General features: G+C 41.0%; 11 protein-coding genes, 5 long non-coding RNA genes and 1 other non-coding gene across 65 annotated transcripts; 10 read left to right on the top strand and 7 right to left on the bottom strand.

Moving 5' to 3' along the window:
* Positions 1 to 13,840: 13,840 nt before the first annotated feature.
* LOC135302132 (uncharacterized) lies at positions 13,841 to 20,782 on the top strand. Its single transcript, XR_010363831.1, has 3 exons — positions 13,841 to 14,871; positions 19,727 to 19,846; positions 20,376 to 20,782. It is a non-coding gene; the product is annotated as an uncharacterized LOC135302132 (long non-coding RNA).
* A 9,767-nt stretch (positions 20,783 to 30,549) lies between these two features.
* On the top strand, positions 30,550 to 50,043 carry SPI1 (Spi-1 proto-oncogene). Its single transcript, XM_064424896.1, has 5 exons — positions 30,550 to 30,902; positions 37,059 to 37,152; positions 44,386 to 44,573; positions 48,331 to 48,478; positions 49,156 to 50,043. Exons 1-5 carry the CDS (start codon positions 30,858 to 30,860, stop codon positions 49,470 to 49,472), a joined length of 792 nt encoding a protein of 263 aa, XP_064280966.1. The 5' UTR covers positions 30,550 to 30,857; the 3' UTR covers positions 49,473 to 50,043.
* Positions 50,044 to 58,504: 8,461 nt separating this feature from the next.
* Positions 58,505 to 117,753, top strand: MYBPC3 (myosin binding protein C3). The gene is made up of 33 exons (XM_064422687.1): positions 58,505 to 58,600; positions 67,486 to 67,752; positions 69,700 to 69,795; positions 70,038 to 70,124; positions 70,266 to 70,414; positions 71,335 to 71,452; positions 72,786 to 72,834; positions 73,991 to 74,035; positions 76,217 to 76,273; positions 76,917 to 76,919; positions 81,025 to 81,048; positions 81,793 to 81,959; positions 82,713 to 82,845; positions 83,079 to 83,081; positions 83,494 to 83,618; positions 84,229 to 84,334; positions 88,295 to 88,461; positions 88,843 to 89,008; positions 89,914 to 90,020; positions 90,343 to 90,372; positions 90,543 to 90,679; positions 92,171 to 92,248; positions 93,346 to 93,505; positions 95,493 to 95,597; positions 98,714 to 98,902; positions 100,867 to 101,001; positions 102,200 to 102,367; positions 103,599 to 103,687; positions 108,579 to 108,774; positions 113,238 to 113,377; positions 114,128 to 114,287; positions 114,905 to 115,041; positions 117,514 to 117,753. Exons 1-33 carry the CDS (start codon positions 58,576 to 58,578, stop codon positions 117,751 to 117,753), a joined length of 3,858 nt encoding a protein of 1,285 aa, XP_064278757.1. The 5' UTR covers positions 58,505 to 58,575.
* Positions 117,754 to 128,736: 10,983 nt separating this feature from the next.
* On the bottom strand, positions 128,737 to 197,364 carry MADD (MAP kinase activating death domain). Of its 27 annotated transcripts, none has more exons than XM_064424817.1 (38): positions 197,249 to 197,364; positions 183,394 to 183,585; positions 180,293 to 180,907; positions 177,373 to 177,676; positions 176,881 to 177,012; positions 175,525 to 175,638; positions 174,778 to 174,858; positions 173,552 to 173,608; positions 172,623 to 172,801; positions 171,792 to 172,027; positions 171,282 to 171,438; positions 170,211 to 170,314; positions 169,181 to 169,374; positions 168,261 to 168,592; positions 167,468 to 167,607; positions 166,124 to 166,225; positions 165,243 to 165,281; positions 164,173 to 164,232; positions 163,614 to 163,716; positions 162,360 to 162,546; positions 162,040 to 162,190; positions 159,465 to 159,671; positions 154,570 to 154,623; positions 151,474 to 151,571; positions 151,045 to 151,128; positions 150,436 to 150,594; positions 148,895 to 149,003; positions 148,288 to 148,350; positions 147,783 to 147,903; positions 146,542 to 146,647; positions 145,398 to 145,508; positions 144,412 to 144,519; positions 144,157 to 144,321; positions 142,978 to 143,050; positions 141,976 to 142,082; positions 136,563 to 136,632; positions 131,647 to 131,693; positions 128,737 to 130,190 (listed from the first exon to the last, which is right to left on the bottom strand). In XM_064424817.1, exons 2-38 carry the CDS (start codon positions 183,453 to 183,455, stop codon positions 130,083 to 130,085), a joined length of 5,139 nt encoding a protein of 1,712 aa, XP_064280887.1. In that variant the 5' UTR covers positions 183,456 to 183,585; positions 197,249 to 197,364; the 3' UTR covers positions 128,737 to 130,082. The 27 variants fall into 27 exon arrangements, with proteins under 27 accessions (XP_064280887.1, XP_064280890.1, XP_064280885.1 ...); XM_064424820.1 differs by having other exon boundaries at positions 168,261 to 168,541; XM_064424815.1 differs by having other exon boundaries at positions 170,211 to 170,318; positions 171,283 to 171,438.
* Positions 197,365 to 199,969: 2,605 nt separating this feature from the next.
* NR1H3 (nuclear receptor subfamily 1 group H member 3) lies at positions 199,970 to 231,002 on the bottom strand. Of its 5 annotated transcripts, none has more exons than XM_064424812.1 (9): positions 230,883 to 231,002; positions 212,764 to 213,007; positions 209,717 to 209,983; positions 205,816 to 206,024; positions 205,395 to 205,574; positions 204,853 to 204,952; positions 203,244 to 203,357; positions 202,329 to 202,423; positions 199,970 to 201,927 (listed from the first exon to the last, which is right to left on the bottom strand). In XM_064424812.1, the coding sequence occupies exons 2-9, from the start codon at positions 212,879 to 212,881 to the stop codon at positions 201,781 to 201,783; spliced, it is 1,230 nt and encodes a 409-aa protein (XP_064280882.1). In that variant the 5' UTR covers positions 212,882 to 213,007; positions 230,883 to 231,002; the 3' UTR covers positions 199,970 to 201,780. The 5 variants fall into 5 exon arrangements, with proteins under 5 accessions (XP_064280882.1, XP_064280879.1, XP_064280878.1 ...); XM_064424809.1 differs by lacking the exon at positions 230,883 to 231,002 and adding an exon at positions 230,404 to 230,538; XM_064424808.1 differs by lacking the exon at positions 230,883 to 231,002 and adding an exon at positions 229,157 to 229,312.
* Positions 230,541 to 243,231, top strand: ACP2 (acid phosphatase 2, lysosomal). Of its 2 annotated transcripts, none has more exons than XM_064424807.1 (11): positions 230,541 to 230,744; positions 230,829 to 230,924; positions 231,005 to 231,091; positions 233,442 to 233,594; positions 233,932 to 234,030; positions 234,185 to 234,274; positions 236,534 to 236,666; positions 236,742 to 236,830; positions 237,443 to 237,549; positions 237,766 to 237,941; positions 243,041 to 243,231. In XM_064424807.1, exons 1-11 carry the CDS (start codon positions 230,649 to 230,651, stop codon positions 243,103 to 243,105), a joined length of 1,191 nt encoding a protein of 396 aa, XP_064280877.1. In that variant the 5' UTR covers positions 230,541 to 230,648; the 3' UTR covers positions 243,106 to 243,231. The 2 variants fall into 2 exon arrangements, with proteins under 2 accessions (XP_064280877.1, XP_064280876.1); XM_064424806.1 differs by lacking the exon at positions 243,041 to 243,231 and adding an exon at positions 238,024 to 239,911 and having other exon boundaries at positions 230,547 to 230,744.
* DDB2 (damage specific DNA binding protein 2) lies at positions 240,223 to 257,453 on the bottom strand. The gene is made up of 11 exons (XM_064424801.1): positions 257,432 to 257,453; positions 252,538 to 252,718; positions 249,647 to 249,777; positions 248,835 to 249,026; positions 246,171 to 246,337; positions 245,019 to 245,118; positions 243,484 to 243,661; positions 242,641 to 242,786; positions 242,227 to 242,391; positions 241,892 to 241,937; positions 240,223 to 241,428 (listed from the first exon to the last, which is right to left on the bottom strand). The coding sequence occupies exons 2-11, from the start codon at positions 252,704 to 252,706 to the stop codon at positions 241,334 to 241,336; spliced, it is 1,389 nt and encodes a 462-aa protein (XP_064280871.1). The 5' UTR covers positions 252,707 to 252,718; positions 257,432 to 257,453; the 3' UTR covers positions 240,223 to 241,333.
* A 99-nt stretch (positions 257,454 to 257,552) lies between these two features.
* Positions 257,553 to 279,081, top strand: PACSIN3 (protein kinase C and casein kinase substrate in neurons 3). Of its 4 annotated transcripts, none has more exons than XM_064424802.1 (12): positions 257,553 to 257,690; positions 269,785 to 269,868; positions 271,329 to 271,429; positions 271,859 to 272,015; positions 272,782 to 273,017; positions 273,408 to 273,563; positions 274,118 to 274,293; positions 275,075 to 275,195; positions 275,661 to 275,791; positions 276,439 to 276,504; positions 277,016 to 277,176; positions 278,749 to 279,081. In XM_064424802.1, the coding sequence occupies exons 3-12, from the start codon at positions 271,376 to 271,378 to the stop codon at positions 278,862 to 278,864; spliced, it is 1,374 nt and encodes a 457-aa protein (XP_064280872.1). In that variant the 5' UTR covers positions 257,553 to 257,690; positions 269,785 to 269,868; positions 271,329 to 271,375; the 3' UTR covers positions 278,865 to 279,081. The 4 variants fall into 4 exon arrangements, with proteins under 4 accessions (XP_064280872.1, XP_064280875.1, XP_064280874.1 ...); XM_064424803.1 differs by lacking the exon at positions 257,553 to 257,690 and adding an exon at positions 257,899 to 257,961; XM_064424805.1 differs by lacking the exon at positions 276,439 to 276,504.
* LOC135303256 (uncharacterized) lies at positions 270,836 to 288,877 on the bottom strand. The gene is made up of 3 exons (XR_010364715.1): positions 288,743 to 288,877; positions 283,982 to 284,081; positions 270,836 to 271,655 (listed from the first exon to the last, which is right to left on the bottom strand). It is a non-coding gene; the product is annotated as an uncharacterized LOC135303256 (long non-coding RNA).
* Positions 288,878 to 289,347: 470 nt separating this feature from the next.
* Positions 289,348 to 299,406, top strand: ARFGAP2 (ADP ribosylation factor GTPase activating protein 2). Of its 3 annotated transcripts, XM_064424799.1 has the most exons (16): positions 289,746 to 289,903; positions 290,146 to 290,264; positions 291,133 to 291,205; positions 291,722 to 291,853; positions 291,943 to 292,023; positions 292,819 to 292,906; positions 293,555 to 293,611; positions 295,294 to 295,346; positions 295,728 to 295,864; positions 296,410 to 296,541; positions 297,018 to 297,146; positions 297,226 to 297,354; positions 297,726 to 297,852; positions 297,970 to 298,060; positions 298,175 to 298,293; positions 298,708 to 299,406. In XM_064424799.1, exons 1-16 carry the CDS (start codon positions 289,832 to 289,834, stop codon positions 298,726 to 298,728), a joined length of 1,560 nt encoding a protein of 519 aa, XP_064280869.1. In that variant the 5' UTR covers positions 289,746 to 289,831; the 3' UTR covers positions 298,729 to 299,406. The 3 variants fall into 3 exon arrangements, with proteins under 3 accessions (XP_064280868.1, XP_064280869.1, XP_064280870.1); XM_064424798.1 differs by lacking the exon at positions 290,146 to 290,264 and having other exon boundaries at positions 289,348 to 289,903; XM_064424800.1 differs by lacking the exons at positions 289,746 to 289,903; positions 290,146 to 290,264 and adding an exon at positions 290,386 to 290,423.
* A 571-nt stretch (positions 299,407 to 299,977) lies between these two features.
* On the bottom strand, positions 299,978 to 379,282 carry CSTPP1 (centriolar satellite-associated tubulin polyglutamylase complex regulator 1). Its single transcript, XM_064424814.1, has 9 exons — positions 379,123 to 379,282; positions 370,254 to 370,356; positions 354,531 to 354,661; positions 314,570 to 314,654; positions 309,569 to 309,654; positions 306,922 to 307,117; positions 305,135 to 305,244; positions 301,960 to 302,023; positions 299,978 to 301,463 (listed from the first exon to the last, which is right to left on the bottom strand). The coding sequence occupies exons 1-9, from the start codon at positions 379,166 to 379,168 to the stop codon at positions 301,283 to 301,285; spliced, it is 1,002 nt and encodes a 333-aa protein (XP_064280884.1). The 5' UTR covers positions 379,169 to 379,282; the 3' UTR covers positions 299,978 to 301,282.
* Positions 319,784 to 325,076, top strand: LOC135302131 (uncharacterized). The gene is made up of 3 exons (XR_010363830.1): positions 319,784 to 319,831; positions 321,211 to 321,433; positions 323,999 to 325,076. It is a non-coding gene; the product is annotated as an uncharacterized LOC135302131 (long non-coding RNA).
* Positions 363,399 to 364,729, bottom strand: LOC135302130 (uncharacterized). Its single transcript, XR_010363829.1, has 3 exons — positions 364,698 to 364,729; positions 364,055 to 364,195; positions 363,399 to 363,562 (listed from the first exon to the last, which is right to left on the bottom strand). It is a non-coding gene; the product is annotated as an uncharacterized LOC135302130 (long non-coding RNA).
* Positions 379,283 to 379,670: 388 nt separating the features above from the next.
* On the top strand, positions 379,671 to 476,498 carry LRP4 (LDL receptor related protein 4). Of its 4 annotated transcripts, none has more exons than XM_064424797.1 (38): positions 379,671 to 379,912; positions 433,266 to 433,412; positions 444,038 to 444,154; positions 445,748 to 445,861; positions 446,309 to 446,425; positions 448,844 to 448,972; positions 449,318 to 449,437; positions 449,568 to 449,693; positions 451,932 to 452,057; positions 452,507 to 452,641; positions 452,806 to 452,931; positions 453,965 to 454,195; positions 454,446 to 454,602; positions 454,953 to 455,170; positions 456,083 to 456,259; positions 456,777 to 456,902; positions 457,606 to 457,814; positions 458,430 to 458,511; positions 459,120 to 459,225; positions 460,007 to 460,208; positions 460,590 to 460,779; positions 461,029 to 461,160; positions 461,840 to 461,980; positions 462,681 to 462,767; positions 462,973 to 463,144; positions 463,227 to 463,389; positions 463,625 to 463,850; positions 465,226 to 465,529; positions 465,789 to 466,007; positions 466,304 to 466,438; positions 466,684 to 466,792; positions 467,127 to 467,271; positions 467,761 to 467,874; positions 468,184 to 468,307; positions 469,315 to 469,382; positions 470,000 to 470,087; positions 470,614 to 470,755; positions 473,175 to 476,498. In XM_064424797.1, coding segments are annotated over exons 2-38 (5,514 nt in total). In that variant the 5' UTR covers positions 379,671 to 379,912; positions 433,266 to 433,411; the 3' UTR covers positions 473,511 to 476,498. The 4 variants fall into 4 exon arrangements, with proteins under 4 accessions (XP_064280867.1, XP_064280866.1, XP_064280865.1 ...); XM_064424796.1 differs by lacking the exon at positions 379,671 to 379,912 and adding an exon at positions 392,488 to 392,702; XM_064424795.1 differs by lacking the exon at positions 379,671 to 379,912 and adding an exon at positions 428,388 to 428,490 and having other exon boundaries at positions 456,780 to 456,902.
* LOC135303257 (uncharacterized) lies at positions 418,031 to 424,355 on the bottom strand. Of its 3 annotated transcripts, none has more exons than XR_010364717.1 (4): positions 424,232 to 424,355; positions 419,942 to 420,078; positions 418,495 to 418,589; positions 418,031 to 418,202 (listed from the first exon to the last, which is right to left on the bottom strand). It is a non-coding gene; the product is annotated as an uncharacterized LOC135303257 (long non-coding RNA). The 3 variants fall into 3 exon arrangements; XR_010364716.1 differs by having other exon boundaries at positions 419,965 to 420,078; XR_010364718.1 differs by having other exon boundaries at positions 419,965 to 420,078; positions 424,050 to 424,349.
* Positions 476,499 to 478,395: 1,897 nt separating the features above from the next.
* CKAP5 (cytoskeleton associated protein 5) lies at positions 478,396 to 529,803 on the top strand. Of its 8 annotated transcripts, none has more exons than XM_064424759.1 (46): positions 478,396 to 478,532; positions 487,491 to 487,582; positions 488,116 to 488,309; positions 489,404 to 489,610; positions 492,695 to 492,866; positions 493,793 to 493,925; positions 494,503 to 494,606; positions 494,978 to 495,091; positions 495,286 to 495,390; positions 497,997 to 498,086; positions 498,189 to 498,353; positions 499,128 to 499,256; positions 500,016 to 500,198; positions 501,112 to 501,225; positions 502,444 to 502,554; positions 503,681 to 503,773; positions 504,338 to 504,523; positions 506,188 to 506,282; positions 507,610 to 507,667; positions 507,749 to 507,874; positions 508,201 to 508,340; positions 508,501 to 508,675; positions 509,196 to 509,309; positions 511,329 to 511,457; positions 512,072 to 512,266; positions 512,903 to 513,041; positions 513,754 to 513,842; positions 514,662 to 514,772; positions 515,054 to 515,176; positions 515,832 to 515,981; positions 516,369 to 516,572; positions 517,234 to 517,369; positions 518,144 to 518,337; positions 520,470 to 520,642; positions 520,853 to 520,876; positions 521,744 to 521,917; positions 522,363 to 522,483; positions 523,171 to 523,350; positions 523,782 to 523,969; positions 524,363 to 524,438; positions 525,233 to 525,421; positions 525,532 to 525,666; positions 525,934 to 526,017; positions 526,111 to 526,270; positions 527,898 to 528,052; positions 529,078 to 529,803. In XM_064424759.1, the coding sequence occupies exons 2-46, from the start codon at positions 487,526 to 487,528 to the stop codon at positions 529,327 to 529,329; spliced, it is 6,246 nt and encodes a 2,081-aa protein (XP_064280829.1). In that variant the 5' UTR covers positions 478,396 to 478,532; positions 487,491 to 487,525; the 3' UTR covers positions 529,330 to 529,803. The 8 variants fall into 8 exon arrangements, with proteins under 8 accessions (XP_064280829.1, XP_064280825.1, XP_064280831.1 ...); XM_064424755.1 differs by having other exon boundaries at positions 478,397 to 478,532; positions 529,075 to 529,803; XM_064424756.1 differs by having other exon boundaries at positions 478,503 to 478,562; positions 529,075 to 529,803.
* Positions 522,531 to 522,641, top strand: LOC135304056 (small nucleolar RNA SNORD67). The gene has a single exon (XR_010365492.1). It is a non-coding gene; the product is annotated as a small nucleolar RNA SNORD67 (small nucleolar RNA).
* Positions 529,804 to 531,848: the final 2,045 nt, after the last annotated feature.

Here is a 531,848-nt window from a genome sequence, read left to right as displayed (position 1 = left end):
TATAATTTATCTGAAAATTACTTTTAAGTTTCTGTATTCTCTACTGAATTATTTCCCCAGCTGAGGGTAAAAAAACAGATCCCTTTTAAAGGTAGACTAGCAAAACAGTCACTATATATTCAGTTCTCTTTGACTTGTATTTGATGCTCTTGCCTCCCTGATGTCCTTACCTGAGTGTCCCCAATGCTTACCCTTATTTACAACCTTTGTAGTCTTCTTGTATCATTCTCGCAGGAGCAGGACAATGATGGAACTGAGAGAGCTTTCCAGAAGAGAGTTAAAACCAAAAAAAGTAAATTATAGTTCATTATAGTTCAGTGGCACCATGAAGGCAAAGACATGGGGTACTCCTCATGCACAGCCCCCACAGGCTGCACATCCACAAAACGCGAGAGAGAGCAGTGGAGCACGGGACGTAGCTTACTGAAAAATTAAGTCACTCAAAGGTATTAGTCAATTAATGACAAACGCTACATACACATTATTATTGTTATTATTATTATTATTATTATTATTATTATTATTATTATTATTATTATTATTATTATCCTTTAAAGCCATACTTTAACTGATAAAGGAGTATATTATTAGCTGGGTAACCCATATGAAAAATCCGTTTACAGTATTTCGGCTGAAAACAAATTGAGATTAATAGACATCAAAGGAAGCGCGGCGGATCGGTGTTTCTCGCCGGTTCCCGGCGGTGCCGGCCGCAGCCCCGGGCCCCGGGGCACACCGGGGCTGCAGTGCCGCGGGGCCCCGCGCGGCGGCGCTGCCCGCCCGCCCAACGGCGCCCCGGGAGCCGCGGGCCGGGCCCGGAGCGTCCGCAGGGAAGCGGGTGTGGCCTGGCGGGTCAGCGGCCGTCTGTGGGACACGGGCCGCTACAGCTGTGCGAGAGCCCGTCTGTGGGACACGGGCCGCTACAGCTGCGAGGCACCTGAAGGCCGCGCGGAGCCCATGGCTGGGCTGCAGCTGGGCGCGGGTCCGGCCCCTGCAGTGCCCGGCAGGGAGGCGAGCGAGGCGGTACCGCGGGTGGCCTGTGCCCACGAACGCGCCGCGTTGTGCTGGCAGGGCACGAACAGCCCGAGCTCAGGGATGGTGTCACCTTCCCCCGCCATGGGAGGCTTTCCTTTGGCCAGGCACAGCCTCGAGTGGATCAGAAAGCCTGGCAAGCTGCTGCTGTGGCTGAAGGACGGGGGCCTGCAGAGGAGCCTGGCTCCCTGGCCACCGCAGGGGAGTGGTCTTCCCCAGAAAGATGTTTTGACAGCTGAATTTCTGCCAAAAAACTTGCTAATAAAGGGGTAGAGTAGCTTAGTAAATTCAGGCTTCTTCACACTTAATAGTGCTCTCTGTACTCTGTCCCCAGGACCTTCTAAAACATACTTTTTCCTGCGGTACAGTAAGAAGCTCACTTTTGTAAAAGGGTGGGGCCTGAGCGCTGCCCTGACACTGCACTTACTGCAGAGAAAAGGTACCAGAGCCCCAGCAAAACCTCTGGAGAGATCACATCCAAATATCTCTGGAAGGCCTGCGTGTGGAGGACTCGATGGGAAGCACTGACAGAGGGACGGGCAAGCTGAGAAACAGGGCCAGACCATGAATGTGGACAGGGCAGAAAGATTTTTAAATTCCCAAAAAAAGGTGGTCAGACACTGGAAGAGATGTCCGAGGTTTCTGTGGTATCTCTGGGAGATTTTCAGCAGTTCAGCTGGCCCCGACCTTCAGCAACTTGATCTACATGTGAAGCTTCGAGTAGGAGACTGGCCAAAACGACCTCCTAGAGGTCCTTGTCAACCTAATGTTTTCTCTAATGATCCTGTTATTCAGAAAAAAAACAGTATCAAGGGGTAAGTGAATCAGAGGGAGCCCTCAAAGTATGTGAAAGGAGCTGTGAGGCCCCAGTAGAGGCATTTTTGCCCACTGTTTGGTGGGGCCAAAGGCAGTAACGCTGTTGCCTGGAAGTCCTGCTCTGACTCATCCCAGGAGACATTTCTGCAAGGCACGGCAGAAAAGGAGAAGTGACAGCTGAGCCCTGAAGGGGGGTGGGGAGGGGAGCTGGCCCCATGGAAGCTCAGAACAGGGAATTTTAGTCTTACTCATCATATTATTTTTGTATTTGGGTTTTCAGATGTAAAGCTCAGTATTTCTGTCAGCATATTAACTCTGTGTGCACCTCAAGTTTGTCCACTAGCTCTACAGACTCCTTTTATGCCTGATTCCATGCACAGACAAACAACTTCCAGCTGGGAGCTCAGTCTGACACTTTACTAGTATTTGTAAGGAATAATTGGACTGCCTGGTCAGTGCTGTTTAATCTGGGCAGAATTCAGTGTCATTCTGGAGGAAGAAGAAAAAAATATGGGCCTGGTCTGGGAAAGAGAAAGCCAGAGAGCGGGTTAGGGCAAAAGAGTGAAATATGACAGATGGGAACAATGTGGCAGATGAGAAAACATGAACAATATATGATTTTCAAAAGTTAGAATGGAGAATCATGCTGATTTACCTCATCTTGGCAAGTGTAAGCAAGAAATTGAAGGGAAATCCATGCAATCATGGAAAACAAACAATGCTGGAAGGTCTAGCAGAATCTAAACCTCTAGCAGAAAAGCAGCATGTGTTTGTTCCTTGCTAGAGTTTCAGACCTAAATAGTGAGGTCACAATACTATCCTACCAAGCTGGGTATGTGTTTTGTGTTTGATACAGAGTTGTCTTTGCCTTAGCTCTAAATGTAGTTAGTGCTGGGTTCTGACCATGAAAGAAGGTTTCCTTATGTTTTTCAGTGCTCAGTAATGAAAATCTGATTCCTATAACCTAGCACAACTTCATGTCTCCAGGGCAGAGACCCAGCTCTGGCAGGGGACAGGCTGCAGTTGTGTATGCATGGTTCAGTATCGGTGCTGCAGGCATACACATACTTCATAAGCAACATTCCCACTTCCAGGCTCTGCACAGCGTGTGAGCTACATCCCTCCCCAGTGAGGGCCATATTCTGAATGCTGGTGCCAAGATTCACACTCTCAGCTACTGCGAGTAGTGAGCCCTGTGCTGTCACTCACCTTGATCACTGTAGGCTTCACACTGTACAGAGCTACTGACTGTAAGTGGAGGAGCCATCCCTTGGCAGAGCTGTAAGAGTAGTGGCTGTAAGGTGTGGTGTGAAGAGAAGGTTTAAATATCAGGCCTGTGTAACAAGGGTGTTGGTTGTAATGAAGGACCTCCAAAGCCACTTCTATGGTTCAGAACAATGCCTACCTCAAGCCAGCAGAGACAGAATTAAATTTCTCAGCTTCTTGAATTCAAGAGGATCCATTATTAGCATTGACCACTCAAATGTTAAGTGCAGTTATTGCAGCCTAGTCCAGTTTTCTTCTAATGAGGAAGTCACAACAGTGTAGAGGTCAGGGATTTACAGTCTCCTTCCAGACTCTTGATGAATCTATACTGTCTCCATTTGGGTAAAACACAGAATTACTCAGGTTTGCAGGTTGGTACGAATAGCTCTGTAAGAAGACCTAAGAGGACATTTCCTGCTGTGTTTCAGTCTGACATCCTGCATTATGAAATAAGTTCTCAAAGACGGAAGAAAACTGTGAGATCAGGGTTTTTCCATTTCTGTTTGTCTAAGGTGACAGAAGTTGTATAAAACTGGCACTAAAAAAAGTGCAATTGATAGCTAAGTTCATCCGAGGTACTCAAAGTAGGTGGGGGAAGCCCTTTTTTTTCTTTTCTAGTTGACAAAGAAGCCCAGGACTGAAGTAATAGTGGGAGTGTCACAGGCAAGACTGAAACTTAGTGGCAGACATTATGGAGAAGGATTCAGAAGAATAGCAAAGGGAATTGTCACTGAATCACAACTAACATTCATAAGAACATGTCACCAGTAATCTGAGGAAACTTGCTGTTTTGGTTAAACAGAACAATTCACATGCACCATCAAGATGACCAATCCAGTACACAGCAATGGTTTCCTGGTGCTATGATCAAGGATAGAAATGTGCAAGCATGAGTCAATTTAGCAGAGAATCAACAGGTCTAGTAGAAGAAGGAAACAAGCAGCTTGGGACAAGAAAGACTGTGAGTGTCCAACACAAAGTAAACCTTAGGAGGAGAAACTTGGCATGAGGGCATAGCATCTCAAAGATAAGGTCTGTAAAACTGGTCTTAGTTGGATAGAGGTGGTATCAGATACAATAGTGATATATAAGATAGTTGAGAAAAGTTGTGAGACACAGTACTACCAAATCCCTTTTCAACCCACAACTTCATACTAGGTGTTTTGTATTTAATCTTTGTTTTGTGTTCTCAGAAGCCAAACCTCTTGGCATAGCAAGAGGTTGCATGGAATCTCAGTCTCTCTTTGTTTCAGAAGTTTTTAATTAGGCAGCTTGAAAAATTTTGAAACATGAAACTGACAAAATTGAAAAAAACTGAACACAAAAATAAGAACCCCAAATTAATATTTCAAGGATCTAAAAATGTTTTAACCAGCCATGACATTTTTAGGCTTATCCCATGTTTCTGAGCATCACAAATTTTGCACTATCAGAAATGGGCTATACTCTGAACACTGTGTGTTTTCTCCCAGGCCAGGCATTTACTTACACTGTGGAAATACATCTGCTGGTTGGCAGAGCCAGTGGCCCCACAAAGATCACAGATCCTGAGTTTGAAAGTTTATCTACCACCTCATTTCTTGCTACTACCACATGCCTCTTCTCAGCAGTCTGGGGCTTTGCTCCCCTAATGCTGGGCTTGTCCCACACAGCTGCCCACCCCTGATAACACAGCTGAGGAGCCCAGAGGAAGTTGTACAAGATGCTTTTGCCGACACTCCTTCCCACATAGACCATCTCCCGTCTCCTTTGTTACTGTAAATTGACATCAGAGCTGCTGAATCATGATAGGGGAGTCACAAAAATATTATTTATGTTATGAAAACAAGGCCCCCTCCCTCTCATTGTTTCCTGCCTGTGTCAAAATGGAGTCACTGATTTTTGTCCTAGCTCCTCCTGCACTGGCACTTGAGATGAAGCACTCTGAGTTCTCCTCCTTTGAGTGGGATAAAATCCATGTACAGACACAACCAAGATTTGATTCTGGCCTGTGAAAAGACAACCTTGCTGAGCAGACACTGTCTGGACAGCTCACCATGAAAAGCCATTTGGTACCAGTTTCTAAGAGATTTGCCTACAGGGTCAGAGCCCCAAGGGAGATTTTCAAATGAGCCACTGTGCATTTGAAAAGCTGACCTCCCACACAGAGGGCTTAGTTGGACTACAAAAATATTTTGTTAGGATACTTAGTTGCAACAAGATTTATTCACAAGCCTGTAGATGGAGCTGAACTATGGTTTGCCTTTTCAGCCCTGTAACGGCGTTCCCAAGAACGTGGTGTAAAGAGAAAACAGTGCTGTGTCTGGAAAGATGTGCATGGAATAGGATGTGTTGGTAGCTTTAGACATCATAGAAAGACACAAGAAGGACATAAAAAAAAAGTCAAGAAAGAAGCAGGAGGAGACACTGATGACCAGGGACAAGAAGTTACCAAATATTAAAAATAGGCAGGGAACAAGAGTAAGTTATGTCAAAGGGGAAGCCTGAGAGGCCTGGCCAAACACAAGAAAAGATCATTAGCAAACTGTCCAAAAACATAATGATGATCAAAATTTTCTGTGTATAAAGTCATAAGCATTTAAAAGTTTATGTGCAGATAAATACTTTTCAAAGCTGTATTTTCATAGCCCAGAGAGATTTAACTTTCCTACTTTAAAGTAATACACAGGCCCCACACAGAGTTGCCAAAGTATTCAGGGGACACTTCCTGACTTTTACTGTACAAAAAATTTACCAGGATAAAATACCTATTGTCTTGCAGAAATTAAATTTAAAACTATAGCATCAGTTAGAAAAATCTAGGAAAATTCAGAAATAAATGAATTTAATTCACAAATGAAAAGAAAGTTTTAATTTCTTTTACCAGAATCCTATTCCTCTGCTGTTCTCTTCCAAATTCTTATTTTCCAACCAACTAACAAATAGACAAAATTATACCCTAAAAGAAAATATGGAAAAGCAATAGAAATTTCAGTTCTTCATTTACTGAGTCTTCCCCACTAACTATGACTCACCCTAAGATTATCAAAATGCATAATGAATTCAAAATAACAAACTAGCCTGGAATTATGACATAATGTAGCCAACACAAATCATTGACTTTTAAGGCATTACAAAATTGTTATTGTTCCTATTATTGTAGAAGTAGGTGAGAACAGCATTTGGCTGAAATTATACCTGTGCAAAAAAAATATTGTAACTTAGTTGGAAATCAAAATGTGAATGACACAACCTATAAAAGAAATTATTGGAGAAAAAATAAGATAAATCAAAAAATAGCTACTGAATTACATTAACTGTGTGACTTAAGTCATGTGAATTTTATTTTTTTTAACAACAAATGAAATCATCTTTCTTGCTCAATTCAGCTGCCATTGTTTGGCTCATAACACACTAAACCAGGACAAAATTAAAAATACTTGCATAGTCATTACTAAGTGTCTAGTTAAAAACAGACCATAAAACTCTGCATAAACTTCCGTATCATGTGCTTTATGTATTTCATAGTTTCAAACATATCCATCCCAATTCTATTGAGAAAACATCCCGTTGTAACCACTGTTATACAAATGTTTATAGAACTGTGCTGAAATATCACTGGCTGTTGAACTGCAATCCCTTTGCAATCATTAGCCTATGCTAAGTAAAGTTGACACCACTTTTGCCCCTGCATTTCCATTAAATGTAGGGCAGATTCAAGATTAAGTGGGTGATTTATGCTCCATACCTGATGAAGGGTGAGTGGCAAGGACACAGCAAGGACAGAGGGATGGGGTCCTTCACTGGACTTTTTTTTTCCTGGACTTGCATAGATTTTAAGGTCTACAGCACAGTTTCAGCTGACTTGTCATTGTGGTAATACCATTCAGTACTGGTATTGCTTTTTTTAAAATTAACAAATCTCAAAACACTTAATTCTTCTTTAGACACAGTGTTTTACTTCAAATAAAGCACTAAACATGACCAAGAGGGAAAATAAAGGCATAGAGGGTGCAAGTGGCCAGCTAATGAGTCAAGGGGTCAGAAAATTAACTCAATATCCTAGATTACAAGCCAGATCCTAAACACTGGAGCATATTCTCCTCCGTCAGCATTTGCTATTCCATTTTCTTTCATGAAATCTGCCTTTCCAGGAATGTAATTCAGAGATTACAGTTAGCTAAAGTCACATTTCTGCAAGTATTTGAAGACTGAAAGAGAGCACTAAAGTAGTAGGAGAGGTGGTCACGGAAAGAGCATGGTCACATTATCTGGCTTTAATACAAAGACAGGTAAAGGCAAAGGAAAATTTTAGGGGTTTGAAGAGTGATATTATTGGAAGCAGCAGATTAGCCACCTTTCATATGGGGGAGGAGTTATTTACAGCTCTTGTTTTCCACATGTTTTGCTGTGGGACTTTGACAGAAAACACATGGTTTTTATGTCTAACAATATGGAGAAGATGACAGACTAGGCTTAAGAGCCACACGAGTCTTCAGACCTTTGATTTCGCCAGTGCAATTAGTTGTTTTCCAGCTGCAGCTCTTCAAAAAACATCCACTATGTATCTTTGGTAGTTTATAATAGGGTAAAATAAAAGGTTTTAAATTTGGATTGAATATTCTTCCCATCCGAGTTCCCATGAAATTTATCCAGTTATGCATGCAACATTTACTTTGGATTTTTCCCTCAATTAATTTGAAATTGATCATATTATGAGCAGGAAATCAGGATGGCCCAAGTACAGACTTGTCACAAAGTCTCTAAAATTTGAGCTTGTGTTTATCAACTGTTTAATACTCCTCATTCCTAAGAGACTGAGAGAATAAGCAGATGGTCTGCAAAGCAAAACTGTAGTATTTAAGGGTTGATGGGAGATGTGTGTTTTGGCCAAGAGACAAGTACAGTCTTGCCATTCATTTCCTCTAACAATTAAGACATGCATCCGTCACTCAATGAAAGGGCTGCAAAACAGCTGTTCCTAGACATCATATGCCTATCCTAGGATGGGTTTTGCCATGCAATTGAAGCTGCTGTAGAACAACATAGGAACAGTCATTACCTGGATAACACTGAGCAAAATGGACATTCAAATACAAAGGATAGGCCTGTTTCTGTTGCAGGATGGAGGCAAGTTCAAATTAGAAAAGCTGAGGCAGAGACTGATACCTGTAAAGGCCTTTTGCCTGAGAGTCTATTTAAGAAGCACAAAATCTTAAAGCCACCCACGTGTCATAGAGGAGCTGCTTTTTCAAAGTCTGCTAAAAGAGGGCTGGCCCTGCTAACAGACAAGGAGATGGTCTCAATGCACTAATGGTTCTTTCCATCCAAATTTCCTGTGTGTGTCACAGCTGCTGATCTGTGCAGCTGTCTCTGGTGGTTTAGGTTTTTTTTTTGCCTACCCTACATCATCTTTATAGACAGTTTATCATTTTATGCTGTATATCAGGGAAGTGAAGAGTAAGAAATACTATTCTGATTCCTGCAACTTATTGATCATGAAACCCTCAATGGCCGAGTATCTGTCCTGTTCGTTAGCGATTAAATAGTAAATACCAACACATTCTTACTCAGACAAAACATTACCCATGGGCTTTAGATTTTCCTTTGTTTTCTCTTTGTTCTCCAGGCTTATACAGTCAGGGATTATCCCTTCCCAAAGGCTTTAGAAGGTCCCACTCTGCTGAACTCCACTATGCACCTCACTTCCCCCTATAGAGATAAGTTACAGAGAATGAATAAAAGGGTAAAATACTTTCCCTACTTATTTGTGGGTTCAGCAAATTTCAATTCATATGTGGGGTGATGTGACTGTGTAGTAATGGAACTTCAGAGGGGCTGCTGCCAGCAACACATACATATCCGGGTGCAATATAGATTGTCCCCTGGGACTGGGGGGACACTGGTTTTAGTCATGGGTGCCTTCCGGCAGACTGGAGCAGGTGCTATTACCCTCTGATTCCTTCAGCTTTCTCTCACCTCATTCAGCAGTTGCTAGTCAAATTCACTTCTCATCACCCAGAGGTAAAGACAACACCTTGGGACAAAACAAAAAAGACTGAAGAAAAGCCCCTCCTGAACACTCCAAAGCTCACACACTGTGGCAGGGAGTAGATTGGCAGTGGTTTGTGAGAGTATTGCTCCATGATTGTTAGTCCTTGTGCTGCCCACCCATCTTATGTTCATGTCATCCTCCTTTTCCTGTTCCATTCTTTGGGCACGTAGACCCCAGTTGCTGAGTGTTGCCTCAGTGTAAAATAACACGTGGTGCTTGTGGTGTGGGAAGGAAGCTGGCTGTGAGAGATAAAGGTCTGAGGTTAAGAGCAGACCGACTGTTATGCTCCTGGGGCTTTGCTGCTCTTTGTATAACCTTAGTGTGGCTGAGTGATACAAATCAGCACTACCTTTTTTGATAAAATCCATCTACCAGAGACAAGCAGCAGCCATACCTCCACATCTTTTTGTAGTTTATTACAGTCCTGGTGTTCCAAAGGGTCTGGATGGGTCAAAGGTTAGTTTTCCACTACATTACTGGAAGACAGTGACCAAGTTTGGTTGGGGCTTGGAGACTTTTGGAAATAAACTGAAGGAAAAAAAAATGTATCAGGGAACTTGCAAGAAACAAAAGCCTTCAGGGAAATTCCAAGATTGCCAAAGAATAGTCGCTGAGAATGTTTGTGCAAAACCACCATGTTCTTCCTTCCCACAAGGATTAGTACCACTCACTTTGAAAGAGAAAGAAAGAATCAAGAAAGCAAGAAACATTTCACCCAGCTGTCCCACTCTGCAAAGCCTCACTGCTCTGCTTCACCCAAATCAGCAAGCAGAAATGCAAAATCATGCCATTTGTGATCTACAGAAACAAAGCTCAGTGTTTGCATGGGTGGGGGAGAGAGACAGTCAAGCTTATCACAAACTGGAAAAAATGCTGAATAAAAATTCTTTGGTTGCTCTTCAAAACGTTTTTCTTTTTAATTATTTTTTCTCTTTGTGCAAACTTTAATTATTTTTGTTCACAGGAAATACAAATCCTAAATGAGGCTTCACTGCACATAACAATACAGATAGAGCCATAGTTTTGAAGACTAGAGAACAAAAGTAATGGAAGGTAATGGAAGATAACGAGCCAATATCAATCTTTAACTCTTCAGTGGAAAACAATAATTAAAATTAAGTCAGGAAGCATGGAAAGAACTGTAAAATATCTGATTTGATCTTCTCCAAGTGTTTATTACCCTATCTTAAGAAAAATCTTCTACCTGACTTTCTGAAGTTCTGTGCAGTAAAGAAATATCTTACTGTCCTGAGTGCTACAGAATAAGCAAGGATGGGTTTACCAGGCAGCTGCAATCTCTTCTTTTGCAATGTCCAGAGCAGAACAGACATTGTCCTTAGACAACCTTGTCCAACCATTCTGTCATCTGATTCAGACTCAAGCTGACTGCTCAAAGGGAAAAAGTACTGTGGGCATCTGCATAACTGAAACCTGAGACAAGCAGAATGTTAAATAAGTCTAGAACTGCTAGAAATTTTCACAAAGAAGGGAAACAAAAATCTTCTTTTTCTCTGAGGTCAGCTCTGTACTGAACATCGCTCTAGCTGTGTCACATAATCCTGACATAAGGAAGTTACTCCAGCTAAGAAAATTTGGTGGACCCAGAATGGAATTGGCATTCCATCCTGTAATTCAAAACACAGAGTTTGCATATTTTAGATACTGATTTTGTTAAAGCTAATAAAGTGCACCTGATATTACAAAATTCTTTGTAGATCATAAGCAGCTCTAAAGCTTGTATTATTTATTGGTAAAATGCTTAGTAGTCTAAATGTTCCAACAAGCACGGGTGAAATCAACAGAGGTCAAGAACTGTGAAAATCAAGTCCGAAGTGTGTAAGAGGAGAACAAACTGTAGACCTTTCACACTGTAGAAACTGTAAATAGTGAAATTAAACAAAATTATACTTCAATTGATGTAATAAAAATATGCTTGATTTAAGATTGAATTGATAAATTGATGGACTAAAATATATGTTATGCTGAAAGTGATGAAATTGTGTTTTGAGTTTTCAGCCTTCCTTTTGTTTTTCTCTTTCTCCATGGTTCCAATTTTTTTTTTTGGTCTTTCAGTTTTGTCAATGAATACAAACAAACAAACTATGGAATGACCAAATAAATCTGAAACATATTTAACAAAAGGAGATCTGAACAGTTCTAGCTCGACAAAATTAGGTAATGAGGAGTTAAAAGAAGCTGCTGACTGGTAAAAATACAGTAAAGATACCAGAAAAACAGAGCAAAAAACTTGCCAGTGAATTTAAGAGAACAAATGAAGGGACAGGATGAAGTGTGCAGGGTGATTTTTAAATAAAAACCCAGACAGGCTTGAAGAAATGTGTGTTAGCACAGAGCTACTGGAGAAACGGTGCTTCCTCTTCCTCTCAGTGAAGGTCCATAAATCAAAGCATTTATGGGCTTTACTTAAGGCCTCCATACTTTTGGCAGCAACAGCTGAAAGGAAAACCAGAGGAGCCAGCTCAGAGACTGCCCAGGCAGAGCCACAGGCAGGAGGGATAGCAGCATCTTGCAACTTTGAAAAAGTTCTCTCTGAGAAAACAGTAAGAGGTAATTGATTGAAATCCTGTCAAATCCTACTAATGTAGCCTCCTGTAGGACAGATTTTGTTCTCCAAGTCACTTATCATGTCCATATTTTAAAGTATTTTCATTTCCCAATCTGCACCCACATGATGCAGTTTAACACAATATCTATAACACAAATCTTTGTTTACAGAGGGTGTCTTTCCTCACTTTTGACTTGCAAAGGGCAATATCAAATCCTATAAAATCAATGCTTTCTCCAATGAGAGACATAGAAAAAGTCTGACAACAAGAGTCTGACACTTTGCAAAGCACTTAAAACTCACTAGTCCTGAACACTTTCTGGGTTTATTTGCATAAAATGCACCACTTTCCCTCTATTTTTTGCCTCACACATCAGATTATTTTCATACTGCATATTAGACCACTAATAAGGCACAAATTTCAGAGAGCATGATCTAGTCTAATAAGCACACAGAGTTTAGGACTGAAACCCCCTGGTTTCCCACATCATCTTCATTATGTTTTAATGCAATGGCAATTAACAATAATGTGTAATTTTTCCACCCAGACTTAAATTTCTATCTGCAGAAGTTAATAACACTCAGTTTGGACAGCTCATAAAGAAAAAATAAATCTCAATAAATGCTGAGCACAAAACAGTCTTAGACAAATCATCAGAACTTCAGAAAGAAGCTGAAAGCCAATTGTGAGTTGTGAAATTTGAATAAAATAAATGAGGAAGAACTAGTGGAATTTTTTTTTTCTAAATGTTTGGTTTCCATGTGGAAATCCAGTATGTATTTTAACAGTAAAAGGCACTATAACAATCTCTTCCTTGCTCAGAATAGGTTAATTTTCATCTTTGTATAGCTAGGAATTCCAGCAATCCAAACTTAAGGACATGCATAATATTCCCAAAGGTATAGAATTCAATGCTGACCTCAAATTTTAATGAGCCCGTGGTTTGGGTTTTTTTGGGTTTTTTTTAGTATGAATGCACACCGATAAGACATATCTTGAAGTTTAAGTATATGCTGATTTGCTGTCCCCCCCCCAAAAAAAAAAAAATTGCAAAGCTCTCTGCAAAATCCACAAGTATTTGAACCAGGACATTCTAGTAGAAAGAAACAGGATCAATCTTACATTTTGCTTAGCCTGACACCTAAAGAAATGGTAACTATCATAATTTTCCAGAAAAAATACATGACCAGCATGGCAGAATTCTGTCCAGTAAACTTCAAGATTTTAATAACATCTTTAAAAAAGGCCAAGAGACAGAATAACCAGCAGGAAGAGAGAGATTTAGATCTAAATGAGAAGAATATGGATATGCTAATTTTGGAACTAGTCATGTTACTAATCTCTGAGCACATTTGAAATTAAAATTTATTTCATGGCAAGAAAAAACCCATGGTTGTGATCTTTAGAAAAATTCCAAAGTGTGTGTTGTTAAGAGAGCTAATGCAATGAGGGGAGTTACAAGACAAACTGACGTTGCCTGCTGAATGACTGTGCAAAACAGAAGCAATCTGTAGAGAATTACTTGCTTCAAAAGGAAGTATAATGAAGTTTTTGTCTCAGATTGGGTGTTTTCAAAATTAACCTGTGCTGGAAGTGCTACAAATTCCATTCCAAAGCAATCTGGAGAACAGAAATCTGGATGAAGTCTCTCCATAGTAAAACAGGAGGTAAAATATTCAATTTAATTTCAATGGAGCTACATTTCCATTTGTTCTAGATAAAGTTCAGTTGAACTGTGACAGAGAAAGAAGAGACTGTGCTAGTGACAAAGAGAGGGAGCATTCATCCATTCTGAATAAGATACTTGTCTAAAATCCAAATCCAGGCAAGATCACTTGAAGATTCCACATAGAACTTCTGCTGCTTTATTAAAACCAAGCCACCTTCCTGGAGATATTTGTTTAATGTTCTGAAGACAGTCTCTTCAATCTACATTTACTGTCTGTATAGGACTTTCAGCACACTCTTGCAATACAGCTCTTAATGTTCTTCAACTCCCAGTAATGATGAAAACTAGGTTCAGGAATCTGACTGTTTTTCTCAGTGTGGTTGAAGTTAAAGGAATAATTGGATTTTACTGGCTGAATGAAAACAAACAAACAAAACCCACACACACAACAATGAAAAAAAACCCAAAACCAAAATAAAAACAGGAAAGAAAAGCTAGGTAATTCAATTTCATTCTAAATATTGACAAACAAAATTCACAGAATTTAACAAGTATTTAGAAATATTTTGGTTTCCTTGACCAGATGCTCAAATCTGTATTTACTGGACAACTGAAACATCTAACAGAAATATAATGCCTGCATCTAGTCTAAATAGCTAACATCAAATTCCACTCCTGACCCTTTCCTGCTTTCCTATTATTGGACTTCTTTTGAAGCAACTTCTCTAATTAAGAAATCCTGGTTTTTTAATGTCTGATCCTCTACTAAAATTTTACTTGCCGGTCATTCAGCATATAAACTTGCATTTTTTCCCTTTGGCTTTGCAGAATAAATTTTCAATATTTTTTAGTACTCAAAAATAACAAAAAAAGGCTCTCAAATTTAAAACAGTTTTGCATGTTGTATATCTTTTGTCTCTTTTGTTTGTTGTAGAATATCCTGTTCTTTTCTTTCAGCCTTTCCTAGATCCACTCCATGCCCCACAGAACATCCAAGGAATTGTTTCCTACTTGAGAGCAGTCTGTCCTGCACCTCCTTTTATAAGCAGAAAGCACCTCTATTCTCTGAAAACTTATGGTACACTCTGTTCTCTGCAACCACGAGTGTGAGAAATAATCTTACTTTTTTAATATGAAAAACATCCAAGTCACAAGATATACTGATAAATCTCTCCTCTAAAAACAACCATTTCTTCCATGTTGCCAAGGAAATGAGTACACAGTTAATCACAACCAACAACACACAGTCCTCTCCACCTTCTCTATTTCTGTCCTTCAGTCTGTCAACCCTCCAGACAAGAAGCTTCTTACTGCATTTTTGTACAAATTTGGGGGATGAAACAAAATAATTAAGAAAAAGCCTCTATATTCTGCGTCAGGGCATCCTACAATAGGGGATCTAAACTGAGAGACACAGGACATGCTGGTGACTGAGTGAGGCTGTGGGCCTGAGAAACTGGAGCCAGGAGTTGCACAGGCACCCGAAGGTCAGCAGATTTCTCATCTCTTTCTCAGTGTACCCTGCAGCGTTCTGTTAGCATTTTGCAATAGGTTCAGCAGCTAAGTTTTTGGGGTGGGTGTAAGAGTGCACCGCTTCCTGTGGTGTTCTGCTTCCTGTTTTCTCAAGGCTGATGGAGACGAGCTGGCGGGGCTGCTGATTTTGAAACAGGGGCAGATGCATGATTGTCTTGTGAGAGCACAGAATGAATCATCATCCCGTTCTTATAGAAAAATCCCGAATCTTTCCAGAGTTGGAACTCTAACTCTGTGGCTTTGGGCTACCTGCTCTTTCATTGAGAAGAGGGTGGGAAATGCCCAGAACACCAAAGAGTCAAAAATCAAGAGCCAAACTACAACAGATCATGGGATTAGTTAAAAAATCATATAACTTTTGGAATATATTGTCTCTGTTCACTGAATTTCCATATTCTAAGATACATCTTATTCTCTGCAATAAAATCAAGAAATATTTTCTTTTTTAATATGAAAAACGGGAAGTATCATGAGACTTTTAATAAAACCACAAGTCAGTAGCCGTAGATGGACAGAAAGATTACTCAAACACAGAAGTACTTTTATGCAGGTTTTGATAAACATTCAAACAAAATGAATATTCAAACCATTGAAGGGTTCAAGGGTACATTAATTAAGTTTATCAGTAAAAGATGAGAAATCTTTGGTAAAAGACAGGAGAGGAAAGGAAAATAAATTGGCAAAAGAAAAATCTTCTTTCTGTAAGATAACAGATGTAGAATAAATGTATTCTGGTGCAATTTTACGTGGTTATTGTTATCAAAACCTTAGTATCAATGAGAGATCCCCCAAAACTGTTGACAAATAACTATAATATAACCAGGATTGAAGAAGATGTCTCCCTGAGTGGGACACATTCTCAAAATTGAAATGAATCTTTGAAGAACCTGCTTGCAAGAGCAAATACCAACACCCCAAAAAAACCAACAAAAAAGAACAAACCAAAAATGCAGTCAAATTAATACTGCACTTAGAGCTTCAGACTCATATCACCCTCTAGGTTGTCTAGAAATTTTGAGGCTAACACCTGTTAGCTAATATATGCTAATAAATATGCTTGAGAAATCTTGTATAGACAAGACAGCATGCATTTTATCATGCACCAAACTCATGTATTTAAATATTAGTTTTCTTCTATGCTTTGTTATCCATTATAGCACTAGATCTTTCTGGCAAACTGATTTTTTCTTAATGTATTTCAGTTTATATCCAAGCTTCCCAGCATTCTCCAGACTGTTTAATGATTAAAGGCTTAATACATTGCTCTTGTCATCAGTTCCATGCTCAAAAGCAGCCCAGGTCTACATTTTGGAAACAAGACCTATGCAAAATGGAAAGAAGAATACAGTGAGAAAATAAGAGCATAAAAGATCTCTCTTAAGGCTGAAAGGAATAATGGTAAAACGAGGGACTGGGGGGAACCCTCATAATGAAATACGTGTGGTCACTCTTGATATTTGGAGCCAGCGCAGAAAGGAACAGAGACTACTATTCAAACCAAGTGGCTCTGTTATTTCTCCTTGATCTCACTGTAAGGCTCATGCCTCAAAGTATATTCACTCCAACTGACTGTCAAATGTTTACTTTGGTCTAGATGCCTTTAACATACTCAAGAATGCTTTTATATTCCATTACCTGTATACTTACACCTCTGCTTTTGACCATCTATTTGAACCTCATGCTACCTTGTCTAAAGTGCTTGAAAATATTTGCATATAATTTTCCACTTCCTGGACCCTCATATTCTCCTATTCTTGCCTGGTCCCTTAGATGGTGTTTTACATAAATATTTTATATGGGTGAATATCCCTTTGCTTTCTGAATTCTTGTCATGGGCCTGCCCTGAGTTTTCACGGAGAAGTGAATATGAAAGAGCTTGAGTTCCTCTCCTCACACTGCATTTGTTTCACTTTCTCCTCTTTTCACTTACTGATTTAATCTGAATCTTTCTCTGAGCTCAAGTGTAGGGTTTCTGAGATGCCAGTTCATAGGATGAAGACCTTGGTGCTGCTGGAGTATGGAAGCAATGAGGTATCTTCCTGATCTGTATCAGTGGCTCTACCTTCAAGCATCCCTTCCTTTAATTACATTTTTTTTTCTGAAAATCTCATCAAGATTGCTTAGTGGTATCTACACAGGGTTTTGCATATAAAACTCTAGAATAAAAAAGTGCACTTCCCAGTTTCCATACCGTATGACCGAGCAAAATATTTCTGAGAATCAGTCTCTGGTGCACTACAAGATAATTTATTTATTTTTCCTTCCTGGCTCTAAAAGCAGAATGACTGCAGTCATCAATCGCACAGAGCTCTGACAGTCTGGCATGCAGCTCAGTCTGCAGCAATATGGGGCTAGCATGGTTATTGTAATTATTTATAACCTCAGCTGAGGGCTTTGCAAACTGGAGAAGCAGTGTAGAGAGGTGCAGACAGGCCTTGGAACATGAGAGGAAATGTAATGCTAAAAGACACGGATGGTGTAAAAATACCAAATGTGGATGGTGGTAAAAAAAGAGAAACTCTAGAGTTATGTCACCTGTGGATATATCAGTGTCCATCAGTTTGGATGACATGATGAGTGATACTAACTTTCCAAAAATGTCCTGCACTGTTTTCTGGAACTGCACTAATACAGAGGATCAAATCCCATCACTTTGCAATCACTGATGTACTACAGTAGCTCCAAAACCTCTGTGTAGGAAGCAGATGTTCACAGACCCGTGTGCTGAACCTGCCCAGCCCTTTGCCAGCACATGCTGTGAGTGGCACGGCTCATGCTGGCCTGAAAGGCAGGCTGCAGTCTCCAAATTGCTGCCTAGGGCTGCCAGGAGCCCGTGGCTAACCATCGAGTCAACTGTCAGGCTGCTGGGTGGGGGTGGCGGCATTGCAGTCATATTATGAAAGTTGTTTATCCACTGATTATCAGCAGCAAGAGCATACATGAAATAACAGCAGGCTTTTACAGAAAGAGCCTCTAAATTGCATTAGGGTAACAGGCAGTGCACTTGTCCATGGTTTGAGCTCCAGAAGAAACCCCTGAGCAAGTTAACTAAAAACAATCCCACTCTTCTTTCAAGGCTCGATAAATACAGACTGATCAACACCAACTAAAACAGCAGTAATAAAGTTTGGAATGTGGGAATTCTAGGGCAATAATGTATATGCAGGGCTGGACCCTCCAGAACCTGACTCTTCCCCATACAGGTAATCATCAGCAGAGTACAGGAACTGCTGCTCTGCAGTCCTGTCCTTTCACAGAACACTTTGTGTGTTCAGCAGGCACACGCACAAGTGCAAGCTTGAACTTACAGCTATCAGTTAGATAAGACTTAAGACTGTTAAAGAGGAAAAAATTGTGGTGACAGCATTTTCCAGAATTTAAAAGATTTGTGTCACTGCATAAAAGAACACATTTGTGAGAAGTTGCAGGGCTGGGCTGGATGACAACTCAAAAATAAGTAATTAGGAATGCAGGGCCCAATACTCATCTTCCAAGTAACTTCGTTTGTCTGCTCAGGACCAAGGCTATGTGCACATATCAAATCTACAAGATTTTTAATTTGGATAACATGGTATGGAATATGGAAGAACATGATCTGTTCTCGTGTAAGAGGCCCATAAAAATACTACTACTCCAAAAAGAAGAGTTCTTCATCTTGCTTTCACTCCTGCTTTTTGGGTTCCTTTCCTCATCAAACTGGGAAAACATGTAATATTCTCTCATCATTATATTAAGAACTATTAAAAAAATTAAAAATCTTCTTGGCCTGGGTCAAACTTCTTTGACTCCCTTCTATATATGAACCTAAGCAAGTGTTGGAGACAGATACAACCAAAGCCAATTCAAAACATGAAAGGAGAAGCAAAGCTTAACAAAAAACTGTTACAAGGTACATTTTCTGGTTGTTTCTGAATATTTTTTATGTAATTTGAAGAAACTGGACCTATGGGAAAAATTACTGAAAAAATACTTTGCATTTTCAGTCCAGTCAAATAAAATAAACATTGTCCCCTGAAACATATGCAGAAAATCTAGAGATAATTAATTTAGTGATTTATCACTATCCAGAGAAGTTCTGTTGTAAGAAACAATATTCCTCACCTGTGCAAGGCTGGTGAGCATAGAATACATTTGTAGTAAACTTGCATGTGTGAAAAACCTTAATTTTTTTGTCCAATAACTGGTACACAACAATTGGAACTGAGCTGTTTGTCCTTTATCCTTAAACAGCTGAAAGAAAAATTAAGAAAACTAGTATCTTGTCTTTATAGCCATATGTTCCAACATCTCATTGGTACAAGGCACATAACAAATGTGAAGGAAGAAAGAGGCTTGGGGAGCCATGCACACAAAACCAGAAACCTCAGGAGTACACAATCACATTAAAACTATTTCAGATCGTTCGTTCATACTGTTGCCAAGTGGATTCCCTAATGACAAATTAGCAATTTCTGATTGCTAGGATGATGAGCACTCCACTACAGATTCTATCTCCTGCAAAATCTAGCATTTAATCTGTCAGTCAGAGCTCAAAGTAATGTAATGCAAATGTAATACATCTAAGACAGGCTGAGAAAACAGTTTTAGCCTCAGTGGAGTGTGCTAAAATGCTAAAAGAAGAGGAAGGTCCTGCTGGCTGACAGGATTGGTGAGAAAATGTTCAAGGATTAAGACTGTCACAAAGCATGTCTTCCCTGAATAAAATCTTACTGTGCAGAAATCTTTGAACTGATGCCCAGGGGAGGTCTGTGACATAGAGTGGCATGGCCAGGCCTGTGGCTGAGCTGAAGTTTCTTTTTGGTGCTTTAGTGCCCAGGTGTACCTGTTTGTCTGGAGGACCTTGAAGATGCTACTGCATCTGGGGTCTGACTGTGGGCTCTCTAAACTATGTGGTCTCACTCTGACACTAAAAGGCTCTTATTGCCTAAGGTGAGTGTTTAGTATCCTAGAACACAAGAATTGAGTTTAGGAGAAAATCCCTGAGACACTGCAAACTCCCTGTCATTTAAATTATCAGTTATTTTTGTTACTGTTTTATAAGGCCTTATTGTCACAAGATGACACTATAAGGAGGATCTATCAAGAGAAATTATGTTTGGACAGCTTGCCTTTTCCAGAGTGACAGCAACAATAAACAATTTCTGATGAAAAAGTGGTCAATAAACAGACTATCACAGATTTGACAAATTCAGCTCATCAGATTTCCAAATTGGTTCTCTATAGGAAAATAAACACCAGTGAGGTTTAATAAAAATGTAATGCCTTTTAAACTTAGAACTACAGGCTAAGATATTTAGTTTCATAAGTCTTGATTGTTTAAGGACTAAAGAATAAAGAAAATAATTTGGAATGGATTAAGATTTTATTGAAAAAACCCCACTGAAAAATGGTTTACATTTAATTTTGTTGAAACAGCCTAGTAATGACTTCCTGATTTTGGTTATTTTTTATATTTCAGCCAAGCACCTTTCATCAGTGCCATTCCCAACACCAAGCCTGATATAGCACTTGGTGGTCAAGGTGAAAAACTTGCCCTTACTTCTTTGAAAGCCTGTCTAGGATATTGATGATGACTGACCTTGAAAGATCTGTAAAATATCCTTGTCTGAGGAATCATGGTTTTATGTGGAAGAGGTTTTACAGAGACTTCTCTGAGCCAGAAAGAAGTTTGATAAGAGGATCCATGTTTACCCCTGAAAGAATTTTCTAGCAAGCTCATTGACATAGAAACCAAGAAAAAGAGAAGGATAAATAAGAAAAACCTGCAACTGCCTATTCCAATAAACACTTTGTCTTTTGTGACCAATGAATAAAGTGTAAATTTATGAGTTTTGTAAGAATATATAAAAGCATCTATGCTACAATAAAAACAGGTTTGAAGCCTTCTGAAAATGGAGTGTGTTGCTTTGTATTGTCTCCATCTCAACTACGACAGTTTTATGAGTAAGTAAAACAACTGCATTCAGTTTTGATCTTTCTGAGAACAGATAGGATCAGGAGAATAAACAGAAAAATATTTAAGAAACTTTCTTTCCGTGATAAGAGAAAGGCAGCTGAGAGTGATGCCAGGCCTGTGCACATTGTAGAAGGGTGAAGTGTATTTGTTGGATGGAAGGGGAGCTACACAGTGTCTCTCTCCAAGCCTACACAAACTGGCCATGAAGAATAGCCTGGTCTCTTCTGACCTCCTACAAAATGGGAATGGAAAAAATGGGAACTGCTCTCTGAAGGAGATTCTGAGGAAGATAATTTTTCACTAGGCCATTCTTACATCACCTAGAGGTAGCTTGTGAAAATAAGTAATTTTAGTGTTGACTCTCTTGAAGATTTGATGCTAATATTTCAGCAAGAATAAGAAAAAAAAGCACTGCAGATCCTAGTACCCACTCACAGCTGTTTGCTATATATAAAGGGCTCTGGAACCAGAGCTAAAAACACCTTGGTATATCCTGATACCTCAGGCCCTGCAAGAAAATGTACTCATCCTTTTGGAGCCAAAAAAGCAATGATGAAGGAAAAGAAATAATTATTATAATTTTTGTGCACTTAACCCCTGAACTATGCTCAGCATTTTAGCTGCTGGGAAATCATAGGAGTCATGTGTTCTGTTGCTGCCTTTTGCCTCCCACTGACAGACTGATTGCAGATTGACTGTGCTCAGTTTATCCTCACAGATCATGCTCAATTCTTCCAGGGCATGCCAATGGCAGCCCTCTCCCTAGGACTAGCACAGCCACTAAAAACAGACTCTGTCATCTTTGTATGGCTTTTGTTTTGATTCTTTGTGTTCAGATTCAGAGCAGCAAGCATGCAGAGAGACACTGCCAGGTCCTTCTTCCAAGAACTATAGGGTGTAACACAAAATGCAGTTCACCTGCAAAGCCCCTAAGGTCTTTCCCACTGCAATGTTTTCTTTTGACTAGCTCTACAAAAAGTCAATCCCATCTCAACTAAAATACACAGAATCGAAGATATGAACTCAGAATGACACGAAATAAAGGAGTTGCCAATGCAACTAATTTTAAGCATAGCCTTTCTCACATTATTTCTCAACTTTCTGAGTTTCTTTTACTCTCCCATTTTGATGCAGCATATCTTCCATCACCTAGCTTAGCACTTGTAGCAACCAAAGTGGAAGTAGTAAGCCTGCGTCCCACTCCCCAGATGAGGTCTTCAAGACCACCTTCCCACAGTCCTCACACCCAATGCAAGACAATTCAGTCAGTAGTGCCTTGGATGACTTCTGATACTGGTGGTTTGAGGATGAGAAGCAGTTTTTAACGCTTCATAGGACAAGAAAAATAATCAAGTTAATCCACAGAATGAAGTGGATGTAAACATCAGGAAACAATCTCAGGAGAACAGCTCAGCATATCGTGCAAAGGGGGAGTGAAATGGCAAAAGCTGTTCTAGTAAACTTCTATTTACTGGCATGCTGTTGAGCAATAGCCTCAGTAACATGGTGTGTATTCCTACTCAGAAACTTAGATTCTCACATGTATGCACAAAAAACACAGAGGGGACCCCTTGGATCTAGGTCTGATTTGCAGGTGGTTTTCAGAAAGGGATAAATATTATGAGGATCAGTTTGTAAGATTTCACAGCACCCTCAACAGCAACTTAGAGCCAAATCTATTTAAAAACAGTAAAGGCAGAGAAGTGAAGTTGCCTTTGGTTGTGATGTTTTTCTCTTTCCCGTTGTAGCTTCCTCTTTCTCTTCACCAGCTCAGCACTGCTGGCAGCTTTTTATAAACCACGATTCCTACTGCTGTCAGCTTGTTTGGAAACTACATGGTGAGCTCAGTCCCGCAGCTACTGCTGTGGGTTTGTGTTTCATTGCAGGCCGGATTTGCTCTAAATTCTGTACCCACCACCATAGTTTTGATTCCAAAATACCCAAAATTCTCTGTATATTGAAAAAAAATTCAGTTGAAAGCAAAATTTTCCACTAAATATACACAGCTATGTAGCATAAGCTAAAAGTGGAAATGCAATCTCCTAAATACATAGTAAAAAACTTCTGCACAAAGTGACAGCCTCTGGAAGGTTAAACTGTGGCAAGGTAGGCAGTAGTACTGCGTGATTCTAGGTGGACAGGAATCTGCACTGAGCATGCAAAGTGATGTCATGACCAGAACAATAGCTGTGGAACAAAGAGTAATATTAAGATTTTCCTTTTTGAGGAATCTTCAAAATTCCTCAGACAGCAGACACCTCAGTCTCCACCAGAGACAGGTTGGATAGGTGAGTAGAATGCTGTTCAGAAAGATTATGATTACAGGAATGATTAGGAATGAAACAATGAAAAAGCTTTCTTTAGTCATGGCATCAAGGAGGGATTCCTAGCAAAGCAGGGAGAAGCAAGGGGAAGGAGCAGGACTGAGGAAACACCATGGGTTGGGGTAGTGAGATAAGCAGCACCAGCACTCCTGAAGTCTTTGTACTCTGCCTGCTACTCCAGTGACAAACTTTGCTATTGGTTTACTAGAGAAGCTGTTGGGACAGATATGTTCCAGTTTTCATCACCACAGTAGAGATCCTACAGCCCATTATGAATTGGGGGATGATGGCATGATCTTAACTGGAGACAAATGGTACTCAGAAGAAAAGGTGTACAAGGAAAATAAAATAAAGAGGTACCTCTACATCTCAGAGTTTAAAAAATATTTTTACTTGTAGATCTCTAAAATTAATCTATGTAGGTGCAACCATGCATGCATTTTACACAGCCAGCTTAAGCACACTGATAAGAGTGTTATTTTTTATATTTCTCTCAGATTCCTCAGAAATGCTTCATTGACTAGCAAAGGCCTACAAACCATGAGCTGAAAAATCCCTAAATACTGACTGGAAAATATAGGTCTAAACACAATACTTTTACTGCTTAAACTAAGCTTATTCTGTAGTACTGAATTAAAGGAAAACAACAGCTTTGGTAACAGCATGCTGCAACTGTAAAATATGTTAAATTTTGCCACTGTTTAAAATACACAATCCAGTACTTTAATTAAAATTTAAAGGCTTTGTATATGGGTGGGGTCTGTGACTGAAGAGACAAGAACCTTGAGTAAATCCAGGGGCATGGGAGTGGGAATAAGGTCACTGCAGAAGAGTTGAAGCTTCATTCATCAGCAGAGCATATTTCATCAGCAGCTTTACCTGTATTTGCCCATGTTGTACATAACTGCATGTAGTATTTCTGGTAGAACTGTAAGTACCTCAGCCTCTCATGTTACCAGTCACAGAGGGTCATAGTGGTTACCAGCAAGACCCCCACTCAACAGAAAAAGCCATTGAAAAAGTTTGTCCCCTTCTCAGCTGGCAGGAGTCCTGTAATCTGAGTTATAAATACTCAGCCATTGCTCTGTTTTGGTGTCTACTCCTCTGTCTCCTATCATCTCCTACTCAGAAAAGAACCATTTCCCTTTTCTTAATGACCACTGAAATCATTTAGGGAATTTCCAGCACATGGTGTGCAGATTCTGATTCACTTTAACCCCAGAAAATGTTTAACTCCTTCTGGTAATAATTGTGAATTGATCCAGTCCTACAAATGAAGATACCCCGAGTTCCTCTTTCCCTTTTTCCTCCTCAGCCATATACAAGCACTTTGCACTCAAAGCATTCTGCTCCTCTGCACCCCACGGCCACAGCACTGAAATCCTCGTCAAAACACCTTAGCCTCTCCCATGGTTAATTTGTTAAGATTTGTGACTGTTTCTTCTCCTAAAACAGGAAGATAATTTCATTTTTCTCATTTTCCAAGATACATACCTCTTAGCTTACATACCTCTTCTGTAACATCCTTTAAAACACTAATATAACATGGTCAAAACAAACCCTCTCAGTTTTCCTTCTCCCTCTTTCTATTAGCATAGCTGTTGTAAGGCTTGCTCTTCTTGAGGGTTTTCTCTGACATTATGCCAATCTACACAACCAGGTTTTATCAAGGATGTGCAGCTTCCTCCTGCAGAACACCTGTAAGAGGAAAATTTTTCACTTTCCTTTCATTGCTTAAACTCTTGCTCACCAATGACCTGAAAAACAACAGTGTCCTTCTGTCTGGTGTTCCTGGCTTCAGACTTACTTTTTCCTTTCTCTCCTTTCTCCATTCTAAGGGGGAGATCAAATCACTGTTCAAAAACTTTCTGCTGCATTTCTCCACTATTTTCCCTTAAACTATCACATCAAAACCAAATTTTGATGTCCTTTTAAGACCTTCACACAACTATTCCCCCCTAATATTTCTTTCTTTAATGTGCAATATGTTATATAATTGTTTAATGTTTGATGTAATACTTCAGGCACAACAAAAAAATTAAATAGAGTTCAGTACAGTACCTACTGTACTATAGATACAGCAAATTGCTTGTATTAAAATGAAAAAATTTCAGCATTAGAGGACCAATAGCCACAGTTCATACAAACTAGAGGAGGGAGGAAATAAAGTATCAACCCACATATTGTTAGCAGAAGAACTTTGCAAAAAACATAGGACCAAAAAAATAGAGAAAAACAACTGCAATCAAACAAAAATCTGTCAACACCTTCAGTGGGCGTGTACCCTTTACCTGGCTGATGTAGTATTCGTCAAAGCAGTAAGCAGACTTTGCTCCTAAAGAAAGGTAGAGCTTAAGATGGAGCTACTTGTCTCTAGGCTGTTAATTTTTTCTACCAGATTAGGTAAGGATTCCAGCTTTTTACCAAACCCTGCAGATTTCAAGATACCTGAAAATAATCACAGGTAAAAAAGTAAAAATGAAGTCTGAATAATCAAACTGCATGTGACATATTTAGTAGAGATCGTCTGAGGTTACAAAAGAATGAATTGTAATTAATTAAAACACTTTTTTTTTTAATTGGTAAAAAGTTTCTACAGATAATGTACTCCTGAGTGTGTCATACACACCTGCCTAGTCACGCACAAAAAGCTGTGACCTAAGGCTTGCATACATGCTTCAGCTCTTATGCAGCCAAACATCCATGGGGAGGAAGGATGGAAAGAGCAGCACTGGCTCCCAGTACTTTAGTTCCTCTGTCTGTGTCACATTCCAGGCACAAAATCCTTGCCAAAGTGGTGGCAGAGAGCCAGAAGCACAGCTACAAACCCACCAGCTACCTAAGCACATTTATTTGTGAATAGTGTTGTTCTCTTTGAAATTCTGAGAGAATGCTAAGGGGTATAATCCTAAATAAGATGCAAGCCTGAAAAGTGGTATTTACCTTAGAGTAAGACTAGGTACAGCTGAGCTCTCAGGAAAGAACTGCTGCCTAAATATCCAAATCAAGCTCCCCACAGCAAAGATGTCTCTGACACAGCTTGGCAGAGGTCACTGCAGCCTCAGGGTAAGAATCCTCTCCAATGGTGAATGTAGATCAACAAAATAGTTCAGATCATAAGACCATTTCTAAAATCAATATCCTGATCCTTCCCCCTTACTACACTTTGCACCACAACAGCAGTGTTAGGATGCATAAACTAGACTCTTTTCAGATTAAACTGAAGATGTAGCTCAGGTCTCCAGTTGCAAATGGGAATTCCATGGCATCAGACTAGAATCAGTCTGAAGTAACGCCTTCTCAAAATAAATATGGGGTGTATTGAGCCTCCATCAGCAGCAAGTATTTTTCTCTACACATATATTCTTCTCAAGCCAAATCACAGATTCACCTTAATCTTTTAACTTAATTTTTACCATTGAAGTATCTGATTTTTTGGGGGGCGGGGGGAGGCAGTGTGGAGGTGAGAGGGAAGGTAACCTCTATTGGACTGTAGGTTCTTTATGAAGGGATGATAGACAATTCTACCTCCACATTATTGGTGCTGCTGACTGTAGGTGGGATGTACACTGGATGTAGACTTCAAAAGTAGATGGTTAAAGCAGTCTTCCATGTTAATCGCTTGAAATGATACTAAGGTTTGAGAAATTGGATGACAATAAGCAAGTAGAAATATGTAAATTGAAAATCAGTTGCCCACAGAATGCAGAACATCATTAAAAACCATATAAAATCTTATAGTTATTTGAACATGCCTTAAAATCCAAACAAGTTTTCCCAAATACAGTAAGTAATAAAATGCAACTGACATGTAAACATCTGTTTAAAGCCATATAAATTTCCAAAGAGAGATTTTCTTCTTTGCTGAATTCTGTTTTATGGAGAGTTTAAAGTTACTAATCAAATGAAAAAATAAATGCTTTTCATTTCTGTAAGTGCTTGCATATCATAATAGTTCTTAAAATATCCATAAAGTTTTCTCTTTCTCCAAATGAAAGTGGTTTTCTCCATTCTGATATGGATGGAGTCTAGTCTGTGCTTGAAAACCTTTGCCAATATATTGAAGCTAGTTAAAACTGATGTTTTAATTACATTTTTATGACACTTCCCACTAGCAAAAGCCTTTGTACAGATGCTGGTTCATAAAACTCATGAACTCATGAAAGCTGAACTGTCAAAAGCACTTTTTTGCAAGTATGAACTGCATCAGCTCTGGGAAGGGATACCCACATAAGAGGAAAAGCCTTTATTCAAATATAGTAATGCCAGTAAACCTGTGGGTATCACAGGAAACATCAGGGAGGAATACCAGCACAGTAGAAATGGGAGCACATATTTCAGGAGAGTCTACAGTCAGACTGTTAAAGGTCCTGAGGTGCAGGTCCACATGAGAAAAAGAGGTAACAAATTCTTTTTAGCCAGGCTTTGCAGCAGCCATTTTCTGCCTCCTACTCTCTCACATCAACATATGCAACAAAGATATTTCAACTCACATCTTCAACCCAGTAGGAGTGCATGCAACAAGCAGTTATCAAGAGAGGACTGTCCTCCAGACCCCACAGGTTCCACAGTCAGTGACCCATGTCATCTCAATGGATAGTCAATGTTAAAGGATGGTATACAAGACCTACAAGCCATATTAGGTCTAGATAAAAACAAGTTCCATGCTAAAACATAGTACTGTGAAGAATATGGAACACCCAGGGGAATTCCTTGCTTAGAGGTGTTGTCTTTCTGTTGCAAGAAAACTCAGTAGCAAAATCTGTGTGAACACCTGTTTCTGATTAAAGGACTACAGTGTGAGTGATGCTGTCTGTGGTTTTAGTAGGGGGGAAAATTACCTTCCAAGCACCAAACAAGGTTTGAGGTGACAAGACCTCTCTGTGATGTGGCTGCTAGATGAAACCCTTTTGCTTTGGTAGTTTGTGGTTAGAAATAGCTTATAGAACAAATGGCTAGAGGTAGGGCAAGAAATGCTTCAAAAAACTGCACACAGTGAGGTGATGCTTAGAGGGAAAAGATTCAGATGAATGTTTAATGTTATCAGAAATAATTTTTCAAAAACTTAATCCTTCAACTCATCAGTTTTTTTCTCTACTAAAAATTCCATTATGGATAAGGATCCCCACCCTAATTCAAAAGTATTTTTGAAGGTCAAAATGCACTCTGTGTTCACATCACGTACCTCCGGAAATCAGTTCTCTACTACACAACTGTTTTGCAGCTTCATCTATTTTCTGCATGTAAGTCATCTAATAAGGGAACAGCAAGGATCTGGGGCAAAAGTATCACCTCTAGTAGGCCCTGCTTTAGGGGTGAGAAGATTCTGTGCTTACAAACAGAGGATAAAATACCAGTTATATGCAATTGTGAGAAGCCAGTCTGTGCTGAACTTTAGCAAGGTTGTTACTAGTGATGCTCCTATACAAGTGTGATAAACAAGTGTTTTATTTCAGTTTGGGCATTTCCATTTATGGAGATACCCTCTTTCCTGGGAAGATTATTCAATTGCTGGACTTCCTGCTCATCCTGAAACCTTATGTCATATAATTTAGTTTTGATTCAGCATACAGATAATCAATTTAATTCTTTATATAGATTGCCCTGGTGCAATTACAATTACTGTATGTTTGGATCTAGTCGATAATGTTGGCAATCCAGCATTCCCTGAGTGCAGTAAGGCTGGTGCAACATATCTGTCCTTATTAGGCAATTTCCTGTGCTAAAAGTCAGTAGTGTCCTCCAGCCTATGGAATATAGTTTCATTCCACATAGTAGAAGCCTCTCTGTATAAAACACATGTTTAATATTTGCAGAAGCTGCTTAAGCTATCTTTCAGTGTGCAGTGAATCAGATAGCATATCTTCCTTGCTCTGAATAGCCTTGTTAATAGACACACAATTTCCACAATTGCTTTTATCACCTGTTATTCAATTACCCACTGTAAGATTTGTGTGTTCACTCCCTTCTCCTCTGTTTACACTGAATTTTATCATCAGGGTGTTACTTTGCTTCTCTCCTTTTCCCCCAGGTAGTTTGATCACTTCCAGGCTGGTATCCAGGAGGAGACTTGAGAACCATCTCAGAAACAGAAGTGGACTGTTAAGCAGTTTGCTTATTCCCAGGCTGAAGTCAAGAGTTCATGCTATAAATTAAGGAAGAATTAGATGCTTATGCATGAACTAATGCTGATGAAATCTAGTCTGAGGCTTCAAGAGTTAATATCCCATCATGTTCTTGATATTATCCCATTGCTAATATGGTTTGCTTGTGGAGCTCCTGAGGGTGGGGAATGAGAGGAACTTGTGAGTGGCCTCTGGTTTTACCAGTGTACGAGGGAGGAAGTCTGGACTGGCTGAAATTCCCCCTTGCACACAGATCCAGGTGAGTGGTAAGCAGGCTGCTTTCAAAAGCAGAACCTGTGGCACATGGGCATAGACTGAAGGGGAACAAACCAGACAAAGAAACTTCACTTTTCCAAGACTTTAGTAACTAACTGCAAAGCCAGAAGGCATTTTGCAGAATGAGAGCTCTCTCCCCTTGTAGCCAGGCCCCATCCCCTACATCCTGTCCCATGCCCCACTCACCTCTGCCCCTGCCAGAACCTGTGTATGAAGGGCATTTGTTCAGTGCAGCCAAATGCCAGCAGAACAGTGGGATAAAGAGAGGGGAGAAAATCAAGTGAGCAGAGCTAACACAGAATCTCTACAAGGTATTTCTGCACCTGACTCTTTGAGCAAGAGTCTATAAATCTTGTTCTCTATTCACTATTAAAGGCACCCAGGACCTGAGGGAAGTCATCATGAGGGACATATAATACTTTCTTCTTTTCCCCACTCACTTTCTCCTTGCAGGAATTATGAAGCAAAAGAGTTCACAAAAAACAAACAAGAAAGAGGACAAAGAATCTTTCACTGAATTTACTCTCATGAAAAGCTGATGAGAAAAGTCTCACAGGCATAACTTCAGTGTTTTGTAAAAACCTAATGCTGTGTATTTGAAACTGCATACTCTTTTTTTCCTACCTGCTACGTATTGCCACACAATTTCAACACCGGACTATTATTAATGCAAGTCTATGCCACTGCTCTGGCCCCACAGAAGTTGTCAGGACTGTGTCTATGATCTCTCATTAAACCTGAGAGCAGCACCATGGTTCTGGTTCATGTGCAGTGGGAAGCACACAGCCTTCCCCCGAGTGCTGCTTGTTGATGCAGGCTCTGGGCTGCTGATTGTACAGCAAAGCACCTGTCCATGGCTGGGGCAGACTTCCTGCTGCAGCGCCACAGCTCCCTGAAATGAGATTTATGCAAACTGGCTCAAGTGTGATGTCACAGCGCACTGATAGACCCAAGGCCTATCTGCCTTCTACAGACATTTGATAAAATCAGGAACTTCGCATACAACTCGGGAAGAAGTTCACCTCAGACCCTATTAGGGCAAACTATGAAAACTTGTTAGGGTCCTCCTGTCCTGAGATCCACCACTGCTGAGGGACTTCACGGAGTCCAAGGATCTCGCTTTTTAATTTTTTTTTTTCTTTTCTTTTTTCTTTATTTTTCTTTTTTCCCCCCTATTTTTAAAATATGATTTTTTGCAAGTCAGTTATTCTGGATGTTTGAAAACTGAATTAAGAAAAATTCACTCAGAAGTTGGCTGAATGTTGCAAGCTTGCAAGATGGAAGGATTTCCCCTTATTCCCCCTGTGAGTATATGGATTTATTTGTAATATGGATCATTGGGTTCAGTAGCAAAAGGCAGAGTAAACCAGGTTTTGTTATTTGAGAATATCTCTGTTTTGGTCTGTATTTGTAATGCCAGGAAGTTTGGCTTAGGTCAATATATAAAACTAGTGACAACACTGCAATGAAAGGGAAATTAACATTTCCTCCCCAAACTTGTATCTGATTTTGATCTCCATTTGTTTTCACAGATTAAATGGATGGTATTTTTGTACAGGATGTTTATAGCAAGTCAGTAAATCTCTCTTCTTCAGTGCCACCTACATGATATAAAAGCCGTCTTTCTTCAGATTGTAATTCTTAATCCTCTGAGGTCTCTGACAGAGTTTATGTATTTAACTGCCTACTAATCTGTGAGAGAAGAGTTGTTGAATGTTGATTTACATATTGCAGATTATAGGACTGTGTCCAATGATGGCATTTTAGTTTTTAACTTAATGTTTTCTTGAATTCTCTCAAATTCACTGACTGTGAAAAAGCAATTGGCGAATAGGGAAAAAAACCTACGGTCTTTATTTGAGTCTTTCAATGTTTTCTCTAAGGTATAAATTTTTCTGCGTGCTTATGGGGCAGGTCTAATGCTTTCCTTAACTCTGAAGCATTGTCGCACTGCTGTAATTTGTCGTACAGTGAGTTAAAAAAAAAATCTTATTTATGAAAAAATAATGTCACTAACTTGTTCAGAAAACAGGCTTAATAGGAAATCTCTAAGCAGAATGGGTACAAGAGGCCTTAATTAGATTTCATTAAGTTTGTAGAAGCTGAAGAGGTGTCAGATAAGGTGGTTCATTTGGCTTTTTATGTGGTAGATGTCTTGCATTAATGCTATACGTGTGTCAGAGAACAGAAGGAGATAATGCAGATCCAAGGGGTTTTTAACATAAACTTGTATCAAGTTTTGGTTTTGTCTTGTCCCATTTAATGAAGACTAAGACATCTTCCATCCAGAAAGGTTGCCCCTTGAATTCTTGTCATGTTCAAAATTCATGATGACTGAAAGTATTTATCTTATTTTTGGGGGATGCCCTTTCTTTTCTCAGTTTATCATCAGTGCCCCTGAAATCACTGATCTACCCAAAGGCTGAGGAGACTCTAAAAATATTTTTTCTTAAATATACAGAATTTCCCAATGGGTCGCCTGTAACTGCAACAGAATAAAAATCTGAATAGAAATGAGCTCAAAAAAAAAACGTATCTAGGGATTTCTCAGTATGCTACTTGTTGGGCTTAAAAAAAATAAACACAAAAGAAACACAAACCTTGTCCTTAGCTACCCCAGAAAACTGCATCTCCATTGGAAATAAACCCCGGTTGTTAATTTTCTGTCCACTGATTAACTCATAGCCAAGTTTTCTGCCTTTTTTACCAGCGCTGAATTCCAGGACATATGTTGAATAAATTGAGTAAAAATCTAACACAGTTTGGCCCATATTCTAATTTGTGTTGCAGTTAATAATCTGTCTGAACTGTGCTCAGATGAGTGATACAATTGGCAGTGAAATCCCAATTGCATCTTACTGAAGCTCTTGATGGAGCGATTTGATTTTTTTTTGTTTGTTTTGTGATTAAACTGTCAAAAAAATTAATAATTTTGTGGTTTGTACTTTCAAAATTTCTTTAAGTTCACTTTGAGCACTGCCAGCTAGAGTCCTACAAATCTGTCTCCTGGGATTTTTTCAATGGGGAGATACGAGCCTGTTTCTAGGCAGGGGTTGCAGCAACACTTCCCTCCTCCACCCTTCCCTGTTCAGTTGAGGGTGGGTCAGTAACTGCCTTCTCTAGCCTGGGCTAGGAAATTCTTATTCTTCAGTAGGAAAACACTTTTTAAATTGTTTGGGAGTACTGCATCTTCCTCTGATAATTAGAAATTTTGTGGGGAAAAATTCTGCAGACTGGGTCTGTGTCTTACAGTGCTTGATAGAACTCAGTTGTGTTATGGGTCAAAACATGATTAAGTCAAACATCTTTGCCTGAAGAGGGTTCCAGTTTTATATGAATCCTTAAGTAGCCACCTGTAGAAATCGCAGCTTTGAATGAAGTATTTTTGCATGAGAGCAAAAATGCCCCACCAAAGTCTTCTGTTCCACATAACTGCACTGTCAACACGGTCCAGTGAGGCTGGCCCAATGAGTAATCATGCTAATATTTTTACTCATCTTTTCTAAAATAGTTATACTGTAATTTTTTTCCAAGGAAATAAAGTTAATCTTGGCCTTAAAGTTTGTCTCAGCAGCACATCACTGGAAATTGTCTGAAGTATTTTGAATCACATGCCAGTGAATAGTTATATCAAGATAACAAACAGATCAGCATTTAGTGATTTTACAATTCCCTGGAATCATCTGACAAAATCTCGGGGAATAACAACATTTTCATACTGCTATTCAGCCGAGTCCAATGTGTCTCTCTTAACCAATGCCAACTGAGCTTTCTCTGCCTGCTTTTGTGGCTTTTCCCTCAAGTTTCAGGGCAAAGATGGAAGACTGAGGCCACTCCTCATTTATCAAAGTCTGTGACAGAAAGTATTGTTTGTTGACCTCTTACTTGAGGGTAGAATACTGTCTTAGATAGTGCACTGCACCCCATGGCATGCATGGAAGGAGATACCAACTTTAGACCACAGCTATGGGATCCTAACAAAGATTTCAGTCATTCTTTTTCATGGAAACAACCGATAGAACAAATGGCCATTGACATCAGTTAAATATTAAACATAAGCTATTCTTTGCTTTTTGTCAGGAGTAACAAAACAGTTCAGTGTCATGGAAGAGCTGTCAGGAAGATGATGAAATGGGTGTGGGTGGGGAGGTTCCAGAGAAGGACAGGGCAAGTGGGTAAAGATTGACACAAGAGGCAACAGCAGTACATGGTGAAACCTCTTCTCTCTAATTAGAGAAAACATTTCTAAAGAAACTTTTCTTAAAAAAAAAAAAAACAAACCAAAAAAACAAAACAACAAACCACACCCCAAAAAACCAGAAAGCAATTAAAAACATGTTATTGAAAATAGCCTCTCTAATAAATAGAGGGAAATATCCCACTTTCCCACAGGATAATCAGAGAGAATACATGCTGTTCTGTGTCCTTTAACCACCATCTGATTAGGTTTATGATAAGTAGACTTTTAAATATTTTACATACATCTTGCTATGTTAGTTACTGTGCCCTTGAAGATCAGACACCAAGATAGAAAGCAGTGGCATTACAAGTCCTTTGTGGGGATGGATCGGTCCAGTTGCATGAGTTAACAAGGATATACAAACACATATTTTATCAAAAGGATCGCTGGACAGGAAACAAATCCAAGGACAAAAATTCCAAGAATCCATAATAAAGAAATTTTAAGCCCCAGACTTTCAAACGAGAGTTTATAGTACCCCAATGCCCTATGTAGAATAGTTTTTAGATGTTGGGTATCTGCAACTCTGTAGTCAGTCAGATCCGTAAATATTAAGGGAATCATTGTTTTAAGAGTCTATTTAACACACCTCCCTTTAGCTCTGGTCACTGAATACACATCTGAACTGTAAAAGTAGCTTTTGAATGGTAAAATATTTTATTCTCAGCTGTCAGACTGTGAGACACTAGTGCCTGTTAATGTATATTGGTCGGAAGTGGGGGAGTTTGGAAACTGAGAGAAAACAAAGGAAAGCACAATTAGGAAAAGCCAAACATTATTTTTCTTGCTTAAAATATGTATTTTTAATCTTCTTTTGGACTTCTGTATACTTCTGTAAAGATATGCGAGATAGATGGCTTGTTGTATCAGAGGAAATTTTAGTGAATTAAGTCTAGATTGACAGGATACTGATTTCTTTCTAAATTAGTTTATTATGGGCTAAATAGTTATCAGTGTTTAAAACTTCTATGCATTTAAATATTAACTTCTTAATAATTTCTATCAATTTCTAGTATTTCAATTGAGAAGAAACAGAGATTTTTCTTTCAAACAATGTACATTTATATGACTTTTTAACCTCTGTTTTTCCCAGCTAGTATGATATGCATTTTCCATTTAGATGTTGACATTTCCCCTTTCACAGCACATCAATGCTTTCCTTTGAATTATAGTAATTTATGATATTAATTATAAATTTAGTTGAAAATTTATAACGTAATAATTAAAATTCTTAATATGAAGGTATGAGCTTATATTTTAACAGGAACCATATATTTAGGGAAAGGAAATAAAGGAGTGGGATGAACTAATTTGCAAAGATAATGAAAAGGAGAAATTCCATTCAGAATTTTATCCTAAAGAAAGCAAAATACGGTCTCATTACTTTTTCTTGTCAGGGATCAGACTACACCAAAGGTGGAAGGAATGAAGATGAGTAAACACATATAACCAGAGAGAATACCAAGAAAATATATAGAGAAAAAGCAGAAACATTGAGGAAATGTATGCAGTACTGATTTTTGACCACCCCCCTGAAATCTGGAAAACATGTTATACTTTCCATTGTATCTCAGTGTGAATAAAGAGCAATTCTGTTGTAATCACACAGATTTGGAAGGTGAGACTGTACCTACAGTACAGCTCTGGAGACCAGAGAAGAGTCCTGTCACTGGTATTCCTGCTGTGGATGCAATTAAATGATGACTTATCCCTTCTCCGTAGTCTTTCCCTTAGAAAGCCTTTACTGTGGGTTATCATCTTCTCAAGATTTCCCCAAAGCAATTATCCACCACCATGGTTCTCTCTGGAGCTTGTAGCCAGGTGATGGATTTTCTCCTGAGGCTTTAAATATTCCATGGATCTGACTCCCAGTTAGTGTGTGTGCTGGAAGTCACAAAGTTTTAGAGAGTCTTACCAGTGCCTTTTAATGACACACTAATAGAACATATGGCTGCTGCTAAGGATTTACCAATTCCAAAGTAATTTCTGAAAGTGTTTTGTTGAGGTATTTTTGGTATGTGTTCTAACATCTTAATCCTCAGAAAGGGACAAATCCAAATTCCAACAGAATGAACTGAAGGAGTTAACCAGAAGAATTAAAGAAACCAGAAAAAAAAAGTCCTTTCCTTTTGCTAGCTGCTTATCTACCATCTCCATCTGGATTTTAGTGGCAGCTGCTACCTTAGGTTCCATTTCTCAAGCAGTCTAGGGGAGTAAGAAAAAGAGAAGCTGTCCTGTATTTCTGTCATGCTGTTACCACAGCATAAACTTTAAAAATGCAGATGTTCCAAAAATGTGACAGGTTCATGGAGGGAAAGGATTTGGGACATACAGATAGGCATATGAAATATAACACAAGAAATATGCCCATCATATAATTATCATGTTATTCTAAATATTTGTTATTCTAAATATTTGTAAATATTCAAAGTTAGTTATGATGGAGTCATTAATAGAAGTGAAATGTTCCTATTAACACCTAGAAATACTTGAAGTCATTTCCTTTCCAAAAAAAGGCAAGAAGGTGGTTGAGTTCTTTGCTGTTGGCAGTGCAAGAATTTGTTTGGATTGGAAGGAAACACTGTAACAAACTTAACTGGACTAAGGTTTAACAAAACGGCATGACAGGGACTGTCTTTCTCTAACTCTTATTCTGGAAACAAACATGAAGGAATATTAAATGAAGCATCAAAATTGTGCACAACTAATAATAAACAGCTTTTATTGTGACAACATAAGATCTTACTCAGTGTTGAAATTGGAATAGTAGGCCTGAGGAGGAAGAGAAGTGGGCAAGTTACCCTATGTCACCTGTTTTGAGAAGATAGAGAAGACTCCAATTCTACAGCTAAGCATCCAACAGGTCACAAAGAAAACATTTCACCTTTACTTGTGCCTAATATCTACAACAGCTCAAAAGCAGTATCCTCAGAAGGCTGGAGTGAAGGGATGTCTTTATTACAACTGGACAAGTTCTGCTACACAGGCTGGGTTCTCTTTTCTACTGGGATTATTCTTTTTCTTTTCTTTTTTTTTCCCCAAAACCAGTGTTTGGTGTCACACATTTTATTTCTGCTGATTCAGTAATAGCTTGAAGTCTCCCCTTTCTTTCTCTAAGCAGTATAAAATGGGTTGGCATCAGCCCTTCACTAACAATATGAATAATTTGGAAAGGATTTGTGTAAACTTACTGTTCTAAAAATTCCTCTTCTTTTTACAGCCCTCTGAAGATATGGTACCCTATGAGTCAGACCTCTACCGACAGCCCCATGACTATTACCAGTATCTCAACAGTGATGGAGAGAGTCATGGTGGTAAGTCAAAAAATATCTCCCTGAAGCACAAAGTCTCATGGATTTCCACAGGAAATGGAATTAGGACATACAAGAAAATAACGTTTATTGCTGAGATCTATAATGTATAGGAACACATTTCTGAATCAAGAACAAAAATTATTTTATTAATAATATAATATTATTATATTATTTGTTCCAACCCAGCAACTGCAAATGGTTTCTCTGAAAGAGCGTTTTAAAAACCACTCTGTGATGCAAAAGTTCCCAGGAAAGTGGGATCTCATGATCTCTATCCTTCATTATCTTTACTGTGTTTTTATTTTCCTCTTCAGATCAAAAGCATTCAGCTTGCTTCTCAACTTTTTAAGAACCTGGATTTGCAACACTGTATTCCTCTTCTTGTGTTCCCATGTCCAACTCCCATTTCACTTAGGTCCTAGATAATCTATTTGTGCTATGGTTTCTTTGGTATTTAGCCTTTTTCAACTCCATATATTTTTCTCTTTCTTTTGATCTCTATTGCATGCTGCCACACCTAACTTTAACTTTCACTCTTCCTCCAGTACACCCAAGTACTTCCTGTCTCTAAATCTGTGTAAAACTTCCTTGTAGCTGTTTGTGCATAAGCATAACTCAAGGTAAAAATGCTGTATGATTATTTATTACTTCAATTTATTTATGTGATTTCAAAGCTTTGGTGCCTATATTTTAGTGTTGTCTAAGCACTGGACTCTAAATCAATGCAGAGGCAAGAGTCTTGCATTGTGAATTTTGTGTCCCGTGCAATACAATGGTCCAGCAACAGCACCCTGGAAATACCAGAGTCAATATTGACTCAGGAAGGAAAAGCACCGTTCTACTGCATTAGTGGTGGCAGTCCCTGCAGGTCCTGGAGTTTCCCTGAAAGAACCCCCCTGATACAGCAACTACAGCCATTGCTGTTATAATTTCAGACACGAGCTAATCATAGCACAGCACTGTTTTGTGGCAACAAAAGAGCAGTGAGTTACTGAGTAAGATCATTCTGAGCATTTAGCTGAAAGAGATTCCTACCGAAATTTGTTCTCTACACTTCATTCAGGAAACACCTATGATATTCTTAACACCTGAAGACAAAGAGTTAATTCAGTTATTATAAGTTATCTCATGGCATCTGTCGAGTCTCATTAATCAAATTCCACATGGAAATTCAGGGTTTTTACACTATACCCCATATCTGTTTGCACACTCATAAAACAGGATAACATTGATTATCTCAAAAGGCAATTGTGACAATTAAACAATAAATATAAAATATGCCATGTAGAAAAAAAACACTAGGAAATAACTTTTCTGTCATTAAGTCTAGGCTACCTCAAGCAAAAACTTCCCTTTATCTTTCACGATTTTATCACCCCATCTGGTTTACTGTCCATTTTTCTTCTGAAAGGTTGCTTCTAAGCTACACTTCTCAGATCACTAGCATGATTTTACTCATCAAGATGAACACAGCAAAACCTGGATAGTGACCTATATGAGTTATAGCCTAAGCAGTACCTAAACATGCACTTTAAACAGAAATTTGTCTGTTCCTAAAGTTGTTCTGCACTTGTCCTAAAGACCCCCAAAACATTTTAACTTCTACAGTAAGTACTTAAGGAAGATGCAACCTAAACCCAGCCTGCACACTTCAATGAAATTTTAATTTATGAAAGCACCTGTAATATAGTTGGTTGTGTATAAATATTTGTGCCCTGTGCTGACCTGAATTGCTCACAGTCCAAAACAGCAATGAACAACCGAAAAATACAGATGGAGACTAAAACCCACAAGTTGTTGTAGTTTCCTTCTTTCTGATAAACACTGAAAAACCCAACTTTGGCTTTCATTTTGTTTGCATGACAGAAGTATAGAGTCTTGAGGACAGCTGTGGAGAAGAGCAGGAAAAGGATGCCAAAAAGTGCATTTAGAAATATATAATAAGTGTTCAGAACAAAGTGGATAAAGGCATAATGATTGAAAAATTGAGGGGGGAAAGGAATAAAAAAATGCTGCAGTAACAGCAGTGAAAGAGACAAGAACCTGATTAGATAGGAGGATAAAAAGAAAAAATAAGAACAGAATTGTGTGAGAGAAGTTCACCTTGGGGTATAGTGAGACCACTGACAATACATGAAAATAATTTTGCAGGTCTACTCAGTACCCCTATGTACCTCAATACTACCAGTTAATGCAAATAGATGCCACTAGACAGTATAATAATTTTGATTTTGCTGACAAGGGATTGTTAAAGAAACAGGAATGTTTCCTGAAGTGTCAGACTACCTCTCTCTCAGTGCTGGAAAAATTATTTTGTGAAAGGGAGATGGCAATGTCTTAATCTGTAGATTTGTGCTACATGCATTACTGTCCCTTTTCCTCAAATATAGTACTGAAGGAAACCTTTACACATTATTTATTATGCCTTACTTACTTATTTACACAAATAGGTAATAAAGTCCACAAAAAATTTGTAGATCTGTTCCACTAGTGAATAATATTTAAGAAATAATTTCCTATAAGTGAACACTGAAATTAACAAGCAAAACCACGACATGATATGCTCATCACCACAAGCATTGTGTGCGATTATTTTCTGTACTGCAGTGTAACTCTGTTTTAAATACTGAGCAAACACAGAGGCACAGTCATGCTGGACAGAAGCTGCTTTGAGTGGTCATGTATTAGCCCATCACCCTACCCTGAGCATGTAAGTCTGTAAGAGCATATTTTGTAACACTAATGCAATCTTTGCAATTACAAAATTCCACTGCAGCTTTGTCTCTGTGTTATCACCAAACATTACAGGTTTACTAAAAATCACTTTTTGTATGAAGCTGAGTGCTGACCCTTGTTCACTTTGTTGCTAGCCTCATGGAACTGACTAGATTTCATGATCTGGGATTTTATTTTTGTCCTGCATCGTGGAGTAACATGACCATTTACAAATCTCAGCTTTGATTTTGTTAGCCCACACAGAAGTGAAGGAAAGTCCAAACATGTGAACCTTAATCTTAAATGCTACAGAAAAAAAAGAGAAAGAATTCCAAACTTCATTAAAAAATCCCCTCCCTTCAAAGCTATTCTCATTATTTGGTGCCTAACCATAGGCTTTTGAACATTTGGCATAATTAAATTAATTTGTAAAGTGACAGTTAATGAGATTCTAACATTGTTTGAGATAAGACTGATGCTCTGCCCAGGACCACAGCACTCTTCTCAAGAGTGATTCTGTAGTGTCTGAGCAAGACGTTGAGTTTCCAGTGTCCTTCAATATTTTTCCCATTTCCTCTATGGCTTTTTTCCTTGACTTGCTTTTTGAGATGTGCAAGACACACTGGGAACTTGAGCTGTGCAGCGTGGGGCAGTGAAGGAAGCCCTCTCCCGGTCCAGCAGGCGCTGGGAGCGGCGGAGGCGCCGGGCCGGGCTGGCAGCGCAGCCCTGCAGCAGCCGAGCCCGCGGGGCTGGCAGCGCCCCCAGCTCCACAGCTGCCTCGGGAGCTGCTGCTCGCCTCGGCACTGCACCATGCACATTCAGCCCCTTGCTCCACATTTGCTACAAATACCTGCCTAGAGCCCGTTGTGCATTCTGAGAGCTGGTTCCACCATTATTCATCTATTAAAACAGGAGCAAAGCAATTTACAGTGATGAGAAGGTGCATGAAAACGTTCAGTCAAGTTTTCTCACCTGTGGAGTGAGGCTCTACCTCCATGGTGAATATTAACACAATGCCTTTAGGTCAGCTGCTGCTTCCCAACAGGCTAACATCCCCTCTGTCATGGGAGGGAGTTCAGAATTCATTATTGTCCTTCCTCTAACCTTTCACTACATACAGGACCAAAACAAACATAATCTCCATGTCTCTGTAAGAGAGAATTCTTTTCACATCCTCTTTCACTTCACATGAAATTTCTCATAATGACTCCATTGTGTAGGTATAGCTTGGCTTTTAATGACATTTTCCTTTACCCAAAGAACAGGCACTTTCCATTTCTAGAATTTTTATCTCCTATCTTTTTTCTTCCTTCCACCTTCATGTTTTAGAGAAAAGAACAAAATTGGTATGTGTAACTGACATAACACTAACAGAGAGCATAGAAGTAAAGAGTTTCTGGTAATTCAAATATCTGCAGATATTTAAATTTTTCTTTTTTTATTTTCATATGCAATAACTTAGCCAGGATGGTTAACTAAAGAAGGGCTTGTGGAGACAGATTTGCAATTTCTCTTCTAATGTTACTAAACCAATATTGTTTTTCCTAAGGATTACTGGGAAATTATAGATATTTTGGAAAGAACAAGGACTTTGCTCCCTATCACAACTTGAACATTTGGACATAAGTTTGTGTTGAAGTAATTTCTGACATAGATTTTTTGGTAGGGTAATGCTATTATGTCATTACTTTAAATACTCTATGCTGTGTTAATAGTATTATTTTACTACTTTATTTTTACAGCAGCATCTAATTCCATCAAAAAGGAATTTAGTAATTAATGTGATAATTACTATTATTTATTAGCATGAATATGCCTAATTAGTGTTCCATGGGCTAGTTAATCTGCCAAGGGAAAAGTTATAACAGTTCTGGAGCAACAGTAACCTTTTCATAGGCTCCAAAAAACAAAGTATCTTGAAGCATAAAAACCTAACTGCTGATAAAAAGAATATAAAATAATCAGAAGTAGAAGTAGACTGCCTAGAGGGTGCCCAGATACTCATGGCTATGCAGGTTGGAAATGCTCTTTGTTCTCTCTTGGCCACCATATTTGCTGCTAGTAAGACATTCCACAGCTGAAGACCTGCCACTGACAGCCTCAGAGACTTTTTCGTGGGCTTTGTCATCCTCCCAGTTATGCACTGATCTCATTTGCTGTTGTGGATTCTCAGTGACAAGGGATCTTTGGGAATATACATTGCCCTCTGACAGAGCGCTTTCTGCACCTCAAGCAGAGCCAGATCACTGAAAGGAACAAGAGTTTAGATGATTCCTGGGATGTATTCTCAACAATTTAATATGCAGGGCTGCCCATGGTATATGTGACCTCAAGGGTTGGCTCTGCTTAGAGAAATCTGCACTAATTTAACCCAGAGGAAACATGAGTTAGTGTGGCTCAGTGTTCCAACTAAATGGACAGGTTTCACACTGAAAGTTTCAAAGCTTCCTACCAGGACACAGCCTTAGGTAAATTATGGATTTCAACTCACACACTCTGCTGTTTCCTGGGTTGAAGTAGATGTGGATATAAAAACACCTGAGTCCTTTGCATCCATAAACCCCACTTTTTTACACTAGAAACTGAAATTTTTGTCTTGAACTGCAACATGAAGAAGTGTTACTGTGCATTGTAATTTTCTTAGGGCTATAAAATCCGTACATAGCCCATAGAAAGTGCCATACAACCAAGTGAAGACAAAGTAATGCAGCAGCTCCCTGGATGTTTTTACAAGCACATTTCCACCCCTTTCACATGCAGTGACGAGGTTTATTCATGAATAGGAAAGCAGAAAGGACAAAAAAGTAGTGCTGGTGCCATAAATGATCTCATAGAGCCTCCAAATAAATTTCTGCAGGCCTGAGCACAAAGGCAGATGAAAGAGCTTACAGCTTCTCAGGTAGAAGTGTGCTTGGTATAAACCTATCACTGAGTGCACTCTAAAAGAAGCCACATTCAAAGTCACACCCCTGGATTTCAAATCCTCAACGTGATTACACTTAACTGTTTGAATCACAAATGGGGAAGGATGAGGAGATAGGAGATAAGGAAAAAAACTAACTTGATATTTAAGAAAAATATTCATAGCACATTAATATCCAGATGTCATGCACAATAGCATATATTGCAGAACAAGACAATTTTTCCTCAATAAATTTAACTACATTTAGAGAAGCATGTTCAAGTCTGTCTATTGTGTTATTGGAAGGATGTCAAGAGCTGGGAGGGAGCTTGGAGGAGTGTACAAGTGTGAATAGGGGGGTGAATATACTGATTTACACTGAAAGACTCAGAGCTGATACTAGCTTAAGGGATAATTAGAAATAGATGGTAGGAGTTGACAGCAGTGTGAAAACATGTAAAGGGGAGAACAGAATTTTAAAAAATAATTTAATAAGTGAAGAGAATGTGGAATGGTAAGATATAAATTAGAATTGTTACACAGAATATCATAAAAAAAAAATTCAGCCATGTATAAAGTGATACACAAAAAGATGAACACTGGAAGATTAGTTCCAGGCTCAGAGAGAGCAGAGGATGTAGTGTTGACACAGATTTTAAAAACAGGTTGCACATAAATATGTGCAAAATTATGCATGCAGCTATTGTATATGAGAAATACAATTAGCAATACTTCGCATTTCTTGTAGAAAATTTTAAATTTTGAGCAGCAAATACAACATTCTAAAAAGCTGGAGGCTTATGTTGAACTAAAAAAGCCAGAAATCTAAAACTGAGAATGATATGGAATTTAATTTCAAAGATAAATTAATAAGGAAACATTATAGTGGTTATTTAAGTACTTCTTTATATTTTTTTAAAAATCCAAATTATCACAGAAATTTCAAATGTACTGAAGAGATAAAAAAAGTAGAGAAAGAGTCTGCATTAGAATTTAGCCTTCCTGTATACAGTGTATACCAGATTTCCATGTGTTTGTCCTTTTATTCTCTAGTATTGCCACTTAAAAATGCGTGATTTAGCAAAACAGCAGGAAGAATACAGAAAAGTGCCCTTTCTGCAACATTCCTGAAATGTTGCTAGCATAGTAAAATAAAGACTAAAAATAGCTGCAGAATAATCTTTACACTTTTTCCACCTCCTCATTTCCATGCCAGGAGGAAGAGTGTAATAAGAATATGACAGTGTGTAAATCAGTAGAATTTGTTGACTCAAGAATGACAATGTTTTGGAACTTGATATGGTCTCTTCCTGAGAAAAGTGCCACCATTAACATCTTCTGCATCTTGTGTTAAATTATCACTTAAATCCATCTCACTATCTGAGAGTATTTTCCTACTCAGAGTGGCCTAAGTAATACTTCCCAGTCACAGGAATTTATGAGATTAGGAAAAGAGACTTTACAGGGATCTGTAGAGAGCAGAGACAAACAGGCCAACAGGAGTGGTTTGGAGAGGGCAGAAAGGGCTGTGACAGGAGCAAGAATCAATGAAAGACAGGCAAATGCCATGTTTTTCCATCTTGTAGTGACGGACAATCCTTTTTTACTTTCTTCAGATCATTATTGGGAATACCATCCACACCACATGCACAGTGAATTCGAGACCTTTGGAGACAACCATTTCACAGAGCTGCAGAGTGTGCAGCCTCCCCAGCTGCAGCAGCTCTACAGGCACATGGAGATCGAGCAAATGCATGTCTTGGATTCTGCAATCCCAACCACACACATCGGACTCAACCATCAGGTATGGTTACCAACCCTGCTCAGAACTTCAGATGGAAATTAATGGTAAAGAAAACATACATTAGGAATGCATACTATTAAGTGAAAGACGCTTCTGGAATGATTTACTCAGGTTCTTAGGGCATGAAAAGCTCTTCATTCTCAGGACAAATTGTATTTTAAACATGCTTTTTACCTGGATAATGAGAAATCATGCTCCCCACACTGTCTAGAAAGAGAGCTGCATTTTGTGGAGGTGTTTGGAATTTCAATTTTTGTTTCATTTGGAATGAAAATCAACTGATTTGCAATTCTGTGGATAAACTGGAGCTGATAAACTTTGTATCATCATAGAAATGGTACCTGTGACTATTAAGAAGTAATTCAGAGCTTTGAAGTAGTAGTAAAGCTTTAAATATTTCAAAGGAATGCTGACAGTTTTATATGACTTGTATGAGAAATGCTAACAAAGTCACTGACAATTCTACCACAGGCTGAGGAGACCCTACTTGTGCTTCTGTCTGGGAGTAAATAAGTCACAAGCCAAAGCACACTGTCTTGGCTTTGCTCAGATTTTACATTAAGTCAGGCATTTCCCTGTAAATTCCACTATGCAGTAGTCACCAAAGCACCACTGAATTCTCACTGAAGCTGACATTATAAGGTGTTCCATCATACTGCAAAGACACTAAGCACAGCAGATGTGGAAATCACTCTTGATCCTACAAGAATATGCCGAAGTCATTACTGGGAGCAGTAAGAAAGCTGGAAGAACTTGTGCTAAAGAGTTTCCCAATGTACATGAAATGTCCTAAATACAAGACAGAGTAGAACTGAAGTTGGAGAAAAGAGTGTTTGCTGATTACAGTGCTGCATATGACAGTACCCTTGCTGAAACTTTGTGAGAAAAACCGCATGCATGGGCTTAGCATTTTGCGTTTCTCTGCTCAAAGCAAACTGAAATTGTATGTTAATACTGTATTAATCAAAAAGAAAGAAGAGAAAAAATAGAATGAGTAAGTTAACACTGACAACAGGAAACTGCAAGCCATCAAAAAATCAGGAATAGAATATAAGATGTAGATACAAACAAAGAATTAGGAACAGAAAGTTACAAACATAAAAAATGCATCATGGAACAGCAGTCTGTGGGAAGCTTAAGTTGTTTCAGTTGCTCATTGCAACTGCTAATACCTAATGACCAACCATTACCTCTGGCCAAGGGCAAAGGATGAAAACGAGCCTCTTTAGGGATGTCTTTGGAAGCACAACCAAAAAGCAAGAGAGGGCACTTCTGCTTATGCACGTTCATTCTACTCAGCTATGGTCTTTCATTTCAGGATGAAAGGCATGGAACTAATTTTCCTACAACTTTTGATAAAGAGCACTATGATCTCGCTGCCCCACACCCCACCAAACTGCAGATGTTAGTATGTAGAATTCACCACTACCCTTCTTTTCCTCAACAGCAGGGGATCTTTGGCTTTTTACATTACTTTTATTCCTAGAATAGATCATGCAAATAGTACTTGGCATGCTCTGAAGTTCAGCTTCTGGTGTGTCACAGTCCCAGGCAAAGAAACAAGCAGGAAGCAAGTCTTAATCCTCCTCTAAATTTGCTAGTTTTTAACTAGCATGCTTGTCCAGCAATGGCAGAGTTGCTGGTTGCAGCAAAGGAAGAATGTGCAAAGATATTTCTTTAATTTTCTGTTGATATCACATTACTTTGCAAAATTAAATTTGAAGTTTAACCTGTTCATGAACAAGATTTGTCTGAAAACTTTTGTTAGCCTGACAACAGGGGCCTCAGAAATACTAAAATAAAATAAAAAATTCATTCTGAAGGGAGAAGGAAAGAGAAGGTTGGAAAGCTCTGAGAAGAACTCTAGAACGAGGAAAATCACCCATGGGTGCCACAGACCCTGGGAAAACATCAGAATATGGAAAGTAGCTAGTAGTTCCTTAAGTTTTCTCTCTCCAGAACTGTATTAGTAACCTGGCTCTTTATAGCACATGGGCCAGTCCTCTGTGACTCTGCCCCAAAACTGTGTGACACTGTATTGATCACCCTTGCTGAGGTTCAGGTGCAGAGGAAGTGTAAGCAAAGACAGAGCCATCAGGGACAGTGGGGACAGCATGGGGAAAGCTCACTCAGCTCCCCAGGCTGGCCTCTGCAAGACACCATGTCCCCTCCCACTGTCCCCTCCAGCCCAGAGAAGCAGTTCCTTACTCCCACACAACCTCCCAAAGCACTCCAGGTTTCCACAGCCCTTTGCTCCACAGGGGCACCAATCTCGGTTCCCCTCGCCTGTAGGACACTGTCCCACCTTCTCATTCCCCTTCCCCCATGGCACAGTCTCTCCCTTCCTTCCTACCCCTGGGGCTGCAGCTTTCTTAACTGTAAAAAGCCGAGGGTGGCTGTGGTGAGGCTGAAGTTTCGCTCCTGGGGATCCGACAGGAAGCTTACACGCTCTCTTGCCCAATCCTGCTCTTCCTGCCAGATCGGCTGCAGCCAATCTGCCAACTCATTAACTGCCAGCTGCTGTGCCCCAAACCAGCCCTTGGCACACGCCTGGTTGGGACATTTCAAGGTGGTGCAAAAGTCACCCAAAAAGCCCCGCTCGGCCAAACCCGGCGCAGGGTGAGTGACTCATGAACACCCACTGCCCACTTCAGCATCTCGGGTCCTCTGGGAGGGCATCAGGCTCAAAACATCCCTTCCTGGTGAAGGAGAAGAGCAGTACAAAAGGAGCTCCCTTTCAAGGGCTATCTGTGTCATTTCATGAAAGCTGCATAAGATATGCTGCTGGGTTTGGGGAATGTTGGTTGGGTTTTTCTAATGTAGGGGCTAGGTTCTTACTCCCTGCTCCTCAGACTGACCTGTTTCACACTATTAAATAAAAAGACGCAATCATTTGTGCCAACTGGTCATGTTTCCTAGCAAACCAGACCACAAGTGAGAATTTACAGAGCTGAGGTATATTCCACACTGCTTCTGGCAACACCTCTATATAAGGGCAGGAGAGTTTAACACAAAAACTGGCTTGCCAGCTTTGCAGATGAGAAAATCCCCCCTAATGGGGAATTTTCAAACAGCAATTTGGGAAAAGAGAATATGGGCTGATATGATATATCCTTATCTTAGTGTTAAGGCTACTCCTCTCTTCATGGGGGAAGTTTAAGAGAGAAAGCTGGTACTGGTACAATCCCATCTCCAAATTTGGATGCAGTCCCATAGGGTTTCGGTGCCGTCAGGAGGCACTGTGCCTGAGAAGGGAAGAGGACAACAGAGCCAAAGCCAGCCACGATAAGGCAGAACTGTTCATCTCTTTCAAATTCAGCTCCAGATGGTCTGTGTTAGGAAAAGAGTTGTTCTGAAAAGCAGTTTCACTCTGGGGATAGACAAGCAGGATCAGAAACTCATTAGGAAGAAAGCAAGCTTTGGGGAGATATGGGGAAGAGGAGCAGTGTTACTTGCATAGGATATAGGATGTGAGAAATTTCTGGCATTCAAAATGTTATTCATCCTTCCCTCTGGTAAAGGTGCATCACTGTACATGTGTAAGTGTTGACTGTTATCTGAAAGTGTTTCTTAATAGGATGGCATTTATTATAAATGTCAACAACTAAGTCACTCAGTATTACACTAAATATTTTCCCATACCTCTAACTTTCTCCCCTCTTTTCTCTGTGCCTCTCTTCATTACATTTCTTTTTTAAATCTTGATGCCCTACTCTGCATCACTGCTTTCTCCCTCTACTACTCTGTTCTCCAAAAGGTGTCCTATTTGCCCCGGATGTACTTCTCTCCACCTCAGCCCAGCTCTGACGAGGAGGACATAGAGAGGCAGAGCCCCCCCTTGGAGGTTTCAGATGGGGAGAATGATGGTGTTGACCCTGGGCCTGGAATTATGCATGGAGAAACAGGTCAGTGAAAACAGAAGGATTTTGTCAAGCTATGAAGTGGGCAGGTGTTATATTACCACGAGGATAATGAATAAAACTGTAGACCTGCTGTGCTAGTATTTTATGCCACTGCCAAAGATTTTCCTTCCCTGATTCATTGCACTCTCCCATCCTCTGAATCTCACAACCATAACTATCTCAAACCTCATTTCTTAATGTACTTCCCTGCCTCCTTCAGCTTTGTCTATTCAGGCATCCTGAATAGAAATGGCTTTTGCCATTTCTACTCCAATTTCTAATAACAGCCAAGAAAACCAAGACAAGAAGGTCAAGGAAGAACCAGTTTTAAAAAAAAATATTTAGTTCTCTTTCCTCAGTATCTGAGAGTCACATTCTGTATAACCTGACAAAATTAGGTTTAAGTTAGTTTTGAGAAACAATGTTTTGCAATTAGCTTCAAATTAGCAAATTAATTTCAGAAGTTTAGCCATAGGAATTACTTATTCTTGCTTTTTCTTCTTGGTATATCAACCCACATTTGTCCTTACACTGTTATATTGTCTATAGTTATAAATGCTACAAACTGAAGAAATTTTGTCTCCCAAGCTAGCTGGAATACTTGGATGCTTTCTGCTGTTTCACCCAGGAACTACACACAAATACTAATACTCCACTGGCTTTCTTTGATTCTCACACAGGCAGCAAGAAAAAGATACGTCTGTATCAGTTCCTTCTGGACCTTCTCCGCAGTGGGGACATGAAGGACAGCATTTGGTGGGTGGACAAGGAGAAAGGTACATTCCAGTTCTCCTCCAAACACAAAGAAGCATTGGCCCATCGCTGGGGCATCCAGAAAGGCAACCGCAAGAAAATGACCTACCAGAAGATGGCACGGGCTTTGAGAAACTATGGCAAGACAGGGGAGGTCAAGAAAGTTAAGAAGAAGCTGACCTACCAGTTTAGTGGAGAGGTGATGGGAAGGGGGGCCACTGATAGGAAGCATTATCCTCACTGAGGCCATGGGACCCTAAGCAAGAAAAGTATTGAGAGCTCCTGGCTGGATACCAGCAGAGGAGATGGACGCATCTTTCTCTTTGCTTCCTGTGCCCCCTTCTCTGCCTTTAAACAGCCTTTATCATCAGATGTTTCTGGTACGAATTCCCTTCTTCAGCATCTGAGAATCCTAATCATGACAGAATTCTTTGCTTCCATCCTCCAAGTTGGACAGAGTTGGGAAATTTAAACAATGTACAAATATATTGTTGTCAGGAAAGTTTTTTTTATTTTTTTTTCTTTTTTTTTCTTTTTTTTTTTTTTTTTTTTGATTGTATTGTAACTAAATACAGCCAATGAAGTTTTGCCTCCAGAGGTGGTGCTGTGTCACTCACAGTGACACCACGTTAGCTTCCAGCTTTTAAACTAGCATTAATACAGGCTCTGCCACAGCTCTCGGAGCTAGAGAGAAGTCTGCAGATCTTGGGAATGAGACTCATTCTTTTAAATAGTAATAACATGTACATATTTAATAAAATTAGATATAATGAAGTTTTGATGTTTGCATAATAAATGATTAGTTCACAACCAAATGTGCCACATTCAGTTATGCAGATACAGCTCCTCTGTGGTGTCTGAGCAAAAGGTACACTGGGTAGTGGGGCCTTATCCAAGTGTAGCTACTTTTTAATTTACCTGGAAACATCATCAGTGGTGTCAAACTCAGTAACAAATGTTACAAGGTGAAATACATTACTGTGAAAGAGACTACAGTACTGAAGGACATTTCAAAATACATATATGTATATATTTCTCACTGTTTTTTCCTGTGCAAAATCCCTGCCAGTTCAATGTTTTCTGGTCACGCATACAGAATTGCATTTATGTCCCCATCCCATTTAGAATGTATCAATTAACCATGCTCTTCTGTGGTTTTACTTATTTTCCTGCTCCTATTCTTTTGTCTTCCTTCCCCCCACAGTGATACCTTGATTCTCGCTCATGAATCTTTCTTGGAAATAAGTTGTGTTTAATCATGTGTTTGAGGAATTCCAGTACAAAAGCGTTTCAAGATTTTAACCGTGGATTTTAAGCCCTACTGTAAAACAATTAATAGTAACTAATAACAACTGCACTGTAAAAATAACACTCAAAATGCAAAATAAATGATAATTCAATACCTGAAACATCATGGTAAATTTACCCAGTACATCCAAGCACAGAAATTAAATGTAAATTCAAGCAACAGTAAGAAAATTGGCATTTTAAGTTTTAATGTTATTTAACATATCTCAACTGTTTCAATCACTCAAAAATCAGGACTTTCCCAAAATAGACGAGGTGAAATGAGGCAGATCGAGAATGACGAGAAGGGGGTTTTTTTAGCAATACTGAAATGCAGTACAACATGCCAAATATCACTAAATAACCTGAAATTTTTCAGAGCTTGCTCCTCACTGAAATCAGAAATAGTTGAAAGTGATGAGCTTCTTACAGACCTGAGTTTTCAAAATTAAATCTAAACACAGTCAGTGTTATCTGCACTAACAATCTCACTGTAGAAGTGAAAATCTGCTGGCATCATGGCCTACAGTATCTCTTTGGAGTCAAACAAGAAAGAAGCTCATGGTTAAAAAACATCCCAAAGTACTACTTCCCAATTCTTATTCCTGGTTCATAACTTGATAAATATATCAGTCAGTGCAAAAAATTAGCAGAGAGTTATCTTTCATGCTTCTAAAAATCTTGTAATCCAACCTTTAGTGACTATGCCTTGAGGATCATGTTAATTTGAGCATCATTTTTCATTCACTTAGGGTTAGGATGAGTCATATTAAGACGACATTTTGTTTCTAAAATTGTACTGGAAGGATTTACTTCCTATAGCAAATACTGTAATACTCACTAAATTTGACTTGGATATCTCCATCTGCATCCATATTAAAGTTTCAGGATGGGAGATGTTGAAGGCAGTTCTGAGAAGACTAGAACACCCAACACTGACACAATTAAGGTTCCTTCTTGCTGAGCTGGAAACTCAGGACTTCTCTGCTTGGTACTGATGATGTTTGGCACTGCTGGCCTGGAATTAAAAAGATATCAAAGACATTTGCATTCATCAGACTTGCAGACTTGATATTCAAGAAAATTAGAGTAATAATTCCACTCTTCATAAAAATATCTTTATCACAAACACAGCTTCAAAAGCAGAACTGATCCTTCTCTGACACTGTAATTTGGTGGAGAAGGATCATTTCCTCTTGCAGGAAAACTGTGATAACTGAAAGGAGCCAACTGGTGAGTTAATTGTGGAGATACTTAGGATATCATAAAAGCCATTTCAAGCTTACCAAAAAACTTTCTAAGATCTATGAGACCTATTTTTCCATTTCCCTAGCAAGTCTTGCATAAAATCCTATTAGATACTGGAGAAATAATACAAAATTAAAATAAGCATTCAAATAAACAACAAGAACCTTTAAATGAGCTTTTTGAGTGTGTGCATTACTATAAAATGCTAATTTAGAGCAACTACTTATACTTGAATTAAAGATTTTGCATGTTACACTGGTTTTGACCACAAGAAACATGGAAATTGAAGATTCTGAAAAAATTATCTTGGGGAAGATAGTATTATTATTAAAAATATTTTAAAAGTAATATTGAATATAATTTAAAAAGAAGGCTTAAAATTTTATCTCCAAAGCTGAAAACTTTTTCTCTTCCTCTTGTTAATGCTTTGAAATACTGGTTCTAAAAATATTCACTCCCCATCTGTTTCTGGTTAGGTTTTTCATCTGTGGCACAAAGAGTGAATAATCATGTGTTGCAGCTGTGAAGGAGACAAAATGATGATGCTTCTCTGCCAGAGTACTGTTTGTCTGCCACACAATCCAACTGCTCAGGACACTGGGCAGTCTAGGCAAGCTGAATTCTTGCCATTCAGCTGCACATGCAAGCAGAAGCTCTTTGGCTGTTTTAGACAAAATTACCAAAATGAATATGACTAAATCACAGGTTCTGCAAAATTACAGAGGAGCTGCTTTCTCTGAAGGTGGCCAAGTACTAGACAGGCAGACGTGATCAAGAAAGGTCGGGGGGGTTATTATTTGGAGAGATGACCCATGATTAGGACAAGTTCCTTGGAACATGTTGCAGCCCACTGCTGTTAGAGATCATCAATCCTCTTTCAAAGCAAATGTTCATACTACAGCTGGACATTCAACTTATCTTTGGCCCTTTTCAGGCTGCTGTAAAAATCAGCTTTATTAGCTACTGAGTGGTTCCTAATCAATTCCTGTGGAAAGATTATTCAGGAAACTATCAGTGAGCTAAATTCAAAATACTGAACTGCACGTACAATATATAAGACTCTCTGTAGCTGTTCATCAGAGGCATCAAAGTTAGAAAAATTGCACTGGCTATACAGATAATCTGCTTATAATAATTTACAGAGATAGCATGTATTTTTAAATTCTACTCAGTCAAAGAGAGTTTTAGACATTTCTAGATGTAAACTACTACTCAACTGCACCAGACAGAAGTGCAGCTAAAGGTGCTATTATTTAATTTTTGCCTGAAAGCTCACATTTAATGAGTCCTCCAAACTTCCTGAAAAATGCATACACACATCCCAGTATATGTGCTGGAGGTTTTTGGTCTCCTCCTTCATTAAATTTCATCTCTATACCCTCATTTCAAGATTCACACACTGACAGAGTCTTAAAATCTGTGTTTGTCTTCACTTGTGATTACAACAGGGCTTAGGCTCTGTACATTGCCAGGTTTCTTTTCCTCAGTAAGTATATTTTATTTTTTTTTAATTTTATCACTTAATCTCTTTGCCTTTCTTCCATTTCTTTCTATTTTTTTTCCTCCCTCATTTGGATCTCCACACAACAATATTCCCTTCCTTATCATCAAGTTTAATTCAAACTATATTGCCAGCTCCATAACTAGTACATATATCACATGACAGTTCAATTCAGTGTGTTTATACTGTTGTTCAAAAATTTCCTTGTACCCTAGCTGCACATTGTAAATTCATAGCAAAGGCTTTATTACTGATGACAACACAATGAGCATTTTTCCTTTGAGAATGCCCTGAACAGTATGTTCTCAATGGAAATCCCATACTTGTGTATTTAAAATGGATGGATTATGGATAGAAAAGACTATGACATGACACAGACTGTGGTACCAATTCCAAGATTTTGCATTTATTTCTAATTTATTTTGTGAGTTACCTTGCTATCTTGTCACCTTTTCTTCTTCTATTAAACACTCAAATCAGATTTACTTATTTTTGCATACCCATATACTAAAACGTTAAACATGTAGTGCTTGTAATAAAAATGGTACTGTAATGAACCCACTAATATATCACAGTCAAGTAGATTAGGAGCTTGCTCTTTAAAGCAACTGTGACAGTAGCTAAAACTTCACCAAGTTTCACCTTTCTTCTCTAACAAATTTGCACATTGCAATTCAGTTGGCTCAGCTGAGCCTGTGCTATTAGAGAGGTCTGTATATAAACCAAATAATCAGTCCCATTCCAAGAGCTGGGGAATATGAATGTCTTCCAGAGAGAAAGAAAACAGCAGTAGGCTGAGATATTCTTTCTCATTTCCTCACTCATACCTCACCCGTGTCTGAACACCTCACATCAGAACACAGCATCCCAGAGGAACCTGGGTTGGGAGGGATGTTTGGAGGCCACCCCATCCAACCCCCTACTCAAAGCAGGCCTATTGAATCTGGTTTTTCAGGACAACTTTCTTTCCATTCTGTGTTTCTTTCCATACTCTCCACTCATCCAGCCACATCCTCCTTCACACCTTTGGTTCCCCACAGTGTTACTTTTTGCTATTGGGGAGTCAAAGCAGTACGTGAGAATGAGCAGTCTATGGACAGGAGGGGAATGAGGATGTGGTGGAGCAGATAAGGGTTAGCAGGAGGTGGAGGAGGAGAAAGAAGGGTGGGAGGAGGTATTGGGGAGACCAAGGTTATGCAAAGGATTGGGGAAGCGGCTTTGTGGTAGGAAGGAATGCAGTTTCTGTGCCTTAAGGGCTCCCTCGAGCTTCTGTTTTAACTCACCAGCGGCAGAGCAGCAGTGCTTTAGGTATAAGAAGCCCTTTGACCACTGGTGCCTTTGTGCAGAATGCTTCGATTCCTCTGCCTTATGCAAAGTGAAGAATGTTTGGGTGCTGAGCTGGGCATTTGCTTATACAAATCAGTTTGGGTTCTTTTAGATTTACCTAAGTTTCTGAGTTTTGGGGGTGTCTGCTTTCAGAAGCATAATTTTAGATTTCTTCTCTAGATATTCCTTTCTCCCTTTTTAACCCACTCACCCACACTGTGCTTTCCTTTCTCTGCCAGCCTCAGCTATCAATTCCCAGCTCTAAGTTCAGCTTTTCTCCATGCCTAGATTCAGCCAGTAGATGCCTCCATATTTAGTAGATTCCAACTGTTTTATCTCAATGTCCTTTTTCAACTTTTGCCCAGCTAGTTAATTCCTTCCTCTCAGGCCAACTTTTCTCACATATGCCTCCAGTCAGCTTCTCTTTATGTGAATGGTTCTCAGTTCCAAATTATTAGTTCAGCCATTTATAGTTTTTCCATCCCACATCCTCTTACAGTTTCAGCCTTATCACCAGTTCTCTTCCCTCCGCCCCATTTCTATCCCAGCTCCCCACCTAATATTCTTGTCCTTTGAGAATCTGTTTCAAATCTCTCCCATATTACCTAGAAAAACCAATTTTCTCCCCTCATCCATGCCCTTCAATCACACATTTTTATTTCCTCCTCCCACTCAAATTGGTGTGAACCCTTCCCTCTCTGAAGTTCCAACTATTTGCCCCCCAACCCTGCTGCTTCTCCCCTTTGTTTTGATGTGCCTGAGGGGGATAATGGTAGGAGCACAGGACACAAAGGCTGTTTTGCTTTTAGTTCCAGTGTCCATATTAAGTCCAAGTCCCACCTTAGCCCTCACATAAATGCTTAGAAAACTCTGCTGACCCCTGCACTGGACCTCATTGACACAAACAAAACTTCTTCAGAGGATGAAATGTAGAAAGTTCCCACTGAGCATATGCAGACTGCATTTTTTTCCCCATAGTCTAGAATATGCAGCAACTCAGGTTATTTATCATGAAGCCAGTTAAAAGAACATCCCTGAAATAAATGCAAGTTGCTGTCAAATATACAGAAAGAACTCAAATATGGAGTGCAAAGGGTAGGGATACAAAATGGCTGTGCAGAGGAAATACAAGCAGGACCAGCATTACCCGATTCTCCTAAATCCCTGCAAATTCAAGTTCTGTCAGTAGGGTCAAGTGGCTTTGCACTGTACACACCAGCACTCTGTGATTCAAAAACTCAAAGGAAACAGTGAGGATTAGCTTGGACATTGGGAACAGATTCTTCACCCAGAGGGTGGGTGGGCACTAGGACAGAACTCCTAGGAAAGTCACAGCAGGAGCCTGCCAAAGTTCAAGGAGCATTTGGACAACACCCGCAGGCACCTGGTGTGAGTATTGGGGCTGTCCTGTGCCAAGTCAGGAGCTGGATTTGATGATCCTTGTGGATCCCTTCCAGCCCAGGATATTCCATGATTCTCTGAGCACTTCAGTGGATGAGTCCTGCTGGTCCTGTGCTCTGCCCAGCCCCACCATTCACAGCAGAAACCTGCAGCCACTGAGGAGCTGGTAATTTCATGACACAAAACAAAGAGGCAGAGAAGGAAATAAACAGAAATAGAGACAAGAAATTAAATGGCATGACAGAAACTACCAGGAAAAGAAGCTCAAAATAGTGAAGTATTTCTGCCTGGATAGCTACATTTGGGCAGAATCACAAGCACCTGAATACACAGCCTTTCAATAAGAAGCTGGGTAGTCTTTTTAGAAGGAGATGCTGTTAATTTTGGCTATAAATAATAAATTGGTTTTCTCTGCATAAGCCATGGTGCAGCTATCTAAAGTCGCACAGCCTGTCAACTGCAGGCCACCAAATTCTGTCATTTTTGAACTTGATTTTGAATTATGTGGTGAAAGACACTGCCTGAAGCACAGTGTAATAATTTCAGAGTAATTCTTCTGACAAGGAAGAATTTCCCTTCTCACTTTTTAAGCACAGGCCCTGAGACATTTATTACATGTTGCTTCACTGTTCTTGTACATTAGTTTCATTTGCATACAAGATGAAACTTCACAAAATTATCTAGTGTTGCAGTGCACTAAAAAGTAGTTATCACAATCAACTGCACGCCCTTTTTGGGTCAGAGTAGCCATTGAAATTATAAGTTTTATTTGCATAGCAGTTTTATTATTAAAAGTAGTCAAATAATAATGCAATGTAATGTAAAGTAATATAGAAAATGCTAGAAAAAAGTTTACTATTACAACAATGCTGCCACCTGGTAACCTAATGTGTAATAGCAGAAAAAACATTCATTTTTCCCAGTCTTGAACATAGCAATATATTTGATATATTATTTTAAATACCATTAAAAATCACAAAATCTGTGAAGTTATTATTGGATTAGGATAATTTCCCTGCATCAGATTAAACCCTCATAGCTGTGTTTCATTGTGGGGAAGAAGTGAGACCCAAGCCCTTTGAAAGGTTTCAAGTCAAAGCAAATAGCCAAGATTTCCTGACTCCCAGTGAAATACCTCATGCACAAGAGAGCAGCCAAATACATATCATGGTAACTTGTGCTCCACCAGAAAGACAGACAATAGAAAATAAACACGGGTGACATCCTGCCCATCTTCCTCAGTCATCCATTAAAAATTGTTTCAGGGGAAGGGGAGGAAGTATTTGGCCCCAGATCAGGAGAGGTATCAGCAGTGTCTCTTGCATGTTCACATTTGTGCTATCAGCCTACTGAGAGTCAGATGTGAAAGGCAGACACAGAGTGCAGTGACTGATGAGCCGCTTGCACACTGGTCTACTCTGAACTCCACACCAAAAGATGAAATCACTTAAAAATGAGGTTTTTACAGGATAGTAAAGCCAGGGGAAAAAATGAAAACCACACCTTTTTCTTTTTTTAAATTATTCTGTCAATACTGGTGGGGGTAAAATATACTCAATGTTTGGCCTCCAGAGTTTTTCTGGTAAAGCTTAAAACTCAAAATTGATAAATCATCATGATAAAAAAAAGAATGATTAGCCACAGTTACTATTTTGCCATATGCTAACTATATGGATAAATAAGAAGCAGTGATTGGAGCATAAAATGGCCATACAAGAATAATTTTCTAGTGAGACTCTACCCCAGATTTTTCTATATGATTAAGCAAAATTGAAACTCTTAGAGGTATAAAACAGAACCTTGGAACTATTTTTAAAATGATATTTCAAAGAAGAAGAAAAAAAACTTGCTAGTTATCAAGAAACGTATGCTCTGGATCAAGTGGGTGGATGGGGAGGGAGGACTAAAACTATTTAAGTAGTGTCATGCTTTCTACTTGTGACTGCAAATGTCAGTATTGTGTAAGTGTCTCTGCAAAAGAAAGTTCTTTCCTTAAAGTTCACAGTTTGTTCTACAAATACAGTCTTTGGTTGAAGAGCTAAAAAAAGAAACAAGAAACCCAGTTTGTGAGGGGCTGTTCAACTCTGACTCAATTATGGCAAAAACAAAAATTGAAATAAGTAGTAAGAATGTAAGCAATTGCACACTTAGAGTAAGCAGGAACCAGCACACGGGAGATGTAACCATCAGATCTAGTTTGCTGCATGTGCTGTAAACATGGCAGTGCTGGAATTCTTCATGCAGTACATGCCTGGGGCTGGAAAATGCGCTGCAGGCATGTGCAGCATCATAGCGTGCTCTGGTTTATACCAACAGACCCGTGGTAGCCAGTCTGGGGTGGCCTGAGCTCCCTGGCTCCTGGAACTGGCTATATTTATCCCAGCTGATGTAGCCTGTCAAGTGTGTCCTGCTGCTGATAAGGTGCCGTGGACAACAACGGGGGGGATCAAGGGGGAGGAGCAGGATGGGGGCTCCCATCCACCGGTTCTTTAGGGGGTCTCAAAAGCCCTGCACTCACATTCCCGGGTGACTCATACCCTGCTTTCTAGATGCAGCTGGGAGCTCCAACAGAAACAAAGAGAAGATGCCAGAGCCTGTAAAGAAAACAGGTAAGGATCATAACTGACAGGCAAAACTAAGAATGGCTTGACAGGAAAAATGTGACTAGATTATGTATTCCAGGGAAATGAGATGCCTCAAAGGAAAAAAATAAATAGACAAGAAAAAGAAATTTTATTTTATTTAGTTATAAATGTAAGAGATATTGAGTGATCTTTAAGATAAACCACTAACTGCTTTGATAACCCTCAGCCAAAGAATTTTCTCAAGAGTCTTTGGATGAGAAAAAAATAGAGGTGAAACACATTTAATTCTCGGATGCTTTTAATTTCTCATTTCCTTTCCTAGTCACATTTAGGACTCTGGAAAAAAAAAAAAAATAAAAGCTTGTAGTCTCTCTATTGGACAGTTAAAAAGTATAAACCTCTCCTGCTTTTATTTTGGGTTTGGGGTTTTCTTCCCCTGACAATTTGTAGAAATATTATTGCCAAAAATTGATGGTACTTATTGTGAATGATATCTTTGTGAAAATGAAAGCAAATAGTACCTGGTCAGAGTTTATTCTTTCTAGTTCTTTCAACCACTGACAACAGAACTCTAGGAAAAAAAGGCAACATTGTACTGTGAAGAATGCATGCAATTTCTTTTCCCTTGCCCTCCTTCATCATTTCCCCTTGAGCCAGAAGGTACTTAGCCCTTTTCAGGAAGCCAAGGTCACAGAGCCATAGAGAAAAATGCCAGGAAAGTATTTCAGATTTATGAATGTTTTAATTTAAAATCTTCAAATAAGGAATCATTCAGGTGCTGCCCACATAGAGAAGGCCTAGAATGGGGTGCAAGGTGCAGTGGGTCTGGTGTTTTGAGGAGGAAGAGAGCCTGGGAAGAAAAGGAAGAGACAGTTAACTTCAGGACACCTGCAGAGGAAAATGCCTCAGGAACACTTTGCGTCCACAAGTTTGGAAAAAAAAGCTGACAAAAGCTGAATTTATGATTGTTTGTCAAGTGTGAACATATTCAGCTGAATTTATGATTGTTTGTCAAGTGTGAACATATTCAATAGTCAAGCCTGGAGAAACTTGTACTAAACCTGGGATTCTCCCCTTTAGAGCTTCATTGATGCCAGGCCATACCCAGAATGCCCACCACCTGAATGTACACTACAAGGTGCACGTGTTTTTAGTAATGTGCATTTTCTAGAATTAGCCAGTGCCAGCTGTGGAGACTTATTAATAATGGCCTGTGTGCTTTGCAAAGGCCTGAGCAACCATTGGTCTCCTCTTAGTTTGGCCACTGAGACAATCTCCTATGGTCACAATAACAAAATAAGAATAATAATGAAGAACTTGTTAAGAACTGTCATTTGACCAAAAATATTTGAAATCAGCCACTACCAGGGGCAGACCCATTACACACCCAGAGACTCCCCCATTACAACCTGCAACGCACCAAAGCATGGTCAATTCCAACAAGATTCTTTGTGTTCTCTCTGTACGATAACCCTAAAGCAACAGTGTTATCAGCAATCCTTCCATTGGATTACAAATATAACATCATTTCATGTTCATAAGGCTGACATTTCTAATGAAAGTAGATTTGTATATAAAAAAGAAATATATATTAGATCCTGTAATTGTAGACAAAAACATGAAAATATAAGCTGCAAAGTTTCACTAATCACCCCAAAAATGAGAAAATCATACTCATATTCTGTTTTTAAAGTCACATGATTTTTAAGTTTTATTGAAATATATAATTGTTGTGAATGCAGAAAAAAAGAAATATAACAGGGTAGGCAAAATCTGACAGTGACACTTGTTCATTATGACTTCTGATTTCTAATGGTTTAACTGCCTTTAAATTAACATTTTCATTCTCTGTGGGTGAGAGACAATGTCTCTGTGAAGATGCCCACTTTTGCTGGCTAATGGTGAAAAGAAATTCTATCCCAACTTATTTCTCCAGAGAAATCTAACAGGTGTCTAACATCACTAGTCCTACACAGTTCTTATGAACAAACCAGACCAAACACTGGGATTATCACAGCAGGGGGAGGAAAAGCTCTTGTTACTCACTCTGACCGAGACAGGACCAGTCACATGCCTCACAACTTTTGGAGAGGATCTTCTCAGTCTCCCAGGAGACACTAATCCCTTTGGTTTTCTATTTCATGTTGTTTATACAGTTCAAGCCATTTCAAGATGGGATAATGCTGAGCACCATCTCAGGAGGCCAAATAACCACTGGGCAATTCATACTTGGATAAATCACAATTCCTGCCTTGCAGGAACTACATGGAACACCATGTAGTTAGATTACTGAAGAGCCCAAAGTCCCTAGTTGGTATTACTGAAATCTGTGCATCTGGTGTATAGGCAAAAGAAAATTCTTAATGTCAAAGAATAATCAGAACAGCTTATATCTGCTGTTTTAACAGGGCTTTTAATATGCAAAAAGAAACAAACAATAACAACCAAAAAACACCCAAAACCCCAAATAAACAAACAAACAACAAAAAAACCCCACCCACCAAAACCCCCCAAAGATCCACCAAAACCCCCCAAAGATCCCACAAAAAACCCCAAAAATCAGTGAATAAACCATTAAACTTAAAATGGTGTGGTGAAGTAGATTTTTCAACAGACATTCTTTCACTTTCAACTGTCCAACTAAAATACTTCAGGAGGAAGCACTTCTCTACTTATTTCACGAATGCCAAAAGAATTGTCTTAGCATTTGAGAAAATCTACACCATCCACAAGAGCAAAAGAATTTATAAGACCTGTAAGAGTTTAGTGTCAGAGCAAACAATCAAACTTTGAAAAGCACCACTTTTTGCAGGATTATGTTGCAGAAATTTTATGTTCTTCTCCCTTTGATTTAAACATTTCATAGTTGATCCTTGTTCAAAAGCTCACTGTTTGGAAAATTTTGATCTATTTTTTTTTGTTCTGAAAATTCAGAAATGTTAAAAAAACTCCTATCATTTCCCTAACAATATTTTATGACATTAGGAGGAAATAAACTTTTTAAACACCATATTTAGTAGATAAATGGGACTTAATGGGAAGTGTGTGTTTTACTATAGCTGGAAAAGGAGAAGTCTATATTACTCACCTTCTCTGAAAATCAGTTAGCTTTTACTCAGATATTTTACAGATTGAGGAGTTTAGATGTTGCAGTTCTGATTAGGAAATTTCATCAAGAATTTACAAATAACTTGTAAGTACACAGAGGCAACAACAACAACAATAATAATAATAGTAATAATAATGTTGCATAATGAAGAGTAAACTGCAGAATTTTAGTTTGAATATGGAATAATTCATTCTTTCACATTTGCAAGCACCTAGCACAACAAAGTACTGCAACAATCTTCTATGCACCACAAGAATGCCAAAAACCCCTAAATTCATACAGACATAGTTTCCTCTTCTGTAAGTTAAGATTCAAACCAAGCTGAACATTACTATCCCCCTTTTACAGAAAGTGTGATGGATGCAGAGAGAGGTGACTGATTAGTGAAACTATTCCTCGCCTGTTGCTCATGTTGCAGGAATTTGCAATCTCAGCTGCTGAAGTAGGCAAGGAATGATAAGATTGAGTCTTTCAATAGCTTCTGGATCATGGAATGATTAAGCTTGTAATTGCAAGAAGCCACTTAGGTCCTGACTGAGGAATGTGCAGCATCTTTATATAGTTCCTCAGAAAGGCATTTACGAGCTCCATTACTGAAGTCTGCTTATCCTCAGTTGGGCTTTTAACTCGGTGGAAGAGCAAATGATACAGAGGCAAAACTAGATGCCAAGTGTAAGCCAAGATAAATTTTCAACATGAAGTCTTAACAAATAAAATAATTCCAAAAGTCAATACTGCTTTTGTAATATTATTTAAATATATTGGCCAATACATATTTTTACACCAAATACAGAGAATATGCCATAACTCAGCTTTGTGGGAGAAACCTGTGATTATTTTGTCTAATTTCACTCATCACCAATTTCTGCTGTAGTTTCTAGCATCTACATTCAACCAGATACATTAGAATCTCCTCAAGTATTTATACCTTCAACAGGTTTTATTTCAGAAACGCAGAAATGTAATCTGAAAATGTCATCTAACACACATTCTCCACTACCACTCTATGTAATTAAAACCACTCTTGTAGAAAACACATTTCTTGCTCACTTTCATTTCACATAGTTCACACATACTTTGAAATTCCAGTATTTCAAGAATAGCTTTTCAGCTGATGTTTGTGACTCTAAGCCAGATTATTTTGGGAAGGTTGCTAGCAAATGAAATTATTTTGGTAATTTGAACATTATTTTAATATGCACCTTACCTCCACTTTTTCTGACAATAATGAAATAAGAATTGCTCTTCTAGCTTCTAAGTTTTATTCTTATTAGAGATACAACAGTACTTAGCAGCTACCTACTAACAATTTAACGCTGTACAAAGACAACAGGAAAACAGTCTCTGCCTGAAAACACTCATAAAATTAAAGCCCAGTAAATAGATTGATAGTTCAACAAGAGAGCAAAAGAAACAACTATTAGTACAATAGATAGGAACCTTGGTAGCAGCTTAGCCATTTCTTGGGGTTTGCATAAGAGGGTATGAAAAAGACTTGAATTTTAATAGTAAACTTGTTTGATGATGGATGTTAGAAGGATATTTCTTTAAAGCAGGTCAGAAAGTAAAGGAGAAAGCATGAAGGTGCTAGTATGAACATTTAATAAATGGCAGCAGAATGAAGGCAGAATACTAGTTTTGTTATTTTATTTAGGTGACTACTACAGAAAATTGGTTTTGGAACTGAAATTATTTCATTCTAGTTTAATTTGGCCCACAGCAAATGTATTTTATTTTTCTTCATCCTCCTGATTGAAAGACCTACCAGTAAAATTTCAAAATGCAATCTGATCACAGATCTCCAAACAGAGGTTTTTATTATTGACCAGCTAAGCTGTAACTTGTGTAACACATCTAGTGTTATGGCTGATGTTACATCTTTAGGTGTTTGGAGAATTTTAGAGGATACAAGTTCTGGTAGCTGCAGCCTTAACCACCAAAAAGTTTCTGCAAGATAACTGCAGACCACATACAGCTGTTTCCTCTTCTGCCTGGGGTAAAATCTGCTGGTTTGTGTCACTCAGAAGTTATGTGAGTGTGTTTGCATTATGGAAGCTAGAAGTGATTAGGAAGGCCTGGGTTATGAGAGGTGAAGTGTTGAAAAATGGGTTAGTACAAAGTGGCCCCAGGTTCATTTTCTTTTATTAGCTTAATGTCCCTCTTCTCTCCCTCCATTAAATCCCCACAGCAACACCAATTCCAACCCCACTAAACACACAGAGCACCTTCAACACTTTCTGTCTTCATCAGCACTGGTGACTCACATGGCTCTCTGCTCTCTCTGCAGAAGTGCCATGCTGTGCCAGTACAAATGTCACTTTTCTCTCCCCCTGTGCTGGGTTAGAGCACACCAGGGATCAGAGAGTTAACACAGTGAGCAGCAGAGGACATCAGGTGCCCCAGCCCTATGGCTCGTCACTCGTGGGTACCTGGAGTCTGGATAAACAGGACAGTGCCTGAGATCTGTCAGGGGCTGACACAGCATCACACAAGAGGTGTCACAGGCACTGGGTTTTCCACAGCCTCATCATCGTATTCAAGAGTGTTTAGAGTAAGGGATGGAAACATAGAACTCAGAGGTGTGTATTGGGGTAGAAGCCAAACGTTGTAGTGAGAGAGACTGTCAGATGGGGAATGTGTTTCTGACAAAAGCAGGCAGAAGTGTGGTTCTCAGGGCACACCAGAAGTTTTGGATTGTGGTGTTTAGGAGTATTCCTAATGAGGAAATTCCTGAATTACATTGGTGTAACTGCATGAGGAAAAGAAAACCTCTGATCAACTTGGATTTACATGTTACTTAAAGCAACAGCCACAATGATGGGGTGGGGAATGACTGAACTCTATCCTGTTAAGCAACCCCTTTTCTTCCCCAAAAGGAAAAAATACGGTATTCTCTTCACATGCTTGTTCAGCAATCTCTCTTCTGCAGCAAAGTAATTTCCTGTAAAATCTCTAGCCCTACATCTTCAGTTTTCCTTTGTAAAAACAGCAGTGAAAGATGAAAAAGAATACAGTTGGATAAAGAGAAGGCACTGCCCTGCACTGACTGAATCTGAAGTACAGGAAAAAGACTCAATTAAAACCTGTGTCTCCTCTACCAGTGAAAAAGTGGGTACACAATGATGTTCTTGCAGGCCTTTGTTCTCATGGGAGATTTTGGGCTTTTCCAATTCTGTACTTAGCAGAAATATTCACAATCATTTTAAACTGGAACTACAGTGAGTCTTTTGGCAGGAAAGGGGGAGGGAATACAAAGAGTCTTACTTATAAACTTCTGCACATGTGTTTAGATTTCCTAAAGCCAGAAGTCTTATGTAGGGGTAGAGATTTCTCACTGTGTTCTCGCCAACAATTTTGTTCTTGTTGAGTCACCTACAAAGCAAATGTAAGAAACCTAATCACTTTACAGGGTGTGCAGCAGATCACAGAGTTACTTCCAAGTATGCGTGTCATGAAACCCTGACACTGTAGGCTGGAACCTTTACAAATCACTTTGCTGTTAGGTAATTAATATATTTATAGATTCTTTTGTGCTTAAATAGAAGAGTGATGATAATAGCACTCAAGGACTGAAAACTTGCCTCTTTGCTGCTTTGTCTGTAGAATCATAGTGAAAGGAGCCAGCTAGCCACTAGTGGAGTGGGTCCCAGAACTGACCTGTCTCCCCAGTGTGCAGCAGCCTGGCCACCTCTGCAGGCCTTTGGAATCCTGCATGTCCAGCCTGCTGTACAGTAACCCTCTGCAATTATTCAGGATACACTGCATCAATGCACCCCTTACCCTGCTGTGTTATTTACAGAAGTGAAGGACAGTACCTAAAGGTGTGCAGCTGGAAACAGACAGCCCGTGTAGGACACTACAGTACATAGTCCTATATCCCACAAAGCACTATATTTTTAAAGAACTATTGCACCAGATTAGAAAAAACCTCAATAATAAGCATGCAGGAACATTCCACTCCCAGGTGAAATTTCCCACACTTTTAACAGGGAAGGAAACCATGCAGAAGAATAAAATAGGAGGTCAGTCAAGGCTTTTCTAGGCTCATTGAAAACTAAAATTATGTTTTCATCAGAAATATAAAATGGGGGGGGAAAGAATAGAAATTGAAACTATGTAATTTTGGTTTTTATATAATGAAGAAAAGCAAAATTCAATCTTTACTAAATTCTAAAAGTGTTTGTAGTTCATATTTTAACTGATGCTGAAGAAGGTTCGAATCATTTGTAAAAAAGTGCAAGAAGCATGAATTGTATTATGGCTAAAGACCAAAGACCATCAGATGAAATCTTTGCAGATGTAACTCCACTAAAGTCAACTAAATTATGCATTCTGAAAACATGCCACAGAAATAGAGATTTTATAAAAAGAATAGATTGTATTATTAATAATATACCATTTACATGAACTAAAGCACCTATTTGAACATGAACATAAGCTTTTTTTTCTTTTAAAACATTTTCATGCCATGTTCCTTTCAATTTTATGAAGCAGAACTAAAAGTTCAAAGCTAATTATAACTGTTGTTGTGTAGTTTGGAAGAATTCTTGTGGCTGCCAGAGGAGTAGAGCCATAGACAATTTGCCACAGAGGTGACTGATAAAATTAGATGTGATAAAATTACTAGTATTTTATAAAAGTGTAGTTATACAGGGGTGAGTCAATAGAAAGATGACAGAATGATGCACAAAAAACCATGCAGTGTATGAATCAGAATGTTAATTGCTGGTATTTTTATACATCAACATAGCTTATGGCAATTAGCAAATGATAACAGATTTTATTAAGACAAAAAACATTAGCATGAAATTAAAAACTTGATTCAAAATAAAGATGAAGAAATATAAATAAATAAATCATGTTAAAGAAATTAGTAAAATAAAAGTTACTTAAATAAAACCTAATCTTGAGAGAGATTAGGATACTCATTACTTGTTTACAGTTTCCTCTCTGCTGTGCTACTTTGATTGCATATGAAGTAAAACATCATTTGGTTTATGCTTTCTCACCCTATATATTAATAATGTCATTAATTCTCCTTATAAGCTTCCTAAATGTTTCTTGACACATTGAGGAAATATTTTAATCTACACCTTTAAAGTAATTAGAAAACAAATTGTTGTAGAGTGTCATGTAGGCAAGTACTTCAACTTTTAGTGCTGAAGTAAACTTCTGAATACAAACAGCAATTGATATCATTTTAGCTGGTATGAAATTACAAAGGTCATCACAGGAATGTGAATTCCTTTCCACTAAAGCCTTCATCAGTCAAAACAGAAGGACTAAAGATGAGCCATTAATTCCTTGTGGTGTATTAGGGCACAGGTTACTGCACAAACTACAGTGTTGTGGAATCCTGATCTTCTGTAACAACCATATTAAGCAGCTTTTAGGACAAAATTAATAATTCTAGATGAAAGTGCATGGCAAATTAATGTAGACAGCTAGATATGTGAGAATATATTCCCTGCCATCTTGTCATCAACCAAAACATTCACTTATGAAAAATCAGAGCTCAATATGAGGAAAAAGAAAGAGGAAGACAGAAAGAGAGGTGATTTTTCTATCCATTCCACTTTATTTCATGACAATGTGGAGGCGATATGATATCTCAGTCAGACACAGAACTTGATAAACTCAGAGGCAATTCCACAACTTCTCTGTGGAAAGTGTTGTAATTTATAACTTGCATGGGCAGATGGGAGAGAAAGGAGACAGCTGCTGCAGCCACAACAGCTGACTCCACCAGATATGCCACAACTGCAAAACAGATTTTAGTGAGCCCTCTCTCTTTTTTTAGTTTCTGCATTTACCAAGAAGCCAAAGACAACAGAGGTGACAGCCGGAAACACAGCTGTGTTTGAAGCAGAGACAGAAAAGTCTGGCATCAAGGTGAAATGGCAGCGAGCTGGCACAGAAATTACTGAAAGTGAAAAATATGTCATCAAGACAGAAGGCAACAAGCATTCACTGACAATCAAGAATGTAGGAAAAGAAGATGATGTGACATATGCTGTAATAGCTGGAAGTTCCAAGGTCAAATTTGAACTCAAGGTCAAGGAACCAGGTACATCATTTCCTATGCAGGTCTGGTTTCATCAGTATTTCCAGTCCCACATGCAACCTTCACAGATAAAGCCCATGGAAATTAGCCTATTTTAACACTGTAAAATTTCTCTACCAGCAATACACCTATTTTACCCAATTATTTGAAGCTGCTAATTCATATTAAGCTGAGGAATACATTTCCAGTGGCTGAGACACCTCTTTCCAGGTGTCAGAAGTCCACAGAGAAGAGATCATAGGGTAAATGTCAATTCTTTAGAGTTCTGTCACGCTTTTACACTTAATTACTGAAAAGCAAAGCAAAGCTAATCTAACCCTCACCCTGACCTAAACAAAGATGCCTGATTTTAGGAGTGGAATTTTCTTATAATAATTTAATTTAAATACAAAATTGTAATGATTACAAGTTATGCTGTAATATTTCTAGAAGTTCATACATTCCCCAAAATTATCTCAAAATCTCCTGCTACCAAAAATGAGTATTTCAAGAGGGGCTTGAATATGAAGAGTAACATTTGTATTATTTGTGTATCTCCCATTATTACTACCTTTGTACACTTTAAAAGACCAGTTGCATGGAAGTTTCAAAAACTTTCCCAGGTTTTCCTGGGAATAAATTTAAAGAGTCAAATTTCCTGGAATTTTCTCATGAAAAAGTATCTGAAGATGCTTAGGATAGATGAAATGACTAATTTTTTGAAACATTTTGACCTTCCATATCCCTTTTTCCCCTCCAAAATTGTATCCATTTACCACTTCTGGTATTTGACATTTTGCTTTTTAACTTGGTGAAAAGCCCCAAATTCAGATTGTTTATATCACTTCCTTTTCTTTGCTATCACTGTTTATTCTAGCAACATGATGAGACCTTGTGAGACCTTCGGGTCAGCTGAAAAAAAAATGGAGGAATGTTTAACATGCCTCAAGATATCCTGTTCCATATGCAAAGACAGGGCATGACAGAGTATGCGTAAGGGAAAATCCTGGTATGGATTAGGACAACTTGACAGCTGTCAGAACATGCAGAAATATGGTCCTGCTGACTATCTCATCCTGAAAGCAAACTGGTCCATATTGAACTCATTACATTTTCCTCATTGTCTTTTAGGTTAGTTCCATGTAGAGGCTGCTATAGGCAGAAAACTTGCAAATAATGCTGTGGAGCACAGTGGAGTAGAGTTTGTAATGTTACAGAGTAATTGGATTGCCCATTATTATTTGGAAGTGGCTCCACTACCTACAGAGAAAAAATATCTTGCTGCAACTGATCTATTTCAAGAAATTCTACCTCCCTCCATCTGCTCCAGTTGCTCACTCCTACTCCATTTTCAGACAATTCTGTCTTCTCCATTGTGCCAAATGCATTTGCCTAAATTTGTCTCTGAGGTCATGGTTTAATTGAGAGGATACAAACTTCCATAAGCCAGGGGAAGACATTACAGATGGATTTTTAAAATACTTAATCCATATTGTTTACTAGCAGTGTCTAGAGCTTTTTCCAAGCTGCAGACAACAATAGCCTTTGTAACATTACATTCCAACAGCATCATCAAACAAAATCTCATGAATAAGCAAACTGTTTACAAATATAAGAATTACATCCTTTTTCATTACCTTTTCTGTTTAGAAACTGACAGTAGTTACTTTAGTTTACTGACATTTGCAACAAATAATAGCATTATTCATCATGTGACAAGTTTCTAAACATCAAGACTATAGAATTTTAAAAACCAGGCATTAGTTCTTTCTGAGCTCAGCAAAAGAAAAAGCCTCATCATCCAGCTTCAGTGGGCCCTTTCTGCTTCCAGCATATCCTCTAAGCTCTAGGAAACAACAGCTAATTTCTCTGCATTTCCTAAAATATATTAAAGGCTGTTCTTTTGCAAAATTTCTTCAAAAAGAAAGAGGAAATAGACTTTCTCTAACCTTGGCTTACATTCATTTCCAGAAAAGAGTGAGACAGTCGCTCCTGCAGAAGCTGCTCCAGCCCCAGCTGCCCCAGAGTCACCTGCTCCACCAGCAGAAAGCAGCCAAAACACAGAAGGTAACAGAGAATTAAGATTGACATCAAGTCTGGTTTATTAGCAGAGGGGAAGAACATCCACAGGCACTCCTTAGTGTGAGATAGTGACAGTAGATGAAAACAGATCAGGGAATAAGCAGATAGGGAATAAGGAATTTCAGAGGCATAAGAAATCTACTGAGAAATTTTAAAATTAATTGACTAGTTCACTATATAGGTTGATGCCAAAAAAATCTGAATAGTAATTATGATGTTTATTTCAGTTTCATCTGCTGAGACACACCCAGAAGAACCTCTGGACCCCATTGGGCTCTTTGTGGCACGACCACAGGATGGAGAAGTTACTGTTGGTGAGTGCAAAATGTTAGTCAAGTGAAGTTTGTAAACTGTACCTGTTGCTTGACTATTAGCTCTCCAAGTACAGAATGACAGCAGTGATACAACAGATAAACATAACTGATAATCCTACTTTAATCTACTTCTGCTACAAGGTGGAAACATCACATTCACTGCCAAAGTTGCAGGTGAGAGCCTGCTGAAGAAGCCATCAGTGAAATGGTTCAAAGGAAAGTGGATGGACCTGGGAAGCAAAGTGGGGCAACATCTCCAGCTACATGACAGCTATGATCGAAACACCAAGGTACAATTGGCAGAGTAGGGTTCTCAGTCTTCTAGGCACTAATCTTTAATCTTAAGAAAATAGAAACTAAAATAGGACTGTTTTGATGTTAAGGTACCCAAAGCAACACACAAGGCTGTACTTATCCACAGAAGTCTGTGTTTCAACCACACTGACACGAGACAAGCTCTACATACAGACTCTTGCATACTTTATCTATGGTGAAATGAGAAAACATCTGGAGGACTCGGGGAGTAGTTTTGCACTTTCTACTGCAGGATTCCCTTCATCTTCCCCCTCAAGAAACTTGGTATATTTAAGAGAAAACAATCTGACAGCTATTTAAGCATAGTCTATCTTGGTCTTAATAGGTCAATCATTCTGCTATTAGTGCTGGAATTGATTGCTCTCTTGTCTTGTCTAGACTGCTAGCTGAGTAAGACCCATTTTTTACAAGAAATTTGTCCAAAGGCACCTGAGCAGCAACATGAGTCTGTGCCACAACTTTGTTTCCTCTGTGGTACATGAGCCACTACCACCCTCTCCTGGATGGAGCTGGACAGGCTCCTCACATGAGCCACTCCTTTCACTGAATTCTGGCATGTTCTGCATACGGTCTGGGAAGAGGATAAACTGATTAGTGAAAGCTTTATTGCTGTTTCCAATGCACATGCAATTAGTGTGTGCCCCAGCAGAGTTTGGTATCTTTGTATCCTCAGGAATACCTGTACTGACAGCACTCTTCAGCCGTTTCTACTGAATTGGGGAGTATAGGCAATTTTTTGTTACAGTAATGAGTTGGACACTCACGAGGTTCTTAGTTCTAAAAGGACACAAAGACATAGTTCATCCTTTGTCTATTTCTCTTCATGAATTCCCTCTCTCAGGTTTCACCATTTCACTTTCTAACTTAATTATTGTATCATTGGTGTCTCTTCTAGGTGTACACCTTTGAAATGGAAATCATAGAAGCAAACATGACTTTTGCAGGAGGGTACAGATGTGAGGTGTCTACCAAGGACAAGTTTGATAGCTCTAATTTCAGCCTGACAGTAAATGGTAAGGTGAATTCCTTCCATCTATTTTGTTTTATCTTCCTGCACCTGTATTTTTTTTTCCTGTCCACCAACAGTTCTTTCTGGTACATAATGGCTACTAGAAAAGCAGAAATCTGAAGTACAGACCTGAAGATTTATAGAGGAGAATGGGATTGGGATCATTAGAAATACCACTTGGTTGTCACTCTGGTCAGAACTGTGATGCTCTTAAAGAAAGCACACAGAAAGATACAAAACTGCCCACCTTTTCTCTGTCTTTATTCTGGTTTCAGATTCATTCTTTCATGAAGTTTAATTCCACTAGAATAGAAGTTCATTCTTATTTTGGCAAAAGTTCAGCACTAAAAATGGGTATTTGAAAAAGATAGATTTAGACATGTGACACTATTGTCAATTCCTTTTCCCTTCCTATAGAAATAAATTCAACTCGTACAGAAGCACCTTGTGAGATAAAATTGCTGTAAGAGCAGATGACTCATTTTATTCAATGCATGGTGCCACCCTCACAAGTGCTATACTGAAAAGTTTATAAAAATTTCAACATCAATTTGCCTGAAGTGTGGGAAAATTTAAGTAAAAGAGTATAAGCATGGACTGCCTAAAAGAGCTGAATATTTGGACCATTTCTGGTTTCAGCAATTCTATTGAAGGGGCTGCAACATTAACTTGTGTCCAGCTACCAGTGAACCTAATGATAAGACAAAAGTTAATTAAGTTATTTGATCATCAGTGTCAATTTTTGTAGTTTCACTAGATAGGACTCACAAGACTTAAGAGCAGCAACTGAGAACAGTTTTTCTCCCAGCAGCAGCAGCACACCAATTTATGCCAATAATGTAATAAAATTCTCTCTATACAACATCCTCAATTAAGTTTCTGTACAGAGGTACAGAGTAGTTCCTACACAGTTCCAGGAATTTACCTCTGCTGTCAGAGGATAGATTATAATTTATTACTAATAATAGTATTCAGTTGATGTCCAGTCATATTCTCATTAGGGTTGAAATACTCTGTGAAGACACTATTGAAATTAAAATTTTGCAGTAGGAGAATTGACAAGCAAGAGATAAGATAGTCTATCAGGCTCCAGGTTATTACGAAACATGAGACAGAAATAAGTTATCAAAAAACCACTCGATGTTGAAAGCTAATTAGTGAAGGTTACATGCCTAAAGATGATGGGTTAATCTTCCAATATGCAATTAATCACAATTTACAATATAACAATTTATTTCTAAAAATGTTGGCAAAGGAAAAGTTTAGAATATTTAGTGTATTTTTGCATTTTGTTGACTTGCTTTGCCATTTTCCTTCATTATTTTTTGTCACATCAGAAGCACCTGCAAGTGGAGACTTGGACATTCGAGCTGCCTTCCGCCGCACGTGAGTACACACAGCAGAAACCTGTCTAGATCAGGCTGCACATCCTTGTGGAATTCATTACTTTCCCAGATAAAACCAGCTGAAAGCAAAGCTGTTCTACAAACAAACACAAAGATACAGAGGTCTACTAAGAAAATATTTCTACTATTAAAATACTATACAAATCGTGGAAATAACCTAAGAGAGTTTGGACTTTGTGCTAGTGTAATAATCATGCTTGCCTTCAATTAGGCCATCCATAATGTATATAATTGTAACAAGAACTTCAGCACCTTTTTTCCAGGCCTGCAAAGAGCACTCCAGATATAGACCAATAGAGATGGAAAAGATATTGTGTGATGCTGGTCGTGATTTTGTCTGGCTTATATGTATCTTAGTACAAACATCTGCATTTGCTCAAGGACAGTGGAGTTCAGTGTGAGCTCTGCAGGCAGCATATGACTGATAACTTTCCTGCAAGCATTTTGATTGTATCTGTTTTCATGGTCTGTACCTGTATTAGTTGAATGAAGACAGTGACATTGTGAGTGGTGAAAACTCAGCTATATGTAATCTTAGATATTAAAGACTAGTGTTGAAAAAGCCAATCTCCCCCCATGTTTAATACTTTCTGATGTCTCTCTTAATGGAAGATTCACAAAATTGGTCAGATTTTTTTCTAGTGTTATACATTAATATGTGCTCTCTTTTTCCTTCATGCAATAATAAATAAGTTTCTATTTTAGTTTTTATATGTATTTTTGAAAAGTTAAAAGAATATTTTGACATCTATTTCTCTAAAGGACACAAATCATCTGTGGCAACTCCTTGAGTATTTCTTTATAAGCCCTATTTTTATATGAGAATTTTTCTAACATTTATCACAAAGAATTAAACAAGGCTAGCAGAATTTGTCTACAGTTAAGTCCATCTGTAGGTAGCTGATCAGCCTCACTGTCAAATAGTGGCCACTCACTGCATTGTGTTATTTCACTGCAGTGAAAGGAGAGATTCTCTTCTTGTTAGCACAATTAAGAGAATTCTGAATCAGTTGGAAGAGAGTGCAGTGAGAGCAGCTTCAGGCTGTTCAGATTGTCAGTTTCTCCTGTAAGAATGAAGCCAGATTTTGAACGGAACTGTTTAAATCTGAAGTTTTGTCTTTGATACCCTCACTCAGGAGCCTAGCAGGAGGGGGGAGACGGATGACTTCAGCTTTTCTCAGGTAGTCACTGACTGTGTCAGTAGACAAACTCAAGTCTTACAATGAACTGTCTCTCTCTGCTTAGGAAAGAAAAAATAAACAAGCCCACAGAATTAAGATGTAGCTTAAATTTCAAATAAATCACTGTTCATAATGTGTAGTATTTATGAGATTCATACATACGAATAAGAAGTAATGTAAGACAAAAAAAGAAAAATTAAAAAGATAAAACATAAGAATATAAAAAGATAGATAAAAACAAATAAATAAAGAAAAGAGTAGCTTGGTAGATCAGTGAGAGGCAGATTCATCTAAAGAAATCGCATGTGTTTGGCAAGTGACATCTCACCCTTGTCAGAAGAAAAAAAGTAATTTTAAATTATATGCATGTCTGCCCTCTCTGTTTTACATGTTTTCCTCTCTACTGAGCACATTTTGACTAAAATTGCTGTTGCTCACAGAAATGTACCAACACAACTGAAAATCTGTTGTTTCCTGGCACATTCCTTATCATATTATCATTAAAGTTTTCACTCTATGCCTTTTGCTCCTAATGTTTTCTACTACAGCAAAAACAGGAGTTCTGAGATTAGACTTAACTATATGCATGTTAAAGCAATTATTAGTCTTATTCGCCAAAAAAGCTAAACCTTGATTGCTGGTCTTTCCTGAAACTTTAACTACCACTTGTGAAACAATAAGGTGAATAGTTATTCCCCTAGCTGTAGACCTGATTTACTGAATATTTGATCACAGGAAATCCTTTCCAAATTTGGGATTACAATAGTTACTTTTATGTACAATTTATGCCTGCAAACATGCAAATTCTTGTGAAAGTAGGGCCAAAACAACACTTCTCTCTTTGAGCCTTATACCGAGGAAATTATCCTTTCCAGTACTGTATTATTCTGACAGTAATTAAAGATGTAAAAACAGTATTTTCTTATCAAAAGATCTCTTCTCACAGCATATTTCAAATTACATAGACTCTAAACTGTTCTTTACACTTATATTCTTTAGCAGCACAAGAAGCTTGGCACTCATTTCTGTTTCATTTTTTTAACTGTTAAAATGCCCATCATTTTTCTGTTGAGACTGTTTTCTTATTTCTAAAAATTCTTGTTCCTGCAACACTGAGTTTTCCCAACACTTTGATTTATATTCTATAGACACACTGCTTTTTTCTGAAGCAGCTAGGACTGGTGTGGACAGAGGCAGCATTATGGTCTGCAACTACCACCAGTACAACTGGAAAGAAAAAATTCTGCTTATGAAACAATAATTAAATACAAGGTATTACTTGTATGGAAAAAATATGAATACTGTGAGATGGAATCATCAGATTCTTGCACTCAAGACAACAGAGATCTTAAAGAGCAGCTGGTCATTGATGACAGTAGACTGGCTGAGATGAAGAAAATACATTTGGGCTTTCTAAATCCTGTCTGAATGCAAAGATGACCTTTTTTTAGGAATTAAATCTAAAGAGGTGATTGTAGTGACTTTATGCTGTTTCCAGAGTAGGTCAGTATTACAAATGTTCAGACGCACAGCTAAAACCCACTGGATCAGAACACCAAAAATAACATTGTGCATTCCATCTGAGTTTACCGTATGCAACGGGCAGAACCACACATCAAAAAACTCCTGCCTGGTGCTTCTTGTTTTCACAGACCAACTCACCACAACATTGCTTGCCATGATGCTTGTTGAGCAAAGGCACATTGAACTGAAAGGCAGATCACAGAATTCCTCCTTCAACTCTCCCAGGCACCAATGATGTGACACTTTTTATTCAGTGTAATGAATTCTTGTAACACAAAAAGCCTCAAGAAACTGCCCCAACTGTAAACAATATCCACACTCCTGAAAGACAGAGGAAAGAAGGAAGCTTCTGCAACACCTCTGTGATAATGAATACATTCCAAATCAATATGATGACCAAATTAATACCCTGTACAACTTCTTGCACAATCAGCACAGAAAAAATACAATTTTATTACATTTATTTTTAAACCCAAATGCAAATTAATATGAACACAGAGCCTGCTTAAGTCACTTTCCATGTCAATGCACATTCTAATTAATTATAAACCCATCTACTACTCCCCTACAAAAATATGTCATCTATATAATGTTCTAGTCTCACAAGCTATTCGCACTTCCTTCTGAAACTAATTATGGCTTTCTATTACTGTACAGTACCGAGGGACATGATGATGGGGCAGAGTTTAATTTCAGCTCCCTACTGAAAAAAAGGTGAGTAAAAAAATCCATAGACTTAGAGAAATAAGGCTTCTGTTGAACAACTCTGAAACGCCAGAACTGGAATAAGTGAAAGTTTCACAAACTCAGAATCCTTGTCATTTTCCTAAAGCAGTTCTAAATGGAAAAAGCATGACAGGTAATTATCGCTACTTTCTGAAATATACAGCATTTGCTGTATTTCTACTAGGTTTATACAGGGAAAAAAAAAAAGGAAAAAAAAATTATCTTTCCCAAGATAGAAAAGGCCTGGACTCAGGTAATTACATGTTTCCAGCAGCTCTTTTCATGGGGGCAAGGGGGGATTAAAATGCCTATTTATAATGCTGCCCTATTAAGAACCAAGATTTTTTTGTTAGATACCTAAATGTAACTATTACACTGTTCAACTATATATTATCAATTATATAGATATTCTATGTTGCATAAATATGACAAATATGTTTTACTCTTCCAGTTGTAATTTGTATTTCTTTCTGTTACTTTTACTTTCACTTTTCTTTTTTTCTTTGCTGTAATTTCTTCTCTAATTCTCATCTTTCCTTGATGCATCTGTTTTCATAACCTGTTTACTTATGCTCTTCTCTTTTTACCAAACTCTTAATCTGAATGTTTTGGATTCCACTGTTGCCAACAGAGAGTAAGCTTTCTATTTAATTATATTATAAATGCATGGGTCAGACTGAATATAAGAACCCCGTGGTTTGAAATAATGCATGCATCCATCTTTGTCTTCTTTGCATGTAGAACACGACAAAAATTGCATAGTGTGAAAGAAAATGATTGACTGCTAATTTCTGAGACAGAAAATCTTTTAAACAGTTTTAAGGTTAAAATTAAGACAATTTCATACAATCAAGGCATTTCTCTGGATGTCCTTTGGTTTCAACCATCACTTTCTTTCATACAACCAGTTTTAAAATTTCCTTGAATTTCCAGATTTTCTCAATAACCTGCTGCTTTGTATTCCTGTTGTCACAGTATTTAGAATCAGAAAAATCATTTGCATAATATTGTTGCCTATCAAATAGGTGATGAAGTTCTGCTTGCTTCTTTCTTTCACTGACCCTGGCCACTCACTCTGTCTTTCCAGCACCTGAAACTATATAAAAACTTGTCACTTAGATTCATGTTTTGCAAGTCTAAACTCTCTCAGTTTAAGTTTCCACAATCAACTACTTGGATGAGTGTTGTTGTGAATCTGTGTTCAGTCTCTGCTCAGGCAGTGGTATCACTATTTATAAAAACTGCTTTATCCTCACAAAGAGTACAGGATCATGCTGACAAATTAAGTAACTTCCTACAGAAGGCAATAAAGCCACAATGGCCTCAGGTTAACTCACCCAAACCTCAGTGGGGCAAACAAGGCCACACGCTGCACAGCCCCTGTGACACTGCACGCAGGGCATCTGTCTGTGGGTCAATCCTGGCTTTGCAGTAACACCCAAAGCAGAACACTTCAGGGGGACAGAGATCAGACAGAAAAAACACCTTTCTATAGCTGGCATGGATATCCAAGTTTCTTGTTCCAGGATGAACCCAATTTGTTGTAAACAGACTCTAGTTTCCATAGAAGATGTAAGCATAAAACAATTGCTTGTCTTCTTTATAAAATTTGAAATAAATGAAAACCAGCATGAAAATATTTGCATCATTACATACAGGGTTTCCAGCTGGAATGAGGTGCTGAGTACTAAAAGCCTCTCTCCTCATACCTTTCTCTTTTGCTTTCATAAATAGTTTTGAGCAATAATCAAACTCAAAAAAGCAGTAACAATCTTCATTATTTACAGAAATGTTAAATTTATTGATTTAGCTATTTATTATTAATTAGGCTAGAAACATGATTTCTTAAAAGAAGCTTATAAATTTCACTGCATTTTAAGTTTCTGCCTTTTATTGACTTAGCAAATCTCTGCCTAGTTAATTTAATATATATTAATATAAATTCACTGCTTATAGTTGTTTTTCACAGCCACTTCAGAAGTAATTTGTGGACTCTTCAGTCTTTGCACACCTCAGGCTGAAGACCACTTATATTAATGAGAACAGATAGGCATAAAATCTCATAATGGAATGAAATAATTCTTCACGAAAACAGAACAGGAAAAGGGATCTCATGCTGGGGAACTCTCAAGAGCTATGCAGACTCAAACAGAATCAAGAATTATTCTTTTACCATTTCTGCTTTCTTACACCATTTTACAAGTGTACCTCAATCCACAGGTAATGATCATTCTATAATAAATAGCTTCACTATAATAAAAAGCTTCATTTAACACTGTATCTCCTATCACTGTAATTTAATTAACTGGTGTTGACATACAGATGTCATGGGCCAAGGAGAGGTCATTGGGAAGAGGAAGGGAACAGCTGTCACAGGACTATTAAATGAGATAGTGAGCAGAGACCTTGAAGGAGGTGACAGCTGACAGGGTCCAATCAGTTGACAGTAACTGGATAGGAAGGAACCATTTCTGGGATGTACAAAACTATTTTTAACCCCTCCACATATGTTTAAAATATATCAGCTGCATATTCCATTTACAGCAGGTTCACTGAGCTGCATCTTGATGCCCCCAAGTGCATAGCTAACCTATGAGGTGATCTCTGTGAATAAGGATCCCCAGCATCAGGGAGAAGAGCAGAGGAGGGGCAGAAACCTCATGAGTCCAAGTGCTCTCCTACATTTCATACACTGCTTAGTTCCTGTTGGTAGTGGAGGAGTGCAGCACCTCTGGGCAAACTCTGTGTCTTTCTGTCATCAAAGAGAATAATTTAACAAATGCAAAATAGTGAAAAGGACTGCTGGGATGGAGAAAATTTTGATCAAAGGAAAACACTTTTTTCTTTCCATTTTCAGAACTCAGTTAAACAGAAATTACAACCTCTAGCTTTTAGTCCCATTTTTCATGAAACTCAAAAGCCTTTTATTTTAATTTTAAACAATTAGCATTTCCTAGGAAGAGACTATATTCTTTCTAATGTTCAAACTTCTTAGATTGCATACACCAGAACAGTATTGCAATATAAAACAATGGGATGACACTGAGTAATGGAAAAGCCAAAGCAAAAACTAGGGAAGTCTTCTCAGTAGTGAGAGATATTAGACTTCTTTGGGACTCCTTTGAAATTGGAAGATTTTTTTCATTATGTACTTAAAAATAACTCTCACAAAACATTTCTGAAATCTCCATGAATGGTCCTACCTGCAAATTTCCAGATATAGAGTGTGTATCTACAGACAAGCCTATAAGTAGTCAGATAGAGAAACTACCAATATTTATATAATATCTTAAGGAATATGAAAATATTTGAATCTCTTAAGTCTTCCTTATTTCCTATGATTTTATATTTTGTAGATACAGTTTCTTGACAGAAGTTTGACTGTACTAGTAAAGAATTAGAAACGCATTAGAAAATTATATGCCCTTAGATTTATATAGTACTTAGAATCTAATGCTTATATAACTTATATATTTTAACTTATATATATTTAGAAATATTTGAAAGCCACTCCTTGACATGATTAGGGCAACGAGGCCAAAAGAACTGCTTATGTAAAAAAAATCTATGCGGCAAATCAGTTCAGTTTGCCTGTCTCCTGCTAAGCAAAACTTAAAACTATTTGTAGCAGCCTCAAACTAAACAATAGGTATGTAGAAGAGGAACCCTGGTAAAAATTTTTGGTGATGAAGATGCAGTGTTATGGCAAAGCAAATACCCAATGTGCTGCTCTTATCATTGACACTCCAAACTTCAGCTCCTCCTATCAATTCAGTGAGCGCTGGTGAGGGCTTTGGGCTTAGCGAGTGCTAAACCACTTTGAAGATATGAGATATTGCCTACCACATTGCAGCTCAGTCTCATGGAGCTGAAATCCCCTTCTTGCTTCCTTTCTGTTCAAGACCTACAAGGTGCTGGAAATTCCAAGCTTGGACTGCAGCACTTTAATAAACACACTGCTCCTATTGCAAGCAGGCACTGTTTTGACAATAAAAGGAGTACCAGAAATGTTTGGTTATATCTACTGTCTGGACCAACTGCAGTAGTACTGTTAATTAGCAATATTTCTCACAGACTAATTGGACTGTTATTTTCCTGCAAAAAATGGAAATACACCCAATAACAATGGAAATACACCCAATAACATTCCACTTTCCTCTGCCTCACCTGTTGCATAACTCATCTTCTTGTTGGGGTTTACCACTGAACATGACTGTATTATAAGGGTGTGTTCTGCTGGACCAGAATCTGCTTGGTGCTGGTGATAGAAACAACAGCCACAGGAAATTCTTTCTCCTAAGACTTTTTTAATTTTAACTTTTTTTTAAAAAAATGCTACTTCTTCCATCATTTCTCTATTTACCAAAATGCAAACTGTGAAGGCAAAAACACCATGATGGCAGGGGGAAGCAGAGTTATTTGTTTCCCTGGAAAGTGATCAGCCATAAGAAGGAATAAACAGAAGTGTTTGCACTTAGCATATGAATCCCACAGTGGAACTGTATGTACAAAGTCTGGGAGAGAGTTTGATTTCAGTATGGATCAACATTTCCCTCAAGCCCTTTTCAGAGCATTTGCATGAATTCCTTCCTCTCCCTGCTACTGAAGCACAGACATGCTCTGCTAAGGGTGAAGATGAGATTCATGGCTCTTTTGCACTAACACATGATGCCCTTTCTCTTGCCCCTGGGATGCTGCGTGTTGTCCCACACGGTTCTCGGCGTCCTTCTGGAGTACAGCAGCTTCCTGCGCCCTTCCAACCGGTAAGGTCATGCCAATCTCTTTTTCTATTTATGATCTTTCAAACAAAGATATGATGGCAGATAAAAAAAGAATGCCTCTCCCAAAGCCAGACAGCCAAATTTTCCACTAGTTTTACTATACCAAACGTTCATTCTTTCATAATCACTAGTTCTTTGGCTAAAATATAAAATAAGCCGTTCATTGTAAATACTGTCTTCTTTGCTTCTACTCACCAGTCTCTTTATGTTTTATAGATTACTACAGGCAACAATTTTTTTCACAGCAGATGATAAACCTTAATAACCTGTGATTCTTTTTAGTGAAGATAAAAATTGTCCTGAGTAGAAAAGGATATGCCTCTTATCTACATAAACCAAGTGCCTTTTTCTAAGATGCTGCCAGCATATCAATTCAGTTCCTTGCTTTGCCATGTTCCACGTTTTTTTCATTGACCATGACAAGAAAATAAGTTTCCTTACGTTTCCATTACCCATCATTAAAGGAATTCTAAATTTATTCGTTTCGGTTATTAGAAATAAATCCTTCAGGACAGAATTCAATTTTAATCACTATATACAAAAAATCAAATTATAATTAGTCACCAGGTTTCTTTAAATTATTTTGCATAATAATATAGTAAAAAGTTAGACTGTTAATTATTTTTTAAAGATGGTTTCATGAAGACAATATATAGCTGCCAACCCTATTGCTTTCTTTAAATACTCTTAATAGTAGCACTCAGAGACTCTAATCCCTTTCTGCAGAGGTGAAGGAAAATCTGAATCACAATCTGATGTTGATGTCTGGGATATCCTGAGGAAAGCTCCTCCTACGGAATATGAGAAAATTGCTTTCCAGTATGGTATCACAGATTTGCGTGGGATGCTGAAACGCCTCAAACGCATAAAGAAGGAAGAGAAAAAAAGCACAGGTTGGTGAGATGCTTGTCTTCCAAATATAGTGTTCATATCTTCTTTACAGTAGCAGATACAAGACCATAAGAAATAGTAATTTCCCGTTCTAGTTATTACCCAGCCTTCACATATGAAATACTGATTACCAAAGACTGCAGCTATGCCCAACACTCTCAGCTACCTTAATCTGAACCTCTGGACACAGTGAACGTGCTCACTTCACCAGTGCCACAAGATTGGCCCCTTATATTTCCCTGAACATAAAGCAACATCCCCTACTTGCCCCCACCCCAGTCAGTCAGTATGTCAGGCAACAGTGATATATTTAAACAATTTCATTTTCATTGGTATGATACCTTAGGAATCATTGAGCCTTTCCTAGTCCTGTGAAGTATTAATTGCCTAATTATAACTGACTTCTTTAAAAGTCTGAAACAGAGAAGGCAAACAGCCTTCCTTCATCAGTACTGAGAAGACCAAGTATAATTTTCCTACATGAGCAGATGTAACTCTGTTTAGGATGTGCTGAAGTACATATTCACATCTTATTTAGAATATTCTACTTTGCTTATTTTGGTTTGCAACACATGCTTGTCATCCTGCGTTAAGGAAAAACGGTACAGGATGAGCAGACAGAAAGGGTAAAAATTCAAACAGGGATGCTGAAACTGGGAAACATTTAAGATGATGGTTGTTTCATGACCCAGAATGAAAAAAAAAATTATAAAAATGATAAGGTTTTTTTTTTTTTAAATCATTCTTTATCATAGCATTCCTCAAGAAACTGGATCCAGCATACCAAGTAGACAAGGGGCAAAAGATTAAATTAATGGTTGAAGTTGCCAACCCAGATGCCGATGTGAAATGGCTGAAGAATGGACAGGAGATCCAAGTGAGCGGCAGGTAAACTAGAAATATGAGAAATCCAAAAAGGAATGAACTACAGCTTGGACAAACTGAAAAATCTAGCTTTTCTTAGAAAGAAAGGAATAGACAGGGAGAAGTAGGAGCTGAGAATGAATCTATGTAGTGCTATGGCTCAGGGTCAATTTGCTGCTGTCATAACTTTTTCTTTTTTCTTCCCTCTCCTCTATATATCTACATGTGGGACTGGATGCCTTCATCTACCAACTTAGCAAGTAAGTCCTGAGATTATATTCTGCTCTTGATGGGTATATCCAGGGTTCAAATGCACTTTCCTGATCTGGGATATACCTCAGTGTAACTTGTATGTAAAACAAATTTCCAGTGATTTTGTGCTGATGCCATTTTTAATTTTAATCATGCTAGATCTTAGAACAGCATCCAGCACCATTCACAGGATCACATCTGACCCTTGGAGGAAGATTCCCCATCATTTCCTATGCTAGTTTTTCAAACACTGCTGCTGTTCACTGCACCAGGACAGGCCTATTGGGCTTGAGTCCTAACAAATCTTGCCACTGATGTCAGAAAAATAGGAGGAATCTTTTATTCTTCCAGGCAGGAGAAGACAGTGACTGGGTCCAGAAGGGTTTTCCCCTGATAATTACATTTATATTCTCTTTTCAGATATATTTTTGAGGCAGTTGGGAATAAGAGAATACTGACCATAAACCACTGCTCTCTGGCTGATGATGCAGCATATGAATGTGTGGTAGGGGATGAGAAGAGCTTCACAGAATTATTTGTAAAAGGTGAGCAATGGTAGCAAAAGGAAAGAGATCTCCCCTAACATTTATCATTGAATTACTGTCATCTTCTCTATTCTCAGATTTATCTCACAGGAAAGAAAACTCTTAAACATATTAACAGATTCTGAGATCTATTGAAGTAGGTATTTTTCTTACAGCTAAATTGAGGAAAATTTTGTCTAACGGCAACTAGGAAAGAAGAACAGTGACAGTTATCATTAATTCTCATTTGGAAAGTTATTTATATCTCAACAATAGGGCTAGAAACTTACTTTAAAAATCTGATTCTGCTCAAGACAAGAATGTGCCCCAAGCTCTACAAGCAGATCAAATAGTACAGAAAAGTAATGCCTCCTGTTTAGAAATTTAGAATGTATATGAAAACTGTTTAATCCTATATTTTTATTCCAAGTAATGAAAAATGTCATTTGAAAACTCTCATAGGGTGATCTGGCATAGTCATTCTCAAGTTCTAAGACAGAGATCATCACCATTTATTTGTCCAGGGACTCTTCCTGTGGAGTAGAGAGTGGTGACATCTTTCTGTGGAGTAGAGACCTATGGTCTCCACCATTTCAGAATACCGTTTTAATAAAATTCTCTTTATTTTCAGAACCTCCAATCCTGATCACTCACCCACTGGAGGACCAGATGGTGATGGTTGGAGAGAGAGTGGAGTTCGAGTGTGAAGTGTCTGAGGAAGGAGCTACTGTGAAATGGTAAGGGAATAGAAGGAAAAAACCAAAGCAAAGCAAACCAAACCAACATGAAACCATTTTCCTCCATGGAACATACCAGGAGGTGTGGAATAAAAAAGGGAGAACACATCCTACATACTTGTTTTCATGAAAAGATTGTCCCTCCTCCTAGATGTCAAATATTGAGGAGGAACCTAGAAGCAAAAGTATGACACAAAACCCCAGATTAAGTATAGATATTTTATGGTGTCTCTAGAATTTCTTGCTCAGTGTTTACACTTCAGTAATGTCTAAGTATTGCCCAGACTAATCTGATCTGTATCGTGGTGAGTTCACTGTGCTTTTTGAAATCTTCTCAACTGCAGTGAGGCATTTGGGTTTCTAAAGTATTTTTTCTTAAATAAAGAAGTTAGTGTCTCTTGAGACACGGAGGGAATACATCTGCTGTGGTGATCCTGCAAAGCTGGTCATTATGCTTATGCAGCGAGATGGATTAAGATGGATCATAGACCATGGATCCTGTTTTCTTGGGCATTCCATCTGAGCAGGATCTGGAAGGTGCACGCTGCTTGGGCAGCCATGACAAGCAGGGCTCATATGCCTCTTCTCACGCGCACTTCATTTCTCACTTCATTTCTCTACCAGATGAAATTCCCTTGTGCTTGTTAACAGCTTCAGGCACATGGTTATCAAGCATTCCCACAATGCCCATTACATTCCTGGAAAGTGCCAACTAATGATCTGCTGTCCCAAAGGAAGGAACTGAGAATGTAAATGGAGTCCAAGAGCTAGTACAGGGTGTGCATTACACTATTAAAGCCACAAGCACAGGAACACACATTCTATTGTTCAGGAACTGCCTGCAGATGCCTGGTCACAAGAGATGGGGACAACCAGATCTGTCCCTCTCAGAACACAGTGCAGCTGCCACACTTTGATCCTGTGCCTTTGAACAACTCCCATACATCTCGCAGAGCTGTTGTCTGTGGGATGGGCATTTGACGTGACAAGGGCAAAGCAGCAGCTGTCTCAGCCTGCAATGCAGCAAGTGGCCAGAGAAACTCATCAAATCATTGCAATGGAAAACTGAGCAGTTAGACATTCACACTGTATTTTGCTGGTTTTGTTATGTGAGACTCTGTCAACAAAAAACTCTTTGGCAACACAAGGGAACATTTTGGACTGCAGAGAGAAGCGTCCAGGGAAAACTTGAAACACAGTGTGGAGAAAGAGTTCCAGTTTTATGGCTCATTAGGGAAATGATCAACAGTTTAAGCCAAGTAACAGGCACTAACTCAGAGCACCTGTTGTAGTTCTTAAATCTTCAAACCCAGGATATAAATCCACAAGCACATGAACAAAGGCAATTATGTGACTTGCACGAGACATAAAAAAGGGTGAGGCACAGCCATTAGACTAGGGCAGGGAGAATTCATTATGTGGGTCTCTTCAGAGCAATCGGAAAAGGGTGTTCTCTTGGAAGCTTTCACATTATTACAACTCTTGGAGTACTATGGAACAGGCTTCTCCTAAACTTCAGATGGTCTTGGAAACAAGATAATACTTGAAGAAAAAGATAAAATACATAGTTATGATCTAATTTTTCCACCTCTGAATGCTGGATGTACCATCTTATCAGCTCAAAATCAAAAGATACCATGGTAATGTATATTTATAGCAATAAATCTGTGTGTATCAATTATCACATAGCACCTCCATCAGTGATATCTCAGAAGACATTAACCAATTAATCCTCAGAATCCAAACAGGAAATGGGAATGCATTTCCCAACAAAGAGGGATTGAGTGATGAAGTTGAGAACAGATATTTGATCTTGCAGATGTTTGGGACTCAGAAAGACTAAAGCACAGATGACCTACCTATTACTGCACTAGTTCTGCTTCAAATGTGGGGCTGGGACAATGACCTATGGTGTTCTGTAAGCCAACATTTCTATGACTTTATATAATGCTTCACTTACACTTTAATATCAACAGATTTCTCTATTTTATAGTTCCAATGGCCAAAGGAAGGCCTGCAATATTACCTTATATAGGTTTTCTGCTTTTCACAGCAGCAGAGTATCATTTTAGGCCAAATGCTACCTGGAGTTCTGTTTCGAGGTTTACAGTCTCTGTTTGCACTATTCCCTTCTGCAAACTCTACTCATCCACAGGATCAGCAATGTGCCAGTCAGCAAAACAAACACAGGTTAAAGACACTATTCCCCTCCTAGGGATTTAAGACACTAATCATTACAAAAAGGCTATTTAGTCAAGATTTCAAGATAACTCTTTCTTACCAATGGATTAATAGAACATTCAGATATTTTTCATGAGCCCTGTATCAAAATAGACCAGGGAAAATTAAATTTGAAAGTTCAGCTCCAAAAGTCTAGGCACGGTGTGTGTGCTTGGCTTCACATTTAGTGACAGCAGCATGCTGAACTTTGGGATAAAAGCCCATTTTCAGCAATTCAGCAAAGGTTTCTGTAATGCATTGTAGCACTTGTTCCAGAACTAATTTGCATGAATCACAACAGCCCTAAGAGATCATCTTACACGTTGTCTCAGACTCTTGTCTGAAGAGTAATGAAGAGGAAAGAAAAGGAAACATTATCCTGACAATAATACTAAGTGCAGTGTTTCAAGTGGCTGTTAAAGCATCCTCTGCTTCCTCCCTTACTGGCGTTGTTCTGTGACCTGGAAGGGAGGCCAGTCCTTCTCTAAACCAGCTCGAAGTTCCAGAGAGCTCTGCTGTAACAAACAGTCTTGAGGGAGTAACCTGTCGGTATTTTGAAATGCAGTTGCATCAGGAACATCTAAGTCACAAGTTGTAGGATCCTTGTCTCTGCTTGAAGGTTTGATCTTGTGATTTACTTTAGCAGACTCTGACAGAGGTAAAAGGTTTTCTTGTATACCTCTACTTAGAAATTAGAGCTATAGTATTTTAATGTGTCCCAAGTAGCATTTCAATTTGCTATTCTGTAAGCTCATTTGTTAAACCGAATAGTCACTGAGTCACTGGTCACAAAGAAGTCAAAAATAAGGGAAATGACAAAAAAGTAGAAAGAATATTTTTACTCTATTAAAATCACACATATTTTCTATTAGTTTTTCCATGTGACTAACTATCAAATAGAAAACCTTTTTCATTTACAAACTGCAGCAGTATTCAAGTAACAAAACAGAAATATATTCAAGTAATAACGAATAATGTAATGCTACAAAATTAGTAAATTGAAGAAATTACAAGTATTTGCTGTTTATGTTATTTGGAATTAGGAACAGGAAACCCTTGAAACACCTTATGTATTTTTGAATGACCTTGATTAAACAGCGTGAGTCCTCCCTGTGCATTTCCCTTCATGATGACTGGAAATTACAATAATTAAATTTCCTCCTGGGCTAGATGGTGAAGCTTAATTTAGTAAAGTCTTAAGTCTACTGCGGCATCCTTGAATGGAAAGAGCTACAAAATCCAAAAAACACATTCATTTGAATCCATCTTAAAATTTTATCCTTTTTATGATGCTCACAAATCATGGATTTATAACAATTATATTTCACATCAGGAAAATTAAGACTTTTAAGTAATATCGCATCAAGTCTCATTTAATTTACGGCTGTTTTTAAGACAGTAAATTCCCTGCTGGTGAAGTGTTTTCAGCCCTTTATCTCCTACAGCATTTACCATATTTTTGTGTTTATCTAAAGCATATAAATAGAAAAAGAAAAATCAAATAATTACTTGTGGTGAATTCTCTTGAACCAGAAGGCAAATACCTAGGGAAAATTAACGGTCAATATAGAGGCATTCTGGTTGCACTGACATTTGTGCAACAATCCCTTTTTTGCTAAGTTGAAATGCTACAAAGACTGGATTCACCTTGTGTCTTCCAATCCCTAGTAACATTGAGCTGACCCTTACTCTCCTCTTTCAACCATAAGAAAAATGACTCAACACTATCTGGTATTTCAGGGAAAAGGATGGAATTGAACTGACACGAGAAGAAACATTTAAATACCGATTCAAGAAAGATGGAAAAAAACAGTATCTCATTATTAATGAGTCAACCAAGGAGGACAGTGGACATTACACTGTGAAGACCAACGGTGGGGTATCAGTTGCTGAACTGATTGTGCAAGGTAGGCACAGGGAACATCCCAGAACCAGAGAAGCTGAAAAATGAGAATAGGCTGAAGGTAACCTTCTCCAGATAGTGCAGGGGGGAGCATAATCCCCCTGACAGGGGAAGAGGACATGCATGAAGGGGCACAGAGTTTGATAATAAAGGCTTCAAGGAGAGCTCAGACCTGTGTGCCGGATATAACAGATACTCTCATAACAACAGGTGCTTAGCTATCAGTCCTGTTAAAGCCCTGCAGGCTGTCTATTTCCTTTCATATTTTCTCCTTCCATAGAGAGCTTGCTCAGCCCTTGCCTTTTCTACTCAATAAATCTACATCATCTACTTACGGAGCTATTCTGATTTTTGATGTGTGTATCGATTATTCTCGTGATATCAGAGAAAAAGCTGGAAGTTTATCAGAGCATTGCAGACCTGACAGTGAAGGCACGTGACCAAGCAGTCTTCAAGTGTGAAGTTTCAGATGAAAATGTGAAAGGAATCTGGCTGAAAAACGGAAAGGAGGTGGTCCCAGACGAGAGGATAAAGATCTCCCATATTGGCAGGTCAGTCTTGTTTCAGAAAGCAGCTACAGGCTTGGGAATTGCAGCGCAATCCGTAAGAATTGTTATCTCAGGGGTTAAGAATATAAAGGGAGATTTTGAACTGGCTCCAGCTAACAGCTAAAAAGTTTAAAAGCTTTTCATATGCAAACAATATTTAATGACAGACTTGTTTTGGCATGTGCGCAGTCTTTCTGAGTTGGTGCATTTTATATATATGACTTCAGGGGTATATCAGCCAAAGTAAATCTTAGTTTTCATTGGGATTACGTGGTGTTTTGGTACTCAAAACACATTGTTGAGAACTTTAAAGCTAACAGTAGTGTTTAGATAGTACATGTGAGTAAACCCTACAGAAAAATTAGCATTTATATTAACATATACAGTTGTGTAATTCTGTGCTCAAGTTTCCTAGCAGACTAGCTACTAATGGAAATGGAGACCAAGAAGATTCAGCATTAAATACCAGGTCAAGTCCTACCTGGTACTCTTTTCTGTATTCTGTTTTGAACTTAAAATAATACAGGGATGGAGAATCACTTTTTAGTTTGCTTAGTCAGAGTTACTGTTTCACAATAGGATCAAATGAAACCAGTCAGCAGTGTTACAGCTGCCCTTGTAATGGCAAAGGACTGGACTAGAGCAAGGAAAATGCTTCCTCTCTTCAAACCATCTACCTTGACAAAAAACATCCATTCATAGACAATGTACTGATATGGACTGGCTTTAATACTGAAAGCAGAGCAGTCCACAGCCCTGGTGGTTGTTGCCTTGTGTCATGGCAAGGGAAGAAGAAATAATAATTTCTGTTAGTATCCTGTAGCCTGCTCCTTGTCTCTCTCTCTCGAGCCCTGTTTCTCCTGGGGAGGCAAGGTAAGGGAGTGCAATATATTTGTTCATGTTTCCAGAATTCATAAGCTAACTATTGAGGATGTAACACCAGAGGACGAGGCTGATTATTCCTTCATTCCTCAAGGATTTGCTTATAACCTTTCTGCCAAGCTTCAGTTTTTGGGTAAGTTGTTTTAGAACATGTAATGGGAATTCCACAGGGATAAAATAGTGACATTAATCATGGTTATACCAGGAAAGAGAATGCTGATCTCTTTTCTGATACCTCAATGTAGGCACATTGCTGTTCCCTGTTATTTTGCATTACCATTATCACATGAGTTTACAGAGCCTGTTTTTTAATTTATTGTATAAATCTGCTGATTAATATGCCTTATGAAGTTTCAATCAGTTTTTAAATTACTTTGTTTGTGCAGATGCTATGTAAATTCTGTTTTCTGATCTATTTCTTCTTCCCTGTCTCCTCTTTTCTTTCCCCCCTGCAGAGGTCAAGATAGATTTTGTACCAAGAGAAGGTAAGAACAGCAGTACTAGTCATATGCAAGTAAAAATATTTTCAGTAGCAAAGTAAGCAGAATAATTTTTCATTTTTAATTTAATGCATGAATAGTCTTTTTTTTTTTTCATTTTCCATTCAGATTACTCAAACTATATCTAAAACTTATCTTCTCCATCTTTACTATAGAACCCCCTAAAATCCACCTTGACTGTCTGGGCCAATCCCCTGACACTATTGTTGTGGTGGCTGGGAACAAACTGAGATTGGATGTTCCTGTATCAGGAGATCCAACACCCACTGTCATTTGGCAGAAAGTAAACAAGGTAATGTGCAACCTGACACAGTGTCTGAGGCAAGTCACAACTGCAAATTTATTTTTCCTTCTCAAATATTGCTTTGGTTCACAGTTATTAACAAGTATTTCTGTGTTCCTTTCAATTTTACATTTTTAAACCTCAAGAAAAAGAAATAAATACACGGACTGCAGCTGCTTGGGACATAGCTGGCTTTGTGATTCATCCCTGAAGTGTTCCTTTTTATGAACTGTTCCCTGGTTTTTTAGTCCAAAAGAAGAGGCTGACTATATATAAGTAGACATATGTAGATGCAGATAGAAGGATATCATAAAAATAAATAGAGAAAAATAAATAAATTATGAGTCATCCCTATCACCTCCACCTGATAGAACGAACATTTTCTGGAGGTGGCAGCTTCTTTTTTTAGTCTTTATCAAGGATTCTACCATTTGTGAAGTAAATGTCATCTTAGCAGACCAGTGGCATAAAACTGAATTTCATTAAATAAAAATAGAGAAACTTTGCTATTTACCTTATCAAAGCAATTACACAACATCAGAGAAAGAATTTAGAAGCTAGACTTAAAATGTTAAGTGAGCTTCCTTTCTGGGTATCTCAAAATATCCCCACCCCTCACCATCTGTGGGCTTTTGAGCTATAACTAGCACAAAACAGAAATATTTTGCATAGCATTCTCCAGCATCATTACACATCCATATGTGTAGATACAGAAAAAATAATATTGCCAATTATGTTAATTCCCCCAATCTCCTATTTCTTCATTATTATGCTGCATTCTTGTTCAGGTTAGCATATCTAATAGCACTCAGAACTTTTTTCCTTCAATGCAGAAATAGTATGGAAACAAATTTTTAAAAAGCCAAGAAACTGACTCATCTCTACAGAAGTTTCTCTGATAAAATGACGATTGGGTATCAAACAACCTCCATACAGTGTTACTTCTGAGGTGTGAGAGCTCAACATATGAGGAAAGGCAGCCAGTCTTGATTGAAGGTTGTGTAGAATATACTTACTAATGAAATTCCAAACAAAGAGTAGCACAGCCTCAAAAGACGTTGTTCAATGAGTGTTACAGACCTGACTATTCCTGAGCATTAAAATATTTACATCAATTTATTATCCCATTGTTACAGAGAGAAGTAATCCTTATTTTTCTACTTACACATATAGAGTAACTAGTACCAGAGGACACAGACAGGCTCACAACCAGTTACAATAATACTGCAGGAATGTCATTCTTCTTCCTTTGCTAAGCTGCAAACCTGAGTTTGCTGACTTATCCTTCCCTTAATTCACCACATTCTGATACTTTTTTCCATTTCTGCTTTTTACTTTGGTTTTGGTAGATTTCCTTCCCAGCTCTGCTTGCTGCCTAACTTTGCTTTTCTCCCACCTTCATATTCAACCCCCCTAAGAGACTCTTCTCTGTCTTGCAGAAACAGCTTTACTGCTCTGCTCAGCCTCAGCTGACTTTTTGTGGTTTCTTTGCTTATCTAGAGAAATGACCTACTTCGAAACAATGACGATTCCATGAGTCCCTCAGAAAACAGCAGTGATTTAAATACTGATAATAAGGTAAGTTCCTTATTATTTATGCAGCCACACAAGTGTTCTTAGTGTTTTCCAGATAAAAGGTCATACTCAAAAGGAAATAACATTTAAGTCAGTAGATATTAAAAATCAAACAGCACATCAAGCCCACTATCCTGCCTCACAGTGGTAATTAATTACCAGATACCTGCTGGGCACAAGAGATCTGGTGAACAATTTTAGAGTAGAAGCTGATTGAGAAAGTCTTTCTAATCACCATCACATGGTGACTGGGTTACAAGGAATCAAAGCAGTTATTTCAAAACTCTTTTAGATTTATTTGTGGTGATTTTTTTTCCCCTCAGTAACCTGTAAGCTTCAATAATAACTAGAACAAAATCTTACAGGACACATGGAAAGGTGAAAGTGGGTCAAGAGAGTGGGTGGACTATAAGGAAGTGCAACCAGACTCACTTTGCAGCAGCTTCCATTTTTCACATAAATGACTTCTCTCGATAGAGTAAAAAACATTTTACAGTTATTATACAGCAATAAACCATTTTCAGGGTCAGGATCCTGCTGCACTAATCTCTATTTGGACATGTATTCTTTCTAGTGGTTCCTGTTCTAAATCTAAAGATACATAGGCACATAAAGAAGAAGGGAGTGTATTACATATGTACAAGTAAATTGTTGTCATTTTGTTTAGATTTCAGCAAAATGTAGAAAGTTTCCCACATGACATTATGGGGATGAGGGCACACGGATGCCAACAGTTACAAGAATCTTATTTTAATTTATACAGTAACCAACTGTTATCCCTTAAACTCTTCACAGTGATGCTAGCAGGTGTCCCAGGTAGGAATTTCTGGAAGTACTCAGTAACTTCTTTGAAACATAACTGGGTTTGTGTAACCAGTGGTGAATCCCAACAAACTGCAAACTTCCAGAACCGATTCTCCCAAATGTTATTTATGTGAGCCAACCAGTCTATATTTTCTCTCTTCTACATTCAAAAAGAACTTGAAACATTTTATGGCTTTCAATAGTTATTGAAATATTCAATGATTTGTAGTTTTTCTCATCAGGCTGTCCCTGGCACAACTTGCAATGATTTTATCTGTCCATTTCACTGCCCACAGCTCCTGTGTGAATCTGAAGGCAGAGTCCGTGTGGAGATGCATGAAGACCATTGTGTCTTCATCATTGAAGGGGCAGAAAAAGAGGATGAGGGAGTTTACAGAGTTATACTTAAGAATCCAGTTGGAGAAGATAAGGCTGATATCACAGTCAAAGTTATTGGTAAGTGAAGGAAAGAAACAGCCAGAGCATGAAAGAATCTTGAGTCTGCTGAAGCTCACCCTTCTCAAAAAGTCTAAAAGTCTCTCTGATACAAGTTCCAACTTTAGGTTTAGAAAAATGGGAAAGGATCATAAAGAGAAAAACATTATCAATCATAAATTCAGCAGAAGTATTTTTCAGAGGTAAAAAGAGAAGAACTCCCACTTGTAATCCATGTATTTCGTGTTTCAGGTGATTCTATCATTTTATGGATGACAATCCATTCTGAAGTACATGCTTCATTCTTGTCAGAAATAAGAAAAGCTTTTAGTCATTTTGTCATGGGTTATGTTTTTAAGCAGAGATTATTTCATTCCATAAGCAGTAAATGGTTAATGGAATAAAGAAACATAATGTATCTGATAGAAGATGAACAGATTGACAGACTCTTCAATGAGTCACAAAAGACCTGGGAGGGATATAATTTTGAGTCAGTCAGTTTTATAAATTTTTCATAATATTTAATTTGCTGATACCCTAACACACATAACAAAAGAACAAGTCATAAGCAAATCAGAAATGATAAAAGAAATACCTACAGTATTAAAATTTAGAATTGTTTGGTAAATACTAAGTTTTCTTCCATCTTTTATAAATATTAAATCAGGATATTTACTATAAATATCTCCAAAGTGACATAATATGTGAAACATGCAGTAGTAATTGATAAAATTTATTCTAGAGAAAATAGGAAACCCTGGGGCAAGCCTCATCTTGCAGAACAGAATTACCTTACATTTTTGCAAAAATTTTATTATGTCTGGGAAGAAAAATGGAGCTGAATAATCAATAACATTTAAAGGAGATCAACCTAACAAAGAAGCATCAAAGAGCAGGATTCCCTTTAGACTAAGTTAATACATTCTGGCTGTACCTATTGTTGCTATCTGACAAAGCTGTGTCACAGAATGGGATAATAAATTTGGCTGGAAAAGATTTCTGATCTCATCAAGTCCAGCCCCACCATGTCAGCTAGATCAGGCACTGATTGCCACATCTAGTCTTTACATAAACACCTCCAGGGCTGGTGACTCCCTGGGTGGCCCATTCCAAAATCTAATCACTCTTTCTGTGAAGAATTTCCTTCTAATGTCTAACCTAAACCTCCTCCCGTCCAACTTAAGCCTGGGTCCTCTCATCCTGTCTCTGGTTTCCTGGGAGAAGAGGCCAAAACCCACCTGGCCACACCCTCCTTGCAAGGAGCTGTAGAGAGCAATAAGGTCACTCCTGAGCCTGCTTTTCTCCAGGCTAAACACCCCCAGCTCCCTCAGCTGCTCCTCACAGGACTTGTGCTCCAGAGCCTTCCCCAGCTCCATTGCCCTTCTCTGGATGTGCTCCAGCACCTCCATGTCCTCTTGTAGTGAGGAGCCTAAAACTGGGCACAGCTCTTGAGGTGTAGCCTCACCAGTGTCAAGTACAGGGTGACAGTCGCTGTCCTGGTCCTGCTGGCCACACTGCTGCTGATACAGGCCAGGATGCCATTGGCCTTCTTTGCCACCTGGGCACTGCTGGCTCACATTCAGCCATGGTTCGCCAGCCCCCCAGGTCCTTTTCCACTGGACCACTTTCCAGACACTCTTCCTGCAGCCTGTAGTGCTGGAGGAGGGTATTGTTGCCAAAGTCCAGCACCCAGCACTCGCTGATGTTGAACCTTATGCCATTGGCCCTAGCCCATGACCCAGCCTGTCCTGGTCCCTCTGCAGAGCCCCCCTGCCCTCCAGCAAATCAACACTCTGACCCAGCTTGGTGTCATCCATGAATTTGCTAATGATAGATTCAATACCCTCATCCAGATCATCAATAAAGTTATTAAACAGGGCTGGGCCCAATTCTGATTCCTGGGGTACACCAATACCACACAGGAAAAAAAGCTGTTAAAATATTTAATTTACTTGCATAAAGAAATTGAAGCAATAAAACCTCTCATTCATCCTCACCCTTTCTTCAGATGTTCCTGACCCTCCAGAAGCTCCCACAATCAGCAACATTGGAGAAGATTATTGTACTGTGCAGTGGCAACCCCCTAAATACGATGGTGGGCAACCTGTACTTGGTAAGAGTCCAAAGACACGAAGTCCCCTGCACTTGGCATATATTTTGTGCTGCTCCTTTGAAATGGAGCAGAAGGATTCCCTGTTTAGACACAAGGAAGGCTGACCCCAGGCAGGAGCTACTGTGATGCACTGAACCGTCAAACCGGCCCAGGGTCTGCCCCTCCAAGTCTGAGCAGAGAGTGCCCCCTGCCTGTGCCATTTGAGTCAGAGAAGTATTTCAGCAAACATTATCGAAGCATGAAAAGGTGAGATGAAAAATAGCTAAATCTAACTGTCCTCATTCAAGACTGAAATTTTAAGTCAGTATACAGGATTTTGTGCTTACCTAGGAATATTAAAACAGATCTGTGGCCACCTCAGTCATCAACTCCAGACATCTGCAATCTCAGGCACTCATGCAATATAATGTTTTATAGTGGAAAACTACTTCATAATTCTACTTCATATAAAACAATGGGTCATAAAATCGTTTCAATCATTTTAGTGACCTTAAATTCGGTACTCAAAACTAGAGTTCAAAGTTATCATGTGATGCAGGAAATGAGCAGGCACAATCAAGATTATCACAGACACCATTTTAAGTTCTGCACAGAGCATGGTGAGTTTTAGATAGAAATCTCTGTGATCCTCAGAAGAAAAAGAAAAAAATGCAGGATCTTGACCAATTTTAGGGGAAAAAATTCCTCTGGAGTCCATATCTAGCAATTTGTTTAATAAAAATCTCTGGAGCTTGAGTTTCTTTGAAAAAAATGTACATTGAAAGCTATATGGACTCCCAGGTGACGCCAGAGCTAGAAATGTCTAAAATTATTTTAATCCCCTGAATAGTATCTGGAAGAGACGAGTTTGTATTTGCATTTGGATGTTTGGACTTCATTCATTTCCACAAGATCTGTCTCATTTAAATGAAAGACTCTACCTGTGCAGGAATGAACAAGGTGCTGCTGGGCCAGTGCTTTGTGGTTTCATCTGTTCTGACAGGAAGCAAGCAAGAAGTCAAGTTATTATGTGCAAAGACCTTTACCAGTAGTTGTGCCATTACCACAGGCAACCCCCACCTCACTGACTATACAAAGCCTATGATTTTGTTTTGTAGGGTTTTTAGAGCACATATTTTGAAAAGTTCTTTGCTTTGTTTTCACTGTCAAAGGAAGGATTTTGTTGATGTTCCAGTAACAACCTTTGGCACTACCTGAGGAGGTTCCTTCAGGTAGCACAGGGCTGCACTACTGCTAGAGCTCCCATAAAACACCTGCAGCAGGGGGAGAGGAAAAACCAAAATGCAGCACTACCATTCAAACAGAGCTTTAAAAGCAAGTTAAGGAGGCAGGGGGAAAAGGCACATTCATTCTCATCTGTCTTCATATTGTTACAGATGGCTTTGTAGGCAGTCAGATAGTCTTTATTAGCTGTATCCAACAGATATAAAAAAGAAATTCACACCCCATCTTCACCTTTCCTGGGGGTTTTGTGTGCTTTTTGTATTACTAAAACAGTGTCTTTAACTCTCACGCATTTGTTGCATTTGGGGAAATAATCTGCTTTACCAAATGTCACCAATACAACCAGCATTGTCATTTTACCACCTTTCTGCTTTTTTTTTTAATTGCAAATCTCTTCATTTTGACACTTATGTGCTTAACACTGGTTATCTATAACAGCAAAACACCCCAGAAACTGAGTTTATAAAACTTCTCTCAGTCTCACAGACCCTGCTGAAGAGAGAAAAAATCAGAAACATGCCAAAAGAACCATAGGTTCATCACTTTCAGCATTTAACTCTGAAAGCTACTGAAAACAAGTATGCTAGGAGTATGTCTTAATGTATTTAAAGTGATGATACAACCTGTCAGCTTAAAGATACTTCCACTGTTCTTTTCCCAGAACATTCTGTAGACTCCCATGCTCTTCTTGCATTTCAGCATTGACAGGAAAGGCTGCATGGTGTCTGTGCCCACAGCATGCCAGCAAATCAAATGTGCCTGTCATTCTCCTTATCCCTGGAGACACCTTAAGTGTGAATCATCCTTCCCAGGTGAACCAAAGGGATCTCTGCAAGTTTGACAGCCATGACCTTGGGGAGCAGCAGGGACTGAATCACTCTCCTGCATGGCTCAATTATAAGTCCTTGCTACAGACTTACACTATTGCAGCTACCCCCTGTTACAGACATCTGTACAGATCTGCAGTCCATGGGCAGGAGCACACCCACAAAACACACCCAGACACATGGCATGTGTACATGACTGTTCTCTGATAGTCTTTCTGTAGTTAAAAATGAACAGTTTCATAGCAAAGTTTGTTTGAAAGAAGCCTGTGTGGATCACATCCAGCCACTCTATCTGCAACACAGAGAAGCAGCACAAATTTAATATAGCTACATGGAAAGAAACAGTTCAGTAGTCCTTTGTAGCAGGTCAGCTGGAAAATATCTGACATCTATGTTTCCAATGTGATACACAACCATCCTCCATATTAAGCATTAAAAATCACAGATTCCATTCCCAGTTTTGGGAAATGAGAAATTTATCTTTTATACTGATAATCCAGCCTCACTTAGTCATTCTGGAAAACAGCATGGTAGTGTAGTAAAGGCTATGGATGTTCTGGAGAAGTGCTAAGACATGGATTCCAGTACAGAGATGACACCGTAAGCTGTACTGGAGATTTGGTCTGCAGTGCACCCAGCTCTCTTTGTTCTGTTATCATACAGGCTCTCTTTCCTTCCCAAGGAAATCAGAGCAAGAAAAATGGTCAGTGCCCCTCTCTCACTCACTGCAGGGCTGAAGCAAGCTCAGAGCTGCATTGTCTGGGAAGCAATCTGAATTCCCACGACTTTGCAAAGAACACAGAGATCTAGCATCAGTTCTTTGATAAAACATTAATGTTTAAAAAAGGGAATTTTCAAACTGTTTATCCAATTAATTCTATGTGGGGATTTAGGCTGTTAGCCAAGATTAGTGAATTGAAGCTGAATAAAAGAAATAATTTTTTAACTCTATACCACATCTTAGACATTCAAGAAAATTTCTCCTTCGCTTAAAAGGATGTTTTTTTCCTGCATGTGAGAAAACAATTTCCAGTTCTTTTACATCATAACAGCTGTCCTTTCCAGGCTATATTTTAGAGAGAAAGAAGAAGAAGAGCTACCGATGGATGCGGCTGAACTTTGACCTTTTAAAAGAGCTAACCTACGAGGCCAAGCGGATGATTGAAGGAGTGGTTTATGAGATGCGGATTTATGCTGTCAATTCTATTGGCATGTCCCGGCCAAGCCCTGCCTCACAACCCTTCATGCCCATTGGTGAGTTTGGAAACTCCGTGGTATTTCTAGGATAAAACCAAGACAGGACAATTTTGATCTCTTCTCTTCAACTCCTTTTACAGCTAAAAAGAATGTGTCAGGAAAGAAGCTATCAACCACTTCTATATTCTATATTTAATCAACCTTTTCCTTTGTAATATCCCTCTATCTCTCATTCCTCTTCCTGAAGAGCACAGAGGTTCCAGTTTCATGAAATTGCTGATGAATTTTTAGTTGTTATAATTAGAAGTGTGAGAGTCAAGCTGGATCTGGAAAGGAGGAGAACTAATTGACAGAGATTTCCCTGTCCCTCTCAGCTTCTCCCATTCCCTTATGGGTGCAAATATCACAGTATCCCGTCCAGTGCTCCCTTAATCCCAGCCCTCTCCACAGCTAAAAGGATAGATGATTAAGAAAATATTTGAGGAATGATTTTCTATAAATAATCCTTCCCAATACAGCAGTGCAGTGTCTCCTGCAGTCCCTGAGCAAGGAGCAAGCTAAAGGAGTCCTCAGGAAGCCTGCCTGCTAAGACTTTTAGGGAGAAGACCCACAAAAATACAAACAGCTGGAGATTAAAATGACTAGAGTTTCTAAATCTACAAATAACAGTGAAGGGGGACAGCCTGCTGACGGAGATAATGTAAAAGCAGATGATGCAGTGAAGGAGTCAGAAGGGAAGGCTGAACTGCAAGAAGAGTCTCTTAATTCTGGATTTCAAACTCACAACAGCTGGTCTGCAACAAAAGAGGTCAAACAAGAACCATCAAGTGGAGCTACTGAAAAAAAAGGTCCAATGTTTTCATGGGATAGGCAGAGTTTTACTTGATTAAGGATAAAGTTCACACTTACTTCTTCAGAGAAGAGGTTTGGGGTTTTGATCGTGTACTGTGTTGTTTATGCCCCCAATTGCATTTCCTCCTGTGTGCTGTCCTTGCTACCATGTGAATATGAAAATTTTTGACAGTTACAGAAATGAAATTAGGTGATATTTTTTGGGTTGTTTTTCTTTTGCAATAACTTTGGGAACTAAGACTGATTTCAATTAGTTCCACAATTTGTGAATGTGTATTTAACTTACCTTGTAAAATCTATTATGTATATTTAGTAGATATTCAATTTATAATATACATATGCCAAACATACATGATTGCTCTTATGTATGTATACTAAATTTTATGGTCCTGCACCCTAAATGTTATTTTGAAAAAGTTGTTTTCTGTTTGCTTTTTGGTATCAATTATTTCACAGTAACATTTATGTGTATTTTGGATCCTCTAGTAAGGGCTTTTCTTGATTATTTTTAAGTTAGTGGAAAATAGTCATGCTGCAGAAGACTGAATCTAGCTAGTGGTCTTTCTGAACTGTGGGTTTATAAAAAGCCATGACATCTGTTCTGAAGAGATATGAAAAAGTTATATCTAAAACAAAATTTTTTATCCCCAAAATATTTTTCTCAAGTATGCCTCTGTTACAAATGCACAAATCAGAAGCAGTGGTTTTGTAAACATGCAGTCATAACTTTTGGTAATTTTCTTCACTGTGTGAGTGAAGAGAAATTTAACCACTGTCAGTTTGAAAATTTTGTCCAGTTACAATCAGGGTGTAAGTACAGAATATAAAAGGTATGTATTTAATTTCTAAACTTCTCTGCAGACTTATGATGACAATTGGACTCCCTTCTGCAAGTCTTCTTTTCTGTAGTGGTTCTTCATCAGTGAGCATCTGTAAATAGGAACTGCTATCTCAACCTCTTTTTCCCCTTCCTATTAGAGAAATCTTATGTGGTGTCTTTATTAAATGATGTAATAGGTGTTACACTTACAAGTGAGCTTCAGATAGATTTATTTTCTTAATACAGACAGTGGTACATAAATCAGTGGTTAATCACTCCTTGTATAACCTTTGAATTCTCACAGTTGTATTGCTGTTTCTCAGAATCTACTGTCTGTATTTCCTTACAGCTCCTCCAAGTGAACCAACCCACTTCACAGTGGAGGATGTTTCTGACAGCACTGTTTCTTTGAAGTGGAGGCCCCCTGAGCGCATTGGAGCCGGGGGTTTGGATGGTTACATGGTGGAATACTGCAAAGATGGATGTAAGTAAGCATGAGTACTAGACAGCAGCCATAGAGCATTTTAAAAATGCTACAATTGCAATAACTTCACCTCAATACACTACCAACAACCTAACCATATCCAGCATGACCAAATTTTAACTCTAATCTATGTCTACCATCCTTCCAACCATCACCATACTCACTACGATGTGACTGTAAAATCATGGAAGTCACATCCATAATGTCATCTTCACAATCATCATAAGTTTTAATAAACATTAGTAACACAAAAATATCATTACTGTTCTATAGTCACTCCTATACTTCTGCATCATTCATGAATTGCATATTCCTTAAAACAGAAAATAACATTATTGTGACATCAGTCAAACTTTAAAGATACTTTACCTCATTTAATACTATTACTGGCAATAGAGAGTGTAACAGCACCATAGCTACAAAATTCAATGTTCTGTGCTGCTACAACATAATACTGACATCATAAAAATCCAGCAACAAATTTATAGTCACTTCAATATTGACATTTTCCCTGACACTAGGCTCAATTGCCAAATAATCTAAACTAGGGGGTTTACAGGGCATAATTTACGCAGAAATAATTTACAGTCCTTAATGAGACATCACTATAGAATTACCAGAATCTCTATGTCATTGTCAGAGCAGAATGATTTTATCAGTCATATTTCTGTGCTTTATAACAAGGAAGCACTAAGAATTCTGTTCTACTGTGTCAATCGAGAATTAAACAATAAATTCCAACAGTTATGTGCTCTATTATTGTTTTCAGCATATGTGGCTCTCAATCTCTTTGGACAGTCACAAAAGGTATATTTACTCCAAGCAAAAAAATTAAATTAAGCCTTCACTTTCTTGCTAAATCTACTTCCAAAATTCTGCCCATTCCCATGTAGTAAAATAAATGCCAAGAAGTCCCACAGCTCTAAGCTCCATAAAACAAAATGCCAAGAAACTACCCAAAGATGATTCCCTTATCCTTAGCAATTTTGAGTAACGAAGTGTAGAGATTGCTTAACTCCACATGTAAACACATTTCCTTGATCCAGAGTTCTTCTCCCAACTTATTTTATTCCCTTTTAAGTATGGTGTTGCAGCTTGAGTTCACTTTACCCTAATAGAAATTTGCTTTCAATTGCAAACAAGGCCTCAGTTTGGAAAAATAATCTATTATTGCAATATGCAAATACTGTACTTGTAGCTACAGAGTGGATTCCTGCTCTTCCCGGCCTAACTGAGCGCACATCTGCACTGATTAAAGATCTGGTCACGGGGGACAAGCTTTATTTCCGTATCAAGGCTGTAAACCTGGCTGGTGAGAGTGCAGCAGCAACAATAAAAGAGCCAGTTACTGTTCAAGAGATCCTGCGTGAGTATCTATACTGAATAAATTCTGCCTTTATCTGAGAATAACACACAAACTGCTCTTCCACTTGGATTAGGTGCCCAGTGTCTTCTGCCTCTGAGAACATCTCTACAGCACCCTGGTCTTATATTTGTAAAGCATAGCTCTTAAAATAAAATTCTACTTCTTACGTTCAAAATATGGACATTTCACCTCTTGCAATGGCACTGTCAGCATTTAAGAAACATTTATGTAATATTTACCTCGCTGCTTGGAAAGCTGCTATATTACTGCTAAATGACTGTGTTGGCTATGGCAAGAGATCTATTTCCTTCATTGTCGCAGATTATTAATTACCACCCTGTGTATCACCCAACAGCAGTAGATTAAAATTCATTTGACTGGAGTCCAAAAGACATCAAGAGCTGCTAATAGTGGATTCCTCAACCTTGGCTCACACGAAGTGTCTGCCAGAGTCTCACTGGCAGTAAATTGAGCCAATGTAAATAAAACAAAGTTTAATGTGTCTCAATACCAAATGGTCATGAAGACTGTATGTTAAGAAATTCCTTCCGTAAATAATAGGGAAAACTAAGGATAAAAGGAGAGCATAGAAAGCTTTCCAGTGAAGTAGAGGAAAGCAGAGGCCAGTGAAATAAAACATGCAGTAATGTCCTTATTTGTTAGTGAAAGTAAGATGCTACAAAGAGATTCCACTACATCCATCTCAAAGAAAGAACTGTAACTGAATGACTGTAGCAAGATAAAGGAACCCATCAGTTGCTGTGCTTTCTGAGTGTGTCCATAAATACCTCCCAGTGGCAATTTACAAGGTGCTGCAATATCAATATAGCAACAGATAATCATAATCTGTCATCACTCCTTTACTCCAATACCTTCCTTGTCCATCCTTTCTACTGAACTGAACAATTTTTCCAAAGAAATAAAGTCCATATAGAAGACTCACATCCAACAGAAGCCACCCAAATTTGGCATTTCAGATGTGACACATTTTCATAATGCTGCTGTCACTGACAACAAGCTCAGATGTAAATATATGAGACTTAATATTAACTTGTTATCCAGTGAACAAATACATTTGAAACTACTGAGAAACTGAGCTAGTCCCTAAAAGTACAAACAGTGTTTCCACAATTTTCTTATGCTTAAAGTTATCCATTGCCTTATTTTTGCTATAAATAATGTTGCATATCATCAAAAGTTTTGTATTTAGTGTGCTAATGCTTAACTGCAGAGCGTCCCAAATTCTGGCTGCCACGCCACCTCAGACAGACTCTGGTGAAGAAAGTGGGTGAAACAATCAATATTGTGATCCCTTTTCAGGTATGTATCAGCTTCCATTTTGTCATGGTTATTTATGATTTCTTACCTAAAGCAGTTTCCCTAATGCAAGTTTCCATTACTTCACTGCCTAAGCAGAATTACACAAGTATGGCTGATGATTCATGAAACCCTCTCAAAAATTTGAGAAGGGGAGGGAATCACTCTTTTTTTCAGAAATTTTTTTTTTTACAGTCAGAGTTTCTTCCTTAATCCCACCTTTTGGGGAAGAAGAAAAAAGTGCTCTAAGTAAGTGCAAGCCCATTCCTGCTTACTGAGTGAGCACAGGAGGCACCTTAGGGAGAAGCAGACAAAAGTGTAAGAATCCAACTAATTACTCTTCTGGAACCAAGGCACTTGATGCCACTGGGCAACTTCCTTGGCAAAAGCATGTATGTTAAATTCTGAAAGGCTGACTGCAAAAATCAGAGTTTGCAAATAAAGGCAGGACCCCAGTTGGCCCTGGGATGCAGAACCCCAGTATGTGTACAAAGACCTGCTTGGGCATTACTGTGCATGAAGGTATAAAAACCAGAGCATGCTGAGGGTTATCAAGGGTGCATGTATGCAACTACACTTCACTAAGGCATGCACAAAATTGCTAAAATATACACCAGACTGACCTGACCAATTACCTCATCTTGGCATTTTCTAGCTGTACAGACCTGACCATTTCTACACATGCCTTTTTTCAGATGCAAGACTAGAACAATAGAGTGCAAGAATTAGTGTGTGCAAGGAAATGGTTTCCTAAGGGAGAAATAGCAAAAGAAATGGTAAATTACAGACTCTGGCTCTGACACAGATATCCTCAGTAATAACAGATATATCACTTAATCAAGTCTTCAGTTAAAATTTTAAGACACTGAAATTTCCCTACAGTCCAGAATTGACATTTCTAGAAATCTAATCCTATTACTAGTGATGAGCTTTGAAATTCTCATATAAAAGATACTGGACATATGCAAAACATTTTTTTTCCACAAGGGAGACAAATATGCACACATCACCTGTATTCTTTTGTTTGAGCAGCACTGGCAGGAAAAATATTGTTAGAGCAAAATTTATGTAAACTTACAGGTACATGTCTTTTTGCACTATGGTTACTGGGTCACATGAAAAGTTGCTTTTTTTCAGAGATATCTCATTAGTACACATTTGCATCCCCTTCTTGAATTGCATGCTTGAATTATTTCAGCATAATCATAAGGCATTTTTTTCTTTCACATTTCTTATCTCCAAAACTGTTAAAATTACTTTTTTACTGATGTCTAGCCACACACAAAATTCAAGATTTGTACATCTGCTATTTCTGAGTTATGTAATTATTTTTTAAAACCCCTAAAATAAGCAGATATTTTTCTTGCTTTGATGTCCAAGTTGAAGAAAAATTGCACAAATTTGACAAGCTGTCCTATAAGCAGGGGAATAAAGTTTAGCATTTTAGAGATTTGTGTCTTGTGTCCCCTTGTGCTGGTTTTGACAGGGCCATTAATTTTCTTCATGGAAGTTGCTATGGGGTCGTGTTCTGAATTAGTGCTGGAGAGAGTATTGATAATTTTGGGGTATTTTAGCCATTGCTGAGGGCAGTGCATACACAGAGTCAAGGCTGCCTCTGCTCCCCCAAAGCCTCTGCCAGGAAGGGAGGTGCTACACCATGACAGCCCCATATCAGCACTGTCCCAGCACATGCAGCACCTCCTCTGCTGAGAGCAGCCTCCCTGCAACATTCCCAGAGATTTGCCAGTTCTGGGCCCTCCTTCCCTCACTGACACGTCCTCAGCTCCCTGGCCAGGATAAGTGCATGTGGCAACTAATCCAGAGCTTCACTTAACCCTGCCTCACCATTCAGCTGCTGCCAAACAAAAGAGTTAAAAGACTGAGCTTTGCCTGACTTTTCTCAGTGCGGACACTAACTGAGGTTTTGGCATTTCAACCAGTGATCAATTTTTCACAGAACTGTACTAAGCTAATCTTAGAGATTTTGAGTGCTCTGGCAAATTTGGCCAAATTGAACCAACTGATTGAAAAGTGATTTGAGTAGCTGACTGACAAATCATGTGTTGGTACAAGCTCTTGTCTCCTAAAGGGTAGTGCTAACAAAAATGCCAAAATCTATCCAGCAACACCAGATTTTGCTCTGAGAACAAAGCCTGAATTTAATTCAATACGTATTTTTTGAGTGAATTAAATTTGTCGTAGTGTTGAACTGCAGCTCTCACAGTATTAAGAACTGTGGCTACAGCTATTTAGAATATGTAATACTGATGACCTTTCAAAAAAAAGCAAATCAAAAGGAACTTTTCCCTTCACATTTTGAAAAATTTTAAGTCGCTGGCAATTTCTATTGCAGAAGACTCTAAGTAGATACAGAATCTAGAATCTAGTGAACGTGGAAGCCAGTGTCTTCTACTATTTACAGCCTCTGCAACCTTTCCAGTGACCTCTGTGGTCATTGCAGTAAAATTCTGTGAAATACATTGTCAAGGTATCCTGGGTTTAATGCTACTGGCAGATCTATTTAAGCCTTTAGATCAAAATGTCCCAAAAAGAAAGTAAAATATTGTTACTAACGGTTTTTTTTTTTGGTTGAGTGCATTAAGCAGGTGGAACATTCTGGTGAAAGGAAGACAATCAACAAATTCTTGCCTCAAAATTAACTACATGGCACGTGATTGGAGGGGTATTACGTGCTATTAGTGGTTAAAATTCACAGTAGTACTGAGCAGTCTTTTTGTCCATCATAAATGTGTGAATATAAATATCTAAGAGCATTTAAATTCATTCTTCCCTGGCTGTGAACTCCCTAAGTTTCTCTGGTGCTATTTAGCTACTCTGTCGCTCACTGTTCTCTCTCAGATTATCTATTACACATTGCAGAAATCCAATCCTCTGACATATGTATTAGGAACATGCTTTCTATCTGATTATGCTTTTCACAGTCTATAAATATAAGAGTATATGAAAACCAACACTTTGAACACTTGCAATCTTTCACTGGCTCTCACAGCTCCTCAGAAAAGGAGGAGCTGTGAGTGAACATATCTGATCAACCACACTAGAACACCAGCAGCAACAACCTTGTAATCAGTCTGAAAACCTGCCAAGTATTTGTCTTGACAAAGTAGAAATTTAAATAAATGCCCATAGAACTATACTATTTAGGCAGATTATTTTCAAAGCATTTCCTAGCCAAATTTTTCAAGGAGGATCTTCATATCACTTTAAAATACAGGCATATGTGGGAAGTAAAATAGAGTCAGTTCTTGGCCTGTTCACCAATAACAAGACACAACTATGGAACATAAAACACAAAACAACCCAAACCCTTTCACTTATTCCAGAATTTCTACTATACATTCCAGCTGAAGAGAGAAAGCCATTTCTTGCTCTAACAGGTTTTTGTGAGGGTTCAGTGAAATGAGACCAGGGTACAGGTACACTAGAACAGGACAAAACTCTCTTGTATCTATTATTTCAATGCTGCAGGCCTGAGGTTCTCTTAACTATGCTCCTTGGCAGAAAGCTGTAGGAAAACAATTTACCAGAGAGAGAGAATGCAAAACCATTGCTCATTCAAGGTCTATACATCAGCCCTGATGTAAAATAAACTACAATACATCCGATGAGTTAGAGAAAAAGATCATCAATGAACAAGTAGCAATTTCTAGGTGTTCTAGACATCTTTTAGTACAATTTTGGACAGATCTTGGCCTGACTCTTATAAAAGGTGAAGTTTTTTTCCTAATAACACTGGAAAAAAAAAAAGACTGCACAGACCTTCTGCTACACCTGAAATAAAGGTGTAGCAATGCACAAAGATTCATTATTATTCTGTGTAGTTAGGCACCAAAACCAAGACTCTGAGTATCTTAATCTCCCTCTGTAGGCTAAAGGAGTGTTTCAGACAGAGAAAGAGTCTTTCCAGTGGATTGAGGAACCTTGCAGAGCTGCTTTCTGTGCTCTTTACCTGAGACAGAGTCCCCATTTCAGTGCCTTAGGCAGCCTGAGCAGAGCTGACTGCTGCCCTGCAAGGTCCCACCTTCCCTCCCCACCCACCTGAATGAACCACTCCAGACCTGTGCTGCTCTCTTTCACCTTGCTAATCTGGCAGAAACTTAAAAACCCCCACTGAGTTATTTTCTGTTGGATTAACTATTAATACACTTAATAAATATGTTATGGCCATTTTCTGGGGGGTTTTTTTGGGATTCCTTGGTTGGAGTTGTACTGTGGAAGTATCCCCCCAATAACTTTTGAAGAACTAAATAGTACTTACCATTTTTCCTGGAAATGGCTGGATGAGAGTGATGCACACCACTGGTATCTCACCGATTCCACAATGCCATCTTCCATGGGTGTAGCAACCCTGACTGCTTAGGTTGACAGTCACCAAAAGAATTTTGCAGTGCAGAAAGAATTATACAGTAAATTTCACATCCCCAATATTACATCCCATTCACAAGATTACAATAATTGTTTTTAAAAAATCTTCAAAAGGCTGGAGGACAGAGCAGCAAACATTTTAAGAACGAGAGGAGAAGGGGAGTGGAGCTAATAAAGTCCTCAGGTGTGTAAGGGTTCTGCTAATAACAATCAGAATAAGTCAGATCACCTGTTGGCCACTCTGATGCCTGGGAAAGAGCCCAGTACACTATAGTATTTCTGCATTTGTTCTCACTATCAGTTCAGTTTCTAACTAAATGGCATCCTCAGAGCATGGTGCCACTAAACCACACAGGTGGTAGCAAATATTTGTCTGGAAAAAAAATGGTTAAGTATTTATGGAGTTTACTATCTCAACTCTGTGTATTACATTAAGCCTTCTAAATTTATTGCTAAGAGAAGAATGGAAATACTAAAACCTTAAAACAAGTTTTTTGTCTCTATTTAGGGTAAACCAAGACCCAAAATCACTTGGCTGAAAGATGGTCAAGCTCTAGACTCCAAAGATGTGGGAATTCGGAACAGCAGCACAGACACCATCCTTTTCATCAGAAAAGCAGAGCTTCATCACTCAGGAGCATATGAAGTCACTCTTCAGATAGAAAACATGTCTGATAAAGTTGCAATAACAATACAAATCATAGGTAAGACCCTGACAACATCAGAATTAAGCAGATCATGCAAATCAAAATAATGGCCAGGCTGAGGTAACCCAAAGGTCCAACTATCTCAGAATCCATTCTCTTTCAATGGTTGGCTGCAGATGGTAGGATAAAGAGCAGGGCTAGTGTGTGATCTTATTTTCCTACTACATTTTCCCACCTAGAAATTATCTGTGTCCTAGAGACTTTAAGAGGGTGAGGGATATTCTTTGCATTCCATAGTTCTTTAGTAATCTTTAGTGATCTTTTTCTTGCCTAATTTTATTCAGTCTGTATTTTAATCCAGGTCTAGTTTGAGAATCCAAACATCCTTTTATAAGGAATTTCATTTTAAGTACATATACCTATTTGTTTTGATTTGAGTCTGTCTTCTGACAATCTCATTTGACATCCAGTTTTGTATCAGAAAAAATCATCAATAATCATTCAGCTTTTCCATGTTATTCATGAGTTTACAGACTTCAGTCCCACTTGCCTCAGTTAATTTTCTCAAGTTTTACTCTCTTCATTTTGACTATTTTCAAACAGATGCCATTCCATATCTTTGATCATCCTTATCAATCTCCTTTCTATTACTCTGAGAAAGATAGAATTTCAGAGTTCTGGTGTTCTTAGGCATAGCCATATTGTACTCAAGGAAGGAAATAAGAATCTTGGAATGGATGTATTCTTACATGGGGTTTTTTTATTAGATAAGGATAGGAAGATAAAATCATTACCATAATATACCTCTACAGTTCCAAAAATTAGTAGGCACAGTCCTGTGAATTTGAAAAATTCACATGTTATGCCTTACCCTCTTAAGAGTGTCTAGTTATTCTGGGGTTTATTCACTATTATACAATTTCCAGTCTCTTTTCTAATGTCATTTTAAAGGAATGCATTGCCAAAATTTCTTTAACTTCTGTTGGGATTTTGTGAGAGATACTCTGAGATCTTGCCTATTCAGATTTCATTAATGTTTAGCCAGGGTTTTTCTATTTCTCCTTATTACCACTCCTTTTAACATTCTTGGTAACTGTTTTTATTTCTCTTTCCCCACATTTTCACGATGTTATCCCAAATTTCTTCCAGTGTATCAATACATTTTTTGAATATTTGTTTTGGCTCAACTCCTCATGTTTTGGAATTAAAAATGCTGACTTTGCTCTGCTTAAAGTTTTATTAATTATGTTGGCAGAATGGGTATGCAATGGTGCCAACAGCAAACAAGAACTGCATAAAAAATTGGAGCAAATATGTCTTAATACCAGCAGCTGCTTCTGCTCAAGAGGATGACTGCAGTTCTGCAAGAGCAAAATAAGTAAATGGCAGCTAAACCAAAATAATCCCGAGTGCCATGGGAAGGTGTGGATGCCCCATGCCTGGTGGTGTTCAGGGCCAGGCTGGATGGGGCTCTGAGCAATCTGCTCTGCTGGAAGGTGTCCCTGCCCAGGGCACAGGGATGGAACTGAAAGAGCTTTGAGCCATTCTCTGACTCAGGTAAAGGGGAGTAGTGCACCCTACACTCTAAATTATCTTTCCAAAACTGGTTAGTGACTCTTGATTCTGGCCATTGCTCTTAGGCCATAGCACCAAGTATCTTCTGCCTATTGTTTGTGTAGAAAGTCACAAAAACACATCCATCTATCATTGCCACAGAGTTATACCATACAGGAAATGAATGATTGAAAAAAGGAACTAATCTTATCACACAGGTAAGAGTTGGAGGACAGGCATTAATTTTGTACTTCTTGGGCAGGTTGGTCAAATGAATGGGAAGACATATATTTCATTAATTTATGACCAAGAAGAGAAAGGGCTTGTAACATATATTGCAGATACTTCTGCAATCAGGGCATCTACTCTGATTCTTGATTCTGTTATTCTGTCATCAGAACTACATTTTCTCAAATCTGTTAACTGCACTTTTTGTTCCCCAGATTTTCTATTCTCTTGGCACGACAAAAATATGGGTGATTCAGGCACTCTTTCTACATTCCTGGTGGTGCTTTAGGTGCTGTAGAACAGCAGGCTGAAAAGCCAGCCTGGCTTTCAGAGACACAACAAGTCAATCAGTGATCTTTTGAGGTGTCTTTTCATCAGCTAACTTCCCTTGGCAAAAGTCTCCTTGATGAAGAAGTAATGCTTGTGGCTTCAGCACCTATCATTTTTTGGGGTAAGGCAAGAGTGCAGGTAGCCAAAAGCTCTGCTTGGTGATGAGTCAGGTCAGCTCCAAACTAGAGGAAACAACTCTGTTACTGCCATCACCTTCCCTCGTTGCCAAAACAGTTGTTGCCATTTAGTCTATAGATGAAAAAAAATGCACTTTTTCTATGGGAATAGAATATTTAGAAATAGATTAGACTTTTAGAAATTAGACTTTTAGAAAGTTCTAAGATAATGAAAATATCTCCAATCTCTGGAGAATACAGTTCCCTCAACTTCTTTCACCCTCTACATGAATCAATAAATTATGTTTTTCATCATGACTTCTATTGACTGAAGCAAACCTCAGTTATATATTTTTTAAACTGAAATTAATTCTTTTTCTCATTAGGTATTATTTGAAGATATAAATTATAATTTATCTTTGAAAGATAATTCACACTTTATCTCTTCTTCCCATTGTATAAATTTCATTAGTTTTCAAAACTCCTCAGCTGAGCTTGTGCTGAGAGTAAGACAGAATACTTCCTCAGAATATAAATCCCCACTCTGACACAGTGCCCTACAGAAAAAAATAATTTGGGTCAGAAGCATCAGTAAATTTAACTTTTCCCATCCTCTATCCACAAGCTAGAGATGTACTGGTTATTACTGAGAAAAAAATATTCTACCATTCTACGAAGAAATTTTGGATAGATCTTGCAGATTGCATTATCCCATTGAACCACAAAAATCAAGAACATAAAAATCCATGTAGCAAACTTATCCATCTCTGCCTTTTTTAAGGTTGTTCTTCATACATATGCAGACAGGTATGTAATACGAAAAATTCTTCTCTTAAATCAGAATAGATTAATTGATTTCTATAATGAAATACATATCTAACAAAACAACTATGTGTTTTTTTCTTCTAAAATGATGTGATTAACATGTGATTCATGTTACCAACAAATGCATTTCCACATCCCTATAAGCAATGTTGTTCGTTGGACAATATATTGTCATTCCCTACTTCCGAAACAGAGAAGGAAATGTAAGAAGGCTTTACCTGGTTGGTGGCTGCTGAGAAACACAGAGGATGGCAGGTTTTTCTCTGAAATGCTAGTTAAGATAGGCAGAAAGAGGGTGATAAATGCAATGAGAGTCATGCATTCCATATCCCTTATCAGACATCATGCAGTGTTCTAGCAGGCACCACTTTGAAGGAGGACAGTAGGGGTCAAACCTAATTATAAAGCAGTTTTCAATTCCAAAGTTTGTCAGTGAAAAGAGAATGAGCACATTGTACTTTGATGTAGAAAGTCACAGTTCCCCTAATAACAAACACTGATTCATTACTGGTTTGCATATCCTTCTTTAAGGAATTAAATTACATGCCACCTATAATTACATTCCTCTGTGCTTTGCTCATCTCAAACCTACATCCATCAGATTCGTACCATTTTCTTAATTTTTCCAGTTTAGCTACACAATGGGGAGACAGTTTCCCTTCAGCTGTCTAGAATGATCTTGAACTATTTTTCACTCAATAACAAGATGAACTATCTAGCTGTCCCCAGCAGTCCCCATAACTGGGTGCAACAATCTAACATCAAAAAGGTGAACTGCTGTACTCAAAAAAGACAGAAATACTATTTAATAAATCTAATCTAAACCTTATAGTATTTGACTAAACAACATGGTATAAATACGAATGATCCTCAAAAAGAAAAAATTAAAATTATTATCATTTCTATGTTGTTTTTCTCTATATTTCCATGTATCTTAAAAAGGACACAGATTTCTCTATCTCTTTGAGAGTTTGTTCATTTTCTAGTTATTACAGAGCAATCACCTAGTGGGCAAGTCAAGCACTGAGCCAAGAGGGAAAAGGTGTGTTCCCAAATGGCTGGCCTTCCTCAGCTGGAAGGCACATACCACTGCCCTGGTTGGTGCAGCAATGTAGATAAATGGCCAAGAAATTGCACTGAGGTAACAAAGTAAGTAATAAAACTGCAGTTAAAGAGTTAATCACATCCATCCAAACAACACAAACTTCTTATTCCATTTTGAAGATGTTACTAATTCTAGTGTGTTTTCTATTTCTCTGTAGGATTCAGGCCTCTCTAAAGAATATTCAAAGGGTATTTGAAAATTTCCCAGTGTTCTTGTTTACAGTTTTAACATAAATGAAGTGTGTTGCTATGGAATGTTACAGATTGCTATCAGGTTCTATTTTTTTTCCCTGCATGGGGAAATGACAAAGCTCTTGGATCCTGAACTAAAAGCTAATGTTTTTTCTTATGTCTCCTCTGCAGACAAGCCTGGTCCTCCTCAGAATATAAAGCTTGTAGATGTTTGGGGATTTAATGCAGCCCTGGAGTGGACACCTCCCCAGGACGATGGCAATGCTCAGATCTTGGGCTACACCGTTCAGAAAGCTGACAAAAAAACCATGGTAAAAACTTGGCTGGGTTTGTGGCTCTGAAGGGAGTTAAACCAGCACCTGCTCTGGGAACACAGAGACTTGAGGGAAATGACTGAGTTCATAACACTCATTTGTGTGTCCAAGGTGTCTTGTGGCACCTCAGAGGCAATTAAACATTAAAAAATAGAATCTAAAAACCCCCAAAAGATGAAAGATTAAATGCTCTGTATAAAATGGAAGAGACCAAGCCTGTGCTGTCTCAGGTGATGACTGCATAGACAGCTCTCCTTAGAAGGTGGAATTTTACTTTCTATTTGCAATTATATTTTTCATAAATGCAGAAAAAAATTGAAGGGAACGGAGGAAGAGTTAGACTTGAAGTGTGATGCCAGGCATACCAGGGTATGTACTGGGAGATGTATGAATGCCTGTCAAACTGAAAAAATATCTTTCTCATGGAATACCCCATTAAGCAGGCACATTCTGAGTACACATTTTGTATCAGACTCCCCAGATATGAGTATGGCTAAAATATGGTAGAGAGTTGAGGGAATTTTTTGCTCTAAATAGAAACATTCGTACGCCTATCATACTGCCAGAATATAAAAGTAAGAAAATAGATCAGCTGATCTTCACAGAGAGCAACAAAATATCACAGGTTAGTGTTAAATACCTGTCAGCCTGTCTTTTCCTTGGAGCAAAAAATATTCTCTCTATTCCAAAAGCAGCACCAGTCTGACCTTCCATAACATCTTCCTAAACAGTGCAGTTTTGTTACAGGAATGGTACACGGTTTTTGATCACTATCGTCGCACAAACTGTATAGTGTCAGACCTGATTATGGGAAATGAGTATTTTTTTCGAATCTTCAGTGAAAATTTGTGTGGATTGAGTGAAACTGCTGCAACCACCAAAAATCCTGCCCACATCCAAAAAACAGGTAACATATTATTCAAACCAAAGACCACAAAATCCACTAAGTACCAGAAGTAATACACTGGCAAAATGGAAAATAGAGTTTTACTAGCTGCACCCCTGAAGATATTTTCATTATTTAATAACTAGCATTTATAAAGAATTTTAGCATCAAGAGCCTTTATCTAGGAAGATCTCATGTACTAATACAAAAGTTAGTTTAAAAATATTTAATAAAAGTTAAAATATTTAATAAAAGTTAGTTTAAAAATATTTAATCACACAGTCTTCCTAAACTGTCTGAAGTAAATAATACAATAGAGGGCTTATATTTATATTTCGGGGTTAAAAGTGGAAGATGTCTGTGGTGAAGACTTTTCCTGCATACATATGGCTATCATATTTTTAACAGAAGCTGAAAACCCATGATTGCCAGGACCTTTTACCTTAACTAACACATTAAAGATGAGATGTGTTTTAGAATTAAATGTCTAATATCTAAAGACTTTTTATATCACAAACGCCAAAAGCTTTGAAGCTTCTTCAAATCATACAGACAAAATAAATGACAGATAGATTGTACACAAGTCAGCAGAACTGCAGCCAACACTGTTCTTACTGTTTTGTCTCTTTGAACTGCAGGCACCACTTACAAACCCCCTTGTTACAAAGAACACGACTTCTCCGAAGCTCCCAAATTCACCCACCCTTTGGTGAACCGCTCTGTGATCGCAGGATACAACACCACGCTCAGCTGTGCTGTCAGAGGAATCCCCAAGGTACTGTCACCCCTGTCACTGATTGTTGCACCAAGGCAAGAATTGCTGCCGGTTCAGGGTGGCTGAGCGCGGCGTGGCTGCGGAGCAGCAGCAGAGGCCACCCGCTCATGCCCACCTTGCTCACACCTCAGGCTGCACAGAGGGGGACAGCGCACAGCCGGGGGGCAACACGGTCAAGGGGACAGAGGGAAGGGCACTCACTGCCTGTGGTGGCACCGCACCCCTGGAAATGCAGCACCTCTGCACAAAGCCTGCTCCTGGAGAAGGCAAACAACGACAAAATGGTCTGGTCACAATCTATACTCTGCTCTCTCCAGACTTTGAAGAAAACAGCTGCTGAATGTCATCTTCTGTTCCACTAACCAAATGACACAGAGGAACAGCAGTTTTTTTTCTGTCACACCAATACATCCACATAAGTTTTTGACAGTCTGAGCTATTTTGCAGAACTACATAGAGTAAGGCCTGGTCTCGTGTGAAGTTTTTTTGTGGGGGTTTTGTTGGTTGGGGTTTTTAATCTCACAGGAATATTTTCTCATTCTAAATATATTTATGAAAGTCCCATCAAAGAGTACATAGAGATGTACTATGTTGTTAATCAGGAACAAACAGTAAAAAACTGTATCAGCTAGGAGCTAAATTTAGATTTCTCAGAAAAGGGAAATAAGATTTTTGTTGACAGTAAAGAATTTACCATATTATGACATAATCTTGTCCTAAATTTAAATTAGCACAATCCCTTCATGTCTGGCTGCTTATTTTAAGCTTCTTTCACTACCTCATACCTGTGAAAGGATCTGATTGCTACAGAGCAAAACATGTAACAATCACTCCATCCAAATTTTTAAAAAATCATTTGCTGAAGTTCATTGGATGAAGAAGGAGCTGCAGAAAAAACTCAAAAGCAAAAAGGAGGCATATCTATGTAAACAGCTCCAAAAAAAACAAGAACATTACAGAATAAACACCAGCAACCATAGGCAAAATCCATCTTTTAGTAGCTGCCTCAGCTTAGAAATGACAGTGTTATTGACAATATTCCCTCTTGGTTAACTGACATTTTTGTGCATCTGCATCCACTTCATTCTGTTTCCATGGTTTTAAGAAGATTCTTAAAAAACCTTCTCAATTTTGCAGCTGTTCTTGTGCAGTAAATGAAGGCTTTGGAATGCAGGCATGCTAGCTCCTCCTTCGCGTTATCCTGAAGGATCCAAGTAGTCCTCAACCTTCAGTACACCTAATGCTCTTAAAGCAGCTTTTCCAGATATGCCTTTGTACTTCCATTGCCCAAATTAACCTTGTTAAAATGTTTCAGTACCTGCAGCAATACTCTGCAAAAGCTCTCATTACCTTATGTGGATGAAAATTTCCCACTTATTAATAATTGTGGATTCTCAAGCACACCTCAGGACGATCTGTATGGCATGGAAAAGTTACCACTGCAAGCACAGACAGTACTCATGCCCTGCCAGTAATGAAGTATAATAAGAGAAATATACCCAGAAAGATAAAGAAGCTATAGAGAAACAAGGAAAAATGTTAAGGCAGAAAAAATTCCAGCAGAGACCTGTTGAGAAAATTAAGCAAGTGGCAGGTGGGATGCACTGGATGGATATACCACAGGTCAAAGACAAAAGTGATTCCACAGATTTGAGTGCACTCTGTAAAAACAGTGTAGTAGTTTTGGGGTTTATGGATGAAGAAACAGAAGACATTAATGTCTGAAAGAAAAACAGATAAATGTAAAGCTTGGTTTTCTATTCTATAAAGACTGTTTCTTCATTGTATGTACTAATGAGCTCGAAATAAACAAAAGCAGAATACCTGATTTTTCATTTTCAAAATCTCCTTTATAAAAATTAAAGGCACATTTTCAGGGACTTGAAACAAAACATAGAAGCATGAATTGGTATAGAAGCAACCACTTCATTCCACAGCAGAAGCCAACAGGAACTTCATTTTTAAATTCCTGAAGTTTCTGAAGACACGCTAGAGAGTTTGGAAAATCCTTTGCTGGACCAAACTTTGGCATACTAATTTGGCCACCCAGCACCTGCAGACTTTTATGACACTTCTGTTGTAATAATCTGTGACATTTAATTCCCCTTCTGTAAGACACTTGTAGCATTCAAATACATTTTAATAAGCACAACTAAATAACTCCTAAATGAATGAATTTGTAGACAGTTAATAGGGGTTGGGTTGTTTTTCCTAATTGCAATAAAACAGGGCAAAACCCTACATTTTCTATATGCTATTTTTGAGTTAACAAAAATACTGAACTTTTGAATTATTGGTTTCATGAATTTGTACAGAATGAGATGTTCCTTGAAAAATTATTAACAGTGCTTTGTAAATAGTCCTCATAATACTGTTTAGCCTTTGATGGCTACATTGAGGCTGCAAGATCAGGTGTAAATCTTCCATTCTCTACCTTCTATTTAAAAAAAAATCTTCTTTTTTGTTCTTCAGCCAAAGATATTCTGGTTCAAAAACAAAATGGATCTCTCTGGGGATGCCAAGTACCGCATGTTCAGTAAGCAGGGGGTGCTGACCCTGGAGATCCGAAAACCCACTCCCTTTGACGGAGGCATTTACACCTGCAAAGCTGTGAATGAGTGTGGTGAAGCTGAAATAGAGTGCAGGCTGGATGTCAGAGGTAATCAGAGGAACCCTGTGGACAACCCCAACACTGCAATGAAGGGAGAGTAATGGGTAGTTAAAAGGAAATAAAATCATAGCTCCCCTTTATCTGATTTTTGGGTGGTCTATAAAAATTTTGTTAATTACGTGCATCAGTAATATTGTTTTTTTCATTCTGAAGCATTGTGACAGAATTAGGTTACTTGCTAGGTAATACAGGTCTGATGGTGTACAATTATTGCACTTAGATAGACTCCCTTCCACTGCTAAGTATCTGCTCTAGAAAGAGGAAGTCAGAAGTGCAATAATTGCATTGAGCATAACTTCATTAGACTTTGTGCTTATTCCATAACTGAAGGTTTTAAATCAAGTCATTGGCTATTGAACATATGTAAAAGATAGTGCATGCTACATCATAAATATTTTTTGTAATGTAACAAAACAGTAACAAATTATTTTGTTTGTCAAAAGGACCAGGAACAAAAATCACATGTTTATAACACAAATTTTAAAAATCAAGTATTAAATATTTTTGTAAAGCTGCCAGGAAAATATCTATTTATCAATATAAATGTATGTAGCATTACTTTAAGTGCTCAAACCCAGCAAGAGCTGCAAAAGTGACCTACATAGCAGTAATTGATGGAAATCCATTTTCAGCACAGCAAGCCTGAAGGTATTTCTACACAGCACCAAGTTGAATATTTGACTCAGTGCTAAATCAGGAATGTGCATACAGTACACCTTGCAGTGCTGGCTGCCAATACCCTCAGGGCTCACAGATTAATTTTATCATCATTTGAAGCCTGCTTTAGGAACATTAAATCTTCTTAGAATCATCAGATAAAAGCAACTAGTAGAGCATCCATATTTCACTTTCAGTACCAAGTCTCAATTTAAAATGAGCATTATTTAATGTCTGCTAATATGTTAAACTTTTTTTCATTCTCCAGCACCTCAGTAAAACTCTGAATCTCAATTGATCTGCAAGTCAAGGTAAGAATAAAAATAATTCAGCTGGATAAATGAGTAATGGCTATTTGGTCAGATACATGAATAAACAATCATTATATATTCATGGCAGAGACTTTTCAGAATGTTTATAATGTTGGTGGAATGTGTGTGTTTGTTTTGATTTCTGTTTGTTTTTTCAGTAATCACTATTTCATGGGTCTCCACCTTTAATACACTGTGCCAGTGAAAAATCTGTAAGAATAACAGAATACTTTGTTGATAATTTTTTCTTAATTCTCTACAAGCACTTCCTCTAAGAGACTGTTATTCATTAAAGTAGGGATACCTAATATCAATAACATTGCTTGAACAAAGAAAGTATAGTTAACATTTAAATGCATCTAGATGTGTAACGTACATTTTAGACTTTAAAAGAATGAAGCAGTATAACAGCAGTCAGGTAATGTATTTGACAATAAATCCTTCTCTCCATTTTCTGTCTCAGCATTAGAGTGGAACTTGAAAAGAAGAAAAGTGAAGAGGTTAATGAAACACAAATTCTGCTCATTTAGGAGTCCTGTTCATCTCAGCAATCACTTAATACACATGTACAAGGAGGCAGCAGTGTCTTGTAATGTCCTGCTTACTCGGTGTGTTTTCAGACAATATTTTCTCTTTTCATATATCTGTTGTAGTTAGATTGCCCTTGTCTCCATATGAAGAAATCAAAAGAAATCAAGATAAAATTTTTTCCCCATTACATATATAAAAGATGTTTTTAAAAATAGTAAAATCATGTAGAACTGAAAAAACCCTAGTTGTTTCCTAATGTCTGAAAAAAGCATAAATCCTGCAATTCTACAATTCACTCCATCTTCTCTTTGCAGAGCTCTGATATTCTTCATAAGAAACAAGTAGCTCAGAATAATGAAGCAGTAAGATATTATTTACAGTATATAATCATTATACTTGTCTCTGTACAACAGAATGTAACTTTCATTCCTACTGTTTTCACTGTCAGTTAGTGCTTGAAATATCCACTGCTGTGCTCTCGAGCAGAACTGTGTCCAAACCACACCATTTGGGAACCACTGGCCATAGCTACTCTTCTGCTTTTTATAGAAAATAATTCCTTTCATAATTACTCACTACTTGTTTTCTAGCTTTTAAAAAGACACCAGCATAGAATTCCAGTTATTAGATGTTTTTTTCTACCAATCAGAGACATCATATGAATCTACAAGGATAATTTTGCACATCAGATGAAATAGTGAAAATTCTAGCAAGGGAGACTATTTGCACGTAAATAAAAAACTTTAAAGCAGAAGCTTGGAATCAATGTGATAAACTCACTGTCATAACTCTTCCTGAGGGTTTGTGAAAGGCTATGAGTGATATGTAGGCATTTTTGCAGATGATTTTGTCTTAAGCAAATGACACAATAGCATTTCTAGCTTCTCACCTACAAGTTTGAAGAGTATTTGGGGTAGGTTTTTTCCTGAGGTAGTTGATAGTTTTTGGCTGGGAAGTACATTTCAATTACAGGAGATGGCAGGAAGATGATATTAATCAAGGCAGCATTGCCTTTTGGAAGAAGCTACACAAAGGAGCTGAAGGAACACTCCTCTGCTGCCTCCAACATGCCACTTGGGATGGCAAAGCATATCTGACACAGCATGTTAGTTGTATTAACCAAGCAAATGCATCTTCATAATAAAAGCACTGATGGTCATGAGATGTGTATTTTAGTTATTTCATTATGATATCAGAACAAAAATGGATACCCTCTAAAACCAAAGCAAACTTATTCCAGTTAACACTTGTCTGTTACACATTGTTGTTTTTCAACAAATAAATAAAATTTAAAAGGAAAATATGCAGCCAGGTTTACATTGTTTTGTGCTTACATTTTCTGAGCAATGCTATTATTTTTTCAAAAAAGGCACATACCACAAATAAAAGACAGAGATGATCCATATTCTAAAGAACCTGCGACCATAAGGCAGTGGACCAAGAGGACCATCCCAGCATGTGTGGGACAATGCATATTGCAAAGCAGTCACTGAATTGCAAGAGTTGGAACCTAATTTCATAGGGCCTTATAAGAATGGTGCACTTGAAAAACACAAATTAGCTTTGATTTCCAAAACTTCTAATGACAATGAGTCAAATGCAAATCCAAAGTATTACAAAAGAGAAGCACTAACTCTAGCTACATTTTTTAAAAGTCTTCATAAAATTAAGAATTCTGAGTTCCAAACACTAACCACTCCTCACACTGAAAGGAGGAAAAGGGAGGGGGAAGTTGCACCTGCAAAGTCTCAATTTCCTGTCATTATTTCAGGGAAAGGTCTTCAGAAAATGGTAGGTGTTTATTGATGTTTTGCCAGCATATACCCTTGTCATTTATCTGTTCAGTGGCTGACACAGATCCTAAAAGTAGAGTCACTAATTGCCCACTAATTCCATGCTGTCAATAAAAAAATTATTAAATAAATAACCTTCATCCCAATTTGATTAAAACCATATACACTGAGAAGCTTCTCCCAAACCCACCTGGTTAAGAACAACAAAGCATCTCCAATTTTTCCCCCATCACACCAGAAAGACTACTTGGTGAAAGACAGTCTACACTATCATTTCCTGGGTGAGATCTCCTCTGAAATAAAATCTGCCTTATCTCTAAATGTCATGATAAATATTCTTACCTTGTAGCTGTTTAGTACTAGAAGTGTGCAAGGTTTGTTCAACAGTAAAAGAATTAACATCGGTCATAAAATCTAAAATTTCCTACCTAGCAGCATTCTCTTTTAGCACATTAAGTGCCTTTTACTTTCAAAAACAGCAGTCCTACTGAAGTTCTTCCAGTAGTTTTCTCCATTACAAAAAAAATCTGTAATTGCTCCAGTAAAAGACCCTTCCATGTGAAAAATATATGTAACTTAGACAGACATAACCTCTTTAGGCTGATTATTTCTATCCAGTTGGATGTGAAAGTGACTGTAAGTTTTGATGTTCCCACAATTTCCATTTAAATCCTATCAACTGAGGCTGCTGGCTGCCTGTTTAGTGTACATGCCTTTCCTTCAGACTATGAACAATATACTTGATGGAGATACGTGGATGCTTTGAATTAACATATGTAAGACTCATTTGAAGCACAGAGGTGTTGCAGAGCATTACTAAAGCCCAGTGCTTCATTTCAGGTAAGAAACATCAACTCTAAAATATTATGACAAGAAAAAGCACTTGCAGTACTCCTACCAGCCCAGTTGTCTCGGGGTGGCATTACCTGCCAAACAAACCCTCTGCTGACACTTTAGCCTAGGACAACACACATTTCACACCACAGCATCAATTCTTTTGTTTCATTCATGTTTTCAGCACTGCTGTGTAAATACTCTAAGCAAACAATATTACTTACTCCTAGCAATGGGAAGCTTCATGTAAAAGCTTCGTGTAAAAGCTTCATGGGAAGCTTCATAAAAGCCACCAGCTGGAATTAAACTGTCAAATGCAAACAAACCTTATCCTGAGTATCTTGTTTCCTTGAGATTCCCTTAGTCCTTAAATCCTGACCATTATTCTGTGAGCAAATAATAACAGCAAAATGAGTTAATGATTGACATTACTTCTAAAATAACAAAGAAAAGGGCCAAAGAGCTCTCTCATGTTGCAGCACCAGCTTTCCCCTTCAGTGCCAGGAGCTCCCTCACTCACTTGTCAACTCTTGCTCTGAAAAATTATTGCTCAGGGCTGCAAGGCCTGAAGAAAATCTCTTCAAATTGTGGTGTGAGCATAGCAGATTAAGGTAAAGCTGCTGGGTTTCCTCCTTTTCCTCTTCAGCAGGCTTATACAGAAGCTGTCAAACGCTGTGTGGGAGTTAACGGATGGTCCCCCATGGAGATAATTCTTTTTTCCTATTAACAAATAACAAGTGGATCAGTTGAAGCTAAAGAAGGAAATTACAGTTATGTCCACACAGCAGTCATGACAGTGACTGTTTGGCAGAGCTTCTCAGGTTGCAGCCTGTTCTGTATTCTGCTATCATAGATCCACAACTATTACTTTAAAACCAGCAGGCTTATCTGTAGTGACACCTGCAGAATAAAACTGACTGTTGTTTCATTCCTGAGCCTTAGTTTTCTGACTGGTTAATAAAAATCTCAGGAGTATTTCATTCCCAAGTCACTGTAAATCCAAGTATATGCTCTAGTACTAAAGCTATTCCTGCAGAAAGGATGCCAACTCCTAATATATATTTTATACCAACCACAGTGCAGATGAATGCCTGTGTGTCCAAGGAAGGGTAACCTGTGCAATAAGAAGCTATGTTTCCATCAGTTGTCACCAATGTTCCCATGACCTAGGTGATCTAGATGAACTTCAAAGGTCCCTTTCAACCCAAAATATTCTATTATTCTATTATTCTATTATTCTATTATTCTATTATTCTATTATTCTTAAGCAGCTTTGCTACCTAAGCTACAATACTTATGTGATATAGTGGGGTAAAATGCAAATTAAATTGAGTTCAAATTGTCCCAACAAAACGTTTATGAAAAGTGCCTCATCTGTCTTGATATTATCTTCCTCTTCCTCTCTGTAAGATGGAACAGTTATCTTTACCAACTCTTTCAGATTTTTCTAGGCTTACTATGTTAAATTATATATAAAAATTCAGTTCTACTTGTTGAAAATTACAGTGCGAGATCAAGACATTCCTATATATTATTTTAACAAATTTTTCAGTGCAGGACATGCCAGACATTTAAAGATATCCTCAGTACATCTCACCTGCAGATTTCATTCCTTATGAGAAAGAACTATTGTCCTAGCTATTTCAAGAGAGATCTACAATTGAGTCGAATGAATCAAAACACAAGAAAATCTTATTTGGTAGAACTTTTTCCTTAATGGAATCATACAATGGCCATTCAAAGGACAGTAGCAAGAGAAAATACTTTTCTGGAAGTCTAAACAGATCATTTATGTTGCTTTGATCACAGAATTCCTTTGAAACAAAATCCTTGTATGTATTTAGGAGGGAAGTTTGTCACTAACATGTCATCCCAGAGCAGGTTTAGAACTACAAGCTGTTCCTGTCTCCTTACAAATGAATTTTATAAGAACAGTCTGCTGAGATTAAAAATAGCCCCACTGATACCTTTCAAGTGCTTACCAAGAAGAGAACTCTATTTTAGGGAAACAAAAGCTGTCATAGAGATATCCTTTATTTGTCATTGGGCAGAGTCCCCAGAAGTCTGCATAAGCAACACATCCTAAACAGCATGAACTGGTGAAAGTTTAAAAGAAACAGATAAGAACAGCCTCACTTATTAGGTCCAGATATGGAAAAAATAGTCAAGCATCTGCTTTCTGTGCCAGACAGAAACATTGACAATAACCAGCCCTGATATTCCAGATAAGTGTCATAGTTATGAACACATTTCAGTCAATAAGTGTGTATTAGCACAGCTGTACCAAAGACAAATAATCTAAAAAAGTGGCTAATCTAAAATATATAAAACATCAGTGGATATTCAAAGGTAAAACAAAAATAAGTGTTAAGTGAACTCCCTTTTTCTGTTTATCCATGGATAATAGTTTGAACGTGATTTTGTGTTCTATGTGATGTATTTAGCAAACATAAACAATATACATAGTTTCCACTGTTTTGCTTGGAAGTATAAATTGTTGGACCCAAATACATGAACCCAAATTGTGGATGGATACACTTTAACCTCCAATAAGGTTGCATTTCCTTGGTACCTGTCATAATGCTAACAATTACCCCAGAAATCCAGATATATTCTGGGAAATTATGATCACAAAAAGACTAAGTATCAATATAACTCTCAAATACACTTTTGTTACTTACTTATAGTTTCATGTAACCAGGAAAAAAATGGCCCAAAAATCCAAGCTTCTCTTCATTGTAGATGAGCTCATTGCATGTGATGCCTGAAAAGAAAACCCCAAGTATAGCAGATTTGGATCATAGGAAAGTCCTCAAAAATTTCTACCTGAAAATGGGACTTGTTCTTCCTCACTAGTATAAGGGGGGATAACTGGACTGTGTATTTACAAAGCATAGTATTTGCTTTTATGATTTTTGTTTCCTACAGTACTGAAAAACATTAACAATTTATTAAACTTTTTAGGCTACAAATCTGGTTTTCACAAATTTATTTCTTTTTAATATCAGATTAAATGGCTGAGCCATTTCCAACAAGCAGTGTAGGGAAGAGCTGCTACTGGAAGCTATCACAGAACAGCAGCACTAAGACTGGAAACATTTTCCCTTCCCTCTATAGCACTCTTCAGCGCTCCACCAAAAATAACTTGATTTAAATGCAAGACGAGTAAGCATGGAATAAGGCTGAGAATGAAAGATGATGACAGAGCACTTGGTAAGACAGGAGAGAGGGATGAGACTGTGACAGGATGCTGGAAAGGGGCAGGGACTGGTCGAGCAGGTGACTGGGAAGAATATAAGTCTGAAGTGCCTGGGCAAAGAGGCTGGCAGGTGATGGTGGCCACAGAGGCAAGAAGAATGTATGGAAAAGCTACAAAGGAAAATAGATAGAGATGATCTGATAGCAAATTGAGGTGCAGAGTTGAGCTTGACTGGCTGAAGAGAGTGTAAGCCAAGGATGTGTGAAGAAACAGCGAGGAATCCAAGCAGGGCAATGTGTAAAAAGAGAAGAAGGAGAGTTCTTTGATACCCAGAGCACTATGGATAGAATTGTACTCACTGGACTTAGTATGAGAAACTGAAAAGGCAAAAATAAGAGCAAGGAATGAGAATACAGAACCAGAGTTTTCACATACTTGAAGGAAGCAACAATTTAGAGTTTTACCGGTGTTTTTCCTGACACTGTTTGTTCCTTTTTATATAAAGCTATTTTGGAAGATGGGGATTTCTATTTCTCTGTAGGTTCCTAAACCACATTGATTACTATAGTAACTGGTGCAAATAGAAGTAGGACTGTTTGCCCTTGGCTGACATATATATGCTTCTTTGTTGGACTCAAGCTTTAAAACAAAATCAATCAGTGCTAGAACTACTATGCTGCAGAAGTTTCAAAACACTGTACACCTGTAAACAGAAAGTTAACTTACAATTTTACTAACCTTGGTATACATGAGATCATTTTTATCATGTCTGAGTACAGTACCTGCCTGAGCACAGTACCTCCAAGCCTGTCATGTACTCAACTGCACTCCAACCTCCCTTGTCACCAACATCAAATTTTTAAACCTTCAACCTTCAATGCTAGAAAGGGGGACCACATACCTACTATTTAAAACTTCATCACATTTCCACTATTTTAGTGAAACAGACACTGGGAATGGCTTTAGAATCTCAAAGCTGTTTTTCACACTGAACATCTTCCAAGGGTAGGGCTCTGTGTGAAGCCTTTACCACCAGCACAATCAAAGTCACCACTCAGCTGCCTGGGAGTGTCCTGCCCTTGTGACAAGATGTCTCTGGCTGAATTGTGACTTCTGGAACAGCAAGAAGCTCTTTGGCACTGCCTTTTGTATGACAAGATCCTTTGCACAAAGCTGCTGCTTCTTGGTCCCAATTCCCACTTCTTCTGGAGCTCTGAGATGTTTTGTTTCAACACCTGGTTTGTCTAAGAGCAAAGAGTTTAAGTACCACTGGAGTCAGAGTTAAGCAGAAACCACTTTTTTTTCAGAAGGAAGATCTTGCCTTAGAGGCATCAAGGTATCATCATCTGACTTTCATCCCTTTGGCAATTGAGGGGAACTGGGATGTAAATATTGCTCTTTGTGAGAAGCTTAGCTTCTATTTCCTGCCTAGTTCTGAATTCAGTGGTAACAGGAGCCAATGCCTGACACTGGGGTAAGAGCTAATTTTTTACCATTGCAGACAACTGCATCCTTATTAGAAACACACTCTGTGAGCCAAAAGCCCTCTTCTGGCATAAGCAGCATCATTCTAGAAATATTTTCAATATTTTTGCTAAATATTGAAAGGTTCCTAAAGGTTCCTAAAGCTTATAATCACAGCCAGTTTTCACATCCACTTTGATTATTAAGCTAGAACCTGAGTTGGAATTGCAAATCTTAATGACATATTTACTAGCAATTCCCCTTCTTAATACCCAGATGAACATTTCATCTTACTCTGCTACCCTGAAAGTGTTAAAGTAGGATGGTAGGGATTATCCAAAGTTAGGAATCAGGGTGTTGGAAATTTTTACAACAGGTTTCTTAAAGTAATGAGCTCTTTCCCTCAACAGACCTTCAAAATGCTTTTTCCATACATACCTTTAACAAATATCACTCAATAAGTTCCAGTGTCATGACACTCACTGATGCCTAAACTTTTAACCCTTAAAATGTGGACCCACTCATATTAGAAGTGGACAATGCATTCACAAATAAAACAAGAGCATTTTTGGAGCATCACAATGAAGATCTGATAAGCAGAATACAGATAAATTAGTAACTTAAGTTCCAATTTGAAAACTGCCAGGAAGACTACTCACAAATTCCAGCATTTCCAGAGAACACTTTATAACCATCACTTTGAAAACCAACTTCCTCAAACAAGAAATTGTAGCAGGAAAAGAAACCTGTTCAGCCATAAGGAAGTTCTAAGGCAAGTTTATGTTCTTTCTCACATTTGTGTAAGAGCCTTGGAAATAAGCGTTAAAATAAAAAGACTGCAATTTTGAAATTCTTAAAAACTAAGACACAGGCTCCTCCTAGTGGTAAAAACGTAGGAATTATTCTTTTTGTGTCAGGAAATTTCTAGAATGATTTATAGTTATTCTGTTAGCCTAATTAGTCTGTTAGCCTTCCATTTGGTTCTGGAAGGTTTAGAGGCCTCTAAGTTCTTACCTATTGCCAAAGAAATGTTACCTAAATATCAAAATGAGTGGGACATAACTAAAAACAATTGCAAATCACTGTAACAATTTTTTTCCTTCAAAATAAAGTTTATCTACTTCTAAGTGCTTCAGAGTGATGGAGTGGAAAGGATGGAAGACTGTATCCCAAAGATTTACGCTTTTGTAACAATTTAAAATCCAGCTTGCATTTGCATTTGGTATCCAGAGAGCAGCACTGGGCATTTAGTGGTGGAAACTGCACAGCATGTTTTTGGCTCAGATGCTACACCCAAAACATCAAGTATGCAAAACATTTCATGTATTTCAAAAATGTCCTCAGTTTTGAAGCCAAGTCTCACCTAAAGAGCAGAAGCCCAATGTCAGAGCAGTTGCTGAGCTTGTTACTGCTCATCCCACCCATGGAACAGTGAGCTCTATATTTAGCCACACTTGCTCATCAAAACAAATTCTGTCAAAAGGGACAGAGGGCCATTTTTATTATCAGGTCCTTTAAAAGTCTTATTCTGCACTGATGTTTCTCATCAGCCTAAATCAGACAGCAGCTTATGTAATTTAAAAAGGAGCTGTATATAGTAAATGATGTTGTGCATTTAATAATCTTCCCCCTGTAATCTTAAGTTGATTATGTTAATAGGCCTACTAACATAATGACAACCTAAAAACTGAAATTGCCTACCTCAGTGGGACCCAGCATTGCATAAATGGAACCTCTATTGTAGACCAAAGTGCTTTCAGTCTTAACTGTACTTGAAAAACAGTAGTATGCAGAAAACAACAAATGCTAAAAATTTAGATATTGCTGTAAGAAAATTTACGGTCTCAAAAGACAAAAGAAAAAAAATTAATTCAAACCAGGTTAATTTCATTATTTGCCAATTTCAGTTTTGCTTTTGTGTTAGGAAAGGATGAAAGATCGTTTATGTACTACTTCTACTTGCAAGCTTACAAAAGAAATTTCCATATTTCAGATGTGTCTGTTTTCCCTGTTCATGTTTTTCAAACACTTTTGTTTTAAAGACAAATGACACAGATGTCATTTTAGAAGAAAAAAAAACCCACATCATTTAAAGCTGCTTATGTGGAAAGAAATTTAGATTGTCCATTCAGAGTCTTTTTCACTATTTCATGTATGTGTGTGATGTATTTTGTATATAATTACATTTGTTTCAGAATAACGAATGACAGAAAAGCACAGGAGGATGAAAACTAGTTGCTGGTTGAATGACATTTTATTTTCACATTCAGAGAGCTGTACAGTTTCTATAAATAGATGTGATACTATAATATTTACATCATCCTCACCCATACTAGTATATTCCATTTTAAATGGTAGATACCCTGACCAAGTCAAAAGAGGGTTATTTCTGGGTGCATTTAGTCAGGATTCTATGTCAAAACATACAATACATCAGTGTCAGAGCAATTTTTCCTGGTATTTTACATGTAACATTATTTTCTCTAGACAGTCTCACCTTCCAGCATCCTAAGAGCTTTCCAGACAAGTGCAGTACAGTTCAAACAAAAACAGGATGCAAAAAACCCATTCATATCCAGCCTATTTAAAATAAGGAATGTGATGGATAGTTTTAACTACATGAGTTTCATTATACATAAACACAATATTTTCAAGATCCCTTCATATACAGGTACAGATTGAAAACAAAATAAAAAGCAATAGTTTAAAAAATTTGGAGACAGCAAAATCCTCTGAGCTTCTGAACATGTTCTGCAGATTTCTGTACTGTGCTTCGGCCAATGATGTTTCCAAGTTTTACACTGCCTTGTTCATTTTCTAATTCCAGTGATTAACTGCTTTAGGGAGTGCTTATTTGCATCTGTGAACTCTACTGCTGGGGTAGCTACAAATGTTACCTAAAATCCCATTCAAAAATCCACAGAATCCATGAAGTGTTGAGGTTTTTTACACTATACTACCTTCAAAGTTTCTCTCTCCACTTGAGAAGAGCCATCTCCACAGATGGACCAATTAAATAACCAAACTTCAACTGTCACATGATATTTTAAGACGATGACAGCTAAATTGTTCACCTCTACCAAAAGGGACTGTAGAACTATGTGACAGGAACGCCGTGTTGGTAATTTAAAATGAACAACACAGAAGGAAAACAACAAAAACACAACACTGAAACAACATACAGGGCCAGGCTGCTTCCACTGTGCACATACCAGAGAATCTGAAAGCAGAAGCCTGCAGTTGTGAAGTGATCAAATTGTAACAAGTACCACTAGAACAAAAAACAACCAAACTCAACAAAAATGGAATTTCAAAGGAATAACCAGAGTAAGTCACTCACAGCTGGATGCAGATGCTCAAAACTGTCTGATTAAAAGCTCATTTAAAAACTCCATTAAGGATGAATTCAGAAGGAGACTGAACAGGGAAGGCTTAGGTTTTTCTATGGGGAAAGACTTGCAGGGTCATACATAAATAATCATGTTCTCAGAAAAGACAGAAAGTGAGCTCCAGTAACTGCAGTAAAACTGGGGGTACTGCATATCAGTGTGCCAAAGGGTAGATATTTCCAAGTATCCTGATCAACTGGAAACTGGACGAGGTGGTTTGCTTTTGTTTTCTGCCTCTTTTCCACGAATTGCAGCCACATAAGAGAAGAGACACAGCACGGAGTAGCAGATCTCATGAGCCTACAAGAATTTAGAAGAGACACTGAAATTCAGATTAAGTGTTTTACAAAATCCATTACACACTTGTATTTTCCTGCATGTCTTCCTTCATGGGACAACTACTCTGGCTACAGACAAAATCAGGAAAATATGTCTCCTACCACCTTCTAACTGAGACGGAAAGAGAAGAGCCGTATAACAAACTAAAAAATTCTATTGGGATAAAAACATTATCTGATTAATAGTATGATTTAATAATTTTTAAGAACAGTACGCTAATCTAGAAAGTTGGCCAACTGGCTGTGGAAAAACTATTCTGCATATTTGCTTTTGGTCTGCTGCATGAAATCACATTTTCTGGGAGGGGTTGAAAGAGCTAACTAAAGAGAGGGTTTCACATAGCTCTACTCAGTTTCACAATTATTTAACTGATTAACTGTGCTATTATTTAACCAAAAATCCTCTTTTACCATGTGACTGGCAGCACAATTCAGTGAAGGTTAGACCTAGACTTAAATTATATACTAGTTCTAATACCAGCTGTTCTGATGATTTAAAAAATTCTTGTCCTTTAAACTGACACATAAATTTTTTGTAAAGGTAATAAGCATAACATGTTTTGCTGTATTACAGTACAAGCTAAAACACTTCCATAAAATACTCTTTTTTCCATTAAATACTCTTTTTTCCATTAAACTGGATTTTCTTACTAACAGATACAGCTGTTTGCTTCTTAAACTACATACATTCTTAGCATTTTGTTCTAAAACATTTCCAGCTTCTTCAAATAATTTTGCTCTCTCCTCTTGACAGACTGAGTTTCCATAAAATCACCAAATGTGCACACTGCACATCAGACATAAAGTGAAATTTCTCTTCTGATGACAATCATTGGTTCCTATTTCTTCTTAATGAGTTCACATAAGCCTGATCATGTATAAAAGTGCTAAGTATCATTATCAACTGTTGGCGTTCACAAAAAATGTTATAAAAACTGAATATTATTCCAGAACATGAACTCATCTATAAAGCAGGAATCAATACTTTTACTGTTCTCTCACAAGTCATTGCTCATGAGGAGATGGGAATTTTTTGCAAACTGTTAACAATCGCTCTATTCTTAGCAAGCAGTCTCCCTTTCCATCGCTTCTATGGAGTAAGGGTTGTGCTCTGCACTGTCTTAAAATTAACAGTTCCACCAGTTCCTATTGTGCTGAAGTTCAATGCCAAACTGGCAACCTTTCATCTTTATCAGTCTTAAAAAAGGAAACAGTGCTTTCTGCGCTACTGGTGAGTTCCTCTAATTTCACAGATCCAACAATCACTGAGTTTCGCTGTCTCCCCCTGCTGAAAACATCATAAAGAGCAGCTGGTGTTTCACTGCAAATCCTGCAGTCTCAACATAATTCTTTTCTCCACATGAAAATGTAAAGATACATCCTCTAGAGAACCACCAGAGGCATCACAGTAGACTCACCATTGGCGTCTTGTACTTGTGGCTCACCACTTCTTTAGTTTCAGGAACTAAAACCGGACGGGCAAGAGACAAAACAAAAAGTTCAAAAAACGAGAGGCAAATGGGGAAGAAATAGCACAATGTTCCCATGGGAAAGGGAAGGGAGGCAGACAGACAGCGGTGCAGGTAACAGGGCACTTCACTATCCCTCACTTCTACATACTTCTGCTTCTTTTCATTTACATTACATACATCCTTGGAAGACACTGGTAATGTCATAATAAATTATTTGAGCTAGGAAAAATTTTCACTGCCTCTGTTTGGCACAGCAGATACTTGATGGTTCTTAAGAGACTCTGGCTTTTATCATATTACTTATTCCTGCTAGACAATAAAAATAATGAAAAAATATGCTTAATGACAAACTACACCTAATGTCTACTACACTAAAACATAACTCAAAAATTCCACAGGAATTTGTCACTAAACGAGTCCCAAAGATTTTACCCTTGAGATCTTCTCTGCTGAGCAAGAGATTTCAAAAGAACTGTTGGACACTGTATACTGTATAGTAAGCTAGTGAAATCCAAGGGGAAAAAAAGGAGCTGAGGGAGATTTTTTTCTCAACTTGAAGACTGTTTTTCAGCTCTATTTTAAGTTTCTCAAGATACTCTTTCTCCTGTATAGGATGTGTGTGATGGTATTTACTTGACATACTCACTGAAAACATTCATAGTTTTTGAATGAGTTGCCTTAACATAAAATGCTGAGTTCAATGACACATATTCCTAAAATACCAAGGTGGTTGGTTTATAGAAATCTTTACATAAAAAGAAGATTGGGGCACTGATTAAAAAAATCTATTATCCAGAAAATCTGCCCTTGTTCCATTGCACTGCCTCAAAGTGATAGAAAGAAAACTGGCACAACATAGGTAAAGGAAATTTGTCTTTTTCTCTCATTGCAGAATGCATAAAAAAGCAAACTGTAACCAGCCTGTTTGTGTGCAATGCATCTGAACTGTGCTTTTGGCCCACACTTGGTCTGCAAATGTTGTGAACAGATACCATGGGAAATCACCAGAAGAGAACAAAGACCACACTAGAACATTCAACTGGCAAATTTAAAACATCCGTATCAGGGGAATACCAAGACCAACTCTGAGTACTTCCCTTCCAGAATAGCTGGAATTTGCCATGAAATTTCTGTGTCACAACAAAAGAATTTAGAAGAAGCAGTACAGAAATTATGCAAAACCAAATCATTCCAGGTTCATAGAGGAAGGATAAATGTTTTATTACACATAGTACTAGTGACAAGAAAAGAAACAAAGGCAGATGAGTTCAGTATGAAGAGCCAGGAAAAGTCCACAACAAAACCTATCCATGCAGATGTCATCTCTTCAACTATGGTATGACACAGCTAAACGCTGGAGAGGGAGACGGATCACACTCTAAGGGGCCAAGAGTAGGCAGTGCAGACTGGGTTTGAGAAAGTTCTCAAAACATAAACCAGTACCTCCTAATTCTCATATGTCATGGTACTGTCATTCTTGAAAATAATCTATTGAAAAGTACAGAATATGATGGTAAAAAGTACTATTTTTGTTTTATTTTTCAACTCTCACTCTCCCTGGATCTGGCAGATGCATGAAGAGCTGAGAAACAAGGGAAGTGCACACCCAGGCTGCACTGCCCCAGTGATACCAGAGACTAAAGCTGGGGAGATAAGGAGGTGCACATCCAAGCTACCTTACCCGTTGGCACCAGATGTTCCAAATTAACTCCATGTCACCAGGGGATAAAGGTGGGAGTGAGGCTGGTGCACAGCCAAATAGGGTAGGACTTTTACAGCTGTGTAAGTCTCACTGCCCACTGGATAACATACAATTGTTCATATACTCTTCAAAAAGCAGGAAGGGAAAGCTGTAAGGACCTTGTGCCACGAGGGAAGGAGAGAAGGGAAGCTGTAAAGTCCTGTATCATAACTGAGAATAGGAAGAGAGGGAAGAGGAGAGCAGCTAGGCAAGGTACTGTCTCTCCACAGTAAGTTGCCTTGTCTTCAAATAAATACTCCTTCACAGTCCTTCCAATACAGAAAATTCTCCTGAGAGGACTGAGTTAGGAAGATTAAGAAGAGTGGGTTTGCATTTACAAACACAGAAGTCAAAGCACTATTACTGCAGAATACAAAGAAAAAAGGAAGGAAGGAAAAAAGAAACTGCCCTCCCACAAAATAAAAAAAGACCCCCCACCACCACAACAAGAAAAAAACCCAAAGAAAAGACCCAAGCTTTCAAAGATTCAAGCCTCAAACTGAGAGATTAGTACTTTTCTTCTAACATTAAAGTTATTCCTGATGCTCTTGAACTGAGTGGATGAAGGCAGTAAATTAGGCAACATCCTGCAGCCTTTGGTCCTGAAAATTAAAATATGGTGCTACCATAAAATGAGTTTAGGGGAGATCACTTTACCTGCTGGAGAATGAAGGTTTTCATAGCAGCGGCGGTGAAGGGACCACAAGAAAGTAAAGCACAAGTACACAGCAGTAACTCAAATTCCAGAGGGAAGAACCTTACACTTCCTCACTTAAGTTTACACTTTCACTTGTGGGACACAATTCCTGAACTTCTGCTTGCATCCTGCTCTTAAACCACAAGTCCAGCTGTGATGCTGCCATCTAAACCCAGCATTTACACAAACAGACTTTTCATTTCCTCCTGTGCTATCACTAATTTGGAGCACTCATGATTGGTAAAATCAAAATCTTTCATTGAAGTACTTCCCATCAGACTGGAGTATCCACACTCACCAGACTCTACCTTTCTAAGAGCATCTACTACTTCAATATGCTCCTACTGTAATAAATCTGATGGCAAGGTTTACAATGTTTAACACCAAATAACTTCATTCTTCTGAAGCAAGTTTTTTGTTAATGCTTTTAGTCTACTACTACCAAACACTTTCATTTCTCTTGAACAGGAGAGATTGTCATATCCTCACACCTTTTTAAAAAAACAGCTGTGAGGTAGACTCTAATCTTGGCATAAGAAGAAAAGTTAGCTCTCCTGCAACATCCTCCTTTTTTTTTTCCCTCTGTATTAGCTGGATGGGAAAATTGTCAATCTCATTTGGTACATCTAATTTGGTTCTTGTCTGTGACCTCGATTTTGTGAGAGAGGATATTTTTAACTCAAGTGGTTTAATTTCTCAGTTTTTGCTTGTAGATTTCAACTCCTAGTTTATCTTTAATTACTTGTTAAAATTACCCTTCTATAAGTTCCATATGACAATTTTAGCTTTTGCAATAGGGCCTTGATTACAAAATCTTTTGTAAAAAAATAAGAAGTACTTCTTCTTACATTTATTACAGATATTATTTAGGGGCTAAATGCTATGCTACAGAGTTACCAATACAAATTAACTACAAATAAGCAAGTCGAACACTCTTTCTTCTTGTGCAATATAAACAAACTATTAAAATAAGTTCTTTGAGTAAATGCTAAAAAAAAAATTCCAAAATAATTTCTGATCCAAGTAATTTCTTTTAAGTAAATATTTCAGAAGTTGAAGCCATTCTTTAAGGTAATTTTATGGCTTCTGAATTCTCATCTTGTAAAACCCATCAATAATCTTTTACTGACTTCAGAAATTTCTGTAAGTAATAAAATGAATCATGCCCATCAGCATGAAAACATGCTATCAAAGGAACAGAAATTGAAAAAAACTTATGAACCTCTAAGCTATTAGAAAATGTTCATGGTTTAAATATACAAATCTGATCATATGAACCATGAACAACATTTTCAAAAAATGGAAAAAAATTGTTCACCAATTCAAATCTGAAACACCTGGGAGATTTATGGTAAACAACAAGCAAACTGCATCAGCCAGAATGGTTTTATCACTTAGAACTTTGTGTCACCCAAAGGAGACAATACATTCTCATGGACAAAGACTTTAATTTCAGAAATCTCATGTTAATGAGATTTCTATAATTACATGTTATGAGTCTTCTATAATTCAAGAGAGAAGCCCTCAGCCAGAACATTCTGTTCACAGTACCAATATGACAGTCTTGGTAATGGGAGCTGCTGATGCAGATTCTGTTTAATGGCCAAAGAATGCATGCTGATCTATATGGAATTAAATTTCAGCTCCTTTTTTTATGTTTCATACATACTCCTAAGACCTAAACAAATGCCTCAAAGATGGCTGGAAGAATAAAGCAATTTGGGCTTCAGGACAAGTACATGGATCACCCTTCCAAAGAGCTGCCTCTGAAGTCACTTTTCAGACCCTAGTTAAGAATATTGTGACTGACACTAACACTGAAGAGTAACCTGAAATTTTACCCAGACTCTGGTGTAGGCAGATATGCAATAGCAATAACTGACCAAAACAGCACAAACTCTCTGTTGTCCTCAACCTTTACTTTTCCACTCATGCTCCAAAATAAGAATCACAGGATAAATAAAGCACAACTTGACAAAACAGTTTCTGCTCCATTCAAGAAAAATTAAACTATATTAGAGCAAAGAGAAAGCTTTGCCATTAACAGTAATTATTTGTAATGAAAGCGTGGTGTGTTGAGAAAGATCAACTTTAAATCCTGCTTTAAAAATGTGGTTTCTCGGATGAAAAAGGAACATACCAAGACAATTCTCACACACACCCACAACTGGTTTTTGTTTGTTTCAGAAGACTCAGAACCTTTTCTCTGTCTAATAATAAAAAGCACCTAGATCACAAATCTTAATATGATAAAAATTAATGTGGAAATTTTTATGTAAAGTCACCTATCTCTCAGGCAACTCCTTACAGGCAATCTACATTCTCTCCCATCTTTGAAATTGCAGTGCAACTCTGAATCTGAAGACTGGAAATTTGAGTTACTGCCATGTGAGTACAGACCTAATATCAAAATAATGTAATTACCAAATTCCTCCAGGACAAAGACTCCTCGCACTGTATTGCACTTTTTAATGTGATTCAGCTCTATGAAAACCTACAAAAACAGGAGGAAAAGTAACATATAATTAGTTGGGTTTGGAGTTTTTTTAAAACAAAAAATCAAAATTAAACAAAAACATCATCACAACAGGTACAACCTGAAGTTTGATAGCATACACTACCAGTTCATTTACAGTTTAATATATAAATAAAGGGTGAAATAAATATTCAGAAGACAAACTTGCCACAATGCTAGAAATCAACAAAAAACTTAAAAGTGCTAAGAAGCGAAGACAGCAGAAGATGAAGTACCTTCCGCTCCTTGCAGGAGGAGAAAGCATGGAAGAGAAACGAAGGAGTTAGTAACTCTGACATATCCAACATTGCTACCCCTTCAGGCACTCAAATGAGTTATTGCAAAAAGAATACCAACACACCTGAAATACAGCAAAAGAGGGGGACGAGAATAAAGCTGGCTCCCAAATTTGGCACTATTTGTAGCCTCTGATCCATCCCAGGTAGTTTCTGCCCCTCCATGCATCCTCCTCCAGCACAGAGGGCAGGTAAGGGGCACTATACTTCCCACCCTGACACTGATCCTCCTAACCTACCAAGTAGTCAAATTGAATCAAGTGAGGAACCACTAACCTTTCTTTCCCTGACAGTTCTGCCATGTAAGATTTTACCAGAGTTTATGACATATAATCTTCAGAGTTACTCTTGGAACCATCTCCTTTTAACAGTCAGTACCAGTTTTCTGCTTGAAGCAGGATGGGAGAGTTTGGATCCTTCTCTGTTTTGCTCACTTCACATAGGGCTCTGCCAGTTGAGCAAGACATTTATAAAATAAACCTGCCTTGAAGTCATGTTTTACATGCACCCCAAAAGACAAAAGCAGTTGAACTACACAACGAGGTTTTTCAGTCCAGAACGTAGATACCAAGACTGCATGAATAAACACGTTCTCTTTGCATAATGAGTTTGTTTAACATCCAATCTATCTGAAGATACAAAACAGACCCTTCTTATATGCACATGTCCAGAAGGGTCAAAGTCAGTACACAGACATAAGAAGCTGTAGCAAGTGCTATAAAGACTCTAATCCATATCCCAGTTTCTAATAGACTTGCTTTTCAAGGCAAGAGAAACACTAAGAGTAACACTGCCCTAAAATTCAGAGTGTCTATGCCAAACACCTTAGAGAGGTCCTTTAAAAACTGTATTACAATAGTGTGGTTTGATACTTAGAGTGCCTACACCCTTAGGACACCATGATCTCAGGACCTTTTTCTTTAAATGATACTGGAGAAACTTCATTGTCTCGGAAAGAAGGGAAAGGAAAACTCTGCAACCCTCTTGAATGCCATATTAGCAGCACCAATGTAGTCATGCATTATAAGCTATGCATGAGAGACAAAGGATGTCAACACTAGAAATTGTGGAGTTTTTTGAAGAGACTTATTGTATCAAGAGAGATCAGTAAATCCACTGTACATCTGAGATAAGACATGCTGATTTTCAAGTCAAAGGAATTTTATTATTATTTTAATTGGCAGAGAACTAACCAACAGAACTCAGACATTTTTTGTTCAAGATAAAAACTCAAAAATTCCACTTACTTAACCAAAAATCTTTATTTCTGCTTATGTTTAAGCACTCAAGGGAAAGGAGACTTAATCCCATCTTTTTTTTTTTGTTTTGTTTGCCTGTTTTCATTCATATTCTATATCAGTTTACTTGGCCAAAAACACTTTATTTTTTGAGGCATGCTTACAGAATAAACAAATCAATAACAGAATATTTTCTTTACTGCACTTAGCTCTGTTTATTCTGTAATCTTTTCTGTGAAAAGTTTTTGCTAATAGTCTGAGGTACAAAAATTCAGAAACTCAACAGAAAGGCTAAGGCGAAACACTGTCCATTTTATCTGGGAAGAGTAAAACTGCCTAAGAGACTTGACTGCCCCAGGTGCTCACGATCTGAGTTAATGTTACGGAGTGCTGCATTTCCACAAGACCAATGAGCAAGATGAAAATTTATCAAGTTTGTCACAATTACAATCCATTTTCAGAAGATATGAGTTAAAGGGCAATTTCTTGCTATATTGTTTAAGGGACAGAGATGGTCTCCTCTCACTCCATCAGAAAACACACATAAAGGAAATAGCAGTTACTTACCCTAGGGAAACTGTGGTTCCTCAAGACAGAGCATTCAGTGTGGATCCTACTGTAGATGGGCATGTGCCTTATGCATCTTATTAAGCTTCCATCTATTTTTACACAGACAAATTCGCAACGGGCACAGGCTACTGAGTCCCAATATTACAACAGAGTTTGTAGATGTGAACTCAGAATTATCTGCCAATGCCACAGGTACATTTAATTCCTCCCTGTTCTAAAGAACATCCTCTAACCTGCTAGGCACAGACAGACTTTAACACTTTTTATTCTTAAACTTACATGTGCTGCAGCATGGTGAGACAATCTGTGAACACTAAAGACAACTCTCACATGTCAATAACTGGTTGTCCCACCATGCTTGTGAGACATTGCCTAAGGAATTCACAAGACAGTAAGAAAAGTACACACACCGCAAATGAAGAGCCTTCAAAAACAGCTTCATAACAGCAAGCTTCACACTGAAGCAGTATATTCAATCTTCTGAACACAGACTCCATGGATATTTTTCTTTTAAAAAGTGGAAACCCCTCTTCCTATGTTGTAAATGAATTCTATGATGTCCAATCAAGCAGAGCAATAGAAATCCCTTATACTAGTAAGCCACAATACTGAAAAGAATACTTGGAAAGATAGCCAAGAATAGAGCCTACATATTAGGTAAGGAGGGGAAGATGAAGAGGAAAGCTGGGCCTGATGAGATCCTGTAGGCTTTTGTTGGTCAGTATCCCCATTCAAACTCAACAGAAATAGAAAATGCCATTTTCACCACCGAAAAACAGCTGTGAGATTCTGGTTTTAATGATGCTTATATAAATATTCTGAAATCAGCCACCTTAGGGAGCAATTCACCCAATATATACAAGAACTGAAAAAAAAATCATCCAGAATAGCAGACCTTTCATTAAGAAAACAGACTGGTTGATGAGTGTCAGAATAAGAATGCCAACATCCTTTAGCTCCAAAGATTATGAAACTGGAGGGAATTCTTTTTTTTTTTTTTTTTGCATAGTGCAACTAGTATGAGTCCTTTATGTAACTGCTACAGTTGTCCATTCTACAGATACCCTCAAATGACACGTTTGATATCTGTCTAGACACTTTGCTTTGAGAAGGAAAACAAGGTTATATATCTTGGATCCCCTAAATGGTACTGAATGCCCTGGTAAGATAGTAATATAATCTAACAGACCAATAATTAAACATATTGAATAAATGCAGTGTATTTTCCAGAACTGCACTTGTTTCAAAATCCGTCTTAAGTAATGGCAACTCATCTGGCAATAGCTTCATTGGAAAGGTGATGAAGAGAAGGAATAATCCTTCAGGTGAGGGAGATTGCAGGCATATGTCCTGGGTCTGACCTGCACAGACTCTTTTCCAGAAAAAATATAGGAATCTTCATGACAGACAGCAAATTAGAACACCATTCTCTCTAAGGAAGGATATGATAAAGCTGGTATTCTATGAGTTCTGGTAGTAGCACAGGCCTCAGTACCTGCTGTGCAATATTAAAGTAATGCTCCAGACATTCCCATACTAAAAATCAGTACAAGTTTTCCCTAAAGTTCTTTCTGAATATCATTTCAGCCTTTCAAGGAAAAAAAAAAAGGCTTGCATCTGGAGTTTTTCTTTTGCACAAATACATGCATGCTCACTATGTGCTTAATACCGAGTGTCTTTGTCTTGTGAAGGTGCCTTCTACACTTAAGAAACCATGCTGCTGCTGACATGGCTATCTTTTCATACGTCTTTTCTCACTGCAAATGTGAATTTGCCTGCCTTTTCATTTATGAAATGGAGTCATCTCCATAGAGATGCGCAGTTTGAGCAGAACTTTTTTGACTTCTGGGCGAAGGAGCAAACAGAACATTCCTATTTTGTGTCCTTACCTTAGGACAAATTAATTTCTATTATATGCATTTATAAGGATATCAAAGTGTTGCTTTGAGACGAGGGCTTAATTTTCAAAGGCTTTAGACCCATCATTTTCAAGAACTATGAAATTCATTCTGTACAAGCAATAACTTCCTCTTACAGATCTTTGTATTTCAGCACACCCAGTGAAAAGATAAAATCTGTAACTTAGTCAAGTAGAGTGTTCCATCACAGAGTAGGTCTGAAACTCTACAGCAGGTTGGACATAGTCCAGGTTCTATCCTTGTAAGAGACAGCAAGGAAACTGAGGGAGGTTCACAACTCTGCACTCCTTATACTGGCACATATGAACTCAAAGTGCCACATGGTGCTGCTGTGACCTTGGTAGAAGTATTAAAGATTCTGAGCATGTGTGTTTGAGATGCACGTGCACTTCCAGTGGGATCTACACTGATGTATCCTCAAAGAAAAACAAAGCTTGTGTGGGGAGAAAGGTCTAGGCAGGAGGAAAGGAAAAAACACTCCACAGAGAACTGACAGAAGCTTCTCTTTCTTTCTCTCTCTCTCTCTCACACACACATACACACACCCTCCCTTCTCCCCTAAAAATTGATTCTACTGTCTAGCATAGCATGCATTTAATATATGCAAAACAAAAAAAACATAAAGCAAAATAAAAAACAAGGATCAAAGGAAGCAACAGAAACAATATCCATAGAAAGGAAGAAAATGACAATTCTACTTGTGTTTCCTCTATGCCCACAATATCTGCTATTTCGAAGGAAAAAGGAATAAGTACTTTTTTCTTATTTTTTGGGAATTACAGCAAGAGCCAGTTTCCTATTTTATTTTCATACAAACTTCTAGATAATTTCTAAAATTTTAAAATACGATAGATTAAATACAATCCAAAAGGTTGCCTTCTGTACCTGTAATACTCAAACACTGTATCTTTAAGGCTGACTGCTTATGCAATGAGGATTTGTTCACAGTATAATGCATTATAGCAGCTTAGATTATTATTAATCACTTTTTCTGTTCCTTAATCCAGGCTAATGTTTGTTTTCTGCTTAGACAATTCAGACGACACGAAACAAGAAGCTGAAAGATCTATCAACATCTTGCTTTAACAGATTATAGTTTTCCTGAGGATATTAATTTCAGTGTGTATTTACATATATATATTGATACATGTTTGTGGGTTTGAGTGTAAATATATCTAAGTTTTTTTACCCACATCAAGCTATCCCCTATCCTTACAGATACTCTGGGAAGAGGAAACACCTATACAGGCATGCTGCAGAAAGCTTCATGCTCAGTCTTCTCATAGATTTCCCTCATACCTGACTGTGCATAAATTTCAGGTTAATTCCTTCCAGTGTGACCTGAAGAAGACCTCCTTCACCAGTTTTCATATCCTGCACAGGGAACTCACCACCCAACTCAGGGCCTGTGATGTTAATAAAGAAATGAAAATCCAAAACAAAATCAAAAGCAAAACAAAACAAAAATTCAGAGAGAGAGACAGAGAGAGAGAGAGAGAGTGCAGAAAGCAGTCAGCCGAGTCATGGTATGTGGAAGGGGAATATAAAATAGCAAAAACATAATTCCTGCTGATGTGAATAGCAAAAGGACACTACTAAGAATAGTAGAGACCATTTCAGTGAGTCCACTCACTAATGACAGCTTTCTGAGAACCACTAGAATTTTACAAATTGTAATACATTTCATTCTGGTAACATCAATATCAGTTCATCCTGTATTTATTGTATGTCATATTGGGGTATTGTTTGTATGCTTTAAATGCCACATTTCATTTCTGCACAGTAAGACCCTGCAATCACATAATATCATAGAGAGCATAGTCTTAAGTACAGATATATAAGCAGCACAAAGGAGGCTTGTATTTGTGAGCTGCATTGCATGGTATTGTTTTAAGCAATTAAAATGTCTAAATATTATTTAAATAATCATTTAATAGAGGTTATTAATAGGTAAATAATGTAGACATTTTCATCTAGTTTCTTTTGCACTATTCAGTTCAGCTAAAAAGTGTGTTCTTCAAATTATTTTTGAAAAATTATCATTTTTTGCAGAACCACTGAGCTCTGGGGAATGGCTTTTAACACAATGCAAACATATTTTAATGCTACATTATTGCCTAATTCTTAAAATACCTTTCATATACACTTTTGCTAAAGACAACCATCTACTTGTACATGCATGCACAAAGTTACCCCAAGATTTCCAAGTGAAAGGAGATTATGTTCAAAGGAGTTATTAATTTTAAAAATTGCTGATTGTAGATTAAACAACAAATACTCCCAACATTTAAAATCTTGTACCTGGTTTAATGCTTTGCTGCCTTGCTGCTGCTCGCTCCATACTGTCCTTTACACAGTAGTACAGTTCCCGGCACTAACAGACAGAAGAAGAGTAATGCAATGTTATTTCTCCCAATCACTAAGGGAGGGAAAGAACAGCAAGCTTCTAAGGTTCTATAAAAAGAACAAGCCCCATGTGATGCCAAACAACCAAAAGCCTATACAAGCTCAAGCACACCTAATTACTAGTTAGTATTTATATATTTTTTTACAAGATGATAAAGAAACTATTTCATAGCATTTAACCACAAAAGCTAGTGAAGAGCTCATGCATTGGCACACTCTAACCAAGCCTATGCAGTTTCTTACTGTAGAATAAGCATCAAAATAATCCCTTTCTTTCTTTCAGCATCCAGCAATCAATATTGCTAGTCATGCACATAATTTTGTTATTCATATCAATTTCCTTATGGTATATTCTTCTCTTCATCTTCCTTCAACTCTGAGATTAAGCCATAATCTCAGAGCTAAACTTCAGAAAATTTTCTATTTTTCTATAGCTCAAGATACAGGACACAGAGAAGGCTGAGCTACTCTATACTAGAAAGGAACAAATTTGATGGATGGAAAAACTCAAAAGAGTTGAGATCAATGGCTCAGCATCCAAGTGGAAACCAGTGACAAGTGATGTTCCTTGGGTGTCAGTACTGGGTCAGTGACATGGACAGAGGGGACTACTGGAAGGTGTCCCATAGCAGTGGGGGGTTGAAAGTAGGTGATCTTAAAGGCCCCCTCCAACCCAAGCCATTCTATGATTCTAAGATCAAAAATTGCACAATTAACTCCTAGGGCATAGTTTTATTTAGGTTTTGTCCATGAATCCTCTGTAGTATTTTTACTATCTTCACAAGCCTGCAAGCTCACACAGTATTTAGTAATACTGATGCTTTCCTTCTTCCAACAAAAAAGCTACATGTCATTTCTTAAATTACTTCCTGGTAGACAACTGTCTTCAAGTAAATGACAGGGTAGAATGCCAGCTTCAGATGTCAGTGATGCTGAACAGACATTGCAGTCCAGTAACCAGTGCTGGAAAGAGAGTGCTATTTTTGATTAAACATAGAATATGACATGAAAAGAATTTGTTTTTTTCTGTGCAGTTATCCCTGCAGTATTGTGTATATTAAACAAGATACAAACCTTCTTTGTGTAGAACTTGTTCAGTTGTGTCTCCTGACCATTCCTGCGCCAGAGGCAAAGCACTTTTGTTTTGGGACAGTAAGTCATGTTGATGAGTTTCTCATACCACCAACGTTCATACACAGTTCCAATGTTGCTTCTCAGCACAATACAATCATCACATACCTAGGAGCACAAAATATTATATAAGATTTTTAATGCTGTTTCTTTTATTTCTTCTGCTACTGGTTGCATTAGTATTATTCTTGTCTCTACCTCCATGAAAAATATGTCTCCTGTTGTGTCTGTCCCAGCATGTACTACAAAAGTCTGCTTCTTGATGTGGCGGCTGCCACTGGGTCTCACAGGGAGTTCCCGTCCATTCTAGAAAAAACCCACATGCAATCATGAATGAACATTGGAAATAAAAAAATAAAATCGGTGACACAAATGAAACAAAGAAGAATTTTTAACAGTATTTAATGAGCTCATTGGAGACAATTTTGGACAAAGCTGTAAGCAAGATACTCTAGTAAGTTTAGTTTCAAAAAGTGTGACTGGGAGAGTTATGACAGCATACAATATTCACACGGTACCATACTCAGTATGGGAAAGTGAGGTGTCTGAACTCTGGTATCATGGCAGTAAGCTGGTCTGATTTTTCCCAATTAATTATAAGATAATTTTGTGTCTTTTCTGTGCAGAAAAGTAAATTCCAAAGGTAGAAATTACCTTTAAAAGAGCCTAACTTGTGTCCACCCCAGTGATGGTTGTGTTAAAAACTGGCTAGATTTACTAACTGAAGCTTTAGCTTGTAATCTTATTGACCATTAGAGGACATCAGGCTTTTTCTCTAGGAATACTGCGAACAGTTTTGTACAGAAACTGATTGCTATAAATCTTATAGTCACCTGGAAACTGATAGAAAACTAAACACTTCTTACAGCCATAGTAATCATAAAGGTTCCTGCCAACACAAGTTATTAAGAAAACATTGATGTTGCACAAAACTGTGGTACATAAGTGTCATGTTAATACATATTTGTATTGCAGCTCTGATAATTGTGTAACATTAAAACATTATAAACAGGGTCACATAGTCACAGTCTTTATACTTGTGAAGAGTAGCATTTAAAAATTCAATTAATTGTTTTTAATGTTTAAAAGTAATGTTGCAGAGAATATACATAAATATTTTTCAAGCAATTTATTTCCTCCACTGTAGATCCCAGAGGTATATCACTCATCACTGTTTTACTTACCAGATTGGCAAGTTTGTCTAGAATATCATTTATTTGCTGGCTGTGCACCAATCCAATATGTGATTTTCCCATTAGACGACGCACTTTTTTCCTAATATCATTCTTGTTCACCTAGAAAGCAGATATACAGACAGTTGCATATTCTGTTCACAGGAGGCAACTCCAATCTCCCAAACATATCTTGGTTTCCACTGCTAAGAAGCAAAACAACTTATATCCAATTCACTGATGCTAGGGCCTCTTTAATCAGCAGTACAGGACCACATTGCACATACCTCACTTTTTCCAGCTACTGCGCAAGTGATGCTGTGCACAACAGATTTCCTGCCTGCCCATGTGCACAAGCTGCAGCTCCACTATCCCCCACTTCCAACTACTGACATCAAAAGCCTCAGTCCTCCATGTTACCACTTCTGAGTCTCTTTGGCCAGACCAGCTCCTCCTCCACCTCCTCCTCTGCACAGACTCAAGTTATGAAGCTGTGGAGCCCTCAACACAACATGGGCTCGTTCAGAGCTCTCCTTCTTTCACCATGTGTTTCCTGGTCACTAGGCTGTGGCTGTAACACACACTCCCAGCCAGCCTTCAAATAGCAAAAGGCTCTTCCTGATGATGAGCTGCAGGCAAGCTCAGAAACAAAATATTTCTGCCTTAGGTGCCATTTCAAAAGGTGACTATGAATGCCAGCCATCGATACTAAAGGCTTCAAAGACAGTACACTCATGTTTGAGTGATGATTTCAAGCTGGATCAAACACTGTTTTTTTAACACATTTGCATTATGACCTTAATGTTGGGGAGTATACAAAACAAACTCAATCTGTTTCCTTCCTTTGACAAGAATTATTTGTGCTTGAAAGAAAGCATTGTATTTTTAATGTATTTTAAAATTAAAACCTACTAGGCTCTGCTATGCAAAACAAGAAAATAAATTAAAGTACAAATGTGTTGGCTTTGCAGGATTATGCTTCCCTTGATAGCTCAAATAAATTCATCTCTCTGGTAACAGAAAGCCTTCCAACTTTGCAGTTTCTACTAGAAACTGCCCTTATTATCCACAGCTCTGAGTTTCATTAGCAGAGATGTATGGTTTCAACACAAATGAAAATCTGAGTAGCAATCTATTAAAAAGAACAAGAAGTCACCTTAATCATAAGCATATAAGCAATCATATTGTGCAGCAGTGTAGCCAACAAGCGATCCTCATCATCCTCCAAACGCTTTCGATCGTGCTCTCCCAGGGAAAGATACCTGCAAGAAGAGCTACATCTGAAACAGACACACAGGCACTCTTCATCCACTTCACTAAAGCACTGGCAGAGGACACAGCACTGTTTGCAAAGCGTACAGCAAATAAAACCTCTAAAAACACTAAGTCAAGTGTGCATTTTCCAGTAAAAAACTGTCATCAGTAATTAAACATTTCCCTTAATTATTAACTAGTTGAAGCAAATAACATCTGCTCAGTGGGAAATTTGTTAGCGGTCTGCTGGGCTTATCATCCATTTCCTGTTCTCTGCAGTGGCAGCTCCATGACAATTACAACTGTCAGAAGAGGAACACATAGCACAAGAGCTATCCACATTAGAGCTTAAATACAGCTGCAAGGCAGAAGAAAGCTGATGAAGGAAGTGCACCAGGCACTCTCTTTTTCCAGTAAGGTAGGCAGTTTCTGGAATAATAGTTTTGAAACTATCACCCCAAACCAGTTCTTATTTTGGCTACCAAATTTCATGTTCCATGATAGCATGGATGGAGGCAGTAGAGCTGCAGGTGGTAGACATGGGCACAGAATGATCAGCTGTTAACAGAGCTGGGGGGAGGAAGGGGAAGTGAGTCAAGACCGACATCTTAGAAAAAGTCAAGCCTTAGGCAACCACACAGATATTTCTAGAGAGTGGTTTCCTCATGGGTTTTTTTGTTTGCTTTAACTACAAGCTGTGAAAACACCTTTAAGTTACTTTGCATTTTGAGAAGGCTCAAAATGCCTTTTCTGGAGCTACTTAATTCTTTCACTGTATGTCAATACACTATTATTCCAGAATATAGCCATCCTGCCACAGAAATCTCTTGCTTTACTAATTATCTAGTCTACTCCACCCATTCATATTGTTCTTATGCTTACATTACCCATTTCTTTGGAAATATCTCACCACAAGAGTTAAAAAATACATATGTCATAACTAAAGACAAGTATTTCAGTACCAGGAGCTACTGACCAGTAGAGAGAGAAAATGCTCCCTTTGGAATAGTCAGGTATAGTAAAAAGGTTTATAAAGTGACAATAGCACGTTAAGTAGAAGTAAAATAATTTTTCCCTACTGTTTTTACTATTTCAGCCCCAAGTGAAACAATGAGGAGGAAAAAGGTCTACTAAAGAATTTACCTGTCAATCATCTCCTGAGGTCCCTGGTCCATTCCCATTCCTTCTCTCTCTAACATCACAGCATCCAAGAAAGCATCTTCCCAGAACTGCATCTGGTCCCACAAAGTTGAACGCTCTTTGCCTATGCAATGTATAAAAAACTGAGCATTTATTCTGTTTATTCCAGTCAGATACTTTATGAGTAATTCCTGTTCATTCCCACTCCTTGAAAATACCATAAGCCAACACCCAATGAAACTATATTAAATAAAAAAAAGGTTACTTGTAAACCACAAGCAATATCACAACTGAAGGTAAGTGTAAAATAAAAGACAAGACAAACCTCTCATTCTAATTAATGGCACGATATTTTTAATCCCTTACAGTAAGGTACCACTCATCTCTATTCTTTAAGGAGTACAGCGTCTTCCATAAACTGTAAACACAGTCTGAAAGAGACAGGAATATCTCACACAGACACAGATCACAGCAAACACACAGAGAAGTGGAAAGATAAGATTATTACTCAGAGAGAAGGTTTCCATTGCAGCATCCTCTAACTGGTCCCAGACAGATCCTTTATCCCTACCTGCACCATTCCAAGCAGGTAGGAACGATTAATGGGAAGGATGAAAAACACAGGAAGAGAGAGCTTTTGATTAACAGCAAGTCCAGACAAAATACAAAACAGCCAATGTACTCCTAATTCAAGGGATATACTTGAAGCCCTTTAGTATTCTGAGTTTAGCCCTCTGTTCAGTGACTTAAGCTGAATGATCTTTTCTCAAGATCAGGGATATATTTTAGCTTTCCATGCATAGCTAAGTTCCTTCTCCCCTTCTTCACACTGTTTAAGAATTCATATTCAAGAAGAGCAAGAGACTTGGACAGACTTAATTTTATGCAAACTACACCATTCACACCAATCTCCTCTTACACTTACTCAATTTCCCCAGCAAAACTTTGGCTTTATTCTGAATGGTCTGATGTGCCTTCCTATTCTACCAGCATGGACAACAGTTAGAGGTTAAAAACAGTGCCAGGGGAAGTGAGAATTCCAGTCTGTCCTAGACATGATTTCACCTGAACTTCAACCTGAGAGATTTCCTCCCCACAAAAAAAAAGTAGCTTACCCAGAAGTCCTTCATACAGATAGACACGCTGGTTCCCATCCTCTGGACCTCTCCCTGGAGTACTCCCTTTGCTATCCTTCACACTCTGCTTCAGGTTGTGAGACTTGGCCTGAAAATAATACAAGCGGAATTGGCAATTTAACTCTGCACCCTGCAGGGATCTCTCTTGTGCTGTTGGGTTTAACAGACGCAAGTTTTCAACCTATACTTGAAAAAAGCTTCTGCAAACATTCACAAAACAATTGTTTTGTTCAAAGAGCAGCACTTTAACATCCAGAGTCAGCCAAAGAAAAATCAAAGAAAGACAAACTGAGAAATCAAAACACAGAGGAGGCACAGTGCTTCCCTGAAGGAAAACTGAGGCAAAACTAAAACACAAGCCCCAGACTGAAGGAAAGAAACTCTTCTGTCATCCCCCCATTTCATACTTATGCATTCATAAAGGAGTGACATTAAGCAAATAATTACATCTCATCTGGCCTGAAGAGTGAGAGTTGGGACAACCAGCCAGCAGGAACTGTGACAACAAAGCTGGCCCATTTATTTCTCTACACCAGGTAAACTATGGTGCAATATTTGAATTCACTGAGCATCATATACACCCATCATCTTTGTTCTAAATCTCTTGCGAGGTTTCTTAGAATTCTATTTCATTTCTATTTAGTTCTATTCTATTTAGTTTAGTAGAAAAACACAGAAAAGTAAATGTTAAAAAAAAAGTCTGACTCTTCAGTAACTGAGAGGACACCCACTTGCAACTAAGGAAGCGGATGTGGTTAAATAATTTTCATGCTTTTTGCAGAAATCTGCCATGAAACACAATGGTTTTGTTTGTTTCTTAACATTAGAAGTAGAAGCCCTGTAAAGGCTTTTACAATCTTATCAGGATTATAAAATAGTGAACACAGTGAGACCAATCTTAAGGCACTGCAGGTTGTTTTCTTATTTCGCTGAGAGCTTGACTTAGCCAAATCAAGTGTATCATTATTTGCTTGGTAAGATGCATATTAGAGGTTATACACAATAATCAAGGACTTTACAAAATGAAGTGCTCACAAATTATTTGGGTTTTGCTGCATACAGATCTTCCAGCTAGGCAAATATATTTAAAAGTTATGATTACACTTCAAATAGGACTAAGTAATACTTTAAAGAAACAGAACAGCTACTGAAACTAACATGGATACTTAATCAAACAGCTTCTCCTAAGAAACAGGGAATTTTCATTTTAGTTCAGGACAAATAATGCCCACCATATGTCCATTTGGTTGAGAGAAACACTGAATTAATATTAAACATTACTAGAGACTCTAAAGTGGTGCAAGATGTGAATCTACTACTTTCAAAAAACCACTTATTGCACAGGAAATGAAGAAAGGTATGTGGATCCAGACAAAACTACATCTTTGACATTGTAATATTGTATGTCATTGCTGATTAAGCCTTAGAACTGAATCAGAGATCCTATTGCATACATGCACACACATTGAAATATTACTGTACAAGGTTAAAAAAAAATATTAAGTCTGCAATGCCCTTACAAAGATAGAGCTAGTAGCAGAGTTTGTCTCAATTTCACTGTCTGACACAGTGCCTCTGGATCCTGCTAAATTGCCACCATTTTCCACACTTGGGCCATCACCAGCATTGCTACTCAAGTCACTGTCTGCTCCCAGCGTCTCTCCAGAACTGTTACTAACCTGTGGAGAAAAATAAAGCCATTACCTTCAACAGATAATACATCAGAGAATTTCCTCTTATTTGTAATGCATCAAACAACCTGCCTTTTTTGCTCTCAGGTTACCCTTAAAACTTTTCTTTTTTACAGATAGTTTATACAAAACTAAGACGTATTTACAGAACTGTTGCAATCCACCAGTTCCATACAAACACCAATATGTAGGAATGCATAGCAGCAATGAGCACCACATATGAAGGCTGTAATGTCCTCGTAAAGCAAGCACTATGTATGTTCTGGCACACACACATGCTTGCTGCCCACTCAGAGGCTCTGGAGAGAGAACTCACGGAGTACATGATGCATGTGTGACACTCTGCTGCCACACCACACAAAATGTAGGCACAAAATGCCCTTCCCCACTTTAACAAGCAGTCAAACACATCCAGATTTCACTCTGGGCATATCCTACCACAGTGCTGACTTCAGAATCCTGGCTTGTACTTCGGACCATTACTGTTGGTCCTCCACTGGGAATAGAGTCAAAATCACTCTTCTGCAGTCAAAACATATAAAGGACAAGAAGAGTCACATTAGTTTTTACCATAAGGAGAGAACATCACTTCCCATTCTTCTGGGCTCTTGAATCCCATGCCTTATGCTTCCTTAGCTTATTTAGCCAATCAGATAGAAACTACTGAGTGTCAAAAAGGCCACGGTGTCCTGTAACTGAGTTTACAAAGACAATGCCCTAGAGAAAGGGGCAAAGAAATTTTACCAAATAAGCCTCTCATTTGGTTTGAGGGAATACTCAACCCTAGAAGTCTTCCCATAATTAAGCAGTGAATAGAAGAATCCTGTCTCTTACCACATAAATAAAGCAAGCATAGAAGCCACTGACCTGAGAACCTGAGGCCAAACTGAGGCCACTGTCTGCACTGATTTGGGATTTCTTCTCATCTGTTTCTCCCAAATCAAACTGTTTCACACCTTCTGGTCCTGAACAAAGGAAAGAGTAAATAATTACTGTACCAAGAAAAAACAGCATAGGAGAAAGCAGATGACAAACTGTAGCAGGAACAGTACCAAGAAAACAGATTTGCAGTCTCATTTCTTTTATTTTTAATGCATTTTTTATTATTCCTTGGTACTGAAAATAACAAGGCCAGCAGAGCACATGTGCTAGTCTTCAAATATTAGTCAGAATTTCAAATATTCCGAAGTCCGAGAGTGATCATAAACCTTTCTTAGCCATTCAAGAGAGATAAGAGGACAGACAACAGTCAAGTAGCTTCCAGTTACAATAACACATGCAGAGCAGTTGACATTCAACTCTAGGAAGCCACTTCCTTAAATTCTTGGTCACAAAAAAGAATACCTATTTACTTAAAAGTCAGAATCCTTTTTTGAACAGCTAAATTGCTCAAAGTCCTGGACTGAGTTTTTTGGTTGCCCACTGCAATTATCTAGGCAAAAATCAGGCAACACATGACAAGCAAATAAACAGTGACAATTGGAGTTACCCAATAAGATTTTCAAAGATTAAATTTGTATGATGCTGTACTTCACAACATTCCCCAATTACATTAACAAATGGCTCTCCAGAGTTGGCAACCACATAGGTAGGAAGAGAGAGAGGAAATCAGCAAGCTTTTAAAGTCATGCATTCATTAACCCAACAATCCAAAAAACAAAAAAGGGAAAGAAAGGATAAAGAACTTTATGTTCAATTTCCCATGCACTTCTAGAATCGTATCATCTATTGTCCTCAGATGGGATGGCAGAAGGAAAAGAGAATGATGGAGAGTTAAAGCCTGAAAAGAAATTTGGATAAGCACTGAATGAAGTAAATAACAATGCAAGAAAATATGTGTGCTATAGGCTGTACACAGAATGTTAATACTCTCAGAAAGGGGAAGAGACTGAATGCAATACTGCTGCCATAGCCATATCTGCCAACTATTCAGTAACAGGAAGACATGATCAGCTGCTGGAATATTTGCAGTATATACCCATGTTATAGCCAGTATCTCTAAACAAACAATGCCACTACCTATGTAACCACTGATCACAACAACCTGGGAATTATGAGCATGTTTGTATTATATGTAATATTAGAGAGGACAAGATAGTGAAAAGGTAAGAAAAAGGGAAGGGAGGAGAGAGAGAGAGAGAAGGATAATATACAAAGATTTGTGGGAGTGAGTTTGAGATGATATGTAAACTCATGAATAGCAAAGCCATAAGTGGGCTGTGCAGACCATACTAGCTTACTACACAACCATCAATTCTTCCTGTGAAGTGTTTACAGAAAGCATTCTTCACTTGCTATAGTATTTTGCCTCTAGACCCAAATGCCTTATTTACTGTAAATCAACTCCTCAAAGACTCTAAGCAAGAGAAAGCATAAACACAATTGATGAAGAAAAATAACAAAAAAAATATTTTCTAAGAATTTGGAATATTATTTTTCACAGAAATACACATAGCTCACATCTAGAGGTCTATATCCACTCATTCAAGTGGTCATCATTTCTAGTTCCGATACAGCCAAAAGTTTTATATCGCATTATTACAGCAATAACACAAAATTTCAGCTGTGTGTTTCAAGCATTTTAGGAGTTTCCTGTCCCAACACATAATTCAGATATGTTTCTGGCAGTTTGACTTTTAAAGGAATTGAAATAGACTGAAGCAGTTCAGATATTTGAGGCCTGTAACTGAGTTTAAGGAGCACAACAGCCACAACTACATTGTTGTCACTGTCAATTTACAGGCACTCGAAAAACTCCCTTTCCCTTCTTTATGGAGCCATATTTCTAATGCTCATGGAACACTAAAACTTCCATTTATCCCTCCCAATGCAGGCACCTACCTGAAAGGCTCATTTTGGGAGAGCAGGTGTGTGCATGTGCTGTGTGTCTGTCTCACACACTCCTACCTGAGCAGGTAGCAATGCACAACTGAAGTGCAGTAAGCTGTACTGCAGAGTCACCCCATTCTCTCTGAACTAACTCTACATCCTCATCTGTACTGAACAGAAGTATTTAACTGAAGTGCCTAAAACTAATGTAAGCAAACCCAGGCCTAATCAGAATGTTAGGAATCTTCACTCATTCATCTCAGCTATTAACCCTTCCCAATTTCCAGTCTATAAAATGGGTAGCATCAGCACTGCAAAGTACAAACTAAGCTTATGGTTAGGAAACACCTACCACAACATGGATGCTATAAATTGGCTGTTGCCCTTAAGTCATATGTCCCTATTTACAACAGTGACAACCAAAAGAGCAAAACCTGGTATTGCACCTGCAGAGTACACATATTCAATATTTTATTCATTATCATATTTTAACAGAGGTTCAGATTTGCGTAGATTTAGACTATTATTTAGACTCTGCAACAGCCTCAAACTATTTTACTCCTTTACCAAGGGATATGAAAAACAAAATCAGGTTGATTCCTTATTATGAGGCTGTGTTCTAGAAGCCATCACTAAATACAATTATTCACATACACCTTCTCTCTCCCCCTCAGAAGTATTTCTTGTTGCAGACTGACTGCTCATAGTTGATGCCAGTTAACAAAATTCACCATCCCACGGCTTGAACAAATAGGAATTCTTCATTCCAGTAACATTGTATCAATCAATATATTCATGTAAACAACTTGTTAAAAAAGTTTTAACTTTTAAGGAAGGAGATGGAGTCTCTCAAAATTCTTTCATATTTATCTGATTGGTGAGGATGCAGAACACCTGCTTCCTCTTCTCTGAAGGCAACAACTGGGGGAGGAAAAAAGAAAGAAAAAAAAAGAAGAGATATTTGAACATAATTTGCTCAGGGCAAACAGATCTGTTTGGTCCTTTAATGGAGACTTTCTTGATAGATTTTGTTCTTGTGTGCCAGAGATGCAAGCTCACCCTGCACCTGGGGAGTTGGCAGTTATGGGGAGGCTGGAGGAGTCAGTTTCTACATTTTTTTTTAAATTTCCTTACTCGTTTTTTCCAAAGATTTTTGCTTTTTCACTTCCTGGTGCTTGTTCCACAATTCTACCCAAGATGCATTGAAAGCAGGAGAGAAAGAGAAAGAGTCAGCAGCTGGTCAGACAGGTGAAAATGGGGAAAAAAATTTCAAACAAGAACCCCACCCCTTCACCTCAAAAAAACCCAAAATAAAGCAAAAGGAAAAAAAAAAGGGGAAAAAAAGGAAGAATTTTATGACAACTACTGAGTGAAGGGTTCATTAACACCAGTTTAAAAGAAATCAGTGTTAGGTTTTGAGCACTGCATCATCTCTGAGTAACAGTATTCAGACATTAGAGATGACTTCATACAGTGATGGTGGTGCACCCCCCCTCCCCTCCTCGCGCCACACTTCGACAGCAGTTAATCAACTAAGGAAAAACAGCTCTTATGAACAAATAATTAATCACCTTTACTAAGAAAGGGATTTAAGACTGTCAGATATTTACCGCTCTAAAACATAGGCATCACAGAAGTTCTAATTAACAGAAACATTTTCATGTCTAGTTTATATCACTCAAAGGAGAAAGACACAAAAAACAACAGAAGCAATTCCAAAAATATTAAAGCGTCGGTTAACACAACATTTAATCAATATTATGTCTTAGATATTATCACAAAGTTTACACGTTATTTTTGACCTGACAACATTCTCAATGAATGCCTGGCTCTGCCTATGAACCTGTCCTATATGCAAAGAGTTGAACTTCTCTGCATCCACTTGCTCCTATCAGGGTACAGAGAATAGAAAATGATGAACTAAAATGAGCAAGATATCACACATGCTTCACTCCAACTTCCAGAACTCAAAGTCACAGCACTCTAATCAAGTCGACAAATTCTGTAAGAGAATATACAATGCACAGACCAGCAAAACAGTCTGAAGTTTTCTTAAAAGTGAATTTGAAACTCAGCCCTGGGACAAAACAGTCATAAGGCACTTGCACTTTTCTACCACTCATATCGTTCAACTCTGAAATGCAATCACCTTTTCTGCTCAGAAACATCAGATCATTCCAGGTGCTGGCCCTTTGGCCAAAGGAAACATTACAAGCTGACATGGTGAGCTGACTCTAAGTGTTAGGCACGGTCCTCTCTCACTAGCACCATTTAAGTTGGGGATGCTACAGAGGAAGATCCTCTTAGAAAAGTGGCAAATGGAAGGACAAAGAAGTAGAATGTTCTTTTACTGGTCTTTAAGAAAATTTCCTGAGCAACTGAAAGATCATTTAAGTGTATTAGAAACCCATTCCACCCTGCAAATAGCAGAAATAAGGGCAAGACAGGCTCTAAATAAGTTCTGTTGAGTAAAATGTCCACTGAAAAAAAATTTAAAAGGATAGGTTACAACCGTGGAGTAAGGCTCCAAAGTATTATGAAAGAAGATATAAGGAGTGAGACATGCAACAAGGTAGAAAAAGCTAGAAAGATGGCTTGTAGCCTACCAATTTCTAGATCTGCTTCATGATTGATGGATGTTCCTTTAACTTTCATAAATAGACAGATGGATAAGATAAAACTGCTGGGGGATCCAAACAGCATCCTACAGGCTTATCAAGCTGAGCATACACTGACAAAGATAACAATCTCTAAGATGGACTGAATTTGTTTGTTAAAGGGCTTTAAAAACATCTGGCCTCTTCCATGCTCAGTCTATATGGCTTTACTTTAAAAATCACCAGTCTGAAAGCTACAACACCTGCCATTAACTTACTTTTAGCTGACCTGTCTGTTAATTTAGTGTAGAATAGATCCTAGCACATTAAAAACAGACTAGATTTTACTGTCAATTACTTAGTCAAAGAAGAAAAACAAAACTTCAATAAACTCACAGGGCATAAAATACTACACCTATGGCTTTGTTACATGACCCTGAACTAAACAAGACAGCAGGTCCAAAAAGGACCTGATGGGCATGAAGTATGTAGCACAATCTTTTCTGTTGAAAAAAAACAGCCAAAATAAAGTGATCTGACTGGATTATAAAATTATTTAAAAACTAGTAATGGAAACTTCAGTAAGTACTGACATTTTCATTAACAGTTATGGAAAGTATGCAATAAACCAAACTTATCACTAACATAAAGGGGTAAATTAATTATCAACTTAAAAGCCACCAGTGTCCTAACAAAAAGATCTACACTACAGGTGATAAACCCTGGAAGGCAAGAATCTCAGAAGTAAGCAATTGGTGAGTATCAGAAGCATCATCTTCATACTGAATTTTCTAGGTAGGAATTAGGTAGCAAGCACAGTCAAGATCAAAGCTCAGATAGTAAAAATACATCCTACTTCACCTCAGAAACAGGAAACCCTGTGAACTTTATGGCCATTGTTCCTGTAGTACCAGAAAACTCCACAGATTTAGCTACCATAGATTCAGCTCTAAATTTGAGATGCAGTTTAATCACCACACTAACATACACTTTACTTGACTACTGCAAACAGAACTGTACATTATTTTGCTCCATCCTTCTGAAGACTTCTCATTCTAGTATTTCCTCCTGTATCTAGGTAAAAAGGGTAGCAGCCCAATTTGTATTTCATCTATACAATACCAAGAGATTAATTCAAAGTTTTATTTATGTATCTGCAACCTGAGGCTGTAAGTACCTTCCAAACTTCACAGAATCACAGAACTGCTGAAGTTCAAAGGGACCTGAGAACATCACCTAGTCCAACCTTCCTGCTTAAAGTAGGATTGACTAAAGCTGCCTGCCACAGGACCATGTCCATTCAGGTATTCACTTTCTCCACAGATGGAGAATCTACCACCTTTCCAGGCAACCTAGTTGTTCCAGTGTTGGATGACCTTCATATAAAAACATTTTTTTCCCCATATTTAAATGGAACTGCTTACAAATACCTTATTTCAGCAAGATGCACATGTTTACCAAATGCTCTTCCTTAAATAAATTAGTTTGAATGAGAACACCTGCATTTCACAGCTAAGCCACGACTAACGCCAGCCCTGTATATCCAAAGTTGTCTGACTCTGAAGTTTCTATGACAGAATATAAAGAAAGTATAATAGGCAAGCAGCATTAAATTATCTCTCTGCAACACAAGAGAAACATCCTTTACTTCTAGATCACACGAATCAAATGAACATGGAGACTACACTGTTTTTACAGCAATTTCCTAAAAAGTGACTTGCATGTTCATGTTTTGTTGTGAAAGACAAAAGCAGTTAGAAAAAAAGGCTTCAGGAAAAACATTCAAGTCTTTTGAACTTAGCCAGTCTAGGTAAAACCATATTCTTCTTGTAATTTAGCTCCATAAAAGACAAGTGGAAACCATCATAGCATCAGAACCACCAATGAGAATGCACCTTTGCCTGTCCTTGAAGACTGTGAATTGTTTAAGGCTTATATTCCGGCAACAGTAACTAACGTGGCATATTGCACAGCACTTCTTTTGAAAAGCACTTCTTATGATGCTTCACAAACAGGAACTATCAGTCTATGATTTCCATTTCTATGAGGCTTTAATTTCATGAGAGGGAAAGAAGCAGTCTTAGCAACCTCATCAAAAGATCTCTCTTCATTCTTTAAAAGAACACTGTCCTAGAGCCCGGGTTATTCTTAGTTGTGCCAGAAGCATACTTTCCTTTTTCTCTTCTACGGAAAAGTAGAAGAGAAAAATACCCAGACCAAACCAAACAACTATCTAAAATGAAGTACCTAGAGCAAACCAAACGACTAACTGAAATGCTGAACATCTCAATCTGCAACTCTTTCAGATTCCTGACAGCTTTTCAAATTGAGTGCAAGACTAGTTTCTGAGCAACTGCCTCCATAGATTACCTCCTTAAACAGAAAGCCAGTCAAGTCAGAGGGGTTCAGCATCAGTTCAGGACTCGACAGCACCCAGCCTGCAGTTATTAGGTGTGTATAAGAATGCATGTCTGTACTCCTGTCACTTGGCTGCTCAACACACACATTCCCTTGTCTTATGCCACAAACTACATACAAATCCTCACAGCACCACACTTTCAGATTAATCTTTCAGACAGTGATTCCACAAAAATGTTATTTTAAACAGGCTGCAAGAAGCAATGTCTATAATTTAACATGACATAATTTTGCAGTTGAGAAAAAATTTCTCATATGCTGATGGTACTTCTCATGTTTACAACCCACAGCCCAGAGGATCCAACCAAAGTAATGTTTTTCTTTCTTCTCCACCAAAAAAAGTCTGTAAAGCCCTTTCTAAATAAAACAGTTCTGAAAGGCCTATTTCAAACGTTTTCCCATGACATAGGGAAAAGCTAGGCCATCTAAGAGTAAGACAGGAAAATCTCCAGTGAGCAGCCTAGCAGATGCTGTTTACAAGAGCACACATTCTATTTGCCATTCCATAGAAGGAAAATCCATCACTCCTGCTCACTGAAACTGTACACTGTAACTAAAATCCTTTTGGAAATTTTGTTGTTTACAAACAGCAGATTTTGGATCCCACTTATATCAGGATACAATCTACATAATTCACAGGTAGCCAGCAATGACAGAAAACCTTTATTTCACGTTTCCCTTCCACAGCTGCCCTTTCTGAAGTCCTGCTGCCCCTGTTCCTCTTTTGCCATTTCCCACTGCTTGAAAACAGCAATCACAGAACAAAAAATAAGGCTGTTTAAGGTGTAATGAAATATAGAAACAATTAAGATTAGACAGCTTCTGGGAGAAAATTGCGGTGGATAGTTTATCCAAGAGTAGGGTGAAAACACATATGATTGTTCCTTGTGATCCAAGGTGTAAATGAAGCATGTTATAGTAGCAATGTAGTGTGTTAAAATGAAGAGAATGCAAATAGAACCTAATGCCAAACCACAAGTCCCCCCTGCACTTCACATGCACCTCAATACACACCAATGGAAGCAATAAAATTTTCTTCCTTTAGACTTCTTGTGTCAAACTCCCTTGGCCCTTTGCCTGCAGGGCTGGGTGGCTTTGGCATTAGCTGAGGTACCGGCAGCTGCATCGCAGGTTTTGGCTCCACTCTTGGGGATGATGCAGGATCCTTGCCAACTGGAGTGACAGATCCATCTGTAGGACTTCGTTTTCTCTTTTCTGGTTCTTTAAATTAAAAGAACAGTGTTGAGAGAAAATAAATTAATTAATTAATAGAAAGAAACCTAAGAAAAAGGAAAATGAGAGCAAGAGAAGAAAGATGAGACAGATGGTCTCACCTAAACCATTAAGCCTGGCACTGAAACAGCTCAGTGCCACATTTGTTCCCACAGGCCAATATGGCTTGCTGATAGTCTGACACACTGGTGGAAACAGTAGAGGAGAAACCCAGAGTTTTAGGGATACTCAAGTATCTCATTTCTGTATATCTGAAACCTAGGAATGTTCTCTGACACAGTAACTGTAGCATCTCCTCTGCTGAACTGTGAAAAATTAAACAACTCTGCCTAAACTACCAAGAATACAATTTGTAGAAGATAATTAAGTTCCACTCACAGTGCAAAAATTACAAATGCAATCAGTTTCATGGGTAACACTAAATGAAACTTCAGTTAGGGGAAAAAAAACAAAAACAAAAATACCAATCAGCTATAGCTCTTCCATAAATCTCTGAGACTTCCTAGAACCCTATGTCCCTAAAGGCAGTTTGGATTTCTCTGTATCAAACCCCACAGTTTGAACTACAGCAAAACCTTCAGAAAATAATAATTAAAACCAGGTTTTCCATAAAGAGCCTCCTGCACAAACTGTTTCAATATCTGATGAATCTAATAGCCAAAACTTCATTTCCTATTATCTAAATCTGTCATACCACTAGATTTTGTGATACCTTTGTTCAGTGGATTTAAGATTCTGCTATCACTACAACCTCTCTATTAAGACAGTAAGTGAAAAGAATCAACACCTAACACTCAACAGAATGAACAATTCCATCCTTTAGAGCAAAAGTGTTTCCCCAATTCCTTGCAGATCTTTCAGAAACCTTCTCAACTTTGCAAGATGTGAATACCAGAAGCAGGAGTACTACCTCAGTTGTGGGTCTTGTTACTGATGTATCAAGATACTATACTGTAGCTACATTCCAAATGTGTATTCACAGATACACAGTGCCCCTCTGCCCAGTTTTTACAGACACAGTAAATAGTGGGAAGTTCATATACAGCAGCAGGAGACTGCTTCCTAGGATATAACTCCCAATCCTACTATTATTGTCAACTATCCTTGTTCCTAAAAACAAGTCCTCAGTTTGACCATATTATAATAACTTAATCACAACCATTATAAAGACTTAGCTTATCTAGACAAATAAGCTATATCCATCATGTCCTGTAGGATTACTAGTTTATTCCTATATGTTAAATAATATCAACATAAGGACTAATCTCTATACATTTCTAGAAATAAATACTAATTTCAACTAACTGAAAACAAGTAAAACATACTAAACAGTTAAAATTTTACTGCAAATTAAGATGTTATGCAATAATGAGAAGAGTCTTTAAAAGTTTGCACCAAATTTTGTCCGTCATGACCACAATTAGTGCACTGGGAAAACTCTACTTACCATCAAATTACATTATTTGGTCTTCACTCTAAAACTATTGAGTTTTACATCAGCCACTCCAATTTTCTTTAGAAATCAGTGTCAGACTAAAAGCTTTTAATACCAAGACCAGCCCATTCTCCACATCCAGGACTGTTCCATTAGCACAGCCTTCCTTACCCTTCCTTAGCATTCCAACAATGACTGGAAAGGAACACAGGGTGTATCTAAGCCAACTCATAAAAAAATTCCTGATACAAGACCCAGAACACCACCTATAAAGGGTTTAGTAGATGCTACTCCTCTGCTACAATGAAATAAGTAACTTTTCATCATTTGAGATTACAGAAAAATCAGATACTAAGAAGAAGTTTATCTTTTTGTCATCTTTTGCTTTCTTCCTTAGCATGCATTTTCTTATTTTGCATTAAGAATCAGATTCTTAAGAAACAGCTGAAAAATAAAGAGGTATTTTCAGACTTTCTTTAAGAATATTTAGTTGTATGAGAATAATTGTGTAGTGCAACGTGGCTGGTAAGATGGTTTCATACGGTTCCACATTACAAGTATCTCCCTCCCTACTGAGGTTGCCTGCAACAACTTTTCAAGACTGTGGCTGGAACAGTTTTAGCTGAAGGTCCCCATTCCTAGACTTCCCACTTCAGCTGTAGAAGTGCCAGGTTTTGTATCTTACTGCAGTGTTTCCATTTTCAAGTAAAGATCAGGCCATTATTTTGCTTAGGTCCGGTAACATGTGTGTAAGAAACACAAAACAGGCTTCAAGCTTTATAAGGCTTCAGTAACAATGGTACAATTCTCACCATTTTGGAAGTTTGGAAAAGCCCTGAAATCTCAAAAGGCACAAAACCAGCGACCTTCCCAATCATGTTTGGTTCATGAACACTGCAATCTCATGAACACTTTTCTTACCTTTATTATAGTAGTGAGTATGTGCTATCTCTAGCAGGCCAAAAACACTGGCCATGCCTCCCAGGCCAGCATTTGCATATGACTGTTCCAGGCTCAACACAGTGCACTTCAGCAGGTCCAGCATGCCTTTATAAACCTTGCGGCTGATCTCCTGCAATGAAAACCCCATTAGTGCTGCTATTTCGCACATGAGAAAGTAAGTCAAGAACATAAATTCCAGAAGTGCTGTAACACCAGCTTTTCGCAATTGACAAAAACCTCCTGTGAACTGAGCCTCAGCAGACACCCAGTGTGAGCACCCTGCTGAGTTCTGCACTGACCACGTCCTGTATGACATCCTGTCGAGCATCCTCCTCGGACTGGATCGTGCGGTTCAGCTTGCTCAGGACAAAGACACGCAGCTGCTCACTCTCCAGCAGACGCCGGACTCTCTTCATGTTCAGCCAGCCAACGCCTTGCCCATCAAGAACATTGTGTACCACCTCCTTCAGGAATTGCTGGTTCTCACTGATACATTTAAGAGAAAGCAGGCAAAAGTTAGTTAACCTCTGCTTACTTTGCCTTGCATGGGAAGACGGCTATGGCCAGGGCACACACAGAAGTACCTTCCCTATCAATAGGAGCTGGCATGTAGCTCTGTCTGCTGCTAATGTAACTGCACACAGCTCAAGCTCTGTTCCATAGGTGTAGTATCAAATACTCTATTTTGTCCTTTATTTCCTACAAAAAGCCATAATCAGGCTTTCCTCTAGCTCCTCTAGGTACCACTCTACCCTTCACTTTCACAGCACCCCTCAGAATCCATAGGAATCCTTTATGCCTCAACCTTCTTCCATAGCCCCCAATCTGAGCTGTAGGCTTTCTTTGAAAGAGGAAGTACAGCACTACTAATGCATTACTGCAGCAGCCTTGGCACATGTTTTGTGTGGCACATTTGCTCAGCTTCTTTTCCCACAGAGGGAAAGGTAACCTAGTCTGTGCAACCTAGTCTGAACTGCATCCTAGTCTGAACCTAGTCATTCCCCAGTCTGAACTACAGTTATTGTTCTTACTTGTCCCCCAAAGCCACTAGAGCAAAATAAATTCACTCTACCCATGACTGCTACATAAGAAAGGGAGGAGAAAGCACAGGCACAGGTCAGGTAATCTTTACTTGCACCATTCTGAGTCTCTTCCCAAGGCTGAGGAAAGCACTTTATATGAATTTATGGAATCAAACTTCTTTGTTGAACTCAGTTGTTCCCCCTGCATGGTGCATTAAAACTCCAGTGGGCTAGATCACCTTGTTCAGAACACTCAATTACAAAGAATAACTACTGAGTTAAAGTAGAAACCTACAACATTTTGGATCTCAGGCAGAAGAAGGATACATTTTGGAGCTCAGAAAAATAAGCATGTGCACTATTAACTGTAAGACATCCATACCAAATCTTCTTAGACAATAACATGTCCAGGTCTAGGGCAACAGGAAAGTACTATTTAGTTTTCAACAGCTAGACTTCTGAGAAAACATTGAACAGGTATGAGGCCACTCTAACTACACTGTATACTTGAAAAGCAGGAAAAGATATTACCTGGAATTACTAGATCGTCCCTGAGGTGATGGAGACTCTCTTTTCACTGTTGGGCTGTGCTTTATGACTGAAGACTTCTGATCAACAAGGGCCCGTCTGTTTCCTAAAGAGGAGAGGAAACAGAATGAGAGGAAAAGGAGGGAAGAAAGCAAAGTGATCCCAGGAGAGTAACAAGCAACACTAAAGTTGGCTAACACACCTATTCGAATTACAGGTAACAGACTTCAAACAAAATGGAAACTCCAAAAAAGCAGCAGCGTATATCATATTCTAGCATCACACATCGGCAGAAAACAGTAATGGGAGTAATGCAGAGAGAAAAAGAGATGGTAATGGGAGCAGGAAGTGAGAGGCAGGAAAAGTTTGGCTGCTCTGCATGCAGTTCCACAACAAGGACCATCTTCAAATTAGTCACTTTATGTAAAAGCATAATGCATTGAGGGTGACTAGTATAGATCATGTGGTACTGGTTACCCAGCGAGAAAGGTAGCCCGAAGTCAGGCACAGGGAATGCTGGAAATTGTTACATCATGCACAGCTCATGCTGTAGGGAACCCACCTTCATTGCTTACTGGGCCAGCTTCAGTAATAATCTCCATTATAGTATTTAACCCAAATACTGGGACACAAAATATACAATTAGTAGTGTACTGAAATATCTACACTCCCCACTGTCAGCATCAAAAGAATCCAACTATCAGCTTCTTCCCAGCCCTCCCTCAAAATAAAACCCAAATGACACTAGAGCAGGAAGGATGTTTGAAAGCCCAAGACCACAAGGGCCAGAATAACTTAAGAGATAGTGCTTGACTTGAAATTTGGCATCGTGGAACCAGTATATTGCATCTTCAAGGACATTATTGCACATATTGTATTTGAATGGCACTACAAAAACCATCTGCATCACCAATGAAAAAAAATCAATGGATGCACATGAAATAAAAATTTAAAAGGAAAATGGAATGTGGTCAAACAGCAGCAATGAAATGGAGTCCCAGCATCATTTCCCATTACAGTTAGAAACACACACTTGGCAAGAACAAGTTAATACAGCAACTTTGTATCTCTACAACAGAGACAAAAACATCTAAAAACCACTGAAGTGCCCAGTGGGAATCCCAGTGAGCCAGCATGCACATGTAAATGAACACACACACACACACACACTCGCACATGCATAAAACAGACTGAACTACTCCATGGAAATCCCATCCTCATATCTGCACAGTAACATTAAAGGCCCTAGAGGATTAAAATAGTCAAGAAAAGAACACCAAAGTGCAGAAGATGAGGCACAAAGCATGAATGAGGAATGGCAAACCCCATCACTGTTTTCTTCCAATGCATGGAATCAGTCATTAAGTTTACCCATGGAAACAGCCCTGACACAAAGCATGTTTCTTATCCAGTACAACTGGACATAAAAACATAACCAACTGGTAAAAGGTTGTCAAAAACAGCTGTGCAGAGTCTCTGCTAGTGTTTTCACCCTACCAGTCCTGTTGCTCCTCATTTTACACATAGGGAATGATTACTTGTCTCAAAAACAAAGTCCAAAGCAGAAACACAAAATCCACCTTTTGGTCTTTGTTTCTACAAGGTCAAAGGTCAGCAAAACATCATACCAACCTTCATCCACATCCCTTCCCAATTCCAGATTAAAGTAATCTTTACCGATAAAAGTGATGAGGAGGAAAAAATAAATGAAAAAAAAATCAACACATTAAAACAAAAGCAGCAAGCTCTAATCAGATAGAATAACTCAAAAGGCAAAATAAAACCTCTCCTCAGTGTACATCTGAAAAGGTCTCAACACTACGACACCAGTGCAAGTTCAGTCACCCCTGTGATATTACATTTGGTACAAGGATGACCAGGCTGTCTAACACCCATGGTGTGAGGGGCATTTCTCTCGTGCCCATTCAGATATATTATCTAATGACACTGCAAACAGGAGATGTTCTAATGATAAGATTGTGTACGTATGCTAAGGATTGATCTTCACTCCCACAGAACTGAAACTACGGTTGTAATCTGATTTTCTATTTAGCAATCTGAAAAGATGATAAACACTTTTGAAACTCACATAATCTGCAGTCACCATGGGAGGTTGGCATTACCCCCATTTACAAATGCAGCATCATCACTCTTATAAACTACCTAAGGCTAAGCAAGAAGATAGTGGCAGTACAAAAGCAGGACCTACCTCTTGGTTCCCATTTTTTATATTAAGTACTTAAAAATAAAACTAAACAAAATAGACTATGAATGTTGGTTTTGTTCTGTATCTGTTAACTCAGACTGGACTGGACACCCTCCCATCCCAATAGTGGTTGGGAAGAAGACTGACTGAGAAATATCACAACAATTTACTGTCTTGCTCATTAACACAGGTACTACCCAAATGACCAAAAGGCATCACTCCCAGGATTCCTGTCAGGGGTAGGACCTCAGACTGCCAAGTCACAAGAACTGAAAAGGCTGCAGAAGACAAAGAGAAAAATCATTACCTTTCAGGCTGGGAAACGGAGTATTTTTATCTCTCCCAACTTTGGTTGGTAGGGCTAAGTTGGACAGACTGAAACTTGTGCTGTGGTTTCTGTACAGGCTGCCTATGATAGAAGACAAAAACAATTAATGTCTACTGCTCACTGCACACACCCAAAGATCCTGTAATTCGCCATCTTATTTCAGATCCTTAATCATTAAGTTCTTCCTTATTACCCAAAACTCTCACAACCATAACATGACCTCATTTACATTGCAACCATATCTGTAATCAGATTATTCTTAACAGTACAAAAATATAAGCCTTAGTTTCGTGTTACAATAATGGATCAATTTCGTGTTACAATGTTGGATCTTCAAGGCTCTAATGTAACAGCAAAATCCTCCTGTCTTCCTGCACTCAGATCACATCACCTTAGGTCTACCTTCTAGTTTGATCCTGTTTTTGGGAGCAAATGAATGGCTGGGCCACATGGGAAAACAGGATGACAGAAGATCTGCAAAACATATAACTCTGAAGTGAGGACTGCGCACTGTGTCTTGTGAAACACTATAAATCTGCAATGGAACCATGCTTTGAAATAGAAGCTTTTCATTTATTAGGAAAAAACACACATTCTTCCTGGTACAGGCAGATCTTAAGGACACAATTATGCATCATCATCTGCTTAAGCCTGTAGACAGCCTGAAAGCACCACATTTAGATATACTGATTAACAATTCAAATTATTAATTTAAAGTGTCAACATATTATTTCAATTTGCTTTGGTTCTTTGGTTTTTTTTGTAGCCTTATTTTAGTAACAGTCATCTTACCAGAAACATTTAATGTATTTTCCCCAGTGCTAAAAACTTCTTTCACTGCTTTTTATTGTAGTGCAAGAGTAAAGTGGCCATGCCTTCTGTCACTCATTAAGAGATTCTAGATTTATGTTTGACACCTGTGTTTTTTTTAATTAAAATATAATTGAAAGTCGGCAGCCAAGGAATTGAATTTTGCACCTAAGCACACAACATGGCAGCATGGAAGGCATATTACTGTAAGATTTTTTTTATCCATTTCATAAAATTACACAATGCTTTGTTTAAATGAAACTGAAGAAATTTCTGATCTGTGCCCTAAAGTGCCATACAACTAAGGGCCTCACCACAAAACCAAAGTCCTTCTTACTGAAGAATATATAAAGCACTGCTGTCAGCAGCTGTCAGTAAGCCACCATGACTACTGGAGAGCTGGTAACAATTTGACAGGCAACTCGTTCTCTTGACTAGCCACCTCTCTATTCCATCTCTCTGTACACTCTGATATAATAAATAAAACTAGTTTAATTAATGCATCATACATACTTGCAAAAGACATGATGCCCCCAAAACCTTCGCTGCTGTTGTTGGAGATGGTAGAGTTTGGGGAGCTGGCCCTGGAATCTGAATCTGCATCAGAATCACTGGCCAGTTTTAAACTGTTTGGCCGAAGTAACTTCTGAGACCTTTAAAGAAATTAAGTACATCTGTTATTAGCATTCCCCCTTCCCGCCCCAAATCAATACATCGTGTGGTTGTGGGAAACTGATGTTGGTCTCACTCCCACCAGTTTTCACCATACTACCTGCACCCTCTGGAAGAAAAAAAACCACCCAAACAAACAAGGAAAAGGAAAAAAAAAAAAAAGAGAGAACTGAAGAACTGAAACATCTTACATGCAGGCTTTTATAGCCTTTCAGGGCATGCTGAAAACTTGTCTACAAAAGGGCGTGGGCAGACTTGCAGGTGAAAGGGTTCTGGTTAGAAAGGGGTAACAAGAAAACCCATTGCCACCAATCACTGCAGTGATCTTTCCCCCAAAAGACAAAGATTTACCAAAACAGTTTAAAGAAATCAGTACATGACATACCAGAATGTTCTAGAAAGAACTGTTAATTCTCATAGCTTCTATTGCTTAAAAGTAAAGTAAGGAACTGAGGGACTAAGCAAAGGCTTTTATTCAAACCAGAATGGTTGACAGCACTTCAATGTTAAATAAAAGTGATCAAGAATACATCTCAGTAGCCAAAGACATTTGAGCGCACAAATGTTAAACTACATGAAGCAGACAAAACCCCAGAAGCGCTGAACAGAAGGGCAGGAGACAAGGAGGACTCGCCTGCTTCCATTGAGATTCTGGTTAAATCTTGGGGTGTAGCTCTCTTCCTGCTCATCATCTTCATCCTCTGTAGGAAAACCATACTGTGGTTCAAAGTATGGATTGTCATACTCTCGCTTCCTCACCACCCCTTCTGAGGAGCTCATGCTGCCAGCTGTGATGTCACTCTCACGACGATCCAAGCTTATCTTGGGAAAGCTTGGTTGCAGTGGCAAGGAAGAGAGATGGTTTGAAAATCCAGCAGCCAACTTCTCTTCTATTTCTGCTGAGTCTGCTGCCTCCTGTGGACCAGTCAAATCATTGATCTGTTCGCTAATGTGGGGTACATACAACTGAAGGGCAGGACAAAAACAATTATTTCAAACTGGGAAATCTGCACAGTCCTTGCTGCTTGCTACGGGGCCCCCACCACATCCTCACTATCTGTATCTCTAAACTAGGATTTCATACACACTGCAGTATCAGTGCATTGTTCTGGGGACTTACTTCCCTTTAAAACAGCTCTGACTAGTAAGTGTTAGCTCAGGATAATGGCTTTCCATTACCATGTTCCCATTCTTCTTAAAAGACCACAAATTCATGAGTTTCCTCACCCCACTCCCCGTTCCCCTAAAGATATCAGGTCTTTCCAGATGCTGTAAAAGCAATTCCTGCAATCTCAACCTGGACCATTTCTCTCTGCTAATGCTGCATTTTTCAATGCACTGGAACTTTTTATACAGGAATGGTCTATCCCAGCATAAGAGGGTACCAGCAAACTCCACCTTGCTCAGAAAGTCCAGGGTGAGCATGCAATTAAATCTGTGCATGGTGTCACAGTCCTATTAGCTTTTGCCCTTCTCAGAAAGAACCACGTGCATTCTCCCCTTCTTTATATCCTATTACGCTGATCTTGAGGCTGAACTCATCTCAGTACACACATGATTCACTCCATGGATGACAGTGCTGGGGCTGCTACTGGCTGTAGTACTGGAACTTGAGCGAGGCTGGTTGTTCTCTTGGGAGTTCTCACTGTCCATGGTCTGTTCATCGGGATCCCCTGAATATTCTTGAAAATCATCAAATTCTACTTCACTAGCATCACCAAGGGCTGCATGAGTCAGGGGATCAACATCTGCAAACACATCATTATTCATTAAACAACATTGCCTTCCTCAGCCTTTTGCCCATCTAACTAAATATTCCTAGAAGATGAGGACTGCTCAACAGAATCAACTTGTATAAAAATTTAGGTTGTAAAGAGCTTTTGGAAGTCATCCATTCCAGTTCTCTCCTCAAAGCAGGAGCACCTACAAAATTAAAGCAGGTTGCTCAGGGCTTTGTCCCACTGAGTTATGAAAGTTTTCAAGGTTTGACATTCTACAGTGATCCTGGGAATCTAGTCAACTACAATAACCATTAAGTTCTTTTCCTTACATCTGAGTTTCCTTGTCACAGCTTATGATTATTACCTCTTGTCCTTGGGACATGGGAAATGTTTTGGGACTTCTAGATTTAGTTTATTGAACAAAGTGAGTGTTTATGCAGCTTCCATATAAGCCACAGAGAATGCATTAGTCTGTCCCTACTAGGACAGAGTAATACTTTAAAGCTAGCACTGAGAACCAATATGCAGGGGCAGGAGAGAGCTCACACTCTGCTGTCCATATCGCACAGTATTTACTGGCAGCAGCAGGTTGTTTCCAGATCTAGCGGACCAGTTTTGTTCAGCAGCACCTATTTCTGTTCTTCCTCTTCACAGTGTTGTTTGGAGGAAGTTGTTTATAAGCAGGAGAAAAATGTCTTTTCTCAGTCTATCCACACACTTTTACCTCAGAGCAAAACCACAATGGGACAATACTTTGTTCTGATTCAGAGATTATGGGGAGGCCTTTTTCCCAAAGTGCTTCAGATGAATGGGGAAAAGGAACCTACATGGACCTTGTGAAAGTAAAAGCAAAAGCTACTCACTTGGTGTATCACCATTAATGTCACATTTCATCATCTCACTGACAAAGTCACCGAGGGAGGAGTAGGAGGAACTTGAATCGTCGTAGTCGACGCTGTCACTGCCACTGCCGCAACAGGCGAGAGAGAGAGATGAGTGGCAGCATCAAAGCAACGGCAGGCTCTGATGCTTTGAAGATGTGAATCAGCACTGTTTTTATGGACCTCCTAAAATCTCATATAATAGTAGCTACAAACAAATTTCACAGGCCAACTTCATGAAAGGTAAGAGCAAAAACATAACTTTCAGGTGTGTGAGGAGTTATGAGAAGACATTTAAAATCTCTTAGCGAAGTTATGAGACTAAACATAAGTGAGTAGAGAATAGTGTATTAATTCACAAAATGTGTGTGTTTATGTAGGATAACTTCAAGGGAACTGGGAATCACAAGTAAAAGCAATTCCTTTTTGCACTAGTGATAAATCCCATTCTGTTAGGACCACAGGTGCTGTGCAGAATGCAAAATACATGCAAGTCCAAGGCCAAAAGATCTCACAAATCAGGAAGGAATGAAAGGGAATACAACTAGACACAAAACTCCAAGAAATATGGCCATAAACTACTATATAAATTTTCCTTTCATTTTACTAAACACACAAGGTGGTCACAGACTGGGTAGTACTAACGAGTTTTGCATAACTAAGGATAGGGAACAGAGATTTGGAAGAGTAGTAGGATGGGTGGGAGTATTTCCATTACTGCAACAGAAAGAAAGAAGAAACAGAGAAAGAACAGCGTGGAAGAAAAGACAATTAGGGTGTGAGGAAATTACAAATGTCAAGTGGCATAAAGGTACAAAAGAAAACAGGAAAATAAGTATGGAGAATCACATTAAATGAATACACTAGCAAAGGGTTAAGAGGTTTGCCGTGATAACAGAGCAGTGAGAAAATTTACTTCACTGCCAGTATTCTGCCCAGACAAGAAATGAAACAACAGCCTGGCATACTACAGGAAAAGGCTGCAAGTGAGAAGTAGGAGAGGTCCAACAATCTGAAATAACTCATGTCACTATGGGCATGTTCCCCACTAACCTGTCATCAGTGGGATCAGAATCTGTTTCCTTCTCTGCTGGGACATTCAGGGCTTCAGCCAGCTGTGAATTGCTGTCATAAACTCGATAGTGGATGGGCTGCAGCTGGTGAGCATACCACTTGGGTTTGTCACCAATTAGGGCTGGGTCAAACATGTCTGCACAAAAAACCAAGGAGAGCATTAATCAAACTCATTTACTGGTGTCAAAGGCTTCATTCACAGTGACACTACCCTCTACTAAGTCTTGAACAAAGGGACAGTCTTTGAGAAGCCTACAAGACTTCCCCATAATCAAACGAGGTAAAATTAATTGGAGGAGCAACTCACCAATAGCAGGGCTAACTTGGGAGAAGCATGAGGCCATACATAAAAAGAGAACAATATTCCTTGAACTAGATTTTCCTCCCCAGCAGGACTAATACGGTATAAAATTAAATCCTTCCCTAGAATGTCTGGTTTTTAACTCCTGCATTACATCCAAGTGCAGGAAAGGCAAGACCAACACTTACTGTTATGAATTCTTTGGAAAGCATAATTAGTAGGGTTGAGTGACCATTCTCCAAAGTATTCTACTGCCTGTGTTCTGGAAAGCTTATCTGCAAAAGGTGTTTGCTTCGGCCTAGAGGCAAGAAAAGAATTTGCCTGGAAGGCTACCACTGGTCGTGGGAAGAGGCGAAGAGTGCGAGTGTGCATTTGGAAACCTTGCAAAACATTTGGTGAGTTGAAGAATCTCACCATAGCAACCCTAAAAAGAAACAGAGAACAATACATTAGATAAAAACACAGAGCATAACAAAAAAGAAGAAAGAGTGCCCTTAAAAGGTATGCCATAGGCAATATTTCAAACCTTTGAAGAATGGTAACCTAACTCTTCTTAGAAAACAGCTGTCTTGCAAAAAATAAAAGAAAAATCCAAACAAACCAAAACCCAAGAAATCACTTTGTTCTAACTCACCACCTTGACACAAACACCCACTCAGTGGAGGATATCATTCTTGTTTCTACCAGCTGAGTGAAAAACTAAGTCCCAGCTTTTTTTTTCTGTAGTTAAGGTTTGTGATTTAAGCTGAGGATATAGTATCAAACTGACAAATCCAGGTAAAGTGGATGATCTATAGGAAAATGCAAGAAGCAAAACACCCCCTCAAGATACAAAGTTTTGTTCATGCAGATAATAGATATGAGATAAACACTGTAATTGCTGCTCTTTTCCCCACATGATGTCAAGGAGAATCTACAATAGTACCTGACAGATGCTGTTTCACCCACAGAAATGTTTGTGCTGCCCTTAAGTGCAAACTTTTATGAAGACTCAGTGCCACCTTCCTGTTAAGCCTCACCTGGTAGCCACATCAACAGAGTCCACATCATTTCCATAGATCAAAGGGTTGAATTCTGTGGAGGGAGTAGACTGCAAATCATTCTGTGGTCTTCCCAGCAGCAGAGGCACCTCCTGCCCCTCATGAAACTTCTCTAGATTAAGAATGGGCTGAGTATTCAGGCTCATGCTGGCCAGGGCCTATTGAAGGACATTATGCAAACATTGAGCAAGAACAGTTATTTAAGGAACAGATGATCAGAGCTACCCTGCCCTCTAGGCAATTGCATCCATTATGCATGCTCCATTAATTTGTCTTAAACCACCTCCACACTGAGTCAACAAGTATCTCCAGGCCCTCATTTATGCTGATTGTCAAAATGATCTCCTCAGTGCTGAAACAGTCCTGGAGCCAGTCAAGGAGTAGCACAGAATTTCACTTTGCTAGATCATTCATGACATGAAAACAGATAGTCCTAACTGGATCAGCAGTAGTATGGCACTGCACAACTCTACTGCTTGTAGAGTTATTTCCATGTGTAATTAGAATACATCTTGGGAATTAGAAGCCTTGAAACTTGCCCTTAAAGGTGGCTATACAACCAGTAATTTGATATTCCAGGAAAATGTGGAGACACCTTGACACAAACATCTGCTTGTATGCCCTGAAAACCTCCACTCTTCATTGGAATGAAGCCTTCATCTGTCCCTAAAGTTACCTCTTCAACCCTCATGAAATCTTCAAGGAGCAGCACAACTGGTGAATCAGTCCTGGACACCCAGACCTATCCTAAATCTTTCTCATTTTTCCCATTTGCCCACTGAGGCTTCATCTTTTCACTTAAAAAATAAATATATTAAACCAAAACAAAGAAACAAACAAACAAAAAAAAAACTCCAAAGGAAAAGGGTAAAATGGAAAATTGAGGGGAAAAGAATAAAATAAAGAACCTTGTTGTCAGGAGTGAGCAGCTGTTTCTGAGTGATTGCAGTCATGCTAACCAGACACTGGAGGCAAGATGGAAGATCATATGATAACACCACAGCAGCCCATCAGAGCCAAGACGAACACATGACCACAGAGAAACAGATGGAAGGAAAAAAAATATCTATTACTACCAAATATCACAAATGAGAGGAAAACAAAACGGACCACAAAATAGACACATCTTAGGAAAGAGGTATAACTGCCCCACCCCCAAACATTCATATCTGGCCACTCTGGAAACAGGCAAGCCTGTTGTCCTTAATGATGCAGCTAAGAACTTTCCACAGCAGTTTAAAAGCAGATATCCTGAAATTCATTTATTGACTCTAAGAACTAAAGGCACACAGAAGTGTCAGCCTTAATAATGTGGGTCACTATTTGTCTGCTTTGTACCAGCAGCACTCCTTTGCCAATGGCAAACCCTTCATGACAACGTCCATAGGAATACACATGGGATATAAGCTGCATTTGGGTAAACACTCCAAGAATTTTAAATATATCTTCAAAAAAATTGCAATTTATTATTCTGATACTTGAGTTTGCCTTCGCACTAGTAAGAAAGTTTTGCTAAGTAGTGCCTGAAATTGCAAGGGGGTGAGGCAGCAGTGGGGGGAAGGCTGATCTAACAAAACTCCAGGCAATACATCACTTCCATCTGTGCTGACAGCAGGTACTGGGATATCAGAGAGGTTACACACTTTGCTCTCCTGGTCTATGAGGAAAGAGAAAGAGCAAACCTCATCACATTAGTAACACACTTTACCTTTAGATACTGCATGCAGCGTGCATAAGGAAAACAGAAATAAAGAGATAAAACCTGCTTGACACGATCAGCCAGGATGACCCAAGCTGATTAATGGCTTAGCAGGACCTGAGAGGAGAGACTGACACTTCACACACAGATCTGTGAATGGAGGGGAAACAAAGATGATCATAGCTTGATGGATCAAGTCAGAGTTTAAAGCCCACATGGCAAACATAAAGGAGAAATCTGGAACTTTCTGTATTGACTGGAAACAAGTTAGCCTCAAACAATGGTAAAAATAAGAAACCGCCTCTGCTGTGTACAGGGACATTTCAGCTTTGCATTCACTGACTTGCATTCTTATCCACTCTAGCAGAAGACTGGGCAACACTACATATGCTACACTCTGCTGCATCTGAGTCCTTTTCCCAAAGTGCATATTACCTGTTTCAGATGCTTTTTCAGCTCTGAAGCTTCTGGCTCTGGCAGTGCTGGCAAAGGTTCTGCATTTGTGGGAACAATCACCTGGAATTAAGCACAACAACAGACTAAAAATTCCCCAGCTCTAGTCATTTCCAAAACAGAATCTCCAGCACTCCAGACACCAACGAATAAAAGACACAGAAGTAAAATAAGAAAAAAAACAAAACAACACAGTCTCAGATAGACACCAGCTCTTCACTTCTTTAAGGCTGTTATTGTTTACAATATAATAAACAATGGAGTTACTTTATCATTTACCACAAAAACAAGACATTTGAATCAACCCACACTTTCCTTCAAGTCAATGTTGTTATTCACATTTTCCTTAAATTAGCCTTGCTTATACCCTTGTACAAAGTGAGATACTTAGCCCCACTTGAATCATGACAACCTGTGGGAAGGTTCTTAACAGACTGGGTTTCTTAGGTAGGGCTATAAGTCAGTCTGACAATTAGTCAAGAAGAAAGTTCTATCATTTGCTTGAGGATTTACCTTCTAATGATATAGCCAGGTCAATTAACTGAAAAAGGATGCCTAATGCAAAAGACATGGGGACCTTGAGACACAACAAGGAATGGAATCCTAAAGTTTAAGATGGGAGTAGCAAAGGTAGACTGAGGCCAGGCATCACTAAATTCTCAGTGGGCACACTGGGACAGTACACAGCTCCTGGAAACAAAGCCACAACTTCTTATAGGTGCCACTTACCCTATTGGTATCCAGGTCAATAAGCCACACATCATCAGGCATTTTAAAATCCAGTTTGTAAAGGAAGAAACTTGCTGGAACACCAATGATATAAGGTGTAGGGGCTAGAAGCAACTGAGAAAAAGACAGACGTTACTAAGGACAAGATCTGCATTTGATATCACCATGTTCTTCCCAAATCTTTATTTATTGACTACTGTATGTTTATAGCAGAGTAGACAACACAAACGGCATTGATAAATAAGTAATTACTACCATACAATGGAAGCATTAAAAAAAAAAAGAAAAAAAGAGAATAAAAGCTCCTGCTCAGAAAGCCTCAATTTTCATCTAGGAGAAAATACACTTCCATCTCCCATGTTACATATCCCACTCCCACCAAGGACGTAATTTATATGGCTACATAGCTCTTTGGAAACAGCTTTCCATGTCTATCACGGTCCAAAAAAAAAATGTTCGGAGTAAGAGCCTATGTTGAAAAACAGGAAGTCATGGATGAATACCTCCTCAGCTCAAACTGAGTCTGTACCATTGTAAATAGGCACACACAAGGACTTTATCCTTATGCTTGTAGTGGCAATTTGGTTTCAAAATAATAACATCTCTAAGAAGTACAAGATAGACACATTTTTTTCAGATGTCTGTGGAAAACTTTCTGGGGAAATTCAGGTTGCTTCTCATAAGGCAACGAGCAGAGGAAAAAGTTTTAAATCAACATAGCAGCTTGAGACCAGTGGCTTGGGAGGTTAATTTATTCTTTTAATCCAGAACTGTTGGTCACCTCCAAGGAGTGGCACAAGAACAAATCTGCAGCATCAGTTGCAGGATAGCACTGAAGTAGTAAGACAGCCTGAATTCTATCTTTCCAAGCAGAATAATGAGCTCCTGCAAAGAACTGACTACTGGCAAAATCCAGGCTCCCAGCTGAAGCTAAACAACACTTCATATTTCTGAGATTGCAGGCAAGAGTTTCTGAACTCTGAATTAAAGAGACCTCAAGCATCCTTAAATATTACTCTGGACCCTCCTCAAGAAACTTGAATACTCAGTTTAGAGGGGGAGAGGGTAAATATCATCACAATATTGTCGATCTATGGTCCTTCAGACCATTGTTTGTGAACTACTGCTTGTTTTTTTTTTACTGAATTTTCTATTCACTGAGTGTGCTCTGAAGATATCCTACATAAGTGGTGCTAGCTATGATTTAAATAGTCACACTCAAGCAACGTTCTTTGCAAGGCAGACTTTGATACAATCTCTGAGAAGATGGTGAATGAAAAAAGGACTACAACTATATGAATTTCAGACATCACAGAAACCTCTTTTGTAAAAGACCAATAAAGGAAAAATATGTACCTGTTCTGCAGAGGCCATGCAGGTGGGAAGCAGAGGGATCACTGGGAACATGTACTCCAATGGGTAGATCATGGCCACAAAGGCCATCACAGACATTGAAAGTGCATTATAATCTCGGGACTGCAATACAACCTGCAACCAAAGAAACTCCCATTAGCACTGCAGCAACCATTCACTTCTAAGACTCCCCTCAGGTGTACACAAAGACCACAGACTTTGTGATCTCCACAGACTCAAATTCAATTGCTGTGAACTGGGTAACCCCCCATTAATCTGTCAGAAAATAAGCTTTGAGTGTTTTTTTGAGTGAGAACAGAACTGTTCAAAATAGGAACCTCAGAAGGAGCTATTTATTCCCCTCATCCTCCACAGACAAAATTCATTCCAGGCAGTGCAGAGAGACAGCTGTTGTACACATCCAGCCTACCCTGGTTTTCAAGAGGACAGAACATCCTACACACTTACCAAAGAGCAATGATCTTCCCTTCTTACCTTGTGCTCCAGAAGGATGCAGGTCAGCACCTGCAGGCAGGCATCCACTCCCAACAACTCCAAAGGCAGGTGTAATGGAAAATCCACCAAAGTGAAGCGGGATGGATCAGGAAGAGCAAAGGTCAAAGCTGGCTGCAGCTCGTGTGGCAAGACTTCCACGTCCACCCGCTTCTGCCCAGCAACGGGCATGGGGGAGCGGAGCAGCCGGTATATCCAGGCCTCAATCTCCCGCAAGTCGTGAAGCAAGGCGCTCGACTTCTCTTCCACCAGCAGGGAGCCTGTGAAAATCCGCCACATTGTGTCCCTGGACAGGGAGAACGCCAAGGTTAACACTCCAAGAACTTCACTTGACAGCTATCCCGCAAGGCTCTTCCAGAGGAAGGGTAGATCCACCAAGGATTAAAAGAGGCAACAAACAAACCTTTGATCACACAAAGGAATGGAAGATAGGCATTCAAGCTTACTGACACAACCCACAATGTGAGGAAGAATAAATTTTTCTGTGGCAGGAAACAACACCAGTATGTCACTTCAGACTTCATTCACACATTTAAAGGATTCAGTCAGGTCCAGATCTGTGAAGAACTCTCATCACCCTCACACTTGAAATTCAGCAGGCACAGAGGATACTCTATCTCATCCAGAACTGTAGCAGATTGACTGCAAGACTCTGCTTCTACCAGTCTACAAACCTTTGCAAGAACAGAAATTAAACCTGAGACAATAAAAATATGCCATATCCGAGATCTCCCAGATAAAATACCCTTCATCATTCTGTCCTAAATTGCAATGTAATATTCTTAAGGGCTGAATAACTCATGGGAAAAATGGATCTATTTCAGCTAAATCTCCAAAAGCTGTGTAGAAAATATTTAGGTGCCTTAGCAAAACAAGCAGCAAGTTCTCCACACCCTAAGCTGGCAATCTCCAAACCTGCGGCTCACAGACAGCCTGGCCAAAAAGCACCTACAGCATTGCTCAGGGCCTTCAGAGCTTCACAACTCAAAACTGGGTCTTACAAGGGAAGCACAGAATCTTGTCCACTTCAGCCCTTTACCCTCAGCACAGTGAAGGCTGCAAACCTTCTGTATTCATTCTCCAAATAACTGCAGCCTGATAAATATCTTGAGTTACTGTAACAGATCCCCCAGAAAGTTATGGGTTCAAATTGGAAGCTCTATCTTACAGTTCACAACTTTTTAAAAAAATAAGGAAAAGGAAAAAAGATTATGACACTGGAGGCTTCACAAAGACAGAATAATTAGAGACATTTGGATGGCTCAAAATAAGGGCAATTTGAGATTACACTGAGTACATGATACACTTCTCAGGAACCGTGATGCTTCTAATCCTCCACTCTACCTTCAGCTACTTGTCATGCATAAGACATTAGGCTGCTAGGAGGTGTGCTCCACCTTTTGCCAGCTGTAAGGATTCAGTTTCACCTTTATTCTGCCACCACTTCAAAACTATTCTACTTTTCCAGGTCACCACTAGAAAACCACATGGTAATTCAAACCTGCTGCTTTACTTTTCCCAGAGATGTATGCTCAATATTCCTTCTCTTGCTATCCTCATCCATCATTCAATTATTCTCTTTAAGAATAAGAAAAAATTTACCCAATAAGTGCAAATTTTTCAAATACCATGTCACTGAAACAGCAAAAGGAGGAAAATCATGAAATTCAGCGGGGTGTTTTTTCCTCAATAATTATCAGGCTAAACCAAGTAACAAAATAACATTCCTTAACACATACTTCCATTGGGGGGAGAAGTTTTGCCCTGACAAAATAATTTATTCCCCATCAGTGGATTCAAATTATAAATTTGCTAATGCAGAAAGCAGTCATACTAGCCCAGAACAGTCTCCTAGAACTATTCCAGGGCAGTAGCCCAAGAAGTAGGCCACTGCTCTATAAATAGGACACATTTTCCATTTCATGCAAAATGTAAAGAGCTTATAAAGATAAAAATTATAATAATTATAATCCTGTCATTTTTGGTTTTTGACAAGTTTAACTTGGAGTGTACCAAGCTACTTAACTCATATTATGTACTACCTCACAGTCCTGTCCCTCAAACTGTTGAGATAATCCCCTGCTTCTCCAGAGATTCATTTCATACTTTTTCTATTCAGTTAGCACATTGGAAAGGAAAACACCATCCCGGAAGGAAGGTGTCAGGCACAGTAGCAGATACACATCCTTGACTGAAATACATAAAGACATTGTTCCTTCCATACCCTACAGTGCAACAGCTTCTGTTACATACTCAACACTACAACAGCAGATACGTTAGGCTTCCTACATTATATTAAATACACACCAAGTTCCTGTCAATTTGCTGTTACCAACAACCATTCCCATGTTTCCTAGACAACTACTTTGTTTTCTACCTCTCCTCCCACTCTCCTTCAAATATTGTACTTTGACCTATTTCAGCTGATCCTGCTTCTCTAGTCTGTTCTCTCCCACGCTGAAGTTCAGACTGTTTCATAAGCTTGTTAAGCACATTTTCATCATTTCCCTCCTGCCCCAAGTAGAAATTCTCTCTGTTATTTCTTGGCTGCTCCTAATTTCCCAGAGAATCAGTCCTGACATACACTGCCACAGAGCTGAAATGCCAAAGCAACAGTAGCAGCATGAGCACTGGGATTCAGTCGTCAGAAGCGTAATGCCTCCTTAGGAGGCTCAAAAATGAAAATCATACCAGATTACAGAATCAGAGACAGAAGTTTTAAAGAAATCGTTATAAAAATTTCCTTTTCCTACTGTGAACCTGGGTTAAAACAGTGAAAAAGGCCAACCCTTGGTGTTTGGCTGCTTCTGCAACCACATCTGCAGCCACAATTTACCGCGCAAATAAATTACAACACCGAACACAAACAGTAGGAGGAAAAAGTTCTTCCCTCTCAACGTACCTCTGCACCCCACGCGGAATCCCCAACTTCTTGCCCAACAGTCTCTCACTACAGCAGTCCACAAGTCTCTTGAGGGTGTACAGACACTCACGGAAGGTGGAAAAGAAGGGATAATGACTAAGGATGCACAGGGAAGTCAGAGTGCTGTTCCGAGAGCGATGGCTGCCCTTGGCCAGGCGCTTACTGCGCGGGGATCGATTCACGTCAGGGGTGGACTCTGCACTGGGAGCCTGCAGTGAAGAACCGCTCTCCGAACTCTCAGTGCCCGCTTCCTCCTGGGGTGCTGATGCATCCCCAGATTTAGGGACCTTCTGTCCCTCTCGAGCTCGATGTCCCCCCGTGCCTTCTCCTTTCTCCTTGGGCACTCGCTTCTGGAAGGAGCGGTAGAAGTTGACGCAGATTCCATAGCGAGTGACCCCCGTGTCCTTGTCCGTGAGGGTGAACACGAAGGAAGTGTCATCACGGAAGCTCATGCGCTTCTGCCGCACGCTCAGGCATCCTTCTGGCTGGCAGAAGAACACAACATCGGGCGGCAGAGGAAAGTCTGCGTGGTCTTCCAGAGGGTAACGCCGCAGCAGCTCAGGAGTCTGAGCAACACTGTCGCTGCTTGGGTGCCTACAAAAGAAAAAAAAAAAAACCACATACATAGATGACCAATAATAGATATTTTTGGGAACTTCCTACTAATGTGTCAGGAGCCTGTGGACTCAGCTTCAGCTTTGTTCCCTCTCTTCCCTACCGTCCAGGGCAAGTGCAGCTGTTCAGTCACTAGCCACAAATCTCACTCACAAGGCAGAAAGGTTCAGTAAAGAAGTCTAAGTCTATACAATCATTAGCAAGGAGCCTGTTCAAATCTGATTAAGAAAATGCCTTCCAGGAATATGCTGTTCCCAGGAGAACACTGTATTGTCATGTTGCTCTGACTTTGATTTTCAAAATTAATTTAACTGCACGGGTCGCTGTGCAACACTTCAGTAGGAAACACATTGTCCCTCCCCAAATACACAGAGGAAAAGCTCCTAGATTTCAGCCATTTATGAACCAGATGAAAAATTAACTGACAAATCCGGTATAAATTCCTAACTGAGAAAGCAAGAATTTACAAGGAAAGAACTCAGATGAATAGTGGAGGGATATGGACATAACCCTAAAACCACTTTCATTAAAAAGTTCTAGCAACCACACAAACATATGTGTTTGATTTTCAAATTCGGATTTAAAGTGTAATTTATATAAAAACTGCATGGTAATATGCACAGCTATTTACCACTGTGACTCACTAATCTTTGGATTACAAATCACTACAGAAACATGAAGACAGAAAGGCAATACTGTTGTTTCCTAATTTTCCACTAGATTTTTTCAAGATATTATGCTTTTGCCTATTTCAAAACACAAATGACACTTGCTTTTCTCATGTAAGAGATGTGAGAAAATCCAAACAAGTAGTAATAGAATGCTCGCAATTTACAAAAGAAAATCACTGGTGTAAATAGCTCTGATGACTAATTCTTCCAAACTAATACTTTATTTAAAACAAGTAAATATGCTTTCATAATAAAATTGGCAACAAGATTTATACTGCCTGTAAAGTTAGATACTGAAATACTGTATGAAAAAAAGAGAAACACTAAAATGTTTTTATATATTAATGGACACAACTAATGCATCATGTGCTGAAAAAGAAATGTCAAATAATGCTGGTACTATTTAGAGAGTCTATTTGGCAGCAAATGGTCCAAAAAATGACATCAACAAAGCAGGAGTGCACGTATCACCACTTTGTGCCTTTGCTGTAATATTAGCTACAAGGACAGAGTTTTCTCAGATATTAATAAAGTTTAAACACAACATTCCAAAAAGTATTGCTGTCTGTGCACAGTGGATAACAAGATGTAACAGTAAAGGCCACATGGAGCTCCTAAGGGCTTTGCAGGAGAGGCTGTTTCAGTCAGCTCCATCTTTCATCATAGGCATTTGCCAAAGTGCCAAACAAGACAGCAGCAGCAATCTAACCAGCACAGGCTGGCAAAAAGCAAGAGAACTGTAGGAGTCCAGAAGTGATAGTAGCAAATTTCTAAGTGAGAACACCAGACACTATAAGCTTCACTGGAGGAGGCAGCTAACATTTCTCCCTCCTCTTCCTACATGGTGACACACGTATAGAAAACTTGGTTGTTTTTCTACAGACAGTAAGAAGTATTAAACTATTACAGTATTCGGTCCATAAAATGCAATAATAAAATAACCTTTAGTCAAGATTATGTAATTTCTTCCACTCAGCCTATTTAAATATTGCATTCAAAGTATTCTGAAAAGAAAGCAGGAGATACAGCAACAGGCTGATGCCCACAAACCATTGATATTTAGAAATGAAAGCAAAACAGACTTTGGCATACACCCATTACACAGAATTTGCAGAAAGCTGCTGCATAAACTTTGAATAAGGAAAAAATAACATTTATTGAACACCTCTGTGTTTGACAAACAGAACACATCAACCCTGTGTTTCATATGTGCTTTAAGTAAATATGCATGACATTTTATCTATTAATAAGACTTTAAAACCAGAAAGCATTCATGTCATTCCTGTGAGGATAAATGAGTATTAGAGGGAGAAACAGCCAAGTAAAGCAAGTTTCAGATTTTTTTTTAAACTGAGTTTACAGACTACATTTCAAAAGCTAGAAGAGTAGTATTACTCTACTACTAGCACATTACTAGTAATAAAAGGAGTAGAAAACTTGTATTTTACTTGTGTTTAGCTTTCAGTGTTTTCAGCTTGTGAATGCCTCTGTCCTGATGCCAGTAGAAGCAAAGTTCAGACACAAAGACTACCAGAGAGTTAAACTAGCTTTTCTTAGTCACCCTCTGCAGACTCTTGAAAAGAAGTCTGAAGACCACAAGTTAAAAACTCTGACTACACTAGTATGTTTCAAGAAGTGCCCTGGCTCAAGTAGGTGCTCTCCTTAGGGGAGCATTCTGTACACATTTCAGACAGCACTTCCTGAGCATCAGGAAGGCCTCATCCATGGATGCAAGGCTATTTATCCCCACTCTACTGCCCAAGCAAAAGTTCTGCTGAGACTGTTTCACATTACCTGGCTCCAATGATCACAAAATAGTCCAGTAGCCGAGAGCAGATTTTCTTTTTCTGCACCATTGTCCTCAATGCCCCTCCCTATGTCATCTCAAGGAATTGCTGTTCATTGATCCAGTGGTCAGTTATCCCATCAGCCGTGATCGCTGCCTTGGGGAACAGAATCTGCTTGGAACTGTCTGCCAAGTCCAACCTATAACCAAGAAAAGCAAGAGTGTCAAAAGCACAACCAGGAACATCCAATACATACAAGCAACTTAATGACCTTAATTACATTCCCGAAAAGCCTCAACGTTCAGTGCAGTCATGGTCACGCCCAATCTCTATCTTCATGAGTATAAAAACACAGCCATACGCCCACAAAAGCAGAGGGATGAAAAACACACAAAAAACACAAGAGTATCTCAAGAATTAATGGTTGGAGTCGATCATCTTAGAGGTCTTTTCCAACGTACATGATGCTATGATTCTGTTCTAAGGGAGAACACAGACCAACAAAGCTGCCTACCACTGGCAAAGAGCTACTCATTACATGGTTTGTGTCTTGCTTAGGCAAATCTGTAAGATCACGAGAGTGCTTGGGAAGGGAGCTCCAGCTGGCAAGACTGAAGAAAAAAACACAACCTGAACTCTAGCTATGGGATAAACAGAACTAAAGAAGAGGTAACATCAGAAATCCAATTTGATAAAACTCAGGCCACCATCCCAAACCTGCAAATGGTGTCAGCAGGAATGATCTCCACAATTCCCAAAGACTGTGATCTCTAACACTTTCTGTGCAGATACAGAACTGCAGTTCTACAGAGTTGCAGTTTACAACAGCAAAAGTGCATCTTGTAAAGCATACTGGGTTTTCCATTATTTTGTTCAGTTCCATTTGTCTTGTTTAACTTCACTCCTTACTCTTGATACCCATGCCTCCTGCAGCTAATTTCTGTGAGTACTTCAAGACAGAAAGATTCTCTTGGTAAAACTAAGATTATACTGCAGCATTACTACTTGTCAATAATTCTGCTTAATAGATATGCAGAAAATAATTATTTCCAATCCCACCATTCATAGTTCACAGAATTCACGAAAGAACAGGGAGGAAAAAAAAGTTTTAATAAGGAATACAGTTCCACATTACAGTGTTCCCTACAGTGTTTGAAACCAACTTGAAAACAGAAACTTCCTGAAATGGAAAGGTCTCAGAAACTCTAAAAAATCAGAGATGCTCAGAGTATTCTAGAAGTTTACTGAGTACTCCAATGGATTTTTTTACTAAGAATTATTTTATATTTAAAAATTAATTGATTGCTTTCTGGGACATATTCAGAATAAAGTTTCCATTTCAGTTCATGTTTACATCCTAAGGCAGGATGTAAAAACATCATACACACAGCAGGGAAGTTTTATTCATTAGCCCTCCAAACAGCAGTAAGAACACAAAAACATTACAACAAGAAGAACAAAAAAGCACATATGCAATTTATAAAAAGGAAAATCATACTAGTCAGTTGGTACTATTAAAGGAGTAATAAACAAAGAAACTTAAAGCCTCCCACATAAAAAATCCCACATTTTGTGAAACTGTGGCATGTTTTTAGTAGATCCTCAACTACAGATACTGTAGAGTCCTAAGTAACAGCAGTATGAATTATCTTCTCTGAGCAGCAATATTGTTGTAAATTATCTTCTCTGAACAACAGAGAAAATACAGACACAGGAAGCAAAGTTTCTGTTTCTACATTTTAATGACATTATTGAAAACATTGTAGAATCTGTCCTGGAAATGCTCTTGATCCTTGATATTCTGCAAATATCTTGGCACAGAAAAACTCAAGAGGAACAAGATGAAGTTGGGATATCAAGTGGTCCTTTTTGTCTCCATTTTGAAGAACTACTTTATCTGTTTTCCTTCCAAATGGCTTTCCTCAGAATTAAAGAACAAACTGCTCAGTCACAGACAGGGGCATAGCAAGAAGTCATCGCAATGCAACCTAGAAGTACGACTTCGTGGAAATTCTGCTACTTAGTGGTAACCAAAGATGTTTTTCTTCAAAAACAGAGGCTACCCAACCCCTCAGTGAAGGTGGGGAATATACACTTTTGTGTTTGTCTTACAACTGCAATTCCTTACACATATTTCCACAGCTCTGCAAAGGAGTTAGCAAGGTATGCATTATGAAGGTCTTAGAAATCATGAAATTTCAAGAATATCTGAGCAGACAAGTAAAAGGAATATATGCAGGGCTTACCATATCCCTGGAATGGCTGAAGCTACAATGCACTGATATCAGACACTGAAGTTTCTGTCCATTTTTTAAAAAAAGATCTGAGCACTTTCCATGATTTCTGCTTTCTATTGCAACACAAGTACCAGGGAGACCAGACGGATGCAGATGTTGTGCCAGGGCTTCCAGAGCCACCTTTATTGGTTTACTATATTTAACAACACAACAGCTTCAGTCAGACATAAGACGACAAAGGCTCTTTTTGCGAAGATGATTTATTGTTGGATTGGAACAAGAGGTAGAAGAATTAGAACCAAGAGTAGTTTTTCTGCCTTCCTCTATTCAATCTCTGACTTCTTCAGAGATCTAGCAATGTCTGATGACAGCACTTAGAGTATTGCACCAGCATTTGTTGGAACTCATCTTCCTACTCGTGCTTGGAATCAGACACCACAGTTGATGATCTGTACAATGCACCACAAACAGGCATCCCAGTCCTGCCTCCCCCTCCCTCTCTGCCAAAGGCTTCCTTCAGGCCAGTATCGTTCCATTCCCTGTGCTGGCAGAAGAGTTTGTGCAGCTACAGGGCAAAACAGGCTGTGGAATTGATACAGACTAAACCTAACGCCCTCCCTTCTTCTCCCTCGCCACTTTCGTTTTTACAAGGTTATTTTTTTTTACTTGGTTCACCAAGTGACCCCACAAATGCTTGTGCAGGCACAAAGAAAAGGTAGAAGAAAGCAGTTAAGGGAATCTGGAAGACCTGACTGAACACAGGTGATCACAGAACTACAGACAGCACCTCTACAGTCAATACAGAGGTAAAGTAGTTTCTTTCTTACCATCCTTCCAATCATCCTCCTAGATTTTAGAGACTAAGTACCTTAGGACAGAAATAGATCAAACAACCAAGAGATACTTCATTTTTTCCTCTTTTATGTTGGAATTTGGACCTGAACCAAAAGATTATCTTGATTATGAGATGGTTGAGATGTCAAAACCTCTTCTCTCTCTCAAACTGCTTTAACTTTACATTGCTTTCTCTGAAAAGGCCTTGTGCAGTGTCTTTTCTCTCTGCAAACATATTGGAACCAGCCCTTTGAAGGCTGAATCCTCAAGCATCATTTGAGAAGAGACTTCCTATTATTTCAACTCTAGAAAAGAAGAAAAATAGAGAAGGGAATGCCCACCACAGAAAATACTGCACCAACAGATCATGTCTCAGACAACACCAAAATTGAAATAAGCACTTATATGGATGGCGAACGGGTTGGTGAGAACTAACACCACCCACACACTGTAGCAGCTGTCAGCAATGCTCACTAGTAAAAGCTGACACTGTAGCCTAGGCACAAAGACAAAAGGCAAGAACCAGCACAAAACCATGGCTTACCAGCAACCCAAGACATGAAAAAATGTTCAAAACAACAAACACTTCTATTATTGGCATTACTCTGCATTCCAAAATTCCCCAAACCCCACATTTTAGGTTGTAGCACAACTTCTTAGAGGACAATCTGCATGGTATTCTACAATTTAAAGCCCTCCCAGAAATAAAAGTCTATATAAACAAACACACACACTCATGAAAAGCACCACAGCACATGATATGAAATGAAAAAAACACAGCAGACTTTCTATCAGTTTAGAGTCATCTGTGTCAGAGCCATGCCCCGCATTAGTCCCAAGTTGAGTTAGGACTAATAAGATGTGCAGTTATCCTGTTTCATCTATCCCTTGGAGCTCCCAATCTTTGTTAAGAGTCTTCTCATTCGAGACACAAATCTAGAAGAACAAAGCAATTTAGTCTAAGAATCACTTGGATACAACAAACTGTTAACTCAGCTACTGTCAGTGTATGGGGTCTGGCTGGGATGGAGGTCATTTTCCCCACAGCAGCCCTCCCAGTGATGTGCTGTGTACTGGTAACTGGAAAGATGCTGATAACACATCTGTGTTTTGGCTACTGCTGAGCAGTGCTGGCACAGCATCAAGGCTGCCTCTCCAACATCTTCCCCCCAGCACTGCTGGGGAATATGCAAAGTCTTGGGAGGGGACACAGCCAGGACTGCTAACCCAGCTGACCAGAAGGATATCCCATATGACATCTGCTCAGGAAAAAACCTAAGAGAGAGGAGAAAGGCAGAGAATCCATTATTTAAAACATTTATAATCTGGAGCAACCACTAAGCCTACTGAAGCTCTGCTTCCCAGGAAATAGCTGGACAGCACTTGCTTCTGGGAAGTGGATAATAAAATTTCTTGGGCTTCTTTGCTTCCATAAATGCAATCTTTGCTTTATTAAACTGCCTCTGCTTTTACCCACAAGGTTTTTTCCATCTTATTTTCTTCCCCCTGTTCTGCTGAGCAGGGGTGTGATAGAGTGGCTTGGTGGACAAGTGGCACCCAGCCAAGGACAACCCACCACACTCAAGTTGTTTTCCTCACACAGAGGCTCCCAGCTTTGATGGGCCAGGCTTACACTGAACTGCATGATGCCCAGCGGGTATTTACACCATTGCTTGCAAAAATGGTATGAAGACAACAGATTCACTTCCAAGAAGTGCTAAGCCCTGCTTATAACTCTTCCATGCTTTAAGATGGGACCAGAAAGGTTTCTCCTTTAATTATCTCCAGCTCTTATCTGGTAAAAGGATAATACTGTACAGTTCACCACTGCATGGATACCTTTAGAATATAAATCAGTATCATACAATTCAATTTGCACACTGACTGAATAGTGAGCATACATGGGACATTAACTTGTACGAGAAAAAAGAGGAAATTGTGAAGGAGACAGAAAAAATTACAGGACAGAAGCCACATAAACAACAGTTCACTGAAATTTCACCTTGTGAAAAATCAGATTTCCAGTCACACCCAAAAAGAACTAAATTTTTAGTTTCCTTGGAACATCATGAATTTCTATTTACTCTCACCAAGACAGTCTGTACTGAGTTCAGCTCTAATAGCCGCTATGGCTGACCTTAGTGCATTGTTTTCTGAACTCAAGGCTCACCAATTGAACCAAACTCAGAGCTGAAAGAAATACAAATAGGGCCAGGAGTTTCAATACCCACCTTTGGGTTGCTTTATGTTTCTTTTTCTCACATCACCCACCTTGCATCACACATAGCATCTGCTAAGCGATGAGAAATAGGTGTGAGTACCTCAGGACCAGCCAACCTCACCTGTGTGGGCAGGAACTCCATTGAACTCGCTGCTGAACTGGAAACAACATGGTTTGAAGCCCAGTATGAACTGTTCATGGTAGCTCTGTCTTTAGACATTTTAATAATCTTTATGGAATCTTTACCACTGAAATTTTGGTTACTTCTTCTTCCAAGTGTGTTTTAAATGATGCCAGACATTATCTCTGGTATAGCAAATGCTATTTTTGCTTGTACTAAACTTTTATAGAAGCAGACAGGCAGTATTCTTTTCACATGAGCCATTTTTCACTTCCTCTGCTTAACAACTACAATAAAACACTGCAAATAGTTTGATACTTTAAAATATACAAAATTCTAGGAAGCTCATTATTGCTATTATCCAGATACTACAGTGTTTCAGCTAATACAAGAAACAGACAACAGCAGAGATAAGAACACTTCCCATTCTCCAGAACCTGATAGAACATGGGACAATTTCTAAAATCTGACCTGGATGGACTTGCCATACTGGTGCAGCTGCTTTGTTTATTACCATGCACCTTGGCGAGGCAGCAGTGCATGCCAAAAATGTGACTCCTAAGAAGATACTTGCACTCTGGAGGGGGGAAAAAATAATAAAAAGGGCATTTTCAAAAAACTGCAAGCATACCTAAACAAAGACATATTTATCTAGTATGGCTAATCTATAACATAGGTGTGGTTTTGCAAAATGCTATGGGGATAGTTCCAAGCATAAAAAATCACCCAGCAGAGAACAGGACTGCTGGCAAATTCTAAAAGCATCCACCCTGGAGCACATGCATCACTTCAATCAGTAAGAGTTGCTTACAGGTAAAACAGCAGATGCACCCCAACTATTTCCACTTTTCACCTATCAATAAATCTTGAGGGAAAGGGCAGAACAAACCAGATAAAAGAAAATTAAAGAATGAATGGGGAAAACAGGTTTTGGCAATACAAGAAGGCTTATTTTGAAGGCCTTCTCAATAATTATAATAATTAAAAGATTTCTTCCTTTCCTACTTAGTAATATTATCTCTTTGCCTTCTGAAAACAGAACTGACACAGCCAAGCATCTTTAGCTTCCACATTAGTTGTCGAGAGCAAAATGGAAGTAGCACGGGCAGGGGTGCTGACAGATAGACTGAAAATGACCAGAGTTACTCCACAAACAGAAGAATCATGGCACACAGATGGAACCTTTTTGCAGTATCACGGAGTGAAGCTGGACTGATTCGGGTTCCCAGTTGCTATAGTGACAGATTTCCCCGTCCGTCCTTGCCATATGTCGGCCCTTCAGTGTTGCTTCCTCTCTCCTCCCTGCTTCAGCCAAAAGCTTGGCTAAAGCAGCCTGCTGTACATGCAAGATCACGCAGTCACCACACATGCACATGCTGTGAAAACAGCCCCACAGGTAATCTGATTCAGATCAATCGCCATAGCAACCCAATCTTTTAGTCCCTAGATTTCAGCCTGTCGGGTGTATTTATAGAGCAGCTGCAGCGCTCCACCCCCTCCGCTCCACCACCAAAGCTCCCAGCACTGCCCACACTCCCAACAAGCTTCACCCAGACACATGGGCTGCCTGCAGCCAGCGCTGAAACACAGCCCTCCTGGCACCTGCATGCCCCAGGCCAGATGACAGCACAGCATCTGCAACATGCCAAACACCTCCAGTCCATGAGCCGACCATATCCACGAGTACTACAAATATCAGGAGGCATCCTGTAACTCAGCACAGAAAGCTGAGTTACTAACCACAGCTGATAAAATCTGCTCACCCAGGTACCCACAGGATGCTTGCACAAACATGCAGTGCAGGCACAAAAAGAACGTGCAGAGTGTGCTAACACAAACACACAATCCTAACAGGAACTTGCAGGCAGCAGCAAAGGCTAAGGAGAGGTTCCAGCAGCACCTGCCCCACAGAGCCACAGCTGCACCCACCAGTAGCACCTGAAAGCCATGAAGAAAAATCAAGACCAGGGCTTGAATGAGCAACAAGAGATAAGTATGTGAGAAAGAACGGTATGCAAATACTGTTATCTATTTTATTTCATTACACTCTTGGGGAAAACCATCAACAATCAACTAATGCAGGAAAAACACACCATTTCATAGTACTCCACTTCCCAACAGGAAGGAGATGGCAGATTTCAGCCTCAGCTACAGGACATTTCACACGCTTCGATTTAGGTTAAAGACCTTATTTTCCTCCCCTTCGTTACTGTGTGAAACATCTCTCTCGTGATCCTTCCTGGGCAGGATCATTGTGCAGGGCACCACTCACTATAGAATCACAGGAAAAATGCTGGCATAAAAACCCTCTCCCAATCTGGCCAGTTCTCCTGCTCTACACTGTTTGAATTTAAATTCATCTCTCATTCAAAAATCACCTCTGGAGGTTTGCATGAGAGAACAGTAACACAAGGCCAACTCTTTTGAAGTCTGTCCTTTTTTGCCCCTCCTTGCAAAACGTCACTATCACAAATTACAAGAGCCTTCTCATTTTCTCTACCTCATCAGCTTTTCACTGATCCTCAAATCTGCACTTGAACATTTTGCAAGGAGTAGGGGTGGGAGGAAGGAAGGGCAAACCAAAGCCCACACAATGCCTCCAGGCCCAATTAGCCTCACACTACCTGCAACCACTACAGCATTACATTTTTTTCCAAACCAGAACTGCTTTTGGCATGAACTTTGAGCTGAGAAATGCTGGTGTTGCTTCTAAGTGTAGCCCAGACCTCAGCACCCACAAGATGCTTCCATTCCCAGCCCTCTGCTGGGAATTTGAGCAGTAGGCCACAGTTCCCATAATGCAGGCACCAGAAGGTTTTTTTCCAATAACCAAATAGTGTAAATGTACAGCCATTAAAAAATTAACAAGAAAACAACAAAGCGTGTGACATTTGAGAGAACTGCTGGATGCAGCTGCAACTGCTAAATTATTCAGTGCTTTCCCTTGCCACGGCGCCTCCCCCAGCCACAGTGAGCAGCTCTGGGCCAGGAGACATCACTCACAGCATCACCACCAGCGGACACAGGCGCATTCAACTCTTTCCTGGAAATCCATCACACAGACAAATGGGATCTCAACAATAAATTACAGCCATTTGTAAGACAGAGTGGGGGGAATGCTCACAACCAGTGTGGAAACACTGAAACATTGTTCAGGATAATGCGAACCAGAAAATAAAGTACTTTAAATAATCCAGTCATTTGGCTGTTGTTAGCACCTCAGAACTCAGAGCCCCACATCTGTTTTGCCTTGTGTATTAGAAGCACTCAGCCTGTCTCCCCACCTGTGCCACCTGCTTGTTCTTCCTTCCCTCTACACACCTTCCCCTTCTCTTCATCAACACCATGGGAGATCAGAAATTCCTACTCTCAAACCGATCCTACTATTAATTTTGGTAACAAATCATAGTACCAGCTGGTCAAAACTGGAAGGAAATAAAGAGACAAGCCCATTTTCTTTCTACAAGAGCTCTGGGGTGTGAGAAGCATGTTTGGCAGACTCACCCACACGTAAACATTGGGGGAAGCAAGCTCAGAGTGAAGAAGGGACAGGAACTGCCTCAAGCAACTGCTGGAGCCAGCCAGCGACAGAGCAAGGGCTCCCGAGAGGTCCTTCCAGACACTGGCAGTGGCAGTCACCACAGCAAGGCAAGGAGGGAAAACACCACCCTGCTGGGTATGTCTTAAGACTACTAACAAGAGAGAAGGGAGAAACCAGGTGGCCTGGAGGACGGAAGCAGCGTGTCCAGCTCGTGGCTCCAGCAGAGCAGTTGAACTGCTCATCAAGAGGAAACACACCCAGCAGCAGAGCCGGGTGTGTGTGGCTGCAGCAAATTTTGATGGGTAGTGGTTTTGATTCTTAATTATCTGTATCACAAAAAGCACTCCTCCTGCTAGCTGATGACAAGGAAACAGGCAGAGGCACAACTCCTCATCTCCTGTCACCAGGGCCCTTCCAGAGGAAGGACAAGACAGCAGGGCAAGAAGAGATCCAGGCAAGCTGGTGTCAAAGCTACAGGCAAGAAGGTGATCAAAAGTTTTACACTGACATTGGCAAATTCAGTCAGAATATAATGGGAAGCAGGACACAACCAGGACACTGATGTGACAAAGTAACAGGATATGAAATAAAAGGCTGCTCTGCTCAAAAGATAACACACAGTTCCTGGAGGTCATCAGATAACAAATTTGACAGTAATGTATCTTTGTCCCTGGTATAAAAAAGCAAATGTTAATTCCCTGATTGTCACAGCTGTTCAGAGATTAGTTACAAACAAAACAAAAAGGTGATATCTGACAAACATTACCAGATACATCAAAGGCAACATGATGACCAGCTCAGTTTTGAGGAATGCTGCTGCTCTGACATAATGAAGGCAGTAGAAGAAACAGAAAACCATGAAACCTTGCTCCTTGCTGCTACTCTGATGCATTATTTCTCACAGCAACCCAGAAGCACAAGTCTCTTATTTAACTGCAGTGTCTGGGATCACAGCACGAGAACTGCCTCATCTTAGGTAATTTAGGCATATGCAAGCAGCACTTCTTATTTCTAAATCCCTGCAAGGGTCCTGCTAGTAGCAGTGATCTAAAGTGAACACAACCTCTCACAATTCAGTGGTTTCTGGGCACCAACAGGCACAACCTCCCCATCTGGGAGTTCTCCAGTGTAAACCATGTACTGCTCCTGGCAGTACATGGGTCAGCTCTTCAGTTTGCTTGGTTTGGGGTTTCAACCAGTTATTCTAGTTCCAAGACAGAAATCAGGAGCGTGTTTGTCAATAATCAACAGTAATTTCCATGTTGTTTTGACAGGTTTAAGGAGATCCAGTGACAGAGAATCTAGCTGCTCTAAAATTATTTTCCAGCTCAAACAACAGAGCAAAGACCAGCTGAATTATACACGTTCAGCCACAGAGAGTGAGCAGTAGGTCAGTGGAAGTTTTTCATAGCTCTCAAGGTAGAGAATGAAAAGCAGCAAAGCGTTCTGTCTTCAAAAGAAATATCACAATTATTCCACAGATTAACAGATTATCCCACTAAAATGCATTCCCTTGTAATTGATGCCTCATGATGCTCATTTTTATTTCATGTAGTTTCTTATTAGGTCACTGACAATGCTTTCACTTCACAAAAATTCATATCTTGAGATAGATGAAAGCTCTTTAAACTGGGGACATGATATTAATCTTGCATATCAAGCTCTTTCATTCTTTTTTACTAAATCCTTTCCTCATTGCTGCAAATCCCTAATCAGAAGCTGTATCTGTACTTTCCACCAGTGCATTGAATAACCATGTCAACTGCCTGGAAATTTAATGCAGTATATCTTAAATGCAGGCACAACAGGGCCAAAGGACATTGCAGGAATTCATCTGGGTTGTAACATATGCATTGCCTGTCTCCAATTCCTTCCTAATGGAAAGTAAGTGAACCATTCACCTCTGTACTAAGTTTTAACATAAAAGTATCAATTAACATCTTGTGAGTATGATGGCAAATCCAGTTACAAAATGACAGTGTGAAACAACTGGGAAAACACAGTATTTTACACCATTTGTTATCCACTCTCATATACTAAATCCCTACCAATCTTTTCCCCCAAAAAAGAAAGCCATTCTTCTAACAAATGTATCTGGAAAGGAGTATCAGAGAAAATCTACTAGCTGGAATGCTGGGAATTCAAAACTTTGAAGAAATTTATTCTCTTAGAATTTAGCAGTACTTGTGACTTTCTAATTTAATACTCAAAGTTTTCATAAATATTTGGTTTTGCCACTGGCTCACCACAGAAGACATTAAATAGACCAGACTGAACATCTTGACAGAGGTATGCCTAGTATATCCTGTCTATACAGAACCTGAGTATTTGATATGGCTTGAGAGGGGAAAAGCTATAAATTATGAGCCTCTATGCCCTTGAGCCCAAGGCAGATAAAATCAAAGCCAACACTAATTTAATTCAGGAAGATAATATGAACAAGTGTTCTAGTAAGGCCTGAAATGCACTGATGCCATTTCGACTGAACCACCAGTCCTGAAGATCTAAAACCAAAAAAGCTACTTTGGCTAGGTGGACAAGGATTACTGTTAAAAATCCTCAAAACTTTTACTTCTCTGACCCTCAAATCCTTCTAAAACAGGCAGAAGTTGGACTCAATACTCTCAAGCTCTTGGGGATGGTCCTGTGAAGGGCCAGGAGCTGGATTCAATGATCCTGGTGGGTCCCTTCCAGCTCAGCACATTCTGTGATTCATTACACACATGCCCTGTCTGCTTTCAAAAGAGTTACAGAATGGTACCGTCACTGAAGAAGAGGTCTGCCCTCTAGTATATATTTACATTTTTCCATGAAAACTTTAAATTAGAAGCTTTTTTTTTTTTTTTGCCAATTTCCACACAGCCTTTGGTTCACCACCTTTCACAGCTTTGGCATATAATACACATCCTAGAACTGTGTCTTGGCCATGTTATGCATTTTGTGTAGACAACACTCTTTCAGGGAAGATACTGTTTTCCTTTTTTGCCCATCCAGTAAACTTAGAATTGTTTTAAAAGCAGTAACTTGGAAAGCAATGCAGTAGGACTCTGAAGCTTACAGCTTGAAACCTGTTAATTTGGTAAGAACACAGGAGCCCAGACCTGTGATACAGCTGCAGCACCACTGGACAGGCAAGTACAAGATCTTTTAGTGAGGACAAGGCTGTATTTATCTCCAAACAAAAGCATTCTAGAGACTTGCTGATGATTTTGCATTTTGTTAAACACACAGCAAGATACTTAACAAGCGTGCATTTAATTACGGTGTCTATTAAATTGTGTTCAAAAGCTGTGCGTTTTCTAACAATACAACAGTAAGGCAAAAATAGTATTTTATAGATGGAATGATCTATCAGTTCAGTGTTACATAACATGCTGTGAGGGGATGGCCAGATTAGATCCTGTAAAAACTGCATTTTAGCTATGTTGGATGTGAAGTGCTCTCTCGGATGTGTCAGGATTGCAGCTTTTCATTAGTGCTGAACACAGCAAGTGTTTCTTGTGCCCAATCCAAAACAGTTGCCTAGGTCCAAGCAGTGTTAAGTCCAAAAATAGAGACACTTCCCAAATAACCTATATTTGGATGACTTTGGTTTCATTATGTGACCCTCAGGACAGCATAATAAATCTTCCCTCCCCTTGCTTGTGTCTACAAGTAGCATCCTTTTTGCAGATAAGCAATGGTGCAAGGAGCACAGCAAGGACACTTGAGAGCACACCAACAGAAATGCTGGCCCAGGGTAGCACTGGGCATAGAGAAAATGGCTGGCTTGTCTAGGGAGAGCATAACATACTGCCCGATCACAGCTCTACCCCACCTCCACGGGGCTGCAAATTTACAATGTATGTTATTGTGCGTACGACTGAAAACAGTGTGGGATACGGAGGAGTCCAGGGGGAAAGGGAGAGAAGAAAGATTGGAAACAAATCAGTTTCCTTCAAAGCTTATCATTTCTCGGAACACCTCTTTATCGTGGCTCCACACCAACAGTGACACAGAGCAAGCTTTCTTCCCCTCCTCCACCTGACAATAAAAGCGAGCAACACAACAAGGTGGGGACACCCATTTCTGAGCGGAAAATGCTCTTGATTGAAAGTCGCCTTCATATGAAATTGCCCAGTATAAAGTGGATTTCCTATTCTATTGTCTTGCAGAGTAACAGGATCTGCTGTTTACAAACCAAGGAGTAAAAGCACCTTTCCAGTCACATTACCGCAGCAATCCCTTCACACGGCTGCACGCCTCACCCCTTCCAAGGGGCTCTGTCTGCCCTTCTCCCTCCCCTCCCCATCCTGCCCGCTTCCACCCGGCAGGGAGCGAGGAAAAGCCTCCGGGCGGCCGGGACCGAGGGCACCGGCCCCTCGCCCACAGCCCCCTCCCCGGCCGGCCACGCCGCTATTCCCAAAGCCGCCCCGTCCCGCCGGGAGACCCGAAAGCGACCCCTCAGGGGCTGCTGCGACCCGCGCGGGGCCGGCTCCGACCGCGGCCGGCCGAGCCCACGGCCACAGCGGGACACCGCGGCCACAGCGGGACACCGCGGCCACAGCGGGACATCGCGGCCCCGCCCGCCGCCGGCCCCCGGTACCGTGCCGCCGAACCCGGCCGGCCCCGCTGCCGGCGGGACACGATCTCTGTCCGCCGCCGGCCGCGACCTTGCGGAAGGGCTCGCCGCTCTCGAGCATCACCCCCGCGCCCGGCCGGGCGGCTGCGGCAGCGCTCGGGGCGGGCGGGGGGGCCCCGCCGCCAGCTGTCCGGGTGCGGGGCACCGCGGGCAGCGCTGCCGGCCGCGCTCCCCAGCCCGACCCACACGTAGGGTCGGTGGGGCAGGCTCCGCTCGTGGCATGTGCACGCACCCGGCCGCCTGCGGCACCGGCACCGGGCCCCGCCCGGCCGGGGCGCCCCGCTCACCTGCGCCGCCGCCGCCGCCGCTCTGCGCCGCCCGCCCAGTTCCGCATCGAGCGCCGGCGGCGGCGCGCGCCACTGCTGGAGAGGGGGCAGCGGGGCGGGCGGAGCGAACCACTCGCAGCCGGGGCGGGGGGAGCCGCCCGCCAGCCGCCCGCAGGGGACGCCGCAGCCGCGCAGGAAAGGCGGGATGGAGGCGGGATTGGAGGCGGGATAGAGGAGGGATAGAGGCGGGATTGGAGGCGGGATTGGAGGAGGGATAGAGGAGGGATTGCAGGCGGGATACAGCTCTCCTGAGCAGGCTGCGTCGAGAGAACCGGGAAGACTTCAGACTTGAAGCGTCGAATTGGAGCTTTCAGAGCTCGTGGCAAGCAGCCGCTGAAGCCTCGCAGCACAGCCCGGCTCCACACGGCCAGGGGCACTCCGCCTTGCGGCAAGGAGACAGTGCCGAGTGCTTTCACCCGCTGTGTTGAGCTACATACTTGCTGATTTGCTACTAGCTTCGTAAGATTACAAGAGAATTTGGTTATTAAAAGCTTGAGATACAGTTTTTTTTAACTCATTTCAAGCTCCTAAAAACCAGTATGCTGCTCAAACAAATCCATTTATTAACAAAACCAAAACTACCAAAATAAACCCAAAATGCAACCAAAAGCACCACAAGTAACCCACAGTTTTTATACATCTGGAGTGCAAAATGGAGAAACACTGTTTGATATTTGTCATCTATACTTTGCCCACTGTAGAGGAATTGGGTTTTTAGAAATACTTTTCCTCCCTCCCCATTGATCTGAATGCATCATGAGCAGATACAGCTGTTGAATAAGAGTACAGCCAACCAGGAACACCTCCCAGGATTGTAATTCAAGTACCCCAAGATTTCTCCAGTGGCCAAATCAGCAAAATTAATATGAAATAGATCAGGCACAGAGACAGAGCAGCAGGATTGAATCTCAGGCCTAGATAGCATTTTGTAAACATAAAAGTACAAAGGGTCACCAATTGCACAGATGGTTCTTCCCCCACACATGCTTTCTTGAGCTCCATGGGCTAACCTGCATAGCTTCTAAAAGATAAAAAAAAAGGTTCTGTACTGATTTGCACTTTCAAAAAAAGTGAGAATGTGAAGATGGAAACAAGAAGATTGTATTTGACTACATGATAATGAAAAGTGTGCTTGTTTGGGCTGCAAGAGTTAATTTTCTTCAGAGTGACTGTTTTGGATTTGTGCTGAGCACAGGGTTGATAATGCAGAGATGTTTTTGTCATTGCTGAGCAGGGCTCACACAGAGCCAAGGCCTTTTCTGCTTTGCGTGCTGCCATGGTGGTGAGGAAACTGGGGGTGCAGGGGAGGCTGAGAGGAGACACAGGACAGGGCACCCCAACTGACCAAAGGGATATTCCAGACCACATAACTAAGTGTATAAAGGGGGGAAGAAGGAGATGTTTGGAGCCATGGTGTTTGTCTTCTCAAGTCACAATTCCATGTGATAAGGCCCCACTCTCCTGGAGAATTCTGAACACCTGCTACAGTGTGTAGCTAATCACTGAACACAGTGATTAGCGATTTGTCCACAGAAAACAGTGAAGTCCTTGCTTTGTTTTTGTGTGTGGCTTTTGCTCTGCCTATTAAACTGTCTTTATCTCAACCCATGACTTTTCTGGCTTTTACCCTTCTGATTCTCTCCCCGTTCCTGCTGCTGGGGAGTGAGCAAGTGATTATGTGGGGTTTGGTGGCTGTCTGGGTTAAGCCACTACACAGAGGCAAGAGAAATCATTTTCACCCCTGCCATCCACAGCAATGATGTAGGTTGTACCTGGAGAATCCCTCAAATTCCCATGCAGTTTTTCTCTTCAGATTAAGGAGATGCAGCCCAAAGAATACAAAGCTGGAAGTTAAGCTGCAGCCAGGGCCCAGCCACCCTCTAATCCACCCAGCACTGATGAGCTCTTGAGCTCTGCTCATTACACCCCCTCTCCTACCCTGTTCCAATCTCCTGTAAGCCTACTGCTATTCCTTCTTCCTCTGGTTCAGTAGATTCCAATTTGAATTTGATACTCCAGAGTAATGCAGAGGCTTCAGCAGAACAGCCTGTGATGTGGAACCTTGTTGAACTGATCACTGCTTTCCTTTCCCATCGAGGCAGGGCATCATCAAGCACTTCAGAAGCAGCTAATGCTGGACAGCTCTCTGCTTTCCCCCATCCCTCCGCTCCCGCTGAGGTAATAATGCACATGTTCAACTCCTCCTCGTGTTTCACCTGTGGATACATCAGAAATGAGCAGCACACCAGGGTCAGGTAAGGCCCTACTGAAATCCACTGGACAGCTGGGGTACACTGGACTCCTCTTTCAATTTTGGTGAGCCACAAAACGCAGGAAATGGAGAGGAGCACGTGCAATAAAAGGGTTGCATTCTGAGTGCAGCTGCACAAATCAAGGTGAGATGTGTATGCATAATGCATGGTCTTCGTGATATACACTTACTCCACTTCACCTATTTGCCAGCTATTTCCCAGCTCTGGCACACAGCAAGGCACATACTGAGCTACAAATCTTATACCAAAAGCCAAAAGAAACTGCCTGGGGTTGCACTGCTATTTCTTTCTTGCCACTTCTTGCTTTTCCCCCAACACATATACTCATAATTTCTTATCAGCTTTGAGCTTGTTACAGCAAGAACTTATTCCACCCTCCTCCAGTCTCATGACAGCACATCAGAGAATGTCAAAATCCTGTATTAGGCTTTATTCTTTTATATAAACATTAACATTTCTCAAACAGATTAGTTAAAAATACAGATTTAAACAAGAATTTTTGCAATTGCAATGAGTTATAAAAAACAACAGATTATTTTACAGATTGTTACAAGTGCTTTACAAAGGTGCAGAGTGAAGGCCAGTGGCAGGGGACCAACCTCAAGTGCAAAATGGACACGATACCCTCACCACGGGCATAGCGCTCAGATACACAGCCAAAAAAAAAAAAACAAACGAACCAAAAAACAGACAGACAAAAAAACCCCGAGCCATGTGAACCTATGCTCTTGGGATGCTCACCGGGCAAGCAAACACAGACCCTATGACAGAGAAGACTCATGAGACCAAGCTACCAGGATACTTAAGGTTACATCTCTGAGATCAGCCATAAGATGTTTTTTCTTGAAAAATAAGGAACATGTTTTATAACAGTATATTTCTCTTCTGTCAGACAAAATATTGCTGTAAATCCTAGAATACTTATGGATGTGGATACCTAAAACTTGGGCCATAAATCCAGTGTGGATCTCACAATGCCCAAAGTGAAGAAAGGATACAAGACCCAAGTGTCCTTCTGAAGGAGTTGGCACTCCTCACACAGGAGGGACCTCCATATCCCATGATCACCACTGAAACCTTGAGCAAGTACCTTGGAAAGACTTTGGCAAAAGGAAGACAATGCAAGTGGATCTGATTACACCCAATATTCCTGCAGCCTGTGATCTGAGAGTTGTACAGCCCACAGCTTATGCAATGCCCACATATTTCACTAAATGCAGTGTGTCCTCTCTCTCTCCTTGGTCAATACATCTTCACACCCACCTTGGAACACATACCACATGCTCCAGATTCTTGGAAGTTTAAGAGATCCTTCCACCACACCCACCTTACCTAGGTACCAGGCCTACCCACCTGTCCTTCTTCTATTCCACCCCTAAAGATAAAATCTATGCCCTGATTTGTGTTGAACTAAAGTTGTCCAGCAGTTAGCAAATCAAAGGTAAAGTGAGCTGTCTGAGAACCACCATGAGATAAAACCGTGATGCATTACACTAAAAAAAATCCACTACTTTATGCCTGACATCTTTTTGATACACAATGTTCCCTACCCAGAGGACCTCCTTGTTAGACAAAGGGCACTACACATTACAGGAATCTTTTTTCCAAAGGAGGACCAGAATAAAGGGCAGCTCTAGAGATGTAGTCTCATAATAAAGAAATAAAAGCTACTTCTCTTGGAATCATTGTAAAGGGCAGCACATTCAAGAGATTTTATTTATAGGAAACCCAGTGAAACCCCTAGAACATCCACACTGACTTCCCTGAGCTCCTCAGATCCAGGTACACTGGGGACCCTGCAGAAGCCTTTTGAGCTGGGTTACTCTCAACAGAGAGCTTTTGGCAAATTCCTGCAAATTCATTTTCATAATCAGCAAGAAGAGGATCAATGGGGCAAACCCTCAGCATATGCTTAGAGAAGAGAAAGACTCTGAAGAAAAAGGAGTTGAGGGGCAGGGAGAAAGGTCTTCATTTCTACCGTTTTTGAATGTTTCATGTTATTCCTTTGGGCTACGGGCACTACATTGAAACCAACCCCTCCATCTGATCTAGCCCAGCTGCCTCCTGCATAGTCTCATGACAACACTGAAACCCCAGGCTCATCACTCCCTGCATGCCCAGCCCAGGGTTCAGTGCTTTGGAGAGGGGAGGCTGGCTTCTCATTAGCAAAGGCTGGGAGATGGCATTATGTCAGCATGTCAGCGCCCTGGGAGCATGCAGTCACTCATGCACATCCCAGATTTCTGAGAGCAGGGGCGGGAGTTTCTTATCCTGCAGCCGAAGGGCAAACACCTGTTCAGAGTGGACACTGCTCAGTGTCCGAAGACTGACCAGCTTCATTAACATCCGTGGAAACATCAAACGGTCCTGCAGGGCCAAACAGACAGCTGTTAGTAAATCCACCTAAAACTTAGTTTAAAAAAAAAAATTACCACAGCTGATTACATGACACTGTAATCACAATCCTTATTTCCTCTAGACCCAGCATTCTCCAGGATGATGCAGTATGAAAGAACACAAGTAGTACATCATGTCCCAAAACTCCAGACTTTCCATGCTGGCTAAACTATGGAATGTGATACAGAACAGCAGATTGTGAGAGCTCACAAACCCTGCATTTACAGCTGCTATCAAAGAGCCCAGAAGGGACAAGCCTGACAGTACAGGCAGCAAGAGACCTATTAAGAGACAATACTGCAGGAACTCTGCCTGCATAAATACAAAATCTGCTTGCATCATGCCTGGAGATGTTCTGGTCAGGCACTTACATTTGGTCTGTTGATGCAAATGTAAGAATGAAGTGCTTCCACATAGGTGTGCTGCAGCCTCTCCACCAGGGACTGGTCCTGCACATTCGGTCGGTCTGCCAAAAAGCAGGTTAGAAGTAAGCAGATTAGACGTAAGCAAATTGCCACGGGCAGCTTCACTGGATTTAACATCTCTGTCTAACCCCACTTCCTCCTACGGTGTCTTCCCAAAACTTCATCTCACATTCACCCAGCACAGCTGGGAGACATATCCATGAAACTGTGGTAGCTGTGGCAGTTGCCTGTAACTGTTCTTTCTCAGTGATGTCCACTGCATGTGGGGAGTCCAATCCGACTCCTATAGAGGTGGAGAGACCAAACATATTTACACAGTGCTGTTTAGTCTCATGTTCCTGTACCAGAAAAAATGTAAAGCCACCTATTCAAGATCAAATGGGAAAGTCTCTCCAGTAGCTGAGCCAGTTAGGAAACAGGAACAAAGAAAAACAGTCATTAATCAGGTCACAAGACAGAAGAGTAGAGTTGGTTTCTTGGCAAAGCCCTGTCCTGGCCCAGAGCAATACTGCCTCTTGTCCAGAGTATGCTTGCTTGCCCACTAGATGTCACTCATGCCGTGGGACCTGCATCACACCAGAGAGGTGCCAAGGATATTAAGGGGGCAGTAAAATAGCAAGTTCTAAATGAGGAAGATAAATTCTGGCTGGCTTTTCTGCACACTTTTCCAGTATTGAGGAATTCAATTTCCTCTGGAAGTGGCACTAGAAAATTCAGAATATAATGAATAATATGCTCCCTTTATCACTACACTCTATACCCAACTCTATTACTCCTTTTCTGCTTGTAACATCCCTTCATTCTACTTCCTTTGCCCTACGATTCACTACTGCAGCTCTTCAGATGTTCCTGGCTTTTTACCTGCAGAGAAAATATTGATGGCAATTAAAAGTGCATATTCAGCATCATTAAGCTGTAGCTCATTCATTCCCTTTGAGAACTCAAAGATGGGGTTAATGAACTCAAACTGCAGACCTGCAACAAACAGAAGAGAACAAGGTGAGGCAGTAAAAATTGTCTCCCCTCTCTCCCCCTCCCTTTCAAGGAAAAGGCTGCCAGAAGTCCACTGCTATACACCAGAGAGTGGGGAGGAGAGACAGGCAGGGAAAAACCCTTACATTATGCCCTAATGAATCCTCCCATTACATCCACTACTGGTGAGCACCAACAACAGTGGCTGAGGAGTCAGGTTCTACCTGTAAAATGACACTATTTCTGGGTTTTCCTAAAGCCTTAAATGCCCCAAAGCACATTGCTGGGCAATAGCTAAAGGAATACAATATCAGCTATCAGACAGGTCCATCAAAACATCAAAAGGTCATAAGCACAACATTTATATTGTCCACTCTCACACCAGTAGCCTTCATGATTTCAAAGAAAGCTTTAATTCCACTCTTCAGGTTCATCTAAAGTACGTATGAGCTGAAAGTATGCGGTTCCAAGAGCTCTGAACTATGCCATTTCCTTCAGCTCAAAGAACTGGGAGACCTGACGCAGAGCCTGACCTAGGCTTCCAATCACCTCATTTGATAAATGCAGTCAGACAGAAATGCACTGATATTTATTGCCATAACAGAGACCGCTGTCAAATCAGGTCTCTTTGTGCTATGTAATCATACCAAAAACTTCAGGCCTTTTCTCCAAAATAGCATCCAAGTTTCTAATTTCCTGCATTACAAATGCATCAGAGAAGGAAGAACAAACTGGAGAGAATCTTTCTGGATTCCTGCTTTTTGCCTTTCTAATAATGTGAAGAAAAGGCTATCAGGAAAAGTGTCATAAAGAAAAGTTGTATATACAGGCCATCTCAAGTATAAAAGTTAAATAGCTAGTCAAGGAATAAAATTAAAAAATCAGCTGAAGCACAGCTTAAGTCTTGTTTTTAGAAATGCTGAAGATACACACTTCTTGTTAATGCATCTGAAATTACAAACAATCATAGCTGATGGAAAATACTTCAGAGATCACAACACCACAGGCTACCATGCATTAGTATGATGAAGTGTCTAAAGTGGTCTCTGGGGATCCTCAGTGCACAAACTTCTTATCAACTAAAATGTAATCACAGTAATGTCATCGATCCAAGCATCCAACCAGATTAGCAAGTGACACACTTGCAAAGGAGAGAAGACTGTGGTTTGGATTGGTATGATCTGATACAGCTCCACCACCATGCCACATTTCGACAAGCAAGGAATTTCACAGCAACTGCTAGTTCTAGGTGGACACTTGTAGCAATATTTTCATGCTTTAAGAGTCCAGATTTTCCCAAGCAAATTGACATGTAGAAAAAGACATTAAATGAGCTGGTACTATACATTAAAAGAAAAAAAAATAGTTTGTGGGGCTATTGGTTTGGTCCTGTTCTAAACCTCCCACCATAAACTACTTCCAGCTGCCCACATTATAAAGGAAAATATGTAAGAACACAAGACACTGGGGAGGAAGAAACACCTGTCTAATGCACCACCTGCTTTGGCGAAGTCATCCCGATTATAGCTCAGGTCCTTAAGAAAGGTGATGCTCTCAATCTCTGGATTGTAGCGCCGAGATGTCTCCAACAACATCACCTGAGGACAGCAATAAGATATACTCGATTTGAAAGCAGGAAGAAATGTTACAACTTTACAGTTACCAGTACTTTACTGACTGCTGAAGCATCTTTTAGGAAAAAAAAAAATCACCAAACAAAACCACTCCAGTTTCTCAGAGTGCTTAAAAATTCCAAGATAAAGTCTGCTGCCCTCCTTTGTAGTGTCTTGCTTCTGGGAAACAGGAAATTCCTGCTTACCACTACCAAGGCACTTGCTTCATTCCCTTCCTGTATAACCAGGCACTGCAGTATATAACCAGGCATGTTGCCAATATAACCTTGCACTGCAGTAATGGTCCCACAGCTGAGGTCCCTCAGTCTGCCATCCTCAAAAAAGGGATGGAACTAGTTCTCTAGGGGATAACTCCAAATTCTTTCATCTTCTGCTACTATGATCTGGGGTGGAGTTAAACCCTCACCTCTATGGTAGATGTCTTCAGTAAAGCGATCTGATCTTCCCTGGTGAGCTCCAGGAAGCCAGGTAATTGCTTGGCAAAGTCCACGATCTCTTGCACAGAGATAATTGCAAGTTCTGTGAAGTGAGCAAAACGCTGCTGCCTTGCTTCACGGTTATTTGGATCAGGAATCTGGGGCCATGGCTGTAGGAATGAGAAGAGACAGCATATATTTGTGGAAGATGGAGCCAAAGATGGAAGACAAGATTAAGAGAATAAGGAAAGAAAACAAAGCTTCAGAACATCATCTTTTGCTATCCTTTACAGAGCTTTAGCCCATAGATGCCATGCCTAAAGTAACTCTGTTCTCCCAAATATTTTACCTAAAATGCAACTCCCCAAACTTCACTTTTTCTTATTTTGGGTACACGGGTAGAGCTTTTACCGTCACTTTGAGCCTGTCTGTGAAGGAGCGCTGGTTGCACTGCTGCTGAGCAGCCACGAGCTTTTTGATCATGCTCAGCTGTTCCGGCGTCAGTTTTTGGGAAGGGCTTGGCGGATTTGGAGGGTTTGGACGCACCACAACTGTCCGAGCCTGATCATCTTCCTGCTTCTTCAGTTTCTTCAGTCGAATCTGTTCTTCAGACAGAACATCTAAAGCAGGAATAGCTCACGATCAATCACAGGAACACAATGGAAACCACACTAAACACAGGGTAATGTGCTGTGGATGGAGAGGCAGAGATCAGAGCTGCCTGTACCGGGCATAGCAGAGTGTACACAACACAGCCAACAGTGATACTTATTTGTTTCTCCCTCTATTGCCTCCTTTAAGTTGTTTCATTGCCTTTCTTCTAATCATACTGTCATGTAAAGTGTTCACAAACGGCAGAAGCTCCCCTCATGGTGCCCTGCAGAACTCAGAAAAACAGCAGTGACTTTCCCCATAAAGCAATTCCCTGAAGTGTTATGTTACAACAGGTGCTCCCTTCATTTGCCATAGTGTGTCCACCCTATTTTATATTATCCTACTGTTAGGTCTTTTTTCAATATTGTTAATTTAACAGCTTATGTCATTTCACCCTCTTCAAAGGTCAGACTCAGTCCTGGGTGGAGTTTGAGAGTGAAAGGATAATTTGCTATACAGGCCATCTGCAGCAAACTCTAGAGCAGTAACACACCCTAAGACGAATAATGGAAGACGAATAATTTGCATAAATGTACTGAGGACCAACCGCAGGTCCTTCCGGAATAGGGTTACAAGTCTCCTTCAGTTGTTAAGTCAAAGGGGAGGTGTTATTTGGATGTAACACTGTAAAGAACAGAACACAAAGGCATCTGCTCTACTGAGGGCTGATGGGATCCCTCTGTCAGAGAAATGGAAGCACATCTTTTCTCACAGGCTTGCCAAGAAGCGAAGAGGGATTTAAACTAAAAATTCCTGCCTAGGGACAGGAACCTCAATTCATCCCTTTCCTCTCCCAATTCAGTTTGATGTCAGGGCCAGCAAGAGATGCTCAGAGCCTGGAGAAGGTATGCAGGTCAGCAGGAGAGCACCTGAAGAGCAGAATAGTGGAATTCCTGCCACTCCATCCAGTAAGTCAGGTTCATCGAGAGCCCAACTTAAATGCCTCTATGCAAACGCACACAGCACAGGGAATTGATAAGAGGAGTTAGAGATACACACACCTTGCACACACCCACAAGGCTGTGATCATACTGGCATCACAGAGAGAGGGTACACAGCAAGTTGGCTGGCCTGGACTTCAGGAGAGCAGACTCTGGCCTCTTCAGGGATCTGCTCAGTAGAGTACTATCAGATAAAGTGCTACAGGGAAGAGGGGCCCAAGAAAGCTGGTTAATATTCAAGGATCACCTTCTCCAAGCTCAGGAGCGATGCATCCCTGCCTCTAAATTGGAATAGCATGGATTTGACAGATAGATCACTTGGAGGATAAAAGATTGGATGGTCACATTCAAAGAGTTGTGGCCCATGGCTCAACATCCAGGTGGAGACAGTGACGAGTGCTGTTCCCCAGGGGTGGTTACTGGGACCAGCACTGTTTAACACCTTTGTCAGTGACACGGTCAGTGGGACTGAGCACAGCCTCAGCAAGGCTCCGACAGCACCAGGCTCTGTGCTGTGACTGACACTCTGGAGGGAAGGGAAGCAGAAAAGGAACTGATTGGGAAAAAAAACCCCACTCTGTATCTTCAGGAACAAAGATAAATAAACAAAGTTTGACTTTACAAATAAGACTTTAAAAGTGCTGAAAGATTCTCTGGCCCGTTTTTTTTAATGCACAGATAACACAGAAAACAAAGGAGGTTGTAATGAGGTTGGGGGGTTAGTCTCTCCTGCCATGCCACAGCAAGAAGACAAGAAGAAATGGCCTTAAACTGAGACAGAGAAGATCTGGATTAGGTATTAAAAAAAAAAAATTTCCTTGTTAGGGCATGCATTGGAACAAGTGGCCCTGGGAGGTGATGGAGTCACCATCCCTGGAGGTGTTTAAAGGGCACCTGGATCTGTGCTCGGTGATATGGTTTAGTGGTTTAAGGGTTACAGTGGTACTACTGGGTAGACATTTGGACTTGATGATCTTAAAAGATCCCTTCCAACCTTGATGATTCTATGAGCTGCTACACAGAAAAGCAGGACCTAAAACTGAACAAGTATATAACTGCACCTCTTAACAGAATCATGTTAAACACAGACAAGAACTGGAGAGCTGCTGTAAAACAGCATTCTTGGGACTGGAAAGATAGACAAAGAACATAATACAATCAAGCTGACAGTAACCTTTATCCCTTACTTCAAATAGGGAGGATGTGTGCACAAATACATGCACCATGCACAAATTTTACAATTCTAACAGCAAAGGCATTCAATACAACTACCAAAATAAGGGGGATCCATAAGATTAGAGAATGCTATTTACAGTGTCAGTTTAAGGAGGGAAGTAATTGATCCAAGTGATTACAGTCCCTCATCTTGGGACTCCAATGCACAAAAAATTTTTTATCTGGTAACATGTTACTTGGCTTGAAAACTGCCTAAGTGCAAGCTCCTACACCATGCTAAATTCAAAGCAATCTAACTTACTTGATTTGTCAGGAAGGAATTATTTAACCTCATGGTTCACACTGGCTTAAGAACAATAAACTGGCCATGAATAACTTCAGTCTGGGAATTAGAAGAATGTTTCCAGCAATTACTAGGGAGGAAGTTCTGGAATGACCCTGTAAGTGAAACAGCTGGAGGAAAAAGCCCTTAGTTTCTGTCAAAACTAACAAGGCAAATTTGCAGTGGGGATTACAGCATCAAGAAGTATTGCCAAGTTCTTGATAATAACACCAAGATTCCATTTGACCTAATTTTCCTGAGCTGTCTTCAACACAAAACAATGACTAAATGCAGAAACATAGTGAGGCTCTCTGTATTTACCTGCAACAAAAGAGAAGCAAAGTGAACAGGTGGTCTTATTGCTTTTCAAATAAATCTGTTTTGTAGCTCTTAGGAATGGGGAAATAGGGTAAAGACAGCACACATAATGCTGATACAAACCAGTGAGACAAAGATACTGATGTTCTGTGTTTCATGCTGAAAAACTGAGCAGCATGTCTCCTAGCTCACTGGGACTTAACTTTTGCAAAATTATTTTTTGTTTCTGAAACACCCGCTGTTCCTAGCTGTTCTGGGTACTGAATGTCAAAAAAAAAAACCAAAAAAAACTTCACACAGATCTAACGTTAATTGCGCATTCATTCAGTCAGTCTTGACCAGCAAAGGGATGAAACCTGGATGCCTTGGCCAAGGAGGGCTGTTCCTGATATGCCAGCAGAAATACTGGTGAATATTCAGAAAAAGCAGCCTTATGGTTTGCGTGAGAAAAATAGCAGAGATGACTAAAAGGAGCAATGAGATCAGCTCATGCACAAACACAGCTGCAGTACTGTGGTGCTGCCCTTGACCTCTTTTGCAAGCTCACAGTAGGAAGCAAAGAAAAGTGCCTGTTGTTCAAGGAGCATGGTGACCAATCTTACAGTCCTGGTCACAAGCCTGACGTTCCTTGACACCCTTTACAGCACCCTGATGAACACGTGAGTCTTTCCTCTGCTGGCATTTTCCAAGAGTTCTTACAAGGAATAAAGCAGGGCTGGGTGTTAACGTTCCACTAACAGCCTCACCTCCCCAAGTGATCCTTGTTGAGCTCTCAGTGACTTCCCACACACATTCCAACATTCAGCCTGCACGGCTTCAAGCACTGCCCCCTGCCTTACAGCCACGGTGCCCAGAGCCCTCTGTGCCATCCCAGTCCCCGGCGCGCGGTGCCTGCACTCACACTGCTCCCGCATGCCGGCCTCCTGGCACTTGCGCAGGCGGCACTCCTGGCACTTGCGGCGCATGTACATGTCCATCTCGCACTTGCCGCCGTTCTTGCAGACGTACTGCGCGCCCTTGATGACGCTGCGGCGGAAGAAGCCCTTGCAGCCTTCGCAGCTCAGCACGTTGTAGTGGAAGCCGGAGGCCTTGTCCCCACACACGCTGCACACTTCGTTTCCCAGCATCTTTGGGGCTGGGCCCTTCTTCCGCTTCAAGGGGGGATTTTCTACCGAAATGAATGGTAGCGAGGAAAGAAAAAAACAAAAGAAAAGAAAACTTACAGACATGAAGGAAGCGTGATGTTTGCAGCTGACTGCGCCATTCCTGAAAAACAACATCCTCACTCAAACCCACTGTCTCCCGACCACACACGCCTTCTGGGCAAGCAAGTCTTCTGCAACAAACTTACTGACATAATCCACAAGGTTTCACCTCAACTATACAAACAAATATAGCCTGACACTTGTTCCTCTTAAAACCAGAGTGAAAGAGCCAAAACACACTGAGGCCAAGTGTTCTGCACTTTCCAATTACAGTTATGTTACCAATGTGAGAAAGACCTACAAAAAGTCTGGTTGAAAACCAAGACTGTGCAAAATGTAAATTTCTTCAGAACTCACCTCAAGTTCTCTTACTTCTATTTTCTGCCATATATATGGACAAGAATAAGGAAAAATGTTTCCTCAATTCAGTAGTGACAGAAAGCCAGTGCTGAAACTGTGACCCTACAAAAACCAGACTGAGCAGACAATCCCTGTAACTGAACACTTGGGGAAACTGTTGAAACAGAAGACAGCAGCTTGTGACATTAGCTGCAATAAGCACACAAGCAGTACACTCACAAGCTCTGTGAGCCTTTGGAATCCTGAAGCCAACATTGCTCTTCAAGAGGAGCACTTCCCACTCCTAAAACTGAAACACTCTCATAGTGACGTTCCCTACACTAAAGCTTGTTGCTCTGTCTCAAACATGGGACCTTCACTACTGCTTCACATTTCAGATGGTCCTGTACAGCAGCTCCCAACTCTTCCTACATAATTCTGACAAATTTTAATCTTATCAGTGGCTCTGCATTTTGAAAACATCTTTGGTCTGCTCCAACACATCTTGCCTTAAGCACTCCAGTCAAATGCTTGCCAATATTACATGTGCATTCCCTCCCTATTAGCCCTCTCTCTTTTCCATCCATTTAATTCTAGCTATGTTGACATCTGATATTCTACACAGCTCATAGTGCAGGCATTTTTCTGTGTGTCAGATATTATTGATTCATGGCAGCTGTTATAAAGATTACAACCAGCATGTCTTGATAAATCTCCAGATAATGTTTAGATATGCCTGGAAAGCCTTTACACTGGAGTTACTGCTTAGTTTGAAGAAAAAGGCTACTGCATTTCTTAATCAGCACCAGGGTTACAATTGCATGTCTCATTTTTGTACTTACTCTTCCAATACTTCTACCCTTACTTGTGTTTGTATTTACTATTCTGCTCAAGCTCCTGAAATGGTAACCAGTTTTAGGTCAGTCTCAGACATTATTATTTGTGTTCCTCAATACAAGTTTTCAGCCATAAGTAACTTGGTGCTGATTTTCAATCCCACTGACTTTACAGAGGCCTGGAGGTAACTCATTTTGGCCTGCACTTCTCATTGCAGACTGGACAGCAAGAAAATGCCATCAGAAAGGTTAAATTTCTGATATTCTCCTCTCTTGTTCTTGTATTTCTCTTCACACGCTACCAAGTAAAAATTATGCAATGCCTACAGTTATTTCAGATTACTTAGTATAAACACATGTAGTGGCAGACTAACTAGCCTAACAGCTTCACTAAAGCCTCAAGTTATGTTCATATGCTTCTGAGGAATAGCAGAGTACTCCAATTATTTCCACAGAAAAATCTGTCCCTCTTTTGGATTTCTTAGCTGTCTTTAAGACATTACATAAATTTCTCATTACCTTTTCTATGACTGCTTTGTTGAGACAGATAGGCTTATTCTTTGATCTATCTATCTACAGATATTCTATTATTTTCCATCTCTGAGCAGGAAGCATTTTACACAAATAATTACTGTTATTTTCTGCAGTCAAAGATAACACAGAAATCAGGTAAGACATATAAAGAAAGCATGAATGTCACCTCTGAACTTTTAGCTCTCATTAGGGTCATCCTTCCTCAGTAGATTCCTCATTTAATAAATATTTTCCACATTTTGTGTCTTTTTTCCTTACATTTTAATAAGGAAACAATCAATCACTCTCTTTCAAGTCCTCAGACCCATTTTAAGGACTTTTATTGAATAATCTCATATCACCTTTTAACTACTCTCTTTGTTTCTACTCTACTGATGAGTCCTCATTCAATGTTCAGATTATCTCTTCATTTTATATCAAGACTGCCCACTGCCTCACTGCTGAGCAAACACAACACAATAATTTGTCATATTTTCATTGAGATGATGACCCTCTGCACTTATGCTTTCCTTTTTTTCGTGTTACCTGTCCAGAAATGTTATACTGTCTTCTTAATGTTTGAAAGCATAGGATTGTGGCTATAAGCAGCAGCTTTAACTACAGAATCTCAGTTCTATGTCTGATACTCTTCATCCTCAGTTAACATAAGAATTACATGAAGAAACTCCTACTGTCTTCCCATTGCCCGAACCTGCAAAACCCTATCATTTCTTTGCACCACCAACCCTTGTTGGATTGTCACCTGTAGTAAAGCTTTGCTGTTCAGCACCTTTTGATAAGGCCAGAAAAACTTTATCTTACTGCCATGGACCTAGTCTCTAGAAGGTCAAATAAGCAAAATATTCAACACATTCATCACTTAGATAAACCCAGACTGCAGCTATCAATAACTGACTCTATTCTTAGACATCATCTCCGAGTGCCTCAAGCAGAGTAGAATTTGTCCTAAAATTTTCCCAAGTATCAATTCTGCTTACAGCTGAAAGAATGGACAGCCTTTATCTTGCATAGATTTAGTGAAAATTTTTGCATACCTGCATGCTCAGGGGGGTTCTCTGAGCCAGGGAAGAGTGCAAGCCCTTCCTCCTCCATTTCAAATACACTTGCCACCCTCTTCCCATGATCCTGTGTGCTGAGTTGAGTGGGACCCATGGAAGCCACACAGGAAGGGCTCACGATAATCTCATCGCTGCAGCATTGTTTCTGCCAAGCAAGGGGCCACAGACATCTATCTTCAAAGTCCTTAGTTTCTCTCTACTACTGAAAGTCAGGAAGTACCTGTGGAAAAAACAAACAGATGCAAAAGAGGCAAGAGTTCAACTATTGAGACTATTAACTTCCAAAATCTATTACAAGCAGTATCACAAGCAAGCTTCAAGATTTCATTTCCGTAATTAGCTTTGTTTTATCAACGTTTCTACTCTTAAAACACAATATTTTAATTAACTGTGGTAAAAGGTACAATACTAGCATATCCAGGTGCAAAACTATTCTTTCATTGCCAACAGATTTATCAAAGCAAGACAAGTCTTCATTACTGCCAACACTATCAGTGCACTTCATCCCTGATCTCTCCAAGTGTGTAAGAGGGAAATTCCTGACATTATAACCAGCGTCCTTTGTTAAAACTTCCAGTAAAATAGCTCAGTGCTGCCAGCTGTCCCGAATTTTGGCGCATGTATCGCAGAGCATATAGAAAATGGGAAAAGAGATTTTTCATACAATTATTTAGCAGACCACAAAATACTGAATTTCCCTCTTTGTATCAGTAGCCAAAGACTGACAAAGGTCGATGATGCGTCAAAGATAAGGATGACAAATCCTCCCCTCGCCTACAGTAAGGAACTGAAAGCCAGCATCCTCCCTATGGGAAATGGCCATGATGCCATTCTCAGCAAACAGATTCACCACCACACTTCTGAGGACACCCTTTTGTGGAATCTAGAAACTGTACTGAAAAGCATCTTCATTACACAGCCCTAACTCCAGTACAGAACCTGAAACTGGAAAGCAAATCCAACCACTTTTTCCGAAAAGCCCCACCTGCACAGAAGGACCCTACTCGGTTGATCGCACAGATTCAGTGAAACTGATGTAAATTGCTAATGTAAACACCCCTAAGCTGATTGAACGTCAGTTGATCTTAACTCAGTGCTTTACCAATGCAAGCTAAAGAGATTAACTGATTTAAAAAGCAACTACGTGAAAGGCCTGTACCAGTCTGAGTGACTGAGTTCAGGACTGGAAGCCTATCAGTCCCTGAAAGACAGGAGGTGACAGAAAGCTCTGAAGCAGTCCAGATACAAGAGCATCAGGCAAGCAGGGGCATGCCTCACACACTGTAGTGCTCACCATGAAGAGGCAGAAAACCACTGTCCCAGGTCCCTTCTTTCCTCCTGGGTATTTGGACAGACCACACAACTTTCCTCAGAATCTCAAAAACAAAGATGAAAGCAATGCTTCCAAAAATGAACCCCCTCCCAGAACTCTGAAACAGGCATCAAGTATAAAAGCAAGTCACACTGTCAGGCCTGCTGAGATCCTGTCATCTCCAATTACACTGTGGATGCAGGTGTTAAAACCCACAGGGCACATTAATTCACGTGACATCTGTAAACATAGCCTCAGACTGCATCAGGAATTCAGAGTTCCCTTCCCTAAGGGAGCTGGAGAAACAGACTATCTAGAATAAAAGCAGTGACAGCAAACATGAAACCTAAACCTACAGACAGAAGGAAGCCCTACTGTGGGAGAGTACAACCTAACCGGTGTGATTTGCAACTAATTCGAAGAAACTCATGGTCCTCAAAGGAACAATGTGACTACCACATTCAACTTCTTTAAAAAAGTCTTCCCAGGAAATTTTGCAGAATCTGAAAACCTTGTGGAAGCAGCACAGAGCATCAGATAGAGATGGGAACTTTACTGCAATAAATCCAAACCCAATTTGTATTCCTAGTCCTATGTAAGCTCCTCACCAATGCTGACACAGATGTCTCTGGACATGTCTGGGCATGAAACAAGAAAGCAAAGAGTAAGCTTCTGCATCTCCACATTCCTTTAAACCACGCAAAAGACTCACTCAAAGATTAATTATTGTGCAGAATGAATCACCAGCAGCACTACTGCAGCAATTTTTCAAAGGAAGGGTTTGATCACCCATCTGAGGGACTGAGTAACAGTGCTCAGGCCCAGGCCTCCAGTACAGTGACCCATTCTTAGTGCATCCCTGCCTCAACTGAAACTTATTCCAGAAAACAGGAGGGTACAGTCTGATGGGATTTCAGAACTGTGTGATCTGCACAACGACTGACATTGCAAGAGTGAAACCTGCTGTCAGCAGGACATCTGGAGACCAGAGGGGAGTGTCTGAGAGACTGCAAGCTACCAAGAGAGGGGAATATAAACCCATGTGCACATCCAGGACACAGCAACAGAGAAGCCACTTTCTTCACTGCAGACCTACCCAGTTGTTCCTGCTTCATGCACCAGCCTCCAACCGTCCCAAAACAGAATGGGCCAGATATAAAAGGTTAATTGTCTTCTCTGCTCCTAAGACATAGCATTTTTTCCTTTTTAGGTGCAATAATAGCACTTGCAGGCTTTGGAAAACCAACCTAACCACGAACAGCAGCACTCTGGTGCTAGGTACTGAGCATTTTCCTTGCATGCACACAAGTGAGAGGCTGTATGACGAGGCGTGAGGCTTAGTTTTCACAGAAATGCATGAGGATTGTTTTTACATGACTAAAAATCTTGCCAAGTTTTGTACTAATAATCACATTATTAGAGATTCACGCCTTCCAATCTGCACCACCACTTCAACCAAAAATGCAGAAAGGTGATGCAAGCCATAACTGCAAGAGGGAACACTGTCTTCTTGACACAGTCAGCTGTGCTGCCTCCCACTGTCTGTCTCAACTCCTTCAGTTTCAGAAACCAAGACTGGCCATGTGACAAAAGATGAAGCAATCACTTCTCCTAAATGCAGCATCTTGAAGAGTAACCTGATGAACAGATAAACTCCAGTGAAGAAACATGTGGAGATGAAAGGCTGAGGGAAACAAATTTCTGCTAGCCCTTGCCACCCATGTCTCAAATGTAACACTAAACACTTCTGAAATGCGTCACCATCAGCTTTGCCCTACTCCATTTCTTCCATCTCTCCTTCTTTTCTGAGAAAACAGAACAACTCAGATACTGATGGTCTCCAGGTCAGCACTCTTACAACAAAGAGACTAAAGATGGCAGCCCTGGCTCTTGCACCTCATGCTAAATGTCAGAAACAATCTCATCCCATTCCCTCAGCTGAGTCCTCCTCTAAGCCAGCTGAAGCACTTGCACATTCTTCTCAAAGACTGGTCTGACCCATCATCAACAGACTAAGCTACAGAATATACCAAACTATTGTCCCACATTCACTGAGGACAAGCAAAGGAGATACCATTGGGCAGCACAGAATATATAGAAACCAAATGAGCCAAATGCAGTTAGTGTGACCCTTCTGCTAAAGAGGGCTGTCCTCTTCCTGGTATTCTTAGTTTGGCACTTCCTGTGAGGAGTTAAAGGATCAGGAACCAGATCAGATGCAAGCACATCTCTGAAGAAACTGTATTGTGTAACACATGAACAATCAGAGAAACAGTACAACAAGCCCTTTACCTCCAAATAATGGATGCTCAGAGGAAAGATGAACTTTTTAGGAAGTTTGTTCAAGTCTCTGTGATCCTTCAAAACAGGATTTACTCATCTCAGTCCTGGCCCTGTAAATTACAATATCCTACAGTTTCTGCCAAGGCAAACATATATAGCTATGTTTCAGTTCTGTACTGAATCATAAGCTGGCACTCTGCAGCAAGTCAGCATCAGAAGAGACCTCATGTTTGCATACATATGCTAAACATGACTGTGCTCATTGTGTGTCAACAGGATGACACCTCTGTGCATGGGCCTTAACAGGCTGTTGGTGAACAAATGCATCTGACAGGAAAGGCTATCTTTCAGAGGTAACTAAAGCAGGGATATAATTTGGCATTTTGGCTTCTAGGTGTTCTCTGACATGCAGTACAGATTCACACTGGCTGCTAGCATTTATCTTTGAAAGCTGGGCCCACGGCAGTGCATAATGACCTCTGCTGAAACCTAAATGCACAATTCACACAGTGATAATACTACCTTGGCTATCAAATGCTGGCTACAGATCTAAATGGCCAAGAAAACAACACCAGTTAGATTTCACAGGACTCTACAGCACCAGCAGAGAACTAAGCCCTTGAGAGGCACCACTGCTCCAATCCTTTCATACAGAGTAACCATATTTCGTGACCTGCTTCTCCTATGCTATGCCTGGTGTAGCAGCCAGAGTATTTTCAATCTTCCGTAGGATCCTGGTACTACTACTATCTCGTAGCTGTTTCAGAGAAACAAAGATTATCCCCAGCTCATGTTGGCTCATTCTTCTTCCTTCTCTCTACATCATCACATTTCTCAAAAAATGCTGAACCAGATAGCAGGTCTATGAGCGAGGAAAAAGTACACGTATGACCTGTTTCAATTAGGAAAAAGTTGAAAAAGACACCTTGCACCTTTCAAGACAGAAAACTAATCTGTTGCTTTGAAAATTAAGTAATATTACATGTGAAAACTGTCAAAACTCACATGGAAAAATAATAACTTCAGATTGACAACAGGAGAGACAAAACACAAAAATGCAAAATGTGAAAAGCAGTGCAAGAGGATACTGTAAAGAATGATTCTGAACAGTATGTCTACAAAGAATGGGAAAAAGTTCTGCAATTCTCAGGGAACAGACTAGCTCAGTGCTCCTGCTGTAAATCCCCCTCTAAGAGAACTGCAGGGACAGAATTTGAAATCACATTATCCATTTTGATCTCCCAGAAGCATAAAAAGGCAACCATAAACTTGAAAGAGTTTGCGAGCCACTGTCAGTCCCAAGCTGATAAAGAAAAGCTACAGCCTCCCGATTGCTTTCATTTGCTGTCCAGCTAATCTTCAGCTGACCATGAGCAGCTGTCCAAGATTGTAGCTCTGCTTTGTAAGCCTTTTAAGTTGTTTCTGCATAATTGTCAATGGTGGCAGAGTCCTACAAGTCACTCCCAGCTGCACAGCTACATTCCAGTCTCTTGCCCTCAAATTAAGGGTCTTAGTTGCCACCTCTCCCTCCCTAGATCAGTTCCAAAGCCTGCCTCTCTCCCCCTGTCCCCTGCCTTACTTTGGGTGTTACTCCTGCTGCTGACCAACTCCTCTATTACCCATAACTTTGCTGATTTGCCCAGGCATTTGTCTCTCCCTTTGAAGTGGGCTCACTGCAGCATCCAGCTCTCACTGGGTTTCGTTTGGTCTCAACACAAGGCACACTGTCTCCTACCCAGGTCAGGCATGGAAACCACCACAAAGCTCAGAGAGCAACAGCAGAAATGACTAACAACTGAAAAGATTAAAATAAACAAATGTATGTCACTTGGTTGAAAGAGTACTGGGAAGAGAAGAAAGGTGTAACTAGAAAGACAGTACGTCTAAAAGAACACCGAGAAGGGAAAAGTCTGGCTATTACAGAAAAAAACCCTAAAGCTGAGTTCTGGGAGACTGGAAGTCTCCATAACTTTCCTTCTAGAATTAGACCTTATAATTACAACCAAAATACAAAGAGTTCTATGGACATTTATGAATCTGAACTTAATATGACTTAGCTATTCTGTGGGTGAAGTGTCTATTATAAACAAACAATGGTAGTTCCAAGCCAGTTTCTCCCTACATATGGCAAGAAAGAATGTAGGACTGAAATAAGTGAACAAATGGATTAGCAAAGTAAATTAGAATCTGAAGGCACAACTGTATGACCAAACTCAATGCAATAAAACAGGGCAGAATAAGCCCAAAGGAGTTCTGCTTTGCTCCATAAAAAGTAAAAAAAAAAAAAAAAACCAAACAAACCTGCTCCTTGTCCACGATCTACAGAGTACAATAGTTGTTTATTTGTTTATTTCCTGCAGAACCTGTGGACTCCCTCATTTTGGAAACATGGCTTCCCAAATTCTAAATCAGATGACGACGGTCCCACCCAGGGAACTACAGGCTCTGCAAAGCCCACCCCCAACAGCAACTGTTTTCCAAGTCAGCCTTCCTGTTCAAAGGCCTCATCCAGAAGCAGGTGCTCCCTGCTCTCTCACCTGCCTCTCATTATACCTTGCCTGGCAAAGGCTGTGGTTTTGGGTTTGCCCTTCCCTTCAACTCTTGGTTTCAGTCTGATCAAAGAGAGCCATGTCAACACAAGGAGCAACAGGAAAAGAAAGCATACATGTGATGTTTTCAGGGTAGGTAAGATCATGAAATGGACTGTGCCTTTATTTTTCCTCCCTCCCTCTCTCCCAATTGCCAGATGTCCTTGGTTCTGCAACTGAGTGGAGGAGAAAGGAGATGAGGTTATTCGAGTTCATTCACACTGCACACAGGGCTGCTCCTGCCTCTCTTCCTGTTTGCAAGGAAATATTACTCCCTCTGACAACGGGAGACAGAAAGAGGCAGACAAGTGGATAGGGGAAGAGTGAGAAGAGGGAAGGGATGGGAGAGAGGAGAGGGAAACAAGGAGAGGTAAGAAGGGATTATGGTAAGAAGATAAGACTTTTCCCTGGTTAATGAACTGGAAATGAATAACAAGTCATATCAGGAGTAATGTAGCCACCTTGCTGCCATGAAATTCCTTTAAAAGGCCATTGACACAAGTTCCTTTGAACTCTGGAAAACAACACAACCCTGATCTGGATAAAAAAAAAATTCTAACCCCTTCTAGGCTTTCTACTGTCACTTCAGCTTTCAAGCTTCTGGCTAACCTAGGGTATAGCCACCTCAGGAATGGCCAAAACCAGGGCATGCACAGGCTTACAGCAAGGAAGATGTGACAGCAGCAGCATCCCTCCATCCTCCCCTCCAAGCCATCCTGTAAAACAACAAATCATCCCTCCTCAGTTCTGTCTGGCCAGATGAGCTGTGTAGCCGGTTTCTCAATGTGGGCAGGGGACAAAGCAGAGTCACTTCAGAGGGACACCAACTTCTGCAGCACTCACAGGGATGAACACGAGCATAACTTGCTGTTTGTAGCTGAACTGCAATAATCCCCGGCATCTGGCCATGACTCCAGCTCACTGACAGCTCAACACCACTATCAGCACCGACCTTCAGATGGCAGGAAGCACGACTGAGTCTCTGATAGGGGCTTCCTACAGGAAAAATTCCATCTGTACTCCTCCCAGGAGGATGAAACACTCAGAGCAGCTGCCCTCTCCTGCTAGCAGAAAGCAAAGGGCAGCTCTGTGCCACTTCTGGGGAAGCAAAAGAGAGGGAATCCAGCCTGGGTCCTTGTCCACAGAATGTGTCAGCATCAACTGTAATAGCAATTTTTCCCTATGGAAACTCACTTTAAATTGGAAACAACATTCTTTTGCCGGTAGCACTCAATTTCTCCAAGCAAATTTAGCTATCCTAGCAGTAAGTCTTTTTTTCCCCTTGCACATGTATCTGCGCAGACATGGTTTAAAGTTGAGGTGTCTGCAGCTCATTAATCCTGCTGCTGACCAGCTCTCACACACCCTTCATGCAGCAATAGCTCACCACATCCTACTTGAAGGCCAAAAATGCAATCTGACCCCACCACCTCTGTTTCTGTATAAATGCCACTGCATGACATCATGGAAAACAGGACCACAGACTCAGTTCCTTTCTGGATGCCTTCTCTATATTTACTCAGCCATCAATATCTTGTTCTGCACAGTTATACATAGCTATGCAAAACATAACAGCTAGGCATTCTTTGAAGCAACAGTTTTATAACCCAGGGCTTCCTTTGTCTTCCCAGAGAACAGAGTTTAAAAGAGACAAGAAGTAATAGCATCACCAAGATCAGGAGCAATGAAAATAACCAATTAGGTCCAAAAAGCTGGGTTTTTCTATATGGGGCTTGCCTAGAAGTTGGAAGGAAGTGGGAAGAATTAGAAAAGCTCTCTCTTCAATTATTGTGGACTTTTCTGGGAGCACATATTACAGAACAAAAACTCTACCACGGATCCTGTATTCCTCCTTCATGACCCTTAGTCCCCACAGACATTATAGCCCCCCTTCAGGGAAACATGAGTCTGATTCACAGCAGATTTGAGAAGTCACCCCAATGCTATTTCCAATCTGAAGCAAGAGATCAGAACTTTAAGGAAAAAAAAATACCCAAAATAACATCCTGGTAGTGGAAATGCCAGGGAAAAGGGCTAAACCTAGTCCATAAGGAATAAGAGGACCAATAACATTATGTCTAGAAAAGAGCACTGCAGGCCTTTTTTCTGCAGATAGAAAAAGGTAGTGATAAATAATCGTACAACATACTGGGGTTTTTTTACCTGTTTCCTTAAAAAATTATTTCATCTCAACTATGCACTAAGAGAACAGTATTTCATGATCCATGCCCATTCTAGCCAAGCACTTTTTATCAATGGAAATCTCCTCAGCTCCCCAGGCTGTCTCAGTGCATCTCTTCAACACAGAACCTCAAACTGCTGTTGACTCCTCTGAGCAGGAACATGGCACAGTCCACTAAGTGCCCTGAGCTACTAAAACAGACAAAAGCAAAGAATAAGCAGCTGCACCATTTTATGAGGAAGACAAGATGACAAAAGACACATAGAACCATACCATATGTCATGGCAAAGCCAAAAAAATAAACAAAAGAGAACTTAAAAGCTCTCAACTCCTATCCCTTGTCCAGACTACATTCTCTTTCAAACTGGTCTTCTCCATCCTCTACCAGCTATGAAATTAGAGGACATGAAGAAGAGAAGCAAAAGAGGAAAGAACAGAAGGGGAAGGCTGCTTACAGTAAAACTGTTTGTTCATTTTACTGACTTCCTCCTTTCCTCCCACCCCAGGAGAACTTCCATCAGCATACTGCACATCACCATAACTGATACAAGATTGCTTCTGGGAACCAACCTCTTAATAATGTCTCTATAAAACACTTTGTATCCAACCCAAAAGCATCAATCAAAACAAATCTACTGCTCACAGGCAAACCAGAAATACAGTACTGGATTGCAAAACACGCAGGAAACTCATTAAGATTCCCTTCAGGGCAGTAGGGGAAAAGCACCAATTCCCATTCATAGAAGGATCATCCCTAGATGCAGCACAGAGGTCAGGAAGAAATTACAGTACTACTGAAATGCCCATACAAAGAACACATTAGAGGGATACTGTAACAGAGTTTTAAACTGCTTCAGAGTAAGCCTGACCTACCTTCAGAGTAGTCTATTCCCCACTCAAGCATCATCAGAGATCTATTTTGATGGGTTTTGCTAATACTGCTCTTAGAAGAGCAAGAGGAGAGAGACAGGGTTGCAGAGGTACATATCCAAACACAGATCAGCCAGAAGACTGCAGCAGAGCAATGAAGGAGATCAGAAGAGCTGCCAAGAAACACAGTGAAGACTGGCAGAGGGGGGCAGGTCAGAATAAAGGACTATTAAGAGCTTTGCTGCAAAGTAAACTTGCCCTGCTTTTGACCACTCTTCTGGATTCTGGCCTGTATAGGCTATTTTTGCTTTGGGGGTCATTGCAACTGAACCCTTACAAGGTACAGTATCAACAACATAAGGAGGACTTCCCTGAGTTTTATAAACCCATCAAGCAGAAGCTAGGAGGGAAGGGTTAAAGGTCTGAAAATGAGATAAAGAGATCTGTGTGACAGGAAGGGAGCATGTGAGAGGGCGTGTGACAGGCTGTGTAGCAGAATGTGTGTGTCAATCTCATTGCCTTCGAGGCCCTTGGCCAAATGTGGAGCTGAACTTTCTGCAGACTTTGTCCTGCCAAGTCATGTTCCCTTCTCACACTGCCTGACATCACCACAAATACTCAGCTCGAAAACAGTCCAGAGCCGGACAGAATCCACCGCTCAAACCCCAGCCAGTGAAACGGCTGCGCTGCGGGCACACCCACCAGATGGGAAAACAGAGCCACCAACTCTCCTCAAGGCTGTCTCCAAGCACCCACGAGGCCTCACCCTCATCCACGCACAAAGTGCGCTACCAAGGTACAGAGAGACCAGAGGTGCTAACAGACCAAAGCTTTCCTATTGCCCCAGTAGCAACTCGGAACAGACTCAAAGTCTGCACAAAGGTTTCAACAGAAAAATGCAAAAGAATGTAACCATCAGACCATCTGAGTGTGTCAGGAGCATCCTGCCACAAGGAGTGCAGTCTATTCCCAACTCCGGCACAACCCTGCCACAAGAAAGGAGCCATCACACATGACCCAAGCACAAATGAGAAGCCAGTGATCCTGCAAAGACTGATGCTCCAGCAGGGTCTGCAGGAAGACAGCATGTGTTATCCTATCAGAGCACTCCAATAACCCTGACTTCTCAGAAATAAGTGCAAATCCAAGATCAAGGCTGCAAAATGCAGCACATGTACAAGCGTGTGGGAGTAGGCGATGGGACTAAGCCAACAAGTGGCTCCATTTCTTATTTTGATCCTTGTGTCAAGGAAGGAGGGTGTGGATGGCCCACTGATTCTGGGACACTGCTAAAGGCACCACCCAGAGCAAGTATCAGGGAGTAGCAGTGGAAGATGATACTGAAACAAGAGAGAAAAAAGTCTGCAGTCTCTTCTTGTTTTTTTTCTTCAACCTTCACCCCCAGTCTGCTGCTTAAAACCAGCTCTTCAGAAAATGCCCTCAAAGTACAACCGATAGGGAGAAAATTAACATTTTCTTCAGGCAAAGGTTTCTCCTTTCTCCACTTCTGTTCAATTTCTACAAGAACAAACAGCAGCTTGGGAGCTTTCTGCAGACAAAAGAAAAATTTTTCTTCAGTCCCATACAGGCCATAAAGTTATGTCTCTGCTTTTCAGACACACAGTGATAACAGAGGCTACATTATATGAACTATAGTTATTCTATATCTTACATTTTAAATTTTTATTTTTCATTTTAAAACACCCCTCACATCAAAGTTCCCTCTTCCTTTGCTAAAGAAGGGGTTCTGACACCTTCCTTAAAGGCGCATTAGTGCAATCGTTGCCTGTCCTCATGCTATATGGACCTTAAATCATATCCTTATCTATCATACCCTTACCTGGCTTCCTGTCCAGACATGCAGATGCCTGAGAATGTCCATCTCACCAGCTGCAAACACAAAAGCCATCTTTTGAACTTCTTCCTAGCCCTTTCACAGAAATGAACATATTATTCCTTTCCTGCACACAACGGCTAAAGGTGAGAAGCAGTCAATCAGAAGACTGGAATCACAAAGTTGTTGTCTGAGGGCCAGGTGACAGCTTCTCCATCTACTCGTGGAGCTTGCAGCTGGCTGAGCTGAGCTGCCCTGCCTCGGTGGCACTTCTCATGCAAGCCAATGCACGCTGCTGAGGGCTGCCCACAGGACTCTGAGTGTGCATGTGTGCCTGCATGTCAAGGCATGCACCACCACAGCAAGTCCCAAAGGCTGTTCCAGTGCAAGTTCATGTGCCCACACAAAGCTGCATGTGAGCTTCTGCTGGCAGACAGGCAAAAAGCCACTACGTGTGCATCTCTGACTGTCAAATCCTCCAGCAAAAATCTCTGGCAAGGCATGTGGAGTCCTTTGGGGGCTGGCACATTTCTGCATGTATGTCCGTGGCAACCAAGACATACCCTAGAACTGTTACAGAAACCTACCTGTTTGCCCTCATTTCATAACAGCTCTAGCTGAGACTACTTAAATTCCAAACATTTTCCTTTAAATTGGTTTTTCACACAGTTTTCAAGATTACACTTGTTAATTTATTTTCTAAGTCAATGGCAATTTATGATGAAATTTTAAACAAACACACGCAGGCCCTATTCAAGCAGGACATGGCTACTGGAGAATGTTTAAAAAGTCTAACTCCTAAACTCGAGAAAGTCATGAAGTCCACAGAGTCAGTACAAAATAATTATTTCTTTAAAAGGCAGAGAGATTAGTTTCTTCAATTCACTTATTAAATTAGTTCAGTTCACTCAAAGGTGGTGCAGGCAGTATAAAATGGGTGGAAGGTACCTCTCTCTTAGAATCTCCAAATGAAAACAAGACAAGGAACGATGAGTTATGCTCATTCTAACATCTGGAAAGAGACAATTACCAAAACTAACCAGTTCATTCTGCTAAATACAGATAAGACTACCCTGAGAGAATCAGTTATTTAATAGCACACTCCAGCAAGCATATTTTCTCTTATGCATCCAGCGCATGATTTCTGTGATTATAGTATAAGTATAAAAAAGTGCATATTTGATTTAACCTTTTCATTCAAATTGAGTTTTGTACAAGTCATGAGGAAAGAAATTCACCCAGCAATTACAACTGGCCATTTTGTAATGTAAACATTTACTGTGATATAATAGCATAAATAGATGTATGCAGATACACTGTATCATCCTGTTTGGCAAGAAGCAGTAAGAGATGAGCCTAACTGATTAGACTAAAGCTGCCTTTTAAGAAATTATCAAATGCAAAACAAACTTTAAATGAATTATTTAAATCACTAACTTTAATCATGATTTCTACCAGCAAGTGGGAAGCCTTGATTTAAACCAATTGACCTTGTTTGCCTCATAGCTGCAGGAGGACCAGTGGGCCAACACTGCCCCGCTCCCTGGAGAGAGACAGGACATGACTTCCATGCCCTATTGGTTTCAAGAAATTTTGTGAGCATATTTGCCAATATTTTTTAAATCTTAAAACAAACTAGAAAGCCTTATATGCCAGGAGACACCTACTCTCCTGTCAGTCATGTGCTTTAGCAATCAGTCTGATACTCACCTAACACCTGACTCTGCAACATGGCTTTTAAATTGCTTCAATTCTCACATCCCACAAGATAGCTCTCCTACTTAATCCTTATAGGCACTAGTTTCGGTCTGCTCAAAACAAGAATTAGATTTCTCATTCTCTAACATTTTCTCTTCACTTCTTCACCAACTTCCCACTAAATAAACTTCTTTTTCCCCTCCTGAAACCTACTGGGAAAATCTGCAAAGCTCTGCTCTCCTCTGTGCGCTACCTTAGTTAACCTTTGTCCTCCCCAAAAGTAAGATTGTTAAGAGTTTGACAGTGCATACTTCAAAGTGATTTAAAATATTACACCAATCACCTTAACATTTTCTTTTTGACACTCCATAAAGCAAGTAATTTTGCTTTACAGGAAATCTGGTTTTGAGATCTCCAGATACAAAAGTACAAGTTACACTAGCTTTAGGGATGTCTTCTTTTCAGTGGGATCACAAGAAAATTTTTTTTCTATGTTCCAAATATGGAAAGAAAAAGTATTTGGTCACAGGAAGTCACAGAACAAAACTGACACAGGAATGCTAAAGGAAGCCATTGTACCGTTTCCAAGTGATATATTTTTAAGGTTTGACTGAACATGGATAGCCTGTTTTTATTTAAACAATATTAAACACATCTCTCAAACCTGAAGTAACTACAATGAAAATGTTAATTCAAACACAGTACTTGTACACTGGCAGAAGTATGATCAAATGGCCAAGTTCAACCTGTCTATAAGCCTTAATGCAGACCTGTACCTATCAGAAGGAAGCACTCCCCTGAACTCCCTCCTAAGATGAAGCTCCTTCACACCAAGGCAGTTTCCACAGCCAAGAGAATGGGACTCTGCCTTCCTGAGTTATTATGCTGTAAGGAAAACAAGTTAATACATCCTACAGAAGACCAGAAGAACATCCTCTCCCAATGAAACAAGGTATCTTTGTATAGAATAATAAAATGGTTTCGAAGGGACCTAAAAAATCAAGTAGGTTCCACCCCCACAGCAATGGGCAGGAACACCTATGACAGCTCTGGAAGACTGACTTTTCTCCAAGGCTGTCAGGTGTGTGAATCTCATTACTTGGTGGGGGAGGGAAAGAGGGAGAGTGACAAACAATCTGATAAGCTTTCCTATTCAACATGCAAAGACCCACACATCTGCAACAATGAGACTCTCACAGCAGCTGCTTCCAGAGCAGAAAGCAGGATCATCCTTCAGTGCGCCCAAGACAAAGCACATTATATTCTATACTCTTCCTTAGACAGATGGAATCACAACTTCTGAAAAACAGCAACAGTTAAAGATTTTTACATTCAAAACTTGAAATTTTCAAAACTGTCAGTCTTGACAGCCATACAATCACAGCCCAGATCTAATTACAAGAGACATACTTCTAAGATGTGAGGCCATCACCACTTGATCTAACATTCAACAACAGCAAAATTCCTCCTGTTTGCCTCAGAACAAGCATGCCGGGTTGGGAGGACTAACCCGAGAGAAAGGAAAAGAAAGTCATAGCAATCAAATGCACTTCACCACACTGGAAACACCACTCTTCCTGCAGGTGTAAGACAGGGACAAGGCAGCAAACTCCTGCTCTGAATTTGTAGGGCTGCATGCCTGTCCTGCACAGCCTCCCCTGCCTCCCTGCACAGCCAGCTGGTAAGGAAAACATGCTGACAAGGCACAGGGAGCTGCAGCAGCAGTAACTGGAAACAGCAAGTGAGAGCAACCCCAGGCACACTGCCAGGACACAATAATTCTGTGATAAAGTTTCCTGTCCCTATTTTTTTTAGATTAGGCAATTTATATATATATATATATATAGTCCCTGCTGTGGTACTTCTCCCTGCATCCCTTCACAACAGGAGCAGCTGCAAGTTTCCTCTGGCAGCTACAGAACTCCCATGCAGCTCCACAATGACCCATTTTCTACCCTCCCTCAGGCTGGCTTAGCTTTATTTCCTCCACCTTTTATTTTGGGGGTCTGGGAGAAAGTTGTTAAATATTTTCACCCTGTTTTTTCTCCTGCAAAAGCCGGCCTTCCTGTATCAAAAAGAATGCAAGGGCATATTCACGTATGAGAAAGAAGTATCACTGCAAGTGCTGGATTTCAAAAAGGGGTCACACCAGGAAGCCACACAGCCTGTCTGCCCTCACAAGCCTTGCAGCAGCGGTATCTTCTGGTGAATACACCACAGGTGCAGTGACAAAGAAGTGTACCAAGGCCAGTCTCCACCTGGTCCTGGCACAATGTGTACCACATCCAATGCCCTCTTTCCACAACCCAAATCGTAGAAGGGTAGAGCTCAGCAACAACCGGCTGAAGTTTTCAAACAGTTTTTGTTTCCATAATTAAAATATAAGGAATGTTTTGCTCTTTCAGCAAGGGGGTTATGTCTCGATTCAGACTCAATTAAAAAAAAAAATCAAGCCCACCACTCAGTAAAGGAAATAAAAAACATGTTTTCTGTTTTCTTTTGTCTGTCCTCAGGTATAGCCTTCTCTCTGACACCCAGGAACAGCAGATCAACTCCATGTACCTTGGAACATGAAGCAGATCTGAGAGATCTACAGACAAACATAACCTGCAGTCATAGCCAGAAACTGTCTGACACACAGTGATCCAAACTGTTAGTCAGAAACGTGACTCAGTGTTGGAGACTCCCTCAAAAAAGCCTTGCAGGGAAGAACCCAGCTGTCCCTTTAGGAAAATGAAAAGAAGGGAAGGAATTTTCAGGAGACAGAGCATTTGTCTTTCACTGGTGATCCAAGGTTTGCTTCCAGCCCATAACGAAATCCTGTCTTGACAGATCTGTGGACTTTAGCAGCATAAGCGACAGTGAAAGGGCACAGTGAAGAGTAACCACCAATGTAAGCAAAGTTACCTTTCAACAGCACCCTGCAAACTAACAGCCATACAGGCAAGTTTCTGTCCTAGAAAACTCGCGACCTGGGTTGACAGGATGCAACAGGTGAATGACACCGAGAACTTCAAGCTGAGCAGAGAGGAAAGCTAACAAGTTACCACAAAGCAAGTAAACATCTCCTGACAGCACGTCCGGAGACAGCGGACAGAAACCCGGGCTCCTCAGACGCAGGACAACAGCCACAAGGAACTGACACCGCTCCCCAGACGCCTCTGACCCCCTTAGCAAAGGGACTCTCCGACAGCGCGGCCGCTCCGTGCCCGCGGGCAGACACCGCGCACGACGGCCGGCGCCGGGCTCCGGACCCAGGCCGAGACAGTGACCCCTTCCCTCCCGTCCGCCGGGCCCCTCTCGGGTGCCGCCGCCGGCCCGGCCCGCACCCCGCCAGGCCACGGGTGCCTCAGCGGGACGGGCCGCCGCCGTCCCTCTTCCTTCCAGCACCTTCCAGCGCCGCCCGGCCCGGCCCGGCCGGCAGCAGGACGCGGGCGGGCGGCGCTGCGCCGCCGGCTCCGGGTCGCAGGGAACGCTGCGGCGCTCGGGCCGGCGCAGGCCGCGGGGCGGGACAGCGCGTCCACGTCCCCCGCCGTGAGTCACGGCCCCGCGGGCGGCGAGAAGGAGACGCCGCCGCCCCCAGAGCCAGCGCGAAAAGTTACCGGCGCGGGCCGCGGCTCCCGGCGATGCGCGGCCGCCGCCCCCCGTAGCGCAGGTGCCCGAGCCGCGGGCGGGAGGGGCGGCCCGGCCCGGCGCTGCTCCCGCCGCTGCTCCCGGCGCTCTTCCCGGCGCCGCGGCGGAGCTGCCGTGATGTCACGCGGGCCCGGGTCACGTGCAGGCGCCGCCCGCCCCGCTCCGCCCCCGCGGGTCCCGAAGGCTCCGGGCGCGGGTGATTCCCGGCGGTGGGAGCGCACCGGGGCCCGCCGGCCCACCCTCAGCTCAGCCCGCAGCAGCGGAGCAAAACCAGCAGCAGCAACGGCACAATGCCAGAGCAGGTGCCGCAGGTTCTCTCCCCTCCGCAGAGAACCTTTTTCTTGCAGCCAAGAACTTCCTCAGTGGTGCGGTATCGGTAAACAAAGAAAAAGAAGAAAAAAAAAAAACAACAACAAAAGAAGAACGCGGCTTCGTGCTGTCCTAGAGATGGGAAATAGAATTCAGTTTAAATTCACTAGGTATTCGAGCATGAGCAAATTGAACACGTTTTTCCGTCCAGCTGAGCCTCGTGTATTGCACCAACCCTGCCCTGAAATAACCCCCCAGCTCCACAAACAATCTGGCACCCTTATTGAGACGTTACACACACCTTTCTAACCCTGCAAACTACGGAAGGTTTTAAGCAAATAAACAGGTACAAAAGAGCTGGGTTATGAGCCGCTGTGCTTCATGACTCCAAGACTTCTTTGCAAACGCGAGAGTCACGTTTCCCTCTTTTCTTAAAAAAGAGATAGCTGAGAACCTCATTCACCTCCCTCTATGCGCTTCTGCGGGGAGACAAACACTAAGTAGCACTAAATTCATTTAACTGCCTATGATTTTTCCCTCTACACGGCACCTACGAGATCTTCGGCCAGCGACCAGCGGATGCACAGGCGGCAGCAGAAGCCGCATTTCGTCTCACACTCGCCTAATTCGACCAAGTTTCGTAAAAAACAACCAAAACTGGGCAAAACCCGGCAATGCTGCGCAGCCTCTTTGCAGCTTTCCACTCCACACGGCCATGCTCAGGCTGACCCGAGGGATGCGACGATGAGCGACCCCCGGCTGCCGGGCAGTGCGCGCCAGGCCGCCGTCCCTACTTCTGCCCACGAGTTTACCCAGGAGCACAGCGCCAGAACACTGAAACCTCGTGTCCCGGAGCGAAGCTGCGGCGGGGGTGACACCGCTGCGCCCTCATTCCCGCCGCTCCTACCGAGCGCCTCCGCGGCTGCAGCCCGGGGCGAAGCCTCAGCAGGGCTGACAGCGGAGCCCAGCGCCTCCAGCCCGGCGGGCCCGACGCGGCGGCTCGGGGGCCGAGCGGGGCTGTCCCGCCGCCGGGATCCTCCTCCTCGGGGGCGGGCGCGGGGCCGGCAGCGCGGCCGGGGCTGTGCGCTGCGAAACGCCGTCCGCGCAGGCCGGCGGCCGGCGGCGCTCGGTTCCGGGCGGTGTGCGAGCGCTATGGCGGGCGGGCGGGGCGGTGCCGTCCTGCTGCTGCTGGCGCTGTGCCTGCAGCCGCTGCCCGCCCGGGCCCGCAGCCTCCGCTTCGTGACGCTGGTGAGGGGGACGGGGGGACGCGGGGGGAGCCGGGCCGGGCCGGGATGGCCGGGCAGGGCCGGGGTGACGCTGTGCCGCCCGCAGGTGTACCGGCACGGAGACCGCTCGCCCATCAAGGCCTTCCCGCGGGACCCGTACCAGGAGAGCGCCTGGCCCCAGGGATTCGGGCAGCTCACGCAGGTGCGGTGCGAGGCGGGGCGGGGCGGGCGGCGGGGCCGCGCCGGGGTCCGGACCGCCGCTGACGCCCGGTGCCGTTGCAGGTGGGGATGCGGCAGCAGTGGGAGCTGGGCCAGGCCCTGCGGCGGCGCTACCGCGACTTCCTCAGCGACACGTACCGGCGGCAGGAGGTCAGTGCCAGCCCCCGGCCCGGGGAGCGGCGCTCTCGGCCGCCCCACGGTGGGCCCCGGCCGCCGCGCGGGCTAGGGCTGCGGGTGGCTCCTTTGGGACGGGAAACGCCGGCGCCGGGACTCGTCTCCGAGTACTTTCGTCCCTTAGCCCCTTCCCACTGCAAGAAGAAGAAGAAGGGCCCAAGGCAGGCTCTGTGCTGAGTCTGGCCGCCGGGTGCAAAGGCAAATCCAGCCCGAGTTGTGAGACTGTTCGAGCCGCTCACTCTGAAGTCCAGGGAACTAAACAGCAGTGTTTGTTGTAGCTGGTATTTGTTTCTTACTCAAGCTTATGAGATTTCTTTTTCCTGTTACAATAGCTCACAAGAATGCAGCCCGTGTTGGCCCTACCCTCCCCAGTGCACTTGAGGTACAATCTTACCAGAGCCTGTAGCTATTAGTAGTAGTCACTGACCAGCAATGACCCTCTCATTTCCTTTCAACTGTAAAGTATTGACAGTAGCCCAAAGCCATTAATTCCCCTCTCTCTCATTAGGATGTCCTCACATTTTATAATAGTTCTTGAGAAACTGGTAGGTTTATTTTGGAAAAAGTCACAGAGCCCTTGTGGAACCGTGTACTAAGCACATTATAAAAGATTTAAAAAGTAAGGAAATCAAAAATCCTCCCAAGTACCTCTGCTAATAATCAGCTGGTACTGAATCAATTGAACAGGTGTCCAAATGAGAGGCTGGTTCAGATGGACAGCAGGCAGCCAAGGCCCCTTGTCCCACTATAGGCTCTGCACCACTTCAGTTATTTTATCTGAGCTCAATTAAGCTGACTGAACAGATGGGGCAAACTAAGAATCCCATACACTTTTCCTTGTTTCTCCCCTTCTAGGGCTTTCCAGTAAGAACCCAGCTTGTCACAGTTCAGATTACATCCCTTCTTTGACATTTACTTCATCAACAAAACTTCCAGCATTGGCTCAAACACAGATCCTTTAACTATCCTCAGTATTTCCTTTCCAAACATACTTCACTCTTATACAGCTTCTGTGAGTTGGAACTCTTTTCCTTCTCTTGCTTGAGAAAAAAAAAAAAAAACAAACCAAGATGTGCAAACAAAAGCTGTTCTGCTAACCAAGCCTGAACCCTTGCTCAAGTTGAGCAACCTCCCTTGTAAGAAGTGTTGCCTCTGGGTGACACCATATGACCGTCTGTCACCTGACTCAGCGACAGGCTGGAGCCTGGCAAAAGGTGCTGAAGAAAGCATGTACACTCAGGGCTTAATTGCTTGGGGGTTTTATGATACTTCTAGAATTAGGTCCTTATCTTTTAAAATATCTCATTTCTTCAGAGCTTACCAAGGATAAAAGCAAACCTGTCTAATGAGTACAGGGTCAGTTTTTTCAAGCCACTGTTAAGTGGGCAGACACTGATGTCGGAGAAAAGACAAGTTGGGTTTTTTCTTGTGACTGTAAAATTTCTGAGGTACACTTCACATGAGAGAGATTATACAGAGTATATATATTTTATGTTTCTGTCCTAACACTTAAAAAAATCACTGTCTTTACATTTCATTCTTCAGACTTTTTGTTCTTGTTTCAGATCAAACATGCTCTTTCCTGGGACATTCCTTTATATGGAATTCCTGTTGGTCCTCTTGTTTCTCTAGTTTACCCTTAACTGTTTTCAGTACACAGATACAAGAATACTAAAAGTTTTGCCATTTTGACCTTCTGAACATTGCTGTATTTTTCTCATTTCTCCTTTTTCCTGGGTCAGAACTCTAGAATGGTCAAGTCTTGGCCCATTAATCCCAAGAGCCCACAATAATCAAATAAAATGCCAGCCCTCCGTATTTTTGTTTACTCTTCTGTTAGATCACTCTTGTCTTTGTTTCTCAGATGGAAAAACTGAGGCTTGAAGAAGCCATTTCTCTTCCTGAGCACAGTCAAGTCATTCCTAGAACTGACAGCAGAATGCAGGAGTTTGCCTCAGTCCTGCTATGCAAATATAGCATATTTCCTATCTGTACCCATAGTTTCCTGCATCTTTGTCTTCCTCTTCTCTGACCCTTCCTCAGACGCAGACTCCTTTCTATCTCTAACCTCTGCACAGTGCACCTGGGTATCCCATTGATCCAGACCAGACAGCTCCAGTATTAGACAGCAGATTGTCTTTGTGTGTGCCCTTACAGTTCTGTCCAGGCCAACATCAGCAGGCTCTGTCCCTTTGACTCCTATTCCCCTGCTGTCTGTGAGCAGCTGCAGGGACTTGGCAGTGTTCCTGGGCGAGCGCATCATCTGTGCCTGAGCATCACCACTTGCAGGAGCATCAGTAACGGTGCACTGTCCCTGTCCTGGCAGATCTTCATCCGCAGCACAGACTGTGATCGGACACTGATGAGTGCAGAGGCCAATCTGGCAGGCCTCTATCCCCCAGGAGGACAAGAGATGTTCAACCCTAACATCTCCTGGCAGCCTATCCCTGTGCACACAGTCCCTGAGTCTGACGAAAGGGTAAGTTCATCTCAAAGACATGTATTGACCACTCAAGTAGTGTAGTGTCCAAAAATATTTGCTATAGTCTTGATTCAGATTGTCTTGAACTTCTCCTGGGACCTATCTTGCAGAGGTTTTCATATTTTCAGAAAAAGATGAGAGAATTCAGGGGCTGGGTTCAGTCAGCATGTCAGGTGTAACACCTGAGCAGACCACACATGATTGGGAGTATGGAGCAGGCAGTACCTGAGGCTGTTTATAGATGCAGTCAGGGTTCCATTACAGTTGTGCATGTTTACTGCAAATTCTGTACTCCAGTATTCTTGGTGACCTGGCTGCTCTTGTCTCTGCCCAGCTACTGAAGTTCCCTTTGACCCCTTGTCCACGGTATGAACAGCTGCAGACTGAAACACGGCACTCAGCAGAATACATAAATAAGACCAAAGAGAATTGGGTAAGTGATTGTTTACATGAGGTAAGGTGGTTCTAGGCTTGTAGTTATCATCTCTGTATAATCAAAGCTCTGAGAAAAGGGAAGGGATACCAATGCATATAATACAGTATGAGATTAGAAAACTGAAGATCTTTCTCTTTTCTCCAACCTACAGCAATTCCTGCAGATGGTGGCAAAGGAGACTGGGATCCGGGATATCTCTCTCGAGAGTGTATGGAGTGTGTATGACACGCTGTTCTGTGAAGTAAGTCTGGCCATCATCTTACACCCACTGGAATCTGGTCCTTAGGATTCACTGAGTTTGGTGGAAATTATTTTACAAAATCTCATGAAACAACTTTTCACCCTACAATTAGAAGTAATGTTCTAATTTCAGAATAATAACACTTCCCACTCACTAGAGACATGTGCCAAGAATTACCTGGTTTTGCACCCTATACCTCCCACTCTGTAGCTCAGATATGTATCATGTCAGAATCAGAAAAAGTCCCACCACATGTATTGGTGGGACAGCATAATATCTATCTCTTGAAAGTCACTACAAAATGACTGCAATCTGAAATCTTTAGATGGTCTGTTGACAATCCTAAGTCCAATACGGTAGAAATGAGATCTCTGCAAACTGAAGAAACATTAAATTTATTATTTAAGTTGGGACCTTAATTAGGACTATTCCTGGTGCTACATCTACCTCTCTGGTTCTTTAAATCAATCACATTTCTTTCTGTGCTTATTTTAATGCCATATCTAAAAGAAAATAATGCTATCCTAAGTTAAGTGGGGTTCACTCACGTCTGTTTTTGACATAGTTTCCTTTGTCAGAGAAAGACTCTAGAGACAGATGTTACCCTTTACCATTTGTGATGGGGGCACCAAACTCAGGATTTGAGTTGATTTCTGTTGAAAGGACATCTCATGAAGACTTAAACAAAAGCAGAAATTGAGTTAGCTGTGCTGTGGTAATGCTAAACTAAAGGTCACATATCCAGGATACTTAAAGTTGTTACACACAAGTTTCTCGGTATATAATTGTACAGCATGATCTTTCATGTCAAACTAGTGAATTATTGAATTATGGACACAGTAAACCAAAGCATTTTGACACTGTGTCACACTAATTCTATGAGTGTGCAAGACTGCTTTGCTTTCTGGCAGTGGTGTACAGTGGTGTGCACTATTTTGGGGGTGTAAAAGATAAATCAGCAGGGAATTGCACTTTTCTATGTAAAGTAGCAGCTTGGGTTGCTACAAGCTGAGAATATTCCAGTCCAGAGCTGCATTGTACCATGCAAATCTGCCCTTTGTCTCATAAACCTCAATTCCTGTCTTGTAACAATCACGGTGAATCGACTTCTATTGGTAAAAAAAATATCCTTTGGTCAGAGAGATCAAGAATTTCAGATCTTCATTTTCAAGAGTCACTTAATGAGTCTGCAGATTGGGCCTGGAAGGCAAGCTGACAACCACTATAATCCCCAAGAACTTGGAGAACAGCCCACAGTCCCAAAGCAAAACCAGAATGTTGTTAAGGAAAGAGTGTTTCTCACTCAGAACTGTACCCTCAGGATGATTGGTCTCTTCAGCTGCTTTGGTCTTCCTCCTTTTTAGTAAGTCATGCAAAAAGTGCCCTGAAGAGGATTGTTTTTCTCACCTGAACCAGTAGAGTCATTCTGCTATCTGGATGGAGACAATAAAAAAGTCCAAGAAATAGCTGAACTTACTGGCTATTCTCTTTGTAAATTAATGAAGAACTAACTAAATACCTAAGCTGCTGATGGAATTTCTCTGAACCACTCAGACAGAATGGGCCCTTAAGGATATTCAGCCTCAGCTTCTGGAAGTCTAATGGGATGTGGCAAAGAAAATTGTTCTCAGTAATGCTGGGAAACCACAACGGCTGTTTGTCTGCCATTATAACTAATCCTTTCATGTAACAGGTTGGCTGCAAAGCAAGTTCTTCTCTTGGTTTCCAGTTCTTGGGCTCCTGGGTTTGAATACACGGCTTTGTCAGTGGTGCATCCCACTGTTCTGTCCACAGAGCACTTGCTAACTTTGTCTAGTGTCTTTCAGTGGCCCTCAGAGCCTCCAGGGAAACAGGTGCAGGTACACCAGAAACTCTGAGTTCACTCGCTTATCTGTTTTTTTTTTCTTTGACTGCATGCCATCTGCAGGGCAGAATTAGCCACATAAAAAGTTAATGCCCCAAGATTACTGTATCAATTCCAACATAACCTTGCATTCCAGCTGTGCTTTCACAGAAATGTAGTCCTAGGTTGCAGTCTTTATTCTTCTCATTACTATTTTTTGGAACAACATCAAAACACACATATATTCTTTGTATGCAGCATAGCAGTGTGAGGTCAGAAGCACAAATGGGAAAGGGGCATATTGCATATTTAAAATAGTGTAGGAAGGCAGCAGCAGTATGGCCAGGTGTCCAGACACCCTCCTCTTCTCTGTGACCTGTGCTACCTGCACATGAATATTCTGTTTCTCTTTCTAGCAAGCACACAAAATGGATTTGCCTGGATGGGTGACTCCAGAAGTCATGGCTCATTTGAAGGAACTAAAAGACTTCGGTTTTGAATTTCTGTTTGGGATCCACAATCAGATAGAAAAAGCTCGTCTGCAAGGCGGTGAGTGCACCTGGGAGGGAGCCTCGTGCTGCTCTGTCTGGCTTTTGCCTCTTACCAGCTGTTCTCTTTCCTCAGGGGTCCTGCTGGATCACATAAGGAAAAACCTAACCAAAGCAGCAAATGCTTCTGCCCATCAAAACCTAAAACTACTTGCCTATTCAGCGGTAAGTTAGAACTGGGACTGGCTTTTAGCCATCTCCTTCTGCTTACAGGGTATTGGGACTTGGTGATAGTTTTAACCCCTTCTAGCTTCCCTACAGCCCGTGCAGTGATCAGGACATGCATCTTTGCCTCTGACTGGGTGGGAGATGCAGTATCTGGCATTGTTCTTGTGGGATCCCTGAGGAAAATTCCCAATGTGTCCTTATTCCTGTTAGCTCAGGCTCATGAATGAGACTGGCAGACTTTAGAGAGACACTATTTATTTGCTAGATGGGTTGATGTTACTCAAATATGATGTTTGAGAAGCGTGGATACAGTTGTCTCCCCTTTCCAGCAGCCTACTGCCTGGAAAGTCAAGCATTTCTTCCAAATTGCTCTCTAGAGATTAATTCTCAGAAAAACAGTGCAGTATATATCTGGCTGTTTCACTTCCTCCCCTTCTCTGGCACCATCACAGACCACTGTTCTAGCAGTACAGTTCCTCTCCCATTTTCCAGATGGAAGTTACAAAGGTGACATCCCCTCAGCACTGCCTTGTCCATTACTGGTGTAGTCTGAGCTGCGGTGCCACATGCCTAAGGGTGACTGATTTGGTTTTTTTCCCTCTTTCTCAGCATGACACCACACTTGTGGCACTGCAGATGGCTCTAGATGTCTACAACAAGATCCAAGCACCATACGCCTCATGTCATTTATTTGAACTGTACCAAGAGGATGATGGGTGAGGGCTGCAGTAAAGACATCTGCTGTGATTTCACCTCGAGGGTTAGATACCTAGGCTAGGCTCCACTCCTGGGGCATGCAGTCTTGCTCCTAGTGGAAGACTCATGAGGAAAACTTATCACCAGAATAAAGGAAAGGGTGTGCACATTTAGTTTTTGGGAAGGGATGACTTCAACTAGAGGAAAAAAACCACCTTGCTCTGTTTCGTTTTCAGTAACTTCTCCGTGGAGATGTTTTACCGGAATGAGAGTGGGAAGGAACCCTTCCCACTGACAGTCCCTGGCTGTCAGCATAAATGCCCATTGCAAAGATTCTTAGAACTCACAGATCCTGTTGTTCCCCAGGACTGGGAGCAAGAATGCAAGGTGTCAAGCAGCATGCATGACACAGGTGAGCCCAGGCTTGACCAGAGTGTGACAGAAGGGGAAAGTCTGGATGATACCATGCTGACCACTTATTTTCTCCCTTACAGAACTCTTTGTGGGTTTGGCTGTGTGTGGATCCATTCTCCTTCTCCTTATTATTCTCCTCTTGACTGTACTCTTTCGCATACAGTCTCAGCCCCCTGGCTACCGGCACGTTTCCAATGAAGGAGAAGAGCAGGCCTGACAGTTGCTTCAACTCCTTCCCAGGCAGTAGGAAGGAGCTGTGTTGCCCCTAAGGATGATTGGGCACCTTCAGTTACTCAGCATTCTTCTATTTTGGCCTTTACATCCCAGAACAGAACTGGACTTGATTTCTGGATACTTTCTAAAGGGACGTCCTTTAGAAATAACCAAGAAAAAGAACTGAGCTACTCTAAGGAAATGACACCTTAATTTTCAAGCCAATGTACTGTGTGGTGCCCTGGTCCTCATACAGCTTACCCAGTCTGCAATTCCTAACATGGCCAGTTTCAATTTTCCTCCTTTCAAGTGACTGTAAATGTTACCACTCACCATGACTGTGGCAGAGAAGCTTGGGCCTGCAGCAGCTGCCGCATCCAGTTGCATTTCTCTTCAGGGTCAACCTGCTTTGAGTGCTTTTCCCTCACACCATAAGGCTGCTGATGGTAGAAAGGCTGGACTTGAGCTGGGGGTGCACCTCGCCAACAATGCTCCAAGACTCATCTGCTGTCCATGCAGAGGGAACTGCTGCAGATGATGGGAGACACGTAAAGTCTTTCTTGATGTTGCTGTCAAGTAGTTGCTGCTGGCAACTGGCTTTTTTTCCTCTCTTCACATTGTGGGTCAAGAGAGGACTGTACTGAAATCAGGACAAGCCTGAAAACCTAGCAGTTTTCAGTCAATCCTAGGATTTCACTCAGAGTAGAATCAGAGTAAACCCAAAAAAACCTCTCTCATGAGAGAGAGCAATTCCTGTGACTGAAGAAACTCACACTCTGTTTCTTGTGCAATGTTGGCTCTAGAAAGGAAAGTCCCTCTAGATAAGAAACTTGGTTTCTGTCTAAAGATCCCAAGTTGAAATTTTACTTCCCACATCTGAACTTCAAGGACCTGTTAAAGGGAGTATCCAGTACTCCAGGTAGTCCAGATTTCAGCCCAAGGAATATGCTTTACTAGCAGAATGTTTTTGTGCTGTGATTAAGAGATGTAGCAGAGCTGTTTACCTAAGACTAGATTAAATGCAAAGTTCTGTAGTTTTTCTTCCTGTCTTCCCTACTGGATGGACAACAAACATTAAGGATCAGAGTTGGCAGGTGACTGTGGATTCCTTTATTTGACACGCTTGGGCATTTTGTCCAAAGCGTGATTCTTTCTCCAGCCTGGCCTCTCTGTACATTGCAGCTGCTGCACAGACCTTCACACCAAGTGCTCACTACCTGCCTTGTAGTTTTTGGCAGAAAATGAGAGACTGCAGCAGGCACCAGAAGCACAGGCTCTTCACGTGGTGATACTGCACATTCACTTCCTACTTTTACTTCCCTTTCTGGGGCAGTTCCCTTCCCCTCTTGGATGCAGAAGCCAGTTCTTAGGTTACAAACATTTCCTTTTGTTCCCCCTAAGGAGTACCGTAGGGACTTTTCTCCACACCGTAATCAGCATCTGCCAGCATGGGAACCCTAAATCAGCAGAAGCAGCTTGCTGTTCTCAGCATCTTCCTCACCTTTTTGTCCTCTGAAGATACAGAGTAGGTCTCCTGCACAGCAACACAGTCATAAAGAAAAAGCTACTGCCTGTGAGAACAGGCACAAGAAAGAGGTAATAGAAAGTACATTTAAGAGGACCTGTTATTTTTAAAGGCACCAAATTTTGCACATACACAGAAAAGTTTTTATGATGATTTAGACATTTTGACTGTGAATGACTTTCTGTACTTGTTCCAATACATTTCATTATTAAAATCAATTTCGCACTGAACGATACTCCTCTTCTCTCGGAGTTCACAGGGTTAGCACCAGTGTCCTCAGTGTTGGAAAGCAGACAGAATTTACTGCAGCATACCCCCCTAAAGGAATTCCCTGTTTCACAATTCCACACATCGCACAGGGAGATTTGACATAAACTGGTTTTGACTGCAGCAGCTGTTGAGGGATACAGCTGATGATGAATGCTGTCCAGCTTGGAGGGGTCTGCTGCAGACCCAGTACTACGTCTCAGCCCTCCTGTAGAAAACCTCCCCTGCAAACGCAGTTCAGTAGTATCCTCAAAGCAGCCACTCTATCAAAGAATTTTAGTTTAGTACAAAATTTTATTGATATTAATATTGCAAAACTATAAACGTGAATGTGGAGAATCTGCACAGGCCTGGAGCCCATCCCATCCCATCAACCTCTGGGACAGCAACAGCCTCGTAAACAAAGTAGAAAAAGCAAAACTTAACCCTTTAACAACAGTCTTGAGATTTGGCTCTGAGCAGGGGTATTTGGAAGAAATCCCTCATTTCTGTTTTATAACACTCTTATCAAACATTCTGAAGCGCATAGGCATAGGTGAAAAAAAATGCCTAATCATTGACAAACACCCTAGAACTCTGAAAATAGAAACTACAGAATCAGTAGGTGCCCAGCTCCATACTGTCCTTGCAATCAGTGATAAGGACCTCTGGCATCCTGTTCTTTGTGGTTCAGTTAAAACAGCTGCAAGCAAAGAACAGGCTAAGCCTGATGTCTTGACCAACACATTTTCAAGCTTGCATATGGGAGAGCTTGGTGTTTCCTAAGATACCCAAGCTATCCATGAATTCACCCTTGTGAACATTCTATCTTTTCAGGATGTCAATCCTGAGAGCAAATGGTTTCTCAACTTGGCTGGGCTAGAACAGGCTGGGGACCCTGTCATGAGCTGCTCCACTGCAGACTACAGGAAATGGGAACCTCTGACAAGTGATGACAAACAGATATGGTAGGCTGAAAGCAGGAACTTCAGCAAGATCTGGGAACGTCTTTGAAGTTTTCCTAGTGCCTCAGAAAACGAGTAGTAACTCCACTTGGAGGAACCAAGTACTGACACAACTTTCTAGAAAGGGAGGCCAAGAGGATCAAGGAAGCAACATCAGATCCGGGGAGGAAGGACAAAGTCTAATTCCCTGCATGGCTTATACTGCCCATTGCCAACAACTGAGTTTGTACGCTGGGATTGAGAAAGGATCAAAATACTAAAGCAGTTCTCTAGATCCCTCTCTTTTTACTTCCTTCCCTGTGGTTTAGAATCACTGCTTTTTGTTTTCATCTCCTACAGCTCCCCAGACATTAACTTAGCTTTTTAGTTTGCTTGTGCCAGGGTTTGCCTGCCTCTGCCCTCCATGTCTGGATGAACTCCAGCTTCCAATCCTCTGTTCGCTCATGGTTCAATCTCCTCGTTTGTCATGGCTTTCAAGAGATGTTCATGCTTCTTGGCTGCCATCTCCTCCTGGTTCCAGATCAGAATATTAAAGCCTGAAAAGAAAAATTAAATACTGTATATCAGAAACTCTACATCAGTTGTAATACCTTAGGCTGTGTCACTTAAATGCCAGACATTCAAAAGACTTTTTCTAAGGTATTTCTGAAGTATAGCAGATGCAAAAATAGTTATTGCAGATGCTGTGTCCACATAGCCATGGAAATCTGATCTAAGAAATATATGTAATTCCTAGTGTCATCTGTCACAGGTCTAAGACCTAAATCTATAGCTGGCTAACTTAATCCCACACAGCCTGTGAAAAGCTGACTAAACTTGGCTCTGCAGCGTAGGAAATGAGATAAACTAAACAAAGGGAAACAGCACAGCCTAGCAGGAAAACGCTTTCCCCCCTCCATTGTTTTCTTCTACTGCTTCATGGATGGCATGGAATAACAAGCCAGCCCTTTTCTGGGACTAGAACCCACACATTTAGTGCCCCAGGTTCTCTTTACTTACCCATGCCAGAAGCCAGTGTGTCTCCCATAGGGTTAAATTTATTGAGCTGAAAATGAAAACACAAGAGTCTGTAACAGCATCACTGCTTACGTAACAGTCATAAGAGCACCACAGCTTATATAACAGCAACAAACCATCTGGAAAAACAAGTGTTCCCTAAGAGTATCACAAAAATCCCACAAAGGCCCAAGGACTAGCCCTGCTTGAGTCAGCAGTTTTAGCTGGCAGCCATATCCCGTGACAGCATGAGTCTGTCACAAGTAAACTGGATGTGGTTCTGGTCCCTAGGCCATGCCTCTTTCCCAGAGACAGAGCAGTGTTAATTGAGAGCTCACCGAGATGATCCCAGAAGCATTTGGATCGTAGAGCTGACAGACCATCTCGCCGGTGTTTCCATCGAACACATCCACGGTGCGCAGCTCGTTCAGCGTGTACCCGGGGAACTTGGGGTCGGGGTAGCGACCTACGACAATGAGGTCATAGCGAGGATGCCACGTTGCCTGATCAGGAAACAGAGTCATGGAGAGCTTAGAGCTGTTTCAGCTCAGCACTGACACAATCCAGACAACTGACACTGGGAACAACTCTTAGTATATCCCACCCACAGCCTGAGAACACTGTTGCACTGGGAGTTGCAGCAGTGTAAATATCCACCCACCAGTGTAGTATCTTGACCAGAAATCAGACCATTTTTGATTTGCAGATGGCTGCTAGCACCAAGCACGATGCTCCTCTTAGACTTAACTCACCTTAATAGGTGTGAGGTGCTGAAATTGCCTGTGTGGATGTGGAATCAGATGCTGTGGTTTGGTCCAGTCTGAAGATGAGTAAACCCTGATTTCATTGTGCTGGTCTGTGCTCAAAAGCTTGGCACCATGTGTTGGGCTGAAGTAAGCTAGGAAAGCAGGACAATAATGCAAAGTTAAGATCACAATGCTGTGACTGACAAGACATGTAAGTGTCACATTTCGCTGACTGAAAATCCATCACTAGTTCTTTAATTAAGATGTGAATATGGCTGTGTGTCCCAATAGGTAAGACTTTGATAAGACAGACTACCTATCTCAAACAAATTCAAAACTCTTACAAAAAGAAAGCTGAAACCTACCGTGCTGGGTTACCTAAGAAGAAAATTTATTCTCATTTCAGAATCACAGGAGGAAACATTACAAAGAAAGAAACTTGCTCATTCAAGTGGAAAGACAGCAGAATAATGAGATGGACACCTGAGTTTGGACTTCCATCAACTGGTAAAGTTGCCCCCAAGAAACAGAGGTTTGAGTTCCATTTTCTGCTCTTGTTAAAGGGAGTGCCCCAATAAATTCTGTTTTCTAATCTCAGCCACTGCTGCTTTCAAACTCACTTCTAAGGTACAGTGTCACAGTTTGTATGGCAAGTCTTAAGAAGGTGCTGCAGGTGCCCTAGCCACCTCCCTGCCTCTGGCCACACATTCCCAACAGCTTCCTTACTTTAATTACCATACAACTTGGAATCTGAGCAAAACCTAATGCTGCCACCACAATAAAAGCTGAGCTGAGTGGACCCTGTAGAATTCCAATGCAATGGAATATGCAATGAAATCCTTAACTCACCTGCATTGACAGGTTTCTCATGTGGAAGCAGATGAAGAAAGTTTGTTTTGTTTTTGATGTTTCTGAGGTCCCAGATTTTGACTGTCTGATCCACAGATGCTGTGGCAAACATCCACTCACATCGAGAGTTAAACTCTACATGAGTCACTTTCTTCTTGTGCAATTTCAGCTTCCAGACCTGCAGCAAACAGAAAATCATGTAGGAAAAAAAAAATAATCAAGATCTGTAATTAAGAAATGAAATTATAATCTACTAGTACCAAGTAAAGAGGTCTCACATTTATAGAGTAACAGATCTTCTACAATAAACCAAGAGTGTATTCACTCGAAACAATAAAGGAAAAGAATGACCTTAGCAAATAATTATTTCATTCTAGAAAAACTCTGATCTGACAGTTTATTGCAGCTATGAGAAAAGAAAATACAAGCCCAGGCCTTCATGGAGGGAAGTACTAGTGCCACTGTACTAAGCAAGATCATATCTGGAAGACCTTAAGCAGTGCCACCCTTGCAGAAAGATTTAAACAAACTGGAACGTGTAGAGAAAATCTGCTGCCAAGATAACAAGATGGAAGGAACTGCTTTGTGTGGAAAATCAAAAAACCTTCCTTTAAGTAAAAAAGTGAGAGAAGATATAATTGGCTTCTAGAAACATGTCACAAAAGAAACATGAGGGTAGAACAAATATTTTAATTAACAACAACAACTAAACACAAAGCAGCCATTAATAAATTTCTATACAAAGCCAGAAGGTTATCTCTAATCTAAAGGCTGAAGCTGGCCTATCCTCTCTAGAATAATGGATATCTCGCTACTGCAGAAAAGACTGTCACATTCTTTCAGGGGGAAAAAAACATAAGTCAGCAACTAACACTGAATAAGCACAAGTAACTTGGAGCACTACTTTCCACAGCTGACTCTGGCCACAGATCACTGGGTGGCAAACTTTTACAGACATGCAGGAGAGAGGGCAGTGCCAGTGTGACAGCACAGCAGGCTCCTGAAGCAGGGCCCACTCCAACTATTCTCTCCTCTTTCGCTACACTCCAGACTCAGAGTCTGCCTCTGCCTGCCCTCTCGTGTCCAACAGGAGGAGTGCAATTTCCATCCCAATATTCACTGCACTACTGCTCCGTGCCTACTCTCAGGTTACAGAAGGTGCACAGCAAAGCAGTACCTCCTAAATGACTCCCATCAGGGCACTAAGTTTCTGAAGTGTGAAGGTTGTTGGCAGAGGGTGCTCACATCTTCAGGTTACCCTATAATTACTCTGGCTAGTAGCAAATACACTTAAGGAAGGGGCAGCACGTGACAGGTAATAATTCCTTTTTTAGAAATTATTACCATTATACTCAACAACGTAAAATGTCTACTGGGTAGCAGAGGTGGAGGATTTCTCACCACCCAGACAATGAGTGAACTCATCTCCTGAGCTGCAAGTCATTTGCTCCTCTTTGCAGTGTCCCTGTAGAGTAGGAAAGCTCATAAGCCATGAAGATTCCTGTAGAGGAGATGCTGCATGGAGCCATACAAACCTCTTCACCAGAAGTGCTGAGCAGGACCACATTGCCCACATTGTCACCTGTCACCACCGCACGGCAGCTTGCAGAAACGTCCACACTGCAGTACCAGCAACTAGAGGGAAAGACACAAATCAGTGCTGTTCCTACAAGAAAGTGAAGACAGTGGAGTTCTGGTTCACATCTCCTCCCTGACAAGGGAGACTGAAACAGATTGTAACTGCAATCTCCTGCCTGGTGGTATGGACCTGAGTATCAGGAAGAAGGACAGCTTATCAGTAATGCTTTGTCTGTGACTGAATGTGAAACATCTTCAAAGTCATTTTGAAGTGTTTATTAGGTGGAGTGCAACACATTGCAACAGTGGAACATAATCGAGGCTGAAGAACCACTTGGTGCCTGCATATGAAAATACCTTGGGAAAGATCAGAACATCCTTGGGACTTCGACAAACGTGGAGAAACAGCTTTAAAATTATATTTTCCACAAAACACTGAAGCAGCAGTAAAGACAGAAGCTTTGGACTGAGAAGTTGCAATTTAAACTGTCTCAACTTCATGCTTCAGGAAACAAAACTGAATAGAAACTTACTTATCTGATCAAGACATATGTCTTAATGCCAGCTCTTCCAGAAGGGCAGTGAGAATAAAGCTGGGGTCCTTTGGGAACTTGTTGCAAAAGCTTCACTTGCAAGATACATTATTCTAAGAATTCAAGGCCATGAAAATTAACATGGTGAGCCTGAAGTCTAAAAAAGGGCCATGGGGTAAACTCAAATAAACTGAAACTCAGATTGTGCAGGAATGTTGCACGGCTTTCCTTATGCTACCTGAGCTGCCACTGACAACAGACTACTCACAACAATGAAAAAAAGGAAGCTACTCTGCTCTTCTCACCTCACACTTCATAAAGTGAAAAGCTATCAGTATCTTCAAGATAGGACAGCATCAGCAGAAAGTAACATGGGAAGATGTGGCCAGCACGCTCAGCTAATGTAAAAGCCTATGTTAAGTGCCCTGTGGCTGCCTAGCAACCAGGACCTTATCTCCAAGCTCCCCCAGGGGACCAATTCATACCAAGAGTCTCCTAACACTGACAGAGATGAAGAAGCAACACAGCATTAACCCCAAGGAATAGAGAATTAACCTTGCAGTGCCCTCTTCTCACCAAACATTATGATGCTCATGGCCACAGTCCAGGGCACGAGAGATCACCTGCACCGCTCTGCCCTCAAGATCCTGCAGACTTAGGGTGCCATCACCTGATGCCACATAAAGCTTCTCTGCCTCATAAGGACTGAACTTGATGTCTCCAAGAGAATCTCCTGGCCCTTTCTGAAATACACACAAAGCCAAGAGACAACAAGGTTAGAGTGAAAGTGAAAAATCTTAATTCAACAGTCACCTCCTGGTACACACTGTCAGTTTCTCTAGGTACAAGCACTGCTTTCTGGCAGACCACATACACAAGAACTCTTTTTTTCTAACCTGTTTCAAACCCAAGCACACACATTCTGAGCCTTCAAAGTTTGGGCTGCAAACCTCATTAACAGCAAGGACTGCTGCTTCTATTATGGACATAGGACTAATCTGCAGTGAACTACCTGGCTCAGACCATGCTTAGGAGATCACAAGCAACACCAGCACCATTCCCTGCATGAACCACGTAAAGTCCCATAGCCCAGCACCAAGCTTTTCTTACAGAGGCTACATTGACTAGCTCCCTACAGGCTGCTTCCAGTGCTGTATCTGGTCTTTCTCAAGGTACCAACAAGCAGGAAAAGCCAAGTGCAAATCTTACTTTTGCGAAGCCCATGGCAGGAATGTTATGTATGGTGTTATGTTGTATTGTTATTGTTGTTATGTTGTTTTCCCCTAGCTCATCTACTGAGCAAAAGTGGAAACCCTACACAAAGAAGAAAAGAGCGCTACCTGGGAGTCCCCAAACTCTTTGGTACTCATGTGCACTCCATCTGCTGCTCACAGAACAACTACTTAGGTCTCAGGATGCAGTTTATCTCTCCTCTCACCCCACCAGTCATCCCAGCATGACTTGGGTTCACCTTCTGCCCTATTATAAGCTTGCAGGTGAACAGCGGAATTAAAAAGTAATCATCAAAGCTGCACTCAGAAAGAATTAGGTGGGGGAAAGTAAAGTGAAAGCTAACTAAAATTCTGTCACTTACCTTCAAGCACAGAACTCAAGTAACTAATTGAAGATCTCAGGCTTCCTCATGAGTCCACAGACAAAAAAAACAGTCTTGAGAAGATAATTCTGAGAGCTGCTTCTAGCAATTCATCTCCTCTTTTCACTCACTACTGAAGGAACCCAGACTCTTAGTTTTGGTATTTTAGACAAGCACCAGAAGCTTGGTGGGATGAACTGGTATGACCCTAATGGCAGGCACTGCTTCAAGTCAGTGGTATTTGTGGAGAAGCATGGAGAGAACTATGAATTGTCCTGTAAAAACCACCTGACAACAAGCAGCACTGCTAGCAGATGAAGAGGTTAGACAGTCCCCAAGGGCACAGAGCTTTCTGATATGTTAAGAAGAGACAAATAAGGAAATCCACTGGATCCCCACTCACTCACATACAACAGGAAGTAAGCAGCATCAAAGAGTCCCTCCCCATTAGTGAAAAGCTTTCCTACCCACTACCCCATTTCAAGGAAAAATAAAAAGAATGAGCCTCCCTGAAATTCAGAGGACAAAGGACATGAATATGGGAAAGAGGAAGCCCAGCTCTCACATATTAGAGACAAACATGTCTCTCTCTGTTTCTCTTGCCCTCTGTAGTGCTTTCTGCCAGCAGGACACAGAGGCCCAAAGCATTACTGTATTCTTACTCCCAGTCCTCGGTGCTGGTGAAGACCCGGACAGTATGGCCATTAAAATCCTGCAGGGTGGTAGTGCCGGCAACTGACGCAGTGTACAGCTGACTAGGGTTAAAAGGGTTAAACTTCATTGCTGTGATGGCCCCTCCAGCTCCCATCTACAAGGAAGGGGATGAACAAAAGAAAAATCCACTGAGTGATGGGGAAGGAGAAAAGTGTGTTCTCTAAGTCTGCAGGCACTCCTATGTCTTTACAGTAACAGTGAAACACACCACAGTCCTCTAAGCAGGAAAGACAACCATGTCTCTGACATGATGGCTGTCTAAACCAGGAGCTGCCCTCCTGGAGGACAAATCTGAATTCCTTCAGTCCCCAGGCAAGGTACTCCCTTGCTGTCTGGCACCACACTACTCACAAAAAGAGAAAAGTGACTCTGGAATTTCTGGAGGATAGACCTCTCAATGTGTATCTATCTTAACTTAGAAGGGTGATAAAAGGTACAGTCTTTGATCCTCTGCTGGAATGGAAATGGCTGAATACAGCAATGAAAGGGTATGCCATATATACACACCATTCATTCTGTCTTAGTTTCTCAAATGACATAAAGGTACCTTGTTTCTCCCCAAAGATGTTTCTTCATCTGCCACAATAAAAGATGAGCAGAGAAAGATCGAAACCTAAACCAGACAGACTCTCTCTGCCTACTTGTTTCTGGCATCCCTTGGTTTTGCCAGTTGCTATATTATTTTTCCACTCAGCACAGACCAAGTGCTGCTTCATTATGAACTTAATCACCTTGCCTCAGTTCTCCCCAGTGCTAAAACAGTCTGGGACTTGGGAACAGACATGCTGCTGCATCTCAGTCCTACCCATAACTACCTACTCTGAAACCCAAGACCCTTCTGTGCTTCTCACAACAAACCTCAGTTTCTATCTGCAGTATTTCATAGTACTCCAGTTTTCCCTCCCACCCATTCCTCACATACAGAGGCTTACCCCCTTTATGAAGCAGGTTTTAGCAAGTACTTCACAATCCCAAAGGATGATGTCTCCACCTTTGGAACCGACAGCTAGCGTACTGGGGTGGGTTGGGTGCCATTCCAGACACGTCACTCTCCTGTCAAAGGGACTTGCTCTTCGAAAGAGGCAGTATGAGGAAAGAGAACGCAGAAAAGCCAGCTCCAATCTCTGTTTAAAAGGTAAAGAAAATTATGACTTTTGCAAGCATCCCTGAGATTCTCTGAATGAGGAATGCTAACAATTTCTAATTGTCATTAATGTTAATATGTTGACACAAAATCTTAACAACAAAGCTTGCCCAGGTGCTTCCCAGCTATGGATGTTACAGGAAGAATTAATTTTCAAATGAAAGGCACTTGGCTCTATGAAACAGTAAACATTATGGACTTGAAGACTATGTCTGTGAAGAGATAAAAAATCAACACTTAACCTGACAAGACTGACAGAGTAGAGTGGATACAAGAACAGTATCACAAAACAGTCAGATCAGCAGGCAAAAGTATCACTGTGCAATAACTCAACTGGGAGACTGGACAAGTTTAAATATGATTCAGGGAAGTACAGAATTAACAAATGATAAAATTTGGGCTGGGTCAACCAAAAGGAAAAGCCATCTCAGCTCTTGCATTTTACAGAATTAAGAAACATAAAGGTGCACCAGACTTGGAGCCACAAACTGTGTATGTGGGGAACTTTTTAGGCTCCTTAAAGTTCCTTTGCTTGTGTTGAAGATCATTTGATGTAGGGAGCTGAGATGTCCAACAGGTCCTGAGGGATACACTTCTCACCTGCCTGAGCTGTGCCTGAATGGAGCCTCCCAGCATTTTCTGGTAGACATAATGAACAATGCTGCATCGCCGCTCCAGCTGAGAGGGGAGGACTCTCTTGTTTCTCATCACAAATCCAGTTCCACTGCAACCTGCCAGTGAGGAAAAGAAAGAGTAAAACTTACTGATTAGCAACACCTGTCTTGCTCATTCAATATAAACAATATAGGAAGACATCTGGATTTTCTGCTACATCTATGAAAAGCTTCAGCCACAAGATAAAAGCTTCTAAATAATTCTTACACATCTAAGGTGCAGCAGCTTCTGCAATTATGGAGTCCAGTGCATCCCATAGGCCACCAGAGATTTGTGTAAGCTTTCTCTTGTTAAACCTTCCTTCTCTTTCTCACAGATTTATCAAAGATAACAGAAAAGGACTAAAGCAATGCCACAGGTGGGTGGTGCACCTCTTGGACAACATACAATTTCAGTGCTTCATACCCAAAACACAATGCTGCTATCCAAATACCCAGCAACTTGGAAATATGCCATGGGAGGTGGTAAGCCCCTGCATACAGCAAAAGAAAAGTCACATGTGTGATCAGCAGGAACACCTGAAAATTTCCCAAGTATGGCAACATGAGCTCCCACACAGTTCCTGAAAAGCCTGCTGTGAATCAGAACTTTCTGTCTGCTCATGCCGTAGCCCATACAGTCTGCTTACAGCGCTGTGAGTTTCATTTTTGATAATAGACTTGCTGATGCCTCACCGCCTGAAAACCTTTCTGTTTGGAGTGATTTTTGCTGAGAGCACAGCTTGTTTCTAGATTTTGTTCATGTTCCAATTTTTGTCTTCAGGGACCTTTATGTAAAAATTAGATCTGTTCAGTCCCATGTCTATGATCTAATCATTCCCACAACAATGGTCTGCAACACCCCAGGCAATCTAAATGTCAAACACATTTCTTAAGAAACATAAATGCTATTTTCATTTAAGGACACTTAAAAAAAAACAAACACAGAAGACTGAAAACACGTGTATCATCCTATATGATTAGAACCTAAATTAAATCTTTCTTTAAGGCAATAATGGAGAAAAGCACACTTATTTGTTCACACAGTGAGAACACTTGTCACACTTGTTGAAATACGTACATAAATATTTCTATTCTAATTCCTAATTCCTTTTTTTCACTGAAGAATTGGTGTCCACAATTCCTGCTTCAGAGGTGACAGAAATTGAGAGGTTTTTTTCAGATGCCATTTTACAATGAAGGATAATTTATTAAGAAACAAAGCTTCAGGCCTTTTTAGAATCAGCTGAAAGAAACCCTCTAAAAGGGTGGTTTAATTGTAAGAAACAGAAACTGTCCTATATGGATCCGCAGAAAAAAATTCCAAACACACACAAACTAGAACACAGAATGGGGAAGCTCAAATACAAAGGTCTTCATCTTTTTAAGAAAGGGTTAAGGGAAAAAATATGATTAGCCTCGTTTTTGTGAAGTATCTTACAGGAATGGCAGATGCTTACCAAATACAAAAATCAGGTCATGAAGTTACAATAAAATCATGTAGCTAAGTTAACTACAGAAGATGTTTTAACTATCTACAATTAGAGACAGAACTCCTTTCAAACAGAGCATTTCGCCTCCACAGTCACTGTTCACCCTGCTAACTCCCAAGTTTGGACTTACAGACCACACAATGGAAATGTGCAAAATCATACAACCCCTGTATCTCTGACTTTTGAAAAACACTTCAGTAATTTCTGGATCCTCAAGCCAAAATTGTACAGAAAACACACAGTATCTCCACACAACACAGTAACCTTAGTGATCTCCTAAACCACTGAAGGAATTAAAGGTTTGATCTGAGAAAAGTGGGGAGGGGAGACCACATTGCTCTCTACAACCACCTGAAAGGAGGCTGTAGCAAGAGGGGAGTTGGCCTCTTCTCCCAAGTAACAAGTGCTAGGAAGAAGAAAAGGGTCTCTAAGTTACACCAGGAGAGGTTTAGATTGGCTATCATGAAAAATTTCTTCACTGAAAGAGTTGTCAACCATTGGAACAGGCTGCCCAGGGAAATGGATGAGTCCCCATTCCTAAAGATATTTTTAAAAACGTGCAGATGTGGCATTTAGGGACATGGTTTAGTGGTGGATTTGACAGTGCTGTGCTAACAGTTGGATTCTATGATCTTAAAGGTCTTTTTGAACCTAAATGATTCTATGAAGTTACTGTATATAAAGTCTAGAAAAACTCCTCAATAAATGCAAAGCATTAAACTTTCCAGTGTATTAGAAATTAATCACAACTCCACATTACATCACAAATCTTTAAGATTTGGTCTTTTTCGTAAGTTAGTCACTAAAGGAAAAAAATGCACATGAGGAGAAGTAATTAGAGGAAATTCTGTCCTTTATGATCTGAACAGAGATAGAAAGTATTCCTACTAACTGTAGCAAAAGTTAGAACAGGGAAAGAATGGGGTTCAAATACCAGTTCAAACTGGATGCTGTGGGATAGCAGTCTTAAAACTAGCAACTGCATTCATAATTGCATGAAAGTAAGAATGTATTACCAAGACTGGTCTGTCTGACACTAAAGCAGAGATCTAGTAATACAGGAATTCCATAAAACTTGGCCACCCTCAAATGAGCTATAACAGCATCTTCAGTGCTTCAGGCTTTTATCAAGGGGTACAGAGTCTCATGCACACACACTCACTAGACAAAAACTTGGAGGGTGTACTACCCCAGCACAAGTCTGCCTATTACTTCAACATCTAACCCAATCTGAACACTCATGTCTGAACATGCTTCTTGGCATTCTTTCTCTTCAACTAGTCAATGCCCGTCATTTGCAGTAATTCTGGTAGGGAGAAAGAATAAGATTCTGAGGAAATGTTACCGATTTTCCCTGATGGTTTAGAAGTTTTTCTCACAAACAACTTCTTCTCTTGTTTCTCATTCCCTCGTTCTCCATAGTCCCGTTTCCTCTTCCCAGCTGATTTTGCCTCTTCTGGCCAATGCTGTGTCCTCTCACGCTTCTTGTCCTTTGGCTGGTTCACTGGAGCCATTCTGTCTGACCACTGAAAGCAAACAAAGCATGGAAGGTAAGACTGTCATACACTTCTAACCAGATGACAGAGAGGAAATGTGGAATGGAACATATCCCAGTTAGTCTGAAGGTAATGATTAGACCTGTATCCTCTTTCATTGGGATGGCACTAGCTTTTTGTTGTTCTCTACTCAAGAGAGGTTCAATAAAATCTTCTTTGTTCACATATGAAAATTAAAGTATCCTAAAGCACTAGAATATGTTTTGACAGATGTGCCTCTACCAGACTTTCAAGCCTGAAACCCAAAGATCTGCATAAAGTACATCTGTGAAACCACATAATACCCTAACTGTTTTTCTGGTAGCTCACACTGAGCTCTTTAGATTCAGCTAAGCAAAAGGTCAGAATTTTTATGAGGATGGCCAGGGCTGACTGGCCTTGCAACAAATGGGCTCAGAAGGTATTTCCTGCATAATGTCCACTTTTCCTCACAACCACCACCTGGTATTTGGATCGGGCTCCTACACTGCCTGGCAACCACACCGGAACTGCTCTTCTGACGGCTGACGATTCAGCCACTCGTGTCCCGTGTTATGCCACAACACCACCGGGCCCCTGAGGAAAAGCACGGGCCTCCCACGGCCTTCTCTGCCGCCAGCGGGCCGTGCGCCAAACGCCCTCCGCAGCCGCAGCGCCTTCCCGCAGAGCATCCCTAGGCCGAGCCTGTGCTCTCGGTGAGCTTATTTAGAATTCCTGAATGGCCGTCACGGACATCTGCCCACGTTAAATATAGCTGGGCGGGCATGGCGCAGGCTCTTGCCCAGGCTGCGGCGCCCCTCCGGCAGGTCCGGGCCCGGCGCGGGGCCGCCCCGCAGCCCCCGGCGCGGCCCGGTGCCCGCGGCCTGGGCGGGAAGCCCACCCCGCTCTCACCTGCGCTCCCGCGGCCTCGGCTCTCCCGGCGCCACCGCGGCCGGCGGCCGGCACTGGCCCCTCCCCCGCGGTTTCATAACCGGGGCGGGAGCGGGGGGGCAGCCGCTTCAGCCCTGCCCCCGGAGCGGCACCGAGTTCGCCGGCTGTGGCGGCCCCCGCCACCCTTCGCCGCAGAGGGGCAGGGGCAGCGCCGTCGACAGGGGAAGGCCGGGGAGAGCTCGGAGTGCTTGTGTAGCCCCTGCCCGCCTGCACCGCCCCTACCCCTGCCGGCCTCCCCGGTCATCAGCACGAGCAGCACCTCCGGCTCCCCGGAGGGGAGCGAGAGACGGCTGCGAGGGCCAAGCCGGCCTGAAACGCGCGGTCCGTCTTTGCCTCTTGTTTATTTGGTGCAGCACGGAAAATCATACGCCCCTCATTAGTTTGTAGAGCATCAAACTGTCCTATTAAAGCTGTTTGGTAAGGGCCCCAAACACGGCAATCAAAAAAAAAATTCAAAACACCATTTCCACAAGAAAATTCACAGGATGTTAGAACGCAACAACAAGAACAACATCAACAACAAAAGGCGCTTCAAAAGCTGATAACAAAAGTCTTGTCGAGAGCAGCTCAGAGAGTACCAGATCCTACATGACGCAGCTGACAAGAATGGGGAAGGAAGAGCCCTACCATGACAGAGGGAGGTACCAGCACTTCCCCCGCACCTGCAGAGGCTGCTGTCTGCCGGCCATGTACGGTGGGGAACATTATCCCTCATCTCTGGAGCAGTAAGGTCCCTGGCTTCAGGCCTACCAGTAACTATGCTGAGTAATTAAGGTACAGTCATCCACACAGGAGGCTGTTCACACAGTGAACATGCGTTCTGTAGGGTTTGGTTTCAAGTGCTACTATTTTTTGCGCCATAACTACAGTTACCTATGGGTTTTCTCACATACTAGAAAATGCACATAAAAACTCCCCAGAAAAAACAACAAATAGTCTCTGTGCTCTTTCCCTGAACAGTTGTATTAGTTTCTGTATCAGAATGCCATACACAAAACTGATAATCACTAATACAGTCTGGTTTTGGACATACACATCAAACCAATTAGCAAATCTTAAAGTCTCATCAGGCACCTTTGTAATACACAGCATTTGTCTTAGAACTGTACCCATTAGGAAAAAAAAAACAGTGTAACCTGCACATTTCCATCTTGGAGCTATCACTGTTAGCATTTTTTAGAAATGGAATGGAATAGAAAAGAGTAGAAAAGGCTATTGCCTATGGAAGGGGCCTACAGTGAACATCTAGTCCAACTGCCTGACCACTTCAGGGCTGACCTGGTCAAAGCCTGGTATTAAGGGCATTGTCCAAATGCCTCTTAAAAACTGACAGCCTAGGCCACCTGCCACCTCTTCAGGAAGATTGTTCCAGTGTTTGACTACCCTCTCTGTAAAGAAATGCTTCCTAGTGTCCAGTTTAAGCCTCCCCTGGTGCAGCTTCAAACCACTCCTATGCATCCTACCACTGGATCCCAGGAGATCAGCATCTCCCACTCCACTTACCCTTCTCAGGAAGCTGTAGGGAGCCATGAGGTCACCCCTCAGCCTGCTTTCCTCCAACCTAGACAAGCCAAACTCTGGACACAAGCGAGGACTTCAACACCATTCTTAAATTTTGAGTCCCAGAACTGCACACAGTACTCAAGATGAGGTCACATGCTAAATGGAGTGTTTGCGTCAATGACTAACACCAAGTTTGATTTCTCTCTAGAGAATCACAAGATATTTTTGTAATTGTTATCCACTAAGGGCAAGAACAGCAGACAGTACACAATTCATGCACAGAAAGAATGGCACTGGCTTGATGTCCCATAGCTCAGTGTCTGGACGGTACTCTGAGCAAGCAAGAGAAAGACTAATTTGAAAAAATATTTTACAGTCTCTTAGAACTGCAGTATGCAACAAAGAGGAGTAGAATTCTGCATGGGCAGGATATTAGGCTTATTTTCATTATGTCTTTTCTCAGATTTACAATTATGTTGAGGCTCTGCCTCAGTTATAGGACAGAATCAATTTGTTAGTCATGAGGTCTGGTAAAGCTATATTGTAACTAAGTTCAGCTGCATGGTATTAGTAATACTATTAGGTGTTCTGCCTCCTTGTTTCCACGATCTTTGTCCAAAGCGTGAATAATTTCGGCTGCTTTAGCTATATATACAATTATATACAAATGTATAAATCATATACAAAGATATAAATTATATATACTGATGCATATATCATTAGAGCTACTAGAGTTTGCCATGCATATGAAAACAAGTCTATATTCCATGAAAAAGTAAAAATATAAAACACTAGAGATGAAGGAATAAATGTCATGCTGTTTGACCTCCTGACCTTCCATGACCATTGCTAAGCTGCCCATACCAGGAAAATGAACAAAAAGATCACTATCATTATGACCTCATTTACCTGAGCACCCTATCTTTCCCAAGCCTTGGGGGACAGGATTGCTACAGCCATGCATTTAATACTCTCACCTTGCAATCAGCATTGGTTGTGGCCAAGTCCCACATGGGCAGATCTGTCTTAGACATGCTATCTTAGATGCACATGGGATATTGATACAGAAATCAGCATGCAAACATAACACAGGGCAAACACTGCATATAGACTATTAATGGATGACAGGAGTTTACCTTTTTTGACCTTCATTAATGTACATTAATTTGATAATGGAAATCAAACCCTCAGAACTTAATTGAATTAGGGAATATCTATGCCAAAGAACAGGGTTCAGTTTTGTTTTAGTATAAGACAAAGTTGTTGCTTATACTCTCAACTGTGATTAACTCTGAGGACAACATAAGTATCTTTCTTCACTTTTTTAAAGGATACTCATGGTGACACCATAGGCAATGACCTGTCATGGGTGTCTACCTTCCATGGACCCTATACTGATAAAAGTGAACAGAGGATTGGTCTCAGAAGAAATTAAGAGGAATGGTTTCTAATGTCCACTTTCTAACACAGAATTTCACTGCATGTGAAAGGCATCAGCACAGTTATTTTCTGGGTCTTATGAAATCTAGGGCACTTGTAAAAATGCCCAAGTACTGCTCCAGAAAAATGGAAGATTTATAGCATACTCTTTCCTCTCTTCCTTCTGCAAGGCTCTCAGTCTTTCCTTTTTCCCCCAAACTGAATAAACATCACTGCAAATCTACGGCTGGTCCTTGGAATTGTGTCCCAAGTCACTTGGAAGCAGTCAAGAGCAGGCACCCCAGTAAGGTCTCATAGTGCTCCTTGTACAAGCCCTGCCCCACGGGAAACTGCACTTGGATACTTAAAGATGAGGTCCAGATTATTCAGATAGGGGTTTCAGAGGCATGGGAGAGTGACTGAAAACAATTAGCAATATCGGGCTGAAAGACGGATGCCAAGGTGAACTGAGGTGATGCCACCCTCTAGGCCCAGGGAAAGTGACCCATGCCATTCTCACAAGCGAGACCACAGTACTCCATTTGGGTGGAAGCCGGCCTTGGGGAACCTCGTGCTCTAACACCAGGGCGGCTCCGGGCCCTGAAGGTCAGCTGGCCAGTACAGCACAAAGATGAACGAACTCACGGACAGGAGCCCAACCCAGGGCTGGGCCGAGCGAGCAGCTCCTCCCAGAGCTGCCTCCCTCCCGTCCCCGCCACGAGGGGGATGCCGACCAGGGAGACTTCCCCCAGTCCCCTCCTCACCCCACGGCTGCCGGCCCTTCCCAATGTGGAGGTAGGGGGAAACGACGACGGCGCTGCCCGCCCGGCACCCTCCTCCAACCCCACCTGCCTGGGCAGAGCCCGCTCCCGTTAATTGGATCAAGGGCCGGGCGGCGGGGGCGGGGAGGCGGGAGCTGCGCCGAAGCTGCCCCGCCGCTGCCATCGGAGCACCCCGAGCCTGGGCCCGCCCCGCGGGAGCCGCTGGAGGCGGGGCGGGACCCCCGAGTGCCGCGGTTGAAATAGGGGGAGGGCTCAGGCGGTCCCTCCCCCAGGTGGCCGCTGCCCGCCGAGTGTCCCGTCCCGTCCTGCTGCGCCGCGCTGCCTGCGAGGTAAGCGGCGGGGTCACTGCTGTGGGCTCCGCTCCCCCTGTGCCCCGTGCGGTGCCGAGGGTCCTGGCGGCGGAGCCCGTCCTGGTCCCGGCGCCGCCTTCCCGCGGCGGGCAGCGTGTCTCGGGACGCGCTGGCAACTGTGAAGGAAAAGTTTCCTCAGGGAAAGGGGGCGGGTGGGAGAGGCGGTACCCGGCTGGGCGCTGGCTGTGGGCAGGAGGGGACTGGGAGGCGGCTCGGTGCGGTTTGTCTGGAGGCGCAGCGGAGACCCCCGGTAGGTGCGGGAGCGGCGGCGAGCGGGGCTGGGAAGGGCAGCGGGACTGCGGTCCCGGCGGGTTGTTCGCGAGGGGCTGGAGAAGCCCTTGCCAAAGTTTCGCTCCCTTTGCGTCCCTAAGCTTCCCCGGGTGCCCCGCCGCCGGCCTCCCGGGGCCGGCCCGCTGCCGCCGCCCCGTCACTGGGGGCTGCCGAGGCTCCCCCTCCCTCCCTCTGGAGCCCGCGCCTCCGCTCCGCCGCGGGGACAGGGGCCTCTTTGTGCTGGATCCGCGCAGAGCCGCTTCCCACTCTGAAACCGGAGCCGCGGGCGCTGGCAGCGCTGTGGAGAGTGGGGATAAAGCGGCTTCCCAGGACCCCCTGGGAAAGGGGCCGCGCCGGGCCCGTGCTCGCGGGGCTGCAGTCCCTTGTCTCCGGCGTCCTTGTTGCCGGTCTGTGAGCCGGACCCTGGGCAGCTGAACGGAGAAGTTCGGCAGATGGGACAGTTCTGTCCTTGTTCGTCCTCTTCCTCTCTTCTGGCTGCCGACAGTAGGGAGGGGATGGCGAGGGACAGGCACCAGGGGTGCTGCCTGTGACCGTGTCACCGGGCCCCTGGCAGGCTGCTGGGGTTACCGTGTCCTCTCCAGCCTAGGGCAGGAGAAAGCTGATAAACAGGGAGGGTATTAGTGGGCCTGAATATCCAGTGCTTGAGAAGACAGTCTGATTTGTCACTGGGCACGGGAGGAGGGTTCCATGGTCTCTGCAAAGCTATCGATAAGTGAAGCTAGCGTGGCTCAAACACATTAACCTGTTCCACCACTTTCTGTGCCAACTATGTGTTCTTTCCTTGCTTCAGTTCTTCAGGTATGTAAGAAGGCTCAGGGTTTGGTGGGGCGGGCAAGGCTAGCTGACCACCGTCAGACACATGTTCCTGGCCCTAGGAAGTAGTCTGGCCTTTTTGTTCACTCTTTGATCCTCCTTGCAGAACTGGTGCTCCCTACTTCCTGAAATGGGAAATTAATTTCTCTCCCCTTCAAATCAGCTGCTGGTCTAATTCACACAAAGACATTTCTGATATGATGGTAATTGATTACAGTACAGAACCCAGGCAGAGCCTCCCACTCCACCCTGGAATTGAAGTGTCACTAAGCCTTGCAGTGACACTCAAGTCATTCCCGGGAAGGAATGAGAGCACAATGCACAACTGCAGTGTGTGGGCTAAAATGACAGGGTCCGGATACTCCGTGCTCCAGGTGTGAGCTGGTCTTTGGGTGGAGTCAAAGTGGAGCTTCTCCCCATGAGTTGCATAACTGGGCACATTCTTTCATGCAAGGATTCACCTTTCCCTGAAGTCCACAATGTGTGAGACGGAGTCTGCTTTGGTAGTGTTTTGTGCAATTAATGGCATTTCTCTAGAAGTTTCCCAAAATATTTACTAGATTGTCCTTTGAGTTGCAGCTTGGAACAGAATGAATGTGTGAGCTTGATCAGCTGCCTGCTGCCTTCCCTATTTTGTGCCTGGCCCATTGTATTGTTTTACTGCCTTTTTAATGTTTTTCTTCTGATCTGTGTGTTTGAGCTTCTCTGGCTTGCCTGCACTTGTTCAGGTGAAGACTGTCTTCTTCTCAGGCTGCAAAAAGCAGTAACTTCAGTGTGTCACCTGTGTATAGGGCTGAGAACAACTGCCCACCAGAACTCCATTATCAAATGTCAACAAATGAATAGGCTTGTGTGTGGCTGGATTACGCCAAAATGCTGCAGGTCACTGGCAGGCTCTAACCAAGTTATAAAAGCCTGAAAATTTTATGGACCCAAATTAATTTCTTCACAGGGTAATGGCTGGTGCTTTTAGTCACTTTAGGTTTTTGTGGATTTTACAAGACCTAGCCTGAATCTTCTGGGCTTTCCCCGGATGATCATGAATTTCCAACACAAACAAAATAAATATGTATCAGAGAGTCAATGTATATTTACACACATGCATGCAAATATATATATAAAAAATACAATAATATATATACATGTATAATGTGTATATATATACATACATAATACAATAATGTAATACAATATATATATACAGTAATACAATAAGGGAACTTCTTAGGTGATGCAAAGCTGTAAGAATGCCTTTACCACCACAATGGGGTGATGTGAGCTTCTGTCAGAAGTCATGCTATCAGCAAGCATGGCAAACACTGTATATTCTTTATTCTGGCCATCTCAAGGGCTGGAAATTATTCAGTTGTTGTTTGAACCATTTGGTCTGTGTCATGGCTAGCATCCAGGGATTGAACTGGGGACCTCAAAAGCTAAAAGTATCTGCTTGTAGCCTGAGTGGAAAAAGCTATACTCTTGATCAGAGAGCATTAATAAACTGCCTCTATTTTTGCCATCAGCTGATCAGTGATCTGTGAATTTGGGCTGCTCTTGAAAGTTCATGGGGAAATGCCTGAACAATACAAGAGCTGTTTAAGCCCTTTAAGGAGCTCTTATCTTTTTAAAACAGACTTTGTGATCAGGCAAGCTGTTTTATCACTAGTTACTCAGTGCAATGGGTGTAGAGGGTACTCTGTGAGAGGCAACTGTGACAGATAGACTTTAAAAAAGCCTCAATATTTTAGTCTAAGCCTCCAGTGGATGGGTCAGAAAACAGTGACTACTGTATATGGAAGTTTTCATGAAGAATTTAGGATTTTGCTCTTTGAAGAATTACAAAAGAACTTGGCATCCTTGAAGAAGTTAAGAAGCTGTTCAAGTGGTAGCTTTTTGCCACTACCCTGCAGCATGGTCATCACTGTAATTTAGCATCAAAATGCACTCTTGACTGTTTGGGCACAAGTTTTTTCAGCAGCACAAAGGAAAATGTTGTGCAAAGAACCTGGTGCATCCTCTGCTATAATCATCCAGCTTTGTTTTAATGACCAGTACATTAGTCTCCAGTTCCTTCATGCTGAAATGTGGGCTGAAGCTGGGCACTGCTATAAGGCAGTAAATGTGACTGGCATCCTAATCACATTTGAGCCTTCAGTGATTTCTCCTTGCTGTGAATGGGGTGATGGGAATGAGCCTTTCAGACTTGGGATAGCTGGAATTTGTGTGTTAAATCTAGTAATTGTCACTGGGCACTGTAGTTTGTTGAAAAGGCATGTGAGGGATCTCCATGGTACCGGGGGCCTGGATCCAGAGGCATTAGGTTTGTATGGGATTTTCTGCTCCCTTAATAGGTGACTGTGGTAGGACTCTGTTTATTGCAATTAAGTTTTTCCAGGCTAGAGGAGTTAGAATTGCTGCAGGCAACCCATAAGTAACAGTGCTGGCAAGCCTTCAACCTCCTCAGTCCTGTTCCTACTGTGAGCTTGCCCAAGCTGTGTCTCTCCTGTTTCCAGGAAGATACAGTACTTGCCTCCTGCTCTCAGGGACATAGTTCTTTCAGTCACCTAGAGGTGATTTGTTGTTGGTAGTGACTTCTGGCATCCCTCAGTACAGTACCCCTGCTGCTGAGCCAAACTTCTCCCACTCCTGAGGGTGTTGAGCCGCACCAGCTGCAGTACTGCTGTGCAGAGCTCTGAAGTGGCCTTGCTGCCTTTTCTGACAAGGGCAAGAAGCTTTCATGGAGGATTGAGAGAAGATGTAGCATATTTCACTTCTTGAATGATTACAGGTATTTACTTCTGCTTCTTGAGGTTTTCAGTCAGCTCTGCCTTGGATGAGGACTGGTGAGCTATGTAACCCATGAGAAACCTTGCTGTTGACTCCAGCAGGCTTCTACTCCAATGCAAGCAAACAAATAGGGTTTTGAGCTGCTTCAGGAAGCATTGCAGGAAATAAGGCCCACTGGATTGCTTTGTTGTGCTTGTGGTTTTTTTTTTTTTTTAAAGCCTTCCAGTGTTCTTTCCTCACATGTCAGGTTGAATCCTGAGGACCAGAAACTGAAATCATTCCTTTGGGCAGTGGACTGAGAAAGCAAATGACATTCCAGTGATGCTCAACATTAAAATCTATCCTGTCACATGTGCACTTTGGCTGTCTGCCCTGTTTGCCTGTGTTCTCCTAAAGTATTTTGAATAAAATTTAGGATATGAAGTGTTAATAGTTCTGTTTTTCAGCCTGAGATCCAAAAACTTATTTTAAGAGGCACTACTGATACTAAGGAGCGGATTCTGTGCGGATACTATGAAAGTAGATAAAAGTTGCTCCATGACATGCAGGGCAATGAACTTTAAGAAGAATGTGTGAAGTATTTTTGGCCTTTCAGTAGAAGAATTTCAGCCTTTCAGTACTTAAAAGGAGCTTATATAAAGAGAAGAGAGCAACTTCTTGCATGGGCAGATGATGATCAGACAACAGGGAATGCTTTTAAACTAGAGGAGAGATTTAGATTAGCTGTTATGAAGAAATTCTTTAAGTAAAGGGTTGCAAGAACAGGTTCCCCAGAGAAGTTGTGGATGCCCCATCCCTGGCAGTATTCAAGGCCATTTTGGATGGTGTTTTGAACAACCTGGTCTAATGGGTGGCATCCAAGATGGCCATGGAACTAGATGATCATTGTGGTCCGTTCCAACCCAAACCATTCTATGATTCAATGAAGTATGAATCAGGCCAGTTCCTAATGGCTTTCCTACTTCAACCTTGTTACCTGTGTGTATTTCTGAGAAATCTGTCAGAAAGGTGTATGAATATGTTTAGAAGTGGAATACCTCCAAAGTGACTGATCTGCCAAACTTGAACCAGGAGATGCTACAAAGGGAATATAAGTTCTCTCCAGTGCACAGAGCAAATGATGCTTTCTTTTCACATATTTTTTTAATAAAAATATGCAAAATTATTGTGTAAAAGCTAATCTACAGTCCTTCCAGTTCATATGGTATTGAAATCTGCCTTAAGTTGTAGTTGTTTTTATGCTGTTTAGATTTTCCTGCAGAATAAACCTAGTTCTGGTAACAAAAGGTAAAAAAAGAGCCTTGCTGTCAAAGTGGAGGAACTGGTCACACCTGGAACAGAAGCAATGTGTGTGATGCTTTAACCTCATTCTTCTTTACCATGAGACATGCCGTAGCATCAGTTTTATCTTACTCAGCTCTCAAGTCAAGGAGTTGGTTGCACTTCCTTCTACAGACTGTTTGAGACTTGAAACTATAGGGAACTGGATGAACTTCAGAAATGCCTTGAGGATGATCTTTAATGTTTTTGTCTCCATTATATGAATATTTGGAAGGAAAGTATTCACATAATAAGCAGTTTTAGTAAATCAGCTTTTACCATGTAAAACCAGAAACCTATTTGATGCAACCATAGATAAAGAAATGCAGTACTTTAAAATATGATTGTCACACACTTGGTCTGAAGGACAAATTTCTTCCAACTCTTATCTCCCATTCCTCTTTCTCAAAAAGCAGCCAGTGGAAAAGACAACTGTTGGTAAAGGAAACCTAGAAGCTGCAGAAGTGCAGATGAGTTAAAAAGTCACTGTGGCTTCCAAGTGGGAGAAGGAAGCAGAGAAGTCTGGAGACTTCTGACTGCTGTGAAGTCTAATGAAGCAAGAAACCACCAGAAGCACAGTGTTAGAATGGAACTAACTGGCTTGTGGCTCCCACAAAGTTTGTGATTACATTGAGTGCAGTCTGCTTCCTTAAGACTTCCTAATGCATTCATGTAAACTTGATCCCTGCTCTTGGCATTGCAAAGTGATTCAATCACAGGAGAATATTCCAGTGGCAGGAACTTACTGGAGTTTGCTTCCCTACCCACTCCCCATCCACAACCACAGGAAACACCCCTGATCACCACTTTTGTGCCTCTTTACTCAGGGTTAGATGAGTCCAGGGCATTTTATTCTCTTTGGATCAGTGTTGTTCACGTAAAGATCCAAACAAATCAAACTCCTTACTCCAAGCCTAGTTGGAGAGGACAGACTGGTCTAACCTGCTGCTACAGTAACTTACTTTACTAAGTTCCAGGCAACTGTTACAGAATGGACTATTGATTTTACCAGTTAAGTGCAGAAAAGAATATTACCAGGTAAAATGTAGATTAAATCCTGGAAAATGTTTGCATTCAATGTGGATTGATACTGCTGAGGAGGGATATACTAGCTTTGACTAGAGCTTTAAACACCTGTTTATCAGTGATTTAGGAAGAAAGAACTTTCAGTCGTTTGGGGTCCCATCTGATGAAAAGGGAAGTGCATGCATTTGGTGTTTGCTTGCAGAGACTGATGCAGCTGGGTGGGAAGTACCCTGGGAAATATCCAGCATAGAAGCAACCAAGTGAAGAGGCCAGGGAGTGGGAGAGCAACAATTTCAGCTTCTCCATATCTGCCTGGGTTAAAACCTTGCCCTGAGAGAGTGGTGAGACAGGGAGTGTGAGAGCTGGAAAGTGAGCATGCTGTGACTAAGGAGTGAAACAGGAATTATGCTGTTAACAGGTCTAAGAAAGCAGCTAGAGTAGTGCTGTTCCATGTAATTTGTATGTGTGGCTTCTTACTAAGCTGTCAGCTGCAGCTGCTCAACACATAGACACAACATACATGTTTAAGTTATTCCAACAACCCTTTGGAATAAAAATGAACATAGCCTATTACCCTGTTGGAGTATGGTACACAATGGTTCAGTGCTGGCTTTTTCCTTCAGCTCTGTATTTGAGATGATAATTTATTTTTTTTTATAAAAAGAACAACTGGGGAAAAAAAACTTAACATATATCTTGATGGCTCACTACATTCCTTCATTAACATTGTCTCATACTGTCATGTTAACCAAAGTAGATCTGTGTTCCTGTAGTATTAAAGATCCTCTACGTCGTATTGGAAATAAAAGCAGATATTTTTCCTTTTCTTGGTAAAACAGTTTCTGTCTGGTAAAGCTATGTCAGCCAGGAATCTTAACCCCTGGATCAGCAGCAGTGTATTAGTAGAAGCCTGTCCTGTAGCCTTGGCTGCTGACAGGGAATAGCTAATAGTAGAAAGGATTGAGTTCTGCATGAACACTTTGAAAACAGCTTGGGGTGGCACATGGAGAATGTCATCAGTACATTAACTTGATCTGAATGTGAAGACTAAGATAAAGAAGCTGTGGTCTGGACTTAAGTCTTGTCTGTGTTTTAGTACTTTGGTGTAATCATTGAGAATTTTGCTAGTGGATAGCCACATGATCTCTAGAGAATCATGGGCTGGGAGATGGGTTTCTGTTACAGTTTTGCACAGAGCTGAAGTGACCTCTGTGTGTAGTTACTGTTCTGCCTAGTGTCTCTCTGGCCTTTCCCTGGATGGAGAAATGAGCTGAAATCTTGCTTGAAACTGTATTGGACAGCACTGGCAGGCTCCAGTCCTTAGGGAGAAGCTGGGAAACACTGCCTTAGTCCCTTTCCCAGTCAGGTGACTGCTGAGGGCGTGACACTGCAATAAGATAAATACCTCTAAGGGAAGTTTTGGGGGATCTTTGTGTTACTTGGCATTCTTTCTAGCAGTAGACAAGAACTGTCTCCTCTTCAGAAAGGTGAGTATGCCTATAAATACCAGAACTCCTACATAATGGCAGTGAAGAGGACATTACTGGACATCATCCCAGTTTCTGGTGCAGAGCTACTGGATGTGCAGTTCCAGAGCTGGGGAGTCTGGAAAGGACACCCTGTCCCATGCCCCATTTCGTTCTCTCTGTTGTACCAACTGCAATCGAGTTTGTTACACTGCTGGAGTGATGTGGAACCTCCTGGCTTAAGCTCTCTAGTTTCATTCTGACAAGTTAAAAGGAAAAAAAGAAAAGGGATTTCATGCTTGTCATTCTGTAAGGGAAGGGAGGCTGCCATCTTTTTGAGTAATTGGATTGTTTGGATTGAAACATTTATCTGCAACCTATACTAGAGTGCCAGGAGGGAAAAGAATGCCTTGACCACTGAGTGCTCTACAGAAAAATGACCGGGGAATCAAACAAATTGGTTGCAGAAAGAATCAAATTCCTGTTTTCTGGTGGTAGTTGTCTTGAGGTGGAAATTAATTAGTAGCAACCTATTACTGATTACAACTTTTGCTTAGCTTGGCTGTAGCACCTATATAGAAATTGATCCACAATAAAAATGCGTCTTCACCAAAGCCTCACTTACTAGATAAATGTAACTCAATTTGTTCCTACATGTGTCTGTATGCAGCATTTGCTGCTGTAGTTGGGAAAGGGAAGAGGAGTTGGGCAGAAGGCCTTGTCTGGTGCAATTTACAAGCTTTTTTTGTGTGGATGAATTCCTGCAGGGCTGCAGCCCTGTGAGCCTTTGTAGAGTTCAGAGGTTTGCTTTTGGGTAATTTAGGAAAACAGTTGCTCATAAGGATTCTCAGGAGGTAGTCAAGCAATGCATTGAAGTGGTGTCTTGGGCATTTGGAGGCTGGAAGTACTGGAATATGGTACAGGTGGAAGAGAATTTCTGTGCTTTACCTGCCTGAGGAAAGCCTTCAATGGACAAGAGCTATTACTACTTTTGGATGTAGAAGTTTCCTTTGTGGATGAGGACCCTGTTGCACAGATCTTGTGAAAGCACGAAGCAACAAGGCACACCCTACAACACGTAGTAGGTTTCACATGTTTTTGAAAGGGAATGTTTTAGCCTAACACCTTGGTCTGAGGGCAGGGATCTGTGGTCTCAGACACGTCCCTGACTGGATCACAAGTGAGAATAACAACATAGCTTAAAGGTAGAAACAGCTCTATCACAATGAGCCCTCGGGTATTTTCCTGAGTGGATCAGTGAGACAGTCATGAGCCATTCCATCTTTTTGCAGCTAAAGAGCAAGAAGCATTTTTTGATAACTTAATAGGGGGTTGATAGCAGGTGTGGCCTAATAATTATGTTGGCTCCTAAGTGAGAGCAGGTACGTGGGAGAAGAAGGGAGGTATCTTTTCTAACACAGCAAGCAGAAATAGTTGTAGCTGTCATTTGCATGGTTCAGTTTGCCTGATGTTGCTGGTTGTAGTGGTGTCTGTGATGCCTTTATCCCTAATCCTCTGCAGGTGAGAAATGAACAGCAGTGTAATCACTCTTTCCCTCTTCTTCAGAGACCTCCTCTTGCAGGAGCTGCTGTGAGGTCTTAAGTAGCTCTTAACTGTGAGAGCTGATAAATAAAGGTGGGAAGGTAGGCATGAACATTCCTTTGCCCTGCAAATATGATTTGCTAGATAGCCTCCTCTTAGCAGAGGTGGCAGTGGCATTAGGAGTCTTGTATGTGGTACTGGCCCACATAAAACTCTAATTGATCCAATATAACTTCAGCTATGTTGCTCATACTGTACAGGCTCTGCCAGCCCTCCTGAATCATTTGGTGGCTTTTGCTAAATCAGGCTGTCCATGAGGTATCCCTGTCATCTTTACTTTGCTGTAAAACAACGTCAAGGCTTTGGCACATATATTTACTTTTCCCGTCAAACTTGGGTTTCCCTGGTCTCAAACACTGAGTGGCTCACACCATGTGGTATTTCAGGAATAGATTGGCATGAAGGGGTGGACTGGCAATCTACTTGCTCATCCAGGGCTCACTCAGGGTGACAGCAGCAGCTGTTCTTTTCAGCCCCTCTGTGCAGTACTAAGTACCTTCCCTATGTCTGCATGCAGATCCAGTTTGATCTGCTGACTGACATGGGCTCATGAAGTATGTAAAGTCCAGAAAAAGCCCAGCAGGAAAGGTTCGTTTTTGTTCTTTGACCTTTTTGCTTCTACCAAGCTGGATTTTTCTGGATTTTTATAAAGGCTACACAACTGCTATGGAAATACCTACTCAACTGACTGCTTACTCAGGTCAGGGAAATTAGCCTGCAGAAATATTATACCACTTCATTGTATTTTCCCCCCAGCTATTGTGCTGATGGCTACAGTAAAGCCTTAAGCTGTGGCATACTTTGACACATGATATCACAGATGCTGAAAAATCATATTAATTCAAAAGCAGGTTGAAGAAATTAATGGAAGAGAAATCTGGTGAGTGCTCTTTCCATAGGTGGCACATCCAGCTCAGGGAAGTTCCTGTCAGCAAGTGGTTAGAGGCTTGGAGAGCACGCAGGGAGACATCATGTATGCTTGCTCTGTAGTCAAAGTGAGGGAAGGTATCTCCTTTTGGCTGCTCTCTAGAAAGGCTATGAGGCCATGATAAACCTTAGTCTGATCCAGCACAGCTACTATTATATTTCAGAGCCTGTTAGTGATAGTAAATCTGGTTATTTTAGTTGATGACTCCTGAGAAAGCAAGCAGATGTGACTCAAAATCTAACATGGAAACTGCAGAAAGAATGGATTCAGGTTTTGGGATGTTTGCTTAGCCTGACTGTCCCTCAAATGAACAAGCATATACTGCCATACAACAGCTTTCCACATTTACCCCCCAAATTCTAGTACTGTGTACTCAGCCTAAATTGGACACTAGAGATGGAAGGCATGTTTGTGATTCATTGCTTCCTGATAAAGTGGGGATGGGGGAGTAGCGTGGAAAAAGTGATACAGCATTCATGTGTCATGTATCATTGATCTATATCTTCATCAGGAGAAAGAAAGAAAGGATGGGTTTTAAATACATTTTTACATACCTTCACAAAGGTTTTTTTAATCATAGCAATTTCAGGAATGTTTAGTCTGGTTTTATCAGGGACTACTTGGAAGCTTTAGCCTTTTATCCAGTGACCTGGATAATTCAGAGTCACAACTCTTCCCCCTCAACCTCTTGCCTTCCCCTTCTTCACCAAAAGTCATTGGTTTGCAATAACCTAGTCTGATTTTCTTTCCTTCCTTCTGTTTCCCTACCTTCTTTCATTTCTTCTCAAAAATGGTCTTATCATCTGGCTAAAAATCCCACTTCCATGTTTTGCAGTTTCTACTCTCAGCTGCCCTCATCTTCCAGCCTCAGCTGAGTGCATATTGGTGGGATTTTTTTTGCTTATCTGTAGTTGAGGGGGTTTTGTTATTTTTGTATGGGTTTGTTTGTTGGTTTTTTTTTGTTTTGTTTTGTTTTTTTTTTAAATAAATTAACTTTTTAGATTGAGGTAAATCCCCAGGAATGTAAATGTGAGATAAACAAAAATGCCTTGTTCTGCCCTAGCTTTTCTTAGCCTTTGCAGACCTTATACTTCTCTTTGCTCTGTAGAAAGCTGATGACCATTACCTGTGCCATATAGCAAAATAAAGGATTTCTGAGAATGTGATGGGAACAACTTACTGGAAGCAAGGGACAAAAAAGCTTCCCTGCTAGATGGCCACATCCTACCAGTGCAGTGCTAGGTGCTCTTGTACTAAAGGGACTGTAGACCAGAATATGCATTCTGGTGAGTTTTGGTGGCTTTTCTTTTTTTCTTTATGTAGAGTTATCAAGTTCTTTGACCTGTGTATAAATCTTCATCTTTAGTTAAAAGAGACTGGAGGAGGTATGTGTGTGTCCTTCTCTCATTCTCCCAAAGGCTGCTATGTGTAAAAGTACATGCAGCAAGGGCATGAAGGCACTGTCCTGTTTGCTAAACTGGACACTGCAGTGGGGGGGACCAGGCCCCATGTGGGGTGCCTGGGTGCTTTTTTTGGGCCTTTCTGGCCCAAGCTGTTCCCTGTGCTCAGCTGTTGTGATGCTACCTTTCCTGCACAGTGCTGTCAGCCACCCCAGTGTTTCTATTTTAACTCTCTCTGGGGCTAGATCTTGTGACACAAGGATTTGGCATCTCTCCTACGTGCTGGAACATGGCATCTCGGGAGGCACAGTGGGTGCAGCTGCTATATCAGAGGGTGCCCCTCCTAAGTAGCTGGTAGAAAAGGGACAGCCTTTTGTGTGCATCAGAACAGGCATCATCCCTGCAAAGGAGTGTCTGACTGTGTCCATATCTGTCTCCTCCAGTCTTTTTTCAGAGTCTGAAGAGCTTGAGACTCACTTGCCAGCTTCCCACTGCTCTCCCTGTGGCATCTCACTTTCAGCTTTCAGGTATGTAGTTACTGGGGCCAGGAGTAGAGTTGCATGCTCTGGAGGCTGTAAGATGGTTTGCAGTCAGATGACAAATGGTGGGGAGGGAGGACAGGCACAGCTGGTGGCATGGTGGAGGAATTAATTTTTCAGGGTTTGTGTACCTGAATGTCATATCCCATTTAACGACTTGCTTCAGTGACTGGAATTCAGCATTTCCAGCCTTCTGAATAAGGCCAGAGGAACAGCACTGATATACTTCTGATACTCCATGGAATGACACTGGGCAAACATAGCCAAATGTCAGAAATTCCTGAAGTCTGGGTTGGGGCACTTCACTGTATGGCTCATGCCACCAAGAAGGATTTGCATGAGGTGGGAGATGTGGACTCTTGACCTGATCTTCTTCTCTGCTGTGTGCTCTGTGGGCTGGCAGAATGAGCAGATACCTCTCTGGGGTGTGAGGGAAGCTTTTTATAACCAGGAATGTGCAAGAGGAGAAGTGGCAGCAAAGGCCATGCATGCTACATTAACCTGGGCTTGTCTGAAAAGAACTGGGTTTGTCAGCAAGTGACTGGGCTTGGGTCCTGTTTCTCCTTCTCTCATTCTTGCACAAGAACAACCCTGAACCTCTCCCCAAGGAATTCATGGCTTAGTACCACATCAGGAGCAAAAGGACAGTGCAGGCTAGCACAAGGGAATGGACAAAACTTCTGGACAGCAGAGAATGAGAGGAGCCTTTTACCTTCCAGCCTAGATTTGGAGCCTAATGCAGTGAGTGTAGTGAACAGAGCAGCTGTGCAGGGATGTTTCTAGGGAAGCAGAGCTGCTGGGTAACAGGCACCTGTACTGCTGTTTGGCTGGGTATGCCCCAGCACATTTCTGTACTTCTGCTCAAGCCCAGCTCAGCTGGTGGGCAGCTTATAGGGCTCCTCCCCATTCAAGACATGCCTGCCTGCTGACTGCTCAGCCTTGTTTTCCCCAGCCAGTTGTTGTAATCCTGTAATCCTGAGTCATACTGGGAAGCTGGAGTCATCTCCATTGACACAAGACTTTATTTAAAGTCTTTCAAGGCAGATTTTAAAGAGCTTTAGCTATCTCTGTTTCTCTTACCCTCTCGAGGGCTTTGGTTAAGAACAGAATCTCTGCAGAAGTATTTGGTGCTGCTGAAGACTGTTGGATTCATGAGCATGTCTGATATCTGCACAGCCAAGGTTTGGCAAGATTGTCTTCTACAACATCCTTTCCTAAGGTGTTACAGGCCTGCCAAGGAGGCCTCTTGTCTGCAGGGAGGGAGGAGGCCAGTTCAGCCCTGGGCATCTCTGCTGGACCTTGCCATCTGCAGCTGAGGGGCACTGATGACAGTACTTGACTGCAGGGCAGCAAGTTGGGCTCCTCCAGCTCCCAGAGTAATGGAGAACTATGCTGTTTGCAAAGGCTCAGCCAGTGCTATGATGGAAATCACTTTTCTCTCTTCTCAGGGTAACTGAAATCTGCAAACATTCTCTGCTGCAAGAAAAAGAGGGTGATGTCATCAGAAGATGATGCTGGCGGGGAGGCTCCTGGGGGCAGTTTCTGGGAGGTAAGGAAGGATAATTGGAGTGTGAGGGAGGTAGGAGTGTCATCTTACCACCCACTGGTGGAATTGGGTTGAGTTCCAGGTCTGTGGTGACATGTTGCCCTTGAGGAGTGGAAGGGAGGAGCTGTGGGAAGGTTCAGTGTCATGCTGTGTGTTACTGCAGGGAGTAGTGAGTCTTCCATAGATAACTGTGGAATGAGAGTCCTTGTTCAGCTGACATTGATCTGAGCTGTGAGAGAAGCAAACAAATCATCTCAGCTTCTTCCCTCCAGTGCTGTGTCTGCCTGAGACTGCCAGAGGAGGGTCTGAACCCAGATGCTGCCTTCAGAAGGGCCCATGTTCCCTCCCTGTGCAATGATGGACCTGCTCTTGTGTGTACTTGTAGGAATGTGAAAGTCAGTACGGTATAAACAATGCTGTGTGACATTTCAGGCTGGAAACTACAAGCGGACAGTGAAACGTGTGGATGATGGCTACCGGCTCTGCAATGACCTCATCTCCTGCTTCCAGGAGCGAGCCAAGATAGAGAAGAACTATGCCCAGCAGCTAACAGAATGGTCCCGTAAGTGGAGGACCAATGTGGAGAGAGGTAAAGTTGGCATATCAGACTGGGAACAGGAAGCAATCACTGCATTCCCCTCTTTGTGTGCCATCTCTTCCTGAGGTGACACTGTTTCCTTGAGGAGCAGGCTTCCTCTCCCCAGGAAGGGGGTAACTTTCTTTGGTGTCTATTTTGTGTATTTGCCTGTTTTTGTAGTCAGTCTTCTGATTCACTTGGAGATGTGTTCTCTTGTCATGTGCATGGTTATTAAAAAAAAAACCAACTTTGTGCTTAGTTTGGCAAGTTCTTGGGCAGTCCATGTCAAGCTGGAGATACCCCCCCTTTAAGAAAGGCTTAGTTGTCTTCTCCTCCAGTCTGAGAATAACTACTAACGCTGTGATTTAGTGGCAGTGTGCTCAAACTGATAGTGTCTCACAAAGTGACTGGAAACAATGGGACAGATGTCCCAAAGGACCTTCTGGTCTGTGGAACAGAAGCCTAGCCTTAGTCATGAATTAATGTTGCTCTCTGATGTGAAGCCTAAGCCAGATTTGGGAAGAGAATTTTCTATAGAAACCTTCTCCTAGCAGGCACCGTCTGAAGCTGCCCAAAGAAATGCCCATCTCATCCAGCTCCAGTAGCCAGTCTAGATGCTGCCTGGTGGAACTGTGGAGACCACTCAGTGCTGACTTGTTTGATGGGGCAGAGTTAGGGAAGTGACTCCATATTGGTAGGTGTATGTAAGAGGAAAAGAATCTGTATTCCCTTCGGTGGGCAGTGGGTATAAGGGCCTCTCCTGTGCTTGTTCCTGCAGGTCCGCAGTATGGTACTCTGGAAAAGGCCTGGCATGCCTTCCTGACAGCTGCAGACAAACTGAGTGAAATTCACTTGGCTGTCCGGAACCACCTGGCTGGTGAAGATTCCGATAAGATCAAGGCCTGGCAGAAGGAGGCCTACCACAAGCAGATGATTGGAGGCTTCAAGGAAACAAAGGACGCAGAGGACGGGTTTCGAAAGGCCCAGAAACCCTGGGTGAAGAAAATGAAAGATGTAAGCAAAGTGTGAACAGGGAAAGAGATAAGGATAGTTGAGCTGGCTGCCTGATTCCAAGAGCCACTGGACAAACAAACTAGGTTAGCCAGAGGAGCAGAGAATCCCCAGAGAGGGATGGATCTCTCGAGGATCTCATGTCCTTGTGGTTTTATAACTTCCTTCCCATATGGGAAGACTTTGGTAACAGGTTTTGTATTCCTGCACAGCAGGTGAGCATTGAAAAAGAGATCATTTGAAGCTTCCCACTGAAGCATTGTTTACTAAATGCTGAACTGGCATTCCTGTTAGGTTGCTGCAGACTCTAAGAAATGTTAACATGCCTCCTCTGAGTATTGGAGGATCAATGTGGGCAGGATCATAGCTTTTTCTGCATCCCTTCTCCTGCAGGTGGAGACTTCTAAGAAAAACTATCATGCAGCCCGGAAGGAGGAGAAAACAGCCCATACAAGGGAGAACCATGCCAAGGCAGACTCGTCTGTCTCACAGGAGCAGATGCGCAAGTTGCAGGAGCGTGTAGAGAAGTGCACTCAGGAGGCTGAGAAGGTGTGTGTGTGTGTGTTGTATGGATGGGGGTCACAAGGATACTCCTTTCAAGGAAAAAGCATTGGTGGTAATGTTCCTCAGTGAAATGACTCAGCTGAAGCCTGTAAGAAGATGTGGATTCCTATCATCTGAGATTTTAGTGAGCTAGACTGAGACTTCAGTAACTAATATCTTGGTGTTTGGAGTTAGTCAAGATCCTAATTTATAAATAAATTTAAAATAAAAAATAAAAAAGTGTAGGGGATTTGGTGCAGGGAGTGGAACCTGTAGAGCTGAAGACTTGGCTACCAAAAATAGCTCATTTGTCTGTCCACAACAGGGAAAGTGTGGAAGGTCCTGTATGAAAGAGAGTAGTAAGGAAGACCAGGAAACTTGCAAGAATATTTGGAGAGCAATGGACTGAGACATCAGCTATGGGATTTCTTATTTCTTTGGTGTATTTGTTCAACAGTGCAGGGGGGACAAAACTTATCAGTCCCAAGCCAGAGCAGGGAGGGTTGTGACTTGTTTGCTACAGGGCAACACATCTCACCATTGCTGTTTTCCTCCTACAGTGCAAGGATCAGTATGAGAAGATGTTGGAAGAATTGAATCGCTACAATCCCCGCTACATGGAGGACATGGAGCAAGTGTTTGAGGGCTGTCAGGAGGCAGAGCGCAAGAGATTGTGCTTCTTTAAGGAGATGCTTCTGAATCTGCACCAGCATCTCAACCTCTCCACCAGTGAAAGGTACTGGCCCTGATGCAGAGGGGAATTCTGCCAGCCTGGAGTGCATAGGCTCTGGTGAGGGGTGCCAATTCTGGAAGCTGCTTGCATCAGCCAGATCTCGCTTATTGCCCTTTCAAGTGTATATTAGAATTGGCATTTGGTCTCTTTGGAGTGACCAGGGCTGGGGGTCTGTGATTGTAGGCAGTGCCTACAGAGGGGATTTTCTGCCTTTGAATCCTTCCTTTTTCACTACTCTCCAGTACTGTCCTGTGTGTGCATTTCTATTCTATGAAGAGCCTCATGTAATCCCAGGCTAAGGCAAGTAGCTCTGTTGCCTTCTAGTATTGATGATTATTCCACCTGTTTTGCTCTTAGTAGAGAGACCTTTTGTGAAGTAATGCCTGTAAGCCCACAAGTTGCCCTAAGCAGAGGTTACACAGGGGTAACAGACACAGCCAAAAATCTTCTGTGCCCCTTTTATGGTAGAGACAACAAATCTGAGCCACCTCCCTGTCCACGTGCAAGAATGTGCTGGGTTATTTCAGTGCTCACTTAATGAGCTGTGCTGGCACTTGTTAGGCACTGCCACACCAAACAAGCCTGTCCCGTTTGCCAGGCTACTGTCCAGTAAGGGAGGCTGTGTTTTCCTAGGGCTGAATAGGTGCTGCTCTAGCATCCTTAATCCTGTGGGATTGAGGATGCTGTGTAATTGTGCATGAGGTTAATCTCTTCCTTCCTACTTGGCTTTTGGGAGACTGCTGAGAGATTTGATTACTGCTGGTTCTGTCTGTTCTGGTTGTAGCTTTCATGCGTTGTATCGGGATCTCCACCAAGTCATCATGGCTGCAGACAACCAGGAGGACCTGAAGTGGTGGCGCAACACTCATGGACCGGGCATGGCGATGAATTGGCCTCAGTTTGAGGTGGGGCAGCATTCTAGAGTGTGCTAATGCTATTTCCAAACAATTAGCTGCTCTGCTGAAACTGGCCATTACTAGTCTGGTGTTGGAAAGACCATGTCTTTGCTCAGCAGGCTCGGGATGTTGGCATCTTCTGAAATTGTTGTGTTGCAAGCTGTCTGCTGCACAAAGGGGCACACGTAGGCTGCCAAGCTATACTCCAGCCATCCAGCTGCAAGGTCAGAGAACAGGAGGTGGTGCTCAGGGCTGTGGGACAGTTTTCTGTGATGATTTTCTCACAGCCTCTCTTGTTGCACCTTGGGATTCTACAGAAATGAGCCTGCTATACCAGCAAGGATATTGAGCTGACCACTTTAGCTGCTACTGAAGTACAACCTGGTCTTCTGTTGTTCCGTATTGGGTAGAAAAGATGCAAAGAGCGTTTCTGTCTGACTGGCTTTGATGGTATTACTGGTTTTCCCTGGACAGGAATGGTCCCTTGAAACACAGAGGCAAATCACCAAGAAAGAGAAGAGTGGCAAGATGGCTGATGATGTCACACTGACCAGCATTTTGCCTACACGAGATGGTGTTGTCTCACAGACCCCTCTTCAGACAAGGTAAAGGCTGAATTCTGGGATACATCATGTTAGGAAAAGTACAGTCCTGCCTAGGGTCATGAATGAGTTGGATTGATAAGAGCAATCTCTTAATTTCCTGTCTCTTGCCTATGGCCTTACCTGTGGCACTCTGGAAAAGGCTATGTAGAAAATGCTGTTTAGGGTAGCTGTTTGGTTTTGGGTTTGTTTTGTTGGGTTTTTGGGGGTTTTTTGTCTAGCACATTCTGCCTCACAAAGTGCTTTCCTGGTAAAGATCCTTCTAGTGACAAGATTTAGCCCAGTCTGACTAGTGCTGTCTAATTCTGGCATGCATTTCCCCGGTTCTTCCTCCCAGACAGGGTGAGAAAGTTGGGGGCTGTGTGGTTTCCTAAATGAAGGTAACAAATTCTTACTGCTTTTCCCTGGTATGGTGCTGAGCAGCACCTGACAAGTTTGAGTATAGCTGCTTCCCTTGCCAGGAGGCAAACCTGGAGAATTTGGGAGAAGCAGAACAGATTTATCCTACTGTTTACAGTAGCTGTCCTGCTTTAAAGGTAGACTCTGGCCAAAGTGAACTGAGCAGAGAAGAATGGGGATATAGAGATTTTTCAAGGCCACTACTGTATTTCAGTCAATTGGATTCAAGGGCCCTATTTGCCAATCTACAGGTTGTCCTATCAAGAGGAGCAGAACAGCTTCTTCTATGACACCCTGAAGGCACCAACCCATGTGAAGTTAGTATGGAACATAGCCTCTGCAGGGCTTTTTGGGTTCCAGGTGTCTGTCCTCTGCTGCTCTTCCCCTCTGCTCTTGTCCCTGACTTGGAAAACATAATTCCAGACATCTTGTCAGGATGCAAAACATATCTTTTCCTCTCTGTCTTATTCTTGGCTGGAGTAACTCTGGATGCAGCTGTGCTCTCCAGTTAGGACTGGCCTTCCTTGTATAAGAAGGTCTGCTGGAGTAGGAGGAGGTCACGAAGAGTGTGTGTGTAAAAATACTTTGACAGTGAGTTATCCTCCTGGCCCTCAGGGTTCCAATGCTAGGGTGCTTTCAACAAAATCTAGTATCTCCTGGGATCTCTCTTCCCTGTTCACCCTCGCTTGACTTTTGGGCCTCTTGCACCCTGTCCTACAGCAGAGCAGTCTCAGGGGGAGTCAGGGTGGTGCATGATTCAGGAGGAGGTTGGTGAAAAATCAATCTGCTAACAACCATCTTGTCCCCTCTCACCTTCCCCACACACAGTGGAGGGAAGGAGGACATCTCGGAGTGGTCAGATGAGGACACTCCCAAGAAGTGCCTGGATGCCAACGGGCATGAGGAAGACCTGCAGGTACCAGGTGTGCGGGTACGAGCGCTCTATGATTACACAGGACAGGAGGCTGACGAGCTGAGCTTTAAAGCAGGTACAGAAGCACTAATCTCTTACTAACCTTCCACTGGCCTCACTTGGGCTCACTGAATGATTGAAACACTCTTTAAGAATTGGATGTCCACTTGAAAACTGACCTTTATTCTTCCCTTGGTCTGACCACTGCCAGCTCCTTTGAGGTGGATGACACAGTGGGAAATCCAGTTTGTTTTTTTTTCTAGACCAAAAGGTAGTGATGGTGCATGGCAAGAGACTGTCTAAGCCTTGGTCAGAGTGCAGGGAGAGCAGACCCCTGCCTTTTCTTAGGGCATTTATTGTGTCTTGAACTTTATTAGATGTTTCTCCCTTGCACCATTGATATAAAAATTACATGGGTGTTCTGGATTTTCTTTTCAAATAATATGAAGATAGGTATTTTGGGAGAAGCTCACCTGACTGACATGTACTACTGAAGGCAGAGGTCAGCTGGCAAAAAACAGCTATGCAAACTGTTGCTCAAAATGGGTATCTCAAGAGTGGAGATCCTGGCTTGCAGCAGAGGATTGAGCACTGGAGCAAACAGACCTGTCCCCTTTTCTTCCTTTAGTTAAATTTAAATTTGCCTTTGCCCTCCTCTCATCTTCAGGTGGACATTGTGATCTTGGGAGTGTGTCTATCTTGCTTGTTTTGAGTTTTACATGGTATCTCTGTGCTATAGCTGTCCAAAACACACCCACTGGAAGTCACTGAAGTCCTTCAGTAGCAGGGCCTTGTGCCTGAGGCCAATATTTGTGCTGCAGTGTTACCATACTATTAAACTTCCTAACACTAACTTGCTTTAAAATATCCTGCAATATGGGTGCTCTAGACTTGACTTTGTTCTTTCTTTGCATTCAGCAGATGAAATGGGGTATGACTTGTTAGCTGTAGTCATCTCCTTTTTGAATCTGCTCTGAGCAACACATACCATTAAGGCTTCAGCTTAACAGCAGTGACTTTCTGAGCCTCTGCCAATGTGGGATGTCCTATTGATGCAGTCAGACCTTCCTCTGGCAGAAGTATGACCTTCTACTGGTCGAGGAGGGGATCTTTCTGCCCTTCCCAAAGTAGATGTGGGGATGTTAAAAGTCTTTACTGGTCATAGTATGAGAAATCAGTTGATCTCATGCCTTACTGGCCTAACCAGACACTCCATCATGGAATAGGCATTTTGGGTCCTAACAGCCAGAGCTTAGCAGCTTCTTGTATTTCCTTCCCACTTGCACATCAGAGGAGCCACTAAGAAAAAAGTGTCTCAGGTCTGTCTGATCACTTTGGTTTGTAAGAATGTTCCTTAGGGAGAGAAAATCAGGCAGAACTACAGGGCACAAAAGATTTCTGATACTGAATAGAAGAAGCAATGGTCTATTTAAGTTCCTTGGCTGAGGTGATAGTACTGACTACAAATACTGAAGAGATCAGTGATTCTGGCTTTGATTAAACTGCATTATGATAAGGGTGTTGATAAGGGGAGAAGAGTGTCATGATTGAGACTAATAGTCTTGTTTTTTATCAAGTTATCCTAGGTGGGCAAAATGTCATGCTGCCTTTCTCAATGCTGCCTCCTAATGACTGTTCTTACTTTTAGGTGAAGAACTAATGAAGATTAGTGAGGAAGATGAGCAGGGCTGGTGCAAGGGCCGACTTCTCACTGGTCAAGTTGGACTGTATCCTGCTAATTATGTTGAGAAGGTTGGATCATGATTGCTGCTGTCCCACCAGTGCCTCACAGCCATACCAGCATCTCCTGCAGAGGCCACTGGGTCACTCCTGGCCCCAACCCACCTTTGCAGTATATCCAGCAGCTTCTGGACTTTAAAGGCACATATTCCATGTAACTAATGCTTCATTTTAAACATCTAGATCTGTAGGGGTTTTCTAAAAAATAAACAAGGATGAATAAAGACTTTTCTGAGCACTACAGTAGTGTAGGAGTGCAGAAAGAAACAGATCCTTTTGACTTGCACTCAGTGAAAGGAGGTAAGGGTTTTCAGGGAGCTCTGTAAAAGAGAGAAAGCATCCTTCCTTGACTTCAGTGCACATGCATCCATAGTACATTGGGTGTTGAGGTCTGCCCTGCCTCCAGGCTTCCTGTTCAATGAATTTTTGATATGCAGGGTAATAGGGAACTTCTACTATTGTTTCCCCTTTTTAGCTCCATCAAGCTGACTGGCAGAAAGCTCTTTATTCTCCCCTGTATTTTATAAGTTTTCAGTATCCCTCACCAGCAAGCTTGTTGGCTTCCCTGATATGGCAGCTGGTAAAAGTTACACAGCTACAACCTGAACATCCCTTTTACTGCCCTCATTTTTATTGGGATAACCCCAGGAATGAGTGATAGTATAGCTGAGGCACAGGAGAAAGAAGCTTCTGTCTTGCATGGTGTGGGTGTTCAGGCTAATGAGTTCTGAACAGACCTGTTGTGCAGCAAGTTGCAGTTGACTGAATGCTCCCTGAGCTAAAGTGGACTTTGACACATGCTGAAGGCTGGTTTTAAGAAAATGACAGCTATGTTCCAGTGCTGTTCTGCTTAGGATTCCTAAATTCACTTGTGTATGTTGGGGTTTTTAATGCATCTAGATTATTTTGGCTACACCTCTGTTCAAGAGCACTTAGTGCACAGCAGAGATCCTCTTTTTTCCTTTCCAATATCTTCTTGACGTACACAGGGCAATAAGTGCACTCCCTGCTTTGCCAAAGACCCCTGCACTGTGATGAGGGTTGCACTGCTGGCTAGCACAAATTACCTATAGAGGGGTAACTCCCCTTTTTGTCCTGAATTGCTGCAAGTGCACTTATGACCAGTTGTTAAGTGCCATTCAGCAGGGAGGATGTGTCCAACATCTTTATCACCTGTGCTCATGCCTTTGAAAGCCTGTGAGGCTGCTGGGAAGACCTGGCATCCTGATCCTAGTGCTCTGCATATTCCAGCATAGGGACTGATTAGCCCAGGAGTTGGAGGGAACAAAAAACTGGAAAAGCTCCCATTGCCAGAGGTACAAAGGCAAACAAGCAGTTGCTTAAAAATGGCTTACTTAGTATATCTGCTTGAAACTGCTGCTGAAATGCATTTTGAGTTTGTGGTAACCTTCTGTAGTGACATTCTTATTCTGGCCTAGCAAGTGTGAGTGACCTGGCGCAGTCAGACTCGCAAAATTCAGTCGAGCCTCCACCAACCACTTGGGGTGAACTGCTTCGGAGCTTCTTGGAAAAAGGGTGCTACACACATAAGAAAGGCTGAAGTCATGGGGGAACATCGGGATTAAATGACCAGTATTGTGTTAACAGCAGCTAGTAAACCAAAATGTAGACTGAAACAGAGGAGGGAATAGATATTCAAACACTGTTAATTAACGAAGATTAAAGTATCACAAATATCTCATTGCAACAGAAATTAACCTTTTACAGCATACTGGATGCCTTGAAATGTAGTCTGCCATGGACAAAGAGATGGGAGACTAATGTTTAGTGCTTTTGTGAGACCACAGAAACTTACAGTTGGAAGGTTTTGCTTGAAATACCCCTATCAATGTACTTCATGAATGGGAAAGAGGGGTGCAAACCAAAAGAAAAAGGCTAAAGCATTTTGCTTAGAGTCCATTATGTTATTTCTCAATAACAGGGAAAGTATTTCCAAAAGGCAATTAAATATCTAAGCAACAGACATTAAAAATGCCTGGATTTAGCTATGAATTTAATTAGTATTCTAGGTTCAGTATGTGAAGATGCCTCTAAGCTTATGCCATGTAATTAGAGGTGTTGGTGTATAAGCACTTGGACTTATTTAAAGATCCAGTCTGCTTTCAGTTCTGTGTCCCAGGTAAAAATATAATTAGTGTTGTGCAGTTATTGCAAGTGTTCCACTTGCTGACCCACGCTGGAATGATTTATTGCTCCTTTGTCCTAGCACACGTGAATGTGAAGAGAGTCATGCCTGTCAGGCTTCTGAGAGAACTGAGATTAAAACAGCACTAAAATGATCTGAGATATCCTATAAACAATATTGAAGTTTCCTTGATTAACCTGCATATTTCAAACCCTAATGCTAGACTTTCATGCAAGGTCAAAAAATGATAGAATGGAGCTACAGAGGATGACATGGAAAATTAACTTTCAACTCCTATTTGAGTTCTAGTCAGGCTGTAATTAGGGATGGAGGTAGGAGTGGCCATAACATGCTAAAGGACAGAAATGTCCAGTGAACAGAACTTCTGATTACTGTACAAACAACCTGAAATTCCACAGGACAAAGTCTGAACAGACTTGTTTGTCCTAGGAAAACATGACCACCTGATTATAGTGGGCTGCTTGAAGGTTTCCAGAACTTGTGACATATTGTATCTTATGTGAACAAGTTCCCTAAGGACTGTTTGCACATCAGAAATTCCTGCCAAGAGCTGAAGTAATGGACAGCAGACAATACACTGAGAATGAAAAATTGTTTGGCTGGACTATACCTCAGAAACATGCATGGCACTTAGTCCTGGCTACCCAAAACCATCTGGATTAGTAAAAGCCTGTGTAGTAAAGATGTAGCTGGAGGGAAGGAGGAAAAACAACCCCACACCAACCCACATTTAATGATCTTATATTAAAGTAATAGCTTTGCCTGGATACTTGGTTTTCCACAGAAGCAAATGAGGTTTTGTTAACCACAAAGGTTCTAGTTGAAACTTCCATGCCATGCCAAAAGTTTTGTGTGTGAACAGAGACATGTACACAGAAACTAATTGCTGTGCCTGAATTCCAGAAGGCCAGTGAAGCCTGTTTTTCCTCCCATGGTTTTTGTAAAAAAAATACAAATGCACCTCTGTGCCTGATGGGCAACACAGTGAATAATTATCTAGTCATGTTTTATTTTTTAATAAAGCCATTCCTTGTGGAAAGCACATACACCTGTGGTTAGCAGATAATTCATTTGGTTCTGGCATCTTCCTGGAAAAGAATTTTGGAACTAACATGCAAAGCTTGGATTTCCTGTTGATGAATTTTGTAGGAAGAGGAAGTTAAAGATTATCTATGACAGATCACACCCATTTCCCCAAAGTAGCAGCTGAGCTTGCCTAACCCTGTAATGGTTTTGCCCTGTAGGCAGAATCTGGGTCACAGAGCCCACAGGCCAGCTGTGCTGTGGAATGGCAGCTGAGTTGTGGTTAGCCTCTAGCTCTGAGTGGCACTCCCACAGCCCTGCCTGGAGCTTGGGGCCATTGCTGCTTCAGTTTACTTTCCATCCCACTTCCCATCCCCTGTGTCCTTGTGGCTGTTTTGCTTGGCACTAAGCACTGAGGCAGGTGCAAGTATGTGGCAATCCTGCAAAGAGACCAGTCAGTGCTGTTAAAAACTGTCCTGCTGCTCCTGCTCTGTTTGCAGGTCCAGCCCAAGGCCACAGCTGTGAGGCTGTGCAGCTCAGCTCTGTCATCCCCTGCAGGCTCCCCCCACTGCAGTGCAGGCTCTGTGTGAACTGGAGCTGCCTTGGTTGCATTCGTGAGCTGCTGGCATTATGCTTAGGGACAGCAGACTGCTGAAATCCCTTCTGCTTGTGAAGAAAGCTGGTGTTTCAGTCAAAATGGGCTTGAACACTCCACTTAGACCCATAGGTGATCATTTCTAGGGTAACTCGACTGAGACCAGCTACTGACAGATCATGGGGCTGAATGTGAGACAAACCAGTGCCACAAACCCCATCTTGACCCATAGAAATGTGGTTGGAAAATACCCACTGCAGGCTGGCAGCAAAGGTTGTGCAAAATAAACAGTAGTAAGGTAGCATGATAGAAGGTGAAGTGTCTTCAAAGGGACCTTGCACCAAAACAACCCAAAATCAAAAAAGGAGAAACAAAAAACTTGTAACCATGTGATGAAGCACTGCCCAGGTCCAGGCTACAAGGAGCTGACAAACTCAGGGCTGCCTGGGAGTGAGACTTTACCAAGCTAACCAAGCTACCTAGGTTCTTAGCAGATCAAAGAGGCTTAATATGAGATGATGAACAAATCCTTGCTGAAAGGGAGGGGAAGGGGGGGTGGGTGGGTGAAGTAGGTTCTGTAACTGGAAGAAACTGGTTAGTTATCTTTAGAACATCTTGACTAAGCAACATGGCTCCAGTGAACTTTTCTAAATGAAATTTCAGGCCAAATCACCTCAGCTGCTTTCAGCATATCCATTTTTTTACCATGTCCTCCTGTTTTTCATCATTCAGTAACTCTGCAGAGTTCTCTGGTTTGTCAGTCTCTCAGCTTAAGGCAATTACAGCTGCAGCTTGAGACACCTCAACAGGCAGTGTAGTGCTACTCAACACTTCTTCCCCCTTAGTGTGGGAGTCCATAAGCTCTCCTCTTCAGTTGCAGCAATTTCACTGGGTCCTAATTACACATCCTGTGGTCCCTTCCTCCCTGCATTTCCTTTCTGTCCAAGCAGCTGGAAGTCTTCTTCCAGGTCCTCCACTCTCCCCCTTTGACTTCACTACCTCCTTCCTGAGTCTATTGTTCCTGCTTCCAGCAGGAGGCTGACACCCAAACACAGTCACTGCCCCCAGCTGTAACCACAGTAGCCCTTTCTCTCAAATTCTCTTCAGGGCTTCACCACGGTGCCAGACGGTTCCTAAGGAATGCTGTGTCCATAATTCTATGGATGTTTGTTTCACCAGTGGCTCTGCATCCCTTCTACACATTGCAGCCCCCCAATGGAGCTGAAGTACTGCTACCTACTCCCCCTGCACCCAAATCCTTCAGTCCTAGTGACCTGTTAGACAGTGGTGAAAATCTTTCTACTCTGAAAATCCTTTGTTTTCAAAAGAGCTTTCTCATTTTGCCTTGCTTATTACCTTGTCTTCTGGTCAGCTCTGCCTGCCTTTCTTTCATGGGTCACTGTCTTCTGCTTAAGCCACTCTCCCTATGCTCATAGGGGCTGCAGGCAACTAGTTCCTGTAATAGAGGGATTCCGTTTAGTTAGAAAACTCCTGAGTGGGTGATCTGCAGGGAAGAGAGATTACACACGTACTGGAAAATTTGGAAGAGTCATGTCTGATGGGTGGACGGCCCTGCTGGTTCTGACCTCAGGCAAGTTAATGCCTGTGCTGTCAACTGCCCCTGAAAGAAGGGAGCTCAGGATCTACTCATTTCTCACTTTTTCCCATTGCTGCTATGTGGTGTGATGTGTGTATCTTGCCTCACTTGAGTGATTGTCCCCTGCCAAACAGCCTGCTTCCAGCAGGGACACCTGTAACATCTCCAAACAGACCACCACAGCAAGATCTAAAACTAGTCCTCAGATCCAGGAAATGCCAGGTCACATCAGCTGGCACACCCCTACTCTGGGGTATATCTAAAGCTTCCCAGGTCCAAATCACCTGCCAGGCCAGAGGTGATATTACCACACATTTGCAAATCAACATTTAATTGTAATATTGGAAATGGAGTAACAAAACCCTGAAGATACACATGTATAAACACACAGAGATGCACTTAACAACTACTCAGGAGCAGCACACTCCTCCCTGGCTCTACACTCCCATCAGCCTTTCCATCAAACTGCAGCAGTTTTGTCTGGCAGCCCAGCAAGGCTGCCTGGCACAGCTGAAAGGGACAGTCCTCTCTTCTCCTAGCCTAGACTTCCGAGCCCTTGCCTTACTTATCCAGCACTTGCACAAGCCCAAGAAGAGCTCAGCAATGCAATGAGAATCGCTGTTTGAGCAGGGCTCAGGACACAACTCAGCCCACAGCTGCCACTTCCCACAGTGGGTGCAAGTGACAGCACGTGCAGCAGGACCAGCCTTTTAGCTGCAACACAGCCCCAAATCAGAGAAGCCATCCATGACTACACTTCTCAGTGTTACCCATCTGTTGTGTTCCTTAAGTTATGTGTTCCTTCAACCTTTGCTGGCTTTTCTCCAAACCTCAACATTTGCAAGACTGCAGTAAAATTGTGTGAGTTGTAAACTTTGTTCACTGTACACATACAGCATTAGCTCCTTATCTTAGATCTTGCTGGAAGCATTGCATGGAGCCAGTGAGTGACATGACTGCCTGTCTTGGTGCTATACTTTTTCCTAGGAAGGCAGCTACTAATTACACCCTGTCCAGCACACTGGCAGCCTGCTCAGCCACAACCCTCAGCCAGCTGCTTCCCTTGCATCAACCCAAGTGAATACATGGCAGGGCACTTTGCTGACTTGACAGAAACCTAACCTAATCCAAGGAAAAGTTTTCCATATGATCCCTGAAACCACAGATAATTAGGAGCATCCTCTTACACACTGTCCCTTTCAGCTGGGAAGGAGCATACCTGCTGAGAACCTGTCCCTTGTTGTAGTGAGAAGGAGAATGCTTTCTACTCAATCTTCCTCTCCTCCATTCATGGCTATCTTTGCTCCTTCCACTACTGAAAATAGCCAGGCTGCCCTGAAACACTGAGCAGAGATTTCTCCCAGAGTTACTGGCTATCCCCAAGGGAAATCATGTGGATTGGTTAGTGTCTGTGAACTGCTTAGTAAGAGAGGACGAAAAAAAAATTGTAAAAAATCATTTGTGTTAGGAATTGCTGCTTTGCCCAAGGCATCATTGTAGATTTCTGGTAGTCCAAAACACAACACTGTGAATCATGGGGAACTAGATTTCCCTGTTACTTCTTGGGTAGTTTACTCAATTTGCCAGCTCCTTTCCCAAAACTTCTCATTCAGCAAGTGTGAGAGGCCAATGGGTCTGAACAGGAGAGGAAGACTCAGCCACCTCATGTCTCTCCTGCACAGTCCTCTCACCCATGTTCTTTGCTGGGCAGTGAGAAAAAAGCAAGGTCCCCTTTTTCCCTCTACCACCCTGCTTTTGGACAGACTCACAGAGAAGCACTTTTTACCTTTGGCTGAGATCTGAAAGTGCAGGGCATGTTTTATCCCCATCACAGCACTTCCCTCCTGAATCTCTCCAGGTCTTTCACAGTAACCTCATGCCCTCAGCTAACCAGACTTCTGTATTGAAAATGTGTCCCTGGTGGTATGGCAGACTCCCAAGATCATGCCTGGCCATCATCATTTGCTTTCCTTTGCTGTCTTGGATAATGCTGGGAACTATCTTTTCTTGGCAAAGGTGGATAACAGAGGGTGATCTCTGATTTAGAAGGCTACATCAGAGTCTGGTGTCACAGCAGTCAGGAGGAAAGAGGTAGAGACAGTTGGGATGTAGATGGATAGGGAAGCTGAGAGCCAAAGAGCAGGCTGTCAGCTTGGCACTCAGAAATTCAGCACTAAAGCACATGAGATGCAAAAGAAACAGATGCAGGAAATAGCAAGAACAGTGCAGTGACAGCACTCATTCACAGGGAACAGTCAGCAGCAGGAGGTCTTTCCTGTACTGACAAAGGCAACAAAAAACTGATTATTTCTCAGACCAGCAGCATGCTCTCCCTGCTGCTTTTACGCCAAACTGATGGACAGGATCAGCAGCCTTGCCAGGATCTGGAGCAACCAGCATGGGTTTGAAGGCCTGCAAGAGACCCTGCTGAGGTAGAGAAGCAGAAGCAACCCTGCTGTAGCAGGCACTCCTAGGACACAATGCAGTGAACAGAAACCCTGCTTCCTCCATGGAGGAGAGGAGCTGGCACTGTAGCTCCCCATGTCTCCTAGCACAGACCACCAGAGACAAAGTGTGACACTGACCTACTGGCCTCTGAGGCTGCCTTGGCTCCTCCTGAGCATTGCCATTTCTCCCTGTCATGATTTAACCCTGCATCCAAGCATTACACAGCTCACTCCACCCACCCCACACCACCCACTGGGATGGGGAAGAGAATTGGAAAAAGATCAAATTGGTGGGTGGAGATAAGAACAGTTTAATAAATGAAATAAAGTAAAATATAATAATAATAGGAAAAAAGGAATTAAACCCAAGAAAAACAAGTAATGCACAACACAATTGCTCACTCCCTGCTGACTGATGCCCATCCCATTCTCAAACACAAGAAAGAAACAAGCAGAGAAGGGGAGCAGCACCACATAACTGATGAGAGGGCAGGAGCAAACAGCTCAGGTTGAGGCAGCTCCAGCCAACATGAACACAAACACTCCCAATGCACTCTCATCATCTGAACTGCCTCCTCTGCACAAGATGCAGCTTACACAAGCTGGCACCAGAGACTCCCTCTCCTGCCCTTCTGTGGCTTCACCTGTCAGGGCCTGAATGCACTAACAGACCTTCACTGTCCAGAGCAGCCTCAGCTGTGGCTCTGCCCAAAGCCCCCTGCCCACAGGGCTTGGGCAGGGTGTGTTTGCATTTAGGCTCAGCTCAGAGTTCCCAGGCCCTGTCTGAGCTACATTAGAGGACTGCTTTGTTGATCTTTACCTGTAGGCTGGTTCATCAGCCTGACCTCAGGCTTGCCTTGCCTTATCACCACAAACACACCTGGCAACCACTGGGCCTGATCCTGATCCTGACCCAGTTTGACTGCAAGCAACCTCATCACCATGAGCTTGTCCAGCTATCTTAATCCAGATGCTATGCCAGGCCTGCCCAGCTCTCTGTGGTCAGGTACTGTGGGAATGGGCCCTGGCTGCTGGCCTCAGGAACAGCCCCTCACAGCTCTCCTTGTCCTAGCGTGCAGCCAGCCCTTACTGCACCCTGACATCAGCTCTCCTGGTATGACTGCCAGGACAGCTGCACCATGAATGGCATCAGGGAACTCAACCTGTTTAAAAATAGCTGTGAGGAAAATGCCATCAGTTACTTTTACCTGCATTGCTTCCCCAGCACGTGTGTGTGTAATCCCAGAAATGGCATATAGGCACCATTAAGGTAATAGAATAAAAGCAACAGAAACCAGGGAGTACTGCAGACAAGACTGCTGCCAAGAATGAGCTCTGTCAGGCTAGATCAGGCTTCACTATCCAGCTCAGAAACTCATCTCACAGCAGCTTCAATCAGATGTGTCAGCCAGAAGCCTCTCATCTTACTGCATGTGCCCTCCATATCAGGTCTCACTGTGATCACAGTTGGAGCTTTGCTGATTCCCAGAACACCAGACCCTGCTAAACCTGCAAGGGTTCTTCTGCAGGGCTTTTTTTTTTTTCCCTTTGAAAACTCTGTTGCTCCTGATTGCATCTCTATGTCCCAATACTTTATGAAACTTCCTAAGACCATGGGTCCTAGGTTCCCATTGCAAGGGATTCTATTGTCTACCTTAACATCTGTGGAAATGAGTGAAGAAAGCCTTTAAGTCTATACTGAAAGATGTCTTGTCCAGATATTAGTACATTTATTTAAGAGTTTCTTTTAGTGACAAGATGGTGTTGCAGAGCAACCTGTTTTCAGAGGTAAGGAAATCCCAATGCATTCCATCTCTGTACTCTGTAGTACCATGCTACTGATTAACTTTTGTTGTTGTTCTCATCCTCCTGAACTTTTTTTTTTTTTGTGCTAAAGCATGAAGTGGACTATGTGCCATTGACTTCTAGCTCACAGCACAACCATATTTTTCTATTTTTCTTGCATTGTAACTGAATGACTTTCTAGCCAATACCCCACTGTTTCTAGGCAGGTAACAAAGCAGTGTTAAGGGCCCTGACATAATTTTTGCTCTGAAATAACAACTTCCCTACCTTGATTACTGCCTCATGATGCCATGATGCCTTGATTACTGCATAGTAAGTAACAGCTTCTTGAGAGGTCTCCCCTGATTAAATCAGGGCTATGAAGATGGAGAAGAGTCTGAAGGGGAAGCCATACCAGGTGTGGATGAAGTCACTTGGTCTTTCAGCCTGGAGGAAACTGAAGGGACCTCATCCCTCATCATGGTCTTCAATACCCTCAGGAGGGGAAGCATAGGGGCAGGTACTGATCTCTTCTCTTGAATGACCAGTGTCAGGCCTAGGGTTGTCAGTGGAGATTTAGGTTTGATATCAGAGAAGAGTTCATCACCCAGAGGGTGTTTGGGCACTGGAACAGGCTGCCCAGGGAAGTGGTCACAGCACCAGCTTGACAGAGCTCCACAAGTGTTATGACAATGTTCTCAGGCTCATGGTGTGACGCTTAGGGATATGCTGTGCAGGGCCAGGAGCTGGACTCGATGTTCTGTGTGGGTGCCTTCCAACCCAGGGCATTCTGTGGTTCTGTAAATAATTTCCAAATCACTGCTCGTTTGTGCCAGCGCACCAGGCCGGGTGCCCTGAGGCTGGCTGCTGGAGCAGGTGATGCCTGTAAACGCTGCTCTGAGCTTTTTCCCCGGCAGCAATGGCCCACGGCAGGCACTGCCCGTCGCTATTCCAAAGCCCCCTTCTCTCGGTCCGGCCCGCAGCGGCTCCCTGGGGCACAGCCGGCCCCGGGGCACAGCCGGCCCCAAGAGCACAGCCGGCCCCGGGGCACGGCCGGCAGGGCTCCGCAGCAGCGCTGGGGCTGCGGGGAGCGCTCCGAGCTCTGGGGGGCCCGGCCGCGCAACGTCCGATGTGCGCAGGGCCACGCCGTGACCCCCACGAGGCGTCCGGCCGGCAGCCGGCGCAGCAGCGGGGTGACCCGGAGCTAACGCTGCCCCACAGCCCGTCACCGGAGGGAAAGGGACCCGCCTCGCTGCTCGCCCTCCACACCCACGGAAGCGGCGGGGGGGCCGGCCCTGCGCGACTCTACCGCGGCCGCGGCGCCGATTGGGCCCGGCCGGCTGCCGTCCCCGCGGGGGTGTCTGGGAAGGAGAGATCATGGCGGCGGAGCCGAGCAAGACGGAGATCCAGACCCTCTTCAAGCGGCTTCGGGCAGCGCCGGCCAACAAGGTAGCGGGGAGCGGCCGGGGTCCGCCGGACAGTCCGTGCCGGGCTGTCGCTCTGCGGCCGCGGCCTGCGCTCCGACTGCGCCGCGGTGGGCTCCGGGCCGCGCTGCGGCGGCTGTTGGGGCGGCCGGGCAGGGGCCCTTGGGGAGCGCCTGGGCAGAGCGGCGGGGCCGCCGAGCTGTGGCAGGCGTGGCGGAGCGGCGGAGCCGTCGCTTCAACCCGGCTGTCCCTCTGCCTTCGCTTTAGTCGTGCTTCGACTGCGGCGCCAAGAACCCGAGCTGGGCCAGTATCACCTACGGGGTCTTCCTGTGCATCGACTGCTCCGGCGTGCACCGCTCCCTGGGCGTGCACCTCAGCTTCATCAGGTGCGTGCGGAGCGCGGCCCTGCCGCCAGCAGCCGGCCCGCCTCGGGAGCGGGAGGGAAGCGGTGCCGCCGAGCCGTCACCTCGGGGTGGATGAGGCGTGCTCGCAGCAGGGTCTGGGCCACTCAGCGCTTCCAAAATGGAGTTTCCAAAGCGCCTCAGGTGGAATGTCGACATGTTGCTTTTGCTAACTTTGCAGAAACGCTGTCTGGATTTGGCATTGTAGGAAGTGGGACAAGAGTGTGGTGTGTGAATCTTGCCAGTAAGGCAGCAGTGTGGTGTACATAATTTTTCGTAATGCTGAGCAAGGCAAAAAGAGGAGTATTGTTCAATCTTTTTGGTATCAGCCTAATGGGGAAGATGGTGTTGGCTTTTCAGCCTACTTCTTGTTTTCAGTACTTGTGAAAATTAGCATTTTAAGAGAACTGTGACCTTTACTTGTTAGGAGAGAAGTTGAGTAACTGGTATGAGACACTCTGTGTCGCTTAGCTTCACTTGGATGTATTCTCAGTTGCTTTGTCACGTGTTTGGCCTAACCTGTGGGACGGGCTGAATTTGAGTCTCTCATGTTGTGGTGAGATCACATGTAGAATGAAAGCTCTTGGCTGTGCTTTCCTAGCTCAAGCTCTGCCCTCTAAACAAGCATTACAAGGGAGAGCCTCAAAATTTGGATAAAAGCTGGTATTTTTCCTCGCTTCAAAAGCTGAAATTAATTTTTTAGAGGAGCAAAGAAATTCCCAACATGTTCTTTCCACCTTTGCCTCCTACACTTTGGAATAGTAGTGAGATATCTCACCATTTTAGGCCAGAGCTTGGTTTTGCATTTGCTTTGCCTGGTTTTTATTAATAGAAATTATTGGTTCTTGTACAGGTCCACAGAGTTGGATTCTAACTGGAGCTGGTTCCAGCTGAGGTGTATGCAAGTGGGCAGCAATGCCAACGCGGTGAGGAGCCTCTGTAGGCATTTTGCTTCCTTTCCCTCTTGCTAATCCACATCCTCTCTTTCTTGTTTTGTTCTTTTTTTTCCTTTGTGTGGCTTTCTTGGTCCCAGTCTGACCTGAAATGTGTAATGAATGGGGGAATTTGTCAAGTGTGCTTGGAAGTGAGACTGTGACCTTTGCATGTGTTGTTTTCTGATGTGCAGCTCTCCCTTTTTTTGCACCTCATTTAAATGAGAGGCGTAGCCTTCTTAAATGATAGGAGTTACTAACACTGCTCAGTTTGAAAGCTCGTGCTCAGCTTTGTGACTCAGAATCATCTCGGTAGAGAAGGCGGATGATTCTCATAGGCCCCCGGAGTGAGACTTTTGTAGAAAGCTGATCAGTGAATGGTTGGTTTATGCTGTGTTCTCAGCATTTCATCCTCTGTCTCTGGGAAGTTTTCTTTTTCTGTTGAGTTTGTCTAGTGCTTGCTTGAGTATGATCTAGCAGTCAGGAGACTGAATATTCCTCTCTTTTCAGACTGCTTTCTTCCGCCAGCACGGCTGCACCACCACAGATGCCAATGCTAAATATAACAGTCGGGCTGCCCAGATGTACAGGGAGAAGATCCGGCAGCTGGCAAGCGCTGCCATGGCCAAGTATGGCACTGAGGTAAGTCTCAGAGCTCTGGAGTGCTACATGGGTGGTGCTGGATGCTGAGTCTTGTAGGATGCCTTCTTTTTTCCTTCTCCTCTCTTTAGTTGCTTATAGATGGACTGAGTGGAGCCCCTGGGCACTCCCCTGAGAAGAGCGATGCTGATTTCTTCATGGAGCACACACAGGTGAGAAGAGCTGCCTAAACCAGGCAGCCTTAATAGCTCTCCAATAGCCAGCTGTTCAGCCAGGAGCAGTCCCACTTAGCTTAGAAGGACTCTAAATTGTATAATTAATCAGTAGGAATGTGGAGGAAGTCAGATTCAATCATCTGCCTGGGACACAGTCACAGGTCTGAACAGTCCCTGTGATATCTATGTCCTTTGTTTTTGAGACCATCTTTAGCTTCAAGAACTCAAAGCTACCACCTATGCCCTGGAAGGTGCTTTGTGTGCTGTGTTAATGCTTAGTTTCTTTGTACAGTTAAAGCAAGGACTAGATATTACTTTGAACTTCTGGTTTAGAAGAAACTTTTCAGTGCATAGACCCTGCTAAACTGGATTTGGGCAACTGCACCATGCCAGGCAGACTTTCTCAGGTAATGCAAGAATTGGCTCTATGGCAAATAGAGAGAGTGGAAGTGGTGATTAATTTTTTCCAGAAAAACTCATTCACACTTTTCCCAGATTTAAACTAATTTTCTTTCACCTGGGAAGTCCTCACACTAGTGAGCTTCTCAAATGATTCTGTCATTCCTCCTGGCCTTACATTCAGCTTAGCTTCCTTTTTATTTTTTTCATTTTTGTCCCCACTAAGGGAATGTGGACTTGTCCATGTGTTATGTTCAAGGAAGGCATAGTCTGAAGTTTGGAATAAGTTTCCTTTGGCCTAAAATTAAATACAGATCACTAAACCTTAGTAAATTCAGGATTGTTTGGTTCATTCATCTTCCGGAAATAACTGGAATTAATATCTCCTTGCAGTCTTCCAGTACCTGGGATGTGGCAGATGCCAGCCAGAATCCTGCACAGTCTTCTCCAGAGATGGAAAAAGCAGCAAAGTCATCAGAAGGTAGCGAAGTTTCAAGTTCTTTACTGAATAATTTTTCCAAGAACCTGCCTTCATTTCCAGGAGAATACAGTTCTGTACCACTGTTGGAAGGGCTGAACTTATCCTTTGATTCAGCCTTGAAGGAGTGGAAGTTCTGCACACTCTTATGATGTTTAGTTAAATTAGTGGAGACTTCTAAAAACACTGTTCAATTTGGCTCAGTTCTTTGCTTTTCCTGAAATGTACACAAAACTGTTTTGGGGATTAGCTGCCCCGTTTTCCTGCTTTCAGATGTTTTTTGTCTAAACAGTTTTCTCTACCCCTTGAATTTGGTGGGTCTGAAAACGTCATAGGACAGAAAAATTTCTAGCGTGAAGGACAAGGAAACCAAGAACCTGGGGGCATAGCTGTAATTTGAAACAGCTTTGTATATTTCCCTGCAGAGTGTTTACTTTCTTGTAGTGTGGTAAGAACACTGCAGAAGGAATAATTTGCTCTGTGGAGACATAAAGTTGTTTTGCTTGGGAAATTGCATATTTCAAGCTGTAACTGGATTTATTTGTGGGGGCAGAGGAGCTAGGAGAGATGTAGTGGAGGTGTGAACATACCCCAAAGATGAGGGTTGAGAATCAATCTGCTGAGTGTTCTCTTCTGGTTTTGTGCCCACAGATCCCAGCCAAGGTCCATCTATTGACTTGTTGAGCACATCCCCTAAGGCTCCTCTAGGTAAGACTCTTCACTCTCGGATCAGTCTTGCTTTTATACTCACTGCTCAGTAGTAAGCTCAGTGAGGCTGGAAGCAATGAGCCAGTTTCCAGAATGTCTAAACAAGCTTATCTCCCTTTTGAGCCAGTACTTAGGATGTTCCTGAAACCCAAAACCAAGTCACAATTTTCTGGAGGTTTCCTCCTTGTTTGGATAATTGAGTTCAAAGCTGTTGCTTTCCCAAAAGCATGTTTTCCTGGTTTTGAGATTTGGACAAAACTTGGCACTTGCATATCTAGAACTTGGGTGATCAGAGCCACGTGGCTGGTTTTTTTTCGTTTGTTTCCCCACAGATCCTTTGGAGGCAAATGAATTTTTAGCTTTCAGAATAATAGGGATTTCTATCTGATTCTCCCATGCCATTACTGTCCTGGCTGCACACAGAACATCTAGCTGGAGCTTCTTCCCTTACTGAGAGTGTGCTCCTAGCGCACAGTGGGTCCATTCTGGGTGGAAAGCCTGTGTCCTCAAGTGCCTGTTCATTCCCCATGTTTTACGTCTCTTCCTCAGACGTGTCCATGTATCTGTCAACACAAGGGGCCGCTCCTGCTGGAGGTAACTGGCTAACAGCTGGCCTGCGCTGGCTGCTTGTGACAGCTCTGCTTGCCCCTCCTGAGATTCTGCCTTCAGTTCTAACTTTAGCTTCCTGTGCTTAGAGGGAGAGAACAAGACAAAGCTTATATTGTTGTACTGAGATCTAAACCAGATATGTTGTATCTGTAAAGAGACCATATTAACATTTCTGTTAAATGTTTCCTGAAATATAAGAATCTCCAAACATAAACCCAAACAACCTCAAATCAAGTGTTAGGAACAGCGAGTGGAAAACAGTTTCAGGTAGTGTGAATGTTTTGAATCCCCTTTTTCAAAAGGACTTGTCATATGACTAGAAAAGATAAAAGAAAATGTCTCAATAATTTATGGGCTAACAAAAGTCACATGGCTGTAGAAAGTCAGGAGACACACCCACACGCAAAAGAAAAGCCCAAAAAGGGCAGTAAAATATTTTTGATTTAGCTATAGGAAGCTGAAAAATGTTTTGGGTAATCCCTCTCTGCTTTGTTCTCAGACTTTTCCCCAGACACCTGCTGCTTGGCTGGCCCCTGTCTGGTTTTACAAGTGTGGCATGCCCTCAAGAGGGACAAGTGCAAGGTGTTGGGGGACCTGTTGCTTTTATAGCTTGCTGCACTTTAGGTCCATTTGTTTTTATACTTTCATGTAAACACAACTTCAGAGTTCTTGCTGCTTTGTCCCTAAGGCATTGATGAGGCTCTGACCTTCACATGCCTCTGAAGCTGCATTTTCTTGAATTTGTGTATGGGATAAACCTCATCTTTCTCTAACTACCCTGATACTTGCTGCATAACACTCAGACAAGTTATTCACAGTTCTTAATTCAATTATAAGTTGCTCCAGAAATGGACATGCTTCTTTAGGCTACCATTCTTCAACTGTGGAGCTTCTATGTGCATCTTTCTTGCCTGGGTGAAATTACCCGCCCAGGCTTTTGATGTGAAGATGCATGGTGTGCCCTGGACGCTACTGCAGCTGGACTGTGGTGGATGTTCATGTGGGTTGCTGTCTAATCTTGGCATATTAAATTAATTCCCTTCTGCTTATTTGCTGCTTCCCTCCTTTTGCAGAACTTAAATCCTCCCTCATTGGAAAGAAGAAGCCAGGAGCTGCCAAGAAAGGGGTATGTCTGAACTCTTTTATGGAGGGAAGGTCTTGTATTTCTGCTGTCCTTTCCCTGATTCTTGCTTTCTGCTTAACAAAGCTGTAGAGATCTGTTTTGGGGAAAGGAGACCTTAAGCAGCCTGTATATTATTGCAAAAAAAGTTATCATTACTGGTTGTGGTCTGAAACATATGTGGTTGATCTCTAAGTGTCGGCCACTGATGGATTAACTCTTTGATGTTCTTCCTTACTGTGTTGCAAACTCTTTTGGGTCTGTAGGTTGTGACTACCTAGGGAGACTGAAGGCCTCATTGGTGCAGCAAGAAGTAGGATTCAGGTTTTCTTCTACAATGAACAATCTAGGATAAAGAATTCACAGGATTTTGTTCTTGTTTTTAAGCTGGGTGCAAAAAAAGGTCTTGGAGCCCAGAAGGTCAGTAGCCAGAGCTTCAGTGAGATTGAGCGGCAAGCCCAGGTGGCTGAACAGCTGAGGGAGCAGCAGGCAGTGGAGTCCAGGAAACAAGCTGAGGAGTCCATGTAAGTGCCCTGTTTGGGATGAGTACCTTACACACCTAAGGCAGAAGTAGTGTGAGGTTAATGCTGTTCACCCTAGGACCACCAAATGTGACTACAGAACATACTGCATGAGAGGAAGAGCAGTAGCTATATGCCACTATGGCCCTTGCAGCAGGGCACAAGTTATACTGCTGTATTTTATTCACGTTAGCATTCCTGGAAGAGTGTAGGGAGTAGATGCTTCTGTATTGCATTTTTCCATTCACCTTTGGACATGACTAGAAAAACCAAAAGCTGAACTGGATGGATCATTCTGGCTGCAGGGATGGCGAGAAGATAGACATTGTGATGCTTACAGTAAAGAAATCATGGTTAGCCAAAGAAGAATTGAATGCCAGTGGAGGAGATGGCAAAACAAGCAATGGCTTTTGTGCAAGGATTTTTGGCAGAGTTGTGAAAGTGGCTGTTCTGAAGGGTGGTTGGGGTTACTTAATCACTTGTTCTTCTACAACATGGGCAGTGAGGGAGGGTAATGTGCTGGCACCCACCATGGCTCTTTCCCTCAGAGTCACCTCAATGCGACTGGCTTATCAGGAGCTGCAGCTTGATCGGAAGAAGGAAGAGAAGAAACTCCAGAACCTTGAAGGGAAGAAACGAGAACAAGCAGAGAGGCTGGGCATGGGATTGGTGTCCAGAAGGTACTTGGCTGTAGATGGCATAGTATAGACAGTGTCTTGGAAGCACCCTGCTCTGGAGAAGTTTCTTGAAGGCAGTAGTTTGCTCTTGTATTAGATAAGGAGATGAGTTAAAGTGCTCATATGCTGTTCTCTGACTGAAAATGCTTCGGGCCCCAGAAGGAATAGGGACTCAGTTTAAAGGTTCTAGTTCTCATTTGAGCTGTTCCACAGATATGTGTGGCCTGTCAGTGTCTAGACTAGAACCCAGCTGCTTGATACGTGTCCCCCTGCAGAATCCTTCCTTTAAGAAGGTAGCTCAAGACTTCTGAAGGAGCATAGATAAGTGATGAAGGGGACTGACATCCCCCAACTCTCCCTCAAAACTTGTGTCACCTGCCCTGCCTGTGAATACCAGATTCAGTTTTGAGGCAGACTGGTTGTAGGGACTGGATGCTGTCAGACCCATTAGCCCTGACTCTGCCTGTTTGTTGTGCTAGTTCTGTTTCACACTCGGTGATGTCTGAGATGCAAGTTATTGAGCAAGAGACACCGCTGGTAGCAAAATCTTCCCGCTCCCAATTGGACCTGTTGGAAGATGGTGGAAGCTTCACATCTGGACCCCCCAAGTAAGACTTAGCTTAAGTGTAGATTTTGCTTATTCCTGCATTTTATGTCTGGTGTAAATTACCTACTTTTGGTACCTAGGTACAAATACAGTCCCTTCTCATTCGAAGATGCATTTGGCTCACGATGGGAAACGGACTCTTCATGGGGTATGGACAAAGAGGAGGAACCAGAGGTGACTGTTTCCAGCATTCGGCCGGTTTCAGAGAGGTAAAGTGCTTGCCACTGCTGGTGTACCTTGTGCCCTTGTGTAGGGGACAGAGGGTAAGTGTGAGAGCTGTGGCATAGATGCTGCTGTAGCAGGAGCCTTGTGCTGCAGAAAATGACTTGCACAGGCACAGACGAGCCCAGGAAAAAGGGCCTTGAGTGAAAGGGCCTTGGACACTTCTTTGCCTTTCTTGTCTCTAAGTTTATACAGCCTTTGTTGTCATTGTGTGCTGACTGTCCTGAGATGGGGGGAGGAGAGCCCCAATTCAACTAACACTTAAGGATAACTTCTTTCCTTTGATTAGATGGGGTCTGAGACAGAAGTCTTGGTTTTTTACTGCGTTGGTGAGCTTAATCTCCTCTTGTTTCCTCAGACCCACCAGTAGGCGGGAGATTGAGAACAGGCCGTCCATGGTGGAATCCAATGAAGCTCGGCAGAAGTTTGCTGGGGCTAAAGCCATCTCTTCAGATATGTTTTTTGGGCGGGAGGCAGATGCTGAGGTAGATGCATTCTGCAGTGCTTACAGTGGTACAGCTCTGGCTTTACCTCCTCCTGTTTGCTCAGGTCGTGCTTTGTGCCCTTCCTATATAACTTTTTTGTTTTGTTTTCTGCTGCAGTATGAAGCCAGATCCCGACTGCAGCAGCTCTCAGGCAGCAGTGCCATCAGCTCTGCAGACCTGTTTGGAGAGGCTGACAATGTGCACTCAGGTTTGTTAGCACTGGGTTGAGAAAGGGGGCAGCTTTGGAAGACCTAAACTGGAGGGGGTCAGGGTGCTTTCTGGAGCTGAGGGACTCTGGGCTAACTCATCCTGGTTCTTTTAGGTGGTGTGTCTATTGGAAATGTCCTGCCTGCAGCTGACATTGCACAGTTCAAGCAAGGAGTGAAATCAGTTGCTGGCAAGATGGCTGTCCTGGCCAATGGGGTGATGAACTCCATTCAGGTGAGTTTACATTATGGCAACTTGAGAAAGTCCCTGAACATAACAGCTTTTCACCATAACCTGGCTTCCATTGGAATTATCACTATATTCCCAAATTATGTGGCAAGTCCCTGTCTTTTGTAGCTGTTGACTGCAGTACAATAGCTGAGCAATTGCAGGGGGCCAGTGAACTCCACTTGGCCAGCCTTACTCTCCTGCTGCACAGGACACCTTGTCATGTCAGATACATCTTCTCCCACAAATTCCAGGCAGAATTTTAGAAGTCAAGGTCATTTTACCTTCTACCTTTGTACAGTGTCCTCTCCGGATAACTTCACACTGCATTAAAATACCAACCCCCCCAATTTCTTGTTACGTGTCTCTGGATTTTGCACAAAGGTGTTGTAGCAAGGTGTCTCTCTTTTTCCTCCTTAGGATCGTTATGGTTCATATTGATGACCCAGGGGGACTGCAAGGGGAAGCCAGCGAGAGGCACTGATGCCACCTTTGCCTGGAGTAAACTCCACAGGATTGTCTTATTTGTCTGGGTTGGGTGGGGAGGGGAGAAGGTAAGCAGAGGGGGGCAGGACATGGCTGTGCCCAGGATGCTTTCTGAATATCTCTGGATTCCACTCTATTAAAATTCAGTGTGCCCTCATACCCACTGCTATCTACTAGCCAGTGGAGACAGACCTTCTTACAGGGTTAACCTCATTGCTGTAAAAGATATGACAGGAACTCCTGGGCTGCCCTCATCAGTGCTCCTGTCCTTCTTTGGCCCATACCTTAGCTCACCAAGTAACAGAGAAAAGGGGAATGCTATTTTTCTGAACATCATGTGACATGACTGTTTTTTGTTCTGATCACTGCTCCCAATCCATGGTGCTGTGGAGTCCTCTGTATTTGCAGGGTTTGCCTTTTACCGTGATCTAGTCCTTTTTACTGTCTTCTAAACCAACATATATGAATGCGGGAGAAAAAAAATCAAATCAAAGATTATTTTTTTAGCTTCTAACTACATCATCAGCAAAAATGGCCCAGGTAAAGAAGTAAAGAAATTCACTGGATCCCTGGTTTATTTTGTTGCCCATGTTTGGATCAGATTAAAGTACTGAGCCTCTGACTTAACCATGAGGTGCAGCTGTGAGGACTTTTAGTCCTGTTCAGCTTAGTCTCTGGTTTTAACAAGAGTGCTTTTCTCTTCCTTGGAATGTGGTGAGGACTAGGTAGTAAGAAGAAGGGTGGGAAAGGGCTAGTTGCACACTGTTAGCAAAAGAGAGGCTGGGGCTGTTTGTTCTGGAGCCTTCTGCCTGCGACTGGGAAGAGGCTTGCATGGGTTTCACCTCTCTTGTCCAGTTGAGGGGCTGCGGCAGCTACTCAGCTGCTCTGTGCTGTTGTTTCGCTTTGGTGGGGCATGAGGGGGGAAAAGGTCGGGTCTTGCTCTTCCTTCGTCTCTGCTCTGACGCAGTTGTGTCAATGTCACAATACCCACAGCAGCCTGGGGCTGCAGGGAGCCGTGGTGTGGCTGCCGCGGCTGCAGGGTGGTGGCGGTCCAGGCACTCAGGGGTGGGGCTGGTGCCTTCACCGGCCGAGGGGAGGGGTTCCTGGAAGATGCCGGGCCCTGCACTGCTCCTGCCCACCAGGTACCACCCCCCAAGGAGCGGCTGGGGCAGCCCAGAAGACCCAAGAACCCAGAAGCAGCAGAGGCCTGACACAGCGTGCTTTATTGCCAGACTGTCACAGCCACTCACCAAACTGGGAGAGAATGCACAGATAATAAATAATTTAACTTACAAGAAATAAATAACCCTGCTGGCACCCTATTACAAGATTTGGGTTACCAGCTCCTGGTGGCCTGTGCTGTAACACTTTATGACCAGGAGGAGCAAGGAGGCTCCCAAAGAAGCATGAGAAACTGAAGTTCCCCCTGAAATAACTAGTGTATGCAAGCTGGGGTGGAGGAGCTGGGCTAGACAAAGCGTCCAGGTCTGTGGAGATTTAAATTGCTGAGTTCGTTGCCATTAATGCAATGTGATGCTACTTATTTTCGTAGTTTTAAGGGCTACACTCCTGCTCCAACAATACCAATATTTACAAAAAAACCCAGCTTGATCTCATTTGATGACTGCTTCCTTTTCCCTTAGGGCTTCTGCTCACCTAGCCCCAGTAGGTGCTCTATATGCTTGCAAGCCCTACAACCTGTAGCCAAGGAATTTAACAACCCTATCCCTCTTTTCCAAATCTTCTGACATTCACTTTTCTAAATGACCATAATATGCTGTTGGAGGGTTGGGGAGACCTCACAGAAGGGCACTTAGTACAGCAGTGAAGCCAGACAGCACCATGCAGTACTTGCTGCAGTCTAGCTTATTTGCTGTATTTGCTTTGGCAAGTCTTGGACACATGGAGAAGAAAGCACAAAGCAGAGACAGGTTGCATGGCAATATCTAAGCTTCCCTTTTTTAGGAACTTCAGGAATTTCCTTACCTTTGATCATATGCAGATGCAGCTTTACTGGGAATAATAGTGGAACACAAGTACAGAGCTGCTGCTGGCGATTTAACCACTCTGTTATCTGGGCCAAATCTGAGCTGAGCTACACAACAAATCACTGGCAAGCGGGCTGCACTAGCGCTCCCGCCGCTTCAGCACCTGCTCAACGGGAAGTGGGAGGGAGCGCCCCGGTGAGAGCGAAGCCGGCTGCTTCCAAGCGGTGGCGGAGCTGGTGGCTGCTGGCTTGTCTTGCCTGCCAGCAGAGGGAAGCATAACTCTGTAGCTGTAAATAGCTTCTGCAGAGGCGCTATTCCTGCACGGATTTGGAGCTAAGAAAAAGGCAAGTTGTTTCTGGGAAAAGATGGGTGAACCCAGCACTGGGGATTAGCACAGCCACACACACACTGCTGACATAGACAGAACCCACCGTTAGAGCAGATGCTCTGGGAGGAGGTGCTGTTCCTCCAGTGGGTTCTGGAGAAGCCCTAGATGGGAATAGTCCCCACCCTCACAACCTTCAGTTTTCAGAGGAGTCTGTCTCTTCATTGGAGCCTTCACTCTCAGCATCCATTTTTCGACGATGGTGTAGAGGTTTCCAAGGTGAGTTAATCCTGGGTGAGTTACGAACGGGCATGTTTGCTGTGTCTGCACTGGAGCTGGCAGGACCAGAGACAGAAAGCCCTGAAACCTGTGCTACCCTGAAAGAGAAAAGAAATATGCTAGGCAGCATGTTGCAAAAACTTCTACTGCAGCACTCTTGGAGTGAACCTGAGAGAGAGACTTGAAACTAGCATAGGGATGGAAAGATGTTCATGGTCTAGAGGGGGAACACATTGTACCTCCCAGACTCACTATGTGAATCTTCTATTTAAACATGTCTTCTGGGCTGATCTCGTTCCTTCCAACACTCCTGCTTTTCACCATCCAAACAAAATTTCCCTGTTTGTAAGAAATTGCTGCTTTCTCTAGATCCCTCTGAGTCACACTCTTCCCCTCTGCTTCTGAAGACTTTTGTAAAGATTTTAACTGCACTGAGGCACCACAAAGAAAGAAGCTCTTACTGTTCAGATTGTTCTTTTAGCTCCTCTGTTTTGTAGTAAAGCAGAGGAATAGGACAGTACTTTATTCCACTCTTCTTTAGCATGCTACCTTTAATCTGTTGCTTTACCTCCTAGTTTAGGCAATTCCACTTACAATTTCTCAATTTCCTCATCCATGGCAGGGTCCAGAAACAAGTCTCCTTTATCTGGCAGAGCCCCTGGGGAACAAAAAAACAACCAATGAAAGCATTAGCAGAGTCAGGCTATTCATTCTTCAAGAAAAGTGTTCAAGCTATAGCAGTATCCAAAATCTGGCCTGCAAGACAGAAAACACTTTTCCTTATACCTGTTAGAGAGAGGGACACAATGTTGAGGATCATAGACACACAAAGAATGATGATCTATTTTCTGTGCCTTTCATACATGCTGTAGCTGAGCTCAGACTAAATTGGAGGCAGCTTCAGTAGCTCCACTTCCTACAGCCCTGAGGATTGGCAGTTTTCATTCACTGTACAAAATTAGAGAACTGACTGTCAGGGAGATGGCAGTCTGTCAACTTTGGGCCTCTGTTTATTGCCCAGTATAGTCACCAGTACCAGATGCAATAGATGTGGTGGTGTCAGTGCCACAGCCTGAAACATACACTGTACCACCCAGGGTTATTTATGTTTTTGTGCCACCTGCCTTGCTTGTGGGTGTACTGATCTTGGGGATCAAAACACTCCACAGATTTAAGGCTTTTGCTTTCCTTGCAGCTCAGGAAAGTCAGGCCTGACTTTTGCACATTGCCTACAGGAGTTAAATGTGGATGAACTGTGCTCTAGCATTGCTTGCTGCCCGGGTGTGAGCATGAAAGTCTGGGCCAGTGCTTGGGTACCTTCTCAGTGTAAGATCAACATGCTCCTTTTCACTTTAGAAACCCTACTCCAGATGAAGGACATGATATAGTTCAGGACTGGAACAGCTGATTGATAATCCTTGCTCTTCTCAGAAAACACTGGGACCTTAGCAGAGCCAGAAAGGAAGATGGGGCTCTTAGGAAAGCCCTCCTTCCTAATTCTTTAACAAACTCCACCTGGTATAGGGTCATGGGAGAGTGTGATCAGCCAGCACAGAAATAACAGAGAACAGCACAGAGACTGCCTACCAGAGCCTGGTAGAGAGTACCACTGCACACCAGGACAAAATACCTATTTGGTAATCTATACTAACAGGACAGTGAGGTTCTAAGGTTCTCAGATTTCTAAGGTTTTTCAGGAGACCTGGATGCTACACTCAATACCTTTGGGAAGGGGCTTTGAATTCCTTGTGGGAACACAACTATGTTTGCTGGCTCTGTAACCTTCCTCTAGCAGGAGAGGCTGGAGAGCCCTGTCCCTGCCTCTTGCAGGAGAGGCTGGCAGCAGTCATCAAAAATGTAGCAATGAGTTCCTGAAAACTAGAGTAAGTTTAGACCAGAACCAACTCCCCCATTTATTTGGGTTGTGGTCTACTCCTGTAAATGAGCAGGGAAGTCTGACACTGCAAAACAGTGTCAGGAGATTCACAGAAGTGTCCCAGTCTGCTTCTTTTTGTGTACTCAATTAAAAGAATAAACAACTAAAGCTTAACTTATTTCTGTAGTTGCAGAGTCCACAGTGAAATCTTTAGGGCACCAGATTTACTTGGGAGAGTTGATAAATGGCACTTGAAGAATTCACAAATCAACGTTGACATTGGGGATACACTGCAGATTCCAGTCTGCCTGGCACACTCAATGGCACTGTCCCAGCCTGAACAAGCTGCTTTAATTCTATCCCCATCCCTCAAGAGGAGCTTCTGGCTTTGTGAGACCAAAACCTCCTTTGCCTGAAACTGCTCTCGCTGAAGGGTTTGGGGGAGCTTGTCATCCCCTACAGACCAAAGACTATTGAAATCACCCTTCAGGAGAGATTAAAAGACACCAGGAAAAGAATCCTCCTTTCCTTGCCAAAAATGCTAGCACCTGTCAGACTTGTGGTTGCTGCCCCTCCTCTGAGAGAGGCCTCAGCAGGAGGCTGGCAGAGGGCCAGAGGACAGGCCTACATTAATGGAAACGAAAACCTACTCACTTTGTAGATGGCACAATGGAGGCTGTGGGCAGGATTTTTTTTTCTTTTCATCTGTTTTCTTTATGCTTGACTAGAAGTAGATTTCATAGGGCAAAGGAAAAAAAAAGATTTTGCTTGCTGCCATCCAGGCATCACCTTCCTCCCAGTGAATACACTGCTTTCTAAGCCTGTTTTCAGAGGGGATTGCAGGGGTGTATTCGTGCACCTTTGATACATAATCTGCCCTGCCCCAGAGGAACATTTGCGGCTTAAATGGTTTGCTGTAAGAAGGGGCTCAGCCAAGGAAGACACACTTTTACTGTACTATGACACACACCTGTGCAAAAGAAGCAGCCCTCAGGCAAGGTACAACTTTTCATTGAGTTTTGTCTTTGCAATTAGGGACTGGCAGATACTCAGGCCCCAGAAGAAGAGGAAGGAGGACACTTACCCAAAGACAGAGACAGTCATCTACCCTTAATGGCCGGGTGATTTGCTGAATGAAGATGAGGATGAGTGTTTGGGAACACCCACAGCCCTCCCTCCCTGCTCCTGCCATTTAAATTTATCTCCTGGACACCATCTTGTCAAACAGAAAAGCCATTTCTGTTCTTCTTTGTAGGAGGAGGAAGAGCACAAGCAAGGCATATGGGGGAAATATGAAACTGTGGGTGAATTATGGATAGATTACATACTGTCCTTAGCCAACATAACACTGCTTCCCTGCTCCAAACCAGCACAACATAGACACAAGCAGTGAGATGCTGGTTGCTAATCCCTGGGGTTCCCACAGCAGCATGGTACAGATTTTTATAGCAGTTTATGTTTTATGATTGGATATTCACTAGGCCACAGACAGCTACTAGCAAGATCACACCACCTTGAGGGAAGATGGGGAAGAGCTGGGAAGCACTGGGCTTTTAACCTTTCAGCCAAGGAGACACAGAGGTTTTCCATTAGGTGTGCCTTCTTTCCTTACAGATAAGAGCAGCCATTTAAAATCTGCACGAGCACAAAGGGCTAAAACATAGGATGGCACCTCAACTCAGTAAGCCTTGAGGAAGCTCCACAGCTTCAGGCAGACAGTAAGGCACAGTGTTATTTTGAAAATTAATCCATCAACAAAAAGACTAAAAACTTCACCTCACTCTCTTCCTGACAGTGTAAAATGTGGGTTGTAATTACAAACAAAATTCCACAGAAATACAGAAATACAGAATAACTGAAAATCTAGAGCTGTGTCATTTAGAGAAGTCTTACCTAGGGCTCGATTGATGCCCTGATCCTTTGCAAGAGCCATAAGGAATCCATAGAAGGTCATTCTCTGCACACTGCTCAGCATTTCCTTCACAAGAGCAGAAGGCGGACAGCTAGGAAAAGAGAAACAGAGATCATCTTCTCTTCTAAATTATAATCTTTTTTTTTTCTAAGACTCAGCTTAAGAAATAAACCCTTTCACCTGTTCTAACACTGTGAGGTTGTCCTGACTCAGTTTAAAATGAAGAGCCACCCGCTTGCTTATTGAGCACTGGATCTGCTCCCCATTTGCTAAGCAAGATCTTTGAGCTGAGGGACATCCCTAGGAGCAGTCTTACCTGTCTCCATTCCAAGGACAGTGAGAAAAGCCTCAATTCACTCAGAGGCATACACATCCCAACTCTTAGCATGTTTTTTCCTCTGGGAAAAACTTGTTTTCAGAAGTCAATAAAATTTCATAGAAGTGTTAAGTTTGGAAAACTAAGACCACTGAGTCCAGTGGTTAATGAAGCATCGCTGTGTTCACCACTAAACCATGTTCCTAACTGCCACACCTACACATTTTTGAACACTTTCAGTGATGTTGTTATCACATTATTATCAGTGACAGTCATCCAAGGAGCAAGAAACCCTCTCCAATGATAGCCCAAATGTGTCAGGGAACACTATTTAGGTGAGGACTAAATTAGCATATCCCTTTCTTCTACACTCATCTTAACTGGTAGTCCTGAGTTCTAAGTAGTATCTTCATGGTGATGCTTGCTCTTGACCAATACTCCTTGAAGGATTTAATGCAAAATCAAACTGCCTTATCAAGAGCAAGTGTTGAACAGTCAGTGGTGTAGTGGTACCCCTGGGAGATGTGGGGGTTGGCTAGTAATCCCTCAGGCAGAAGTGGTTACCAAAGCCTGAGTATTGAGCTACTGCATGAAAGGTTGGGAATGGCTCCCCTAATAGTGCTGTGCAAAGCCTGACCTACCAGATGGTCCCACAGAACTCTTCCCACCTGAAGTTCTCAGGACATACAGGGAATGTAGAGCTTTTGTTGCTTAAAAAAACAAAACAACCCATCAACTTCATGCTTAGATATCTATAGCACTGGACAGCAGCTCAGCAAAAATTTTGTGGATCACAAATCTGGATTTTGAAACCCAAACTAGAAATCAGGTGGAATTTGTTATGAGTTATTGTCCTGAGTTATTTTGTGTTTCTAGACCATGACCTTCTAGGAGGGCAAAGTTTCTTGCAGATAGTGAGAATATGATCAAAGTGTCTGTCAAAGCTGTACAGTAAAGTCTGGTGTTGCTCCATCCTCTGCTGAGCTAGCTAGTTTTGTGCCTGGATCTCTAGCTGGAAACCAGCTCCAACATAGGCTCAGGTACAAATGACAGTGTGAACTCACCTAGGTACTAAGGCTTCATACTCCATACACCCAGTGGGTTCTTTCAACTCCCAAGTATGCAACTGCACTTGTTTATCCCCTCTAGCAAACTCGTGATGGATCTCTCCTTGATGAAAGTGTCAATGCAGAAGTGAGATGGAGAGCAGAGACCCAAATCCATCTATTACTTGAAGAATCAGTTCAAACCGCACGTTTCTTTGGTCCATGAAATTGTTTCTCTCATTCAGTTAAAGCTGTTCAGCCGTGATATTTCCCTTCATACTTCTTCAGTGAGAGCCATGTGGGAATATCAGCTTGTTCAAAGGCCCATCTTCCTTCACAGCTCCAACCTTACAAAGAGTCTCCAGAGACAGAGACTTCAAATTTGTATTTTAGACTCCATTCATACCTGTATTTTGATCTGTCACACAAGGACTCCAGGCACTGGTAGAAGAGAGATGCCTCAACTCCTTCAAGTGGGTTGCAGTCATTTGGGGGCTGGCGCTGCCGGTGTTGCCCAGAGGATGATGTTGGCACAATCACAGTATTTGGATTCTTACCAGCCAGCAGATCTTGATAAACGGCAGCCACACTTTCCAGGAACTCTAAAAGAACAGAGAGCCGTTTAAAACTCAGCACTGTAAGCAGCAAAGCGTCTTCTTGACTTACCAGACTGTGGCTTAAAGTGTTGTTCTGTGTTGTACATAGCACTAACTGGAAATAAGCACAACTCAGCATCCTACATGTTCAGAACAGATATTATGTATGCCCATAAAGCCATTTCCATAGAAGTTGCTATCTTCTTCTTATTAGGATGATTATGAGATGTCACTCACTCTGTTGAGAAGATTCATCTCAAGGGAGCAAAGGCTAGCTAGCACACTAAAAACAGTGAAGCGTGAAAACTAATATAAAACACAAAACTAGTTTGTGAAGTCTAAAATGTTTTCCTTCTGCACCTCTTGCCACTGATTTAGAACTCATCCAAGTTGGGAGCAAACTACATTGAACTGCAACAGGAGAAAAGGGAGCATGTTAATTAGGGCTCCAGGCTGTATATCAGCTTGCCTCCATGCTGCTCCAAAGTAAATATAACACAGGATCTAGAAGAAGGGCCAGGGCAGGTCAGGGCTAGAGTTGGCAGAAAGCCTCTCCCCAGGCTCCTCATACTACCCACTGTTTACTGCAGGAGTCTAATTTTAAACAAGTTTGTTTATGGATGTGGTCAGCAGTTTACAAATCTAGATTCCATTTGGAGTGGTTTGCATGTGTGTGGGTTGGTGGGAGAGTGTATGACAGGCTGCGTGTGTGCACTGTGCCTGGGTGAGCAGGACAGGGATGGGATCTCTCAGAGTGTGTACACAAGAATGAGCTTGCCAGGACTCCAGTGGCATTTAAGTTCCAAGTGAATGGAAGTGCAGTGCTGTGCATGTGGTGGGTGGAGAGGAAAGTCAGGATGTCAACAGGCCCTGGGGCTGTGCTGAGGTCCTGTAGCTCCATGGAAATATTTGTTATATCCAAGAAAACTTTCCAAACACATTTTCTGTCCCTGACTAAAGGCATTACAAGCCTGGTTCTGCCCAATTCAAAATCACCATTTTGAACTGGTTTTTTTTACAATAAGGTGTCATGGATAAAGTTGTGATATGTACAGCAGAGACACAAGGGAAGTATATACAGAGAAGTGTTGAGAAAAAGAGATTTTTGTATTAGGAATAGCAGCAGACTCCTAACTGCTAGAAAGATGGGAACTCACAGGCTGGATCAGATCAGAAGGCCACCCAAGTTTACTCTCTGACCACAGACTATGCTCACAACAGCTTCTAGCCAGTGTTTCTGTGTATCCAAACATGGCCCGTTTTGCCTGGTCGAGGCCAATTGTGAGCTACATCCATCAGAGGGAGCCATTTCAGTGTGAGTGGACAGAAATCCATGAGCTTTATGTTAGAAGGTGCTGTGTGCCAGGATATGAGAAAGTGGCACACTAGCCTGTGCTTGGGAGCATATCTAATATCTATTCACCCTCTTTCTGTCCTGAATGAGATTCTCATTCCTCAGTCACAATTTAGAGGGGCTAGGGTGACAGGACAATGTATTTTGAGGCATTCTCCCCATAGAGAACAAGCACCTGAATGCTATCCAAGTTTCTCCACCTTGTCTCCTGAAGTTTAAAAATACCTGGGGATTTTACAGATGTATATGTGTGGGTAAGAATGAGGAAATACACACACACAAACCAATATTATTTGATCTGTACTTTTCCTGCCAAAAATTTTAGGAATATTTCATCTAGTTAGAACTCAGACTGAGGAAGTGGGATAGAATACAATAAATGACCAACAATATGAAGACTGTTCATATGAATTATCTGTTCCTTTTGCTTTCCAACTAGGGGGTCTCAAATCAAATAAAAGAGGTGGTTGTTCACAGGTCAGGTGCCAAACCTGTGCAATTCTTTGCCAAAAGGTATGGAGGTTACATGTATGTGATTTCAAGGGGAGGCTAGAGAAGTTCTTGGGAGTGGAGTCCACTGAGGGTTCCTAAACCCATGGGAATCATACCCAGTTCAGAAACTCTCTAAGCTCAAACCAGCTCATAGTTGAGCAAATATTAAGGGGAAGAATTATATCAATTTGTCCAGCTGCTTTTCCTTTAAAGGCACCAGCTGGTGGAGTTTTCCTATGCTGTATCCAGCAGGACTGAATAGTTTCCTTAAAGAAAGGGAAAAAATATTCCTAAGTAAAAGCTAATTGTTAGCTGTTAACATAGTCTAGATAAAGCTGAAAATTCATGTCTCAAGGCCAAGACAATGCCAAGACAAATAAATTAATCAGACAGCAGTTGCGGGTGTGTCATTATTCACACCAATTTGGAATGTCCTCATTAAATCTCCTAATATCTTGACATCTGTGATACTTTTCATCAGTAGAGTCCATTAGCTATATATTTTCTGTGAAAAAAACATATCCTTTCAAGTTTCAAAAAGTGCAAAGATTGGGAAGCTATAAAGTTGTAATGCTACAAGTGGGAGAAGTCAACAGCTTCCCGGAATTTACCTGAGTAGTAGAATTGGATCTGGAAAGCAAAGAGGAAATCAGAAAAAGACATCAGGCAATCCATTGCATCATCCATCAGCACAATCCTATGATAAGATGAGAGAAACAGTTTAGCATTTACAAAAAAACTAAAGTCTGTAACCAGGAACCCCAGACCTCAAGAAAGTGCAGCCAAGGAACTATGGGCAACTGAGAAATGCTAGTGGCCCAGTATAAGAAGTTAGGAGAGAGAAATGGGAACACCCAATGCTGCAAGGATGTGGACGCCCTAATATCAATTGAAGGCAGCTTAAGAACCTGAAGCAAAGAGAAGATCCTGAATGTCAGTCACACACTTCAGCTACAGTGTGAACAGGGCAGTGCGGCATCCAAAGCCTGGTGGACATGATGGAACAAACACTGGTACAAAAATTGCGAGGCTGGTTCATATGGTTATACAGAATTGTAGAATATCCTGAGTTGGAAAGGATCAACAAGGATCATCAAAGTCCAGCTTCTGACTAAATATGACTACAGACAGAACAGTTACACAACTAGTAACTAGTGTAAGCAGAATGACACTCATGCTATTCCTCTGCAAATCAGATTTCATCAAACTGGGACATATTTCAGATTCATAAAGGTCACAACAGTTGTAATTCACTATCTGTACTCAAAAAAAATTCTACTTGATTACAGAGGAAATAACACTGCACCAACATTCAACTTCCTAACTGCACTTTGTGAACATCCTATCCTCCCTTCCTGATGAAAGAATCTGTCTCTTTTCATATTAGGTCTGTTATTTGACTGTCAAGTCAAATTTCATAGCAACTGAAGACTTCTTGCGCCAGGGTCAGTCTTCTTTGTCCCTGCTAAGTTGTAGGTGCATGTAGGAAGCTACATGCATCCCTATTTTGAAGCATATTTCTTGAATATGGAAAATACCAGCCACAGGCCATAAACATGAAATATAAGTGATAGCAAAGTCCAGCTCTTCCTTTCAGGGAAAACATATGTGGATTTCAGGGCAAAAATGAAAACAAAAACAATACTCTGGTCACTGCCACCACTACTTAAGGATAAAAAGGTCAGTCTCTGAAGTGGGGGAAATCAAACTCATCTAATCAATGACAGCTGAGATTGTAAAACAGAAGAAAATACTCCAATTTGATGGGAAAAAACCTGGAGTATTAAGGCAATGCTAAAGAAAGGCAATTGGTATTTATTTTCAACTGCATCTAGGTCTACTGAACCTGTATAGTCAGCATCTGGCATACTGTGCCATATGGGGATTGTCAGCTCATTACAGCCAAAGTATGGGCCATCCAATAGGACCCTTTTCAACACAGGGCCAGATACAATCTGCACACCAACTCCTGCAGCATCAATTGTCTGAACACATTGCTGGAGAAACACTGTTCTGTCTCATGCAAAAGACTTCAGGGTGCTGTGTGGGAGGCTGACCTAGAAGAACATAGGATCTTGCAAGACTTCCCTGCCACTCAGACCAGTTCTGTTCACTGTGGCAAAATCAAACATGTAGAGCAGCTTGAATTAATTATCTCAAAGAAGAAAGACTGGGGCTAAAGGGTCCCCAGGAGAAAAGCCAGTATTTAAAACAAAACCCTTTGAAGATGTCAAAGTGCTTCTGATTTATTTATTACATTCCAGAAGCCTCCTCTCCTCCTGTCTAAAGAAGCAGTAGCTTCAGTTCTTAATTCTCACTAATAAGCATGTTACTGAGATTGTCAGTGGCCACATCAAGGAAATGGCTTTGAAGCTGGCAGGCAGAGCATCTTCATCTCTCAGGCAAAACTGCTCAGCCACTGGCATTTCCAACCACTGTTTAAGCACTGGAAATGCAATTGGCCACATCACTGTGAGCTGCACTCCCTCCTTTGAAATGATGGTCTGTCTCCCTGATACCTTCAAAGCACCAAAGCTTTCTTCTCAAAGACACAGGAAAACAACAGTGGGGAGTGGTTTTACATATTTGTTATGCAGAGAGACAATATTACATCACCTTCCTAACAAGAAATTCACTTCACTTGTTAAATCTAAAACTCTGGTCAATGGCAGTGCTATGCAGCACCAAGTTCCAGCCTCTTACTTAGAGGAGAGCATAAGAAAATATGCAGAAGTATGAGAATTTGCTGGACAGTTTTTGCTGTTAAAGACAGCAAGGAGCCTCTGAGGAAGGCTGTACAGCACATATGTGATGGAGGAGCATCTAAATAGAAGCAGGTGCACTCTGGTGCTGGGTTACTGACTCTGCTTGGCCCAGGGGTTTGCACGCCGGAAATGTTGAGAAGTCTTTAAATCCAATACAATCATTTATGAGGAGATTGACTGCAGCTGGCAATTCCCACACATAGCCAGCTGACTGAGCACTCAAGGAAGCTGAGAGAGCATCATATGCAACATATCTGCACCTCTTCCTTGAAATATCTGGCAAGAAGAAAAACTAGCTATGGACTGTAACCTAGACAGCAGGACCAAAATTGAGGACAAAATTTGAAAGTATGAACTGAAACTCGAAAGAGTTCATCAGGTATCTCATATTTTTCAAGGCTTTTTTTTTTCTTGTCAAAATTAGATTTAAATCCTGAAACCATAGATGTATTTAAAAAGTTAGTAGCTGGTGCACAGTGAATAATGAAAATCAAGGAGGAACTTTGGAAAGGACTGAAGAAAAATGCCTACACTTGAGGCATTCTGGTAGAGGGTATGGTGGTTTTTCAGGGTTCAAGTGGGTTTGGTTGGCAGGAAAGCCTTACTATTGTGCCAATGGGGAAACTTTATGGTCTCCTGATTGTGGTTAAAATCTCAGAAATCCAGACTAGACAGGATGTTCCCAGGACAAACTCTAGACCAGGCTAGTTGCAAGGACTTTTACCATTTTCTGCTGCCATTAAAGACACAATCTGTCTTAAAGTTAGGCTGGCTCAAATGAGTTTTCAGAGACTTGGTTTATTTTCTGAGCCATGGAAGCAAAAATAAGCAAAACATACAAAACAATCTGCAGTCCTAGGCAATCTTTTAACACGAGTACTGAATTGCAAGCCCTAGTTCCATTAGTACTGATCAGTGCAACATGAGCTCACATACCAAATAAAACAGCATAGGAGCTGTGAACTACTGGTCTGTCACAACTCAAATGTGGCCAGCAAGTTCCTTGCGTTTCTTTTACAATAGAAAAATCAGTGTTCAGGTAGAGATCTTAAAATCATGGCATCAAACTAGAAAAAAATTCCTTCATTTTCTGTCCTGCAATTTCAAGACTCAGAAAGCCAAATGGTGTCTCTGAAGATCAAAAGTATCTCTGTAGATTAAAGTCTTTAATCTGCTAATGGCCATAACCATTTGAAAAAAAAATCCAAGACATCTCACAGACACAGATATCCTAGTTCATTTTTTGGGTATGACTTCTGCAGCAGGAACATGAAAATAGAGCTTTCTGATGTCACATGAATAAAACCTATATTGTTGTAGCCTCCATTCTAATCTTCTGACATATCCTGATCCTAGTCCTATTGTTTGTTATCAGAGCATAGCAACAGCTCCTGCATGTGTGGACTGCACCGTGCTGTGAGATCATCTCAGTCATGCAGCACTGAGGCTACAGCTCTGACTGCCCTGTTCCCTGCAGTACCAATGCAGGTCCTGGCTGTAACACTGAATGTAATGGCTACTCCTGCTGCTACTTCATTTAATTATTTTCTGAAAAAAATTAGCAACAAAACCGTTGGGGGTGTGCAGACTGAAAAAGGAACAATGTTTCTAGGTTTGCATGTGACACTCATGTTTTGCAAAGACTAGGTCAACTGGTGCTGTAAGAAAGTTGAAGAGCTCACCCTTCTAACAGGCAGAGAGCAAGGAGGATAATGGGAAGTGTAGACCAGAAAAAGGACAAGAGAATGAGCAACAGTTGTAAGCAAAGAGAGAAATGGTTTAGAAATATGACAAGTTTTATTAAAATTGTTCAATTAGATTAGCTTGTTACAGAGCTAGCAATGTGCAAGTAAATCTCTAGCCAGCCAAAAGTAGGAGTGAGGTCACCCCCACCTGAGCCTCTGACAGAGATCTCGTATCTCTCCAACACCTGCTCCCAAAGCCAGCTTGTCTGTCTCTACAACACATGCACAACAGTGCAGCAGGCCCCTGAATGGGGCCTCTAGTTTACAGCAGCCTTGTGGACTAAATTCCTTGACACAAACATCACAACGTGTAGATATGCTGAAGTCTCCTTCATTGCATGCACCATCACAAATTCCTGCTCAGTTCAGCTGCAGCCCTGTGAAATACACACCAGCACATGGGACTGGTGCTTGTGTACCTCCATGAAAGGAAGTGGCAGATATATCTCTGCTACAGGGCTAGCGTTCTTTCTTAGTCTGGCACTGGGGGACAAGCAACTGAACAGATGTGTGTACCTTATTACATTTTCCATATCAGATAGTTAATAATCAGCTGCCTGGGCTGGACTGCAATCAGCAAGCACAATCAGTAAAATACTCCATATCACATTATCAATGCCCTGAGCCAACTATCTGCTTTTTGCCTTGTCTAGATTAAAATAAATTTCAAACACATTAGCTGCCATGTTCTTACCAAACATACTTTAAAACACTGGCAATCTTTCAGAGGTTGGTGTGTTTAAATGTGATCAACCATAGAAGCTGGGTCAAGGGGGAACACATTTTAGAATGGTAAACAGTATTTGAAATTGAGTTTAAAAAACATGTCAGTTAAAAACATATTGGCTAACACTCTTTTATCTGCAACTCATCTAAACATAGAGCAAACAGCAGCATTCTGCATTGATATTTCAGTCTTTGTATATCTTAAATATATACTCTTTCACATTGCTAGAGAAACACCCTGTTCTTAACCTCAGAAGATGGTGACTCTTCTCTCCAAAACCTTAAAGTCTCTGTTCCTACCTTTACAGACAGGTCTAGTTCCTAAGACCAAGCATGTAGGACTAATCTTGCCTTTAAAGAGAGAATAAGGACCCACCTTGCTGCTTTCTGAGTGAGTTCCATTGGGAAGTCAGGGCAGAGCAACTGCAGCAGGCAGTGGTATTCCTGTGCTGTCAGCAAATCTGCAGGAAAAGAGAGGTGAGAACACTGTAATTCTTTTATAGACTGTTCCCTCCCCTTGCTTCCTCTCTAGGAGAAAAGTCTCTTATTCCCTTTACTCCCAATTCATTAGTCTGAGTATTAAAGACAATATAACTGTTCCCTAGACTTTCAGAGCTGGGCTCTTTAGATGGAGTTTCCAGCACCATCTGAAAGAGGCCTGATGAAGGGGAAATCCTATTGTAGAGGCTCCTGCAGAGAAACTGGTAACAGGTAGTGAGTGATTCAGTGTGAAAAGGGGGTAACCAAAACAGGGCAGTTTCAAGTGAGAACACAGTTTGGTTTGACTTGAATATAACCATGTGGAAAAAGGAATAATTTCAAAGTTGCTTAAATTTGCTGAAATTCACTGGCATAGTGACATTCCCCACAATACACTTGAAAATCATCCACAGAACATCTGGCAGCAGTAACAAAGGCAAACAAGGTTTTTGGGTTGTGTATGGAAGGCTACAGAGTATAAACCACAGACGTTATTACTTTGGCATTCAGAAGGCAGCTGGATGGTCTCTTTTGGAATAATGTGTACAAATCTGGTCACTGTATTATAGGAAGCATAGAACAAAGATCCAAAAAACACAAGAAAACCAATCAAATGATTCATGTTTTAGAGAGCAGCTTTGTGAAAGACTGGTCAAGGAGGAACTCTGTGGCTCAGCAGAAGGAGTCTAAAAGAGGTGACTCTTAGGGAAGCTTAGGGATCCCAAGGGAATGGAAACATCCTGATGTCAAAAAGCCGTACATGATTGCATGTTCACAGTCCAAAAGGCTGTGGACTGGAGTTAAGAAGAAGACTAGCTGAACAGCAGCAATTTTGCAGTACTTCTATATACAGAAGAATGCAAAGTATGGAAGAAAGAGCCAGAGGTGGATATAGAGCCAAGCAGTAGTCAGGGAGGGGATCTCAAGGGCAGTGGCAGCGGGACTGAGGTACAGAGCATAAGTTCTTTTGCCACAAACACATTAGCCTTTATTAGGCTGTTATCCAAATAATTAAACTTGTTTCAGATGACAGCCACAACTTAGAATCACAGAATCAGCAAGGTCCAACCATTAACCAAAACTGCCAAGTCCACCATTGAACCACACCCCTAAGCACCACATCTACATGTTTTTTGAACACTTCCAAGGATGGTGATTCCATCACTTCCCTGGAGGAGAAGGGGTGTGGGGGGAGGCATTCCAATGCTTGACCACACTTTCAGGGAAGAAATTTTTCCTAAAATCTGATCGAAACTTTTTCTGGTGCAACTGGAGGCCATTTTCTCTAACCATGTAACCTGGAAGGAGAGACTGACCCACATCTCTCTACAACCTCTTTTCAGGTAAATGTAGAGCACAAGGGGACAATCACTGCCCTGATCCTGCTGGCCACACTACTGCTGATACAGGCCAGGATGCCATTGGCCTTCTTGGCCACCTGGGCTGCCATTCAGAAAGACCTCAACAGGTTGAAGAGATGGGCAGAGAGGAACCAACTGAAATTTAACAAAGGCAAGTGTAGGGTCCTGCACCTGGGAAAGAACAACCCCATGCACCAGCACAAGCTGAGGGCTGATCTGCTAGAAAGCAGCTCTGTGGAGAAGGACCTGGGGGTCCTGATGGACAACAAGCTGTCCCTGAGCCAGCAGTGCCCTTGTGGCCAAGAAGGCCAACGGTATCCTGGGGAAGAGCATTGCCAGCAGGTCCTGCCCTCTACCCAGCCCTGGTGAGGCCACATGAGGAGCACTGTGTCCAGTTCTGAGATCCTCAGGACAAGAGAGACATGGAGCTCCTGGAGCAGGTCCAGTGGACGGTTACAAAGGTTATTAAGGGTCTGCAGAATATCTCTTACAAGCACAGGCTGAGTGACTTGGGCCTGCTCACCTTGAGAAGAGACAACTGAGAGGGAACCTCCTCAATGTCTATCAGTATCTGAAGGGAGGGTGTCAGAAGATGAAGCCAGGCTCTTTTTGATGGTGCCAAGCAATAGGACAAGAAGCAATAGGCAGAAACAGATGCATGGGAATTTCCACATGGATACAAGGAAGAACTTCGTTACTGTGGGAGTGACCATGCACTAAGTTGTCCAACAAGGCTGAGGAGTCTATCTCACTGGAGATACTCAAGAACCATCTGGATGTAATTCTGTGTCATGTGCTCTAGGATGAACTTGCTTGAGCAGGAAGGTTGGACCAAATGACCCACTGTGGTCAGTTACCTATTCTGTGATTCTATGATTTTCCACAGGCCCAGCACAGGAAGCAGGTTACATGAAAATAGAGAACTTGGGCATATCATTGAAACAGATACTTTCTCATAAGTGAACAGATAGTATGGACCTCTTACTCTTCAAGGATTTCTAAATCTAGCTTTGCATAATACTGGGCAATAAATTCCTGATCTTTGCTAAAAAGTCTAGATGTTGGTCTGAAGGAATCACACCAATTGGAAACTTTATGTAATACTCAATTTCCATTTTTTATTTGCTTAAATTAAAATTCCTATTTATGCATCCTTACACCTTTTGCTTGTTATTATTTTTTATTTAATTTGTCAACAGATCATTATAATAACTATTTCTTCATACTGTATCTTATTAAATCTACTTAACAGATAATTACATTTGTCTAAAGTTAAATCTGTTTACCTTACCCTCTATTTCTTTTCCTATTTAGCCCAGTTATATCTGTTCCTCTGCCTTGATTCCTTTTAGATTTCCACAGTGTGGTGTCCAGCAATATACAAAGTATCCTTCCTGTACTCACAGCAGACAGGCTCTAGGAGGATAATCTGCCTGCTTTAATCAGCTACAGCCCTTTTCAATAATTTTTTATTTTTAGTCTCTTTTCTCCCTGAAGGTAAAGGAGTTTGAGGGTTTTTGGTGGTTTTTTTTTTTTTTTTTGTTTTGTTTTGTTTTGTTTAAGAATGAGGTTTCCAAAGAAAGTTGCACTTTTTTCTCAGTCCCTGTCTGATTGATAGACAAAAGCAGCTTGAGAAGGTAACTGGGCCCTAAGAGAGCATTAGTTTTGAGGCATAAATAGAGATCTCTCACTTGGCAGAAATAACATAGTTCAAAAACTTGTAATAATTCATGCTGTCTTTTTCTTCTCTGTCTTCTTACCAAACCACAGCATCCTCCTTTCACCTCTACCATAAAACAACAAAACAATATCGAATAAAAGCAAAGTTTGATCAAAAAAAATTTGGGAAAGGATGGCAGAGATCCACTCCAAACCAGCACATTAGAGAATGAAGTTCGTTGTCAATAAAAGTGAAATTAATTACAGTTTCAATCTTTGGGCAAATGGTCCATTTAGACTAGAAACTGCCCATAAAGTTGAAGTGGTGCAGAGAAGTTCCTGCTCTAAAGAAACACTTTGTTTCTAATGCCTGGGGAAATGGCACCAAATTATTCAGTGAAGCACACAGGCAGACCTTTTTAGGCTGTAACACAACTCAGCCTGTAGACACCCCAGGCGCCTGACCAACAAATCATACCAATTTTTCAGACTATAGTTGGGTACCTTTTATACAGGAAGTGGGATCACCACAGACCTTAGGAGGTATCTTCAGTTTGCTGTGATCACTGTTTTCCTATGCCCTACAGCAAGGTCAGTGAAGACCATGCAGAAAATTACATTTGCCCATGTACCACATTGTCTGCCAAGAGCTGCTGGGAATAAACAAGGGCAGTTTTGGTGTATGACCACGTTGCTCCTTCCTGTCTCCAGGCCACAGCTGAGTAAATAGAGTTCAATGTTGCATGATGAAGAAAGAAAGAAAAGAAGGAAGGTACCAGTCAGAATGAGTGAAAACTGGAATCCACAACTGCCACTTTGGTTGCTACCACAAATTACTGCATCTCAAGTTCCAGTAACAAATGAAGCAAATCATGGAGTGTTTAAATCTGACCCCACAGCACAGGGCAGTGAGATATACACACTCTACCATGCCCTTGCAGTGGAACAAACTTGCTCATAACCATATGCTTAAGCATGGAGATTGCAGTCTCCATGTTAATCACGTTCATTTACAGCTGAACTAACACTTCACTCTTCTACTAAAAAAGAGCCAATAACAAATTCCAAAATAATTTTAAAACTAAGAAGGAGCTTAACAGGAAATACTTTGACCATTCAGCAAAATTTTTGCTCTACTAGACTTCAAATTCTTCCCTAGCTTGTACTGCTACTGAGACCATGCCACTAGCAAAATCCCCTTTCCTACAGATTGGATTGTCCTGTGAGTAGTTTATTGTCTTGTAGTGCCTGAGGCAGACTGTTTCTCATGTTGCAGAGATATAGAGGAAAAAGAATTTTGTCCATGTGGTACAGTCTAAGGAGGTACCATTTTCTGGATAAAAATGGCCTACCTTGAGAAACATGGAGACAGCTGCTTTGTACTTCCCTGGCTTTTAAAGCACATATTAAAGCTGTTCTGGTTTGTATGTGGCTAACAGATGGAACACAAGCTGGAGTGATGCAAACTCCAGGAATACTAAATGATGTGTTAATGCTGCTGCCAGTGTTGTGTGTGAAGTGTAGACACACCTGAATTATCTTAAAACCAGTTATCTTCCACAGTGACAGCAGCCTAGACATAGAAGCCTGTGGCTCAGTGAAGGCTGTAAAATCTACCCAGGAAGCCAATAAATATTTAGGACTTAGCCTGAATTGCAGTGATTGCTGCTGTATCTAGGCTGCTTTCAACACAAGAAGTAGCTATCTACAACGTTGTCACAACATTGTGACAGCTATAAAAATGCCCAAAGCAGTAGGAGAAAACTTACTGCAGCTGGTGTATGAAATCTGCCCCAGAAAGTCACATTATTAGCTTCCCAGAAACACAAGGATTGCCTTGATGAATATACATTAAAGTTCCCTATTCCTACAATTTTTTATGTACAACCAGTATCCAAGCAGACTGGAGCCCTGAGCAATGTAGCTGCCCCCTTTAAGTTATGGTAGGACACACAGTTTCCACAGGTTGTTTTTCTACCACAGTCATGAAGTCATTCAAGAGTCATAAAGGCATAGAGCTGTAAATCAGTCTCCTGCAAATATAACACAAAACAGCCTAATTTTTTTTTCTTTTTTATTTTTTTTTTCCCAGAGTTAGAAGAGTCTTTGCTGGCCTTTAGCTCTTTAGAGTTTCTGGTGTAAGTACCACATATTTAGGATTCTCTCTATATCCATGAAGGATTGCAACCTTGTAGAAAACAACAAAAAACCCAAAAGCCCCCCAAAATAAAAGTCTACGTGTTCTCATGTTGCCTACATTTTGTAAAATGTTGTACAATTTTACAAAAAAATTAACATAAACATGAGCACTGATAATACTGCAACTTCACAAGTATCATCTGGGCAGTGGGCTAAACCCTGTACATGCCTTGTTCACAGGATACCGATGTCCTAATTTCCTCCATGCTAGTAACAATCAAAAAGCCAAGAATTCTAGGGAAATTAATCCTTGGATAGGACTGAGCATATTCATGTAAGACATGTACAGCAGGATTCATTTTGCTCTTGAAGTGTACAGACAGTTTCTACAATCATTAAATCATAGTCCAAAGAGTGTAGGAAAATCAGACGAAAACTGAGAGAGACCCACTTGTTACTTCTAAGCAATAGGAAAATGCTCTAAAAGCCAAAGACTGATGCCTGGTCAGATAAAAAACAATTTATTTTTAAAGGAAGATTTTCTAGTGAATAGTTTAAAGAGGACAATGGTAAAATTTGTACCATGGATCAACATAAAAACCTGTTCCTTACATGGAGCCTTAGGCATAAGTAGCTTTTAATACTGTGTCTTTGTACCAAGGTCTGGCTCAATCTCATTATATACTAGCATATATTATTTCTATATTCTATACATTTTATAAATTACTAGCATGTATTTTCTCATTTTAACAACTGGATGCATTAACTCTGTCTTCTTGATGATGAAGTTCAGTGTGCACCTAAGCCAACCTAAACTTTTACTCCTGCTGAAAGGGACAGGCTCACTCCTCTTTCTCCTTTCCCATCACTTGCTGGTGGCCACATGGCTCTGAACCACCCCTCATGCCAGCTCTGCCACTCAGCAGGACTCTTGCCGAGAAAATTCAACTTTTCCCCTGGGCTAGTGAATTACACTGGCTCTCAGAAATATGTGATGAAAGCTCAAAGCTCATGCAAAGCAAGCTGTGGAACAGCACAGCCAGGTGCACGGAAGAGGGAAGGAGGTGCATAAGGACAGCAGATTCACTCCTCCTCAGCAGAGAAAAACTGTTAGATAGGCTTAAGTAGTTCCCTGCTTAAGACGTTTTGATTCTTAAAGTCCAAGATGTATGCAAGGCAATGTCCTAAGATTAGTGATCCTCCTAATCAAAAGCAGATTCAGCTTTACCTGCTGTACTTGCACCCTGCCTGCTGTGATTGTTTGTGAACACTCTGGTATCAGACACATTTAAGACAGAACTTTTTGCATCCTTACTAAACAGCAGGCAGATGAACTCAGCTTACTCACAAACCTACTCTTTCCACTGATACTGTTTAGGTCCTCCCATATGGGTGCTCAGGAAAACACCCCAGAAGCCTTTGTATCTGACATGACATGACAGCAGAAGCAGGCAGGGTAACTGAAGAATGCACAGAATAACTACAGTCTGGCTCAGATAGAGAGGTACCTTCAGCAACTGGCTGCACTCTGGATTGCCTCTCCTAACCTGTGAGAATATGAGCAAGATCCTGCCAGACATAAGGGAAGGGAGCTGCTGCAGGTGAGCAATCTTCACAAACAACATGTTTTGCACTCTATAAAAGGCACATGACTGCAAACAGCAGACTTAGGTGACTCCTGTTGACAACAGATAAAACCAGCCAGTTTATGATGTGAAAAAAACAAAGAATTAAAGAGATTTAGTGAGATTTGCCTGGAACAACCTATGTCTGACTCAGGACGAATATAGTGGAGAGCTAAGCAGACTGACCTAAAAAGATTTGTTGGGGGAGTGCTGCAAGAGAGAACAAGGAGAGAGGATTAGCATTGTGATTGAGCAGAAAGCCAGTTTTTAAGTACTTGGGTGAGAAGGAAAAGATTCAGCTGCAGCTGATATGAAGAATGAAGCCATTTGTACTGGAGGTAGCCCAGACTGTTCATATGAACTGAGAAATGGGTCCATTATGGGCAAAGCTTGTAGCGCCCTACTTTGAGCAAGCTAAAGGTTTTTAAAAGAGTTAAATCTTCTAGATGGTGTGATTGATTTCCTGCACTTTGATCTTGAGCCCTTTTATCAATAAACCGCTTGCCAGATTAACAAAAACAGAAAATGAATTTATACAGAACTGCTCCAGTTCTATCCCCAGAATCCAGATTCTTTCTGTTTATACAAATGTTAATCATCCTCTAGTCTCTTTAAAATGCCCCATAATTACCCTTTAGTATGAAGTGTTTCATGTGGCAGCATTACTTCAGCTTTGAGTGAATGCTACTCAGGGCACCACGAGCTGTGCCAAAGGTACAGTCCAAGGCTATCATTTGGCGTGCTTATGTGGCTAACATGGCACATCCACAAACTGAAAAATTCAAACTTTCATTAGAAACATAGAGAAAGTTTTCAGCCCTCATGGCTGTAGAAAAAACATTCCAATACTGAAAGAGTTTAATTGATACAGTGTGATGTTCCTGAACCCACAAAAAATCTGAAACTTGACTGAAGTTTGATCTTTTCCCTTTAGGAACCTAAACACTATACCTAATGCAACACTAAAGACAATGTTAACTCTTTAATTTCTTGTTTTAACTCTGCAATGGGACTCTGAATGTAGTTTGGGCTTAAAGAATTCAGAGTTCCTAAAGTGCAAGAACAGCAAACAATAAGAAAGGAGAAGCAGCCACAACTTCTGGCAATATTTCCAGAAGCAGAAAAAGAAGATAGAGGATGACAAACAAAAGAGTCTGGTTTAAATTTTCCAGTACATAGTCGAATACAGGAACCAGATGGTGACTTAAATGGACACCCAATTTTCTCCATGCAATGTTCTTTAACATTTACAAAGATAAATCTATGCATATTCTAAAGCACATATAATCCTAAAGATATGCTCAGCTCATTGAGTATGATCTCTGATGACATTTAGCTTTCTCTAAAGGACAGAGGCCTAGTTCTGTGGACTACAGTATGAGAATGTATCATGTTGCAGAGACATAGCAAACCCAGACCAAAACAACACAAGACAGATAAATAGCTTTTAAGACAGCTAAACTAGAAAACTAGAAGTAAGGTATCATTTCAGAGTGAAAGTAACTTATAACTGAAATGCCATAACATTTGAGATTTTTTGTATGTGTCCACCACCAAATTATTTTTTTCCTTCCACTCTAATGTTACTAAAGACATAACTAGCAGATCTCCCCAGCTACAGGTGATTTAGCCTGCTTTTATCTTATTCAACAGCTGACTTTTCCTCACTTTGAGAAGTTTTCAGTCACTTGTGTAGAAAATAATCAATCCAATGCCAGAGCTAATTGGTCTTGTAAACAATAAGGAGAAAACACTCCTGTTGAAGTTCTGGCCATCTGGGGGGCAGACTGCTCAACCACTTGAAACAGGACCCACAGCACTCTTAATAGTGAAGTACGGGAATGCCAGCAACACTTCACTGAAGGGGACCATCAACATTTCCCCAAGCTCTTAAACAGCAGCAGTAATCTTTAGACAAGATGTGGATCAGCCTCTACTCAAGAAAACAAGTTGTCATTAAGCTTAAGATCTTCAAAACAACTGAAGAATTCATGGCTACACATCACGAGATGGGCAGAGTAAATGGGCAGGTGGTATGCAGCTGTATTTCATTCAATGCAGGACCTTACATATCCTCCCTCGGATATGTACTAGGACTAGTGACAATATGGCCAGTCTTCAATTAGTGCTTGGTATTTCCTTTCTGCTTTGGGAGCCCCAAGAAATATAGTTAGCTGGCAGACAGCTCATCTGTGTCATGCACAGAGGGTCAGGGAGCAGAAGAAAGCTATGACATTGACCTAAAAGAAAGAGGAGGCAGAGTTTGTGTGTCCAAGGAGGACACACAACGAATTGTGGAAATGCTGAAGATTGCTGTAGCAATGTAAGATCAAAGATTTCCTTGATTTCCAGCTTCTTTCTAGACAACTTTTCCAGAAAACATCAGTGAAAGGTTCCAATGAACCAGTTCTGGTAGAATCAGGTATTTTCAAATATGTGTTCATATGGTACAAGGTGGCATGTAAAAGCATGAGGTGCAACAGTCAACAATTTTCTCAAACAATGAATAAAATAGAAATGTTTTGGACTTTTCTCTTTTAGTGACTTCTTTGGAAGAAGCATTCAAAGAACAGTGCAGCTGCTACAAGCACCCAATGGAAGAGAGACAAATAACTTCAGCATAATTTGTATCATGACTAGGGATAGCCTTGTGCATCTTCCTGACCCTGCTCCACATCAACTCGTAGCTAATCCACTGCAAAGTTTTGAACAGTTAACTGCACCTACACCAAGAGTTGCCATCACAGCAGGCACTCTGACACTGCTTCTCTGAAACACATCCATCATGAGCCCAGCCGTGAAGGAGACAAGCTCAGGCATGAGAAGAATGGAGCACTGCACATGCCACCAAGGGTGACACCAGTGTGCAACTACACAAAGCAGTCAACTCACTGTGGTTGAAACTCAAGAACCTGTGATCCACTAAGTACTGAGAGATCTAGAACAACTTTCTCTGTGCACTTGTGTTCACCTGGAACCATTTGACTACCTGACATAAACATGCTTCTTCCAAGAACTGAAAGCCACCAGCAGGCCTGGCCATTCTTTCACTTTACTGCCCAGTATATTTACTAGAGGTTTACACACAGGCTATGCAGTATAATCCCAAGTACCCAGACTGTGGGCTAGTTTTCTCCAATTTACTTTCACAAATTACAGTGCCTAAAACAACAGTCTGAAAGGAAAGGGCATTGTTTTTAGGAGCCTCCAAGTCAACAGCTGAAGTCTCTATTCATAAGTATGGTATCTGGACCTGTGCTTGGGCAGTGTTGTTCAGTCATGTAAAATGCTCTTAAACACACAATATTGAGTCTCTTTTATGAGTGTGAAAACTTAAAAAGAAAATGAACCTCAAACAAAGCACATCTATAAGACCACTGGCTGGAGAAAGGTAATCTGGTTAATGACAAGACTGAAGAAGTCATCATTAGTTATTTAGAAGGAAATGCAGTGGAGCATGTAAACTTCACAGAGAATACTTGGAGCCCATTACAATATCAATGAGCTAGATTAATGATTGTAAATGACCACCACTACAGAACTGGTCTGAATACAGAACAGAATGAATGCACTAAGAGAAACCTGAAACAAGGCATCCAACTGCCCCTTTGAAGGGTATGCTTTTGGCTAAGGTTCTGTAATGTCCCTTGATTTTAACTCTTACAATACTCTAGTGAGTTGTGTGTTAAAAAAAGTTGTTTTTTTAAGATTGAAAAAAGAGAGAATGTTATTTTTCTCTGCATTTCACATGGAGAAATATGTATTTAATAAAAATTTAACACAGATATTAATTTCTGGAAAATGAAACAAATAATTTTCTTTTTTTTATGTTTCTTTAAGAAAGTTCTAAACTTTTCCATTAATCCTGAAAGTTTTTTTATGGACATAATGCATCTTTGTCAAAGTTTAACTTAAATGCCACCTATTTTACAGCTAAATAAACTTCCTTGGACCATGTACCATGAACCACAAGTTAAGAATATTTTTCTGAAAGAAAGTTCAGGAAAATGTCTTAAATATTCAAGCATTATGCCCTAACACTGATGCTATGCATATATTATGGTAATCAGAGAAGTGTAAGAAACTAGACAAAAGAGCAAGTTGTTGCAGAAAAAGGACACTTTCTTGTTCTTGTACAGCGCTTTCTAGAGGGGAATAAAAGGCCATCTACTAGAGACAAGTGTAGAGATGAATCCATACTGTAATCCTGGCTTGTTAAACTGAAAACAGAATTCAGCTGTGTAATCTTTTCCAGCCTCATAAGGAGGTCAGACTCTTCAAGATCTTTGTAAGGATCTTTATAGCAGGAGCAATAAAAAGGAATATCACTTAACTGATTAGTCGTGGGATGATAACTTAGCATAGTGAGCAAATGATTTTTACTAGATATTATACGCAAGTGATTTCTCCTAAAGGAAACATGATCAGTTTTCTGTAGGATCCTGGATGGACTGCTGCTGTGATGCAGGCTACTAAGAAGACAACAACAACAACAACAACAACAAACCAAAAAAAAAAAAAAAAGAGAGAAACAAAACACCATCTCTAAAAGATGTAGAACTGACCTTATGTGGAACAGAAGATGGCAGGAGTACTAAAACCCCACAGTTACTGCTGCCTAACCTATTAATAGCAACAGGCAGTGAGATGGGCCATCCACAGTAAGTAACACAGTATTAAGCTCTACTAACAGCTGGGGCCTCAGCTACATTGCTCTAACACAACTGTACTCTGTGGTTTCACTTACATTTTTTCATCTCTCATGCAACAATATCCTGACTGTTCAGCAAAAAAACCATCATGGAAATGCAAGTATGGTAAACCCTCAGAGGAAGAGTGAGATGAAAGCTGCTCTTTAAGCATCTCCAGCCATTGAAGACTTAGAACACACATGTTCCTTTTGTTTCCTGCAATATCTGCCCTTTTTTTCCCATTCGATCTTAAGACTTATGGAGCAAGTCTGAAAATCAGATGGCACAAATCGTACAGCAATATAGCTGTAAGAAGCACTTAAATAGAATGTATTTCAGCATGTGTTCTTGACTCAAAGGAAATGTGCTGCATCTTTCAAAGCAAAGCTTGAAAGCTGAGGTCCTATTCGCTCCCTGCAATTAGAAATATTTCTTAATACTGCCCTGATGGGAAAAAAATTGCTTCCTGGTGTTTCTGGCAAAAGAACTCTGTCTCAATTCACTGCATCAGATGTAGCTGTATTTTAGTAGTACTTTATGTGAAGTGGATGGTAAAAAGGGGGATTCTATACTAATGCATTAATTCGTACTCCTCTCACTTTCATGCCACATTTAAAGGTAACATCCATCCTTTCAGTTGTCTTTCACATGAGTTATCTTCTGTCTGGATCTGTTTCAGGCTTTGCTGTGCCAAGTCCCTGCCTACATGCAGTACTAAGGGCTCCAAAACTAGTAGGGCTGGCTCTTAAGAGATTCAAGATTAAATTAAATTATTAACACATAAGGAATCCAAAAGGAAAGCAAAAAATACCCCATCTCTAAAAATCCTTAGAGATGTTCAGCAGACAAATACAAGAGACAGCTCCTCATTTATTAGAAAAATAAAGTGACTCTTTGGATTGAAGAACATGGGTCCATGTGCCAAAACAAGACTTAACTGATCCTGGAATTGGAAACAGGAAGAATAGAGGCCTTTAGGATTCCTGTTTGTAGGCAACAAACAATGATGAAGTTCAAGGTTTCTAAATTATCTCCACTAAATGGGATATGTTTGGAAAGCCACTTTGCATGACATGTTTATCAAGGGACAAAACAAATCTTCCCACTATTTACTTTTGTGCTTTCCTTTTCGGAGGATGTTTTCTGGGGTTTGGTAAAGAACAAACAGATGAGTGCCACAAAGGGAAATAGACTGAGAGCCTTTATGTGTACATCTCATTTTCACTTGCAGCTTTGTATACACAGCTGTGACCAGAACAGACTTTTGCTGAATGAGGGACACACAGTTCTGCAGCCACTGCCACAGCAAAAGGAAGATGATCATTACTTACTAGTTAAGGTTTGAAATAACAAATCAGTGAATTATTTGGAAATTTAATTAGCTTTTCTTTAAGTTCCTTTTCTTTTTGAACTGCTGTCTGTATCACTCTAAAGTCTTTCCATGAATACAGTGTGGATTTGAAAGCTTCCCGAGTTAGATTAGATTCTAATTTCAATGTCTGAGTAAAAAATGTTATTCTAGATGTTAAAAAGAAAGCACTATTATACCTATTAGGAAACAAAAAGAAAACCATCCAACTGCTAGAAATGTCTTGTATAGCAGGAATATGTGGAGATGGAGGAGTAAATTTGTTTCTGCAGTAATGTGCCTTCAGAGGCAAAATAGGAATAGGGACAGAAGAGTTTTGACTAGATAAAGTAAGTATAACATATTCTTCTTCTTTTCAGTCTTTTAGCATTTCTTGGTGTGAATACTACTGGTCACCAACATAAGATTAATGATAATGATATATCACCAAACAGTGATGTCTGATTCAAAAGTGCCCAAAAGCTATAAGAAAAAAAAATTGAATTAAGGAGTAAATTTAAGCAGGCAAAATAGTATCTAGAGTGTTTAAGCAGAAAGATAAAAAGTATTTATTATATTTGTCACAGATGAAACACATAGCTGCACATAGGATATTTGGGATCCAGTCACGTTTTCTCCCCTACACAGGAACACAGGAGAAGAATATAGTGGTCTAATTATTCATGTTTAGGCATTTTATAACAGGTTAAAAGTTGATATGTAACATTATAAATAGGGATCTGCAATTCTTTTACAAACTTGGCTATCATGGCCTACCAGCATTGAAGGGAATAGAAAACATGGCATGAATGAGCACTGTAGAGAATTGAAAAGTTATAAAAGGACGAAAATTGGTACTATCCCCAGTGTCTATAGCAGTTACAAGACACTAGTACATTCACAGGCTTTAGCTAGAAAAGCCACTTCACTTTTCTATGCAGGGATTGAAAACAAACAAACCAATCCTAAAAAAAACAAAGTACTGGCACTCTCAACTCCTCAAAAAGCTAGAAATCCCTTGGAGAAAGAAAATGGTTACCTGACAGGGAAAACCCAGTGATCTGTGATACAAATATTAACTAACATAGCAAAGTGAAATAAGCAAGTGGTGGAGAAATTCTTTATGATCCTCAGGTGGAAGATGACAGTTTACCTTATAAACAAGCCTACATAATGTTCGCTTTCAACACTATTCTCTAGGGAGACTTGGAGAACCTAGCACTGGTATCTCAAAAAGAATGTACATTTCAGTCACACCAACTAAGGATACTGATTTAGGAAAAGGGACTGCAGAATCAGGAACGCAGCAGACAACAAGAAAAATCATAATTACTTCATCCTGCATCAGGTCTGACACTGAAGAAGAATAGCTGGTATTACACAAGGAAAGGTCAGAGGTCCAGCCAGCCTGGTAACTGTGACACTGCTTATTTCCCACTGTGCACCCGGCCATACCTGTGTGTTGCACACAGTAGAAGCCTTGCCATTTCATAAGACGATGGATGTAGTGCTGTCTTGCTCTGAACATTCGCTAGAGCTGAAGTAGAACAATAAAGCAAAGAAACTTGTTTCCTCCTATTTACTTAAGAGAGGCACAATCACCTTCTCTACTCTTAAATTATGTCCCCCAGACTTTTGACTTTGAAAGCAGGAGGCCATAGGTCAGAGAGATTCTGCTGTCACAGAATGAAAAAGGAATTAGAGTACCTAATGTGTTCAGAAACCCAGAGATACACTGCTGCCTGTTCAGTACAAAACATCCACAGGACAGAGTCATACATTTAAGTCAGCTACCCAACACTAGCTACATCCTTCCATTATGGGTCTGGACTCAAAATGCTGAAAATTTTCTTCATTAATTTTGCTGGGTAGATTATTGCTGAAAGCCCAAATTAAGCATTATTGCTAAACTGAACGGATGAGAAACAAATGAACTGAATAATCAATGAAGAGATTTAAAAGCACAGCAAAGCAGACAGACACTAGTGTTCTGAAAAAAAACCTCTGTTATTAAACTGGTTAGTATTTAAATTTTTAAAATTTAAGGACATACATGTTTCTATTTCTAGGGTTTTCCTTGTCTGTTCCAAGATCATCCTGTGAAATTGGAGCCCAACATTAGCTGTACAGAAGGAAGGTCTTTAAGTGATAGTACATGATACCACATTTAACAGTGTTCCTGTGCCAATCTGCATAATGAGTGGGGGATGAAAAGCAATAGTTTTTCTTCATGTACAGCTCAGTGAGGACAGTTCCAAGCCTGCCACACAAAACTGCTTTAATAATGCAATCCAGTGCCTTTGATTTGAGGATCACGGAAAAGAATAAACAACCTATTAATCTAAATTTTCTCGTTTGCCTGAAAGTACAAAGCAGCAATGAACAAACCTCTTGGCTACATTAAGTGTACTGAAATGCAAAACTGCTTCTTTTCTCACCCTACAGTTACTCAGGAAAAAGAAGGGTAGAGAAGAGGGGAAGAAGAGAATAGGCAAGGCAAGCAGAAATGGTTTTAATATACACTGCTCAGTTAAAACACAGGGCACAACAAATTCTGAAGGAGGGCTTTCAAGTATTGCCACACAAAGACACTTTAATACAAGTGGATATGTTCAGAAGATGAGTGCTAGAGATAGCACTACTTAGTAAGGAGAAAGAATCCTCAGGCTAACCAGCTCTGAATTGAGCTGGTACTGTCAAGACTAAGGAACCACTGGTAATAGCCTGAACAATGTTTTCAGTGGTTTTATTTGTTTTGGGAAGCTTCAATACAAAATACAGGTGAACACCTTGATTAATGTTAGTCTCCTGACTGTCTGCAGTGCTGTGTTTTGCTCTGTTATTCTAATGCACTTCCAGTCAGCAGAGGTGCTTTCATTATCCATCCACTAATTTTAACATCTGAAACAGAATTATTCTAGAAACACTGTCAGTCTGACTCAGTCTGAGTCTACCGTGCTCAAGCACTGAGTGTGGTTGGAGGATATGTTTAGGCACTTGGCTAAGCAGTTTTGGCAAACATTCTTGGTTCCCCTAGAGCCTTTTTCACAGTTTGAGAAGGGCAGAGATATATTAAAGTTGCTTGTCAAAGCAACTTCATTACATCTATGGTCTGAATAAAACATGCATAGTTTTGTTCAAACTCTTTTCTGTATGTATAGCAAATTGTAATGTACATCAGAGAGTTAAGAAAAAGAATAAAGCTACTTCATTGGCTATAGTACCAGTGAGCTTTTGGAAAAAATAGAAAAAATATTCTGACAACTTTGGGATGAAGAGAAGAACAATAAACTGAAAAAATGCCAGGACGTATACCATAGAAGATTTAATATCTGTATATCTGTCAGTCAAGCATCCATAATACTTTTTATATGGAAAGTTCAGGAAAACACTAGAAATACCTTCAACCAGGATGTTTTCAGTAAAATGTTATGTGAGCCAATAAACGAGTCATCTTTGTGCTTTGACTCCCACTCTTCCACATGCAGTTAAAGCCAGATGAGACAAATTTAACAAGCTGTTGCTAGCTTATGCTACAATTGTAAACAAGAGATCTCAAATTACATATAAATTGTTTTCTGGGGAAGAGAAGTTCAATGGTGTTAAGAGCAGGTCTGGCCTAGCAGGCCCTTTATAACACCATCAGACAAAGCTGTAATATAAACATAGATTTTATACAGGGTCTTCTACTGCAAAGGGAAGTCTTATTCTCCCTTACATTTCATTCCCATCCTCTCCATTATTCCAGCACAGCTGCCTATGCATCCTCATTACAATCAGGACAAATACTAATGAAACTGAAATTTCTTTTTTACAGGTTATTTTTTGTTTCGATCAGCTCTGCACTGTCTTCACCACACAGCCAACTGCACTCTCACAAAGAAAGGGAAGAAAATCAGTAGAGAGGTAGGCAAGGACTACTCCTCTCACCAGTGCCAACCCAACAGTCTTTATCTGGCCACAGACTCAGTTGTCTTCCTTGGGCAGAAGCAGTTTCCTTGCAAGTCACCTGGCAGCACAGCTGGCCACAGGACTGCCAGGTAAACTCTTTTCTCCACTGTCTGAAAGCAATGCATCACCTTCCCCAGAATGCAATCCACAAAATGTCCCTACCACCAAAAGCACACAAAAGAGTGACAGACAATGCTTTAAAAATTATAGTATATTGACTGAAATCCATGAAAATGACTGAAATCCATAATATTTCTGTTAAAAAAAAATAAGTCAGTGCCAGTTCAAAAGCAGGAAATTAATCTCCTGGAGAGTAAGCTTAACTATCTCCTGCATCACACAATTCTAAATCATTAAGGAAATAGCTTATGGTTATTAAAGCTAGAGCATTAAAGGGATAAATCATTCTGAATTTATCTACTGAAACATCTCTTACAAGAGTAAAATCTCAAACTAAAGTTAGTGAATAAGTGTCAGGCGCCTCCAATTATATCCTCCAGTAGCCACTGTGCGAAGAAATTTAAGGTCATTTAATTAAGGACAAATGAATCTTTAACCAGTCACTTTAGCACTCAGCAGTGGTGTATAAGCCTCTATTTTGTACCATCAGAGACTGCATTTATTTAAGAACACTGGAACATCCCTTGCTCTGGGCAATAAAGTCATTAGTGCAGCTAGTTCCACCCCCTCTTATGCGTTTATGTATTTGACTTGGAAAGGTGCATCTTCTTCAAAAGTGCCATGTTTGCCTTAAGGTATTCCAGACAAGTCAATTTTTTTACTAGTAATGGGAGTACATACCCTTTTGAAGTTTTGGAGTTTGTTGGTTTGGGTGGATTTTTTTTCAAGAGTTACTCATGACTATCGAGTGGTTGAAAGTGTGATAATTAATTTTGAAATTACCAGATGAGATTTCTCTGCAAAGAGTGGGTTATTAATAGCTAAAAAGAGTTCAAAATTCTGAAAATCCACCCACAGTTGAACTGACGTGCCAACATAAGGCTTATTTTGCCTTTGCTGTCAGCTTCTATCATTTAGAAGACTTATTATTCAGCTTTTTAAATGGCAAACATCATTACAGCAAACCACTCTGACTTGAGTAAACTGAAAAACCTGCTTTAGGATCTTCACAGTTTTAAAAAATCTATCTTTCCACTCAATAGAATAAAATAAAGATGAGCAGAGATAAATCCATTTACAGAAAATAACCCTTTTAGAAACTTTATGGCATTGCCTAAGCACTGAATTTTTCATCTTATGTTACAAATTCCTGTATCTGAAACTGAAATTTTCCCCTGTTTACTCCTTCAGGTGTTTTGGAAGTCATGCAAATAATAGAACAAGGTTTTGTCCGAGCTGTTACCTGATTTTATGAAGAAGTTATAAAATGAACGAAGAAGAAATACCTGCTATGGAATTTGTTCAGCACATAAAATACGTGCCAGTACATGGAGTAAGAAGGCTGTTGGTATTCACCAATTATTTCAGTAATATGTCCTTATTTATCTCAAAAAAAAACCCTTAAGGAAAAGCCCTTTGAAGACATGACAGTAATAAAACATTGTAAATGTCAAAAAATGCTAAAATCAGGAATGTGCAGAAAACTACCTCAAGTCTGTATAAATGATATCAACACTTCCTCCATTATGCAAACACTATTTTGAAGCATTATTATATTACAGATTTTCTCCTAGTTTCTTCATAATATTTATTATTCTTACATACTTCTTATCAATTTCATTGTCACAGTGCTGTCAAACATCTTTATTGACACATTTTTGTATTATACTTTACTTGGATAAAATATCACACATTTCCTTGTGAGGGGAAGAGGAGGGGCAGGCACTGATCTCTTCTCTGTGCTGACCAGAGACAGGATCCATGAGAATGGCCTAAAGTTTTGTTAGGGGAGGTTTGGGTTGGATATTAGGAAAAGGTTCTTCACCCAGAGGGTGGTTGGGCAGTGGAACAGGCTCCCAGGGAAGTGGTCACAGCACCAGCCTGATGGAGTTCTAGAGTTGTTTGGGCACATAGTGTGACTCTGGGGCTGATCCTGTGCCGGGCCAGGATTTGGGCTCAATGATCCTTATGTGTCTTTTCCAACTCACCATATTCTGTGATTTATTCCTTTCCAAAAGGTGCACAACCTACCCAAGTGGGAGAGATTAAGTTCTCTGCCAAACATTGACAATATTTTAACTACCTTTCTGATATATTACAAGTGGAAGATTCAAGTAAAATTAATCTAATATTAGCATAAATATCTTTCATAGATTCCTAAGCAGCAAAAAAATAAATAAAACAATGTCAAAAAAAAGCATCTGACAGCAGAAAATAATACTGAGAAGCCAGGAACTTGCAGAAAACTGGGAAGAGAAACAAAATGAAACTGGTAAAAAAAAAGTCAGGGGAAAAAAGAGAAAGATAATAATATGCATATCAGAAGAAAACTGTATTAATGATAGTCCTCTTGACATTTTGCTATATGGGGGGATAAAAGCAGTGTTCAGAAAAAGCATGTGCTGTATTTAATCTGATACATATCATCCTTCTTTTTCTGCAGAATCCAAAACATTTTCCATTCCAATGATAATTTGCGAGGATGTCAGTAGTGGAGTGGTACTTAACATATTAAAAAATTAAAAGCAGATGTTCATAATTTCAGTGAGAATTTTCAAGAGGGTTGGCTGACAAGCTCTCAGCACTACTGAGAAGTGATTTTCAAAGCCTGAAACACCTGGGAAAATTTACAGGACTAGAAAAAAGCTGAAGTTACTTCAGCACTTAAAAATTCTAAGACTGGGGCTTACTCTGAGTGAAGGGCCGACCCAACAAGAGCACACAGTATACTGATGAGAGCAAGGATGGGGTCAAAATACCACTTAAAGTATTGCCACCAGTTGAGATAACCTGGGTATCTGTACCATGGCTACCCTGATAGCACTTCCAAACAAAACAGTCAAACAGGAAATACTGCATTTTATCAGTAAATAACTGATAGCTATGAAACATGAAGAAAGGTTTCTTGGCAAATTAAGCAATCTTTCAAAGGGAAGACAAGTCTAAGTGTAAAAAAGCATCAAAAACCAGTTAGGTTTTCTGAGATATTACCCTTCATACAAACAACTCTGTGATTAAAAATTTTGAATTACTCAAAACAACAGCTAACTACATTAACTGTTACATCTCAAAATAAGGATGAGGCATCATTACTTAGAAGATGTACTTCTCTTGGGATCCCCAAGAATACCTCCTCAGTATTACATTTTAAAGAACTTTTTCAAATAATGGCCTAGAAGAGAAAAATAATTACATGTAACATTTGTGAGCCATATACAAACTGAGGAAACTAAACATTTTAAAGGAGTGAGTAGTAACATGGCGAAACCTCATGGGCATAGTCAGGTCACATGTAGCTTAGAGCCTCATACATGAAACACTCTACACAGAAGCAAAGCATGCAGAGGACTCCACCTGCATACATAGTTAACAACAAAGACAGGTGAAAATGGTGGTCACCAGAAATGCTCAGAAAAATGCAGTTAGGAGAATAATACGCTCCTGAGATGAGAAAACACAGCAATGTCAAGTAGAGAGACTCAGTTACCAGCACTTGACCAATCTGAAACATCTACAACTTTGGAATGATGGTTGAATTGAAAAGGAGTCAGAAGTGCTGCGGGAATGATCATGTGCTTACAAAACATGCCTCACAGAGAGAGGCTCAAAATGATAACTTACTTACCTTGTCAAAAGCAAGAATAAGGAATTGACTTTAACATATGATTAAAACACTTAAAACCCCTTAATTTTCATAAAGTAAAAAAAAAAAAAATTCAGGTGAAGATAATCACACTATTAAAAGACTGCCACAAGTTGAGATTGCAGTAGCGTACTCAGGAATCTGCTTTTACAGGCACCCAAAGAGATGTTTCAGTTCAAAATCAAGTAAGTCTTAGTAAATTCTGACCTCCAACAAAACACACAAGTTACCAATAAACAACCTTCCTCCCCTGTCAGGACAATTTCTCACCTGGCCCTCCAATCTTCACAAGCAACTGTACTCTCAGCAGTAGCAGTGTGGGGTGCACACAAGGCCACCCTACTGCATGTCTGCAGAACAACTACACAAGGCTCAGCCTCCCTGAGGAAGGTGTCTGAGAGCAGGCAGTTTGCAGAAGCCCTCCTTCCCATGAAAACCCAGTACTTCATGGGCACCGGGCTGCAGGCCAGCCTAATTGCTCTGGCAGCACCGGCAGCTGACTGCTTCCTCCTGCTATTTTTCCCAGGGGCCCTTCGGCCCCTTCAGGCTCACATGACTTAATCAAACCTGAATGCCCTTCTGGAAGATATGCAAATTATTTTTCAGTCAGACAAAAGTGTTTTGGCTCAATACTGGTGTTACTAAGTGAAGTTTAATGATGTGCTATACAGGTCAAACTTCATGGCCCACTGGCACTTTCTGGCTATAAACACAACAAGTGTATTACACTCTAAAGGAGGTTTTAAGGCAAAATATTAATATATTCAGTACATTACCTAATTAGACAAGGCTAACTATCAGTACAGGGCAATGTGACCTGTATTTTAAGGCCAGGTTTGTCAATTACGGGATTTTTGCACTCAGAAACTGTTGGCAGTTTGAGTTCAGCCATGGGTGCAGAGTACCACACTCTGCACTCCACCTCCCTGTGACCTCGCACTGGCACATTTCAATGTGCTGTGCTGGGAGAAAACTAACTCAAGCAGCAGAAGTACTGAATAGTTTGCTGCCAGTTTAGCATGCTGAGACAGATCAGCACAAGATGGAACAAGTGCTGGAGCTGCCATGAGAAGGATGCAAGAAGGCAGTACCTCACTAGCCAGCAATTAGATCAGGTTATGCTGACATGGTACTGCAGATTTAATTAAGGCATTAGTAAAGTCTCAAATGCATTCAATTCTGAGCAGACAACATCTTCAGTTTCCAATTTATCTTAGGCATATGACCAGAATAGGTCACTTTTTCCTGTCTAGCTCTTACCGCAAGAAACTGAATCACTGGGATATCTTAAATGCTGAGCCTTTTCCCAGTGCAAAGTAGAATAAACCAACTATAAATGTTTCATAGCCACATGAAGCATGGCGGTTTGGTTTTAAAGCCATTTTAAAAAATGACTGTGAAGAACGAAAAATTACATTGCTTCCAAGGTAATGAAAGGACAATTTCTAAAAGAACAGGTTTCAACTTGCAAGTATTCCTGGGCAACCCATTTGCACTGTGGGGTGGAACATACAGTCCTGTGTATTTCCTTTATTTATATTAAAGATATATTGTGGGATCATAACATGCATTACTGACAACAACACTTAACTGAATATTGGACAACTCTACAGGACACACACATGTACTTTCTTGGTTCTCTTTCACCTGGTAAGATCAACTGAAAAAAAAACAAGGACACTAGAGGCAATGCTAAGATAAGGACAGAATCAGTTGTTCTTGTTACAATAAGGCTGCTGGGATAAAGTGCCAAGCATTTAACTGGGTACAGGAATAAGTTCTTTATGAACAATAATGGTATCTCTACCTTATCCAGTCAGCTGCATGTCCTTGTATACATTACTAGAATTAATACTACACAGAACTCAAAATAATTTGTTGTTTATTTACAATTACCCCTCTCACATGCTAATGAGTGACACCAGCTCTTCAGAGAGAGAATTTGCTTTTCTTGCCAATCCATCTTTGGCAGACTCTGCCCTCAAAATAGAAGATTTCAGGGAGGGACTGAAGCAAATGAGAGGGAATGCACAGGAGGATAGTATGATATGAGAAGAATGCTTGCAATTTTATGTGGAGAAAACCCAGCTGCCAGTTTTTCAGATGTTTGAACTCACACAGAGATAATCTGCTGTTTCATCAACAAAAGGTATATGCTTTGATACTCAGTGTCCAGGGAACAGGTGCTCCTCTGTGCCCTAACCTGCTTATGCACTTCTAATCAAAAATGGCTGCATTAACAAATAATGCAATACATCATGATTCATCCCACTCCCTAAAAACATCTCTATTACAACACCATCACCTCCATGTTAGACAAAGCCTATAGAGACAACATAGTTACTGGGCAGCTTCTTCAAACTCACCTGTGACTCAGGTAAAACATTGTGGAATTGGGACTTTTCAACAAGCAAAAATTTTAAATCATTTGGAACTTTGAAACTCCTTCAAATCCAGTGAATTAATTTGCCTTTCTTTTATTGTCTTGCAAGCTCCTGTCATGGTGTTTGTGGCCCTTCCCAAATCACTTGATGCTACTTGGAAGCAAGGGGATTGCATGCAGTAGTTTTATCAGAATTTGTCTATTCAGTGAATCTAAAGCCTGCAACAATGTGCATGCACAAAGCAATTGAACTATCACAATGTTTATTGGTCCCTAGATGTTTTCTGGCTCTCAGGCATAGAAGTCACATGCTAAAACTGTAGAAAATAACCAAGGGATATTTTGTAGAGGTACCATCCAGACCTAAAACTACAGAATAGAGTATCCCTCCAGGTTCTCACCTGTACCTTCATGTATCTGGAAAAAAAATTATATAGTTACACATGCAGAAATGGGAGAACAAATTCTGCAACAATTTTCAAATATATTAACACTAGTAGAATTTGAAGTAGTTCACTTAAAGCTGAAATTGAATTATATAAAAAGTCACCCAATTGATTCCCAGATCATCCCACTGAGATAATCCAATGTCAAGATTTCAGAGAAATCCAGTTATGAAAGTGATCTGAGTTAAAAATAAGCTTTAAAAAATGCAGTACAAGTAGTGAAATGATAGAAGAACACTGTACTGAGTATATCTGGAGAATTCCCCGGTTAACAAAGGGAAAATACATTCTTGTGCAGAAAAATTAGCAGCCTACATGCTGCTCTGCCTGCATTCAAGTCCCAAGAAGTTCTGCATTGCATTTCCAATTACATCAGATGGGAGTCAGTCTCAGAGGCTTAATTGAAGGTATATTCTGTGAGATGTTTTCATTAACAATTCTTTCTCAGTGTGGTCACTTTTGCTTATTTGCTTTTGTTTCCCCTCAAAATCATCAAAGAACACATATAAAATGCTATCTTTTTCTTTAAGACTCAAGGATAATTGTGGCAGTCATATTTTTGGAAAAAATCCCTTCGCCCAGGATTTCTCTCCTGGGAAGCTGAGAAGCCTCAGAGAAAAAGGAAAACAGTATTATCTCATTTGCTTCTCCTGTGTTTTGCTGCTTTAGAATGTGGTTGGAGATTGTTTATCCAACACGTGATTTTTTCATTGGTTTCATATGAATTGTTTGGACTTATTGGCCAATCAGGGTCAAGCTGTGTTGGACTCTGGAGAGAGAGTCACAAGTTTCTGTACAATCTTTTAGCTTTCTGTAAGTATCCTTTTGTATTCTTTAGTATAGTATTCTTTAATATAATACAGATCATAAAATAATAAATTAGCCTTCTATGAACATGGAGTCAGATTCATCATTCCTTCCTCTGGAAACACTGCAAATACAATAGATAATAATATCTGTCAAATCTGCATTTACCTTGAAACCATTTTAAGTTCAAAGTTATCTGAACAAGGTTCTTGAAGAACAGAAAAGTCACTTCTGGATACCTCAATAACTGAAAACTGCAGTATTTTGAAGAAAGCTCTATTCATATTTTCTTTAAATCATCTCTTCTGCAGTGGTACAATCTTTTTTTTTTTCTGTATTTATTTATTTTTGCTTGTATTTCCTCAAAAAGCTACTATACTCTGAAAACAAGATTTTAGAATAACTTCTGGCTATAACTTGAACAATCATGTTCTAGGTTGTGATAAATATGTTTGATAACACAGTTAACTCCTTAAGGATTCAGGCTCCTCTACAATGACCACCACACTCCAGTTTCAAAATGAATACTACTGTGTAACTTTAGGAGTTACATAAATTCCTTTTGCTATGTTTCCTGTAAAAGATCTTAAAAGACAAATAATTTTTTAAGGTGAGTTAACTTAGTAGCAAGCAAATATCCATTGTTTTGAGGCTGTTTAAAATATTATATTAACTTAACACTTAAGCTTCTTCTAAATATACCTTAGAGCCATTGTTTAGAACTGACATAACAGTGAGGTCTCTGCCCTACAGAGTAGTCATAAGTGAGTGAAAAGTAAAATCCTTCTCTACCTGTATCTCTGTTACATAAAAAATGCTCACAAAAAGAAAAGGTAATCAAGACACATTTGCTTGTTGACTCTTTCCTAATCTGAATTTTTACTTTTTTTATATGTTTGTACCAATGAGAAACAAACAAACATCCACAAATTAAGTACTGGATGTATTTGACCAACACTTAATTTTTTATTCAACATTTACCGAATGCTCAAACACAAAGAGAGTAAGAAAAGGCAAAGGAGCAAATGTTAACAGTTGGGGGCTAAGGAGAATGGTACACCTCACACTCTTCTGAAACTGTTCCAGGTCTGAAAGATTTCAAGATGATTCTGTACATTGTCTGTGACAATCCTGTGCAACCAAACCACAACAAAAAGGGCCGCTGCTTTCATATTTACTCTCTGCAGGTTTGGTTAGTTTTCACATGAATAGATATAACTCTTGAAATCCAGTTCTATCTGTTATAAAGCCTTTCCTGCCTTCCTCCAGAATTGATTTTAATATCATCCTAGGAATGGTTAAAAGACAGGAAAATTCCCATAGGAAAAAACTTTGAGTCTGAACTGGGGGATGGGGGGGCAGAAAGAAGAGAAGAAAGACTGATACTAAAGGCTTTTTTATGTTAAAGTTTTTACATTTCAAATGCTTAGAATGTTTTACTCACTCTTTTTTCTGTATTCAAAAAAGAGTTACCTTATTTTAATGGAAAGAAGCTGCAAGTTTACATGCATTTGTCTAAAATTAGCTAATTATCACTAACAAGAAAGTAAAAGTTTCTTAAGGCCTTGATTCTGTCCAATTTGATCTATACAGATAGCTAAATACTCTCAGTTTTACCAATTCAGCCAACACTTGTATGTCCAAAGATTACTTAATCCAACAGGTGTAACTCCAGGCTATAAATAGAAAAATAAAGGTACAGTAAGATTAAGAGATTTGCCAAAGATACAGATTAATAGGATTAGGATGCAGGAGTTGCCAGTTTGAATTTCCTTGCTTATCCCATATTTGCTCCAGCAATCTAAGTACAACAAGGACAGCAGAGAGCAGAGGTAAATGCTGATATCTTCTACTTGGCACCAAGAAAAGAAAGTTAAAACCCCTATTCGGTATCAGCTGTCTGACTAGAAATTGCCTTTACACACATCCAAAGCATGCCTATTATCAGAAATAATGTTTTGAGTACACAAGAATAATTCAATTTATTTTAAATCAGACCTGGCAAAACAAAGCTCCAGGCTCTATGTGTGTATAGGGATGTTCCAGATACATCCCTATGGATATTCCATATTTCTAACAGAGAAAGACAAAAGAAATTACAAACAAAGCTTTCAGTAGCTGTATTATTTCTTTAAAAACTGCTTCCCTTAGTAACCCTGTTTATTTGCTGCATCTGTGTATTGGATTAGAGTGGCAAGGTTTTGGTAGTGGGTGAGGATTGCAGGGCAGGTTTGTGTGAGAAGTTTTAAGAAGCTTCACCCCCAGGTGTGACAGAGCCAATGCCAGCTCAAACCAAGATCAACATATCACTGGCCAAGGCTGAGCCAGTCAGTGACCATGGTAGTGCCTCTGGGATAACATATTTAAGAAGGGGTAAAAAACCCCAAACTGCAGAGCTGCAGCTGGACAGAGAAGTGAGATTGTGTGAGAGAAACAGCTCTCACACAATGGTCAGTGCACAAGGAGGGGCAGGAGGTGCTCCAGACACCAGAGCAGAAATACCCCTGTAGCTCTGGTGGGGCATGGAGGTACGGAGTGAGGTTGAGCCTAGGAAGAAAGGAGGGTTTGCTGGAAGGTATTTTTAAGATCTGGTTTTCTCTTTATCCTCCTCTTGATTTCATTGGTAATAAATTCAATTAATTTCCACAAATTGTGTCAGTTTTGCCCATGACAGTAACTGGTGAGTGATCTCTCCCCATGCTCATCTTGACTTGCAAGCCTTTAGTTATATTTTTCTCTTGATTCTTCAGCCAAGGAGGGGAAGTGAGAAAGCAGCCTTGGTGGGTACTTAGCATCCATTAGGGTCAACCCAACACAATCTCCTAAAGCTAGCAATATTTACTTACCAAGAAACAGATAAAGAGCACTTTACTATACTTTTTTTCTTTAATATTAGTTCTGCAAAATATCTTATCTGGGGTCCAAAGGAAATACTTAAGGAGATTACAAATTTGATTTTGGCTGATTTGTTTCTTAACTCCTCTGGTCTAGTAAGATTTAATACAATATTCACTTCCCTTTGCTTGCTTAGGGGATACTTTAGATACAAAAACTGGGGAAGATTTATAAGGGACAAAAAGCATCATGGAATAAAATGTTTTCTAAAATATATTCATGAGCTTTATTCATGATTCTTTATTCAAGAATAGTGAGTGCCAGAATAAATGAACACAGCATCATTAGAAAGGCACATTTTTTTACGGGTTTGATGTACTGATCTAGAAAACAGAAAATGTTTGAAATGCAGAGTGAAATGTAATTTTTATGTTGCCTCTACTCAAGCTTCGAACTTTGAGCCTCAATGAAAAGGCTGTTCTACCTAAACTCCTAGTGTAAACAACAGGAGAAGGATAGTGACCAGAAGATTCAAAACTACCTTATGGATCAGACACTGTCTGCTGACTGCCAAAGAAATGCATTAGATTTCAAGTTTGGGCATCAAGGACAGGACAAGACATGATGGACACAACCTGCAACAAAAGACAAGCTCCAGCGGGTATTCTTTAGTTTTGGCTTTAGCTACACCATGCACATACTCAACTTTCCCATGGAGCAGCCTCTTCAGAGCAAATGCCAAAATCCCACTTTGCTGGGTTTGAGACCCAGAGTTCAGCTTTTAAGCCTGTTTTTCCAGATAAATAGCAATACATGACACAGGCACATCAGGTTCTAAGCTTTGTTGTTTTACTCTTTAAATGAAAGAACTCAGAAGATGGTCTTTCACAGAACAGAAGTGTTTAAGAAATCTTTCACTAGACACTGTGCACGACTTGCCTAGTAGACTGGACCTAAGGGGAAAGAACTGTCTGCTATTTTATAAGGTGGTCGGTCCCTTGAAGGACAACATACATGCTCGAACAAGACTCTACTAGCTAGTACTTTGAAGCTAAGCAAAAACAACAAAAGACTGCAACCTCTGTATAAAAGGGAAATAGTCTGAATTTACAATAAGGGAAGATGAATAAAGAATATACTTCAGCATATAAAGTAGTTTCTATTTTGAGATTCTTCAAAAGGGATAATCTCTTGCCAATTCTACTTTAGAAGCCAGCAACTTCTGGTTTTCTAAGTGATACAGTTACCAGCTAAGCACCAGACTGCTTATGAGCCAAGCCACTTTCAGACAGGTATTGCAAACACATGAAATAACCTTCCCCTCCTGAAGAGCAAAGAATTGTCAGAAAATAATACTGAGCATGTGGTTCTACAACAGAGATGATGAACTCGATGACCTGTGTTAATTAAATTGATTTCTATCTTGCTCTAAAGACTTTCTTGAGAAAAGCATGTAGCAAATGGGGCTGTAACATCAAACTTGAAAACAGCTACAAATGCATCCTGCATCATCCCACACAGCTCATGTACAGTGATCTACTATTCTGAGTAAGATGAGTACTCTCAAAACATTTGAAAAACAAAAAAAGATGACAGATTCTTACAATTTCTGCAGACAATGTTGCTTCATACTAACATATGTGTGTTTTCCTACTTGTTTCACAGTAAAGCAGTCAAGTATCTGTAAAAAAGGCAACTTTAGTATATAAAATTGAAGTAATATATCAAAAGGCCAAACATCTCGAACTCTGACTATGCAAACTTCAGCTAATTACTTCATTTCCCTGTCTCACTTTCTGGAAGTGTACAGTATTGTCAAGAATTTTGGGAAGCTTCAATCCTTAATGTCTGAAAAATACCTAGAGATCCTTAGAGAGAAGGTACAGAAAAGTGTTATTGATAATCATCATTCTGAAATTAAGACATCATATTGGAGGTCCTGTCCATCACAGAAGAAAGCCATTAAGCACTTCTCAGCACCTTAAGGACAATTACACTTGCTCAGTCATTTAAAGGGTTTGATAAGAGAAGTTTCCAATCAAAGTAGACAGAAAAAATTAAATTATTTCAGGAATAAGCTACAATATTAACTGCTGTTTATCCTAATCATGTTAACTAGCATTTGCTTTGCGTGGTAACTTTTCACAGCACACCCACTCTCCTGCCTCTGCCAGCAGAATGAAGAAATACCTAATAGCAGCATGGGGAACGGGGATGAGAAAGAGGAAATAAAGAAAAAACTTTGTTTCTGATATCAGATACTGATGAAGAGACAACTTCACACAAAAAGAACTGACAGCTTGACTTCTTTTCAGGAAATGTTTAAGTTATTCTGGGAATTATATAAGGGGGGTTTGACTGAAGAGTAGATGAGCACTTTGAATATGTAATACCTTAACTCCAGCAGAAAGAGTAGGAATAAAAGTAGTAACAGATAAGCAGATACCATAGCTGGAAGGAAACAAATATTTGACAAATATATTATCACAACAGAGATAAATAATAAAAAAAAAAATGAGCAGCTAAAGAGCTGAGAAAGGGATGAAGATAGTTCTCAATGAGTTTGTCCTACAACACAAAGGAACTAAAGAGGAAGAGTTAAAATTCTATTCAGGACAATATTGCCTTTCCTGACATCTCTCCCTACCCTCTATGAAAATGGACACTAGTAATACTTTGGAACCTCACATACTTGCATTTCCAAACAGAAAAAAAATTCTTTTCAAATTTCAGTTTCCTTTAGGTTTATTGTGTACTCCATGTACTCTCCAGCCCCGCTTGATGCTATGGTTTCTTCTACTGGGAAACACCAGGTAACTGCATTACAAATATTACCCAAGTTCTACTGGAGAATTTGTACAAATTAATTAAATTAGCTGATGTAAATTTTGACTATTTCTGGGTCTGAACCATAATGCAGGAAAACCTCAGAGAAGACAGGATTCGACAAGTATCTATGTGAGCACTAGAATTAGCAATGCTTTTATCCTATGGATTTTTGGGTTTTGGCTAACTGACATTGCAGTCTAGGAAAGCGTGAACTTCTGTGTAGGCTTTTCCTGTGCCTGAAGCATTTCTAAGGTGTTTTCTTTATACCTGAAAAACCATTTTATAAAAGTTTCAGAAATGTATGTACCTAGCAATTAGAAGGACCACAGCCCTGGATTTCAGGAGAGCAGACTTCAATGACTTCAGAGATCTCTTTGTAAGAACACTAAGGTTTATGGCTCTAGGAGAAAGAGGGGTCAAGAACTGATGGATATTTAAGTATCTCTTCATCCAAGATAAAGAAACCTCCATTTTTCCAACAGAAGTTATGAGATTCATGCTTAGTAGGATCACAGAATGCAAATCACTCTCAGATTAGTTTATGAAGGAAGGTATCACAGACTGCATATTACCACAGACATGTCCTCTGACAAATTCAAAATGGATCAAGCTTAACTTATAAATATTACTGACTACATTTCATAACTCATTTGCAGATTACAAGTTTTCCATAGTAATACCTTATCCCCATTTCACAGAGTAGTAGTAGCATATCAAAGTACTAATCATGCATGCAGATCACTTCTACTGATACTCATCTAGGATCCTTGAAAGAGGCATAACAAAGTGTAAGCCAACAATCCTTTTCATCATATACAACAACTTTATAACTGATCATACTCATTTAAACCTGACTTCAAGATGTTTACTAAGGTGAGGCAACTTTAAAAGGATGCAAAAATTTCTGTACTTAATCCAACATCACGCTTTAGTCAAACATGGACATACTGAATGGAACCAAGGCCTGAAAACAAAGTGCAAAGTAGAGACTTCCTGAAAGGTTTAAAGTTTCTAGGATCGAATTATCTTGCCTAACAAGAAAAGGTTTACTGGAAGAGTTCAATAATATCGTTATAGGAACAGAAATACAGTCAGTCCTTTTAACAACACAGGGGAAAATCAGTTCCTCAAAAGAAATAAATGGCACTCTCAAGCTTATTTTATTAAAAAAACCTGAATATAAAGCTTTTGAGAGTATAACAGATTAAGTAGAAGAACAGGGGGCCAGAAATTGTAGTTGTGCAAATTCCCAATGAACAAACAGAAAAAAACCTTCTACATATAGGTCAGGTCTGCTCAATCCAATGATAGATACATATTGTAGAGTCAGGAGCACACTGTAGAAATCAGCTGAGTTAATTTAGGAAAGCTAGGAAGTGAATGTGTAGTGATGGAAACTGTAAATAATAAGATCATGAGAGAGAAAAGCTGAAGAACCCAGGATGATAAAGACACAAAAATTATTTGTTCAGAGATTTTTGTGCAGCTAGACAAAAATCTCTTAATTTAAAATGATAACTCCTAGTACCAAGGCTAAGTCAACGACTTAATTACATGTGTGAAGGAGAGTCCTTACTCTGCTGTTCATGCTGAACACACATTCGTCCTTCACAGTCTTCTTCCTCAGATTGCATCTACACTGCTCACAGCAGCTCAACACAGAGATGCTAGAGTTTATTCCACAGAAATGAGCACAGACACAGTGTAACAACACTCCCCTTATGTCCACTGATCTGCTGAGACAGATCAACTAGGCTCAGGCTGCTGTCAGAGCAAAACAGCTCTGTAACTTCCAGGTCCTCAGCTAGTATCTTGAGATAGTGCTGAATTGTACCATATGCAAATACAAACCCCAGGCTTAGTTGTCTATGCAAACATTGCATTATACAGCACAGACACACACTTGAAGCCAATAGCATGGGCAGAAGTATGCTTTAGGGTTCACAGAGAAGGGATGAAGATAATGCGTTCCCTCAGTTTAGGCACTTTCACCTCTCAGAGCAGACTAAGAGCCAGCATTGGGCTGAAAGCAGATGTGGACTTCACTGAGACCCTTCTCATAAAGCCTCTTTGCAGAAAGTCACAGTATAAGGAATTGAGATAAAAGAAGATTTTAATCTACTTTCTCTACCTCTTGCTGAAGAACAGATCAGCAATAGTATAAAACATACTAATTAATGAAACTAAGGCTTCATAGGCATTCTACTAGATGATCGCCTAGGCATATGAAGTGTGTAGAGCATCTTTCAAGATATGTCACAAGTGAGAGAAGAGAGAGACCAAGTTTATTTAATATAAGAAACATGGAGCATTCAGAATCTCAGGCCAGATCAAACAATCTAGAACCAGTTTTGTTCCAGGGAACTTCCCCACAATTTGTAATACTAACTCTTCAAGACTACATTGGAACCTAAAAAAGTCTTAATTAAAAAAATCCATTTCAGTTGGTTTGAATAGGAATGCTGTCATAGGGATGGGAAACGTGCCAGAAGACTGCAAAGCAAATAGTAATAATAATTACCAGTTGAATTTTGGATAATTGCTTAGCAGAATGCAACAATGATCATTGCTTATTTAAATGTTTTGCTCAACTGGGACAAAAAGTAGAGAGCACATTAATTTAATTTGCCAATGACACAACCAGTGAAGAAGTGTCAAAAGACACAAAACTGCCAGAAAACATTAGAAAACAAACAGAAACATTTACTAGTTTAAAAAAAAATCTAGAGAGATATACATCTGGAATATGAAATTGAAAAATCCATTTGAATATTAAGAAGAGCTGATGTATGCTCAGAGACAGCTGAAAAGGAAATATAATACTGGGGCGAAAAATAAACCCCAAACCAGGTTAGAAAAGAAGGATTTTCAGTGTACTACATTTAGTTTCACAAACTGCCTTGACAGAATGGCATGAACTGAATTCAGGGAGAGAATTGACCCATCATTGACCCACTTCCACAAATGATTACTGCAAAGCATTTTAGATCTATGCAAGATCGTTTTAACTTACAATGGCTTGTAGACCTATCTCACCATCTCTAAAATGTAATCCTCTATTTATTTTTCCCCAGCTTCAGAAATCCTTTGTCCTGATACTCCAGTGTCAGGAGTGCTTCCAGGAAGAGCTACATTGATAAATCATAAATAGCGACAGCTGTAACCATAGTGCAAAGGAACTATGATGTGAGTAAGGTTAGAGATCAATCATTTCAGCCAAGGCTATTTCCCTGCAAAATGAATTATCTCACAGCTAACTTATCTTTAGGATGTGCTGTGAGACCTCACTGATTCATGAAAGATTTCCAACAATAACATGGTATAAAAATCTGATTTGGTTGTAGTAACAAAAAGGAAAGGAAAAAAGATTCTGATATTTACTGTGATCATTGCTATATTGTTCTAAACATCTCACTTAGGAGAGATTGGCTAAGATAAAAACTGAGATAATCTAAAAGCTTACAAAGATGGGAGTAAAAAAAGGCAGGGTAATTTAATATAAAGAATAACATATGGAAGCATTAGAATGACACTAGTGAAGGAAGGGATTTTGTAACCTCAGGAAAGTAATCTTGTCAGCAAAAAATGCATTAAAATAGCATCTTCCAAAACTGAGCTGGGAGAACAGTAGTCCATTTAGCTCTTCTCTATCTCCAAGTTACATGAATTATATAGATAAGACATTTCTTTAATTTTTGCAAGGAATCTAGCCTTCCTGGCAAACTCGAGTAGAATTAGTCATAGAGGCTTACCACTCTTCTCATTTCATGACATAGCTTGTGTGCTTGGTTGTGGTCAACCTCCCTTTCCACAAGCTCCAGAGACAGCTAGGCTTCCAATTTCCTAACTCAAGTGTGCAGAACCAAAGAGGTAGCCATCACACCATGTGATGAATGTGAAAGAAACCTGATCTTTTTATAGGATTTTATTTCAATATCAATAGTAATAGTACCTTTTGTCTGAAGCAGAAGCAAGTGTCTGCAAAAAGGATTCTCAGGCAATATAGTCTAACATACTTTCTGCAGGAGTTTTACATTTCAGTGCTAAATCTAAGGTATCAAACAACAGCTATTTTTGCTGGAAGCAGTTCTAAACTGGGAGGGGGGGGAGGTGCAGAGAAAGAAAAAAGAGAAAAGCTGTTGAAAAGCACCAAAGAAAGCTGGGGCTCTAGAAAAGAAGTGCCAATGGTTCTGACTGAGCTTTCTGTTCACTTCTCAGTACATCAGGCCTGGAACAAGTTTCTCAGTGCAAAATTTCTCTAATTGGCTGGAAAGCATTTAAGGAAAAATCTTTTTAATTAAAAACAGAGAACCAACAAGACATGAAAGCCATGGGGGTTGGGAGAGGCATATGTTGACCTTATGAGGCTTCACAGCAGAACTCTGCAGGGGCCGTTTAAACTGAGAAAGCACAGTTTTAATTAAAGAGTCCTGAGGAACAGACAATTCAAAAGAGCAGGTCAGATAGATTCCAAGAGGTCAATTTAAGCACAAGCAGAGGGAAAACAAGACTTCTGGCCATTCTGCCTTCCTCTGGGAGAAATCTGTTGCTAACTGATCATTATGCTTCAACAAACAGAAGCTGTCCTCTAACCACCTCTGCGAGTGTTGCATATCATTGGTACAAGTTAAAAGGAGGGCACAAAGGAATATAGTGAATGGGGTAACAGATTCACTGGTGACCTCTCACTAGTGGGGTTCCACAGGGCTCCATTTTATGCCCAGTTCTCAACATCTTCATAAATGACCTAGATGTGGGACACAAAGGAATACTAATTAAGTTTTTCAATGACAGTAAACTGGGCAGAGCTGTTTTCTCAAGGGCAGAAAGGCCCTGCAGAGAGACTCCAACAAATCAGAGGGCTGGGCATTCACCAACCATATGAAATTTAACAAGGGCAGGTCCCTGATTCTGCACCTGGATGGGGCAACCCTGGATATGTTGACTGGCTGGAGGGCACTGCCACAGGAAAGGGACATGGGGGTCCTGGTTGACAGTGGATTATGAGCCAGCAGTGCCCTGGCAGCCAGGAAGGCCAAGCCTGTCCTGGGATGCATCAGGCCCAGCAGCACCAGCCGGGCAAGGGAAGGGATTGTCCCACTCTGCTCTACACTCAGCTCGAGTTCTGGGGACAGTTTTGGGTGCCACAATATAAGAGAGACATGAAACTATTATAGATTGTTTGAAGGAGGGCTACAACGATGGTGAAGGGTCTGGAGGGAAAGTCATATGAGGAGTTGCTGAGGTCACTTGCTCTGTTCAGCCTGGAGAAGACACTGAGGGGAAACCTCACTGTGGTCTTCAGCATCCTCACAAGGGGAAGGAGAGGGGCAAGCACTTCTATTCTCTCACGACCAGAGACAACAGTCAAGGAAGACATGAGGAAGACATGAAGCTGAGTCAGGGGAGGCTTAGGCTGGATATCAGGAAAAGGGCTCTTCAGCCACAGGGTAGTTGGGCACTGGAACAGGCTCCACAGGAAAGTGGTAACGGCAACAGCCTGACAGAGTTTAAGGAGCATCTGAAAAACGCTCTCAGGCACATGGTGTGATTCTACCTCTTCAGCCACAGGGTAGTTGGGCACTGGAACAGGCTCCACAGGAAAGTGGTAACGGCAACAGCCTGACAGAGTTTAAGGAGCATCTGAAAAACGCTCTCAGGCACATGGTGTGATTCTTGGGGTTGTCCTGTGCAGGGCTAGGAACATGGATTCAGTGATCATGATGGGTCCCGTCCAACTTAGAATATACTATGATTCTATCACAAGAAATTCTGTGAAGTTTTTTTCACCAAGAAACCTCAGTTTCTTGACACTGTATCACATTCATCTGTTTCCTTCTAGTCCTGGTATCACATTCCCAGTGCATGGAATCCCAGATATGCTTATGCATACTTGAAAATAGAACTCTGCACCTTACTAAGCTTCTAAAACTGCTGGAAAATCCTGTAAAATGGATCCAGCATATCACCAAAAAGAAATACTCTTAACAAAAAAATAAACACCCCCCCGCCCCAAAACAACAAACTTTTCTTTACTTTTCCAAGTGTCACCATCACATTTATTGAATCTAGTAAATTTCCCTTATTATCCAGAGACAAAAGGAAAAATAAATCTAGTCTCCAAACAAAAGGACTTTAAAAAGTCAAGGTAACTGGAACACATCAAGTAACAGAACTAACATACAGAAAAATAACATATCTGCTATATTTCTCCATGAAGAGCTATTTCTCACTAATTCAAAAGGATAAGGAATTATGCAGAAAAGTAACATCTACAGCAACTTCCCAAGAGAAACAGTAATGCTAGTGCATTTCAGTTACTGTATACATGGTTCTGCACACACACAGATTGTTACATTTAAGCACTGCTTGTGTCAGACGGATTTCTCTGTTATTGGCCATTGGAGAACTCATGGCTGAATGCATCTGCTTGGGTGTATGACATGCACATTCCAAGTCAAGACTGACAGACAAAGCAGTAAATTTCCCTGCATCAAGGAGGAACAGGTACCAGCTAAGCAATCACCTAATTTATTTGTGAGATTTTGTCTACTTTTCTAAAATCCCAATTACACAGAAATGAAAATATGGGGGATTTTGTTTGTTTGGAGGGGTTTGTGAGTTTGTATAAGCTTGGAAATCACATCATCTTACATCTTTAATATTCTCCCTTGCTTCCTTCCAGCCAGGGTACAAGCTTTGATGTAAGTTATTTATTAGGTGGACTTATATCCTCATAGGGTTGGTATTTATGTCGTTTATCAGGGATACCCTTCACAGATGGAGAAAATTAAGAAAAAGCCACCACCCACTCCTAAAACATGAAATTCAAATCTGGAATGAAATGTAAAGTAATTGAGAGAGGGGAAAACGGCAGTAAACATTTTTATGATAAAGGAATAAATAAAACCAAGAACAACCTAGAAGACATGGAAGTTAGTGAATGTACTACTTCTGGCAAAGGAAGACAAAAGATGCTTTCATAGTTCTTCACAGACATAAATTAACGACAAAGAATGGAGCAATCCCTGCACAGAAGCAAACCCAGAGAGAAAACTGGGGCAGATAAGAATCATGCTGTAGAAAACAAAGGGTATATTTTCATCCTCTTCTGCACACAGAAATTCCACTGACATAAAGTAGCCATTTGATGAACAACACTTCATACACATCACACAGGGCATCAAAAGCATAAATTCTAGTTCAGGTCTTAAAAGCAATATTCCTATGCTAGCCCAAGCTATATTGCTACTAATTTCAGAAACAGCAGGTTGTTTGTCCCATGCTCTGTTGCATAGTACATAACCATAAGCAGAATTTCTTACCAGCACTCCATAACTCACTTACCTCCTTGTGGTGGTTTGACCCTAACCAGGTGCCCATCAAAGCTGCTCTCTCTCACTCTCCCCCCTCAACTGGACAGTCAAGAGAAAATATAATGAAATGCTCATGGGGCAAGTGTAGGACAGGGAGACATAACTGACCAGTTACTATCGCAGGCAAAATAGACTCAACTTGGGGAAATGAAATTGTATTTATTACCAATTAAATCAGAGTAGGATAGTAAGAAATAAAATCAAATCTTAAACCTTCCACTCAGCTCTCCCTTCTTTCTGGCTCAACCTCATTCCTGATTTTTCTACCACCTTCCTTCCGCCAAGTGACACAGGGAGACCAGGAAGTTTGTCACACATTGTCTTTGCCATTCCTATCTCCTTGCTGTCTTTTCCAGCTCCAATATGGCATTCCACAGACACTCCTCCACAAACTTCTGCAACTTAATACCCTCCCAAGGGCTGCAGCTGATCACAAACTGCTCAAAGTTGGTCCCTTCCATGGGGTACAGTCCTGCAGGAATGCACTGCACCAGCTTGAGTCTCCCATGGAGTAACATGTCCTGCCAGCAAAGCTGCTCCACCATGTGTTTCTCTCTCCATGGGTCCACAGGAGTGGACCTTCAGGAGTCTGCTTCAGCATAGGTTTCCCATGAAAACACTTGACACTGGATCACATTCATCTGTTTCCTTCTAGTCCTGGTTGCACAGGTTCAGCTTCTCAGTAAATGAGTTTAATTCTTAAGTGGCCATGAATGTTATAAGTTCCTCTACACACAGGTATAGCAAAAAAAAATTCCACAGCAAGAAAAACTGAAATGAAAAATATCAAGGTTCTAGTCTATCATTATGACTGAAGAACCACAGAAATTGGACTATGTGGGTCAAAATATTGACAGTAATTTATCCAAAGTGATGCATTTCTGTCTCTGGTTAGTGTAAAAAGAAAATGTATGTAGATGTATAAATATACAGTTAAACATGTAATATTTACTCAGACTAAAAAGTGAAGATAGTGGACTTCAAAGTCAGAAAAATACACACTGAACTCCTTTTAGGCCACAACCAGAGCTTAGCAACATCCAGCTGAGCTTTTGTTCCTGTGCTTATTACCCTTTCTCTTGAAAGTACCTTGGTGATTACACTTTCTTCTATGGCCTTTTCCATACTCACATAGAACGACTAGAAGTTAAAGAGAAAGGAGATATTACAAAGCTAAAACTTGTCTATTCTTTTCAACAAATCCAGGTGCCCTTCATCTGGCTGAGGCTGGTGCTGGATAAATGAAGCCTGATGAAAACTTGCACTGAAAGTACTGCAGTAGATACTTTGCATCAGAGAGCTTCTTCTCAATTTTTCAATATGGTTTCTCACTAACAGCTGCAGTTCTGGTGGATGACTTCTTCACTATTATCTCTAACTCCTCTATAGAAATACGTTTGAGGAGGTTGCATGTTACTTTTCCTGACTATGACCTGACCTCAAAACAAGTATATCCTTACTGCATACTCTTAAATTAGTATCATATAATTTACCTCAAATATTTAAAATATTATCCCTGAACTAAAGTAAATTATTTATAACATAACAAAGTATTTCTCACTGGGAAGAAGGTGTTACAGATAGCATAGTCAGTTACTTTAGCAGCTTAGTACAGATTTTGTCATGTTTAACTATGATTGCTTAATTGCCAAAGATCTAGATGGCATACGTCAAAAAAGCCTTTATTCACAGTCTGGCAAACTCTGTTCATCAAAAGCAGAAATGTTGCAAAGCTTAGCCAGAAGGCAAGGTTTTATCTATATTTAAGAGCTGGTTCTAGTCATTCCTGCAAGAAGAAATGAGTCTGAACAGCCTGAAAAAAATGAGGCTTATAGTAAAAAAAAACTCCACCAACATTCATATTTGTACAGCAACTTTCAGTGTATTTGCTTAAAATACTAAATTAAAAAGTAAAAGAAAACATCATTTTAGTTGTATGTAGTTACAGGAGTTTATTTTGAACTCTGGCCAGTTCTGTAATACCTAATATACCAAGTGCAATATAAGAATAGCTAGACATGATAGCACAGTGATGAGTATTTATTTTGGCCCTGAAGCTTTTTCCTTGTGGGTAGGGCTGGGGAAGAGGTCACACAGCTGTCAGTGGGCCCTCTTCCACAGCCATCAGGATTCTGCAGCATCACCTAGCTACAGCAGGACTACTCAGGCACCGCTCAGGTAGCAGTGTTAACTGCCCCACACCACTATGAACCCAGCCTCCTGCAGGCTCCTAATGAAAGCACTCAGGAGCCCAGCTGGATGAGAATCTCAGCACCCCCTTCCCTCATGCTCCACACCCAATATTCTAACTTTCTCTGGGTCCCAGCCACCAACCTCCAGCACATTTTTTTTTCCTATCCTTCTCAATGTACAGGCCCACAATGTGCTCCCTCTGATCTATTGTTGCTTAACATACTGTTCTGTAACAGAAGTAGCAATAGCAACAAGGTGCTTCTACACCACTATATTCTGGGAGCCATTTTTAACTATTCCACAGGGAAATGTGATGTTAGGTCTCATTGTCAACATTATTAATGTTAAGATACTAGAATGCAATGTGAAAGGTATTTGTAGTGCACTAATAACCTGGCTAACGATTTTCATGTCAAGGTAACAGGACAGCAGCAGATGCTGGAATACTTGCCTCCATTTTTCCCCACAGTTCGGAAACACCTCCAGAAGGTCCGAAGAAAAGACGCCCTGTTATGAGGGGTCGCTTGGACAAAGCTGAACTCACGGAACAAGATGTGTGTTCCTTGCCGCACGCTGTTAAAACTGTGGACAGAAAGTCAAAACAAGAATGTTAGAAAGCTCAACCAACATGAATATTCTGGGAACAACTAGAACAGCAGCAAGAAAACCACTGGCCATTACATTTTGTGAAACCAAATCTCCAAAGTTTATACCCATCTGTTCTCTAGAGAGAACACTATTTGCAAAAACCACACATTGAAATTTAATTATAGGAATTAGAGGTTTGTGAAAGTAGAATTCATTCTAAAGAATCCCAGCAAGGAGTGTCCAAGACCCACTTATTTGAAAACAATCCATTGGAAATTGGCTTGCCAAGAGTAACTGTTGTTTATTTGACCAGAAGATGCCCTTTCTTTTAGTACCTTTGAACTTTACTGCTGTTTTCATTACAGTTTTCTTTAAAGCCACAAAAAAATCCTCCTTAAGAGAAGCCTCAAGATATCATTCATAGGTTACTGAAAATTGACTATTGGATGTATAAAATGTACTGCAGTTGTGATGAAAAGCTGACTGACACTCACTAAACTACAATTTGCACTAATGCATTTGAAAAGAATAATAAATCTTCAATTCGACACTCATATTTTTGTATTTTAGTATAAATTTCTAAAATATGAGTTGTAAGCACTTTAGGCTAACTTATTACAGCAAACATTTGTCTTACAAAGGTTTCTCTGAAGTGCAAGAGGTTCTCCTTTGGGCATGGTAAAGCTCAACATACAAGAACAAAAGAAATGCAAATACAAACATTATATACCAAAAGGTATAATGACAGGGTTGCCTCAAAGATAGATTTTGTGCATTTCACTTGGCATCATGCAAGTGGGACAAAGCTTTGAAACACTCCAGAGAGATCATTAAAACATTCACTTGGGACAGCAGCTTAACTCTCCCTCATAGACGAGAATTAATGAAAAGATACAAGTTTACTTTCATCACAGCAGATCCTCTCCATAGGTAGCATCTCCGAAACAGACAAAATCCGGAGGTCATTGTGAACCCCCTCAGTTTGCAATTTTAAATCACCTCTTTTAATATAAAGACTTTAATTCACCTTATCCTTCATAACACAGAAAAGAGTCTCACATTTGAAAGAGAATTATACCACACAGACTTGAGCAAAATTTAAAAAGTCATGTAACAACTGGGTGTGGGTGCGTGTGTGGAGATAAGCCATTAAATTTTTACAAAAGGAATCACCATTTCTCATTTTTAATATCCTGGTTCTCAAACATATGCAAGCAAACATAATCTGTTGTCATGTGTTGAAAGGTATACAGAACACAGTTTCTAGGCCCCCATACCCAAAAAGAAATGTAACTCAAATAAAATAAGTATAATCACCTTATGATTAAGAATCCTGGAATCAGGAATATTCTTCCTGTAACTATCATGGACAAATACAGTATTTCATATTTATGAAACCTTATTCATGCAAAGTAAAGCACAACCATTGTCCCAAGAGATTAAAGTAAATAAATAAATCATGTGCTGCATCAAAATATGCCAAAATTACACGACTATCATTGCGAGTAAAGAGTATTCATTACAAAGTGCTGTCGCTCACTGCCTTAGAGTGAACAAGTTCAGAGTAAGGTAAAGTAACTTGCAAAAAGTCCCACAAGATGCCTGTGACAAAGCTGGGAATGGTATTTCAGATCTTCTCATCCCAAACCACAGCCTGTACAACTTCTTTCATTTCTGATCTGCATTGTTTCACGGATGATTTGACAGACTGATGGAGAAAAGAAGGATATGGATGAAAAAGAAGAAACTTGGTGTAATAGAGGAAGGCAGCTTTCAGAAACATAACACCCATAAGGGAGACATTTTGGAAGAGAAAGAAAATGAAGGCACAATGATACAATTAAATACACCAAATTATGCTGCTCAGAACATCTACAGAACATGCAAATTTTGGAAGCAGATCCTGGCACAATTGTAATGGAAAGGTCCACACATGAAGTTAACATTCTATTAATTCACAGCAGACTACTATATTACGCCTTATTTCTAATAAGCAAAAACTCCAGTCACTTGCATTTTCAGCATGGGATGGCTTTAAACCTACCAGGCAGAAGGGTATGATATCATTTGTTGCTTACTCAGTTAAAAGAGTGGGTGGATGTGCTGGAACATCAGCACACCTGGATGTGCTGACAGCCAAGTGCCGCCAGCTAGTTGAGTAAAGGAGGATTTTGTTTAACTATACAATGCAAGGATTTTCCCCAAATGTTCAAGATTGTAAGCCTGGGAGTCAGAATTTTATCCCAGTTAAGATGCTGCATTTCAGACACACTACTTTATAAATTCCTTTTTATAAGTAGTAAAAGATCATCTCAAAGGAGCCAGCCCATGATGGAGCTATCCAGCAAGCAGCCCAATATCAAATCTATTATGACAGGGTCAAGATCACTACAAGGGACAGGAACACTATATATTTTGAATAAACTATATATATTGAAATTTCTATATCATAGGTAGATGGGCAGTACCAAAAAAACTTGGCCAACTTTTTTTTTTAACAGCTGCCGAGAGATGAAGTTACCATTAATGTGGCAACCTTACAGGTAAACATTTCTAGAAGAAAGAAAAATTATGACAATCCAAAGTTGTTACAGGTATTCCAACAGCAGGTAGGGCATATGACCAACACCTTTCCTTGATTTTTATACATTCCAACAGATTTTTTTCCAATTCCTTTTGAATACAAAAATTAAATAAGCTGCACTCAGAGGAATGGCTTAAGCAAGATATCAACAATAAAGGAACAAACTTAACTATTAAGCTAAATCATTCTCAGCAAGTTGAACAGCTGCTAGATTCTTCCCTTAAGATTGCTGTCTTTCCTCTATCTGTCCTCCTCTCACTGAACAGCTCATACCGTTAGCAAAGTTAAGTGGCCAGAGCTTTTCAGAACATTTGAAGAAGAAAGACTTAGGAAAAAAACAGGGCACCTCAGTAAGTTATTACTTTGTCCTCAATCATGTAGAAATGAGTTTGGGAACCCAGAAGCAGGGAAAATAATTTTTCACTTCTCTGGTTAACTTCTTTTTTTTCCCCTTTTAGGCATTTAAAGTACAGCCATCTGCAAGAGATTCCTTCCAGAAGAAAGCTTTCAACAACTGTGCTAGTCTCCAAGCCTCCTATTGCAAACCTAATGATTGCTTCAGTCTTCCACATTACCAGTAAACAGAGTAGGCAAATTAGAAGAGTAACAGCAGTTACTAATGATGTGATTTTATTTGTCTTGCTGAAACCAAGACTACAAATTGAATTGAATGTTCATTATTTAACACCACTTTACTGTGAGCACTCATATTTCACACAAGAATTGTTAGCAACTGGATACTCTGTTAACAAAACAGCTTTTCCATTCACTTGTGAGAAAATCCTGAAGAAAGACGAGAGAAGAATAGAGCAAGGTTCTCAGCTAATGGGGATATCTAAAGAAATTCTTACAGTAGGGGCTTCAGGACACTTTCTCACTCCCTTCCTTCCCGTGCCCCAGAGCAGCCAAACCCCAGAACAGTCTCCTCCAACACCACTGCTGAGAGGGCTGCATCCTGCAGCACACCCAGGCTATTCTTGTGGGATGGCACATACACGTGAGGGGAAGAAAAAATATTTGGGAGGAGACTGTGATAAAAGAGAGCCCCAGCTATCAAAAATGGATGTGCTGGGAATGCTAGCACTCAGGTGCTGCTTCTCTGAACAGAGCAGCTTTCATAAGGCTTTGTCTTTTGTGTATTTACATTTCGGCAACCTGCCAGAGTCCAGAAACTTTCAAGCACTCTTTTCAAACCTTTGGACTTCTAAATAGATTGTAAAAGTCCCAGGATGCTATGGTAACATCTCAATTGAAACCCATTACAGCAGTTAGCCTCTGCCTGCTGAACTCGGGCAAAGCCAAATACACTCAATGCAGAGTCCCAAGTCCTCGAGAAGGATGAAAGAGCTTGCCAGGACTCTGCTGTCCTCCTAGCAGGTGCCACCTTTGGTTACCATGCAAAGAACTGAACAAGCTCACAGGACCCCTCCTCTACCAAATGGAAAACAAGGAACAATGACCATTTTTCCTTAATTGACAGCATTACTTGAATTTTCTATCAAGAGCATGATGAAGAAAAAATTTTGAAAGCTTCTTGAGCATGAACCACTTACTCACACATCCCCCCACACCCTTCTCTTGCCAGCTACACAAGTGTCTAAGTCATTAAAACAGAGTCGAGTGTCTCAAGCAAAACCAAGGTAGTCTCAAATGCAAAGTTGCTGTCAGAGGCTATGGCTACACTGACCAAAAGGTCTGTAGAGAAAAACAGTGAGGAGGATTTGATGTCAACATCATGGGCATCCCAGGATTTGTTTATTCTTGACACATGCCCTGGACTACTTCTAATCTAGCCCCATTGACTGAATGCTCATTTGCAGAAGGAACACATCTTCCAGTTGAGCTCAATCTGAAAGGAACCCAGAGCTCCAAAACTGCTTCATTGTGTGAACTAAAGCACAGTAAGTAGGGATAACCAGGAGTATTAGGATTAGAGACTATGCTACAATGGGTAACAAAGAACTAGCTCTAGCAATAGAAAATACTGAAATACAAAAGGCTTTACAAAACAGGCAATTTCTATTGTTAAATAACTCATCCACAACAATAAAGCATCCCCAAAAGACCAACTGCACTTAGCCAAAAGGCTATGCTCTGAGATAGTAAAGTGAGGTTTACCTTGCCTAGAAGGTACCCTGAGAGGGAACACTTAAAACTGGAGGCATAACTAGTAAAAAAAAAAACAAACCAAACACTGTTGTAGTGATTAAATTACTGCTGTATGAATTTAGTTTAAGATAATTTTATCCTTCACCTCTTGGTTTAAGTGTACTACCGTATTTGCAATACTCAGATGAATCACTGGACTGCTTTTTTAGCTATCCCTCTTGGAAAGCAGTGTAGGACTACGAGCATTCCTCAATTCGAAGCCATTGTTTCAAGTGCCTTTTTAAATTCCACAGATCTTAGAACTTGGGACACTGAGGTCAGCCTCAAGGAAACCACCATCCTCCTCTAACAAAATTAGCATGCTTTTTAGGCATTTCCTTGTGAATGTGTTAAGACAAAACAGATGCTAAAAGTTATTCCTGATTACTGACTTTAAGGGAAAATAATTGGTTTTTTTAACAACTAGGCAGATAGGAAATCATTAACATTAAAAAATTTTGGCAAGATTGGGTGATATAACACTGCCAACAGAGAGACTGGATCTTTTGAGATCCTTTCTGTCTCATGCACTCAAGTTTACTTCAGCTGAAGGATGCAGAAAGGGAGAAAGGAGTGACAAATTTTAACTATGTGTTTTCAGACTTCTTGATATAGGCTAGGAATCTCTGTATTCATGGCAGACAATACAGGTGGTAGAGAGATTATGCCATGTACTGGGATGAAGGAAATTAACCACAGCACCTGTGACACAGCTCAGAGTAGGCAACGAACAAGCTTTCTTATATAAGCTTTCTTTGTAGCAAATCAAACCCTCTGAGACCAGTTTACAGATTCAGGAGAAGGAAAGGATTAAAGGAGTTGTTGTGCTTGCTTGTTATTACCCAGAAAGCCTTTATCTTTTTTAGAGTCCCTCTCCCTTAATTTTTTATATGCTAGGTCAGTAATTTAACACCTCAAGGCTTGCAAATCCCAAGCTAAAATGACTGTACTGTGTTGAACTAGTAGCCCAGGATTAAAAAAAAAAAAAATTAAAAGGCAAATGGGGAGGGGTGGGGACGTGGGAATCTTTAAAAACAGAGGCCTTTTGATCAGAGCAGCATCCTGCAGTTTGCTGTAACTCAAGCTGACCATTCTTACATAGCAGGAATTAAGGACTCCCCCTGCCAGGCAGGGCCCTATTAAAACACAATAGCTGTTTGAAAAGGGTAAGCAAGCTGATATGGATATAATAGGCCACATATTGGGGCCCCTTTCTACTGCAAAATAAAGCTTCTTCTTAGAATTATGAGCTGGGAAGCCTAGTATTCAGGAAGACGGGAAAGGGCATACAATGAAAGACCATAAATAGCCCTGCAGAAGCCCTCCAAGGTGCTTAAGGGAAAAGTAAAGAAGCCTTCACAGATAAGCATCAATCACCCATGACCAGCTCTTTCAGTCTGATCAGGTGCAATTTCAGACTACATGGCGTTTCAGTGAGTCTGGAGAGGTCTTGCTGGTATAAACTGAGATTTCTTTTTTACAGTAGGAAACTGTGTAAGTTGCACACCACAGGAACAACTGCATGAACACCACTATAACTAGCTTTTATGGAGATGACTGCAAGTTGCAACCCAGCTTCCCTCAAAAAAATCTGCTTTTTTCTCCCAAAACCTAAACTAAATACATAAATAATAAATCAATCCAGAATTATAACTACATAAGGAAAACTGATAACTCTCCAAATATTTAGTATTTGTTCAAACTAGTCCAAGTTGACATTTTGGGGCAAGAAGAAACTTCCTTCCAAACTGCTCTATAACTCTCTACATTCTGAGGGTATGGGAGATGCAAGTCCTCTGTTAGCTTCATTATCATACAGCCATGATCTCTATTCTTTGGCTTCCTTTATTAACCAGTGAGTATTTCTGTCCTCCCTGTCATGTTGTGGAATTCATTCACTAGCTTCAAGATGCCATAGAAACCATACCATGAATCTGTGGCAAGGGTGAGAAGATGGCACAAAGATGAAAAACACTGTTAAAAACACAAGCCACACAAGGTAGCACTGTGATTTCCTCTTGTCTAACAGTTCAGAAAGTAGCTATGGAATTGACATCACCTGGAGATGGATTTTGATACCAAAGCATCAATATCCACCAAAGGGGGAGTATGGATTTGAAAATTATTGAGGAACTGCACCCACCTTGAACTTCTGAGATCAAAGTAAAATGCCATGTAAAGGCAAATTGACTTCTCAGAAAGTTGAGGCCAAAGCATAAGTACAAACAAGGGCCTGCTTGCCTCATTCTGCATGAATTCTCCTGTTGTAAGACAGTTCCACATTTATAAACTAGACTTTTAGTTATTTTAAAAGGTAGCAGCCCAATCGTGTTATGACTGTGATGACACAGGAAATACTGAAATATAACTGAGTTCCTGTTCCAAAGAGATTCAATACTGGTGCCATGCAAACAGATTCTGTATTTGTTCATTTCAGCCTTCGTTTGACTGGAGAATTTCAGAAGAAGAAATTTACAACTGGTACTCTGTCATCCAATTCAGTTGCCTTGGCAAGAACCATAGCACATCAAGGACTGAGCAGCTTCCAATATTTTCATCATGGCAACAAATGAACCTTGCCAAAATTCCCTAATATAGATGAAGTTACATCATTTGACATTAATGCTAACTCTGCATTTGGAGATTGCTTAGCTAAACCATTTTGTGCTCACTACAACTGCTTGGCTACAGTGTTGACCAGCTACAGTTTGTTTAATTCACTTGAAGATACACAATAACATTAAATTTGCAGGATGTGGTTATTGCAACTCACTAAAGCTAATATATTCTGGGATCTGTATGGTTTCAACACAGCACTACACAGAAAATCTCAGGTTCTCTCAAGACATGCAGACTTCTAGAAACTAGAGTTTTTTCTTTTTTTGCTATTGTTTAGCTTGTTTTTAAAGAAAAGGAAGATAAACCACATTTTAAAAATGTGGGTTTTAGGCTTGCAAGAATTTTGGTGTTTGATATTCATGGAGATGCAGACATAGTTAAGGGATTTTATCCTGTAAAGGATAAGGAATCCTATTATGGGATCTTATCAGATCCCACTGCTGCAAACATTTGCTGATTTTTAGAGTTTGGCATATCTAATTTAGGAAAAATTTTCCATTTGTTGGTCTTGTCCACAAGAGAACACATATACTCTTAGCACAGCAATTAGAAATGTTCCTCAAGGTTTTCTGTGATGCCTCAACATTTTGCAGCCTAAGAATAAACACAAAAGTCCTTCTAGCAACACAAAACTGGGGAAAAAACCCAAATCAACAACAAAAAACCCAAAGCCCAACTTCAATTCTGACCCACCTTTCTTTAAAGATATTTATGGGAAAAAATAAAGTGCTCCTTAAACTTACAGTACCTGATTCCAATTTAATAAGAAGCCTTGTAGGTTTAGACAGATGTAAGCCAAGAACTCTAAAACTGATCTCCTATACACATGAAGTAGCTAGACCCATGCCAAAGTGCTTCATTAAAACAAGAACTAAACCATGTGAGTTAGTAACACAGAGAGAGGTATTGCCATTCATGAAGTTACCATGTATCCAATTCTTACTGCTTGAGATATCAAAAGCTTTATTGGAGGAAATAGTATGTTAAAAAGAAAATATTACTAACAGAAAATTATAAAACTATGCCTTTCCTGCTTAAGAATAATTTTTATACCCCCACATATAATATGGGAAAGAACACTGCGTACCAATACCAACATGTCTATGCTATGTTTTTCCAAAGCTATTCTTATGTGCATTTCAGTTCCCAATTTCCCATAACTAAAACAGTTTCCTTCAAAACACTTAGAGAAACTGCAGGAAATCCAATCTTTCAAGCATGTGACCAAGCATGAGGTGAGATTACTGCTTTATATACACATTGCAGATTGTATGCAAAAGACTGTAAGTAGTCCCACTACATCTGTGTGGATATATCACTATTTATGTTTCTCTTCTTTTCCTACATATTCCAACAGTGACTCAGCAAGCACAACAGAGCAATTTTCTAGAATGATGGAGAAAGTTGCTTGTCAAACAGTTATTTCAGCAATGAATATCTAATTTGTATCACAGCCAGTTCTACTACAGACCTTTTCTCAGTGAAAGATGGACAATATAAGATTTCCAGGGCTCTCCAATTCTGACTTGAGGGCCCTTTCACTTCTGCAAGGATAGAAACAAAACCACAAAAGAGATGCATGGTAAGAAATGCAAGAACAGGGCAGGAACCAGCCAATATCACAGATTTAAAAAAAAATAGCAGACTAATGGAGAAAGTAAAACTAAACAGAAGACTCTGTGGCATCCCAGGAAGGGTGTGATGCACATTGCCAGCTCAAGTCCAGCCTCTCATGCACCAGTATCCCAAAGGCCTTCTTGGCAGGGCTGCTCTCAATCTGTTCATCCCTCAGCTTGTATAAGTTCATACATATGAAGTCAAAGTCTGATCTTAACTACCAGCTGGAATCATATACTTTTCCAAATCTGTACTAGTAATATCATCAACTATGATGAAAAGCAATAAAAAATTGGAAGCATAAATGAGAGTTTTACTAGAGTTAAAAACTAAAGCTAGAGAGAGGATAGTACATTCAACTCCAGCACAGAGAAAAGGCACAAAGTTAACTCAGATGTATATTGTCTTGATGCTTGTACCATTTGCCACATTCCTGGACTCTGGCTTTTGGGAAATTTCTTTCCAGTTTTATTAGCTATCCACACCGCCTGTATGCAGTTGGCTTTAACCTAAAGGAAGCTCAATTTCATGGCAGATGTGTTGCATTTCAACCTTCAAGGCTGTAAGAAAAAATAAAATATACCCAATTACATAAGGTCTCCATAGTCAGCCAACTCCTGCTGCAGATATTCTAAAAAGACCACAAGCAAATATGTCATTTCCATGATGTGAAGGAATAGGAAAGAAGTGGGCCAAGACTGCACTGCTGCTCCTGTGAATCTATACTAGCAGCATCATAATCTGATCACACTGCACACAGAAATTGTCATTACCTCTCTTCAAAGAGCAAGAGCAAAGTGCAGGTCAAGTCAGTATATAAAATCAGAGTTACCATGGATAAGTACCATGTGCTGACAAGATGCTGATATCAAGCATTAACATTCATATGCTTTGGCAAATCCTGCAGATTCTTTTGTCGCCAAAACAGTATGAGAAGTTTCTTACGTGGAGTATATTACCACATAGGGCATCACTGGTAAATGTTCTCTTTTAAGCTCAATTCTGTTACTGCTTTGCTACAATTCTTCCAAGATAATCCTGTTTACCAAAAAGATTTTTTACCTTTTTATCCCTCTTGTATTTCTTTGCAAAGGATACATCTGGATATCCACTCATCTGTAAGATTCTCAAGAATAAGGTAAGAAAATACTACATTTCCTAATATATTGGCAACATGTAAAAACTACAGTGGGAATTAAGTGTGTTATTGAGATTAATATATGCATTTTTTCCAGCTGTTTACTCAACAGCAGTTATCCCAATCAGCATATTTGTCAGGTTAGGACTTGTTGCAATGTTTGTTACAGAGAAACAACTCTGGGAAAATCAGGAGTTCATAGATCCTGGCTGTCACATCAAAATCCCAATGCTGTTTCTGCCATAAAGAAATTTGATTATAAAAACATAGGGTGACAGATATACAGGTTCCAGACAAAATTCACATAATTTAAATCTCATATAGAGTTATCCACAACCCCAGATCTTCTACAGCTCTCACACAAAACACATACCCCATGCGCAGCGGGCAGGAGGTACTGAAATCCCATTTCTAAGGTGGGCTGGAGAAATTCAATTACAAGAAAGAGAGTTTGCCCTTCTGACAGTGCTTCTCTGTAGAGGTGAGACTGGAAGGCAACAATGGGACTAAGAAAGGCTTTGTGTCCATTAGCAACACTCTTAGTGGAGAAATATGCAATTACTGTAGGTTCCCCAGAAAGATTTATCAACAAATTCAGTCCTGCAAATCCATGTAGTCTGTGGAGAGACACTTTCAAATGTTTCTTTCACAGCAACTTATTCACTTAGCTGCAAAACCTCCTCAGAGCTTCTGGCACAAGTGCTGTGTCTGAGCTCATGAATTCACTCTCTTTCCACTGATAACTGAAGAGCAAAGGAGAGGCAGACAGCAGTCTTACGCAGTGCCCTAGGGGTCAAGGAATCCCAAGTAAAAGCCTGTCAGGAACCATCAAGCACATTATGCCAGCTGAGATTTTCAGCCCAAAGGGCTGCTGCACAGCTAGGTCACTGACAGCAGCAGCTTGATACTGATCACATGGCTCAATGCAGTCTTGCATTGAGCAGCATCATTTTATCTTTTTCTCTCTATAGCGGAAGACATGTAGGAATCAGGACAGTATTTGAAGAATACATGAAATGTTGTGGGGTTTTTTGCAATTGGTCAGAAGATCGTATCAGAGAGACTATCAATATTTTAGGAAATATCCTAAAAGTATTAATACCTCACAAATACTACTGATTTGCCCAAAACACAAAGAAGTAACACTAAAAAACCCCAAGAACCAATGCCCCTCCCCCAAACAGTTGTACAGAGAAATTCTAATGAATGGCTTCATCTCTCAGAAAGGGAATCTGGCACAACTTGTCAAAGCCCTAAGGACCTTCTCACTACTGTTTTTGCTGTTTGTACTGTAATTGTACAAAGTACAGAGTCGACATTCTACAATGCTAGGTGCTGTAAAGTACATGCAGTACAATATCATTTCTGTCTTGAGGAGCTTACACTATCCTTGCAAACAAGACAAAACAAGTTACTCTGAAAAGGGGAAAGATGCAGAGCAGATGACAGCAAGATGATGACGGTGATAAGGCCTACATACACAGATGCAAAGAAAAAAGAAAATTGATGGCTCTAAGCTAGCTCTAAGAATCTCTCCTTTTCATAATCAGATAATTCAGCTTATTTCCAGTTGCCAATTAAGGTTGCCTTCAGTGAGTGGCTTAGTTCTCATGGGCATCCCATCTGTCTTGTTCCTGGCCCTTCCCCCCTGCCCTCCTCCCCCAAGGGTATTGAGACTTTTTTAAAGAGGAGGACATTGTTTAGTTTACAGATTTATTTCTGTAATGTTGTACAGAAATAAAGGACTGAACAAGCCAAAAGTTTGTCTGATACCAAAGCCTGTGTCTATTGCCAGAGAAAACCAAAGAAGCAGTATCATATTTGTCCCTAAGGAAAGAGTTGAACAAATCATTCCAGCCAATCCAGACAGCAAGAGAAAATGAGGTACTTTCATTGTTAGAAGTTGATACTTCTCACCGTGATAACATCTTCCTTCCCAAGGATCCCAAACTATATAGCACTGTCAGTCTTGTTACTAGGAACAAAGCAAATGTTCCTTCCTGTAAAACAGGGCTCTACACACTGCTGAGCTGGTATTTTGAATTGCCAGGCACACAACAGATCTAAAAGCAGTATCTGACCCTCAACCCTGTCACACACATCACGGATACCTTCTCAGATAAATACTGTTAAACTGTCACATAAGATCCAGCAGGGGTGTTCAAGTTAGAGCCAGCAGAAACATTCTTTACAGGAAAAGGGGATCTCAGACAGAAACACTCTTTACAGAAAAAGGAGATCTCAGACATCAGCTTGCAGAGTCTAGTGGAAACAGTGCTACATCTGCAAGCTAAAAGCAAGAGTTTTTTCTCAGTCATGTTCCAGCTAGCAGGTGGTCAGGAGACATTTCACCAGAAACAAAAGAAAACAAGTGTTTTGCAACAAGAATATAGACTCAAAAAAAAAAAGTCCATTCCCTTGTCTCCAGTTCATTTGATTTATCAAACAAACAATTAAAGTTATGGAAAAAACAGTTTCCTAACCAAGGTAAATTATAACTGGTTATTATTTCTGAGCTTCCCAAAGAGTCTTGAACAGAGCAGCACATCTACCTGCATGCTGGAAGAAAAAGTTTCAGGCAAAGGGTTAGTCTACAAGAAAAGTACAATGCACTAGCAGGAAGTCTCTTCATCTTCTTTTTTTCTTTTTTTCTTTTTTTTTTCTTTTGCTGGTTCTTTAAGCTGAACAAAAAAAAAAAAAAGACACACAGACTCCTTTTAAGAGCCCAGAAAATATAAAGTGGGATGCTATGCACATTCTCTCTGCGTGATCAAATGCATTAGCATGAGGGCCCTGTTTTTCTTCAGTATAGGAAAGATCAAGAAAACAGGATGATAAATAATGTATAGGGGGAACATGTTCCTTTAAGATATGTTGGCACAGACATCAGGCTGGAAGAAGCAAAGCAGCATTAGTGTGTAATTACACAGAGGGTTTTCAAGAGTCTGCATTTCATGAAGATTCAAGAGCAGAGCTGAGATTTCTCAGGCTTGTAATGAACAAATACCAGTAGCATTTCAACATATCTATAAAATCAAGATTAGTCCTAAGAGAGGCATAATTTTACTTGTTTAACTAAAAGATGTGGATTAATTGGCAGAGGGGTGATTGATCCCTGTTCCTGTAAGGGTCAGGAGTGAGCCAGATGAGGGAAGCCTCAAGGTACTCCCAAGATTGAAAGCAGATGTCCACATGACTGGGACAAATGAACGCTGAAAAAAAGTGGGAGAAAAAACTATCCTTGAAGATTAAAACTATTCTGGAAGGAAAACTGTAGAGATCAAGATCAGTCCTCTGCAATCAGCAATCACAGTGCTAGATGGCGGATAGCAGGGAAATACATATCCAATTCCATTTCTTAGAAACAAGTGAAATACTCATTGCCAGCAAAACACTTACTGTTTGATCCATACAGAACTAAATGACTGCATAATTTTCAATTCTGAAATTTCACTCCGGTACGCTAAGTCCCAACAAAGTTTTCTTAATTACAAAAAAACCCCAAAACTTATTGGCTCGAAGACTTGAATTGACTAATAGTAAAATGGGGCATTGCAATGCGTGATGGAAATGCCATCAGGTTGCTCTTCAGCAGTGAGTCCAGCAGAGAGGTCCATGGAACATCACTGCATTGAGAAGTATGCCCTCTGAGAGGAGTTTGGAAAATATCTAACACCTGTCCTTGACAGACTAATTTTAATTTCTGAAAAGTTACAGAAGTCATTCTTTTACCCCATAAACACTTTTAAAAAAAGTTACTCGTTTGGGCCTGCCTGTTAGCTTTCTAAACCCTGGGCTTAGTGTCTAATTCTAAGTCAGTATAAAAATAGGGAAAGGACAATTTTAAAATCTGGATGTCCTAATACCAAGTCCCTTTACCTCAAATCACTGCAGCATACTTCAAAACATGCACATTCCAACCCTCTCCCCTTCAGAAAAACATCGATTATGGAAAACACTGGGTTAGTGCCCACAAACCTTCTGGAATCTCACAAGTTATCTTTGAGTTTGAAGATGCTGAGACTGAAGATCAAGTTTATTTGCTTGGGAAAGAAGTACAGCCTTCAAAGCACAGCTGGAAGAAATGTTGATAGTTGAGTGGATAAATCTTTTGGGCAGTGAGGGCACATCACCAAGCCCTGGGAGCCAGAACATATGACATTTTCATAATATGAAACTTTGCATTCTACACCCATATTGGCTATCATTTATTCTCCACTTTAAATGGAGAATCCCACATTTCAAATCTTCACAGCTCTCAAAATTACTTTGTGCTTTGGTATGGGGACACAGTTTCATCTGCTAAACTCCAGATATTTTATAAAAGAAAAAAGAAAAAAGATAACTACTAGTTCTATATTACAGAATGAATGAAAATGAATCCTTTTCCTATCTTTCATTAAATCAGAAACTCCACAAGACACTCGCTGTGAACAAGAAAACATTGTAAAAATTGCATCTCTGAAAATAAATGGGAAAAACAAGATCTCCAGCACCAAAGTCAGTCTGAGGGTTTTGCTCTATGGTGACAGTTTAGTTCATTATAGTGGTCTTGAATCACTACTTACTCTTTTAAAGGTAGAAGAGGAATAGGAAGTGGAAAGAAAACGGTTATCACATTAAGATGAAGAAGTACTATAGAGCATTTTGAACAGTTTCATTGTGTGAACAACCTCTTGCTCATCATTTAATTTTTGAAGTATATATTATCAGAAGTTTAGGAAAGGCACAGAAGAGTCAGTTTGAAATTAGATGCAATAATCTGCAGAGATGCCTCAATGGCAATTTCAGCAGAGTATTTCAAAGCCACCTTGCCTTCAACTCCAGTAAAGAAATCCTGTTGCTGGGTGGAGGTCATTGTAGTCCTGCTCTTTATCTTAAGCTCTTGTTTTCCAACTGTGTGCTCAGCTGACTAATGTCAGTATTATTTTCTGTGGACAGAAAGCACACAGCTTTTTGCTCAATAATTTTCTTGCAAATTAGTAAGAAGAGATAGTGCTCACGTCCAGTATTTAAGGACTTATGCAGGTTTTAAGGGAAGAAGAGGCATTCTATTAAAGCATTCAACAGGACAACAATCACACAAGGAGACAAACAATTCAAATTAATACTCAGGAAAAGGAAGAATGAATGCTGCTGAAACCAGCAGCAGTCTGTGAAACAGTTTGCTTCAGTATTTCTCAAGCAGTTTGATACTAACTGTCCTGACCAAGAGAAGCAGAATTTGGTTTTCCATGGTTTTAAAATCACTGTTCCCCAGAGTGACTGCTTCACATGAATGTTTGTAATAGAAGAGGTACTGAACTGTACAAAACCCACGTACATTTCCAAAACAAGCTCAGGCAGCCCTCGACTAACCCAGTATAATCCAGCATTCACAACATAATCAGCACATGTCCAGCTCCATTTTCCACATATTCTGTCTGTTTCCAAAAGCTCCCCTCAGGCTGGCCCTATTGGCAGCATCCTGATGTACTTACTATTCAGTGAAGAACCTGGCAATGCCATACTGACTAATATCTTCTCTGTTCTCCAGCAGCTGGCTCACTGCATCTTCCATGTATGTGAGGACATGTCGCTGAGCTGCAAATAAAAAAGAGTAAGAGACAGCAGTTAGACTATAAGGGGCCTTCCCGAGCCAGACAAGCCCAGCTGTGTGCCTTACACAAGACATCAAGCATCTGCTTCCTCAATTAGAGAGTGAAGTTTCTTTCTCCCAGAAATGGATAGCAAAATTCATCACCTAAATCCTGCTTTCCTTCCTGGCTACACAGAGTTAGTCATTATCAGCACTGACTTTTTTAGAATCCCCTGAGATTTTGGTATTGAAGGAAGATAACAAGTTGTGCGGCAGTTTCACTGGAAAATACTTTCCTGAGAGGAGCTCCTGATCTCTGTTCTGAGCCATCTTTCCTACATAGATTGTCAATGCTGTTTTGATGGGACTGTGGCAGAGGCTTTAAGTGTTCTTTACTCTTCCCTCTATACCAAAGCCAAGTAGCTTTAAGGTTGTTTTGAAAAGGTTTCCTCCTGAAGGTGCAAATAAAAGTACATCTGTTTCCAAACAAGCATCAGTGAATGTGGCAGGTGGGGAACAGGTCTGAATGCCAAGAGAGATTTATATTGCTCAACAGCTGGTCTCAAATAACTGCCTAGGCCAAACACAAGAGAATTTCAGAAATGGTGGATCTGCCAATACCTCACCACAGAATGACACTCACTTATAAGACTCCTGAGTAAAGACAGGAGTGCAACACAAACTGTTTTGCTGCTTCTACAGGGGGCAGACTGTACAAAACAAGCATTTGCCAGGGAGGAAGCAGCACAGATTTACCACTGAGCCCTTTTGATGTTTTTGGCTAGAAACCAAGTTGGAGCAACAAAGAGCCTAGTCTGAAGTGATGTGCCAGCTAGCAAGCAGTAGACTTTCCAAATCTACAAGTTCAACAATCAGAAGACAAGTTACAACGAACCCAGGAAAATCATTCCTAACCTGGAAAGCACACAAACCCTGTTCCCAAACCACACACCTCCATCCTAAACACGTATCCTACTGTACCTTTGCAAGCAGTGTCGTGCCCTAAAAGAGCAGGAGAAAAGCCTTAGGGAATATAGGAAAGGCAAGGGCTGTTCTTGCTCCTTGCCAATCTGCTCCAGACTTGGCAGAATCACCCCCTCACCAGCAACTGGCCAACCTCAGACCCACATCAATATTCTCCAAACCATTTTAATTTGTGTTTAATATCCTGGTAAGCATCAAGCCTGTGCCACTTGATACACAGCATGGAAGGCCCTTTCATCTTAGTGTGGGGCAGGTGGACTTCAAGAGAGGCCCGGAAATTATTATTCCCAGTGGATACAGTGATTAAAAGTATGCATGAATATTGATTGCTATCAGGGGATTTCTCTGCCTAGAACACTTTTCAGGACAATAGTAAAATTGGTTAAGCACACCCTGGAAAATACCTTGCAGCTGATAGCAAAATGGTGAGCCAAAGGTTTAAAGATATTATCTGGCACTAAAAGATATAGGGCGTAGCTTTATTTAATTATTTTAATGCAAAGGAATAAATTTAATTTATGTGAGTGATTAAAGAAAAATAGCTCTGCGCACCTGTGTCCCCCGAGGGAAGAATGAGTCCGTGCAGCTCAGTCATAGGCTCAAGATAGCAACAACTGGGTAACTTTACTTCAGCCCGTCCTTCCTCCCTCCTCCTGAGGCAGTCCATGTCACACTCAGCAATTGTCTCCCAAGGCCCCTCTTGAGGTGTCACACGAACCAGATTATGCCAGGAAATGGTACTAGCAGACAAACTTCCATTCATCTCAGCCTGCAATAAACTTCAGCTCAACTGCAAAACCATTCTCAGCACTTGGTGGGGAAGTATACACTCCTTTCATAGAACAGTCCCTATCAATGAATCATATTTCTCCTTAGAGTCATAAACCTCCCCTAAAAGCCTTTGGGAATAGACAGGCATGGTCCCACAGTGCTACACAGCACAATGTAGCTGACCTCTACAATAAATACCTTTCAATCTGCTCCTGGAGAATAAATTAACTTTCAACACAGAATTTTAGACCTTTTAAAATGTACACAAAAATATATAGGTCACTATTGAATACAATTGCTTGTAAAAGGGTATTTCTCTTAAGTTTTTTGTTGCATAGCCTAAGGATCCTGGCAAAGAGCCTCTATACCTATTTCCCAGAAGAGTGGGTAGAGGTGTGGGGAAGGGAGGAAAACTATGAGCAGAGAAATGAAAAGAAAACAGCACTTGAAATCTCCTTGAGAAGTCTCCCTCTTTGTCCCTTTGGCTGCTGCGCTCTTTCCAGGTAGCACAGTTCACACTGCCAAACCAAATTCCAGCTCTGGCTTCCTGTTCACTGACTGCCCAGTTCCATGGAACGATGCAAGTAATATGTTTTATAACCCAACTAATGCTACGCCATACAGAAAAGTCATAGAACAAAATGCAATTTGCAGACAGGTTTTAGCAGGTCAGAGAGGCAAAATAAAGTGCCAGGAGTCTGGTTATAGCCAAAGAGTAGTTCCTTAATTTATACAAATGGTACTTTCCATAACAAACACTGGAACCATACTGGAACATTAACTGTTTATGCTAGCATAGTCAAAAATCTGCAGAGTTCTAGGCAAAATAAATGAGATGATTCATACATTTTAATAGTTTTTGAAAATTCAGGGATAATGATGTACTGGTTGCTCATATTTTGAGGCCCTCTTTGCAATAACAAGGCAGCAAGTCCCAGCCAGAAAATAAAGCCCAAGTACTCACTGTGTTATTACAGCCTTCTGTCTCTACTACTTTTCTTCCTGACAGAGCTCCAGTATACTGCAGTTTCCACACAGGAGGTGTCACATCAGGACATCATCCTCAGCATTTGTTTGGCTCAGGCTTATTGCAACAGAAGTTCCCTACTCATACAGAACTTTCCGATGCAACCCATATTCTGTAAATATAACAAAAATTCTCAACTCTGAAATCCCAGGCAACTACCCTAGACAGGAAGCCAGCGTGCCTGCCACACTCATTTGGTAGGTGCCACACTCTTTGCTGTCAGATTTAAAAACTAACAGCTGACTTTCACAAAGGAATCTGACAGACTAAGTTCACAGAGGACTTTTCAGGCAGCCCATAACCTGATGTTAAGTAAATACCTTTGCACAGAAGATCTCAATTCTTATCACTAAGCCACTAGCAGTGATGTTGTACATGGAGCTTCAGTCCAATCAGTAGCAGCATGTACAGCTCCTCCAAAGCTGCCCCCTGCAGCACTTGAGAGAACGGCCTGTGATACTCACGTGCTCACACCCCACCATCACACACAAGCCCAATGTTTAAAATGAATTTTGGAATTAATGCACTTTTGGCTCAGAACCAAATTCAGGGCCAAGCAGTGGCTGTTCAATTCAAGCATGGTCAGACCAAGTCATACAAGTACAAGGCATAATGAGGATTACGTCCACAATCTCTATGGATTTCTCTAAAACAGATTAGACAATCACACCTAATTCCATTTGGCCAAAACCACACCAAATCATTTTGTATATGTATTCAAAATATTAAAAACAGTCTTTTTATAAGCTACCAAATTACTTGTTTCAATCTTCTGATGAGAACAATCGTAGGTTTGATTACACACATTGTAAGAACAAGCACTGATACTTGAAAAGCCTTGAAGGAAAATTTAATGCAAATAACATCACTGCACAAAAGTGCATATATGCACTGAAATTCTCAGAGCCAGAAATTCAGAAGGAAGGAAGAAAGGAAATAGATGTTGCCTTTAAGTTGTGATACTGTGTATGTAATGGTTTTATTATCCAAGTGGTTACATGATTGCATAAGTCTTCAGGAGACATGACTTCTGAAACAGGAGCTGCTTATCAAAGCAATTTGTTCTGCATGCACACAAGGGGGCTTTTTGTTTTTTTTAAGTTGGGGTCATTCCTGGCATAACTGAATATGCTGAAGAATCAGGAGTGGGAATTCCTGGATAAGACCAACTTTTCTTACTTATTTGCCTCCTCCTCAGCTGAAGTGCTGAAAATACACACTACTTGATGCAATTAACATTCTGATTAATTTCAGTTATCAGAAGCTCGAGAGCATAACAAGCTTTAATGGACCTGGAGTATTTCTGGCATTTTTAGTCTCTGAGAACATATACTCTGAGAGCATAAGGTAATAGCAAAATAAACTTTTGGTATTTGTTCTAAACTGGAGCTTAACTAAGGACTACCTTCTTACACACATTGGAAAGATACATCCATAGTAACATAAAATCAATTTCATGTAAACATTACCAAAACAATAATGATGCAAGAGAGAAATAGTAAGAATATAAACTGCAACAACAAAATCACATCAACTCTGGAAATTTTTCCAGCATTAATGGTTTTTCAGGATGCTCATTATAATCTTTTCAGATATCATTAAGGACTTAATCTCTTCAGATGTTGCTAAGAAATGGCCTGAGAAAGAGAAGTGAACAAAATAATTAACCTAAATGCTACATTTCTGTACTGTCATAGTTCCTTCCAGCTTTGCATAGGTTCACAGTGTAATTTCCTATTAACCCTCAAAAGCAAAATGTTTTCTGAAGGACAGAACATATAAGTACAAGCAGACCTTGTCATACCAGAGGCATACATAACATGAGATGTGCTGTTACTCAGCAGCACATACCAAGGGGTCACACTCCATAACTACAGCACATTTCATATGATCAAATTTTCAAAACCGTTTTCAACAACAAATTTAAGAAACATTTCCATTTATAATTTAGTCTTGACTATAGCTGAGAATTTGGTTCAAACAATGAGCATAACACTGCACACAGACTGACTTGATTGTGCAAATCCTTGCAGCAGACTGCTTCCCGCAAGGTGTCATACAGCTGCTAGAAACCACCCCCTCACTGAAGCAAATAGGTGAGCTATCTTTTCTTTTTTGTTTTCTTGGGGGTTTTGGAGGTTTTTATTTAAATCTAAATGATTAATCATGGAAGAAATTGTCATTCCAGTTTGTTATAAGGCATTAAGTAGCTTAATGGTTCCCTACCTATTCATGTTCAGAGGGACACATGCAAAGCACTGTACTCTCCAGTTCTGGAACTCCACCTAATTCAGGATCAGATTTCACCTGTACCTTTCAAGTTAAGGTGAAAATCCTGCAGTGCAACAGCAGTATGGTAGTGAAATCTCCCATCTTTTGGACAAAGTACTAGACTAAGTCTAGGAAGATTCAAATGTAAAAAATATTTCTATACACAAAATCTTACACATTATATTCAATCTACATTACAGTTCTCCTATCTGTACAACAGAGCAAGAAATAAAGTTTTTTAAAAGGCATTCTCTTCTATTTTTCTAGACCACAAGATCTTTCAGCCAGTGCTTCACAGAAGTTCACCAAGTATCTATACTAAGAGGAGAACCAGTGTCAGCTGGTGTCTGGATAACAACATAGCCTATGTGTTGATTATGCTGTTAAAGGAAATGATTGTACTTGCATTTTCCAGATCAATATTTCTTAAAACTGTTCAGAAGAAGAGTAAGCCTTACTCAGCAAAGTCTCCACACAACTGAACTTCTCTGTTGGGAGCTACTGAGTTTTGTAAAAGAATCTCTTTCTAATTATTAAATGTATACTCATTAAACCCAAGACCTTTTGAGAGAATGAGGAAACACAACTGTGTTTCTGGCACTTGATAGGCCTATGCTTTACTGATAAGGCACTTTCCTAGCAGAGTATTTGCATTCTTACATACCTTATATTGGCAAAGAAGGACAAGAAACACCCTGGAGCTGGGTAGCAGAAGGCAGGAGAACACATAGAAAACAGAAGTTTGGAAATTTGCAGTACTCTACTGCTTTTTCTGTGTGACAGGAACTGGGAGCAGGGAAGTAATACAATATGAAGCTTCAGAGACAGCTGCATGAGCAGAACAATACCCTAAGTGCTCCACTGCCTGCTATAAATAACTGAGCAATCACCAGTTATTAAACCATAATGAGAAAGCCACGAAAAATATGCCTCAAATATGTCTCAAATATGCTTCATTTTGCCTCCTGTAGGTCCAGTCTCATCCATCAAATGAGAAACACATTATCATCACTATACCCAAACAATAGATGCTGTTTATTCAGTGAAACTACTGTTTATAATGTCCTGTTTGTAACAACAGCATCTTCACTGTAGCCTTTCTGCCAGTTCTGCAGACCTCATCTCCATTCCTGTTCTCTAAGTAATGGCCATCTCTTTTCTTCTACTTACTGTCTCATTGTGGCATGCGACATGTTGCCCTGATCTTCATATTCCAGGATCTTTGGCATAACAAAGCTTTGCAATTGTTTTTCATCTTAAGTGAATTCTTAATCCTCTCCCTGCTCATTTCTATTTTAACTCACAACTGCTTTTATTTCCCTCTTAGCATTCTAACTGGTTGTAAAAGAATTATCTCAAATAGAGCGGGGAATAACACAGCAAGTAGCACATTATGTTATTCTGGCTGCTCAAAGTTGGCCTGGTTTTAATAATGAGAAAGAGAAGAGGGGAAGAAGGGTTTGGGTGAGTTACCCATTCCAGCTCAGAAATGGCAGAGTCATCTGGTTTGTGAGAGTCAGAGAATACCTTAAGTGGCTTAAGAATACCAAGGCAACACAACTCCAAAACAAAATTATAGAAAGTAAAATTTATCACAGCTCCTTACAACCCCACTTCAGACAACTGTATTAACAAGAACTTGAGGTCTTGCCAACGTAGAAAACAGAAATGCAAGTTAGAAAAACATGCAGGGAGGTGTGTTTGTTTGGCATGGGAGGAGGGGGAGTGGGGGGTTGTTTTCTTTTTTAACCATTTTCCTACTGCTAATACACACTAAATTCCTTGGATCTGTGAGAAGTTTGGCACGTTCCAAAGGCTAATATAGGCAGAAACACTGGTTTTGGTAACATTTATAGCTAATAAGAATATGCTTCTCCCTCTAACAGACAACAGAAACTGCAATCTTAACCCAAGGTATACTAACTAATGAACAGAACAGACTATACAAGTCATTGCTCACCCTAATACGGTCACGTGTCTTTTCTGGCCCCAATGCCAGAATCATTTAGAAAGTTGTACAAAATGAAAAGGGAATTCAAAATCAGCATGTGGAACAGAGACAAAAGGAGGCTTACTTAAGTGACTAGTAAAGGTGTTTGCACCTCACAATCTTGTACATATAAGAAATCTCTCTTGTACATTTCATGTCTTACCTTCAGATGTGCAACAGAAAACTGGTTTATTTTCACACTTTAAGTATTTTTAGTCTGCTTCCTAGATTGTTTTGAGTGATTCAATCCTTACTGACAAGTTTCACACAATTAAAAGTGCCTATTTAATTAAAAACATTTTCAAGAACCTGAAATCAAGTTGGCTCACTAAGAAAAATAAATTTTACAGGTTTCAACCTAGAGCCACTCTGGAAAAGCTATGAACTACTCTATTAGCATGTAGGTTAAAAATGCTGAAGAAATGTGACAGAACAGCACAAACCCAAAGGGTGTGTGTCTAATGTGTCTACATGGCACTGTGATGCTGTTCCCAAACACCCAAAGCTCCACAACTGAAATCAGCAATAACAGCTTCAGCAAGGTGAGCCCCATGAGAGTCACCCTGAATAGAGCAGTAAATAAACCTATTTCTGCCTTGAGTTTCCTTGACACAGAACAGCATTGCAGTTATGCAGGTATGCACAAGCACCCTAACAGCAGCCTAGCAGCAACAGCACAGTGAGATTCTACTCTAAGATGACTTAGATCACTCCTTTGCTTAAATGGTTAAACAAAAGTCTTTCAGTCTAGTACCCCCTGCGAGACAGGTTTTCCATTTACAGCAGTGTTTCTGTACTCTTGTTCCATTTTGACTTACAGAAATGGCAAAATCATGATGGAATAAGCAGCACAAAACAATCCAATCCATTTCTGATCTTTCTTTGTACAAGAAAACCATAGAAAATGATGTATACCTTTATAAGAGTTATTACCAAACAGTCTCCTGGGCCTAGGAAGTAATGGCTGAAGAGTTTCACTTCAAAAACACTCTCTTGAATACAATCCAAATGCTTACTACTTGTAATTCACCTCCTCTCCAGCAATTAAATGAAGTCATATTGACTTTATTCCATCCTAATTATTTTTATTTGACACATTAACATCAAATCACTTTGCTCCCTAGCTTCCTGGAACATCAAGCCATTACAGGCAGCTTTAAAAGGATGTAGTCTTCAAAGGAGCAGCTGCTTCACAGGTTAAAAGATTTTCATTTTATGTAGGGAAACATTATCGATGTTACCTTATTTCAGAACAAAAGCTAACATTCGAACCAGCTCACATCCTTCCCATTGTTGGGAAACGAGCATAAAATAAGGATGCTCACATGGATCTGTGAGCAAAACAGGTTGGTAATGGGTGCAGTCTGTCACAGCAAGGCTGGATGCCGCTCGCTATCACTCCCGGACAGCGGAGGAAGGAGGGAGGCGGCAGCTCGGCTCCGCCGGCCGCCCGCGGACACCGCGCTGCGGGCACGGCCGGGAGCTGCCCGTGCCCGCGGGGCTCTGCAGCCCGCCCAGCCCAGAGCCCACAGCCCCGCTCCGCCACGGCCCTGCTGCCCGCCCCCAGGCACGGCAGGCACGGAGCCACCGCCGGCCCCCTCAGCCCGGCCCAGCCTGGGGCCCTCGCCGCAGCCCGCGGAAAGGACGGGCCGCGCCCCGCCGAGCCCTCCCCATGCCGGGCCGCAGCACACCCGGGGAGAGAACCCGCCCCGCCCCGCCGCTCCTCACCCAGGTACTCGGGCCCGGGCAGCGAGAGCCGCTCGGGGCTCAGCATCCTCCTCCCGCCGCTCCTTCCCGGCTTCCGCCCGTTTCCAAGGCGCCCGACGCTCCCGGCGCTGCTCGGCCGCCCGCCCCGGCTGGGAACACGCCCCTCGCCGCCACAGTTCCGCGCCCATAGCCGCCCGCAGCCCCATCGCCCGTGCCCTCAGGGGCTGGGGCAAGGCTGCCCGGGGAGGGGAGGGCGCCTGGAGCCTGCTGGCAGCGCCCTGAGCAGCGCCCTGCGCCGAGGCCGCGGTGGGCGATGCCCCGGGCAGCTGCTCCAGGGCCGAGGGACCCCTCAGAGAGGAGAGAGCGAGTGAGCAGGCTCTCCCGAAGAGCCGAAACAGCAAAAGAGACGCGTGTAAAGTCATTCTGATTAGATTCAAGTTGTCTAATTTAAGGTGTCTGCTGCTAGGGGTTATCTAGGACTACAGCTGTGAGGGAAAGATCTTAATTTGAAGGTGAATTGTAATAAGTTCAAACCATGCAATATGCTGAGTTGGCAGGGACGCATGAGAACCGTGGAGTCCAGCTCCTGGCCCTGCGCAGGACACCCCAACAATCACACCACGAGCCCTGGAGCATTGCTCAGATGCTTCTTGAGCCCCGCCAGGCTTGCTGCTCTGACCAATTCCCTGGGTTAATGAAGCCAATGTGTAGCAGCTTTGTTCCGGAGAGCAAGGAATTGAAAGTGTGACCAAGATCCTGTAGGGTCACATTCCCAGAGCTGGAATTTCTTCATCCCTTGTGCTCAGGAGAGGTAGGTACAGGGAGCCTCGGAAATTGTCCCTCCTGTAGATTCAAGTAGAAATGAGCAGAAAAGTCCTGAGTCGCAGGGCTCCTGTTCTCGGCTGGGAGCTTGTCTGGGAATGGCCATTGCACCAGGGATGTAGGAGTGGCAGAGCTCTTCATGTGGCTGGAAGCAAGCCTGCTGGACTCCTCTTTCCCAGAAACTGATGTGGTTAAAATTCCCAAATTACTTTGCAGTTTTTTTCATCACTATTAGAAAAAATACCAGCCCAGGACGTAATACTGGAAGTATTACAAAAAAACCCCAAACAAACCAACAAAAAAGGACTGCAGGTGTTGTCTGTGTTTTTAATGACAAATGCAAAATAACAGAAATTAAATCAACCATTTGTACGTGCATATGATCTGCCTTTATTCCACTAGAGAAATTGCTGAGGCATTGGTAACTCAACTTTAATCTATATTTAAAGGACAGCCACATTTAAAAAGAGCAAAGAAGATGTTATAACTTAACTGTTAATATCCCATATAAGATTGCCTGGACCACTCCTTTATCTTGTGTTCTGTCTTTAAAAGCATATGGCTTAGATAGAAATGTTTCAAAGATGAGCAGAGAGAATAGTTTAGGGAGCAGACAATGAGACACTGCAGCATGAAGAATGATTGAAAAAATGTAAGATTGCCTTAAAGAAGATAAGCATAACATATGAAATGATGTTACCTAAAATTATTTGTGCTACAATGAAAACCATTCAAAACTCCAATTTGTTCAGCTTGACATTTCATGCATTCTGTTATAGGCTATAAATTTAAATATGGGATTTTCTTAGTAATAGATACAATTAGATCACAAAATATATTGATACAAGGTATTTTTGAGCACAGAAATTCAGTAGAATTTAGAAAGGAAGTGGATTCAAGCAATGAGAAAACACAGGATTTTGTTGTTACAGACATAAGCAGTGTCACTGGTGTTTAAAAAGCTCTTCTGTAATGCTGGTCTCTTCCAGCTGAGCTGGTAGGAGCCTTCCACAGGTTGTGCACTTTCCTTTTTGTTGTTTAAACCAGTTCTGTAAACCAGAGTTTAGCCTTGATCAGTAGCTTGAGCACTGATTTACGAGAGGCCTTTAAAGTCCAGTTTTGAATACTACACATTCTGACATCTCTCTGTTTTTTCCTTTGGGGTGGTTTTCTTTTCTTTTCTTTTCTTTTCTTTTCTTTTCTTTTCTTTTCTTTTCTTTTCTTTTCTTTTCTTTTCTTTTCTTTTCTTTTCTTTTCTTTTCTTTTCTTTTCTTTTCTTTTCTTCTTGGTCTCTATGGGTTAGACGTTGTTATTTCTTTCAGACCAGTTAAAGGAAACCTTTTGGACACTGGTCCCATTTGCAGTTTTAATAACAGTAAGTTTCAGTAGTAATGGTGCCTGACTGTTAAGAAATTAAAGAAAATTATATAAAAACAAGATGCCATTTCTGAGGCCATTTATAGGCTTTCCTGTTTACTATTATTTCTCCCTTGGCTTGCCAGAGCCCGGATTAGGTGATATAACAGGTCAGCAGCACTTACCTGTTCCCTCACTCTCATGACCTGAAAAGGGAGCAATGCTGCCAGCCTGGCCATAGGTGTTAAGTTTGTTTTACCAACTTGATTTTAGACCCCTAGACTAGTGCATTTTAATACATTGAGAGGGCTTTTCTGGGCCATTGGAAACCATCTGGAGGTTTAATAGCTGCCCCAGAGGGGCGCATCTAACAAGGGCTTAATGTTCTTTTGGACCCAGCTGGAAGAATGATGGTGACAAAAATTATTTTTCCTTGTCACAGCCTCTTGGTAGATTATCAGAGGTACAGATCTCACTTCTGGGAAAGCCTATGGAGTACGCTTTTCCTGTCTACTCTGGGAATCATGGTGGTGCTTACATCTCGTAACTAAAATTGCTGCATTTTGTTTACCAGGGATATTTGGCCATCCAAATCAGTCTTTCAAGGAGGATCAGTTGGATTACTTTGGTACATTTTGTGCACACCCTCTTTCAGAGTTAACGTGATTTTGATCTGATTTAGCTTAATTCACTTTGAAGTGTGGTTTAAGCAGTTTCAGAAATCATATGTTTAGTAAACTGGGCTAACTTAGTTACATAAGAGTTCATGTGACCACAAGTTTGAAAATAGTTAGTTGTGTAATTTAAATTTCATCATGAAATAAAATGTGTTTATTATGTTAAGTTGCATGGACTGAAAAATCTTTCCTGTGTAAGTTTTGTGTTTGTCAACAACTTAGCTAAAATCAGGTTTCTGTTTTTCTCCAGAAACACATGCTTTGCCCCTACTATATTAATTGCTTAGCTTACTCTCTGCTGATTTTATGTTCATCCTCCTGAATTATACTATCAATGTGGAACTAAAATATTTTCCTTTTATTAGACAAAGTTGTCCTGAGAAACAGCTCCTCTTTCAGAGAGAGTATTATATAGAATAATAAACAGGACTAGATAGCAAGAAAAAAATTCCAGAGGAAATGCCTTGTTTTAAACAGATTGAGTCACTTTGCCTGGCTTCTTTAACCTTTCTTGCAATGAAATATTTCATTTGCTTAGAATTTTAACAATTATTACTATGATAGTTACAATATAGCCTATTATGTGTATTAGAGGAAACAAAGTTGTTTTTCTTCAAGTGACTAATGTAAATGCTGTTGCTACAATGTACAAAGAACTAAGCTGTGGGCAGTCTTCTGTATTGTTCCATCTGACTGTGAAATCAATGTCAGACAGTTTCACAGAAGCGCTAAGAAAATGTCTCTAGCCTTTCTTGTTTATCCTTTGAGCATCCAAAGCATTATCCTGTTTTAAAACATAGTCAGCTAAGAGTCTGTCCTGTGCAGAAGTCAGATTTTTTTGACTTTAATAGTGCTTTGTGTTCTTCAAGGTTTCCCACGTATTTTCCAGATGAGCTTTTCCTTATACATAATAATTAATAAAATTGCAGGTGTGATAACAAAAAGACACATGAAAAACAAATTGTAGTGTGAGGAGAAAAACATTGACTTAAATAACTGTCGATCTTTATTGATAATCTATTATTTTGGGCACAGTAGCAGAGATAAGTTTTGAGGAGAGATCTGAAGAAATGGAGAATAAGAATTTCACATGCTATTATTTATGTAAATGATAGAAAATCTTGTTAGTGAAATTAAAATTATATTTTGTAAGTAATTTTAAAAATCAATGGCACTGAAGCTGGATGATTCATTCATGAGTCATTTGCAAACCTATAAAAACCTCTCATTAAATTTTTAATTTAATAGTTATTTATATGGATTATGACCAAACTCTCTAAACACATGATCTAAAAATAAGATTATCTTAAATAAAATGGTCAGACAAAACCACAATGAAATTATGTGATGAAATCCATGTTTTTATATTGTTGGTTCCTCAAGAATCATTTACAGAAAAAGATCCAATACTTCTAGTGCTTCTCCTAATCTGAGCCACCTCCCCAGGCATCCTATTCCAGAACTTTATCATGCTTTCCGTAAAAAACTTCTTCCTAATATCCAGCCTATATTTCCCTTAGTTCATCTATAGCACAGTGGTTTTTCACAAGTAAATGAATTGTTTTTCCCAAATAATGCAGTATTAATTCTGGTTTACCTCTTCAGGTAAAACCTAGACAAGCAGATTTGATTTAGATTATTCTTTAAGATCTTCAGAGAAATAAGATTCACTAAGTTTCTCTCTCCTAGCATCTGCCACAAGATGAATTCTGGAAACAACTGTGTTTTTCAGCTAGTGCTAGATAACATGATAACAGCAGCAGCTCTCTTAAGTAGCCAGCATTTGTACCATTACAGAGCTTAACTGTGACACCAGTAACTGCACCAGCAAGTCTTAAGTCAGGATTATACTTAACTAGTAAAATATCATAAGCATATAGGAAACTGTGCTGTGAACATGATGCCATCATAATTTTTGTTTTATTTCCTAGTTTAACTGCATTTTAATCTGAATTGCTAAGATTTGATTTTCCCTCTTGAACTAGTGGACAGAAAGAAAGTAAAGAGAGATCTGATCTGATTTTGAGATCTGTCTGTATTGTTGATGTTGATTTAGGTCTAAACAAGCTCCAAGATCCTTGTATTTTAAATAAAAGTAGGTGGGGAGAAAAAAATCTCTTGAAATAATCTTCTATTCCTCAGCCATAGGAGTACTTTTGAATTCTGCATGGTGTGCTTATGAGAGAAGAGAATAGTAGTATGACAGATCCTGTGGCTCAGGGAGGCCACATGTTCATTGTCAAATCAATGGTAGCTGTAAGTTGTATAATAGATTCCTGGCATGTATTAAATGCAATGTCCAAATTCTGATTTTGAGTTTAGTAAACAAAGTTGGCTTTTTTGTAAGAACAAACTGTTGAAAGACTCTCCTCCAGTTTTTGTTCCCATTATCTCATCAGGAAGGAAAGGACAACATCTTTAAAAGTACTTAAGTACCAAGTGAGTGACCCTTCTCTGCTGGAATGCCGCCCCATTAATGATGCAGAGAAGAAAAACAGCCATTTCTGGCAGAGTTTGCAGGATCTCTCATGCCAAACAAAAAGTCTAAAATGCCTGGTAAAAATAAATATCACTATGAAATTCTGGCATGGGAAGCATTTCTGACAGCCAAGGCTTAGCTCATCCTGGGGGGTAACCCATAAAGGCCAGAAATTTTCATTCTTTGTTTCTACTTATCGAAGGTTCCTTGCAAACATAAGCTGCCAGACTCTGTTATCCATTAGACAAGGTGTCTATGTGAGAAAATTGTAATGAATAAATGGCTCTGTGTGTGTGTGCAAGAGAGCAGGCAGATCTAAGTGGGAGTGAGTTGTGTTTGCGGATGAAGTGAAGCCCTGTGATGGCTGCAGTGGGCAGCTCTTATGGGAAAGGTGTGTAACTTTCTGTGTGCAGAACAGAGATTAATCACATGCAAAATACTCTGAAAATATTTTGTCTTATTACACCTGCATAGAAAAGCAAATGATGGAATCAAGGGGAAAAAAAAACCAATAAAATGGAAGAAAGTGGAGATCACAAATTGATTAAAATAGTGAAATTCTTGCTAAATTCTAAGTCTGTTAGCTACACAAAAGGGCATTTGGAAGACAGCACTGCAGAACCCTGCAACTGTACAGGAATTGCAGTCAAAATATTTTTCCAGCAAAAGCACACATCCATAGCCTAATGATTCACTCCGTGGTATAAGAGGACATAGTGATGAATGTTTTTTTTCCTTTTTGCTACATAATGTAGCAAAATAAGGTGCTTTCAAGAGTAACACCTTTATGGAGTCACTAGAGGAGAAGGTAGAGATCAAATGATGATATAATTGTTGGAGTACTTAGGAAGAGAAGCAAATCACTTACTGGGGGGGATATAAACCAACTGAAACTGAAACAGTAAATGAAGATTATGGCAATTAATTCTAAACAGACTAGAGGAAGCATGGAACATTTTTCAGGATATAGTAGAAAATTAAGATCTAATTAATTTTTATCTGAGGAATGTTTTTTAATTTTTGTTTTGCTTTGTTAACTTTATCATTCTAGTTTCTATACCACAACAGAATAGATTGACCATTCTGCATTTGAATCTGATAATAACATTAGATATTAAGAAAACATCCTTAAGATTCTAGCATTAAATGTTAAATTTTACACTGTGTTAGTGAAGGAAGTGGTGTAACTTGAATATATAAAGTTTAGATGTGGATCTAAATTTGAGTTCAAATTCTGTGGCTAGAGTCCATTTCTAATATTTACCAAGCATAGTCAGTGTGCTCTGAGTTGTGTGAAACAGAAACAAGAGAAACCTGTAGTCCCTCTGACATGGTCTTCCCTGTGCATTAAAAGTGTTGGGTTTTGCTCACTCAAATCTCTGATAGAGTGTCCAACAACTCTGACATAGAATGAAGCACAAATGGAAATGCAATACCCAAATTCAGGTTATCTTAAACTCTTAGAATGCTAATATCATGTTAAGTAGTCAAGTTTCTAAAATCCTAAACTTGCAATGAAATGGACACAAGTATATGTGACTGGGAGGGAGGTTGGATGTGTGTGCGTACATGTGGGTGACTCATGTGAAGGGGGTGTGCAAGTCTGGATCTTGCTCCCACCCGTGCTTTTATTCAGGTCTCACCCAGTGCTCATAGGGAGCAATTAATTTGTTCCCTCACTCCCATTTTTCAAGAGCTAACACGACAGAGAGAGATATGTTAAGAGGTATCTCTGTTTCAGCCACCTGATAGGAAAGCAGATGGTTGACATCTTATCAGAAACACTCAAGGGTTATATCTTGTTTGTGTTGGCAGTACTTGCCAGACCTATCATGCCAATAAAGTATTAGAAGTGAATCATCTTCAAAAAAGAAAACTCTCTTTATTATTCTGTCTACATTTTTACATCTCCATAGTGGCTTCTGCAAATAAGAAAGGTGTGTGAGCTGAGAGAAAGATGTTTATATCTTTCACATCTATTCCCATGACTGCTTGTTTCTTTACAGGCCCAATTTATGTATTCTAGGTTTTTTAAGAAAGGAAAAGTCAGCCCATGGAAGGTATTCCACATACTGAGATATAAGGTCACCTTTCTTCCTGATTGTATGATTGATTTTTACCACAAACTTCTTGTCTGAGTACAGAGACTCTTGATGGCAAGCTACATTAATGGTTGTAAGTCAAATAAAGACACAGGTCTTCAGTTCTTTACAAAATACTTCTCTGTGGAGTCAAAAATTAATTTAGGAGACACAACTTGCTACTTATCCATTTGAATGTGTTTGGGGAATAAAGGTGGCTAAGCTTCTGTCTTCAAACTGAATTCTTATTTTGCTGGCTTTTGAGAGAACATTTCCCTTTTAAACTCTTTCTCTTTTCCTTTTTTTCTGTGCCAGAGTCAAGGTATTAAGCTGTGCAGTTCCTAAGGGTAGGCCATAGGCTACCTTTGCAATGCAGACATTGTGCAAGGCCTGGATAGTTGCCATTTCACTGCAGGGAGGAGTCTCATCAGGAATAGGAGAGGGCGTTTATTTGCATTATTTTTACATAGAGGATGTTAGGGAACCAGCAAAAGAAGGAGCAGAACCAGCTTTCAAAAACACAGGAAGAGCTACCATCTTAGAGAAAACATGAAGAAAGGTTTGGTTTGGTCTATTTGGTTTTTTCTTATTTTGAGAGTCAATTTACTTATGGTTTTGTTTCTTCTTCTTTTTTTTTTCTTTTTTTTTTTTTCCTAGCGTGGAAGATTAAAGGGCCTTGGAAGTTGGTTTTTGTCCCACCTTCTAGACACACACATGAAAAGGGTGGGGTTAGATGAATCTGTACTTTGGACATGACATTACAAAGGACCTTTTGCAAGATTCTTTATATCTCAGCTTTTGAATGTAGCCATTTAATGTAATCATTAGTTTTGCTGGTTTGCACTGCGAAGTAGAATTAATAGTAGTCCGTGAGATGATCATAGAGTTTCCCAAAACAAATGTGCAATTGGAATGCTTAGAAAGTAGCAGTTAAATGAAAGGTCAAGAAAATTAAGTAACACCTAAATTCTCATCTGCTAACTTGAATTTTATATTTTTGTGAATGAAAACAATTGTGGTAACACTGCAGAAGATGGCATCTAGTTTTATTAAGAATAAGTGAGCAGTAACTTGAGAAACATCAAAGGGGACAAGGGTGACAGTATTTGAATGTTTATGACACCTACAAGCAACTCTGGGTACACAGTAGTAGTGCCAATACTTAGAAAACTTAAGGAAAGGCAACAAAGGAAAAGGTCATAACATTAAATATAAATGAATGTTAAAATTTCATTTAATGTATTTAACATGGAGACCATAATTTACAAACTAGGTAACCAAACGATGCAAAAGCTGTCAATCCCTCAGCTCTTTGGAAAATTAAATTATTTTTTTACATCAGTGAAGTTGGACACCCAACTGTCCTATGTATGGGTAAAATCTGACTTTTAACTTACCTGGCAACCCAAGCTACCACCTCTTCAATTCACTGGTGGTATGGAAGAGGGAACTGGTGTGGGTAATGTACCAGTGAAAGAACGAAAGAAATTAAAAGGGTCACTGGAAAATCTCATGGTCTAATACCTACAGTTTTGTCTTCAACTTAGAGCCCTGTTGGGAACATTTTGGTGCTTTCCTGTCTTTTCTGTTTATTTAGTGGAGGTCACTAGTAAAACAGAATTTGGTCAGAATGCAGAGTCTGTAATTTTCTTTCCAGTTTAGAATTTCCATTGTAGAACCTAAATTCGATAGGGGTTCCAAAAGATCACCTCGTCCAGTCTGTACTGCATCAAGACTAAACATATCAAGGCTAGTACCAGCATGCTTATCAAATTGTGTTCTAATAAAATCCAGTGGAAGATATTCCACAGTCCCCCATGTCAAACTGCTCCGTTGTTGAAAAATCTCAGATGGAATGCTGATCAGAAAAATCTTTTAAGCATTTCTTGTTGCAAATAAAGTTGACTCATGTCTTTCTGCTGGAGCCATAGAGGATGGCTGATCAACATCTCTGTAATTAGCTGTAATAAATATCAGAAAGCTGCATTTGGCTTGAAGCTTTTATTTCTTGACTAGGCATACCTAATTCTTTCAGCTTTTTCTCAAAGGGTTTGATTTATACATTTCTTGTTCTTATTATTTTCTTGTTTCTCTTCAGTAGTTTTTATGCTTCTATGGTGTTCAGGTGAGACCAGACACAATATCCATCTGGGGCTTCAGTATTACACGAATTTAAGAAATCAAATTGTCTCATATGTGACACACTTGTTAAGGTGTTCCAGAATTCAACACATTCCTGGCAGTGCTGCTGCACTGTTGGTTTATACTCGTTATCCTAAGATGCTGTATCCATCTAGCCCAAAATTCCGTGCAGTTTATTTATTTTTCATTCTGTTTCCCAAGAATAATATGTTTCTAACTACAGAATTTTTCCTTGTTGGTTTTTGGACAACCTGACCAATTTGTCAATAGGATTTGGAGTGTCTGATCTCATCCTTCCTGGTATTTCCAGACCTTTGCCTTTGTTTTGAAATTATCAGTTGTTGTAGCACAGATTTTACAAGCCTGAATATTGCATCGTTTAAGTTGTCATTGAACATAGTAGACAAAACAGAACTCAGGACATATCTTGAAACAGATCTGAAGTGCCTTTGCCTTTTGAAATAATGACTAATGACCACTGTAGTTTCCTTCTATCAGATGCTTGCACATCTTCCCAAATCTGTGTTCAAAATATTGTTCTATGAAAGTGTCTTGTGAGATGATGTCAAAAGCCATACAAGGTGTATCATGTCTGTTGCCTTCTGTTCACACAGAGAGCTTTACATTACTTGAAAAAGGAAACTTGGTTTAGCACAAATGCATTTTACAAATTTTTCATGTGTTTTTCATTCTAGTAAATTAACTCACTCTATCTCAAGTATTTAAAACATGATTGCTTCAAACCTTTCTGAACACAACAATTAAACAACTCAATGTCATTCTCTTCTACAAAACTTGAGGCGTGGAAAAGCATCTTCACAAGGAAAAGCTCATTTGAACCCTTTAAAAATACTTAGATAGGTGAGACTTAGACTCTTGTTTTCTCTGTTTCCCCCTTTCTTTTTTTAAACCTATTATTAAGATCTTTGCAGTTTCAAAATAGATAAAGTGTATTTTCCCTAATAATCCTGCCTTGTTCTGGTCCCTTTCTTCTTTTTCCAATGACACCATGTTCTTTTTCTTGACACAGGTTTTTTATTTAAAATCACCCTGAAAATTATGCAAACTATGAGTATTATTTCAGAGCATTTATTTTCTATAGTTGGATTGGTTTATTTCTCTAATGTTTCTTTTTGGAGGGGTGTATCTGAATTATATCCCAAAATGGTTATTAGAATAACAATATTCTTCCTGTTCCATTTATAGTGACTGGTTGAGTTTTATTGTTTGGGCATGTTGTCATATATATTAATTGTTAATTATATTTTAATTACTTCTTTCTCATCTGTCTCACAACACTTGCGTTATATATCACTTATCAGTGATCTATAAATTATTGCAGGTTACTTCATGATGCTCCTCCCTCATGGGTGTGGGTAGAAGCAATTACCTACGTTGTGCATGGGTTGAAGTGTTTTCTGATATTTCCATAATCCTAACGCTATTTGGTCTGAAAGAGGCAAGACCAAAGCATATGGTTAAATTTTACCTGCAATATTTAGCAACTATTCTGGTTTTACCATAAATATCCATTTTACACTGCATAAAGCTACTTTACAATTATTCCTCAAAGATCCCACATGTAATCAGGACTGTATTCAAAGTATTTATCAACATGTAGATAACTGAGAAGTTTATAATATAAATTTTCATCTGTTCAGTTGCAACCTATTTAGGAGATTTTTGGGAAAGATAATACTATGTGCTTCTCTAACATTTCACCAGGGCATTTCAAAATTACTCATAAGACAGAGATACAGTTTAAGGAAGTTGAGGTTAGAGAGGAAAGTGATTTGCCAGAATACAGTGCAGGATGCACAGGACTGGTAAGCACACTTTAACAGAGTGGATAAAAACATCTATTCTCTGGGGAGAGAAGAACTGAAGAGCTAACAAGAGAATTTATTTGTATTTAGGACAACATTTTTTCAAGAGGCTTTTGTTTCAAACACAGGGAAATACTCATCTTAATAGCTGACTGTTCCATGATCTAAGTAGATAATTATCAAGTTCTTGTCTGTGCTTTATCACACTCAGTACTTCAGCACCTAAACCTCTAAAAGCTTCTGTGAGCCTGAAGTCAGAAGGACTCCTCTGAGTTATACTACCTGATGATCTAGCCTTAGTAAGAATATAAACTTCAATGAATTTTGGTGATGTTGCTCTGTATTTTAGGGAGATACAGTGAGGCTTTTGCATTCTAGTCAGTCAGCTGTTCAGTGTGAGGTTATTGTTTTCTCTTAACTTTAACCCACTATTCAGAATTCTTCCCCTTCAGTCATCTTAAACTCTGATATCTTGGAGTTTATTACTTTACCGTCATGGCATATACTTTCTGTGCCTCAGTCTGTCACTGACTCCAAGTCAATATTAGAATAGAGAAGTTTTTTAACCTCTTCACCTCAAAAGCCTCTCTTGACTACCTGTATTTGTTGTTATCTTCTGCAACTTTGCACACATTGCCTATCTTGCACTAACATGGATCTATTCCTATCTTGAGGCAGTGGTTCTGCATATAAAGAAAAAGTCTGCTTTTTAAAAATTTTGGTGGCCATGTACAAAAGAATTTAAACATGGCTTGCTGCTTACTGTTTCTTGTGGTATTACTGCTCTTGGGAGTTCTCCTCAGTGAAGCTGTGTTGGATTATTTTCTCTTTTCACTGAGTACAATTTGTCAAGACTCAGTCCCTGTTTTAATTTTACGTTGACATTTTTAATAATACTCCTTGTCTTCACCATTTTACACTTAATTAATAGGAGTGGCATAATTCAATCACATGCTGTGCCATTATCTTACTCTTGTGATTGTTTAAGAGATGGGATTAATTGCAGCTTCCTCTGGAGTCATCTATGGGAAGGCTTTAAATAAGACTATTTCTATTACTGGCCCTTTGGTGTCAATTTGACAAAATTCTCATCTTCCTCTGTGGTCCAGAATTTGGACTATCTGAGTCAGCTTTCTGTTCAAGTTAATACTTTGAAATAAACTGAGATTAATTATTTAACAGTTCCTTTCATTGTCAACCCTATGCATTAAAATGTCAAATCATACCAAAAGGATCATAAAACTGGCTCTAAGGGTGACCTCCACTGGAAGCCCGTCTGCTTTTTAATGCAGCACAGAACATAAGCCAATTGTCCAAGAGTTCATTTCTACTCCTGCAGGAAACGACACAATCTTTTTGTAGGGTATCTGAGATTCATACATAGTTAGCTATCTTCGGACACCGCGGCTATTAGGAAAACACCAAATAGCAGAATACTGTCACGAACGGAGGGGAAAATCAGATGTTTCTCATAGGTAGCAACATGCATGCTGCGCAAAGGGGTCGTGCACATTTCCCTTTTGAAGGGAGTTTGGCAAACGGGGACGGGACGGGGAGAAGGGCTCTGCGATTTGTCCTGGGTACAGCAGGCTGGCACAAGTCGGGAAGCGGTGGCAACGCGCTGGGATGGAGGATACCGGGCAGCTCTGCTGCGGGCAGCCGAGAGCCCGGAGCAAAGTTACTTGGCGATGCTGAGGGACATGGGACAGGGAGACACGACACCGACGGCCCCGAGCACCGGTGCCTCTTTAGCAAGGGCTTCCCCGTCCGCGGTGAGGGAGCTGTACCGGAGGCTGAGGGGGTCTGGGGGCTCTGGGCGAGCCCAAGGGTCCCGCTGCGGTGACGGCCCGTCGGGGTGAGAAAAGGAGGTGCGTGCCTCGCCGCGGGGCCGCCTCTGCCGCGCCGAAAGTTTGCGAAGTGCCTCGGCGCTGGGGGGAGCGGGGCGGGGGCTGCCCCGGCGGAGCTCCTCCTTCGGGGCCGGGCCTGGGCGGGCGGAGCGGGGAAGGAGCCCCCGGCCCCGGAGTGCCGCGGCTGCGGACGGAGCGAGCGGCGGTCGTGCTGGGGTGCTCCGCGCAGGAGGAGCCCGCGACGTCGCTGCGGGCGGCCCGGGCACGGGGCCGGGGCGCTGCCACCATGAGGCGGCGCGGCGGGGGTTGTCTCCTGCCCGCGCCTCCGCAGCTCCTGCTGGTGCTGCTGGGAGCGCTGCTCCGCTCCAGAGGTAAGCGGCTGCGGCGGCACGCTCTGCCCCGCGGCAGCGCGGGGGGCCCAGCTGCCGTCCCGGGCTCGGCGGCGGAGAACCGTGCCCGGGCACAGAGCCCTGCGCGGCCGCGCCGCTCACCTGCCCGCGGGGCGGGGAGCCCTGCCCTGCGCCGCCCCGCCGCGCTTTGTCCGCGCCCCGTCCCGCGCCCGGACGCGGGGCTCTCGCCTTCGCCGTGTCGCGGCGGGCTGGAGCCGGCGAAATGCCCCGGCAGGCCGGGGCGCGGGGCGCGGAGAGGCGCTGCCCTGGGGGCGCCCACGCGGCCGCTGCCCCCGCGGAAGTTTGGCGGCGGCGGGCGCGGGCTTTGTTCCCGCGGTGCGAGCGGCGGGCCGGGCCGGGGCGGGCGCGCAGGTTGCCTCGCAGGCTGCCGTGCCCGGCGTGTCGGGACAGCCGCCGCTCCGGAGCAGGAATGCAGCCGCGCACCCGCCGCGACGGGCCCCTTAAAGGTACAGCCCGGCTCCGAGGTGGCGCCCCGGGCTACCTGCCTCGTCTCGGCGGGGACTGGGAGTCGTCCCGCAGCGCCCTGGCACGGCGGGGCCGGAGCTGGAGTACCAAAAATAGTGATGAGGGGAGGGTTTCGCTGCGCTCTTAGCGAGCCGGGAGGTAGTCTCATGAAGTCTCGCCATGAAAACTTTAGCTTCGTGGTTGCTCTATCAACTGACATCTGCTGTTTCTTCGTCTTGTGCTGTGGTTCTTGATTTTACATGTGCGCCCGGTGGAGAAGAAAACCGTTTAGATAAACGGTTCGCAAAATTGTTTATAAAGAGTTACAAGGCTTTTGGGGGAGGAGTGTGAAGAGGAGATACGTACCTCATTTCTTTCCCTTCACTGCTTTGGCAGCTGCTGTATAATTTCACCCATCCGTTTTCTCCTGTGCTACTCTGAAATTACAGGAAGCATTTGCAGTAGTGCTGCTGACCTCCATCATTCTACAAGTATTGCCCCTGGGGCACAATCATAGGAAGTTTGGGTTTCAAGTAATATTATTTCTCTTCTAACAAAAAAAAAAAGCTAATTGCAGGCAGCTTTGAAGAATGTGCTAAGCCAGCTTGGATAGACTGACTGGAGAGGGCTGTAGTTCTGCATATCAGAAAGCCTGCTTTTTAGGAGCCAGAAGTGCTCTTGAGTTCCCAAATGCCACACAGATACTTAACTGCCCTCTAGGAGTGAGAAGGATCTAAAAGATAGAGCTTGGTGTAGGTACAGATCTGGATGTGTTTTATTTTGGCTGTTACCCAGGTGTTCCTAGTTAATGTGTCTGGGCTGTTAACAGCCATGTGGGGGATGTCTGATTGTAAAATGCAAGTTTGCTAGTAGGTGGTTGTTCCTTGATGTCTCTAGGATGCTTTTTTTTTATGGCAGCTTGTTTCTCTTTCAAGTAGTTTTCCCATCAGTGCACTTTTGTGTATCCTCTTGTCAGATGATTATAAGTTTATGATTGAATGTGCCAGCTGCTTCCAGAAGTGAATATCCTCTTTCCCTCATCAAAATATGAGGAAGTAAGGACACAATTTTGCAATAAGGACACAATTCCTGAGCAATCTTTTTCCTATTTGAAGCAAGGAAAAACATGAGGAGAGATCAGGATGGAGGTGGCAGAGAAAATGCCAAAATTTGTGATGAGGCAGTGTTCTTTCACTTAGCAAGAACATTTTCAAAGTTGTCCCTTAGAAGTACCTGCAGGGGTGGTGTGCAGCTTAACTGTCAGAAAGCATTCACGGAAGTTGTGATGCCAAATAGGTAAGCTGTTAGAAACACTTGGTCATTTACTACTCTGCCTCAGAACAGGAGAGCGTAAAGCAAACAAGTCTGCAAGACTGACCTTTGACTCTTTTGTAGTGGATAGTGGCAGATCAAACTGGAGAAGTCCGTGCCAAAAAATCCCCAAAGCAAACCAACAAAAGAGGTCTGCAAGTATCTTGAGCACTTGGAAAAGTGCATTGCAGGTAAAAACAGGTGTAGAGAGGGAGTTTAATGCTAATTTCCTGCATTGCTGGTGGCTGGAGCAAAGAAGGACTTGGTGTTAAGGTGGTCTGTGTTAGTATAAATACAGAATGTCACAGAACCCGTCTGGCTGATGTGTTTGCTGTTTTGACTCCTGGAGCTCTGCCAGAAAAATACATAGCTAATATCAGAGCTTCACTTCTGAAACATCTTAACTATGTTTTATAGTTGGAAACCTGAATGTGTTACTTCTGTGGAAGTATATTTTGCAGTGGGAATCACAGTTTTGACTGCCTGTGCTTGGCATTGCTGTTGGTTCTGCAGCTATTAGCCAAGTGCAAAGCGCTTATTTTCTTACTCTCAACTTGGAGCTGATAATGTTGTCCTTCCTGGGTGTGCTGAGAGTGCCAGGGTTTGCTGAATCATCAATTTGGATGATATTCACAGATCTCTTGATCACACTGAATTATCTTGACTTTTTTTTTTCCCCAAAGTGATGATGGCACTGAGTAGCATTCCCTGTATTTCTAAAATGAGGAGCAGCATGCTGCAGGCAGTGACAAGTGATGGGTTTTTCGTTTTGCTTTTGACAATTCTGTCCACTAAAACATAGTGGAAAAGCATATGGCATAAATCTTCCAGTATGAAGTTAGCATTATTGTTTTATTTAGTGTATATAAGCAATTTTATTTTATATTCTCTTTCTAGAAGCTTTCAGTTGTGTGCTATAGTACTGTTTTCTGCAGTAGAGAAACTCTTCTTGTATCTTGGGAGTGTGGGTGTATGCAGCAAGAAAATTAATAGGTGCATAGTTGCATAAAGTGTTTGCATTTCCAGAATGTCTTGTGAACCTTGAAGAGGGATATTCTCTTCCTGTGGGCCACAAAATGTGATTGCAGAAAACTGGTAGTTGTTTTTCTACATTGTATTCCTTGAAATTACAGAAGGAAAAAGTGTTTAGAAGCAAGCATTATGCAGTTGTTTGTAGTTCAAGCCAGAAAACAGTACATGCTGTATGTTAACTAGAAGAGAAATCAAAATGATTTGTATTTTGTTTTTACTTGTAAATTCCAGACTAGTGAAATTAACATTAAAAAATAGTTAAAACACTAATTCTATGAGAATGATCTGTAGTCTGATAGTGCTCTTGAATCTTCGTGCACTCTTGTGAAATAGGCAAATATTATCCTTGTTTTGTAAATGTGGGAAGTGAAGTAGAAATTGTCTTGCCCAAGGCCAACTCCATTTGCCCTAGAATGCAACTTACTGTCGAACACAATAGAATGTATGCTTCATAACACTTATAAAAGCTGATAAAGAGATATTATCTTAAAAACCAGTCAAGGTTTTAAAAATAGGTTTATATAGTAAGTGCATGTTCTGCAGCTTCATTGAATTCCTTTGCTGCTTGTGATTATTTCTCTTTTTAATAATTTATATTGCTCTTGCTGATGGTCATAAAACCAAAGAAATTTTACTGACCCTTTTGGAAAGGGTGAATTGGTAAATAAAGTGTTAATAAAAGAAATGTAAAAAAAGGTGGATACTTAATTTCTCTAGTCCTCTGTTATTTCTGGCTTAGCTACTCATGATGTTTTCTTATATGGGTTTACGTGGTCAGATGGTATAAAGTAGGCTTAAACTGACCATCTTTTAAGATGTCTGGCTTTACCTGATAAAACTTCCAGAGCTGGAGCTCTGGCCTACAATAAACCCACTCCTTTAAATGCCATACTGTATTTAGCAGCTGTGTTTCACACAAATCATGGCAGAAAATACTTAATGTAATTGTCATCCACGATTCTCATGTCCTTGATGGTTAGGGTCTTATTTTGTCTGTGGTGTCAATAGTTCTTTGCCATTATTGTTAGGTTAGGTATTACTCTTTTATGGGATTTTGTTGTCTCTACTGAGTGAAAACTGGACACTGTAATACTCCCTGAATCTGTTTTTTCTTCTGTCTGTGGATTTCCATTTTCCTGTACTTTAGTAAGTGTATGGAAATAACAAGGGGCTTGTTATTCTGTAGACTTGTGGTTTATTCATGCTGTATGTCTGGTTGCTCTGGGAATGTTACCTGGGAGTATTTGACTGCCCTCCTGTTGTGAGTGAATTCATGTTCAGGTTTTCAGCTTTCCAGCCATGTTTTTTTGCCTCTCTTGTGCAGAACTGTCTATTAGATGCTGAAGTGTTCCAGCTTTTGCGTTTAGTCGGGGGGACTCTTGAGCTGCAATCAGTCTTTCTGTGAGCAGCAGATCTCCTTGGCTGTTGTGACCCTAGATGAAAAGAGACTCACTGTGTTAAGGGCATGAAAATAAGTTTTCATAAAGACTTAATTCAACAAACATCAGCTCTATTTGATGTTGAATTTTGCAGTGCTGAATTGTGAACGACTGAATTTCCTCATATCAGGGAATGAGGTAATTTAATATAGAAGACAAAGAAGAAAAGGGAATTGAAGTATCATGAGCCCAATTCTGATGGTATGAGATACATTAAGCATTCTGGTATAAGCATGTTAGCACACCTGTGGGTTGAAAAGTAGTAACAGAAGCTTTATCTGTCATGAGGTTCTTAGGTGATTAGGTTCTTCTCGTATTAGCCACCAGTCAGCAAGTCACAAACCATTAAGATTAACAGACAGTAATGTAGATGCATATTCAGTGTTTGCGCTGCCAGTTGCAGTTTTGTCAAAAAGTGTATGGCCAAAGACAGCACAGATCTTGTTTCTCAAGCTGTTGTATGTTGATAGCAACTTTCTGGTGTTGCATTACTCAGAAGTAAAAAGCACCAGATTTTTTCCTTGAATAGGTTAGAGTTAGAATAGAATTCACCTTCCTGTACTGTAGTGATGGGGTTGTGTAAAGAACTGTTGTCCAGCAAAGCTTCCAGCAGATAATGTATTTGCCTGAAAACAGCCCCCATGGTCTGTAGTGTCAAGGTGGAATTTTATGCTTGGAGTTAAATCTACCTGCAGTGAGGTGTTATCATGACTCCAGGCAGGGGAGACCCCTCTCCTGGCTACCAGCATGGTGACTTCCTCAGTATGCCCTAGCAGAGCATAGTCTTCTGTGTCTCTTTGTTACTGCCTGACAGCCCCTCCCAGCTGCTGGAGCTTTCTGTTTCTATTGCATAGCAGCAGTTCTTTAATCAGAAATCTTGTTAGTATTCAAGGATAATTGATCCGACTCTCTGGTAGGGGGTGGGGACCCAGCCTTGCATCCTTCTCCTACTTGCCACCCCCAGTTTGACCCCTGTTGTCTCTTTGTTTCCTCCTGTTAAGTTTGTGCCAGTGATATGTGTGTGTGCTGTTTTTCCAAGCAGCCTGAAGTTGGCTGTAACCAAGAGCAGCAGTTAAATAGAGCCCGATTTCCCCGCTTCCTGGCGTTCAGTTGTTCGGCTCCATTTTCTGGTCTTCTGTGTTTTTGATTTGCAGAGAAGGAACTTACTTGGTGCCCCCGGGCATCTCTTAAACCCATTAGAGCAAACTCCATTATTTCACTGTACTTAGAAATCCTCCTCCTTTAGCCCCAGCATCCATCAAAATAATGTATCCTCTGTAAGGCCCTCTGGAAAATGTTTAATAGGATCTTTTCAAACTCAAGGAGAGTTCCAGTTGGAAAGGGGGAGGGGAGAAGGCTAATGGAAGATCTGACTGTGACTTGCAGTAAGCCTGAACTTGGCCTGTGTCAGCTCTCCCTTCACCTCCATGCTGAACAGAGCGGATCCAACACTGGGATCAAAGCTGGAAACAAAAGGCTTTGGGAGAAAAATTTCCCGTCTGGCCAAGAGGCAGCCACACAAAAGTGGTGCATAATTTATCACTCGAGGTTTATTTCTGCTGTGCTCCTTCTGGAGAGAGGAGGAAAAAAGAAGTGACTCTCCTGCTGTTTTGAAGTGGATAAGTGATGGCTTTGGAGATTTGAGGCAGGAAGGAGCTAGAGATACCATGGAAAAACCTTTTCAGTGCATTCTGTACCCAGCTCCTCTCTTCTCGGTCAGACATTTCTCTTGAAGGGAACCCTATTCTTGCATTTCGAAGTTTCAGGGAGTGAGGACTTCTAACTTCTCTGGTAATTTCCAAATCACAGTGGAGTGGTGTTGCCCTTGGCAAAATCAAGTTCTTTGACTTTCCTAGGTGTTTTTCTTAACTTAAGGATTGGTCTAGGTGCTATGACTCTGTAACATGAAGGAAGAGGCTACGTTTGCCCCAAAGGCTTTATAGTCTTAATTGGACATCTGACATCGGATAAGGATCAGGGGTGTGATAATTCTACTGGGATAGATAAGGTCAATATTAAAATCATATTGCTTTCTAATTAAATTTCCTTTAGCTTTGATTTAATGGGAAAAGCTTCCAAAGTTTTTCATTCCAATCGCTTCTTAGAACGAGGATAGAGAGAGATGTTGGGTAGGAGTTGGCAACAAAGACTCCTGAAAGCTGGTAACTGTGTAAATAAGGATGAGGAAGCAAATGCAAGAGTAGTGTAAACCATGAGAAGAAGGTAAAGGGATATAGGAGTATAGATATTAACAGAAGCAAAGATAGGCATTTTGGAAATGAGAGCCAAGGACTTGAGCTGGCAAAGGAACAGAAGAGTCGTGTAAGGAAATCCAAGTGGAGTAATTATGTGGGATCTGATGGCAGAAAGAGTTGTTAATTAGGTAGGATAAAAGATGGAAATTTTGAAAGTGAAGATGAGCATTGAGCATAATTTAACTGCTGAGACAGGGGAAGACTTATTTTACTAATGCTTTAAAGGAGGCTGTGACAAATTGTTAGGAATCCATGACAGTAGAGTCCCTGACCTAATGGAGTGATTTTATGAAATATTAGGAGCCTAGCGATGGAGTCAGAGGTGGTAAAGGAGATTATTAGCAGAACACTGAGATGGTGAGCCCATGAGATAGCTCCATCACCACCTCTGTCTGCAGTGGTGGAATGTGGAATCTGTCAGCCTTGGGAGCACATAAGCTAGAAGGATTTTTGAGTGGGATGTCCTGGAAGGTATTTTGGCAGACAGTGTTGTCTGGAAAAGTGGGAGGGCAGAACTGAAGTGAGAAGCTAGAACTTTGGAGATAATTGCTTGGACAAAAGCATAAAGTGAGAATAGGAGATTACTATGGGTTTGGTAAGAAGTCTGGATATAGAATAAAGTATAAGTCTGGTGGCAGAAAACTGCTCCTTTCCTGGAAAAGCAGCCTACTTCTCTTCCCCTTCCCCATTAAGAACTGCTGTGTGAAAGAGTGAGTTATTATAGTGAACAATTAAAACGTAGACACCTGATGTTCTCAGCCTTCTTCTCTGAAAGGCTCATGAGAAGCATTCTGGGACTGTGCAAGGTTAGAGGGAAGTACACACTCTGCTCCTTTAGCCTGAATCTCCAGCTCCATCAGTTCATTTGACTTGGTGACAGCTGGTAGTGCTGGGAGAGGTTCTTGCTTAAGGTGCAGCCATTCAGTGTATCAGAACTGTCTCGTGGGATCTCGGAGTGGAATAAAATAACGACACACCTTTCCTTCTTTCTTTTTTTTCCCCTTGGTGCTCCCACCCAATTTTAGTTCTGAATTTCCATAACTGCTGAATAATCAAATCCTTTCTTTGCAACTCTGAGGGGAGGGGGAAAAAAAAAAAGAGAAGTCTTGGGGTTGTAATTTCCTGCTTTTCTTCCAAGCTTCTGAGGATGAACCAGGAGGTGGGATAATTCTCTGAATTAAAACTGCATTTGTTAAGAGGAAGCCAGCTTTACTGCTGTCCTTTCTTTGTTATTCAGACTTTGCCACTTCTTCAAGCTTGACAAATTTAAGAAATTAGGTTTTTTGAGGCCTCAGAGACTGTATTCTCCTCATTGTGATTTTTGAAGCCTGCTACTCTTGAAAAGCCTGAATTGAGCTTCTTTTGGCTGAAGGACATGCCGCTAATTTGTGCTGCCTTTACAAAAGGGGCCTTGATCAGCACCTATTAGTACCTATTAGAATGAGGAAAAACATAATGAGTGTGTCTGTGAGAGAAATCTAGAGAGTTTGTGGTATGGAAAAGGGGAGATATATTGGAAGCTTTAATAGCTAAGAAACAGGAGAGAATAGTCATTGGTAAATAGGAATGCTAGAGAACCACCTGCATTTCTGTCATGGATCTGAAATAGAAGTATTCAATGTTTAAATCTTAAAAGCATGATGAAGGAATAAGTGAGAGACTGGGTAAGGAGTTCTTCAAGAGCAATAGTCATTGCATTGCAAACAGACCCAATTTAAATACAAGAACAGAGCCGGTTGAGCTCAGAGCTGTATTCATGCAGCGATGAAGTGGTGAAGGGAATTTTCTTGGGCATTGTCTTGGAGACTGGGAAGGACTCATTTGTCCAGTTGGTGTGGTTATGGCCCTTTGCTATCTTAGAGAAGGCTGCCTCTGCATCTGACTTCTTCCATGATCCAGCGACCAGCAGCTGCAGGAGGGTATTGACTCATGAAGAGCTGGTTGCTGAGCAGTTGTCTCCACCACAAGGGTGGCAACCTCATGTGTTCCAGTTTGAACTGTCACCACTCATGAATCAATACTGTCTGTAGGCCTTTGCTCACTGCATTGTTGAGTGTATGGAAGAATTCAGACCTGCAGTCAGCATTAGCTTAAATAACAGAAGACCTTTAGGCCTTTTGGGTGTTAGTTGTTGGTTTTAGGGGGTTTGTCTTTGTTGTTTGATTGTTTTGTTGATTTTTTTTTTTCCCAGGCACAAGGTACTTTTATCTGGGAAGCAGGTGGATCCCCTGCCTGTGCCTCAACTCCTCCAGAAAGGCAGATTTGTCATCTTTGAATCTTTACAGTTATGCTGAGTAATTTCTATGCTACCAGTACTCAAGCAAGAACAACCCTGGTGTTCCTGGACTTCTGCAACCTTCAACTACAAACTTTAGTTGAAGTGGCTTGCTCACTAACAGGAGAAGCCTGTTATTTCTCTGAGGTTTCTCTTGTTTGTGACCTGCCTTCTGTGAACTGGAAGAGGAGGAGCTGTAATCTTCTGTCGCTCTTAGTGCAAATTCTAGACTAGAACAAAATAAGTAAATTGCTTAGGATTAAGTTTTCTAGTCAGCTGTCCCTAGAAAATGTTGGGTGGTTTTTTGGTGTTTCTTTTGTTGCCTTGTTATGGTTAGTTCTTTACCCATAAGTCTAGAAGTTCGGGAGCAAACTTTTAAACTTGAAATGAAAATCTAAAAAATAAAAAAAGGGGATAATTCCTTACTACTCTGTAGTAACCTTTTCTTGGTTGGTTGTGTTGGAGAAGCAAACTTGATGATGGTAATATGGAAGAATAAGAGAAACTCAGATTTTTTTTGAGAAAGGACCCATGAGTGGTTTTTGTGATGAGATGCTTTAGAGCAGACTGGCAAGAAAGACTGCCTCCTTTAAATGCTTGGCAGAACCCCACTTAGCTTAATTGAATACCCAAGGTGAAACCTAACAGTTACAATATAGAAATAATGGGAGATACAGGGCAAATGAGACATCATCAATTGCAGGATAAAAATAAACAGTACTCAGACAGTAGCCTTTGAGCAAGGAAGGGAGTGAGGCAGAGATGACATCTTTGGTATGTACGTCTTGCCTTACCCGCTGAGGCGAAACAGCCTCTGAGCTCAGGCTTCGATTAAGTGACTGGGACAGCTGCCAAAACACCTATGTTAGCTGGCTGATACACTGCCGTGCATTGGTCCTGCAGGTTAATCTGGGAAAGGCGTGGAGTGTTATCTGGGTTTGTCTTGGGTCTTTTCTTGAGCAACATTGTAAACAACATGCTTTGCATCCTGTGTCAAGATCTTAAATGTGGTGGCAATGCTAAAACTGCTTCTTGAAGTGTTGTGAGGACAGAGGGCCGCTGGAATTACACCCTAGAAGACCAGGTAGCCTAAGGAGCCAGCTTTTCTGACTGTGCAGCCTGCATACCAAAGTCTCTATCGTGTGCTTTATGGCTCCATGCCCTTTAGAGACAAGCAGAAGTGGTTCACAGGAGCAGAGTGACAGTAAACTCCATAAGGAGAATATTATCTGTTGTGGGATGGAAACTGAGGTAAGGTGGGTAGACAGCACAGACCCTCTCCAGCCCCACCGTAATGAGCCTCAGGAACCTTGCATGCTTAAGGCTTTGTGTGGCTGTGCTGGCTGCATTACTGGCCTTAGCAAGTAGGACATGTTTGAACTGTTCAAACCATTAGAACTGAATACACTGCTGAGATTTTTCTCCTATACTAATCAAGAGTAAATTAAATATTTGACTTCCACAAGAACAAACTTCAGAGCTCGGATGTTCTTCCATTGTAACCAAAGGGAAGTCAGTATTTTTATTTTCACGTGTGCAAAGACATGAAGTTACTAGATCTAGAAATCTGTGTAATGATTGCTACAGAGTAGGACTGGGAGGATTTCCATTGCTGATCCTAACAGCAGCAATTCTTTTTATGCAATCTTATCCAAAGCAGCAAAAATTGTCTCTACCTAAAAGCACAGGAGAACCTAGGCTGCAGCCAAATGAAAACGCTATCCATGCCTATGAAAACATTGTTTCTGGGGTTTGACACTCCTTTTGAGGCTTGGGAAACAAATAATTTAATTCGAAATTCACATGAGAAACTAGTCAGAATCTAAACCAGAACACAAGTTTCTATAGCAGAAAAAAGAAGTCAGAACCTGTTAGCCAACTAAACTGCCACAAGTTATTGTGCAAAGTTATTCTGCTGGCACTTAGTGCCAAGTGAAATGTGCAAAATGAAGTCAGACTTTTACGAAATTCAGAGCTGGCATGTGCAATTTGGGTTGCAACTTGGATACGGGGAGAATACCATAAATGATAAATGTTGGAATGAGAAGTAAAAGGAGAGGCTGAGAAGAAAATTTTATAATCTTAGGAGTAAAAGACAAAATATATTAGAGCAAGGAACATTTATCTTACTAGAAATAAAATGTTATTCTTTGGAACATTTTCATTTCTATCCTTGGACTCCATGCCATGTATCCCTTTCTCTTCAAACCTCTGTGGAGACAGGCCCTTCATGTGTTGAATCTACTTCTGGATGAAACTCAAATGTGCTGCTTTTTACATGTGGGTAACACTTGCAGAGCTTGTTTTGCCAATAAAAGTGTCTTTGAATTGATTGTGGTGGGATGTGGTGCGAGTTCTGATGTAACATGAGGCTCTTTGCAAGTGCAGATTTTGATGAGAACTCATCTCTAAAATCTCTAGTAATTTTATTTTCTTGTTGCTGTTGTGAATTGGCTCCTTTCTTTCTGTGGCCCATTGTTGTATGGATGATGTTTGTAAATGAAATGTCTTCCATCTGGTTAAGAAATTTGATTTATCCTTGGAGGCCTGAACTGCAGGAAATAAGCAATGTTCCAACTGTCCCAGTTATCATCCACTTGCCTTTCTCCAGATCCATGTCTTTAGCAAGGATCTTAGAAGAGATGATTCATGGATCATGAATTGCATTTTGCCAGTCCTCTGTTCCTTCACATCTATCTGTTTAGTCCTCTCCTCCTGTTTAAACTTGGTAAATTAAACACACTGCTTAAAACAATTAAACAGTGGGCTGGACTGTGGAGGTGTGGTTTGCCTGGACACAGTTGGCAGCTTGTTTCAGGTGGCACAAAGAATGCAGCTCCAAATGACTTACAAGGGCATGTTACTGGTTCAGAGTAGGGTTTAGTATAACCTTGCTTTATGGGAAATATTGTCATCAAAATACAGTTTTATGGTAATATATATAGCCCATGTTTTGGAATAGCAGAATTGGAGAAGATTTTGCTCCTGTTCCCCTTTCTTTTAGCTGAACTTGATTTCTCTGAGGGAAATGTTTTTGGCAGGGATAGTAGGATGTTGTCACTGCTAAGGGTTCTTCTTCTCTGCCTGCAGTGTGTGTGGCTTGGCCTCCAACTCCAGGGCTTCCTTGGCCCAGGGGTGTGGTTTCTTGTTGTGCCTAGTCTGGTGTAACTGTGGGTTGTCCCTGAGAGCAGTCTGACTCTCTTGTCCCTTTGATAGGTCTGTGTAGATATCTGCTGGATGAATCAGTCCAACTTGCTGGTTTGTCACAGAACTGGTCTGCAGAATGGTGAAACCACAGGTTGTGTGGTATTGGCAAACTGAAGTGAATTGCTCTTCAGTGAGCTCATCAGTACAGACCTGATGGAAGGACAGAGGGAGGCAAGACCAACCATTTTTTTGGCACTGACTTGCTGCTTCTTTGCTTTCCCCTGATAGTAATTTGGAAAGGCTTTCCCTAGAAACAAGGAGAGGTGAGAATTCAAGCCCAAGATTAAATTTCTGTGGCTCACAGAAGCATAGGCCTTTTTATTCTATTGTTACTTGTATGACAGTGCTGTATTAGCATCCAAGTGTGGTGAAAGATCAACCCATAGATGTTGCAACTGGTGCAGTACATTAATTGGTGATGCCCTTTGTGGTGGAAACTTTATTCATTAGGGTTGCAAGAAAAGACTTACTATCTTAATTTAGTTGGGCTACCACAGACTAAAGTTGTGAGATGTTGCCAGAGAAATGGTCAGTCTGAATATGAAAAACTTCATTGCCTTGCTAGCGCCTTGATTCTTCTTCCTTAATCTTACCTTTTAAATGACTGATTTGCAGGCTCTGGATTAGAGTTTTGCTTGCTCTCCCCACCGCTCTCCACTGATGTAGTGTGATGATGTGGTTTCAAGCCCAGCCTGGGCATGCACACTAAAGAAGGCACAATCCACTCTCTTCCTGAGCCGACGTGGAAGTGGCAGTGGTGATGCAAAGTGTCTGGCTAGTCACAGGAAGACAGAGCTAGCTGTGGGAAAGCATAAGCTGTCTAAATGGCCATTCCTGTTCTCCCTGAATGAATATGTGGCAGGCTGAAGGGGAAGATGTACGTAGGATGAATCTTACACATGAATTGTCAATTGGATCACGTAAAGATTCACTCTGATGGAAATCAGAGCTTCACAGTGTTACATGCAGCATGTGCATACAATAAGAACAATCCCTACTCTGAAGAATTAATGATTTCTACATGTAGTAAATTGATAGATGTATGAAGTAATGAGAAAAAAACCCCACAATGAAATACTGATTAACATAGTAAATAGAGGCTCCACTTAAGCTTTGCCTTTTAGTCTGTATGGTGATGCTTCTTCCTGCCTTTCTGTTGAAACTGCCTTTCTCTAATTGTTCTCTTTCCTGCTCTGATACAATGCATGCAAGATTATCACAATTAGACATGTTTGTTGTGTCTGGGATATCATGTTTGATACTGGGAGAGTGAAAATTATTCTCAGATGTAATGTCTAAGAGGATTTAGTTGCTCTTTTTGCCCTGAATTGTTGCATTCCTCTGTTATCTGCCAGCATATTCAATAAACAGTTGGCACTAGTCTAATGAGGAGCATCATATCTAAACCCAGCTCACAAAGATCTGTTCTGCGTCCGTGACTCTTCCACTCTTTCCCCTATCCTGACTGTAGGATCTCTTAGGGTGGATCACAAAATGGTATTTAACCATGTAATCACAAAGGTCAAGAAATTTGAGAACAGATGCTTAACTTGGGTTAGAAATCCAAGTTTTAACCCTAGATTCCTGGCTTGGGATAGTTTAGCTGTTGCCATCTTTACCTAATAATTATTAAATGTTCATTTTTGCTGCTTTATAGCAGCAAGGTAGATTGCTGGGTAGAATTCTGTAAATACATAATTAGCTCCAGTGGCTGTATTTACCCAATAGGTCAAGTGTTCTTCCCTGCACCCCCTGGAGATCAGCTGTACAGAACGTGGGTTGGGAGTGTCACCTTTGCAAACTGTTACATAAAGATTCCCTATGGTTGCTGGGCCAGGTGTGCTAATGGCTACGTCTGGGATTTTTTTTACTTTTCTCTCAGGATGGTTGACAACTTTATTTTGGAGTCTACAGACTCTTTTCTTTTGAGGATAAAGAAGTTAACCATGGTGACTGGTTGCTTAATAACTGTTGTTTTTTTCTACACACTGAACTCAGTGGTTTTTTTCCCAGATTAGAATGTTACATTTTTAAACATTTACTTACTCAAGTGTAGAATGATCTAATTCTGTGTGTTTATTCCTTTTCATAAGAATTTTCAGCACAGTAGCATGCCTATCCTACTGCCAAATGTACAAACACTTGGTAAGCAGACTGTAAAAAGAAAATCACGCATGACCCACTGTAGTAAATACATTTTTAAAGCCTTAAACAGGAAATGACCCCAACTACTTCTGTCAGTTTGCCTCTGAGGCCATGGTTCTGCAAGCAGTGAAGCAACAGAAGGAATCAAACTGGGCTGGCTTAGGAAGAGTTGGAAGATCCTTCAGGTTTGCATCTTTTTGAAGCTCATTGCCCACTGCATAGCTTTTGCTTATCTGTGTTTTTTTTTTTTATCAGACTGCACAAAGCTATGGCAGTTTATGGGGATTGTAGGACTGGCAGGAAGAGAAGGAGGGCAAAGAGCTCCTGAGGGTGGGACAACTGATGGATGTAAAATCACCATCCTGAGGCTTCTTTCTCATTTTGAGCAAACATCATTGTGTTTCTAGAGAACCTGAGACTTGTGTTATCACTTAAATATAGTTAAATCAAGACTGCTTTCTGTTCTTTGCTTAGTGTGCACAGAAGCAGGTTTGTTTCAGAGGGATACCTGGAAAGAAATCAAGAAACTAGATTACAGTGTGATGGGCAGAACATTTTATCTTCTCCATGGAAAACAGACCTGTTCCTCTGCGGACTTGATACCTAAATCATCGTGTATGTATTCAGTCTGCAAACTGTTTCTGCAGTTTTAAGGAGGGGTATTGGAATGATTTCCAAAATGCTGTTGCTATTTGTAGTTCCACATTATCAAACTGCATGTTTGATAATGTACAGTAAAAAAATGAAGGGAGGGTAATGAAACTCTAAGCAAGCTTCTCAGAATCTGACTTAGTGGACCACATTCAGTCTCAGAATAAAGGGCCAGGAAATGGGAAAGCTAACTGAGCTCAGCCTCTGAAGCTGAGATGAATGCTGTAATGACTGTAATGCTGTATAGCTTAATTTGGTGCTGTGACTTAAGCTGACCTGATCTTGACTCATCAAGGCTTGTTGGCTGAAGGTCCAAAGGTACCAGATGTTCTTACTTAGAGAATGATCCATTGGAATAAATGTATGTTCTTACCGTGTCTGAGAATGATAGCATAAGGTACCAGAAAAATTCAGCAAATTTAGTCAACATACAAACTACACACTAAGGGTGTTTTTCCCCCCTCAGAAATACTTATTTTTTTCTTTTTTCTTCCTGACTGAAAAAAAGGTAATTTTACTGCACCACTATTGAAAATAACTCCTCCACTTAGGAGTGGAAAGAGAGGGAAAAAAGCCTGTGTTCAACTGAAAAACTCCCAAGAACTTCTCAAGGTAGACTGTAATTACTGGAGGTAAAATTCTGCTATGAGTAGACAAGTAGCCCTGTGTTCTGTCACTTGTCTACTGTTATCCAGCCATTTTAGGTAGCATTTATAGCACTGATGGGCTTGGGTTGCTCTTTGATCAGAGGAAGTACTCTATATTTGGCTGAATAATATTGTGTTGCAATGCCCACAAATTGGCTCAAAAGCCTGATTCAACTTAATTTGTCTGTTGTACCCTACTCCCCAAAGTATGGTGGAATAACAGAAGGAAAATTGCTCTTGAGTCATTGTGGTAAGTGCATCTGTAAGACAGGAGACATCACACTGTCTATTCATGGGTTTTGGCCCTGAGATCATGGTTCTAGCAAAAGGAAGTATGCTTGCATGAGGGACACAGAAGAGTTTAAAAGGTTTTCAAGTAGGAAAAATTCTTCTTCCAGGGCTGAATGATGTATCTTCTTAAATGGTTTCTGAGCTTTATGAGGAATCATTTATTTGGATAAGCACTTCAAATCCTGGAACTTGGTCCAGGAAGTAATATCAGAAGCACTTCTTAATATTGTTAATACAGACTGTTCTCATGAGAAAAATCCACAGGCATCTTTAGCCTGCTTCTGTATGGAAGCAGTGGTTATTTCAATATGTGTGCATATCTTCTCACCCAAAAAAACTGGTCCCAGAGAATAGAAGTTTCATGAAAACAGGCAGCACAATAAAGGGAAGGGACCACAGGAGCAACCTGGCTGTGGGTGAGGATTCTACATGAGTTTGCATTTTGTTAGACATGAAAGAATCCCCTCCCTCCATTTGGCAACAGATGCATCAAAATTGTCTGTTAAGAGACGAATCCATCTGAAAGTGGCTTTGTGAATCCTGTTTCTCATGTAGCTATTGAGATTATTCAGGTGTGCAAGTTGAGGTCTTACTGGACATAAGCCTATTTCCAGGTCCCCAAGCAGTGGCAATGGTCTGACTAGTTAGTTCATCAAGCCAGGCGATGTTTAGTCCTCTCTCATTGGGAGGCAAAGGCCTTTAATAGGCTTTAATTGGGTTGCACTTCAGAACTCAAAAGTTTTGTTTGGTTTAGGATGTGGCTGCTTGGTTAGAGTGTATTATTTCTGGAAAGAAGCATGTTAAACCTGTGTTTTGAGCTAACTGGTTGCTGGCTATTTCCCAAATATGAATGAGGTTTTGGGTGTTTTTTAAGGGTGGTTTTTTTTTTTTTTTATGTTTAAACACGTGAAATTTTTGGACTGGATGTTATCAAGTTAATGTTCTGATAATGTGCTTATCCCCAAATTAAGGGTCCATGGAGGCTGTGCTCTCTTGTATACCAAGAAATTCTAAGTAGAATATCTGAAATAATTACTACTCCCAATGATCTGCCTTGTGCCTCTTGAGGGGCTGAATATGAGGTAAAATATTGCTGAATGTCACAGTTTACAGCCTGGCAACTTTAATTTATTTTAGCATGCTGGGTTATAACTGGAGCTTTAGGAACTGTGCAGAAGTGTCCTGAGGTAATGTATTGCCAGATAAGATCCTCTGGATTGCTGGGTCTAGTCTGATTAAACTGGAAGGACGCTGCAGGCATGACTCTCTTTTCCCTCTGGAGATGTTCCTCCTGCTCTTCAGGCTGTGTTACAAGGCCTGCATGCCCCAGCCTGGCCAGGGCAGAAGATAGCTGAGGGCTTTTGCTGAGCACAGGGAAAGGAAGGAAAGGTGTCCTATTGCCCCTAAACATCCTTGGTGTCTTGAAGCACAAGAGAGACATTTGGTAATGCAAGTTGAACCAGTTCTGATGGTTTTTCCTAACTAGTTACATCAGAAAGGCCAAGGATCATTAATTCTTTTGCTGATTTTTTTTTCTTTTTTTTCTTTCAGCCTTCCTCCCCCTCCACCTTTTGTCTTGCTTTTAGTTCACCCATCTGCATCTGGTCTTGCCCAGGCAGCTGCTGCTCTATTTGTATGTTCCCTGGGGGAGCTCTGGTGCTCCTTTAAGATCTCCTGTTGCTTTGGGAATTCACCTTTTAGACATGGTGCTTCATTAGCCTCTCTCATTTATTTAGTACTGTGAGAAAAGATTTCCCCTCCCAAAAAGCAGAAGAACGAGTTTCCAGCAGCATGTGCTTGAGAGAAGAGTGTCTCTATGTAAATAGAACAGGTTTAAAAGCAATTGGCAAGGGAGCAGCTGGAGAGGTTTTGAAGGAATATTGTTTGACCGAGTTGGCACTGTGAGGCCCTTAGGAGGCTGAGGCTGAAGAAATCCCCCCTGCTCTTTCTCCATGGGGAAGGTTTGTCCACTGATGAGTGACTGCACTGCCTCTGTGCACTGCTGTCTCTTGTCCCCTGCCTTGGTCTCAGCACGGTTGCTCCTTTTTGTTGCAGCTCGTTAGAGGAAAAATAGCCATTTGGGATTTTTTCAACCATTGGGTTCTGCATTTCCTCATCTGCCGCCCCTCTCCCCTGCCGGGCGTTGTGGGAGTCGTCCCCTCTGCAGGCGATGGTGGGAACGACTCCGGCCTCACTTATCATCAGTGACAAATCAATGGCAGCCTTCAGAAAGCTGGCCCCCAGGATCCCCGCTCGGCCCAGCTCTGGAGCAGTGGGAGGCTTCCCTGGTGGATAAAGGACTCCTTGCAGCCCTGACTTGTTGCCTTAAATCTAACTGAGGAAACCTTTTCAGTCTCTTCATCAGTGGCCCCCTCCCCTCTCGATTTGTCTTGGGGAAGGTGGCGGCTGGTGGAAGGGGGGCACATGGGGAGGTGGGGGGAAATGAGAGTGGGAGAGCATTGGGGTTTGTAACACTTTTTTCTTTTTCCTTTTCACAATAGCCTGGCTAGTGCATGCAGAGCTGGGCTCACAAAGCCTCCCCGAAGTGCCTGGAGTCCCACAGGGCTCCTCACAGTGAAAGTTTGCTGTGTGTATTCCTACCAACAATACAGCTGGGCCCAGCAACAGGCTCCAGCTTTGGGCAAATATTTCTACAGCTTTTCCTTAATCGCTTTTGCGGGAAGGAGGGTGAGTTGGGTTTGAGAGGTAGGAGGGTGAAAGAAATTTTGTATATGCAAAGGGGACAAAAATGCATATGGGTGGACGGATTTATCTCTGGCTTCTGTGGCCTGGGCTTCTAAAAGGAACCTTTGTCAGCATCTGTGCTAAATCTAGAGAGGGTTTGGGGGGCATTAGTGTTGGATCTGAAGAAGGGAGATTAAGGCAGACAGCGCGTAGTAGTTTCAGCTCTGCCAGTCTAGTTTTTTTGTTTTCCTTTAAGAAGGAAGCATAGCTGACAAGCCCTTTCTGTGTAGTTTAATCCAAAATGTTGGTGTAGACTGAAAGTACAGCCTTTTTTTGTGTATGTCTAGTTTATTTCTGCTTTGCTGTTCTGTAGGGGTTATGCTTGATTTCTTATTCTCTTTACCTGTGAATTATCTCTCAGTTTCTAGTTTATTTGATCTGGTTCACAGCTCAAGGCTGGAAGAAATCAGAGAAGTGATGTCCCTTTAAAACAAATTATTTCACCTACACTGTCTGAATAGGTTTTGGCCTTGGATGTTGCTTGAACCCACTGCTATAGTCCTGGGATAGACAGGTAGGTTCTTATTGATGTGCTGGTTTTGTCTCCTGTTTCTAAAGCTGCAGTGGAGATACCTAAGCAGCATGAAACTGCTTGCTTGGGTCAAGAAGAGATCATGTGAGCCTACTTCTCTGCTGCATTATGAGGAAAAAATAGCCAGGACATTTCCTTTAAACATTGCTTTCCACCTCTACAGGGCTGGCAGCAAGCTTGGTGTTCCTACAGTTTGGAGTTACATTCTTACATTAGTTAAGCTGTGTTGCATGTCTGTTAAAGGTTCAAATGTCATCTTAGACCTGATGTTTATATTACAATAGGAATGATACCAGAAGCATAATCCTTGTTCCAGGTGTGTTATGTCAGAAATTAAATTTGGGCAGGAGGTGCTTACCTGTGTCAGTGTTCTCCCAGAGCAGGGAATACTTTTGCTCTAAGATCATGGTTCCACAGATGCTTCACACTGAGCATAACTAGGGGCTGCACACATGGGGACTGAGCTTCCTGCACTCTGTCCAAGGCCATATGCAGGATGAGCGAGACTACTGTGCAATGGTAAAGCTGAGAGTAAAGTTCTTAGCATGGATATAACCACTGCTTTTAAATAAAGGATATCCTTGCCTTTCATTTGGCGATGAGCGCAGAATATGAATCCTTATTTGTAGGAGGAAATTCCTAATAGGCCAAATACAGATCTGAGGAAAAAGAACATAGAATAACATCTGTCCTTTTGTAGATGTTCAAGCACCTTTACCCTCACTAGCATTTGGTGACTACACCTTTGTTTTCTATTACTGATGATATAGTGTTTGTAGAAGCATTCTATACATAGAACATCACAACTAGTAGTGAGGCAAGGTCTGTAGGAAAAGAGAGCCACTTTAGTTAGGCCAACTAATGTGGCTGGAAAAACAAACAAGATTTATGGAGCAGTTTGTCCTGAGAACTAAAATAGAAGCCTAAGTCTTCAAATTAAACACAAGTTGAGAACAGTAGCTTTGAGTTCAGCTTGACTGTGTTAGTGAATTTGGTATTACAAAGTTCCTTCTGGAGCAGAAGGGGGATGATATGTAGGAAAGGAGTTAGCATATTAGGGTCCAAGCCTACTCCAATCCTTGCCTGATTCTCTCTTGCAGTTGATTAAGGTGTCCCCAATTTCTAACTTTCCAGGCTGAAACTTGAGGGACAGAGAGAAGAGTTTCTGCTTAAAACTGTCTAACTTAAGTTAGAAATTATTTGGTGAGTTTGGAGAATAAGGATGGAGAGTGCTTCCCCCCCTCCATGTTTAAAACCTTGCCATAGTACAGAAAAGTTGGAGGATATTAGGGAGCATCTCATACTCTAGAAATAAATTTAAAAAAGGAAAGGAAAAAAACCAATCCAAAACCAGAAGAAGCTTAAGGATTCTTTGGTTTCTGAAATTCACCCATGAATAGTGGAGTTGTAAATATTTTGCAAATATTCAAATATTTCTAATATTTTAAAAACTCTCAATCAGTATTTGTATGTGCTGAATAGGAGTTAAAAACCCTGCCAGCAAAAGCCTCTTTGATGCTCACTGTGGTGGACATTGACTATCCAGTCACACAGACTTGAGTTACCCAGGAGCTCTGCTCCAGTTAGTGCTCCCTGCAAAGGGCTCCAGAGGAACTCTGGTCCAGAGAATGCCTTCTGAGAGCTGCCCTGTGGGCTGAGGGCTTCTTTGCTGACCTAGAGGCCATGAGGAGGAGGAGAAGGCAGCTGCAGGAGGCTATTTCTGTGTGCCACAAAGCGGTGTTGAAGATTGTGTTGCAATGCAAGAAATAGCATGGAGAGCTGAGTCTGTCATCCCACAAGGGATACATGCAAAACTAGTGCAGCTGTGTGCTGTAAAATACGAAATAATATGATCTGTCTGCCTGGTCAAATTATTCCAGGTAATTTTAAAGGGTTAACTTTTTGGTAACTAAGTGATCTGGATGGAAGAGCTATTCTTTTGCCATCAGCATGCACCTGGCTTAAACTTGTATATTTGTATTCAGTGGGAATAGAGAGAAAAGTGACTGTGCTGGCATCTGATTTGCACCAAAACTGAATTTATGGACATTTTTCAGGGGAGGAAAAAAACCAGTAATATTTAGAACGAAGGAGTAGCAGAAGAGAATTTAGGATTATAGAAGTAGGGAAGCTTGTTAAGAGAGAAAGAAATGAGGGAATGTGGGTGTATGTAAGGAGGGTTCTGGGTAGTGGATGTGAGATGGGACACTGCCTTGTGCTCTTTTTCTCCATCTACTCATACCTGTACCTCATCTCCCAATCTCATCTAGCCTGTACCTTTTACTCCCAAGTCCCACTTTCCTATAGTGGCTCACCCACAAAGCAACTTTTGTCTTTAACATTCTTTTCTGTAGCCTGTCCTTTTTCTTAGGAAAAGGGGACTTGCTGGTTTGAGAGGCCTGGGGCTGACCTGCTTGGCACAGTATTTTACCTTCACATCACCTGTGTTACTCCCCTTTCCTTCTGTAGTGTTTTACAAGCATCCAGCCCTTCTGCAAGCCATTCTTTGGCTTTTTGAGTTGGACACTTGGAAACAAGTTGGACATTTGGATTTCTGTCATGGGACTCTGTCAGAGGTCTAGAAAACAGAGCTGATGATACCGTTTAAAGAAGTAAGATGTGAAGGTGAATTTGGTGTTTATGAATTGCTTGACTGTCCTGGTGATGAACACCATATAATAATTGTGCATTGAATTCAGGAGTTTGTGTTGCAAATAATACAGATATTGTGTGGTGCCATAAAAGGGCAGAAGCTGTACAGGTGAACTTAATTCTGGGATTTCATTAAAGCTTTTTCTAACTTGTTTATAATGGATTTTAAATGTTCTGTGTAATCAATAACAGCTGGATCTTTCTTCTGAAGTATGCTGCATAAGATACTGTCTTTGCCAGACTGTTGCTCAGTTCTGTGTACCAGGAAGCAACCCTTTTAAATCCACACCTCTGAAATGAAATTTACTAAAATCTTCCAGGCCTTGGCCCCTCATTTCCTTTCACTGGAGGGAGAGCTGGTGTTGGGGGTGTGTCTCCTAGTATGGTGTTTACTGCTACCTCTGGTTAACCTGTTCCTCATGAACCATTCAATGCATTCAGTTACACTACTGATTTCTCCCTCTGTTGAGGAGTATATTTGTATATAATACAATATTTTTACTTGGACTTGTCCCATAGCAGTTCCTTTCTCTTTCTGCTCCTGCAGGAAGAGAAGGTCCAGGTCTCTCGTAATGCTGTGCTTGCAGCCTCTTTCAGTCTCTTTTGACCCATTCCCTGTTGAATGAGAACGTTGAGTAAAGGCCACAGGTCTGCAGATGAAAAACACAGGGAACATGAGTTGAGATCCATGTTAATTTCCCTCCGGAAACTGCCTCTCTGTAATTACAGTTCCAACATCCTCCAGAAGAAAAGGGCCCTGTCCCCCACTACAGCCCCCCTGGCAAATTTGATGTTCCTTGCAGCAGGGAAACCAGGCGTGGAGCGGAGCAGGTCAGCTGGGGCTTGAGAACGCTCCCTTTTGGTGTCTTCATTGCTGAAGGGGGGTGGGGGGCTCTTGCTGTTCTCAACCCCCTTCTTGCCCCTTCCCTCAAACATCCCAAGTAAATACAATTTTATTTTATTATATTGCTGCTGATCTGCTGTTGTTTTTGATACAAAAAAGGTGGAAGGGGCAAGAAGGAACGAAAGAGTCTGGCGACAGGAAGAGATGAATTGCTGAAGAATGACACTGGCAGGGACTATTGTTCATTTTAACGCTGGAGCAGGAGCAGAGAGAAACGTTCACACGCCATTCTTGGGCATCCTGCTGGGCAGGCTAGGAAAGGGGCATTCCAGCTGGTCGTGAGATTTGGCTGGACAGATTGAATTGGGCTGAATAGAATGCTCGCTGGTTTTTATTATTATTATTTTTTTCTTATAAAGAAACCCACTGATTAATTGCAATGGAACCCGATTAAAGGCAGAGTCTGAAACCCACACAGACATTAGACATAAAGCTGTCAGCCTACCAGCATGTGATGACTGGGCCTTAACCCTTTACAAGGCTAATGGGGGAGGGGGATCCTCACCAGAGTCAACGTTACTCAGTCTGTGTATACATGTTTGTGAGAGACAGAACTTCTCTCATTTGGGGAAGGAGTTGTGTGCACAGCAGGAGACCTGTAAACAGACTATATCTCATGAAAGACAAGGGACTAGAGAATGAAAATAGGGTTTAGGGTCATTTTGTTAATGGAGAGGTTGTATGTGGAATTGTTCAAATGTTACTGGCTATATTTTAATAGTTTTGCAGAATTCAGTAGCCCTTGTCCACCATATCTCTCCTTCTGTGCAATCCTGAATGTGACAGTAAGAAAATGTCTCCAAAAAGATCTGTAAAATTCCACAGATTGCATGGGGAATATTGCAAAAGAACTTGGTAGAAACATGAAGAACATAAAAACCAGGTGAGTATATACAGGAATGCTATAATGTGTGTGAAAACAAAGCTATAGTTGAGCTCAGTTTGGGAACTGGTGTGGAAAGTGGATGGCAGCTTGGACATATATTGTGTCAGCAGGGATGGGATGGAATTTCAAAATGCTTAGAAACCCCTTTCTAGGACTAAAAACTCATTTCTATTATATATTGATTTTAGTTTTACACATTTTGAAAAAATTCCATGTTGTGATACTTGTGGTTTTCTTTAACCTATTTTTTTTTTGCTCATCTGATTTAGTGTCTGTACATGGTTCAATGCTCTCTGCTCGTTCTCTTCTTTAATACCCTGTTTGTAGCTTGCTTCTGTTGAGAAGCACAGATGATTTATTCAAATAGACTCTTCAAGCTTTGAAAGGGGTCTCTGTGTTGCAGTGTGAGGAGATTGGTGGGGGGGCAGATGCTCTTGCCCCCCAGCAATGCTCAGCTTCAAGTGTGGCACAGTAAAGGATGGCACATAAGTCCTCTAATGAGTGTGCTCTCCAGTCGTTTTATCTTTTTCTACAGCACCCTGTGCACATGTGTGCCCACTGGCTTGGAAATGTTTCTGTAGAGAAGTGGAAAGAGTGGAAATACGGTTGGAGCAAACAAAGGTCCTTTGTGGGTTCTGGGAAAATGACAGAGGGCTTGCTTTTTGGTCTCTAAAGCTCCTCATTCCTTCCAATTCATTGAATAGTTAGGGTTGGAAAAGGCCTTTAAGATCAATGAGTTGAACTGTTAAGCAAGTACTGCCAAGTTCACCCCTAAACTATGTCATTAAGTACCATGTCTACGTGCCTTTTGAATACCTCCAGGAATGGTGACTCTACCACTCCCCTGGTCAGCCTGTTCCAATGCTTGACAACCCTTTTGGAGAAGAAATTTTTCCTAATAAATCTGAACTAGGCCTTCCCATGTGTGACTTGAGACTACTTCCTCTTGTCTTATTGCTTGTTACTTGGAAGAAGAGACTGACCCCCATTTCACTATAACATCCCTTTGGGAAGTTGTAATGGTCTCCCCGAGGCTCCTTTTCTCCAGGCTAAATAACCCCAGCTCCCTCAGCTGTTCCTCATTAGACTTGTGCTCCAGAGCCTTCTCCAGTATCATTGCACTTCTCTGGATGTGCTCCAGCACTTCCATGTCCTTCTGGTAGTGAGGGGCCCAAAACCAGACACAGCACTTCAGGTGTGCTCTCAGTGCTGAGTATGAGGTGACAATCACTTTCTTTGTCCTGTTGGCCACACTGTTGCTGATACAGTGTGTATCAGCAACAGTGTGTGTCCAGGTGGCCAAGGATGCCATTGGCCTTCTTGGCCACCTGGACACACACACACACTGGATCATGTTCAGCTGCTGTTGACCAGGACCCCTGGGTCCTTTCCTGCTGGGCAGCTTTCCAGTCTCTCTTCCCCCAGCCTGTAGTGCTGCATGGGGTTGTTGCAACCCAAGTGCAGGACCTGACACTTGGCCTTGTTGAACCTCATGCAATTTGCCTTGGCCCATGATGCAGCCTGTCCAGATCCCTCTGCAGTGCCTTCCTGCCCTCCCACAGATCAACATTCCCACCCAACTTGTCTGCAAGTGACTGAGGTGTGCTTGATTTCCTCATCCAAACTGATAAAGACAATAAACAGGACCAGACCTGATACTGAACCCTGGGGATCACCACTGGTGACCGGCTACCAGCTGGATTTAACTCCAGGCACCACCACTCTCTGGGCCCGGCCATCCAGCTGGTTTTCTAGCCAGTGAACAGTGAACTCATGTGAGCCACGAGCAGCCAGCTTCCCCAGGAGAATGCTGTAGGAAGCCGTGTCAAATGCTTTACTGAAGAGGATATAGATAATATTCAGAGCCTTTCACTCATCCACTAGACAGGTCTCATTGTCTTAGGAGCTTTCTGAAGTGGAAGTTGCTTCTCTTCCCTTTTTTGTCCTAAATCTCTGGTCACTTAATTCAGAATGCAGGTTGTGCCTTCACTGGCTTGGCTTCACAAGAAGCAGCTGTCACACGGGGGAGTCTTCATGCTCAGTTCCTGTTGGGAAAAGAGAAAAAAAGTCAAAATGTCATCTTTAAACTCTTTCTATGTAGACATTTTTATTTGATCAAGGGTTTGAGTATTCATGGAAGACGGGCATTATGCTAAGTCCTACAATTCATCAGTAAAATTAACAACGTGAACAGACAGGATCTTGCATTATTTTTACTGCATCCTATTCATGAAAAAGAGACTGCTTTAAAAGTTCTTCCTGCAGACAGCTATGTACCACTCCCTTTGAGAACATGGACCTCTTGAGATCCTATCAAGGGATACTGGAGATACTCACTCTCAACTGACCAAGGATGGCATTCAAATTTTGTGGTAACTCAGCATCAGTGTAGCCCAAGGAATCAGAAATGACAGTTTCCTGAGATTCTTATTCTGTATTTTGAACATGGAGATAGGAAGGTAGATGTTAACCACTGTAGTGAAAAAAACCCTGTGAGCAACTGGGACTTAAAATGTCTGCTGTTCATGAAGCTGAGTGTGGAGGGGAGGGATGGGGGAGTCACAAAAAAATCTGTACTAAAATCTCCTTACTCTTTGGTCACTTCCTATGTCTTATTGTTTCTTTTTCTGCTGTTCATCTGTGGCTTCCCTTCCTCTTCCCCACCACCTACTAGCCCTGCTGTAGTCCTTTCCTGCAGCTCTGTTAACGTTTAACAAATTTCCCTCCAGTTCCTATGTTTCTTTTGGCTGTAGCTCAAGGCAAACTCCCCAGATCCAAAACTAATTTAGGGCTCTGAGCAACAGTAGCATTTAAATGTTGGCTTTGTGCCATCAGGCGGGCAGCCTCTTCACTGAGAAGAAATCTAATTCCAGTGTTTATTAGATTAACAGTGGCCTCAGGACTGGACTTCCTTTTAATGTTGTCCTTTTAAGAATTGTAAGGCTAATACAGGAACTTGGGAACCCCCAGGAGGGTCTCAGGAGCCTGGCTCTGACCTCTTTTTTTGGAAGCAGGACTTGGATCTGACTTAATTTGGGTCAGATGGCATAGGGGAGCAGACTGGTGAGGTAGAGCAGGAGGTGTTGACTTCCCAAGCAGTGTGTGTAAATCTTTCCATGTTTGTGCAATAGTGGCTTTGATTTCCTGCAAGTTTGTTTCAATAAGCTCTCTGGGGTAAAAACCTAGGTATGGAAGGGCAAATTGTGCCCTGGTTAAGAGGTGGACTGGGACTGGGTAGGATCTGTTTTAATTTCTCAGTTTGGCCACAAGCTCTTTGGGAAGTCACTTAAGGCTCAGGTTTCCAAGCGTGAAGACTGCCTGTGGTGGGAGGTATGAGTATTTTGTAATACTCAGAGTCAGTTCTGAGGCTCTTTGGCCAGCCATGTAATGATAGTTAAATGTCTGATTTTCTACTGATTTTAATTGCCTTAGGCACCCAAATACTCACAGTTCTGTGCTGTTTAGCTTCCGTTTTTTGCTCCTGTTTTGAAGATAATACTTCTCTGCTTTTTAAGAGGTGATAAAATTGCTAGAATTAGTAGAAAAAGGCAACTTGACGCTGTAATAATAGAGACCACCCACACACCTAAAAAGATGTGGTTCCATGACTGGACCATTTTACTTTCTGTGTGTCTTCCTCTGCCTTCCTCAGTGCTGTTGCTATTATTTAATTGAAAGTGAAACCCAATGTGAACAGTATGAAACTGGCTGTAAGGGATTCTCTGGTGCTTTTTGCTATTGTGGTTAATTTTTCTGGAGTGTGAGTATAAATGAACTGTGGAACCTGGAGGTTTGTAGAAGCAGCACCTGAGACTTCCAGTTTAAACAGAGGAAGAGTTTGATGACCATGTTCTAAGTGTTGCAAAGCAGTCTGAAGTCCAGGTGCTGTGGGAGATGTAGGTCGGTGCTTCATGGGCTGCCCTGAAAGCAAACAAATGTGGGTGGGCTAAATAGGGGGTGATGTACAGTATAGCTGCCCTGCAGTAACCCCAACACTGACATTCTTGTTCTTCTTGTTGGTAGTTTTGTTAGAAAGAACTTATCCCACCTGAGCCCATAAAACATATTTGCATTAAACTTGTGTTTTTGAGTGCGCGTCTGTGTGTGTGTATGTGTGCATATATATATATTTTAAAAATATTGCTGATAAAGATTCCTTTTTTACTTTAAAGTTAATCCAGTTCTCTGGTAGGCTGCACAGTTGCTGTGATGTCTCTGTGGTTGTGTGGTACCTCTCTGTTTGCCAGACCCAGCTCTGTTCTTCCAGCTCAATCTGGCCAGTTAATAATTGCCCATTTGCCCCTCATCCTCTGAGGGCAACATAATATCATGTGTGGAGTTATTTTTTAGAAAACAACTTAGAGAACAACTCTTTGTCCCAAGATAGCTCCATTTATCTTGTGGTTTGTGCTTTTGAAGTCCTCCTGCCCGTGGGATTGCAAAAACGATCTCCTGCCTCCTTATTGCCACAAAACCACATTGTGTATCCTATCCCTTCCCTGGAGGACTCCTCTGCTAGGCTGAACTCTTGTGGTTGGCTTCCCAGTCTCTCGTGTGGCAGAGCTGGAAAGCTACAAAGCTCAGATGCTCCACTGCTAACATGAGGGCCTCTTTAGAGAATACCAAAATAAACTCCTTAACATGCTCTCTCTGTAAGAAAACAGTCTCTATCTTGTCCAGGAACCTGGTCTTTTTTGTATCATGCTATAATGATGGGAAGAATCTGACTGCAGCCTGCAAAAGCCAAAATGGTTTTTTTTTTTTGGAACCGGTTGATCTCTTTTTGTGCTATGTGCCTGTACAACTGCAGTCCTGTTAGAATCTAAAGTTCCTTGAAAAGGAAGACTTTTCAATGCTTCCACTTTTACTTTCTGAAAAGAAGTGTATGGCTATCAGTATTGGTGTGTTCTGGGACTGAACAGAACAGAAGTCTTGAAAAGGTTAAATAAATAAATGAGTTTTGGGTTTTGGAGAGAAGTTCTGGAGGGTAGAATGTCCTTACAGCTCTTCCAGTGCCTGGAGCATCTGAAAGATGAAAGAAGCTGGCTGATAATTTCCTGTGGGACTAAGTTACTTAAGAGTAGTTCAGAGAGCCAGTGCCAGGTGAAGCCTTGAAGACAGAATAAAAATGGCTTAGAAATTGTGTTGAGCAAGGTTATGGGTAGTTTGTAAATCGAGAGAGCACTAGAGAAACACTGATGCAGTAATTAACAAAGATCATGAGTGGTGCGGCAGAAGAAGCTAAAAGCTCAAGGGGCTTTTAAATCAGAAGGAAAAGGATTTTCCTTTGTGGTAAGGAAGTGGCTGGATTCTGAATTTTCCAAAGCACATTTATCCTTGCAATCCAGATTGAAAAATGCCACTAGTTTTTCTTAGATCCCTGAAGCCTCTGAGCGGAACTTCTCAAGCAAAGATGGTAATGGTGCTGCCTCCTCTTAACTGCCATGTTTTGACTACTCCATTTTCCTTTTGCCCCACCTCAAGGCACCTTAGCTGCTCATGACACTGCAGGTAAATTAGTGTAGTTTACCCAGTAGATTAAAACAAATTGGCATTAATTCCAGTTTTTGTTAGTGCTGTGACCTGTAACTGGTTCCTTAAATAGCCTGTGTCATGATTGGAAGCTGTTACTGTTTAACAATATGTGTGGACAGGAAGACTATAGCTCTCCTGTATGAAACTGAAAATGAGTGAGGATTTTTTTTTCTGCTTGTTTTTAGCTCAATTCATATTTTGTTAGTGGTGAGATGACAGCTGTGCCTTTCTCAGCTATGAAGCAAGGAATTCAGTGAAACTCAAGGATGCATACATCTTGGAAGAGGAATGGGAGCAGAAGCAGAATAGATGTTGGAAAAGCACTGATTGTTTGTTTGGCTTCAAAGTTAATACTTGAGTTACTTAAAATAAGAGAAGTGAAGTAGAAGAGGGATGAATGCATGTATTCAAATTAAATCTTTATTTTCTCATATTGTAGTTATGAGTGACAGATGCCAAGCTGGTTTTCATTAGGCCTTGTAGGTTGCTTGCATTCTTCTCCATTCAGTGAAGGGGAAGGATTGCAAAGTTCCAGAATTTCTGCAATAGCTCAGAGATTCTGATTCTTTCAGGTTGTTTCTTAGAAGTGACAGAGCGCATATCCTTACTGTGACAGAGCGCATATCCTTACTGTGACTATTATAAACCTTTGATGATCCTGTAGCTGAGATAGTGTAAGGATCACTTTAGGATAATTACTTCAAGAATGAGAGAAATCTGTCTATGAAGTAATGGAAAAGTCAAAGGAAAGCTCACAGAACTTAAAATGCCAGTGTTTTCTGCCCCATAACTGGGAGAATAAAGTCCAGTGTTTCACTTCCACGAACTTTGATATAGCAGAACATTTTCTGACTGTTCAGTGACCTTCATTTGTAAGTGCTGTCAGGCTAGTGACACTCATAGGTAACTGTACTAGGTGAAATGCATCAGAAGGACCCTTTTCCTGTGGATTATCTGCTTAAAACAGCAGGTTGCTTCTCTACCTGGCTCTTAGCAGTTGCTTCTCTAGCTGGCACGTAGTCATTTTGAGAGTCACCTGGTAATGTTTCTGCTATTGTGCTATTATTTTCTAAATTTTAGTGTACTGCATGATTCATGATAAATGAACAGTAAATTGTTTGCAACCTTTATGGAACAGGAAAGGGTAGAGGTTGTAGTGTGTGGGTTAAAAAAAACACACTGAAAGAAATGGAAAGTTATGCGTCTCATTTTGCTGAAGTGACTAATTTTTGCAAAGCATGACGTAGGCTTAAGGTAGTATTTTAAAGTGTTTGTCTAGCATGTGTGTGTATTCTGAAAGGGCCTGAGTCCTGTAGTCCTGTGCCTGTCAGGCCCTTATGGTCCAACTAAACATTCCTGTAGTGTTTGAGCTTGGATGATGATGTCCTTAAGTGATTTATGCAGTAACAACCTTTTGTCATTCTATTTCTCAGTGGACAGTATTTAATTTATGTTTTGATGTGCTTGAGTGGAGTGATCCTGCATGCCAGGTAATTTAGTGCTGGGTAAGTCCCTTGGATTCTTTGTTGCAGTTCTCTATTGACGTGCAGTTGCACAGGAGCCTGCAGCTATGTAAGAAAATGCTGCTTCATGTTAAAATCAGCAAAGCATGTTTCTTGATGGCATCCTTCAGGTATCACTCTGCACTTCATAATGTAAAATGGATGACATGCTCTCTGCCAAAGAGAGAAAATCTACAGGTAATGAAATGCCAAGACTGAAGGGATGCTTTTAACAGTAACACGAAAAAAATTCACACGGTGGGAAACCAAAATGTTCCTGCTCCTTGGAATCCAAGTAGGAAAAATTATTTGGTCCACAGAAAAAATAGATGTATGTGGGTTAAAGGTATGTAGGAGGCTCAATCTCTTCCAGTTAGGGCCTTGAAGGTAAGAAGCAGAATGTCAGAGGTAGCATACTGCAGCTCATGGCTTTTTGAGGTCTTTGCACCTTCATAGATTCTTGGTAAAACAAACAGATGCTCCCACTATCTAATATTTTTGTCCACACTGTAGGGAGAGTGGGAGAACCATCATGCCAAATTCTGATCTTTTGAAAGGCTCAAAGACTTTTTTAAAAGGGCTATTTCTGTTAACATAGGACATGTTGTTTGAAGTAGGCTAATATGGTGCTTGGTTTCTTGGATGTCAGCAGTGTTTGACAGATGTGTGGAGCTACAGAACAAAACCAGCATTTTCTACTCTCCTGCCAGTTCCAAATGTTTGGGGAACCTTGTAGTTGCAGAAAGGACATTTGCCATTTAATGGCTATTAAATATGCGAAATGTGCCACTGTATGGCCATATTTCAGCCAAAATATCTAGAAATTAGAGTTGAGGTGTTTTACCAGGTCCTTACAAAGTAGTTCTGGTGTTCCCAGGAAGGAGCTGCATAGGATTCTGAAAAGAAGGCTGAGGGAAAAAGTCACAGAATGGGTTGGAAGAGACTACAGCAGCAGGTATTCTGGTCCAACCCCCTGCTAAAGTAAGGTTATCCTAGATCACATGGCACTGGATTGCACCTAGACAGTTTTTGAGTACCTCCTGTGAGGGAGACTCTGCAACCTGTTCCACTGCTTGGTCACCTGCACAACAAAGAAGTTCTTATGCTTGAGTGGAACTTTCCGTGCATCAATTTCTGCCTGTTGCCTCTTGTCCTGTTGCTTGGCACCACCGAGCACAACCTGGCTCCTTCCTCTGACACCTTCCCTTCAGATACCGACAGACATTGATGAGGTCCCCTCTCAGTCATCTCTTCTCAAAGCTGAACAGGCCCAATTCTCTCAGCTCATAAGAGAGATTCTTCATCCCATTAATCATCTTCATAACCCTCCACTAAACCCACTCCAGAAGCTCCATGTCTCTGGTGCTGAGGAGCTGAGAGCTGGAGATAACACTGGAGGTGTGGTCACTCAGATACAGCTTTCTCCTGTCTAGCCTCACGTGTTAAAATTCCTCAGTCCATTTGAAATAGTTGTCATTTACCTGATACATCATGCCTGCTTTTGGACAAGAACTTAAGGTTGAGATTTTGATGTGTTTAACATGGTTTAATAGTTGAAAGGTTCCTGTTTCTGTACTGAGACTTCATGTGTTGTCCACTGTGAGCTACTTCCATAGGCAACTAAGAAGTTCCTCAGGAAATAGAGGGTAATATGTTTCCTATTCAGAAAAAAAACCTAAAACCTCATAGAATCGATAGTTGTTGCCTTTTGTCTGATTTCAAGAATTAAATAGTCAGCAGAGAATAAAAATATACCATGTTGGTTCAGGCTTCAAACAGAATCTTGAGTCTTGAGGGCCATAACACACTTTTGATAAACGTTTGGTTACTGTGGTTAGAATGTGATGCCTAATTTCCCTGTACAAGCCTCAGTATGGACCTTAATCTTGCATTCCACTTCTACAGATGGGGGGAAAGTTTCTTCCTCCATGACATGACATTTATGCATAATTAGCTTAAAGTATTATTTTTGGCTGCCATATTGTGTCATAGCAGAAACTAGTGGCTAGTCTTTTATTATTACTCCTTGATTTTTTTAGTCATTGCTACATCCCAGCCTTTTCTCTTAATTTGCTCAATGTGTTTCAAATTAATTTCCACCAGATGCACTAGTTTAAAAAAATATTTTTTTAAAGGTTGAATCTTAATTTCCTGCCCATAATTCTAATCTTCTAAGGTCCCTTCTGTATTATTTCTTTTTCCTCTGTTGTGTTTGGAGCAGAATATTTCCTATTTTGGTATCATTTGCAGGCTCCTTTAACTTGATACTTATTCTTTTTTCCAGATCATTAATGAAGTTATTTAATGGGACTGGATCTAATGCTGATCCCTGTAATACCTACTAGCTATCTCTATCCCCTGCAGCTTGACTTGCTGCCATTTCTCATTATCTTTTGTTTATGGTCCTTCAGCTGACTTTTTTGATCTGTGTTTGCTGGTAACCCAGCCAATTTGAATAAGATTTTGAGTAGGATTTCATGGCAGTAATAATGCATCTTCTGTTCAAAGACTCTGTATATGTAGAAACAGATTAAACATTAAGCCTCAGTACATTGTGGTGGCATAATAGTGGTATACCCACTTGTAGAAGGGAAGAAGTAATTTTGCAAGTTCTGTAGAAGATACAGTTAGGACAAGTACCTACAGACCTCAGTTATAGTCACATTGATTATTGCAAGGTGTTAATTTATGACTTTAAAATTTTGGAAGAAGGAACTGTAAAAATTGCTTCTTAATCATTGAGTCTTTTTGTGTTCAAATCAAATGCTTCTTCAGTGTATTTTTTCTATAGTTTCTGTAAATGCTTTCCTACTCCCTGGGTGCAGGTAGAAGTTGTCAGTGGGATTGCTGGTCTTTAATTCTGTGGGATCAGAATTAGGATCCAGAGATTCAAGCACATTTTTAAAGGCCTCCTATTTCTCTCCCCATGCAGTGTTTCTGAAAATACAGCTTCTGTTCCAGTCTCACTGTCAGTCATACACCCATTGCACCAACACTCGCCAGTTTGCACTTTGTTGTACCTCTACTTTTCTTCAAGTCCTAATTAGCAGATGCCCTGTGGAATTTATCTTCCTTATGCTTTCTATTCTTTGTGCTCACATTAAGTGTAACATTTTTGAGGTCTAAGATGTGTAGTTGTGCAGTTTAATATGGTAACTGAAGGTGATTGTGCTTGATAATGTGCCTCTCCCTAGCACTTAGTGCAGTCACATGTTTAATTGAGAACAAGCTGGTTCAGGATTGGGGTTAGCCCTGCTTTTTCAAATGGAAAGGGGAACTTCTAGGACCAGGAAACTTTCATTCTCACTTGGAGACTGCCAAAGTAGGCACCATATTCCATTACCAAAAAGCTGTAACATCTTCAGTCTCTCCTCTGGTTTATGTGGTTTTGTTGAGGGTTATGTCTTTTTTTTTTCCCCTTCACCTTTCCCCTATCACATACTTCCTCAAACAAAACTGTAACAATTCTTTTTAAAGCTTTGAAAACTTTTGGATTGCTTTTCCTAGTGATGTTAACTTTAGTCTAGGCAGGCTTCAACAACTTGAAGACCATGTGGGTACCAAATCAAAACTGCTTCAGATGCTTCTGTAATGAGAGTAGAAAAGAAGAGAATGTTGGCTTTTATCAGTGCATGGTGCACCTTCTGACATCAGGCTGTTGTGCTGTAATGTTGCCTTTTCTGTGTCTGCCAGCAGAGCTCTGAGTTTAAACAATGGTCAGCAAATCCTTCTTCTAAAGCTGGATTAACTGTACTTTTTCCTTCAGTGGAAACTGCCATTTGGATAAGAGAGGAATCCAAAATTTTCATTTTCCTCAAGACAGGCAAGCAAATAAAGCCGAGGTTCTTTGCTGTAGGAATTTAGGGAAGTGCTGGACAAAGAAGGAAAGTGTATCGTCTGAACTATGCTCAGGACCATCTGACATATCCCCTCATCAAGATAGATGTCTATGTGATGGGAATGCAAAGGAGAGCCTGGCCTGGAAGTGGAGGAAGAAGGATAATTGTTTTCTGACACAGACCTTCTAGCAGTAGGTGGGCAAGGTGTTAAGAAGGCTATTAAAGGCTATACTGCAGAATTCACTAATTTTAACCCAAAGTAATCAGTCAGATGCTCGTGAGTTCTTGAAATACAGAAGAAAGAAATTCAGTGCATCTGTTGAAGCCAGGGCAAAATATTCTGATGCCTATTCCAGATATGTTTAAAAATGCATCTGGGGATACCCTTGCATGCTTTCTCTGTGGTAAAGACCCTACAGCGTTATACCCCATCACTATTAGGACTTTCGTTCTCGCCTTTCATCTTTAATGCCATTAATCACATTTTATTTATACCGTCCTAGATTTCTTTTTTTCCTCTTTGTCACTCTAAGTGTCAAATGTGTCCTGTATTTTCATCTTCATTCAATATCAACTTATACCTTCTGTTCTCACAACATTTTTCTGTGGTAGAGTTAAAATTATAAAATATGGTATTGTCATATTTTTGGTTCTGTCTGTTGTAATAATGAGGTTTGCAGAAAGATCTCTGCCTTCCATTGAAAGTCTTCTGTAGGCCAGAATTAGATGCTTCTCCATGGAGGGGAAGAAACCCAGATCCATATGTTACTCAGTGCTGGACCAAGAGAATGATTGATTGTTCTTTCCAGAGGCTTCTGATTCTGAGCTGAACAGTCTGCAACTGTAAATAATGCCAAATCTGTTTGTAGTTCTGGCTTTTCTAAAGCTATTGGTGCTGTTTTCCTTGCAGCATGGAAGCACTTAAGAGATACTTAGCCATGGTTTTAGCTGTGCTAGCCAATGTTACAGGTACATGAGGAATTGGAGGGTGGTGCAAACAAACTGATGGCTGTGCACTTCCTACTGCTGATTTTAAAAATAACAATAAGAGGTTCTGTGTTAGGATCAAAGGGAAAAGATACAATCAACACGGTGGTGTGGAGTGGGAGTCTCTTTTATGTAGCTGATTCTTTATACCTGGATAAAAGAAAACAGGAAGGCAGCATGTCATTGACCATTAAAGCAGCATGGCATTGACTATTAAAGCCAGATTCTTTTGCAGTTGTTCATTGAGGAAACTTCATCCATATGTGAATATAACAAAATTCTGATAGTGCTAGAATGCTACTAAAGACTGATAGAATCTGTTGATCTCATCAACAAAAGATGTTTTTTACAGTGAGAACAATCATGCTACCTCCCCAGAGACATGACAGAGTCCCCATCACTGGAGGTTCTCAAGATGCAACTGTACAGGGTGCTGGATAGTCTCATCCAGGCTCCGTTCTCCACAGAAGGTTGGACCAGGTGATCTTTTGAGGTCCCTTCCAAATTGGGTTGTTGCATGATTCCATGTTGTATCAACAGCCTGTCAAAGGTTGAATTGCTGCAAAATAGTGTTAAGAACCACCATGTTCCCTTATTGAAGGGAATGGGTTAGAATCTTTTTGGAATAAAGCATGCCGTCAGGATTTAAACAAAACAGTGTTTTCACTCTCCACTAGAGATTTACTGTTTCTGTCAAAGCAACAGCTATGGAGCCCAGTTTGGTAATTATCCTGTCTACTTAAGTTTTCTTTGTCATGTCAATATTTTTATCAATCTGTAGCAAATAAGGGGTTGCTCTGTAATAGCTCTGAGGGTTGCAAGTGACTTTATCAGCAAAATGAAGTTGTGTATATGATTAGATTTTGCTTTATGGGGCCATATTGTTTGGCCTGATGGAAGAGTTGCTGGGAGGTGAGGGAAGCAGAGTAACAACCTATGTTTAAGCAGCCCTGCCCTTGCTTGCCTTCCCCCCAACCACCTAAAAAAAAAAACCAAAAAAAACCCAAAAAACCAAAAAGGCAGAAATAACAGAATGATAATTGACTTCTGCTTTTCAGCCAGAAATGACATAATTACTTTGCCAGCTTTAGACATAAAACTACATAGATTCTAACTATTGTTTTAAGAGAGGTGGTGGCAACTCACCCTTCCTTAGGAGGCATTTAATTTATCAGATAAATATGAAAATGTGGAGGATATTTGGAAGCAATCTGAAGAAACTGAGCATACCATGCTAAATTTAAGGTGATGGCAGATGTTAAGTATGAGGCCTGTGTTTAGACTGACTTCCTGTTTTTAAAATCTAGAGGTTGTTTGTATACTTTGCTAGAAAACTGTTTGGTTACTGGCTCCTGCTGGTATACATCTGGAGGGAACCAAACTACAGACAGTGAAGATAATTTTTTAGTTGTTTGTACCCATGGGCAAGTGAGAGTAGGAAGTTTTTTTGTGATTACATGAGGGATCAGAAGAGGCCATGAAAATTGAGTGATATCAGCTCAGCATGTGGCAGTATCTCTGTTTAGCTTTTTTGTATCGTTTTGTATATATTCCATTGCTAAAATATGTCAGGGTTTTTCCTCCTACATAAGTGAAAATATTTTTGAATATAGAGTTAGTAAAATGTCCAAGCCTGCCATGTGCTGTAAAGTTTCAGGAAAAATATTTGTCATTACTAAGCCCAGAGGTCCCTCTTGTTGTTCCTGCTCCAGAATAATGTGTAGAAGCACAATTAGATATGTCCCCTTTGATTGTTGGTCCAGTTGCCTGAACAGCAAGCAGATTTCCATCCTGTTCCTGGCCCACTGACTAACTGGGATTGAAATGTGACACTGGAGCTTTATGTGTGTTTGGTCAGCCTTGTATCTCACTCTTCCAGTGTTTAATGAGAGTTTGAGGTAAGAGAGTAGATCTCCTGCTAAGGCTTCTCACACCAAGTGCACCGTTTCCGCTTGGAGTTGGAAAAAACATGCTTCTCATCTTGATCCTTCCTGACCCTCTACTGTTACAGATACAGTTACAGGATAGTGTGACTGGAGCTCTGAGCACGGGGAAATATTCATGAGACACCAAAGGTGAAATACTATCCACAGTAAAATCATTGAGAAAATTCCTGCTACCTTCAAGTGTGCCAGCTTTCAGTCACCTCGTTCTTTTGGCTGGGAAAGATTAGCCATCCAGGATTTGCTTCTGAAACTGTTCATAGTCTGAAATCAGTGTACTTTCCCAGCAATCATGTGCATTACTTGACAAGTGCAAAACCAGGGTAGATCATGACTTATAAATGACTAGAAGGCTAGTTCTCCTCAGGGTCACAAATCACAAACCATTAGATCTGCACTGGTTGTAATTTGAAATAGTCGTGCAAAGTATGCTTACATAATGGCACTACAGACACCAGCTATGAGAGAGAGTGTGGGTATCTGGGTCATAGCGTGTCCTTCAGCTTTCAACAATTTCAGTAGCATGGTAAAATCACAGAGCAGAGATGATGGAACATAGTAACTTTAATGAGGTGAGAAGAACAGATTTAGTGTGTGTGTGCTTATATGTAACCTAATATTAGTATCAACTTTGAAGAGTGCTGTGTGCTTGACAATACAGCAGATTAAATTACAGTTTGCAGACTGGGACAGCTGCACTAATTCTTTCCTTGCTGTTGCAGAGCTGTACTGCCATGCTGCTCACAGGGAAGGCCAGCAAAGCTGGTGAAAGGATTAAAGAGCAAGTCTTCAGAGGAGGGGCTGAAGGAGCTAGGGTTGTTTAGCCTGGAGAGGAGGTGGCTCAGGGAGACCCTGTCACTCTCCACAACTACCTTAAAGGAGGTTGTAGGGAGGTAGGTGTCTTTTCCTCCAGGTACAAAGTGACAGGATGAGCAGAAATGGTCTCAAGTTGGGTCTGAGGAGGTTTATTGGATATTAGGGAAAATTTCTTCACCAAAAGGGTTGTCAGCAGTGGAGGACAGGCTACCCAGGGAATGGTGGAGTCTCCATTCCTGGAGGTATTTAAAAGGCGTGTGGACGTGGCACTTAAGAGATGCAGTTTAATGGTGGATCTGGCAGCGTTGGGTTCATGGTTGGACTTGGTGACCTTAGACATCTTTTCCAACCTGAATGATAGTGGTCTTGTGTACTCCAGCAGGAAGGGGTACTGGAGTTTAAAGTAGCTGGGATGAGTGTTTTGGGGTGCTTTTGAGGGTAATGGTAGAAAAATACTTTGGAAAAGGTAGTTTAAACAGCAGCTACTTTGGTTACAATGTACAACTAGTTCTGCCTTTTTAAAAGGCAGAAAAGGTTGTAGCACCTACAACAGCAGAAGATGATTTGTCCTGAGTTTTCTGTGTTGTTGGTTTGCAGAAACCTGTTTGATTTTTGCTGGTGGTTGTGGTTCTTCTGAATTTCCATTAGTTTATTTCTGCCAGTCTGAAATATTGCATAGATGATGAATTGCTTTTCCTTAGGAATGTCTGTTGCTTTTTTTGCCTCTGGCTACATCACTCACTTGCTGTCCTTTTGAGCCAGCTGTTGCCCTGGCCATACCTGGTAGGTCCTCCGAAGATGTGACTGCTCTGGCCTCTTGCATTCCTTATTCACCTCCTGTTCTTTTAGCCTTTATCCCTCGTTACACCTGATGATGGTTGCTTTTCTGTTGTATGCAGTAATACTTTGATATGTATTTTTTGTACTAAACCTTTCAAAGGTAACTTATAGTGGACATGAGTGAAAGAATAAAAGGTTTTCACACCCATGACAGACTGAACAGAAATCCCACAACCAATTTGTTGGGTGCACTTCAGCTTGGAAAATAGTTTGCAGATAAGGCCTTGCAACCTGCAGTGTAGCATTTGCAAGCAGACAGTGGAGGCTGGCAGAAATCTCTTCAGCTGGTTTTGTGCAGAACAAACACGATGTAATCCTTTTTCAAGGAAGTGCATTCTCTCTGAAATTAAATCTTTGCTTTACTCGCACAAGTGGATGTCTTCACTGGAGGGAATTCTGCTGTTCAAAGAGTTGCAGAAGTGTTACATCCATTTTGCAGATACTGCTTTTTTCCATTAGAATGGAAAAGAAGGAAATTCTAGGCCTTGTTTTTTCTTTTTGCTTAATTGATAGAGCAATTGACTGTGGTTAATCACAGGTACACCAGATGCATGAGTGAGATCAGTGAAATCAAAAAGCCTGAAAATAGTTCAGTATGTATGTGATTACCACTTGGGGCAGGTATTTCTCTATAATTCTTTTCTTATGATCTGTTGTTTAATCTAAGAGCTTTAGGTTTGTTTGAATTGCAGAAAGAAGGAACCATGGAAAAAATCCAATCAGACTGGGTTGAGGGAGTTGATGATTGGTAATCATTTGTTTCACAGTGATATTGATTATATAGATTGTCTACATAATGTCAGACAGAAGTTCAGGCATGACCTTTTCCTTTTGGGGCTGGGGAGTTTTACAGCCTGTTCTTTCTCAAGGCAGAGATTTTAAGAGAATCTGTGGGATAATATCCTAAATAGTTGCATTTGCACAGGCGTGAGAGTCAAGAGTTATGTTATTGTTCTGAAGGTGGAAAAGGAGGGCTGGGAGATCCTTGGGCTAAGTTTAAGGCTGGAAAAATATTCTTATCAGGTGGACTGCATTTCCAGTTTGTAAAGCTGAAAATCCTCTTGCTCTCATAAATGTCAGTTATGCACAGCCTAGTGTAACAGTTTAATGTTTACAGGTAAATAATAAAATATATTTTTCCACTTTCACTGGAATCTAAAATGTCTAAAATAGTGACATACAAAAGGTTTGTGTCTCAAAAGTTTAGGGTTTGGAGAAGACTCTTCAAATAGCAAGGATTCTACTTCAGAGAGTTTCCCCTTGTATTGTAGTGTCAGAACTAAATGAAGAGCAGCAGCAGCACTGTGGTCTAGGAGAGGACTGACTTTGTAAAATAAAAGGGTTGTTCTGATACCTGGCATTCCTTGAATGTTTGTGATTATTTTTCAGCTGATTCCCAAGTCTCTTTTTGGCAGGTTGCACTGTGCTTTTGCCTTCAAAGACCCCCTTTCCAAGAAACTGTGCGTAGTAATTGATCTCCAATTGCAGCATGTGAGGAGGGTGAATATTTTCCGTGGCAGTCCAGGATGTGTTCTTACACAGTAGTGTGTACACAGAGAAAAATTGATGTCACGTTGTATTTAATGTTTACTCTAAAATAGATGGGATTTCTTCAAAACATCTTTTTTTTTTTTTTTCCTTTACAGGTGTTACAAGTAGCACTGAGTGCTCCTGTGGGCGTAATCATTTCACCTGTGCTGTCAGTGCTTTTGGTGAATGCACGTGCATCCCTGCTCAGTGGCAATGCGATGGAGACAATGACTGTGGGGACCACAGTGATGAAGATGGCTGCAGTAAGAATACCATCCTTGACTTGTGTTTGGGAAAATTGAATATCTTTTTCTCTGCAGGTGCTGCCCTGTTTTACAGGCACATCCTACCATTTGTGTGACAAAAGTTTTTATTGTAGATGACTGGCTTGGAGTCAAACAAAACTATTGCCCACTGATATAAAACACAGTGAAAGCCCAACTTCAGCTTTTTTTGCAGCTGGTTTTAGGTGGTGGTTGGACATGAATATGTTAGAGGGAGAGGAGAGACAGAGAAAAGCACCTCTTATTTTTCCACCCTTGCAAAAGCACTGTCTCTGAGTTAAATTATAATTTTTTTTTCTGTAAATATTAATGGAAAATAAACAGTATTGAGGATGTCTGCCCTCTTAAGTAACATGCTAGTTTCTGTCCTTGCTGCCCTGTGAAGGGAGGGAAAGGCGAGCACTGAAATAACATTCATTGGTCTTGGGAACTGCTGAGAGACATTACCTTGCAGGTACTGTGTATCTGCATAGTGTTGGCATCTGTGTAGCTGAACCCAGCTAGGTGAGAATTGATGGGAAATGTCATTCTGAGTGGGTGTAGCATGACAGAGCTGAATAGAGAAAGCCTCTTTCCGTGGAAACACGAGTAAGTTCCTTTTTTACCTCATCTCTTTGGATTCCACAGAGCATGGTAGAATTGAAGAGTAGAGAAAGAGGCCTGGTTTCATGAAACTCCTGTCTTAAAAGTTGTCCTAGAGCTGAAAATTTAAGGCTCCTGTCAGTGGACATGAAAGAGATTTATCTTCCTCTGCTGGATCTTGCTCTAACCTTTTCTGGTTTCTGCTGTTGATTACTGTATGGAAAGGAGCTTTCCTAATATTTTAAATATTGTCTTAAGAAATCTCCCACATTTAAGGAAGAAGAGATGTCAACCCAGCTTCATGAAAGTTTCCCTCCTTCTCAATTCTTGTTTCTTAAAATTTTGTGAACGTTGAGCAACATGGAAGACCTTGAGTCTTGGGGAGGTGAGGCATATCCAATAGCTAAACTGGTTTTACTGGCTTTTTACTAAGCACAGAAGAAAATTCCTTTTTTTTTTTGTGGGCTCAGTAACGATTTAGACAAGAGATACTTTTTAATATGATTTTCCTAGTAATTCAACAACTTCCAGCACCAAAAACTTCAAGCTAAGCAGACATGGTAGGACTTAGGGATGGGAAAGATAAGATCTTCCATAAGAACTAGCAGGAGGTGCTAATAAGAGTTGCTTCATACAACATGTGCTTAAACTGTGAATCTCCTTGCCACAAAACATTGATTCTGAAACTTCAAACATTCTCAAACAGCAATCTGACAAGTTTATGGATGCATAATCCACTAAGGGCTGTTAAAGATGAATATGCCACCTCTTGTTTGGGAAGTCTTTGTGTTACAAGTACAGGCAGATTTTGTGTTTTGAGAAAGAACACATTTTTTCATGCTTTTTTCCACTCTTCTCTTGGTGTCTACTGATGCATCTTGTCTCTCTCTGTGGCCTCAAAGAGAAGAACCTATTGGTCTTGCACAGTAAGATATAATATATTAAGGAGATACAGTATATTAAGGGGCTCTGGCCTGTATCTATTTGAATGGAAGCTGTGCAAACTGGGAAACACTACTGAAGTGTGAGCAGTCTGCTGATATTCTCAGGCACTGGAGGTTGGGAACAATATAAAATAGAGGTAGACATATAAGAGACAGAATATAAAGTGATGCAGAGAATGTGGGAACTGGGTTTGACTTCTGCCTTTTTTAATTTACAGTTTCTAAGAAGGTTGGCCTCTGCAGTTAAGACAACAGAAAAAAATTTCTATAAATACATTGGCAGCAAAAGGAGGGCTGAGCAGATTTTCACCCTTAGCTGAATGTAGAGGGTAGCGTAGTGTCAGGGAAATTAGAAAAAGGCTGCATTACTTAATGCCTTCTTTGCCTTAGTCTTTACTGCCAAAACCAGTTGTCCTCAGGATACCCAGTTCCTTGAGCTGGAACTTAGTGACAGAGAGCTGAGTGAAGCCCCCATAATCCAGAAGGAAATAGTTTGAGACCTGCTATGCTAATTAGACACCCGTAAGTGTATGAGCCCAGAAGGGATGCACCTAAAAGTAATGAGAGTGAAAGAACTTGCCAAACCACTTTCAGTCCTTTAGCAGCAGTCCTGGTTAACTGGAGAAGTTGAATGGAGATTGACAAATGAAGCACCCACCTACAAGAAGAGTTGGAAGGATTGTCCAAGGAACTAAAGGCCTGTCAACCTGACCTCGGTACCAGGGATGGTAATGGAGCAGATCATCCTAGTGCCATGATACAACATGTGCAGAACAATGAGGGGTCAGGCCCAGACAATGGTTTTACAAAAAGCAGGTCCTGCTTAACCAACCTGATCTCCTTCTATGACAACATGACCCATTTAGTGGATGAGGAAAAGGCTGGGTTGATGGGCTGAGATCAGTTGTGCAAGGTTCAACAAGGTGAGGTGTTGGATCCTGCCCATGGATCACAACAACCCCAGACAGCATTACAGGCTGGAAAGCTGTGCAGCAGAAAAGGACCTGGGGGTGCTGGTTAACAGCAGCTGAACATGATCCAGTGTGTGTGTCCAGGTGGCCAAGAAGGCCAATGGCATCCTGGCCTGTATCAGCAGCAGTGTGGCCAGCAGGACGAGGGCAGTGATTGTCTCCCTGTACTTGACACTGGTGAGGCCACACCTGAAGTGCTGTGTCTGGTTTTGGGCCCCTCACTACAAGAAGGACATGGAGGTGCTGGTGTGTGTCCAGAGAAGCGCAATTGAGCTGGTGAAGGGTCTAGAAAACATGTATTGGGAGAAGCAGCTGAGGGAGCTGGGGGTATTTAGCCTGGAGAAAAGGAGGCTATGGAGACCTCATTGCCCTCTACAACTACTTGAGTGGAGGTTGTAGTGAGGTGGGAGTTGGTCTCTTCTACCATGTCTCAACTGAAGGGATAAGAGCAAATGGCCCTAAGTTGCACCAGGCAAGGTACAGATTGGACATTAAAAAAGAACTTTTCACTGAAAGAGTGGTCAGGCATTGGAATAAGCTGCCCACGGTGGAGTCACGGTCTCTGGAAGCATCCAAGAGGTGTCTGGATGTGGCACTTGAGAATATGGCTTGGGGTGGTATATGTTGGACTAGGTGGTGTTGAGGGTCTTTTCCAACCTTCTGTGATCTTATTCAAGATACAACTTGTGCTGTAGGTCTCTGCAGTTTAGTGATAGAGGAAAGCTAGCATGTACAGAGGAGGACTAGGTTTGACAAGATGGAAGGGGAGATAAGGAGCGCCATTTATACAGAGTAGTAAAGTGATTCAGGGGGGAAGGACTAGAATAGGAGCTGCCTTTTTAAATATTGCATCCTGGTAGAATGGATACGAAGAGAACTTTTTCAGCTGACAGCCAGCAGTACTTGAAGTGAAATTTAGTGGAAAGAAGAAAGCAGAAATAAAAGTTAACATTTCTGTAGCATCCTTTACCCTGTTTCTTAAGTGCATGACTTCAGTGCACACATTCAAGGTTGCAGTGGAGGAGCCTGAGGAACACTTACTCCTTTAAGCTTGTTATATCTTGCTCTGAGTGGCTGCTCATTATGAATCCAAGAATGATACTATTCTTAGCTTGTACAAACTAGATCAGCTCTACAGTGTAGGTTTGTGGTAATTGTCTGTACTGTTTCGTGTCTTGCTTAGTTATTATAGCACCAAACCTTTTTGCCAGAACAGGTTGCTTGCTAAATCCCTCTCTTCTGCTTGGCTTACAGGCTCCTGCCTTTTGAAGGTATACCCGTTTGTGGGGTTAACCTTCCATTTTCTCTGCTTGCTGACTGTGCCAAGCATAAACAGAGCAGCAGGAGTGCAAGAGCAGGGGTGGGGCTTGAGCCCCTTGGAACAGCAGCTTGAACTTTAAATCAATTTAAACTTCTCACAAATCAGCAGTGATGCACGCAGTACATGAGAACAGTTGGTTCACTAATTTTTCTTTCCTTCCCTGGCTGTTTGTCTGTGACATGCATAAAGTTTCCTGGTTGGAGTGAAATTTTGAGCTTCTCTGTTTTGAACTTGATTTATTGTTTTATTTTTTGACTGAAATTATTAATTTTTTTTTTAATACAAATACTGAGCTAAAGATTTGGGTTGTTCTGATGAAGTCATCCAGCAAGCCCTAGATATACTAAAGGCCTACTTTAAAAATTCCTCAAAAAACACAGGGCTAGTCTTCATGCTGGAGTGGGCCCAGTTGTTTTTTCTGACTTATGAACCGCAATCTGCATCCTCTTTATATGGAGTCTTCTGAGATGCTAAAGCTATTTAGATTCTTTTCCAGCGATTGTATGGATGTGCAGCTCTGAGTTTTACAGGCAGGAATTATAATATCAAGTAGATGTCTCTGACTGGAAGAGTGAAGAGATGTGTTTGCAAGGAATCCCACCTTTCCACTGATCTGCTGCAAGCGAGTTTTAGAGTTACAGGATTTTCTTTTTTCTCCTGTGAATGTCCAAACTTTCCAAAGAAATAAATCTGCAACCATACCTTTTTAGAGTGTGCTTTTCTTCAGTGTATCACATGCTCATATGTATACTCTAATCCAATACAATGAGAAGAAATGAGTTCTGCCTACTTCCTTGGAAAGAGGAGAGGAAAATGGGAAGACATTGGACTGCTGGTCTCCTAATAAAGCAAGAGACTGAAACAGGGTGGGGGTTAAGGTGAAAATTACTTTAGCAAGTCAAGATTCAGTCTTGCACCTGTGTCTCTACAGTACTGCATATATGCTTGAATAGTTGACTGGAATTTGTTAAATTCTGTATTAATGCAATTTTCTAGCCTTGAATTGGTAATCTGTAATTTTGGTTAAAGAATAACAGCTTGAAATGCAGTGTGTAGTGTAAAAAAAAAAGAAAGTGAGATACTTGGTAGTGAGTGGAGTTACAACTGTGAAAAACAGGAGCAGACATGGGGAACTCCTTTTGAGAGATATTTTCAGTTTAAAATATGGTGTGTTTTACTTGGTTTGTATTTTTAATATTGTGTTGCACACTATAAAACAAATAACCACTTCCTGAGTTGATTGCACTCATTTTTTCCTCAACTGTCACTGTTTCTGCACATGCCAGGCACCTTACATTTGTATCAGTGTCCTTGGAACATCTGCCTCTCCATGGGTATTTTTATTAGTTTTGGGTGAGCCCTGCTTCTGCTTACCTGTGACAGAAATGGTTCTCCTTGCAAATTTGAAGCCCTGCTGTGATTGAAGCCAATTATTCCGTGACATGTTTGCTTCCTGCTCTGGATCATGTTTACAAGCCAGAGTGCTGTAGTAATAATAGCAATAAGTAACCTGCCAGCTGTCATGCCAGCTCCATAGACTTCGCCTGGTGTCAGCTCTCTGGCTTGCTGACAGCGTCTGGCTTGGGAGCCCTCAGTGCACATGCACAGAGTAGTTCAGCTGCCTTCCTGCCTTGTGCCAGCAGAGACTGCTTTGGGCTGTCCCTAACGAAAGCTGCATGCAAGAAGAGGAATGGTTTTCATTCTGCCCTCCTGCACGCCCTTTGAAGTCCCCGTGGTGTGAATGAGTCCTACTTCCTGTGGCAAGGGTGAAAGGACAACTGAGTAAACTTGGCCCGAGGACTGATACATAGTTCTGTTTCTCATAAGATACACCAAATCTCCCCATAACCATCCTCCCAAAAGAGCTTTCTGGCTCTGAATTTTGGATCTGTATCATACATAATTAAATTGTAAATGTGTTATTTTTCTGGGCACAGATGTGTTTGCTTACCTCTGTGCACAGTTGTACAATACTCCTTCATTTGAAAGGACTGAAGAAAAATTTACTTTTTACGTCAAAGATTACTGAAAGTGATATATTGTTCTCATCTCATGGAGAAATCTACACAGTTCCTGTTGAGCTACAGCTCATTCAAGCCCAGCTGAGGGTTTCTTCCTTGCCAGGCAGGACTGTCGCTATCACCTGCTCATCAGCCCCACAGAAACATTTTTAAGGTGAGGTTAGGATAAAAATCTCACAGGTCTTTTAATAAAATTAATGGAAACTTTGAAAGAATAATTTTCCTTCTGCCATTCGCTTAATCAGGAGCTCTGATGCAAAGGCTCAGGTGAAGCTTCACTTCTAAACTTCAAGTTTTAAAATCTAGGAACTCTTGTCATGAGTGCAGTATTCTGTTGAAAGCACACCAGTTCCCTATCTGCAATTTTGTCATGTTACTGGGTCTGGAGTATGTATGTTTCCTTTAAAAGGCACCAGAATTAATGCAATGCCCCCTCAGGCAGAGTGCTTGTGATCAAAGGACTGTGAAAGATTGGATGCTGATAGTCTTTACATTTTTTAAATTTTTTTTTTCTTTTGACCCACAACATCCTTAAATACAGTTCAGCAATGCAATAACATTTTACATTAAACTGGAACTAGATTTTCCAAGATGTTTGTTAGTAAAATGCAATGTCTCCTTTTTCTTCCTGAGGGTGGACTAACCTCCTTTATTTTTGTCCCTGGACTTTTTGCCTGCTGTGCTGCAGATCTCAGCAAACAGATCTGTTTGAGGGTATGCGTGTGTATATATGCACGAGTAGGAACATAGCTGGGGCTCAGGCTGCACTTTTCTAATATAGGTAGTGTGATTTTTTTTTTGTATTTATTTTTAAAATTGACTTCTCCTTCTTCACGTGAGTGGGAGTTTGTCTAATTAAGCAGCCAGTATTGTTTAAGCCTCTCTGTGTTCCAGAATTTTGAACACCAGTTGCTTGCTGTCCTTGGGTACAAAGCAACCTGCTCACCACAGGCAACAGGGATAAAGTGTTCAAAGGACAGTGGGACGTGATTCAGTCTTTGTTTCACCTTATAAACTTCCCTTTTCCCCTGCCCTCCCCCTTCTCCTTCTGCTTGGCAATAAAAGAGTGTCCTGTGTAATAGGAGTTGGGAGAGGGGGAGGAATAGCAGGCTTATGATAGACCTAGCTTTGCTGAAACATTGGATGATGTCCAGTGTGACCATGCAGAGGGATGAGCTCAGGGAAATGGCTGGAAGTTCAAAGGCCTTTTTGTATTGCTCACTGTCAGTTGACAGATGTGCTCTCTTTAGCTGTTGCTGCCCAGCCTGGTTCTTCCCACTGACTCCCCTTCCTTGCGTTTGCTCCCCATCCTGCCTCTGGCTCTGCCTGGAGAGGCAAGTTAGTACCTGTCTGTCTGGGCATTTGCCTGCTTTCAACTCCATCCTGGGACTTGCCTTGGCTCATCTCTCTTAGGGAAATATTGTTTCTTTGCATTGATAAGGAGAGATCAAGCTGGAATTGAGCAGAGAAGGGGGGTTGAGGCTTAACTGTGTTTACTGTTGGTATAGCCTAATCCTGCTGTGAGTACTGGTTAAAGCATCTTACTACAATCTATGAATCCTTTCTTATCAGGGGAAGCAATGCCTATGAAGGACTTGTAGCTGTTTCAGAAACTAATAAATATCCTTCATTTTACAGGTTGGAAAAGGGAGGAAAAGAGGCAGAACTGTCCCAGGGTCATGCATCAATATCAAGATGGGATGAGAATATGGGGATTCAGTTTCTAGTCTTCTTGATGCTAATCCAGCTTGTTCCTCCAGCAGGATGAAGAGGTCTTATTCCACCTCTGTCAGTGAAAAGAGTTCTTGCTGCTTCATTTGTATTTCATGTGCCTACCTTGTGACTATGGCTTTTAAAGTTAGCTGTATGAGTAAAAGCAATACACTTACCAGACTGTATAGCTGCTCCATTATGTCAGAACAAGACATAGAGATGGTTGTTTGAGTGTCCTAAGTGTGACCTCCTAACTTTTGAATTTCCTCTTAACTTGAAATTTCCAAACACTTTGGATGTATTTACAACAGTATTAAACATTCACTGTGGGCTAGTGATATGGCCTTGGCTTTAACTCTATAGAAATAAAGCTCATCAAAATATGAGGTGATAAATGGCCAACAGAAGAGCTGATTAGTAACAACCCTAGAGCAAAGGGCTGTGCATTGAAACTGGAGCCTGATGTCCTTAGAACAAATAGAAGGAAACTGGAATGTTTTTGTGTAAGCATTGTGCTTTTTAGTGGGAAGAAGGGATTGAGAGGGCAGAGCTAGAAAGAGGGAGATTGCCCCCATGTGAAAGCTGCTCCCAGAATTTCTTGCATTTTCTTTTGAAGCATCTGTTTCTGACCATTATTAGATTCAAGTTACAGGTTTATGTGGATCCCTGCCCTGATCCCATTGGCAGTTCCTCTGCTCTATGAGACATCATCCCTCATTCATTAGTTTGGGTTTTTTGGTCTCAAGTGTGTTTGTGGTTTTTCTTCTTCCTTTAAAGGAGAGCTCCTGTAGAAGGAGATTTAATCCCACCCTGCCCCCACCCCAGTGTTGTCTGGGCTAGCACACACTTGCTCTCTGCTGGGTTAGGGAATTTGGTCCTCCTTTGTGTATGGCAGTTTGTGTTTTGCTCTCTTCCCCTGCACTTAAAGCTTGATTTTTATATCTAGGGGCAGTATGAAATTGGCTGAACTGTTCCCTGTAGGGGTGGAATTTCATTTTATGTTGTTAGCTCATGAAGGGATGCAGCAGTTCAGTGGGATAATGGTATCTGCTCTGAACCAGCGCTAATGGCTTAACCCTCTGGGAGCCTGAAGAATTCTCCCCTGGAGAGTGAGCATGCAAATTCCCTTCCAGGTGGCTCCTGTGCAGTCCTTTGGTGATTAGTCATGCTAAAGCATATGCTGGGAGGATGGTCTTAGTCCTGAAATTGTAGCTGAGGCCAGGGAAGGTTTTTCTCAGCGTGCAGTGTTTGGAAGTTGTTCTTAGGGGAGAGAGGTCTGATCTGTGGGACTGATCGTCTGAGTCCAAAAATGTCCTGGTTTTATTTGGAAGCAGAGTTTGGAAAGTGGAGAGTTTTCTACTTCTAGTTGCCCTGAGGAAGAAGATGAAATTCCTTCTTTATTTTGCTGCAGCAAACCTGAGAAAGTGAAATATAAGAAAAGGGGTCAGCTATTGGAAGATCAGGATGCTGTCAAACCTGTAGAGGGAAAATACAGATTTTTGTGCTTCCATCTCCTTCATACCCTTCTAGGGCCTAGAAGTAGCTGGATATGAGATTGATAGATGTCTGCATGGGGTAGCCTGGACCTGATGGGAAGGACCTTTTCCCAAGGGCCAGTGCCAAATTCTTTGAAGGTTGAGAACAATTACATCTGTAGCGATGTCCTCAGATACAGAAATGCCTGCCACACTACAGGAACAACTGAGAAGATGATCTGAATTTGTGGTTAGAAAAATACATGTTAGAGAAAGTCTGAATTTATCTGCCCTAATATATTCTTAGAGAGGGGGGCTTTTAGGACAGGCCCTTGGTGAAAAATGTTGGACAGCTTCCTATGGAGAGCAGTGCATGATTTAGTGTGTATAATACATACTTCTTTAACAGGACACTGGTGGCAGTCCTGGGCTAAGGGGAAACTGAGGGTTGAGAAAGCTGTAAAAACTGAAAATGTGACTATTTGTTCACCTTATTAAATCATCCTGCTTTTGTGTGTGGCTGCTGTCTTCACCTTCCTTTTTTACCCACCTCCCTCCACTCTCACTCCCACCTCCAGGATAGTGTTGGCAGGAAAGGGAGTAGCAGCATAGCAGAAAAGGGCTGGCCTGCCTGGTGACAGATGGGAATTGCTGTCGGCAGGCTGGGCTGGGATGAAAGGGTTTCAGGCAGTAGCCTTTCTAGCCCTCGCCCCGTCACTTCGCCGAGCAAATGCTGTTCTTTGGAGAACACACCTGTCAGGAGCAGTCTCGTGCAGCCCCTTGCTTACCACAGCTGGCAGCACTTAAAAGCATTAACCTCTCGGAGTTGAGTGTTCCTCTCATCTGTGGGGGAAAGAACAGGAATGATGTTCCCCCTTGAATTCCAGCTTTATGGCTCCAGGCCTCTTCAGACACTGTGGATTTTGTGGTTCTACTCCATTGCAAACAGACTCTTGTGTAGGCAAGCATCATCCCATGTCTGTCCCCTTCTTCCATCTCTTCTGGACGGAAACCTTGAGCAGGCTTTGGATTCTGTTGTCCACACCTGAGGTACAGAAAATTATCCCCATCAGTGGATTCCTGCTTCTCAGCTTCTCCTTGCAGATTTCTCAGGTAAAAAACCTGACAGAGTCCCTATGCTGAAACACACTGTAGCATGTTACTTCTTAAAGTCAAAACATTGCTTCTGATAGTTCTCACTCTAAGGAGCTTGCTGTGTAATTGAAACAGGATGGACTGCCCTGGGAAGCATGCAGGAAAGATGTAGATAGTTTAATTTTGCTTGTTGTAAACCAAGTGCAGTTATGGGAGGACAGCAGGCTCAAGGATGAAAGAGGAAAAAGGAACTCAATTGTGACAGCTTTGTTGTGGAAAGGTCAGTGTTTCTCTGGGGAAGAGAAACTGCCAAGGTGCAGACCTACCCTGATCCCCTCTCTAAGGAACAGCTCTTCCTGATGACTTGAAATTTTGTCTTTTGTTTCTAAGAGATTTAGCTTTACTCCCTCAGGAGGGAAGGAATTTTGTTTTCAGGAAGGAAGCTGGTTGCAGCTCCACGAGGTGTTTCTTTGCTCTTTCAGTGCTGCCCACGTGCTCCCCCTTGGACTTCCACTGTGACAATGGGAAATGTATCCGCCGGTCGTGGGTCTGCGATGGAGACAATGACTGTGAGGATGACTCTGATGAGCAGGACTGCCGTAAGTCACCTGTCTGAGGGAAGAGGGTGGGTGCAGTGCCTGCCTGCTGTGACTGGGGAAAGTTGACCCTTTTTATCACAGGAATGTAAGATTCTATCCACTGAATTGGACCACTGGCTTGTAATAAGCTATATTCTGCCTGTGACAGAGGTGTGTACCTGTAAGCCCTGCTGCCTTGGCACCTGGCTTGCTGTTCAGCTGCCTGTCTTGGGGGAGGGGATGCTTCTCCATCCAGCTGTAGAACCGTTTATGCCCTGCAGCCTTGCTAGTTAATGTCCCATGAAGCACTTCCCTGAGCTGGGCTCTTCATGCCCTCCCCTGTTAGTGGAAACACCTAACCCCTGCCAAATCCTACTGAACTGCCTGTCTGGCTGACTTCCTGTGGCCTCAGGTTCCACTGTCTGACTTTTCTGCGGTGCTGGCCTGTCACCAGCATCCTGTCCCTTCAAACAGGGCTCCTTGAGGAGAGGGAGGTGCTGTAGGGATACTGCCTACACAGTTGTGTGAATGGTGCTCCAGAGTGACTCTGTTGGAGGAACCCCATCTGAAGAAATGTAGGAATAAAGCTCTTGACTGTAAAGTATTCCATGTCCACTACATGCATGGAAATGAGTTCACTTCCTGATCAGTTTATCCCTGATCTTTGCCTGCCTTTTTGGGCAAAGAACTGGGAAGTAAAGTTCAGGGGTTGACATCCTGTGTGATGCTCTGAAATGCAGGACTAAGCTCAGTTTTCCAGTCCATTCAAATATATTAATGAAGGAAAAGATGTGTAGGTCTGAGTCTCTTTGGTTTTCTGTTTTTCATAAAAAGTTGAAATGCCCTCATATGTAAGACAACAGTTGAGAAGGGTGTGATCAAAAGATTTGGAGACCAATGAAAGGAGAAAGACAAGGTTCTGTGCATGAGAGATTCCTGGAGGGGTTATTCAGGCTAGCAGTAACCATAGGAGGGTTTCTGTTGGACTGGAATCCTCAGGTGCTAAATTTGCAGTCCCTTTCCTTTCCTTACTTGTCTGCAGACAAGCTTCCTTAGGAGGCTGGCAAGGAGAGTGGAAGTAGGCTGCAAATACTGAAGTGTTTACAAGAAGAAGTTCAAATTTCCTCTCTCCCTCTTCAGTGAACATGTCCTTTGTTTTGAAGACAGCTTTGACATTATTGTGAAAAGAGGGTGGAAATAGAACACTGCTAGCAGTTATCTGTTAGATAATGATAGAGACTATTAACTCATTTAAAAAGAGGCTTGGATTACCTTTTTTCTGTGTGGGATTATCTTGAGTCTGGCTTGGGACAGAGCTAGAATACATACCAGCATAGGATGGGTGGCTTCATCTCTCTGTTCCAGCTACTTCCTTCAACCTAAACCTCAAGTTTTAGAGCCTGCTGTACTGTTGGTATGTGAATGGAGTGGAAAAGAGACACTCAAGAAATCCCCCAGTGGCTCTCCTGGTATTTGTTAGGAGAATCAACTCTCCATCATCACTGTGTCCTTGGAGGATGATGTTGCTTGACTTGTAACATGTCAGATATTTGGTGTTCTGCAAGCTAAATCCTCTTGCCTTGCCTTCACCTTATCCCTGTTATGTCCTTGCAGCTCCAAGGGAGTGTGAGGAAGATGAGTTCTCATGTCAGAATGGATACTGCATTCGCAGCCTGTGGCACTGTGATGGTGACAATGACTGTGGGGACAACAGTGATGAGCAGTGTGGTGAGTTTATGTAAATACTGCCCTCACAGTACTTTAAAAGGAGTTGTCCAGACTGTGCAATTCTAGGATTCCCAGAACATGGCTAAGACTCCCAGCTGGCTTTTCTGGGCTGAACTGGTGGGATATTCCAATCCAAGGGCTGGCTATTTAGGATCTTGGGCTATGTGCCTTACCTGCCAGGCAAAAAAAAAAAAAAAAAAAATCGCTTGAGACCTTTCATTCCTTAACGTGGCATTGTGAAGTCCCCTTGGATTCCTGTTGAATCCAGCACTCTGTGTTGTTCTGTGAACAATGATAGTTTTGCTCAGTCCCTGCCTGACATGGGTATGTATGGTTTCATGAGCAATCTTGTTTGTGGGTGCCCTAGGAGCTTCAGGAGCATGGTGTGGTGCTTTCCTGGGTACTCTGCGAAAAGCCAAGGCTTTGTTTGCATTGCTGTCTCTGCAGATATGAGAAAGTGCTCAGAGAAGGAGTTCCGTTGCAGTGACGGCAGCTGCATAGCTGAGCACTGGTTCTGTGATGGGGACACAGACTGCAAGGATGGCTCAGATGAAGAGAATTGCCGTGAGTGCTTTTCTTTGTAATCACAGGAAATAGCCCTTTGGACCTGCTCTTGCCTTGGGTTTTGGCATGTTTTCTGCAGCAGAGATCAAAAACAAGTTAGTTCTGCCTGTACTGGCAGCTATGCTACCTTCTGCTGCCTAGCCCAGAGGGCACAAAAGAGTGGTGCCTCTCTTGTGTTACCTCGCAGGCATACGTCATCTGTGCTGTGCTGCTTCTCTTCCTTCCCATAGCTGTGACCTTGAGTCAGAGCTGGAGGTTTATGCTTTACTGAATATAGCTCTCTATAAAACTGGAGGCGTTGAAGGGCAGCTGGAAGGCGAGAATACTATTCCCTTCTTTTTCCTCTTGTCTGATTCCAGACTGAAATTTTGGAAGTGGAGGGGTACTCTGCTTATTGAAACCACCCTCAGGTACTGCACTTTGAAGAAACCTCCTACCTGCCCAGTATCTTTTCTTTTACAGTCTTAAATGCTTTTTGCAGGATGTTGCCCAGCAAGTGACTGATGCTGAAGGAGGGGGGTGGTTTTGGGGCAGGAAAACCCACAACAGTTGTTTCCTTCTTCACCTTCACAGGCTTGTAGCAAGTGGGACAAGAGTTTGTATCCTTTTCTAATCCACACTGCCTCTCTCCTGAGTCTGTGAGCACTGTCCATGTCTCTGGAACTTGCAGTGGTCCCTTCCCCCTCCCTGCTCTCAAAGGCATTTTGCAGAATTTGTTCTAGATAGCAGGAAACTTCAAAAGGCTCTGGGAGGGGGATGAAGGCCGCCAGCTCCTGAAGGGCAGGGGGAGTGGATGCATGGGGGAGGTGTCTTTTATCTTTCCAGATAATGAGACTTGGCAGAAAGCCAGGGGCTGCAAACATTTCTGAGCCAGGAAAGGACTCTAAGAGGAAGCCAGCCTCTCTCCCTCTCCTTTCGCTCTCTGCCTTTCTCGTTCCCTTGCCTGTCACTTCAGCGAAGGCCATGAATAGACCCTCAGGAAGGCAAGAGAGATGTTCCAACGTTGCCTCCTGTGGGAGTGGAGGGGCACCCAGAAGTGGTGTCCCTGTTTCTCTAAGCTGAAATGCTATTTCAGTCCTAGCTGTCAGTTGTCTCTATAAGACATTTTAAGTAACTTGCTAAGAAGTTCAGTTTGGCTACCTCCTGTTCTTTTATCTTCATCCATGTGGTTGTCATTTTTTTCTTATCTACAATCATGTTTGTCATTCATCTGGGACAAGGTGGGATTATACTCCTCTTTCTTGTCTGGGTTTTTTTCTTTTTGTTTCTTTTGGGGATGTGTGTGTTATAATTGAATCGTATAGCATGATAATGTAAGTCACAGATCTAATTTTCTCAAGGAAACGGAAACACTCAGGCTCCTTTGGTGAAGGACACATTAACACACATTTTCATATCAAGCCACTGACACTCACTGAATTAAAGCTCTTAGCTCATGCCTTCAGGCTGTGCCTATTTCTTCAAGTTGGACAGGCAGGTGTAGTTCACTTCCAAGACTACTCTTTCTTTGCAGTCTTTCTTTTCATTTTTGTTTAATAGATTTTTATTCAGAACTCCTCAGTTGGGAGACTTGCATATCTGAAACATACAGTGCATTCTCCAGATAGTATGAGAATATGTGTCAGATTCTGTTGTGTGGGACTCAAAATATTTTTCATGCCTTCCCACTTAGTGTACTGTTGAACAGAAAACAGTAGGCAAATCCTTGACTATTCGTTTGTTTGGCTTTGCCCAGGGTCATCTCTCTGGCAGTGCTCCTTACTGAATAGGCATGGTTGTTTTGGCCAGAGCTTGAGAGGAAAGGGAGGGGGCAATCCTCAAAGGTCAGGTGCTGGCCTGGACACCCTGCTGCTTGCTTGCTTCCTTGGGTCTTCAAGTGCTTATTTTTGTTAAAATTTTAAAGCAATCATTCCCTAGTTTAACCTTGCATTCTGACATGCCGCAGTCCTTAATATGGAGCTATCCCTAAGGTTTCTTTATTTTTCTGTTTTTCCATCTACCTTTTTTCACATTTATTAAACAATTTAAACACTTTTTGGCACTAACACTTAGTGCTTTGAGCATAAGATGGAAGGTGACACTCTTGGGTCCTTTTTGAGGCTTTCCCATCAATTCTTCATTCATATCTTTTTGCTTCTCTAGAATTTAACAGCTCTTGAAAAGTTCCATCTCTATAGCCTAATATCCTATGTAACTTTTTTAAAAAATTGTATTTACTGGATTGTCTGCATGAGTGTCTTTATATATGAGTTTAACCTGCTTTTCAATGAAGCAATACCAGCATTCCTCTGTAATGCAAATCATGCAGAGATAAGCAGCAATGAATACTTGCCAATTCATTATGGGACTGAAAAGGTTGCCTCTAAACTAGACTGTGCCTTGTCACCTCACATATTTTTTCTTTGATTCCCTTGTTAGCATCAGATGTTCCAGCTGCCACCTGCAGCTTGGAGGAGTTCCAATGTGCATATGGACGCTGCATCTTGGACATCTACCACTGTGATGGTGATGATGACTGTGGGGACTGGTCTGATGAATCTGACTGCTGTAAGTTAGCACAGGGTGATGTCCATGTCCAAGAATCAGAGCTGCAAACCTAAATGCATTTTGAGTTGGCTGGAGAAGGGGTTACAGTGTAGATGGCAATCTAATGTTCACACATAAGCTGGCTCCTTCATTATTAGGGGTTTTGTTTAACTCTGGAAAGTGAGAATAGTGATGAGAACTGTGTAGTCAGTGAACTTCTGCTTACAAGAATTACTACAGTTTCCACAAGAAATCTACTCAGGACCAAATACCTTAATAATGGGTGGTAAGGGTGAAACTGAAGAGCTTTGGGGATTATTACATTGGTCTGAGTTTTGCTCTTTTTGTGTTTTATCATCTCTGCAGCATCTCACCAGCCTTGTCGCTCTGGAGAGTTCATGTGCAACAGTGGCTTGTGCATTAATGCTGGCTGGAGGTGTGATGGCGACTTCGATTGTGATGACCAGTCAGATGAGAGGAACTGCAGTGAGTGCTGGGAACTGGTGGAAACATTCTGTTTCTGTGGATGCCAAAGAGTGTTTGGGATGGTTAGCTTTGGAATTGGGTCTCTTCTGGTCCTTCTTGCTCGTCTGATGTTCCTTTTTTGGGCCCTCAGCTACATCTATGTGCACAGCAGACCAGTTCCGCTGCAAGTCAGGACGCTGTGTCCGTCTGTCCTGGCGTTGTGATGGGGAAGATGACTGCTCTGACAACAGTGATGAGGAGAACTGTGAGAACACAGGTTTGGCCTGCTACTTTTCTGCTTAATAGCTAATTAAGTTTCCTACATCCTGACGGTAGTAGGTAGTAAAGTCTCTTTTGTATTGTTCCAGGGACTTGAGCCTAGAGTTTCTGTCCTTCCCAGAGAATGGGATCTGTAGGCTGTCTTATGTGCTTGCCAACTTGTGCAAGTCTGTGTGCTTACAAGTTAGATGAAGGTGTTTTCTGGTCAAGTATCCTCCTGTCTTGTGCCTACACTGTGAATTACCACAGAGCTCTGGGACAATTCCATTCAGACTTGGAAACATCAATAATGTACCAAGTTACTACCTTTGTCACACGGGCTATACAAACTTATGCCTTCGAGGTAGTTCTGGATAGCTTTCCTGTTGCATTGTGAAGTTGCTGAACAATGCTACCAGACAGTGGAATCAAGAAGGGCATTTAATGGAAGAGAAGAACAAAACGTTTGTTTTAGAGGATTAAAGGTGTCATCTTCCCCCTTAGATTATTGCTCAGGAGTTACTCTGTCTAGTATTCATTTCACATATTGCTGTTCCTTTGTGTGATAGTGGTTATGGGGAGCAGGAGGGTTTCAACACATCCTAGTGTTATGGTAGGATTCAAGGAATGTCTAGAATCTTCTCTTTTCTTTAAGGTCTTCAGGCTGCCTATAGGTTTTGTTAGGTTTTGTTGAGGACTAGAGTGTGCTGGTCCATGAATTCATCCTAGTCAGTGGAGCCCAGCCATGTGTACTGATCCTTCTGCATCAGTGTATTCTGAACAGTGGTTTTAGGGGTGACAAAATGGATTTTTGAAACTGTACCTCTTGTTTTGGGGCTGCTGAGGAGTGGAGAGTGGCTGTTCCATGAGGACAGCTGAGCTCAGAGGACCTGGAGAAGCACACTTTGTAGTCATTTGAGAGCAGCTGCTCTTGCTCGGTCAGCTGTTGTGAGCATCAGTGTGGTGGTCCTGGAAAAAGCAATTGTACTTAAACACAAGCTGGTAGCCCTGTTTCCTTATCCTGATAACAAAGGTATTTAGAGATACTGAAAGAAGCCAAGTCAAATTTCCAGAGCCATTGAAATTCACTATCTCCATATCAAACCAAGCACAAGGTACAGTTACTGTAAGGTTATTTGTGCAGTTAGGTCTATGGTGAAAATTAAACTGTTTTTTCCAGGAAGTGTACTTGCTCATCTAAGCGACATAGTGTGGTGTTCCAATGTCTGAAGCAAGAGTTAAAATCCCCTTGGCCTTAGAGCAGAGTTATATTTTTATTGGCCATAGAGAAGATTCCTAAAATACTAGGCAATCAGCTGGTGTAAGGATCTTTATGTTTGATATGACAAATGAAGTCCAAGTTTCAGAATCCTTCATGCTCTGGAAAGTGAATCTGCATGTTGTCTGGTTTTATGTTCCCACTTGGTATGTCTGTAGTTCTTAACTGTACTTGTTAATCTCACAACTACCCTTTTCCACACTGTTTACAGGCAGTCTGCCAATCTGATTGTTTCTCTGCTGGGAACTATATTGTCCTATTATCTTTGTAAGATTATCAGAGGATGATGATTTAGGGACCGCTAATCAAGTTAGCTCAAGAAGTACAAGAAGTAAGAGGCAACAGGACAGTACAATTACTGCTGAAGAAACAATCAGATTGGCAAAGTCCCTACAACCAGTATTACTTTGCTGCTTACAAGAATTCAGTACAGTCCCCTTGCCAACAGCAGAAGTTGAAGCGTGTAGGTCATGTGAAATCCTTTTGCCTGAACCTAGATTTCAGGGATGCATGAAAATCTTATTCCAAGTCCATCAAAGTACAGTTAGGGCTAGACAAGATGTTCCTTTCTAGGCAGGCTTAAGATCCATAGCTGTGCTGGTGTGACAGACCAGATTATGAAAGTGAGAAACAGACTCCTCATTTGCATATGCTGAGTAGGATTGTGGATTCTGGAACCGAAGGGAGCTAAGCCAGAACCTTCCAGTCATTTTAAGAGAAACTAGTCAGATAACTTCACAGTAAAGCTGTGGACGCGGACTGGCGGACAGTTTGCAGACCTCCAAATCAGCATAAAAATATGTGGAGCAGTAAGGACTGCTAGATGGGCTGAATTCAAAGGAAGAGGAAGTAATGGATTTGTGCTCATATGAAAAGTTTGTAGCAGATCTTGGAAAATGTTCTGTATTCTTTTCTTCATTGTGACTATTGTTCCATCAGTAAGCTGTGATGTACCACTTTTCCCTTCTTCTATTGCAGGCACCCCTCAGTGTGCCCCAGACCAGTTCCTGTGTGGGAACGGGCGTTGTATTGGCCAGAGGAAGCTGTGCAATGGAGCAAATGATTGTGGAGATGGCAGTGATGAGAGCCCACATCAAAACTGCCGTAAGTCCTCCCAAGTTCAGTCTTAGACATAAATGGAAGCCCATTAATGTGTGGGAGTCTATCTGGTGTTACTGAAGGATGTGTGTAGGAAAGGAAGTCTGAGCTGTGATAGTGGGGACAAGTTAAAGATTGAGGAAAAAAACCTTGTTGGTTTTGTCAATTAAAGACTGCACACGAGGAAAGATGGGGAAAAAATTATGATCTCAGATATCACCATTTGTCTGCAGAGACACTGAATCCTAAAAACACGTTAATCTGAGTTCTGTTGTACCATTCAGTTGTGGCCTGCAGAGGAGATCTCTGGCTGCAAAGAGGAAGCTTCCAGCACAGCTTGTGTCCTCCCCCTCTTGTTCAGCCTGCTTTGAAGGGTGACTGCTGCCTAACAGCTGAAGGCAAGAGCAGCTGCTTTGTGGTTTCAGCTCAGTTATCTTCACATGTTTCTTCCGCAGGTCCACGAACAGGGGAGGAGAATTGCAATGTCAACAATGGTGGCTGTGCTCAGAAGTGCCAGATGGTACGAGGGATGGTGCAGTGCACTTGCCACACAGGTTACAGGCTTCTGGAAGATGGCCGATCATGCCAAGGTGGGTTTTTGGAGCAGTAGCCTCCTCCCTGCTCATTTGGTATGTTTGAAAGTGGTGGCTATGATAGGGTGAAAATCAGAGTATGAAAGGAGATGCAATCTATCAGTGAGATTTTTGGGTTTGTTGATGATCTATCTAATGGTAACTTTCTCTGTAACATGCAGATGTGAATGAATGTGCTGAGGAAGGCTACTGCAGCCAAGGCTGTACCAACAGTGAAGGAGGCTTCCAGTGCTGGTGTGAGCAAGGCTACGAGCTGCGACCTGACAAACGTAGCTGCAAAGCTCTAGGTAAAGGGGAGTTCAACCTAGCAACACAGCTGGTGTGTGTCTGTTGGTCCAGTTATCATAATTATGTCTTTAGTGCTTCACTGGCAGCATTGTGCTGTTCACCAAACAAACGTGTGAAGGAAGGGAGGTACCTGGATTTGTGTTAGATATGCCCACGCTGTTGATAAATGTTAGTGAAAATTTTGTGTGATTTTGACCATGGAGAGAGGTACTACACTGTTTCCTTTCTCTGCCAGGGTGATAGCCCTTGCCTTTTCTTCCTAGTATTTTGTCATTCATTGTGACTCAGAACCAGGGCAAAACAAGCTTTCTGTCTCTGTTCAGGAAGTTTCTTGTCCTTTCCAATGAGTGAGATTGTATCACAGCTCCTTGTGGTTTGACCTTTTATGCTGGTCACTAATCCTGAATGCTGTAAATGGCTGCTGTATGGAGATCTGCTGGGTTTTTTTTAAAGATATCTATACACTTTAACTTTATTCCTCCTCTAATGTAGGAGGTGAGGAATTAGAAATTTCACTTAAAGACTTCAGATTTCATTAGGAATTCCCCTAGTGATATCCATAAAGGATGTTGATATTTTGGAGATGGTTTTTTGCAGTGGAAATACCTGCTGAGTTTATACCTGGCTGAGGCAGATTTCAACTGTGTCCTGTCTGTATTAGAAGGTGTAGTAGAGCATGTGTGTTTGCATGGCTAGGAAATGCATATAGGAAAAAGAAACTCTAGTCCAGCTGCCAAGTGTCTGTATAGTGATATGGTTTCAGAGGCTGAGGGGAGGCAGGCTTAGGTAGGACCTGGAATGATTGCTTCTTGCTGAGTTAATGTTTGCCAGGTTTAAAACTGCTCATCTTTGAGTTAGGACTATGTATAGAGGATGTAAAAACAGCTCTCTGAAGTGTTTTGCACTTGAGGGTTGATTTCTGCTGCCAGTACTGCAAAACTCTGTTCTGGGACTTGGTGCAGAGGGAATGGTAGGCAGGACCCAGTCAAATGCTGTCAAATACTCCAATGCTGTCTTCCTGTATTTTCTTAGGGCCAGAGCCTGTGCTGCTCTTTGCCAATCGAATTGATATCCGACAAGTGCTGCCTCATCGCTCTGAGTATACGCTGCTCCTGAACAACCTGGAGAATGCCATTGCCCTTGATTTCCACCACAGCAAGGAGCTGGTGTTCTGGTCTGATGTCACGCTTGATCGCATCATGAGGGCCAATCTGAATGGCAGCAATGTGGAAGAGGTGGTTTCCACAGGGCTGGAGAGCCCAGGTGCGTCACCACAAAAAAGGCAGTGGTATAGGGTGGAGGAAAGTGTGACCCAGCATTCAGAAAAAAGTGCATCTCCCTGAGGAAGGGTATAGGTTGGATGGAATGGGTGTTATGTGAGTGTTGCCCTGGAGATAATCTTGGCTAGCAGGAGAAGAAACTGGGCCTCCTCTGAAGTGGACAGAGAAAGGGAACTATTTTTTCTGTGCAGATCCATGGTTTCATTCTGTGCTTAACTCTCTCTTGTACATAGGTGGGCTTGCTATTGATTGGATCCATGACAAATTATACTGGACAGACTCTGGAACATCTCGAATTGAGGTAGCAAACTTGGATGGCACTCACAGGAAAGTGCTTTTGTGGCAGAACCTGGAGAAGCCCCGAGCAATTGCCCTACATCCTATGGAGGGGTGAGTGAAAATATGAGAAACCAGGGGGAAACCCCAGTGGGCCCTCCATGTACATGCTTTCTGTTGAACATTGAAAACCCCATTCTTGGTCACAAAGGTTACCTTGGGGCTGAAGACTTGAGTTGGTACTGACAGTTTGGGAAACCTGGCAATGCTCTGACCCTTCAGAGCGTTAAAAATGCTCTGCAGTTTTCAGCAGGCTGGGTGTTACTTTTTACTTCTCCAATGGCTGTGACCCAGTCTCATGCTCGAGGTCACAGGACTGATGTTGCTTTGCCCTGATAGGGAGTGATGTTGAGTACAGTATGTGGGCCACAAGTTTTCTAGCTGTCTCTCCCTGTCTCTTCCAGTACTATCTACTGGACTGACTGGGGCAACACTCCCCGCATTGAGTATTCCAACATGGATGGCTCTAATCGGCGCATCATTGCGGATACACACCTCTTCTGGCCCAATGGACTGACCATTGACTATGCAGGACATCGAATGTACTGGGTGGATGCCAAACATCACGTCATTGAGAGGGCTGACCTTGATGGACGCAATAGGAAGGCTGTTATTAGCCAAGGTAAGTAACAGGCTTTCTCCAGGGAGTGCTTTCTGCAGTAAAGACCACAGAGTAGCACAGTGCTGATCTGAGTTTGAGACACCGGCTCCTGCATCTGTGCTTGTCTCCTGTTCTTCCACTGTGGTATGAATTCTCTCACTATTGAGGGATGGATTTTGCCATCTAGTCATCAGTGGCTGCATCAAAAGCACGTTGAGGGAGGCGAGTCTGCTCTTGTGAGACTCCACCTGGAATGCTGCATCCATCTCTGGGACTCCAAACATAAGAAAAATGTGAAATTGTTGGAGGAAGTCTAGAGGAGGGCCACAAAGTTGATAAGAGGGATTGGTGTACTCCCTTACAAAGATTGGAAAGAAAGTTGGAGCTGTTCAGCCTGGAGAGGAGAAGGTTGTGTGGAGACCTCATTTCAACCTTCCAGTATCTGAAGGGAACCTACCAGGAAGCAGGAAAGGGACTCTTCATCAGGAACTGTAATGTTGAGACAAGGAGTACTGGATACAAATTAAAAAGAAGGGGAAATTCAGGTTATGTATTAGGAAGACATTTTTTACTTGTGAGGATGGTGAAGTGGTGGAACAGGTTGCCCAGGGAGGTTGTGAATGCCCCAGCCCTGGCACTGTTCAAAGCCAGGTTGGATAAAGCCTTGAGCAACCTGGTCTAGTGGGAGGTGTCACTGCCTGTGGTGCGGGGATTGGGGCTAGATGATCTTTAAAGTCTATTTCAGCCCCCTAATGTTCTGTCTATGATTATAGGACAGCAGAGAGGAATTGTCTTTTAAATTAGTGTGAAGTGTATTTGAGCAGCCTGAGTGTGGGGAAGCCTAAGGGGCAAAGAAAAGAGTATTCCTTGTCTCCCTGGTAGCCTGAGTCATGTTAGACGCGATCATATTCCTGTATTGGATGTCTGTTGCAGGGCTCCCACACCCATTTGCTATCACTGTGTTTGAGGACAGTCTGTACTGGACAGACTGGCACACCAAGAGCATCAACAGTGCCAACAAATTCACAGGCAAGAACCAGGAGATCATCCGCAACAAACTCCACTTCCCTATGGACATCCACACGCTGCATCCTCAGCGTCAGCCAGCAGGTAACTGCAGAGCGGGTAGAGACTCATTTGAGCCACATCCTGAAGCCATCAGGTGGACACACCCGTGCCTGTGCCCGGGGCTGTGCAGAACTTGCTCCACCGCCCTCGCCCTCTGTTGAGGTCGCTCAGGCAGTTATCTCGGAGTTGGGTGTTACTGCAGCTCCCCCTGCTGACACCGGGGCTGGAGGCCTTTCAGTAGGAAATACTTGGGGCTTGTTTACACAAGAGATGTTTTGGGATGGGGAAAAATCATAAGTGGACGTTGTAATGACTGACATCTCCCTTACTCCTCTTCAATTGCCATTATCTACTCTCAAAGTGCATTGAGTTAAATGTTCATTTTAAAATTGAGCCCTAAAAATGAAGTTAGTGCTTTAATTTATATGTTTCCTTATTTTCAATTAACTTCGGGGTTGGGAAGTTATATCCACGTGGTCTTGACACCTCAGCTAGTGTTTTTCTTCATTTCTTTACTCTTTGCTTTATGTGTGGTTGCTCTTGTCTTTGGCTACTTGAGCAGGGAGAAACCGTTGTGGGGACAACAATGGAGGCTGCACTCACCTCTGCCTGCCGAGCAGCAAGGATTACACCTGTGCCTGCCCCACGGGCTTCCGCAAGACCAGCAGCCATGCCTGTGCCCAGAGTAAGTGAGGTGGGACCACGTGCTCAGATGTTCAGTGGGTGGCAGAGGGCTGGCAGTGGGACTAAGCATCAGTGGTACTTGCTTCCAAGGAAATGCAGCTGAATAGACCGAGTTAGAAGTATTAAGGGTCCTGCCAGAGGATGCTTCACCTTTTTGATGCATTCCCCTGTTCTGTATTCTCACTGCCCTCACTAGGCTTCATGGATGGGGATGCAGACAAATTCCACCCTTGGTCCTAATTTCAGGGCTGCTATTGGGACCATGATACCTGGCACAGCTGATTGTTTTTCTGAAATTCCCACAATGGCTGTTTCAGTGATGAACAAAAAATTCAGTCCTCATCATTGCTGCATTTCTCTTAGTTTGCAACTATGTGAAAGAATTTGACCAACTATCTCCCAGATTCTCAAGAACTATTTTAAAGTAGCTATTTGATTTAGAGGGATGTCTGTGCCATCCTTTGAAGATTATGGTTGCCCTTGTTCCCTCAGCATAGGTTACACCCCAAGAGAGAGCTCACAACCACTCTGACCTCCCTTTCCTATCCTCTCCCCATGATATTTTGCTTGCAGTAAAAAAAAAGACCTGCCAGTGAGAGATGATGTAGGTGGTTAATGTTGTGGATATAGTAGGGAATTGTCTGTCTATCACTGTATTGTTGAACTTAGAGAAATTAAAAGAAGACCTTTCGACCTTTGATCAGGTCTTGACAAGTTCCTGCTTTTTGCCCGAAGGATGGACATCCGTCGGATCAGCTTTGACACAGATGACCTGTCAGATGATGTCATCCCCCTTGCTGATGTTCGCAGTGCTGTGGCTCTAGACTGGGACTCAAAGGATGACTATGTCTACTGGACAGACGTTAGCACTGACTCAATCAGCCGAGCAAAATGGGATGGATCAAACCAGGAGGTACAGTGTTCACTGTGGGTGGAGCTCATCTGGCCAGGAGACTCCTTGAGCATCAGATTTGAAGCCACTGGGATACACTGGCTTTTTAAGGCACTGCAGTTCATGGTGGATCTTTTGTTCGTTAGTTTGCCTAGTTCTGACAAACTAATGAGATCACTGGACATTTCATAAACAATTTGGTGTATGAAGATCCTTGAATGGGGAGACATGAAGCATGGTGATTTGTGGGCTGTGGTCAATTCCTTTGTTGTAGCCCTAGAATCTGAAATAAAGAAGTATTAAATCCTCTGTTACATTAAAGTTGGAACAAGTGTCATGCTCTTTGGGAATGCTTTTTGCTCACAGTTCTAGGCTGATGGTACTATAAATGAGGCAAACAGAGTTCAAAGTTTGGATTTGCAGTTTGAACAGGCACAAAAAACCCAGAAGTTTCTCCAAATAAAAGTCTTCTTTGGACTTCAAAGTCCTTAATGTTCTCTCTTGTACAGCAGTGCTCTGCTCAGGCTTTTGCCTTTTGAAAGTTAACGTCCTTTGTGAATGGCTAGTGCATTGGACAAGTACTTTCTCCCTAAGGTCTAATTTCACTAAGGATTTTTTCTTTTTGTTTTTATTTAGGTTGTGGTGGACACCAGCCTGGAAAGTCCAGCTGGACTTGCAATTGACTGGGTCACCAACAAACTGTACTGGACTGATGCAGGTACTGGGATCCTCTGCTTTGCATAGACTTCTGTCTTCCTTATTAGTCATGAAAACTGAAAATCAGCTGGGTAGTTCTGTCTGTTTCATTCCAAATTTGTCTAATTTCTGTGTAGCAGAAAGATGGAGTTTAATGTCATGTGCTTCTAACTGAGTATAAATTGAGGCACAACCCTTAGTTTAATTCTCTTTGCAGTACCCCCATTCTATAAAAATATTCATCACTGTTGTCTTGCTGCTGAGCTTGTGATTGTGTGCATTTATGTATCTTCCAACAGTGTATCTTGGTGTGCAGCAGGTCATACTTGGAGCATGTTCTCTGCTGGAGAGTCATAGTTTAGAGAGATGTAAGGAAAATTATTCTTTTCTAGCTGTTCTCTCATGGTACGGGGGCTTAGGTAAGATGTAGATTATATACAGGACTCCACATCAGTGACAGGCACAGAGCTGACTTGAGAGGATGGAATGTTTAAGCCAGATTTCTTACCTCTCTTCCAGCTAAGAACACAGATGGATATAGGGGAAGAATGCATTGTTGTATGGAGGTTTTTGTGCCTTAGCTCTTGCAATTCCAATTTCATCTCTGTTATTTTCTCTTGACTTTTGTAGGAACAGATCGGATAGAGGTGTCCAATACGGATGGGACCATGAGAACTGTTCTAATATGGGAGAACCTAGACAGACCTAGAGATATTGTGGTGGACCCTGTTGCAGGGTAAGAGAGTCTTTCTTCTGGGATGACTTAACAATTCTTGCATGTCTAAAGACTTTCTGGTTCTTTGGTTTTGTACAATTTTTTTTCTTACTGGTGCCATTGTTCTACAACCTGCTAGTGACTGAAACCAGAGAAGTGATTTTAGATGCTAATAGAACAAGCTAAGCAGAGGTAATTGCCTGTTGTGCTGTGGAGCTTGCAGGAGCTGGCTGGTGTTTTCATTTGTTTATCCTGAGGATGTAATAACTAAAGATGTGGTACAAAAATGTTGAGAATGGGCCCATCTAGTTATTTTCTATTTCTCTGTTGCACATATATGTTAAATTTGTATTCAAACTCCTGCTTATCAACTTGACTTTCAGTCAGAAGGATGTTCTCAGACCTTTTGGAGGTGGAGATAGGGTGGGTAGGAAAAAACTCACCAGTCATTGCTTTAGAAGTGTTGAATGAAAGAATGCTATTCTTTCCCTGAGTGGATTACTGGAAGACAAATACAGCAAGAGTGTAAAGGGATAGTGGTGTACATTGCTAAATAATTTTTAGACCTTGACCTATTTTCTTGAATTTTTCTCCTACACATGGTAATTAGGCCAGCCCATGGGCAGTAGAAGGTATATAAATTTGAGTGTGATCTTAGGTACATTACAAGAACTCAAGGCTGGACATGAGTACACAAATACTTTAATGCTTCTTCCTGCTAGGGCCTGAAGGTACCAGACTTGCTTGCTTCTCAGGCAGTGAAAAAGTGTGGGCATTCACTTCTGTCTGGGCTTTTTCTTAGGTTCATGTACTGGACCGACTGGGGAGCTAACCCAAAAATTGAGCGTGCTGGGATGGATGCCTCAAACCGCTTGGTGGTCATTTCCTCCAACCTGACATGGCCCAATGGCTTGGCCATTGACTACGAGTCACAGCGCTTGTACTGGGCAGACGCAGGCATGAAGACCATCGAGTATGCCAGTCTGGATGGAAGCCACAGGAAGGTAAGGAAGCTGTCTTTGAGGAGAAGGTCTGGGAGTCTGAACACAAAGTGATGATGGTCCCTGCCTCTTTTTCCAATGGAAAGGAAAATTTACAAATCAAAGTACACAGTGGCTTTCACTGAGACAAAAGAACTCCCTTTCAATTTGAAAGTGTGTGAGGGAAGTTTGAGGGCCAAGGTTGCCTCATCATTCTCCTTTTGCTGTGATTGTATGTTATGATGTTGAGAGGGAGCAAGGGAAGCCTCTTCTCCTTACTGAATTCATAGTCACTAATATATGTATAATTAATATATATAAATAAAATATATAAAATATATTTTAAAATATTTTAATTTATATAATATAATATTTTTCTTTGGGTGATGGGGGTAATCTGAGCAGGTGCTGATTGGGAACAATCTGCCTCACCCCTTTGGACTTACTCTTTATGGCGAGAGAATCTACTGGACAGACTGGCAGGCCAAAAGCATCCAGAGCGCAGATAGGAGAACTGGGCAGTCTCGGGAAACACTGCAGGACAATCTGGAGAATCTTATGGATATTCATGTTTTCCACCGGCACAGGCCACCAGGTACAGAGCTCACACCCAAGCTCCACTGAGCTGAGAGCTTGCTCAGGCTCTGCCGTGTAGCATGTCTTTTTTTCAAGGAGCTGACCTGTCAGCCCCCATTGTCTTAGTGTCTGTGTGGGGTATGAGAGCGTGAGAATTAAGTCTTGACTTGGTATTTGAGGGCATTCTAGAATGCATTTCTATAGCTGCTGCATTCCTTTTTTGTGCCAGTGCTACTAGCTCATGGATTTCTCATGTTCTTTTCTGTAGTACATACAGCATGCAAAGTTAACAATGGAGGCTGCACTCACCTGTGCCTTTTGGCACCTCTTCCAAAAGGCTACAGCTGTACTTGCCCTACAGGGATCAATCTGCAATCTGATGGCAAGACCTGCTCCCCTGGTGAGTGCTCTCTGCAGTTTTTTATCAGAGCTACATTTTGCCTCTGCTGTGTTAGAGAAAAAATTTCACTTTTATGTGCTTACTTGCTTTATGCCTTAAAAAACCCATTTGGTGCCTGTACCTTCAATTGAGTGGGAATTACTATGAAGAAATGGGAATTACTATGAAGAAACTGATAAATGGATTGATGAAGGAGACATTTCTCTTGAAATTATGTTGGCCAAGTAAACCAAATGTCACATTTTTTCCCATACTTTTGCCCTAATATTGAGGTGAATTCTTAAACTACAAGGTGATAATATTCTTTAATAGGTCTGTATACACTCCTCCTGTGGACCCTCTTCTGTGGATGATGGAAGGCACTTGGTTTGAGGCCATGATAATCCACTTTTCCTCCCTAGCAAGAAAAAAGATGTCTCCTAATTTCAATTTCCCATACATATTAGCAGAAGTAACTTTTCTGTGGGTCTTATGCCTTTCAACTTGGATGTAAAGAAGCATTAAGTGATGCTCAAAAAAGTGAGCTTTTTTTACACAGACTGTCCATGAGCCAAAATCTGTCTGAGACACTTTCCCTTTTCCACTGAAGTGGTTGTAAACTCTAGAATACTTGATAAATGATGCCTACAGTTGACTGAACTTGTTCCTCACTAATATCTGTCCATTGTCCACTCTGCAGGAATGACCAGCTTTCTGATCTTTGCTAGAAGGACTGACATCCGGATGGTCTCTCTGGATATCCCCTACTTTGCAGATGTTGTTGTCTCAGTCAATGTCACCATGAAGAACACCATTGCAATTGGAGTGGATCCTCATGAAGGTCTGAACTTCTTTCTGTATCTGACTGTGTTTGAAAGGCAACAAGTAACTTCCTATCTAAATATTTGAGTAAAGACCCCGGCACAGATCTTACTGTAGGCTGTGGATTTGGGTAGGTTTTTATTTTCCTTGTATGTGCTGCAGATAATTTGTTTCCAGTAAGGAAAGGAATATCCTTAGAGGAAAAAAGAGAACCTAAATTGAATGGAAAAACACTGCCTGCAATATTGAGTGGGGTCCCTGTGCATTTTGGATTTGAGAAAGTTCCTCTTCCTGAGGCCTTTTACAACTGTAGAGCTGAGACACTGGTTGTTCATGTATAGTAAACATCCCATGCTGTGCTGGGTGTAAACACTGTTGCACTGTAAGGTAGATGATCTCTTTTTGAGAAGTCAGAGGTGGAGCTCTACTATTAGTTGATGGTATTGGGTGTTCTCCATCCCTGTGTGAAGGTCAGACCTTGTGTAAATGTCCTACGTATTTTGGGGAAAATTGGAACAAGAAAATTTGCACTGTTTTTATCACTCTAGCTTAATAATCTTGTGCTGTTATTATTCCTGTACAATCAGATCCAGTTTGAATGGTGTAGCAGGTAGTTGGACACCTGGATCTGTTTTTTAAGGATTTTGCTATTTGGTTGTTGGGGTTTGGTTTGGTTTTGTTCTGGGCTTTTTCAAGTTTCTCTTTCCTCTTCAACCCAGGAAAGGTTTACTGGTCAGACAGCACATTGCGGAAAATCAGTCGCGCTGCCCTTGATGGCTCACAGTTTGAGGACATCATCACTACAGGTGAGGGAGATTTTGATCTCAGAGCCTCTTGCTCCTTTGCAGTATGAAAAAAGAGATTCTCTGATACCCTGGTAGAATACATTTTTGGTGGAAAGGCAAGCAAAGACTAAAGCAGTTGCCTATGAGATGGACAAGAGAAATACTAGAAATTCCTGACTAAATTGGGAGAAAAAGCAGTGACCAAAATGTTTTGCTATTTTCTCAGGTCTGTTGACTACAGATGGGCTGGCTGTGGATGCTATCGGCAGGAAGATATATTGGACAGATACAGGAACAAACCGGATTGAAGTGGGCAACCTTGATGGCTCCATGAGGAAAGTCTTGGTCTGGCAGAACCTGGATAGCCCTCGGGCAATAGCTTTATACCATGAAATGGGGTTAGTGTTGTCAAGAGATTGTCTAGGAGTTACACAGGACTTCTGACCTCCTTTTCCATAATACTTGCTCACTTCTCTCCAGGTATATGTACTGGACAGACTGGGGTGAGAATGCCAAGCTGGAACGCTCTGGGATGGATGGCTCTGCGCGTGTGGTGCTGATCAGCAACAACTTGGGCTGGCCTAATGGACTGGCAGTGGATAAGGCTGGGTCCCAGCTGCTCTGGGCTGATGCACACACAGAGGTCTGATTCTGTTCTTCAGTGTTGTTTGTCATGGGGTATTTGGAGGCTGCTTTAAAGCTCTTGAGCAAGTTGTCGAAAGAGCAAGGGGAATGTAAGCCTTTCTGAGAGTATGGGCTATGGAGAGAGGGGTGAACCTGAATAACATCACTTGCCAAGATTGTTTCCCACTTGCTACAGTAAGTGCTAGCAAGAGAAGTGTTTTGAGTATGGGCTGATGTTCTACTTCTTCCCGTAGCGGATCGAGGCTGCGGATCTCAATGGCGCGAACCGCCGCACCCTGCTGTCTCCAGTGCAACATCCCTATGGCCTCACTTTGCTGGACTCTTACATCTACTGGACTGACTGGCAAACTCGCAGCATTCACAGGGCTGACAAGGACACTGGTGCTAATGTCATCTTGGTGAGGGCAAACCTGCCTGGCCTCATGGATATTCAAGCTGTTGACAGGGCACGGCCCCTGGGTAAGTTCCTTCCCAGTTGGTGGGTGTCAGTGGTGGCAAGGGGAGTCCTTCAGAGCTGTCATTAGAAACAGTCCTTTGGTGTAAAGCAGGAGTGATAGAGTGACTTCTCAAAAATCAGCTTCTCTTATGATGCCTTCTTTTAAAGCATCACTTCTTTCCTCTTTAACTATTTTTGCACTCCTCTCTGTTTACCCAGCTCTGTAGGTCTAGTGTTGATTACTGCATGCTTTTTGACCCCTTTGTCCCATTTCCTTCATTGGATTGCACTTGAGAGCCTCATTCTCGCACACAGCAGAGCCACTTTCTTAGGACAACTGAACAAGTCATGCCTTATTAGGCTTCACCAGACTGTACTGACGTTGGACAGCTTCCGTTCTTTAATTCCAGAAGACTCTAATTCTTCTTAAACTGGTTGCTGAAATATTATTTCAAGTTCTAGTTTTATTTCCCAATCACTGCAGGCTTCATCTTCTTGTCTGCCGCTTTGCTCTGAAAAATCTCTGCTGCTTTAGTTGCTCTTAATATATGTTATCCAACTATTCTGTGCCAGAGTCAATTCTTTGTTACTCTTTGGGGATCCTATAACACCCCATCTTGCCTCCTTGCTTTTCAGTGGAAGTTGTTGCTTTGTGCTGTGGTTTTATTTTGGTAGAATTTCCCCAATACACACTTCTGTAGAAAGTTCTGCTGTTTTTACTGTGGTTACTAGCAGCAAAACATCACTCTTGACTGCATAACTTAAAGCTGACCAAAAGTCTAGCCACATTGTCTTCTTCCTACTCCCTGCACCTGTCTCCTGGGCTTTTTCCCTCCTAGTAAATGTATGCTGGGTTCTTTACAATTAAAAAGAAAAAAATTATATGACCCTAATATGTCAGGCACTTCCAGCAGGCTTCTCTGATGCCTTTGTTTACTTGCCACTGTGTGCAGCTAAGTTGAAACAGAAGCTTCTTTGTCAGCCTGGCCTCTGGTACTTTGTCACACTATTTCCCTACAGGGTTGGATCTTTCTGTCAGCATTACCATTTGTAGCAGTAATAAAGTTAAACTGCAGTTGCATAAATCTGGGAGCACTTGGCTGTTTAGGAGCAGTTTTCCCTGGGAAAACTATGATTAGCAAGGAATGCAAGTTAAGATTTTTCTTCTAATGATCCCTCTTCTTCTGGACCCTCCTGTTCTCCTTGCCAATCATGCCCATACCTACCATGAGTCTTACAGAGGAGGGAGAGCGTCTCTGTACAAAGGGGTGTAGCTTCCCAGCAAGGCTGGGATGGTAAGGATGAACTCAGCTGCTAGTAAGTTGTGCATGTATGTAGCCTTTAAAGTAAAGCTTTGGTCTGTGAGATCCTAAAACTATGCTTTCCCTGTTTCTGAAGGCTTCAATAAATGTGGAGTTCGTAATGGTGGCTGCTCCCACCTTTGTTTACCTCACCCCACTGGTTTCTCCTGTGCCTGCCCCACTGGCATCCAGCTGAAGAGAGATGAGCAGACATGTGACTCTTCTCCAGAGACCTACCTACTTTTCTCTAGCCGTGCTTCCATCCGTCGTATCTCGCTGGACACCAGTGACCACACAGATGTGCACATACCTGTCCCTGAGCTGAACAATGTCATTTCTCTGGACTATGATAGTGTGGATGGCAAGATTTACTACACAGATGTATTTCTTGATGTTATCAGGTAGGTGCCAGTCAACTGCTTGGCCAGTGCCCAGGTCACCCAGTGACTTGTGCTGAGTGTGCCAGTAAACTGAGCACACCAGTACTTAACACCTTGTCTTTGGTACATAGCATCATGCTGAAGGTGTGTTTAACCCACTGGACACGTGGGGCAAAAAGTATTAGGGAGGTATTAGTATGCAGTGGCCATGTGAGATGGAGATCCCACTTTCCAGGAACTAGCAGTTCCTCACTGCTGTTTGTCATTGATTTTGATCCAGGCGGGCTGATCTGAATGGCAGCAACATGGAAACTGTTATTGGTCAGGGTTTGAAGACTACAGATGGCCTGGCAGTGGACTGGGTTGCCAGGAACCTCTACTGGACAGACACAGGGCGCAATACCATTGAAGTGGCTAGACTGGATGGAAGCTCCAGGAAAGTGCTGATCAATAACAGCCTGGATGAACCTCGAGCCATTGCTGTCTTTCCCAAGAAGGGGTAGGTGTGGGGTTATTGGTGGGGAAGAAGAGGCAGGCTGGAAGAGGAGGTTGTGGGAGGAAGAAGACATGTGCCATGTGAATCTACAAGTACCAGTAAGGGGTTGACTCTGAAGACTTGTAGTAGTCAGGCAGACAATGAATTTGAAGGTTGGGCAGATAGCTGTGAGAAGCAGGCTACAGACAGCATTATATTTTTTGGACCTGAAGAATCTGGCAGTTTGATTCATAACTAAAACTTTCCTTAGGCCAAATGAAATGGTCTTTTCTTCTTACACTTGCCGTTTATCTCTTCAGGTATCTCTTCTGGACAGATTGGGGTCACATTGCTAAAATTGAACGGGCAAATTTGGATGGCTCTGAACGTAAAATCCTGATTAACACTGACCTAGGATGGCCCAATGGATTGACTTTGGATTATGATACCAGGAGGTCAGTGAAAGATTTTTTTAAACTTGTATAGAGTTAAGGGATATAATGAATTTTTTAGCATTCTTATCTTCATTTTTTGAAGTAGCACTGTGGGTTTGGGTTTGGTTTTGGGGTGTTTTGGGGCTTTCTTCTATAGATTTTATTTCCTAGTCCATCTTATGATTCCATGATCTTGGTCAATGAATGACTAGAAAGTAAAGAGAGGTTGTATAGATGGAAACTCACCTCTTTCCCTGTGCCTTCAGGATATACTGGGTGGATGCTCACCTTGATCGGATAGAGAGTTGTGACCTCAGTGGGAAGCTACGACAAGTGTTGGTCAGCCAGGTGTCACATCCCTTTGCACTGACACAGGTGAGAAGGTTTTCCTGCTGCCACCATTCTCCCTGGTGTGTTGATGAGTTTGTATAGTGGAGTTTGGGAACAGGGAATTGTTACAGTCTGAGGAAACCGAGATGGCTGAGGGGATAGTACTTAAATCTTCTCCGGAGCTAACAAAGGAAGTTTGTCTGAACAGTGGGGTGTACACAGCCAGCTTCTTTACAGTAAGAGGGTAAGGGTTTGAAAAGGCCTCTGTTTTGGGCCTTCTGCCACTGGGATATGTTTTTTATGGGTAAGGGTACCCATACATGACTAAATATGCTAATAATGGCTGTGATTTTTTTTTTTTTGCTGTCTCCCTGAGCAGCAGGACAGATGGATATACTGGACTGACTGGCAAACTAAATCTATCCAGAGAGTGGACAAATACTCTGGGCGGAACAAAGAGACAGTCCTAGCCAATGTTGAGGGATTGATGGATATCATTGTGGTTTCTCCTCAGAGACAGACAGGTAAAAAGAAGGACCTTGATTCAGGCAAATTCTGATTACAGACCAAAAGAACTCTAGAACTACTGCCCTATTGTGGAATATCAAGTAAGGATGACATCCCTTTTTATCCTCAAACTACTAATGCATCTTCCCTTAGCTCATTCTTTGTCTACCTGTGACTTTTCAACCAAGTGCATCTTAATGGTGTTCACCCAACATTGTGTTAAACCAGAAGAATGTGAGGTTTTTGGTGTTTTTTATCCCTGCAACTGTGTTGTCTGGGCTTCTGTCTAAAGATTTCCAGTACCTTCCTTTTAAGATTGCCCTAATCCAATTCAGTGTTTGGCTATTGTCATATTTTCTTAGCAATCAGATGGCAGGCATATGCCAAAAACATAACTTACTGGATTTCTAGGAAGTATTTCTGGCTGAGCAGCAAAGAAGGTTGTTGTTCTGAGCCCCCTTTTTGTTCAGATGTAACATATTTAGAAAATTTTTTATTCCTTCCAGGTAGTAATGCTTGTGGAGTGAACAATGGAGGCTGCACTCACCTCTGCTTTGCCAGGGCTTCTGACTTTGTCTGCGCGTGTCCAGATGAGCCAGATGGGCGGCCCTGTTCTACGAGTGAGTTTACTGAGTGTCACTTGGGTAGTAGCTTCCGTAAGTGAGCCACTGCTACTGCTTATGCAATGGCAACCAGAGCAGCTGAGGCTCTCCAGTGTATAGATCTTATGCAGTCATGTATTGGAACCAAGGCCAGTGGTTGTGAGTGATAGAGACTTCTTGTCCTTTCTGCTGACAGACTGGGCTTGAGATGGGAAGGCTGCTCATATAAGATATAGAGAGTTTTGGAAATGGCCTAGACAAGCCTATCAGACTTGTTTATCTGCCCCACAAAGTTGGAGTCCTACTCATTTTTCTCTGTTGTTCTAGTTCCTGGTGTGGTGCCCCCTGGACCGGAACCAACCAGTGTAAGTGAGAGAAGTCCAACACCACCTGGCAGGCTAGGTACTTCAACAACCAAACCTCTCACATCTCTGGAAACAGTGGAAGGAAAGTAAGTGTTCTTGTTCTCTTGGAACAAGAGAGCAAGTGTTCTTGTTCTCTTGGGGTGTGAAAGTCCCAGCTTTTGCAAGGTTCCACATGCAAGCCCCCTCTGGTTACAATCATACCTATCCGTAGCCAAAAGAGGATATTCCAGCTGCAGATTTCACATTCTTAATGAATGAAACTATTATGACAAAGATGCAGTTGAGATGGCAAAGAGCCATTGTTGAGATGGTAAGAAACAGCTGGAGATCCTTTGTTGAAATGTGTGTGTAGTCTGACTGTACTGAAGTGTTAAAATCTGCCTTTAGTTCCTGTGTCATTCATTTGATTGATTTTTGAATTTCCTAATTTTGAGAACCTATTTCTGAGAGGAGGACAGAGGAGTCTGTTGCTTCAATTTAGTGAAACATCTCAGACTAGACCCACACAGCTGAGAAAATGGTTCTGTCCTGGGAAGGGGATAGCTTGCTTGGGGCAGAACAGAATCTTTGCAGCTCTAACATTTAATTTACAATGCAGGTAGTTAAGAGACTCTTTTCTGCTAATTCCCTACAGCCTGCTATTTATACAGCTCAGCAAAAGAGTAGCTCTATAGTATATGGCTGAGTTATTTACAGAGCAAAACTTGCACTTAGCTGAGTATGATTTATTGAATGGAAATGTCTTCATGCTGACTTTGAGATATTTTGATTTTTGCTTCTGCACTGATGCTGAAATTTGTTTCCTGAAAGATATGAGTACACTTACGTACCCAAGAGGCAAATCTAGAATGAATTGGATATAAAGATACTGCAGACCAGTAACTGATATATCCTTACACACCTCCTATATATTGTATGTATAATTGTCTCTTCTCTGGATGCAGAATACTGAAGAAGAAAAAGGAAGACCTGTGGTTTTTAACTGGAAAGGGAAGGGATATCAGTGCTAGCCCATTCCATCCTGTTTTTTGATACCTTTGTTACTGTTGATTCTGCTTTCAGTAAATAACTGAAATGTCCTTCTGTCTTTCAGCTGCTCTGACAAAGATGCCAGGCAAGGCTTGTGTACTCGTGCCAATGAGGCAGTGTTAGCCACCATGGGTGAGTTGCTTTTCTTTAACTCTTCTCTTCCAGGGTTGTTCCTCCAGATGTGCTCAGGGCATTCCAGTCCATAGTGTCTGAAACTGAAATTTCTGAAACTCAGACTTGAATTACTGAAATGCCCTCTGACTAGAGCAAAATGCCTCTGTAGACATTCATTAACCTAGATGGGGACTTTACCAAGTGACTCTTTGGTCTGAAGAATAGTTGTGTTTTTTCTTTCATCCTATACCTCATCCACTGGGCTCTTCCCATTAATAGTACTCTATTTCACTGTCCCCTTTGTATTTAGTTGAAGATGGTTGACTGTAGTAATTGCTTCCCAATGCTGGAGTAACCTGTCAGCAAGGGGGGGGTCTAACTCCTCCATTATAACCCCGTTACAAAGATCTTGACACTTCTTGGTTTGCTGGGGCCTGGAAAAGGGAGGAAAGTTGACCATATGTTTGTTTCATATGAAGCCAAACAAAACCCTCTGCTAAACCTTAATGTGCTGACATTTTAGTTTACATACTTCTGTATGGGTAAAGCCCCAGCATCAGGCATTACACCAAGGTCAGTATTATCCAATGAAATATAAAATGAGTACATAAATTACTCTTGGTATTCACTTTCAGGAGAAGGACTGCATGTCAGCTACATTATTGGAGGTCTTCTCAGCATCTTGTTTATTTTGCTGCTTATTGCTGCTTTAATTATATATAGGTAAGTGATCTTTTTTCCCTCTCCTGGCCAATTGTAAACTCTTGGGTTGTAGGAGAAGGTCTCCGAAAGCACTAAATCTTTCTTTATTGTCATTTACAGTCCTTTTTTCCTCCATTGCAAAGAGTGCTTGATGATTTTATTTGCAAGGTTTGAGTCCTGTTCCTCTAAAGTGTTGGTCATACAGTTCTATTATTTGAAAGCTTATTGGCTAAATTTTCTGCAGAGAGCTTATGAGTTATGGACAGGAATGTGAGATAATTCGTATCTCAGTAAATGTGTGAGCTCATGTGCTTTCTGACAGATAACTTCACAAGTTACTGCCATGACAGCCTTTGTGATTACATGGCAGTGCCTTGCTGTACTGGTAGCTAGTAAATGGACTCGTTGCTGAAGAGCCAGGTGAAGCCAGGATTCTGTCTTTGAGGGACAGTGGAGATGGCTGAAGCCATCCACTTGCTGAGCACTCAGGAACTTTGGATCCTGGCAGGGGGTTCCTGTGACTTTTCTGACAGCTCTCTCCCTCTAGACATAATAAGTCCAAGTTTACGGAGCCTGGCTTGGGGAACCTAACCTACAGTAATCCTTCATATCGGACATCTACCCAAGAGGTGAAGATTGAATCCATTCCCAAACCAACCATGTACAACCAGCTGTGCTACAAGAAAGAGGTAAGAACTGCTACAGCTGGGAGCCCAGCTCAAGCTGCTGTTGAGTATTACAGGCCTCACTATGTGGAAGGATTGCAACTTGTGAGCATTTACTTTTAGGACACAGAACGACAGCTTCATTGAATTGTTCAGACTGCTATGGACATCAGCCAGCAGCACTTCTTCCCCAGTGAGCTGTAGTGAATTTGACCTGTCTTTAGTTCTCTGCTTCTTACCCACTCCCACAGTGTCTTGTATTTCATTTGCATTGGGTGATGGCCCTCAAAAGTGCATGAGCCAATTGAAATTGTCTTCCTTGGATACAGGTCGTGGTTAGTGACTGTTGCACCAAGGCTGCTTTGGACAGTCATCAGGGGAACCAGGCAGCCAGAAGGGGTTTGGTAACAAGAAAGTGGTTCCTGGCTGTGCATGGCCTGAAAGGGGGGGATGGGAAAAAAAATAGAGCCCTTATTAAACAGAGCATTTTAAAGGCCCTTCAGAGGTCCGTACTTTGTGCCACACGATGGAGAGAGTTTAATATATCTTGCAGCACTTAGTTTCTCCTCTCTTTTCTCCTCAGAAGCTTTCTTATCACTCAGATAGCTTCTCATCTTCCCTCTTCTGATTTCCGTCCACATCCTCATGTCAGGTATCACTACTCTGTGTGTTTGATCCTGCCTCACTCACTCAAGCTCTGTTGTGTGGCTCAAGCGCTGTCCGTACTAATTGCTCTTTCTTGGTTTCCTCCTCTGCTTTTATGTCTTTAAACTAGCTCTACTGTCTGTCAGGAACATATAAGTAATTTTCTATGGCAGAATTTTTGATCTGGGCTTTGGCTACTCATACTCACTGATATTTTAAAAAGGCAATTTCTGTTAGGACTATTTGTGATTATCTGTTAGATCACTTGGTTCGTCTGGCAGGGATTGCAGACTTACAAAGGGAAGAGTTTTCCCTTACTGTTTTTCAAAGGTACTATCCAATAGATTCCCCAAATCTTCAAGCCATTTTAGCCTTGTCTATTAAGAATAAGCCAGGATTATTTATCTGGGAATCTAAATCCTTTCCGCTTTTTTCTTAATTCCGATGCTCCTTGATATATACAGATGTATATTTCCCCACTGCCTCCACTTTCTCCTCAGGGATAGATCAGGTGCTCCTTATTTCTTAGTGAGCCAAATTAGATTTCACTATTTTAATCTCAGTGTGGTCCCTTTTGCCTCTGTGTCCTGGATTAGGGCAAATCTGGGAGAAAACCTACAGAAGGGGCCCCCCAGAAAGCAAACCCACACAGCCCCTTCCCCCCTCCGGTTTGGGAAGGATTCCTCGGAGAGAAGTGGAAAGAACCTGTTTATTTAACAAGCAAAACACCCCCAGCACACAAAATGAATAATACCAGATGACAACACTTTCACTGATCTGAAAAGGATGACAAATTCAGAAAGTCTTTCCTGGGGGTGGTTGCTCTGTTGTTTCTCCCTCCGACGCTGGGGATAGCTGCTGCAGCCAGCAGATGTAAACTCTTGGTGTTTCCCAGGTCCCAGTCCGGATCAGGTTTGAATGGGTCCAAAAAGTGAAGGGAAAAAACAGTCCAGGGAAAAAAGGTCTGGACTGCTTAGTTAAACTAACTAACAGAAGCAAAAAAAAAAAAAAAAAAGGCAGAAGCAGAGCAGGAGCAAGAGCAAAGCAAGCAGCAAAAAGCCAAGCAAAAAGCAAAAGCAGCACTATGTACTGCCCCGTCTCTCTGTCCCGCCAGCCGTGGGGGAGCAGGCTGATAACAAACCAAAACAAACCTTGCTCTTCAGAGCCAGTCTTGAAGGCACAGTACATAATATCCAGCACTAACAGAACACACGACTGGGGATACAAGCATCATAATCTCACCCTAGGACACTCTGATAATTTTATTGTTTCCCTATAATCTCCTTCCCCCGTGCTGCTGTGAGACTTGGACTCAACAGTGGTATTCCAGCTGTGCTTTGCTGAGAGGTGAATCTAGAATGACTGACTCAGATGTAAAGATTTGCAAACCTAGAATTGATCTTCTGCCTACTTTTACCATGTTTTATGTCTGTTTCTGCTTCCCATTTTGTTTGGTGGGGGTTTTTCCCTTCCTTTTTAGGCTGTGTTCTTACTCTCTTCTGTCAGTGAATATGTATAGTTGAATGAGAAGAGCAGTCTCATCCTCATTCCGCTTCCATGACTGAAAAATCATGGAGTTTGGAATGAGAGCCCTTGCAGGAAGGGCTCATCTGGGGGTGGTTCCTAAAGAACAAAGAAAGCTTAAAATGGGTTCTGTCATTGTGGCAGTTAAAGCCAGTGTCTGTTTACATGGAGGTCCAGCTCTTTGTCTGCTTCCCTGTCTTCATTCCAGCTCTGCATTGCTCTTTGCCATATTTTTCCATAGCCGTATTTTTTCATTCATCTGTCTTCTCCCTAGACCGGTCCTGACCACAGCTACACTAAGGAGAAGATCAAGATTGTGGAGGGAATATGCCTTTTATCCAGTGATGATTCCGAATGGGATGACCTTAAGCAGATTCGGAGCTCCCGTGGAGGGATCCTCCGGGACCACGTCTGCATGAAGACGGATACAGTCTCTATCCAGGCTAGCTCTGGTTCACTGGATGACACGGAAACTGAGCAGCTGCTGCAGGAAGAACAGTCTGAATGCAGCAGTGTTAACACAGCAGCAGCCACTCCTGAGCGGCGGGGCTCACTCCCGGACACAGGCTGGAAACACCAACGCAAGCCCTCCACAGAGAGCGAGGTCTAAAGTACACGTGACTTTGGAAACAGTCGTACCCTCCCTACCCTCTGCTCGGCACAAAAACCACAGGACTCTGCCTGCCTGGCAAGGAAGGGCACAGAGACCAGCCTCTCTTGCAAGGGGCCTGAGACTGGGACTGCCTTTCAGCAAGGAGCTTGGGCAGCTGTGTTGTTGTGTTTGGAGAAGGAGGATGGGTGGGTTGGTTGGAACCCAGAGACCCTTTTGACTCATTTTCACTGTCTGTGGTTTATTTATATGTTCCCTTTTCCTGGAAGTTGCCACATTAACTTTTGCAGTGACTCGTCTGCCCTGAATCTGGTTCAGAGTGTCTGTTCCCTGGCAACCTGGAAGTCCTGTGTCATCCAGCTCACGGTCAATGCCCATGAAGAGAGCAGAGCTGCCTCATTGCTGGCTCGTGGTCACAGAAGTACCCCTGGTCATTCCAGCACTAGCAGCACTCTTTGAGGCTTTGTGTTGAGGGGTCTCTGACATGAGAGAGGTCTTGGTATAGATGGGATATAATTTGGGGCTCAAGAGGACACTGACACAACATCAGGTCACCTTGTAAAGACATAAAGAGGATAACCACAGTTGCCAAGACTCACTTCATGAGAGCATCACTGCTTACTTTCATATCTGCTACTAAAAACTACAAGGAATGCTCAGAATGGAGCACTGTGTCTGTTGCTGGCAGTGGACACTGCTCCTGTTCTCCCCTTTCCTGTTAAAACATGTTTCTACTCTGGAAAAACAAGAGTCAGCAAATGCCCCTTTCAGAACTGTTCCCTGTGCATACTGGAGTCTGAGTGCTGAACTTCAGACAAGAAGAAATTGGTATTTTACTTAGCTCTACAGAGCTAATGGGGGAAAATGGATCTCAGTAAGACCTAAATTTTACTATCTTTGCATAACTGATATATAAAAAAAGAAAAAGAAAATTTGCTAAGTCCCCACTAGTCCCAATTCTGCAAGGTCCCAATTATTTTGGCCTTTAGGACCTTTGATTACCATAATAAGGGAAAAGAGAAAATTCCTAGGTCGAGTCTTTCCCAAGGGAATGCTTAGTGCTGACAGTTAGGAGCTGCTTTATTACTAGGCTGAGCCCATTTGACCTAGAATGGGAGACAATAATCAGGAGCTGCAAGGGCCATTCTAAGTAGTTGTTTATCAGATAGAATTGCACTTTAAGTTCTTCTGTTACCACTAAATAGCTCTCCTTGCCAAAATAATTTTTCCCATCAGCTTCATGAGCTGTAGTTCTCTGGCCTCCAAGATTCTTACCCTTTAGGTGAATGTCATCCTACCCTTGCAGCCAAAACCCAGCAGCATTTGGAGCTGGGTCCTGCATGCTCCCAAGGACTATTACCACCTCTTCATACTCTTTTGTCATCTGTTTGTTCAAAAAGAAAAAAGAGAAAATATTGCTTGACACTTCTTCAAAAACAAAATGTATATTAATCCCTCAAATCACATGGTAAAATATTAAGCATTAAGCCAGATCCTTGGAAGCAGAACTTCCCTGTGAAGAATTTCTCACTGCAAACTTTGTAACCTCTTTTATCGTGTGGAAAGAGGTCAAGTACATTCCCATCCATGGTGTAAAGAGAGCAAAACATACACTGGGGTATGGTTCAGAGGTAGGGGGAGGGTACATCTCCCATGCAATATTTTTTTCAGCTGATTAAAAAGGAGAATCATCCTACTCTGCTTGAACCTTATTTATATGCTAACAGGCCTGCTACCCCTGAAGAACACAACAGTTGCCAGTAGTTTGCCTGTACTTTTCACAGTAGAGGTAGCTTTGGGATAGATAGGGGAAGGTTGCAGCTTCGACCTGGCTAGTTGGCTTGAGACTCTGTCCCTAACTGCACCATTGGGCTGACTGGAGTATATTCCTGTGGAAAATGAACTGGAGCTAAGGCTTGGATCTCCCTGTGTTAATGTGGGACTCTTCCCTATTCCCAGAGGGATTTATTTTTAATTTTTTTTTAAATTAGATTTTTATTTAATTATTTATTTGACTCCAGCCTTGGAAGCATTGATTTTGTTGGGCAGAGGCACTTTTGGATTGAGGTGTGGACTTGACTGGGAACTGAGAAAGGAGTGCATATCACTGACATGGATGCTGCCCATCTAAGCCACTTCACGCAGGGACAACACCAGAGGGCTCAAGCATAAGCAGAAGAATCAATTTGAGCAGAAACCATGTGTAGGGGCAGGGGCATCAGGGCTGGGAGTGGGGAGATGGGAGAGGAAGGCTCTGACCTGTATGAGAGCAGGGTTTCTTAGGGTTTTGGAATGGGTTGTTCTCTTTTTTCCCGGTAGCTTATGTGACCCTGCACCAAAATCCTGAGGTGGGACAGGGGTGAAGGGAAACATCTGCCCAGACCTGTCACTTAAGTCAGCCTGTCAGAGTAATTGCTGTCCAAGTTGTAAGTGTGGAAGGGAAAGCAAAAACACAGTCAGTCTTTTCAACAACTCATGGTGTTTGTGATCTCCACCTTGATCAATATTCTCTGCTGCTTCTTAGGAGAGACCCTGTGCACTCCAGCCTAACAACCTTTCATAACTGCTCTCTGCTCCCTTCCTCAAATGATTATGGTGAAAAGGAGCAATAAAATGTCACACAGCCTCCTCTACCAGTGAGGTGGGCAGAAATTTGTGTCTTTTTTTCTAGAGACAGCCCCGGTGAGATGCTGCCTTGGGGATGCATCATGGTTCCCCATTCCGGGGAACAGAAGACCCTCGTTGCACTTAGGATGTTAAGAATGTGGAAAGGCTACCGGAGGATGATCTCTTGAGCACTGATTTACTGTGTAAAAAGCAAACCTCTCTCCTGTCTGTCTCGAGCTAACGTCAGTGATTTCCGTGTGTTCCTGTGTAATGGTTTTAACGTTACTCGCTGGAGACATTGGATTTTCTGGAGTTATTTAACCACTGTGTTCAATATTTTAGGGGTTGATGATAATTTAATATAAATTTAGCTTTTCTTAACCACTCTGCCTGGCTTTTGGTTGTGAATCATACATGTTATTTGGACTCTCCTCTGAAGGAGGAACTCCCAAACCTGTTCAGACAGAACCTCAACTTTGCTTCATTTGAGAGGAGCAAGAAGATAGGAACAGATTTGGGTTCTTAGAAACTTGATTGTAGCATACACTATACCCCTGTGATTCTGAATCAAGGACACAATATCTATACGCACTTCTGCAGATTCTTTCACACACATAATACCTCTCACTCTGCCCCAGCTTGCTTTTTCACCCCCTCTTTAACATGGCAACAGAAGGGGCTGTTCATTTTGGCATGTATTAGGACTGTAGAGATCTCAAGCCTCTGCTGAGTGGAAAATAAAGTTCTGAAGAAGAGCTGCTTTTTCATTCTGTAGGGGGTTTTGTTTAAGTTTCTGTTGCCTTTTTTTTTTTTATAACCAAGAGTTTAAATCGTGCCAAAGGCTGAGTAATGAATGAAACATCCACTAATACCTGACACTGCAGTACTGGTGCTAATCTTGTAACACATTCTGTCCCTTTCTGATGAAAGAACTACCTAAAACATTTAAAACAACTGTATTTCTGCTAATTTCACAACTGAAGCACAGTGCAAAAGCTATTTCAGTCAGGTCATGAAAAAATTGCCTCTCTTCCAAAAAACTGATGGTGCTCATGTGGCATGGTGGGGAGAGAGCAGTGTAAGATTAATTGCAGTTGCGTGCATGGCATTCTGCTGTCCCTTGTCTTCTATTCTGATCACCCAAAAAATGTTTAAATTTTTTAAGGTGAAATGAAGAAAAGGAGAGAAAACACACTGTGCTCCAAAACCAGTTCACAGAACAGGTCAGGGTGGAGAGGACACTGTGGGTCACCTGAGCTAACCTCCCTGCTCAAGCAGGGTCACCCCAGAGCACCTGGCACAGGACAGTGTCCAGACAAATCCTGTGATCTCCAGTGAGGGAGACTCCACAGCTGCTCAGGCCATCTCCCAGTGCACGGTCACCTATACAGTAAGGAAGTTCCTCCTATTCGTGTGGAATTTCCTGTACATCAGTTTCTGCCCGTTTCCTCTTGTCCTATGGCTGGGCACCACCGAGCAGAGCCTGGTTCTCTGGCAGCCTCTTCAGATACTGACATCTTGTCTCAACACGGACCCCTTATGTGAGGACACGAGGCTTGACTCCATTTTCATCGGAAGGCTGATTTATTATGTTATATATTATATTAAAATACTACATTAAAACTATACTAAAAGAACAGAGAGAGAAGGAGATCAGAAGGATACCAGGACAAGAATAGAATAGGAATCAACAACAAAATCCTGTGACTGCTCACAGCCTTGGCAGAGGTGGCTGTGATTGGTCATTAATTGAAAACAATCCACATGGACCAATGGAAGATGCACCTGTGGCCTTCCACAGCAGCAGACAGTTATTGTTTACATTTCTTTCCTGAGGCTCTCAGCTCCTCAGGACAGGAAAAATCCTAGCAGAGGATTTTTTCATAAAATATCATGGCTACGCTGACAGACATGGATGAGGTGCCCTCTCAGTCGTTTCTTGAGTTGCTGCTTTGCAAACTCACTGAGCACAGCGAAGAGCAGGCCCATTCCTCTGCAACAGGATCTTCCCCAAAGCCGAATCCATCAGCCCCGAGATGCTTTAGCCCTTTGCCAGCGGGTCCCGCGGCCTGACCCGGCTGCCCTAGGCAGGCCCTGCGCGCCCCCCGTAGAGGGCCCGGCAGCTCCCTCCGGCAGCCTCCCTGGGGACGCGGCGGCGGCCGAGGCAGCGGACGGGCGCACCGCGGCAGTTCCCGGGCCGGGCGCCTTCCCACGGGCGGGGGCGCCGCCGCCTCGGGAGCACGCGCTGCGGCTGCCGGATTCAAATGGGCCAATAAGAGGCGCGGGCGCGAGCGCGGGCGGGGCCGGCAGCGGCCAATGGGCGCGGCGGACACTGGGAGGTGCGGGCGGTGCTGGCGATTTCAAACCCCGCCGAGCAGCCGCCGGACCGTGGCCGGCCCGACCCGCCGGGCCCAGGTGAGCCTCGCCGTCCTTGTCCTTTCCCCGGTGAGCTCGGCCCCTTTTCTGTCCGCGCCCGTGGGACTGTGGCTAGGCCTTCCTCCGCCGCCAGGCCCGAGCCTCCCCGTTTCTCCCGGGGTCCGTGTGGAGGCGTAGTCCCCGCGGTGCGGCATCTCCCCGCGGGGATGGCCCGGACCCGCGGGCTGCGGCGGCATCCGCCCGCAGAGCCCGGCGGCGTGAGGACTGCGGCTGGCAGCGGCGGGAGGCCGCGGCCTGTGCCGCGCCGCGGAGGCGCAGCCCGCTCGGGCCGCCCGGCAGCCGGCGGCGATGGAGCCGCGGGAACCGCGGGCTGGGCGGCTCCGCTGCGGCCGCCTCCGTCCGTCGTGGGCCTGGGGCTGCTGGTGGCGGCCTTCCGTGGGAGGCGGCCGGGATAGCGGGCCTGGGAGCCGCCGGGGGAGCGGAGCATCCCCTAAGGGAAATGCGGACCGAGCGCCTTCTGCCCCCTGAGGCTGCGTGCAGGATCGGTTCCCCCTCCAGAACGTCCTAAACAAAACATTCTGTGGGGTGATTGTAGTCTTAAAACCAAAAGCGCGAGGTCATCTCTTATTTCTGCAGCTCTTGTTGGGTGCGGGTGTTTAGATTGCCAGAGCCCCTCAGCAGGAGGTGCTTCCTGTTGAATTCTCTCTAGTATATGCGAAAAAGAGCTGCGTGGAAATGTGTGTCCCATGCTTCTGCACACACACCTTTCCCGCATTTCATTTGATTTTGTTTCTGAAACAGATAGTCTTGTGATTCTTCCAAAGACAGTACTTTTCAAGTTGGCATGCAGAGGGTTTTCCTCCTGAATCTGGAAATTTTTGGGTCGGAAGACAGAGGCTGAGGAATGATACTTCTGTGTGCTTTAAGCAAACCAGGATTCTGTTCTAAGAATAAAAAAAAAATTAAAAATCTTATGTGCTACAGTTTTCTAACTGATTTACGTTTGTTGTATATCATCTATCTGGTTATTCTGTGGTTTTTACTTTTTGCTGCTTTTAGTGTTTGATTTTCTGCTATTTCTGCTGAACTGCAGTGCAGTTCAGGTTGCCTTGTGCAGGTGGGAAAGGGATGAGTAGTTGTCGGGAAGTTGAGCTACCAGCAATGGGAGCCCTTCCTCATGTATTACTTTTGTATCAAAGAAAGTGATGCTATAGGCTTTCAGTGAATCTATTAGTTTGAAACTGTAAAGCTGCTTAGTTCAGAATGCATGGAGTCCTGAATGTTGGAGTATTCTAAAGGTATACTCACAGAAGTCTGTTACTAAAACTTTGAGACAGGTTCACTTCAGAAGGTAGAATAATTGAGTGTAAATGGCCTATATAGTTTTGGCTCTTTAGTGTCCCACATGAGATCAGTTGATTGTACAAAATTTAGAATTTGGTTTGGTTTTCTTGCCTCAGGCTTGGCCTTTCTTTAAACTTCACTGTTTTGGTAGCTTCCCCTCACGATGAACTTCCAGATTCACAGTTTGGTTTTTTTTCTACTTCAAGAACTGTGATAGGGCTAAGCCTTATAAGCAACGTGGAGAGAGTGATCTATCAAAGCAGAATCACTGGCAAATGGCCTTTTAGGTACAACAGACTGTCTCTGAGCAAATGGTTGCAGATGTATTGAAAGTAATTCTTGAGCAGTTATTCAGTGGGAAGCATGGCTGGTGCTGGCGGGGCCTGGAAGAGGCTTCTTTCTTCAGCTAGCTAAAAAGATGGCTGGAGAAATACAGCCTTACATCACATAGCTTGATGCTCTTCTGAGGAGGAAGCAAGTGACATCCAGTTCCCACCATACCAGCTTCTTCAGTTGCTATCGTCGCTATAGAAAAGGCATCTCAAAATGTCAGACGATGGGCTAGAGAGATTGCTGATGAATCAGCTCCACCAGAGTGCTGTCATTACACATCTTGCAGCAGCATGAAATGCGGGGATGGTGTGGTGCCAGGCTCTTCGTTCCTATCTCCTTTGGAAGGCACTGTTTCTCCTTCCCCACGGCTGGCCTTGTTCTTGCTGTCGGGTTTCAGAACCGCTCCCTCCTTCAATTAGGGATTGCTGGATGATTGGTGGCCTGGGATAATGTCTGCTGCATGCTCGGGTATGACCGCAGCTCCCTCTGAGAGTAGTAATTGTTCTGACGGGCATGGGCGTTCGGGTATGACTCATGAGGACAGCAGGCCTGGCGGGCCAAGCTGCTCGCCGGCCCGGCGGCCCCTTCTTTGCCGAAAGGCGGCACCGCGGCCGCCGGCAGGGCCGAGCGGCGGCGGCGGGAGGGAGCGCGATGTGCCTGGGGCCGCTGCGGGGTCAGCGCGGCGGGGCCGCTGCCCTGCCCTGCCCGCCTTTGTCTGGCCCCGGCGCGGGCCGGCTCCCGCCCAGGTGCGGCCGCGGCGCCCCGAGCCCCGCCCGCGGCGGGGAGGGGCTCGTCCCGGCCCGCCCGCGGTTCCCGCCCGCTGCTGCCGGGAGCCGGCCCGGAGCTGTCAGGGTGAGTGTCCGGCCGGGCCCGGCCCAGCCGCGGGCGGTGCGCGGCGGCGCCGGCAGGGCCCGGCCCGGCCCGGCCGTGGGGCGGGGGCGGCGGGCACAGACAATGCCGGCAGGGCGGGCGGCCTGCTCGCGTGCCCGGCCGCGGCCTGCGGCCACACACCCGCGGAGTGGGAAACGTCGCCGGGCTGCGGGCAGAAGTGGAGGGGGTTTTCTTCGGGAAGGTGCTGGGGATGGCGGGGGCGCCGCTAGTTGCAGAGGGAAGCCGTGCTGGAGGGAGCTTCCCTTGGAGAAGGAGGGAGCTAGTGATGTCTCCGCGGGAGCTTTCCTTCATCAGCAGTTCAGGCCGTCCTTTTAAAGAAAATCACATGAGCCTTTTCATGCCTGAGCTTTATAAAACCTCTTGAGGGGTGGGGGCCTTTGCAGCTTACGAGCAGAGTCCCACTGACATCTTTCACTCCCAACTGCCCACCCTTGGAATTATGTCAGTGCATGCCTGTGCACTTGCCCGTGTGTTGCCCTTTTCCCTTTTGCCCTTCTCGGCTCCCTACGACTGGCTTCACTCCAGGCTTACCCATGCAGTTACAAATTGCTTTTAGTCCTAGCTGTAACAGAAGGTCAGTTTATTTTGCATTTTCTCTCACTTTCATATGAATGGAAAAGAACAGCCCTGGTTACTTTCAGAGGCCATGTATCAAAATGTATTTTTCCAGATAAGTATTTGTATTTCTTACCAGTAGCTTTGTGCTATTAAAATTTCACTGAGGTGAGTTAGGACATACAAGTTAAAGCAAGCAAGAGAGAATTTAATGCTGTTTGTTTTTGAATGCCATTTCATTGCTGCTGAAACAGTAGCTTCCCTTTAGCATGTATTTCTCCTTTTTGTTATTCTGAGATCTTTATTTTTTTTTAACATGAGTGTATATCTTGCAACTCACAATTCATCTGTCAATTGAAAATGCCAGCCTTTAAAATTATGTTATGATTACTTGAGTCTTCAAAATTTTTTCAGAGCTACTTTATGTTGTGTCTAATGGGAAGGTTTGGCTGGCAAATAAAAAACCGTGTTGGGCTAAACTTCTAAGAAAGTGAAACTTTGTCCTTTCAGAGACAGTGAACAAATGTGACCCAAAACTGCCATTAAACAAATAAACAAACAAATAATTCTTTCTGCTGAGAAAACTGTGGCTGGACTACCAGAGATCTGTCTGCCAAGAAGTATAGTTTTATCTGAAATGTGACATCTAACTAGATACACTCCCGATTTGTGCCCTGCTGTATAAGAACATTTCAAACTGATTTTTCCTTTAAAAAGACCTGTCTTGATTTTTTTAAAATTTATTCTTGAGTAATGCTTTTGAGAACCTTTCAAATTATGATATATTTGATTATGTTCTTGTGCAACATTAATATTCAATAGGTGAAATAGGGACAATATTCATAGGTGAAATACTTCTCAATAGGGAGAAATAGACAATCATTATCAATAAACAGCTGGTTTTGTTTAGCATAAAATGGCTTCTGGTTTGCTGTTGTACATCTTCTGTAGAAAATTGTCTGGAAGCTGACACTTCACAATAAAATACAGTGATAGGTGGTGAATATATGCTTCAGAAAAAATCACATTTTAGAATGCTAATGGTGTAGGGACTTTTCCTTAGCATACTATAAGCTGTGATGTTAATGTGATTCAGCTCTGCAAATTGTAGCAGGAAAAACATTTATTTAGAAGTTGAGTAAGAGCTGTTCAGAGTACTGCATGGTGAATCCAAACTTTGATGTTTTCATACTTTCTCACAATATTTTAGTGTGTTGATACATTTGTTTCCCAAACTTGTGTATATTCATTTGGGAATTCTCACTTTTACTTTTGAAATTCTTGCATTTGTGCTGCCTTGTACATGCTTTCCACTATTGCTGCAATTTGCATGATCTCCCTTCAAAAGATCCTCTTCTTTCCTTGATGGTCTTCATTTTCTCACTGCTCTGTAATATAAAGCTGCCCTGCCAAGACCTGTCAGGAAAGATTTGTTATTCATCTTCACTACTGATTTCTTGGGTGACTTGCTTTTGGAAATGTTGCATTGACCACTTTTATGACAAGTGTCTCTCACAAAACTTACTTTGGCAGTTAGGTTGCTTCAGTTGCTTGTTTTCTGGATTTTACCAAAATTAATGTTCTTTCTGAAATACCTAATTCTGTTTGTTCCAAGTTGTGGCAGCAAAAAAAAAAAAATCTATGTAGGTCAAACACTTCATTGCTGCAAATTCACTAGTAATAACAGAATTTAGCTGTGTTATTGTATAATGAGGCCACTTGCTATTTGGTTGTTGAGAAGTAATGGCTTGAGGTTTACATGTCTTTGCAAAGAAGCTTTTAAGCAAAACCTTTTGTCAAATGTGGGATACTCTATGATCACACAGAATCCACTGACTTAATTGAAAGGAGAAACAATTGTCTTTTATTCTGTTAAATGCAAGATGTAGACAGTACAAAATCTTGGCATCAGGGCAGACATGAGCAGTGATGAAGCTAGAAATACTGGTTTAAGAAGGAGCTTTCCCTCTGTGACCATGGAATACTTTCTGAGTAATTGTCTGTTCTAAAGGGATTTATAAATTACTGGGGGGAGTACAATTTTATCACTATTTTTAGATGCTAGATTCAGTGCAGAAGGGAATTAACCCATTGTGTAATTGAAGTATCGATTGTAGATCGATATATGTGGGGGAACTGAGTTGACCAGGCTGAAAAAAAAACAGGTGAAACACTGCTTCATGGTGATACAACTCCCTTCCCTATGTCTCTCTTAGCGTGTGTGATTCCCCCCCAGGTGAAGCACATTGTGATGTGGGAAGGGAAATTTGAGATGCTGTAGTGTAGCCATGATATTTTATGAAAAAATCCTCTGCTAGGATTTTTCCTGTGCTGAGGAGCTGAGAGCCTCAGGAAAGAAATGTAAACAATAACTGTCTGCTGCTGTGGAAGGCCACAGGTGCATCTTCCATTGGTCCATGTGGATTGTTTTCCATTGGTGACCAATCACAGCCACCTGTGCCAAGGCTGTGAGAGTCACTGGATTTTTGTTGTGCATTCTATTCTATTCTTGTCTTGGTAGCCTTCTGATCCTTCTTCTCGCTGTTCTTTTAGTATAGTTTTAATGTAGTATTTTAGTATAATATATAACATAAATAACATAAATCAATCAGCCTTCTGATGAAAATGGAGTCAAGCCTCGTGTCCTCACATAAGGGGTCTTTGCCGAGACAAGAGCTGTAGTGTATCACTACTGTACAAGCAAGAGGTTGTACGTTGTGGCAGTGAACTGTTGTGTATGTGTAAGGATAAAACTAATTATAAATCAGTATCAGTCTGGTAATGGACAAGCCTTTTTAATAGAGTTGCTGTTGACTTTAGGGTTTGAACTGAATTGAGGTTTGTAGTACTTGATTGAGGACTGTCCTACAGTAAGGCTTCTTTCCTTGGCAGGACAGGTCTCTGGAGAGAAGTGATGTTTCTTTTTATTATTGAAGTAGGAAGTTCATGCTTTTGTCTGTTTTCTAAAAAAAACAGTATAGATGTCTAGTACAGGTGCCAAAATTTTATCCTGGTGTTTGTTGCTGGCATGTGTTCAGGCTTTCTTCCCCTTTTTGTTTTTGTTCAGAATAACTACTATCCTTGTATTGTTCCTTATGTGTTTTTCAACAAAAAAAGTATAAAGAGGCAATAGCTTGAATTAGTTCCAAGTTTCTGTTTAAGAATCAGAGCTGCCTAATTTTCTATAGGGTTCATTCTGCTTGTTCCTCACAAAGGTGTGCGTGACTTTGGGAAGAGACCACTGCATCTATTTATGTTGTCTGCATCCACACTGAGGAAGTACTTCATTATTTCTATATTGGTGCATTCAAATGAAGATATTCCTAATGCCAGTTTATACTGGCAAAGCTGTCTTTGCTGACAGCACTTGGCTGCAGAACTAACTTGAGGGATGGGTAATTTTACTGCTGGAAACTGTTGGCTATAGGGCATGCCTGCATCCATTACTAGGAGGACTGTTTGGAAAGCTTTTCATATGAGTTCAGTCTCATTTCTTGCTTTTGCAGAGAAGTCATTGTCTTCATAGAGTTAGATATGTTTTACTTCTGTATTTGCCATGAGCATCCTGCTTTTGGGTGTGGGGTAGTGCTTTTTGTGTTGCTTCGGTGTGCTTGTTTGGCTTCTGTTTTTTGTTGGGTTTGGTGGGGGTTTTTTGTTGGTTTTTTAATAGGTAAAATGCATTGAGTTTGAATCAGGTGTCTGATTTCTATTTCATTTTGACCTCTCAGTAGGCTGAAGGAGGGATAAGAGAACAAATGAGAGGTTGGGGGAGACAAAACATAAGCAGGAGTTTCAGCACATGAAAGCAGATCCATTGCAAAAGGCTGATGGGGTTTGGATGCAGTAACTCGCTTGCCGTTCTGACCTCGTATGATTGTTTGGGATTGGTATGGCCTTGGAGTTCTATTCTCATTGTAAATTTTAATTTGGAGTACTTTGTTGTCAATTCCTGATATGGAGGAATGCTGTGACTAGGGTTTTGTGGTTTTTTGTTTATTTAGTAAGTTGAGCATTAAAAAAAGATAGTGAAACAGAATTAACAGTTCAGTAGAATGGGTTTTAGGTAGCCTCACTTCTGAGTACTTTGAAAGAATCTGCTTATTATGTAAGAAGCATTCTCAGTGGTTTACAGTTGTTTGGCCCTCCCCAAAAAAGTGTGCTTCTTTAGAAGCACGCTTGTTACCACTGTGCTGATGTCAAGAAAAAATATCCACACTGTTGTTTTGATGAGAAAGGGAATGAGAAGGGCAAACCATAATAACGCTTGGATACACTTGTTTATGTATGTAGTCAGTTTGTGTTCTGACATTGACTCTTGTTTTACTGCCATTGGGCAAATTAATAGTTTATGCAATTATAGGGAGAGCAGTATTAACATCCATAGGAACCTGTAAATATTTAAGGCAAGCTTTGTGTAATTTGCTGTGAGGCTGTGTGTATCCGTGACAGGTAGGGATTTTGGAGTTCTTTGTGTTTCTTATGGATTTTCTTTTTTAGTTATTGGGAGGTTGGGTTGTTACTTAAGTATCTTCTGACTTATGCAGGAAGGAATAAAAAAGATTATTTTTACTGTATGCTGTTGCTAGCCTAATTTTGTTGTCAGGTTAGCTGTATGTCTTAGTGTTGTGTGGATGACAGAAGGCTTTGAAGTACTTGCTTATATTAATTTATGTGAGTGAAAATATGCCCCTAATTCTAGGGATTAATTGTCTACAGAGACCCTCTGAGTGAATTAGGTGAAATACTTTGTAGGCCAAAGGCTGAATTTCTGTTAGGAGCATTCTGCTAGTGTTGTGTACTTATGTGCTTGTAGTGATAAATTGTTGTGTATGGCTGGGTTTTGGCTTGGTCTGTGAATTCAGACTGGTGTGTTGAAATGTGTTACTCCCTCTCTGGTTTGATATTGTGCTTATAAATAACACTGGGAGCCCTTTCTACTGCTGCTGCTATTTTCATTTTGCTGACCTCTCTGCATCAGACTGGTTCTCTTATTATTTTCTGAGCAGTCAGATTATTTGTACAATAAGTCTGAGATGGGCATTGAGCCTAAGATCTCATCTGTCATACCCTAATAGTCAGTGTTCTTATTTTAATCTAAAGGAAAGGGAGAAAGGGGAAACCACTAAAACTTGAATGACTAAGGATTTAAACCCTACATGTGGCAATAAATGGATCTCTTGTTGACAGTTGCTGACGCTGGCTATGTTAGAATTCGGGCAAAAATGGCTTTTGTTCCTCTTGGTGAATCTTCATTTCAGTTGTGCTGTTTGTAAAGTTGTTAAAATGACTGTCCTTACACTTGCATCTGATTATTTTTTGACACTGATTCATGGCACCTGTTGCTAAAAGCATGTGTCAGTAAGAGCCAGTTTTTAGTGTTGATGGGAACTCATTTTGGTTTAGTGCCTTAGCTGTAGTACATTCTTCCTCAAGCTTAGGTGAGGTTATATTCCACATGCCTTTTCAGCTTACTAAAAGTTTCACCTATTGAGACTTGTAGTGTGAGAAATACTACAAATTGCACCACTCTCTAATCTTTAATGGCTTCTGGTAATTTTCTGGAGCTAAAAAAATAGTCGTCTGGTCTTCAAAGTGTGCATTAAATATAATTACAACCTTGGATTGCATATTAGCGATGAGATTTGCTACAGAACAGGGGAGTTGTATTGTTTGGGATTTTTTTGTTTTGTTTTTTGTTCATTTGTTTTGTTCTTGGGTTTTTTTGTGTGTTTTGTTGTGGTTTTGATTTGGTTTGTTGTTTTGGTCTTTTTTGTTGTTGTTGGGGTTTTTTTTGTTTTGTTTGGTTTTATGTTTTTGTATTTTTAGGTCTAAATATGTATTGTTCTGTTTTCTAACTTGTCCTTATCTCCACAGAAATTACTGTAGTTTTAGAGAGAGTCTGATTTACAATGGGGGACGACAGTGAGTGGATGAAATTGCCCGTTGATCAGAAATGTGAACATAAGGTAGGTAATCATGGATTTGGTTTGCTGCGTATCTCTGCTCATGATGACTTTGTAGTGTTTCTGTAACTAAATACTCTGAAATTGGGTAATCTTGACAGCTGCACAGTGAGAATGTTAACAGATCTGAAACTGCATCAGCTCTATCCAACCTAGAGGCTGAATAACCTCTATTAAGCAGATTTTAGTAGCGTTGTATGGCGTAAGCTTGTGTGCTGACAGATAAGTACACTCATTCACGTGGAGAAATTACTCATCTGTAGCTGAAACTGTTGCTGGGCTCCCACCTCCTCATTGGTGTTTGCTGGAACTTATGAAGAGCAGGGGGAAGACTGGCATCTTTCTATCCAGATCATTCTTGGCTGGAGAAAAACAAGCATTTTGTCCTGTTGCATGTCATTCATATAAACATTGAAGAGAAATCTGCAGGTGACAGCTTGCTGAGCATACTTTCAAAGATGATTGAAGAGCTTTGTGAGATTGGCGAGTTAAGGTTGTAATAGCACAACATTTAAATGTCCAATTTCTGGTTCCAGCTATGGAAAGCCAGATTAAACGGTTATGAAGAAGCCCTTAAGCTCTTCCAGAAGATAGATGATGAAAAGAGTCCTGAATGGTCCAAGTATCTTGGATTGATAAAGAAATTTGTGACCGACTCCAATGCAGTGGCTCAGCTGAAAGGCCTGGAAGCAGCGCTTGCTTATGTTGAAAATGCTCATGTAGCTGGGAAGTAAGTAGCCTTTTCTTGCTGCTCTTAGGACAGTTTTATATGCCTCTCTGAGAAAGCATGCAGCTGCATGTAAATCGTGCAGTGGCCACTATCAGTTCTGATCTCTACTGTTACGAGCAGAACTTGCTAATCTAGAGAATTTGCCGAACGGCAGGCTTTCCTTGTGGATGGCCTCCATGTGCGTATTCATTTATCACAACTTGCTTGCAGTGGTCTAAAAAACTATTGAAGGCACTAGTAAAAAATTCTGAAAGGGTGAAAAATGTGAATCACTAATGTGGTGGTCTAAATGCTGTGAACTGGAATCTCTGTTCTTGTTTGATTGAAATAGTCTTACCTGTACAGGAGGGAGCCTTTTTTCGATGGGATGTTTGTGTAATTCATACATGAAATGAGATATACTTACATTTATGTGACATTGCATCCAGCATAACCAATATGAATCTTCATACCTGCCAATTTCTTCACTGGATGTATTTTAGTTCTTCTGTGTTGTCTAGCTCAGGAAGTAGACCATACTCCTGAGGGTGAAATAAAAGCACATAATAGGGCAGGTTAGTGCTTTGGTCCACTGACTTTGTGACCTGATGAACTGAATAAAGGTCTTACTTAAAAACAAATGAACAAACCCAAAGCTTTGTTTGAAAATCTAACAATCTTGCACACTCCTTGATTTAAAAGTGGTGTCAATGATTTAGTTTATGTGAAGGTTGGAAGTGTATGTGAAATACTGTGCTGGGATTATGTACTTAACATATTGCAACATATATAATTCCAGTACATGGCATTTATTTGTGAACCTCAACTAGGGAGTGTTAATGCAGTCTTGAGAATGTCTACTATTCACTGTTGTAGTCTGGTATTAGAATGATAATACAGTTGTGATCTGTGTTCTTTTAGAAAACTAGATGACAAAGCCATCCCTTAAAAATAGTTGGGTTTTTGTTTCAAGGTTATTTTAGGATGTAGTCCCTTTTATGTGAAGATGTGTTGGGTCTTAATCTGGATTTGGTGCTGTGGTTTTTTTGGGGCTAATGATGTAGAACATTTAATTCACATAAATGTTCCAAAAGTAATACTCTCTCATCTTTCAGGACGACAGGAGAAGTAGCATCAGGAGTTGTAAATAAAGTGTTCAATCAGCCAAAGGCCAGAGCAAAAGAGCTCGGTGAAGATATATGTCTAATGTATATAGAAATTGAGAAAGGAGAGGCAATACAAGAAGAATTATTAAAGGGTCTGGACAACAAAAACCCAAAAATCATCGTAGCATGTATAGAGACACTGAGGAAAGCACTAAGGTAAGCTTTTAGTTCATGATGTTGTGGTTTTCTTCCTTGCTTTTTCCTCACTCCAGCAATATCTGGAGTTTAATTTTATTGCTATCTTTGCAGGCCCTTGTTATTGTTGAGTAGAATGCATCTTTCCTGAACTGGTATTTTTTGACAGCAACAGTTGACAACATCATGGGATTTGTTAGATGTGAGGGTTGTCTGTGTTGTACTAGCCTCATCTGGATCTCTTTCATTCATAATAACTGTTTACCAAACTTCCATTTTCCCAGCCTCTGAGAGAAGGGCAAGATTAGTGTGTCTTGTTCCAGACTGTGAAGCTTCTCTCCTGAATATCTGTAATAAACTCACTGATATGAAACCTAAAACATAGTTTAGTTTTTTGTTCTGCCTTTTTTTTTAACCACTGTTTTCCTCACTGTTGTGAGCATATTTAATTGGGTACACAGTGTGTTTTTAGAAGAAAGGAGAAAAAAAACAAGTTCATTGCACAGTAAGCTTCTATTGTCCATATAATAATTCCTTTATTGAAAAGGAGAGCTGCTAGTGCTCCCTAAAAATCAAATCCAATTTAAGATGATGTAGTAGGCTTCAGTATTAGATTATTGTATTTGTCTTGGTTTAAGGCAAGTTTGGGAGATAACCTTTAAAACGGGCTTTTTTACAAAAGCAGATTTAATTTCTCTTCTTTCTTTTAACTGGTTCGGGAGAAAATATTTTCTTGGAGAAAAAGTGGAAAGAAATTTGTTTATTAAACAATAGAAACCAAACAATATTAAACAATAAAACTTCTCATTGCTCTAAAAAAAAAAGCAAACTCAGAACAGTCCCCTCCCTGGGTTGCAGCTCGGCTCACTCAGTCTCTGATCAGTCTCTGGTGCTGGAAACGCTGCGGCCCAGGCCCGGCCAGGGGGCCACAGGTGGAGCTGCCGGTGCTCTTCTGGGTGTTCAGTCCAGAGCAGCCTTGAACAGGTCTAAGTAAAAAGGAAAAAATCATAGCCCAAGGAACTTTTTTTGTTTCTGCTAGATAAAACTAACTAAAAGCAAAAAAAAAAAGAGAAAAAGGAGTTTTGTTTGGCTGTCCATCTATCTGCAGATAACACAGTCCAGGAGCAGGAATGTGGAGGAGTGAGAGCAGTCTGAAAACAAACTGCACGCTTCTTCCTTCCCCTCTTTATTGTTTGGAAGAGAGTCTTAAAGGTGTAAAACTTATTATTCAGTATAAACAGAACAAGACGACTGGGGATAAAAGCATCATATAGTCAACTCAGGACTATGGTGGTTCCATATGATGTTTGTTTGCTGCCTTTGAGTGAAAAATACTGGGGCTTTATGAAATTCTTATACTTGGTGTATATATCGTTTACTGACCAATAGGCTTTTTTTAAAGGAAACAAAAAATTTTGAAATTAATGCACAGAACACTTCTTTCTGAGTAAAGCAGCTCATGTGAAAACTGTATAATGTATGTGGAGAGTGCCTTATGTTATACATATTTTGGAGAACTTGCTGAGGCATACAGAGAGATGGTCTTTGTTAAACTGATGGTTTCAGGCTTTGGTAATATCAAAATAAAGTTTTGGGCTTAACACATTACCTATGCTTCTGCTAAGTGAATTTACTGTCCTATATTTGAGAATATATTTTAGCTATTTAAAATTGCTTATCTGGTTAAATATCCTTTTAACAGTGCAGTGTAATTAGAAACCTGCATAACCTTCCACAGTATCTTTCAACTAACTACTTCTGTAAAATGTACCACATATGTTTTTTATTACTTGCAGTATTTTATTATCTTCGTGATATTAAGGTCAAATACTCGCATTCCGTCCTTTTTGCTTAAACTCCATCTTCTGCTCCTGAGCTGTGTTGCTACTTAAATTTTTCTTACGCTTTGGTAGGCTTTCTGCGTTGATAACAAAATTTGTCTGTTGTACCTAGGTGGGTAGCTTTAATGTATAACTAGTTTAATTTCTGGTGTTTTCTATCTTGTGCTAAGGTTTCTATTCTTTCTTGTTATGTAAATTAGATTATATTAATTAGATACAAATAAGCTTGCATAGGCATTTCTCCAAATATGCTCTCTTTTTAAGTCATGATAGAAAAATTGAATTATTGGGCAACTCATTTGTTCACATATTTAAATCATGTTACTTCCAAGACCAGTTTTGAAGGTGTTTATACTGAGTATTTTTTAAAATTGATGTGGAAATAAAATGATGTGCACTAGAATTTCTAGAAAGCGAGACATGTAGATTTTTGTTCTTGAGCAGGCTTCTTTGCTAGCTTTTTTATGTGGAACTTGAATTGGAGGGAACCATAAGAAAAAGTGTGATTGATAGAAAGATGGATTCAGAATTAAGAAATAATGTTTCTGAATTTAAAAAAAATTACTGCTTTTGAGGTGATTTATATATGATGCTTTAGTAAATACAGCAGCTAACTTTCACTGAGTTTGAAAAGAAAGTTCTTGTGTTCTCATTCATTGGTGATTGAAATAGGAAGTTTTGTGTATTAAGTGCAACAGCATGTAGAATCTCCTGTCAAGGAAGGGTGTTTGGCTGGGGAAGCTTGTTTTGTGTGTTCCTTCAGTGGCACATAATTCAGCACATGTGTCTTCTGTGAAGATGACCCAAGCTCACTATAATTATCTGGTCCAACAAGTGGAAAAGTGACTAATGCTTTTGCTGCAGTTTGTTTCCAAGGATAGACAAAGGAGATTCTATTCTGATTTAAAAAAAAAAAAAAGTAGGTCATACAAATTTTCATCTAAGGACAACTTCTTTCTTCCCTCGTCTTTTTTCCCCCCGGCAAGGGAGCTGATTTAAACACTGGACTGGATTAAGTGCTTTGAAGTAATTTGAGAGGCCTGATTTTGTAATTCCAAACTGGGTGTGGAGGTTCATTTTGATAGGGCATATATTCTTTAAATTTTATGTTAGCATCTCAAAATAATATCTAGCATAATTTGAGTAGATGTAGAATGCTAAATGTGCACTGGAAGACTTTCATTGACTGTTTTTTAGAAAAAGAGTTATTTGTGGATCACTCCCTGTTCATGGACACTGATGCTATCCTCTGTTTCACTGTCAGTGAATTTGGTTCAAAGATAATCTCACTGAAGCCAATCATCAAAGTATTGCCAAAACTTTTTGAATCTCGGGAAAAGGCTGTTCGAGATGAAGCCAAGCTCCTTGCTGTGGAAATCTACCGTTGGATAAGGGATGCTTTGAGACCTCCATTGCAAAACATAAATTCCGTTCAGGTAGGCAGGAAGTATTTCTGTATCCAAACATTTGATGCTCATCTCCCTGATTCTGTGATGTTGGGCACTCTTAACACCAAAACTGCAATGTATTTTTTTAGCTCCATTTAACTCTCCCCAAAGTGTTGGTCACTCCTAGTCATCTATAAGGAAATCATAGCAGTGTTTGGTTGCTCTGAACATACATGAAGTTGTGGGGTGAACCTTCATATTGGAACTGAGGATGGCAATTGAGCAGTAGAATGTAGCAGAATGGTTGCCCTTATAAAAGACCCTTGCACTGAAAGTCTTTGAGTCAATAATTTTCAGTCTGTTTTCTTTTTCCCTTAAGTTTTTTCTTCTGTGCATCCCTTCATACTTATTCTGATGATGCTCAGGTTGTGGCTGTTTCCCTTCAAGAAGTAGCATTGAATTATCATAGATAGGCAATTTTAAAATTTTACAAGCTATGCATCCTTTCCTCCTACCCACTTGAGTTAATTATGTTCAGGTGGAAAGCAGTAGCTTGCTTTAAAAGGGCATGGTTATAAAAAACCAAACAGTTTCATCAAATGTAGCTCAGCATGTTTGTTTCATCTTAGTTTTAATGTGTAATAATAGCATGGCTGAAAAGGAAAGCTTCCTTCATGATCAGCCATTTTTATTTCAAAGTGTCTACAGAGAGGCCACACCATTCTGACAGGGGCCACTGTTCTGACTGTTCTACTATTAGTTCTTATGTAAATGCTTTGCAATAACATTCTCTTCTTTGACTAAGTATATCCACAGACTTTTGAACAGTGAATGTGAAGTCACTCCTTTAGTGGCAGAAAAAAGATAGTGAAAGGTAGTGCTGTCCTGGCTTTGAAATGGGAAAACTGTAATGGCTTGCTTGTCTTGGAGTATGTCCATAATGTCTCTGATACGATGATTTTCCCTTTTGGCAGCTAAAAGAGCTGGAAGAAGAATGGATCAAAGTGTCATCAGCTGCTCCTAAGCAGACCAGGTTCCTGCGTTCCCAGCAGGAGCTGAAAGCAAAATTTGAGCAGCAGCAGGGACTTGGAGGAGATGCAGATGGAGGTAGACTGTTTAATCTGTGAACTCTATTGGCAAGTATATTGTATATAGTTGGTGAAGGAATGTATTAAATTGTAAAGAAACTTCTACTCAAGTTGGTGCAAAACGTGGAGTGCACTACACAAGAAGAAAATATCTGAGGCAGAAACTTTATATGAAAGAGTATCTATCTTTTTAAGTAGCAAATTCACATGTGCTGATGGCACTTTCTGAGCAATGAGCCTTAGGTGGTGCTCAAGTCAAAATTGTGTCACTGCTTGTCACTATAGGACACAAGACAGCACGACGCAGACACACTGCTGCTCTTGGGCAGGAAAAAAGCGAGTGTATTTTCTGACTCCTACATTTATAGATTTCCAAAGGTGACAGGGGATTGGAGGGTGAAAGTGCCACCTGTCAAGGGCACTGGACAAACTAACAGTCTATCAAGTTTTTCCTCCTCCATAAAAGAATGCAAAACAATAAGTTGTTTACAGGAAGTGTGTGAAGTTTCATACAAGAATGCAAACATCAGAAGGCTTAGAAAATCTTAAAAAATCAGGGTGACAACTGCTTATATATTTCTGTCTCCTGGTTGCAGGAGATGATGATGAGGAAGAGGCGGTACCACAAGTAGATGCATATGAGTTGCTTGAAGCTGTAGAAATTCTCTCCAAGCTTCCCAAAGACTTCTATGAGAAAATAGTAAGCATAAACTTAAACACTACCTGTTAATTCTTTGTATTGCTGATAAGTCTTAAGACTTAGGGGCAGTTCTGCAATGTGTGCTTTAGTGCCACATGGATAATAACAAACTAGTTTTAATAACATTTGGGCTATCAGAAGTAAGTTTTAAAGTTTGATTTAGCAGCAAGAAAGCTGTAATTTTAAGGGGCTGAGGTGTGTCCTGGGAAAGGACTGTATTTCATATTTCACTGCAGTTACTGATATTCAACTGTAGGGAGACCTTGGTTTTCTCAGGATGGAATAAAGGGTTTTAATCTAAGGTCTGTGGCAAGTATACTTCTCTAGAACTGTTTCTCTTTATAGATTAATGTAAATTAATTGCTCTGCAGGAAGCAAAAAAGTGGCAAGAAAGGAAAGAAGCTCTAGAGGCTGTTGAACTGCTAGTGAAAAATCCCAAGCTGGAATCAGGAGACTATGCAGACTTGGTGAAAGCACTCAAAAAGGTAATAAAACTCAGAGTGCACATATAATTTAATATTTTTATAATTTATTTGTATGATAGTTTAAAAGTTATAGTTGATATAATATAATGAGTAGAAAATTACTAATTGGAACAGTTGTGAAAATAACCCAATTTGTGGCCCACTGATTGCTGTAAGAAATTTTTCCATTTCTCTGAAATTGATTTTCTCTTCAGGTTGTTGGAAAGGATACAAATGTTATGTTAGTTGCTTTGGCTGCCAAATGCCTTGCTGGACTAGCTACAGGCCTCCGAAAGAAATTTGGACAGTATGCAGGGCATGTAAGTAACTGGCTATGTACTTTTTTCCTGATTTTATTCATGCTGGACACCTTTTTTCCCTTTCCCTTTTCCCTGTCAAGCCTTGGTATTTATCAAAGGTATTCTTTGTACAATTTGGTATTCTTTGTACAATTGGGAATGCTTACCAACCCCTTAAAAGAGTAAGCATTGAAATACTTGCCTAGATCCTTGTAGCTTAACTTTGAAAGGACCTTTTTCATTCATATTCAGCAACATGAAACTTTCTGTTGCAATATGAATCTTCTGTACTAAGAAAATTGAATTGTTTTGCCATTAAATGAACTTTATTTACATTACCTTGTCCTAGAGACACCCCAACAGGAATGCATTTGTAGGCCACAGTGGAAAAAACAGCTTCGAAATCAGAGTTCTACTTAGCACCTCCATGGTGTATGTTTTATATCGGTTGGGTTTTTTGCATGTTGGGGGAAGGTAGGTGGTGGGTGTTTTGCCTTGTTGCCTGGGTTTTGTGGGGGTTTTTGTCTGCCTTAAATAGCAAAAAATTCTGAGATTTTTGGTACCAAAATGTTCTGGTGCTCCAGTTTAGTGCTGTTTGTTCTCTCCTATGGTGCTCTTCTCTTACCAGTAGCTGAAATCAGGGAATACAGGGAAGCTTAACTAGTATTTGGAAGCAAAGAGAGCTTTTAATAACTTGCAGTTCTCACTCGTTTCTCAAGCCTGTGTCACTGTGTTCTTTAAGCTGTTCAGTCAAATTTTTTGTGTGGTATGCAAGAGTAATGGGGTTAGAGAACTGATGTGCCTGGCTGCTGGTAGTGTTGTCTCTGAATTGGGAAGTTGCTGAATCTCACTGCTTCAGAAACTTTCAGGTCTCTTGAATGCTGAACAACAGTTTGGTCAGTCACTTTCATTCTGAAAGCTGTCTGTAGTTATAAAAATTATTCTGGCATTTGTTTTATAGTTGATTTCTGAAGGTTAACCCTTATTGCTACAGAGTTAGTGTTGAAAAAGCCAAGCTTCTAAAACAAGGGTGTAGCTCTGTCTTTGCCAAGCAAATGGCATTAAGAAGATGACTTTTTCAATAGTGTAATGGCAGCTCTGAATTGCATAATGTCTGTACTCATTTTAGCAGTTCACTTGATTTGTTTGCTGGATTTATTTACTTGTGAGGAAGATGCAGACTTCTGAGAGTGGGCATTGAAGTGTTACAAAACAGAAGTGTTGCTAGAATTGTATGATTATAAACTGTTACTTAAATATAGGACTGCAATTCTAGTGTGCAATCTGTGTTCCAACAGGAGTGGTGAAATCATGCTTAGAATCACAGTCCTCACTATAATTGAGTACATGTGTGCCACCTTCACCTCTGACTGCATTTGTACCCCTGGACTAATTTTTCTTCTTTCCCTCTCACATGGGCTACGGTTTCTAACTTCCATGTTAAAAAATTGTTCATTTTGCCTGTTAGTATTTTCTAAAACAGAGGCCTAATGATTTAAAATATCTCCTTATGACCTTGTTCTCTGTGGGGTTTAGGGGTATCTAGCACCTGCAGTAGCATGTTTGTCTTTGTGGTGCCATCTGTATTATCTGAAGGTTTTTTGAGTGTTGAAGTCTGTGAACTGGGAATTTGGAGGTTGCAGTCCAAGATACCACCTGAGCCTAGGTCACAGTACATCACAAGGGGTTGGGATTCCATAGTCAGCTTCTGAGTAGAAAGCAAATCTGTTTTTTGTTATGCAGGAGTGTATAACTTTCTGTAAAGCATCTGACTGCTTCCAGATGATGAACTGTTATATTTATGAAAATTTTGAGACTAGCCTGCTTTCCACAGTTAAGATCTGCATGTTTCTGGCTCAGTGACAGAAGTCCTTACTCTTACAGAGCCCGTACTAAAATGGACTTGTTCACATTACTGGCACATCTGCAGTGTAGTTATTTTTACTTTTTTTGAAGTTTTATTTGAATATTTTATTTGGTTTTATTTTGTTTGGTTGTTTTTTTGGTTTTTTTTGTTTTTTTATCAGTGACTGTCTGAGCACATAGACTAGGTAGAAATTGCTGTCAAATTCCAGTATGGCATAGTTTACTGTCAGATGTGATTTTTCAGGGTGGTAGATCTGAAAAATATTGCTGCAGAGAGGATTCCAGTTGCTTTAGAATCATGATCTTATCAGCTGTGGATCAGATGAGGACTTCTTTATGAGCCATGCTTAATGCTGTCAGAAAACTGGGAAAGAGGGGACAGGTTAAATGCCTTCTTGGGTTCTTGGAATACAACAGCATAGCACCCTTTATGTTGTGAAATCGTTCATTTCCATTCTATTGCTCTGTATTCCAGCATAATTCCATAATCTGTAATTATTATGAATTTATAGGTCTGCCTTTGGTTATGAAATTTTTTAAACATCTATATTTGTTAATAGAGTGACTGGAATGAGTTTAATGTTGGAAAACAGCAAGAATAAACTAGTTCAGACTGCTGTTGGCTGTTGTGTACTTCTGGAGGGGTACAGTGGAGATGTTTGAATTACAGGCTTCTCTGCAAAGTACTGTGTGGTAGACTATCAGGCTTTCCAGTTATGTTAGTGAAGAGGGATTTGACATTTTTGTTCCCTTTTCCATAGGTTGTTCCAACAATCCTGGAGAAATTCAAAGAGAAGAAGCCCCAGGTAGTGCAGGCACTGCAGGAGGCCATTGATGCAATCTTCCTTACAGTAAGTAAGAGTGAAAATTTCCCCACTGTCTGAGAATTGGTCATGAGCTTTGACTTACTTTTCTCTTTACTGAAATAATGACTTTTTTATTCAACACTGTAGACCACATTGCAGAACATAAGTGAAGATATTTTGGCAGTCATGGACAACAAAAACCCAACAATTAAGCAACAAACATCCCTTTTCATTGCAAGAAGCTTCCGACACTGCACACCTTCTACTCTGCCAAAAAGCCTGTTAAAACCTTTCTGTGCTGCGCTTCTCAAGGTAAAGCAGGAGGAGTTGATACTTCTCTGGCATTGACTTGGGCACTGTTGTGAAACCTTGGATTGTTTGGGGAGAAAGACCTGAAGATAGTGCAGAGACCAGAGAGTTCTTGTGTGCTGCGTAGCCCTCAGAGTTGGTTTTGGTTGATGTCCAACTTGAAGGTGACTGTCAGAGGAACAATTTGGTTTCCTTTATCTTAGCTTTTTTGAAGCTGTAGACTCACTAAGTTTGTAGTGGATTAAGACAGTGATTTACAACTATTATTCCAGACACTGTCACTTGCATCTTGCACAAATCTCTAAGTTTTTGTTGGAATCCTATTGTTTAGTATGAATAAAAGAACAACCATCATTGATTCATATATGGCAGTGACACTAAAGCATTTATCTATGTAAGTGATATTGATGTATACTTTTTTCTTATTGCAAACAGCCCTTTCCTTGGTGTAGGCAATATCCCTGGCTTAAAAAATTGAGGTTTTTACAAGATTACAGAACTTTAAACTCTTTATGAACTTTCATGATGTTTAAAGCATGAATGTTCAACTTCTTGTGGAAAAAACCCACATATGAGAAAACAGTTGTATCTGAGAAAAAGTAGACTTGGTCAGTACATAGGAAAACAGAAGTGTAAAACAGCCTTTTTCTTTCTGCAGTGGAATGTCAAGGATTACTCTGTAGTAGATTTAGATTCTAAATAAGGGGAGGGGATTTGTATAGAAAATCTTCAGATATGAGCCACAAGTCACATGACATAAATTGTCTTTCTCTGTAGCATATCAATGATTCTGCACCTGAAGTAAGAGATGCTGGATTTGAAGCGTTAGGCACTGCCTTGAAAGTAGCTGGAGAGAAAGCTGTGAATCCATTTCTAACAGATGTGGACAAACTAAAGCTTGATCGCGTGAGTATTGTTATAAATATGGTAAAAAAGGCTCCATTTATCCATTTAAGATGCATCTTAGGCTAGAGAAGGTGAAAAATAATGCTTTAGCCTAGTTAATTTCAGCACAGGTTTTTGAATGTGTATTTTTTACTTAAATGTTACTGGTGTTGCAGGGAATCTGAAAATCTCTTCATTCTTATATAAAGTATCTGGCTGTATTATCTATGGGATGGGTTGTGAGGTTTAGTTGTGGCTTTGGTTGGTGCTATGTGGAGTTTTGTTTGTTTTTTAACACTTCCTTGTCTGAAACAAGATTTTAGGTCAAACTATATGGTCTAATTTTGTATTACTACATAGGATTTGGTATTAAAGGCTTGCTTCCCAACAAAGTTGTTATATTTTTGCATAGACTGGCAGGTATGTTGATTGAATGAAAGGTTTTTTAGTTTGAGATGCTCAGACTTTGTCTTCAAGCATCTATGAGTATCAGTAGGATGTCACGGTTTTCTTAGTATATAAATGCAGTTCATTTTGAATTAGGAGAATTATTTTGGCAATACAGCGATGGTTGATGCCACTGACTTGTTAACCTTACTTTTGAAGGAGCTTCAGATAATATTGGAAAGTAAACTACTTACTCTTCACATTTTTTCCACCGTAGTCAAGTTTGAGCCACTGCTGGTAAAGGGACACTGTGCATCCAATTCTGGTAGCTAAATAGCTTCTTTCTACCCCCTCCCCCCCCAACACTTTTTTTCCCCCCCCACTGCTTCACAGATTAAAGAGTGTGCTGAAAAGGTGGAATTGGTTTATGGTAAAAAAGCAGGAGGAGCAGCTGAGAAAAAAGAAGGCAAGCCTGTTACTGGAAAGACCACTGCTGTTCCAGGGCCTGCAGGAGATAAAGAAACAAAAGATGCAGCAACCAAACCAGGACCAGTGAAAAAAGCATCTGCAGTGAAGGTGAGAGGTGTCTGACAATCACTGTCTGTGATTGCATCAAATAGTTACTTACTGCAGATCCAAGGTAGCCTGTTGAACATTTGCCTCTACTGAGCTTTCACTGTCCTTTTGCAGGAGCAGGTGAGCCTAACAGCAAAAGGAATCTGACTTTCTGGGAATGTAATGAAATCTCAGTTTTTAATGATACAAACTGTCTTGACACTTATGTCTTAATACCAGACTTTGATTTTGAAAGAGTGATAAAAGACTGGAGGTATTTAGAGGAGCCTCAGATGTTATAACATTGATGTGCTCTGTGATATAATAATACTTGGCTGAAGTCAACATTTCTTGTAACTAGCAAAGTTACTGGTTAAGTATTGGGTATTTTTTCAGCATAATTTTTAGTTTTTTAGTTTGCTCCTTTGTATATTTTGAAGTAGTTTGAACTATTAGCCTGTATTTCTTTCGTATTATTCTTTGGATTTTAAAAATTGACTGCAGTAGATGTCTTTGTAATGTTACGTAGTTCTTCAGGTGGAATACCTGGAAGTGAATTGAAGAACAGATAAAATTTTTTTTTGATACTCAGATAACCTGAAAAAGAGACACCAGTCACAAGTTTAGTATCTAACCAGTATCCATAGGAAAACATACAGATTAAATCATTATTTCCTGAACTTTCTCAAATATGTCATTCTTTCCTTTTTTATCTTCCATTGTCCTGTTATGTTTTGTAAAGCCTGTAGTCTAAAAGCAATATATTAATTAAATAAGCTTTAGCTGATCTCGGCCTGCAGTTGTTATGCTATTAGAGAGATGTATTTTTCTGACATTAGAATATAGAAGTATAGTATAGGAAAGACAGCAGTTCTTTTGCTATCTGAGCTAGAGACCTGTTTGATCTTGGCGAACTTGTCCATTTACTTTCTAGGCTGGGGTCCCACCGAAGAAAGGCAAACCAGCTGCAGCTGCAGGTACAGGAGCTGCTGGGCCTAAAGGCAAGAAGGGTCCTGAGACCAAAGAAATCTTTGAGTCAGAGCTCTCTGTGAGTATTCTGCTATTCTCTGAAATACAAAGCCCCCTGTATGGAAAGATAGTAGCTTTGGTTAGTCAGTTCTTCAGGTACCACAGAGTTTTTCATTGAGGTTTTTTGTTTTTGTTAGGAGAAGGGAAAGCAGTATGTATAAATTTGTAACTGGTGAAATGGGACTGTGGTAAATACACCTGTTGTTCAGGCTGTTGTTGGCACCAGGCCATTTAAGACATAAAGCAATAAATCATGCTTATACCCTGTGACAGGGGTGTATTGTTGTCCCTGACATAGGAAGAGATGATTATGAAAAAAACAGCGATACTTCATATGTAATTTAGGACACGTGATTTGCTGAAGGAGTCTGGTATTGAAAGCCTGAGAATACATTATTCTGGAGTTTACATTGAAATCTGAAGTGAAAAAAAGTAATAATTAAATGAACTAATATGTTTTGTGCTGTTCGTACCAAGTTATATTTCAAAAAAATTACTGAATTCTGCATGCTAGCTGACCATATACCTACTTTCTTGGTAGGGAACTGGACAAGCTCATGAATCTGTGGCTCAAACAGTACCAAAAAACCTATTAAAGCTTTGCTAGATGTATCTGCAATATATCTAGCATATGGTTTGGACTGTCAATCCAAGCCACAGTTATATTTGGAGTGTTGCTTAGAGTGAATAACTTGTATTATGTATCCAGCTTATATTGTTAGTTTTACAGTAGAAAATGAGAATACAGTTCCTGAAGGTGATGCAGACACCAGTGAAACAAGGGAAGTTTTTATCACTAAATAACATTCATCTTCCATTTTGATAAAATGGAGACAGAAGATGGGTCTTTTGTCTGCCCTTATCAACTTCTGATTTGTTGTTGTCAGTGTCTACTCAGACTTGATCCAAAATTACCTTGCAAATTTTAGATTACCTCTGCTTGATTCTTTAAGCAGATAGTTGGTGTTCAAGATTAGTTTTAACTATCTGCAGAGTTTGTTATACTTTCCAGAGATTACTTTTCTGTTGCAGTACAATTTTAGCAGCTTTCTAAACCCATAAGACCCCTAAACCACAATCCATACTAAAATCTTTCAATCTACAAGAGAACCCTTTTCCTATTTTGTAAATGCACCACAGTACAAGGGTCAGTCCAGTATATTACCTGTCCTTAAGGTTGCTGCCCCCCTCTGAAGGGACCCAGTGGAGTATTAACCTTGTTCTGATCTGGCTGCAGATAGAAGTATGTGAAGAGAAAGCTGCTGCTGTCCTTCCAGCTTCTTGTATCCAGCAGTTGGACAGTGGTAACTGGAAAGAGAGGCTTGCCTGCATGGAGGAGTTTCAGAAGGTATGTTTGGAACAGTTGATAAGAGAGGCAATAGGAGAAAGAGAAAACAAGTAATAATTTCTTTAGCTCTTTAGGCCTGATAAGTCTCCTGAAATACTGACCATTAGTGGTTATATGTCAGCACTTCAGGTGGACTAAACAATACTTGAAAAAGCCAAATGGCTTATGTGGTTTAAATTCCATAACATTGGTGTAGTAAGTATTTTACCTTGGACAGTTGTGCTTTTGTCAAAAATAGTTGTATTTTGATTGAGAATACTTAGAGGTATTTTTAAAACTCCAAATAATTGTAAAGCTTGGTCTCAAAGACAGCTAGGTTTAAACAAAAAGTTTTGGAACAGCTAGGCCAGATCTATTGCAAAGAAGTTCCTGCTGTTTGTGTGTTAGGCAGCAATTGATTATAATCAACTATTTATCAGTTGACATTTTTATGTTTAAAGGCTTATGAAGTACTAGCAGTCTTCACAGCTAGTGGAAAGTGCTTCATGTAGTCACAAACAAAAAAAAGCTTCAACTGTAGATGTACAAGTAGTTCATACCATTATACCAGTACAGTAATGACTGAGCTTTTAGTATTTTAGTGGGAAAAGTGACCAGCTTCAGTTGAGAAATGGTGACTGGCTGCATTGAAATGCTGCTGCAGAAGCCTGCTTTATTGAAATATTGCCATTTCAATTGAATTAATAAGCCTAACAGCTAAACCCCAGTCATTTAGATCATAGTCGGGCTTAATCTCTGCTGTGTAGTCAACATTCCAACATGAAAGCTCCGTAATATACTTTATCTTAATAACAAAAAGCAGCTTTTTGAGGGGAAGATGGGCTGTTAGGGGATTTTGTTTGTTTGTTTTTAATTAAGTGTTAAATTCCTAGCATTGGAATGGCCAATAGTGATTGTTAATGAAATTTGTTGAAGAACATTAAAGGAGTAGTGATGTGAATGCTATAGGTTAAATGTTGGTTCAGTACCTCAGACTCCTTGTAAAAGTAGCTCTTTAGGTAAATTATTATGCTGAGAATTTCTCTAATTTAATTCAGTATTAAAAAATACTTTGAGGACAGTTGAGAATTTCTGTTAGTTTTGTATAATTTGTGACCCACTGACTAACTTAATGTTTATCCTTTAGGCTGTTGAGCTTATGGAAAGAAGTGAAATGCCTTGCCAAGCCCTAGTAAGAATGCTGGCCAAGAAACCTGGTTGGAAGGAAACAAATTTTCAGGTAATACATTATCCTTTAGTAGCTAAATAGTCAATTTCTGTTGATGTAAAGCAGTTTCCAACTAAAAGGCTGTAATTTCGTATGTCACTGTGGCCACTTTTCTGTCTGTAATCAATGAGAAAATAAATTTTCAAATTGGATTTTATCTCTGAGAGTTGAGACTCTAGATGTCATCTACGGTATCTAAATATTGTCTTTAGGTGTGTATGTATACATGTGAATATATATAAGCATGTGTATATATAAGTTCTAAAAGTAGATAATGGCAGCTCAGTGTTAATGGTTGTGTATGTGATATGATAGTTTGTATTTGTGTGTGTACTCAGTTTTTGTTTATAGACACACAAAACACCTGTGCATGTGCACAAAATATCTGTGTGCATAACTACTTCTCCATATTCAAATGTGTGTATATATGTACAAATAAAAGTTTTGTTCATATGTTAGTATTTACCCACAAATCCATATAATTCTTATATGTATCCATAGATATATAGAATGAGAAAAAATAGTCTAAAATACACAAACACATGAGTAACTTTGTTGCTGTTTTGGACATTGCAGGTGATGCAGATGAAACTGCATATAGTTGCATTAATTGCACAGAAAGGAAACTTCTCCAAAACTTCAGCACAGGTTGTGCTGGATGGTCTTGTAGACAAGGTCGGTGATGTGAAATGTGGAACTAATGCAAAAGAGGCCATGACAGCAATAGCAGAAGCATGTCAGTTGCCGTGGACTGCTGAGCAGGTGAGTGAGCAGCAAAGGTATTCTTTGAGTAAATAAAATCAGAAATAATATGTAGGGTGTCTTTCAGTCTGAGGAGTAAATCCCAAATCTTTGATTTTTCTCTGTTGCATGAAAGTGATTTGTTTGCTCTCAAGATGCTTCCTGAGGCAGAAGTTAAATATATATTCCTCTGAAGTTGAAAACAGAATCTTAGGATGGTTTGAATTGGAAGGGACTTTAGAGATCATCTAGGTCCTCCCACTAGGCATAGTTAGGGATACCTTCTACTAGAGCAGATTGCTCAAAGCCCCATCCACCCTGGCCTTGAACATTTCCAGGGATGGGGCAACCACAGCTCTTCTTTCAGTTCAGACCCATTCCTCTTGTCCAACCACTGTATGCACTTTTCAAAAGTTTTCTTGGAGGACTCCAAGTACTAAAAGGAGTACCACAAGCCACAAAATCACCCTAGAGCCTTATCCAGGCTGAAAGATTCCAATTCTGTCAGCCTTCCCTCATAGGAGAGGTGCTTCATCCTTTAAATCATGGTGGCCCTGCTCTGTACTCCTTCTAACAGATCCATGTCCTTCTGGTGCTGAATGCCCTAGAACTGGATGCAGCACTCCTGGTGGGGTCTCACAAGAGCAGAGCAGAGGGAATCCCCTGAGAATCCCCCCCTCACCCTGCTGGCCACACTGCTTTTGCTGCAGCCCAGAGCACAGTTGACTTTCTGGGCTGTGAGTGCACATGGCTGGGTCGTGTCCAGCCCCCTTGGAGGGGCTGGGTGCTCTCTCTTGCGCACGTTCTCTCCACTCCTCCCCCAGCCTGTGTTGATACCAGGAGTTGCCCTGACCCACATGCAACACCTTGGCTTGTTGAGTCTCTTCAGGTTTCCATGGGCTCACTTCTCAGGCTTGTCCAGGTCTCTCTGGATGGCCTCCTGTCCTTCAGGTGTGTTAACTCCACCACTCCACCAAGCATGTTTCATCACAACCTTGCCCTCAGGAAGCCCTCAATCCTTTTGTCTGTCATTTATGGTGTTAAATGGCACTGGCCCTATTATGGATCCCTGAGGGGTGCTGCCTGTCATTCATGTCCATCAGGACTCCGAGCCATTAAGCACTACCCCCTGGATGTGATCATTCCACCAGTTCCTTACCTGCAAGAGTCTACCCATGAAATCCATGTTTCTCCAATTTAGAGAGAAGGATGTTGTGGGAGACCTTGTCAAAGGCATGACAGAAGTCCAGATACATGGTGTTTGTAACTGCACTGATGTAATTGCTCTGTCATAAAAGGCCATGATGTTGGTCAGGGAGGATTTGCCCTTGGTGAAACTGTGCTGGCTGTCTCAGTCACCTCCCTGTCCTCCATGTGATTCAGCACAGCTTCTGGGAGGATCTCTTTTATGATCTTCCAAGGCACAGTAATAATGAATAATTATCTAATGCTTTTTCTAAAAAAGCAAGTAAGAATCTGTAAAAAAGGTGTCTCTGGCTACCTCTAAGTACTTCAGGAACTTCTGGTTCACTTCAGTTCCAGTTGTATCCTGCTGCAGTGATACAGTTGCTTTTTCCTTTTCTATAACCCCAGCTTTTTCTGTTCACTTGCCCTGTGTTTTTTTGCAGGTTTCTTGACACGTGGTTTGCCAGTGGAAGTTTACACTTAATTTTCTTCTATTCCAGGTTGTAGCTATGGCTTTCTCTCAGAAGAATCCTAAAAACCAGTCAGAAACTTTGAACTGGCTTTCAAATGCAATTAAAGAGTTTGGCTTTTCTGGGTACGTCTTTTAGAGAAATGTGAATGAAGATGTTTCTAATATGGAACTAAGGTTCTGATAATCTAAACTCCAGTTCCTTAAACTCTGATGCTAGCCATGTTTTTCTGGCTCTTAAGTATATAATTTAAAGTATCTGGCATTACTAGTACGATGGGATCTGATTGCACTTCTAGCTACTTTACTCATCACTCGATCTTCTCTGAAGAGCATTTGTCTTAAGGTACTTACAGGTGTGGACTGGGCACAGAGCTGTGGCATTGCATGTCTGTTACACTCCTACTTGCATACACCTGCACCCAGGTGGACCACTATACATTTTATAATCTAAAATTAAAAACCACAACAACTGAATCTGACAACCTACAGAAGAGTGCATAACCAGCATGCCTGTTAATCTCCTTGGGAGACATTGTGAGGTTGATTACAGGTGGATGATGTTTTAGCTGTTATTAACAAAATAGCTGTTATTATGTCTGGCATTGTGAGTGTGAGAAATTATTTCTCCATCAGAACCAGGGATAGCGTGCCTTAATTTTTAATCACTAGTCATTTAACTGAATGTGGTTAAGCATGTATAATAGAGTTTTATCCTGAGTAAAAATCTCTAAGCAAGGAAAACATCAAATATCACTTTATTTGACTACTTGGGCAGTTACTATGCCTGTCTTGAGATATTTTGTGGCTTTTAAATAGATAGTGACATTGATTAAGTCTGGGAAATAAACTCTTCTTTAGTAAATTCCACGGAAAATATATATTTGCAATCTGGAATGTATATAGATGTGTTATGAGGATAGCAGTGTTTGAGGCTGCACAGATAATATAGAAGATACAGGAATTTAAACCTTCCTTTATTTCTCTTGTAAATATACTTTTGAAAAATCTGTCTTTTTCTGGAAGATCATGAGACTAACAAAAAATAAAATTAAAAAAAGAGACCCCCCACAACAGTAATATACCCTCACTTTTATTGTGTAGTCATGTTTCAGACTTAAAATGTTTCTAGATTCATTCCTCAATATTTCAGTCCTAGAAGTCACGTGGATTATGTAGTTTAAGAAACTTTCCTGCTGTGATTAATAGCAGGCTTTTGTATAAATTGTTTACTGATTGATTTTCACAGTAGGCTATTCTCCCATCTGATCTTTCAGTAGTATTTAAGCAGCTACTATCTACACTGTACCTGTAATGATATTTTATGAGTATGCATGTTTTCTGCATCTGTGTAAACCTGTCTAGGAGTATCTTTATTTAACATACTGTGATGATTTTGTTTGTTGGTGCTGTTTCTTGTGTTTTATTTATGGGAGACATCTTTTTTCCACAGATTGAATGTCAAAGCTTTCATCAGTAATGTGAAGACAGCTCTTGCTGCAACTAACCCAGTGAGTAAATTTAGAATTTTAATCCTGAATTATTATTAGTCCTTAATTTGAAGACTGAGTGCTTTTTCCTCTTTTTGGCAGGCTGTGAGGACTTCGGCCATTACATTGCTTGGAGTAATGTATCTTTATGTGGGACCTTCTCTGCGAATGTTTTTTGAAGATGAGAAGCCAGCCCTTCTCTCTCAGATAGATGCAGAATTTGAAAAGGTATGAAGTGGAGCTCTCTTGCTACCAAGTGTCATTAAAGCTACTTTGAAACTTCAGTAGCTGGAGTTTGTAGTAATACTGTGGTCTAACCCTTGGGCTTGTAATTGAACAAGATTTAGAAGACTGTGCATAAAGGCTGTAAATGCATTATGAGTAGTCAGTTTTTTCATTATGAACTTTAAAAGTTCCCGGGTTTGTTTGAATAGTATAATGGTTTAGAAGTCTGCTGTCCTGATGCAGTGCATTCATATCATATAAGTGGTTCTGGTTTTAATGTCAAATTAAAAATTGTAAAATTGTTGTTTCTGATTTTGTGTTGCTTGCAGATGCAAGGACAGACAGCACCAGCTCCAACTCGTGGCATTTCCAGGCACAGCGTGGGAGGTGGGGATGATGGTGAAGAAGAAGAAGAACAGGAGGAGATTGGGAATGATGTTGTGGATCTCTTGCCAAGAACAGATATTGGGTAGGTTTGTATTCTAGTACCTGAAGATACACTGCCGCTGCAGTTCAAAACTTTGCATTTCTAACTGCTTTCTAAGCAGAAATCTATGGTCTTAAAGCACTCAAATACTAATAGAGATATCACTAAGTAAACAGGCACTTTACCTGTTTTTCTCTTGCAGTGATAAGATTACAGCGGAATTAGTGTCTAAGATTGGGGATAAAAATTGGAAGATCAGAAAGGAAGGTCTAGATGAAGTGACAAGCATAATAAATGAAGCAAAGTTCATTCAGCCAAACATAGGAGAACTTCCAGCTGCTCTGAAGGGTCGTCTCAATGACTCCAATAAAATCTTGGTATGTTTTTTAAAATCCTGTTGTTTCCAGCTTAAAACTTAAGGTAGTCATGATTCCTGAACCTTGCTTATTACTGTGTGGTCACTTTCAATGTCATTAAGTCAGCAGTTGGAAAATAGTGAACTGTATGTTGCCAGATCATATATTTGCCTATTTTAATAAATATTTGCCCTTTGTTTCATTTTAAAAAAACTTCAAATGAAAGGAAAAACTACCTTTACTTTTAATGTAATATAAGGACATCTTAAAAGAATTTGACTAATTGCTTCATTTGTGACAAAAGTGAATTGTCCCTTATTTGAAAAATGTTTTTACTTGAAATTTGCTCAGAATATGAAAGTATTTTTTTAATTTTCAGTGTGATGAATTTGAAGCCTGGAATAGGTTTCATTGAGCAGGCATTCTAAAGTAAAAGCTTTAATATATAGCAGTATCTCTTTTCTCTGTATAACTGGGAGTTTTTTTGCATGAATGTTTGTAACACTGCTGTATTTAAAACCTTTTTATTCCTTATGTGCAGGTGCAACAAACACTGAGCATTCTTCAGCAACTAGCAACTGCAATGGGCCCTAATATCAAACAGTATGTGAAAAATTTGGGGATTCCTGTCATTACAGTTCTAGGAGATAGTAAGGTAGGACAGACATCATGATCTCTTTGCTTTTTGTGTATCTAAGCTATGCCTGAAAGGTGGTTGGTAGTTAAAACTTCCTTGGAAGCTTGCCAATGTTTTTAATAAGTTCTTTCCTGAATGATGAATCTGGCTTTTAAATGAATGTGGTGACTCTATGCGTATTTCTGCTGCCGGAAGTACAGTATTTTAGACACTGAACAGGTTTGCTTGGTAAAGTTCCTTGTAGAATTTTTAGTTTATCACTGTGGATTCCAGTACACATTGTTGTTGTCTTTGTCGTTGTGTAGGAGACTTTGAGCTGTAGGTAGACACAGGACATTTACAACTGACACTGACGCTTGTATAAATAACACCAGTGTCGAGTTTGCCAGGATGCTGTGTCAAAACCAAGCTTAGGACCATAGGAAAAGAGCTATTTGAAGCGATGGATAAAAAGGCTTGGGAAGGTTCCAATATCTTTTGCCAGAAGTCGTGGGCAATTATTATCAAAGGTGGCATACTTCAGCTGTCTCTGCTTGGAATGTGAATAGGAAAAAGAGCAGAAGCTGGATCTACCTGTCATGAACAGTGGAAAGACTTGGACTGGTTCTAGGGCTAGATAAAAATTCCATGGTTCAAACTGTTTTCTCTTAAGTGTCTTCAAGATCTGAGATTTTATGTGACTGTTCAATTTTTTTAACTCACCAATTATCCTGAGGTAACAACAGTGAGCTCCTTTTGTAGGGTCATAGAACTTTTTGGGTTGGAAGGGAATCCCACTGCCAATGCAGGGACACTTTCCTCTAGACCAGGTTGCTCAGAGCCCCAGACTGGTAGGAGAGTTGCAAGTTTAAAGATAAGACCAATTGGTTGCAGGTTTAAGGATAAGACCAATTGTAATTAAGTTACATTGTTAGTAAAATGCATAACACTGACATAACTTGTAAGCACTATAATGCTGACAGAAGATGGATGCTTGTTTGAACACTCTTACTGTGGTAATGTTTTTTAAAGTACTTCAAGTGCAAGATTTAACTAGTTTATCAAATTTAAGTTTTTGAAGATGAGGATGGTCCATTTTGGGTCCTACTTCAGTATGTTTATAGTGGACCCACTGAATAATTGAAGAAAATAATCAGCTTGAAGCATGAGTGAAGACACATCAAATTTGGGTGATGGGAACCAAGACCTTGTCAGAGAGGCTGATGACCATGTGTTTATCTGCAGCACATGATTTTTGTTTTCCTTAATGAGATAGAAGATGGGAGAAGTTGGTAAAGCAAGGATGCTGACTTCTTGTTTACATATATGCTTAGATGTTACTTCTGAATTTATATGGGTCATACTTAACTAAATGAGTCTGCTATGTTATTAGCTTTCCTCAGAAATTCAGCCTACAGGAGAAGGTCTTATGTATAAAGTCATATTTGGACTGATAACATTTTAAAGAACCATAGTTGTTAAATATTCCATCTGACTTCTCATAACTTCATATAGCTGCTTCAAAAAGGGGTGCTGTTCTAAATTTTGCTTGGAAAAAACAAGATGGAAGTTGGTAGGAATTAGGGGCTCCCTCATTCCTGATTTTGCTCATGTGTATCCTAAATGAGAGTGTCTAATAGAAGGCTCCATAATTCACTTGCCTTGATTTATGAATGTGCAGCCTATTTAAGCACTATATAAGTCACTGACATTATTTTTTTGGCCTCTTTGAGAGTTAGACTCCCAGAATTGTCATCAGTGAATGGTAGCATATAAAAGTAATTTTAGAGATACCCTTTCCCACTCCTTATTTAACTTATTTCTAAAAAATTATGGTAGATTTAATATAATGTCTGATTGGGGGATTGCTGCAGCTGATATCACTGAAATGAAATTCTTCTGAATCTTAGACTTCTCAAGCTGCAAATAAAAAAAGATGTCAAAGCCTGTGATGTGGAAGCTTTTTGCCTTCATAGGAAGGATGACTATTGCTGCTTCTGTCATAATCTTCTGACCCCTCTTTAGGTTTATTCTTTATAAATCTTGTTCTTGCTGCAGAATAATGTTCGTGCTGCTGCACTGGCAACTGTGAACGCCTGGGCTGAACAAACTGGCATGAAAGAGTGGTTGGAAGGGGAAGACCTTTCAGAAGAGCTCAAAAAAGAAAATCCTTTCCTAAGACAAGAGGTAGGCTTCTGTCAAGTAAACTTCTTATGTGTGTCAAATCAAAATAGCCTTATGTGCTATGGATTGTTTATCTATGCAGACTGAGTTGACACAATGCTACCATTATATGGGAAAACAAGTAGCTGTGTATTTGTTCTGACATAAAATTGTTAAACCTTAATAACAAGCCAATAACAGGCCAATAACAAGCTTTCTTCCTGAATGATACCTGTCATTTGGACTTCAGTGCCTCTAAAAATGTAATTTCTGTCTGTTTTGATTAGCATTTTAAGAGCTAGTTTGTGAACCCTCAAATTCACCACGGGATGGAACGGGAGACATTAAAAAGAGTGGCTGAAATTCTATTCTTTTCAAAAGGAAGAAATAGCCTCCAAAGAGACCAGGCTTAAAGTTTTAAGATAGTTGTGTGTTAACATGCTATACTTTTAATTTTTGTATTTGCTGATATGAAAATTCATGTTGTTGAAGAATATCTGTCTGAAAAGTGTTTGGGTGGGGTTTTGCTACTTACATTGTAGAATGTAATAGTATGTGAAGGACTGCTATTCAAACTCTTGTGCCTTGACACAGCACTGTGAACACTTCTTTAAAAGCTTTTATTTTAAAACTTTCAGCTTCTTGGTTGGTTGGCTGAGAAGTTGCCTGCCCTCCGTTCTGTTCCTTCTGACCTGCTCTTGTGTGTGCCTCACCTGTACTCCTGCCTTGAAGATCGAAATGGGGACGTGCGCAAAAAGGCACAGGATGCCCTGCCGTTCTTCATGATGCATCTGGGCTTTGAGAAGATGGCAAAAGCCACTGGCAAGCTGAAGGTACTTCTGTTACAAAGATTAGATCATGTGATCTTGAATGTACGAATATTAAGTCCTATTCACAGTCTCATGACATGCTGTCTTGAGTCATGTAAGCTTGTCTGCATTGAGTATTCTCAGGGAGACTGAAAATAGTATCAGGAGCTGTGAGCTAGAGGTTTCTCTGCTTCAGAAATGATTACTGCCATTACAAGCTTATTACTTCAAGAGTTTGCTATTTATTCACTCTGATATTCTTCCGAAAAAAATCTACTTGCAGATAGCTTCCATACCAGTTCCTGTCCCACTCTGCCTTTCTACTCATATTTTAACATGATGTCTAGCAGTTTGGTTTGGCTTGTGGACCCCTGAGTGGGGGTGACTAGGCACTCCACTGATGTCCAAAGACCACTCACCTAGAGTGAGTTTACATATTTCCCATAGATCTTGCAGAAGAAACTTTAAGGAAAGATGTTTTAACTTAGAAAAAAAGTATCTGAGAACAATTATGTGTTAAGATGACCATCCTCCAAGATGCTTAACAGAGCATGGATTGTTTCAAACTAATTTTGGTTTTGTTGTCTGTAGCACATATTGGAAAGATTAGTGATAGACATTATTAAATCTATCACTTCTTTTTTGCACTTTGTTCTCTAGCCAACTTCCAAAGACCAGGTACTGGCCATGCTGGAGAAAGCCAAAGCCAACATGCCAGCCAAGCCAGCTCCTCCTGCTAAAGCATCTTCCAGAGTAGTAGGAGGAGGAGCAGCTTCAGCCAAATTCCAACCTGCATCAGGTAACCTCTCTGACATTTTGGGAAATGACTGAGAAAATGGTGGGTTTTGAAGCTTTTTGACATGCCAGAGGAATAAACATACTTATATGGAGAAGAGGTATTTAGCATAGTTAGGGTTCTGGTCTTTCTTGCATTTGAATCAGCTTCCAGTGTAGGAGGGTGTTTCCTTTCCACACAACCATCTGTCAGCTTCTATTTGAAAACTTGAAAATATCTACTTGCTATTGAAGCTAAAAGCAAGCTGGGCTAAAGGGGGAGATTTTTTTTCTAATATTAATCTAATTTTAATACAATTTTTTTTAATGTTTTCACATTATTCATCATTATCTGGACTATTTCCTTGGTGTAGTTCGCTGTGGGACTGCCAGAATGCTTCTGTGATGGGATTAGGGGACAATTGATTTGAAAAGTCAAACTGCTGGGGCTAGCTTACTCAAGCCAGGTTCAGCTACAGCTCTAGACATTAGCCTGCATAGTATATATGTCTGCATTTTTAATTGTTTTGAAAAATTGGCTAAGTACCATAATCTTAATTAGGAAGACTTTGTATGCTAACATGGAATTTAAGGGACTACTTGAGTGGGTCTAAAAGCCTCAGACATATGTGTGGTTAAGCATAATGTATCACAAACATTTTTCTTATGTCCTAAGAAGAGAAAACTGATAACCTAAAATGGGCTTCTAGATAATTTGAAATGGTCTGTTTCTCCAGCATTTGCTGATGATTTAGGGTCTAATACTGTGGAATCCAAGCCTGATCTCAAAAAAGCCAAAGCAGGAGGGCTCTCCTCTAAAACTAAGGTATGTTGATTGCCTTTTGTGTAAAATCAGTTTTATTAAGTTCGTAGCTGTGGTTTGTTAATGTGTTGTAGGTAGAAGAGTGTAGTCCTTGCTATGGACAGCTTTTAATAAAAATCTTCATGTTTGTCTGAACTCTGAAATGACAGACATTCCCATATCATTTACCTGATCACTGCTTTTGTCATTACCTATTTAATTACTAAAGTCTGTACTGTCAAAAAACAGTCTTATGAGAAACTCAGTCTGTTCTAAATTTTCCTGACCTCTTTGATTTTGTGCTATTGAAAATTCATTCTTACTAATCCAGGTCCAATGTTACACTTGAATGTTAATTTTGAACCCATGTATCAAAAGAAATTAATCTCTGCCTTAAAGTATGATGGGTAAGAAGTTCTCAATCAAAGTGCAAAAAGGGAAGGAATATGCTTAAAAACATCATAATCTCAACTGATTACAGTCAATTTTTGGTTAGGTTTTTCTGTTGTTTTGTGTTACAGTAATTTTTTTTTGTTGTTAATAATAAAATTTGTCCTATATATAACTAAAAATAACCCAAATTGTTCTACAGTCCCATTGTCTCCATTGTCTGAAGTAGTGCTGTAACAAGAACATTTGATGTAGGTCCATATTCATGCTAAGAATGAGCAGAACAAACCTTGAAGGACATTGTAGGTGTGCTGAAGTCAATGCCGTGTTCTGCCAGAACTCTGCTGGTAGAGTGAAGACCTTTGTTTTCAGACAGCTGTTTATTCTTAAGAGTTTCCATTCTAAACCTTCTAACACATTCTCAGCAAAGACTTTTCTATGGCTTTTTTCCAGCAGTCAGATGTTAATAGCAATATGTCCAAGGGTAATGCCTGCCTGTCCAAAGCTAATACAAGGCTCAGCAAGGGCAGTTCAAGTGTGACAAAGAGCCAGTCTATCAAACAGGTACCACCTTGGGTTTTAGGGATGTGTGTGGGTGACTAGCACACTGGTTGAGAGTGGTGTGTCAATTCACAGGGTACTACTGTGCACACTGTCATGGGTATTGCTTCCACAGCAGCTGAGCACACACTTTTAAACTTTTAAATCAACATTTTTCTTTCAGCCTCTCTTTGGCTCTTGAACACATATGCAGCATGAGGGTGGCAAGTATCTAATGCTTGCAGTTGCTGGGACTGAGGCATATGTATGGCTTGTGTTGCCTGCTAATACCTTGCTTCTCTCAGGTACAGGGAAAGAAGGTGCTAAGCAAGCCTAGTCTGAAGGAAGAGGATGATAAATCAGGCCCTATTTTCATCATTGTCCCAAATGGGAAGGAACAGAGGATGAGAGAAGAGAAAGCTCTGAAGGTGAGAAAAATCAGAAAGTGTTCACAAGTTTTGAAGTGGAGGCTTTTAACCCATTCTTTAGTTTTTAATTTAGAATTTAACATGCTGTGGCATGTGTTAGCCACTGTCCATCTCTTGGAGTCTGATTCTTGAGTTTAACTTGGTACATCAATTGTGGTGTTTCTTTTCTGATTTTCAGATTTTGTGCATTTATACACTGTTATAAAAACCTAAGGCCTTTTTACATTTTTTCAAATTGTGAAGTATCATTACGCTTAGTCAGTTCTTTTCAGGTACAATGTCAGAGTTCTAGGGTACATTGCAAATGCTTTAATATACTTATTTTGAGCAGCCCCACTTAGCAATTTGTAAGGAAATTTCTGTTACTGAAAAGGTGAATGTTATTTGTAACTTGGTAGTAAGTAGGCCTGTCTGGAGCTTAAAAACAATGACTTTTAAGTGATAATTATTAAGATAATAGCATAAGGATAATCAGCTCATATGTAGAGAACTTGTCATGTCAAAAAAAGGGGCAAACAACACTGATTTTTCATTATTGGCAATAAGAAGGCTTTGAAAACAGATTCTAAAGCAGATTTAAAAGATGTTCATCAGCAGCATGTATGAGGAAGAAAAGGTATTGCTTGCTGTGAGTTCTAAATGCTGCCTTTTACAGGTGTTAAAGTGGAATTTCACTACTCCTCGTGATGAATACATTGAACAGCTGAAAACTCAGATGTCCACTTGTGTGGCCAAATGGCTACAGGATGAGATGTTTCATGCAGACTTCCAGCACCACAACAAAGCACTGACTGTTATGATTGAGGTGAGTTTGGATCTGTGGTAGAAGATGAGGCTGACAGAATTACTCTTTGCTATGAAAGATACTGCTTGAATTAAAATAAAATAGAAATTCTCTGAGGAGCCTGGGGTCGTTGTTTGGTGTAGTTGAAACCTAAACATACGTAGAAATCATTTTCAGAGGTATGATGAAGTTGGTATTAATACTGTTTCTCAGGAGAAGGGAAAATTTCCTCACCAGAGACTTCTCTTAGAATTTTAGAAAGCCATGTAATTTAAAAGTGAGTATGTATTGTTCTAAGAATATACCATTAAATATAGATTCTTATCAGACATAGCTGAGCTTATTTTCTTGTTGAACGGTGTATATATGTGTTTCATTTACGTAACTTTTTTTTTAACTGCCTTCAAGCACTTGGAGAGTGAAAAAGATGGAGTCATCAGCTGCCTGGATTTGATCCTAAAATGGCTTACCCTGCGGTTCTTCGATACCAACACAAGTGTTTTGATGAAAGCACTTGAATACCTTAAATTGCTTTTTAATTTGCTGAGTCAAGAAGAGTATCACCTCACTGAAAATGAAGCATCCTCTTTCATCCCATATCTTATCCTAAAGGTACAATTTGTTTTTCAGAAATTAATGTTATTTTTCTTGAGGATTATGGCTGGATACCATCAAACACTGCAATATGTTCATTGTAATTGTATTGTGGAGTTAAGTCCAGTTGGTGGTTTGTGTGAGATTCAACAGGACATGTTTATTTAACCTGGAGAAAAGGAGGCTCAGGGCAGGTCTTGGTGCTCTTCATAACTACCTGAAAGGAGGCTGTAGTGAGGGGGAAGTTGATGTTGTCTTGTCAAGTAACAACTGAATAGAATGGGAGCAAAAGGACACAAGTTGTTCTAGGGGAGGCTTACATTGGATATTTGGAAAAATTTCTTTCCTAGATGGGTTGTGAATCACTGAAATGTGCTGCCCAGGGAAGAGGTTTAGTCTCCATCCCTGGAAGTCTTTAGAAGGCATGTAAATGTGACACTTGGAGACATGGTTTAGTGGTAGACTTGGCGGTGTTGGTTTAACAGTTTCACTCAATGATGTTGTCTTTTGTCACTGTTATATTGCCTATTTCCCTTAAAAGCCATTGACAAAAAAGGGATTTTGCCTTGAGAATATTCTGGCTTTCCTAAGACTATTTAGAACAGTTGAAAGTATCATGAGACTGTATAAAATATTCTGTATTTCTTCCTCTCTTTTTTTTACATTAATTTTCCATTAGGTGGGAGAACCGAAAGATGTCATCCGTAAGGATGTGCGTGCCATTCTGAACAGAATGTGTCTCATCTATCCAGCCAGCAAGATGTTCCTTTTTATCATGGAGGGGACTAAATCAAAAAACTCCAAACAACGTGCAGGTGGGAAATGGCCTGTTGAACTGCACATGTGCAAAGTACTTGAAATTGCTTTGGTTTGCAAAAAAACCCAGTATAAGAATGTTGGGTGGGATGTGAGATTTGCATGCACATGGCATTTTATACAGATGTTTTTAAGGGTTTAAAGGATGAGATTTTCAAGTAGTATCATATTGCTTTTTATTTTTTGGTGTCTTTGTACCTTACAAAGACCAGTAATCAGTTAAGTTGCTATGGGTATTATGAGTCCCTTGAGTAGGCTTGTTTTTTTAGTGAAACAGTGCTGGTGAGAATGGTAACAGTACTATTTCCTTACCAAGGGAATCAGTTCATCTGAGCAAGAACTGTCTCTACACTCTACATCTGTCTCATCACAAGTAATGTCTGTCATAAAGATGTGGCATTTGTAGTTCAAACAACTTCCTGATCACTTCGAGAATATTTTATCCTGATATAAGCAGGAAGTGAAATTCTATACATAATGTAGTATTGCAAGCTCACAACTGTTTACGTGAATGTGATGTTAACTGTAGCATTGCTCATACATGGTTATGGGAAATACTTGATGTGTAGAAGGGTGACTGACAGCTTTTATCTGTGAAGTAGTCTGCTGTAGCTTACTATTGATCCCGTAAATCCCCTGGAGTATATCTATCATCAGCTTTGATTGGCAGTTCTCTACAGTGAATGTTCAAGCTGTGCAAGCAACACAGGAATTGGGAGGGCTCTCTTCCCAGCAGCTTTAAAGTTAAATGTTCATATGTTATCTTTCTTTAGAATGCTTGGAAGAGCTTGGATGTCTGGTTGAATCATATGGCATGAATGTATGCCAGCCAACTCCAGGGAAAGCCTTAAAAGAAATGGCAACCCACATCGGTGACCGGGACAACACCGTGCGCAACGCTGCACTGAACACCATCGTGACTGTCTACAACGTCCATGGGGACCAAGTGTTCAAGCTGATTGGAAATGTCAGTATAACTGCAAATAAGTTTATGGGGGATTTGGGTTAGCATGCTGTGCTTGGTTTAGTTTGTGGGATTGTTTGTTTGGGGTTTGGTGGTTTGTTTTTTCTTTGTCCTTACGCTTCTGAAGGGGACTAGCACTGTTTTGCTTGTGATTGGTCATGGTACATCTTGCTGTTGGTAACAAGAGCATTTTGTAGTTTTGAAAATAACTTAATACATCATGGATCCTCTGATGGCTATTTGGTTAATCCCAGGTTGTATAATATATGAAATCATGGAATGGTTGGAAAAAAATTTAGATCCAAACTCCCCAGTGTGGCCAGAGACACTTGAACACTTCCAGGAACAGGATATGCTGTTTCATTGCCTCAGCCACTCTCACAATCAAGAGTTTCTAATCAAATCTAAATTGATCTTCTTTTATTTTAAAGTAATTATCACTTTTCTATCACTGTGTGCTCTTATTAGAAGTCCCTCTCCAGCTTCCTTGTAGGCCCCTTTTAGATACTGGAAGAGTGCAGTGAGGTCTCCCCAGAGCCTTCTCTTCAGTATGCTCTCTACCCCAACTCTCAGCCTGTTTCCAGTAAGAGAGGTGTATGAATAAAAAAAAATGACTGACCTTCATGGGAATTAAATTGTTTATAAAGAGTTACTTCCGTTATAGTCAATTGTACAAGTAACACATCTGATTCAGAGTATTTGGATAACTTATTTGGCCAGAAAAGGCTAGTTGTTGGGGCTCCAATAAGTTCTCAGCTTTTTTTTTTATCCACTTGCTTTGCAATTGAAATCTGGTGAGTTTTGTTACTTGCTTCATCTTACTACATTTTATTTCAAGTGTCAGTACTATGCCACTTTATATTGCTGCTGTTTTGCTCTCTGAAAATTATAACCATTATTATCTAAAATGCAGTAAAAATTAAAGATGGCAGAACTCAGTTTCCAGTGTCCAGCAATGGAAAGGTAGTTCACTGTGTTTATAGTTACTGTGCATATCAGATTAAGTACTCTGAATTCCAATGTGAATCAAGATCAGTTAGATAATTTTTTACAGTTCTGTTTGGATTTGGCCTTGGTAATGTTTCTAGCAGCATTAAAACTGATGGGAATATGATAGATATTTTAATGCCTTTGCAGCTATTTTGTGTTGTGTCATATGCCATAGGGCATACAAGCTGTTGGATGGGTGCTTCATGGAATATGACAAAGCTGCCCTGCTTTTTTTTTTTAATATTTCCAGCTTCTTGAAAAGTTGAAATTTAATGTGACTCTTACTTTCTCTGGTAACTATTCCCATGAGAGATAATGTTGCATTTTCATTAACATCTTAGATTTCCATCCTATTTAACTATTGTTCAGAGTGCAATCTGCTTCTGCCTCAGTTTTATATAGTCAGTTTGCTTTTGAATTTTCAAGGTAAAGGAAAAACTCTAGCACCTGAACAATTCAGCTCTTTCTGACCATGACTTCCTGAGCTTCAGTGTGATCCATCTATGGGTTCTCAGGAAGGTTTCTAAATCACAGGGATGCTGGAAAGTACTTCTCATGAAATTGTAAAGCCTACTTTTGTTGAAATAAAGTTATTGGTAGTTTTCGGTGTGGTAGATGAGCAGGTAAATGTGAATCTTTTCACTACCTGAGTTGGAGTATTAAGTTGCCTGATCTGGTGTTCATATTGAATTATGAGTACATTGAACAGTACAATTGTCAGAAGAACTCTGGCTTTTGTGGCAGGATCCAGAGTGTTCAAGCACTGCCTGGTCTGCTAATAGGGGATATAGAAAGGTGGATGGGGCTTTTTTTGTTTGGGGTTTTTGCAGCAACATATGCAATAATTAAGAACATGGGATAGTACCATAGTTTGAATTCAAGATTGTTTCTTGAAAGTTATGTGGGCTAGAAATAGGTGTATTCTGTATTACAGCTTGTCAACATGGTTTAATTATCTCTTGAAGTAGCACCTGACAGTCCAGAGTGTTCTGGTGAGTTTGCTGCTAGGAGGTAGCATTGACAGCTCCTACCTTCATATTAGAGGACTTCAGTCTGCACTGATAAGTATCGTGTGAATCCTGTGGGTGACTGAGATTTCTAAAACTCATACAACTCAGGATGAGTGAAAACATTGTGTGTTACAGCTTTCAGAGAAAGACATGAGCATGCTGGAGGAAAGAATAAAGCGATCAGCCAAGAGACCCTCTTCTGCTCCAGTGAGACAGGCAGAGGAGAAACCCCAGCGTACTCAGAACATCAGTGCCCATGCCAGCATGATGCGCAAGGGGCAAGCTGAGGACATGTCCTCCAAACTGAAGTATGTAATGTTGCATTATGGTCTCTACCTGCGTCGTTTGTGTGCTAATATGTCAGACAATGCCATTTTAGTTCTTGTATCATCATCTTCGCATGTTGTGAAAAATGGCCAAATAATATAAATCTAAATGTCTGAAATTTTTTTGTCTTGTCTGTCTTGAAATCTTTCTAAATGGTCTTGTGCCTTTTTTCACTGCTTCTCCATGGACAGAATTATGTATCGCACTTATAGGATGTAAGTACTGCCCACTAACTCCTTGGTAGCAAGGCTCTTGTATCTTTCCATTTCTATCCTAGCCATCCCTTCCTGAGGGTGATGGGTTTGCCATGGCTAGTTCTAGGTTATTTACAGGTCTCTGAATTAAGGAAAAGAAAGAAAACAGGTTTCTGTCAAGGTGACTGTAGATCAGGCTGCAGACAGACATGGCACTTCCACATTAAGCAGCTGTTCAAAATATTGGGAGAACTTCCAATGTGTTGCACTAAACTTGGTATTTGTGCAACCATGTTCTAGTTGTGTTAGACATTAAGCACAGAAATAGATAAGCATGTGTGAGTTGTACAGCCTGGGGCAACAGTACCCAAAACAAAAAGTTCAGAAACTATTCCTTGCCACCTGCTCATTATTTAAGAATTAAAGTCTGTGCTAAGAAGTATGTATTCAGATATTTCCTTGAAAAATCTGATATGCAGCATAGGTCATGTGGGGATGCTGTGAGTCTTAGATTCAGAGGAGCTTGTGAGGTTGCTCCGTACATGTGCATCCTGTCCATTATTAAAAAAAGGCAAAAAAAGCCACTCAAACTTAAAGTTCTATTCTTTGCTAGTACTGTAAACTGTGCTAGTTATCCCAAACCATTCATACCTGGCACTGGATGGGGCATCTTGTGGTTTACAAGAGAAACTAGGAGGGCAAGTAAGTAGCAGCTGCTCTTCTGGCCTACAGAAGTTTGTTTTACTGAGGACATGGGGAAAGGCAGAGGGAGTTAAGGGGCTTGAAAACTGCAAAACCTGTGTTAGTATGAGAGCTTTAGGGCTACCAGTGAACGCTGTTGCTAATATTCTTGCCTCTTAAACTAAAACTCTCTCCTGGTTTCTGTAGCCAAAATCGCAACATGGGCAGCCACTCAGAAACAACACATACAGTTCCACGGGAATTTCAGCTGGATCTTGATGAAATTGAAAATGACAATGGAACCGTCAGATGTGAGATGCCAGCACTTGTACAGCACAAACTAGATGACATCTTTGAGCCAGTCTTGATTCCTGAGCCCAAGTGAGTTTAGTTTTACCTCCTAAGTGAAATTGGCAGGGCTGCCTAAAAATTAATTATTATTTTGAGAAAGTGTGAATTGATAGCACTAGTTTCTACGTTCAGACTTGTTTTCATAAAAGGGTAATGTCACCTGATTTGAAGAAATGGCAAAACAAAGGTCTGTTGTACTCTTCTGAAATCTGGAGAGCAGTTATTTTTAATGAAAAACATTAGTTCTACTTAGGCATTTTTATAGTTAGGGGATATTGAGTTTGTAAATGCATCATCAGTGTCTTTACAAATAGTGCAATAGATATGGTAAAAAGGAATGATTCCTTCCTTGAGAATCCTCAGTGAAGAATGAAATCCTTTTACCTTGTCTCTAATTCATCATTGAAATACAGCAGTTAAGTGTGCATTAAAGTAGCTCTTCAAAAAGTAATGAACCCTCTTTTCAATCCTTTAGAATTCGTGCTGTGTCCCCGCATTTTGATGACATGCACAGTAACACAGCTTCTACTATCAACTTTGTAATTTCCCAAGTGGCCAGTGGTGATATAAATACAAGCATCCAGGCTCTGACACAGGTAAGTGAATTAAGGTAGCAACTAATCACACTGTACCAGACTTTGCCTGCGAGGGTGATGAGTTGCACTGTGGTGGAGCAATCATGTCAGGTGACATGGACTCTGCTCAGAATCTCCCTGATGACAAAACTAAGTGCACAGGGGCCATCTGACTCGCTTTAGCAATAGAAATTCCACTTGAAAAATGTAGAATAAACTTAATGCTTTTTTCATTAGTGCTTCTGTGTTATATTTTTTGTTTTGTCAAATTATTTGTGCTACGAGTTTGTAAAAACCAGTTAGTCAGTGAGACTTTTAAATTTGAACTGCTTTAGAGATCCTTAGCAAAAGGATTGTCTTGCCTCATAGTTTTTGCATGGATTTAGAGTGGCTTTAACTACTTAGAAGTTTTTATTTGTCCAGAAGATTTCATAAAACTAAAAATTCCGGAATCTATAATGCAGCAGTTGATGTTTTCATTTGTGTAGGTGATAGGATAGCCATTCTCTAAAATATCAGTAATTGATTGAGTTTGGATTAGCAATACAAATTCTCTAGCTGCAGATTTGGGGTGAAAGCTTAGAATACAATGACCTTGGCAAATAGATTGGTCAGGGCAAAACCTTTCCTACAGAAAAGTATTTATTGTTATTTTGCACTGTTTGCATTATGTTGACTTTACTAGAGCACTTTGTATTTAAATCTTAGATCGATGAGGTACTCAAACAGGAGGACAAAGCAGAAGCTATGTCTGGCCACATCGACCAATTCCTAATAGCCACATTTATGCAGCTCCGGTTAATCTACAATACACACATGGCAGATGAGAAGCTGGACAAAGATGAGATTGTCAGACTTTACAGCTGTATTATTGGGAGCATGATCACGGTAAGGCTTTACTCTAAAGATAAGGTGAAGAGTAAATAACTTCTGTGCATTCCATTCTGTGGAAGAATGGAATGTCTGTTCTGTACCTAGGTTAGCTTACTACTGAGTCTTTCTTACAAAGGTTTGTTGCCAACTGCTTATCGATGCATCTTTTGAGTGTAGGTGGGGAAGGGAAGGAGGTCTCTGCTTCTGCAAAATACAGCCACTAAGACTTCTATTAAGCTCTGTTTTTAATATTCCTTACCTTTTGAGTGCTGAGTTGGTAGCCTGAGTATTTTCAGAAATCACTCAGTAGAAATAACTTTCTTCATAGTTCTGTTTTTACTTTTGTGGGAAACAGGGAGATGTCATGGTTTGACAGTGTAGTCTAGAGAAGTCTCTATACTAAAGGATTATGTGCAGGGAAAACTAACACTTTCTTCAATCTGTAGCTATTTCAGATAGAGAGTCTGGCTCGAGAGGCATCCACTGGTGTTCTTAAAGACCTAATGCATGGTCTTATTACATTAATGCTGGATTCTCGGGTAGAAGATCTTGAGGAGGGTGAGCAGGTCATCCGATCAGTCAACCTCTTGGTAGTTAAAGTTCTGGAGAAGTCTGACCAGACCAACATCTTGAGGTAAGTAATGAAAAGTGCACAATTAACTGCTCTTCTTTACCTGTTCTCTTGTGTTCCTTGAATGGCTGAGTTTTAGTCATTTTGTAAGAAAAGACTGGTGTCTGTAGAATCATTCAGCTAGCTAATAAAGAATTATCACTGATTGTGATCAGAATTTGACTGCACAGCTGGAGGCAAGCTAAACAAGCCACCTTAGTATGGCTCTTTGTGCTTTAAAGTTCAGCAGACTGTCTTAAATTCTTGTAACATACTACAAAGATAGAAGGAAAGAGCTGTTGCATATCTGCTGGACTAACCCCAGTCTCTAGTGTGCTATTCTGTGATGAGCTGGTATATTTTTTTCTTATGTATCACACTTTTTCTGTGTAACCTTTATAAATTAATTCCTTCTAGTGCTCTGCTTGTCCTGCTTCAAGACAGTCTTCTAGCAACAGCCAGCTCTCCTAAGTTTTCAGAACTTGTCATGAAGGTGAGCCTGTAGTAGAGATTTTGAACTTTTGTGGTTTCTCTGAATCATCTTACCTGAAAGAGCAGATGGAGTTAAAAAAAATTAGTGTCAATTACTTGAAATATTTCTTACAACTTCTATAATTCTGATCTTACTAGATGTCACATATAGGGACTTTAGGAGGGAGCTTAACAGCTGTTAATAATTTACAGAAGCTTGTGTACACTAATACAAACTCCATGCAGAGGTGCAGTCCTGCATACAGTCACCTGCTGGGCTTGTTTGATTGAGCACCACACTGTACTATGGATTCTAACAGTGCAAGGCTGGAGCTGACTTCTATCCTGTCATCTGTATTGACAGGCAGAGTGAACAGGCAAAAGTCTGCATTTAAAGCATGAGCATGATCTTTTCCTACCATACAACACCCTTTTGTAAGTGGTAAAATTTAAAGACAGCTCAGGTGTTCGTAATGAGGTTAAACCTAAAGAACTTATGCTATGTGTAGGTGTACATAGCATATATATATTATCCACTGAAATTTCTTCATACAAAGCATTCAGTCTCCAGTTATAGGTAGAGAAGTCAGTACCTTACTTATGCATCAGCTCTAAAGAAAGATCTGGATACTGTACAGCCAGTAACAAAGAGAAAGTATGTACCAGTGCAAATACAGCTTGAGCAGCAGACACAGTGCATGCCTGTATGATGTGCTAGCAGAGTGAAGTGGCTCAGTGATAGTGTTGTGTAACTTCTTATATAATCGAGTGCTTCTTTCTTGAGTTGTCTTGCTCTAAGTCGGCCTCTCATTCCAGTGTCTGTGGAGAATGGTGCGTCTTCTTCCGGAAACCATTAATGGCATCAATCTCGATCGGATTCTGCTCGATATCCACATTTTCATGAAGGTCTTTCCCAAAGAGAAGCTGAAGCAATGTAAGAGTGAGTTTCCTATTAGGACATTGAAGACGCTGCTTCACACCCTGTGCAAGCTGAAAGGGCCCAAGGTCAGAGCAATCACTAGTCACATTTTTTTTAACTGCATGTTCATGCAGTCTTTAGAGTATTTCCTTTTCTTTTTTCCTTTTTTTTAATTCCTCTTTTTTTCTCATTTTAGATCTTAGATCATTTAACAATGATAGACAACAAAAATGAGTCTGAGCTAGAAGCTCATCTTTGTAGACTAATGAAACACACTATGGAGCAGACTGGAAAAGCTGATACGGATACAGAAAAAGGAGCTTCTCACATAGTAAGTAAAGAAGATGTGTACTGCATCTGATCTACTAAAAGTTAGCCATATCTAAAACAGCTTTTAAACATTTCTCAGGAGTCCTACAGCTTCATGATGTCCTTGCTCACATTTTTGTATAAAGTGGCTACATAGAGCCCTGATCACTTCAAGGTTTTCTTCATCTCGGAAGCTCTGTATCCAGCTAGCAAGTCTGAGGGTGTCACGGGTTGTCTGATTTCTTTTTGGTTTTATTCACTTAAAGTCTCCTTTTGTTTATTTATTTAGGAGGAAAAGGCTTCAAAAGCCAAAGTCAATGATATTTTGGCAGAAATATTTAAGAAGATTGGCTCAAAGGAGAACACCAAGGAGGTGAGTGTCCCTTTCCTGCAAGAAAGAGGGCATGATACACTAGAATGGTGTATGCAGCAGTTGTAGTAATACATAGCAACTTTTCTCTCCTAGGGTCTGGCAGAACTGTATGAATACAAAAAGAAATATTCTGATGTAGACATTGAGCCCTTCCTGAAAAATTCCTCACAGTTCTTCCAGAGCTATGTGGAAAGAGGCCTCCGACTGATAGAAACAGAACGGGAAGGGAAAGGACGCATTGCTACTTCCACAGGTAGGTGTTGTAGCAAAACTGATTGGTTTGTGGGAAGCAGAAATAGAACAGTTACAGGTCTCCTGGTAGAAATTAGTATTTGCATATGTTTATGGATTGCTGAAGCAAGCCATGTATTTTCTTGCTGCTTGAGTTGCTTCACAGGGCAGCATTTGTAGGGAGTGTGCATTCTGTGTTTAGAAAAGCAGAAGTTAGAACCATGCTAAATGTAGAAGACATCTGAAGGGCTTAGCAAACGTTGTTCTAATCCATATCCTGTAGTGTGGGTTGAACATTAGCCCGTTTCATGTGTCTGGTATCAAGAATTGGTTCTGCAAGGTATAAAGCTGGTTTAAAACAGCAGCATCCGCTGTCAGATTCTCCTTTTATCTTGTTACTAAAATACATATAGGATGCTTTTTAATAGTATTATTTTCTGTCAAATTGGAAAACTTATTTAAAATAACATGAACTGTTTCTGCAGAATTTGTGATGAACTGGATGAATTACTGTAAAACTGTTTGTTGCTTAGTCTTTTCATTGCAGATAAATACAAAGGAGTATTTAATAAAATAGTAGGGAAGGAATGTGACAAATTAGCTGATAGTAAAAGCTGATACACAGTCTAGCAAAACTGCTGCTAACCTTTATTTCTTACTAGTTTCATAGTGTCCTGTGAAACTTGAGCCTTTTTTCTGCTACTGCTCCTTCTCCTATCCCTGTATGGTAGATTCATTTAGGAAGATGGATGATACAAGATTCTTTCAGAACTTCCTAAATGTGTCCACCTATGTAGGACAGAAAATTCTACCTTGCATCGTGAAAGTCTGTACAACTGAGAAATATTAGTTCAGCAGTTTTCAAAACCAAATTTATGTGCCACAGTTGTCTTTTTTTTTTCTTCCCTAACTTTAAGTCTGATGTAGTAAAACATGCTGTTCCATATTGCAGCAGTGCTTTATTTAGAGCAGGGTATAAATGCTTAACCTTAATTCTCCTTTTATCTATTTTAAATACCCTTGTAGTAAATTAGTGAGAACAAATCCTTGTCCATGCTAAGTCTTAAAATTTGTAATTCTTTTTATAATGGAGAAGTTTTTTTGTCATGTAAATTCCTTTTCTAGTCTCTTGGTAGGGAAGCTTTAAAAACCTTGTTATGTGCATTCCAGAAATCACTCTTTGAGACTGAGTTGGAGTAAAAAGCTTCAAGTTGCTCAAATGACAGATAAAGAGGGGTTAGAATCAGTGGTAAGCCCAAAAGTACGACTGAACTAGAAAAAGACAACTCCAAGTATTTCCCACCTTGCCAATTGCTCAGTTCTCCTGTTGGATGTTATGGTCACTGTTGATGCACATCAGCATCTTCCTCTCCCCACACTGTTCTCTTCAGCTGCTGCCTTCAGCACTTCTAGAGCTGCATGCAGCCACTGCTTAAATTTCTCCATTTTTTTCCTTGGTTTTCAGTTGTCACTTTTGGAAGGAAATGCAAGGCCAGATATATCTGTAGTAGCAAGTGCAAATAACTAGCAAATAATAGGTTGGTTAATTCTTCATCAATTGCATCTTATTTCAAGGAACTGACCAAGAGGTTTGTGTTTCTGATGTTTTAAATTTTTAACTCTTCTCCTTCCTTCCCCTCATTGTCCAGGAATTTCTTCTCAGATGGAAGGAACATGCATTCCTCTGTCTACCCACACTGTATCTTCATCCATAGGAAACACAAATGGGGAGGAAGTGGGGCCTTCAGTTTACTTGGAAAGATTAAAAATCCTCAGGCAGCGTTGTGGCCTTGACAACGCAAAGGTATTGTACTTGACAACACTTGTAAATCCCCTGGAGAGGCACTTGATTCTGTCTGCATCACTGGTGATATGTGCAGGTTGTTTCTACAGGCCTGTAACTGATTATATTTCCTTGCTGGGAAGTTGAGTCTCAAAAAAGTTCAAACAATAACTGTTCTCTAAAAATTAAAACCTTAGAGATGAAGAATCTGGAAATCCTAGACTTTCTGCTCTAAAATGACCATAAGAGCTGATGAAACTTTGAATTGAAGTTTTATATATTTTGGGTGTATTGATACTGATGTCCAGGAATGCTGAATGAGCTTAGTGCTGGAAACCTGTGGACCAAAATTTCTTACAGTTCTGCATGCTAGGAATCTAGTGCCAATTCCTAAAATTTGAATTCAGCTATGTGAGAAGTGATGTTCACTCTAGAAATAGTGATTCAGATGCATCACTGGTTTAACCTTTGACACAAATTTGAGTATCAGTTTAGACCTCTGAGGAGGGGAAGTGTTTCCTAGGTCATAATAACAAGGTAAGTAACTCAGATGGAAATGTCAATAGGTAGAATGGTGAATTGACACTTTAAGTCTTTGACAGGTTCAGTCTTGCCAGTCAGTTAAAGTTTCCTCTTCTCATTCTTCCAGAAAAGTCATTGTCTGCTGATGTTGCACATAGGCAGGGATTTTTCTCTTATGTTACAATACAATTTAGGCTGTTCAAGACTTTGGCAGTCTATCTCAGTAAAACTCTGGTCTACAGGGAATTTTTTGATCTTGAAAGATTAGTTTCTTTGTGGTCCTGTTGACATAAAATTAAACATTAACTACTCAGATGATTGAGCATTGTAATTAGCTTTGCATGGTTCTGACTTTGACAGCAACTGACTTTATTGTTCCAGATCCACTTGTGTTGTAGTGCTCTTTCCCTTTCCTCTGTGTTTATTGCTTGTAGAGATGAAAAGCCATTGATTATGATTTGTACATTTTTATATGGCCTTCACCACTACATGTCTTAACACTTCACTTTCCTCCCTCATAGCAGGAAGACAGACCCCCTCTGACGTCTCTGCTCTCTAAACCAGCACTCCCTACAGTTGCATCCTCTACAGATATGCTTCACAGTAAGCTCTCCCAGCTGCGTGAGTCCCGGGAGCAGTACCAACATCTGGACCTGGACTCCAATCAGACTCATTCCTCTGGCATTGGAACTACCCTGGCTTCACCCTCTTCTGCAGCGGCCAATATTGATGACTTGAAAAAAAGATTGGAGAGAATAAAAAGCAGTCGCAAATAGAGCTGCAAAGAGACGGTATCGCTGTTGCTTGGGGCTGTCTTCAGCTTTAGTTTACTAAACTAGAAATCTTCATAGTTAAATGGCCTCGTTTAGGCCTAATGTATACAAACTGGTTTATGTATAATACTGTGGATTTTGGGGGGTTGAGTCATTGTGGCACAAGTATTTGTACATAATCTGCTTCTCAATGAGCATCTCTTTGACTATAGAAGGCTGTCTGTGTATTAGTTTTAGTGTACAGACCTGTAAACAACCATCCTCTTGCTCAGACTAGTTTCTCATGACTTGGGGTTTTTATTTGTAAAGTTGTCTTTAAAATCTTTTCCTAGTTCTTAACTTAGACTTCTAGTGATTTCACTTTTAATTTTGTGAATTCTTCTCCATGTAATCCTTGAACTGTTGATTCTGTATGGACACATGGCATGAAGTAACTAATTTAAGTGTATTTTGTAAATAAAGTTTGCATTAACTATACCAGCCTCTATAGGAACAACAGCAACTGCTGGTTAGAGGTCACTCTATTTCTGAATGTTAGTGACTGGGCATCTAGAAACTGAACTAAGCTGACATGAACCTTGGGGTTTGGATACACTGTAAGGAAGATGAGTGGAAATAGCTGTGGGTGCAGTCCTGAGACTTGGCACTCTATGAGCAGTAGTACATTTTTTTATATAGTTGCTTTTTTGTTTTTGGAATGTTTCTGTAACTTGAAACTTTTTCATTTGCTGAAATGTTTATTTTGAATTATCTAGTCCTTGTGATGCCTTTACCCAGATTGTGTGGTCCCATCTGAGGGAGTTTTCTTTGAGGGAGCCTGCTGCTGTTGATATGGAATAGAGTAGCAGTGGTGTATGGTCAGTGGACTCATTTATCCTGAACTCATCTGGTTAAGCAGTGTTCCTCATTCAGGTAAACCTCGCTCACTACATTCTTTTTGCTCTTAAACATCAGATCTTACCATTTTGTAACTAAGACATCTAAGAGAACTAGTCTGCAAAAGTTGTAGTCACTTTTTTGAGCAAAGAGCCTTTTTCAGAAGGTCCAAATAATGAAGATTTAAGACAGACACGCTGCATATCCTTTCTAGCCCTTTCATTTCTAGGGAGGTCATGTATTTTCACCTTACTGCTGCACTTCCAAGTGAAAACTGGTTGTGAAGTATAAATTGCACATCTGTTCCATAGCTAGAACAGAGTTATTGAAGGGTTGGACAGGCAGGCTTAAAATAACACACATCTCTGCTAGATTTTTAATCTGTTCCATGTAACTGCTGCTTTTGTTGTTTGCTATGTGGACCAGCAGTCTCTACATAAGAACCATTGCTGAAACTCTTGCCTGATTACAGTCAAAACGTGACTTTAAATTAGTACTTGTACAACAGATCTATGCCAGAGCTTCTGCAAATGTCTGAAATTTTCCTTTCACAGGACCCCTAGGCTGGGGTTGCAGTTGACATAATGCTGCTTGGTGCTTATGGTGAGTTTGCACACTGATAGCAGGTGATCACGAGCATTCTCCATCCTGTGTTAACTGATATGATGCCATTCATTGCTCCACTGCCTCGATTTAGTAGTCAGTCTCCTCTCATAACCTGAAATGGGTGTGCACTTGTGGAACAGAGCTCTGTTACAAGTGGAGGTTTGGCCCTTATTGGTAAGTGCTGTGGTTTTGTGCACTTAAACTGGGGCAGTTTGTGAATAGTTTGTGTTGGCTAGAGATACATTAGAGTTACTGCCACTACCTCTCAATTACTAGCTGCTCTCTGAAATTTAGTGACATTTAAATTAATCCATATGTTCTTTACCATATTCAGCAGACATTCTCAAGAATTATTTGTTAACCAGCTCAGGATGTTAAAACAGCAATGCCTGCAAACCTGCATAAACTATTTTAAATATGAAGCTGATTCAGAAGTGAAATACAGGAATAATTGAGTAGCAGAAGATATAGTTGTTTTTATGAATGAGTTTTTGCCCTGTGTCTTTGTAGTGTTTGGTTGGACTCAATATCCTGGGAGTTCTGAACTAAAACTTGTGCACATAAATTAATAAAGCCTAATCTTTAGCCCAGACAATATTTAAATAACATTAAACTGAATTTTAAAAATTATTCTTCTGTATTGTTTGTAACAAGTCAATATGAACAGTGACTTTCTCCAGAAGCTGTATGGTCCTGGTTCCCCTCTTTTGTCACAGATTATTTGGTAGTAGTGAAGGGGTGAAGCTTAACATTTAAACATTAGAAGGGCTAAACATTTTCAGTGTTCAATATATGTGGTTATCAATGACTTTAAACAGTCATGAAACTTGAGCTGTTGAGGCTTTTTCCTTCAGATTTTTTTGAAAGGTTGGTTTTGGTGCTTTATTTGGGCAAAAATCTCACGATTGTCTAGTAGAAAATTGGGCTGAACAAATTGGGTGGTCAAGAATTTGTTTACAGCTGTACTTCTGGGTCCTCAGTTCACAAATTCCTGCTAAAGAGGAGTTTATGAAAGACTGAAGCTTGTTTTTGGAGAGATC

Source organism: Passer domesticus, chromosome 6 (assembly GCF_036417665.1).
Source record: "Passer domesticus isolate bPasDom1 chromosome 6, bPasDom1.hap1, whole genome shotgun sequence".
NCBI classification, from domain to species: domain Eukaryota; kingdom Metazoa; phylum Chordata; class Aves; order Passeriformes; family Passeridae; genus Passer; species Passer domesticus.
This window is presented reverse-complemented; position numbering and strand designations above follow the sequence as displayed.

What these genes read in the sequence shown, in the direction of transcription:
- ARFGAP2 (XM_064424798.1), top strand. Translation starts at nt 289,374, where the DNA reads ATGGCCCACGGCAGGCACTGCCCGTCGCTATTCCAAAGCCCCCTTCTC. An exon ending in TGGCCAAGTATGGCACTGAG is followed by an intron (nt 291,854 to 291,942) that starts GTAAGTCTCAGA and finishes TCCTCTCTTTAG; the next exon opens with TTGCTTATAGATGGACTGAG. An exon ending in CAGGAGCTGCCAAGAAAGGG is followed by an intron (nt 295,347 to 295,727) that starts GTATGTCTGAAC and finishes CTTGTTTTTAAG; the next exon opens with CTGGGTGCAAAAAAAGGTCT.
- DDB2 (XM_064424801.1), bottom strand. Translation starts at nt 252,706, where the DNA reads ATGGCTCCAGTGAACCAGCCAAAGGACAAGAAGCGTGAGAGGACACAG. An exon ending in TGAGAAACCTGTCAATGCAG is followed by an intron (nt 242,787 to 243,483) that starts GTGAGTTAAGGA and finishes CTGCTTTCCTAG; the next exon opens with CTTACTTCAGCCCAACACAT. An exon ending in ATGCTTCTGGGATCATCTCG is followed by an intron (nt 241,938 to 242,226) that starts GTGAGCTCTCAA and finishes TTTCATTTTCAG; the next exon opens with CTCAATAAATTTAACCCTAT.
- SPI1 (XM_064424896.1), top strand. Translation starts at nt 30,858, where the DNA reads ATGTTGCAAGCTTGCAAGATGGAAGGATTTCCCCTTATTCCCCCT. An exon ending in ACATCGGACTCAACCATCAG is followed by an intron (nt 44,574 to 48,330) that starts GTATGGTTACCA and finishes GTTCTCCAAAAG; the next exon opens with GTGTCCTATTTGCCCCGGAT. An exon ending in AATTATGCATGGAGAAACAG is followed by an intron (nt 48,479 to 49,155) that starts GTCAGTGAAAAC and finishes ATTCTCACACAG; the next exon opens with GCAGCAAGAAAAAGATACGT.
- LRP4 (XM_064424794.1), top strand. Translation starts at nt 428,403, where the DNA reads ATGACAGAGTCCCCATCACTGGAGGTTCTCAAGATGCAACTGTACAGG. An exon ending in GGAGAACTGTGAGAACACAG is followed by an intron (nt 449,694 to 451,931) that starts GTTTGGCCTGCT and finishes CTTCTATTGCAG; the next exon opens with GCACCCCTCAGTGTGCCCCA. An exon ending in GGGCTGATGCACACACAGAG is followed by an intron (nt 463,390 to 463,624) that starts GTCTGATTCTGT and finishes TTCTTCCCGTAG; the next exon opens with CGGATCGAGGCTGCGGATCT.
- ACP2 (XM_064424806.1), top strand. Translation starts at nt 230,649, where the DNA reads ATGGCGGGCGGGCGGGGCGGTGCCGTCCTGCTGCTGCTGGCGCTGTGC. An exon ending in ATAAGACCAAAGAGAATTGG is followed by an intron (nt 234,031 to 234,184) that starts GTAAGTGATTGT and finishes TCCAACCTACAG; the next exon opens with CAATTCCTGCAGATGGTGGC. An exon ending in AAAAGCTCGTCTGCAAGGCG is followed by an intron (nt 236,667 to 236,741) that starts GTGAGTGCACCT and finishes CTCTTTCCTCAG; the next exon opens with GGGTCCTGCTGGATCACATA.
- MYBPC3 (XM_064422687.1), top strand. Translation starts at nt 58,576, where the DNA reads ATGCCAGAGCCTGTAAAGAAAACAG. An exon ending in AGAGCCTGTAAAGAAAACAG is followed by an intron (nt 58,601 to 67,485) that starts GTAAGGATCATA and finishes CTCTTTTTTTAG; the next exon opens with TTTCTGCATTTACCAAGAAG. An exon ending in CACAGAATTATTTGTAAAAG is followed by an intron (nt 83,619 to 84,228) that starts GTGAGCAATGGT and finishes CTTTATTTTCAG; the next exon opens with AACCTCCAATCCTGATCACT.
- NR1H3 (XM_064424812.1), bottom strand. Translation starts at nt 212,881, where the DNA reads ATGGGTCCCACTCAACTCAGCACACAGGATCATGGGAAGAGGGTGGCA. An exon ending in CAGACAGGCTCAAAGTGACG is followed by an intron (nt 205,575 to 205,815) that starts GTAAAAGCTCTA and finishes TCATTCCTACAG; the next exon opens with CCATGGCCCCAGATTCCTGA. An exon ending in GGATGACTTCGCCAAAGCAG is followed by an intron (nt 203,358 to 204,852) that starts GTGGTGCATTAG and finishes TGTTTGTTGCAG; the next exon opens with GTCTGCAGTTTGAGTTCATT.
- MADD (XM_064424815.1), bottom strand. Translation starts at nt 183,455, where the DNA reads ATGGTGCAGAAAAAGAAAATCTGCTCTCGGCTACTGGACTATTTTGTG. An exon ending in TAGACAAACTTGCCAATCTG is followed by an intron (nt 144,520 to 145,397) that starts GTAAGTAAAACA and finishes GGTTTTTTCTAG; the next exon opens with AATGGACGGGAACTCCCTGT. An exon ending in CTTTGTCCTGGAGGAATTTG is followed by an intron (nt 131,694 to 136,562) that starts GTAATTACATTA and finishes GTCCGGTTTTAG; the next exon opens with TTCCTGAAACTAAAGAAGTG.
- PACSIN3 (XM_064424802.1), top strand. Translation starts at nt 271,376, where the DNA reads ATGTCATCAGAAGATGATGCTGGCGGGGAGGCTCCTGGGGGCAGTTTC. An exon ending in TGAATTGGCCTCAGTTTGAG is followed by an intron (nt 275,196 to 275,660) that starts GTGGGGCAGCAT and finishes TTCCCTGGACAG; the next exon opens with GAATGGTCCCTTGAAACACA. An exon ending in AAGGCACCAACCCATGTGAA is followed by an intron (nt 276,505 to 277,015) that starts GTTAGTATGGAA and finishes CCCCACACACAG; the next exon opens with TGGAGGGAAGGAGGACATCT.
- CKAP5 (XM_064424755.1), top strand. Translation starts at nt 487,526, where the DNA reads ATGGGGGACGACAGTGAGTGGATGAAATTGCCCGTTGATCAGAAATGT. An exon ending in TAGATGCAGAATTTGAAAAG is followed by an intron (nt 507,875 to 508,200) that starts GTATGAAGTGGA and finishes TGTTGCTTGCAG; the next exon opens with ATGCAAGGACAGACAGCACC. An exon ending in AAAAAGGAGCTTCTCACATA is followed by an intron (nt 525,667 to 525,933) that starts GTAAGTAAAGAA and finishes TTATTTATTTAG; the next exon opens with GAGGAAAAGGCTTCAAAAGC.
- CSTPP1 (XM_064424814.1), bottom strand. Translation starts at nt 379,168, where the DNA reads ATGCTGAGCCCCGAGCGGCTCTCGCTGCCCGGGCCCGAGTACCTGG. An exon ending in TGTGACAGATCAAAATACAG is followed by an intron (nt 305,245 to 306,921) that starts GTATGAATGGAG and finishes CTCTTTTCCTAG; the next exon opens with CTGTCCGCCTTCTGCTCTTG. An exon ending in GATGAGGAAATTGAGAAATT is followed by an intron (nt 301,464 to 301,959) that starts GTAAGTGGAATT and finishes TTTCTCTTTCAG; the next exon opens with GGTAGCACAGGTTTCAGGGC.